The sequence below is a fragment of the Plenodomus lingam genome (assembly GCF_022343315.1).
Source record: "Plenodomus lingam strain CAN1 chromosome Unknown contig_3, whole genome shotgun sequence".
NCBI classification, from domain to species: Eukaryota; Fungi; Ascomycota; class Dothideomycetes; order Pleosporales; family Leptosphaeriaceae; genus Plenodomus; species Plenodomus lingam.
Window position 1 is genome coordinate 679,809 of NW_027093944.1, and position 540,447 is coordinate 1,220,255.

A 540,447-nucleotide genomic window follows, 5' to 3' on the forward strand; every position below is an offset into this window, starting at 1 on the left:
CTGAACCGGTATGCTTCGGGAGGATATTTTGGCGGACTATTTATTGCACTGACAAAGTTTCAAGACTTGAATTTCTAAACCTGTGCGCCCGGAGAGATTTTTAGGAAACGTATGTGATGATATATCATACAAAGTAGTATTGATTTGCGTGTAGTCTACCCTAGGACAGAGCCTCTAATCTCCGCCCACACAGCCTCAACCCACTATTTCAAAGCCCCCTATTCCAAAGGCACACCCCTAACCTGACTGCTATCGTAAAAGGGTGGTACTGATTATCTGCTGGTCTTTTACAAGACAAGAAATTTTGAAGCTAGCAATCCATTTAGGGGGGAGTATTCGTACAAACAAACCCACCAGGAGTACATATCTCCACTACTTTATAGTAACATAGTTTAAAGCTTACGTCCGTCTGTCCTTCCAGCGCCGGAAGAAAGATTAAAATTTAGGTAGCTGACAGTAGGATGCTCGGACAGTAATACGTTAGCTATGCATCGAGATCCAAGTTTGCATCAAAATCGCATTGAAGGCATTCAGTTAATGCCAATGATTTTTTGTGCGATCTTCTGCTTGACTGAAGTATGTAGCTAAAATAGTCAACTTCCAATTATCTGGTTCATCTTCCCACAACCACTTTTTCCCTTTTTCGGCCGGCGATATAGGACGAGATAGTGACAATTTGCAAGCAGTTTTCACCGAACACTGACCAATGAACTGGCCCAGTGCGACAATTTTGTCGGCAGCCATTGGCCCAAGCATTTGTTTTCCCTCTTTCCGGCAAGATACGGGCATGTTCGCAGCTTCCAAGACTATCGGAGCGTTTAAATCCACAATATAGCTTGTCAAGTTGCCATCAAGAACATTGCGCCGGAGTTGCAGTAATCGGTACCTGCGCTAATAGCTTGGGCTTCGCTGGTACCATCACAGAAGCACTGTACAGTCAAACAATTCAAATATTAGTACATATATTTCTACCGTTATAGCAAGGAAATACCTAAAAAGCAGGCAACTAGGGAGGGTAATCCTCGCGGTGACTGGGATACTGCCTCCAAGATGGTAGAAGGCTACAAAGGATGCCTGCAGACAGAGACCTGTGCGAACATACCATCGGTACTGTCAATGACTCGATGGCAATCGGTGAAGACAGGAGTTATTTGACTGAATCCAATCATCCAAGAACGCCTGTCTCGACACGACAACCTATGTAAGCCGGCATTTTCGTGCTATCTTTATCTCTGTAAAATTATTCACTGTGGGTACATACTACAAATACAGGCAATCGTCAAGACCTGGCCTGGAAATACAAGGCGGAATTGATAGGCTGAGCCTCCTTCAGCATGAAGCTCGACCGATACGTCTGACGAAGCGAATCTCACGGAAACTAATGCCCATCCACTTGGCCTGCGCCAAACAAACACTCTGGCTTCCCTTTTCCCAAAAGGCCGTTACAAACACTCCTGCGCGCTTCGCCTCCCACATCAAGACATCTCCCCGCTCCCGTCGTGCATGGTCCGACTCCGACTCCAAGTCCGCTTCTACAATTCTTGCGACCAAGTCAGCGAGCAAACATGTTTGGTGCTGTGTGATTGCCCATTGCCCTGCAGCTTGAGTACGTGCCCAAGGTGGTGGCTGAGGTACATGCGACCGTGTCTCAAAGACCGAGAACGCTCAAGGCGTAAGCGCAAGGCCGTGGTGTGGTATTGAAGATGAATCGAGTGCACTCTGCGGATGTGCGAGACTTCATCATTAACTAGAGGCGTGAGGAAAACACTATTCAAGTCTGCGTCGGAGATGCTGCAGTTGAGCGCTAAGAAGAGGGTATCAGATGGGATCTCCTCGTGACACCAACCTGCATACGGACATCCGCCTCTTTACCGCTGTGAACAGCGCGCTCTTCAAAATGCAACTACTCGGAGTAGTCGGCGCCTTCTAAATCCAGGTGTCTGTGTGAAGTCCGTTCGTTGGTACCTGGTCCTACTCCCACACCGCTGTCTGGCCTGCCTTGATGGGGGCAGTGCAGCATGTGTATATACACCTCCCATCTCCCGCCAACTCGCTGTTTTCTTGCACCTCATCCTGGCTCGTGAGTTCTTCTGCTTAAGTATGAAGACTTTGAGCCATGTTCTCTTTGGCGGCTCAAGAATCAAAGCCAACTGAGTGATGAGCTTGTGTCTCGCTGGTGCTGGACTACAAGTTCACCGCCGACCTTGTGATGATGATTTGGCTTGGGAAGTTCGAGGTTGTTTTTGTGCCATAATTAAGGTGAATATGTTACATGCGTTCGCCAAAAGGGTGACACCCATATTTTGTACCATGTTATGTTTGGGAAATGTTGGGGCAGTAACTTGGACATGAAAGGAGGGTCGTTGATATGGCATCGATGTAGAGTTCCAAACATGTTTACTTCTCATAACTCGGTCGTGAGGTCTTATTCTTCTTCATATTCATGTCTTCTTGCTCTTGTGCTCATGTCTTCTGGATCCACAAACTCTTGACCCGGCTGCATGTCCATGAATTCCTAACTCCTTACCAACAGCCACATCTCATACTCTTCACTCACTACAGAAATTCCGCGCGTTCATATATGGATGCCAAAAAAAATCTTTTCGATCACAAATCTTAGCCCACCATCCCGACAACCCCATGCAGTCTTAACCCGGCCCAATCTTTGGCATGTCATGGTGTTCACTCAGCCCACTAAGATATCTATTCAACTCCTCCACCTTCTCCTTGTGCGTCTTGACCCCCTCCTTCCTCATCCTCTCCTCCAACCGCTTGCGCCGCATCTCATCGTGCCTGCGCTCCGCCTCCGTCTTCCTACGGCCCCCAGCTCCCTCTCTAAATGAGCGCTCTGCAGCCTCAGGCGAGAGCGAGCGACCGGGAGTTCCGGACTGCGATTTTGCAGCATCATCGCCTGATGAGGTGCGGGGTGCGACTTCGCTGGTTGTGGCAGTGGGTTCTTGGGCGGGAATGGAGGCTTCGGTGGTTGCTTTTGAGAGTTTCTTCTTCTTCTTTTTGGTTTTTTCGATGCCGCCGACGCCTTTTAGTTTTAGAGCGCCGCCCGTGGCGGTGGTGTAGTCTGACGAGGGCATTGTAAGTGCGTGGTGGGAATGCGATGGGTGAGGGAGGCCTGGATCATTTAACAGACGTTGCGGGTGTGCACGTGATAGCGTGGATCTGGACCGCCGCTAGCCTACTAGGTTCAGGGCTAGGGTAACCGGTACAGGGCTAGGTACTTCCGACGGTCAGGATATCTACGGGGACCTTCTTTCGTCTGAACACGCGTCTTGTGAGTTTCTAAGTCTTCAACTTGTGCACATTGTGAGAATACTATTTTAGCAATGCTTTTGTTCCTGTCCTGTCTTATCCTCTTCCCTTTTCTCACCTATTACATCTCCACACTACTATTCTACCGCCAGGTGAACAGCAAAGCATCTAGAAAAACGCCTCCAACTATACCATATCTATTTGCAGGTATCTTCCATGCGTTTAGTCTAGCATACGAGGGCCCGCAAAAGTATTTCGCTACTTTGCTGTACGTGTTTGATCATCGCCTCTTGCCGTTACCTTCCGCTAAAGAATGACAAAGAAAGGAGTATGGAACCTCGGCTCCATTCGTCGTGAGGGCAGGCCTCCAGACTTTTGTCGTACTTCGAGATCCCGGGCACATTGAAAAGGTGATGCAAGCTTCAAAGCAAGGGGTTCCAGATGCGATTGACTTGCACAAGTACGGAGAGGTCTTTGGATCCCCTAGATCTGTCCTCGACCTCTATGCAGGTCGAGGGGCCAGCACAAGCACAAAACAAGCACTTCGACATGCCCACGTAGATTTGCCCAGGAAATATTTGACAGGCACTGCACTCGCCAACATGACGGACGTATATGCCACTTCTCTCTCGCGATCCCTAAATGACAAGATGTTCCAATTTAAATTCTGGACGCAGATTGAAGATTTCTGGTCCTTTTTCCAACAGGTGATTACGAGATGTACGATTGAGGCCTTTTTCGGCTCCGCAATCCTCAAGGAGCACAGGAAGCTCTTGAAGGATTATTGGGCCTACGATGAGGCGGTGGCAGGTTTCATGCCGGGCATGTCGCGTCTGCTCATGACCGCCACCTACGAAGCACCGCGTGACAGGATGCTCGAGGGCCTGGAGAAGTGGCTCAAGAACCACCACAGCGGATCTGAGTTTGCCAGAATCAGCGAAGAGGATCCCGCCTGGGATGAAGACAAGGGGTCCAAGTTTCTGCAGGAAAGAGACGACGTGCTTGCAAAGCTGGAGGGGTTCAATGTCCGCGCACGTGCTGCTGAGATGTTGAGCATCATGCACAGGTACGCTCCTCTAAACCCCGTCACTAGATTCATTTACGCCCCAAGCCAGGGAGGGTTTACACGCTTGCAAGGCTGACATGGTAACAGTCTAAACACAAGCGTAGTACCCCCCTCTTTCTGGTCCCTAATCGAGATCCTACGCGACGACTCCCTCACCAAGCGCCTAACCCCTGAAATCGCCAAATTCCACGCCTCCAACTCAGGCGAATACGACGTAACCGGGCTAACAAGGCTCCCATTCCTCCAAGCCATCCAAAAGGAAACCCAGCGCCTCCACGTCGCAAACTGCCTTGTCCGCACCCTCGACAGCGACTGCGAACTCGACGGAAACTGGCAACTCCCAAAGGGCGCCTCCGCAGTAGCCTTCTCGCACGACTTGGCCATGAACACTCCTGTCTGGACCAGTGCAGTCCCGCAGTCTGTACAGCAAGCTCTGACTCAGTTTTGGCCGGGACGCTTCCTCGTACCCGACAGGACGGCGCTGGCGAGGCAGTCTCAACAGCGGAGACATGAGTCTGGCAGATTTACCATGCAAGGTCTCGAGCAAATTTTCGCCTTGTTTGAAAGCGATCAGGACGCTGCACTCCTAGGGGAGGAACTCGCCCACGCCTTTCGGGCGGCAACGTTGGCTGTCTTTCTCACAGAGTTTGAGTTGCAATTGTGTGAGGTCGAGGTTGTGCAGGGGGAAGAGTTGCCTCCTGTACCGCAACTTGCGTTTGGCAGGTTGGGGTTCCATGAGAAGATGGCGGTGCGGATAAGGAAGCGCGCGGTTTAGATTGGGTAGAGGCAGGATTTGTAGCAGTTACTGCGTGTTGCGTGAGGGCTGGTTAGATGTTCATCCATCTTGCTGGTCTAGTTTCGTGACACGCTCCTTTCCTGCGCTCCTGTATAATTTTGACCGTGTAGAGACTTTAGCTTCTTTCTTGCAGCGTAAGTTGCTGTATTGCCTGGCAGAGACGCTGTCAAGTGAGATCACTGACCGCACGTGACAGATCCCAGTTGATCCCGTGAAATGAGGGACGAGTGCCTCCTAAAAATGGGAACATCAAAGCTGGTTTCATGGCCATCAATGCTAGCGCAGCTCATCGTGCGAATCCATGGTTTGGCCAACCAAGTAGGACATGTTAATGATACAATGTTCGTCATTCAACCCGAGAGTAACGCCATGGTATGCAACCCACAGACGCCATCCTATGCAACGCTATATGTACATGTGCCACATTTCCATCATTTCCTCATCCCATCATCATCACCAATCTCCTTCCCAGTTCGCGTTCTTCTTCGATGATGCCATTCGCTCCCGACTCGCGCTCTTCTTGCCCTTGGGCGCCGGACGTAAAAAGCCCTCTGGTACATCGTTCCAGTTCTGCGTTGGCACAGGAACGATCTTCGGCTGCGTAGCCTTCTTTGCATCTGCTGCTTGTTCGTCGCTTGAGACTTCGTAGTCGTCCTCCTCGTCTTCGGAAACATAATTATACTGGTCGAATTTCTTGCGATCAATAGTTTGGAGCTGCACATCGCCGTCGGCGTACATGCCCCGTTCCCTTCCGAGGATTTGATCCGCTTTATTCGGGCTTCTGCGTCCTTCGCCTGGCCTCAGGACGCCATTGGAGGTGCTGAGATACTGGGCCTGTTCGCTGTGTCGGAGGGAGGATGGCTGCCAGTCGGGTCGAGGGAACTGCCGTGGGGCAGGTTGGCTATACTGGCCGGGATGCCAACCACCTGGTCCACGCATCGGACGCCTAAACTCAGGTTCAGTAGGAGAATCGACGCCCCAGCCTGCAGCACGCTCACGCTGCTTTTGGATACGCTCTTCGTGTTCACGCTCACGCTTTATGCGTTCGCGCGCTGCTAGCCATTTCGAGCTTGGCTCCCAGGACCAGCCGTCGCCTGTGGTGTTGATGATGGGGACGAGCCAGCAGAGGGGTGATGGGCCGAAGACGTGCATGAGGTTGCGTTTCCAGCCGAGGTCGAACGCGTTGGGAAGTTGTTCGTTGTCGCGCTCGTCGAGGTAGGAATCGTAGCGGCTTTGGTTTAGTTGGCGTTCACGCCATTCGTAGGATTGCTGATTGGGGTGTGCATAGCCGTTGCTCCTGGGGGCTTCATCAGGCCGTGGCGAGCGAGATGTGCTTCTGGAGGGAACTTCGCCTTCTTCGGGTCTGGTGACGCCTGGTAGAACGTTGGCGTGGATGTCGCGTATTTGGTCGCTGATGCTCAGACGCCCATTCGCCTGGGCATCGAGATAGGTGCGGTCGTTTAGACTCTGCTTCATGCTATTCCTCAGCGGCGACATGTAGCGCGTCTTCTCCAAACTCTCAATCGTGGTCTGTCCCTTGACGGTGAGCCACAGATGCCATGCGGTGAAGCCTGTGATGACAAGGCCAATGATTCCAGAAAGCACTGCGAGCAGGACGTAGTTGACGGGCATAAAAGACTCGGTGTATTGTCCGTCGCTGAGGATCTCGCTCCAGACCCATGTCGAGGAAGCTGCAAAACATGTCCAACAGAAGAAGGTGAGGTAGACGAGAAAGAGGACAAAGGGCTTGTAGTTGCGCAGGCCCACGCACGTGGCCAACCATGGGCAATGGTGGTCCATTTTCAGAACGCAGCGCTTGCAAGAGGAGCAATGATGGGAGCGATCAGGCTTCTTGGACTGGCACTTGTTGCAGAACCTCAGTTCGCCTGTCGAGGCCTTGACGGTGAAGGAAGTGTATTGGATTCCGCCTCCTTCTTGGGTTGGCAAGTGGCTGTAGCCATTGTTGACATGGAGCGGCGACCCGGGATCGGTGAAGACGGCGGTTGTGTAGCTCCAGTTGAGCATGAGGTAGAAGAAGATGCCGAGGGCGGACGAGAACTTGCCTAGTGGACTGCGTTAGTGAGGTGATTTGCGCAAGTGCGACGACCGCTGCAGCACAAGAAAGTGGACAAGTGTTGTGAGACGCTGAAGAGGGGACGAGATATTGGTACTAAGAGCGATGAAAAGCGCAAGGTGGAGGGATGACGCACCAGTCCAGACATTCTTGGAAGGGACGAAGCCGATGCCTGCCTCGACCCAGACGGCCCACGAGGTCAGGCCGTAGACGAAGAGCAGCGGGAAATAGGTGAGGGCGGTGCAGCAGTATCGCTCGACTTTCCTAGCCCAGCCGCGGCGGCGCATGGTTCGCGAAGGAGAGGACGGGGAGGAGGGCGAGCCCAGCGTGGCCATGGTTTATCGGCGCGCTGGTGGTGTGTGCATGTGGTGCGGTGCGGTGCGGTGCGGTAGGGTGCGGTAGGGTGAGTTGGCTAATCAGAGGCGACGCGCGGTCTGGTGGTGGGAAGCCTGAAAAGGCTGAAAAGGACGACGGCCGGTTCGAGGATGAATGGCGGAGACGTGGACGAGGACGAGGATGAGGACGGGCGATGCGATAGGTTGCGCTGCACTACGGGTTTCAGGGTGCAGCGGCGTACAGCATGTCACAGGCGCCTAGCACGGCACAGCCAGCGCAGATAGGAATAGGTGGTATGGTTAGTAGCTCAAAGGCAAAAACGGACGAAGGCGAGGGCGAGGAACAGGAACAGAACAGGAACAGAACAGGAACGAAGAAACTGGGAACGATGCGACAGACAGGGTTGGTTGGTATAGGATAGGATGAACTGTGCGGTGTGTATTGTGTGCTGGCTAGGTACCGGTACCGTACTCTCTTCTAGGTAGGTGGACGACGTCCTTTTCTGCTGGAGTAGTTTGTTTCTAGCCCGTCTGTTACCGCGACATGCCGAGTCGCTGCCAGACGCGAGCTTGGTAACCAGACTGGCAGACTCCAGAGTAGGGTGCACTGTTGCTGTCTTGTCTATCTGTCTGTGTTAGGTAAGAAGTCGTCGTCGTCGTCGTCGTCGTCGTCGTCGTCGTCGTCGTCGTCGTCGTCGTCGTCGTCGTCGTCAACTGGGGGAACGCATGTCAGCCGCAGCCGTAGGTACCGTACCGGTAGCGGGTGGCCTAGTGCCCCAAGCACACCAAGCAGCCAGCCCTACATGTAGAGTATACTTTACCTAGGTAGCTACCGCATGTACATGCATACAATAGTAAGAGTACTCCTAGGTAGCTCTATGTACAGTACCAGGCGGGGGTAGCAGGAACCGACATGGTACCACGGCCAATCTACCTGCCCGCCCCATCTACCGGGGCTGGGTAGCTGACATGTACACAGTACTCTACCTGTGGAAGCGCTAACCAGGCGACACGTGACCCGGCTCTCACGTGACAAAACGCCAACGCTGGGCTGCTTTCAGTCCAACCTTGGAAGGACCCGGGCGGGCGTGAAAGCCATCTTTTCTTGCAAGCTGATCTTGGCAGGGACGAGCCAGGGACGAGCCAGCGACGAGCCAGCGACGAAACCAGGTCCACCCGCTCGGTCACGGCGTCCAAGCAAAGTTGGTCAAAGTAGGCAGAGGTATAGAGTAGGTGGATAGATACTCTAGATGGCTGTTACAGTATGTATAGCTACCGGTATACTCTACGTTAGCTAGGTATGCAGTGACTGAGGCGTGGTACAGGCCACAGTAGTGTGTGGTGTACCTAGAGTACTACTGTGGAGGCACCATAGCTACCGACAGCCAGGTACCCAGGCACTTGTTTTACACACTGTACGGTAGTACCGGTAGGATAGTGGTAGGTACCGTGCTGTATAATAAGTACTACGCTGTAGGTAGTACAGAAGAAAAGGGGTCCTCAACCTCAGCCTACCATATATACCGTACACACCCTACCTACCGCACCCCTCTACCTTCTCTGCCTACCTCACTCTACATCAATACCATACTGTATGTACTTTTGAACATATCACACCCGCCATGGCCCCGATGCACCACCGTAGATACCAGTACTCTACTATGTACATGATACACAGTACATGTCGGCCGGACTCGCACAGTCAGCGCCCGTCACGGCGGGATTGGGTACCGGTATCAGTCGCACGTTCCATATTGCTCCCGCCGCAGATCCTGCACTCTCAACACAAGTCTCCACTCAGCTTAGATGAAGCGCCCCTGATGACCGGCGCGCAATCATCTTACACGCCTACTGTCTACTCTACCTAGCCTGATACACTTTGTTGCAGAACCAATCTCAGTCCTTGCACCACCACCCCGGCCGGACTTATCCAACCCTGCTCGTTCTTCAAACCTGAGTCGCTCGACATGCCTGCCATGGATCGGGCAGACCAAGACCATCGGAATAGGTACACTCGACCTTGCCTTGTACAACTCATGTGCAATAATCCCACTCGCACCTGCTGTCCTATTCATCTCCCCCAGACTCAATTCCCCACTCCCCTTCCCCCTCCCCGTCAAATCCCTCGTTGTTGTTTCCCTCGCCACGCTCCTGCCCTCTCGTCTACCTAGCCATACTTGCCTGCCTACTTATCTACAAAATATCCACTTACCACCTGTTGGCTCGGTAGACATGTGTCTTGACGCTCTCGTTTCTCTTCTGCTTCCTTAAGGTTCTGTCGCCTGGCATGCTTGCTGCCAGGAAGAAGCGGTCGACACCGCTGCTGGTCGCCCTCGCCCTCTTCCTCCTCGTCCTCTGCTACCACAGCAGAGATTCAGACCGCTTATACAACCAGTGGCTGTCCTCGTTCGAATCCCACCCCGTCAAGATAGCTGCCAACCGAACACTGGGCTTCGGCGCAGTCCTCGCCGTCTCCAAGGACGGTTCAGAACGGCGCCATTCCCTTCTACAGGCCGCCAATGTGACCGACTTTGACATTACCATTCCACAGCAACCAGTCTGGACCGAGGGCGACGTTCAGCGCTTCATCAATGGTCAACCCGATGCTCGAAGAGGTTCGCTACTGGCCTGGCTGGGTCACCACAATGCCCTCCGATGGTAGGTAGTTACTTTTCTGCCTTCTGGTGGTACCCGTCTTAGCCGCAGCCGCTGCACTGTCATCGGAGAGAAGAGGAATACGAAGCTGACCCGATCTTGCGCTTAGGTTCCTCGATTCCGGTCTAGAGACCGCCCTCATACTCGAGGATGATGTCGACTGGGACATTCGCCTACGAAGCATACAGATCCCACTCGCCGCCAGTGCTACTCGCCAGCTTCTGCCACCCGTTCGCTCACATCACCCATTCGCCAACGGTCGCAACGGTCGCACACAATACTGGGGCAACCATGAGGACTGGGACCTACTCTACCTCGGCCACTGCGGCGACTACTTTGACGAGGTCACCGAAGACGGGCCTGATACTTCTCGCCAGGACTTCAACCTGAGCGACATGCCGCACATAACGTACACCGATCCCACATTGCCTCCTCCATCCGAACTGCATCCCTTTACCCAGCTGCTCTTCGGGCTGTTGAAGGTGCCAGAAAAGTCGCGAGTGATGCATCGTTCCCGGTTTCCGCTCTGCTCGTTCGGCTATGCTGTGACCCGATCGGCCGCTATGCGACTCTTGGACGATCTCGCACCACCACGTCTTGAGCCAAAGGGTGCCCGTGCTTTCGACGTCGCGCTTCTCCATGCATGTAACAAGGGCGAGAACATACCATCGCCGACACCCAAATCTTTCAAGGGTATGGCACTCCCTCCTCGCGCCGAAAGTGAAAAACAGCGGACCTACGGACTTCGCTGCTGGACCCTAAACTCTGAACTCTTCCATCACATGCCAGGCCAAAGTCAAGTGGACCAAATAGGTGCAAAATCGGGTGAACGGCCGGGTATACCACCAGTTGATCTCGCAGCTTGGAATCAAGTCCTGGCCCGCAACGAGACTACGAATATTGACTGCGGCTTCTGGAGTGGCGCCTTCTCCTTTCAAGACGACAACATGGAACAACTTCACGATTTACAAGAAAAAGTCGGACGTCAAGGCCAATGCCGCAAGCCAGGCCGCTGGCGAATGGGGGAAAACGGTGCGACGCCGATCGAATGAACGACTTGGCCTACAGGCTAAACTTTCTGGATGACTGCATATTTTCACTAGATTCACATATTTATCCGAGGCGTTTATGGGCGTATCTCGGGATGCCAGGCGACTTGGCACAGGCATACATTTTCATCAAGAGGGATATACCATGTACTATAGAGAAAAGCAGCCAGTCTGCGCGCACGAAGGTGAAGATGCGATCCATTTGCCACCTTTTTTTCTCCAAGACGATAGCCATTGATACCACAACCAATACCAATTTTTAAGTCCTAGAATCCTCTCTCCCCATCAAGGACAACTGTGTATTACTCTTTATTCTTGGCCGTTCTTGGCCTGCGTTGCGCACGCCGAAACTTTTTCTTTTCATCTCCATCGCACCGCAATGCACATGCACATACATGGTCGAAACTGCCCGACGAACGTGCAATCACGCGACTCTTGTACACAGTGTACTACCTACACTCGTACACGACAGCAGACGGCCTCACCAGGAAACAACTACCCAACAGCACTTGTCCTACCAACGAAGTCACAAAGAAAATCTCAGACAAGTTAGATACTTATCCTACCGCGAAGTTGAAACCTGCGAAGAAGCAAATTCGAACAATCATCTCCCGCTAGGCCTGGGCGGGTAAGCGCATACCATGGGCTCGGCGTAAGCAATGCACATGTTGCATGTGTATGTTTAGGATTAGCTGGACTTAGCGTGTGTTGGATGCGGTACCTAGAGGGAAATAGGAGATGAGGGCATTTTGCGGATAGACTACGTAAGTGCTGAGGTCCAAAGGGCTGGGAGATGTATTTAAAAAAAAAGCTTTGGCGCTGTGTAAGCAGTAGTCGTGCGTAATTCCCCGCTTACATGATTACCGTAGCCAACGATGCAAGGTATGACCAACAATTGGATCAAAAAGTCTAGAGATTCGAGAACGGGGTGCTGAAGCTAAACGCGATGCCCGGGCTAGAGAAACTGAACGGTACAGGTCCTATCTGGCCAGTGGTCGCCGTACGCTCTACAGACATGTTCAATATGGTCCATATCGCCGTAGTGCCGTACCGCCATGGTGGACGACCTTGTATTGAAGCTGTGCATATAATGTGACTTCGAGTCTGTCTATACTACCGAGTACTTCAAGTACAGTGTGTTATCCTTCTTGTCTTTGAGACGTTTTCTCATGAAGGTGCATATAAATCATGGAGTACTATACATATTCATACTTCCTACCAACTGCTCACTCTCTTACGGTTATAATACACCAACTTGGGTAGATATGAAGGCACTGCGTATATGTGTGGCAGTGTTAGCGTTGGGATTGCAAGCATGTTGAGTCCTTGACTGCCTGGTCTTTATACAGTTACTATTAGGCCTACATGTAAGATAACATAGATGTTATACAGTTGACAAGAGTAATAAAAGTACGGAGAGACTCTTTCCAGAGCATCTTTACTCCAGAAGCATGCAAGTCAGTACAGGAGTTAAATGAAATATGCAAAACTAGGGAATTTAGTCTCAATGCTTTCTATCGGAACAAGATGGACATTTCACATGATGGCAATGTACCTATGGTGTGGCAGTATAAAAGAAGGACACAGAAACTATCTTGATCCAATGTACTAGGTGTCTTGACGCAGCGACTGAAGGGGCATCTAAACCGGCATGATGACATCACTAGAGGCTTGGCCTACATAGCACTATTGCCTCATATTTCGGGCCTAATATCAACTCGCAACGTCTATAGTGCCTACTGCGCACGACTTTCCATAAAATTGGCATTTGCATTTGATGTTTCGATTCTAGAGTATGAAATACCGCAAAACAGCCTTACACAGGATTTGTAACTGACTGAGTCCTAGTGCATAGATTCTGTTGTTTCTTTATCACCCATAGTGCTTACCTTATACCGAGGTGGTGACTGCCCACCACCAATGGTGGAGACTCCCCTGTCCGGGTTGTCTGGGAGACACCTATTTGGGACTAGTGGGGATATCTATATCTAGCCACCTTAGCTTTTTAGCCATAGATTCTTTAATTAATACTTTTTATTATATTAGGTTATAAGCCTAGGCTCTCTGCTAGTATTTAGTAATACTATCTTACTCCTTTACCTTTATAGCCCTTTATTATAGCTTTTCTAATTATTATCTTACTTTTATTATATTATAAGCTAAATATCTATTACTATTATAGCTTCTATTTAGAACCTATTTAGCTTATCCCTACACTACTCTAGCTCTTTAGAGACTAATTTACTAGAGGTTACACCTATCCTATACCCTAACCTTCTATTAACTATAGCTCTCCCTCTATTACTACCTCTATTACTAGTTATAGCATCCTTAAAACTAGTATTTAACTTTAGACTAGACCCTTCCTTACTCCCTAAATTAGGTTCTTAGGGAGAGAACTATCTAGAATAGAGGTTAGCCTAGACTATAGCCTTTAGGTACGCAGGTATTTAGCTAGTTCTATTAGGGAAGAAGCCTAGGCCTTTACTTCCTCTTAAAGCTAAAGACTAGGATAAATAAGATAATAAAGCTCTTATTATACTTCTCTTATTAGTATATAATAACCTTACTATAAGCGTAGCCTCTTATAATACTTCCCTAGAAGCCTAGAAGTATCTTATAAATAGGTTTAATAGGGATATAGGTAATACCTTAATCTTACTATTTTAGTTACTAATAAACCTTTACTACTATAATAGAGATAACCTAAGAATCTACTTTAATAAATTTTATTAAAGATAAATATATATATTTAAATACTATATAATATCTATATAACCTATAGCTATAGTAATATATACTATATTTAACTCTAACTAGGTTAAGGGTTCCTTCTTCCTAGCTATATTACCTAAAACTATAGATAATATTATTAATAATCTATCTACTAGAAATATTACTACCTTCTAAGATATTAAACCTAAGATCTTTAATATCTTAGAAAAGCACTTCTTAGATATTATAAATTCCTCTACTACTTATATAGTAAGATAGATAGCTTCTAGAAAACCTATATTAACTAAACTACTAAATAGTGTTCTAGAATATATATAGTATTATAAGTATAACCTACTATTTATTAGCTACCTCTACCCTACCTGCTATACTTTTAAAAAGTATAAGGAGAGTTAAGTAAAGGGGGACGCACCTATAAATTCTAAGAAGTAGAAGGTAAATAATACTACTACTATTAAACCTCCTAGCAAAGCTAAAGAATCTAATAGCTCTATTATAGTTATTAGTTACTCTACCTATACCTATATAGACCTAATAGCTTTACTACTACTATTATACCTACTACTAAATTTAAATAGTAAATACTTAAGACTAGTAAGTATATACGCTACTATATACTAACTTATAGTAGTTAACCTACTATAATAGCTCTTTAATACTAGTGCCTCTAAATATATATCTAGCTACGCTAATAACTTTATATCCTTAACTAAAAAGTTAGGCACTATTACTATAGCTAGCGGTATTAAGCTCCCTATTTAAGAAAGTAGCACTATTTAACTTTGCTATATTTTACTAGATAGCTTAACTACTATTATAGAACTAATAGACACTATCTATAGCGCTAAACTATATAGTACCTAATTATTCTTATAGTCTTATATCTAATATAAAGGATTTAAGCTCTTTAGTAAATATAATAACCTATTCCTCTTTAGAAATAGCTACTATATATTATAGGTATAACACATTAATAGTATTATATAAATCTAAACTAAACACCTATCCTTACCTTCTATATTCACGCTTATAAGCTTGTACCTACTAATTAACTAAATAACAATAGTAAAGGTAATAGTAGTAGCAATAAAGGCGAAGGATACATATAATAGTTTTAAGACATACTAATAATTTTATAAAGTAATAGGACACTTATCTATACTAAACCTAACACGTATTTATATAGATAGGTATTTAGTACTAGTAAAACTAGATAATTTTAAATGCACTATATATTAATAATTAAAATCTATGCACTATATCCTAATATTAGGATTACTAAGGCATACCTAACCTCTTAAACTTATTTACTTAGACCTCTCTAGAAAGATACCTATAAGAAGTATTAGTAGTGCCTAGTACTATATCTTATTTATTAATAATACTATATAGTATTTATAGATTTAGTTTCTTAAACTTAAGGCTAATATACTATAAGCTATTAAGGATTTTATTGCCTATACTAATACCTAATTTAAAACTAAGAGAGCTCTTATAGGCCTAAATATCCTTACGTATTCTATTATTAAGATATTTAAATCTAATAATAGTAGAGAATATATTAGTTATAATCTCTAAAAGTTCTTTATAGTAAATAGTATTACTTATAAACTAGTACTACTATGTGAAGGACTTAGGCTTATGCCCAAGCCTGGGTCTAACACAAGACAGACTAAGTCTAACACCACTACTAAGCGAACACACTAGACACCTATAAAAAGGCGTAGAGGGCTTATCTCTCCTTTAAGATACTAAATACTATTATTAACGCTTATTATATTCTCCCTTAAGGCTAGTCTATAATATTTTAGTATCTTCTTCTAAATATACTATAATAGTAATAAGAGATAGACGCGCTAGATATTTAGAATAACTAGGTGTAACCTAATATAGTAGAAAGGCTAATATAATAGGTCTATAGTTTAATAGAATAATAGGCTTAAGACTTTACTATAATAGCTATACTACGTTAATAGAATAAGGAAATACGCAATTAGATTCTATTATAACCCTCCTCTAAGCCCGCTAGGTTTAATAACATGCTACCTCTACCCTCTCCTACCTTATATTATAAACCCTTCCTAGTTAGCTTACTATATAATAGCACTAAGGTAAACTTCTTCTCCTAGTAAATAACTATAGAGTTTAAACTGCGTGTAGATAAGGTCTTTATTAGAGATAAGGAGGCAAGGTTTATATATATTTAGTCCTAGTTATTACCTATAGTCTAGCGCGCTATAGCACTATACTTTAAGGATAGTACACGCAAGCGTTAGGATATAAGTAGGTTTCTTAACTACCTAGTATTCTATTATAGCAACTACTATAGGCAGGAGCGCACCTAAGTTATATTAGAACACTTATATTAGGGCTAAAATTAGCCTTTTATAGAGTTCTTTATAAATTTTATATAGCTTCTTATATAATTAGGAGGTTTATACTAGAATAATAAATAGAAGCTTTTATAACTTTAGTAATCTCTTAATAGCTATATATACTTAGTTTCTCTTAATAGGGGAGTCTCTAGGATAAACTATAATATAGCTATAGAGGAATATAAGATAATTATAGTAGATATTAAAATAGCCTCTCTAGAACTAGGGTTTCTTTAGGCTAGTAAGTCTAAGGAACCCTAGTAGAGGTCTACCTTAGATTAGGATAGTAATATAAATATAGTAGAAGTAGCAGCCTTATTAAGTGCACCTACTAAACTACTAATATTACGTCCTAACTAGATCCTACAGGACCTATTTAATACATAGAAACTAGTAAAGGTCTATACCTAGTGTAGATAGGGTAGTTATTTTATACGTGTATATCCTAATACTCTATTACTACAACTAGTAGGTATTAAGATAGTTATAGTATTAGCAAGTAGCCCTAATTTAGGAAACTAGCCACCCCTAACCCTAGGCTAAGTTAGGGGTATAAGGAGGATACTATAATAGAGGAATTATTAATAGTAGAGGCTATTAAGTGTCCCCTAGATATTAAGGTAGGGTTAAATAATCCTCCCTTTTTTATTCCTCTTCTTCTAGGTAGAGTAGAGAATATGCAAGTAATAGTTAATTTAGGGTGCTAGTATTTTAGTGTAGTTAAGGAAAAGTTAGTAAGATAGATTAGTAGGACCTTTATTAATATTCCCCTGTAACCCTTATAACATACCTAGGGAATTACTAAGGGTATAAGAATTATATAGTTAGTAGTATTAGACTATAATTTAGATAGTTAGTAGTCTTAGCTTTTAGCTTATATAGTACCTTATCTTTCCTATTAACTAATACTAGGTAGACTATAGCTTTATAGAGAGGGCGTTATTATAGACATTCTACAAGGCAAATTAATAATTAGGAAGGCGGGAAATATAGTAGTATAAGAGAGCGGGAGACGCCTATATCCTACCTATATCTCTATTATCTTAGGTTTAGTTATAGTAGGGTTACTAAATTAAGAACCCTAATAGGAAGATATATAGGTATAAATTTTTGTAATAAATATACTAGATATATTATAAGTAATATATAACTTACGCCTAATAAAATATCTAGGAAGTATTAATAAGGGAAGTCCTATTAATATATACACTATCTATATTACTAGTAATATAGTTTCCTATAAACCTAAGTATAAAACTAGAAAGATAAAGTTGCTACTAGAACTTTAAGAGTTTAAGGACCTGTTTAATAAAGAGTTAGCAAGTAGTTTACTACCTTATTAAGGTAGTATAGATTACTATATTTAGTTAATAACTCTCCTAGATAGAACCTAGCCTAACCCCCTATAGGGTCCCCTATACCCTATATTACGTGATTAATTGCTAGAACTAAGAATATAACTTACTAGATTAATAGATAAGGGCTAGATCTAAGTAAGCTCTTCTATAGCTAGAGCTCTAGTATTACTAGTAAAGAAGCTATTAGGTAGTTAGCGTCTGTGTATAGACTACTAGATGCTTAATAGCATAATAACCTTAGACTAATACCTACTACTACTTATTAAGGAAACTTTATATATACTATCTAGTGTAAATTAGTTTATAAAAGTAGATATTTACGCTACTTTTTATAAAGTTAGAATAGTAGAAGGTTATAAATCCTTAACTACTTTCTGCACCTAGTTTAGGTTATATAAATAGTTAGTATATCTATTTAGTCTTAGTAGTGCGCTATCTACTTTCTAATAATATATTAATACTACGCTTGTAGAGTTACTTAGATTATATATAACAGCCTACCTTAATAATATCTTAATTTATTTAGGAGGAAACTAGTTTAACTATATAGAAAAAGTAAAGTGTATACTTATACTATTAAAAGAAGTAGGACTACACCTAGACTTAGAGAAATATGCTTTTAGTATTAAGGAGGTACGCTACCTAGGCTATATTATTAAGGCAGGCAAATTACTTAGACCTAACCCTAAAAAGCTTAGGGCAGTATAGGAATAGGAATCCCCTAGGAATATAAGAGAGGTAAGGAGTTTTCTAGGTTTTACTAACTTCTACTATAATTTTATTATAAAGTTTTCTAAAGTAGTAGCACCTTTAAACTAACTAACTAGGAAGAACACCCTATTCTAATAGGGAGAGGAAGAATAAAGTGCATTTAATGCGCTAAAAAAGGCGTTTATATTAGGACTAGTATTAATATAATAGGACCTAGCTAAAGAAATATTATTAGAAGTAGACTATTTAGGATACACTCTTAGGGGTTACTTATTATAAAAAGTTAGGGGCGTCTAGTGCCTAGTTACTTACTACTCTATAGTACTAACGCTAGAGAGATAAAACTACACTATATATAACAAGGAATTACTTGCTATTATTAAGTGTCTTAAAAGTTAGTTAGTAGAGTTATAGAGCGTTTATAAGCTATTTATAATATTTATAGACTATAAAAACTTAGAGTACTTTACTAGCCTTTAAAGCTTAAGCAAATAATAGTGCTACTAGGTAGAGGAACTTTTAAAATATTAGTATATCCTATAGTATAGACCTAGCTATCTTATAGGATAACCTAATACCTTAAGTAGATAACTATAAGATTTAAACTTCTCTAAAGTAATACTATAGTTAGTAATACGCCCTAAATTAATTTAGGTTATAGTATTAGAAGTAGAGGAGGCGTCTAAGTTACTAAAGGGCGCTAGCCTCTTTACTAACCTATATATACAGATACTATAGGACAAAGTAGTACTAGAAGATAAGATATACTAAGTACGTCTTAATGCGGTTTAGAAAGGCGCTAGGTCTTTCCTAGTTTTAGCTAATATAAAGTAATAGATTAGGGACTATATAATTAGCGCACACAGCACTTTGCTCTAAAGGGGTGTTATTTAGTTACTAATATAGGAACCCCTTATAACTACTATTATATAGCAAGTATATAAATTAGGTTTAGTAGGATACCTAGGAAAGAATATAATATTTTAAATACTACACTATAACTATTATTAGGATAGAATATTAGGAGATATTATGTAGTATATTTAAAACTGCTATTATTATAGTGCTTATATCTCCTAGAAGCACTAATAAGGTCTATTGTAACCTATACTAGTTACGTTATAATACTAGTCCTAAATATCTATAGATTTTATAGTTAACCTACTAGCAAAAGAGGATAGTAAACCCTAGTACCTATTAGTTATTACTAATAGATTATCTAAATATATTTAGCTTAAAGTAATAGTCTCTATAATAGCTAATTATTGTGTAAGAATCTTCTAGGATAACTAGTAGTAGTTCTAGGGCTTCCTATCCTCTATTATTACTAACTAAGGCTTAGACTAGTTAAGATCCTTCTAGATAATATTATACTAGATAATAAAGATAAACTAGTTACTATCTACTATATACCACCCCTAGATAGATAGCAGGATAGAGTAGGCAAACTAAGAAGTATAGGTAGTGCTGCGTATAATAGTATGCTTTAAGTAGACTAACTAGCCTAACTACCTTCTAGCCTACTAACTTATACTTAATAATAGGGACTCTAGTATAACTAGTATTAGCCTAAATCTACTTTTAAATAGGTATACTATAGATACACTATAAAAGATAATATTACTACTAGTAAAGCCTAAGAATCCTTATAAAGAGGCTATAGCGTTCTTATTACACCTATAGAGGGGTGTAGAGCTAGCGCAAGCTACTATTACATTTTAATAGTAATAATAATAGAAAGTAATAAACTAGTCCTAACGCCTAGCTAAAAAGTTCCTAAAAAGTAATATAGTTTAGTTTATAATATATAATATAAAGATAAACTAACTAAGTAAAAAGTTTAACTAGCTATAGGTAAAGTATAAAGTAATATAAGTTCCTACTCTACTTATAGTAGTATTAGACTTACTAGGGAGCTTGTATAAGACTATATATATAGATCTACTAGAGAGAGCTACTAATAACCTGCTACTAAGCTAGAAGCTTTAGGACTTATAACTAGGTCTAATAGTTACTCTAGAAAATAAAGATATAATACTAGATAAATAGGAAGTAGAAGAGATCCTTTATATAAAGAATACAAGAGGAAAAGGAAAGTATTAAGTCCTAGTAAAATAGAGGGGGTATATTAATCTAATATAGCACCTGCTAGAGGTAGTATAGGATACTAAGGCTCTAGATAGGTTTAAGGAATAGTATAGGGATGCTATATATAATAATAGCCTAATATATATAAAAGCTAGGAAGTAAGGGTAAAAGGAGACTAGAATAATAACTTAGACCTTTGTTACAATTAAGAAGTAGAAAGGTATTAGAGATATCTTTTATTTATCCTAATAATACTCTAAGTAAGTGCCCTACTACTAAAGTTTTATAATATAGCTAATAATTAGGTAGTAGTGTCTATACTATTACTATTTATAACTAACCCCCCTCTAGCCCCCCCTAAACTATTATTTATATTATCCTAACACCTCTATATCTCTTAGTAATAGTAGTAACGCTTGCACGTAGCGTAGGTAGGGGATAACTTAGTTAATAAGTATAAATAATAGTAGTAGTAGTAGTAGAAGGAGGGTAGTGCTTTAATAGCTTACTAATACGTAGTATCCTAGGCCTAAAGAAAATAAATATTAGAATAGATATAAAGGAAATAAGGGAAATTTAATACTAATAATAAGAGTCTTAATACCTTAGGTAGTGCGCTTAGTAGCGCTCTTAAGCCTATTAATATAAAGGTTAGTTTAGGCCTAGGTCTTATTTATACGCTAGTTAATACGCTAGAAGGTAATACTAGTAGTAGTAGTAAGCTATATAATATTATTATTACTATAACTACTATATAAGGGCGTAATAGTAAACTAAAGTAGAAACGCTAGAGTACTAGTAGTAGATAGAATAATAGCACTAAGCTAATACTAATTATAGGCGCGTAAGTATATAGTAAAGGTAAGTAGAGTAATAGTGTTATTAGTTTAAGCCCTTAATATAAGATCCTTAAAATAATAGTAGAGCTAGTAGAACTATAGCATAAACTAGTAATAGGTGCCTTTAGTAGGTTTCCCTATAAAAGTACTAAGGGTCCCCTTCTTTATTATATAAAGGCAATCCTCCTAGTAACTATAATAAAACTAAAGCTAGTTATAGAGGGCTTAGCAAATATTAGGGTTATTAGTAAGGATAGCTTCTAACTAAGTGCAAGTCTTATAGCCACGATAATAGGACTTATATAAGCGCCCTAGATATAGTTAGAACTTGCTATAAAGAAAATAAAAATTAAGGGGAACTTACTACTACCCTCCTAATAGTTATACTTACTAAAAAGATAAAGCTAGTTAATATACTAATTATAGGGAAGTAGCTTTATAAAGCTACTATTATACTCCTTATTATCTAAGTTACTAGAAATAATAAAGCTACTAAGTAGCTATATTTAGGGAGATGTGTGCTAAGCAAAAGTTAGTGTAGGAAATATAGGGAGAATATTAGAAGTACGCACCTTATCTTAGTAGGCCTAGTATAAGGTCTAACTACCTTATAGTAGATCCCTACTACTAGCACTAGTAGTAGTAGATAGAGATATAATAGAGGCTATATAGGCTAGATTAATAGAAAAAGAGTAGAGATAAGACTAATTAGTTAGGAAAGTCTACTATATAACTAAGTAAGTTTAGGAAATTTATAGTAGAGTAGGATAGCTATATTAGAACTTTTATAGTAGGGTGCTAAAATAAGCATATAGATGCTACACGCGCGTACTACTTAATATACAGGCCTGTTATAAATTAGGAAGGAATATAAAGATATAATAATAAAACTAAAAAATATAGTAATAAAGCCTAATATAGATTATAGAGGACAAAGATATAACTCTAGACCCCTAGAAAGACAATTTTACAATAGTTTGTGGGGGAAGGTTAGGGGTATATAAAGGACTTAGGCTTATACCTAAGCCTAGGTCTAACACAAGATAGACCAAGTCTAACACTACTACTAAGCAAACACACTAGACACCTATAAAAAGGCGTAGAGGGCTTATCTCTCCTTTAAGATACTAAATACTATTATTAACGCTTATTGCATTCTCCCTTAAGGCTAGTCTATAATATACTATACTATTATAAGATAAATAGTATACTAGAATAGTTTAACTAAACCCTATTTTAAATTATATAATATATAATCTTTTCTAATAATATACTTTTCCTCTAGGTAGAAGCTATAAAGTTAGTAAACTTCCTTAAAAATATAGCGCTATATTCTACTAATCCTCTACGTTGCATACTATATAAATAGCTCTTTAGGAAGAAGCTATCTATTTAATAACTCTAGCCCTTTAGTATCCTAGGATATATTTATATTCCTATAGAAGCTAGAAAGGTAGGTACTAAACTCCTATATTGCTTAGAATAAGGTATATTTATTAGCTATAGCTATAGTACCTAGATAAGTTGTCTTTATATACTATAATAATATGTTATTATTTAATCCTAAGATATTATATTTACTACACCTATTCTATAAATTTTTAGGCCTATTTAGGAATATAGAATAGATCCTATACTAGGATATCCTATAAATAACTAAAATATTAACGTATAGAGACCTAGGGAATTAGTTACTACTCTCCTACCTATTAAAGTTTATAATAATGCTAAGCTAGGGGATATTAGTAACCTTCTCTCTACTCTATAAACTCTTACCCTTAAGAGCAGAGCTATAAGTCTACTATAGAATTTTCTTAGTAGTCCTAACTACCTCTCTAACTATCTACTAACTATAATAGTATAGGATATACTATCTCTAGGATCCCTAAGCTTATAAACTTCTAACCTACTATATAAGAGGTTATAAACTTCTAAATTATCTATATCCTTATAAGGAGCTATTACCTATATTAGGTAATAGATAAGAATACCTAAGTAATACTAAGGTATATATATATTAGCATAACCCTTCTTAACTATATATAAGGAGGATATACTTATATATACTTATCTATTCTTAATAACCTTCTCTACTATAGTAATATTAATAGATACTCTATAGATATATATAGAAGCTACTAGTAATACCTATACTTCCTTATAGCGCCCTGCTATAGAGAAGGAGATTACTAATTATACTAATAATAGAACCTAGAAAGTAGTACCCTAATATAAGATACCTTTAGGGACAAAGCTTATAGGTACCTACTAGGTTTTTAACACTAAGTAAGATAAATCTAGTAATATAGTTAAGAGAAAATCATAGCTTATTATATAGGGATTTTCTTAATACTATAGTTTTAACTATAATAATATATACTCCCTAGTTATTAGATATAATAGTTTATATATACTCTTAGTACTAGCTACTATAAAGGGATAGTATATATAATAGGTAGACTTTAATACTATATACCTAAATAGATATCTTAAGCATAAGATATACTACTAGCTACTACTAGGAATAGCTAATAATAGTTTAGCGTTCCTACTACTTAAGACACTCTATAGACTTAAGTAATTAAGACGCAAATAGTATACTATCCTATTAGATTAGCTAAAGACCTAGTATTTTATCTAAGTAGATTTTAACCCCTATATCTTTATATTAGAGTATCTAGTTCTTAGAATCTATATAGATAATATCCTAATAGTAGGTATATAATATTAGATTGCCTATATACTTAAACTTATAAAGACCTGCTTCTAATTTTAAGATCTAGGATGTCCTAGAATACTCCTTAGTCTAGAAATTAAGTATCTTAACTACTATATTAAACTCTACTAACGCACCTATATTATAGTAGTGCTTTAATAATATAGGATAATAGACTATAATAGGTAATAGATACCTATTAACCCTAGCTTATTCCTACTATAGACCCCTACTAAAGTACCTATTAATCTTAACTAATAAAAGAAATTCTAATTTATTATTAGTTTACTTAACTTTATAGTAGTAGTAAATAAACCTAATCTAGTATATACTATTAGACTTCTTAGTTTATATAACACTAACCTATTAGATAACTACCTTAAGTTAGTATTCTAAGTACTCTAGTATATTTGCGCTATATCTACATATTAGTTAATAATTAGAATACTACCTAGTAGATAACGCCTAGAGGTTATAATATACTTAGACGCTTTATACGTATTAGATCCTAATAATTTAAAGTTATTTTCTAGATATATCCTAAAGATTAATAGCTTAGTTATCTCCTAGTCTTCTAAGAGATAGAGCTATATTATATAAAGTACTTATAAAGCTAAATATATAGCTTCCTTATATACTACCTTATATTTAGTCTAGGCCTATTATACTATTATAGAATTAATACCTATAAAGCTAATATATTAGCTACTTATAGATAATAAACCTACTATCTTACTTATTTAAGACTAAAAGCTTAATTTATAGTTAAAATATATTTATATATATTACTACTTTATCTAGGAGTAATTTTTAGCTAGTAATTATAGTATCTAATATATTATATTAGTAGAGAACCTAGCTAATATATATACTAAAGCATTGCCACGTCTAATATTAGAGAGACTTAATTAACTTATCTTAGAGCTTACTATCTAATATAGACGTTTTTTCTTTGCATATTTATAGTTACTATAGATTTAGGGGACTGTTGTTTCTTTATTACCTATAGTGCTTACCTTATACTAAGGTGGTGACTGCCCACCACTAATAGTGGAGACTCCCCTGTCCGGGTTGTCTGGGAGACACCTATTTGGGACTAGTGGGGATATCTATATCTAGCCACCTTAGCTTTTCGGCCATAGATTCTTCAATCAATACTTTTCATCACATCAGATTCCCTCCTCACCCCATGGAGGAACAGTACATCAATCAATCAACTTTGAAAAACTCTCAAGTTTTTTTATACTCTCACAAGCCTCTGTCTGACCGCATCCTGTCCAAGGCCTTTTATCATATGTACGTACAAATCCCCTCTGTACAAAACCGCACGTAGCCTAACCTTTCGACAGTGCGAGGGTCACTGGACAGCGTATGATCTGCGATTGCGTTGGCTACAAGCCAACAGGAGTCGCGGAAGTAACAAGGTATTGCTGAGGTGAACCACGAGAAATTGAACCGGGTGGATCAAGGTGCCAAGTCAATGCACTGCTTGACCCTCGCTCCATGGGACAATATTGGATCGATTGCTGCACATGATCAGCCTCGCGCTTGATCGGTATCAAGGTAAACGGGAACATTCATACTGCAGGCTGCTAACCCGTATAGTCTTATTGCAGTCTTGATTACGAGCCGTCTGTTCAGGTGGGCAGGTACTACGGTGCCTTCGTGCTGTGAGATCTACGGGCCAAGCTGCGGGTCTGGAAGACTTTCATCTGGTGTACCACGTTTTGTTGCCTTTTCTTTTGTTCGAAGCAACAGTTGACTTCGCATGTACTTGTTTCATCATATAAAATGCATGGCAGATAGCAGAGATTAGGTAGCAGGTTACAAATATAACATGGATGCAGCGATTAACTACCATGTTCTAATCCACGCATATTTGTTACAAATGGAGTACATTGAGCACTTCGATGTGATATATTTATCTATCCTTGATTGATATCTCTGCTGGGACCTACTGCCAACTCATTACAAAGTTCTGCCAATTCTACAAATTGTCCGGTAGAGGGCTGCCTGGTGCTAAGCCAACATGGGTGTACTAATCGTCATCTTCTAGGTGCACAGCTGTGAGCTCTATATGTTTCAGCTCTATCTTGATAGATACAATCCAATCATCCATACCCTAACCTATTCCTGAGCACAGCAATCTTGTCTTCAATAGGAATGTGAACCGACATAATGCGACCTCTCCTAAAGGCTTGGCCCAGTACTACCGCTATTTTGAACTATCATAGTAAGTGCTGCCCCATAACATCTGGGGTAGCTGCAAGCGCATAATTTTGAGGAGAAAATAACGCTTATAGGCCCGTTTACATGGTGCTGAAATCTTCAAAACATGCTTGCACATGGACAATCCTTATATGAACTAAATTAAATACACGAATCCTGGTTCCAATTAGGTCACGAAAATCAATAGCAAATCACCCTGAACAGACTTCCAGGTCGTATAAACAAAAGTCTCGGTCTACCACTGCTAGTATCCTCTTGGCCCTTTAATCTTCTTAGAAGCCGTATCCCAGTTATGACTATGAGATTCACCTTCCCCACCTGCCTCTTCTTCCTCGCCACCTTGGCTTATATACCCATCTTCCCTTGTACCAAGTGGCATATATCTTAACATTCAAGCAGAGACAGCAAGATACCCCTAGGCGTGTGCGTTGCACATGTATCCACGGCTCCCTATCCAAAAAATTCAGAGCTCTGCTGCAAAATCGGCCCTGATCGCCTCACCTGGGCTACTTCTCCTGCGAGCCCGCAACACCTGGGGCGCTATATTGGTATCGGAGTATGCGAATTCGAGCTGCCATCTGAAATAGTTAAAGCGCCTAAATGGCAGCGACGACGAGAGTTTTGCTGCAAAGGAACCAACCGTAGGGATAGTGTCAGGTAGAATTATTTAGAATTTTTATTTGTTGCAGTCTATTGAGACGGCCAGGTAGGTACTGTTCTGCGTGGGGTTGATGAGGGTTGTAGCTTTTGCTTCTTCTTAGAAGCAACGCTCAAGTTTACGTGCACTCATCTCATCACATGGACATAGAGGGCGAGAGGCAAAGAGGCAGAGGTGAATTGCAGATGCCAGATTTACGCATCTATTGACCATTGCAATCCACGTAGATACCCATGATAGCTATACATAGGCCGCGTATCCATTGAACGCCCACAAACCCACACTTGTACATGTTTATTAACCTCACTTCTTACCAACCAACCGTCATCTTGCAACTACATGTAACAAGAGACAATGGACCTGTACAAACTCCAAGGGAACTTCCAAAGCCAAAATAGTATCTCGATTGAAAGGACCAAGTCCCATGACTACAAATTTACCATGCATGCAAATGCGATACAAAGAAGCCAACCACCATCTAAGCAGCCATCGAATTCAAGCCCGATACCTGATATCGCACTCCTAACCCACCATATACCACACATCTTTCAAAGCGGCGGCAAACTTTCCCTACAGTTTGGACATAAAAGCCTATACCTCAACCAGCCCTCCAAACAAGGCGTGTGGAAAACATGTCTACACGGCGTAACCATGTACATTCTACGCTGCAATATCATACTCGTGCCCGCCATACCGGCCACGCCTTCGTCTGCGGTTCCGGAACCCGCGCCTGCGGGAATCACCGGAACCTCGATGTCCTGCGCGCAGATACTGCAGTCAAAGACCTTTTTGTTTGTGCGTTTGTCTTTGGTTTCGGGTGACTTTGTCGATGTTGCAGAAGAAGAGGAGGCATGGTCGTCGGTGGTGGTAGAACCAGTGGGCATGGTAACGTTCAACGGCATCATCCCGCCTTCCGCATCCTCACGGAGAATAGGATGGTAATCCCACGCCTCGGGCGCCCATCCACTTCTCACAAACCACCTTGCTCCTAGTACCTCCTGACTGCATAGAATGACGACCTGAATCCACATCCACCCCAGTAGCACTGCAAAACACTGCCAATCTGTGCGCGCAAAGAGCACATTGTCTTCCTTCAAGTAGAAGTACGAAATTGGGGCGATGCGAACGAGTGATGTACCGATGACGTAGTCCCAGCGTAGGGCTTTACGGCAGTTGCGCATGACGTTACGGTAGATTTGCGGGAGCCAAAAAGAGAGGTAAGTGAAGGAGAGAGCGTTGAAGTAGAAAGTGCGGTAAGTGGCGCGCGCGGTCGCGAATTGTATGGTGACGAAGAAGAGAACGATTAGCAGGAGGCAGAAACGGCTGTAAAGGGCACCGAGTTCGGCGCGAGGATTCGCGTTTGTTTGTGTTGTCGTTGTTACCGTTGTTGTGGTAGTGGCTGTGTTGGTTGTCGGTAAGGGTGTTTCGTCATCCAAGGGGTCGTCTTGATCTGGTGCGATAATAATGGGTGTTGGTGGCCGGGGCTGCAGCCGAGAAGCTGTTGCTGGGAGGGGGAGACCTTGAACAGCAGATGCAGGGACTGCAGATCGAGTCGATGTAGTAATAGCGGGAGTTGCTGGGGCAGGAGAAGGAGCTGGTATTGTCTGTCGTTCTAACCGTGCCCGCTCTGCAGCTTGAACTGACCAAATGTCCATGAGGAAGCGGAGGTGCGTGAGCACAGAGAATAGGGCCATGAATGCAATGCTGTACAAGGCAAGCTGGGAAGAGCCAAGGAAAAGGTACATGAACACCAGGATGAGAAATGTGAAGCCATCGCCTAAAGCCATCGTTGCGATGGTGTAGAAGCTAACTCGGCTGCGCATCGATGGTGTGGCCGTCTCCTTCATTTGCTGGATGAGAAAAGACAATTGGAACGCTAGAGTGACAGAGAAGGCGATGATGCTATGTCTCGTCCGTTCGTTGAAGTCCTCGGTCTTGGATCCACTCAGATGTGCTGCTTCCGAAGGTGGGAAGTCTGGAGGTCCTTTCGACTCGATGACGAAGCCACAGTCAGGTGAGAAGCCCACAAAGGACATGGAGAATGGCGCATGTTGTTTGATTGATGCTCCAGTTGGGTATCGCATCTCGTGCTCGAGCCAGTCCATGTCCACCTTATACTGACTCGGTATCTCTTGCAGGTATAAGACGAACTCGCAGTGATGTCCTTGGAAGATGGCTTCATTGCTCCCCTCGGCCGAGGAGGTCCACGGATTCCACAGCGGAAACACTCTGTTCTCTTGCCGCTTGATCGTCTCGTGGATCGTCCAATTGAGGAAACTCTGCGACAAGGAGTAATGATACTGCGACGATTGTAAATGTGGCAAAGCAAAGATGCCCGCATACCGATCACTTGTCGTCGTCAGTATCGCCGTCCCACTCTTTGTCAAGTGTACACCATGCACAATAAACTCCCACCAATTGCCTCCAAAACTGTCGTCATCTCCGATCACCACCTTCGCGCTGATTTCAGACATGGTTTTATTTTCATTCCTCCGCATCTTGTCTTCCAGCTCTGTAATGTGTAACCGCAGCGGTCCGCCAGTTCCTGTGAGGTTCCGATCGTATTCGACCAAATGTCCAAACGGGTCGCTAGGAATGACCGACGAGTTGCCCATGTCGCTGGGATGTCGTATGCGACTCAGGGGCGAGCGCGTCCATTCACCCTGCACGTAGCCAGAAAGGTTCTTGTAGACCGGTATACTCTCTTCCTGCCCTTCTAATGATCCATCAAGCGCACCCTGCCAGCGCTCACCCAGCCATCGTTCCGACTGTTGTCTCGCCCGCTCCCGCACCGGATCCAACAACTCCCACGCAAAGCCATCCTCCTCTCGCAGCCCAGTCACGTTCAACCATCGATTCTTCTTTACATTGAAGTCACCATACCGCGTCCTGTTTAGTATGTCGAGGTGGCCATATTCGCGCGCGATGAGCTCCTTGAAGCGCGCATGCACGTTGAACGTCGGTTGCTGCGGTTCCGGCGAGTTGATGAGTAGTAGTAGGATGATAAAGAAAAGAAAAGACCGAGGGTCCCGTCGCACTTCCATCTCAGGGTGGCCGATCGGGTGAGTCAGCCATGGAGGCGTGGAGATGGAATGTGCATGAGGTTGCTTTGGGAGCTGCCTACTGGTACATGTGCGGGCCGCATGACGTGGGAGCCCGGAGGTCCGACAACCCATCACCTACCATAACTTGGCGCTATTTTCATAACAAACTATATATTATTATCTCTGCGGACATTCTGCTAGCTTGGTATCGATTAAAAGGGGCAAGAGAGGTATTGATTCATTCGTATGTACACGTAAACATCGCCCAAATACGTCGTTAGTAACCAGCTAAACTCCCTGCAAACGCCTTCATGGTCTCCGACTTTTTGTTCGGTACAATGCAACTTGACTAGATCGCAAACCTTCAAGGGGCACGTCACGGATCGTATTGAAGCCATGGACTACTATGAACATATACGCCTTTTCTTGAGCTGCGCTGAAGATGAAGTTTTTGGCAGACTTGGTGAAGTGGTTTGCCGCTGAAACAACGAAAACGACTACGTCAATCTCCTCCTAACGGGCGAAGACAGCAGTGGTCTTAAGAGAGTCAGCATTAACGCCAGGTGCATTAATTAAGGCAATGTCGACGACTCCATGGTTAAGAATGGATTCATCGACATCTTGGATGTCCTTGATGTAGATCTTGCATTGGGAAAAATGCCCATTGCCGACGACAATCTTTTCTAGGTCTTCCAAGGCGAAGACAATGTACGTGCTCTCGTCGTGGCGATTGTATGTTGATCCAATTGGCACTGCATGGACTTCTCTCTGAAGTCAAGGACCTCGCAGAATATGCTTGTGCAGGGTTGTTGATCCTCCGGTAGGACTTTGTGCCGGAGTAGGGCGTTGCAGAAGGTCGACTTCCCGGCATTGAGGTCTCTAGTAACAAGCACTTTGCTGGAGGTGTCCTGAATACGTTCTTTGATCGAGTAGAGATGCTTTTTGCTTTGCTGGATTTGGCCGTCGAGCAAGGAGGCGATGGAGCTCTTTTCTAGCGAATGCACCAAGTCGGTCTGGTTGCGACCCCCCATGCGTAATTCAAGCTTGAGGACGGAAAAGTCATGGGCCAGTTTTGGCGTGACCAAGCGGGGCTCCACTTTCGTCTCCTTCGCAGCAGCGGCAGAACTTGACTCTGCGACTGGCTCATCCCCCACAGTTGTTCCAGTCCTGCGCGGGGGACGCGGTCGGTCGGGTGAGCGCAGGCTCGGCTCAAAGTCGCCGCCTATGGCGGGTTGCGTGTGCTGTAGGCCAGGCCGAGAATCAGTGCGCAGATGTGACCTTTGGGTCTCGACTTGCACCGAGGGGTAGTGAGCAGGCCACTTGAGGTTCATCTCTTGAGAGGTCTTCAGGGTGTCGATGGTGCCGTGAATGGCCCGACCCAGCGCATTCTTGTTCTGGTTGTAGCGGAGTTGCAGGACATGGCTGCGTTGTCTGTCGTGCTCCGAAAAGCTCGACTCGCCGTTGAGTATAGGCGTGGGGACTGCGATGGCCGGTCCTCACCAATCGTCGAGTGCCAACTACGGTTAGCACCCTCCCCCTCTGCAAGGCTTGCTCCATAGCCAGAGTCTTCGTCCAACATCGAGACAAGGCGTGCAGTGGCTTCCGGAGTGCTGCCAGAGCCTACAGTCATGTAGCCTGGGCCCATGTGGTGGCGTGGTGTGAAGGCATCGGGGGTGTGGCCATGGCGACTACTCGAGGACTCGCCACGGTCGGAAGGATTTTTGACAGGCCGCTTGGGAGACATCGGGGAGGTTACTGGGTGTGCGCCAACGAGTGAAGGCGCATGTTGCAGAGGGAATTGTCGAGGAAAGGGGCGAGATGGAGGGTGGGGCCGCGAAGAATTGTACTGTACGGTGTAGAGGTGTGATGCAACTATTTGGTGGCGAGCACGCTAACAAAGCAGGGGTTGGCTTGGTTCCCGAGAGAGGGAGAGAGAGCATGCGTGCGTGATGCGTACTGGCAGAGTGCCTAAGACGACCCCCGCGGCGATGCTACTAGACTTTAGATGGTGTCATGGTGGACGGTGAAGTGCTGAACGATGATGGAAGATAGAAGGCACTGTAGCGCAACTCGATTCGATTCGAATCACTCTTAAGGCAATTTGCACATCATCGTTTGCTGGTTTTTGTCAGGGCTTGACGTGTACCTATTCCTTGCCTTGGCGACCGAGGCCGTCTCCCGACGCATAGGTAGAGAGACTGGAGCAACGATTACAGCATCCAAACACATGATGTGAAAGGTGCATAACTCAGTCCTCTCCTCCTCCTCCTCCTCCCTCACAAAAGAAGCGAAGTGGATTGTCTACCCGAACAGTCGGCGAATCCAAGTGCTCTCAACTGCTTCGTGTAATACTTGATTGCTGCCTCGAAACCGCGTGTGCCTAGTAGCCTATCCACTACAACCACCCTCAACACCACCTACCAAAGCCCATCACCCGTACAAGCCAGTCTCAGCCATGAATGTACGTGGAAATCATACCCCTGAGAGGCTTCTACTGACAACAACATGCAGATAGTAGAGTGGGCGTTCGGGAAGCGCATGACGCCGGCGGAGCGCCTGCGCAAGCATCAGCGAGCGCTCGAGAAGACACAGCGAGAACTAGACCGCGAGCGCGTGAAGCTCGAGAACCAGGAGAAGAAGCTTGTTGCAGACATCAAGAAGAGCGCAAAGAATGGGCAGATGGGCCCTCTGCGGATACAGGCAAAGGATCTTGTGCGGACACGACGGTATGATTGGGTTGCGCTTCCCACCTCGAGCATCCACATGGGCTGACACAGCTCTAGGTATATCCAGAAGTTCTACCAGATGCGAACACAGTTGCAGGCCATATCTTTGAGGATTCAAGTACGCTATCGGAATCTATCTTGAGCATGGGTGGCTGACATGTAGCAGACAGTACGCAGCAACGAGCAGATGATGCAGTCGATGAAGGGAGCTACGAGTAAGCCAAATCGACCAGCCAAACAGTATCCTATCCTGATCCTTACTAGCATTGCTCGGGAGCATGAACAGGCAAATGAACCTTCCCGCCCTCCAGCGAATCGCCATGGAGTTTGAGAAGGAGAATGACATCATGGACCAGCGACAGGAGATGATGGACGATGCCATTGACGATGCCACTGGTATGGAGGACGAGGAAGAGAGCGAAGATGTGGTCAATCAGGTCTTGGACGAGATAGGCATCGATCTTGGCGCAGCAGTATGTTTACCAGGAAGCATGCAATCGCATCGACTAACCAGTCGCAGCTTGGTGAGACACCCAGTGGTCTACAGAAGAGTGCAGTACCCGAGGCAAGAGTGGCCCAAGCTATTGGGGGAGGCGCAGACCCAGACGATGATGATCTCCAGGCTCGTCTGGATAGTCTGAGGAGATGAGGCAGCGCGCGCTGCACTCGGGGACACTCTGGAGTACTTGCGGCGCAGCGGCCTCGTCAGCATCGCACCCGGCGGAGGTTGAAGTGCGCAATTGGCTTACAAAGAGACCAAGCAGGTGAAGAGTGGATGAGAGAGTGATTGAACGCAGTAGTTGGATTGTCTCATAACAATCAATGCAAGCGGTGCTCTCCCACCTGCCCCATCCCGTTACGAACTCTTTGACTGGTGCAGTGGCATTGGAAGCCCTGGAATGTCCAATGGCCAGGCGGTAAGCGACAAGACATCAATGGCAGAGTACTAGAGTAGAGTACCTATGTAGTTACCGGACGGCCCACATGCAGCTAACATGGATGCATGCAAGTACAATCGTACTTTAGACACGGCTAGATTTGTCGCCAGGATTCCGCCCATTGCTTAACATGACTATGGTAGCACCCGTGGACTGTGTCTACTGTGTACTACCACAGGACGCTGCCCGCCGCAACTGACAGACTGTGAACCGCCACAGCCAGCCCGGCATACCCACTCTACTGCTACTACTGCTACTACTACTCTAGTCCTACCACCATCTGCTCTAGAGTACTCTACTGTGCTGTGTAGATCTTCCCACCCGACTGCGCCATAGCGGGGTAGAGTAACGATTTATGGGTTATACGCCCTCTGCGACGCACTCGTCTGGTATGGGGTGTGTGCACCAGCGCCCAAAGCCCGTCCAATCTGAACACTTTCATCCGCACCATTTCAGCACGTCTGGGGGGCGTTGCTGTTGCCCTGTTCCCTTTTCTTCCTCCTCGTTTGCGCGCTAGGCACGCTCTACTCTCCTCCCTCACAGTTTGTGTCAACGTCAAGCAAGCCCGGCCATCCGACGTCATCACAGCCACCCAAGGACTGACACCGCCCCCGCCGTTGCTCGTTGCGTGCACGCTACTACGACAGTATTCCTACTGTGTACGTAGCTACTTACTACTTACTACCACTACCTACCTACACTACATTCGCCCTCGCACATTTCCACCCCAGCCCTGGCCTACCCAACAAACAGCCCTAGGTACTTTTATTTGCCCTAACCGTTGGTTGACCTCCCTACAACGGTACTTACTTACTCTACCTACACCACTACTCTGCCCTACCCTGTCTTACAGAGACATACAACCCTCCCCCACCTCCCCCTCCCCTCTTACCCCCTCCCCCCCCCTTACCTACTATTACCACCCATACCACCCTCGCATCCATCCACCTCCCCCGCACCCGCACCCGCACCTGCGCCTGCACCTGCACCTGCACGCCCCATCAACCCCGCCAAACACAAAGCAGCGCCGTCGCGAAGTCATCAATCTGGCAGGGGACAAACGAAGGAGCTTCTCCAGCTCGGGTAGGCCATTTCTACATGCCCACCTGTCCCTACCGCCCCTACTGACTCGCCTTTTTCTTTACACAGGAGGCCTCTTGAATAGAATGTTTGGCAGCTCCGACAAGGATAGTAGTGAGTCTGGCATCAGCGACGCATCCAAGCCCGCGGCTGCCCCTCCGTCCGACAGCAACCCCGCTACTTCTGTAGCCAACACGACCGCGACAGCGACGACAGGCAATGGCGCTGCTGCCACGGACCGCAAACTCAGCGACAGCGGTGTTGCGCCCGGCAGCGAGAAGAAGCGGCGGAGTAGCGGCGTGTCGCGTGCGCGAGACATGTTCTCGAGCGCAAAGCAGTCGCTGCACCTGAGCGGCTCGCCCACCTCAACGTCTTCGGGTGGCCTGTTGGACAAGAACACTGTGCAGACGCCTATGCAGAAGCTGGGCAAGTCAGATGCAGCCCTCAGCGTACCTCAGGGTGCGCTCAACAATTCGGCGGGCGAGTCTGCCCCCGGCCCCAGGTCGACGTTTCGCGTGGGAGTCACAGAGGATAAGAACAAAAAGTGCAGACGGACCATGGAGGACACGCATGCCTATCTATACAACTTCCTGAGCACGCCCGCGCCCTCGTACGGTGCGGACAAGACGACCTCGGGCTCAGACGCTGGCTCTACCCGGTCCGATCCCTCGTCGCAAGCGGTCGTCGAGACGGATAACGGCTATTTCGCCATCTTCGACGGGCACGCCGGCACTTTTGCTGCGGACTGGTGTGGCAAGAAACTTCACTTGATCCTCGAAGACACGATCCGCAAGAATCCAAACACGCCGATCCCTGAACTGCTGGACCAGACCTTTACCGTAGTCGACCAGCAGCTCGAGAAGCTTCCTCTCAAGAACAGTGGCTGCACCGCGGTGATTGCCGTCTTGAGGTGGGAGGACCGAGTTCCCAATTCGCAGTCGTCTACGGGCTCGGTTCTCTTTGCGCCTGCTGCCGTCTCGGCTGTCAAGCACGCCGGCGAGGGCGGAGAGGTCAAGGCAGATGCGCCCGATGCCAGCCCAGCAGGCGAGCAGCAAGTCGAGGCGAAGCTGCGGAACGAGGCCAGTCGGCAAAGAGTGCTCTATACAGCCAACGTTGGCGACGCGCGCATTGTACTTTGTCGAAATGGCCGAGCACTCCGTCTGTCATACGATCACAAGGGCAGCGACGAGAACGAGGGCAGACGTGTTGCCAGCGCCGGCGGCCTGATCCTCAACAACCGCGTCAACGGCGTACTTGCTGTAACTCGCGCACTGGGGGATGCCTATATGAAGGATCTGGTCACTGGTCACCCATACACCACCGAGACGGTAATCCAGGCCGATCAGGATGAGTTTCTTATCTTGGCATGCGACGGTGTAAGTTCAACGTGATGATGATATGATGATGATGATGGCGCATGGATGGCATTTACTAACATCTGCCTAGCTTTGGGATGTCTGCTCCGATCAAGAAGCCGTCGACCTCATCCGTGGTGTCCAGGACCCTCAGGAAGCCTCCAAGAAGCTGGTCGACTACGCCCTGGCACGCTTCTCAACGGATAACCTTTCCTGTATGGTCGTCCGCTTTGACAACAAGGCGCTCCGCCAACGCAAGAACGAGGCGGCAATGGGTGTCGATGGCGACCAGGCTACCATCAAGGGTGGCATCACTGAAGCAGATGCCATTGTCGCGCAAGCACAGAAGACGATTGGTGAGCCCGAACAGTCAATAGAGACGGCGACCAAGGAGATTATGATGGAGGAAGCACAGAAAGAGCCGGGACCAGAGCTCAACATTGAGGCTGCCAAAGCGGCTCAAAAGAACAATGGTTAGATCTTGAAGGGCTGTGGGCCGGGGACCGTGGGCGAGAGAGAGAGGAGTTGGGATGGATTGATATACCTGTCTTGGGCAGCTGGCAAGTAAGCTGGGCAGAAGGCTGGAGAAGAAGAGCAAGAGAGGGCGGCGGCGGCGGCGGCCATTGTCAAGTAATGGGCAGACAAGGCGCGATTATGTATGGTTTGAGCGTATCCTCGGATTCCTGAATTTCTTCCTCGCCCAATACAAAGCCATTCGACGTTGATGCAAGAGGCAAAGGGTCTGTAGTGATGTGTTATACAGTACGTGGTTAGGATACCTTGTGGTGCAATGGTGCCATAGGTGACTGACTGACTCGTGGACAAAGTGCACCCGTTGGTGAACATGCTGCCCCGCGTTGATCTCGCAGATGCGCCAAGGCGGATCGCTGATTGCGTCGTCTTGGTGGGGATACTTCTATTAGTAGGTAGGAGAGAGTCACGCACAGGCACAAGTGTCAAAAGTAGTCTGTCTCGATTCTGTCTGGCGAGCGGGCACGGTTCAATTTTTGGCGGGGGAGGGAATCCGAACAGCCAAGTGCCTGGCTTGTCCACCCACTTGGCTGACGACCAACAACAGGCGGCTGCCCAGGTGGGAGGAATACGGTAGTACTCATGCGCTCGGGTAGTTTGAGTATCATGTGATTTGCCACTGCTACATCCTGGCTATTTGGATGGCACAAGATAAGTAACGTGACCCTCAAACTAGCCGAGATAACTAGTACTACACAGTATACCTACTCTAGGTAACCCCTACCCACACCCGTCGACTCTGGCCTTGGTTGGTCCCCCCGCCCCCCTCGACCTTCTGGAAGATCCCTTCTCTCGCTTCCGCTCTCTCTTATTTTTCTCTGTGCAGCAGCCTCAACTTCTTTTCGCGGGGACCCCCGCCCGTCCACGACGCGGACACGGAGCCACGGGACCAACTCTCCATGCGGCTCCGAACAGAGGAGCACCATAGCCATCATGTCTGGCGTCGATACCGCCGACTCAGCGACATCACCCCCCCCGCACACCAACACCAACACCAACAACAACACCAGCAACAGCAACAGCAACAACAGCAACAGCGGCAATGATGCTGCTCCCGCCCCCGCCCCCGCCGCTGCCGCTGCCCGACCCGCGTTTGTATCACCACGCACCTTGTTGCAGCAGTCGCGCCAGACGCTGCCGCCGAAACCGCTGAGTGCGCTGGATCGTGAGCAGTTGGATGGCCTGAGGACCATCCGCGCCTTTCTCAAGGCGAGGACCAGTTACGATGTGCTGCCTATTAGCTATCGTCTGATTGTCTTTGATACTGCCCTGCTGGTGAAGAAGAGTCTGAACATCCTCAACCAGAATGGTACGTCTGCCAGGAAGCGTCCAATTGGCGGCTGCTTCTTCTGTATACTGATGATCGGTCTTGTACAGGCATTGTTTCTGCGCCGCTGTGGGACTCGAAATCTTCCACCTTTGCTGGCCTGCTCACCACTTCCGACTACATCAATGTCATTCAATACTACTGGCAGAACCCTGATGCCCTGGCCCGCGTTGACCAATTCCGCCTAAACAGCCTGAGAGGTGTGTAGCAGTCCCCTCTACCTGGCAATACACGTGCACATACACGACGACTCACGCCCACAGATATTGAAAAGGCGCTCGGCGTCAAGCCCATAGAAACAATCTCCATCCACCCCGACAAGCCCGTCTACGAAGCATGTCGCCGCATGCTCGAGTCGCGCGCCAGGCGCATACCCATTGTCGACAGCGATGACGAAACACATCGTACCATGGTCGTCAGCGTCATCACGCAATATCGCATTCTCAAGTTCATCGCGGTCAATGTCAAGGAGACGCAGAAGCTTAGGAAACCTTTGCGGGAGCTCAATGTAGGCACGTATACGGACCTGGCGACGGCGTCCATGGATACACCGGTCATGGACGTCATTCATATGCTAGTCAAGAAGAGTATTTCCAGCGTGCCTATTCTGGATAAAACGGGTATGTCTACCACTTCGAGGGTGAGCAAAGACTGTAAACTAAACCTAAAAGGTACTGTGCTCAACGTCTTCGAAGCCGTCGACGTCATTGCGCTCATCAAAGGTGGTGTTTACGACGACTTGAACCTCACAGTCGGAGATGCATTGCTCAAGCGATCAGATGTAAGCCGCGCCGAACCCCTACGCGTCCCCATTGACCTATCTTCTAACAAGACCCTAGGACTTCCCAGGCATCTTCACCTGCACATTAAGTGACAACATGTCCACCATCTACGACACCATTCGCCGCTCCCGCGTCCACCGCTTCGTCGTCATCGATGAGCAAAATAAACTGGTAGGTGTTGTCACGCTCAGCGATGTGCTCGAGCATACTTTGCTGGAGGGCATGGAGGACGAATAAGTTAGGACCAAAGTCATGTGCAATTATCCCCCCAAACCCCCCAAAAAAATTACCAAAAAAGGCAGCCCGTGCCACTTGTAACAGCACACGAGATGTATTCCTTGCCAAAAGATAAAAATGTAGTGTATGTATGTATCAGCACATGAGACGTGACGAGGCGAGGCCCAATGTTCTGGTGACTCGTCATTCGCATGATTCGACTGTAGCTCTAGAAGGGTCTGTAGGTCTGTAGGGGCGTTTGACAAGAGTCGGGGAATGAAAAAAAGGAGGGATGGCTTTGGCGGCTTCAAATGTGTAACGTTATGGGACTGAACTGAATCAATGTTTTTTCTCGTTCTATATATATATATGTGTGTGTGTGAGGAAAAGAGAGAGAGAGTATTGGTGTGTGTGTGTGTGTGCGATAGATTGAGAGAAGTCGTTCGGGTTTCGTGATTGTGTTTTGTATACGTGAATACTGCCTGTTGTGAAAGCAATGCCTCCCACCCCCATCACTTTTTTTCTTGTAGACTTTAGCTAGGTCGCTGCTTCCAAGTGGTACTCTAATCTGTCTTTTAGTTTGGTCTAATTTCGTTGTTCTAGTCTGGCCGGATGCACAAGAGTTCTTGTTTCTTTTTGCCTGGTGTGGAAGAGGATCGGGTACCGGTAGTGTGTGGGTTAGACGTTTTGTGCGCGCTATAGAAAGGGCTTTTATTTCTGGCTCACTTCTTAGGCGAGTATATTGGCTTCATTGCAGTTACTAGCACTTCAAGACAAACTGTATTTCTAGGCGTATAGTCATATGAGAATCCAGCCATCCGGCCATATCATCACCCAACCCCCTCCCTATCTCAAACCTCTCAACCACGAACGAATCAAACCACCACGCCGTATACTCACCGTATCAGCCGACGCCCTAGAAACCGTAATCCAAGCATCCGACGCATCTTCCTCCAGGGCCTGGGAACTCTGTCCATCCTGTTTCCTCCCCACACTGCGCACCCTAGGCACGGCAAGCGACGCCGGAGATCCCGACGGCGATGCGGAAATTATATGCTGTTGCATCCAGGAAAAGTCGCCGTCGTATGTGGGCACGATTGTGTGTTCTGGTGCTGAACTGGATTCGAGCACGGGGTAGGCTTGCTCCGAGGGGGCGGATGAGGGAGGGGATGATGCGGATGAAGGGGCCGTGTGGGTGGCGTAGAGGAGCGCCGTATGTAGGTTTCGTGTGAAACTGGATCTACGGCTGGAGCTGGGGGTCTGGTCATCGGGGTCGGAAGCGGAGATGTAAGACTGTGCTGCTTGGGCTTGGGCTGGTGGTGTGGGTAGGGGACGGGGCGTGTGGAATGTAGATTGGGGTAGAAGCTGATTGGTGGTGAATGGACTTTCATCACTAGAGATAGCGGCCAATGCTCTGTTACTGACGCAGTTTTGATACACACCGAAAGGGCGAAGATGTGTTGAGTTGTCATCTGGGTACTTGATGGTAGACGCGCGCTTGGGTGCCTTGCTGCGTCTGCTGAAGTTGAGGAAGCGTTTGAATGTGGTCTTTAGTCTGCAGAAGGCTCCGTGGTTTTTGTACCGGTTCATTAGGCTGGTTATACTCTGTGCATAGGAATAGCCCTCTGCGAAGTCGGAGTTTTCTTCGCTTAGACTTTGGTCAGTTTGGCCATCCGCACTGTGGTCTGTGATGAGGGAGTGGACTGAGGATCCGAGTGTGGACGCCGATGCTACTGCGAATGTCTGCTGTTGTGAATGTAAGGATGTCTGGAGAATCCATTCTGTTATCGACTCGCTCCTCCGCCTGCCGTTGTTAGAATAGTACTGATGATCATGCACTGCACCGACGCTTGCTGCCAGGTCATGAGTGGTAGCCAAGGGGTCTTGAGGCGACTCGCTTGCTAAACCAGTAAGTTCTGGATATAGTTGTGCGATTTGAGTAACCTCATAGACAAGACTCTTGCGAGGCTTGGAAGGAGACGGCTCGGGAGTGCGTTGCATTGTTTTTTGGTGGTTGATAAATGTGCGGTGGGATGTGGAGATTGATTAGAGAAACTCGTGCAGTCAGCCGGTCTTTTGTCTTTTCATACCAGAAGGTTGGTTTTTCGGGTTGTGAAAGAACAGCATTGTCCCGGGTAAGCCTATGGCCATGCTCTTTCTCTTTCACAGGCGTGCTTTGAGCATCTGCTTCGACTTTCGCGCAGTGCTTTCCTCCGGAACTGCCTCGCATTTTCCTGGGCCTTGACCTTGGATTCTAAACAGCCTCTTGGGAAATGTCTAGATCTTTCCTTCTCTCGTGACATTGTTGGGTTGGTTCTGATGAGGGGGCGCAATGGTACAAAAATGGTGAAGACGATACAAATCTATCAGGAATGAATGATGCTTCGCCGCAATAACACTAGCAACGGTGATTCATAATTCCATTGATGAGAAGACAGTAAGCATGACTATGGAATATACGATTAGATGGATTGACAGAAAATACACGGTCTGCACCCTGGGCCAGATTCATGGCCATCTCCTTTGCCATTTTGTACCCTAGGGACATAACGCACGCTTATTAGATCGTAGAAAAGGCAGTTTTGAACCACAGTAACTATTCGGTTCGCTTGACGGTATATTCTCTTTGCAGCCCAAATCTCTTTCAAAGTTGAGGTCCCATTTTATAGCAGTAGAAATGAGCTCGTGAGAGACAAAAGAGACTGGATGTGCACAAAGCAGAGAGTTGATGAGAGATGTTCTATACAAAGCCCTCGAAGTATTGCACCATCATGGTATGGTAGTAGCAAGGCCACCATGCTTGTGATCGTCATGCCTGGGATGACTGACGTTTGGTGGGCGACTAGTCTGTTTGGGCCATGACGTCATAGGATCAACAGAGTGATTGTGGTTCCCGGATTCCAGGGTCCAAACGGTGTCCTGCACCTTCACGGCGTACATTTGCCTAGATTTGGTAAGTTTCTGTATAAGCAGGCTTTTTAGATCGTGCAAGCCCAGTTGGCGTGCCGAAGCACGGGCTGGCTACGCCTGCATTAGATGAAGATTGTGCTATCGTGGTCCACGGATACATTGTGGCTGGCCAGTGGAACAAGATCAAGCGCAATAAATGACCCTACGTCATCATTTGCCTCTGTCTCCATAACCCTCTCGACGCGCTCTCCTTACCCCCCACTCATCTACACACTTCACCTTCATATCTGAACTTTAATTGTTTCCCCCAGCCTGTGACGAGTAACTACACAATCATGGAGACAATCACCAACATCGCGACTAACGCCGCGAGCACGGCGTCGAAACTCATCTATGGCGAACAACCCAAGGATGCCGAGGCCAGGACCGATCTTGAGACTAAGACTGCAAATAACGAGACAGGCGGCAAGGAGCCTTTGTCTGGTGAACAGGGCAAGGGCACTGCAGCTGAGCCGTACGATCAGGGCAACGTCGGTAAGCTCAGACACCTGCTGGCTAGCAAGATGAATGAGGCTGATGGAGAAACCCAGCAACACCACTAGCCACTTCTGATGACAAGTCGACCTTTCTGGATTACAAGAACAATGGAGATGCTCCCAAGGAATCTTCCTCGGGTGAACAAAGTAAGGGAACCGTGTCCAATCCCTTTGATCGGGGCGATGGCAAATAAAGATGAGACTGCTGACAGATGACGAAGACAAGCCAAGCCAGACAGCGTCAACCTCGAATGACGACTTCCTCAAGCTGAATCCTGTCCTTGATGGACCTCAGCCTGACTCAAAAACTCAGTCATCAGGCGACCCCAAAATCTACACCAGTCGTGACGATGCTACCTATTCCGGCATGCCGATTGTTCCCCTGAATCCCGATTCTGCGACCTCGGGTACAAATGCGTCCACATCCACTCCATCTGCCATCGGAACTTCGACAAGCACAGATAAGGCTGGTGTCACAGACAAGTTATGGAAGGACACCCCGCTCGACGACATAAGTCGTGCAGGTGCACCTGGTGCTGGTCCTACGGCTCCGGCGCATGTTACTCCTGCAGTTCCAGACTCCACCACTTCCAGTGCCGGCTCTAGCGTCGCGAAACCAGACACTGCCGTCAAGACTGCAGCCCCCGACTCTGTCACGGCTGCTTCTAACACATACAGCACCCACCCAAGCCAGAATACTTCGATTTCTGCGGTTGGCGATGTTAAGGACTCCAAGGACACGACCGAGAACACACCAGCCAAGACAACACCTACGCGTGACGGAACTCCATCATGGACTGATACCGGCGTTCCTGCCAAAGTTGAACCCTCGACGTCTACTGATGCTGGGGCGTGCAAGAGTACGTGGATGCAGAAGACCGGACGGGTCCTGAGTAATGCTGACGGCGTTGCAGGTATTGCGGAGGATAGCCATGGCCGAAAATCTGAGGCTGACAAGTCATCTGGATTGACCAGTTCCCCAAGCAACGAAGAGAAGAGTGGCAAGATGTCGCACTTGAAGGAGAAGTTGAAGGACAAGCTTCATATTGGTTCGAAGGACAAATAGAGGATTGCTAGTCCTGCATTGCACTGATGCTTCTTTCTTGTAGGAGGGGATGAACAATGATACCACGGCATAACGCCATTTGAGCGAGGCAACATTTGCAATCCTGAACCAAGTGATATAATGCAGTTGTTGGTTTACAGTTTCCAAACTTGATTAGTGACCAATGAACGTCCTGACTCAAGATGTGGTGACCCATTCGGTTAGTCTATTCTCGCAGACCGATGCACGATCGCCTCATCTTATCACTTGGACCACGTGCCATAGCCCTGCAATCCTACCGACTATCTATCTATATAACTGTTATCAAAGATATAAGACGAGTCACACGACTACAGCGCCAATACATGAACCCCACATTTTGCGGGATAGCTGTGAAGCATCAAGGTCAGTCTTTTCTCTTGTACTGCACTTTCACTGCTCGACGACTACTTCCCATCGATCTGGTATGGCCATTTTCTAGAGGCATGCTGCGACTCTACTTTCCTCATCAGGAACTCAGACTTTTTTGATATCATGGCTATCCACATCCTATGTCTCGCTTCGCGACTTTGACGTTACGTGGCCTGAGCTAAAGGGAGCATATGTCGCCTCACTTGCTTGGACATGCTCACGGATTATTGGAGCATGAATGGTGCTTGGCTTCACACTTGGTTTAAAATAATCGAGTGGCCTTTCTCAACAAGCTCGTAGGCGGCCACAGTCGAGCCCTCTTCGATGCTCTCAAGCCTCGTTCTTTAGTATCACTCATAGCCACGTCATACCGATTTCGCATTTCAAATTGATCACTCCAGTACTAGCACCTCCTGGTCATCAATACAATGGAAGATACTCTTCGCCCTAACGTGGAGTACAGGACTTTCATCCCGAACAATAGGTCCAGTTTTCTCGCTACTAGCGTAAGCCGGATGCAACGAGACCTATCCTGTTCTCTCCACCAAGTTGGCCCGCTTGAAGTCAAAGAAGACGTAACAGCACCCATGATTCGGCGAGTGGCAGGTAAAGTTCCACACGTGTGCGTAGTTGGCGCTGGTGTAGCCGGCCTTCGGTGTGCAGACGTTCTGCTACAACATGGTTTGAAGGTCACCATACTTGAGGGTCGAGATCGAGTCGGCGGGCGTGTGAGTCTAGAATCCTGCAACCTAAGATAATAGGTCAAGACTAATGGTCTTAAGTTTTGCCAAAGTAATGCTCTAGGTCACTTGGTAGATCTGTAAGTCATTGTCCAGCCCGCAGGTGTGGACGCACAGCTGTATCAAATCAATCACTAATGCAGTGTATCGAAGCGGACCAAATTGGATACATGGTACCGACAATAATCCAATACTGGACCTTGCTCGAGAGACAAATACAAGAGTGATGAATTGGGATGGTCGCCAAGCCGTATTTGATCATCTGGGCAACCTTATGCCTGAACCTGAAGCCGCCGAAAACACGGAGCATGTTTGGACCATTATTGAGCGTGCTATGAAGCTTTCAAACGACGACTCAGCCTCAATACCCGCAGAAAAAAGCTTATACGACTTCTTCAAGGAGCAAGTTGTCGAGATGTTTCCACCAGATGACGAGGGCGAAGGAAAGGCAAAGAGCAAGCAAAATACCATACTTCAAATGGGGGAGATGTGGGGTGCATTCGTGGGGAGTCCAGTCCAGAGCCAAAGCCTTAAATTCTTCTGGATGGAGGAGTGTATTGATGGAGAGAATTTGTTTGTCGCAGAGACTTACCACAAAGTCCTAGAGAAAATTGCTGAGCCCGCATTGAAGGCAACTGTCAAGTTTGGTCATGTGGTGAAGGAAATTGTTTCCAGCATCACGGATCAAGGGAATGGGACCTCTGTAACAGTGAAGATTGAAGGTCAACAAAGTCAAACTTACGACGAGGTGGTCATAACCGCGCCATTGGGATGGCTGAAGAGAAATTTGCATGTGTTCAAGCCAGAACTACCTGCACGGCTTAAGGCAGGTATCGACTCCATCAGTTACGGACATTTGGATAAGGTTAGTGGTCCAAAGCTCGTTCTTGAACTTATCATTTATAATGAACAGGTTTATATCAACTTCCCTACAGCTTTCTGGAACGACAAATCTTTCCAAGAGACTACAGCAACATCTAGAGTCAAAGACCATAGTGTCCCTAACGGAACTGCGACAGCCGCTCCACACCACCAAAACCAAGACGAGGAATCAGTTTCTGCTACGATCAATCCGAAACATTGGCCAGGCTTCACACATTGGGCTGCACCGTCGTACGCAGAGCATACGAACCCATTACGCTGGAATCAAGAAGCCGTGAATCTTGCCGCTTTGCCTGGCTCTACAGCTCATCCGACTCTGCTATTCTACATCTTCGGACCGACTTCACTACACATTGCCAAGATGCTTGCTTCGAACTTAGAGTCGAAACATCAAGAACTACTCACAGAATTCTTTCACCCATATTTCTCTCGTCTTCCAAATTACTCCGCCAACGACCCTGCGCATCAGCCCAAAGCAGTCTTGGCCACTGCTTGGGCAAATGATGAACTTTCAGGCTATGGCTCATACTGCAACTTCCAAGTCGGCTTGGAGAAGGGCGACGAGGACATCGAGACCATGAGACAGGGTATGCCGGAGAGGGGCGTTTGGCTAGCAGGAGAGCATACAGCACCATTTGTCGCTTTGGGGTGAGTGATTACTGATGTCTGTTCACGATCGACATATTGACTGTTTTCTAGGACTGTGACTGGTGCTTATTGGTCGGGCGAAGGTGTTGCAAAGCGGATCGTCAAGGCGTATGGCATCGATGCTGTTAACGAGAGGAAGGCCTGAGTGATTGTCTGTGACAAGTCCGGTAGCTCAGTGGCTATTTAGACGAGATGATTCGGTGACCAAGTCATCATATATCAACAGCGTATACCTCGGCATGCTGATGTGTTTGTAGTGTTCCATGTGCCACAGCCGGTAAGGTTACAAGGTTCATGCCGCCCTTGCCGGTATCCATGCCAACTTCTCTTGTCAACGTCGGCTAAGCTCGCCACAACCATCGTTTAATTCAGCTGTATGGTTCATCATTACCCTGTCCGTGGTTCCTGGTAATCAGCCTTGTGCGTTGCCGACTATATAACCTGCAGCACGTGGAAGACAACAAAATTAATTGTGATATCATTCATGAACACCTCATGACTAACCAGCTTGGGCTTTTCCTGCCATTGGTTTCCATCAAAGTATTCGACCAGCGACGGTGTACAATGCAGATCAGGGGATACATCGGATCGCAACTGGCGAATCAAAAGTGTGCACAGCGTTGGACGCCCTGACTTGTTTGATGGAACGCCTGATCTCTCGTAAGGCCGGAGTGGGGATTATGGAATCCCATTGTCGAGTACATAGGGTTGTTGGGTAAAAAATGGTGAGATGTATCATTCTCCTTGACTCTTCCATCAATCGGGCTCTCCGTTGACAATGTTGTTCCCTACCCTCATGCTGGCATTCGCTAGCCTGTCTCATGCCCAAAGTGCCTCCGAGTCACTCACATCTGTTGTAGCATCACTGGAATCACACACACCAAGCTCATCAACACCAACACCAACCATATCATCATCTACAAAACGCCAGACTACCGGTATCCTACTGCCTTTCTACGCACCATACCCCATCTCCGAAGCCACAGATCCCAGAACAAGCGCCTCAGCCCTAACCAGCTCCTCCTCCTTCGACACCGCGAAATACTGGCAACACACCTATCGCGACTACTATGCCTCCATCATCACCGTAATCTCCACCTCGACGATCGTCTACGCCATCGACTGCGCGCCAAACTCCGCCCATCCCTCCTACACAAAAAACGATTTCCAGTCCTTTTCAGTGTGTGGAGCGGGCGTTGTGGGCAGGGGCCCCATGACTGTCACACAGGGCCCTGAACAGTGGCACTATGCAGTTTCGCAGACAGAGCCTAGTTTGAATCTGACGCAGACTCGGTTTAGCCGGCCGACTACGCGCACACAGTTGGATATCACATGTGAGGCGTTGACGGCGAGTTTGAAGTCGTGCTGGAATGCCGAGCCTTTGACGTCGAGCAGTGCAGTTGTGAGTGGGAGTTTGAGTTGGTCGCAGTCACTCTCCAGTTCGATCTCGATGGATGATGGGTCGGAGGAGCAGAGTAGGGGAGAGATTAGCAGTTTGTTGCAGAACTTTTCGACCATGACGGAAGTTCTTGTTACGATGACTGGGGGTGTGGAGAAGATTCCCGGAGAGAGTAGGTTTTGCTGCCTTTGGTGAAGTTGAGGACTGAAATGCTAATCGTAATGCAGTGTTTTCAAGTCTGTCGAGCGTTGCTGAGACTATAACGACTGCGCCTGTCAGTTCGAGTTCGAGTTCGAGTGTTAGTGCTAGTCCGAGTGCAAGTGTAAGCGCTGGTGTCTCCCAGAGTTCGAGCACAGCAGCAGCACCAAGAATCACTGGAGCTGTTGGCATGGAGGTCATGTTTGGTGCTGCAGGTGTATTGGGAGCAGCTGTGTTTGGGTTTTAGACGGGCGTTCTGATAAGCTGTGTAAGGGTTAGCGATACTCTTGACTCTTGAGCAGGATCGAAACTAGCTATAATCCTTACACATATATTAATGTATTTGATGTTAAAAGCTACTACCACTCGTTAAACTCTTCTTCCAACTCCCCTTGCTCTCTTGTAACTCAGAGTTGTCTGCCCGTCTGACCCTGAGTTCAGTTTTCGGCACAACAAGTGCACCTCCACTCTCACGTACACGCTTCCTCAACTCATCTTCCTCTAGACTTTCCGCTTCTACACCCAGCTCTTCTCGGACAGCTGCTGAGTAGTCCATAATGGAGCGTATAAGACCCGGTCTCCGGCCACTCTTGTACATTCTCGATGCACGTCTCGTGTCGAGCCACATACCCACCATGATACACGTCCATATGAAGTTGAAGATTGAAACCATGAAGAGAAAGATGTACGAGAAGCCCCATTGATACTCTTCGCTGGGTTTACAGGATCCTTTTTCACGTAGATAGGTGGAGTTGTAGAGAGTGTTGCCTGCTCTTTCGAACGCGAATGCGAATCGATCAGCTCGGACTTCTGAGGAAGGCAACTCCACGTCATACGGCTCTTCCCCTGGAGAATGGTTCTGCAAAAAATTTGAATCGTACTCTGTTATATTGAGGCTTGGAGCAGGCAATTTCACAGACTGCCCATCGCCAGAGGCATCGAATTCTGATGTCTCGTTTGCAACAAAGAAGTTACCAATGCCTGGTCCATCATCGGCATGGTATTGGACGCCATCATCTTTGAACTGGGAAATATCTTGAACTTGTCAGCCAGAATATTCAAATTCTTTAATAGTGAACCTACAAGCGTCCACTGCCTTCATCAACACCTCATCGTCCGATGTGACTACAAGTGGCGACCTATCATAATCCACGAGCCTCGTACTATCATGCACCACGTAAACGACCTCCTTAATCTTACTCCACTCGATAAGATTATGCTCGTAGTCCTCGACATACGGCTCATACGTCGTAATGTAACCCGTCATAGCCGCCATCAGCGTTGGAAAACTCAACGCGTACGCTGTCGAAAGAAGCATACTCAGCATGGCCAACCACCTAAAAAACCGCCTCCAAGTCCCCTTTCCAAAGTTCAAGAACTCTTTTCCAAGCACACCAAGTGTACCCAACGTCGTCGTCTCGAACGCCACAGCCGCATACATTTTGTAGCTGGTCAGATGCATCTCCATGTGGTATACCAGCCACTCATTAAAAACGCGGTAATTGACCCAAGCGAGGAGCATTTGTCCGCCTCGTCCAATGATGAGATCCCAGGCCACGTCGACGACTTTGACTTGCGTGAAGGTGAAAGTTCCAAAGCTGAGGTTGGGCGTAAAGAAGTAGGAGGAATCCATGATGCGCCATGTTGCGCCGGCTTGCTCTTTCCACATGCCATTTGGGTAGCAGTTGCGGCCGAGGATGTATTGCTGGGATACCATTTCTGCGGCGGCGGCGAGGGTGACAATGAGACTCAGAGAGAGGGGAAGGGAGAGTACGATGATAGTTGTTCGCCATGGAAAGGGCCTCATTGATCGTCCAAAACTCCATGTAGAAGGTCTGCTCATCCATCGGCGCGGTTTGATGATATTGGATTTTTTATCCCCGCAATCTTGCATTCTGAACATTTCATTGCTCGCTTGCTCATCGTCTTCAGAGTTCGTGCGCACAGCAATCAAGTCCGTGTGTGTTGATTTCATCGTCGCTACGACGTGGCACGCAGGGCATCACCATTGAAGGTTTTCTTTTGAATGTGCGTCGGCGGACAGCTTGCGAAGACTACATGGAATTTGACGCCCATGTCATCTCCGCTTTCAGGCGTCCCGTTCCACGGTGCAGCCCACACATGCCAAGCGGGGCGCAGCAACTCAATGCCATATTTTTGGTGTGATATGTACGACACTTGGTTTATGAATCTTGTTCATTGAAATGTGCTGTCGTAAAGTAAGAAGCTGGAATGGTGTTGAAAAGTACACAATTATGGTACAGCCAATAGGTACCCGTAGCTAGCAGTCGAAGGTTTTAAAAATGTCACTGACATTTACGGTATCTATAGTTGCTACAATATAAAATTTCTAGGTTTGAGAACTATGACATTATCTCCGCATAGCATATGCTCAGTTCTAGCTGTGTCTGCCATACACATACGTTTGATTACCTACCATTGCAGGATATCTCAATCTGCTCGGTGTATAATTCGAACCATCAAACCTCATCAACATACCCACTTTTTTAAAACTGAGATATACAGTGCTTGTACACTGATAATCTCAAGGTTTGATCGTTGGCCTAATATAAACATCGATTTGGCACTGCGAGCTGCTCGCTTTACGGCAACTACACACTTTGCAATTATGATCATTGTGCAGTATCCGACGACGAGGAGGGCCCAATGCAGTGTGTAATGTTATCATATTGTCCTAGTCTAGCAGGATGGGAGCTATCTATGGGCAAACACAGCCAAGAGGCTAAGCCCCACTCAGGAGCCACACGTGACCAAGACATTCATGACACAGCACATTGTAATTCACAGCAGTCACTACCCCTATAAACACGTTTCTGTACTTGAGAGAAAGAAATCGCTTTTCTAACCACAGCAACATTCAGCAATTGAGGTAAATAGCTAAATTTCTCATCAGCATGGGCAAAGTTTATTGCCTGTGTCACGAGCTTACCGTTGGCATAAAGAGCAAAAGAATCGGCGTTGTTAAGGGCCTGACTTGTAGACAAAGCAGTGGCAGCAGCGTATCCGTAGCCCAAGTCGTCAGTACCCGGGCTATAGACACCAGGGGCGTGAGTCTCCTCGTGGAGGACAGTGGTCGCTTGATCCTGACCGTGACAGGTGCTAGTGAGAGCGGGCAACTCGTTGAAGAAGAGGGGGCAGTATGTGATGAAATTCTGCGAAGGGACGGTGTACGCAAGTACGTTAGAGGAACAGCCTCCATATGGATCGTTGCAATTTGTCGTGGTCTTTGATCCTGTCCCACCACAGTCGGATGAGACTGCGGTAAGCCGATTCGAGACGGTGTTCCTGGTGGAAGACGTGGTAGACTTGAAGTATGTGTTTAGCTTAGTACCGGCAGAAGCAGCAGAAGCAGCGGACGAAGCAAGTCTGGCGCAATTAGACAGAGCAGTGCGGATAGTGGTGAGCTTAGAGCCAGTACAACTCGAGCCGATGACTGTGCGTTTGTCAAGCGCCTTCCGAACGGTAGCTGCTAAAGCTCCATCCACAGACATCGTGAGCTTGTTAGACTCGTAGTTTAGGGAGCCTGAAAGCTTAGTGGAGCCCTCCGCGGCAAAGGGCAAAAGACCCTTGGCAAATACTTCGAAGTCACCGCCATTGTTCAGGGAGTGGAGTGCTGCTGTCTCGATCGTGGTCTCCTTGGTTTCTCCCGCGGCAAGAGTGACAAAGTCATCCTTACTTAGGCCTGTGGTTAAGAGGCGGACCTTGATGCCCTCAAATGGGACCTGTTCGCCTATAGTCCTGTTAGTATTGAGTCATCACTTCATTATCATGTTGGTGAACTTACTGCCTCCCTTCGAGTAGATAGAAACCTTCTCAACAGGCAGTTCTTCATCAAGGAAGGTACCCTTGCTGAGAAGGTTGACGGCCTTAGCACCAGTGTTGGTGACCTTGACCTTGACCTCCGAGTTGCCAGCGGCAGAGAGCTCCACAGTCAGGGAAGTCTCACGTTTGTTGACATCGACTGAAGCACCGGCGGAATAGGAAGCCAAAGCGGCGATGAGAAGTTGAGAAGTAATCTTCATTTTGAAAATATACTTTGTGAGAGACAGCAAACGCCTGGATCGTAGGTAACTCAAGGCCAGCCAAAGAACGCACGATCGTAGGATGAAGGTTCAGTTATGGTATGTCTTCCATGTCTACCTTTATACTTGCCTCAGGCGAGTTTCTTGTCATCACGTTCATGCTGTACAACCTGCGCTGGAGAGGCAGGATGTCTGCTTTGCTAGCTAAGCCTGCTCTCAAGGCTTGACTGGTCTAGGCAGCTCATAGTAGCACATTGGCACAGCCTTGGCGTTTGAGGGTGATTGCAGTTAGATGGAGCGGGACAGATCTACATCAAATGTCCCGAATACTGGATAAGAAGGGTCAGATTGGGGCCATGATTGGCAGGTGATGCAAAGAAATATGCAATAACTTCATCGTTGTCGAGCTGGGGACGGACACTGCAATGGAAAGGGAAGGTCCTCGGATATGTTTGTAGCATGACAGTTGATAAGCCTCGGCCATTCAGATGACCTTTCATCTGTAATTGCTCGCAATTTATGCAAGCAGTACGATGGCGTAAATTAAGGCGTGATAAGCCATTGCTTCCCGGACATTGGCGTGAAAAGGCTTGGCAGGTGAAGGACGACAGGACTCCCGCACTAACGACCACAAAGAAAAGAGATACAGGCCAAGTCCACGGATCCCCGAATGATACAAGTATACTTTGGAACAGGAAAGAGCATAGAATTGTTTGAACCATGCTTGTTGTGCACACAGTGTATGTCTATTCGATGTGATTTGTTCGAATCGCCACTTCTAATTCTTGCTCATATTTTCAGCGTCCTTGGGAACCTCTGATTGCCTGACAGATAGACTTATCTGCGATGCTTGAATCTTATGTGCTGGCATCCAGTGGGATGAAAGCAGACAGCAGATGCTTACATTCTATATCCTGCATCCCGCTCTGGACCCCCTGGGGAGTGCAAATGCCCGAGAGATACGAGCCACTGAACCAGTCACTCTGGCCGTCGTAAACAGAATAAAAATGGCTTGGCAATTGGCGTTGAAAGAAGCCTGTCGGAGAATTGCATCGGCTGCGATCCTTACCCGTCCAGGCCGATTGCGCCAGAGGACGGCGGGGGAGCGAAATTACCGGTACCGGTAGGTAGAGTTGCGAAAGCTAAGTTAGAGATACCCTTCCTCACAACTCAATACATAATATTCTTGGCAGATGTGTCTGTCTAGGCGTTCTGCCATTACTCCGGGAAACAGACGAATGGACAAGCAACCTGGGGTTGTCCAATCTATTTTAGCGCCACAATGGTTTCAGTTCCAAGGTGTCTCTAGCCGACCAAGGCAGGTGGCATCAAAACAGCCGGAGACAATAAACCTGTTATAGACCTACCTCACCCGCGTACAACTTGATCTAATCCTACACCGCACTGAGCAGTATGTACCGGTAGCCGATAGGAGCGCGAAACGGTGTTGTTTCCACTGCTCAACATTCCAGACAAAGTCTTAGGCGGCCTGCAACGTCATTAGCATACCGGTACTGTGTTGAACCTGCTATAGTACTTCGACCTTTGATTTGGAGTTGAATGAATCCTGCCAATTCAACTACTGGTTCACGTCATTCTGCATAGCAGGGCAAACTCATCTCCCAAGCCCTCTTCCTACGACAGAACATAATCGCCTTCCCTTAGCGGTTTGGCGTTCGTTGCTGCCTAGAACTGCTCATCACAAGATACACTTGTCTACAGCCTGAGTGTGAACCTTCGCAAAACCCAACTAAGCATCCATGGGAAGTTTCTGGAACAAGCGCAACGCAGTTATCAGCGGCATCGCCATCACTATCCTCGGCACGTACTTTGTTTATCAATCTCCCACTCCCTTGAACTTCAGCATGTCGAAGACCAGTAGCGACGTTCCAGATCTGGAGTTCAGGCTCTCTCAGACCTCAAGTAGTCCACCTACAATTCTCGTTACGCTCAAGAACACCAGCCCAGATACGCCGTACACACTGCTGAAATGGGGCACACCGCTGGACTCGGCGGCATTGAATACTGGAGTATTCTCAATCGTTGGCGAGGAGGATGACGAGGAGGTGAAGCAGTTTGTGCTACAGATCAACAGAAAGATGCCACCGGCGCAAGAAGAAGTTGTGACTCTCGTGCCTGGGACGGAGAAAGAGGTCGAGGTGGTGTTTGATAAGCCCTGGATGCTAGAAAGGAAGCCTGCAAAGTACAAGGTGAAGGCCGTGGGCGACTTCAAGGGTCTCTGGGACAAGGACGCGAGCGATGTGACAGAGCAGAATTTGTACGCATATATCGAGAGTCCGCTGAGTGGGAAAAAGTTCGCCACCAACGAGATCGTTATGGAGGTTGAATAGTTATGTTTGGTGCATGTCTTATGAGCTCAACCAACAAAACACATTTCAAATGCCCACTCGTACTCTTATACTTGTCATGTCTCATAGATTTCATCTTCATACAATCGATTCCCTCTCCGCTTCTTAAGGATCTTTGAGATCTACTTGACTTCCCAACCACTTGCGCTCCCCAAACGGCAAAACGACCGCCAACACCTTCGCCTTGACCAGCCCTAATGGCAGCGGCCCAAATAGTCTGCTATCCCTACTCCATTCCAAATTATCACCTGCAACCCAGCAATGTCCCTCTGGCACCCGAATGACCTCTTCCTTCACGCTAGCCCACTTGCTATCTACATCTAAAGCCTCTGCATCGGCCGCATTTCGCCCAGCCGTAACCACGGACACGAAGTCGCCGGGCATGCCAATGACGCGCTTGCATCCGCTTTGTGTGGGGAACATGGGGTTCGTGTATGTTATCACATCGCCAACTTTTATATTGCGACCACGGCGGTACAGGCTCGAGTAGAGAATCCAAGGAGAGCCACGATAGGAGTGGGGTATGGTAGGCATCATGGAGATGCCGTCTGTCGGGCCGACGCCGCCAATGTAGGAGAAGAAGATATGCAGGACGAGGACAGTTTCCCCAACGTAGAGCACATTACCTGCCAGTCTGTTAGCTGTAGTTACTGAGACGTATATTGAGGGGGCACGTACGCGCCCACGCTTTGGGGTTGAGGAGGGCTGGAGCGGACTGTTTGGGGAGGCGCCGGAAAAAGGTCCATGGCGGCGGTGGCATTGCGTGGAAAAAAAGACGTGTGATGTTCTATCGCTCTAACATCTTCCACAATACAGCAACCGAGTATCATATACAGGCACTGCGGGGCGGGTAGAGTGTTGCGTTTACGTCGGTTCCGTCGACTACTTTCGCAATAGCAAGCTTCACGTTCTGACCTCTTGAATTAACTCCGTGCGCTAATGTGGCTTAACGCCGTGCGAGAGAAACAACCACCTCATGTGAACTTTGCGCAGCTTCACGTCTTGCCATTCAAAACAAAATGTTGGTCGATGATGGAGTGTTTGGATTGAAAAGTCCTGAACAAGCGGCCTTGAGGTCAAGTTTATCGACCAATTTCCATCACATCAAAACTAACATCTTCACAAGGCCAGCACCGACAGGACCAGTTGGTGACATGACATTACAAGATGCTGTAAGAGGTGCTTCTACTTCTTTTCCTTGACTATCAAATCCTCCTAAACCCTCATGTCTCTTACTTTCTGTCACAAGCATTAGTTTTCTCTCTCATCTTCGAGTTGCACACAATGCACCCTCCAGCCCATCCCTAACGCCCTCACCCTCCAGATCTGATAATTACCTACCACGATCTCAACCCCTCCACAATCACCATCCTCGACTCCGAGCCCTCTCCTCTTGAGTTCATGCGCCATGTCGCCCGCAACACCCCCTTCGTCATCCGCGGCGGCGCCTCTTCCTTCCCCGCCTGCAAAAAATGGAACACCACCTACCTCACCACCGTCCTGGCCAACCAATACGTCAACGTCGCCATCACGCCCCACGGAAACGCCGATTCCATCATCACCCTTCCCTCCACCCACAACGAATCCCCCCAAAAATCCCTCTTCGTCAAACCCCACGAAACCAGCGAACCCTTCCCCTCTGTCCTCGCCGCCATCCGCACCCAGGAACAAGACCCTACCGTCCACGCCAACAAGCCCACCCGCTACGCCCAAACACAAAACGACAATCTGCGCAACGAATACGCAACCCTATTCGCAGATGTCCCGCAATCCATCCCCTTTGCCCGTATCGCCCTCGCCCAAGACCCCGACGCCATCAACTTCTGGCTCGGAAACTCCCACAGCACCACAGCCCTGCACAAGGACAACTACGAAAATCTGTACGTCCAGATTCTCGGCCGCAAACACTTTGTCCTGCTGCCGCCCGTCGAGGCACCCTGCGTGGCCGAGAAGAGCGTGTTGGCGGCGACATATGCGCCGAGACCGGGAGCATCAGCGATGGAGAAGAAGGAGCACTCGCAGGATTTGGAGAGCGCCGACTTGTGTGTCTGCGTTGATGAGCCGGAGGAGTATGTGCCGTTTGCGACGTGGGATCCAGACGATCCATCTCGGAATTGTACGCCGTATTCGCGGTATTCGCAGCCACTGCGCGTGACGCTCGAGGAGGGCGATATATTATATTTGCCTGCGCTGTGGTATCATAAAGTGAGCCAGAGCTGTAACGAAGAGGGTGTGTGTTGTGCGGTGAATTACTGGTATGACCTCGACTTTGCTGGAGGGTTTTGGAGCATGGCAGGATTTGTGAGGAGCATTGGGCTGATTAGTATGGAGAATCAGGAACAAGAGGACCATGAGGCTTCGGATGCTGCAGCTGAAGATGCCATGAATGAGAATTAATGATTAGGGGTATCTCTAGATGGTCCTTGCGTACTAGACAAGGAATGGTTCTTAAACGCCAGGCAATGCAATGCAATACTAAAAACAGCGTCTCGACTCTTCGCGATTCTTTCTACCTTGGATTCTTCACTTTGAGCCCAATTCCCCTGGCGCTCTGCCACACACTGTCGCTAATCTTGACAGGCAACTTCCTCCCCTTGAGCCTTTGATCAATAAGCCACAACCCTACCACAAACTCAAGCCTCGTCAGTCTTCCTATGCCTCTTCCATCCACAAGATTCCAGACCTCCTCTAAAACATCTGTAGGTAGGCGACTTCTTGCCCAGATCTCCCGCACTATCAGGTTGAGTACATCAAGCGAGGGGTCATCTTCTGGTGGCGGATGCTCCTGGGCAGCAGGAAGATATAATCCTTTGTTCGCTGCCCAAACGCCCTCGTACCGCTTTCTCTCTCGCTCGGTGATTTGATCACGCCAGCGCTTTCGAGTGGCTTCATGATGTTTGTTGGGGTGTTTCCGGGCTTTGATACCCATGATGCGTGTCCCCTTTTTCTTATACTTTTCAGCCTCGTCTGTATCCTCCGAAGAGGAAGGCTCCTTCCGCATTGTTGTGCGTAACTTGCCCGCAGACTTTGGGGGTGATTGTTTTTGGGGTGATGGGGACCGATGGAAAGGGTGATGATGGTGCTTTTTTGGGGGTGGAAAGAGAGGTTCGATAGACATGGATCGGGGCGCAGGCGAGACGTTGCGAGATGTTGCAGCTAGTGCTGCGCCCATGATTGCGTTCGAGAGGGACTCGCCTGTCATGTGCTTCGTGATCTCCTTGACAGATTCGCGCTGGTAGTTGTTGTGGTATACCGAAGGAGACGATGAGCCTCCCATGGCAGATACTGGGCGGCGCGTGGGAGAGAATCGATCGGGTGGACGCATGGAGGATGGGTTCTGACTCTGGTTGCGGGGCTTGATAGGGATAGGTTCCGTCAGCTGAGACTTGGCGTGCGCAGGTACAGATGTTGCGGCGCGGGTTGTGGATCGTCGTGGAGGCGGTAACGCTGGCTTTGGTTTCTCTTCCGTTTCTTGCTCCTCCTTTGCTGACTTGAATGATGAAGGGGATGATGGTACATTTTGTGATTCGAGCGACGTCGACAATCGTCTGTGCATGGACATCTGGCGAGGCATATCATGCGATTGTGGCCGTGTTTGTCGAGGACCCCGCTGTGGAGGCGGCTTTGGTGGGGGAGTCGAGGTTCGAATTGCTGCCAATTGTACCGGCTTTTGTTTGACTGGTGGTGATTTCACTGGCCCCTGTTGCTGAGTGGTGAAGAAGTTCAAGTCGTTTGCGCCTTCCATGTTCATCGTCGAAGGCAGCTCAATGCGATGTTGTGGCTTTGGCTTGACGGGTGGTGGGGTTCTCGTCCGCATTCGTTGTAACGGGACGTCGTCTTTTGGTTCAGGGGGCAGTTTAAAAGCACGCTGTGGCTTGGGTGATCTGACGGGAGGTGGGGAGTTCTGGGCGGTTTTCATGGGCCCGGTGGCGCTGGTGGTGGGTGTTGTAGGCCGATTCTGCTCAAACAGCTTTACTAACGAAGTCGTAGGTGGTATGGGCGTGTCATCGGTATGCTTATGGTTGTGCTCCAAAACTTGAAGAGTGCCACTAGTTGGCCGCGCCCCAAGACTATTCCTTCTCCTCTTCTGCTGCGGCTGGACAGGCTTCTTAGGCTCCAGTCGTGACAGCACATTTCCTACACTGCCTGCAGGAGGAAGAACATCCTGTTCGTTGGGCTGCTTTTCGCTCATCCTGGGCATGTTGGAAGGCTGAGGTCTGGGCCGCAGGGGACTATGGCGGGCAGCAGCGAGTTTGGCAGCAATGTTGGACGGCGACGGTGTCCGGTCGAATTGATCAAGAGGCACAGAGAGCGAGTTGGAGCTGTTGTTCTTGCTTGGTGTCTGCATAGGCGATGCATTCGGCCTCCTGACACTCCGCGAACTGCCGCCTGTCAAGTCTCTTTGGACAGGCGTGCCAGCCTTGGTTGCAGCAAGGAGCGCTCCGTTGCTCCCTCCCACGTACGTGTTTACTTCTGGCTTTGTTTGGGTGGTTGGCTTCGAGAAGGCTAGCGAGGCGCCGCGGAGGGCAGCATCGTGGACATTATATTGGGTATCGCCGGTCGACTGCGGAGCCAGGCTGGTACCGCGGCTACTGCGTACAGAGCTCATGGAGAGCCCATTGGACTAGTTGGAAACGTGAATTCAAAAGGGAAAGGGTAGAAAAAGAAGAAGGTCAGAGCATTGGGTGGCCTCGAGCCGATTCAGAACCCTTAGGAAACGAATGAAACGCAGATTTGAGTGAGCGATGGGGTCGAAAGAGTGAAGTGGAGTCCGCCATTTCAAAGTCCCGTGTTCAGCCTTGGGACCCTTGGGAGCACGCGGCCGGATTGAGTGTGTTTGTTTTGGGAAATCCGCTAGCCGCATGCAGACGGACCACTTCGCTGCCTGCCGTCACGTGTCAACGCGGCATAGCGTTACACGCGACTACCCAAGTCTACCAGGCTACAGGCAACCACAAATCTCCAAGATAAAGCTTCCTTTGATGTTTTCCTAGACTAATCTGCTCTCATACATACCCAAGATGGCGGAAGACACAGCAATGCCAGATGCAGCGGCTGTGCGGGAAAACACACTCATGGTGAGTTACAGACGACGCGACTGTCACGAAGTTACATACTAGGAGTGGCTAACTGTCGACTAGTAGGTCTATACCATGACCTGGTAGCATGAGCTTGGACGGGTCTAACATCATCCAGGTATGGGCAAGACGATGAGTTGGACGAAAAGTACCCCACGCGGCCAATCAACGTGCACAAGACGCTACCATTCCACACACTATTCACAGATCTCTTTGATCCACTCATGGACACTCAAAAGAGGAGACAACCAGTGGGCCCTAGGCGACGGGTAGGACCGCATGGCCACTCCAACATGACACCTCATGAGGCCAAGCGAAACATCATTGACCGATTTATTGCAAACTGGCGCAAGAAAGTAGGCAACGACTTCTATCCGGCCATGCGTCTGATTATCCCCGAGAAAGACCGGGACCGGGCCATGTATGGGCTGAAGGAGAAAGCCATTGCCAAAGTCTTGATCAAGCTCACTAGGATTGGCAAAGATTCGGACGATGCTAAGCAAATGCTAAACTGGAAACTTCCGGGTCAATTGCACAAAGCCTCGACTTCAACTGCCGGTGACTTTGCGGGTCGCTGTTACGAAGTGCTGTCCTCGCGCCAATTGAGGACCGAATATAGTGATATGAGCATTGCCGAAGTTAACAATGCCTTGGACAAGTTGTCACAAGTTGGCGCAGAAGAGGAGCAAGTCAAGATATTCCAGAGATTCTATAGGAGGATGAATGCAGAAGAAATGACTTGGCTGATTCGCATGATTCTTCGCCAGATGAAGATTGGTGCGACCGAAAAGACCTTCCTTGATATCTGGCATCCGGATGCGGAGACACTGTTCAACATCTCCTCAAATCTTCGACGTGTTTGTTGGGAGTTGTACGATCCTGAGATACGTCTAGATGGTGAAGACACAGGCCTCAGTCTGATGCAGTGCTTTCAACCACAGCTGGCTGCCTTCCAAGATAAAGTAGGTTCATTCGAGAAACTGGTCACAAGATTCCAGACCGATCCGGACGACAACACATTCTGGATTGAGGAGAAGCTGGACGGAGAACGAATGCAGCTACACATGATTGAGGATCCTGATGCACCAGGTGGCAAACTTTTTGGCTTTTGGTCACGCAAGGCGAAAGACTATGCATACCTTTATGGGAGACACTTTCAGGGCGAAGAGGCTGGCGCACTGACGCGCTTCATCAAGGATGCTTTTGGAAAGAATGTTCGAAACATCATTCTTGATGGCGAAATGATCACCTGGGATATGGACGTCGATCACATTGTCGGCTTCGGTACTCTGAAGACTGCGGCTATCTCAGAGAAGGAGAACAAGATGAACAAGGACACTGGCCAGCGACCGCTGTTCCGGGTCTTCGATTGTGTCTACTTGAATGACAAGCTTCTCACCCAGTATACACTTCGCGATCGTCGTCGTGCTCTCGAAAGCGCAGTCAAAGGCATCCATCGTCGCTTAGAGATTCATCCATATATAGAAGCATCCTCTCATACTGAGATTGAGCCTGCGTTGCGAAAAGTGGTTGCAGAGTCGTCAGAAGGTCTGGTGCTGAAGAACCCACGTTCCATGTATCGCCTCAACGAACGCAACAACGACTGGATGAAAGTTAAACCAGAATACATGTCTGAGTTTGGAGAGTCACTAGATTGTGTCATTGTCGGTGGGTACTTTGGATCTGGCCACCGCGGGGGCGCTCACTCGTCCTTTCTATGCGCACTACTTATCGACAAAGATGCGAAGCACGGAGACCAAGATTACGAGAAGTGCTGGTCTTTCTTCAAAGTCGGCGGCGGCTTTAGTCGTGATGACTACGCCGCCATCCGCGGTCGAACAGAAGGGAAATGGAAAGACTGGGACATCCGTCGACCCCCTCCCTTCATAGAGCTAGGCGGCCACCTCGAGAATCGCCACCACGAGCGACCGGATCAATGGATCAATCCCAGTGATTCGGTAGTCGTCGAATGCAAAGCCTCAAGTGTGGAAGCCAGTGACAAATTTCGCACCGGTCTCACACTGCGCTTCCCCCGCTTCCGCCAACTACGCAGCGACAAGCGCTGGGACCAAGCACTCTCTCTGCAAGAATTCCAAGACCTAAAACACGACGTGGAGCGAACCCTGGCCGAAAAGGAAAAAGAATTCAAAATAGAAGCGTCGCGGCGGAAAAAAGCAAGGACTTCAAAAAAGCCACTGACAGTGGCTGGCAATGAAACGCTCAAAACACCCTACGCAGGTCCCGAGTCGAAACTCTTCGATGGGCTAAGTTTCTACATCATGACGGAGCAGCTTTACCCAACCAAGATGGCAAAGGCCGAACTTGAAAGCCGCGTCAAAGCGAATGGAGGAACGATTGTCCAGCGCGACGCCATGGACAACAACCTCATCATCGTTGCAGACAAACGGCTCATTAAAGTCGCCGCACTGATCAAGCGCGATACGAATAACATTGTTAAACCCGTCTGGATCCAAGACTGCATTGCCCAGAATGAGGCTGATGCGGGCGCGCTACCATATCTCCTTCCCTACGAGCAGGAACGGCATTTGTTCTACGTGCAGGACAATAACCAGTTGGATTTTTTTACCAATGTGGATGAGTACGGGGATAGCTATGCAAGGGACATTGCGGATGTAGAGGAGATGAGAATGCTGCTGGATGCTGTGGGGCAGAAGAAACCCCTCGGGACCACGACGTTCAACAGAGAAGAGTTTTTGACGCAATTGGAGGATCATGGGGAGAGTTTTGCGGGGCTTAAGACGCACATGTTTTCGCATATGAAAGTTTTGTTTCATGTGGATGAGCAGGACGTTGATGGGGCACTGAGAGCGCAATTGGCGAGGAATTATGTGCGCTTTGGTGGGGGAGTAGTCGTCGAGCATGGGGATGAAAATGGCATCACGCATATTGTCGTTGAAGGCGAGCAGCAGGCTGTGCAATTCAACAAGCGCAAACACAAGATCTCAAACATGGCGCGTACCGTGGGCATCGCCTGGATCGAAAAGTGCTGGCATGAAGGCACAAGGCTAGACGAAGAACGATTCCAATGGGCCTGAGTGCGTGGTTTTGTCTCGATGAGTTAGCACTTTCTTCCATGCATTACGAATCACGAGATACACGTTTCACGTGGCGTACGTTGGCATGGTACCGGTACGAGATTCACACAGCAACCTACTCATCACGTATCCAATCCAAGAAAGAAATCTCAGGCTGACGATCTAGTCAGCCCGCACAACACCACCACCACTACCCGAGCTCCCCAAGCCACACTCGCACAAGTTACAAGCCCACCCAAACGTAATCAACCACGCACATGCATGATGCAATCCACGCCTACTGCAGGCCATTTCCACACACAGCCCTCCGGTGAAACGATTACTAGCCCCCTCAAAAACAACATCCCGGAGTGTCGTACAGCGGGGCGATAGCCTATGTAATCCTTTGTCTTTCACCGTTCACAGGCCATGCACAAGCTGGCATGTTGCATTATCACGCGTCACGCACCGGACGGGACGGGACGGGATAGGATATGGTGGGATGGGATAGGATAGCATGATGTGGCTCAGCGTTGCGCAAGGCAAAATCCAAGACAAAAAAACGTGGTGCGCGCACTCACTGCGGCTGCCTTGATTTTTTTTTCGTAAGGCGGGCGGGGTGTGAGGCTCTGAGGTGCTTTGTATGTGTGGACCACGTGGTTTTTGGTGCTTGTGCGAGTGTGCATGGGGGTTTGGATGATGGGAGGAATTGGGGGAATGGATGACTTGTGTGTTGGGTTTCTACTGTACGGTACAGTACGGTACGGTACTCTAGTGACATGTTCCTGCTCGACAGCGGCGTTCGAGACCGGGTGTCCACTGCCATGTGTCGAGAGTTGCGTTGACGCTGGCGTTGACAGCAGCAGCGTCGGTAGCAGCAGCGTCAACACATGTATCAGCAGCACTCGTCGAAGAAGATGCCGACACTCCAAGTTCCCCGCAAGACTGCTCCGACGCAACAGGTCTGCAAAACTCGACTACAACAACGGCCCCAACCCCTTCAGCATCACGCGCTCCATATGCCCGCCCAGGCTTGATCATATACGCCAGACTCCTATCATCCAGCACGCCCACCACAGTCCTCGCGTTTCCCTGCCCAACACTACCAGACGGTAATCTAGGGCTAAGTATGTCGTGCAATCTCCTTGCACACGGACAGCGGCGAGAAGGCGGGGGCCACATACGTGTTGGGCCGTGTTTGTATCTCGTCCTATTTACAAGGTCTTGATGGGGCAAGAGTGGTGAGGACGAGGCGCATTGTTTTCCCTTGTTCTCCACTGTAGATTCCAGACCGTATCGGTATTCCCGCCTGGATCCGATCCGTAGGCGTAGACAGGGTGGTTTAGCACCGTTATCAGGGCAGCAGCGCTCGTCTTCGACGAGATCGAGGAAGGAAGTGCAGCTGTAGTTGTACGTTCGGAATTTGGTGCGCGCGAGGATGAAGGAGCGTGGTGAAGGGTCTGTAGGGGAGAACTCGGAGTGCGGGGATTCGCTGTGTTGGGCAGGCGTGGGCATGTAGTGGGGTTTATCTTCCGGTCCGAGCAGGGCTGTCAGTATATCATCTGGCAGTGGTGGTGCGCTTTCACTGTTCATATCCATTGTATTTCGGTGGACTTTGTTCGCTGGCTCGACATCCAATCTTGTAACGTAAAAAGTACGTGATTGTCGGGATGAAGCTTGTGCCCACTCCCGCCGGGATTCAACGATGACGGTTTCGTTTGTGCGCTCGTCGAGTTGCAAGGTGAGATCTGTCCAGGAGTCGTGGATAGGGCCTTGGTTGTGATGGCGGCGGTAGAGCTGGTCATTTGTTTCCATGGCGTCGGGAGTAGGGTTGGATATCGGAAAGCGGATCAGGTGGTAGAAGGATGCGTCGTCAATTTCCTCGACGTCAAAAATGCCTTGATTGGAAACGGCGTAGAACCAGTCATTATGGATTTCGAAGGCGACTGTTGATCCTACATCTGTGCCATGAAAGCCTTCTAGTAGGAGAGGACGTGTGCGGTGCGGTAAGGCAAAATTCTTATCCAAGGCGAAGCCATCGATTTCCCACTTATGGTGACCATCGTCACCAAGGCCAGTGTGCGTACCGTAGTAAAGATAACGAGCGGTATGACGAACAAAGATCTTAAAACTCGAAGGTATCTGAACAGCATTCACCACTCTTCGCCCATTGATTGATTGAGGAGTGGTGTCTATTGCAAAGATGTAACTACTACTCTGCCTTCTTTCTTTAGTAACGTGGACAGCTAGGATACTGTCACTGTAATAAAGCAGAGAGACGTTGAAATTGCCAGCCGATGCAAAAGCCGTTTCAAGAACTGGCTGAATTATGTTGGAGAGATTTAGTCGCACAGGATCAGATCGGGGATGTATGCCCAGGACTTGAACGATACTACCGTTGAGGATACTTAGAGTACCCTGCTGATATACAAAGCTGTTCCCAAAATCTACAACTCGAGCCGAGAAAGGGTATGCTGAAGAGAAAGCATTTCGTCTATCATAAAGAGCCTGAAAAGCTTGTCCGTAGGTAGATATTCCAGCTCGTGCTTTTTGCACTTCTTCGCTATACGGATGTTGATTCTGAGATGTTATTACCGTCGTATTTTCCATCAAACTGTCGCAATCGTACCTTCAAAGTTTGTCGAACCAGCGTTCTTTCGTCGAGCAGTACTCTCAACTGGTGACATGTCTGACTAAGATGTACAATATCCTCAAGTGAGATGGCCAAGGCGATCTGGAAGAGTACGTCGTAGGGTAGTCGATCAAGCGAGGCGGTCATGGGTTAAAGGAAATGATACCGAAATTGAAATTAGGAGCGATAGATAGTACTGGAGTAGGATTGACACGTGAAGGAAGTGAGATGCAAGTATACGTGGAGAAGATGATGGAAAAGAACTTTGACTAATCGTGTATGGCAGGATGCAACTCTGATGAATGTAAGCAACCAAGGAAACCCAGTAAAGTGACCACCTTGGAGATGTAAAGCCGAGGCCTATAATTGTTTGGACCATCATGAGGCTCTGTTCTGGCCTGTACCACCACTGTATTTTTCATCAACAAAAGGTCCGGTATCATTCGGTACCATGGCCATGCATATGCAACCAAGGTGTAAATAGGTAGGCCGTCGCTTTCAACAAAGCCTTTAGGTGCGGGATTTACAGTTAGATCTGAGGCGGAAACATGCGGCGGAGGGAATATCAGCTTGGCTAATGACTAGGCACAAGGCAGGAAGTCCAGTTGAAGTTGAAATCAATAGATGTGATGCTTTGGTGGCTGTGTCACAACGGGTCCCATGACACCGGTGAAATTCCAAGCGGCTCTTTCTCTTGCCTTGGCAACAAGGAGCCTAGCGCTAGCGAATAAGCTGGCTCAAGATACAGGACGTCACTAACCAATGATGGGCAATGATGCCGGCGCTGCTCTTAACATACCATCTTATTTAGACGTCTCAGTCTTGTGGTCTGCTTCCCCCTAATATGATAGATAGCGAGTACAAAAACCTGCGCAGCAAGCCACATTCCTTTCTAGTTTACAAATCATTCTGTCACTATCGGCAGAACACAGCCTGACCGCCGTCGGGGTTCCACGGGTGGCTGTATGATGCGGATATGCGTGCACATAGCCTCATTCTGTGAGCCTCATGAACCTCTGCATCAGCTGTAGAATAGCTAGCCTGATCGTTATTGGTCACGGGACGCATATGGCACGCCCTATGTATGCATTTTATACGCAGTCGAGAGGTCCTTCATGCACTTCCGCAGTGCGGGCACAACGTAGAGTTTTGGCTCAATTCTGTTCCAAGCCAACGTTGAAAGCTTGCAATGCCTCGAAACCAATAGTTCACATTGAGCAGTGAATCCAAAGCAGCCGGGGACAGGGACAGGGAAGCGGGACAGTCTTGCAAACGCGAGGAGGGGGCATTTATGGAGCAGCCTACTCGGGTGATGCATGGTTCCGACTATACTTGCCATATGCATAAGTTGCCTAATATCGTCGAAGGAGAATGCACTTCTCCATAGAATCTCATCTGGTCATATTGTAACCCCCGTCGTGGCGGAAAGTACATGACTATTCTGCACATCAAATCGTCGCGTGCAGTTTTAACTCAGGATTGGACACCAAAAATGGTTGCTGAGGGGCAAAATAAGCAGGATGCGCATGCTCCCAGTTTACAGTGATGTGATTCCGATAGGATGGTAGTGCCAGGTCGTTGCAAGCCTGGCGGTTATCGAAGCATATGGCGACGGGTTCAGATTGGATCGCCGGTGGCGCAGCAAACAATATGATGATTGTTGGTGCAGTATGCCGAATTGGTTGGAACCTCTGGGTTGTGCGATCAACCTGTGGGGTACACGCAGCGAAGCAACGATTCCTGAGAGAACACAAAACGCGCAAGGCCCGTCTCTTTCTACAGCCGTCGTGATGAGGCTGTGTGTGCTCACTCGGCGGGCGAGTGAATCAGATCTGTAGTGGCATTTGTGAGACCGCGTTTGAGCTTGTGGATAAGTATGGACTTAATGTCTCATTCTTCAGGCCCAGCTCTTTGGCGCTCCTCCTGGTTCCATCCGACGTATGGCCAGCCTTTTGGTAAAGTCGAGAACGGTGGCAAAATGTACCTTCCCTCACAACTCCCTTCGTCGCATTTCAAATTGCACAGTCCAAATGTCTTGCAATAGCAATCCTCCGCACGTGGGCAATGGACCGGTGGCTTACCGAACATCACTACAAAACGTTAGCACATAATCAAGGCTGTTCCCCAAAAAGAAACGCGCAAAGGTTTGCAATCACCAGCCCATTGTCCGCGTGGGCGGTCTCAAAGATCGCGACATTGAGGAGAACAAAACCTCGAAAAAAGTAGGCCCTCAAAGGGGAAACAACGTACTGTGCCAAGAATACTCCAAAACCCTTCCACTTAAACTATCTTCCAAGTCGGTCTCCAACACCCATCTCCTCCACCTCTTATAATCTTCCACGGGCCTCTCGCGAATCTTCTCCTTGGTAGCCGCAAACTGCGCACAGCAACTCACGCCAACATATCTCGGAACTTTGACTCCGGGAAACAGCTGCTCAAATGCCATTTTGTAGGAACCGCCCGCATGAACTGCGGCTCGGTGCTCGCCCTCTTCTTCGTACGGTTTGATCTCGCGTGGACAGCCTAGCGTCCAGGCACAGCGGATGTTGACGTAACCCTCTGATTCGAGGTAGGGCAGCTGGAAGCGGCGCAGCATGGGGAGGCCGTCGTAGTCTGGGTCGTCGTTGTGCCACTGGTAGCGAGTGGGATGGATGAAGAGAATGTTGTCGGGGAGATTATCGTAGTGGTCGATTATGTAGCTATTCACGTAACTTTTGTCAGCCGATCGCGTTCAATTCTACCGTGCGAAGGCCGATTGATATCGGTATCTGAAGCTGAATACGCATAAAAAGAATGGACGTACGTGAGGTAAACCATGCTTTCCCGCCCCTTATTCTTCGGCACAGTGAGTGCAGCCTGCGGATCATCGACACGGTAAATATTCTTTTCCCAATCTGGAAAGTAGTCGTCAAGCCACGTTGTGTTCTCCGAGGCCTGGCTTGCGACAACGACGGCGGTACGGCGAGCTTTCACCCCACCGTTCGCCTTCAACTCTTTGCTCTTCCCCTGTGCTGTTGCATGCCCAGCACCCGCATGTGTCTGCGTCTCGTCCAAGACTTCGTCGTGTAGGTGTGATTCGCCAACTCGTCTCCCTGCGACCGAGTCTGGGGTATCCCCCCGGATCTCCGACTTGAAGTGGAGGAAGAGCGCGATGAGGAGAAAGAAATTGATGACGATGGCGGCGTTGCGGATGCTAAATCGAGGCATAGCGTACAGCACGCGGAAACCACTTCCGACCTGGCGCGAAAGGAGGACTCGTTGGGAAATTCGAGGGAACCTTCACACGCGCATGCGTGAAGGATAGGGGGCTAGGATCATGGCTTGGGCCAAGTAGGCCCGGTTCGTATAGCCGCTAGCACGCAAGATGGAATAGGAACAGGTGTCGTATACCATGTGAGCAAACTGTACACTACATATGTTCTTGGCCCCACGTGTTTGACGGATTAGGGTTCAGGAATTTACTGTGGTATGATACATCACATTCCTTTTGCACTCATGTACCAGCCATACATCGTATCATTTCGGCCATTCAGCACGTGGCATCGTCTATGTATATAGCTCCTCGGTCAACGCGTTGAGGCCCACGCCTTCCTGCGCGATATCCTCTTCCTTCAAGAAGAGAAGAGGCATCTCCACAAGCGTGCCCTTTATAGTGCTCAGCAATTCCTTGACCTCACGCACACCCTGTTCGCCTTGGCTGAAGTTCTCCGCTACCACATGGCCCCACTTGTACAAGCTAGGCTTCTTTTCCTCCTTGCTCTTCTGGTCCTGCCCGAAGAACCGAGAGTAGTACTCATCGTACTGCTTCCAATTCCTGACTTCATCAGTCGGCACTGGGTGGAAAATCTTACCAAAGGCTTGCGTGTTGGTGTGTGCTCTCCAATTCCACAAGTTTTGGAACTCGTCGGCAAGCGGATCCGCCACCTGTCTGTCCTCGTTCGAGCCCCAATCGTATACATTCGGTGTACCGACCGGCTCATAGTTCGGATCAGGTCGCTCCATATCTTGGGGCTTGAGCAGACCAAGATGCTTCCGGAAGATCTCACGACGTAGAGAAGCTGCGAATTTAGATGCACGCCATGGTTGGCCATCCATCGTGGATTCGATTGTATCCGGATCCTCGATGATGACGGCGATCTCAGAATCGTGATCTCCAAGCTGCGAACGATCATTGAGATTGGCAGAGCCGCAAATGACAATCCGGTCGTCGGCAATCAAGAGCTTGCTGTGGATGTAGAGCTCTTCAGAGACAAAAGCATCCATTTCTTGTGCTGCTTCACCTTCCCACGGAACGTTTCGAATATCTTCACCACCGAGCATGTAGCATTCGCTGACTGTATCCCAGTGGCCATCACCGAGACCCTGTCGGCCACCAATCTTGGTCGCCTCCTGTTGGTAACGGTTGTAATCATTTGGATCGCCTTCGCTCTGAGGTCTTCCGTCATGCTGCTGTTGGTACTGCGCAGGCGGAGGATTGGATGAGGCGTCCATCTCGTACACACCATACTCACTGGTGGGTGGTGGACGGTAAGCCTGGTATTCTCGAGCGTTATCATGCGCTGCATCGTAGCCTTCTTGAGCTTGTGAATACGACACACCGCTGCGCTGCTCGGCTTCACGCATGACTGCGCTGGAGTTGATACGATCATAACTGCGGAGGTTGTAGAATCGAATATAATCCATGGGATTGAAGCCGGCTCTGGCAATCTCTTCGTAAATCGAATGGCCACCCCGATTGATCGAATTGTACTGAAACTCCATGATAGCACGAGTTCCCAGAGCTTCGTCGAGTTTAAGGTCGCCAGCGAAAGCCGGGACAGCTGGAATCATTACAATCATCTTGTACTTTTCGCCGTTGCGGGCAGCACGAACTATACGCTCGACGATTGCCTCACCAATCTTGTTCCTGATAGGCTTCTGTTGATCTCCTGTCGCCGTAATGAAGAATTGATTCTCGATGTAAATAAAGTGCTTGCTGTTCCGGATGATTTCACAGTAAGCGTTCTGAATCGAATGCTGTGCCCATATTAGCTCTGTTCTGTGCCTACAACAAGCGCACTGACCTCTGTGGAAATGTTGTGACTCCACTTGGTAGAGCTGCGGGTGATTTGACAATCGGTTCCGCCCCTCTGCGAGCTATGCTCAACATGAGGCTGGTTGCCACCCTCAGAAGATTCTCCCTGATGCTGAAACTCATCAAATTTGCTATAAATCTTCTGGCGAAAATGATGATCACCACCTTGACGGCCAAAGAGTCCCCTTTCACCGCCTTCACCACCGAAACCCCGCTGACCGTCTTGTTCATCCTCGAACTCGCGCTGCTGACCTGGAGGCGGAGGATAGCCACCTACTTGCTGAGCACCGCTGCTTGTATCGGGTAGTCGAGAGTACCGGGTAGCCTTCTTGCTGTACTTCTCATCGTAGATGAAATTCCAGCGTTGCGTGAAATGTGTTCGGAGATCTTGAACGACTGGTCCCGCCAGGCACAGCGCGACATCAGACCATCCCATGCGAGAGCTTTCGGACCTGTCAAGCTTGTTGTTCTCCCAGTTGGTTACATCAACAAAGTCTGTGATAGTGTCAGCGTTGATACTGCATCTGTCTGCGCGTTGCTTTTGAGTAAAATTTGACTGCACACTACACAGTGGCTTCGATGCTAGATGCAGCTGTCCTTCCTCTGCTTGAATCGCAAGCTGTCTGAGAGGCAGATTGCGATATGCCCGCCATTCACTTGCAGAGTACTATAAGGAGGGACTGCTTACCCAGCATACGGGCATTGTTGAAGTCTTGGCCTGGAAATACTATGCGATCCATGTTCCCAGGGTGGGCATCGGCAATGGCATGTTGATTGGTGTCCCATCGGCCATAACATAGATCGAGGCCACCCATGAAGGCTATTTGGCCATCGATTAGACATAGCTTCTCGTGATGCGCCCAGTACATGACTGTTCCGTTATGAGCCCCGTAGATCGCCTTGAGACCGTCTCCAGGCATTTGAGCTAGCTTTGCTGGAGAAAGCGACATATTTTGTAGTGACGAGATGAACGAGGACTGTAGTACTGCGGCATCTGGCAAGTGATCGGGATGTCGGAATACACCAATGTTCGGATGGAGCTCTTCCAGATGATGCTTGGTATGGGCGGATGAGACTGTAATGGGTGGTGCTATCAGCGGATCTGTTTTCTCCCACTCTTCCAGAGACCTGAATATGACATCCAGCCCGATTCGAGTAAGACATCTCGTGAACTTGTCCGTCGAACGAGGCAAAAGAGAGTGTAGATAATCGGGTAATACTGGATTCAACAACTTACGAGTCAAAGCTTGGGTGACCTCCTTGTATACAATGATGTTGACCTTGACGCCACGCTCAGCCGCAGCAAGCAGCATTCGGTCAACACGGTACTGTTGGTTCTTGGCCGGAGGGCGTCGAAGGTACAGTTCAGGGGACAGCCACCAGTCCAAAATCCAGATGGACTCTCGTGCTCGCTCCAACGCAACGGATACGGCGAACATGTAACTACAGCCGTCCACGTACCACTTGGTCTCGTTGCCATGTCGTTCCGGCGCGAAGCTCAGATAGCGGTGCTGCTGATGGTAGTCTGGTCCGGGCTGTGCCGCAGCTTGCCCGTCTTGTTGCGATTGTGCCTGCTGCAAGTTGCTGCCCTGAGCGGGCTTGTCGTCGTCTTTGCCCGAGATTGCGTCTTTGAGATCGGAGACGAAGTCGTGCAGAGGATCGTGGACCTTTTTGAAGAAAGACATACCGCCACCGCTTGAGGAGGACTGTTGTTGCTGGCTATCCTGTGATTTCTCAGTCAGATGCTATGCACACTCCAAGATGGTAAAGCCCAGCTCCTCGAAGGCGTTGGGTGTGATTTTGAGGGAATTGCCAAGTTTGTAGCTTGATCGAGAAGAGAAGAGGGGCTGGAGTTGATTCGAAGCTAGAGATGGACTCTGCAGGAGCCCTTTTCCAAGCTTCCCGCATCCACAAACTGGGGATACCATGACCGCATACCCTTTGGGCTACGATCAGGTACTCACTCACTCACTCACCTCTTTTCTGCCGCCGCCAAAGAAGCGCCGGCCCATGTCACCTATCAGCCCGCGATCGCCCTGCCGGCCTTCCTGCTCATTATAGTCCCCATATGCCAGATCGTCGTCTCTTCGAGACATGGTGCCAGATGGATATTCACTGGCTCGCCCTCGACTCTCAAGTCCAGCAGTGAGAGTGTGTTGCTGGTTGTGATGATGGGGAAGCTGAGAAGTGGTGGGGCTGTGAGCTCTACTGGGACCGTAGGTACCTCTACCCCGCGCAATGCCGGTCGTGTGCGGTGCTGCGTAGTCATTGGGGGCCCCTCACATACAAACGAGATTCTCTGGATACCTACATACACGCATGTGAAATGCAACTCGTACTCTAATCGTAGGCCAGTAGAATCCAGCAGAGTCCAGCAAACAGGCACTGCCATTCATTGTGCGCCTTGAGTCCATTGTAGGTATGGACTTTGTCTAGTCTCTTTTCGTGGAGCGCCACCCACTCTGTCATGTGTACGGTACTACCGGTACCGGTACCGTATCGGCATGGCATTCGCCTTGTAACGTTACTCTTGCTCTACCTAATCAACAACCAATGTCGCAGAGCACTGTGCCGTACGAGGGATTGCCGCGCAGATCAGCTTTCTAAGCTCGTCAACTCAAAACTGTCATGGGCCGATAGTACTGAGATGCGTATTCAGCTACCGCTATCAGCTGTCTTGCCATGCCGAGCCAATGGATTACCGTACCACCCATGGGCAGCGGCAGCGGAGTACATGACGTACGATTGAGCATTCGGCATGGCCACACCCCAGGCCTCCTCAGCTTATCGCGACCACTGCATTACACCAACAATCTATCTTGCCAGGTTTCTGTATATATAACTGTAGACCTCTCACAATCATGGCTTTGCCAGCCCGTTTGGCAAGGTCTACTAGATTAGCAACTCGCACGGCTGTGCCCATTACAGCAACCTTTGCACGATCTGGGAGAGCATTCACTGCATCTCGTTGCTTTCACTTCACACCATCCACAATGTCACAACATCCAATTGCTACCCTCAATGTAAGGCTCCAACTAGACTCTAGTCGTGACACGGGAGTTGACGTGACGTGCCTCTAGGAGGAACTTAAACCTCGCCTACCACCATCGTCCATCAGCCTCTTCGAGGCAAAGAAGAAGAAAAATCTGTCATTCGAAGCCATTGCGAAGCACGTTGGGCGCGATGAAGTTGCGGTTGCAGCTCTTTTCTACGGCCAAGCTATGGCATCAGCAGAAGACATCACCAAACTAGCCGAGGTGTTGGAGATTTCTGCTGAGCAGTTGGAGTCGGATCTCTCTGGGTTCCCTAACCGTGGAAGCACACTCGACATGCCACCAAAAGATCCTACCATCTATCGGCTATACGAAATTGTCCAAAACTACGGACAGGCGTACAAGGCGGTTTTGCACGAGAAGTTTGGTGATGGCATCATGAGTGCCATTAGCTTCAGCACAAAGATTGAGAAAGAGACGGATGAGAAGGGTGAATGGGCAAAGATCACAATGAGGGGCAAATGGTACGTTGAAAGTAGATGCTTTACCTGGTGAACAGTGATTGACCAAGTTATAGGTTGCCATATACGCGCTTCTAAACGATTTATACACACACCACAATGTGTGCTCAACTGGATAGTCACCACATTAGCTTTTTGCAGAATGAAACAACGCGCTTGATATGGACGATGATGTGTAACCTTTCTCTTGTGTCACCCTCGAAATTCTTCTCTAGTGGGAGTACTAAACAGATGGCTGGAGTCGACAGAGAACAGCCAGTCTGTCTATGATAAGAAGCAAGGAAAGATGGCAAGGAGAAGAGAATGCGTTGCATACTCTAGTTGTCATTCCATGCCATCTGGATAAAATTCTTTGATGGGATTTCTCCAAGGCAGTCGTGCCTTCCTCAGTTTCAGTCTAGCGCTATGACACCTTCCTCATCCGCCTTCACCTCGTGCGCGTTGACCAGCAAATGTCCAATTTTGCGCTCACTTGCATTTGCCTGTTTGTCGCAACAAATAAATTTCGTCAAAGCCTCACCTTCTCTCTTCCACTGCCGGCGATACTCGTCTTTGTACCTCACCTGGTCCAGCACTCGCTTCAACGGTCAGAAAGTGGCGATATTGCTAACGGTACGTTCTGGATTGCCTCCGTTGCGCTCAGATGGATGGTCTATCTATGGTCTATCTTGTCACTGATCCGTCACCGCAGCGCGCACTCGTACAGCCTTACTTCAACTCTTTACTGACTGCACAACCGTCCTAGGTACATCAACAGAACCCACATCCCACGATATCGGACATAAGACGACAAGCAAGCAACATCAACCATGACCGCCGGAACAGATTCAACCCCCAGGATCAAATGCACTTATCAAAGCTGCGGCCTGTATTTCGTCAACGAAAAGGCCATGAAGCGCCACAAGAGATATTCAGAGGAGCACGAATACTGCCATTTGTGCAATGAAGACTTTGACACCATTGAAGACTACATTCAACATAAGATCATAAAGCCCGTCGAACACAAGAAGGCTTGTCGGGTTTGCGGTGATGAATTCAAGTCAGACTCTGGCCTAAAGCGCCACATTGAGCTAGTGAGTATCGCTGTACTACAGTATTTGACATCTACTAAAGAAAGCATAGAACCACAAGCTTGACCAGAGCCTTACCTGCATCGGATGTCAGCAGACATACTATCGTGCATGCCTCTTCATTGAACATCTCGAATATGGTCACTGTGCGGTGATCACCGCCAACCAATTCCAAGGCCACATCGTTCACAAGCACTTGATCTCCGAGTTTCTCAAAGACGGTACAGCCTATGCACGTTTCAAACAGAAGACTTCCAAATATGATGCAGCCGTGGACTATGAAGAAGAAGGTGGCGTCGAACTTGAAGGAAATCCGTTGGAAGTCGACGATGCTATTGGAGAGGTCAAGTTCGCGGCGCTCAAACCCGACACTCCACCTGAGACGCCACTGTCCCAAGCATTTGCTGTCCCGTACCCGCCTCTGCCATCGCAGGTCAACAAGGGTTGGTATGAAATAGCATCGAGCATTGGTGACATGTCCATCACCGATGATTCTGAAGTTTCCATCATCAGACCCTCAGCCGCGGCCACTTTTCCTTCTTTGAACGGCGCGTCTTCCCGTGCTGGGTCTTCAGTCCAAGGTTCTAGTGTAGCATTCACATCTCGCCGACCTAAGGCGTGGGGAAGCCGTGCTGGTAAGACGGCCACCAACATTCTCTTCCCCCATGCAAAGCCGACTCCTGCCCCTAGCGACTTCTCAATCTTAGCTCACGACGAGGCTATGGAGGACCAAAAAGGCATCAATATCATGCGAACGCGCTTCTGGGACCCGATGAGTAGCGACTGGAATCCAGAAAAGTTCTACGACTCGGTCCTCAACAAGTTCGCCTGTCCCTTTGTGTGCGAGTAAGTCCGATTATACCACCCCCTCCACTCGATTTCCAGATCTTTCTAACATCTCCCTCCCTCTAACAGACAGACCTTTGAAAGTGTGTCCGACCTCAACCAGCACATTCTCGGCGACCACCGCATCACGCGCATCAAGTGTCCCACATGCCTCAAATACTTCAAATCCGCCACGGCGCTCATTGCACACTGCGAATCTCGCGGCGCAAAGTGCCCAATCAACAAGGCAGACGACTACAACATCTTTCTCGACCGCATCTCTGGCGGCTTCTTGGCCGTTGACGAACAGGTTCGCCCCGACCATCTCAATAATCAGACCGTCTTCATTACAGACCCGGTTTCTGGCCACATGGAAAAGTATAGGGCCCCGGTTGCTAGCTATCTCCGGTACATGGTGACCACGCCTCCAGACTGGAAGGAGCCGGTCAAGGCGGCGGCGCAGATTGGCGGTATGTTTAGGGGGACTTCGCGCTGGTAGATGTAGATGTAGATGAGGATGGGATTGGAAAGTTTCTTGAGCATCCTGCTCAAGGGCCTCTCTCTGAAAGTAGTTTACCCGAAAGTGATTGACCAACGGATTGCCCTGTCTGAAAGGTGGACGCAGCAGGCAGGTCTCTTATTGCAAACGAGGCTGGCTTGGCCAGTGTTTCAACACTTGACACAAGGAATATTTGAACTCCTCAATTCTATGACAGCACTAGTCTCTTCGTATAACTGCCGTCTCTCCAGAATACTCTTCTCTTGAAGAGAAAAAAAATGACTCACACGTGTTTCATATCATCGTGTGTAGGTTATCTGCCTGCTAATAATGCAATGTATCCCCGCCAGTTCCCCCGGCCTCCAATGCCATGCAAAAATACCCCATGACCCGAACCCAATGCGCCAGGCATGCATGCTTTCCCACTCCACAAACACGTGCTGCGACTCCGACTCTGATACTAGACTCTCACTATTGGAACACACGCACTCACAACAGCAACGACGCCGCCCCAGTTACAAAGTCGGCCATATTCCCCGACTCGAGCGCGCGCCTCGTATTATTCTGCGCCGGACCATCCGTCAGGCTGAGGCCACCAATGTCGCACCAGCTGACACCGTTTGTAGTAATGGGCTGTAGTGGGTTTGTTAGTTGCGCATGTACAGTGTAACGGAGGAAGGAAGCAGAGAGTAAGGGGGATGAGGGGACATGGGTATAGTGTTGAGGAAAACGACGATAAAGAACTTACCAAACAAGTCAAATGCTTACACCAACTACATGTATTCCGCCACTCGTAAAAGTTCCTCAACAGCAGAATGAATCCTATAAACACAGCCACGAGGCCACCGGCGCGCACCAGCCACCAGGCCCACCAGAGGGGTTTGCGGCCCTTGAAGAAGCCGAGCGGACTCTTGGTCAAGACTGCGAATTTGCTCTTGGTTTCCGTGGCCGTGGGGGCAAGGGGCTGCGTGTCCACGGTTGCATACGGCGGCTCATCGGTGCCCGTCCTCGCGCGCAGGGATTCCGGCGAGTGTAGGAGGCAGATGCCGAGCACGAGGCCCATGAGGAAGCCGCCAATGTGCGAGAAGTTGTCTAGACCGGGGAGTAGGCCGAGGACAAAGGCGATGGCGACGTCAAGGAGGAGAAAGAGGAGGTCTTTCACGGGGGAACGGCGTGTGGACCAGTTGTATAGGAGATCGAGGAGGGTGAGGGCTAGGATGCCGAAGAGAGAACCGGATGCGCCGACGGATGCGAGACCGTCTGCTGCGTAGTTTCCGCCCAGGACGAAGCCAAAGATGCCTGCGGCGAAGTAGACTAATGTGAAGCGTAGGGGGCCGATTTCCTTTTCCATGTCTCGACCCAGAGTCAGTTGCAAGAGCATGTTGAAACCAATGTGGATGAGCCCCGCGTGAAGGAATATGGGCACGATGAAGCGCCACCACTGATTCGGCTCGCGGCTTCGGTCGCGGAAATCCGTCACGTCGGTTTGATCGGAGACGCCGCTGAAGCCACAGAGGTCGCCCAGGGAGCAGGAGAGGGATGCGGGGTCGAGGGAGGTGGTATTGGGGCACGGCCAGTTGGTGACGCGGTTGTCAATGACTTTGCGGATGTTGTGCATGCACGGTGTAAAGCGGGCGCCCATGTTGATGGTTACGTAGGGGGAGGGGCCGATCATGATGTTGAAATTTGGTTTGGTTTGAATCGGGGAGCCTGTGAGAATGCCTGAAGTTGGATTAGCTACGGCTCGCGGCTCTACATGCTGGACTCGTGGGTTAATTTCTTAGCAGGGTAGAGATAAGGCATACCATTCTTAATCAGCTCTCCAACAAAGACGCCAATCTGCACCGTGGTCAGGAGATAGACCACCCATGTGATCCTCCCACTAAACCAGCCCTCCTTCTGCTTCTTCTTCCGGTGTTTCCGCGCCGGTTCCACACCTAGGCCATATCTTTCTGGGTCCTGGCTGTACTGTGTCGAGCTTTGGTCATCCATAGCCGGCTGGGGGCGCAGCGCTATCGCGTTCTGGTCCGCAAAGGGATCTGGATGTCGCCCAGGGCCTGGCGAATCGTATCGATTCTGGCCGTCGTTCACCTGTGGAGCCGAACTGTATTGTGCATGTGGATTGTATTCCAGAGTCGAGTAGTGGTCGGGATAGCCACCGAGCGCGCCAGAAGAGGTATTCGGGGGGTACGGCCGGTCGTCAAAGGGGGAGGCTGAGATGGGGGAGACGGAGTACTGCGTCTGGTTGCTCGGTACTGGAGGGAGCGCAGCGTCATTTTTCGAGTGCGGCTGGCCTGTCGGAGTGTACGATGTGTTGTAGTAGTCGTTGGACGCCATGATGTGCGTGTGTGTGTGTGTGTGGTGTGTGTGTGTGTGTGTGGTGTGTGTATGTGTGTGTGTGTGTGTGTGTGTGTGTGTGTGTGTGTGTGTGTAGGTCTGGCAGGTGCAGGTCACCGACGAGGCGTTGTCAACCCGTTGTCCGCGAACGAGTTGTTTGCGTTTCACAAGATGCAAGAACAAGAAGAGCGACAAAACGCAACCCAAGCAATTAGCCAAGAGGGAGAAGAAAGAGAATGGAAAAAAACAAAAAGAATGCCAGCTAGAGTACTCTCTACTCTCCGACTATAGTACGACAGCACACATTTTAGTTTGTGGGGCCGATTTCCGGGTCACGGCTACTAGAAGGAGAGGAAGGAAAGGGCAGAGAGAAGGAAGGAGCGTCCTTGAACCAAACAACCAACCTTGGAAGCTTCAAGCGAACGACGACGACGACGACGACGACGACGAAGACGACGCGTCATTGGCCTAGTCTCAGCCACAGCCACAGCCACAGCCACATCCTACCCAAGAGTAGAGTACCGTGCTAGTACTAAGTAGTTCCACTCAACTGTGGCGTCAGCCATTGCTATTCTAAGCATTAAACATCTCACCCAGCCCTACTCTACTTGCAGTAGTCCATCGCCCAACAAAACGGCAATCAAAGGCGAGCCGAGCAAAGAGAAGGCGTCTTGTCTAGAGTGGAGTACCTATTCTGCTTGTGCTCTACTCTAGCATCGTCGTCGTCTTACATGCATGTCTTTGGGCCTGCAGTGGCGTGGCTAGCCTAGAGCACACACCGTCTCTGTCAGTTCCATGTCCTGCGTGCCCATGAAGAAATGCTGAATGCATCCCGATTTGCCGTGTAGAGTCACAGGGTAACATTGCGCACTCACGACGCACGCCCTATGTTGATGCTATACTGCATACATGCTCTTCAAGGCTCCACACGGTTGCCAAAGCCGTGTTCTCGCGAGTGCTGAGCTTTCCAAACAGGCCTGCGCAGTGTCACAAGTGGGGGGGGGGAGGGAGGGGGCAGGTACAGCGAGCATGCGTCACGTGACCCTCACACACATCCTGTGGGCCCTCCCTTTACACAACTCGTCAAATTAAATAACGCTTTCATACTGTCAATGCTGTATGTTCCTCTTCTCCTTCTCGTCCTTGGAAAATCCACAACACAACCTCAAAATTCATGGACCATGTCGCAACATTCCAATGCCAGCAGCCATTCCCGCTCCTTCGCCAAACGCTTCCTAGCCTCCAAATACGAACACCATGCTCCTGTTGCCCCTCGTGGCTGAACATCCCACGCTAATAAAGTTGCTTGGACATATTCCTTGTACCCACTAGCCCTTCGGCCAAAATGGAGGCGCCAGTCTAGTCTTTTCTCAACTCGCAAAATCATACCCCACCGGTCCCGTATGACTTGCTCCACGACATACAGGCTATGCAGTTTGTTGGATGCTCGTGGACCCCAGGAAAAGGACGGGAAAGTCCAGGTCTGGGTCTTGCTGCTTCGCATCAGGTACACCCAATGTCGATCAGTGGACAGCGGAATGGCGCAGGTCGAAACGGCAGCGATGGACTCATGTGATGAGGACGCCATTTCCTGCATTGCGCATCAGTTACATCCAGGATCAGGTCGGTGAATCAAGGGCGATGATAGGGCGTCGCACAGGGCGTCGCACCGAGAGAAGGCCAATGACCCAAGGATAGACTTACAGAACCACAGCCTACGCTTTTTGCACCTACAATTAGATTCAGATCGACTTGAGGTCTGCTGTCATACGACGGTCCTCCATCAATATAGGTCCCGACTCGAGATGCACTGAGCATTCTCGAGATATCTAAGAAGACAGTATGAGCAGGGATCATGTGCAAGTAAGGGCTGTGGTCATAAGCAGCATACACAATGCCACAAAGTTCCGTGTTTCGAATCACCCAGGCGCCAGAGATGCCTTGGCCTAGTAGATATGTTAATCGTCCCCGTGAGTAAGCCTGGCCGAGCTTCATCGGGTGAAGGTAACTTACTGTGAAGTGGAGCTGTTCGTATCTTCTTCGTACGCATAATGATACCTTTGAGGATGATGCAAGATTCTCCATCCATCATCTCTCCCTCCACAGCCTCACTGTTCCAACCTGTAATGATATGCACCTTCCCAGCTGACAGCTTGCTCAGAGGCAGATGTCCTGTAAGGCGCACCGTAGCATTGCCTATACACACTTGATTTCGCACGGGAATGGACGACCCGACATCGAAAAGGGCAAAGTCCGCGTTTATGGGCGCACTTTGAGGGAGCTTCCAATCCCTTGTGATTGTGCCCGAGCCAAGGTATGCCATAGTCCTGGGAAACGGAATCTCTTTCCATATAACGTGATCTAACCCAGGATCTTGTTGTTTCTTCTCTCGGAATGCCTCAGGAGGAGCCATTGCCTCGGAATTTCCGGCTTCATCGCTGTCCGAATCTGTACTAGAAGATTCGGATTCGCGCGTACCATCGCTGGCAGTATCGATCCTCGAAATGGCATTGCGGTAGGCGATCTCGCTGGCAACGCCATGAGCTGTGGTCAATGCGAACGTCTTACCTTCCACGTTGATCACGCCGCCGATAGTGGAGTAATGTTCATGATTGCCCTGCGATGTATGTACCGTGAACCTAGCCTTAGCGCCACAGGTCATCTTGCCATTGGGCAATGACTCAATATGAAAAGACACAGCTTTGACTGACTCCGTGTTCTGATCAGGTTCTATAAGACTCATCGTCGTTGCTGGACGCGGTGCTCCCAGTGAGACATGAGCTGCGCTCATATGGTGTGTTGAGAGGAAGTGATTCAAGTACGGCAATCGGACAATCTCCTCGCGAACTTTCTGCTTGCATTTGCGGCCTCCACATGCGATCCAAACTGTAGGTGTGAGAGGTATAAAATCTTCTTTATCAGTACGCCAGAAAGTTTTCGTTCCTCTTCCTGCCATGCAAAGTTCAGCCTCGGTCGCTGTCTCTTCAATTCGAAGGGTAGGAGTTGTGTTTGAAAGCCTCTCTGTTATTAGGACAAGGTGTAGCACTAGACGTTCGAAGACCTGCGTTTCCCAGTGTTGTTGAATATGTTTTGGGGGTGGAACGTCTTCAGTAAAACCTTTGTAAAATTTGCCAGCCTTACTACAATGATATCTGAAGTCAGCGCGGGCTGCATCAATAGACACTTGGTTGTACTTGTTTCCTCGTCGATAGATACTGAGATGTCGCCGCCCGACTCGTTGCTCTGGGTATACGTACTACAGCTTGGGACTGTTTTTTGAACACCATTGCACATTCTCATGCGATTGTGACAACCGAATGACTCCTGTTGGTAACAAGTCACGGTTCGTTGGATCACAAGCGGCCACGTGTGGATCCATGGTCCCGAGATTCTTATCCAACCCGTTGGGCTTCGCACTGGCACCGATATGGACACTTTCAGTAGTCAATACATGGCCCTCCTCTGCAATCTTGTAAGACTTGCGGGTCTTCCATAATGTATGACATGCGACGGTCTGGGTGGGATTTAGCATACGAGCTTAGATCTGATCCATGCGGATTGAACTGGGTGTGGTCACATTGTAATAATGTAGAGTGAGGGCTGGACGAACATTTTCCAACTTAGTTCAGCAACCTGTTCAGGGTGCGGGGTGTCGTGTAGGCGACTTGTCAGCTGATGTGCAAGATGAACACATGCGTCGAATCATCCCTGAAGTGGCGCAAGGCTGAGAGTGGGGGCTGCATAGAGTACTCTCATACTTATCGCTGAAGCATCGTAGTAAATCATTGTCACACTCAAATCTGGCATGGAACACCTTCCCATATTCTCAAAATCCCAAAATCTCGCTCTTCTGTCACATAATCGCAAATGTGACCTGATTAATGGCTTTTGGCCGTACCTGGGACTGAAAGTTGAGGACTACATTGAAGAGGATTATGTCGACTTCCTGGGTTATATCGATGCGGTGGGTACAGGTTTGTGGCCATATAGACAGAGTTTTGCTATCCAGGATGTGAAGGGTTTGCTTGTCATAGTCGCCAATCTAAGACGTTACCAGAATTCGGTTAGAGAAACGCTCGTAGGAGAGGTGATGAAGAATCTCTCGACATCAACAACCCCAGAGCATGTTGCCCGGTCTCTAGAAATCGCCGCACGATTGTGGCTGGGCATAAACGTCGCTTCGAAAAGCCTATCGGTTGGCCCCAATTATCCCAGAGGAAGCCGCATCGAATGGCCCGCAGATAGAACTCTTGCAGAAGTCATTTCCAAGCAACTTTCGAACAAAGCATCCTGGGCTCCAATCGACGAATTCTCTCTCGATGAATCCTTCACAGCGGTGAACTTGAAGAACATTTGTCGACTGCGCATTCAATGGACGCACAATTTAGCCGATCATCTCCGTATGAAGGGCCTGCGCGGCCGCAGAAGCCTTTTCATATACCGGCACAAGATCCTCCTCGTAAATCATCTCAGGGATCCCAATCCCACCATAATCGATCCATCAATTCTCGAAGAAGCAATTCGAACACTCGACCTCCTCTTCCCCTTTGGCGACTCCAAATCAGCAGACTTCCTCGAAACTGAAGGCGTGCACTTCTACAGCATATCGTCTGGAGGTCCACGGCCGTACGATCTCGACGAATTCATACACTGGCGGAATCATTTGGCGCAGTTGTTGCGGATCCTGCATGGGCCTCCAGAAACAGCCACACAAACATTGACAGACACCCGGAATCTATCACAATTTGCAACTCTGTGGGTTGCCATCTTTGGAGTCTTCGCATTGACGATCCTTTTTGGTATCCTGGCGACGGTTTACTCGATCAAGTCGTATCGTGTGGCGCTCGGGTCGTATAATTTGGCTTTGACTGCGGCTTGTCATGAGTTTCCCGTGCTGCCGCATTGCCAGCGGCTATGATGGATATGACAGGTACGTGTGGTGGTTGAGTGACTTGCTTCAGATAGGAACCACATATGCCCATGAGGACAGTGCGATGTAGGGCCTTTCGGGCCGAGGAGATTATGCATGAGACCTCTCTGGTGGACCCTGACGACCGCAACGGTGGGTACAGGTGACGAGCATTGGTGGAAACGATCTACCTGCCTACCATACACAATATGAACTCGCCACCATCCTTCAAACACATGAAATGATCATCATACAAGTCACACGATTGAAGAATAATTCGAGTGGTTGATCAGTTAAGACTAGGCGCTCATTAACTCATACAAGTCATGGCCAAATCCGCAGCAGGCTGTCGAATAGAAGCAGGACAAAAAACTGCCGGACCCAAATCGATAGTGGTAGTAAGGAGACATGAAAAAAGAGAAGACATTAGCAACCCGTACGCCGCCCATTTACTCCAGGTCGTGAACTCCCGACCCATATTAGCACATCATAATCCAGAACGCCCGCCTTTAGGTCGAGATATGTACCGCTGAATTCCCATCGGGAACAACAAGATATGGCTCATGATGAGGAAGAAATTGAATTCCGCTGCGCCTGTGATGCATGCAATCAGACTATGCAGATGATGACGAAAACTCAAGATCAAAATCAGAAAACAGATTTCATGACTTCGTGCGTCCGATCGTGTTGCCGACGCTTCCTACTCGCCCGCTCGTCTTTCTGATGCCGCTCTTGCCATCAGTGCTTCTTCGTGCAGGGCTGGATCGGATTTTGCCCATGCTTAAGCCGCTGCCGCTCTTGTCCTTCGGAGTCTTGGGACGAGCGCTGGCGGGGGCAGTGTTCTCAAGGTCGCTTTCATCACCAAAGCCAAACGATGTATGCGTGACTGAGGAAGTCTGGATCACGGAAGTCGTGCTGAAAGCGCGGCGCTGCTTGTCTTTCAATACTGGAGAGCGTGCTGGGGACCGTGAAGAGGTTCTCCGTGCGACCTGTCTCAGGTGAAATTCCTCGTCCGATTCGCCATCAAAGCGCGTAATATCAGCTCGAACCTCAGTATGTGATCGTGCAAGAGGCTCATTCTCATCGATGCGCTGTGGTGATTGTCGTGTGGTATTGCCGTACAGCTTGCTAGTCTTGCGCGGCTGACCAGGTGTGGGAGCGGGGAGGTTATCCTCCTGTACACCTATATGTGAATGAGCGCCGTTGCTCCTCTCGTTTGACTCGATCTCTCCCAGCGCAGCACGCTTCTGCGAACCGTTTGGTGGTGTGAAAGTTTGGCCGTTGCTTGCAAGACGCTGCTTATGCGGGGATTTGGTCGGCGTGGATGGCATCATCTGAGCGTACTTCGCCTTCATAGTATCCTCGTGCCACCACTCACGGAAGGTAGACTGGTTCAAGTGGAGCCAGTGCTGCTGGGGCCCAACCACCATACCCGGGCGCATGAAGCGCATATATGCGATGATCTCGTTTGCGGTGAAGCCATGCTTGTAGATCAAGTAGGCTCCAATGAGGCAGCCTGTGCGACCAAGTCCTGCCTTGCAATGGACAGCGATGCCTTTCTTGTGTACCGTGATCATCTCGTGCGCAAGGTTGATGAACTTGCGTACCAGCGACATGGGGGGACATGTGCCATCGTCGAAGATCATGTTCAGATGTTGAATGCCGAGCTTGGTGAAGTATGACGAAGAGTAAAGCTCTGAGTTCAGGCGCACCACCAGGCCGATATTCCGTGTCGTAAAATGAGACAAGACATTCTTAAAAGGCCCGGGTAGTGCAGATCGCTGAATCTCTGCTACGTTTGAGGGAAGCGTGGCGTACAACGGCGAAGATGGAGGGATCTCGTGGGTAGGCTGCTGTTGTGGCGAAGCGAAAGCCAGAAACTGAGGGGTAACCCAGTTGAAGTCGCCCATGTCTACTCGTTCAAACTTCTCGTACCTGAGAAAGTATTAGATGATTAGGTAGGCCAAGCAGAAGCAGGCAAACATACTCTTCCAAGCTGAAATCCTTCAAACCGCAGAGGCCCTCTTCCTTGGCTTTCCAGACGCCATAGATAACATCTTGGATGTTGAGGACGTAATCGGCTTGGCTGTAGCCGGCGTCGCGGAAGGGCATGCATGGCGGGTCCATTTGAGCGATGGGTGCCAGAGCGAGATGGGGTGGCCATGACTGAATGAGGACCATGTAGCAGGCCAGAATGCAAGCGGCGTTGGCACGACCTATGTACATCAGTGTCTACAGCGGAAGAAGGTGGTAGTGGAGTTCGTACTCCTTGAATCGGCATTGCTCCAAAAGACGACCGCCCTGTCCTCATTGGCAGGGTCGCCGAGAACCTCATGCAATTGCACAGCGAAGCGGTAAAGATGGCCAATGTGAAGTGGGCCAAAATCGCCATGGAAGGCATTGTAGAGGAGCGTCTTATCGATACTAAAGTAGACGGGTGGAATTGCCTTAGCCCCGGCAGCGGTAGGACCCACTTGAGCCCGCGATGATCGCTTCGAGGGCGATTGGCACTGCTTGGGGTATGGGAAGGGCGTGGTCGCATCTGGCGTGTGCGTGTAGGATGCTAGGTAGAGTCGGTCTTGGATGTACTGCAAGCACGACGTGTCAGAAGTGGGCCCTGTGTCTATCGCTTTGTTATGATGTTTGTTTTGGCCATACCTCGATGACCTGTCCATAGCTGGTTGTGGTCGCGCGGGGCATTTTGGCTACGCGCTCTCGGTGCTGAGAAGACATTGAAGCTGGCGCAGTGCTATGAAGAGAGTGCTTCCTGCTGTGGCAGATTCTACTGGCGACGGTGCGGTTTGGCGGCGGGCGCACGACTTCAGACGAAAGCGGAGGGACTCGTGGCAGCGCAAAGTAATGGCGCGCGTGGTATGCCTTCCCGAAGTGTAGGCGCAGGAGCCGTGAGGTCTTGCTGTTGCTGCGGTGTGGGTGAAGAATAACAGTAATGATGATGCGAAGTCCTGCGGTGGGTGACTTTAAGATGGCCGGCATACCAAGTTGTTGTTGTTGTTTACTAGCATTGTGTACTAAGCCTAGCGTACGCTAACCCGATTCGGGGCTGCATAACGACAGACGACGCGACGCCACCGTGCCACGCATCACCAAGTTCAAGCTCAGCCAACCCAGAACCTTGTCTCCCTACTCTCTCTATACTCTCTGCAGCTAGGCCCATCTCATCACAGTGCGGCTTGAGCCTTGAGGGGAAGAGGCCCTTGCCCTGGCGCCCGGCTTGTTGTTTGGCCTTGTGGCCTTGTTTACCTACGCTGTATGCCATAACAGCAGGCCCGCTCGAAACGTGTCTCGTGCTTAAGAAACTCTCTGCTCACCGACTAGCAGGTCTGGCGTGGCCGTCTCCCAAGAGACCATTGTGCAGGGACTCGTCTGCTGCAGCTGTACCTACATGAGTAGCTATTTACCATACCACGCATGAATTCACAGGGTCCAGCATACCTACCGGCATGTACCGTACCACATAACTAGTACCTTCGTTGTTCGATAACACGGCAACTTGGCCGCATCACACAACCTGCGCTACGCGTTGGTTAGCTTACGTTCCGATTGCTCCATTATCCCCAGTAATCACGAGCTACGTCAAGACTGCTGTCCGTCGCTTTTGTTATTGTGCTGCTATCCTGACAGTCACGATCACTGCCATCGGACATCATGATAAGAAGGGGGAGGGCTGAAGGCTGGCTTCGACAGCCAATCGAGGCCCTGCCGACGTGGGCCAAGTTCCATGGCGTTGCATTCAATCGTGTCAAGATTGGACCGCTACCCGGATTCGAGGAACGAGGCTCGACTGTCATTGCAGACGGTGAACTCGAAGGAGGCAACGCTACACCTCTCCTAGTCGTTCCGAAAGACCTCATCATCTCCCGACTGAATATCGAGTCTTTTGCCAAGTCAGATCATCATCTTCGTGAACTTCTAGAAGCCCTTGGTGATTTTGGAAGGGTGCGATGACCCCCCACCACAATCAATTGACATTATGACTGACTCGTTCAGCAGACCACTCGGGGCTCAGTGCTTACCTTTCTGCTCTTCCAAGCGACGATTTGCTGTCCAGACACAAAAAACGTTGGTGTTTCGAATCCACTCACAGAGTACATCAAGTTTTTACCTGATGAACTTCTGCCAACCTTCTGGACAGAAGAGGAGCAGGAACTCCTCACTGGCACCACTCTCCAGCCTGCGGTACGTGCCAAGCTCAACAGCCTGCTACGTGAGTTCGAACTATTGCGGACCGCGACTGAGCCTATTGAATGGTGTGCAAAGTACTGGTGGCATGAAGATGCAGGTATCCTGACGTTTGATGATTGGATGCGTGTCGATGCCATGTACCGGTCAAGAGCGCTGGAGTTTCCAGGGGCCGGTGACTGCATGATGCCCTGCGTTGACATGGCGAATCATGCTTCTGGAGACGCTACAGCTGCATTGTACGAAACAGACAGTATTGGAAATGGACTACTACTTTTACGCCAAGGTAAACATATTATGCCTGGTGGTGAGATTACAATCACGTATGTAAATCAGAGTTCTTGGTTATCTTGACGCTAAGAAAAACAGGTATGGAGATGAAAAGGGTGCTTGTGAGAACGTATTTTCTTATGGGTTCCTAGAGGATGCCCTCACATCAGCAAGGGTTATGTTCTTGCATCTTGACATTCCGGACGATGACCCACTACGGCCAGCAAAAATGTACGTTTCCACTGCAGCACCAGGGTTTCGCATATTCGACAAGGAAAACGCAATTGGCTGGGAAAGCGACTTCATCTGGCTTGTGGTGGCCAACGAAGAGGATGGGTTGGACTTCAAAGTCAGGCAAACGGTTGATGGCGACAGAGAGATTCAGGCCTTCTGGAAAGAAAAGGAACTAGACCCGCTGAAACTTCGCGAGTATATGGAGGAAGATCCAGCATGGGATGTTTTTCAACTTCGTGCCACAGTTCTCTTACAGAATCGAGTCGAGATGCAGATGGAAACTCTGAAGCAAACGCAGGACGTGGACCGAGAGCCTGCCGTCCGAGATGTGCCGTGGAACCTTGCAAGACGACTTCGAAGTCTAGAGCTAGAGATGCTCGAACGTGCTGTGGCTGCCTTTGAAGCCCAAAAGACACACCTCATTCAATCCGACACGGTCCAACAGTACCTGGCAATCGCAAACGGCGAGGGCGTCAATGAAGAAGTCGACTTTTCGTGAGGGTGAAAGACCCCACATAGATGTATTTCTTCAGAGGGGCCCAAGACAGAGAGATGTGGCGGCTATAGACGAGATCATATATGCTGGTGGTGCCAGGCAATCTACTTTGCATCCACACGCTCCCTGCATCCATGTGCCAACGAACCATTTAGGTCACCCGGCAGGGCAGGCAGCGCGTCTATGATGGAAGGTTATGGAAGCATCAGGCCTGCACTATTCGTTTTCTAATTGTGGAACCTTGTCCATCCTGCGTCCTCAATCAGTAAGTGCATGTGGTTGAATGCTGGATGTTCTGAAGTGTCATTCGTCACGCCATTGGTCTCTGGTCGTTCATGATGTCCAAGACTCCAACTGCCTAGTCAGAAGACGTTGCATGTTAGAGTTAGGCCAGTATACCTTCATCGCTGGATCGACTAACAGTACCTTCATGAGCACCCACACAGAACTTCACCGGTCTTGAAAGTTGTTTTGCAGTCGTCATATCAAGTTTGCACGGCTAATGAGGCGCGGCTATGTCGACTAGTCTTCGAGAGGAATGGGCCTGATTCTGCTGAATGGTTGGCAGGCATCTTTCAGGGAAAAGTTCCTGGCCTATACGTCCATGCTACTATTACGATATTTCTTTAAGCGTCACTCTGTGTGTTCCGCAGCAACAAACAAGTCTACACAGCCATAGATAGATGTACAGTGAGGCTGGGTCGGTGGAAGGTCGGAAGCCTGGAAAGCCAGCAACAGCCTGTGCTCCAGTAGTTTCTACGAAGCATCACCTATGCATCCACTGACAGCAGCAGGCTACGCCCGTGATATGTCGAGGTACAATAGATCTACATCGTACATGATGGTGTTACATGGACGTTGATGATGGATGTTTGGGAACGAGCGGTTGGGTGGTGGCACAGCACGAGCAATCACGATATTCGGGCCGTCTCCCACCACGAAGATGAGGAGGACGCAGCTATCGACGCCTGTGTATCGTGTCGCTGTGAAGTCACGACACCCCACCAGTCTCGCTTCCATCGAGCCTGAGCCATGGAGGAGAAGAGATGAGGAGATTGCGGAATGGTGGCTGTTTTTGCCAGGATGGCAAACTGCTTTGGTTCGTACTAGGTACCTACTCTACTGACGGAGCAGGCGAACTTTTTCTCCCCTGCATGTTGATCACGCTCATCCTGATCTGCCTACTACTGTGCCCTCTGGTGTTGTTGTTGGGGTTTTGGTGGCGACTTGAATGGACGAAAAAGCAACGGCAGCGTGGTGGATGACAGGATAGATGGGTAGAGAGTAGCGCCTGTCCATATGACTCCATTGGTTTGCCCCGCAGGACCGCCCACAGATTGACTCGATCCCGGCTGTGGGCTTACCCCGGAATATCCCAAGCTTGCTGGGGTTATACTCTACCGTACCGTATAACAAGGCCTAACGTTAGGGCTAAGGCGCCGCTTCACGCCGCCTACATCTGCCAGCCCGTTCCCAATCTTCCGCCCACCCTTTTTCACTTGGTAGACACTCCTCCCCCACCACCCCCGGACTTCTCGTGTACCCGCCCCGCCCGATTCTACTTCACTGTTTCGTCGCCCATACCACTGCACTGTTGCACCGGGTACATCTTATCATTCTGTACAAGGACACGACGCTTCGCCGGAAAGACTGTTTGTCGACAGCGCGGGCAAAGCGGAGAGTATCGCTTCCTTGGATGACAGCCCGTGACACGACGCCATAAGTCACCCGCCCGCCGGGCCCGGCCAACCACCAGCACGCCCATCGCAATCGCATATCGCATATCAGCACACCCGACGCACACCACCTACTCCAACCGCCGCCATGCCTGGGATTCTGCCCATGAAAGTGATCAAAGTCGGCACAAGCTGTCAGTCTCGCATCGCCCAAGCGTGCGACCGATGTCGCTCCAAAAAGATACGTTGCGATGGCATACGCCCCAGCTGCACGCAATGCACCAATGTCGGCTTTGAGTGCAAGACCAGCGACAAACTCAGCCGTCGCGCTTTCCCCAGAGGATATACCGAGTCGCTTGAAGAGCGCGTGCGGGTCCTGGAAGCAGAAGTGCGCGAGTTGAAGGAATTACTAGACGAGAAAGATGAGAAGATCGACATGCTTTCGCGCATGCACTCGCATTCTTCAACAGCACACGCAAACATCAGGCGACCGTCTTTGCATTCACCCGTCCTCTCAGAAAATCGCGAGGAATCGCAAGAGAGGGATGACACGTTCAAGGTCCAACAGGCACCACTCCTGCTCGACGACGCCAACAACGATTCGTATTTTGTTGGTAGTTCGAGTGGACGGACACTTGTTGGTACGATCGATCCATCGCTCTAAGAGCCTCATCAGGCGCTAACATGGCACAGAGGCTTTCAAGCAAAAGGCACAAGAAACAGGAAGACTCTTCACTGACATTGACTCGGACGCATTCTTCGGCGCAGGTGCCAAAAGAACTGCACCGGATACTTCCACGCACACTGTCTCGTTCAAGGCTCCTCCTCGTCTCGTCTCGGACCAAATGGTCAACATCTTCTTCCAAGAATGGGCGCCTTTGTTCCCAATCCTTCATCGCCCGACCTTTCTCTCCCTGTACGAGCAGTATGTGGGCAGCCCTGAAACTACGACCGACAAAAAATCCATTGCTATGCTCAACCTGGTTTTTGGGATTTCGGCGCTCTCAAGTGACGTATGTACAGCGCAGCCGCATATGAATAGGCCATGCTAACAACATGCCAGCCTCGTGATGGTCAAGACGTTGACTCTTTTGAGGCCCAGTGGCAGAGCGCTGTGGAGAGCTTCATGATGCAGAATGACGTCGCAACCTTGCAATGCCTTGTCCTTGCCCAGATTTTCTGTCTGCTCAAGGCCGACTATTCTCGGCTGCTCAAGTTTAAAGGCCTCTCTATTGGTCTGTCGCAACGTCTTGGCTTGCACCAATCCCAGAAGCGTTTCGCCCTGGATGCATTGACAAGCGAGACTAGAAAGAAGGTGTTCTGGTCTCTGTACACTGTTGACTGGTTAGTTTTCAGTAACTTGCCTGTGATCATTATATCGCTGACCATGACAGTCTCTCTGCTGCCCATCTCGGACTGCCCAAGCTCATCAGAGAAGAGGATGTGCATTGCGAGTACCCGGTTGATGCTGACGACGAGTACATCACCGAGAAAGGATTCTTGCCGACCCTTCCGGGCGAGTACACTAAGCTGTCAAGTGCCCTGGCACTCTTTCGCATAACGCGCGTTCTGTCCAAGGCCCTCACCAAGCTTTATCCAGCGTCGGCCTCACACGAGATCTCTTTCCGTACTGTCGCATCGCTTATCGATGAGCTTGAAGACTGGCAGACCAACCTTGCGCCCCACCTCAAGCTGACTTTCGCGCAAGACAAGCCAAGTACCAATGTGACTAGCAGCAGATCCCCTGTTCTGGTATGCCAGAGTTCCATACCACACAGTACATGTACTGACATCTCATAGTCACTGGCATATCACCATATCCGTTCGCTCATCTACCGCCCAGTAGTCGCTGCCAACCTTGGCGACAAGGGTTCGTCGGCCGTAGTAGCCGTCGGTGATTCCTGCAAACACATTGTGCAGCTTGTTGAGCTCTTGGACGAACGCAAGCTTAGCTTCTCGTTCTGTCTCAACCGTAATGAAGTTCTTGTGCAGGCTGGATTCGGCCTTCTATTCCAGACCCTCGACCTCGACCGCGATGGCAAACTCATCAAGGATAGCAATCGTCTCATCTGCACGGTTATGGATATGCTTGAACGCGGCAACGCTACTGGTTTTGATGAGTTTCGTCGCCTGGGTTGCAGTATCGTAGCTGTTCCCCGAATGGAGGAGATGCCTGCACCTCCCCTTTCGCGTCACAATTCCGAGGGCCACATGCACGCGCCGTTGGACACATTTCGTGCCACGCAAAAGTCTCTCAAGGCCATCGCTGCGCGCTTCTCTCCAGCTGCTATGAAAGCACGTCAAGAATCACAGGAACCACGTCGCGCGACCCTCCCTGCCATCTCACCTAACATGGGTCTGCACACCAATCCATCATCGACGAGTCTTTCGTCGATACGATCGGAACCACCTGTTGCTCGCTCAGAACCAACATTGAGTCCGCTGTCGCACCGTGCATCATTCTCCATACCAAATCCGCACCGATTAAGCCAGCCACCAAGCCAGCCTCAGCATCGCAACATTGACTTTCTCTCCTTTGCCAACGATCCTCTTGGTAGTTACGCTCTGCAAGCCACACCGGGTGTCAAGTCAGAGGTTTCGATATCGGATTGGGAGAGATTACTGTCCTCGCTTGACAATGGCCAGACAAACATTTACGACACAATCTACGGTGGTCCACCTGCTGATGCGTTGCTTGATGTCGCTGGTCACTCTACCACTACTGAGTCGAATGCCACCTGGTCGCCAAATGCATGGAACTGGGGAAACTACAGCGAGCAAGCGCCCCCACCACAAAGCGTATTTAGCTTTACAGATGAAAGCCTGGCTAGCGGTGAAGAATTCAGCAGTGGAAATTGCGATTATGGCTCGACTCCTGGAAGTGATCGGTTATACCCAGGCATTATGATCCCAGGCGACTACGATGCTGCAACTGCCGGGTTGAATAGGCTAGATGGTAATTTTGGATTGTAATGTCTGAGAAAAGAAGAGGTGACGGTGCGCAGCCGATACGAAGACATGACAGAGATGAGATGGGTCCACGCAATGGATCGATTAGGATTCGAGGAGTTGGGTGCTTTAGCTTTTGCGCTTTCGCGTTCGCTTTACTTGAGATACCACGCCGTTCGCAGCTGCGAGATGAGCAATGTTTAGAGTTGTATATGTGTTTGTTACGAAGGGTCAACGCGCAAATGAGTTCTTACTGTTGTTACACACGGTTTAAAGTGCAAATGGAATTCGTTTCTTGGTATAATGGGATTTTCTATTCTGCCCTAAGTTATCGCAATACACGTCTTCCTCAACATGTCCATCTCCCCAGTCCCCTTGCTTTCTCATCTCACAGCCTTCACACCACCAACCAACCAACACCCACGAATCAAACCAACATAGACTTACCCCTTTGCACAACCGTCCCTTTCCTCATTGCTGTCCCTTTCATTCTCTTCCTCCGACCCGCCTGCCAACCGCTAAATAAAAAACACAGGCCGGCACCCAGCCAATCCCAGCACAAACAAGGGTAACAAAGCAAATGCGGGGCATATCACCTCACATCACCTCACACAAGCCTCCGCCCTCACGAAGGCTAAAACTCACCACCTAATCCGAAAATTCAGGCTCGCGTCAAAGCTCCGCGCACAACGCACACACGGCAAATATGCGGCTGCGGCCATGGATGCAGTGCGCAGTATCATACATACACTGGACAGGTACCCTGGATATCATCGTGGCGTGGGTAGGAGAGGTTTGGGTACGCGAAATGGCGGGCGGAGCTGGCTCCGTGGATGGGTGAGGTGTGTTGTCGAACCACCTGGTTTTCTTTTTCTGGGTCGAGTGTGTATGGGGAGGGGGCGGGGGCGGGAGTGGACGGATAGCTGGGGTTGGTGGTTATGCGTGTGTGCTGTAATGTAATTTGGGGGGTTAAAATTTTGAATGGAGATGGATGGATGGGGGAACGTACAGACGAAGGGGTTTGGATCTTTTCTTGGAGAAACACTCAGGATAGAAAAACTTACTATGTATGTCTGTACCGGCATACCATGGCTCCTCTATTCTCTCTCTCTCTCTCTCTGTCTCTCTTTCTCTCTCTCTCTCTCTCTCCCGCATACCACCACCTCGTAATCCACAGTGATCTACCCCTACACCAACGCAACACCACCCCATCTCGGAGCAAAGGAACTCTGCCCTCCTCGCGCCACACCCACACCTACCGTACACACCATGCCCATCCCTTACCCAACCTACAGCATAGTGTTGTACACATGCATCACGATCCCGCACGCCCATCTCCACGCCACCTCCCCCCAACCCGCGTTAGCGCAATCCGGGGTTAACGCATAGCGTCTAGCGCGTTGTTCCCATAGCGTAACAATTAACGAGTGGAAGGACGGACAGGGGTGTTAGTGGATGGCGGGGTTGAATGCGGGGAAAGACGGAGAGTTGGATGATGGGGGGTGGTCTGTGTGTTGGTTGGGCGGTGGGCGAGTGGTGGGTGGAAGGTTTGAGGGGAGTAGGAAGACTGTTGTACGGTATCTTTAAGAGTAGGTAGATTGTTTTTTACGGTGTAGGGACACTTTCGTAAGTTTACGGTTAGGTAGAATGTCTGACAGAGTAGGAATACTGTTGTAAATTTTAGATCAAGGGATTGTTTTATGCGATTTGGTACACGCAGAGTTGCATACCAGTAAGTGGTGGGTTTTATACTGAAAAGCTCGTGGCTATTGTATGGTAGATACTGATTGTGGTAGGATGTTGAGCATGGTACATGGGGGTTGTTTTGGCTGCGGCTGCGGCTGCGGTGAGGATATGACATGATATGGTATGGTGTGGTAAGATGAAGCAGTAAACGTTTTTATTATTTGTGATCAAGAAAAGAATTGCGATTGAACAAAAGGATGGTGAGAAACATCCATGTCCCGAGGAACTGTGGGCTGCATTAATTGGCATGTTAAATTGGTATGGGATCAAGGAAATCATGTATACGAGGATACCGTTAGATTGTATTGTGCTGTTCAACAGTCGTAACACGTTCCGGTATGCATCTATAGTATCTTCCACTTCTGTCACTTTTGCTATCCCGCCATGACCCTGAGCATTGTTCAGTTGCTCGGCCCTCCCTGCTCGTTCTACCACGCGGATGATGGTTGGCCTTCTTCATACTAGAAGATATGTCTGTCCTTTGCTAGACAATTTACGGCTTGCACTGTTTAAGGATTTAGTAATAAACGCAATGGAGAGGAGAGGACTAGTCTTACGCATCTTATGTGCTAAATTAAATTAAAATAGCACATGTAAAATAATCATATTGCTATAAAGGACAGGCAGATAGGAACTTACACGTTGGTTCTTATCATCCTTTCCATCACATTCCATCAGCATTTCAGGAGGTACTTGGACCCCTGATGTCGCATTACTGGGGTGGTAACATTCCCCTCGCCAAATATACCTCAGGTTTTTATCTTCAAGCTAACTGGTCTATGCTAGAGTTAAGAATACTTATTCTGGAGGAGTTACGTTGTAATGGTGAGATGAACATACATAGTATGCTGGGGCTTGTATCAAGTAGAAGAAGAGAATTTTAAAAGCCGACTTATGTATGTTCTTGATCAAAACTTATTAAGACCGAAAGAGGCACCGTGGAGGATGGTTAGCAGTGAGTACGCTGCACGTACATGATGCAATTGATATTTTCATCCCTCGATATCCTTATCCTAGAGGTGGTGGTATCGGATGAAGCGGAGGAGAAGGCAAAGGAGAAGGAAGAGAAGGAGGCAGAGGATGTCACAAAACATACGTTCGATACTAGTATGATACCTAGTCCGACTGGATTGAGTTAGTGTTGTGTAGTCATCACTTCAATTCTCACAACACCAATGGGGTAACTTTGATACAGACGCTAGTAAGAATGCGGACCAACGTATAAAGATTCTGAACTCCAGGACTCTACACAGTAGGCAGCCGTCACACTTCGATCAACGCCATGCGCATCTCGAAGCTGACCATCGCGATCTTAGCAGTAAGAAGCTTGTGTGAGGGATGATAAATTCCTGGGGCAGGTTTCATCGAGTTGCCTGCATATTAAAGCCGCAGCCCTAGTGATTTTGGCCGAAAAAGTATCTATCATTGGCTTTTCTACTCTAGGCACTCTGTGCGGCAGCTCGGAGAGTTTGCACAAAGCGAAAGATTTGGTAAGTACATCAATGTGCGGTACCCACACATCGGTCCATCCGCAGTCACAGCGAGATGGGACGTGGGGTGGTCGTAGGTATTGTATAGCCGATGCGTCGGGCCATGCGAGGTTGACTGCAGAGGTGCTGGAGCAAAGGGATGGCCAGGCGTGAGCTGACTAAGACCTCGGACTCGGAACGTTCCGGGTTGTGACTTGAGGTCGGCTGTTTGTGGACAAGGGGACATGGGCATCTTCGTCAAAGCCTCGGGACCCGTTACTATCCGTTGGCGGGCACAAGGCAATCGGTCGGTAAAGTGGATGGGCGGGGTGATGCTCGTGTGCAGGGTGCGGTACAGCAGTATATCTTCACCTAGCATGTGGTGGCGATAATCGTGAGGATGTGCTAGCGTAAGAACTCTGCATTGAGGTAGTCGACAAATACTTCCTTGATCCTTGCCTTTGAAAAGCTGTGTTGACGGTTTAGGGCGATGAATTGGCGGCGTGTGCGCTGGAGTTGGGGTAGGGTCATTGGTGTTGCGGGCAGCTCGATGGGCTTCTCAACGCCCTCGACTGTAATCTGTCCACCTCCTTCTCCTGCATGATCTTTTTGGTATGTCATGATTTGTGCAAGGATGTCGGACGTCGTCTTGTCCAATTCGTAGAGGTAATTTTGCTCCGTCGCAGGCTTCTACAGAATACTGTAAGTGAGTGAAGTAGGTTCAGTTGGACTAGCGTCTGGGTACGTACCAAGACTGTTGCCAGATTTGCTTTGACAACCTTGCCTTTACCGTCGCTTCCTATCAAAGCGTCCCATATCTGATCGCACGGTGGGGCAGGATCTTCCTCGACCACGATGAAGAGAGGACTGTCCCATCTTGTCATGCCATTGGGCTCTTCATAGCGGAAGATGAGATTCTCAAAATCCTCATCCTCGTACGCTTCACCCTTTTCCCTGTCCTTGTTGTTGTATTCGCGACATCGATCGGGCTGTGTGCCTACGTGCAACTCTAGGACTATCAGCTCGCTGGCCGACGGACAATGGGGCTAGATAGGTACTCACCACGCAGCTTGGCGTCTGCAGTGCCTTGGCCTCGCAGTATAGTTGGTATCGAAAGCCCTTGATGTAGTTGAGGCCATCTGCGATAACAATGTCGTCGCGCGACAAGACCCTCTTGACGGCAGAATATTCTTCCGCGCGAGCATCCTTTTCGGCTTTCGCAGTGTGGTATACCGTACGCGCAACGCCGAGTGTTTGATCGTTGATCAGATGAACTTTGAGGCGATTGACGCGTGCATCGGCCGTCGAACTGGCGATCTTGGACTCAAAATGTTCCTTTAGCTGGACGGCGCGTGTTGACTTGCCCGCCTTGGGGTATCCTTTGTTGCACGTTAGCGCGCCTGTGTGTGAAGGCGGGGGAAGGGGGGGGGCGTTTTCCATACCTGATATCAGGATGAGCTGCAGACGTCAGTTCCTCTGTGTGTGTCTGTGTGTGTCTGGAGGAGATGCGACGACAACTTACAGGCATACTTGGAATGCCGCGACAATACGACAAGAGAAATACCTCGCAAGGAGGGCCCGAGTAAGCCGTTGGTGCAGATCGCGATCCAGGACACTTTTCAGGCGGTGGTCTCCGTGGTTATCTGGCAGAGGGTCAATTCTCGGCAGATTTTCCGTGCTGTGACGCAAGGCTCGAAAACTGCAAGCCTCGGCTCATATATTGCCGATATCGACTGCCAATTGCCCACCTTCTCGTCCATCGTGCAACCCAAGCTGCAACTCACTCTCCCAACTACGCCCTCCCGTCTACCTCTACTGCCTCTTCTGCCTGTACATCGAAAGCCTGCTGCTGTCCGCCTCCTTCACCGCATCTTCTGGCCTCTGTCCCCCCCCCCCCCCCCCAATTTGCTGTTTGCCCCAACTCGGCAACATCCTCCTCCCGCGTGCACAGCACATCACTGGTACCGGGCAATTAGAGACGTTTTGTTATTCGCTACCAACCTTCTCCCCACCCGGCCAACACCACTTTAACCTGCTACAACACCCGCTCGCCTCGCGCCGCTGTTAATCCACCGTGACCTTCAGCCCGTGACCACCTCTTCCTGCCCTTCCTGAAGCAGACAAGAGACCACCTTGCACACACACACACACACACACAGAGAGAGAGACGGAGAGAGAGAACGAGAATGTCCAACATATCATACAAGGCCTCTGCACGACCCGCCTTTGCTCCCCTTCAGTCCTCCACGGCCTCTTCACCCTCCTCCTCCTCTTCCTCCTCAGGTTACAGCACCACCTCCACCACGTCGACTAGATCGTCAACTGCAGCCTCGGCGCCCCCTACCTCGCCCTCATCAAGCCCACAGCAGCAGAACATGTTTGCTTCCTTGAACCAGCAAACTCAGCAGCCCAGCCACCAACAGCAGCGTATGCAGGCGCAGCGACACCCAAGCTTCGAATACCAGCCTAACCGGGCAGGCGCAGGTCAGACTGCCGCTGAGACAACAAATTTCCTCGCACAGACGTCACTGCTTGCTGAGGCAGCGAAACGAGCCCAGATGGCTTGCGTCATGCGGGATCTCGACGGCATGGAATTGTGATTTGGCCATCCTCGACGACGCAGCATGAGTGCGCTGTCAAAGGCCATCTGCCTTGATGGCCTTGCCTTTCTCAGAAATTTCTACAAGAGTGGAAGAGCATGCCAGTCCGACAGTATCTTCCAATCTCAAATCAGAGTGGCTCCGTAGACAGCACAGTCCACAATTTGTCACACCACTCCGCACTTTTTTCACGGCCTAATTTCCGGGGTCCAACAACGAACTACACTTCTGGTCATCCTGTTGAGCATCGCCACTTGCCTTTACTTCCAACTCCATTCTGGCTTGTACATATTGCTCGACCTTTTGGTTCGACCCACAACACTGCATCAAAGCCCGTTTCATTGCTCGGAGTTTCACGGCGTACAGACTTGAAGAAGATTTGATTTCAATTTCACATGTCAATTGTTATCTTCCCGGCGATAGATGCCGTGGTTGGCCTGACCGGAGGTGTCTCCTTAGGTCAACGCACTGGGCAGCCGTAGATGGATTATGCATGCACTTGCACATTGTAGATAATCGAGAACTTAGTTTTACATTGGCGCCTTTGTTTAACCTTGGCTACTGTATACGGTACAGTCTAGTCTGCACGTGCAATTGAACTGAGTGCTTACATTGGGTTTGCTGTTGAAGCTGCCGTAACGACAGTCACCCATCAGTCAGGCATCGAGAATAGTACCAGGTGGCTGGAAGACTAGTATGAGTAAAAGCGAACACTCTTTGCGTAAGAAAGGCTGAGACCAATAAGCGGAGGTCTCTGGTCAATCTCCTATCCTGTATATGCGCAATACTAGTTCACATGTAAAGCAAAATATCTGACCTCATACACGACAGAACTGCGCTTTCGAGGGTATCATTCAAGCTACCAATCCAGTCACCCAATTCCATCTCTCCACTCCATCCCCACCCACTCTCAGAAATCACACGCCTGCGCCAACAATTCCGCCAATTCCTCCAACGCCGCCTGATCCACCTCGTTAAACCCATTCAACTCTGCACAATCCACATCAATAATAGCCATAACCTGCACATACACAAATTAGCCCTCTCCCCATAACCTCTGCCACGAGGAAATATTTACAACAACAACAACAACAACCAATGAATCATTTGAAAAAAAAAACTCACCTTTCCATCCTGAACAACAGGCACAACAATCTCACTCCGACTCGCCCCGTCACACGCAATATGTCCCGGAAACCTATCCACATCCCGCACCACCAGCGTTCTCGCCTCCTTCGCCGCGGTCCCGCATACGCCGCGCCCAAAGGCTATGCGCTGGCACGCCACGTTGCCTTGAAAGGGGCCGAGTAGGAGTTCAGAGGGTAAGGCTGGATTGGTGAAGTAGAAACCGGCCCAGTTCACAGAACGCGAGGGGGTAGGGAGACTGTGGTATGCGTGCCAGAGGAGGGATGCGGTGTTGGAGAAATTGCTGTGGAAGGAGGGGGTGGGGTGTTAGTATAGCTAGAAATGCGGAAGTGCGGGTTTTGCTAGAATAGTCTTAGGTTTCGGGGGATGGTATGCATGGTATGGTAGGATGTATGTATGGATGGGATAAAACTTACCAGACCTACAACACATTAGCAATCGTCACACAACCCCAAACCAACCAAACACACAAGAAAAGAACCTTACATACCCAGTTTCTCTGCCCATCACACAATAACCGCGCCTGCTCCAGAACCTGCGCAAACACCTCCTTTTTACTCAAGCCCGCCGCAAACGCCGAAGAATCAGCATGGACCTAGAAGATGTCACATCCTACTCATCAGCCCCTATCTCTTTTTTTTTCTGCTTCCCATAGACAGAAATACAGACGTGTGGACAAGTTCATCCATTCTCGTACCATTGTTGCCGTCGCACTTTTGTGAAGTGGTCGAGTGAGATGGAACCAAATGGGGGGTGTCGGGGTGCACTAGCGTGTCTGTTTGGGGCTAATGTGGGATTTTTCACACAGAGAGAGTCGGTTTGGCTGTGCGTGGTGGTGGGATGTCGTGGGATGCAGAATGCGTGTGAAAGGAAGAATTTGATGGTTTTCTTGATGTCTTTGTTTTTTTGTTTACTAGGACGATCGGGTAGGGGAGACGAGAGAGAGTCATTTGGCGTGAAGAAGAAAAAAGTTTAGAATGGCGTCATTCGGTTGGTTGGTTGGTTCGTGCGACTGGGCCGCGATGACATGGACCCCTTTATAGAGAGGGCTGCAAGGGCGTGGGGAGGAGACTGTCTGGTTTGAATTGGGCTTAAATTGCATTCTGGACATGTTTTGCTCTTGTCAAGTTTTCCTGGAGCTCGCGAAACGATGGTGAGAGGAGAGGCGTGGTCAGTAGTCTTGGGCGATTAGTATGGTAGCTTTGACCCGAGTATTGAGGTAAATCAGGTGGTTTTATAGAAGCTGATTGTACTGCTTATTTGTGGGTGGAGATTGTAGGGTCTATGTGGAAGGGAAAAAGATTCTGCAAAGCGTGACAACTGAGTCCAGCGCCCCAACTCATCGCATTAAAAGGAAAGAAGAAGAAAAAGTATCAATAACCGGAATACCTAGGTTACCGGTAATCGGCGACCTCCGAGTGGAATCGTATCTAAAAACATGAAACTATTCTACCAGCCACCCACACCGTCCACCACTTTCTCCAACAAGCACGTCGGGCTTGCACCTCACATCCAATTCATGGAGTCATCAAGCTCGGCAGTCCAAGGACCGGGCCCATCATAACGATCGCGAAAACAGCCAATCTCTTGCCTGGCGAACAGCCGCAGACTCAACCTGTTGGCGCACCAGCTTCTCATCTACTCGCCCGGCCTGCACTTGAGCCGCTTGTTTCCTTAGGCCCTCTGCGTCCCAGGAGCCGTTGGACAGATACAAACCTCAGACCGGCAATGTCTACAGCAAGCGCGTAGTCCAAAGTCTGCCTGATTTTCTCCTTCTGCATGGTGTATGCAGAGTATTGTTCATCCCTAAAATCAGGATTGAAGCAGTAGCGTAGATACGATTGTCTACAGAGCATTAGCCATTGTTATGGGTTTTGTTTGGGACATACAAGTTCTCTCTTATATGTTTCCTAGAGCTTCAATGAGACTTGGAATGTGCTATCATGGACATCGATAGAGACAATCATATCTGCTTGATGGGCAACCAATGAGTGAATTCGTGGATGAATGTGTCAGGCCTGCACCTCAAAACCAAGGTCTTTGCAAGACTGCTAGTCATGCGCGTGTTTGACTCACTCTGATGCTGAGACGTAGGGTTACTTCCACCAAGCTTATGGTTTACTTTCACCATTACATTAGACATGTATGGCTCCATGCCTGTTTCATATCTGACAATCTGATCGCTCTTTGGTTAAGACACCGGGTGCATCGAGTGGATGTACATTTTGGTGGTTGCTTCTTCGTTGTTCAAACCATCTTCCACTACGGTAATAAGAGGTAGTACAAGTGAACACTGCCACCTGGAGAGTTCGTAGATCCCGCCGTTCTTGCCAGCTTCTATTGGGAATTTTGAGTCGGCGGTCTACCTTGGGCTTGCCCTCCGATGAAAACATTTTCGAGGTCCAGCATTGTGGCAAACGGAATCATGAGCATAGTGGAGGCCATTGAAAGCTAAGAGTAGCCAGGCTAGTAAGCCAACTACATCAGCGGATCATCAGTGAACTTGTGTGCAGTGCGACTGACAAGGTCTAAATTAGATTTTCCCGACTGAGTTTCTACGCTCCGAATATCTTCAGCTTCAATGAGCTCTCTGCTCTTCCCTAGAGCGTGTACCACATGGTCCAACATCTCATCAACTAACTTGTCGGGCAGAATTCCACTACATATCTTATACGACACGATTCGAAGATATTCTCGAGCATAGTAAGCTAGATCTTTGTTGGTGCCAACATCGATAGCCTCCCATTCATCGTCGAACAGCGCGGTAAATTCCGATTCCAAGTAGCCAGCTGCGTACAAATTGGATGGTGTTGAGTCGAGCTGACCTTGTCCATCTTTGAGAGATCTGAGAAAAAAACAAAGACTGCTTTTGAGAGTTGAGCTTGGGGTCAAGGCCGAACACCGTCTTCTCACGGTGCTGTGGCTTCTTAAGTCTTCCAAAAACAGAAAATTGATATCCCAAAAGTATCTGTAACGATTTGACGTAACCTTTGTTCGCTGATCTGGTCGCAATTGAGTGACAGCCTGATGAAAGAAGTCAAATAGTGACTGATGATATCAGTTCTGGAATTCGAATGCAGTACGCTTTTGTAAGGCATCAGGTGATTTTCTGCAGCTTGTCCGTCCATCAAGAACTCAGCTATGCCCGGAAGAAAACTTCTTGTCTTGAGATTAGAATACACCGAGTTATTATGTGTTATGATCGCGACCACAGCACAACACCCTAGGAAGAGTCATGAATCCTATCAATGCTGTTTACAGTCTGCAATAGAACGTGTAAATCGTGTGACGCTCCATCTGCGGCATCTAATCGCACCGTTCGTAGTAGTCGGCAACTTGGTGAGGCTTGCTGGCGTTGCTTTGTTTGTTCAACATTTTACCGCACACTATGGTAGACTTGCTGAATATGTAACAGCATGTTCTGACCATCGCTGGTATTAGCCCTTTGATGGTGAGGAATGGCGGCAATTTCGCGGTCTACTGCTATGCCTAGGTACAAGTCGGGATGAAAGTGTAATGTCTATCATGAAAGGCGCGAAGCAGCGGTTTGGCATTGGTGCAGAACGATAGGTATACAGGCCATTCCAAGACCGCTGTTCTAAAGAGGTTGTTTTCATGTTACAGTCATTCCTACGTACACGAATCTTTCACACTGCAGTCGTTGGTCATGTGTGATGGGCTAGCATTGTTACGTATGGTACAGTGCATAGAGGTTGCATTTGCGCTCATCTTGAAGTCATCAGTCATAAAGTGCAATTTGTTGCAAGCATCAAGTACGGTACGGTACCTCATGATGTCAAGCTCGGATTATGGAGTTGCTTCTGCTGGTAGACGCGACGCACCAATATTGTGCCAACTTGGTCTTTTTGTCGGCTGATGATGGAGTGATCTCTTCGCCTCTATACTGGCGAGGAGTCTTGTAGTCATAATAAGGATCTTATGGTCGTGTTCGCTTTATTGATCATCTGTTCCGCGGTCCATGCCGCGCATGAGGTTCCAGGTGCGGTGCACTTGCCAAGTTAGTCTTAGTCTGGTGGGTGACGGTTCCATACTGAACTGGCTAGCCATTCCACTCCATTCCACTCCACTCCATTCTAGTTTTGTACAGTATACCTGTGTCTCCAATCACTATTAATACCGAGGTACTTGGAGTCTTAGACCACAGCTGGAAGGAGAATCTTGTATCTAGGCAGCAGTTTGACGTATACAACTGAAGGATCGTTTAGCATGACAACATCACCCATCGCAATCTAGGACTCCTCGAATCCTCCAAATCACTTGCAAAATCCGATGTTGTAATATCTTCATCTTCACGCTGAATCAAGTGCCCCGAGCGATCGGAAATGTTCGGTTTGACCGCGGCGCTACTCTCGGGTATAATTGGTACGGTATTCTATCCTTATTGCTCCAGGTACGGCATGTGCACAGAGTATGGCTCGTGTTGGAGGGAACTTCGTATACCTACCATTCACCACCAAGTAATTATACTTTATCATTCTTACCAATGCGGAAGAATGCAAAGGTACTTCTCTGCTGCCGTCACGTGCAAAGTGCATGCTTGTACCTTGACGTTTCGATATTCTGTTAGGTACCTAGGTAGAGCAAGTCCATCTTTTTTTTACAGACCGACTGACTGAGTGCCATGATGGGTAAATCAACGGGCTCAGAGAGCACCTATGCCCACAGCCCGCTTCACCATGGCAGTCAACATATATATCCAGTAGCAGGAGTACCATTACGACGCTGCCCGTGTTTTGTTTCGCCACTGTGGTTCCCATGTAAACTTAATTGCCCGACTACATCATCTACCCGTCGTTTCGTCCCGTCCCGGCCCCCAAACGGTCGATCCGCTGCACGCGCAAGCAAATAAACCTTCCGATAAAAAGGCCCTCTTCTCGAGACACAGTCACATGTTTGTGATGCCGTTCAAACCCATAGTTTATTGCCTACATAGTCCTACTATACATATGTGCTTTGCAGTTTTGCAACAGATGTCTACCTGCCATTGGCGCGCGGCTTGCTGGAACAGCGCGGCGGGTGGTCTGAGACTTGTACCGCTTTTCTCTGGACCGCTGCATGCTTGGGTCCTTCAACAGGTCATTTGATCTTCCCGGACGACAATTGAGCTCACTTTGGGCATCATAGACCGGACGATTCAGAAGACTGCATATCCACGTTAGATTAGTAGACTACCTGATTGATGTCCACACTCTACTGCGTAATGCCGCCCAATGTCTGCAATTCCCCGGTCAAAGGCCATTCTCACTGTGTTCCAGACTGTCGTCGAATGTCACTCAGCTTAAGGACCCGCTTATTCATAAAGCGATGGATGTCTTTAACCATTTCATAGCTGGATAAAATGATAAACTACAGTAGCCCGTACAGGGGGCCAATCGCGAGAATGAGTAAAATGCATGACTTCCAATCGTTTACCTACTCAACCAAGATGACTGGCTCGTATAGGGCTGTGACATCTTGGCGTTACACTTTCACTACAGTATTCTTTGATCCATCTTGACGAGTCAGGCCGTGTAAGATAATTGGAACCAAGGGAAACTTACCTCCTAAAAGATCCGCAAAGACCTTGCCATCTGATATTTTCAAGCCTGCGTCTGGGTTTGTTAATAATAAAATTTACAATCAGTCTCGCAGTCTTTACGTACTTCCAAATTTAATCTGGTAATCCTCGCCTTCCTGGTTTGCAGTAACGGGCTGGGCCTGCTCCTCGCTCTCGGTGCCAACCTTGAACCACACGACCTGCTTTGGAGCAAAACTCCGATCCTCGACCCGTTTGCGTGAAAGAATCCATTCTCCGCATCTCAGTCGGCCCTCCTTCAACGTAAAAATTGCAGGAGCACCGGGGCCAACTGTAGCCTGGCTAAGGCTTTGCCCGCTGTTACCTATCTCAGCGATAGCTTGACCATTGATCTCGATCTTGAAGGAAAAGTCAAGACTGTCCATTCTGTTGGCCGAGGACATTTGGTAGAAGAGTGAGATGAAGAACACGGTAGCGACGATCCAAAAGAAAGGGCGGTAATTAGAGGGGGCAGGCATATGCGGAGATGTTTCGTGGACTGGTTGGAAGCTGAAATGTATCGATAGCTGTTGTGTTGATCAGTGAGTTGTGTGAAATACGACGTTGGATCCCTGTGCCCGTTGAGCTCCGACTACCGAGCACTCTCGAGTCTCCATATTCTCCCTTACCGTTACATGGATGCTCCCTTACATGGTCATTGGTAGTACCGTAGTAGTACTATAGTAGTAGGTACTCGTACTAGTACGGTAGTCTCGCGACTCTCGCCTCTGCCCAAGTCTGACGCCATCGAAAAGTCTTGACACCTACCTTAATGAGCAACGGTAAAAACGATCCCTACTAGCAGTTGCAGATGCTCAGTACGAGGTTGTGGCTATAACTGGTCGGGATATCTTGACGATCGCAACTCTTCGTGGCCAAAGCTCCTGGCATTTAGATTTGATACCTTGCCAAGCTTTCGTCAAGTCTTGGCTCTTGCCTATCTGAGCAGGTGCTGTCCGACGACAGGCCCTCAGTTCTCCCCAAAACTTGCCAATACATCCACAGACTGTCCTTGAATGTGGATTCGAGTTGATTCACGCGGGCCCCTAACAATCATGCGCAGGGCTCCGGGCGCATATTTTCTTCTTTCGCAATCAGCCATATCAGATTGCAAACAGGCAACTTCGTACCATGCCAGGGGCAGATTACCGCATCCGATTGGCAGCACGCTGGCTTTTGCCATGAACTTACCAGCCACCATAAAACAACACTGGGCTTTGCATTGGATGCATGGCTTATGTTGGTAGAATGCAGGTACGCCTAGGAGAGGCAGCCCGACCTGCAGTCGGAGAATATCTCTCGCAAATGCTATTCGCGTACGAATGAGCTTTGGGGCTCTCAACTGCCGACTGCATAAACGAAATCCTGGAAGCTTGTGAGCTCAAACTAGGTACCCGAAGATACCAGGACGCGGCTATCAATAGACCAGTCAATGGACTCCACACCGAGTTCACAGCTACATCACTGACTCAAGCCGACTGATATGCCAAGCGCAGAAACACCGGGGACTATCTTTTGAAGCTTGTGGCCTACCATAACTGTTCTAGATTTGTTGGATACACGAGATAATTAGATTGTGAAATACGAAGTCTACAATACCGGGAGCTACTGTTCAAAGTATAAGAACAAAAGCAGATACCCTCTCCAACACATCACTCATACCAGCCGCTTCTTTCCTCTCTCCAGCATTCGCTCAGCAACTCCCAACGGATCATCAAGATGCAGCTCAAGAAAGTGCTCATCACCCTTGCGGTCCCCGCCATCTGCATCGCTGCAGCTATCCCCACTCCTCAGGATCCCGTCGAGCCCGACTTCCCTGAAGAGCAGGCCGAGGACATCGTAGGCGGAGTGGCAGCCAGAGCTGGTGATGTGCCATACATTGTGTCTGTTGCTCTCAATGGTCAACATTGGTGTGGTGGCTCGCTCCTGAATGCCAACACGGTTGTCACAGCTGCCCACTGCATCGAGGAGGGGGCCACTGCTGCTGATTACTCCATCCGCGCTGGATCTCTTGTACGCCATCACCATTCTAGTCTTGACCACAATATCAAGCTAGGATAGAATGAAGCTAACGTGTTATAGGACCGTCGCTCTGGGGGCGTAGTATCCCAAGTCACAAGATTAATCCCCCACCCTGAATACAACACCGGACTTACCGACAACGATGCTGCCATCTTCAAGCTTGCCACTCCCGTTCAAACAAGTTCTTCCATTACCTACGCCACCCTAGCCCCCGCAGGCAATGACCCTGCCCCTGGTTCCACTCTCACAGTCGCGGGATGGGGAGATGATGGCAACGGTAATGCACCCGTCCGCCTCCAGAAGGTTGACGTGCCGATTGTCGACCGCGATACTTGCCGCAGCAACTACCCCCGCAACCCAGTCAGCGAGAACATGTTCTGTGCTGGCTTCACCCAGGGTGGCCGCGACTCGTGCCAGGGTGACAGCGGCGGCCCCATCTTCGACACTGCTAAGACCCTCATCGGCCTTGTCTCGTGGGGTGGGGGTTGTGCTCTTCCCAACAAGCCTGGTGTGTACGCACGTGTTGGCACCGTTGGCGCCTTCATCCGTGCCAACATGTAAAGAGCCATGTGGAGAACACGGCTACGCTCCGCTCCAGATGGGGAGTTGCATGGGAAATGCTAGGAATGAGACTGTGACGAATGTACATAGGAAACAGGGATGGATGTAATATGTAAATAGCGAAATGATGTGATTGGTTTGGTTAATCTACTAGTTAGCACTCAAACTAAGAGACTTGTCTTCCATAATCTCGTGCCCAACCAGACCTTGCTGCCTTTTGCGATCATCTCCCGCAATATCCTAGAACAGATCCTGACTTGGAGTCAAAGCTAGGTCTCACAAAGGGCTAATCCAGATAGGTACTCAACAATCACGTGCCTTCGCATCGCGCCAAGAACCTCTCTACGCGCCGCAGACGCGTGAAATCAAGTGGACTCCACATCCCACTCTCCCACCACACCACCAAGACCGAGACCACACACCACAATTCCAGCAAACCCACAATCTCATTGACAAACTATCCAACAACAGCAACAAGAAAAATTCCCCCACAACAAACAATGGACCACCCGCAAACCCCGCGCATCCTCGCCCCCCACCTCTCCCAATTCCAACACCGCATCGTCCGCATCCTCGGCAAAGTCGTGCAATTGCGCGGCGAACAGGCCGTCATCGATGCAGGCGGCAACATCGACGTTGTGCTGAATCGCGTGTGTAGTTTTCCCTTCTGCCGCTTTTTCGTTTTTTTTTTTTGGTGTGGAGTTTGTTGTGCGCATGTCTGTGTTTGGGCTGGGGTTGTGTCGTGTTGCGTTGACATACTTGTCGTTGAAGGATACTATTTCAATCAGACTGTGGATTGAATACGCAAGAATACTAAACTCCTCCAGGACTCACACCTAGCCGTCGGCCATGCCGTAGAAATCATCGGTAAAGTAGATGGTAATCTCCATGTCAAGGTGCAAGCTGCCACAGATTTTGGTACTGGTGTTGGTACGTTTCTATTCCTTGATTCCCTTCTGTCCTCTTCCCTCTTCTTTTTCCGCCTCTTTTGGACGTTTTCGTGCGGCGTGTTTTGCTGCAGTTTTCATGTGAAATGTAGTAGTGCTTGCTAATCACGTGTTTTCCTCTGTCCTGACAGATTTCAACGCGGCGAATGCGGTCGTCGACGCTACTCATCGGTATAAAGAGATTTTCTATGATGGGGAGTAAGGGGATGGGAGGGGTTGAGGGAAGATCGATAGGAATGGGATGACTATGACTTGCGAGGTGTGATTGAGGAGATGCATAGAGCACAGTGGGCGAGCACATTGGGTTTTTCTTCTAAACCGTCATAGTCGCGCTCTCGATACGATGATAGCGTTGATTACTTCTAGCTCGATTCGGACATGTATATATGCTGGCCCGATGAAAAGGCTGGTATCTGAATAACGCCATCAGCCGATGCATCCGTTAACGCCCCAACCCAGACCCAGTGTCCCAAACCCCAAGCTCGCCGATAAACGAGTAACGCAGAGGACACAGATACATGAATGAGACGACTACCCGCAAATCCTTTCTCAGAGTTTACTCCTTACTCCTTCCAATCGAAACTTGACATCCTTCAACCCCTTGCTCACGGGTTTCCACTTCTCAAACATGGCCAACAATGCCTCCACCTCACCACCCAGCTCCTTCTTTACAAACTCTTCCTCCAGCAAGCCCCGCATAGCCCAGGGCAGGAAAAAAGGATTCGCATTCGCACTACTCGCACTAGGTTCATACTCTCTGACCCGCAACTTATACAGGTCGCCTACGTCCTGCTTACCACCTATCACCGGTATCTGAATGCCCTGGAAGCTCCCGGACGTGCTAGGTCGTTGCTGGGGAGGAATGGGAAGGGACGTAGTTTCAAGTGCATGTTGGACGGCCAGCGTGTAGACTGCCGGATCTTCGTAGACGCGGGAGTGCCCTTCGCCGCCGTAGAGCGAACCGGCGAGGGCGGGGGACAGTTCGCGGATGAGGCCGTGATCTGGGAGGCCTAAGTTGCGCAGTTTGAGGGTGAAGCCGATGAGGTGGGTTAGGAAGTCTGGGGCGTGGATGCGCCCGTCCACGAAGACGGCGCGGTAGATGTAGGGGTGAGAGAGGGTGGAGAACGTTGATGACTGTGGATTCTGTGAGTATATATATCTTGTTGGAGGGATTGAAGAGGGGTGTGGGAGTCGACTTACTTCGAGAGAAACGAGCTGGTCGTCAATGCTGCCGACGTAGAGAATTCGAACGCCGAAACGGAGGACTTCGTCTAAGGCAGCGAGGTACATTTGACTGACCAGACTCTTGGGGTTAGAAAACTCAAAGAGCTCAGCGGCTGTGGGACCGAAGTATTTAGTCTTGTACTCGATAAAAGGTCCCATATTTACACCTGCCATGGCGCAGATGCCTATCCTCGTGGCATTGACGCAGCCAAACTGAATCAGTTTTGCAACAAGCATCATCGCCACTGGTACACCTTGTGAGTGACAAGCAACCAGGATGAAGTCAGCAGCTTTGATGTGATCTATCCAATTAAGGAGCAACTTCCAAAGGGAGTTGACGCGCTCAGCGACAAAGCCTTCGCCTTCGAGAGCGATTTGCTCAATCTCAGGGCTGTAGCCACGTACCTCGGCCCAATCCTTGATGGCGGCTGCGGCTGCATTTGCAAAGCGTATTGATGTCCCCGTAGGTTGTCCAAGCACTTTCTGGATGATGGGAGCAGGGAAGAACCCGTGTACACCAATAGCCACAGCTTTCTTGATTCTAGGCGGCGCAGGATGGATATGTAGATGTGGTGTGGCAGGCTCGCCACCAAGAAAGTATTGACGGACTTGCTTCCAGAAGCTGGGTTGTTGCACCATCTTATACGTCGAACTGAACTCGGGCAAAACAAGATCTGTTGGCTTCGATTTACTTTTCGCGACTTGCTTGGATGCAGGTTCTTTTGTTAGTGGTGGGTCAGGACGAGTTGGCTCCATCACAGGCGAAGTCTTGGTAGGCGTGTTAGACTCGCTCGACTTTGATGTGTCCTTTGACTCCACTGCAACTTGTGACTTGGGTCGCCCTCGCAAAGAGGCAAAAGACCTCTTTGATGTGGTCTCTGCCTTTGGTGGCGGTGGGTCTTTTGGTGTATCATCTTTTGGCTGTTCTTGCTCATTGAACTGAGCAGCTTCTGGGTGCGATTGAGACGGTGTATCCATTACGGCTACTTCGCCCACATGTTTCTGAGCACCACCTGCAGCTGGCTTCTTCTTGTCTGCAGGGCTGTCTCTATACCAAAATGCCCAGGCCGAAGACTTTGGCGGCCCCTGGTTTGTAGCCGTGGTTTGTGTAGCCTCGGCAGGTGCAGTCGCTTCTGCACCAGTTTCTGCCTCATGCACAGGCTGTGTGTCAGAGGGTAACTCTGCTGCTGCTTCAGAGATCCGATCCAACTTGGATACAGAGCCGTTGGATGTCGAAGGGTCGACAGCCGGACTGGCTTGAGAATTCTGTGCACTGCTCCAGAGCCTGAACCACGAACCGCTGCGGCGATTTGCTGTGTTGGTCGCACTGGGTGCATCTGTCATCTCAGTATCCTGCACGGGGCGTGGGTCTGTTGGTGCATCCTTTGTTTCGGCCTCCTGCGCCTGCTGACCTGTTGCTGTGCTTCCAAGCCCCTTTGTAGCCATGTCTGGTTCTTCTGAAGGTGTTGGTCCCGGCAGTGGCGTATTCTGCGCATTCTCGACATTGTCTTGTGCCTCGCTCTTAGCCTTGGTCGCTTCTGAGTATCCATCCGGCCGTGACCACCAACTCCGCCATGCCCATGTGTTTGCTGCAGTATTCGCTTGCTTTGTGGCTGGTTCGGGGGGTAATGGGGGTTCGTCGACGCGAGGCTCGTCTGAGGGTGGCGCCTCCTCTGCGGGTGGCGTTTCTTCTGGCTTTGGCTTGGGCGCCTCGTCCACCATGCCGTCTGTTGAGACGCTGATTTGCGTTATAGAGGCCGGTATCACGTCGCCTTTGCTCGATTTACGCTTGGTCAGAAAGTGTTTGGGCGAGTCGTCTCGCGACCTGTTTGCTCCTTTGCGCGGCAGCTCGCCAGTAGAGCCTGAAGTGACACCGATGCTCTCGGTTGCTGTCTTGACTATGGCAGGGGCTTTTGATCGCCAACTACCTGTGCCCGACAGCCACTTCTTGCCTTTGGGTGTCTGCGTGCCTGGCGTGGTAGGTGGCGTTGCACTGCTTGCGGACGCGGTCGAAGCAGCTAGTGACTTGACCGACGAGGGCGCATTTGGCAAGATTCCGCTGGCGTTTGGGGTGCTTGAGGGTGTTTTGGCTACATCGACGTCACTAGGGACGTCTGACTTGACGCTGCTGCTATCGGCGGCAGGTGCCTTGGTGTTTAGCTTTGCCTTCTTGCGTGGAATCATTCCTATGAGGTTGGAGAGGGGGAAGGGTTCAAGGTGAAGGACTCAAAAGGAGTGAAAGAGGCGGATGGGCCTCTCTAACAGGCAGTGTACCGGTGTGGCTCTAGTAGCACATGGCAGACATGTGAAGATGCGTGGAGATGGGTGAAGATGCGTGAAGATGCACACCCGAAGCAATCTGGGTTGCCTTTTTCACTCCCTCCCGAGGTGGAATCAGAACCAGAACCAGAACCAGAACCAGAACCAGGCGCGCGCTGATGTTGCTGATGTTGGCCGTCGTCCCCCCCCCCAAAGTGGCTGGTCAGTGGTGAGCGAGAATGGCCCATGGGCAAGCAAAGTGGACACTGGATGACGTGCCAGCTTGCCCCGTGCTTCTTCCCACACCCACACGCGCCCGTTATTCTGCCACCGCCTACCGACAATCTTCCGTCGCCGGCCTTCCCCAAATATTCACCTGGCGAACTTTTTTTTTTTTTTGCTGCACGCCTCACCAGAGTCAACCACATCGCCGGCCGGCCCGCCCAACCATACAACATGGCGATTCAAAAAAAAGTGCGCCGCATTCCCATAGCTCTATTCCCCTTGACGCGACTAACTTGCCAAATCAGCATGGAAAAGGTCGTCTCGACAAATGGTACAAGCTTGCAAAGGAAAAGGGCTACCGCGCCCGTGCGGCCTTTAAGTTGATCCAGCTGAACAAAAAATACAACTTCCTCGAGAAGAGCAAAGTGTTGATTGATCTTTGCGCCGCGCCAGGGTCATGGTGTCAGGTCGCATCCGAGGTGCGCAATTTGCCCATAAATCTTCCTTCCCACCTCCAGTGCTGACTCCAGCAGGTTATGCCTGCGGGCTCCCTCATCGTCGGTGTCGATCTCGCCCCGATCAAGGCCATTCCCCGCTGCATTACCTTCCAGAGCGACATTACCACGGACAAGTGCAGGGCGACGCTGCGACAACACCTCAAGCATCTCAAGGCCGACGCCGTTCTCCACGATGGTGCGCCCAACGTCGGTACTGCCTGGGTGCAGGACGCCTTCTCACAGGCTGAGCTGGTGCTGCAGTCCATGAAGCTGGCTACCGAGTTCTTGGCCGAGGGCGGAACTTTTGTCACCAAGATTTTCCGCTCCAAGGACTACAACTCGCTGCTCTGGGTCTTCAATCAGCTATTCACAAAGGTGGAAGCCACCAAGCCACCTTCGAGTCGAAATGTCTCCGCCGAAATCTTCGTCGTCTGTCGCGGTTACAAGGCCCCGAAAAACCTGGATCCCAAGTTCTTGGACGCTCGCAGCGTCTTCGCCGAACTTGCAGATCCCACACCAAACAACGAGGCAAAGGTCTTCAACCCCGAGAAGAAGAAGCGCAAGCGTGACGGTTACGAGGAGGGCGACTGGACGCAGTTCAAAGAAGTCCCCGTGTCAGAGTTCATCCAGACCACCGATCCGATTGCCATGCTTGGTAGCTTGAACAAGCTCAGCTTTGAGCAGAAGCCGAATGGTGACATCGCTGTCGCGACCATTGACAAGCTACCAGAAACAACAAAGGAGATCAGAGACTGCTGTGCGGATCTCAAGGTCTTGGGTCGTGCCGACTTTAAGCGTCTTCTTCGCTGGCGATTAAAAGTGCGCGACATTTTTGGATTCTCAGCCAAGAAGAAGGAAGAGGAGGAGAAGGAGAAGGTTAAAGATGGCGAAGCCAAAGAAGGTGATGAGGTTGCGGAGATTGAGGACATGGATGAAGAGATGAAAATCCAGGAAGAGCTAGAACGGCTGAAGGAGAAGGACTCAAAGGCCAGAAAGAAGCAGCGACGAATCGAAAACGAACGAAAACAAAAGGAAATTATCCGCATGCAGATGAACATGGCGACACCCTTCGAAATTGGCCTAGAACAATCTGGTCCGGCTGGCGACGATGGCATGTTTGCTCTGAAGGCTGTCGACAAGGCTGGGGCACTGTCAAAAATCGCCAAGGGCAAGATGGGCCAAATCATCGAGCGCGAGAAGCCTGAGGAGTCCGGCGAAGAAGAAGAATTCACAGACGACGAGGAAGACGCGCTGGAACGAGACCTGGATGCCATGTACGGTGACTACGTTGAACAGCGATCGGCCCGTGACGCGAAATACCGTGCAAAGCGAGCAAGAGGAGAAGATGAAGACGGCGAGTGGAACGGCTTCTCAGATAACGACAAGGACATGAGTGATGATGAGGAGCTCGTTCAAGATGCAGACAGTGACTGGAGTAGTGAGGATGAGGAAGGACCAAAAACCTTGATCACCAGCCTCGACAACGAGGACCAGACGAAGAGAGGTCTGACAAAGCGTGCAGCCCGATTCTTCGATCAGGACATCTTCAAGGGAATCGATGGCTTGGAAGGGCTGGACGACATGGAGGAGGACGATGACAGCGGTATCGATGTCGAAGATGATACCGAGATGAAGGACGAAGCTACCCCTGCCCCAGGGAAAGATCTACCTGTTCGAATAACGAAAAAGACAGTCACCATTCAAGCTCCGCAAGATGACGAAGACTCCTCAGACGACGAAGACAAAATCGAAGAGGTCAAACGCGACGAATCCCAATGGGAGCAAGACTCTATGCCCATGAAGAACGGCAAACCCGACATCGACATCATCACTGCCGAAGCCATGACTCTGGCGCACCAAATGGCCACGGGCCAAAAAACCAAACACGACCTTCTCGACGACTCCTTTAACCGCTACTCCCTCCGCGACGTCGATGGTCTCCCAGACTGGTTCCTCGACGACGAAAATCGGCATTCCAAAATGCAGCGCCCCACCACCGCGGCGGCCGCGGCCGCCATCAAAGAAAAGCTCCGCGCCCTCAACGCACGACCCATCAAGAAGGTGCGGGAAGCACAAGCACGCAAGAAGTTCAAGGCTGCCCAGCGCATGGAGAAGCTCAAGAAGAAGTCTGCGTTGCTGGCGGACGAGGAGGGTATGACGGAGAAGGAGAAGGCGCAGAGCATTGCGAGACTGATGAGTCGGGCAGCCAAGAAGAAGCCGAAGCAGAAGGTTAGTGTCATTGTGGCGAGGGGTGGTAACAAGGGAATCAAGAATAGGCCAAAGGGTACCAAGGGTAAATATAAGATGGTAGATGCGAGATTGAAGAAGGATGTTAGGGGCGAGAAGAGGGCGGCGAAGAGGAATAAGAAGAGGTAGATTTGCATATGTATGGCTGGGTTACAGAGCCAAAGCAGCATGTTTATGTGTAGCCATCTACATAAAGTTGGCTAAGACCGCGCAGCAACAGTGCACTCTTATGATTTCCATATAAAAAACATACAAGCTGCCCACGACCCGCTCCGCTCTACTGTTGCCAACTCAAACACAACAGCACACTTGCACACGATGCTCAATAGAAAAACCTACACCCTACCTCACTCAATCCTACTCCCAACCCCCTACACAAACACACACACCTCCCCATCCCCGAGCCAAAAAGAAAAACACCACTCCCCCGGGAAGGCTCGAACTTCCAACCTCTCGATATGCGCCCACAAAGCAACCCTGCCTGGTATAACAGTCGAACGCGCTAGCCAATTGCGCCACGGAGGATATGAGCCAAGGATGAGAAATAACCTGAGGAGCTCGTGGAACGTTTGGACACGTGATGTGGGTGGTTGCGGAAAAAGTGGGATATATATACACATGAATATGTATATGTGTGTGAGTACGTAATGGGACTTTTTACTACAGAACTTTGAAGTTTTCGGGTAGAAAGGCTGCTTGGTGGAGTGCGAGTAAGACGTGTATGGGCTGGGCTGGGCTTGATATTGGATTTGTGGGGCTTCGGTTAAAAAATATTGGTTTGAGGGTTGTGTGGTTATTGGGGAGGGGTGGGGGGTTTAAGAAGATTGCAGGGCTGGGAATTTTGTGAAGATTGTATGTTGTTGTTATTTCAGGCTTGTATTGCCATGTTTGTGCCATTTACACTGACTTCGGGGTCGTGCAGTATTGGGAATTGGGATATGTACGGCTTTGCCATGTATGCATATTCGGCGGCTGGCGAATTTGTACAAAGGTCTCTTCAGTCGAGCTAGACAACTTCTTTGGCTGAGCTGATTGGTCCTCAAAGGCATCTATCTGTAGCTTTTCCGAACTGCTACTTGCTTTTTTGGCGTTTGGTCTTCTTGTTATCATTTGGCATGGCAGCATGCCCTTGAATTTTGAACTCTGCACTGTCGAGATTCAGGACGCCGCGAAGGATGCTCTGGGTGATGAGATCTTTGTGGTAGCAAGTGATGCCATCTTGTGTCAGCTTCTCCATCTCTGCATCGCCTTCGTCTTTTGCGAGCACAATGCTTTTTCCGTTCTTGTCGACTCTCGATGTCGTTGTTGCTATCTTCTTCGCGCCGGCAGCTTTACACACGTGTTCAATCTCTGCAAAGGCTGCGTAGGTAGCCTTCAGGCTTTTGGTGAAGTGGATCGTGTATCCGCTAAATGGCGTCTGTGGCTGACCGATGACCTGGTCGAATCGAACATTCCATTCTTTCTCCTGCTTTGGAGCCGACGGTGTGTATGCTGGCGTGGCAAGAAATTGGCCGGCCTTGGCGGAGTTCAACAGCCACTTGTCTGTCACTATTGGGGTACCGCGGGCGATCGAGAGGAGCAGTTTTGGAGTCTTCAAAAGTTCGCCATCCCTCACACTGCCGAATTTCAGTTCGTACAAGTGAGCCAAAAGCGGACGAGTAAACTTACCAGAGAATGTTAAACGGCTCATCGGCTGACTCTATCAGGATACCACCGTGCTTTTTGAGGAATTTTACAGCTTGGCTGGTCTTCGTAATGCTCGAATTGCTCACGGCTACGCGAGGTGCAGGTCCATCATATCGCGTGCTGTCAGCCACTGCAGTGTTTGACCGCTGAGAACTTCTTTGTGATTTTGATGGAGTGTCGGTTGATGCTTCAGAAGCCTCTGACTTACGCTTCCTACCAGCCATGTATTTCTTGGCTTCGTCAACATCAATGTTGCTCATTCGGTTGTTATGTGTAATAGTTTCATCTTCGGTCTCTCTCTTTGTGCGTTTGTTCGATCGATTGATGTTTTCTTTCCCTCCCTCTGTTTCCATGTCATTTGTAGGAGGACTAGCACGTTTTCGAGACGCTCTGTGCAGTATCTCAACTCGTGGCGAGCTGTTCAGCGGACGTGGTGCCCCATCGTCAGCTGGTTTGGCTGAAGCTGAATCTGATTTGCTAATCGGTACATCTACTCTTACGCTGGCATCGGTTTTTGGGGATTGACCAGTCGTGCTGGAGGAAAATATGTTGCCGAGCTGCGAGGTCTTGGTATGCGCTGTGGAAAACGTCTCTGCTTCGCCTTCGTCTTTCGCTGAATCCACGACTTCCGGCGATACTGCGCCGCCTGTTGAGGCAAGGTTGTCTTCACTAGTCCCATTTGCACTAACAAACTCCGTCTCCCCTACAATTCTGTCTGTGGTGGGCGTCTCTTGAACCACAATTGATATTTGGTTTGATAGACGGGGCACCGGTGTGGCTCTAGGTCGATGGATAGCCATGGAAACCTCAGTCGCCTCGTCTAGATCTTCATCTTCTGTATCCTCTTCAGACGCTTCAGCATTGATATCAGATATCGGCAACCGTGTTGCTCTTGTTTCTGCAGCGGAGGAGTTGACTTGTATCTCCGAGGCAATCCACTTGCAAATGAGGCTAGGCACAGACCTCGCAAAATGAATCGTATCTCCGTGACGGAGGATCAAGATTTCTGATTGCTCCGCAGAACGAGGTTTCAACTCATACTTCACAGCGTCTGAGCCATCAGCCGTCGACGCAGTGGGATCAGTCTGTGTATGGCCCGGGACGATGGTCAAGGGTTCAAGAATAGCCTCGAGTCTGACGCCCCAAGTGCCAACGGCTATCACTGTTAGCTGCTACGAGTGATCGAGGTAGACTATGAACCTACTGATGCGGCCAAGTTCTACCGGTACCTGCGCGGCGACGCCTGCGACTGGGGGCAGCGTGCGAACAACTTCAACAACGAAGCCGGTCACGACAATGTGAGCAGAGTCATGATTTGGCAGGTTGAAGTTTTGCTGCCCTACTTGCCCTACAGCATCGGGTAGAGCCAAGGTCCACATGCTCGCGTTCTGTACACACACGCGTTGTGGCGGAGGTGGTGAGGAACGCGCTGTCACGAGCGTCGCGAGGACGCTAACGAATGACGTGCCTGTCTCCAACATATGGACCGCTAGTCTAAAACGGGACTAGCAGAACTAGGGGACATCACCTTGCCATGGGTTGATCAACTTCCTCTCTGTTGTCTGCCAGCGTGCATCCACTCTGCCAAAATACGGCTTGATTCTCATCAAGTTTCAAAGCCTGCTTCACCACATCGCTATGAGACCATGGCCATCCTCCTTCGATTTTCTAGTGCCGGACGTATGGGATGGTCGAGCAAAGGGTCTCAGAGTCTGGACTTCAGGAGCCAAAGAACAATAGTAAGGATTCTACGCTAAACCATCCCATCTGCCCATCAACACGAAAACGGCAGATTGGACGAGTCTTGACGATGGATTCAAGTCAATTTGTGACTGGCAACAATTGCACAGACAACGAACAGCAACGAGCCAATCCTTTGGTGTCAAGCCTGGTGCGTACACCAACCAGAGTTGCTCAGTAACGGAGGTCAGGGAGCAGGAGACAATAGCAAGGGAATCCACTGTCTCGGCAGATCGAATTCGTTTACTTTTCTTCTTCAGCTGGAAAATCATTTAGATTATCGATGTCTGAGGAGGAGGATGCGTTGGGTTAGAAGCTATTGTTAAAGTGGGCATTGTCAGGCCTCTGGGACGGGGTGTATTGATCTTCACGCTGGATGGAATATTTGTAGTACTAATTCTTGTCTCCTTTACTTTTGTAATCTCTTAAACCGTTCAATTCCTCATCATTCCTCAGAGTTGCTGGCTTCCAACTCTTCAAAGCTCCTTCCTCGACGACTGTCACGCACGACTCGCTCTTTCTACATTCGCCAAAGGTACTCATCCCTTTCATCTCGGCTTTCTCAAGTTCAACGGAATCCACATAACTTCAACAGAGAGCACCCCTCAAAGCGATCAACTCAACGCCATGTCATCGATGACTGATCCCTGGACCCAGACCATCACCATGATCGACGGCGAGGGAGGTAGCCAGGACGTCGGCTTGGACCAAGTCACCCAGTTGCAAGTCTACATCATTCAATCTGGAATCAACTATGGTGCACAAGTTGGAGCATCCATAATGCTCCTGCTGATGCTCCTGCTCCTGACGAAGGCTTCGAAGCGGAGGTCATACATCTTCCTCATCAACGGCTTATGCTTACTCGTCAACGCCATTCGCTGTATACTACTTGCCTGCGCGTTGACCAGTAACTGGTACCATCCTTATACCCAGATCATGGGCGACTACAGTCGAATTACATCCTCTGACCTCGCCACCACGATTGCTTCAGTACTGCTGACTCTCTTGATCACCTTCATGGTCTTCATGTCGCTCAGTCTCCAAGTCTGGGTAGTCTGCGTCACAACTGACCCTATCCGACGAGCAGTCACCATGGGTTTGACAACACTTGTAGGCGCCCTTGCATTTGGATATAGGGCTACTCTAGCCGTCTTCAACGTCAAGGCGTTGCTCGCACAAACGGGAATGGGCTCGCATACACGCCTTGTCTCCGATTGCTACGTTGTCCAGGCTGTCGCCATTTGGTTTTACAGCTGCGCCTTCACGTACAAGCTGGGATATGCAATCTTTCAACGACGCCGTCTCAATATGCCGCAGTTTGGGCCAATGCAAATTGTCTTTATAATGGGCTGCCAGACCATGGTGATTCCGGGTACGTCGCATAATCTTGAAGTGTCTAATACCTTGCTAACATCTCTTCAGCGATCGTCACTAGTCTGCAATTCGTTCCAAGTCTTCCCGAACTTGGCAACGCTGTCTTGACCATCGTCTGTATCTTCCTTCCGCTGTCCGCAATCTGGGCTGGCATCGACCAAGACTCCCCCCGCATTGCGAGCAGTGGCCCCGACTCCCACCATCGAATCTTCCACGCCGAATTCTACGATTCTACTACTAACAGCATTGGCACTAGCAGTAGCACTGCTTGCGACAAGAGTAGACAACTCAGCGTCTGTACCGTTCCAAAGGGCAAGGACAAGGACACTGAGAGCATGATCATGACTCCCACTTCCTATAAGAAGAAGAATATTCAAGTCGATTGCGAGTATGGTTTCTCAAGTGGAAATGCTGCGCATCACCTTTGAAGTCGTTTCGCAAGCCCCGACGTGCTCGAGAGAGCTCACAGCATCATCCATCAAGGATGTTGGTAATGACACGGCACGCGGAACCCCGAAGACTATGTTCGCCACAACGGTAACGTACACGTTGGGTCGAACAGGAAAGGAAGTGGTCAGTTGGGAATGCTGGCCTTCCTGTGTATGCTTGGATATATCTTCATTTATAGCCATCTCGGTGGCTTCATCTGTCACATATATAGCTTTTTAATAGCCGTTCACAATATATCCAAATGTTCTTACTTCAACGCTTCATATTTACATTACAGTGTACGCACTGATGTATGCATGAAGACAATTCGCTCGGTCCTGTATGATCCTCCCCTACATATCGTAGCAACCGTTCGCACGTGATGATGTGAGATGAATGCGGCAACGCTTCATGCATCATCCCGTAGAGCAAATGATTGTCCCTGCATAGCCGAATGCCCCACCTTCTCCAATCGGGCACACCCACTCATCCCAACGACACTGTCGGTTATGCGGCTCATTGACACCAGGACCCTCGAGCTTCAATGGTTCAACGACGATGCCATGCCAGAGTATGCGATCCTATCGCACACCTGGGGTCCAGAAGAAATCACCTATCAAGAGATGATATGGATCAATAGAGCCAGGGCACTGACTACTCGAACCCGCGACTCGACAGCGTCTTTCAACAGTCAAGATGATCAGACTGCACTCATATTTGCTGCCATCGAGCTGATGATACGTGGTAGCTCTGCCTCCAGTCTTGGGAGCTCAGCTGAGGAAGATCTTATGCATCGAGCGGGGTACAATAAGATAGTACACGCAGCTAGAGAGGCTCGCATGTTGGGTTTCGGGTACATCTGGTGTGATGTATGCTGTATTGACAAGTCGTCTTCAGCTGAGCTTCAAGAGGCCATTAATAGCATGTATCGATGGTATAGAGACGCAGCAGTATGCATAGTCTATCTTGAGGATGTCAAGAGACCGGATCGAGGCAATAATGATTCCGCTTCTGCCATAGCTAGAGCAGCGTTTCAAACATGTCGATGGGTAAAGCGTGGATGGACCCTTCAAGAGCTGATTGCCCCTGCAATATGTCGATTCTACTTTCAGGACTGGACTTTGATGGGCGAGAAGGTCGAATACTTGAACGAACTCTACGAGGCGACTGGTATTCCTGTCTATGTACTGGAGGAGAGACGGTCGGTAAGCGAAGTTTCCGTTGCAGAGAGGATGTCTTGGGCGGCGGGTCGCGAGAGTACACGGCTAGAAGACACAGCATACAGTCTACTCGGCATCTTCGATATTCACATGCCACTCTTATACGGTGAGGGAGAAAAAGCCTTCCTCCGCCTACAAGAAGAGATTCTCAAGACAACAGACGACTACTCACTCTTCGCATGGTGTGCCTCATCGACTCTGAAATCAACCTATCGAGGACTGCTCGCACGAAGCCCCTCGGAATTCCAAAACTGTCGCGCCATTGAACGAGAAGACGTCGTCTCCACATTCCCCATAGGCTCTACGCCCATCGGACTCCGCGTGCAACTTGAATTCCTGCCCAATGCCGAAGACAAGAGCCGTGTGCTTGCCATGATCCGAGCCAGCAATTCCATGAATCAGCGCCTGGCCATCTACCTGAAATGTCTTGACGGCAATATGCAATATGCACGCGTCGACGCCGGCACCCTGGTCCCCATTGACGACTAGCCTACTAGCCAACTGAAAACCATTTATGTACGGCAAAAGCTGTCCATACCTGCCGACTTTACAACTTCCAAGTTTAGGAGCTTCCATATTGTCCGACGTATTGCGTCAACACAACTACTCCCGCCCGTTCGCATCATCAATGCGCATCCTCGCCGTCTATAGGACGAAGCTACACATAAGCTTCGCATCCCAGAGACAGCCCCTAAAATGTTTGGCGCACTGTTACTGCGCGTGCAGTCGCCGCGATACGCGCATTCACTAATTCCGGTTGCGTTTGGATATGACTGGTCTACGTGCCATTATTGGTGCAAGGCGATGGCTGGGTTCTCATCTTTGGTCAATACCGGGGCCCCAGAGTCATAGCTCAGCGCTCTAAGGAAACGGATACCGGTAGAGATGTTTGATGCGGTGTGGGGCAGTGATGTTAGACATAACGTCTTTGTTAATAGGGATTTAGGAATCAATGTTAGTATAAGAGCAGGATTGTGTGGCGATGGTATTGTGTTGCAGGTGCTAGTTAATAGGCTTGTGAAGTGGCAGTGACAGAAATCAAGTCAACGTTTTCTTGTGCTGCCACTTTTATGCAAGTCTTGATTAGCTTCTTAAGGATATCGGCGACCATGTTGCGCGGACCCATGTTCAAGCCGTGCATTGTCAACCCATGGCTGCTTCATTGCTCTCATCCGAAATTATAGATGCCACCTAATCGCATGTGAGCACTACAGCTTTATCTGTCTAGCCTTGTCAGCCCCCAATATCCTTATGGTAGACCATCCGTTTCGTGTATTTCTTGACCGTGCCGGCATGTGTGCTACTTCATGCGATAAAGATCATCATCGAGCAAAGTACACTTAGTAGAAAAATGTAATGATCTCATTAGTATTGTAGGCATTAATATAGCGATCAACGAGATTCAAGTTAGGTAGCGCAATAACATATACCTACATGACACTACATCGGGCACCGTCATGAACAGTAACAGTGTCGACGTCGTCACACCAAAGTCAAGTCGTACCGGTACCCAGCTATCCATCGTGTAGCGTCTTACCCGGTTCGTCCGACCCGATGGGCAACGCCAAGTGCGGCTTAGTAATCGGTAGCTTTGGACTTACTCGCTAGGTAAGCCACGCATTTTCCAGAGATGCCTCGGCCTAGAGATCCACCCCCGCAACTGCTGGCTTCACCGCGGGTGCCCAGCTCATGGTACTAACGCAATGGAGTATACAACTTCAGGTCAATCAGGCTAGGTCGCTGTCTGTGCGATGTTGGGGAAGCTGTGGAGACTTGCTTTGCTTCGGGCTTTCTGAGGCCCGGTGCCGATGGAGACTGTACATTTATTCGTGGTGGTTGGGACTTTGTGCCATGCACCATGTACTGTGTACCGGTATAGGCTGGGACACACGCCGAGTATAGAACCTTTTGAGTACGACCCGAGGTTGTGGAAGTGAGTGTTTCCCCCAATGTAACGTCTTCGTCTGCACGAGAAACATGGCTCATGCATGTCAGATACATATACACCCAGGCCTCGACGCGGTTTCCAGGTTGAGCAACGCCAGATAGACTCAGTCTCCGTATATCAATTGCTGGAAGCTGTGAGGGTCACCCCCTTTCTCGCATACAGTTCCCAATTCATGCAAACCCGAATTGACAACACTGGTTTCAGGCCCCCCAACGTTCTGTTACTTCGCCACATTGCCCTCCAGAGATAGACGTCCGCCGCTCCGACTACTGCTACTTCCTGAGATTGAGGCCCCCCTCACAAATTAGCAACCATGGTCATCAAATCGCGCTGGTCCTTGCCTATACCACAAGTCTCCCTTCCAACCTACGTCTTCGAATCACCCACCGCCGAACTCCCAACCTCACCAGCCTACATTTCTGCTGCCGAGCCAGACAAATACAGCCTCTCACTCGCCGACTTCCGCCTCTATGCGCAACGCTTTGCGTCTGGCCTGCGCCGCTCCGGCCTCCAACCGGGCGACCGCGTGCTTCTTTTCAGTGGAAACACGCTCTTCTTCCCGTCCGTCATCATGGGCGTCATCATGGCAGAAGGCATCTTCACTGGCGCCAATCCGTCGTACATAGCGCGCGAGCTGGCCTACCAGTTGCAAGATAGCGGAGCGCGGTACTTGATCTGTGCAGAAGGCAGTTTGGAGACGGGTATCAAGGCAGCACAGGAGATTGGCATGAGTGCTGACCGGATCTTTGTCTTTGACGACGGCATTGCAACTTTCAAAGGCACAACTGGGGAAAAGAGCACGGAAATTGGTACGGTTCGGCCGTGGACTGCATTGCTTGATACACCAGAACAAGGCGCAGCCTATGCCTGGCCCAGTCTCAGTACCAAAGAAGAGTTGGACCGGGTCATCGCACTCAACTACTCGTCGGGCACGACGGGAGTCGCAAAGGGCGTTATGATCACACACCGAAACTACGTCGCAAATTGCAGTCAGCAAATCCATATCGCCCGCCTCGCACCAGACTACCACGAGAAGCTCCCACGGAAGACGTACCTCTGCTTCCTGCCCATGTACCACGCTATGGCACAAGCCATCTTCTGCGTCGGTGCCTGCAAGCAACGCATCCCCGTGTACATGATGCCAAAGTTCGACTTTTTAGAGATGCTGCAATATACGGAAAAGTACAAGATTACCGATCTCGTACTCGTCCCACCAGTTGTGGTAGCCATGGCGAAGCATCCTGCGTCGAGGAATTTTGATCTTTCGTCTGTGGAGCACGTGGGGTCTGGTGCTGCGCCGCTGGGCCGTGAAATTAGCGAGGAGTTTGAGAGGATCTGGAGTACGGGGCAGGTCAACGTAAAGCAAGGGTGGGGGATGACGGAAGTCACGTGTGCAGCGACGGGGTTTCACCCGGAGAAGCGCTCAGAGAGCTTCTCGGTGGGCGAGCTGCTGGCGAATGTTGAGGCGCGGATTGTGCTGGACGATGAGGGCAAGGAAGAGGCACCTCAGGGCGAGCGGGGTGAGGTTTGGGTACGTGGACCAAATATTATGAAGGGGTATTGGAACAAGCCTGCAGCGACGAAAGAGACAATCACACCCGATGGTTGGTTGAAGACTGGTGATGTGGCCTATGTTGACAAGGAAAATTACTTCTTCATTGTCGATCGAAAGAAGGTGAATTGAGATCCGAAGCACTGTTACAAGCAGGTACTAACATGGGCTAGGAATTGATCAAGGTCAAAGGTCTCCAGGTCGCGCCTGCAGAATTAGAAGCACTTTTGCTCGACCATCCGGATGTGCAGGACGTAGCTGTCATCGGTGTGAAGAAGTGAGTTGATGACTGGATTCTCTAAAAGAGGTAAACACTAATCATGGGTAGTAATGGCGATGAGCTGCCACGCGCCTACATTGTGCCTCAGTCGCCTGAAAAGGCTACAGCCGAAGTGGCCGAGAAAATCAGGAGTTGGCTAGCTGAGCGGGTGTCAAGACATAAGCGTCTTGAGGGCGGTGTTCACTTCATTGATGCAGTGCCCAAGAATCCTTCAGGCAAGATTTTAAGAAAGCAATTGAGGGACAAGGCAGCGCTGGAAGACACCAAGGCCAAGCTGTAGGGGGTTTTTGTTTCTAATACGCTGAAGGGCTGTTATTGCATCATGTCAGGCCAGGCCGCATCTTTGTTTCGACTGCGTTGTGACGTCCATGCTTCTGTAGGGCGCTTTGTCCAAATCAATGTCAGTTGGAGTGTGACTGAATTCTGGAATTCGTAACATGTGAAGTTCAAGTTCTGCTGCGCCCATATATACACATAGCCCGTTTAGAGCTTTTGTAGAAGATGCTTCGTCACGTCACTGTGGGGATCTGGGATGCTCTTCAGTTGCTCCGTTGGCCGCCCTTTGCTGCCCTCAGTTCATCCATCTTCTTCACGCGCTCCTTGAACTCGATATACTGGCACTTTTCGTATGAGTGCCTCTCGTCCTGTGCATCCGTCAGCTTCCATATTGATCCTGTGTGGACGAGGGTGAAGGGCTCACCTCGCACTTCCATGGCAGATAGTACTCCTCGTACCGACAGCGGTTCAATGGGATCAGCAGATTTGCGCATGAGTCTCGGTAGGGAATGGGCAGTCTGGCGGCGCTCATCTCCTCGCGGGTGGCCTCTATGGCATAGCAGTCAGTGTCTTTGCATCTCGCAGCCGGTGATTGGCCCAAGTGTGGCAGGACTGACTTCTCGGCTCGCTGCTGAGGCCGACGGCATTCTTGATCGTCTCGGTGACAGTCATGCTGGCGGCAAACGGGGGGAGGTTGAGTGCTCAATTGGCGCGGGGGAATGTCCTGGCGGTGATGCTTGGGCGGGTGTGTGGGTGAATGGGTGGATGTGAGTGAGTGATGAGTGATGCGGTCGTCGGCACAGGCCCGCCCCGGTCACCGCCCGGCGCCCGCTCACCCGCCAAGCGAACGCGAACGTTCGCGACTTCGCGTCTCACCAGGCCAGCAACTTCACGAGGTCACGCTGTGCCGACCAGCTCAGCTGCCCACCCTCCAGCCTCTCCACCCCACCCCCGCCAAATTAATTTTTTATTTCTTTGCCGGCAGCCATGGTCAAGATACCGCCTGCTCCGGACGGCAAGATCTACTCGGCCACCTATAGCAATGTAGGTTTGTGTGCTTGCCTTCTTTCTCTTTGCGCATGCTGCTTGTGTCCGCTTGCGAGATAGCCGAGGAGTGACGGAATGCGTGAAGCGCTGCGCTGAATGAAACCTGGCATGGCCTCTGGCGACCCTATTCACTGACTTTACTTGCCACCAGGTCCCCGTCTACGAGTGCAATGTCAACGGCAACCATGTCATGCGCCGCCGCGCCGACGACTGGATCAATGCCACACACATTCTCAAGGTCGCCGAGTATGATAAGCCCGCGCGAACCCGCATCCTCGAGCGCGAGGTCCAAAAGGGGGTGCACGAGAAGGTGCAGGGTGGCTATGGAAAGTACCAGGGCACCTGGATACCGCTCGAGGAGGGGCGACATCTGGCAGAGCGCAACGGCGTGCTGGACAAGATGCGCGCCATATTCGACTACATACCCGGCGACAGGAGTCCCCCGCCTGCGCCCAAGCATGCGACTGCGGCCTCGAATAGGATGAAACCGCCCAGACAGAGCGCAGCAGCTGCGGCGAGAAAGGCCGCGACTGCATACTCGCTGGACACTATGCAGTCTTTCGTTACCAACCCGACGCAGTCACAGGTTAGCGAGGAACAGTATGAGCCCTCTCAAATACGATCGCAAATCTACCGCGACGAGACGCCCGACAATGAGACGGTCGTGTCAGAGTCCATGCTCGGCGACCATGACCTGATGGACTCGCAGTACTCGGTCGGCAGCCGCAAGCGCAAGAGGGGGATTGACCAAATGTCGCTACTGGATCAGCAACATCAGATATGGGCGGATCAACTGCTTGATTACTTTATGCTCCTGGACCACGAAGCTGCCGTCTCCTGGCCAGAACCCCCCGCCAGCATCAACCTGGACCGGCCCATTGACGAAAAAGGCCATGCAGCTATGCACTGGGCAGCAGCCATGGGTGACGTGGGCGTAGTCAGAGAGCTGATCAATCGAGGGGCGCGCATAGACTGCCTGTCGAATAACCTGGAGACTCCCTTGATGCGCGCCGTCATGTTCACCAACAACTTCGACAAGGAGACGATGCCAAGCATGGTCAAGATCTTCCAGCAAACCGTGCACAGAACGGACTGGTTTGGTAGCACCGTCTTCCATCACATTGCAGCCACGACGAGTAGTTCGAATAAGTACGTATGCGCACGGTGGTACCTTGACTGCATCATCAACAAGCTCTCCGAGACGTGGATCCCAGAGGAAGTCACACGGCTACTCAATGCGCAAGATCAGAACGGAGACACGGCCATTATGATTGCTGCGAGAAATGGAGCGAGGAAGTGCGTACGGAGTCTGCTTGGGCGCAACGTTGTGGTTGACATACCGAACAAGAAAGGAGAGACGGCCGACGACCTGATCCGGGAGCTCAATCAACGACGAAGAATGCATGGCCGAACACGGCAAGCTTCCTCATCGCCCTTTGCACCACCTCCCGAGCATCGTCTGAATGGTCATGGTGTACAGTTGGATGGCGGACCATTGATGCCAGTTCCCTTTGCGAGCATGAATGCCCGCGAACCAGCGCAATATCGATCGCAGACGGCATCCCATCTCATGACCAAGGTGGCGCCGACTTTGCTTGAGAAGTGTGAGGAGCTGGCCGCAGCGTACGAATCGGAGTTGCAAGAAAAGGAGATGGAGGCTTGCGACGCTGAGCGGGTAGTCAAGAGGCGACAAGCAGAATTGGAGGCAGTGCGCAAGCAAGTGGCAGAGCTCCAAGGGATGAGCAACGGATTGCATATTGACCTGAACGACGATGAGGCAGATCGACAGCAGGAGGAAGAATTGCGGCTACTGGTTGAAGACGCCGAGTCGCTGCTCGAGATTGAGCAGAAGGCGGAGCTGAGGCGACTTTGCAGTAGTCTACCGCAGCCCAACAAGACGAACTCGCCCGTGGACATTAATGAGAAGATGCGGTTAGCACTCCTCGTCCATCGAGCACAGCTGGAGAGGCGAGAGCTGGTGCGCGAGGTCGTGGGCAATCTGTCGGTGGCTGGCATGAGCGAGAAGCAGGGAACGTACAAGAAGCTGATTGCAAAGGCGCTTGGTGAGCGCGAAGAAAATGTCGAGTCGATGCTGCCTGAAATTTTACAGGAGTTGGAAGAGGCAGAAACTCAGGAGCGAGCAGAGGTTCTAGACGGCAGTCCCCTCTGAGCTTCCAGAGTCGTGCATTTCTTCCTTGAGGTCCTTCTTTTTTTCGTTTTCTTTTACCACTTTCTTCCCAAGCGATTCCCTTGTCTCCCGGGCATTGTACAGTCTGGATCTTGCTCCATCTCTGTCGCTCTCTCTCTCTCTCTCTCTCTCGCTCTCCCTATCGTAGGAGCTTGTCTCCCACCTGCTTTATGATAGCAGCAGGTGCGGATAGGAGTCACTTATTTACGGCCAGATATCAATCATCTATTCATGTATGCTCCTCGAATGTCTCGTGCTCATGCACACAATATATCCAAGCATAGCAATGAAACAGGTCTGCTTCGCATACTTGGTATAGACAGTACCTTACGAGTCATTTGTACAGGGCCGCATGGGTCGTCGTCGGTCATCTGAAGTAGTTGTGCATATCTTGCCTACCGGTACCCCACGCCCAGGTCGCCAGGTCGCAGGGCTAGAGAAGTGACTTGATCACACACACACACACACCTCAGACACCCGTGCATCCTGCACCGCCAACGCCAAGCGCCAACATATCTAACACATGCAAGTCCATTCATTTCATTGCCTCTGTCCGTGTTGGCGGTTTGAGAGTGGAAAAGGATGACGGTTTTCACGCTTCAGTCGGCAACAGGACGCGCAAGACGGAGGTTTGCTGGACGCCCATTGGACCTGCGGAGGTTCCACAGTGGGCCGTTCAAGGGCAGCACAGGGGGGTCGAGGGACGGCGATGAGCGACAAGCTTGACAAAGTTGAGGAACTTTGTTGTGAAGGAAAGTTCAGAGTCTATTTGCTGCATCACAGCGTCGTCCGTCACTATCAACGTTCCGGCCCCGAAGACAGTTTGCCAGAAAAGGACCGTCAGGCGTCATCAGGCCCAATCTCCCCCCCGCCGAGCTCGTCTCCACTCTGTCCTGTGCACTGCCTAGTACCGGTAGGTATCAGTACGGTACGCGCCATCTGTCATCTGCTGCGCCCGTCTGCAACCGCCTTATATGCCTGAGTCTATTCCCCTGCGCAACAAGGGAACCTCTGGTCCACGTCCTCGCACCCTTGCCCACACCCTTTCCGACGACTTCACCCTCCAGGCCAGGAACAGCACGCCGCCCATTGTTGTACCGGTATCGGGCCCGAGTTCGACACAGCTTTCGTCCAAGCAGCCAGACAGCTCGGCCTATTCCCATTCACGTTCCCATTCCGATTTCGACAACAGCGACCAAGACGACGAGTTCGACGACTGGGATGACCACGACGCCGCTGCTGCCATGCCGTCTGACCTGAGACCCTCGCAGGAGCGGGAGCGGGAGCGCGATGGGCGTGCCAATGCGCCGCTGCTCGGCCGCCACAAAGACGAGGACGAGGGCGCAGAGGTGGCAGACTTGGGCTTGGGCATGAGCAGGACCAGCCATCACTTCCACGAGCGAGATCCCAAGGCTCAGGCGAAATTTGAGACGCGGCGACGCTACACGTATGCCGCCTTCCTCCTCGCCCTGAGCCTCGTCAGCTTCACGGTGCAGACGGAAACGGCCGTCTACATCCAACACCAGCTGAAGTGGGAGAAGCCGTACTGCATGCTGTACATGACACACGGCTCCTGGGTCCTCCTTTGGCCTGCCATGCTGTGTCTCCTGCGCCTGCAACACTGGTCCACTCCCTGGCCCACCTTCTGGCGCCGTCACGTACAGCTCTTGCGCCAGACAGCCCTCATGGTCCAGCACCAGACGCTCCACCCCACGCCTCGCCAGTCGATCGCCTCTCCCGTGCCCTACATGCTCAAAATGACGGCCTTCATCACCTGCGCCCTCACTCTTGCCGGCGGCAGCTGGTACGTCGCAGTCAACCAAACGACCGCCTCGGATCTCACTGCAATCTACAACTGCAGCGCCTTCTTCGCCTACGCCTTCAGCATCCCGATTCTGCACGAAAAGGTCCGCGCGGGCAAGGTCATTGCAGTCGCCATTGCCATTACAGGCGTCTTCGTGGTCGCATACGGCGACACCTCTCCCGCAAAACACGGCTCCAAATCGGGCGGCGGTGCTGGCGGCGACAAGGCCCCTCCCTCGCACGAAGCCGAGAACCGGGCATTTGGCAACATGGTCATTGGTGTTGGTTCCGTCCTGTATGGCCTGTACGAGGTTCTCTACAAGAAACTGGCGTGTCCGCCCGAGGGCGCCTCGCCAGACAAGGGTGTTGTGTTTGCAAATACGTTTGGGAGTTTGATTGGTGCCTTTACCCTCTGTGTGCTATGGATTCCTTTGCCCGTTCTTCACTACCTCGGATGGGAGATTTTCCAACTGCCTAGGGGGGAGCAGGCGTGGATGATGGCCATTAGTGTTTTGGCGAATGCGAGTATGTTGTGCCTTGTTCTCGAAACATGATCCCTCTCTCCTCTCCTCAACTACGTACTAAAAGAAAAGAATGTGGAAAACTGACAAGTACAAAAATAGCCTTCTCAGGAGCCTTCCTCGCCCTCATTTCCCTCACCTCTCCCGTCTTATCCTCGGTCGCAGCACTTCTTACCATCTTCATCGTCGCCATTGTCGATCAGCTGCTCCCGCCTCCCCTCAACTCCCCTCTCACGCCCGCGGCGATTGTAGGTGGCCTCTTGATCATCGGCGCCTTCATGCTGCTCAGTTATGCAACGTACAAGGAGATGGATGAAGAGAGGCGGCACAAGCTGGAAGAGAGCCCCAGTGAATTAGATGACTAGACGTCTTCTTTGTTTGGATCTAGGGTTAGACTTGGAACGGGAGGCAGCGTCCTTGACTACGTTTTGTAATGTTTTTGTGTGTGGTTTTTATAGGATTGGCTCTTGTCTCTTCGGCAAAGGCTGGGCTTATTGGGGGCGTTGTTGTGTTGTGCTGGCTGTCCTTTCTTTTAGTCATGGATCTGCGCTCTCATGGATCTTGGTTTTCATTCCTATTTCGGGTCGGGCTGGCCAGATTCCTTTCCACTTTTTTTCCTCCTTCTCAGATCTACACTTACCTGGGCGGATGGGAGGGGATGACAACCCCATCCTTTGTGATGTGCCCTGCTCACATTCAGCAGGTATATATAAGCGTACAGCAGGCGTATTGGCGTTTTATCATACACCGAGGAACGAAGAAAGAACAGAGCGTCAGAGGGCGTTGAGAAAGCCCTGTTTTGGGCAGTTATAGAAATGCCGAATTCAATAGAATCATTAGTATACCATTTACGTTGTCTCATTCTTCATGGGATTTGGTATTTGGGGTTCGGCAATGTACTGCATGGGCGCAGTGAAGTGTGGTGACGCTGGCCGTTGAATGATGTCGCAACCACCGGCATAGCGGGCCGCTCCACTTTCCTCCGAGAGACCCTGCACATTACCTTACCGGTACCGTACTTCTACACCTCCCATCATCAGTCCGCCACCGTGACACACAACGCCTACTTACTCTACACTGACAGACACACCACTCTACAATGACGCAAGCTCAATCACCACCAATACCAGCCCCGCCTCCAGATCTAAGCACCAAGCTTCCCAAACTCGTCCCCCGGAAACGTGCCCCCACAAACCGCGAACCGCCATCTGCCCCTCCCCCACCCACACCCGCGCTGGTCCCGCCGCGCAATCTCGATGGCCATGTGTACGCGCGCCCAAGTCGCAGAATCCTGAGTCCCGAGGACCACGCGCTGTTTCTGGAGAGTGAGACGTGCACGCTTGTGAAGGCCTTCATCTTCAACATGGCAGACAGCGTGCGCGACAGGCCGATATCCAGTATCCGCGACGCCGAAATCACAGACACAATCGGCAAGATCGTACGCATACTGCAGGAAGCGGAGAAAGCGCTCGACAGGTGCCCACCAGAGGACACGGGCTCACGGTTTGGAAACCCCGTCTTCCGCACCTTTGTCGACGAAATCGAGACGCAGTTGCCGTCCTGGCACGCCCAACTCGGGCTCACGCAAGCTGAGCAAGTCGAGGAGGTGTCCACCTACCTGCTCCACTCGCTGGGCAACAAACGCCGGATCGACTATGGCTCTGGCCATGAACTCAACTTCTTCCTCTGGCTCCTCTGTCTCAACCGGCTCTCCCTCCTCCCACCCCCGACCTTCCCCGCCCTCGCCCTCGTCGTCCTCCCAGCCTACCTCCACCTCATGCGCCGCGTCCAGGCAGCCTACTACCTCGAACCCGCCGGCAGCCACGGCGTCTGGGGCCTGGACGACTACCAATTCCTCCCCTTTTTATTCGGCGCCGCCCAGCTCCTACACCACCCCTACATCACGCCCAAGAGCATCCACAACGCCCTCGTGCTCGAGGAGGAGGCCGGCAACTTCCTCTACCTCGACCAAATCGCATTTGTCAACAGCGTCAAGAATGTCGATGGCCTGCGCTGGCACTCGCCCATGCTCGACGACATCTCCTCGGCCAAGAATTGGGCCAAGATTGAGGCCGGCATGCGCAAAATGTTTTGCAAGGAAATCCTCGAGAAATTGCCCGTCATGCAACATTTCCTCTTTGGCAGTCTTGTCCCCGCGGCGCCCGGTATGCGCACCCTGGAGCAGGCGCAGGCCGAGGGTGAGGCCGAGGATGGCGACGAGCAGCCCGAGGACGCAGTGGTCGAGGTGTTTGATGATGACGCGGGTAAACGCCATGTGCATGCTGCTGTTGGCTGGGGCGATTGCTGTGGCATTCGTGTGCCGGCTGCGGTTGGGGCCGAGGGGGAGGCGAGAAAAGGGGGGGCGAGGGGGTTGAGGAGGGTGCCGTTTGATTGATTGATTGATTGACTTGTTCAATTATTCATTCATTCGCTCATTGGAAGTGGGAATGTGCTGTAGACGATTACGCTTTTTTTCTTCTTTTTTCTTTTTGGCATTTTCAAGGCGTTTCGGATGGGATCGAATGGGATGGAGGGAACAGGGTACAGATGGCGTAGGTTTACAGATTTGACTAGAGTAGCCAACGATGTTGGAGATTGACAACGAATCAGTCTCCTATTTATTCTTCTGTAGATTTCAATCATTCGCTCATGCAGCACGCAATCCATGGTATCATTCTACCACTCATTCGCGCAGCACGCAAGCCATGATATCATTCATTCATTCACACAGTACGCAAGCCATGGTATCTATCAACCGCTATCCCTCACCAACTACACCACCCCTCCTTCACGCCTTGAGCGCCTCCTCAATCTCCTTCTTCAGATCCTCGGGCTTCTTCGTACTCGCCCACCTGCCGCGCACCTTGCCATCCTTGCCGACGAGAAACTTTTCAAAGTTCCACTTGACGCGCTTCAGGCCCATCAGGCCCGGCTTCTCGTTCTTGAGCCATTCAAAGACGGGGTCGGCTTTGTCGCCGTTGACCTGGGAGGATTTTGCGTTAGACACGGAGAGGTGAAAGGGGATAAAAGGAGTGAGGAATAGAAAAAAAAGGAGAGGAAAAGACTTACATCCACTTTGCCCAGCACGGGAAAACTAACGCCGTAGTTTACCTGGCAAAACTCTTGAATCTCGTCATTTGACCCGGGATCCTGGCCGCCAAACTGGTTGCAGGGGAAGCCGAGGATTTCAAAGTTTTCGCCCTGGGGCGTGGCCTTGATGTCCTTGTAGAGCTTCTCGAGGCCGGCGAATTGCGGGGTGAAGCCGCATTTCGAGGCTGTGTTGACGACGAGGACGACTTTGCCGTGCAGTTGAGAGAGGTCGTAGGGTTGGGCGCGCTCTATTTTGGGGGAAGTTGGTTAGTTGGTTTGGTTGGTGGAGGGCTGGTTGGGGTTGGGATGAAGGGGAGGAGGTGAGAGGGAAGGAGGGGGGCGTGAGACAACTCAGTACAGACTGTTCCGTACTGCGCAGGGCGGGTGGTAAATGCTAGATAGGATATGAAAATAGGATAGAGAAGTGTAGAAAAAAGCATACTATCCAAAGGCTTGAAGTCGAAAAAACTAGTCGCAGAAGCCATGGTCGCAAACTCTCGTGCAGTCGTCGTTGTGGGGAAAGGCGATGGAGGGGTTCGAAGTCGTATACTGAATAGCGACGCAGGCACAACCGTCGTTGTGACAGTAGTGGATGGTGTGGAATAGAACCTTTGCTGTGGAAGCGTTGGTGCAGTAGTAACAGTAGTGGTAGCAGTGGTCGTGGCTGTAGCTGTCGCAGTAGCTGTCACAGTCGTCGTAGCAGTCGTCGTAGCGCCACCAAAGCTCCCTGCCCTCCACAGCGGGGCCCTCGCCCTCCCTACCCTCGCCACAGCCGCGCGCACCATGACACGTGACAGGGCAAAGAAAAACAAAGAAGGAAAAGAAGCAGGGAGAAGAAAACAGCACACCTCGGCAGGACTCTCGTGCGCGTGCTTACAAGCTGCTGGGAGATCGGGTTTCTTGTTTCTTTGGTTCCACTCACACACACCCAGCACCCTCTCTCTCTCTCTCTCTCTCTCTCTCTCTCTCTCTCTTGCTTTCTCTCCTTCTCTTTTCGTAGGCCGTCGAAAACACAAATCCTGGCACGCAAACGCGACGATACACACTGCAGACGCAATGGGTAGTGTATTGCGTGTACAGTGCTGTGCAACAGACGTCTACCCATCCCATCCCGTCCCCATCTAGTAAAGCTTCGGTCGGTCGGGGCTCCGGTGCTGCCTTCCCTGCTTGGCGACGGTGCGGGGGAACAGGCGGCAGGAGATGATGTAGCTGGCTGTTTTGGGACTAGATTGGGCAGCGATGGCTGCGTATTCAATACTGTCCCGCCATGTATCTCCCTGTTGTATGCATGAACATGTGACGAGCTATCTTGATTACGTACTGTAGACAGGGCGCCAGGCATGCATGGATCATGGGAGGACCGGGTGGCTATACAATCACCAGGGAGGGAGGGGAATGGGCATGAGGGATGGGTCTTTTCTTTTGAAAATTGAAAAGTGGGATCGTGAGTGTGTTGGTTGGTACTACTACTATAATGGTAGGGTGGGGGACAGTCTGGGAGCAAACATCTCTAGGAGCCTGGCATCATCAGTCAACCAACACCACCTATGACCACGAAGATTGTCAAGAAACAGCCAAAACAAACAACAGCCTTGCCAAAAAAAACTATATACAATCAAAACCACGCCTACATGCTCTGCCGCATCTTCGCGCACAGCTTCTCCTTCTCCCCTTCGTACTGACTTTTTCACTACATTACACCCCTTTCTTTCTTCCTTCCTCTACAAATGAAATCCAGCAACAAAGTTAACAATCTAATCAATTGCATACATCAACACTCCCACACTCATGCCAAATACTATTGCAATGAGTGGGACAGCAGTCCACCTTGCCCCACAACGGGGGGGTTTTGGCTGTCGCACCGGGCGAACAAGCAATCCATCCTCCGGAAGTCCTGGCCTACGGCTGAGGCATGTCCTGTGGAAATGTCCTGGCTTTATTCCATGGGGTAACAACATCCATCCGGCATCTGGGCATTTCACGGTCCTTCCTCCGCTGGGCGCGGGAGTCCATCTGGGCAAGGCTGGCCATGCAAAAAGCAAACGCTGGGATCCATAGTGGAACTTGTCGTGTAGACACGGTCGTGTCACAAACCTTTAATAGTCAAGAATATCATCACAGACGGAGTCTGTTATGCACTCTTCATTCATCCGCCGTAGCTCTCGCGGTACTGAGTACCAATGTCGTGCAGACCAACAACCTCCTTGGTCAGCTGGATGTCGTCACCAAGGTCGCTAGGGTTGCTGAGGCCACTAAGAATGTCGATAATGTGCTGCTTCTTGCTCAAGAACTCCTTCAGAAGCTTATCGCGCTGTTGTTGCCGGAGCTGTTCTGCAGAGATCTTGACGACCTTCTGGCGCCTCTCCGTCACATCTTCAGCAGACACCTTGCGCTTGCGGCTAACAGGCTTGCGCTGCGATGGCCCCTGTACTGGTGGTGACGGCTCAGTAGTGGGTCCGTCGTATTGGTGAACACGCTTCATGTGGTCAAAAAGATTGTAGCGGCGAGGAAACCCATGGCCAGGTACCGCTCGCTCGCAATCCCTGAAGTGACAGAGATGGGGCCTAGCGCCATGACCGTGCATGCCGTGAGCCTCACGTTCATGACGCAGGAGGCATGCAGTCGACGAAAACTGCACTCCAACGCAAGTCTTCTTGTTGCAACGAAAGGGCTTCAAATGCGAATCGACGTACTTGCTAAAGGATATTAGATAATTGGAGAACACGGCAAAATAATCCAAGCTTACTCATAGTTGCACTTGAGAGGTGTGGGCTTGTGGCTGCAGCCAGCGTTGCCTTCCTCAGGGCAGTGGTATTTGCCATCCTTGTCAGGCAACTGCTGGTAGAGGGGGTGGCTACGAGCGACCTTGGTGCGCTCCTCCTCTAACTTAGTCTCGGCAGTCTCAGATTGGGAGAGGACTTCTTCCTCGTCATCCATAGCTTGTGTGCGCACAGGAGCACTGTTCATGTCATCGGTGTCGTTCCTAAGCAATATCAGTATTCAATCTCGAAAATTAGCGGTCATGAACTACCTTGGGCCAATGAAGCGTGGCTGGTCATAGTCTACGCTTTGGGGGAAGTGGACACTGGATGTGCTGGTAGGAGTTGCGACAAATGCACCGAAGTTGTCGTGTGCAGATGCTTTTCGCGACTCATCCTTGACAGTGTACGACGAACTGCGTGCAGCGGAGGGGCACTCTGTAGCATCGTAGGACGTGCTGCCCCATTGTTGAGAGGCTGAGAACATCATGTCATTGGAGTTTTGGTTTTCGGGGAAGTTTGTGAAAGAGAAAGGGTGGCTATGAAACTGGCCATCGGACGCGGTCCACTGGGGCGGGAGATTTACAGCCGTCGATGAGGTGAATCGCGGCATGCTCGCAGTGGAGTATTGTGTGTAGTCCTGCCCAGTAGAATAGTTAGCATAGGCGAGAGAGCCCTCTGTAGCCTCCCAGGTTCCAGTTGTGGCAGAGTGTGGCAGTTGGCTCAAGTCCAGGGCTTGCTCCGGAAATGCAGGGTAGTTGTCGGAGCTCATTGAGGGTGAGTATATGTCACTCCCACCGAATTGTGTGCTGATGTGCCTACGGTTCTCCTGGAGCTGTCCGTCTGGCTTGCTGGTGGTATGCCGGCTGGCGCTGCTCTGGCTTTGGTATGCGCTGTCCATGCTGCACTCAGAGACAGTGTCCTTTGGATCGAACAAGTCCACTGTGTGCATGTCCTGGAAATCAGAGAAAGGAAAGTCCTGTACGGATACCACAGGGGTGGGGATATCTTTTCTCCACTCTGTGATGTTTGAAATGAAGAACGCAGGCTCCGGAGGAGAGTCGAAGAAAGAGTCGCTAAACACCAAAGGTTAGTGCCAAAACAAACCAAACCTCGCACAACAGATGAAGAAACATGAAAAAGAAACGCCATGTTAGTAATGCCACTGCCAACGGTTCCTGTCAACATGTGTTAGCAATTTTGTTGCTGATGCTCAGACTCGTGAGATTCGGGAACGCACCTGGAGCCAGATGTGAAGTAGAACTGATCGAGACTTTTGCACCGATGTTATCTACTGAAGGGATCCCAGACTGAGTCATGGCGATGGGAGGAAGCATTGGGAAGGCCATGTGTTTAGTAGATCCGTGGAGCATCCAGTGAGTCTGTCTGGTGGAACATGACCAGAAAAACAAGAGAAAACACAGTGCAAGACTGGGATTTTCAAACTCCTTCAATTACCACACATCAAGTTAGTATCTCGATCAATGTGATCAGGATAGGCGGTTCGCCTATTGTACGTACTTCGTAACCAAAACTCCAAATGCAGCTAGCGCTGCTTGCCATGGTCGGTATCCTGGATGTCCAGTGAAGGAATTCAGAAAATCCTAGTGGGTCGCAAATGGCATCTAATGGTGTGGAAGTTACGAGAACGGTTCCAGGGGAACAAGGTGTAAAGCCAACGCATGGATTGCGAACATTGATACTACCAGTGGTGTCGCATTTGGCGAAGTTGAACAAAAACATTATTGAACAACCTTGCCAGATATTGTCTACGTTGTCCTTGTGGTCATGCAGGTGAGCATACCATGGGTCCTTGGTAATCCTGAGCGGAGGATGCTCACACGACTAGTAGGGATCGAATCGCGCATTCAACACACTTGATCGAGAGCTCAATGTTAGAAGCTCCGACATTGAAGCAACGAGACGCCGGTTTGTCGATTCTACAGACACCGCAAGGGCAGTGAGGCCAGCAGTCGAGCCCCAGAGGTGGGGGTTCCAAAAGTTCCACAGTAGGTTTCCAGAGAACAGAGGGACAGAGGAGTGTGGCCTGTGGGGAGTGTCCTGGTTCTTTGGGCAAATGTTTTGGTCTCATTTTGGTTCTCTCCATTGGGCATCCATTTTGGCTTTGGTCTGCTGTGATGGCGGCAAATGTAGAAAGAAACACAAAAACACAAAGGAAAGAGATACAACAGATCTACAGACAAACTCAAGAAACGCAAAAAAGTAAACGAGCAAAACACTTTGGGGGTAAACCGTTGGGCAGTAAGTACCTAGATAGGGCTCCGTCTGGGCTCCGAATTGTCATCCTGAGCAAGGGCTCTTTGATAGTGTGGTTGAGTAGTGTGTTGATGAAATTCTAGCCGTTTGTGCAAGAATTGGTCGTGAGAAGAGCGATGTTTGCGATGGTGTGAATCGTCTTGTGTTTGTGTGGTGTTGTGTATTTAGGTGTAGGGGAGAGAGAGGGAGGAGAAGAAGAAGAAGAAGAAGAAGAAGAGAGCAAGAGATGAGGTTTGGGGGGGGCGGGGGGAAAGAAGGAGGAGGAAGTGTGTGGTGGGCGGGCAAGAAGGTGTGGTGGCCAGTTGGTGGTCGGTGGCTTAGTAGGGCAGGTGTGAGTGACAACGCATAGCCAAAGGTGGGGCCATAATCCACGAGTAAGATTTGGTTGCAGTCCTTCCTTCGGCGGTACTTGTTGTACCCAAAAAAACCAGTTGGCTCAAGAAAACCTCTTCGCACATGGGCACCGCTGCGCTCTTATCCACCCTTCGCCAGCCCACTAACGACTGGGTTGCAGGGCCTGATTTGCGATTCATCCTGGCCACCGGCCGCACGGCTTGTGAAGGACTGCGTTTCGCTCGGCGGATTTGATCGTCGCTCACAGGATGCCGTGCAAATCTAAAATGAATTGCCCACCAGGGTTTCGCCGGATGAACAAGTCGAGCAGTGATCCTCGCTGTCATCCACCAACCGGACAGCGGCTCGACGGTGCCGCCAAACTTGCCGCACGTCGCACTCCTGGCAGCCAAGCTCCACCATCCTGACAATTGCTTTTCGTCGGCGCTTCTGATCTGCACGCAAAGAGCACATCACGGCCTTGCTTGCAGCTGCTCGACTCGTCGTGGGCGACAATGAGCGTGACTGTGACTTCAGGACCGAACCGCGCCCGCACCGTCAGCACGTAATCGCGGTTGATTACCTACTACAATCGAATCGACGTCAATCGGCATCAATCGACACCGTAATCTACAATGCAGTGTGCCCATAGGATCGAGCATCCAGCATCGGCTCCTTCAGCCCGCGTTCCCTAGCCTACCGTCCACGTTGTCGTTGACAAACTTTATGATACTACAGTGGCCAGTCCAATATTCTCGCAGAATCTCTACTACCTGTAGCAAAGTGCATGCAACAACGACAACAGCCATCACGTGCCCGTGAGCGCTGCCGGTAGGGCTACAGATTGACAGCGCCAGCATTGCACACGACATGCACCTGCCTACATCACAGTGTTACAGGTTTACATTGCCACCACATTGGACGTCTTTCGTGGCACAAGATCGTGTTGAGCTACTGAGTACAGTAGTCTGCTCAGGGTGGACGTCCATTGAACAATTGCATTGTTCTCCCGTACCAACCACACAACCCTCGGAACAAAACCACCGTTCAAACCCTAATTTACTCGGTTAGAGACTGCTCACACGGCAACAAACGGATACGAGCGAAAGTGTGGGAATAAGAGTCAGATAGGAGCGAAAGACAATGCTGATTCGTTCCTCAATGCCCGAAGGCTAGGATGAACTATGCTTTGAAATTTGTGGTATCATCATGCAAGAGGTGGGAGGCAGTACGAGCTGCGAGTGCAAAGGGGGGAATGCAACGTACCTGCTTTAGGCATAGGCCTGTGCCTGTGGATGGCTTTTGACAGCCATACGTAGCCACGACATAAATGTCGCAGTTGCGGTAAATGTCGAGGCAGTGCCAAAGAGGCGCAAAGCGGTCCGTAGCTTGCACCACCGGGCCAGCGCTAAGCCTTGTGCCGTCGACCAAGCAGGAGGGCTTGCGACAGCTGTTGCTCAGGTCCTGCTGGATATTCGAATCTTGAAACTCTAGAGATCTGCATCAGCTGCCTCCCAATCTCTCTGCGACGCGAGCACATGCTGCTGCAGAGCAGGAGGGAGCCTAAAACTCAAAAGCGACGGTCATGTCGCAGCTGCTTTCTGATTGTTAGAGTACCTATCTCTCGACCACTGTCCAGATCGGAACCGTCAAAAGATCATCACGGTCAAGTTTTGGCGACCTGTAGAGGACAGGAGGTGGAAGACCAAGAAGAAAACTGAGCTTCAGGTTTCGCGTAACAACTTCGGAAGTCGGCTGGGCGGCTTAGTCATCGCTGCCACTGACGTCACACCGTCCCTTCCTGATCCCGGCGGCTATCATCCAGAAATCTGGTACGATACGACTTGACACGAATAAGCAATCCGGAGGCTCTCCGATATGACGCCGACTGGATCTCAGGATGCTCTTTCTCTCTTCGTGGTTTTCGTATTGTATCTCTTGCAACTCTGCGTTCCGATATGCAATATAAGAAGCAAATACGTGAACTCGACATCTTCGGGATGAGATCAGCCCCCGATGGCAAAGTCCAAGCAGACTGAAACGACGAACGCAAGCCTCTTAACCCAGAGGCCCCACAGCCAAACTCAGGGTCCATCTGTGGCGCTTTTCTCCAGGTTGCGACGGACATGAACTCTCCGGATCACAGAAGTACACATTACACGACTCCATGAATTGCTAGCGCGATCGAGTGAGTTTTCATAGGCACGTACGGTAGGCCGTGCGGATTTCGTTGTACTATGCTATCTACTACTGCGTCCCTGCCATAGTTTGGCGAATCATATGGTCATTTTCGGATTCATTTCCAAGTTTGACTGGTCGAATCCAGTCCAGGATGCCAACCGAACTGCAATGGTGCTGTATTTACTGTCTCATGTCTATCAGATCTAGAGTCAAAGTCAGAGAACCCTGCCAAAACCCTATTTGAAGGTAACTGGTACTGTCCTCAGGTCCTCGATTGTCGACAGGAATCGTGACTGCTTGCGGACCACTTATCGGCGGTGCACTGGTAGCTGAGGCGTTCAGACCATGTATTATACCGGTTATAGCTATTGGCTGGATGTCGTGTTCTACCAATCAGTCACCAGTTCATAGCTGCCGTAAGCAGCACGATGTTACGGCTTTCCCATTTCCGTCTTTTTTACAGTTTCTCAGGGTCCAAGAAGTACAACCGAAATGCGGGGGAGCCTCTCTGATTGGCTTGATCACATATGGTTTGCGTAACTGATATGGTAGGCGCGATCGTACTTTGGGATGACGGCTGTGACCTGATGAGGGGTTTATGAAGGCTTCAAGTCCTGCCTGAGGAGCGTTGTAGTCAAGTTCTCGAGCATTCACACCATCGAATTCAACTCAATCTCTCATCCACACAACCAAAACTTTTTCCTCCGAAAACAAATGCCTTCTCCGTTTCACCAGAAGTACTCCACGCAGAGCCACAAGGTCTTCGGCGACAACACTGTGCCTGCCATGCCTGAGGGACCTAAGCAATATACTGATCGACGTGCGTCTGACTCGTCGATCTCGTCGCAGGGCTATGATTACACACGGAGGAGGGTATGTTGGAATCCTGTAGCCTGTGACGGGGTGCCCACTGTCATCATGTGTTCTGACCATTGATAGTCCTCCACCGCACAACGCTTTGCCAATCTTGAGGCACTGAAGCGTCCACAAGATGAGCGGAGCGCAGCCAGGAGACAATCGCTTCATGATTCGTACGGCAAAGTCGGATTTATTGGTAGTTTGTGGAACAAGTATGTGTGCACTGTGATGGCGTTGCAATGCATTTGGCTGACTGAGCCTAGCTTCACTCGTGGCCCTCCCCTGCCTGCCAGCCAGACGAAAAAGCCTGAGGAGGCCCGGGACATTAGCACTTTGAGAAATTAACTAGATGCTGCTCTTCAACTGCATTTCCTTTCATGTCGCTTCAAAGGAGATGTACGTCAGCCTATGCTCTCGGATGCAATCAGATTGAGTGAGAAGTCACCGAGACATCTGGCATTCAAGATTGTTTTATATATTAAGCGGAGGCTGGATCCTGAAAGGCTGGTCATTGGTTCTTTAGTTATAAATTGAGCAATGTAATCATCACGATGGATACATTGATCGTGCCACGTCCTACTCTTTCTGAAGTCGTGTGATGTTCGCCCTTCTGTGTAGGGGAGACATGTGATTGGCTGGCCCGAACGGTGACGTTGCTTGTCTGGACCTGCTCCAAAGAGCCTCGACATTCGACTCACCCAAGATTGAATGTACAAGTAACAACGTCTCACAGAGTCGCAATCCGTGAATGAATTGCATTACACGCGCGCGTATCTTTACAAAACGCTAAAACTTCTCTATCAAGATCTGCGCATACGTGTTTCTCCCTCACCGCCGACACTACCTACTTCACAATGGCGACACGCGCACGTTCGCCGAGAGGATTTCCTGATTCTACTTCGATAAACCTAAATAGGCTGCTTTCGAGGTTAGAGAATATAGTGCTAGCGGAGCCATCGCCTCAACTGCGAAAGTCGAGCTACGAACGGGCGCGAGTGAGTGCTGTAAGTCTGTCCTCTAGATCGATTACTTCCCTGAAGATGAACGTCTGCCTTATGAACGTCTGCCTTAAGCATGTCGCGTTGACTAACCCATGTATTAGAACATCGAACACGCGCGCACACTGCTCCTCAACCTCGAACACTCTGCCTCCTCGATACCCTCCAAATCCAAAAAGACCGCAATCCAGACGGACTTACAGCAAAAGCGTGAGCTCATCAAGCAGCTTAATCAGCGGATATATGAGCTCAATCAGCTTGATGATACAGAGTCTGAAGCATCTGTGCAATCAGACGAAGACGAAGACCAATTTCCGTCCTATGCACCTCGGGTGAAGGTAGATGCCGGAAGAGATGTCACCTCGTCAGAAGGACAACGCAATGAGGCACTTCACAACGCAGCGCAAAATCTTGCATCAGAACTGAGGCGGCGGGGTAAAGCGGACGATAGCGAAGGAGCACAGGCGGCATCGGGAAACTCGTTATTTCCTTCGAAGCCTACCACAACGACCGGCGATGTTGATCGAGCAAATACTGACGCTTTACTGTCGCATGACCGCGGCGAACAAGAGACACTCACAGCAAGCCTTTTGGATATGGCAAGGCAACTCAAGCAACAGTCGATACAATTTGGTAGCACATTGGAGGGGGACAAAGGCATACTTGATCGAGCACTATCTGGGCTGGACAAGAACACTATCAATATGGATGCTGCAAGTAAGCGTATGGGCACTCTGCGACGGATGACAGAGGGCAAGGGCTGGTGGGATCGCGTAAAGCTCTATGGTATGATTGCAGGGCTCTGGCTGATCGCCTTTCTGATCGTCTTCGTGGGTCCCAAAATTCGCTTCTAGCATGTCGTCTTTGCCTTGCGCGAGCAATAGCTGGATTTGTGTAGACAAATGTTTGGTTGCAAGACACACCGCCAAAGTCAATGCACAGCTAGATACCCACATCAATCAGAAGATTACACCGCCACATCAATCAGTATGGCGCAGCACATTGCATTCCGGCCCACGTGGTACTACTTTTCACGTGTCCGGCTGAACTTGCGCGCAGGCATTCGAGCTCGATTCAGATGTCCATAGCCCGAAATCTGGAGATTAGCGCGATCTTGTAGTGTCACCGAGGCCGTTGTCATTATATTTAGCTACCCGCATAGCGACAACAAAGCGACAACACTTACGTCTCTCATTTTTATCTATATAACCCCTGTTGGTGTCGCGACAAGATGGCCGCCATGGAAATGTTCTCATTGGGTTCTCGCTGTACGTCATTATTGCCTTGTGCCGCATCAATCGCTCGGCGCGTTCCCTTATACCTACATGAGAGCTCTGCGCAAGCTTCTCAAGACTGGACGTTGACCATGCACAGCACTTAACCACTCCTCCACTGATACAGAAGCCGAATACGACCGTCTGCGCGGCCTCGCACGCGCCGAAGCCAGTAAACGGTCATCATGCTTTGATCGCGCGCATGAGGCCTATTCTTCGGGCGACGGCGCACGCGCCCACGAGCTTTCTGAAGAAGGCAAGCAACACGCCGCAAAGATGGAGCAATACAACCGCCAAGCGCGCGACTATATTTTCCGTGCGAACAACGCAGAGGGCCGGGTTGCCGGTGACACGATCGATCTGCACGGTCTCTACGTCGAGGAAGCAGAAGATGTGCTTGAAGAGCGTATCCGCGCTGCGCGACAACGTGGAGAAACGCATTTACACGTCATTGTCGGCAAAGGGAACCACTCAACCGGGCACGTGCAGAAGATCAAACCGCGCGTAGAGCAGGTATGCCAGGAGCTGGGCTTGCAATACAAGACCGAGGCCAATGAGGGCAGAATCTACGTCGACCTGCAGGGTGGAAATGTGGACCATATGCCACCTCCGCCACAGGCACCGAGTTATGGTGGGTATCCTGGGCAGCATGGCGGTGGACAACAGCATGGAGGTCAGCAACAGCATGGTGGGCACCAACAGAACAATAACCAGAATGATGAGTTGGAGCAGTTGGCTAAGAAGGGGCTGTCGAGACTGTTTAAGAAGTTGGGCTGCTGCAATGTCATGTAAAGACTTGGTAGAGCAGGATTGGTAGAACATAGGTTGCTTGGGAGATGTTGATGATACCCATGGCTTGCAGGATGGGATGGAGCCAGTATATAGAAGGACATGTAATGCTGATCTGATGATGATCCTAATCGGAGACATTGATGGATACGCGATGCTATGACTACAAGTATCGCGTACTTTACACAATCTCGAGATGACCAGGTTTTGACCACAGAACCAAGGTCATCTCATCACCTAAGAGCGCTGCGGTTCTAAAAGAAAACAGCATAACTCTCTTCGTTCCTTACCGCCTCTGCATTCTAGTGCAGTCAATTCTTACTAAGCCCCTCACTACTCATGGATACTGCATAGCGAGCATACGAATATATAGATGCGACTCCTGGCATCATGTTGGTTATAAGACAGGAATGCGGCACGATCCTCGCTGTCCCTTGGGAACCATTCGCAGGAAACGCAGCTATGAAGGAACAATGCAGCATAACATCGCATGGCTTTTACGTTCTTGCACGACCTTCAGATGCGTAGATGACTGGGCGAGTACAATTATGGGGATTGCTGTTACTTCGTTTACGGACCGTCATCACGATCCGTGGTTGGCCTGCTGGGTGGCTCTCCCTTTTGTAGGACTTGAAAGCTGCTATACACGAATGATAGCTAGAGATCAGACGTCTGGTTCATTGGTGGTGGAGACCCGTAAGTAGAGAGCCAGGTGCGTGGATCATCGATGGAGTTCTACACAACGATTATGGAATATCGGTGCTTTGTGTGCTCGTGCATCGGTTGCCATGATTGTATGGGGGCGAAGGGCTTGTGTCGGTGAATTCGTGACTCCAGGGGCAGAGGATAAACTCTTATCATCTTGCATAGAATATGCGACCAATTGGTTATAAATCCATTCAACAGAGAAGAAAACGCTTGGTCAAGAGCTTACAAATGAAAATGAAAGATCCAGTATGCAGTAAAAGGATTGTATTGTTCAAGGTTAGAGAGAACCGTCTGTCATCGCCCAGGCTGTCATGCCTAGGTACATTGAAACCCTATGGTCGTGGTCGCGTCGTGCTAAGATCAACAGCTACCGTAAGTTACCGTACCGTACCGGTACCGTACCCCGCATATCAATTGGAACCCCATGATTACCTCATGGGGCGCGCTGCATGCCCCATAAGGACGGGAGGTCGCAGCACAGTGCTTCCTGATCCAATCCTGATCCAACCCATCCATCGACATCTTCACCAACTTCCTGATTACCGGTAGTCAACGTCAACAGACTTGTCCATTTCTCGACGTTCTCTGCCGCCGCTCCGCACTTGATCATGGATGCCCTCGTGACGACCTGTAAGATCTTCGCTCCAGTGCGTCTGTCCGAATACCCCCTTTACACCGTGGAACATGAAAATCCACCGAGCAAGCAGACCATCGCCATGTTCGTCAATAGACGCAGGGAAAGGCTAAGGATCCTGTTTAGTTGACTACATAGGTCGGGTGGTGTTCTTCGGCAATAATGGCACCTTGCCCAGAGTACCCATCACTCACATTATGCCGGCAGCCATTACATTCCTGCAAGCCGGCGTCCTCTTACTCGCAAACTTTGGGCGATGGGCGTGGCCAGAACCGCTGAAACGGGCTGACAGTTGCCCAGGGTACCGGGTCAGCAATGTCCAGCGTGGGGATAGTAGCTTGAGGGCGGACTTGACTCTGGCTGGGAAGGAATGTAATTTGTATGGTCAAGACCTGCAACACTTGAAGTTTTTGGCAGAATGGCAGACAGGTGAGCTTAGTTCAACGTTGTGGTCTCGTGTGCTGTTGGTGTAGGTGTGCTGTGCTACGCATCCGGAAATCGTTGAAAGCATTGCACCGTGTACCATACACATATGTTGCGTAACCTGAGTCCAACGTGTCACTCACCTTCGTCAGACTCTCGCCTGCATGTCATCATCTACGACCAAGATGAGCAGGTGTATCAGGTTCCCGACTTCGTGGTTCCGCGCCCATTGGGATCTAGTAGTGGAACTGATGCCTTGCTGGATGTCTCAATTGTAGAAGAGCCGTTTTCATTTGCTGTCATACGCAAGAGCAATGAAGAGACTTTGTTTAATACCAGTGGCTCTACTCTCATCTTTGAGTCACAATACTGGAGACTAAGGACTTCGCTACCCAAGAACCCAAACTTGTACGGCTTGGGCGAACACACTGACTCGTTGCGATTGCCAACGACAGACTATGTCAGAACGATGTGGGCGCGCGATGCTGGTGCCGTACCCGAAAGGACAAACTTGTACGGAAGCCACCCGGTGTACTATGAGCTGAGGGATAAGGGGCTTTCACACGGTGTACTCCTATTAAACAGCAATGGTATGGATATCAAGATCAATGACGACGATGGCCAGTATTTGGAGTACAATGTTATCGGCGGCGTTATCGATCTCTATTTCATGGCTGGTCCAGGCCCTTTTGATGTTGCTCGCCAGTACAGCGAGATCTCACAGAAGGCTGCCATGATGCCATATTGGGGCTTTGGCTTCCACCAATGTCGCTTTGGATACGACAGCGTGGAAGCCCTTGCCGACGTGGTGGCTAATTACAGCAAAGCCAACATTCCCTTGGAAACTATGTGGACTGGTATGTTGCGATTTCCTGAGGTTAAGTCGTGCGATTGTTGACAAGTGCAGATATTGACTATATGGATAACTTCAAAGTCTTCACTCTGGGCGAGAACTTTCCCCTCAAGAAGATGCGAGCTTTAGTAAATAATTTGCACAGCAAAAGTCAACACTACATCGTAATGGTGGACCCAGGTGAGATTAGTCTACAGAGTCTGATGTTCCAGTGTCTGATCAGTCATAGCTGTCGCGAAACAAGACTATGCAGCTTACAATAACGGAGTCAAAGGCGACATTTTCCTCAAGAATCCGGATGGTAGCATCTTCGAAGGCAGGGTTTGGCCAGGTGTAACTGCGTTCCCAGACTGGTTCCATTCAAACGTGCAAGACTATTGGGACTATGAATTTGCCACTTTCTTCGACGCCGACACTGGCGTAGACATTGACGCACTCTGGATCGACATGAACGAACCATCAAACTTTAATGAATACGGAAATGACCCCAATTTATCAGGCAACGGCATCGCAGATGGTATCGTAAACATCACTGAGGAAGAGGATGGATTCAAAGCTGCTCCAGGGCGCATGGCCGAACATCAAGCTCCGCTCATTACTACGGCTACGAAGGTTGATGTGCGCAAGCTGGCAGCGCGTCAGGCACGCGGAAAGAAGATTGGGCTTCCCGGACGTGATTTAATCAACCCTGCATATAAGATTAAAAACGACTTTGGGTCTCTGAGTAACAAAACTGCGAATACAGATTTGATCCATCAAGGCGGATATGCCGAGTATGATACACACAACCTGTGAGTTGACCTTGGCTGATATAGCTAGTCCATACTAATGAGGTCAGATACGGCACAATGATGAGTGAAGCAAGCCGGCGTAGTATGCTTGCGCGACGACCTAATAAGCGCCCTATGGTGATTACGCGTAGCACTTTTGTTGGTGCAGGAAGCTATGTTGGTCACTGGTTGGGTGACAATGTATCCGCGTGGGATCAATATCTGACATCAATTCGCCATCTTCTTCAGTTTGTGTCATTTTTCCAAGTACCCATGGTAAGCACTTCAGAATTTGCCCGACTGATATCATGGCTAAGTCTTCGTAGGTCGGTGCAGATGTTTGTGGCTTCTTGGACAACACCAACGAACACCTTTGCGCACGCTGGACCGTCCTGGGCGCTTTCTACCCTTTCTACCGAAATCATAATGTTAACGGTGCAATCTCACAGGAAGCATACCGCTGGGAGTCTGTCGCTGCAGCAGCTCGGAAGGCCATCGATATCCGCTACCGCCTCCTTGACTACATCTACACAGCCATGCACAAACAAACTGTCGACGGGACCCCCATGCTCGCACCCATGTGGCAAGTACTCCCCGTTCAAGCCCTCTTCAAACAAGGCACTCCATCTGACTCAAACACCAGGATGCACTTCCCCACCGACCCCAAAGCCGCCGCAATCCAACTTCAATTCTTCTACGGCCCTTCCCTCCTCATCAATCCCGTCACAGAAGAGCGTTCCACATCCGTCGAGTTCTACGTGCCAAATGCCACCTGGTATGACTTTGAATTGCAAAAGCCGCTCCCCGCAGGCGCAGCTGGTAGCATGGTGCTCAGGAACGACGTCGCAGACACCGATATTCCGATTCTCATCCGCGGCGGCTCCATCATTCCCCTCCGCGTCAAGAGCGCAATGACGACGCACGCACTACGCGACCAGGACTTCGAGTTGCTCGTTGCGCCAGACAAGGATGGGAAGGCGTGGGGAACATTGTATTTGGATGATGGGGAGAGTCTTGTGCAGGATGGGGTTAGTGAGATTTCGTTTAGTTGGGATGGGTCGACGATTAGGATGGAGGGGAGCTTTGGGTTCAAGACCAGTGTTGGGGTGAAGAGTGTTGTTGTTATGGGGAACGAAGGGATCTTGAAGCATGTTTTGAATGCGGGGCTGGATGGGCTGTGGGAATATGATATTGACGGTGGGAAGAGACGTTGATGCGTGTAGAATATGTACATGGCTAAAGCTCGAGATGGTAGATATTTTGGACATGTGTTACACTGTGTGCATATAAGCATTGATAAGTTGCAAACCAGGAGTTCGATTGATCAAGGAAAACTAGTTCTAATACGACAAGGGGTTTGCCATAGCAGCTATGATTTCAGAGCCTAAGACGTCGCCAAAGACTTTCTCGTGCAGGTGTGAGAGAAACGCCACAAGCGTCAGTGGAGGTGGCGTTAACGCATCTTTGGCTGTGAAGGGACGTGTGTGCAACCCTGCGGCCGAGAAACCAAGTTTTTTTCGAAGTTGGATAGGGTGTGGTTGTGGGGAGGACTGTGCCTTGAAGATCATGTTTGTTTCTTGGATCCTCTTCCCACCATACCAGTATTAGCGCCTCAGCACATTGCAACTTGTGGGGATTTCACATCAAAGGAAAGCTTTGGATGTACGTATGGTAAAAAAAATCTTTACTTCGCATGCTCATCACCATGTGTAATTTCTCGGTCGGCAATTGCATCACTTTTCCTTCAGAATTTACTGCTTTGCGCAACTAGACAACTCAAGCAATATTCGCTTCTTTTGCCATGTCCGTTATATGTGCTGCCGAGTACAGAACCTAGCGTCGGTTTTGCTCTCAGATGAAAAGAAAAACCACTCACCGCATGCGCGATTAACGCAGTACACCCAGCCTAGCCATGTGTAATGGCAGTTAGTACCCTCGGATGAAGGGCCTTCAAGATGGACAAGATGACCCAAGGCGATTCATGCTATAGCAGACTTTTTTTAGTTGCTCGCCGTAGTGACCACAGTTTTCCAATGCGCAATATCGCACAGACCCAGGTCCCACACTAGATAGGGCAAATGGCAGCACTCCGGTCCTGGAGAGAGACCGATATGAACTAGGATAACGGCGGCGGGGTTGGAAGTTGGGCGAGTGTTACAGTAAGCCGTGTGCTCACTGGTAGATGAGCGGACGGCTCACGCGACACCTAGGCCAGAGTCCCAGAGGGGTTTGCGATGCAGAGACTCTGTATCTGTTGGGGATCATCTGAGTTGAGTCCTCCATCTCCAATCGTAGAGAAGGATACCATACGCTCACCAGGGCATGTACAGATGTGAGCGGCACAGCGTACCATCAGTTCTGGGTATAGAATCACGGCAAGATGTGTTCCAAAGGCGATCCTTATCAGTCGGAGCGACCGATGCAGCTGTTTGTTCGTTCGAGAAGCGCTATAGTGATAGTCGTGATAACTGGTAAGTGGTCTGCAGCGTACTAGGCCTGTTCAGGCATAACTCGCGTGAACAAGAACTCTCTATGGGAGCCAAGTGAGGCTTGTCTCCATGCCAAATCACACCATCGACTCTTGTGCCCTGAGAGATTTCGTTTGTACAGGCCCAGAGGTACCACTGTCGCGTGTTTGATGCCGTACCGGCATGGCAGTCACGGCAAGTCGCGTTGGGATGTACTGGTGCCATGCTGTCGATGAGATGGAAACAGGAGACCTCGGGATGTGTTGCGAATATGAACACAAGCATCTGTGTCCTGTGGCATCTCACTGTTACCCCATGTCGGCTACACAATCGGAAAGCTTGGTTGTCATCCCATGGATCGTGAGTAGTGGCAACACTTCCCCAGCTTACTGGTACCACCCTTGTCATGCGCTCAGCGCTCCCGCTGCGTTTCATGAGGCAATTGTTCGTCTTACAGTGGTAACGTAGTGGCGGCTCTAGCTTATCATCTGCTACTGCGGCCAATATCGAACATCCTATAGCTCTGACTACAGACGATACGGACACTGCTAGTAGCCCTTAGGGACCAACGGCTTGGGTATCCTGGCTAGGCGTTGTGTTGGATCTGGGGTTGGGAGATACCGAATGGACCTCTTCATGCGATCACCGCCGTTGGTAAAGGATCCCAATATAAAGGTAGCCCTAGTCCTTTCAAGCGGCCTTCTCTCATCTAGAGAAATCGCCTTGTTCGATAGTGCCTATGCGTGTTTCCTTTTGACTACACTGCGGATTCTAGCCCATTTACTACCAAGCGACGATAAGGTTACGCCACAGTCGTATGCCCTTCAGGAACCCTTTCACTCTGTCAACTTCGGGCTGAACAGCAATATGTCGCTCGACTATGAGAAGCAGCCGGTTGCTGCTAACGTTACGTCGCCCACCGAACATGGCCTCTCTGATGCTGTCAAGAATCATTTAAGTGAGGCTGCTGATTTGTACGGAGACATAGAGACTGCGGAATCGATGGGTTATGTCCGTCGTGGTCTGAAGTCCCGTCACATTCAGTTCATTGCTCTTGGAGGAACAATCGGAACGGGCTTGTTCCTTGGTATTGGAAACGCTTTTGCCAACGCTGGTCCTGTCTCTGTCCTTCTCGGTTACACCATCACTGGCTGTGCTGTCTTCGCCATGATGCAGTGTCTTGGAGAGATGGCCACGTGGCTACCCCTTCCTGGTGGTGAGTTTTGCGCGACTTGCGCGGCCAAAAATCTAGACTGACAAACTTCAGCTATACCACAGTACTGCGCTCGTTATGTCGATCCTGCCCTTGGTTTTGCTGTGGGCTGGAACAACTGGTATCAATGTGCCATCACACTCTGTGCTGAAGTCTCCGCTGCCGCCGTTCTCGTGTCTTTCTGGGACCAGGAAGAGAAATATAATCCGTAAGGTCATCGTCGCATGTACTGTGCTGAGATATATTTACTAAGGCCGGAAGCAGTGCCATCTGGATCAGTCTCATTCTTATTACCATCGTCGTTTTGAACATCTTCGCAGTCTCTATATATGGAGAGGCTGAGTTCATCTTTGCCTCTATCAAAATCATCACCATCCTTGGATTGCTTCTTGCTGGTTTTGTCATCATGCTTGGCGGTGCTCCCGATCGTGATCGCAGGGGTTTCCGATACTGGAAAGAGGGTGCCATGAAGGAGTACGTCGGAACGGGTGCCACTGGACGTTTCACTGGTCTTTGGTCCACCCTCGTCAACGCTGCTTTTTCATACGGTGGTGTTGAGATGGTGGCCGTCGCAGCCGGCGAGGCAGCCAACCCCCGCAAGAACATCCCCAAGGCCGTACGTCGTGTCTTTTGGCGTATACTGTTCTTCTATGTCCTGGGATCTTTCATCATTGGTGTTACTATAAGTTCATCTGACCCGCAGCTTACCGACGAGAGTGCCAAGGGTGCTCAGTCATCGCCATGGGTCATCGCCATGAAGAATGCTGGTATCCCTGTCCTGCCTCATATTGTCAATGCTGTTATATTGACATCGGCTACCTCCTCCGGCAATGCCTTCTTGTATACTGGCTCGCGTTACCTCTTCGGTGTTGCCCAGAACGGCCAGGCCCCTAAGTTCCTCCTCAAGTGCACCAGGGGCGGTGTTCCGATTTACTGCGTTGTCATCACGGCATCTATTGGTCTGATAACCTACATGTCAGTCAGTACTGGAGCGAATAAGGTCTTCCTGTGGTTCCAGAATCTCACCACCATCGCCCAGCTTTTCACCTGGTGCTCGATTTGCTACACCTATATTGGCTTCCGCAAGGCTCTTCTTGCACAAGGCGTTGATCGCAACACTCTAGTGTTTAAAAGCGTGTGGCAGCCGTACACGGCATGGATCGCGTTCAGCTACTTTGCCTTGATCATCTTCTTCAATGGCTTCAAGGTCTTCACTCAGACGCCCTGGGGCCCTGACCAGCTTACCAGCTTCTTCACTGCCTATGTTGGTGTGCCGATTTTCTTCCTTCTCTTCGGCTTCTGGAAGCTCTTCAAGCGTACCAAGGCGGTCGATCCTGCTACGGCGGACCTTCAGTCCGGTAAAACGGCTCTCGATGCTGAGTTATGGCCTGAACAGATTCCTCGCAACTTGTTCGAGAAGTTTTGGCTTTGGCTATGTTAAGCGCTTCGAAAGAGAGTGCGCCATGTATAGATATCTGCGGTTTCAGCCAGAGGAGAGGTCCTGTCCCTTTTCATGTAGCAGTGGTGATATCCTAGTGTAACGAATCATGTTCCCTATGATGTAAATTCAACATGGACGGTTGGGCGTTGTGTATTTATAATTCGGCCCCCCACCTCTTGTGATTAAAATCCATGTTAAACCGAGATTGTGAGTGTACTCATATCTGCTGGTTCAACGAAGCCTCTAAGAGAATCCGCATAGGAAGTTGATGGCAATAATTGCTTTTAGGCATGCATTACCCCAAGTTCGACAATGGTCTCGCAATACATAGTAGATAAAATGGCTAGAGTGTCATGGATGAAGTAGCGTATATTTTTCCAACTCTGTCCAGGAGTCGCCTCTTATCACCCGATATAAATAGAAGACGAGGATTCACACGCCTTTCCTAATCGGCTCTAACGCATAATATGGACCCTGCATGGCCGCATCCTCAAGGCACCCAGCATTCGTCATCAATATCTTCTCATCTCAAGGATGACCTATATGGTAGAAAAACACCACTGCTAATGCGCAACGGATGCGTATACGTCCCGAACAACGCCTATCTGACTGTTGCAATTGAATCGGCTTGACTACATATCACGCCTGTAGCACCCATGGGTGGCCAACGATGAGGTTACGTGAGTCGCAAGCGCAAGGCGGCCTTGGACACAATCAGCCGAGGTGCACTCTACCCGACGACTCTGTCCAACCTACATCCTGGTGCCGTCATGCCAGACCAAGCATATCAAAGCAGCGATCGCAACGGGTCGGGCATCTGGGAAACCTCAAACTGTCCCGCCGGAGTACCGGTACCGGAACTGGTGACACCGACGAAAGCCCAGGATCAACCTTTGAACCGGGCCTGTGAAGCATGTCGAGTTTCCAAGGTTCGCTGCCTGGTTAATCCAGACGCAGGATCAACGAAATGCCAAAGATGCGCCAAAGCCGGCCGAGCTTGCATCTTTGTGCCACCAGCCAAGCGACGGCAACGCAAAAGAACAGATGTGCGAGTTACAGAGCTGGAAAAGGAGATACAACAGATGCGTAGTCTCCTGAAAACAGGCACCAAGTCGCCAAATGTTACCAACGATCATGGCTCAGATGATGAGTCAGATGAGCATGAGGCAATTACTGAGCCAAATACGCCATTAAATACTCAATCGCATTCAGGCGCAGCTACCACAACATTCACGAAGCCTAATGCGTGGCCAACGGCGCCCGTTGAGAAAGCGCCAACGGCTCGACCGGCTGAAAATACCGAGATCAAGGATTTGCTCGGACCTGTCGAGCAGGATATTATCGACAGAAAAGTCATCTCCGAAGAGATGGCAGAAGAATTAATGAGCATATGGCGGAACGAGCTCACGGATGCTTGTCCTGGTATAACAATTCCTAAACATTGGACCGTTTTCGATTTGCGAGAAAACAAGCCTGCGCTATTTCACGCTGTGATGGCAGCAGCAGCACATTCCAAAGGCTCTGCATTATCCGATACGTTACACGAGGAGACGGTCTATCTATATGCGCGGTCTGCCTTTATCAGAGGTGAAAAGTCTGTACAGGCAATCCAGGCTCTCTTGGTGACTGTCGCATACTGCTCGCCTTCGAAGACTCCCGGGCAATTACAGATCTACCAATGGGTGAACATGGCAGCCTCGATGGCGCTCGAACTAGGGCTTGTCTCCAAACCAAGGACTCATGAGCAATTACCTAAACGTGCCATCAGATCACTGCAGAAGATCTCGTCACCCGAGGAGTTGTTGGAACACGTTCGTACTGTACTACTTCTATACATAATTGGTGCAGGTTTCTCCATGCGACTCAAGCGGCCGAACATCTTGCTATTTAACAGCTGGATGGAGGAGTGCTATGTTATGCTACAGAAGTCGAAGTCTCTGGAAGACAAGCGTATCGTCGCCCAACTGAAACTGCAGAGGATCGCAGATGAAGCAAATACGGCATTCGGCTTCGACGACGCAAGTACAAGCTTCAGCCTCTCAGAACTACGAATGCAAATGATCCTGCGCATCTTCGATCGGAGAATGCAAGATTGGAGAAAGTCTATACCAGATGAGGTGATGACTCGTGAGTTCCCTTCCCCATGTTGATGTCTCTGCATGCTAATGCCCTCCCAGCGATGTTGAACATTGAATTCCACCAGAACATGTTGTCGATGTGGGAATTTGGTATGGATGGAGGTAGATACGACGTTATTGAATTCAGAAACCGACACATTTCACTCCCCGCTTTGGATGATGATTGTGTTCAGCCAGAGTCTTTGTTATCACGCACGGCTTTGCAGATCAACGCAACCACCAAGTGCATTAGCCAAGCACAGACTATTCTGGACTGTTTTGCAGCATACCCCGTGGAGGAGATGCGAAAGGCACCAAATGTGCTCTACGTTCGAGCCGTATATTCGCTGGTCGTGCTCATGAAGGCCGACTACGCCGTTGGCACCGACGAAGACATGAGCGAACTACTTGAGAGCCAGAGTCTGAAGGTTGGCCCCTACCTTGATATGGTGCTGAGGAAGACAGCCGAAGCCATAGGCCCGCAAAAATGTAGAAATCCAAGCCATTGGAACCTCCTTTTGGAAGCGAAGCTCAAAGGCTGGTGGGACGAGTATCAGGAATGGCGAAGAGAAGGACGACAACTGAAACGTCGAAAGACCGAGATAGCAGACAAGAGTGCTGAAGCGGTTGGGAATCAGACACCACTCTTTGCAGAGCCCAAAAACTACAATATGGTCTCTTCCGAACAACCGCCCATGGCTCGACAGGATGCGGCCCTCCCAAGCTTTCCCATGAGCGCGACGTATCCGACGTGGAACGCAAACGATCTTCCGTTGCACACCTCCACACCGGCGCAGCCTATTACTGATTCTCCCACCTTCACTCCAGACATGGGCGACTTCTCTGCAGCATTTCAGAATGGTGACTTGTATCTCTGGAACGATGTCTCAGTGGACAACTTTGGCGGCTGGACAACTCGAGCGGGACCATATAGCGGCATGGGCTACGGCACTATGCACGGTCAGGGATTTTAGAAAAAGAACGTTGGACCATTGTCTGCACTTAAATTATGTTTCACATCCAAGCAGCAGTTACTATACCCGAATAGATATGGCGCGACAGCGGAAACGTCCGTCATTGGGAAGCTACATCCCCACCATCTGATAAGATCTTTCTGATTAGACCTCCATCTTTCAAACAACACAGCTGTGCAGCAGTCTCTCCCGTATATAGGAGTCATCACACCCCTCATCACTCTTAGGATTCTATCTGGAGCGTACCACCTAGGCTGAAAGAGCCCGCCCCCACCACGTCATTGCGATCATGGCCCACCCTGGTGTCATGCACAAGTACTCCACTCGTCATGTCGCGTTCGAGCATGCGTCTCCACCCGCCACATCCACCACGGACGCTTCGAATACGCTGCTCTGGGTAGGCGGCCTCTCCGATGGCCTGCTGACGGTACCCTATCCCACGTCAATCGCTGCAGCTTTACCAAGCGGTTGGGTCGTAGCAGAAGTGCTCATCAGCTCCTCTTACAAAGGTTGGGGAACCAGCAGTCTTGCTCGAGATGCTCGTGAAATTGGCGCCTGCGTCAAATACTTCAAAGACCTGCGCCCCGGCAAGAAAGTGGTGCTCATGGGTCATTCGACTGGCTGTCAAGACGCAATGGAGTATGTTGTTGGCAAAGATGCAGACAAGCGTCCTGGATTGGATGGTGTGATTCTGCAAGGCGGCGTGTCTGATCGTCAGGCTTGGGAAGATATGCTGACAAAGGGCGAATATGACGAGGTTGTGGCAAAGGCGAAGGAAATGATTGACCAAGGCAAAGGCAAGGAAGCCATGGCGAGCGAAGGCAACCCTGTCGTCAAGGAGTTTGGCGGACCCATTTCAGCATACCGCTTGCATTCGCTCCTAGCAAAAGGCGGCGATGACGACTACTTTTCCACCGATCTGTCCGACGAAGACTTTGCAAAGACGTTTGGCAAGTTCCCCAGAGCAACGCCCGTCTGTTTCCTCTTGGGCTCCGATGACCCGTATGTCCCTGCCACGGTCGACAAAGTCGCGCTCCTACAGCGCTGGACCAAAATCATTCGCGAGGGCGGTGGTCTAGTGGACGACGATGATGGGGGCGTGATACCAGGTGCACACCACAACCTTGACGGCGACCCAGAAGAGGTCGTGCAAGACCTGGTTAGGAGGGTGTGCGGTTTCCTCAAGGCTGTCGAGAACAATAGTGAGTGGAGCAGTACAGATTCACACCTGTGATTATGCAACAGCAACTACCACCACGCACGTTCCTAGCTACCCCAATATCCATTTATTCCTATCGCAATGTGATCACTCTCAACCAACCCCTTTCTCCCCAAGAACGAGGGCCCACGCCAGACATTTCAAACATCGAAAATTGAGCCTCGAACACTCCCTTCCAGAAACGCGAACTGTTCCTTCAAGAACACGGCCCATAAAACAGTCTGCACTAGACATGCCACCGCAAGCACAATTCGCCCTTTGGAAACATATATTCACAAAAAGGGACTCGCGTCAGACGCGCCCTGCTGGAAGCGGGAGCCGTACGCGTAGGATTGGGTGCAGGGAGGCGCAGAGAAGGCAGAGTTACAACGATGAAAGCAGCTCGAGTGGACGGATGGACTTGAATGTCTCCGCCAACCAAACACAAGGCCAGGTTCCGGCTAGGATGTTAGATTGACGTGGCAACAGGGACGTGTGCGGTTGAGAAATCCGTACGACGAAGAGATGGTCCTGGAACCGAAAAAAAAGGGGGGGGGGGGGCTTCCGCATGAGCTCCCATACTGTTTGTTGCATGTACAAGCGACATATTTGGGAACACACAGGGTTAAAAAGAGATTAGGCAGTCATGTGTAGTTCCATGGTGGTATACTATATAATCCTACTAAAGAACATGCTGCCATAGGATACAACCCCAAAGGCTCTTCTTCCCTTGTGTACCTGATTCATGCTCGTGTGCTCCCCCCCGAAAATCCAATTACCAGTGTTGTATCCCAAAAGGAATAATAGAGAAGAAAACAGATGACTAAAAACGCCCACGCAATGCTGCATCATCATCGTCGTCGTCGTCTTTGGCCGAGAAACAAACCAAAAAAAAAACTAAACACCCCCCACCTCTTCCTCGTCTTGACACTCAATCACTCCTCCGAATACCGAACCTGGACCGCCCAATTCTCACCGAACCGAACGCCCTTACCCCCACCAATACCCGCATTTCTCCATGCCTTATTGACACCCACATCCACGACCCAGACGAGCCACTCGGGATCCCTGCCCGTCCCATTCTGCAGCGCCTTCAACAAGCCTGTGCGCGGCGCGCCCAGACAGACGATATACTTTGCGCGCACCTCCAACGGCTCGCCCTCGAGGATGGCGACTTCGCCCGTCGAGCCGCCGACGCCACTGGGTGTCTCGACGGCGAGGCAGGCGGCACGGGATTTATTCGCCCAGCCGACGATGGTGAGGACGGTGCGGCGGTCCTCGTCGCCGAGGGAGTCGAATTCCTTGTGTCGGCCGAGGAGGGCGTCGATGATGAGTTCGGGGGGGGCTTGAAGGCGCTTGAGGGCGTCTTCTGTCTCGCGCCATGCGCGAACGGAGCCGCCTAGTTTGCGGAAGAGGTCGACTTGGCGTCGGACGTCCTTGTCCCAGTCTGCGCCTCGTTCGAAACCGAGGAGGGCGACCATGACTTTGGGTCCGCGTTGGGAGAGGTGTCGTGCTGCTGCCACCGCGCGCGCGCCGCCACGGTGGTTACCGGCGAGGACCACAATGACGGGTTGGGCATTGGGGTTTTCTTTGGCAAGACGGCGGCCGCCGGGATTGATGGCTGTGAGTGCTACTTCTGCGATGCCGCGGCCGGAGTTTTCGGCGATCAGGTCTTCGGTGAGACCAAAGTCTACTTCGGCGGCTTCTTCGACGGCGAGCATGCCACCAGGAGTAATGGTGTAGCATTTGCGATTCGAGGGCATGAGGCGGAGACATCCTTTGGACGCGGCATCAAGGGGAGAGTCGGGCGGTGTTGCGATGCGACCTGGTCGTGGGCTACCAGTGGCGTGCGAGGAGGTATAGGGACGGTTGATGAAGGGGCGATTGCCACGGGCCAGAAGACCAGAACCTGTCATCTCGAGATCGGCTTGGACACCGCTGCCTTGTCGGGTTGGAGCTCGTTTCACAGACGTTCGCGACATCGCGCGCCTCGAGTTGCGGCCACTGCCAAAGTCTGAATCGTCCTCGGAACTGGTGTTGGTTGTGCTTTTCAGCTTCCGGTCCAACACATTCTCCGTCGGATGCAGGTTCTTGCCACCATGCGTCCCAGGCCTAGCTAACCTGTTGAAGCTAACCAGGCGATCTTCGTCTGCGGTCGTGTCCTCATTCTTAATCTGATTGAACACAGTGCGCTTGTCGAACTTGGAGAGGTTACTCTGAAAGTCGAACTCTGGAAGCTCTTGAATATCAGTTGCATCTTCGGTAGCCCATCCATTAGTCGCCTCGAGGGCCTGCTGGCGGCGTGTCTTGCGGTTCGAGGCGTTTGCGGCGGCAAGACCGACTCTGCCACCAATCACACCTGGTGTCCGTGTCTGGTTGGCGTCTTGTAGCATAGGAGTGTTCCTCCAGCCGTTGCCCTTGCTGCAGGTTGTTAGTTCTCCTGAGTCCAAGACGTCACCTGTTTGCATAATCAATCGCACGTACCCTTTCTTCACCGTCTCGGGACCGGCTGACCCTTCACCATTCTTCCTCTCTTGGGCAGCGAGCTCCTTCTTACGAGACTTGCCTCCCCTACGAGTCTTCTTGGCTCCATCCTCGTTCTTCTGTGGGCTTGGGTCGTCCATTGGCTTCCCTGTCCGCGTCTTGTTGATGCTTGCTCTGCGGACCGAAGCCTGGGGACCCCTCGTTTCACTGTCAGCTTCCTCGGCATCCTGTATATCAAGCGACGAGAAGGGGCCCTCCAGGGTCGCAGCACTTGGCTTTCGAATAGGACGTTCCTTGGGACGAGTAGCGAAAGAAGTGTTCTTTGGCTGAGGCGCCGAGGGTCCTCCGCCAACAGGCTTCATAGGTGTCGCAGGAGCTTCCTGAGGTGGCGCTGCTATAGCTTGGCCAGCGGAAGGAGCAACAGATCGCTTCCCCACACTCAAGATGGCAGGATCCACGAAGCTCGGCGTCTGCGCTGGCGGCTGAGGCTGCTGGTGCGTGACATGACCTGCTGGCAGCGCAGACGGCTGATTGACAACCTGAGGCGCCTGGTGGCCAACATTCGCTGGCGCTCGCTGCGCATGAACCGGCGGATTCTGCGAGTACGGCGGAGGATCAGAGCGCGGCGGGTGCGGTTGCGGCGGCGGCGCAGCGTCGTTGATTCTGATGTCAGCGATCGCGTGCCCTTCGAGGTTGTAGGAGCTCAGGCGGTGGCCAGTGGCGGGGAAGAACACTACGCAATTTATTTAGCTGCAAGACATGATAGGAAGCTGTACAAAAGAATTCTTACCATTATGCAACGTCAGGGTGGCTGTCTGAGGGTTGATCGCCGCAACCATGCCATACACAACCGTGTTAGGCGGGTTCTGCAGCATGACCATGACCGACAGGCCTACGAAGTCTGAAGCCATGTTGACAAAGCACAGAGGCAAGCAGGCGTGCCAGATTGCAGAAAGAAGTCGATCTGAAAGGCGACCCCCAAGTTCGAGGTGGGTGGTGAGGGTTCGTTTGTCGTTCTTTACACATTTCGACGAGCGCTCAGTATGCCAAGACGCTAGTCCCGCCACCAACGGCAAGGCTGCAGATTGCCCTTCGAGGCCTAGACCAGGACAGATGCAGGGACCGGAAGACAGCAGATCATCCTGTAAGTTATCGGCGATCCACCGCGACCACGCTGCAGAACCTGGGGAATTGCTTGTTCAATGCTAAGCATGCATCATCATCATCATCATCATCATCACTATCATCTTTGCTATCATTGCCATCTATTATGCATATCACCTGCAGGGCGAAACAAGACGAATTAGGGTATTCGTACCACAAACCGCATAATTATCCTCCCTCCCACTCTTGAAGCCCTCCATCTGACCGAGGCAGACCTGTCAGTCTCGACTCACACCAGTTCCCACGAAGCCACCCAACCAAACTTGCACGAGTAGCCCTTCTTGTTGTTCCATGTCTCATAACTCAGACCTCTGGCGTCCTCATTGTTGAACTCTGTGACGGCGTTGACTGTGATCTTCTGTCCAGGTGCACCAAGCTCACGACGATTCACATCAAGCCACCACGTACGCCCATCGGTGTTGAAGGGTAGATATCCCGGTTGCCGTCCGTCTAGGCCGGCAACGCTGAGCAGCATGACATAGGGAGGGCCTTTGCCGTGACGAGCATTGTCCCAGTGTGGGCATATGCTGGAGAACTGGAAGCGGACGACTGACGAAGCTTGAGGGTCGTTGATCTTGATCTTGGCATCTGCCGGGAAAACCGTGCGCTCGCCGATGCCGTGATTGTTCAATTCATACGTTTGAACGCGTCCACCAACGTCTTCTGTCATGAACTCTTCGTACGGTATGATTCGTCCATCATTACGGAATTGGTGCGACGCCTCGCTTGGATAATGCTTCAGGCCGAACTCGTCATTATCCATGGTGAACATGGATGGGTTGAAAGACCGGATGTATCTGCACAAAGCTTGTCAGTAGCGAGATTTATTATCAAAACTAAAGGCATACCCTTCATTCTTCATTTGACATCCGACATGTCCGGCACCCCAGCAGGCATCTATTAGTTTCCACTCGCCATTGTCAATCTTGACGGCATTCCATGCATGCGTCGTCTTGAAAGGAGGGATTGGTTGGCCTGGCTGAAGCGGCTCGTGCCCATAACCTTTGGAGGCACCGGAGATGACCATTGCCTGGAGCCCAGCCTTGAGTGCCAAAGCAGCAAAAAGACCAGCATAGCCCTCACACACCGCCAAGCCGCTGGTAATGGTCTTCTCAGGGGTGCTCGGTTGAATGGTATTGTTGAAGAAAGAGTAGACATCGTAGTCTATGTTGTGATGCAGCCAGGTGAAGATTGATCTTGCTTTGTCCGTAGGTGACGAGAACTGCGAGCATAATTGTTGTGCAAGCCAGCCAACATCTGAAGAAGGAAGTTGCGTCCGAGGAAATTGGGCAGCGTGGTTGTCGGGTCCCGAAAAGTCTCGACACTTGAGGCAGGATGCATGCGCTCCTGGTTTTGGCTTCGATGCCTTTATGGCCTTCAGGTCTGGCCGCGAAGCAAGTGGTATAGGTGGTGGCGCGCTGGATGCTGGGGCAGAGTCTGAGATTACTGGCGGCGGGCGGGTTGAGGGGACGGGTGGTGGTGTGGGCGCTTTGTTGTTGAAGCCCATTTCGAGGGCTGAGCGCCGTGGCGGTGGCGCGATCGTTTTGTTCGCCTTGGGCATGCTTGAATGATTTGTGGCAGGTCTGCTGGGTAGAGGTGGCTGTTGTGGAGATCGCTCTTGAGTGGTAGACTGTCGTGGTGGTAGAGAAGGTCTGGCAGGCAGGTCTGTCCTGACTGTTAGCTGTATCCAAGGTATGGGGTGAAGTTTTGGTGGTAGAACGCGTCACAGTTGTGCGAATCCACACAGATGGTCACAGAATCAAACTTACCGGGTGTCTTGAGCTGCGGTGGCAATGCCTGACTGGGCACATAGTTTCTCGTACTCTTCATCGCATTCAAGGTAGCCTTGCTCTGCCTTGTGTCTTCGGGCGCTTTCTTCGGTGGAAGGAGAGGCAGCATGGATGGGTCGTAGGCCGGAGCGCGGACTTGGTAGACGGACCCATTGCCGTGGCTGGTCTCGTTGGTCTTCACAGAGCCCAGGGAGAGGGTTGATACACTTGAGGCGACTGTGTAAATGGAGTCGTTGGACTCGCGTCGATGGACGCTGCGCTCGGAGGGATTGCGAGGAGGCAGGGCGGGCGTCTGTCGAGGTGTGGTGGAGGGTCGTGGCGGTGGTCGCGGTGGTAGTGCAGGTGAGATTTTCGGTGTCTCGGGCTTGGGCTCTATGGGCTGGTTGGCCAGGAGTCTCGTCGTAGTGGGTGCATTGCTAAGAATGGGCGGATTGTTGACCGTCTGCTGGCGCTGGTAGGCGGGCGGGCGCGAGGTGGGTGGAGGCGGAGGAGGCTTCTTCTTGGTCGCGGTAATAGATTCGTAGGTGTAGGTAGGCTTGGTGTCGGGCGCAGGGGCGTGAACCTCCTCCAAGTTCAGCGCAGCGATGCGCGACTTGATGCTCTGCGGCCCCTCCGCCATGGTGCTGCTCATGTCTTGGTGGGGAGGGGGATCTGCGGCGACCTCAGGTGTGGCTGTCGCAGGCCTGAGGAACAAGAAAGCAGAGCCGGCAGCGACAAGAACAACAGCAACAGCCGTGACAACAACAACAACAACAAGAAGAAGAAGAAGAGAGCAGAGGGGGGCTCCAGCCTCTCACCATCTGCTTTGTCTGGTCTGGTGAGATAGGAGACAAGACTCCCCTCTCTCCCTCGCCAGCGCCAGTGTCTCCTGGCGCTGACACGATCTACGGTACGGCACAATCAACAGCCACGCCCGCGGTCCGCCTTATTTCCAGGCACTTCTTGCCTCTTACGGGGCCACGCCGCACAAGCCGCACATGCCACAGCCAAGGCCCGATTCGCCAATCCGCCGAGACTGCGCCACAGCCCCACTCTTACCCGTCCCTACAATAGGTATCTTATCTATCGTAGAGTCCAATCCAATCTCGTCCCCTCGTCAATGCTTCCCCCCGATATATCTACTCTACTCTACTTACTCAAACAGGGCCCCTCGACAACTCGACAAAGCCTGCGCGCCTGACATGGTCGCAGTACTGTCTCCGTGTCGCCATGTCTGTATCCATGGCATGAACGCACGCAAGACTTGTTACAAAAGAACTGTGGTTGCCATCGAGAGTAGTATCCTCTGCCGCTGTCGTGCCACCCTCACTAACCATAATTGTCCGAACCACTGCTCACGGGTGTCAGGGGTCTTCCCGCAGCTAGACGACAGGTCAGATGTGCAACAAACTTGCCTGGACGACAGTCTGGCGGACTCTCATCCGAAGCTGCCCTCTGCAACTCTGCCGTCGTCGTGTCCTTGGCCCCTTCACCTACCTTCCTCCGCCATCTTGTTTCCATTACACAATCCATAAGAAAAGGCTGGTTGGATAGAACATTCACTCGATTTGGTGGCCTAATTCTATCTAGCAAACACCGAATCCTTCAAGACAAAACTCAAGACAGAAATTAGGGAAATTGCAGCGCCAACAGAGGCTTATGTAGTTGAGACAGCCAACTCTCCTAGTATACCAACCCATCCATCCGTCCCTCCGTCCGTCTACCCAACCAGCACAACGTCCACTAACTCCGTCTTCACCTCACCCTCTCACCCACATCCTACTAACACCTTGTCGCCCTTACGCCCCTCTCCCGCCTACGTGACGCAAACGCGAAACGTCTGCTGAAAATCTGATTTCTCGGCTACCGCCAACGAGTGTAATGACGCTAATGAATGTGAGGATAGACAACAGAGGCCCAATTGCAATGCGATAGAAATTCCAGTATTCAAAAGTCCAAGCAGTCCGTCTTTGTATTACGGAACAAATGAGCGGAAGTCTGTGCGACATGTTTTTGTGGTAAGGCGCCAAGGAAATACGGGAGACACGCCATCCCAATCGCGCAACCTCGTGTGGACTCGTAGCTCTTGCTACCTCTTCCGCTTCTTGTTCTTGTCCGTGGAAGCACTCATCAGAGCAGAGTGCGTCCCATCAGCCGGCATGCCATAGTCCTGTGTTGGAGGCGGTGCCATGGACGTCGTCGAGGAGGCCATCGAATTCTTCTTGACAGAGACACCCATGTGACGTCCATAGCGACCTTTCCGGCCGTTGCCCTCGTCTTCGCTGACACAGCCATCGGCGGGAATGCCTGCGTCTTTGCAGCGCTGGCAAGGTCGCTGACGATCACATCCCTTCTTGCTCTTCCGACAGCGCTGGCAACGTGGCTTGCTCGACAGATCTTCTTCATCCACACCGGGTTGGTGCTGGAAGTTCAGCGAAGCGCTGGAAGCTTTGCGAGACTGGGAAGGGAGTGAGGTTGGAGACATGGGTGGCTTGCTCGTCCCATTGGCCTTGCTCTTGCTCTTGGAGTGAGCGCGAGCTTTGTTGGGTTTGCCTGACTTGCTTGACACGGACCTGGCTTTGGCAACACCATGTTGCAGCCGCTCATGACTGTGCTCGCCTGATGCCATGTCGTCGCTGATGCCTTTGAAAGATCCATCCCTGTCATCCTCGTAGTCCTCGCCACTGGACTCGGCGTCTTCATAAGCACGCGGGAGGTTGTTCATGCGCGACATGTTATACGGAAGGGGAGGTAGTTCATGTTCATCTCCAGTACCATCCGAGCTGTCGTCGCTTGAGGAAGCTGCGTCGGCCTTACCACTCAATGCGTCGTCAAGCGTTGATGTGGATGTCCGGCCGTGAGTGGAGAAGTTTGATGCATCGCCGAGACGCATGAGTTGGCGTGCCACGTCTTCGTCAGAAATGACACTAATGCTCGCAAGCGTCGTGTCTGGTGTGGGCAAGATGCCACCACCAGAATGGCGGTAGTGTGCATGCTGTGCCGAGCCTCGAGTACGAGATCTGTAGCCTTGTGCTGGTCCGCTGGAGGTCGAGTATGGGGTGACCAGTCCTTGCATATATGCACCGTCGTTGTTCCCATAGCTTTGTGGGGAAGGCAACGGATGCGAGTATGAAAATGTCTGCTGGTTGACAGAGTAGGGTGATCCGGCAGTGTTTCCACTAACTCGTCTTTGAGGAGATACGGATGACATGGAAGCCGTCATGGGCACTTGAGGTGGGACAAACAGAGGAAGCTCCTGGAGAAGGTAGCGGTGTTAGCGTCATGCGAAGCACGATATCTGAGGCCATCGCTTACTGAGCTGTCAAATTTTGCACGCTTTCGGCGCCCGCCTTCGACAATGTTGTCGACACTGATATCAGCACTTGCAAGGGGTTCTTTTCGTGAACGACGCGAACTAGAGACAGAGTGTTCTCCATCGCTGTCGCTGAAGCCGTCGCCATGAGCGTCTGCGAAGCTACCATGGGAGCTATTGTTTCTACTCTTTGCAGAAGACCGCATGCGCTTGCTGGCTGACGCACTCCTTCTCCCACGGCCGGGCTGTGGAGAGTGACTTTGGCGGGCAGCGCGGGATCCCGCTCTGTGACCCACTTGGGGGTGAGACATGGGTGGCAGCATTTGGAAGGCCTCGTCTAGATGAGGACGAGGACGACGCGGCGACACCGTTTGCTGACATGGATCGGGAGAGTAATCCTCTGCATCCGGGTCTTCAGGAGAGACTCGCACGTAGACAACCATGCCATGTTCGAAATTCTCGTACCTTGCAATCAGGAGATTGCCATGACGGTCCTCGAATATCACGCCTCGGCGCTCATAGAGGCCATAAAAGTTCTTAACCGTTGTTATGATTGAGTCGGTAGTATCATGAGGATATATGTTGACCCGCATAGGCAGACGTGCCTTGTGGGCTGGCGACTGAGGTAGCAACAGCTCAAAGCTAATATGCTTCGGCTGGACCTGCTTTGTGGGCGACAAGGAATCATGCGCCGAACCAGTTTCCGTGCTAGGATATACATCCATCATGCTCGAGTCATCTCGCTGCGACATCATATCGTAGTCCACAACGGAACGTCTATCGTTGTGCGGTCGGCCCGCAATGAGCTCCTCGACGCTCTCCGGGTAGTGTTGTGCGCCAGCAACCCGAGGTTCGGCGAGCAGGTTAGAGACCTGCATATTTTGTTTCATCGGGCTCTAGGTATGCTTCCGAAGCCTTTGCGAACAGGCTTGGATTGTATAGGAGTGGTTGGGCGGTGCACCGATCCCGCCGGAGTCGCAAGGCTTGGTGCGAAAGGCGGTCGGAGGAAGAATGTCGAATGTCGACTCTGGTATGTACCCTATCAGCAACTGGCTTGTGATGCAGGATCATGGGGATATCAATGGTCCTGGTAGTGGTTCGAAAGGGGCGCATCGTGTAGGGCGCTGTTGGAGCGTCGTCACCGCTGCCGCTTGGATGGCCTGCAGGGAGGCCACCACGAGCGCACTGGCGGACAGCAAGGCGGCCATCGCAGGCGTACAAGAGGGCTGAAGCGGTCGCCTGGAGATGCTGGAAGATATACATACCGGCTGTAGTGCTCAGATGGCTGTGAGGCCCTGTGGTCTGGGTCCGTATATCGCCGCTGTCTGCCAGCAGCGGGTCAGCGACTGGATGCGCGATGGCAGATTGCGTACGTAGAAGCGCTCTATGGCAGTTCCAGAGGCACTTGAGGGCATGTGGGAAGACTGAGGACTTACAAGGAGGTTTGTCGTGCTGGTTGGTCTGCAGATGGCGTGTGTGGGAGGGTGGAAGGTGCGATGGTGGAGGATGCACTCAAGGTCCGATTCTTAGCGAACAACGACGACACCAATGACTTGGAACCACTCAACAACACCACCATGGCCAGGGCTGGAAACACAGGGATGGAGTGTAGCTTGCGCCCCCAATCGTTTCCAGCGGTGTACATGTCTATCTGTGCCCTCAAGCTGGGAAACGGCTTCTTCTCGTGCAGCGCATGCGAATGCGCCCCAAGTACTATGGTATCTACTACGGTACTACCTGCACAACTGTAAGAAACACTGAGCCCTTGACACACACACACACCCTCATGGCCTGCCAGACAAGACAATCTTGGCGAATCGCAGGCTAGCCGTTGCGGCCTCCTTTGCTGCATGCCAATCGACGTCGAAACATGGGAACCTTCCGGGCGGCAGCTATGCGCCCAATCATCCAACCTGCTCAGAATGCATGCCACGGGGACAGGTAAATCGCTTGTAGAACATCACATCCATACTAAACTGATATGCCCACCCCAAGAGCACCCGATGCCCGCTTTCAGGGCGTTCTCGATGACGGTGGCTTTGGCCAATGAGCTGATGTGCGCCTCTTGGCCAACCGTTTCCCTGCCTACTACCTAGTACCTACCATCCTTACCCAAGGTATCTTTTGATCTGAGGCGAATAAGAATGAAACGAGCTCGAGCACCCTGATGCGCATGCGCAGATGTTTCTTGCGTACACACCAGCGATGGCAGAGAATGAGTCGCCGTTGAGTATAATCGATAGCACGACTGTCCGAGAAAGTGCCTTTCCCCAGTTTGGGAGAATTGTGGAGTCTTCGTTGGCAGTTGCTGTTGCCAGCGCCTATTGGAGGGCTCATCGTGCAACGCACAATGCCACGAACTTGCTCGGTGGGCCTTTTATTTTTGCCAGAGATAGGATCGCCTGTGGGCTCAGAATTGATTCACACCCTCTGTGAAAAACGCGACGGTGGTGCGGGTTGTGCGCATGGGTTGAAAGATCGTCTGAAGCGGTACGACCCACCTTTCCATGACGGTACCTAAAGTTTAGTAGTATGTATATCGCCACAGTCATCAATATAGGACATTTGTCAGGTGTGCGCCCGTCTGCTACAAATGACCCTCCCCCTCCCCCCCCCTCCGCCCCCTTCCCCTCCCCCCCCCTCCGCCCCCTTACCCTCTGCCCTTTTACGATGACTTGTAAACTGTGGACCTAGAACACCCGACCCTGCATGAGCACGAGCACGAGCGAGCGTCGCAGACGCGGACACACGTAGCGCATTGTATGCGACTTGCTTAGCTCGTGGCATGGCTAGCCGGGCGAAGGTGATGAGGGGTCGATCGGCCGTTGTAGCTTTCCCGCACTTTGCGCAAACAATGTAGATATGCAGAGACGGTCGCGGAAGTATGCGCTAGGAGTTGGCTACAAAGTGGGTTCAGTGCGGTGTCTCTACGGATGTCGACGGTCCACATCAGATGTCGGTGAAGCCTTCGGCTGTCTGGGCCACGCGAACAAAGCAGCCAAAATGATGCGACGGCCTCGAGAGCGCAAGACTGGCAGGCCGATGCTTGTTCTTCCTTTTGTAACAGCGAATTCCAATCCCCTTCTCTGGACACAATGTGCAGTCACACAAGGCCTAGTCAGCCGTTGTCTGGGCTCCAGGCGCAATGCGCCGATCAACACAGGCTGTGAGCTGAAGATGGCGCGCAAAATTCCGCAGCGTTTGTGGGCGGCGCTGCTGTTGCGACCACTTTCAAGGCGTTGAGCAGCGATGGTAGAGTCATACACAAAGGTTGTTATGGCAATGCTGACTGCAAACAGTATGTTTCAAGAGACGGTCCTGGATGAGGGGCCATGCACGTGACTTCGCGTCCAGATCTTACGTGACCCCGTCTTGGCGCGACGGGCCGGACGCGACCGAGTCAATATCGATCTGGGGATTCTCAAGGCGGGTAGAAGGCATTTGAAAGCTACAACGGCATCTTTCAAGCAAGAGATTTTGTCTGGCAAAGTGTACAATACTGCTGCAGGCTGATGTGGTGCAGCGCAGGCAGAACAAGCGTGTGGATGTTCTGTGGTGAACGCGATCTGAGGCGATGACGCTTGATCCGCCCGCCTCGGCACGAACGCTCGGTCGTGGTTGCTGTGCAAGATGCGGCCTAGTGCGTCGACAGCGGCCCGAACTGTTTAGCTTTCCAAGATAAACAATCACAACGCGCATTCAAGCTCCGTATATAACTTTACGCAGCAAGGCTGTTGTTGTCAACACCACTCTTCGTGCCCTCCGACGATATCTGCCCGCCTATCTCATTGTCACCAACTTAGATGGAGAGTTTCCTTATACCGGCCACTGACTTGTAGCGCTGCGCCCACCATCGTCGCCCCTATAAGCCGTCCCCCGAATCTTTCGCAACAGTCGCTGTCTACCCAACATCCCTTTCCACTGCTTATTGTCACCAATTGACATACTGAGAGCAAAATGGACGCAAAGGTGAGACCTCCTTCATGTGCTGAGCTGCACCCTGATCTTGCGCGTTCTCTTGTACTGTGCGCGTCTGCAAGCTTGTCCCGTCTCGAGTCATCGCCTTCACCCAGTCAATACATCAAAGGCAGCGACTAACAAATACCCTTCTTTAGCCACAGCGCCCTATGAGAGCGCTTCGTGTACGCGACGAAAACGCGGTACCACAGCTACCCGCGGGAAAGAGTCTGCACGCGCGCACCAAGTCGACACCAGCACTCTCCACCCTTATCCAGGTCGGCGGTATCAAGGCGGCCGCAATGAAGCGCACCGTATTCGGAGATGTCAGCAACACAACTCGCCAGCCAAATGCCAAGGATGACTTGCAGGTCCCTGGTAAGAAGAAGGACCTCAAGATCCTGAAAGACGCTGCCGTAGATTCCTCGAAACCAGTCGACGCTGCGGGTGCGCTGCTTCGCCCTGCTCAGCGCGCTCTGGCGCCTCTTGCTACAAAGTCGAGCACAGGTATCACCGTAGAAGCTGTCGCACCCGCTGTACAAAAGCACGTCTCGCTTGACCTTGCGCCCCAGACAAGCAACATCCGCAAACTACTCTCCAAGAAGTCAACAACCGTCTTCAAAGAGCAGTATGTAGATGTACCTGAAGCTGCACCCGCGGCCCTCTCGACGCGTCAACCTCTAGCTTCCCAGCCTTCTTCTTTTCCCCAAGTGGACCGTGCTCCAGCACAGTCCCGCGAGATCACCGCTATTCCTGAAGAGAGCGTGTCTGTAGCGACTGAACAGAAACCAGATGTCAAGCCTGTCGTTGCTCATGTGGAGACTGAAGACCGTTATGAATACTTGGATGCTCTTGAGGAGCAAGCGCGCGTCCTTGAGAAAGAACGTAACGACGAATTGGCAAAGGCCGGCACCTTGAAGGGCCTTGACGTTGAAGAGTACTGGGATGAAGAGGAAGAGGAGGAATACTACGACGTCGACGGATACACTACTGCTCGGTCTCTGCGATCACGCGGCGATAACACCACTGGCGGTGTCACACTGGTCCTTGCCCCAAGGACGACTCTGAAGACTCAACGGGAGCTAGAGGCTGCGAGAATATTCGTCGAGGCCAATCGGTCGGCAGAAGACATTGAAGATGAGCAGTGGGACACATCCATGGTAGCCGAGTATGGCGAAGAAATCTTCGAGTACATGCATGCTTTGGAGGAGCGCATGAAGCCCAACGCCTCGTACATGGACCACCAAGCTGAGATCCAGTGGTCGATGCGATCCGTGCTTATGGACTGGATGGTACAAGTACACAACCGATTCACGCTGCTTCCTGAGACTCTCTTCCTCGCCGTCAACTACGTGGATCGCTTCCTCTCATGCAAGGTCGTCTCATTGGGCAAGCTTCAACTCGTCGGTGCCACTGCTCTTTTCGTCGCTGCAAAGTACGAAGAGATCAATTGCCCATCTGTTCAGGAGATTGTCTACATGGTAGATGGCGCATATACAGCGGATGAGGTGCTGAAGGCTGAGCGCTTCATGCTGAGCATGCTCCAATTTGAGCTCGGCTGGCCAGGTCCAATGAGCTTCCTCCGTCGCATCAGCAAGGCCGATGATTATGATCTTGAGACACGAACGCTGTCCAAGTACTTCCTCGAGATTACTGTCATGGATGAGCGGTTCGTTGGCTGCGCTCCCAGCTTCCTCTCTGCCGGTGCTCATTGCTTGGCGCGCTACATGTTGAAGAAGGGTGACTGGGTATGTCATTGCTTACACTTTGTTTGATCACAATGCTAACCTTTCTAGACGCAAGCCCATGTTCACTACTCTGGCTACACCCTCACACAGCTTCGACAGTTGATCTCCGTCATGGTGGAATGTTGCGACAATCCTCAGAAGCATCACGGTGCCGTCTACGAAAAGTACACGGACAAACGTTACAAGCGCGCATCCATCTTTGTCGAATCCGAAATTGCGAAAGGCTTCTCTCTCCCTTTTGTGTCCAGGGACAGCCTCGCGAGCCAGACCTGGAGGCGAAAGTGAATAAGCCACTTACCTCCATGTCACTCCTGAGTTGCCGTTTCTGACGAGCTTGTTAGGGGTCGAGTCGCAAAACACTTTACTCATCCCACAACTCATCAATTCATGTTGTCGAGAAGTCCGGCAGCACAGATGAGCCCGTACATTACGAGCCAGCACCTTCCACAACCACATGGTCATCACAGAAATCTTCTCCATTCTTGCTTATTGTTCTCTGACAACACACGGCGCTTTGGCGACTTTTTGAAACAGGCTCAACATGAACAGCAACCTCAGCCCTCAATCCCTCACCCTTCGTTTGGACAGGCGCACGGCGTCTATGGATTTCAGGCCTAATCATCTCGTTACCGGATCTTCCCATGGAAGCCTTTTCCTACCCAGTCATCCCACGCCCCACCCGGATTTACTGGGCTCGCGAAGGAGCGTACAGGACCAGTTTTTCTCGGCTAGTATTTTCTTGCATTGGCGGCGTGGCTTTTGGCACTTTCTCACGACGAAACGACGTCATGAACCTTCGCACACATTAACTTAATCAGTCGTCGCATGACGCGTCCGGTGTCCGGATTTTTCACCTTTCTCTTTAGGTTTCTCTTGGGTGGTCTTGGTTGCTCTTCGATGCAAGGCGTTTAGACTGGGCTTCTCTGCTATGCGAGGGTTCATGGTTGGGTTTCTTTATTCTCGGCACATGTCGCAGAGTCCATATTTCGTCCTGTCTCATAGCAAAGAAAAGCTTTTGATGCTTGTTCCTTCCAATACACTATTCGTGCTGTGCTCGTGATGAAAGCCCTGCCCTTTGTCCTAATGGGTGGAGGAGCGCAAACATGTTCGACATACTCGCGACATCATCAGACAGCATTGGTCAGCAAGTAGCATACATACGCAGAGGAATCTTGTAAGTCCATTGCTATGTCTGAAGTATGCTTTTGGCCTTGATTCCACGGGACTGGCTCGCCTACGATGAAGAGCAACGATGTCGTCTTCTTACAAGTCGGCGTTTGCCTGATGCAGACGTCATCCACCACCCTTCCTCACTTGTGTACATTGTGACCTTTCTCCTGGGTATCTCGATCGTCCATCATTCCTCATGATCTTGATGATCTTCATGTGTCTGCCATCTGAGGGCATTCTTCAATTCCAATTGTTGCTTCGTTACATGTACAACACATATGTATCGAATCACTGTGAAGCTCCCTCGGCCGGTGCAATAAGCACTACCGAATCACCTGTCTGTTGTCAAATTTATAGTCCTTGGGACCCGAGCCGTAGGACATACCTCGCACAAAGAGCATCTCGCTCTGCTTCTTGACCGTCCGGACGCGGGGCTCCAGGTCCTCCTCTTCCTCGTCGGCTACGAAAATTGTCTCCTCCACATCGCCCAGTACGAGATTGCAATGCGAATCGTAAGCCTGTATTTCGTCATGCGTCAGCCTCCACCTCTACACAAGAGCTTTACACAGCTTGAGAGCTCTAGGGCGAACTTACGTGTAGCCTTCCTTTCAACTCGCGGTCGCCACGTAATTTGACAATGACAATTTCATCAATGCAGAGGCGCACAAGATCAAGGGGCTCGTTGGTCTCTTCCTTTTCATCCATCGTGGGCAACGTCGTGTAGATATCGGATTTGTATATGGCGGTTGTAGTCGCGACACCTCCAGATTGAACTTTGGCGGCAGCGATCGGTCTTGGCGCGAAGGCGGGGACTGCTCATTCGCTTAGTTACGCTTACGATCTAGCGCCGGCGGTGTTGCGTCAGCCCAGTGATTTCAGGTTAGGGTTGGGTCATTCATTCATACCACAGCCTTGACCCGCACCTTGTGTATGAGGGCACGCAAATTCACATACACCATCGCTAAATCCACTCCAATTGCCGTCAGTACTACATTTGGATCGTTGAGTGTTCCGATATGGCCGAAATCAAGGAGCCGTCGCAGCAGAATGAACATCCGCTTTTAGACTCACGCCCGCCGGTCACGGACCCCATCACATACCTCACCATCGTCGAATACAACCTTTCCGAAGAAACCCTACCTATTCTGCACAAGGTTCTCCAAGATACTGAACTGAACCAAACGATTGGCTGGGATTTGATTCATCTGCTACTTCCGCTTTTACCCGCATCCGAAGAGTGTTTGCAGGACATTGCGACCAAGGGCAACCCCAGAGAATGCGTGCTCAAAGTCACCGAAGCGTTGCGCTTACTTGAGTTCGAAGGACGGCAGGATGAGACGGACGAGGAAGATGGGGATGCTGGACCGGGCAACCGCAAATCAACCATGGCAGAAGTCGGGATGGGTGAATCTAGCTCAAGTCCCGCGTTTCAGAAGACTGAAGTGCCTCCGCTACCTGTTCTAAAATTCGAAGTACTATTGGACATACTTGCTACACTGCATCGCCGGGTCAAGACAAAGTATCCCAGTCGATTTCTCTCTACTAGCTTACAAGCGGTACTTGTTGCATACAATAGAGCCAATACTCATGTCGAAGAGCTCACCTTGTCGGCCATCAAATTTGTCAAGACGCTTTCTGGCACTAAGAGGCCACATTTACCGTCAAGAAGGAGCAGTGGCAACCTGCTGCGCACCAACACAAACCAGTCTGAGCAAGATCCGGAAGCGCAGAGCGAAGCTCCAAGCACTGATGAGACAGAGCTGGTCAATCGTCTGCTTCAATCTTTCCTCACACACATTCTAGAGGACTATGTCCTGTCTCTGAACTCAGATGATGATGTACCTGGGCTTTCGTGGGCGAGCCGGTTGATGGAGAAGTATGAGCCACATCGCATACCGAAGAAGCCCAACTACGAAACATATGCGGATCGTTTTGCAAAAGATGAGGACTTGATGTCAAGAAGTGCGATTTTGGGGCAGGTGGTCGCTTTGACACGAGATCTGGGTTTGGACTACCAAGAGGTGCTACAAACGGTGCTTGATCCTGAAATCGAGAAGCGCGGTGTTCCCGGGACCGAAGACGAACCTCCTGCCTCTGCAAAAGATATTCCGCTGTCAAGAGCCGGCTCTTTGCTGCTACTTGCGGCGAAGATTGTGAAACAAGATCTTTATGCCTCTGCTAACGCAGACTATTCGACAGCCATCTCCATCTTTCCTGAGCATGCGACCATACTTGCTAATTTTGTTGGCACACTGGGACCTCAGACGGTTGGCCTAGAGCCTGAGGCATTGCTCGACACCATTCTCGCACTTGGCCTCATTGCACTCGAGAAGAACAACGTTGGCGAGCCCAAGGACGATGAGAGCTTTGCGCAATACTTGCAGACCATCTCCCTCATCTCATCGAATACACCATCGCCCAGTCTCCGTGGCCACGCACACTATCTCACCACCACAGTCTTGCGCTCACACCCCCACGACCTCGTCCGCCTGACTTTCATTCGCGACACACTAGAGCACTGTCCTTACGAGAACCTCAAAGCAAGCGCAGTTTCTTGGCTCAAAGGCGAGACTCTCGAAGCCAACGCTCCACATGCTCCCAACGAAGCAGACGGCACGACGAACATCTTTGCCACCCCTGTCGCCATATCAACAGTCGCACCGTACCTCTGGCCAGATCTGACAAAGCAATACTCCTTTACCGATATCAGTCTGGAAGACTCGTGGATGCAGTTCCGCCAAGAACTCGGCTTCTATGTTGCAGCTCTCAACTTTTACTACTTGCTGCTACAGGCGGAGCACTTGCGTGAAACACTGCGGATCAAGGAGTTGGCGCAACAGCATATTCAAGAGCACTACATGGATGTGTTGAAGGCAGCGGCCGTGAGGTTCCAGCAGGAGTTGGAGAAGGGAGGTGGTGCGTTGGCGGAAGAAGGTGAGGGCTTGGACCAGGCAAAGGCGGACGTGGGGTTGTTGCAGAAGGTGGTTGAGTGGGTTGAGACGGAGTTGAAAAAGACGTGAAATAGAGCGGCACACTGGGCTGGCTGGGATGAGTAAAGAAGAACAGATGATTTCTACAGGATGCATGTTGTACACCGAAACAAGGAGGAAGACATCACCATGGACTTTTTAGGGTTCGGCAGTAGATACACATGCAACACATGAATACCATAATCACCTGTATAGACCAATGACGTGTATATAAGACTTTCTTCTCCTTCCTCACACACCATCTTTCCACAAATTCTCCACACCACCTTCCCACCCGGGATTCTCTCAAACCCCAATCAAAATGATCGACTTATACGAAATGTCTCTCTGAACCACAAATGTTGTTTTGAAACAAAACGAAGATGAGCAACACACGCACATGCTGTATCAGCGTCTCCACCAGCGACACGAGCTCCGTATCCATTACTCCAAAAAAAGCATTAGACACTAATTAGCAGGTGTTGAGAATCTGCGTGGTAATACAAACAATAAATGTGTATAAAAAGTCTATTATGCCGAGATGCATCCTTCTTTTTCACAAATTAGAATAAATGTGTCAGTTTCCGAAATCACCGACTCCCGTTTGGATGGGTGGTGAATACGCAAACATCGCATCTGACGGGAATTCCCGCGCTTTGCATAACCATTCAGAAGCAGACCATGGAATCATACACACGGTCGCTCGTAACATGAGCATTGGAGTCTGGTCATCTGGAAGGTATGGTAACTTGTACACACGTTGAAGTCTGTATATGGACTTTTACCCGCACACATTCTCCATTCACTGACGATTTGGGTTTAACGGCCCGGAGGCAGTTTCATAAGCGTTGACAGTGTTGGTTGCTAAATAACGTCCTAGGACAGGGGGGCATAGTGTCATGTGAGAAGCAAATCAGTCTTTTGTAGTCTTGTAGAAGATGGTGTCATACAAGGACCCTGTTAGGTGTCTTGAAATAGGAATCGCCGTTTTTGGGAGAGATGAGGTCGAGACTAGCGTGCCTGAAATACGGGTATGTGAATGTGTTTGCGGGTTCGGGCGGGTGAGACATGGATGTTGGGTTTGGGGTGGAGAAGGTTGCGTATATTAAAGGCTGAGAATCTGCTGTTCTTGGTCTTGAACTTTGCTTTACACTGGTGGTGAAATCCTTCCGTTAAGAAATCTCAAGCTTTAGCATCGATGAACTGTGGAAGACTCTGGGGTGGAGATCGGAAAACAAAGTCGGGAGTTGTTGCTTAATGGGATTGTGCACCGTTGACGATCAACTGAGAAATCAGAGTTACTATTACATACTTTTCAGGCATTTTGAGCACTCAGTGGCTCTAGCACCGATGAAGGAGTGCGTTTATGACCTCTGTTCTGCGTTGAATTTTCTTCCAGTGCGGCTCGCATGTCTCAGTGAAACAACATCGACGCTGCTTGAGTAGAGATGTTCCATGCCTTATGACTAGGACATGCGCTCTGATCATTGAAATTCTGAAGCTTGGAAGGATTCCACTAATATCACATGGTCTTCAGCTCCTAACACGACTAACCAAACCGTACAAAAGCTCATCTTGATGCCCACAACATACATATCCCCATATTCCCGCACCGTTTACCAAAGAGTTCGTGGTCTTGTAGGATGTCACTGTGCCTCTATCCCAAAATCAAAGAAGGGACTACTTGATGAGAAAGAGAGAAGGGCAGTTCATGTTATTCCATGATCCCGAATACGATCAAAATCCGCTGTGCATTGCATGAAGTCGGCCTGTAACATATGCTAAAATAGCTACTGATAATTCACCCACACGCAGCGAAGTGTTTTGCATATATAAGGAGCCTTAGGACCTTTACTTTCCATCTTCATCCAAACTTGAAACACACAAAAATAGCCTTGTGAGTGCACGATGGAAGAAAACTTGTCTGCGCGGCGTTGGTCGTGGCTGTGGCTGGTATCCTACCATCTGCTTGTAGCAAGGGGAGGACGGCGTGAAAAAGCAAGACAATCCTGGGCACGAGAAGTCCGTCGGAAGTGTGGAAGTCAGGACGATTATCTATAATATCCTGTTAGTACGCCTGGGCAACCATGTATAAATGAAGTTTTCCTGGAATGCAGAAGACTTTCCTCTGCACCTGCGCACGATACAAGTGATATTCCCAAAAAGAAAAAACAATCCTTAATTCCACGAATGTCGTCGGACGCCGAAATACGCTTTTGGGGCAAGAAATGTATGACAGCCGTTCGCGGCTTCACTTGAAGACTTGAAAGCAGCTTATAAACACATCATGTGTTTTTTGTACAAGACGTTTACATGCCATATAGTTGTGGAAAGGAACTAAAGATGACAATACGAGCGCTCCATGTCCTCCTGACCCTTCAAAAATCTATCATGCTGTAACAAGAAATGGCTAGAGTATGCGATGTACCCAAAAAAAAAAACAATCGACGTCAACTTCATGATGAGTAGCCGAAAAGACGGCAAGGTACTGCATGTCTTGTCTTGCTCTGCTCGCTTGTGGGGAGTATAAAAGGCATCTCAGTGTTGCTCATTCTCTAATAGCCTGCTGTGAAGATGGGCATGGAAGCGAAGTAGCAAAAAACCCTTGATATCACTGTATGAGGAAGCCTTGCGGCTTTTTGTTTCAGGAAATGCCTTTGCCATGCTTTGAAATGCAAAACCACTAGAATATGTCTGCGTTGTTGGTATGTCTTTGTTAAAATTCCAGGAACTGCCATGTCCACGCGCTCTAGATGGGCAGCAAAGTAGTTGGAGCATGCTCGCAGAGAAAGCTATGTGTTGAGGCACTTTGTAAATGCTGGTGTGATATTTGCCATGCAGACCCTGTGGCGATATTGAACGTATTTGATGAATGGTGGAGTCGAGGCATGGAGAGGATACATGGCTTAGTCTTGTTATGTGGGCATCGAGAAGTCGAGAGGGTTTTTCGATGATGGATTTTGCAAATTAAAAAACAATGCATATTTTCGTGAAACGGTCATGCCACTTGGTGTTGGTGTGACTTGTGATACCCTTCTGCGATATGGATCAAATCAAGATTGTACTCGGCAGCAACAGACCGACAGAGGTGAGGGCATTTACTCTGATATGAAAATTTCCAGGACTGACTATAGACACTGCTAGAGATCAGCAACGTGTATTCAGGAAGGTGAAGACAGGCTGCAAGCGAGTTTGGCCACGCGACAAGCCGCGCACTCACCGCCAGAGTTTGTAGCAAACGCTCAGGTTGACAATAAAACTCCGATCGAATGAACACTCAAGATTCCAACACCAACATTACAACAGCATAATGACCACGCCTGATGATGTGCCCATTGCGCCCAGTAAGTAGTTTCCATGTTCGGTCGCGGGCTTCTCACCTTTCTTCTTGTCAACTACGCTCCAAGCGCTGTTAGCATGGAGAATGCTGAGATGAACTGACGAGATTTAATAGAAAACCACTTCTACGAGATTCGCGCGATACCTGGAAAAGGCTATGGTTGCTTCGCCCTCAAGGACCTCAAGCGTGGAAGGCGTATCCTCGCCGACCACCCCCTTCTCATCGTCCCCATGGCCGACTACCTCCAAGAAGACATCCAAACCGCCTTTGACAAATTGACTGCCACAGAGAAAGAGCTGTACTTCTCCTTGCACTCTGGCCACGGCCAAGATCCCAGGAGTTGGCCCTCTCAGATCCACCCCTCGGTCAATGGCAAGGAGCGTACGCGCATCGAACAGCAGCACGCTGCAAGGACGGGCAAGGAAGCCTCACTCATTAGCATTTTCCAGATCAACTGCATGGAAATGGATAGAGGCGCCGCCGTCTTCCCGCACGCGGCACGCTTCAACCACTCCTGCAACCCCAATGCGTGTTTTACATGGAATGCAGGCATTGGCAAAGAGACCATCCACATTATGAACGACGTCAAGGCTGGCGAGGAGATTACGTTGTCCTACTGTGACATGCTACACGATAAGAAGCTCAGGTCATGGGAGCTCAAACACTATGGCTTCAGGTGTGACTGTCGCGCGTGCGCAGAGGACGAGGACGTTGAGGACACCTTTGCTTACGAGAGTGCGGACAGGCGCTTCAGGTTGCAGGAGCTTGATCGAGAGACGAGGCTGTTGCGTGGATCACGTCTCACCGAAGGTGCAAAGGTGCCCGACTTCGTTACCAAGCTCATCCAATTGGCGGCGCTGCATCGGCAGGAGGGAGATTTCTCAGCCAGACTGGCCTGTGTGTAAGTGCAGTGTGAAAGTACGTCTCGACATTAGTTGATCATATTAGGTTTTTGGACATTGCGCTTGTCTGTGAGCTCAAGAATGAGTTCAAGTTTGCGAAGATGGCGGCCGTCTCGGCTGTTCAGACCAAGAGGGACTGTCAGGGCGAGGACTTTCCAGAGTTTGCAAAGTATGCAGATGTGTTGCACCGCATCCAGACGAAGTTGGCTATGCAGCAGGCTTAGGGTGATGGACTCGAGATGATGGAGTGGTGGGGGAGCTCATAGTGGATCAAAAGAAGGTTAATCCAGCGCTGGACTCTAGGGTGTTCAGCGAATGACAGCCTTACAGACAGCCTATTCTTGATATCTTAAAGAAGGAGTGGAATTTTGAGACAAATGTCTGGAGTCAATATTTCAGGAAGAAGGAAGAAGTGATGATGAAGTGGGGAAGTAGGGAAGTGGGGGAGTGAAGAAGTGAAGAAGTGAAAGAGGAAGTGAGGAAGAGGGATGAGGTGAAGTCGCGTCCCAAAGCAGACGGCCTGTAACCTGATTGGCTGGCGGCAGAGCCCTGCATCAGCACCCTGATGGCGCTGAAACATAGAAAGCATCACGACTCGCCCGCCAGTCCAGTCCTGAAGCTTCCACACGTCCCTTGACTGAGCCCTCCGTACAAAGCTTCTGGCAAATCCCATCATGAAGAGCAGCCAAGACCCCGTAACGGCCAGCCATGTCCGCCATGCTGAACACACACACACACACACACACACACACACACACACACACAACCCCTGAACTAGCAGATGCGCGCGGCCACTAACTCGAGGGAGAGGGAGCCGCTGACGTCGTGTGCGTGGCGGGTACTCTAAGAGGCACGGTAGGTACGGTACCTGCGTTCCAGTGTCTGGTCATGTGTTGCATGTTTGACCTCGTCTCGCCTTCTCAATCACAACCACAAAGGTTCTTCTTCTTTCATAATGATTCTAGATCACTAAAACGCCAATCTTGCAGATTCTGCACCTCCTTAGCCTTCACTACACTACCAATTAGGCATTTTCATAGGCCTATCAAGGATTGCCCTTCGGCCCCTTCCACAAACGCTTTTTGGCTTCGGCACAACTGGCTTCCGTAAAGCTGAGCGATCATCCATCATAACAGCACATTCTGCACCCACGACCACTTGTAGTCGCGCAACTAGCTCCCCTCGCCATGGAGACTGCAAATACTAAACGTACTGCCATGACACCTCAGCCCATCGACACCACTGCGGCGCAAGCATCCATGGCGCAACCACCTTCTCCACCACATTCGCAAGCAGACTTCAACGCAGGAGCCAAATATTCTCTGGATGCAGTAGATGCCTCCACACCGCCATTTTCACCATCGAGCCAAACGCCAGTCCTACAGAAGGAGCAAGAGGAGTTTGAAGGGACCGTCAATGTCAACAATGACTTGCCATCGTCTGAGGATCTGTCGCGGGTGGATGATCTCCTAGTACTAGATGCTCAAGGACAGAGTCGACCGTTCAAGGAATTGTATAAAGCGCCACACATCGCGCCGCGACAACTCATCATCTTCATTCGACATTTCTTCTGTGGAGTCAGTTTTGCCATGCCAGTCAACCCGCTACCCGCATTTACTAACCGTGAACAGAACTGTCAAGAATATCTGCGCACCCTCTCGTCCTCGATCAAGCCTGAAGACCTCCTGGCACTACCAGTACCAACCTCAATCATCGTCATTGGCTGCGGCCGACCAGAGCTAATACCCATGTACACCGAAGCCACGTCCTGCCCATTTCCAATCTACGCTGAACCAACGCGCAAGCTCTACGACCACCTTGGTATGACACGGACGTTTGACCTTGGCTCTAAGCCGGCATACATGCAGACCAACATGCTCATCAACTCGGTACAATCGATATTCCAGGGCTTGAGCACGGGCAAGAATGCGCTAAAAGGCGGTGATATGAAACAAGTGGGCGGCGAGTTTCTCTTTGAGAATGGAGAATGCATGTGGGCGCACAGGATGAAGACGACAAGAGGGCATGCCGAGGTCTCAGAGCTCAGAACCTTGATAGGTCTCGATGGGTCGCGGCCGCCCTTGAGAAAGCGGTGGAGTCATGGCATAAAAGAGAACAACACAGAGAAGCGACGGAGCATCAGCTGGGGCAGACTGAGGAGCCTGAGCAAAGGAGTCAGAGATCGGGACGCAAGTCGCAAGACCACACCTGAGAGGGTGGAAGAAGAACAAGATCCGAGGAAGCTTGCTGGAAAATCGACGGCATGAACATGGGCATGCAGACCGGGGGTACTTGTATGACAGCATTTCTGGCGTACTCGGCATTCCAAAAAAAACCAGATGCTGGTGTAAGAGTCTGAGGGAATATGATTGGCTGCGTTCGCCTAGTATGATACCATTCTTTACTTGCCGCTCTAGCATGTTGTTCTCAAACCTACTGTTGAAATCCCTGATGGAAGCATCTGCCGAATGCTCAACAACCCGAATCTGCCCGAAGACGGTGAACGCCAACAGGTATATTGTTTGGCCGGCAGAAGGAGTCAAGCGATGTAGCGTCAGGTACAAGAATATGGATTCCAAAAGATCGAGGTACTCTTCTTGGGACTGCAACATTTGCGGTCATGGCTGATACCATACGTAGTTTATACTCTGATCGTTTACCTAGCATTTACGTCACCCAAATCTGGCAAGTCTGTCCGCAACCCTACTGGCAGCATACGCTCCCACTCTCCGCGCCAAGCCCCTTGTCCATTGCCACCAAATATCTCTGCAAGCAGTTGAACAGACCCAAGTAAATTGATTAATGCTGCGCCATGGCCTTCAAATCTTTGCCTTGTCGGTGTATTCCGAGCGCGGCACGAGCTTGAGCCTCAAAGCGCGAGTGTTGCGCGAGACCGGCCGAGCTTAAGCCGGGAATGAGGGGCAGCTCGAAGGGCGGAGGAGGGGGGTGCGGATGACGATGACACCGAACCCCACTACGAGACCGACCCAGATAAAAACACCCGGAGCCGCTCGATTAGCTTGGGATAGGTCTGACTTCCCCTCATTGAATTGTTTATATATCTCCTTGTTCTTCTCCCCCGACTTTTCTTGCTTGGAAAAAGACACCAAGATACCCAAATCGACGTTTTCCGCACACCATGTCTGACACGACTGGAAAGGTAAGTTTTCCACGATTCCACAAGATAGAACGGGAGAGAGAGAGAGGGGGGTGGGGGGGGGGAGAAAGGAGAGAACAGAAGAGGACGGGAGAGAGCAATGACCTGTCGCATTGAATTCCAGCTGACGATGCACCATACAGACAATCACCTGCAAGGTATGTGAGCAGCCTCCGCATGGACAATTCTCATACCTCAAGCCCCATTAATCATTCTTCTGCACCACTTTCCTCTACATCCCCCATATCCAGTTACCAGATGCCTGCGGCTTGGCATGCAGAACCGCAGTTGTAGAAGCCTGAATGCGCTGATAGCTGAACACATTTCATCATGCATCGCCGAGTCGGTGCTTTGAAGCCGACAATATGACGAGAGATCCGCACACATACATACATGGATGATGAGGGGTACTAGCTGCTAACTAGAGCATAGGCAGCAGTTGCCTGGGAAGCTGGCAAGGACCTCACCGTTGAGGATGTCGAGGTTGCACCACCCAAGGCACACGAGGTTCGCATCCAGATCTACTACACTGGTGTTTGCCATACCGGTATGTCTTTTCCGCTGGTTCCATACAATGCTATCTGCAGCAGTTACTGGCAATGTGCCACAGCACGACCACAGTGTTGATTTCACCTGCCACTTCACACGCTAATCATGCCCAGATGCCTATACACTGTCAGGAAAGGACCCCGAAGGTGCTTTCCCCATTGTCCTTGGTCATGAGGGTGCCGGTATCGTCGAGTCCATCGGCGAAGGCGTCACAAACGTAAAGGTCGGCGACCACGTCGTTGCACTATAGTATGTCTCCAAGGTTTTGCCTTCGCCAACTATCGACTAACAACCCACAGCACACCAGAATGCAAGGAATGCAAATTCTGCAAGTCTGGCAAGACGAACCTCTGCGGCAAGATCCGCGCTACACAGGGCAAGGGTCTCATGCCCGACGGTACCTCGCGCTTCAAGTGCAAGGGCAAGGACCTCCTCCATTTCATGGGCACATCCACATTCTCCCAGTACACCGTCGTAGCCGATATCTCCGTCGTCGCCATCACCGAGAAGGCCCCCATGGACCGTACTTGCTTGCTGGGCTGTGGTATCACTACCGGTTACGGCGCCGCCGTCATCACCGCTGGCAAGGGCGGTGTAGAGGAGGGCTCTAATGTCGCCGTCTTTGGTGCTGGCTGCGTCGGTCTCTCTGTCATCCAAGGTGCTGCTAAGAACAAGGCTGGCATGATTATTGTCGTCGACGTCAACGACGCAAAGGAAGAGTGGGCCAAAAAATTCGGCGCAACACACTTTGTCAACCCCACCAAGCTCGGCAAGCAGAGCATCCAGGAGAAGCTCATTGAGATGACCGACGGCGGCTGCGACTACACCTTTGACTGCACGGGTAACGTCAATGTCATGCGCGCCGCGCTCGAGGCCTGCCACAAGGGCTGGGGAGAATCCATCATCATCGGTGTCGCGGCCGCTGGCCAAGAAATCGCAACCCGTCCCTTCCAGCTCGTTACCGGCCGTGTATGGAAAGGCTGCGCGTTTGGCGGTGTCAAGGGCCGCTCGCAGCTACCCGGTCTCGTCGACGACTACCTCAATGGTGACCTCAAGGTTGACGAATTCATCACCCATCGCCAGCCGCTCGACAAGATCAACCAGGCCTTTGCCGACATGAAGGCAGGCGACTGCATCCGTTGTGTCGTCAACATGCGCGAATAACTACGCTCGGGCCCCCAAGATCAAAGTATGAAAGCCAAGCTATGAATAATTTTTTCGTTGCATTCTACTCAAACCAATTCACGAGCCAAGGATTTTATAACCTGTCCTAGTGTATACGTGAGTAGAGGAGATTGAGTGGAGAAGCATGATGATGGTGTTATTGTTGTTGTGCAATACTGCTACTGATGATGATGAAGCATGTATGACGGCGTTGAGCTGGACTGGGGCGCGCCTGGTTGCCCTTTTTTTCTATACACATACTTTGGTCTGGGGCGTAGGCTGTTTCTATCCAAAAGATTAAAAGGAAAAAACAAAATAGAACGAAAATGAATGAAAAAAGAATAGAGTTAAGCGCTTGCTCATTAACTATATTGTGACATGATGTATAAGGATACATGAAGTTGTCTAGATAGTGGTATCGCGTGGTGTTCACGTGGTGTGCACCTGACTCTCCACGTGCATGTCCCAGGCTGCACGTGATCAAAACGGTCTTCACGTGATTCCCTCTTACCCCATGACTGCATCAAACGTCAAATAAACGACGAACTGCCACAAACTGCAGTATATAAACACCCCTCTTCCACTCCGCCTCCATCCCCCAACCTTCTCTCTTACACACATCAACCACCTGTCTAAAAGGCCAGATTTAACTTAATGTGGGATTATTCCCAAAGAAGAAAACTACGACTTCAGAAGTGCATATGTGAGAATCTTTGCTTTTGCGTTTTCCACGAATTCTCGTGGGAGTGCGGAATGCGCTGTGGAGGTCAAAATGGTAATCATTTAGGCCCTATGTGGATGGGTGTGTCTTTGTTTCGGGGGGAGGGGGGAGCAAAGATGAGTGCTGTTATTGCTGTGGATACTGGACATTGGAGTGCGGTATCAAAGAAAGTGGCAGATGATGTATGGATTTGGTATGGCAAGTAAAAACAATACAGCAGAGAATACATGTTGTGGTCTGCTTTTTCGAAACGTATTTGTACAGCCCACATGTGGTCGTGTGTGGATTAGAGAAAAACCGGGACATGAGGAACATGTCGTTGGGGGTTTTTTTTTCTCGATACGATGAGAACGGGACATACGATATATGGACTTTAGAGGAGTTGGCTGGCTTAACCATGGATGCAACCCTCAACCACAAATTCCATGCTCTTGAGCACTGAGGTAAAGATACCGGAATGGCTTGAGAAGCCTTCTATACAAAAACCCACGTTTCGAAGAAGTAGACCTTCTATTATAACCAGATAGCCTGCGATCTTTCAAAGCAATAAGATTTCCCAGCCATGTAAAGCTGGGCTTGTCGAAACCGAACGCAAAGGCAATCTTGGGATATTCGCTTTGTGTAAAGCGGGAACAGTAGGGATGACAGTATATATTCGGTGAAGAAGTATTTGAATTTTCGCAAGCTTCAGTGTACAACTTCTATCATATCGTCCCCCCACCTCAGGAGCCTGAAAACAATCCTTAAAACTTACTAATGACTTCTTCTTCCTCTTTGACTGTCCTCAAAATACTTCCTCGACCGCTTCAGAAATCTGGTTGCGACTGGGGAGGTACCGAAAACTTGAACAGAAAATTTTGGAGACATCGTTGTGCAAAGCAAGGATGTGAAAGGAGGATGTTTATCGGGTCAAGCAACACATTAGCAAGGGTGCCCCCAAGTATGCGCCACACGAACAAGAAACAAAACGTCTCATGTCTGAAGCAGCGTTGACAGCAAATCATCCCAAAAACGTATTTTTACAAAGAACAATGAGAAAGCAGCAAAACACCATCAAAATACTGGGATAAATACCATTAATAAGCACTATAAGATCCAAACGTTCCCAAGCTCCAAGCATTCTGACAATTCATACTACCATCTCTCTTGCATCCAGCCATTATTGTGAATTTGACAGATCCCCTGTTTCTATACCAGTACGAGCACAGCTCGACTCCATCCCAGCTTTTCCTAGCCAAAAAAAAGGCTATATGTACCTCGCCATCTCATCTACAAACAACACTAGTGTACCCCTCGAGCCGTACTACTCCTCATATCTCCATCCTCGTAGTTGCTCAACTCTGCCAATATGAGCAGTGTATCTAAAACTCAAATTCGCCATCAAGCAACTCAACCTCCTCCTCCTGATCGTCATTTGTAAGCGCGGGTTCGCTGTTCCCAGACTGACGCTGAGTCCTATCCTGCTCACGCTGATTCCTCTCCGCCTGACGCTTGCGCGCAGCAGCGCCGGCGACAGGGGCCGTGGCGGGTAGATTGCCTGTGTTGGAGCCGGCGGTAGATGCACCGTTGGTAGCACCGTTGATTGCGGCAGGGCTGTTGGCAGAGGGAGACTGAGCGAGGTTTCCGGTGTTGGTGTTGGTGTTGGTATTGCCAGCGTTGTTGATTGTTCCTGCTGTTCCAGCCGTACCAGTAGTACCGGTGTTGGCAGTGCCAGCAGTACCAGCGTTGGCATTGTTTCCAGCAGTGCCAGCAGTGCCAGCAGTACCAGCAGTGCCAGCAGTGCCAGCAGTACCAGCAGTGCTAGCAGTACCAGCAGTACCAGTGTTGGCAGTACCAGTGTTGGCAGTACCAGTGTTGGCAGTACCAGTGTTGGCAGTACCAGTGTTGGCAGTACCAGTGTTGGCAGTACCAGTGTTGGCAGTACCAGCATTTCCAACATTCGCGGCAGTGCCAGCGTTTGCGGTACCAGCATTAGCAGTGCCAGCATTAGCAGCAGTGCCAGCGTTGGCAGCAGTTCCAGCGTTGGCAGCAGTTCCAGCCATTTGTACAGGAACACAGCCACCGAAAGGTCCAGCACGTGCAGGGTTCTCGCAACGAACCATGCAAACGTTGGTCTGGCCAGCAACGGTACCTGTGCAAGTCTGGCCAGCAGGGATCTCAGCAGTCAAAGGAAGATCCTGCATCTGGGTATCCCGGTTGCGACCACGCTCATTGCCCTCGAGGTTCTGAGTGACGGTCATTGGCTGCCAGTTGGTACCGGTACCGGTGGCGTCGATCATGCAGGTGTACTGACTAGATTAGCTTTTTGTCATGGTTTGGAACGGATGAAGGAAGTAATACCGGTCCAGCCCCATCACTGTTTACTTGATGGACAGTCATCATGATTTGTCCACCAGCAGAGACTTGAGGAAGAGTGGCCCCGTTTTGGGCCATGACCGCAGCAGTTCCGGCGTCGATATCATTGTCACCTCCACCAAGAGTCTCACCGCAAGTATCTGCGGCATCACCGCGGAAGCGCGTGGCGTCTTGTTGGAAGGGATTGCGGCCTGTGCCATCACGAGGAGTAGCTGGGTCAACACCGATTGCAGAACCTTGGCCACCCGCATCACCAGTAGCACCGACAATTGCGCTGTGGCCAGCCACAAGCGTAGAGGAAGCCAGAAGGCTAACGGAAACAGCGGAGAGCTTGGAGAAGTACATGCTGAACCGGTCAGATGATTTATGATTAAAATAAGTGAGAGGGCGAGAGTATTAGATACAAGAGAAAGAGGAGAGAAGTAGCGATTACTATCGAAGCTGAGCTGGGAACCTGAGTGCTGAATGCCATTCTTCGACTGTGGTGCTACTCTACTTTATACCTGATATCAGATATTGCCACCAGCCATGATGTTCTGTGAAGTTGCCAGCCTACACCATCCTCACGTGTGTCGCTTAGACTGGTGAAGCGCTTCAGTTTCGTCCACAGCATGACACTATGGTGGAAACCAGTTCTGAGGAGGATCTTGATGCACAAACTCTATCCCTCGGTTCGAAATTCGACTGGTTGTAGGTGTTCGAAACGTGAGTGAAGTAAAGATAGAGCGCAGAAACGAGTTTGGTCCATCTTGGCACTCGTTTGACAGATTCCAAGGTTTGGAGGCACGAATAAGCGCCCGTTAAGAGCGTTTGGCTGCGCTCATGAGACAGTGATTTGCAAGTCGTTCACGAGATCGACGCTTTAGGAAACGCGAGTCAAACCAATCATTGAGTGAAAATCCTGAAGAAACCATGAAGCTATGCTAGAACCAGTATATATCTTGTGTAACATCTGATTCAGGAACTCACGATACCTAAGCATCAAACGATTTGTGGCTATAAAGCTTAGGGGGCAATTGAAATCTATCCTTGCGATGAAACCGGAGTGGTTGAGGTTCACAACTCCATGCACCTTGTCTTGAACCTTTCGCAAAGTTCACATGAGTAGCTCTGTTTGACACACATAACCACAATTGTGCTTTTGTGGTCGTTGCTGTGGTAGTAGGCAGCGTAAATGCAAGTCACAGTGCAGTGCTCTGCAACCTCGCATCTTTTCCAGCGTGGTCCCAAAGATGCGCGCACCTTGATCCAGAAACGTTTTTCAAGCTCAGCCGGAAGAGAGTATGCCGGATGGCCTGGGTGAAGCCACTCACGATGGTGTTTCACAGCACGGGTTTCCCCAGTCCCGAGTTAGGGTTAGAGCTCGTCTGGTGAGGCATCGCTAGTTTCATACACGAGAGAACGAGATCTGGGAAAGTTTCTGTTCGTTCGGTGTGTGCAGAATCCGGCCAATGGACTGCCATTTGTGGCTTGCTGTGCGGAAAGGGTGCTAGACCATTGTTGGTAAGAGGAGCGGAGTGAAGTGGTGGTGTGAAGGTAACGCTGCGCTCACCATATTAGTTACCGGTATATTTTAGCCTCGTTACGGCAGGCGGCTACACCCCTATCCGTTACTGGCCCCCAATCCTGTGGTAGACTATGCAATACTATCCCCAAGCAGCCGCAAGACTAACATTGCTCCTCTTTGAGATGAAGAGTCTTTTTATTTCACGCTCGCCTTGGCTTTGGATTGAACCTCTTCAAGCTTTGGGAAAATGTCTATTACCGACAGTTGTAGCAGCGCCCAAAGCGACCGGGAATTTTGTAGCTGCACAGGAAACCCAACGCATAGGATTGAATCAAGCCCTTGGATCGTTATCATCGCCAGGCCGTCTGATACATTGTGTATCGGCCTGCATCAGCACATATAGCCTTTTAGCCACCTCTGAGACATCCCGTAACGATAAAGCTAGTTGGTAGTTACGGAAACGTTGTTGTGAGAATCTCAGTAGGGACTGGGATTGGAATGCATTCTGGCCAATACTAGAAAGATGGGTATAGAATGCTTCAACTGACTACGAATGGTTACAAGCCTGGGTGCATCAATCAGTGCGCTTGAGGTGAAGAGCCAGGTAGAGAGTAAGCTCGGCATACGTCATCCCGACTATCGGCCTCTTTACTTCTACCATAGCTGGCGATACCGGTAAGATCTGCAAAAAAATCATCAAAGATTACACAATACATTCATTGTCAAAAATAACAAAACTCTTGATAATGCTCTATGCCTCAGTCATTATCTAGACAAGTACCCGTGATGGATCAAGATCAGCCTGTCGATGTTCTGATCTGATCATATCTGAATTGCACTGTGGTAATGGAGGCTGTGCAGCACCAAGTTCAGTCGCCCGCTAATCCCTCTGCCAGTATGATATCTCTCGTGCAAGTAACTATCCTGGCTCTATGTGGTCACTTGGCCACAGCGCAGACCATGCCATTCGACGCACGAGAAGCGACCATCGACTCAGTTCACCATGCCCTGTACTCTGGTCTCACTACATGTCGCGAGGTAGTATCCTCATTTCTGGCCCGAATCGAGGCCCATAACCATAGGACAAATGCTATTATTTCTCTCAATCCAAATGCTTTGGCTATTGCAGACTCCCTGGACGACCAATTATCCGCTGGCAGTGCGACTGGGCCGCTATTCTGCATTCCTATACTGTTGAAAGACAATTTCGATACCGAGGACATGCCAACTACGGGTGGAGCTCTTGCTCTGGCCAAGTCGCAGCCTATGGAAGATGCCCCTACTGTAGCGGCTCTGAAGGAGGCAGGAGCAGTTATTCTGGGCAAGGCAAATCTGCACGAGCTTGCATTGGAAGGGATCAGTGTTTCGTCTTTAGGTGGGCAGACCATCAACCCGTACGACTCTACACGAACTCCCGGGGGTAGTTCTGGAGGCACTGGAGCAAGTGTCTCGTCTTCCTTTTGTGTCTTCGGGACCGGGACCGATACAGTCAACTCTCTTAGAAGTCCCGCCTCGGCAAATTCCCTTTGCAGTATTCGGCCCACGCGAGGTCTCATCACTAGGACAGGAGTTATCCCGATCTCGAAAACACATGATGTCATTGGACCTATTGCGAGGACAATCAAGGATGTCGCTGTTGCGCTTACGGTCATGGCATCTACAGGGTACGATGCAGCTGATAGCGCAACCGGACTTGTCCCAACATCATGTCGAAACGTCGATTTTGCAGCCTCTCTCCCCAAAGCCTCCTTAGAAGGTCTAAGGATAGGTCTTTTAAACGGATTCTTCAATCGAACCGACTCACCCGAAATAACACCGGTGAATAATGTTATGGATGTTGTCATGTCGAGATTGGAAGCCGAAGGCGTAAAATTGATTACGATCAACGAGCCCATTTATAATGCTACAACCATCCAAGCCGCACTTGATGTCCAGCGGTTTGAATACCGCGAATTAATGGACGTGTACTTGCAACGTCCATCGCTATCCGGAGACCGTCCTCGGACGCTAAAGGAGCTGTACTCGCGCAAATCCCACAACGGCACAGGTGGAGAGTTCGTAGTTTTGCCATCTCAATACGAGTATGTCAATACAGCGCTCATTTCCTCGACTAGCAATGCCACATATATCCAGCGCCAGGACGGTATCCGCCATCTCACCATCGCTTTCCTCAACACTTTCGCATCCAACAATCTCGACGCAATCATCTACCCCGAGCAAAAGAACCTTGTCGTGAAGACTGGTTCAGCTTCCCAATCCGGACGCAACGGCATTCTTGCGGCTCTGACTGGTTCACCTGTAGTCACAGTGCCAGCGGGTTTCAGCGAGCCAAACGATGATGCGCCGGTTGGAGTACCCATCGGCATGGAGATTTTGGGTCGGCCATGGGATGACGAGAAGCTGCTAGGCATTGGATATGCAATTGAACAGCTATTGAAGGTGAGGAGGCCCCCAAAGTGGGCGACGGAGGTGGTGGAAGTTCCACAGTATACAGAAGTACCCAAGGTTGCACCGAATAGAGGGAATATACCGAGTGTGTACCCTTTAGGAACACTCTAGGCCTAGGTGAGATTACAATAAATTTGTCGAGGTCGATTCCACGACGAGTCTAATATGATCCATGTGGATATAAACACCCATCACCCGATTACCCAAGCACGATCCTCAATCCCCACTCCCTCCTGATCATACACAACAAATCTCATCCCTCCTAATTATACACAACAAACCCCTCCCCCTCCCCACCCTCCTTAAACTCCAACCCACACTCCCCCTCCAACTCCCCTACCCTCCTCAAAAACACCCTCTGCGCCCTCGCCGCAGTCCTCCAGCGCGCCCCCAAATCCACCATATCCGCACCCACCTCCCCATCCTCAATCCACCTCCCTTCCCCCGAATCCTTCACCGTCTTCTCAATCTGCTGCATCTGCACGCGGTGCGCAGTGCAAAGCGCCATGGCGCGCATGATGGTCCCGAGTTGTGCGGTCCAGTGGGCTAGCTCCGTGGATGGGAGGATGGTGTTGAAGCGGGCGGCAAAGGCGATGGAGGACTGGGTTTGCGTGATTGAGGTGGTGAGGGTGCGGTGGTGGCGGTGGAGGGATGCGAGGATGGTGTCGATTTGGGTGGTGAGGGTTTGGAGGGTGTTGAGGAGGGAGGTGCGGGTAAGTGGTTGGCGGGTGGAGGGAGAGGCGCGGGGGGTGGTAGTTCTGGTGATGTTGTTGGTGGACATGATTGAGGCTTTTGTTGGTTTGGGAAGAGTAAGGTTTTGGCTGATTTTGATGTGGGTTTTATGGGTACCGGTGCTGTGTGTTTACTCTGGGTCGTTTGTTTGTGCAAACGACTTCGCCATTTTCGGTACTCGGCGGTGGAAAGGTGTACTTGGACTCGGTGCCTCGCGTCTTGTGTATACTGCTGCTTACTTGTAGATTTCACCCCATTTATAGTACGTGCAACATATGGGGGCTTGTTGTTATGAATTTATAATCGTGCCGTGTGTTTCAGCATGAGATAACATGCGTACAAAACACAATGCTGAAGCTAACAATGTAGGCTCTTTTCTACAATAACCCATCCTTCAAAATCATACTACCTATATGAATCATGAAAGGACGGCGTCCATGAAGACCATCACGTCGACCCATCGCTTGGTATCGCAAACAACTCTCTTCTCCGCCCCAACCCATCACAACTCGCAAACTTCCACCATCCCCAGTGCACCGCGCCCGCCACATTCACCAGACCCCAGCGCACTGGCGCCGGCATAGGCGGCCAATTCGCCCACAAACCCCCCTCGTAGTCTGCATCCAAGTTCATCAAAAAGAAGGGCACGACGTCATACGTTCCTGCCTTGGTGACTGTCTTCTTACCCCAAGCTTTGAAGACGGCAGCAGCTTGTGCGGCTTCCGGGGAGTTTGGCGCTGGAGCGGATGGTAGGTCGCCAAATGAGGCGATGGTAGTGATTTCGTGCTGAAAGTGGTGGCAAAATGGGTCTTGGAAGGATTTCATGATGTTGATGAGGTGGTTTCCATCGAATGCATGGGGTGTTTCTAGATTGCTCAAGTAGTTCTCAAACTCGACTAGGCCACCTAGGAATGATTCTGCGGTTCTGGTCAGACCTATATAGCTTCAAGCAACCTGCATGAAGTTACCGTGCTCTTGATATGTCTCTTGCCAGATATCTTTGCTACCCAGTACCTCTTCCACTTTGGGAAACAGCTCGGCTTCTTCATCATCGTGATGGCTTTTCACGAATCGATACCATGTCAACGCGTACCCTACAAACGCCGAATTGTCTGCTTCTTGAACGTGTGGAGCTTGAAGATAAATTGAGTTATACCCTCTAAGTATGGCGTTATGAATATGTGCCATATGTGTTGCCCCCAGCGTGAAGATGTCGTCCTTTTACTGTCAGCCTTCAATCCCAGCAAGCACGACGCCCACCACAAGCACCTTCTTCGTCGCATACTGCGGCGTCGTTATCAATGCACACGGACTATCAGCCCATGGCTTACCAGTAGTCTCGGTCATGATCGTTGGACGAAGCCACTCGATGGATATAGCAAGGATGAGCAATAACACGAAAGAAACAGTTGTTGCGCTGGGCATTGTAAAGACCTTAGTTGTCCATTTTGGAGTGCGGAGGTGATCCGAGATATAAGAATACAGATTCGTGGAGGAACGATCGCGTGTCGCGAAAGTGGTGCGTGGTGGTGTGATCCATCGTAAGACAATCCGTCGAGGCGCTGATTGGCCCAATTTACGGCGAGTGTGGTGTTACGGATGTATAGTGAGATGAAAGATTATAATGGAGTACAGAATTCTTGGAAGGGAGAACATGGACGTATAAGGTACGAGAAATAATCTCAAAGAGCCTATACAAATACTACAAGGAGGAAATACTAAGTGGCTCTTTTTTTTTCTTACATTTCTCCTTCACAAATGAAATATATTTCACACGGATCCATTACTAGGAGTGCATTGTGTTGAGTGCCTATAGAACACCAACACAGTCAGTAACATGAAGATGAAGCGGGGAGTCACCAACGCGATCAAAAGACCTCCGTATATCCTAACTGCCATCCGTCTTATTCCAAAGGGACAAATCCTAAACGGCTGCAGCTGGTCTGGCAGCTGAAGGCGCCCAGAAAGGGCCGTCACCTATAACTCCTACGCCCAGGCCATACCGAAAGTGATTGTTTCGATTCTGTTCCAGCGGCCGATCATCGCATTTCCAATTGAAGGAACCCAAGGTGCGAGGCGAAGTAGATGATGAATAGGGAAGCTTTTCAAATAATGAGATGCTCATCTGCGGCGGTCATGTCCTCGCGAATGGGATTGGGTATTCAGACAAGATGGCAAAGTTATGGAGGACGCTGGGAGGCTTCTGTGCTAATTGAAGAAGGGTTGGACAAAGGGACTTATTGCAGCACTGTGATGATTAGCATCACTTCTGACCAGCCTTGTCATCTCGAGCCATGTGCCCTCCCGTTGTGTGAAGCCCAAGATGTACGGGGACTGGGGCCAGAATAGGATCTCTAGCTTGTGCTCTTGCTATCATGTCTCAGCTCAGTGAATGCTCATCCTAGTGATCGAGAGTGATAAAGCAGCACCCACCAGGCAGCAGGACCCTTGCCGCACTTAGCTGGGAAATTGCTACTCCTGGATCGAAGTGTGTCAATCACTGAATTATGGTCGTGTTGGATCGCTGAAATGTGGGAAATGGCACGGTGCTGTGAGCTTGTGTTGGGGGGCGTGTTCAAGACTGTGAAAGATGGCTGATAGTCCAGGTCGACAGGCAAGAAGTACGCGAGTCAGTGGCTGAAGAAGGTAGAGTACGGCAGGGTTTCAAGAGGTAGGCAATATATCCAAGCTCTTGCTTTCATGACTCGCTCTGATGGTTGTCGCACGTGAATGCTGGAGTGACACAGTATCCCGAGTCGCGTCCAATCGTGCATCTCACTGTCCAGTTGGGCGTAACGTGCACCAGACGAATAGAAGATAACACTGGCAGGCCTGTGAAGGGTCGGGGTTGTGTCCAGCGGGCGGTTGTTGGCTGCCATGAGGCATGGGTGATGGTACTACGGATCGAACTGCGTGTCCAACTTCCTCGTAGGTACTGCACAAATAACAACAACGTGCGTCCGATGTGAATTCGCCCTGGACACGGACTATAGCAATCCTCTTTGGCAACATGTGGTTCTTGTACCGGTGTCGGTCTGGTGTGTCAAGATGAAGGTGCCCGGTTGCAAGCTACGTAGTATGCAGTAGCGGAGGAATAATTGTGGGGTGGCGACCGATCGTGATTTCTCGGGACCTGAAGAGAAGATCTTCGCGCGTTGATGAGACCGAGTTTTGTGCTGATTGTCTCGTTACCCCCACGACCTCAGGTCAGCAATGATGATTCTGCAAGGCAACTAAATGGATGCACGGCCAGCTCGACGGTGACTGCTCGTGTGACTTGTAGGCAAGTACACCAATCATGTGCTGTCGATGACGCGTTTACACGCCTCAGACGAAGTACAACTCACCAACTAAAAAGCCGTGCATGGCGCAGTACCGCCGGTTGCCTTCACGCGTCGCAAACTTGAAGCTTTCCATCTCACCGTCGAAATTCGAAAGTCCGCTAACTGTATTTCACTAACCTACAGCAACGCGACCTGGCCTTTCCCATCAGAATGATTATTAATTTTGGGGACACCATCAACGTTTGCATTCACCAACCTATATCTCAATACCACCTTCCACATGGCCATGTTGCTCAGTCCCACAACGATGCCTTTCGACACTCGGTCGCTGGGCTTTCAAACCTACTACGGCCACCCGAAGATTTTCGCAACCAAATGCTGGCACGAAGTCCATCCCGCCAGTTCCAGACGTACTCCATGGTGTCCGACATGCGCTGCGGCGCGAGCAAGAGCAAGGCTCGACGCTGCACAGAGAAATCTCGTGGCTGAAGGAGGTCTGGCACCCGCTGAATTCATGCGCGATCGTCGGTGGAACACGGCGAGAATAAAACACAACATCGCCAAACAACGACGAGAAAGAGAGAGAAAACGGGATCAGCTACGCTGGGAGCGGGAGCAGGCGTGGGACGAGGCGCACCGACAGTATTACTCCCACCATCCCCAGGCAACAGCCGACTTCACAGAATGTGCGGAATGCCCCTTGTGCACATCGACCATGGTAGAGCAGACGACCGTTGAACCAGACATACAGACCACTTGCGAACTAGCATGGTGGGAGCACCCAGGCGCACTACTTGTTGAGCACGGTGTGATGCCAGACACGCCGCCGCCTTCACGCAACCGCCGGCGGAAACCTGAACCTCAACGCGAGGGATCAAAGATTCTGCAACACATAATACAGAACCGTCGCGCATCCATGCACGCTGCAGAAGTGCAAAGACAAGCCTGGGAAGCTCGACATAGGAAGGAGTGTGCAGTACGGCGAAAACACGGGTTAGGCGAGGATTATCCGATCTACCCCGAGTTTTGGGATGCGCCCATTTCGGGATACATCAGCCTTCGAAACCATCAAAAGATACTCGAAAATCAGCGCATGGCCGAGCGAAAGAAACGTGGAAACAGGCCGCGATCACGGCCGCCGCGCAGCTCCTTGTCCTATTCAGAGACTTTGGAGAGCTGGGAAATCGATCAAGACTTGCTCGAGGCATTGTGTCAGGAAGAAGAACGCGCCAGAATAGCAAAAGTGGCCCGAAAAGTGGCAGAGGAGGTCGGCTATCTCTACTTTGTTGGCGCTATCGATGGAATGGAAGAGTGGAGGGACGACTTTATGCGCAGCAATAGGAGTCTGGTTGTAAGAAGCCACATTGCAAACTCGGAGACGTCGGGCAGCGAGGACAGTGCTGATGGGGATAGTAAAAACGATGAGGACGATGAGGACTATGTCGACAAGATGGATATTGATGAATGAGAGAAAATGGCATGGGGAATGCAAACGGGGTGTGGAGAGAAGTAATGGTTTGTGGAAACGATGATCATCCATGTAACACACTTGTACACGTCCGGCGTCGATGGCAGTACACATCTCTCCCATAGCATTAGCAAAATGCATAGCGCCAAATCATATTTCCAGCCTGCAGCAAGGCAGCAATCGAGGCACGAATGAGGTGAAGTGTACGATTATAGTATTGTATGAGTGAAAGGCCATGGGAACATTGATATTGACGCCACTAAATCAGGATGTTACTCGGATGATGCTAACCCCCACCCATCCGTGTGCTTGGCTGAGGAATGACGTGCAGTAATCTTGGACTCGATGCAGGCATCCTCAAGTAAAGTACCTTGTTAGATGATGTATGTGTACAGTATCTCAGGTGTCGCTTCCATTTATTTCAATCTGATGGGTAAACAATTTGAACGGTAAATCAACGTCAGCAGTGTAGGCATCTCTCCAGTCTCCTGCGACCACACGCATTCACACCACGAAACCAGCACTCTTCTTCCCAATCACCTCTCCAGGAGGTAAAATATTCGCAGGCAAATTTCTTCTCGTGATATCGGCTGATCTTGTTCAACAGCCAACTCGATCGAGGAACAATACCTCTTCCGTCCTGCTCCGCAACGAGCAGATGCCTGATCGGGCACCTGTGGCGGCCCAAGACGCTTGAGAAACTCGGCCCACCAATGGCATAAAAGTGCTAGTGGACGATGGAAGAAGAGAGTAGAGTACTCAATCAGTAAAAGGGATATGAATGACGTGGACAAGAGGGTGGCAGGCAATTACCGGTACTAACACGGTATGAGTTGTAGTTATGGTGATGGAAAAGTTATTTATTGAGGTGGAGGATTCTCTAGAAGGGAGAATCTGACTATATTACGCCATCACGCTTTCCACGCTAGTCCTAAAACGGGATATAAACAAACCCACCCGTGATTACCACTAGTTAGGTATAGACACTTCCTCTAACACTCCCCTAAAGGGGCTATGCGTCTATATTTAGTAGTCTAAGCATAGAAGTAAATATAGGTAAAGCTAGTAGCTTTATATAGATATTAGTAGTATTTCTTATAGAAGTAATATACTTAATAGTAAACTTATTATCTAGATATTACTTATAGATATAATAGAAGTAAATAGTAATATACTTTAAATAAGTATTAATTTAGTAATCCTAAATTAAGGCTAAAGCTAGTATAGAGTTAGTTATTAGAATAAATTTATAAGAATTCCCTAGTTTATATTTAAGCTCTAGTAATATACTCTTTACCTATAGTAGATATAAAGTAGTATAGGAGTAAGCTATATATTTAGCCTTATATATAGATTTAGTAATATAGGATTAAAGTTTAGAGCTCTATAAGATTATAGATTCTCTAATCTAAAGAATATAACTATTTATTAATTAAGAATTATCTAGGTCTAAGCTATAGGAAGTATTATAGAATATTCTTACTAAGATTCTAGATAAAGTTTCTAAATCTACCTTCTTTATATTAGAGTAAGGGTACTAAAGTTTAAAGTATAGGCTCCCCTAAATATAGTAGAGTACCTAGTAGGTAAGCTTTAGATAAAGATTAGATAGGTTTAAATTAAACTTTAAGAGAGTTAAGATAGTATAGGCAAGATCTAGGTAAGTTCTAATAACTAAGTAATTTAGGTAACTAATTAATTATTAGTACTCCTTCTAGAGGTTAAGATCTATAGGGGCATCTTTTACTTATCTTAAGATTATAGAGTTTATATCTAGAGGTGTTTATTAAGAGTTATATTCTACTATTCTAAAGTGCCTAAGGACCCTTTAGGTATAGGTAGCTTATAAGATTATTAGTGTATCCTTATTCCTTATAATCTCTAGTCTAAGGAGATAGTGCACTATTCCTAGATCTTTGTATTTAAATTCTACTAAAATAGTCTCTTTAAAGTGTTAGATATTTATAGTATTTCTAATAAGTAGTAAATTATCTATATAGATAGTAATAGTAATTAGACTAGTAAACATGCATAGGTTATATATAGCTTGCTTATACCTAGCTAATAAGAGGTAAGTTTTTAAGAGTCTAAACTATTCTCTCCTAGATTATTTTAGACTATATAAGGATTTCTTAAGTATTAAAGATTTTCCTAGTTATATATATCCTAGTAGGCACCTTATATAGAGTTAGAGATCTATAGAAAGGGTAGTATTAAGGTAGGTAGTCTTAAAATTAATTTAGTAAATATCTAGGTCCTATTACACTACTTAGTAAAGTAGTAATCTAAGGGTGTTATACCTAATAACTAGTAAATAGGTTTTATAGTAGTCTATACTATAAACTTAAGAATAACCTTATATAACTAATCTAGCTTTATAGTATAAAATAGATCTATCTAGTACTATCTTAATATTAAAAACCTAGAGACTATTAATAAGATTTATAGCTTTAGATAATTTAATAGTTAGCTAAGTTCTATTATTAAGATAGGATTAAAGCTCCTGTTTAATAGCATTTTTCTAGTCTTCCTAATTTAGGTAGGTTTTAGCTTCTTTAATATTCTAAGGAATAAAATAGTTAGTTATTTAGTAAGTAATAAATATAGAGATTAGTTTATTATTAAGTAGCCTATCTAATTTATTAGGTTAGGCTTAAAGGCCTAGAGCTTCTCTTGCTTTTAAGGATAATATAGTCTTCCTTCTAGCTCTTATTATAGTAGGGTTAGATTAAGGTATATATCCTTTAGATAATTTCTTCCTTATAGCTACTAAAGGTCTTAAAGATTAGGGTTTTATATCTCTAATAGGAGCTACTTATAGAGATATTATAGACAATTATCTTTAGTATACGTTTTTTAGTAGGGGTGTTATAGGTCTATTCTCTTCCCTAAGGATCTTTACTAATAGATTATCTCTATCTTCCTAAATTATTAAATTATGCTCCCCTTAGCTTCTTAGAACGTTAAGTTATAAGAAGGCAGTAGGTTTAGTTAGGATATAGCTTAGGAAGATAATATCTTAGGAAATAAGAACTACTTATCTTAATAGGATAAAGATCTAGTATACCTTAGATATAACTCTATATCTAATAAAAATACTAAACTCTATCTAATAATAGAGTTTTATTCCTAGTTTATATACCTCTACTAGAATATATACTTATATATTTATTCCCTAAGGATATAAGTTCTAGATCTAAGGTTTGTAATTATAGAGAGCTTTAAATATAGTCCCTAGAAGTTTTAAATATAGTATAATATTTTTTAGGTATATAGTAGTATAAATTAGTTTAGCCTAAAGGAATATTAGGCTATTATTATCTAATATTATATAGGTAGCTATAATTATAGTTTAGTTAAAATGCTTAGCTAAACTATTTAACTTATAGCTATAGGTGTAACAAGGTAGGCGCCCTGCCTGTGAAATGAATACTACGTCATCTCCCCTGCCTGTACTACTTGGCTATGGTCCAAAAGGTACGCACGAGAATACTTAAGCTAAGTAATCCTCGCATAGTATAATATATATATCTTAGCTAAGCTTAGCCTAAGATAATAGTGCTAGACCCTAGCGCTAACCTATAAACCTTGTTTAAGTCTAGCCTAGGTATCTAGTAAGCGCTAGCTATTTTAGCCTAGCCTTGTTACACTACCTCCCTCCTTAAATGTCTTAGTCCCTAAGACAAGTAAGCTACAAGCTCTTTAGCTAAGGGCAATATATATCCGCTCTACCCCAATTAGGCTTAGCAAGCCCTAGCACTAACCCTAGAAATCTAGTCTAGCCTAGTCCTAAATAGGCCCTAGCACTAACCCTAGCAAATCTAGTCTAGCCTAGTCCCCTAAGCATAATTTAAGCTAGAGACAATCTGCGGATTTAAACTCTAGACCTTTAGGTTTGCTTAAGTATTATATAATAAGGTAGGCGCCCTACCTATAAAATAAATACTACGTCATCTCCCCTGCCTGTACCACTTGGCCATAGTCCAAAAGGTACGCACAAGAATACTTAAGCTAAGTAATCCTCGCATAGTATAATATATATATCTTAGCTAAGCTTAGCCTAAGATAATAGTGCTAGACCCTAGCGCTAACCCATAAACCTTGTTCAAGTCTAGCCTAGGCATCTAGTAAGCGCTAGCTATTTTAGCCTAGCCTTGTTACAATAGGGTAGTAATATATAGTAGATAATACCCTTTTAGATAAGGAATATCTATAATCTAGAATCTATATACTCTCCTCTATTATTAGTCTAGAAGACTTAGATATTAGCTTAGAATTATTATTTAAGGTAAGCAAAGAAATCCTGTTGCAGGAGGGATATCAACTGGATCACGGAGCATCTTGATCCGATCAACCCTGATCAATACCCCTGTATGACCCACTATCTGATCGACTGCCAGCTCACTGCCAAGTGCCCAACAAAAAGCAGGAGCTCTGGTAAGGAAGGTTTACCGATCATTCACCTTCTGGTAAGGGTAGCTGAAGCTCTATATATATGAGTACGATCGTAGTAGATACAATCCAATGATCCATCTCCCAAATCATTCCTAACCTCAGTGATCCAAATTTCCACAAATCCTTAATAGTTTAGGTTATATTACTCTTTTTCTTAAGGAAATAAACCTATATAAATTAGGTAGCTTTGTTAATAAAAGAAATATAGTACTAGGTACCTACTAGTAATACTTAAGAGAATTTTCTAGATAGGTTAGAATAAATAATTTGTAGGTGCTAAGCTATAGATAAAATAGTTTGCTCTTTTAGTTTCCTATATATAGACTTTAAAGATATATATTAAGGACACTTAAACTCTTAAGGCTTCTCTAGAATATATTAGTAATTATAATAGAGTAGTTTTAGGTTTTAAATCTAGAAGTAACTAAGAGTATAATAGAATTCTTTAAATAATATAAAATAAGCTCTATTATCTAGTACCTGTGTTTAGAGAGTAGCTAGTATAGCTAGGATTTATTATTAAGAGCTAGCATTATAATTAGGAGAGGTAGTCTAGATTTCTATTACTCTATTAGTAAATTTAGCCTATAGACTATATCTTCTATTTAGGCAAATAAGATAGAAGTAGTTACCTTTAGCTTAAAGTTCTAGACTATAATTCCACACGTATAGCTAGCTAAAGAGTTAGGTTTAGTAGAGTTATTTACTATAAAGGATATTAGTTAGGATAGTATTATAGGTAGATCTATTAGGTAACACGTATTTTAAATGCACTATTCCTTAGCTATTAATAGGGATCTTTGCTTAACTAGTAATTATAATATTCCCCTTTATAGGTATAAAGGTAGAGAAATCCTTAATACTTCTAGATATATAGCAAGAAGCTCCTAAATTAAATAGCTATATAAAAGTGTGGTTTAAAGTTTATACTAATATTAAAATAGTTATATTATTACTTATAGGTACCCTTATACGCTTTTTATATATATTTAGAACTAGGGTATTCACTATAAAAGCTAAGATTTCCTCTTCTTTACTTTTATTATTAGTGTTCCCTTTATTATTACTAAGTACTATAGTAGTATTTATAGTTAAGCTAGTATTGCCTTTAAGACACTTTCTATTAGGGATAGAAGGGCTAGTATCTAGCCTATTATCCTTAAATAATTTAAGCCTTTAGTATTTAAGGTATAGATATCCTAAGAATAAAAACCTATACTTGTGGCACTATATATATTCCTTGTTATTATTTTTAGTATCTTAAGGTTTAGAAGGGATAGGCTTTGTAAAGCGCGATTATATAATAAAGGAGGAGGAGGTAATATTAAGGCTATATTTAGAACCTAAGTTAAGTATTTTAAGTTTAATATTAGTAAATTTTATAATATTCCTAGTACTTAGATTATCTATAATATAGTCTATTATATTAGGAAGAGAGATAAGAAAGAAGGAACTCTTAATATTATCTAAATTAAATACTATCCTTATTACTTTAGTAATAGAGTATAAGGAATTTATATATTACTTTTATATTTAGTTCTATAGTTAGTAGAATTTATTAAGGTAGGCTTAGAGATTATTACTATCCTAGTATTAAAGGCCTACTACCTTTTAGAAGAGGTAGATAGTAGTGTTACTAGTATCTTAATTATACCTTTTATTTAGATACTTCTAAGTAGCTATAGAAGTCTTATAAGAAGTTATATCTAGGGTGTAGTCTATATATACTATTAAAAGGATTATAACTAAAGCTTTAGTATTATTAGAGTCCTATATATCTTATAGGTTACCTTTAATTAGTAGTCTCTTTAACTTACTAGTAATATAGTTAAAGAGGCCTATATATTTAAAGCCTATAGCCTAGGCAGACTTCTATTCTTAGAAGTTATTACCTTAAGAGTCTAGCTTAGGAAGGCTACTCTAGTTAAGCTTAAACCTAAAGTTAGAAGTTATAGTAGACTAAGGTAATAGTATAGGAGATAGAGGTATACTAGATAAAGTAGATAATAGTTAGCGTGATATAGCCCTATCTAATAGAGCTAGTAGGGACTCTAGGAAAGCTCTATAGATAGAGGCTAGGATATTAGTTATTAGTAGTAATATATAGAGCTTAATGTAATAATAGGGTAGAATTGCCTGCCTATTATTCCATGCTAAGTTAGGCCTAATAAAGGCCCGACTTACTAATGTATATAGAGAACAGCTCGCCTATAGTTAGGATAGGCATGTTCTTCTTATCCTTTTGTACAAGACCTATAGGTGTAGGAATCTTATCCTTTTTTATATAGACGCGCACTCCTATATGCCTTTAAGTTGTATAGGATACCTTTTAGATGCCCTACCTACCTAAGTTGTTATATTATAAGAAGAATATTATCCTAGCTAGTAATAGTATTTAAGAATATCGCACTTATTATTATTTTAAGCTACTAATTTAGTTCTAGTATCTATCTAACCCTGTAACTCTATAGTTAGAATAGCTATTAGAACTTCTAATAACTAAAGCCTATAGGCTTAGACTTCTAGACCTATAGGTAGTGCTAGATTACCTTTAGAAAAATCGCGTTAGATTGCGTTAAGGTAGAGACCTAGAGACTACTAAAAGCCTAGAGGAATTAGAGGCAAAGCTAATATCCTCCTATAACTAAACCCCCCCTAAAGAAAAGATTTATTATTCTTATTAACTATAAAATATTAGATAAAGGTAAAGGAAGGGTATCTAGTTTAGCTACTTTTAAAAGCCTATTTACTAATAGAAAGAAATTAGATAAGGAAGACTTAATTAATAACGCCCTCCTAGAAGGACCTGCTTCCTATCTATCTTTTAAGGTACCTTATGCTCCTAGGAAATCTTAAAGTAATACATCCCTTAAAGATAAATATATATTAACCCTATCTAAAAAGGAGAGGTTAAAGGAATAAGTTAAGTAACTTACTAATTAGTTATATAACACCTCCCTCTATAAGGAGATATAGGGTACTACCTAACCTAGCTAGTCTTTAGCTTCTATATTAAACCCTATAGTATATGCTATAAAAGCTAAGAGATAATCTAAAAAGATACTAAATATCTCTACACTTAGTAATAGTGCTAATCCTACTTTTAGATAATAGCAAGCATCTATTTAGGATAGGCTAGAGATTAACGCTAATTACTACCCCTCTTCTAGAGCTTAGATAGCGTTAGTCTAGGGACACTACTTAGGACTAGCAAGAGAATACTTAGAGCCACGTTACCTATCTAATTCCCTAAGTCTTTAATTCTAAAAAGCTAAGGAAATAATTACCCTCCTTTAAACTTACTTTATTACTAGAAATAAGATAGCTAAGAGTTAGACTATATTTAACTGCCTATATATAACTAATATAGAGATATTCCCTACTTTTAAGTTATAATTCTAGAGTCTTACTATTAGAGGAGAAGTACCCTAATTAGAGTAGTATTACTACCTCTAGATAAAGATTACACCTTCCCTAAGGATACTAAACCTTACTTTCTAACAGAATTAGCATAATAATTTTAAGACTATAGTAGATTATCTTACTACTTTTAATATAGAACGCCGCCTATACCCTACCTTATCTACTCCTACCTAGACTACTCTATTATCTAGAAAAGGACTAACCCCCTTCTAATACTCTAGAAACTAGTCCTATTTAGACGCTAATTAGAAACCCTATAATAGACCTTTAATAGCTAAACCTTATATACCCTACTTGTAATAATAAGGCACTACCCCTTAAAATAATTAACCCCTATCTACTACGCTAGCCACTCCTAGCGCTACTATAATAGGAACCCTAGTAACTTACTATAATTATAGAAAGCCTAGGCACTTCTCTAGTAACTACCCTAAACCCCCTAGGATTTAGGCTATAGATATAGAATAGGTTATTAAGAATTCTAAGGAAGAAGAAACTGCTAAATTAACTAATTTAGATAGCTATTAGACAGGAAACAACAACACCTAGGAGGATCCTCCTTCCTAGGCCTAACTTAATATAACCTATTAAACCTTTCCTTAACTAAATTATTTATTAGTTCCTATTTACTTACACGTATAACCCTATACCTTAATAGATCTAGTGTTTACCTAAACGCTTTAGTAGATACTAGGGCCTAAGGTTACTTATTTCTTAATTTAAAAATTACTTATAATATCTCTTCTACACTTAGGGTACCTATCTAAAAGTTACTATATAAGCTTACTATTAAAGGGTTCTAGGATTAGATTACCTCCCTAGTTGCCTACTATATTTAGCTTTATATAATAGTTAGTAGCTAAAAGGTTTATAACTGCCCCTTTATAATAGTAGACTTAGGTTCTTAGGATTATATTATTAGATAATACTAGCTAAAATAGTTCTAAATCCTAATTAATATAGATAAATCTTAACTAATCTAGCTAGAGAAATATCCTCTAACCTACAACCCTGCACCTCCTATTCTAGTACAACTCTACTAGCAAGTGCTATCTACTCTAGTTACCTACAATATCTTGCAAAGAGACGCCCTTTAGGATTAAGAAGAGAACTAGAACTAAAATAGTCCTAGTTTAATTAATAGGATACGTGGTATACTTAAAATTCTAGCCGCTTATAGGGCTGCTACTAAACATATTACGCTACCTACCCTAGTCTAATTGCTAACCGTTACCCTACCTATTAGCTACCAAAACCTATTAGATTCTAGCCTAATATTACTACTAGAAAGGTATAGAGACTACCTATAAACGCTACGTTTAGAACTGTATCCTATGTAGGAGAGGGCACCTAAGACAGCACTAACTCCCTAGCATGCTCTACCCCCTTCCTATCCCTAGTCTACTAATGTAACACTTGTGCATTAATTTTAAGGATTTTCCCTAGGATTAACGTGGTTATAATTAGATTATAGTTATTATTAATTACCTATTAAAGTAAGCTATTACTATCCCTTACTACAAAACTATAGACGCCTAAGGTATAGCTACCTTATTTATATAGTAGGTGTACTAATTTAGACACACTCTAGATACTATTATTTCTAATTAAGGCTCTTAGTTTATATCTAGTTTCTAGTCTAAGTTCTATTAGATTATAGGCACTAAGGTTAAGCTCTCTACTACCTACTATAAATAGACTAATAGACAAACTAAGATTATAAATAAGTATATTAATTAGAGACTAAGGCCTTTTATATTCTATTGCTAAGATAACTAGAGTAACCTACTACCTATAATAGACTATGCCTAAAGTACTCTTCTATATTTATCTATTAGTATAGCTCTATATTAGCTCCTCTTTAGTTCCTTACTAAAGTAAAGTTAGTATTAGAAACTAGAAAAGACCCTATCTACTATACTAGAGAAACTAAACTATAAGGACGCCTTATCCCTTGCTACTTAGATATATAATATATAGAAGATTACTAAAGAGAATATAGAAAGAGCTTAAGACTAAATATACTCTGCTACTAATTACTATTAATATCTAGTAGACTAGAAGGTTAGTAACTATATTTATCTATCTACTACTAATCTTGCTATTTTATAACCTAGCTAAAAACTATCTAAATAATAGGAAGGTCCCTTTAAGGTATTAGAATAAGTAGGAAACGCGTATTACTTCTAATTGCTACCTAGTTCTAAGATCTATAATATTTTCTCTCCTAATATACTATATAAAGATCCCTAAGACCTATTACCTAGATAAGAGGCTTTAAAACCCCCTAGTACCCCTATATAAGGTGTAGAGGAATAGGAGGTAGAAGAAATCCTAGCTAGCAAATTATATTAATCTAAGCTAAAATATAAGGTTAAGTAGGTTAGATATAATCCTAATCCTATTTAGTATCCTACCTCTAACTTTATAGGTACTCCTTATAAATTATAGGTATTCTACTAATAGTATCTAAATTAGCTAGGTCCCCTATATAGCTTACTAAAATAGATTTAAGCCTAGGAAAAAGGTAAAGAGGATCTAATATTACTTTATAATAATTATATCTAATATTAGAACTAATTTATATCTTATTTAGCTATATATTAGGCTATTAACTACTATCTATTACTATTATTCTTATTACTATTTATTATTATATCTTATTTAGAACTAACCTAGAACCTTTAAGGTTCCTAGGATACTACCCCTAGGAAACCTCTTTATTTTATATCTATCTCTCTATTAGAACCTAGTTTAGACTCTGTATTAGCTAAGATAGTACCTAGACTACCCTTCTTAGCTAGCTTCTAGATAACTAGTGCAGTAGGGTTTAGAGTAGGTGCAGGAGTAGGGGTAAGAGCTAGAACTAATTTAGACTCCTTCTTATAGAACGCCTTTATCTTAGCCTATACTAGAAAGGTTACCTCCTAATTTAGTGCTAATTCCTCCTTAAGTTTATTAATAGCCTTTATTAAGCCCCTAACTACTAAGACTATCTTATAGATACTATTCTAAAGCTAATATAAATTAGATATAGTAGTATAATAAGTAGCTATAAGGATTTTAGTAGCTTTTATACCCTTAGTCTAAGTATTAGTAATAGTAATATACTTAGCTAGGTTTTAGGTAGTTTCTTAAATAGTAGCCTTAAACTACTTAATATCCTTCTAATAAGTAACTATAGCTTCCTTATCCTTATCCCCTTTAGTAGGGTTTGCTACTAAGCTATAGTACTCTTCTAGGGCACCCCTAAGGGTAGAGTACTCTTAGCTAATAAAAGAAGGAATCTACTAGGATTAGTAAAGGAACCCTATTAGACTTAGATACTTACTAGATTGTAATACTTATTCTAGGAGATATAGTACTAGCACTTCTTAAAATTCTTTAACTTAAAATTAAAATTATTAAACCTGCCCCTAGCTAGAGCCCTAACTGCCCTTATATAGAGAGCGCGATAAGTAATAGGGAGGACTCCTAGTAGTACTAGTACTAGTATAGCTAAAGGTTCTAATTTAGATTAGTAACTATTTAATTATATAGATTAAATACTTACTAGATTTTAGATAGATTAGGTTAAATAATTAAAAAATAGGGGATATAAGAATAAGAAAGTTAGTAGGTAGAGGGCTAGTTATATATAGGCTAGGGATAGGGGTCTATACCCTAGGAAGAAGAAGTAAAGGTAAAGGTAGAGGTAAAGGTGGATTTATTTTGTAAAAAGCTCTTCTTTTATAAGGGATCTAAACCTAATTCTAAGAATAGGGACTATCCTTTCTCTATAGGAGGGGGTAGTGTAATAATAGGGTAGAATTACCTACCTATTATTCTATACTAAGTTAGGCCTAATAAAGGCCTAACTTACTAATATATATAGAGAACAGCTCGCCTATAGTTAGGATAGGTATATTCTTCTTATCCTTTTGTACAAGACCTATAGGTGTAGGAATCTTATCCTTTTTGTGGAAATTTGGATTACTAAGGTTAGGAATAATTTAGGAGATAGATTATTAGATTGTATCTACTACAATCGTACTTATATATATAGAGCTTTAGCTACCTATAGAAATTTGGATTACTAAGGTTAGGAATGATTTAGGAGATGGATTATTAGATTGTATCTACTACCATCGTACTTATATATATAGAGCTTTAGCTACCCTTACTAGAAGGTGAATAATTAGTAAACCTTCCTTACTAGAGCTCCTGCTTTTTATTAGGCACTTAGTAGTAAGCTAGTAGTTAATTAGATAGTAGGTTATATAGGGGTATTAATTAGGGTTAATTAGATTAAGATGCTCCATAATCTAGTTAATATCCCTCCTGCAACACTAATAAACTAATAGCCCTAAGCTTGCCTAATATTGTACGCTATCCTTCCTAGCAAGAAAGTAGGTAGGTAAGAGCTAAGACCTTCTTAAGGATAAGAAGCAGAGGGTCTTAGTGCTCCTTAAGGAGAGTAAGGCTAAGCAGCAGGAGCTAGTAAAAGCTGCTGCTGCTGCTACTAAGCTTGCGCGTAAGGCTGCTACTATAGCTAAGGGCGCCTAGAGCTCCTTATTAGAAGATAAGGACTCTAGCTCCTCTAAGGTTCCCCCTATAGATCCTAGGTTAGGGTAACCTAGGTAGCTCCTTATAGACTCTAAGGCACGCTTTACGCGTGTAATAAAGCTCCTTAGAGAAGCTACCTAGTTAATAATAGAGAGGTAGGCTATAGTTAGTTATTCTTATATTATATATTAATAGATCTTATATACTACCTTACTTTAATTAATACTATATAATATATACTCTACTATTATATAACTTTAGGTGCTTCCTAAACCTTATAAATTATTATATAGTTAGGTTTTTAGTAAGCCTATTAGCTAGTATATTACTAGTAGGTAGGTAGGTAATATAGAAAGATCCCTTTTTATACTCTTATCTAAGCTATATGTTTTAAATATCTATATAGCGTAGCTTAGTAGTGATCCTTTTATTATTACCTACTACTAACCTAATAGTTTATTAATTATTATAATTAATTATCTAGGTAGTATCTAAAGTAAGGTGTATTTTAGTTAAAAAGTATTTTAACGCTATTGCTTCTTTACTTACTTGCTTAAGCGCAAGGAGCTCTACCTTAGTAGTTAAAGTAGTAATAGTTGCTTATTAAGCTGCCTTCTAAATAATAGGTCCTCTAAAGAGCGTAATTAGGTATCTATATAATAATTGCTAAGTATTAATATTATTAGCAAATAACGCATTACTATATATTATAAGCTTATTAGGATCCCTATTCCTATATTAGATTAATTAGTATTAAGTTTAGTATAGATAGACAATTACTTAATTAACTATATTAAAGTGTTGTTTAGATAGGTTAGTAAGGTATTAGGAGAGCTAGGAGGCTATATAGGCAATATTAGGGCGCACTATAATTAAGGTGTAAAGGATTAATCTAACGCGCTCCTAATAGTCCTTAATCTCTTTTTTAGTGGCTTCTCCTATACTCTTTTTAATATCTTTACTTAATAGTAGTATAGTAGGGAATTTTCCTATCTCTACTAGATTAAATTTCTTTGCAATCTTGTTAATGTATTTATTATAAATAAGTATTATTATCTGTCTCTTTCTATCCTAGATTACTCTTACCCCTAGAAACTAGCTTACAGGTCCCTTTTCTTCTATAGTATATCTTTGCTTTAGAGCTTAGATAACTTTATAAGCTTAGCTTGCGTAGTTTTAGTAATAGAGTAATAGGATATTATCTATATAGAATATTAACAAGATACTACAATCTCTATTAAAGAATAGGCATAGCTCCTCTTTAGAAGTAATAAGCTTATTTTCTTAGAGTGTAGTTAAGAGCTTATTATACTATAATAATAGTAAGTCTTTTAGTCTATATAGAGCTTGTTTAAGCTTAACGCACTTCCTAGGTATTTAATATCCTTTAGGTAGCTTGTAGATAACTATAGGGTGTTAATCCCTTAAGGCGTTAAGGAAAGCTCTAACAACGTTATATTAATATATCTTAAGGTTAAACTTAGCTCTAATAGCTATTATAGTCCTAAAGGTTTAAGCTACTAGGGTAGCTACGTAGGTTAAATAAATTAAGTTAGTAAGCTATAGATCTCCTTTTACTACTATCCTTGCTTTACACTTAATTAGGTAACTATCCTAATTAAGCTTGTATATAAACACCTATTTAAGTAGGAGTAGACGCTCTCCTTTAGTTAGCCTATTAATCTCCTCCTAGGTACTAGCTTTTAGTAGAGTATTAATTTCTTGATATACTGCGTCTCTAAATTACTATCCTATTTAGTAGTTATAGAGATCCTTCTATTATTTTAGCTCCTTTTGTAGAGCGTCCTAGTGCGTATTTCTTTTAGGGTTTTTAGGGGATTTACTCCCTATTACTGCTGTAATTATAGCATAGATTATAGCGTTTAGTTTAGGATATACTAAAAGATTATGCAAGGGATTTCTAATTAGATCTATATCTAATAGATCTATTACTATATATATCCCTATACTTATAGAGCCTCCTAGTAGTTTATTAGGGCCCTATCCCTAAGCTTACTTACTAACACGCGTTAGTAGTAGTCCTTTAACTTATAGTTTTCTACTTCTTCTAGGAGCTCTAGGTGCTGCTTATAAGGGATCTACAGGAGATACAGAATCTAGTCCTAAAGTAGGTAGGTAGGAGCTCTACTTACTACCCCTATAAGAGCTAGATAGGGTGCTCTTACCTATCTCTGTGCTCTTATAGAGTGACCTACTAATAGCACTCTCCCCTCTAGGTCTTTCCTAGGAGCTACCTATTGTAGCGTTAAAGTAAGTTAGATTACTACTATCTTAGGTAGTAAGACCCTAATCTATAACCTATATAGATCCTTTATCTCCTATACTAAAGTTTAGTTCTAGTATTAGTTTAGGAGTTTAGAGCCCTATTAGCTTAGGGGACTTTATATAGATCCTTTATACTAAGCTAGCTATACTTAGTACTTACGCTAGAGGTGTCTGCTTAGGGGGTTATAAATCACTAGGCTAGCTAGCCTAATTATCTACCTTCTCTAGCTCTACCCTACCCCCTAGCTCCTGCGCTAGGTTTAGTCCTCCTTACTTACTAGACTCCTTATATTACTCTACTATAATATAAAGCTAATTAAAGATATTAAGCTCTTTATATACTTCTCTTATATTATAGATCTTATCTTTGCTAATAACGTTAACTATCTTTTAAGCCTCTAACTATTAAAGCTACTCTAGATCTTTTTCTTTATAAAAAAGATCCTTATTAAAGGTAATATTTAGCGTTATAATAATCTAATTAAGCAAGGGGATCTATATCCTATATATATTAGATGCTCTATATCCTACTAGATATCTAATATAACCCTAAGGGTTTACCTTAAAAACCCTCTTATAACGCCTAGCTACTTAATCTCTATTAAGGGGGTAAGCTTAATAGCTATAGGCGTATATTCTGCTCTAATTAGGGCAGAGATTAGTAGTTACCTCCCTTATCTGCTCTAGTTACTACTACCTAAAGTATCTAGTAAACTAACAATCTAGCACTTTGTTAGGTAATATTATATTATAAGTATAGGACAGGCTTATATTATAGAGCTAAGTTGCTACTTTAATAATTTTAGGCTAGAGCTTTGTTAGTAGGTTAGCACTAATCCTTATTTTAATTAATTTTATTATAATCTCCTGCCCTACTCTTTCTACTCCTCTATTAGGTTTATAGGTATATATAGGTAAGCTCTTAATTTTAATACTATTATTAGCTACCTAGATCTAAAAATAAGATTTGCTACACTAAGGGAGCGTTATAATATTGTTGTCTTATATAATCTTAACTATACTAAGCTTATATTAGTTAAGTATTAAGCTCTTAAAATTTTTAAACACCTATATAATCTTATTAAGGTTTTTAGCTTGCAGTAGATAGGTATAAAGCTTTCCTAAGTAGTCGCACTTTAATACTAAGATCTATTACTTGTAAGCTATACCTGTTAGCATATTAAATAGATCCTATAATACCTAGTAGTATAGACGTGGCAATCTTTCCCTTAGTTATCTTAATATAACCTATTAGGCATGTGTAATAGCGTAGTGCTCACATTTGCTCCTAGGAGTTCCTTTAATCCTAATATTTATTACTAACTTAACTAGAGCTTTAAGCGCCTTAGGTCCTAAATAGCCTAATTATTAGTGCTAAAGCTCCTTACTATTATATCTTAGATAGGTTATCTAGGATTATTAGGGTTATTTAGGCACTATACTTTAGATTATTTAATAAGGGGTAGAGGGCTTATATTCTAGGAAAGTTAAGTTAAACTTTTGCAGTAACTTAGCTAATATAACGCTCTTTCCTAATAATCTAAACTATAAGGTAGTATCTAGCCTAAAGAACTAAACTCCTGCTTTAAGCAATTAAGCTTCTAATATAATATTTATATAAAAACCTTCTACTAACACCACATTAGTAAGCACTAAATCTTCTGTTTTTAGACCTCTTAGTCTATTAAGAGTATTAGGGATTACTCTAGTCCCTCTACCTAAGATTAGAAAAGCTTAAGTTCCTGCTTTAACTATCTTATATTTAACTAATCTAAACAAGCTTTCTTCTAGGTAGCTTATATTATTAACTAGGTGCACTACACCCCTATTATTAAAGATAGTGCTCTTTAATAGAGCGTAAGCTTTAAAGTCTATAGTTAAATAGATCCTGTTTGTTTTCTCTGCTATTAATATAGGGTTAATTAGTGCCGCCTAGATACTGCCTAGATAGGTAATTATGCTTGCCTTACTACTATAATCTTGATTAATAGGATAGGACTTAATTAGAGCTTTTCTTAACTCTTTAAATTTTTAATTCCTATTAATCTTTTTCTTAATCTCTAATTATTAAGTAGTAGTAAGCTTATTACCTATATTAGTCTAAGCTTTAATAATATTTTTATATTTAGGAGGTTTCTATAGGTAAGATCTACTATATAGGTATAAAGACTCCTTCTTTAGTTAATTAGAAGGTGGAGCTCCTATTATTATAAACACTCTAGGACCTTTAGAGCTTAATCTTATATTGTTCTCTTAGAGAAGTAATAAATAGATCTTAGTAACCTGCGGGAGGTTATAAGTTAGCTCTCCTATTACTAACTTTTTAATAATCCTTTAAAACATAGTTTAACCCTAATCTAGTAAGATCCTAGTAGATAGAGCTTTAAGATAATCCTATACTATAAGCTATCCTTTAATATTAGGAACGTTATATACCTTAGCTTGCGTATATAGGATTGTCTACTCCTTCTACTAGTAATTAGTATCTTATCTACTTATCTTTGCCTTAGCAAGATAAGATTTATACTATAATCTTGCTAGTATTATAGCATTTAAATTAGTTAGCGCTAGGTTATTATAGAGTACTTAGATAAGTGCTTAGAGGGTTACTCTTCCTTAATTAACAAGCTCTATATAGGCTAGGGTAAGGATCCCTTAATCTACTATATTATTAACCTATATAAAAAGGTTCTAGATTACTAATAACTTTAATACCTAATCTAATAAGTAGGCTTAGTACTAAGCTATTTTAAGTTTATACTGCTTGCTTGTTATATTAGATAGCGTAATATCTATTAGTATATTAGGCTTAATAGGTCTATTCTTAAAGTAGTTTTTAGTATCCTAAGCCTTAGGGTCTACCTCTACCTAGATCCCTTTAGTTAGGGTATAGTATCTAAATTAAATATACTAGGTAGGCTAGTTAGTTAATCTAGTAAGTAGGATATCCCCCTTTAGAATTTAGTTACTTATAGTAGAAAAGTAATAAGTAAGCTTCTACTTAAGAAATAGTATAAAGAAAGAGTAAAGCTTACTAGCTTAGTATCTAAGTTAAATAATACGCTTAAATAGATAGGATAATCTTTAATAAGGTAAAGCGTAAACTAGGCTTATAACTATAGAAATTTAGATTACTAAGGTTAGGAATAATTTAGGAGATAGATTATTAGATTATATCTACTATAATTGTACTTATATATATAGAGCTTTAGCTACCCTTACTAGAAGGTGAATAATTAGTAAACCTTCCTTACTAGAGCTCCTGCTTTTTATTAGGCACTTAGCAGTAAGCTAGTAGTTAATTAGATAGTAGGTTATATAGGGGTATTAATTAGGGTTAATTAGATTAAGATGCTCCGTGATCCAATTGATATCCCTCCTGCAACACTTTTCTATATAGACGCGCACTCCTATATACCTTTAAGTTATATAGGATACCTTTTAGATGCCCTACCTACCTAAGTTATTACACTTAATAGGTAGTAATATTATATTATGTTAGCCTAAAGGAAGTAAGGTATAACGCATTATGTAGTAGGGCTATAATAAGGTATAGAATATTTTTTTTAAAGTAGAATTTAGTAATATAATAGATAATAGTGTAAGCTAGGCTTATAACCTATAGTTATAGTAATAGAAAAGTTATTTATTAAGGTAGAGGATTCTCTAGAAAGGAGAATCTAACTATATTACGCCATCACGCTTTCTACGCTAGTCCTAAAACGGGACATAAACAAACCCACCCGTGATTACCACCGGTCGGGCATAGACACTTCCTCCAACATGAGTTTCAAGTCTCTATACAAGGTGCTTCTGCATACCCTCGTATACAGTGTTTGAATAATATATGCAGCCCTGATTTAGTTTGAAACAGTTTTCCTTATACCAACAGAACATTGTCAAAACCAAGTGATCTTGATGTGTCACATTGCAAAAGAGGCATTCGAGGTTGTGGGTGTGATGTTCACAGAAGTGCCAAGCCACTAGGGCCAAACAGGACGCAACCTTGGAACGCTCCGCGGCTCGTCAACTACCTGCGGTAATGTGCAGTTTACTGTGTAAAACGCGGCCACAAATTGAATATTTCAAACGTGAAAAACGGAAGCCTTAGGCCCCTCCACATGCAGAGGTTGCAGAGACAAAGTCGCCTTTCGCTCTCTCTCTCACACACACACAGCGCTCTGGCCCACCTCCCAACTTCCCCTCCATCCAATCACCGCCCCACATCCTCCACTTGGTCCAACGCGCCTCCAAACCGCGCCGCACGCCAACTCCACATCTCGGGACCACAGCCATACACAGCCATCCCCACCCTGACACCAACAAGATGAACAACTACTCCTTCCTTGAGGCCAACGGGCAGACCCAGCCGCGACCACCTCCTTCACCTTCACAAGGCTCCGTCGCTGGCTCCCAGGTCAACGGCGCACAGCAAAACGGCATCCCAATGGTCAATGGATTGCACTCCGGCGGCCAGCAAACGGACATCAACCACCTGTGGGCCGTCGTCCAACAGTTGAGCCAGCTCCTGGAAGAGAACAAGGCCCAGACACAAGGCATCGTCAATGGCGTGGCTGCGATACAAGGGCGAGCAGCAGAAGAAGGCGGCCCAGTTGGTGTGGGCATGCGCGAGGTAAATGGCGAAATAAATGGTACATCCGCCCATCACACTCCTGGAATCCAAGAGAGGGATATCCCCTACAGAAGAAAAAGAAAAGAAACCCAAGCTAACAAGACACCCACCCAACAGCAGCAACCCGCACCGCCGAAATCTCCCACCTGCAATCCCAACTCACAACCGCAAACGCCACCATCGCCACCCTCTCCTCCGCAAACACATCGCTCTCCTCCCTCCTCACAGACTACGAATCCGCCCTCACCCTACTCCTCGACAAACTGCGACCCTACGCATACAACCAGACCTCTGCCGTCCTCGCAATCCACAAACACTACCAGACCCTGCTCGATCAGGAGCGCTCCACCAGTCTCGCCCTGCGTCTCGAACATGCAGAGTGGCAGGCGGGATTGGCACGCGTGGCGGAAACGGCGCGCGCGGCGCTTAGGGGGCAGAGCGAGGTGGAGGAAGGGTTGAGGAGGGAGGGGAAGGAGTTGGCGGAGGAAAATCGCGTGTTGAGGCGGATGGTGGGGTGGGAGGAGAGGGAGGGGAGTGATGATGAAGAGGAGGGGTTGCATTGATGCAATGGCTTCTCGGGGTCTATCTGGTCGTGGGTCTGGGTATGCATAGCGTTGGCGTTTTTTCTTCTTCTGTTTTTCTTCCATGGGGGATGATATTATGACAACATTTACGGATTGGGCAGCGCTATATTGAACGGGCAGGCGCTTGCGTACATAGTAAGAGGATCTGCAGTATAGCAGTAGCAATGAGATGAAAGCAAGAAAAGACACTCGCTGCACGAAGAAGAACCCCACAAAATGAACAAGTCGTTGTGTTACGTAGCGAGTGAAAAACAATTACCTCCACCTCCATACCCAACGTAGCCGTTGACCAAAGCTCCCCAGTCCAGACGCCCGAATGCTCGCATCCACCACACATCAGCCTGCCTATCCAACCCAGCCCAACTCTCCCTCTGCCGTGGTTTATGCACCCCGACTCACCGGTCAGGAAGCACATACCTCCTCTCCACACTCATTTCGCGATCCGCCTCATCCTCACCCTCAAACCTCAAACGCACCAGATTTTCCACCACCTCATCCTTGCCCGCCTCCTCCCTCTTGACCTTCCAATCCGCGACCCTCCAGCCAGCCACAACCTCAGCCTTGTAAAACGTCGTGGTGCCTGGATAAAGCGCGAGCACGTTTTTCCCCTTGTGCAGATCGGGCAGGGTTGTATTAGTGCTGGGCGGGGGGATGGGGATGAGGTGGTTTACAGAGGCGCGGTAGGGGACCGAGGGGGTGGGGGGGTCGGGATCAGCGTCGATTATTTCGTAGCGGCGTTGTTTGCCTTCGCCGATGACAGAGGTGACGCGGCAGAGGATGCCTTCGCCTTCGAAGGAGGCGGAGCTGCTGGAGGAGCGGTGTTTGGCGTTGTTGCGGTAGAGGACTTCGGTTTGGGGGGAGAGGCGGGGACGGGACTCTGTGGGTGTGTGCGAGAGCTGGTTAGTACATGTGTTTGAGTGTCTTTTGGATGAATTGTGGTGTGATATGGCAAAGGGGAAATTGGTGGAACCTCCAATACAGGGTTTCTGTACAAACGGGAACAGGTGTACAAGACAGTGCAGATAATGGGTAGAGAAGACGATATGAGATTGGAAGCTCGTCTATCCGACCTAACAAAGCCTAGAACAAGCCATCGAGATGGAAGAGGAAATTGAAACACTGAAGAAAAGAAGCCATGAGCCGGGTATCATCTGCCGTCTATAGAGTACGCCTTGGAGAACCGAAATAGGAGAAAAAGACACGGCACATGAGACCTTGTCAGAGGACAGCTCTCCTCTGCCGCAAGGATTTGGACTTGGAAGAACGAGTCTTCTTACCCTTACCAAGATCATCTTTGTCGTCGTCCATTTTGACACTACCCTCGCGTGCAGCGGGCACTGAGCCCGCGCGGCTGCTGTTCGATTTGGCCACTAGTCTGTCCTTTTGACTGCTGATAATCACCTTAGGGCTCGGGCCGCCGGGACTATCTGCAGCGACGCTCTCGCGGTCGTCAATGCTATCAGTCAGCTTTCGCTTTCCCTGGCGCTCGCGGCCGGCTTTTCCGCCGCCGACGCTGGTGGCCCGGGATGCGGATGAGAGTTCTGGTGATGCGCGTAGGGCGGAGAGAATGCCGATTTGTGTGGAGATGTCATTACCACCGTCAACAGCTTGGAGGAGAGTCTGTGCTTCGTTGAGATTGCGAATGTTGTCACGAAGAGCTTGCTCTAGTTCGTTGTCGATGCGGGAAGAGGGCTCATCACCTCGATCTGTACATGTTAGCTCTGGTATTTAAGGAGGTCTGTTGGTATGGAATGGCCCACCAATGCGGGCCTTCTGCTGTGCAGTGAGGTCCAGAATTTTATCTTGCAGCGCATCGGATTCTTTCTATGCGATATTAGAAATCATAGCACAGTTACAGTCACAAAGAAAAAGCAGGTTAAATCTCGAAGCAACGCGGTACTTGCAGCAACGTAGTGAAGAAAATGCATGGGGGTGATGGCCTATAGATGCCTGCTTCAGGGCTTCAAGACCGTTGCTCACCATCAGAGCGTCGATTCTCCTTCCTGATGTATTGATATCTTCCCAGATTCTGCTCTTCTCTTGTGCTGGTATGTCGTGCTCTTGTGCTTGGAATCCTTCTGCATTCTTGAGCTCCCTTATCAAAGTACTTTGGGATATTCTTTGAGGACCACATGATGTCTTGGGTGGAATTGCCATTTAGTAGACAAGCAAGAAATTGAACAGGCAATTGGTGTCGAAGAACGATGCTTTGTCGTGATATAGTTGACAATGTGGTTGATGAAAGATCTGTCCTCACCATGAGTTGATCAACACGACGACCGTCCGCCTTGATGGAATTCCAGATAGACCTTTCCTCGTCAAATTCTTCTTTGAGCTGGCCTCCCCTGGGCCTATTGCGGGCAGCCATGTCGATGGTCAGGTGCGCTGCTGATGGTCACCTGTAGGCCTTCCGTGGGGAACGAATAACCAGTTGCAGTGCATGCGCAACGTATTTTGGCGAGGCAAGACCAGGAAAAGGGAGAGGAGAAGGAAAATGGAGGAAGGGAGCCGACCCCATGCACCTAGCAATAGCGACCTTTGTGAATTTAGGATTGTAGTTGAGCGCTGACGGTTGAATGCATGTGCAAGGTACCTAGATACTAGAGCGTATGGAGCCGCACTAAGTGCGGAAGAGGGGCAGCCAAATCAAGCCTAACCCAACGCCAGTGTGACGATATCCGATAGATGACCGATTGTAGGCGCGGGCCCTTAGCAAATATCGTGGAGAGTGCAACAACGCCTCCCTTGTCCGTCAGTCAACCGCCTTGACATTCACCTACACACACACACACACACACATACACACATATATACAGATATTCAAGATGCGCAATCCACTCATCAGACTCGAATGCGGTATGTACAATCACGTGAATGACTGTTGCTATCATCAATTGATCAAGAATGCAGGTGTCAACAGCTACGACTGGGGTGCGCTGCCCCCCACGCTTCTCATTTTATACCGACTCGGCGGGATGCTGAAGAGACCCAGGCAAAATCGGCAAGACCTCTGCGGCTGCCAAGTTCCATGCTGCCACGGCTTCAGACTTCTCCATTCAGGAAGAGAAGCCTTATGCTGAGGTAGAACGCACCAACAACTGCAATTGGCGGTGTGCCGTCTGGCTGACTTGTATACCTAGCTATGGATGGGAACACACCCCTCGCTCCCTTCCAAGGACCTCGAAACCAAGCGCACGCTTCTCGACCTCGTGCAGGAAAACCAGGCACTGCTTTCGACCGACATTGCTGAGCGCTATGAGAACAAACTACCCTTCTTGTTCAAGGTCCTATCCATCAACAAGGCCTTGAGCATCCAGGCGCACCCAAACAAGAAGCTTGCTGAGCAGCTCCACGCAAAGGACCCCAAGAACTACCCAGGTCAGATAATCCAACACAAGGCTAGAAAGAGACCAGGCTAATGCATCGGGTAGATGACAATCACAAGCCCGAAATGACCATTGCGGTCACCCCCTTTGATGGTCTCTGCGGTTTCCGCCCCCTCGCTGAGATAACCCACTTCCTCCAAACCGTTCCGTCCTTCCGCAAGCTTGTCGGCGAAGAAGAAGCAAAAAAGTTTGAAGAAACTGTCAAGGGCAAGGAGACTTCAGATCAGGAGGAGGACCAGCAAGCCAACAAAAAGGCCCTGCAATCCGCCTTCACCAAAGTCATGAACACCTCCCAAGACGACCTGGCCTCTGCCAGCGAAGAGCTCATCAAAGCCGCCAAATCAGAAGGCGCATCCTTCGCTGGCAACGGCGGCCCCTCCAACGACGGCCAAGAACTCGCCGACCTCGTCGTCCGCCTCAACTCGCAGTTCCCCGGCGACATTGGCCTCTTTGTCCAATTCTTTCTCAACTACGTCAAGCTCGAGGTTGGCGAGGCCATGTTCCTCAAGGCCGACGACATCCACGCCTACCTTTCCGGCGACATCATCGAGTGCATGGCCTCGTCGGACAATGTGGTACGCGCCGGCTTCACGCCCAAGTTCAAGGACGTGGACACTCTCACGAACATGTTGACGTATAGCTACGCGCCCATTAGCGAGCAGAAGATGGAGCCCAAGGACTATCCCCACGTCAGACTCAACGCCCCAGCCTACAGCTCCAACTCGTCTGTCCAACTGTACGACCCGCCCATTCCAGAGTTTGCGGTTGTGCGCACCGCGCTCCATCGTTTGGATGCAAAGGCCACCTTTGATCCCATCAATGGGCCGAGCATTATCCTTTGCACAAAGGGCAAGGGCACGATTAGTGTGGGACCCAAGGAGGAGAGCATCCAGGAGGGCTATGTGTTCTTCGTCGGGGCTACGGCCGAGGTGGTGATTAAGAGTGAGACGGATGCTGAGGATGGGGATGGCCTGGTTACGTTCAAGGCTTTTTGCGAACTCGAGGATCAATAGGCAGGCGTTGTGATGGGGTTGTTGGGGATTATGACTTATGACGTGTACGCACAGGATACATTGAAAGAGCAATGAACATGAACAGTTTTATCGTGAGCGGAGTAAAATCTGATCATAACATGTCTAGTCTACTTTTTTCATAAATCTTGGGTATCATACTCACCACTTCACACAGTCCATGCACGCCTTGTAGCTTTCTCTCTCTTTCTCTCTCTCTCTCTCTCTCTCTCTCTCTCTTTCTCTCTCTCTCTCTCTTTCTCTCTCTCTCTCTCTCTTGCACAAAAGTCTTCACTCCGGCAAACTCCTCATGACCCCCTCAAACGCCACAAGCGCCATTGCATTCGCAGGAAACGCTCTCAAAAAGCATGGCGCAAACCCCCTCCAAAACGCCCTATACCCACCCTCCCTCCAGACAGCCTCCGCCGCACTCCTCCACGTTGGAAAGCGCTTGTTTGCGCCCAAGCCATCCGTCATGATGCGCTGCTTGACCACATCAACAGGGTAGCTAGTAATCCAAAAGACCTGGGCGCTCAAACCGCCGGCCCAAAAGTTGACTGCGGGGGCGGAAAGGGTAGTGTGGGATTGCAGGGCCGTGGTGAAGAGGTCGTAGCTGCCCCACCAGAAGCAGAAGAAGGTGCGGAAGAGCAGGGTAGCGGATAGACCGGTGTAGACGCCGCGGAGGCCGTGGGCGCGGTGGATGCTGGTGAGGCAGTGGATGGGGCCGGTGTAGAGGCGGGAGGATTTGGAGGCTGAGTATTGGATTTGGAGGCGTGCTTTGATGTGCTCGATTGGGGCGGCGAGGAGGGATACCGTCCAGCCGGCTAGGGTGCCGGCGAGGGCGTGGCCGTAGATGGGGAGTTTTTTGTTTTGCTGGTGGGAGGCGGAGGGGTTGAAGATGTGGTCGTTGAGGAGGCGGCGGTATACGTTTAGGGAGCCTAGCATGCTGTGGGTGTTTCTGTTAGATTTCTGATTCCTGTTCGGTTTGCGATTGGAGGGAGGGAGGGTTTGGGGTTGGTGTTGAAGTAGAGGTGTATTGCGTACATTGAGTCCATGAACATCCATCCTACAAGGGGCGGTGTAGCGCCTTTGTAGAGACCTGCAAAGCCTTCTTTGCGTAGAGTCTGGAGAAGACAATCTACTGGGCCGCGGAATTGGGATTTGCTGGTTGTTTGAAGTCGGACTTTGACTGTGTCGAAGGGGTGACCGACTGTTGTTCTCGCGATTAGGTCAAGTTGAGGAGGCTTTCAAGGCTATCCTACCTGAAAGCTTCGCGATACCGGAGAAGACACCAGCTACGAAGCCTCGATAGTGTTTGGGCGACTTTTGCGAGTCCTTCTCGGGCTGCATGAAGCGCGTTGCAGCAGGCTTATCGCCCGTCTTCATGATTGTCGTAGCCATTGTCGGGCGGTGGTTCTACTGGTCGACGATATCGGAATCATGCCTACCTAGCCTTTCCCTCACCGAAAACAAGATGGATCTGGCTGGGTAAGACTTTAGACAAAAACAACACAAGGAGAAGAGAGAAGATGGGTGATCAACGTTGCATCGATTAGGTACAGTCCAACCATGCCTCAGCTGCGAGCGGTAAAGAAAGCCTTACCACGCTGGGTCGGAGAAGGGCAAGCGTCCGCGGGTGAGAAGCTGAATGATGACGATCTTGACAGGGACGCGAGATCGGAATTCGATCGGGACTCGGAACCATTTTCTCCGCGCATTCGATGGGTGGCAAGCCTTGCCTTTACAGCGGGGTCTAGATTGGTCGCGACATCAAAAAAAATGGCCTGAATGCGAATGGTCAAGTACAGTAGAGTAGCTTAGTGTTCCACTTTGCGCCCCCCCTCCCATGACAAACAGCCGGAAGGATGTCTTGTGCGATGAATAACGATGGCGTCTTCTCTGCTCCTGCTTCCTGCGTTGGTCGCTTCGTTACTCTCGGGAAATTTCACACTTTGGGTTTGACTGAAGAAGACGAGCGTTGACCCAAGATATGGCGATATCAGCTTCTACAGATGCGCCCGCGGTGCAGTCAAAGAAAGGTACGTATCTGTAGAGAATTCCGCACACGCAGGGCCATGCTGCGTTCAAGTACCTCTCTACCAGTATACATCCTAACGAAGACGACGTGCGCAAACAGTCTGGACAACCCTCATCACAAACACAGCCTACCTAACCGGCCTCCTCACCCTCGACTACTCGCTCAAGAAACATGGGTCCAAATACCCGCTCGTAGCCCTCTATACCGACACCTTCCCCGCCGACGGCCACGCTGCCCTCGACGAGCGCGGCATCCCCAAACAACATGTCAAATACCTGCTGCCCAAGGTGCAAAAGGACTTTACCGACGACCCGCGATTCTACGACTGCTGGAGCAAATTGACGCCTTTTTCACTGGAAGAGTACGATCGCGTGGTGCAGCTGGACAGCGACATGCTGGTCCTGAAGAACATGGACGAGCTCATGGAGATGGAACTCGATGCGCTGAGCGAGGCTGGGAAAGGCAGCCGAGTATTTGCAGCGAGTCATGCGTGTGTGTGTAATCCGCTGAAGAAGCCGCATTATCCCGCGGATTGGTACGTGGTCTTGTATTTTGTGGGCTAGTCTGTTGGAAAGAAGGCTCGGATCGGTACTGACGAGGACATGCTGTTAGGATCCCGGAGAATTGCGCATTCACATCTCAGCATGACCATTGCGCGCTCGCACAAAAGCAAGGCGCACCCTCGTCCGCTGGCCTGGGCATGCCCAACGGTGGCTTGCAAGTCGTCATTCCTTCCCTGGCCGTCTACAATCTTATCCTGGAGCAATTGTCCAACGAGACCGCTGGCTCTTACGACTTTGCAGACCAGTCGTTGCTGGGAGATTTATTCAGTGGGCGATGGGTTGCGCTACCGTATATTTACAATGCGCTGAAGACGATGCGGGTAGAGGGTGTGCATGATAAGATTTGGGTGGATGACAAGGTCAAGAATGTACATTACATTCTGAGTCCGAAGCCGTGGGAGGAGGCGCCGGGAAAATGCAGTCAAGAGGTGCATGAGTGGTGGTGGGTTGTCAATCTGGAGAGGCTGGAGAAGGAGAGGGGAGAGGGGATCAAGGATGGGTTCTGATGTACATGGACTGTCTCATAGCCTTTCCAAGGTTGTACTATACTGGGCACTGGTAATTCAGACTATACATGGTAGATTAGTAAGACGTGCGTTCTCTCTGTAGTTGTCAGGGTACGTGGCAAATCTTGGAACTGGGATTTCCGTCGCGTTGATTCTTGGGCACGTCTAGAGATGGATATACTACCACGCAGATCAACCAGGGATTGCCCATTTGTTCTTCTCTTCGAAATGTAGTAGTATTCCAAACGATCTATTACGTCACGAGGTCTTTCCACGAATCAAAAAAAGAGAATGCTGTTAGCCGTCCTGTGTACCCAGTCATCAGCAGTACTTGGACGCAGTACCCACTCGGACTGCCGGCCCCAGAGAAGGATGATTGAGTGCATGAGATGCTGAAACATTCCATGGAAACATCTGGAGAAGCGCCGTCTCAGGGCGAGCATCGGTCCACACTGCAAGACTTGAAAGGCAAGAAAAAAAACAAGAAGAACGAAATGGAAACCGCCGATGGCCAGTTTGTCGGAGAGGCGCGAAGCATAGGAAGGGGTGTAGGGGCGGTGGTATCTACACAGTACATGCGGTACCTGTGTGCACAGTACGTGTAGGTACCTGCATACTTGGCCTTTTTCTGCTCCATTGCGGGACTCGTTGCACACTGCAGCGCGTTCACCGTGCCGGTGGGAAAAAAAGGACAAGGGGTCAAGGGTAGGTACATGAACTCCTGCAGCCAGTGTGTGTGTGCATGTACAGAGTAGAGTACCTAGTGAGTACTCTATGCAACGGCCATGAAGTGGCTGCATGTGCCCTGGAACCTCATCTTATAGGCATAGCCACTTTGCAGAGTGGAGTACGGTAAGGGGAGAGAAGAGGAGGACCGCCCTCTGCGCACCCCCACGCACCACCCTTTTCCAGCGCGACATGTGTTGTCGGCGTGTCTGCTGCATGTCTTGTGTGTAGCTGCCGGTATCAGTGGGCTCCCATGCATGGAGGGGGGCCGCTTAGGCTGTCGGTTGTGTTGTCGGTTGCTTGTTGTCTGTCTGTCTGACTGTCTGTCTGTCTGCAATGTGGACACGGGATCTTCCTCAGTTGGCCTAGGTGCCCTGCCGATCTGCAGCGTGCCTGCCGAGTTTCACCCTGAGCCTTGGGCCGAAGACCAAGTCCCCGTACTCCTCATCTCACAGGCAGCGGAAGAAAAAAGTGTCCCTCTACCACTTTGGGCCCTCCACTCTCTCTCTCTCTCTCTCTCTGTCTCTGTCTGTCTCTCTCTCTCTCTCTCTCTCTCTCTCTGTCTCTCTCTCTCTCTCTCTCTCTCTCTCCACATCCAACATCCACAACCCAGTTCCTACGCCTCTCCTGCGCCTCTCCGCATTCCACTCCCTTGTCCACCCACCGCGCCGCTGATTTTACACGTACGCGCCTCCTGTTTCAAACCCTCAAGGCCCTCCACGGCTGCCGCTCCCGTCGGCCCAACCATCATATCGCGTCTATCAACAAACGACGTCGCCTATCAGCATCCACCACTCAGCACCCACCAACAGCACCACCACCACCACCACCCACTCACCCTCGTCCAACACTCGGTCAACGACGAGTAGTCGCCTTGAACGACCTCGGTCCATATTCGCAGCCAAACAGACATCATGGGCGCCAGCATCTCCAAGATGATGGCCAAGATCTTCGGAGCCAAGGAGATGCGATTGTTGATGCTGGGCTTGGACGCGGCAGGGAAGACGAGTATGCAATATCCCGCTCTCCTATGAACTCTTGTCTCCTCTCTCCCTCTCCCTCTCTCTCTCTTTTCATTTCCCATGCTGGTTCCATGACCACGGACCTGCAGCTAACGCATTGCGCACAGCTATCCTCTACAAGCTCAAACTCGACCAGGACGTCACCACAATCCCCACCGTAGGCTTCAACGTCGAATCTGTCACGTACAAGAACACCAAATTCAACGTCTGGGATGTCGGCGGCCAGGACAAGATCCGTCCGCTATGGAGACATTACTTCTCTGGTATGTTGGGGCGCGATCGCACGGTTCCTGGTATGCAAGTGAGCAAGCGTGCTTTCTGCACAAGGCTCCCAATGCTACCGGATGCCTTTCCATTGCGTACACCCTTTGGCCATGGACGTACTGACTCAGTGCTACAGGAACCCAAGGCCTCATCTTCGTCATCGACTCCAACGACCGCGACCGTATCGACGAGGCACGTACAGAGCTCACAAGGATCATCCAGGACAGGGAAATGAAGGATGCGCTATTGCTGGTATTTGCGAACAAGCAGGATCTCCAAGGAGGTATGTGAACCCTTCGAAGCGCCACTTTGGCATGCCACTGCATGGACGAGGCTGACACAGCCACTAGCCATGCGGCCGAAAGAAGTATCCGACCGCCTGCAACTCGATAAGATTGCAAAGGACCACGTGTGGAAAGTTGAACCTAGTTGTGCAACCACAGGAGAGGGTATCTTTGAGGGATTGGTACGCCGCCGCTCCCTTCTCTGCACGCTTCCATGGCACTAACACCCCATCCAGGCATGGCTCTCCAACAATGTCAAGCTTCCCGCCGGCGCCAAGTAAATCACACGCAGCCTTCACACGCAGCTCCCTCCTCACTACTCCTCCGATTTTCCTCTACGACTTGCATGCACTACTCACTCTGGCTTCCTGCATATACCCGGTTTTCTCCTCGCTGTCTAATGCCCTTATACCTTACTATAATCTTCTTAATATCGGCTCTCCAAGCTTACATTTGTCGGTTTCTTGTCTGCTTTGCATGCACGTCCTGTTGTCTCCCGTGGACTGAGATATCTCCACCCCCCTCTTCTCATCAGATTGACGGTCGTGCTGTTGTTGTTCATGTTGTTGTACCATTGACCTGTATCTTTTGTACGGAACGGGACGGGATCGGAGATTGTTTCATACGTGATTGTTCATAGCGGGTGGTGGTGGCGTGGGGGTTTGGGATGGGTCTTTTCATTTTCTTTTGGTGGTGGTGGGAGATAGATGACGAATATGCGTATATCTGATGTTCTTGACTCGTTTTATGCTCGTTATTGTGGGATGTCGTTTGTTGTCTAGGTTGGGCGCGAAGGTTGCACAGCCGATTGTGTGCTGTACTAACTGGAATGGATATTGACACCCAGCAGGGATCGTACTTCCCGCAGGTCCTTCTACACAGGAAAGCGGTATGTTGCCAGATTGGGTAATTCCTTCTCACTACCTCAGCGCGCTACTTGTACCAGTTTCCGAGACCTGATATCGACAAGTCTTTGTTTACCGTGCAACGTCCCACCAACATACTCTCGTTAGGATATCGTTCAACTCGTTTCGAACAACTGCCTCCAACATTCACGTCTGATATTTATGCGCCGCTGCTCCAAGTGGATATAGTATTGATAGCTGTCTGCTTCGCCAACATTACATATTCCCTTGATAAGGGATTTCGGTCACTGTAAGTGCATTTGACTAGACGGTATGGAAGGCTGATGCTGATGCTAATACTACTACTTAAGACTGTCTAGCACAAAGTATCACTCATCGCAATAACTAATCAAAGCAAAACACCATTCTTCAGGTGAAAACATGTCTGGAAAGCCACGCCGCCGTGGTGGTGCATTCGGAAATGGAAATGGTACAGCACGTGGCAGCCAGAGTGCAGGTGCTTCTACTGGATCTGGGTCTAGTAGGTTTGACACTGCTGTGTCCCTCGGAATGTACTGATTCTTATGTTCAGGCGAAGCTCCCCCGGATCTATCCCGACTCTCACTAGGCCCATCCAACATTCCCACTGCCGTCGATGGCAGTTGGCTTCAAATGGCTCCGCCCGTTACTCCACCTGCTCGCAGGCCGGTCCCCGGAGACCTCGTCGATCCCAAAATGTTCAGCAAGTTGCTCGAGGACATTCGTAAATACGCAAAGACCGCAGAATTTCCGCTCCGGAAGATGTTCCACACCACAAGGGCCTCTGTTTACACCAATCACTTTGCCCTGAAGCTTGACCCCAAATTGCCATTATATCAATACGAGATCAAAGGAATGCCGACTAATATGGGAAAGCGGAAAAAGAAGGCTCTTGTTGATGCATTGATTAACAAGACCGGTTTCTTGAGGAGCCATCAAGCTGAGTTTGTGACGGACTTTCGTTCACTCATCATCTCCTGGGTGCAGTTCCCCGAAGAGACACTGGACCCCACTCCTGTCCATTACAGAGATGACAGAGAGGATGAAGAAGCCATCGTTCTTGAGCTCGCCTACAATGGGGTTGTGGATACGCAACTGCCCAGAGAGTATAGTGAGGGCAAGGCTGAACCCACAGAAGTGAGTCACATTTAGTCCTGCTGTTGGGGTTCATACCTGTAGCAGGGATCCTAGACTACAAAGTCGGCACGAGGCCTTGCTTGGGAAGCAGTTACAAACCTAGCTGGGCTAACACGAATCAGCGTACACGCAAGGCACTCACGGTTATTGAGTGTGCCCTCAATTTAGTCATTTCGAAGGCTATGAATCACAGAGACTCCTTCTCTTTGAGAGCAAACAAGATCTTTGTGACTAGTGGTCACTCACCTCTCGGATCGTCTTTGTGCGCAATGCGCGGCTACTTCTATTCCATCAGGCCCGGCATGGGCCAGATCCTTCTCAATCTCAATGCTTGCACGAGCGCCTTCTACAATCCCATCCTCGTTAGCCAATTCGTGTCGGACAGAAAAACTTTCAAAAATGAGGCTGCCGGCTTTGCGGCTTTGCGGGGTGTGAGGGTCCAATTGATATATGATCCAAAGCACAGTGGAAAACAGCCAAGATCCAATGCCTCCACTATTGCAGCTCGGATCAAGACGATCATAGCAGAAGGCGGTCCCTGTGATGAGCAAGGCTTCACCCTGAAAGAGGGTGGTAAAATGACGATAAAGGATCATTTCGAGAAGAGTAAGTCATCTTGTGTCTTCTAGTGTGCATATCAGGCCGGTTACCTTCTCTAGCGAAATAGAGCCTATGTGCTGACATTATTAGCCTACAAAATGCGCCTACAGTTTCCAAAGTCGAGTGCGGTCAACTGTGGTACAAGAGAAAATGCAATGTGGTACCCTCCCGAGGTGCTGCAGATCTTACCATACCAGCTGTTGAAAGGCAGGCTCCCGGAGGCGCTTTTGAGCGACATGATTGAGGTTGCCTGCCATCACCCAGCAGATGGCCGCGCACTGATCGAGCATGAGGGTCTCGTTTTGATGGGTTGCCACAATGGAAAAGGCTTCGCACCATTTGTGAGTCTGCATCTCTCACTGATACAATTCTGATAACCGCGTGATGATTAGCTGGTACTGACTGGGAATAGCGTGCATGTCCGCCCATCTTGATTGATCCTCGTATGCTCAAAGTTCCTGCCGCTGAGCTCCCAATCCCAACGGTCACGTATGGTGGAGCGGCATCGAAAAATCGAGCGGCAGTCAAGGACGGCAAGTGGAACCTCGCCGGCCGCACTTTTCTACAACAAGGCTCTATCAAACTCAAGTTGTTCATCATCTTTTCCCCCGAAGGTGGTCCGCTTCCAGGTGATTCCTTGAAGTTGTTTACCGAAGGGTTTGTTGAGAATGCCCGCATCTACGGCATGACATCGCACACAGTGGTTGGTGGTAAAACAAGTCGAGTCTTTACAAGTTTGGAGATTGCGGAGGAAGTGTTCAATGAAGCCAAGAGCAAAGGCGCCAACTTCGTTCTGCTGGTCCTGAGCAAGAAGAATACCGTCGCATATTCGATACTCAAGGATCTCGCCGATCGAAAATATGCTCTGCAGTCGCAGTGTGCAGTCTACAAATTGGACAAATTCGGGCTTCCGTTTGGAGACCAACAATGGGGCAACTTGATGATGAAGGTTAATTTGAAGGCCGGCGGGACCAACCATACTAATGCGGATGTCTCGAAAGTCCTGGCGAACACGTTGATTCTCGGAGCGTAAGTTTTGAAAGGGTACTGAACGAGTGTATGCTGAAGCAATGTCACAGAGACGTCACGCATCCCGGACCGGGAGCGCTGCTAGGGACGCCCTCTATCGCAGCCATTGTCGGTTCAGTAGACCAGCACGGCGGGAAATTTCTTGGCTCCATGCGACTTCAGCCCCGGGATTCTGCGTGTGAAGACATCAAAGATGTGAAGGGCATGGTGTCGGAGCGCATTCGGGCATGGTTCATCCACTTCAAGAAACTTCCTGCAAACATATTGTACTATCGGGACGGTGTCTCTGACTCGGTATGTGACGCCGTTCTGTCGAAATACATCGCACTGATCATATGTAGCAATACGCCCAGGTCAGAGATGGCGAGTTGCCACAGATTCGCGCAGCTTTCAAGGAAGCCGCCAAAACATGCAATGTGATGAACAACAAGTTCAAATTGACAGCCGTGGTGGTCGCGAAGAGACACCATGTGCGCTTTATGCCGGGCACCGACGATCCAAACTATGCAAAGCTGGACCCCCGGAAGGAGGCGAACGGAAATTGCAAACCGGGTACGCTCGTCGACACGGTGGTCACCTCACCCTACTTTAGCGATTTCTACCTTCAGTCCCACGATGGTATCAAGGGTACCGCGATACCGGCACACTACTTCCAGTTGGTGAACGAGATGGGCCTCAAGGACACTGATTTGCAAGAGCTGGCAAGTGATTGCGCTACACTTGCAGGCTTCCCCGGGCCTATCATTACTTTCAAAGACAACACAGTTAACGTAGAATCCAGACCTACAAGCTCTGCTACACCTATGTCCGCGCCACGAGAGCAGTGTCTTACGCTCCACCCGCATACTACGCTGACCGACTCTGCGAGCGTGGCCGGTACATCTCCCACCCACCCCACCTAATCACAATCCACCGTATACTAACATCCACACAGTATATACCTCCGCGACTTCCTCACACCCGACCCCCAATCCACACTCAAGCAGGCACACTCGCAAAAACAAGACGAGGTCAAGAAGGCGCTACAGGCTGCCCGCGAGGCCAGGTACAAGCACCTGCGTACAGAAGTCACCGAAGGCAAGAAAACATGGCTGCGCAAGTCTGCGGCGGAAAAGGAGCAGGAGCAAAGGGATGAGAGACGTGTGGAGGATGTGGTTAGGGCGTGGACGTTTGAGCAGGCGACTCCGGTGTTTTATAGCGCGGAGGTGGCGAAGAATCCGTGGGTGGAGTGGGTGGGGCAGACTATGTTTTGGATGTGAGGGAGTGTGAGGTGGGGTTGGGTGGTATGGGAATGGGGGTAGGTGGTATAGCGGACCGGAGGGGGGGGGGGGATAAGGTGGGAAGTTTGGGGGGGTTTGGGGAATGTTGTGGGATGAGAGGTACACTCATGTTCTTACTCTCAAGTTGAAGTAGACATATGTACTCAAGATGCACATGGGTCTTTGCTGTTAATTCAGTTCCATACAAACAACATTTGCAATCTCGCACTGCACGATTTCCACCCCAAACCCTACGCAATCAGAAAACCCAAGACTCTTGTATGAAACAATGCAAGACATCTACCATGCCCAGGCATCCACCGTCAGAGGAACCAGCGCCTTCTCGCTCTCCAGTTCCACCGCGTATTTCTCACCGCCTAATCCCCACACCCACTCATTCCACCAAAATTCTCTCGGGCCAAATCGCAACGGGGTTGTGAATTCCCAATACTCGGGAGACCAGCCCGCAGACTCCCAGTCCAGGAACCCGGTACTGTGGCCGTTGAGAACCATGATGTTGTGATGTTTGACATCGCCGTGAGTGAAGACAATGGAGTGCTGCACCTTTTGCAATCGCCCGGCGACCTCCACCGTCTCTTTGAACTTTTGCTCGGTGACGAGGCGGTGGCCGGAGAGGGAATCAAAAAGGTGATTGTTGAATTCAGCCTCGGTTTCACATGGTCCGACTGCGTGATTGGGGATGCGCACGCTCCTGACTGCCGTACCCGACACTGAGCAGATCCGGTCTTTGCCTACTATGTGATGCCATTTCCGCATCACCTGTAGCATGCACTGGGGTTCTGCAAAGATGCGCTCGCGCTCGTCGTCGGTCATTCGCTCATGCGATTTAGGCTCGCGCAAATCCTCTCCCGGTTTGCGGGTCATGAGGATTGACACCGGTGCATGCGGTGTGTCGGCATGCTCGGCGTAGAAGACAATCTTTGGCACCGGAAAGCCCGTAGCCCGCGCTATCAAGGTGGCTGTTACTTCTTCGAGCCGTGTGCCGTCTGACCATTTCAACACCAGTCCAAAGGGAAGCGCGGCGATCTGATTGTTAAAGGGGATGCTGCACCAGCGGCAGTAGTGTCTCGAGAAGGAACGGAGGTACTTGTGAAGGAATCCAAGAGCCTGGCGAATACTTGGAGGGAGAAGGCGCGGCGTTGGTGGAATGGATGATGCTAGATTGACAGAGCCAAGGACTTGATGTGGCCAGGTAATTAAAGGTTGGGAGGAGGATTTTGGGTAGGAGGGAGTGGAGCCAGGACATTGTGTTTTGTACAAAGGGTAAGAACTGCTTTTAGTAAGTCTGGTGGTTTGTTTGTTCGTTAGAGGATTGCGTGTGTATCTCTATGGTGGAGATTAGATGCGTAAACTGTGTGAAATCGAGTACCGGTACGTCCTTGGTACCGGTAAAAGAGCCGCAGGTCCGCGTTTGTAACTAGAATGTGTGTAAAACCATTGGAAGAAAGGCTAGATCAGGATTATACGGATTACAAGGCTTTGTTCTCATGAGTGGTAGTGTGGCAGTATCAAGTCGTTTGCGTGGCGGTGAGAAGCTGCCGTACCGTTACAAGAGTATGGTCCATTAGAGAAGCATACCGGGGTAAGGTGACGCTACTTTGCCCCTTGGCTACAGTAGGTAGGTATGACTCTAGCGCATACCGGTAAGCTGCTATGGCTGGCCAAGAAACATAGGCCACGTCGCTACCGGTAATACTAAACAGACGAGTACCACTCCAGACGCTCAGAAGCCAGAAGTGTCTTATGGTTTACCGATATAAGCAGTGTATAATCAATTAAGTGATCTCACAATTCCGTGTGGTTCGCTTTCCATTGTGGGTTTGTTAGCTATCGTCTTTGAAGCATGTGCCTGTAGCATAGCAGTTGTGCCTGTAGAATAGCAGTTGTAGACCTTTAGACGTTACTTGTGACGAATTGACCGCACGGAAGTCGTTGACGATAGTATGTTATCATTTGGATTGTTGGACAAACTAACTCCTATCCTTGCAAGAATGTAGGCACAGTGGTCCGCATCTAGCGATCAGGCTTGCAAGGTAAGAATATTGATGAATGTTCGAAGAGCATAACGGGTGTGACACGTTGCCATGCCAGCATGGTACCTAGTGTAGATTCCAGTACCTAGTACTCAATGCATAGTTACCACACAATGTACGAGATGCACAGCATCAGCCGAGTCTATGTTCACCCGACTCATGGATACGACCCATGACCAGCCACTCTTCGGCCTCTTACATACACATGTGCCATATTCCTATCATCTCCCGTAAGTACAAATTTTTCAAAAGCCGTTCGCAACGAGTCATCCTCCTCCCTCGGCGTCATAGCCGACTTCAGCCCTGAAGTCGTCGACACCCAAACCGCGTCAAAGTCTTTGCCGGTTTCAAAGTTCCCAATCTGGTCGTCAAGACACATTACTCTAGCGCCGCCCATTGTAGCCAGGTAAAAAGTCTCTTCGAGAGAGAGAGCCTTTTCTTTTCCTTGCGATAGCACTTCTTGTGCATTAGAGGCAATCATGGCTTGTCGGATGACGGCGAGCATTTGGGAGGCCCAGCCGCCGCCACTGTCCGTTCCAAGACCGACCTTGAGCCCACGACTCAGAAAGTCTCGTATTGGTGCTACCATGAATCCACCTCCAACTGTCATGTTGGCGATTGGGCAATGTGCTACACCGCAACCAAGCGTTTTGATCCTCTCTTTCTCGTAATCCGACATGATGGTGCAATGTGCGAGAACGCTGCGTTGGTTTAAAAGGCCAAAGCTCTCGTATAGGTCAGCCTCGCTTCCTTTGAATTCGGGAAACAAGGCCCTCGTAGCATCAATTTCCTGCTGCGCTTCGTTGAAATGCGTTTGCATTGCCAGTGTCTCGTCCTGCTTCAAGAGGTCGCCCAATCCCCGCAGCAACTCTTCGGAACAAGAGATGGCAAACCGTGGCGTCACAATGGGATGAACGAGTGCTCCAGCATCATTTGTAGATTGCTTTGGCAGACTACGAACATGTTTTATACACTCCTCTGTCTCGCGGAGTGATGTTTCAGCGTCAGTCTCACGAATGTAATCAGGCGCGTTGCGGTCCATATTGCATTTCCCAATAAAAGCACGCTGGCCTTTGCGATGACATATATCAGCCAAGATACGAGTGGCGTCAGCATGCCGCGAACTGAAGTAAGAAGCCGTCGTGATACCATGGCGTAAGAAGTCCTCAACCGTGTCTTCGTAAATCCGAGCAGCATACGCATTGTCGGCGTAGCGCGCCTCTACTGGAAAAGTGACTTGGTCCAGCCAGTCCAGAATGTGCAAGCCCTGTCCACGACCACGCATTGGCCATTGGGGCGCATGATTGTGCGTGTCGACGAACCCTGGAATGAGGAAGTCTCCGACTGGGAGACGGTGGATTCTGGCATCGGGGGGGATGGCATCCTGGGAAACATGGTTGCTAGACTCATAAAATGCAGATATGCGGCCGTTGGAAATGATGAGAGTTGCGTCGTTGAGTATCTCCAGGTTCGATGGATCTTTGCAGTGAATGGCGGCGCCCTGAAATACGAGCGTTGATGTCATGATGGTACTGCTGTAGGATAAGGGGTTTCTTATGTCCCAGATAAGAGACGGTTTTTGAACAGGCTCAGAGTCAGGTTGTGTGAGCCGGCTAACCCCTTGAACGACTTTGTGAAGTATACCTAATGATCTCTCGCATCTCCCTCGATTATAAGATATAAGGTTACATGCGCTATGCCACGGCTAGTTAGTCTGAGACTCGGGCGACTTCGGGTGAGCTTTATCGCTGCTGCCTGCGTGGTGGCATGTCATATGACCATGGGTTTAGCGTCGGGCGACTTGGGCTTTACTCTAAGTGGTTAGAATATCCCTATAGGTTTAAGTCTACGTTATAGCGGCAAATTTTTATAGTTATATAAACTAGCCTATAGTTAAGTATAAATTAGAGTAATTTAAGTAAGTAAACGTAGTTTTTATTACTATCTTTTTTAAATATATTCTAAACCTATTCTTAATAATATACAGGCGTTCCTAAATACTATACTAGAGTTTAGTATAGTAGTACTAGATAACGTATCTAAACTAGATAGTAATATTAGAGATAAATTTAGGTAACTATATAAAGTGCTAAAGAAGGATAGTAGTAGTAGCGTTAAGGAAGTAAGTAAAAGTAAATAGAATAAGTTTAGAATAGGTTAGTAACACGTTATAGGGGTATAATATATACCTTACTTATAGTAATAGTTAAGGACTACTACTTATACTAGCAATTATTAAGTATATAGCTATTCTCCTAGTATACCCTTAATTATATAGCTAAGGGTATAGGTATATAATACTAGTTTAGCAATATAAAGATAGCTCTTACCTAATAAGAGAAGAGGTGCTTATGTAGGCTATATAGGTAACACGTTAAGAACACGTTCTTAAATTATTCTAATTCTAGTAGGTATAATACTCCTACTAGTCTGTCTATCTTAACAGGCCTATAACTTTACTATTCTTTAATAGCTAGCTAGCAAGCTAGTATAAATACTAATACTCTAGGGTAAAAGCGTGTAAGTATCTTAAGAATATATTATAAATATATTCTTATTATATTATTAATAATATATTATATAATTAGATCTAAACCTTAAAAAGTATAGTACCTAAGAAAATTCTAGAAAGAGAACTATAAATAAGAAGCTATTATTATAGCCTTATTAAGCGCTTCTCTTTAAGGATTTATAAGGACTACTAGGTATCTTATTATCCTATAATAAGGACTATAGTAAATTAGGTAGGGAGCAAAACTTAAATATATTTAAAATATATTAATAATAAGTTAGTAAATTATAGAACAGGCTTAACTATATATTAGCTATTAGAACTATAGCCTAATATCTACTACTAGGAAAAAATATTATTTTAGTTAGGTACTACTAGAGGTAGACTCTACATATCTATAAGGTCTTCTAACTAGGGAGATATTAAATCTTTCTAGTAGTCCTGCTTTATATTCTGTAGTTAAGCTATAGTTAAGCTAGATAAAGAAGTATAGTAGGTATATTATAACCTATTCCTAATATATTCCTAATATATTCTAGGCGTTAATTATCTATAAGGGTAAGGATCTCTATTTAAAATCCTATATAAAGTTACCTTCTAAGTAATTATACTAATAGATATAGTAGTAATACCTTTTTTTACTATTATTTCTTTTAGTATATATATATATATACCTCCTCCTCCCTTAACACTATCTAATAGTAATATTAAGGAAGTAGTAAAGGTATTGTAGCCTATGCTTACTCTATAGCTTATATAATATAAGTTGTTTACAACCTATTATAAATATATTCCTAACTTATTATAGCCTAGTTCCTAAACTTAACCTAGCTCTAAACCTATCTCTAACTTAAAGGTTTCTATTCTATTAAAGAAATATATATTAGCTTTATAAATAAAGATAAAATCTTACGTATTATAAAGCGTAAAAAGCTTCTATAGTTCCTATTTAAGAGTAGCCTTAGAGGAGTATACTATAAGTAGAGGATAAAGTATTAGGATCCTAAAACTATATATAGTATAAGAGAATAGGTTTAGAATATATTACTAATACGTTACTACAGGCGTATATATAGCAAATCTTTATATTAAGCTTAGGTAACTTAATTATTTGCCTTTTTAAAGAGTAGGTATTAATTCTATTAGATTAAGATATATTCTAGATAGATATGTTATATAAGAGGTTATATAGGGTATAGGTAGAGATTCTAATAGTAATCTTCTACCTATAGGAAAAGAAGTGTACGTATTAAGAATAGGTTTATAATATATTTCTAATATATTATAGTTATTACACTTAGCTAAATTATTATAGATAAGGATATAACTAAGATATATTAAGTTGCTATTACTAACTTCTTTTAGAAGTATAAAGCACTTATAAAAAGACAAGTGTTATAGAGGTATATTTACTTATAGGGATTCTATAGGACTACTATTAATATATATAACAAGTAGATAATAGGTAAGTTTTATGGCGCACTATAATATATTTGTAACGTGTTTCTAACTTGTTTCTAGGACTTAGGCGCTATCTCTAGTTAATTAATCCCTATAAGCGTAACTAGCGCTAGTAACTTTAATCTTATATAAGATTTTGTTAAGTATATTTATAAAGAAGTATTTATAAAGTATATAAAAGAGAGCTAGATAATACTACCTCTTTATATCTAAGTGAATTACTATAGGTATTAATAGTAGAGGAATACTTTTAGCTTACTAACCTCCTCTTACGTAAGTAAATATATTCTAAACCTATTCTAAACATGTTCCTAACTTGTTCTTATATAATTAGAACACAAACCCTCTAAAGATACCTAAAACTAGGCAATCTATAAGAAAAACCTAGTAATTGCTACTAGGATTGTGCAATGCTATAGTAAAATATTAAAAGAGGTATAGGAAAAACTAGAATCTTATTTAAATATAGCTAAGCAAGTAGGCTAGAAAGGATATAAAACTAGTAAGTATATAAGTATTCTTAAGGCTACTTAGAAGTAAGTTTATAACCTATTCTTAACCTATTAGAATTATATAAGTAATATTATATAGTACACACTAGATAGATCTATAGGATATAAAAGAGTTTAAAGCCTAGAGTAAGTTTAGAATACACTATAACTATAGAACTCCTAATAGGCTTAAGTAAAGGTACCTTAAAAAGCTTTAAAGGGGAGAAAGTAAGTCTTACGCTAGTGTTATATATATTTGCTAATTAAAATATATTTAGAATATATTTAGAACACGTCTTATAATAATAATAACACTCTAGATAATAATAAAGTAAGTCTTGCTATATCTAACTTAACTAGATATATCTTAGTCTTAATAAGAAATAAAAGAGCACGCTTAAAAGCCTAAAGCTAGAGGGCAAGTAGTAGAGCGGTATTAGAAAGAAGTTTACTAGCCCCTTTTCTATCTTCTCTACTACTAGGCTCTTCTCCTCTACTAATAGTAACCTAAAGGTATGCTTTACAAAATATATTTATAATATGTTCCTAACTTATTATTAGTCTATAACTATAAACTTTATAATAAAAGGCTCTTCTTAGTAATTAGGCTCTAAAGGAGAGAAAAGAAAAGCTAGAGGTAGATAAGGAAGAACTTGTATAGAAAAAGGCACTATTTAAATTATAAAAGGCATAGTTTAAACTTAAGAAAGAGATAGCTACTTTTTATATAAGGTAGGGTTAGTCTATAAATATAGTAACTAGTTCCTAACTAGTTCTTAATATATTCTAGTCTATTATATAAGTATATATAAGTAGATAAATATATATTCTTTCTTCTTCTCTTTCTTCTTCTTTCTTCTTATACTCTATAAGAACTTTTTATATTTAAGAGTTTAATACTATTTTACTATCTATCTTTCCTAATATTATTAGATATAACTAGTTAATATAGTCTATAAAGATCTTTTAAAGTTAGTATATAATAGAATATATTAAGAACACGTTATAAACTTATTCTAACACTAAGTAGGATTTATACTAGTAATATATTAAGCTTAAGTTACTTCTATCTAATACTAGGGTATTCTCTCCTATAATATCCTACCTAAATAATAGGTGTATAGTATTTCCTAGCGAGCTTTTCTACTAGGCTATTTAGGCTAGATTAGGGGTATAGAAACTTTATAGAGTATATATATATATAAGTTAGAACACGTTTATAATATATTAATAACTATTTTAGTGTTGCTTCTCTAATAGAGGCAATCTTATTTACTACCTTAAGAGGTATTATCCTAAGGTTTAAATAGCCCTAGTAAACTATAGTAGAACTATAATATAAGGTATTATAGAAGCAAGGATCTTTTATAGGAGCTTAATAGTAAATACTTAAGAATATATTCTAAACACGTTAATAATACGTTCTCTGCTAGTAGAGTAGACTATACTAAGTGCCTCCTTTAAGGTTTAAGAACCCTCTAAGATAGCTAGTCTATAATAAGAAGTAGTAGCTAGAGTAGAGGCTAAAAAGGAAGTAGAGAGTAAAGAAGAGAAGTAAATAGTTGCTCCCCTTTATACTATAAATAATATTTAGCAAAAGTAGTAAAAAGAAGATATAAGTCTAGTCTCTTAAAATATATTTAGAATATATTAATAATATATTATAGCTAGACACCTATAAATACTAGATTCTTCTTTAATCTAAGGGACTACTAGAGCTTTATAATACCTATAAAAGTTAAAAGAAAAAGTTATATACTATTAAAGGACCCTATAAAAGTAAATAGTACTTTACTTTTAGTAGATAGAAAAAAAAAGAAAAGAGTAGAGAGTTTATTTTAGTAATTACTACTACTCCTTTAGATTATATACTATTATATATTATTTATTAGAACTTATTCTTAATATATTCTTAATATATTCCTACTTGTTACTATTATTATCTCCCTCCCCCTCTCTAGTATCTTCTCTATCCTCCCTATCCTCCCTAGGCTCTATAAAAGTATACTATAAGTAGAACTAGGTAGTATTCTAGCAGGAATTAGTAAGGTCTATACTAGTATTAAAGTAATAGTCTTAAAATATATTAGGAATAGGTTAATAATATATTATAAATAACTTACTATAGCTAGGATAATTATAAGTATAGATAGTATAAGGAATCTAATAACCTTAAATCCTTAGTAGGGTAGATATAGTAATAAAGTTAAGCTATAATAAGTTAGTAACGTGTTTTTAATAGGTTCTTATAGGCTATACCTTATTACTATTATAGCTACTATAAGTCTTCTTCTAAATTATATTTAGGAGGGTATTAGTATTTATAGGGGGGCCTATAATAGCTACTAGCTAGGCTTAGAGAACTTCTATAAAATATATTAGTAATAAGTTTTAAATATATTCTAAATAACTTATAGTAAGAAGTATTCTAGTAATTATATATAACCTTTATATAGAAGTCTATATATATTAGTATAATAAGTTAAGAATAGGTTAATAATATATTTACTCTTTACCTTATAGACCTTTATTATAGAGGGCTAGCTAGTCTTCTTAACTTTACTAACCTTATAGTAGGCTATATTAAGCCTATAATCTTTTTTAGTATAGGTATATAGAGTGCCCCTAGTACCTAGAATAGCCTAAGAATATTAGAACCTATTTAGAACACGTTTAGAACCTATTCTTACTCTATATAAGGTACCCTTATTATTAATCTTAGTATAGTAGTAGTGCTCTCTACTCTCTATCTTAACTACCCTATTAGGGCTAACTATAGGCTATACCCTAATATTATCTAGGATATAGCTAAGGGCAAGGTACTATTAATAGTGCTTCTATAACCTATTAAGAACACGTTCTAAATATGTTTTAATCTACTTATATAGGATAAGAGGGATATATTAGTAATAGGTATAGTAGTAGTAGCTTATAGTATTACTAGTATAGAATATATTTAGAATAGGTTTAGAATATATTATAAAATCTTATAGCATAATATTTAGTTAACCTTGCTTAGCTAGCTAGTAGAGCTTGGCACGGCCTAACCCCATGCTAAATACGAGTTCACGCAGCGCTAATTCCATGGTCATATGAACTGCGCCCTCGCTGCTTAGCATCTCCACATTCTCCACCACCACCTTGGGCAGCTTGAAATCCAGCCTTAATCTTAGCCATACAGATTAAATCACACGTCTGGGAAGTATAGCCACGGCCGGCTGCGAATCTCTGGCATTGCCATGTCCCAGGATCGATTCACTGCAATCAGGACGACACAGCGTGTTCCGCGTAGTTGCACTTCTTGCACCTCGCGCAAAGTAAGATGTGACAAATCCATTCCATGCGGCACATGCGTCCGTCGCGGACATCCTGAGACTTGTGTTCGTGAGATGGTAATCTTCAGGGGGGAAATGACGACGTATCGAGACGCTTCACCAGTGCCAACATACCAGGATTTGAAAAGCGAAAATGAGCAATTACGGCATGAAAAGGCACAGAATTTACAACTTCAGTCAGGGCTACCAAGATCAGAAAATCCTAATGGGGTGGCGCATCGTGTCTTCAGCCAGCCGCCACGAATGCAATGGATCGACCAAGATGTAGATGGGCTTGAGCAAAGGCTGTGGGATAGGCTAGCTTCCGATCTTCCAGCGTCGAGATCAGTCGTGTCAAGCTGGGGCGATATAGTCCTACCAAGCCAGTCATGCAGCGAACGGCTCCTTGATTACGATGAAAGATGGAATTCCTGGGTTCATTACGCGCTCGAATATCCACAGTTCCGGCATGAGTGTAATGACTTTACGTCAACGATGGCAAATGGAGCCACCCTTGATCAGGCTGACCCATTCTGGATGGCTGTCTATTTCAGTGTGCTTAGTGTATTACAATATTCCTCGCCAATTTAAGGTATAAGCTGATGGTTCGGTTCTATAGGCAGCACTCCTAATGATGGACGATGACGAAGCAGAAGAGTTGACTCTCCAAGAGCGTGGGTGAGCCTTTTGCGAGTCTCAACATCTGTAAACGCAAGCTGAACCCCCTAACAGCATTCGGACACCAGATGCTAAGTCAGATATGGTATGACGCTGCCATCTTTTGTCTTCACCGTGCCGACTTCATGAGAGTTCCTCACATACGATCCGTCCAAGCAATTGCTGTCCTTGGTATATGTTTCAACAACTTTGGAAATTCAAATCTAGGGCAGCATATGTGGAGTTGTGCACTGCGAATCGCCCAGAGAATACATCTCGATACGCCATATTCTCACCTGGCGGCAAAAAACTTGAGCAAAGAGGCACAACACCGCCTCTGGTGGACCCTAGTCATCTGTGAATGGTAAGATGAACGTATACCTTCTTTTGTTTTGCCTCTGATTGATCTTTCCTCTCATAAGCCTCAACTCATGATTATTGCAGGTTAAGCCTCCCCTATCACCCGCCTGCGTTTGACGAAGTAGACTTTGACGTACCTTATCCTACGGCTCCATCGCCTTCAACGTCAGACGTCACGATATCTCATCAAGACCATCCGGTGCACTACCACATCTTCATGGCCAGAACAGCAACAGTTTGGCACCGCTTCCTCCGAGCCGTTCGAATAGGCCTCGACACGCTCGAAGAAACAATTCGAGTCATCAGGGCTACCGATGAGGAGCTCGCAGGTATCATCGACACTCTACCCCTCCATCTTCAACCAGATATGGATGTAGGAAACGAAGAAGAGCACGCCCGTCATTCTACGAAGGCGGCATCATGGGTCACTTGGCAGCGTTTTGATCTAACGCTAGTTCTCTTACATCTCCGCGTTCGGGTAAACCGGGCTCTGCAAGATCAATGGCTGTCCAATTCAAACCAACAGCGACCAGATTGGGCGAGAACAATCACTGTGAGATCTTCCGTGAGCATCATCTGGATCAACAACAATTGGAGTCTGCCGTCTTCAATGAGAAAGCAGTGGTAAGCCCTCCCTTCTAGCAGTGTATCGATGCACCCAGGAAACCACTTGAAAGTGCTAAATTTTCATAGGGCACTTTCATACCAAATATTCACAGCAGCCCTTGTTCTTCTTCGCGAAATTCAGGATAGGGAAGCTGGTCATGACGAGGGGTACTGTGAAATCGTTCATACCGCCATCGAATTGCTCGACCAGGTCAAGTCGAGGAATGCACTGGCGCATCACGCTTCAACAATTCTTCAAGAAAGACTTACCAGCTTGGAGAAGTCTTGACATTACTTTTGAAATTTTGAACCTTGTCATCTATTCTGTGTCAGGTCACCCAATGCTCAGACTATCATTATAACAACTCGAATCCAAACGCCCTTCGAGCATCATTGCTCAAGCCATCAAAGCCCACGTAGCCTTTCAACTTCCTCTCGTCCAAGTCAGTTTCCCCATCTATGGCATAATCGGGTGGGGCTCGACCCTCCAGTGTGGCAGCCAGCTGCCTCCTGATATAGTCCTTATTGATCGGCGTGGTGGGGCATGCTCCAATGAAGGCGACAGATGCATTGACCTTACCCAAGTGTTCCGTGTCAACTGCATGGCAGACCTAAGATATCGCAGCCAGTCAGCCTAAAACAGCGGAAAGAAGTCGATACCCCAAAAAAGAACTTACATCACAATGCCACCACACGGTATCACCGGGCCTCACTTTGGGCATGTGAACCAAGCATTCCTCCAATCTGAGATGCGGATGCGAAACTCGACTTAGCCGCTGACTCTGTGTCTTGAACGTCCCGGGGAACCAGCCAGTCTCCTCGTCCAACGTCCAAGTCTCCGGGTCCATCACATCAGCATGCTTATCCTTTGGAGGCTGGAAAAAAGGTCGCAGAAGCATGTATGCAATCACATACTTCAAATTCGGGTAGATCATGATAGTTCCCTCGCGTGGTGCAGTGGGAGTCAACGCCGTCCAGCCTTGAAACGTGCGCAGAACGGTCGAGTGTGCCATGGCCTTGTACAGCTCCTGGTCGGCGTCTTTTCGCAGCCCAATGTCGAATGCATCGTGAGCCTCTGGTCTACCGCGGAAGATGTTGTCGTAGACTTTGCGATATGCGGGATCGGCCCAGCGGCAGAAGCTACCGGCATCGATGTGCGGTCCCAGTCCTAGGAACGGTTGACCTGGTGCCCGATCGCGAAGACCGTCGAGGTAGGCTAGAGGTTCGGGTGAGGTGTGCTCCGCGGCGTTGTAGCCGTGCCAGAGCTCGTTTAGCTTGCGTTGGAGCATGAGGTGGTTGGGGTTTGAACGGATTTTGATTTGGGTGGGTGAATTGTATAGAATCAACATGCTGGGACTTTCCTTGGGCCAGGCCTGGATAGAGGCCTTGTTGTCGGCGACATATTTGGTCATGTCTTGATACAGCGTGTCTGTCTCGGTCTCTGGGATCGTGGCCCGACAGATGAAGGCGCCGATACGCTGTATCTCGGCCTTTTGGCTGCTGGTGAAGCCTTTGGAGATTACTTCGGCTGTGTCGAAGATGGGAATGATCTCGTTTCCCTTTTCCAATATCTCGTTGGTGACCACTTGAAGCTCCCGACACACTTTGATCCAGCTTTGACGCAGTGTTTCGGCTCCGTATTCTGCAATCAGACTCTTCTTTATCGAGAGGAAATCAGGGTCTTTTGTACTCTCAGCGTCCTGAGCAGTGAATTCGGGCCATGCAGGCCACTCTCGTGTAGTCGCAGGCATAGTTTGAGGAGGAATGCTTGCCGGTATGACGTTCAGTAATAGGGGAATGAGAAGGCTAGGTACCGGGAACTATCCACGTTTCTTGTAGCAGTACCGGTAGCGTCTTGGAAAAGGAAGATGCAATCATATGAAGTCTTTCATTCAAGGAAAAAGGGCAAAGTCACAAACCCCCCTGTTCAACGAGTGAACATGTCATCTGAGCCCCCAACACGCACTTACTCCACACCCGCGAAAATCATGGGGAAGTAATCTACACCCAAGTGGGTCCACTCGGTCGAGCTCGGGCGAGTCTCTCTGCCCAAGCTCCCAGTTCGGGAAGTCTTAGCCCGCGCCATCCCCCAACGATCCCATCTCTGACTACTAGTTTGTGAGCCAGGCTTTAGCTTCTCGCGGTAAGCGAGACGGTGGGATAATAACGTCTTTACTGATTGGCCGAGCTGGGACAACATTGACAAACAGGATACAAGAGCGTACGGGCCGATATCTGTACAAGTGCAGGAATTGAGTGGGTGTGGGTTATCTTGCGCCAATCTAATCGGCATTTCTCTGGGGATTTGGGAGTGATAAGAATACGGTAAAGATAGACGTGGAGATGGGTATATGGCGAAGTATATGATCTTTGGGGATTCGTGGTGGATGTCATGTCTGGAAATCACATCTACCTCGTTACTAGGTAGTTTCTAAAGTGTGATACCCCCCCCCCCCCACTTCGCTGGCTGCTCGGCTCGTTCTCAAGATTGATCTTGTATCGTTAACTAGAGCACCGTCTGCTAGCAAGTGTCATGGCGGCAAAGTTTGAGCGCAAGCATGTCTCGAAGCTCGTCCCTGCGGATCACAGGATCCTCATGCCTTTACTTTTGGCAGTGACTATTGTCAACTCAGCGGTAAGACGTTCCAAACGCTTTCCCCAAGCCAGACACCGTTCCAGGCAGAATGGACGAAGATGAAGAATACTGACGGGGAAAAATATAAAGACGTTGGGCTACGACTCGTCAGTGATGAACGGACTCCTCATTCTCCCCTCCTACTCGGAATACTTCCATCTGAACACGGCAACCGAAGGCCTCAACAACGCGGCCATGTGGATGGGAGGCATCATCGGTTCCTACCTCATGCAACCAGTACCCGACTACCTAGGCCGCCGCCGAGCCATCTACGTCGCCTCCCTCGTCTCCATCATCGGCATCATCCTCCAAGCGGCCGCCCAAAACGTCGCCATGTTCGTCATCGCCCGCATCATCGTCGGCATCGGCTCTGCCATCAGCAACGGCGCAGCCCCCACCCTTCTGGGCGAACTGCTCCCGCCCCGAAACCGCGCCCGCGTCCTCGGCCTCTTCTTCTCCTGCTTCTACGTCGGCAGCCTGACGTCTGCGATTGTAAACTACGGGAGCCAGAATATTGCGAGTACGTGGGCGTGGCGGTTGCCGTCTTTGCTGCAGTTTGTGCCAAGTTTGCTGGCTGCGGCGATTGTGCCGTTTGTGCCTGAGTCGCCGCGGTGGTTGATTGCGCGGGAGCGGGATGAGGAGGCGTTGGAGGTGTTGGTGATTATGCAGGGTGAACGGAATACGAATGTGCAAGATGGAAGTCGACAGTTGATGGAGATTCGGGCGACGATTCGCGCAGAGGCGAAGCAGTTTCCACGCAATCCGTGGCGGGAAATTGTTTCGACAAAGGCGAACAGAAGGCGTTTGGCCATTCTGTGTACGTTTGGGCCCATGATTAATATGTTTGGAAACTTCATCATCTCGTAGGTTGGCCTTTTGTGTTGTATGGGGGGGGGGACAACTGGATGTGCCATCCGGAAGTGTTCGAGGCTGACAGAAGTCGGAAATAGGTTCTACCTGGGCAAAATCCTGACGCAGGCTGGCATCACCAAAACACAAACTCAGACACAAGTCCAAGTCATCATAAACTGCTGGTCCTTTGCCGTCGCCGTCCTCGGCAGCTTCATGCTCGACATTCTCGGCCGCAGGATGCAGACCTTTATCGGGGTAGGCGGCATGGTCGTCACACTCCTGATGATTGGCGGTCTCATCAAAAGTACGTCTCCTGTCCTATTTCCCAAGCTCGAGTCCACAGCGCAGGGGAAGATGCTGACCATGGGACAAAGCGTACGGCGAAAGCACAAACACATCGGGAATTTACGGTACTATTGCCGTCATCTTTTTGTTCCAGGGGTTCTATGCCTTCTCCATCACGCCCATGACTAGTCTGTATCCGACAGAGGTCTCGCAGTTCAAGTTACGCGCAACGGGCATCGCCATCTTTCGCATGCTTGACTCTGGCTTTGGGTAAGTTTTCACCCGCCACGTTACCCTCGTTTCCCCTATTCCACTCCACTCGACCCCTTTCCCTCCCCCCGAACCTTGCCCCGCTAACCTCCAACCAGCCTCCTCGCCTCCTTCGCCATGGCCTACGCCATGCAGAACCTCGGCTGGAAATTCTACTTCATCAATGCGGCCTGGAACTTTGTCTTCCTCATCATTGCCTACTTTACGTTTGTGGAGACCAAGGGGCTTACGCTCGAGGAGATTAATGGCAAGTTTGAGGGAGAGGGGAGTGGGGTTATTACGGGGGTGGAGGAGGAGCGGGAGGAGCGGGATAGTGGGTCTGTGGGGGGGAAGCGGGATGGGGTTGTTGAGCAGACGGTGGAGGTTAGGTAGGGTGGGATCGGTAGATCTGTGGGAGGTTTCATTCCACATATTGGGTACAGCAAGGTCATAAACGATGATAATCGCCAACCCATGCCAATCCAATCCTGCCCAAGTCACGAGACACACACACACACACACACAATCATACCCAAGATAAACCCAATGTGACGTGACTTTTTTATTCATGCTTGGGGTGACCCATGTTGATGATAATGGTGAAGATTCGTAGCAGACCTCTGATGGCCAGATTGGCAAGATTGACAAAGGAAAACTATGAAAAAAAAAAACCAGATGAGATGTCTAGACCACTGGTGAATCGCTGCCACCCAAGCGCTGGAAATGCGATGACTAGGAACCGGAGGAGCTGGCACAACACTTGCGCAAGCTGCAACCCAGCACCCAACGCCCAACGCCCAACGCCAAGCACATGGTTTGTAGAGGAAAAAAGAGTTTGGTAAAGCAGCCGTGCTGCCCTCGGATAGCATCATCTCCACTGGCCTTGACTGAGCTTCAACAAGCCCTCCACACACCCCGCCTCCTCCGCTGAACTGAGACTCGTACGCCCGCTTCCTTCACCAGCCATGAACAGCCTCAGCTCCTCGTCCTCTTCAGGATCCAAAACGACTTTCCCGCCTTTTCTCTTCTCTCGTGCTAGCATAGCACCTAAACTCGATGCTTGCGATAGGACTTCGTTGTTCTCGCCTAGTATCTTACGTGCTGCGCGGGACGCAGGGGGTGTGGCGGCGACCTGACGATCTCGGCGTACCGACTTTGGCACGTCTGGCTCCCAGTTCTCCTTGTCGGATGTTGTCTCAGGCAACTCTTCTGACTCGGTCGTGTCGCCACTCTGCTTGTATTCTTTGGTTGAGAAGCGACCGTTGATGGTAGAGGCACGTTGCATGGGGCCTCGCGATTTCTTCACACCTGGACTACCAAGGCTGCCGAGTACTTGATTCGATCGTGACCGTAGAGGTGTGTTTTGGCGAGCGTGATTTTGGGCTAGTATTTTGCGATTTGCCCTGAGTATGCCAATTGCGTCCGCTGCACTTCCGCTTCCCTCCTGCTCCGCTCGGGTTGTGAGGCTTGTGGTGGATCGACTGTCTGGGTCGCACCAAAACTCCCATGCGCGAGAGTCGCGACTTCTTCCTATGCTTGAGGAGGTTCGTGGAATTTTCGGGCTCGGCTCCCCACGCGCAGCAGCTGCTAGTCGCTCGTTGAGGCCTGCTGCGCTGTAGCTTCGTCGTACGCCAGCGGTAGCACGGGCGAAGGAAGTAGGGGTGGTCTTGATGTGAGGTGGTGAAGGCGTCTTGTCGAGGTCTGTGACGATGCGTGCGGTTCCATCTTCATTCGTAGATAAGCGCACGAATGAATGTTTACGCTTGAGCGAGCGTGTAGCAGCACTAGCTCTTGGTGGCGATGACTCGGTTGGCTTAGCGGGCGCGTTAGGGAATGTTATGACTTCAGCAGTATAGTCCTCGCTGTACCGAACGAACGAGGCACTGCGACGATTGGAGATCCATGATGTAGGGGCTTGTGATGCGCCTTGCGATGATGGTGCAGGCTGTTGAGGATTACTGGGGTGCGTGGCGTCAGTCTCGACAGTCTGTGGCTCCGTTTCGGAATGAAGGGCTGGCTTGGGCGTGGTTTTCGATTCCGTCCTCACGGGTTCAGTGGCCTCGTCGGTATGCAAGTCAGGAATGGTTTCATCCGAGGTGAGCTCGGGAGTCAGGGCTCGCTCTGGTGGGTCGGACTTCGGGCACACTTCTGGCTCGTGCTGGTGCGGGATGTTATCGATATCACGCGCTATCGTCTCGTCCTCGGTCGGCGGGTCGGACATGGTGGATGACGAAGACATCAACGAAGCTGTTGAGGAGGATGGCTCTAGTGGTCGCGAACGGCGGCGGTCGTTTTGGCGTTTGTCTACAAAAAACTCGAGTCAGGATTTTGTGCTCCAAGGTAGGTAGGCAGACCCAAGCGCTCCTCTTGGAACTTGATCGTGTTTCCGCTACTGCTGCCTGTAGCATTGCTTCCACACAGCCTGCTAGGAGATGTGGCAGAGGACACTTACTTTGAAACCAGATCTAGATAGAGGACGGGAGTTAGCAATGTGGGCTGCGCATACTGGTGACGTGGAAAACACGACGTGGACGTAGCATACGTACCTGCACTTCTTTCTCGCCAAGCGCAACCTTGGGGACGATTTGCAGGCGGGCCGTCTTGTCTGGCTTTGGGTTCTTGAGATATTCTGCCTTGAGGATATCTTCGTCTTCCTTGCTGCAGGGTGCCGTGGTCAGCGCTGATGGGATGTTGAGGTGCGGCTTGTCGCGGGGTAGGCCGAAATGGATCCCGGCGCGCGCGAGCACGTTCCAGCGCGCGTCGAGCCACAGCCAACATGGAACGCGGGCACTTGAGATGGACAGAAGTCGACGACGAAGACCTACCTGGTGCGTCTTCTTTTCTGGCGAGCAAGCGCTTTATTGTCGACATCTGGGGGCATGTGGTTGGCGACGCTCTGTTGCGAATGCACGAGAAAAGCCAATTGCCCGCTGAAAGTCGAGCGTCTGCGATGCGTGGCGCGTGATGACGCAGGCGAACATGTCGAATAGGGCAATGGCGACGAGGCAGACATGGCGGCCATCTGGGTCACGGCAGGAGGGAAGAGGCGAGAAAGAGTGAATGGGGCCGAATCAATTGGCAAGCAAGGGGGCATGTCATGGGAGTAGAAGAGACGAGGTGAAGTTACCTTGGGTACGAGGGACAATGGGGTGGCAGGAAAAGTGTTGTGAGGCGCGTCTAGGTAGGGTACGGGCAGGGCAAGTGAGTAACTAAGGTGGGAGGGAATCGGTGCCTTGGTAGGTACTTTCGCGTGTCACCCACCCACACATGGTCCGAGCTGGCCAGGAACTTGGGGATACTACAGTACGTGCCTACTGTCCCTATGGTCTCGCATCCACCCGTCTTGAACCGCGTACTTTCTTGTAGCTGGTATGTACCGGTAGGTACCGTACCGTTACCGGTATAGGGAGGTACAAACTCGGGGCCAGCCTTCGCTAGAAACCAAGGCAGACTCCAGCACAGCTCTTGCCTCCCTTTCCTCCCCAGCACAAGGCATACCAGTAGACTTGACTCACGGCCATCTCTGGCTATCCGTACCCAACAGCATCATCGGCGCGCAAGCCATGTCTCCCATGCAACAACGCGTTTCTACGCGTGCAACATGGATGCTCGCTCAGTACAAGACTTGCAACGCGTGTAAGCTGTTGCTGCATAGACCATCAGACACGCCATCACCCACAGCTGTATAGTCGCGAAACCTTGGGCCTCGTCTTGGCTACAGATGCCTAACTCGAACCAAACTTCAAAACGCCCCAAGCCGCATCTCATGGTCGTGCCTGAGACAACGCGTGTGCACGTGATGCACTAACTCTTTCCATCATCGCTCTTTCCTCGACAGCATCAACAGCCGACAAGCCTTGCCCATCTCTCTCTGTCTCTCTGTCTTCTCTCTGTCTCTCTCTCTCTCACCCCCACACACCCACACACTACAGCTTCTCCCGAAAAAAAAAATTTCATCTTTCCCCCACATCATGCAGCTTTCTGACCCTGTGGGCTCTGATCGAGCCCTGGAGTCACCTTTGCACTTTGTAATCATCTAGGCAGCCAACCACTGGGTGCTGTACCAGGTTCCTTCTCCAAATCTGGCCTGCATTTACACCCACCCTTGGCAACCCTCGCGCTCACCGTACGCCATGCTGGTCCCTCCCTATCTGAATCCAGATGTGACTTTCGCACCAGTCTGAGGTCACTTGCTTGTCCTCCTTAGCATCTGACCTTCTGCATACACCTGCGCCAATGGACAATCGCGTTAGTCAACGGCCCTTTCGGTCAACCCCGCACCGACCGGTGAAGATACTCTGTTCAAGGCAGAAGTGGTAGGGAGAGCAAGAGCTGGCATGTTGATTTCTACTTTGTACGAGCCTTGTAACCAACAGCCGTACTCTTCCTGTCTGTCAAGTCCCCACAGTCACGTAAGCGTCACCAGACAATTTGGTACTCGCTAGAAGTGAAAAAGACATGGGGATAAAGAGCTGGACGAATGGCTTGCCAATTCTCAACATCTGCGGCACATGGACGATATCTTCTTCATTTTGGGGTTTCGCGCAGCGTCCAAATACCCTGGACTTGGTTTCTGGGCCATCGGGGCCGGCGTCGTGCAACCTTCCAAGCGCCCTAACCGTCACCGGTCTTGGCTCCCCATTTTCCTATCTTGTCGTTTCCCACCGAAACATAGTCCCTTTTCCTCCTGAAGTGATTGGCAACCCTTTCAAGAGGTAATTTCCAAGCCAGTGCACTGGGTGATCCTTCCCAGCCCAGTCGTTGAGGCTCATCGATAGGGCCAGCCATGACGCTCCGAGTCGACCATCTACCATTTCAGAGGAGGCTCTGTCATGCGAACATCTCAAAACTTCAGCCGCGACTTGTCGTAGGGCTAGCCTTGACGTTCACTTCGTTCTTGCTCATCCAGTCACGGACAGTGACGTTGACCAAGACTAGAAGCCTCGTGCATGACCTTGTGTGAACGCTCGCACACTAGGACTGCAAATCTTTACAACGTTTTCCTCATTGGACAAGAATACAATCGACGCAACGAGCTCAGATGATGCACGGCCCCTCAGTCGGGACATCCGCCGCTAATGCGCAGACACAGCGGACTATTTGTGGAGGTCATTTGGGCGATCCAGCATACATCCCCCTCATGGTACATGTTGTCCATCCCACGCTTCCAAGGATGTGTATCTTCTCACGGTACGCTCATGGAACGGCCAGGTGGGACATGGCGCGCTCATCTCCACTTCCCCAACGAATCAGATCAGAAAGACCGGTCATACCACTACAGCCTACAACATAGGCAAAGACGCTGAAAGAAGGCAACCGTCACCAGCCAGGTAGGAACCCACCATCAGCTTCCGTCAGAATCTTGCAGGTCTCAGTTCCGACGGAGAATCCCTGATTGCTGCAGGCGATGGTTGCAGTTGAGTCCTCCCGAGGTCGAAGCAAAAGCGATCCTGAGCGCATTTGCTATGACTTCCTGCCACTTGCGGTATGTGATTGAGATGACTGGTTTGATTTGGCGGGATAGAGGGCACTGTTCATATCATAATATCGGATATTGTAGTCCCGCTTCTTCGGGATTGCGTTTTCGTGGAGTTCTAACGGGTAGCTTCGATCGGTCGCATAGGCCCATGCGTTGCTTCACCGTCTGCGAATAAAGTCCCACCTCCGTGAGTCACGATTATCAATGTCCATGCTACGGTGAAACGCTCAAAGGCAGACCTTCGATGCCTGATCCACCGAAACCCTTGAACTTCCTCGAGCACACTCAAAAGTCTTATACTTTGAGTTTATTCATTCTCAAATTATGTCAAACCCAAATATGCGTGTTGCAATAGCTGGTGAGCTTTTAATGCCTTAGAGCTTACTCTAGAGATTATGCTAACATGGTCCACCAACACAAGGTACATGTGGCCTGGCACTACTAATCGCGAGAGAGATCCACGATACGACAAGTCATCAGCTTGTCATTCTGTCACGAACTGTGCGCAATTGTTCTAATTCTCGCGTTTTCTGATCTTTCTGACATGGCTAGCACCAAATGAGCTTGATATCTCAGGGGTATGAATGTGCGACAGTCGACTACAACGACCCGTTATCGCTTCAGCATGCATTGATGGGTGTTGATACGGTCATCTCCACCGTCATGGGTATGCCTCAGCTTCGTCTGATCGAAGCTGCGATCCAAGCCCGCGTTCGTCGTTTCGCACCAGCTGAATTCGAAGGCCAGCCCGGAGCCCGCGGACAGAGGAACATTCTCGATCGTGGACGCGACTCTGCCATTGCTACTTTGCAACGCTATCAAGGCTACATGCAGTACACTGTATTTGTATGCGGTGTACTATATGAGCGCTTCGCCGTCAATGGGATGATGTCTCACCGTATCGGCACCAACACTGGGTACGGGGGGGAGGGCGATTACATTGCAAACCCCAGATATATGACCTCGGTAGCGCCCGTATACGACGCTGCTCAGAATCTCTCTTACCTTTGTCTGACTTCAGCCTACGACGTGGCACGATTCGTGGTAAGGTCACTCAATATAGCATGGGCTCCCGAGATGTCCATGTGCGGTGAAAGAATGAGTGTCAATGCGCTCGTCGAGACGATCAGAGCTTGCAGGAGTGAGTGGCCATTTCTTATGGCTTTCAATGTTCCCGCTCACGAGAGAACAGATCAATCATGGGCCAGTATTGAGTACCAGGATTCTGCAAGTAAGTAGACTTGGGTCTCGTTGTCTACCTATACTTATCAGACCTTCCAGATCTTCAGTACCAGATGGGAATTGCACAAATTGAAGGTCAAACAACGAGACAGAGGCAGATAGCAGCACTACTGGCAACGGCGGAAGGCCGGTACGACTTCGCAGTCCCTGCTTACCTCAACTCTCTCTTCCCAGACGTGCAGCCAATGCGCTTTCGAGACTGGTTCATTCTCAATTGGGCCTCGATACCTTGAGTGGCATAGACAACGCTGGAAAGTCTTCGATACTACGGTGAATTGGAAGTCTCAATGTTGGCTGGTACCGACATTGCGGGGAGACATTATGCTAGCGCTCTTCTTCACTCTTCGCCTTTCTTTAAAGCCATGTTCAAAACTGCTACAGACTGGATAATTTGATAGTAAGTTCATATAAACAGTATACTTGCCGTGTCTTTGTACAATATGATCAAACTGGTAGTTTTGGCTGCTGCCACAATATTCAAGTAAACTTTAGAATTCCTTGATATGTAGCTGACGATTCCAGAGTAGTTGACAGATAGAGACGCAATTGGTAGAGCATACAGTTTGCCTAGCAGGACTATCCCGGTCGAGTGACGTTTCTCTGACTTCAGACCTGCTTTACGAAACTTTTCATCTTCGATGTGTTTTGACGTCACGGTGGGGCGGGCTCTCCTCACAACAAACCTATAAATTTACAGCACCAACACCACGAGCCCATCCATCTATCAATATTACGTCTCCACAACAAAGGAGCGTTTGACACACTTCGAAAAAGCTCGCGAATAAGTTCAAAAAGCAGGTAAGATTTCCAAATTGTTTGCGCATGATATTTTGCATCTTGGATGTAGAACTTCTGCACTAGAAAATGATGGTTATGCTGACACCTCTAGAGCTCACCATACAAACTTCCAAAATGGTATCCTCGCAACAAGGCCTAAGCAAGACCCAAGTCGACAAGAAAGCCGACCCCCAGCTCGTCGACGAGCGCAAATCCGGCCTCCCTCTTCCCGACCAGCCACCCGTCGCCTCAGACTTCAACTCCTCCGATGCTCGTACCGTAAACGTTGGTTCTGGTGGGATTGAGAGCGGTATCTCCTCGGGCGGAGGTTCACTGCGCGAGCCTGCGACGGGCCACGCTGGTGCTTCGGCTCGTGAGGCCAAGGACGGTCTCAGCGGTATTCCCAACGATGCTGTTACGCGTAATCAGAAGGACCACAAGGGTCTTGCGCAGACCACTGGCGAGGATTATAAGCGATAGGATTGAGGTTTGATTGAGAGTTGGGATTTCAGAGGCGTTGTGAATCGCTGGCGAAGTTGGAAATTCAAACTGCAACGTGGGAGTTGCATGTGTATTATAATGATCGGTGGTTGATACTGTCACTGCGGGCATGGTAGCCCTGACTAAAAAGAACAGGCCTGACGGCAGCCAATGGAACGAATTATGACCAATATTCTGTGTTTCTCTTTGAATATGCCAAATTTCTCTCATGTGGACTCTAGATAATGCAGTTGTGGATCTTTTGTCGATGTTTGTTGGTGTCTCCACTAGTTCTATATCATCCATCTTCGATGCTCTATCCTGCTCTCAGCCCCAACTTTCACGCCAGCCCCAACTTTCACGCCAGCGCCAGCGCCAGCGCCAGCGCCAAAGCCCTGCACCCCGTCGCGCATAGTCTAGCCCTAGTCCATCAAGAAGGGTGCCACGTCTGATTCGACTTTAGTCTACACTGATTAATCATTTGATGAAGCGTTGCGGGGTTGGTATACTTGACGTCATCACAGATGAGTTCATGATAGCCTCCATATGACGCAAGCGTAGTTGTGTATAACCTGTTTAGATTTGGGCTGGGGACTTGTAGTACTTGAATAATCCCGCTGAACTTGCTATAATATCGATAGTTTGACTGCAATCGCAACACCAGATATATCACGTTCACCAATTCAAATTACAAACTATACACAGCAAAGATGTCTCACCACGGACAGAAGGTATGTTGCTTTCTGCAACTGGCACGAATACAATTTTGCAACAACACACTTCGAATTTCCGTCTGAACCATGGTCTCTAAACCCTCATCATATCACTAACTCACCTCGCAGGTCACCACGGACCCCGAATCCTACAAGAACCCGATCCATGAAGGCGTCGGTACTGTAACCTCTGATTCCCTCGCCGCCGAGTCTCTCAAAAAGGACGGTTCCTTTGGCTCCGAAAACCCCAAAGCCGCGGCCTCACAGCAACCCTCCGCCTCAACCACGACCAACAACACCGACACCAGCAACGCCACCCGCCTCGACCCCGCCGTCGACGCTCACGCCCGCGAAGCCCATGAATCCTGGAAGGAAGAAGCAACCCTTTCGACCAAGGGCCTCGGCCGCGAATCCGGAGTAGGTCCAACCTACAACACCCCCGGCTCCTCCGTCAACTCACACGGCACCACCCGCGGCATCACCACCACCACATCAGGCGGCGCCGACGCTGTCCAAGGCAACATTGCCCCGCTGGAGGCATATGCGGGCCAGGAGCTCGACAACGGCGTGTACAAGCCCAAGGGCCGCAATGTAACCGAGGATCCCAATCTACATGGCGACCAGAAGTTTGGCGCGGTTGGGACGGAGAATGATCCCGGGCGCGTGGCGGAGCTGGAGTTTGCGAAGAGGGCGAGTGCGGTTGCGGGAGGGGGGAAAGGGGGGTTGGAAAAGGGCGGGGATGGGAGGTTCAGTGGGCTGGCGAGGGATGAGGCTGCGTAGGGGGGGTTATGTAGATGGGGATGGGGTTGAGGTTGAGGTTGCGCTGGGATGGGATGGGATGAGACAATACTGACCAGTGCGAGGATACCTACCTACTGAGGTAGTTGGTTGATGAGAAAGTGTCCGTTTTCCACTGCGATGGCCAGCTAGTAAACAATACTATTCCAGTATCAGAGATGCTAGTCTACAGGACGATGTCTGCATGCTCATCTATATCTCATCATGCAACAGCTGTTCTACGGTGTGATAGTAGAAGTAGAGTTCTGAGTAATTGAGGTAAAGCTTGCACGTGGCGGAGCAATCCCAATCGGGCCTCTTCCGCGGGCACGGACATTGCCCGCCCAGGGTCCGCAACTCCAAGTGGCCTTTCGCGATGGTGAGCGACGCCAATTACAATCCAATCAGCCACGTCGCTCTTTTCGCGACTCACATTCCTTACACGTCCAGCTCACAGAACTTGGTGTTGCGAATAGCCTTGCAGCATTTGGATCTTACCATTCAGCTTTCAAGACAGCGTTCAGGATGAACGGCTTTAGGGAGCATGGCGACGATGCGTTTGGACCTGCGAATGGGGGCATCGTGTCCAGTTTTGATGCTTTCCGTAAGTGATCTTTCTTTGGCGGTCAGAGAATTCATGGCAGGCGAAGAACGAGCAGTCTCAGAGTTCGCGACTTTATTCAAAGACAGACGAAGCCTTGGCGATTCAGCAAGCAGATCTCATGTAGCACCACAGGCACCTGGAACCTCACACTGACTGTTCCTACCAGCAAAAACAAAGAAAACATACCTCGTCCAAGGTCGCAACTCCTCTGGCTGGACAGCCACGCTCATTCTGACATGTCTCTACCTCTCTTGGTCCGAGATCTCCCGCTGGATGGCTGGCACCACAACGCAGACCTTCTCCGTTGAGAAGGGTGTGTCCCATGACATGCAGCTCAACCTCGACATCATTGTACATATGCGCTGCGCTGATCTTCACGTCAATATGCAAGATGCTGCCGGCGACCGCACACTTGCCGGTGACCTCTTGCGCAAGGACCCGACCAGCTGGAGCCAGTGGACGGGCAAGAATCTTGAGTGGGGCACACATGAGCTAGGCAAGGGGAAAGAGGATCGCGCGCCGGGCTGGGAGGAAGAATTTGATGTACACGAGCAGTTGGGCAAGGCTAAGAAGAGAAAGTTCAGCAAGACACCGCGGGTGAGGGGAGAAACGGATAGTTGCAGAATCTTTGGGAGCATCGAGGGCAACAAGGTGCAAGGAGACTTCCACATCACAGCCAGGGGACACGGATACATTGAGTATGGCGTGCATTTGGATCACAAGAGTAAGTTGTACCCAAACTCAGCCAACACCGTCAAACAAGCACACGCGTAGCAACAAGAACCGAGGGATGCAGACTGTACTGACACTAACCCACAACAGCCTTCAACTTCTCCCACATCATCCGTGAACTCTCCTTTGGCCCCTACTACCCCTCCCTCACCAACCCCCTCGACAATACCATTGCCATCACCCCGACCCCTGACGACCACTTCTACAAATTCCAATACTTCCTCTCCATCGTGCCCACCATCTACACCGACGACCCCTCCCTCATCCCCTACCTCGACATCCTCAACCGCTACGGCAAAAACCCAGACTTGTTCAACTCGGCCCACGCCGTCAAGACGAACCAATACGCAGTCACGTCGCAGTCGCACCCCGTCTCGGAGTACTACGTCCCCGGCGTCTTTGTCAAGTTTGACATTGAGCCGATTATGCTGAATGTGGTCGAGGAGTGGGGCGGGTTTTGGCGGCTGCTCGTCCGCCTCGTGAATGTGATTAGTGGGGTCATGGTGGCGGGCAGTTGGGCGTGGCAGTTGATGGATTGGGCGATTGAGGTGATGGGGAGGAAGGGGCGGAAGGGAAGGGGTGCGGATTTGGGGGTTTTGGGGACGCCGGCGAAGGAGAAGGAGGGGTGGGAGTGAGGATTGGGGGGTTGTGGATTGAGGTGTTGGGGAGGGGGGTTGCATTGGGATTTGGCGTTGAGGAATTTCGTGGGTCATTTTCAATTTCATTTCCGTTGTGTGTTCTCTTTCTTTCTTTCTTCCTTCCTTTCTTTCCTTTCTTTTTCCCTCTCTCCCCCTCAATCTAGATGTTCTACGAGCAGTTGACAGGGCCATGTCTGTACAAAATCGCAGAGAAATAGAAAAGTTGCATATTCCTAGGTCGGTGTGTCCCCCCTGTGCTACGCCCAAAAAAAGAACCCGCTTCCATGCCTCGCCATCAGTCTAGCTCGTCATCCCCAACGCTGCAAACGACAATGACCGTTTGGAAAACGGCTATGCTGTCTGGAGAAATATGGTAGAGTGTGTTGCGTTGAGGGAGGTTGGTGTGTGGATGGGGAAAGGGGTGGGTTGGGATGTTGTGTATGATTTACTGGCCCCATCTTCCCCCAGGGTTACAGTTTGTGCAGGCTTGTCATACCGGTCTGCTGGTATGGCGTTTGCCCACACATCTCGCCACAAATGCAGCCATCCTCCCAGGCACAGAGTTTGTTACGGGCTTATGCAGGCTTGTATGTCCTGAAGCAACGTTTGATCAATGTGCTTGCGCGCGCTGCAGAATAGCGCTGAGGGATATGGGGTGAATAGGTATGCCATATATAAGAGGTGGATGTTTGGCTGGCGCAAACAATGACGCTTGTTTCACGCTGGATAGGTCGCTCGCGCTCTGGGGAACGGGGTAAGTTGGGTACTTGGGCAATTTTGGAGATATGGAGTATGCGGATATGAATGAGACTGTGTGGGGTGGCGGGGTTGGGTTCGAGTTACCGATGGTGTGGAGTGCTGAATGGGAAGAGGAGCTGGAGGAGGGAGAGGAGGGGGAGAGGGAGGAGGAAGAAGAGGAGGAAGAAGTGGAAGAAGAAGAGAATGAAGAACTCCCCTGGTCCCTGGATCCACTCACAGTCACAATGTCCCGAGTCAATCTTTCCACGAACACATCTTCCGCAACGCAGACCTCAGACCACAACTCTACACCCTCCATCACCACCGCACCCCTCCGCACGCAACCAGAATTCTACATGACTGGAGTAACGCGCGTCTCATCCCGGATCCTCATAGCACAAGTACAAGTCAACTGCACCATCTGCCTCGAGCGCCTGCTCAGAGACGTCGTCAGACTCCATGCCTGCAACCACATGTTCCACACCGAGTGCATCATCCCCTGGTTCGATCGCAGCGCGCCACGCAACGGCGACCGGCGGGGAACGTGCCCAAATTGCCGTTGCGAGCTCTATGTGCCCGATCCGCAACCCAGTCTCCTACCTGCGCTCCGCGATCCGCAAGCGCCGGAAATTCCTTGGTGGGAGGATATCGACGGCGAGGGTGATTGGGCAGACGAAGATGAAGAGGACGACGACGACGACGACGACGAGGCCGAATACGAAACCCACGAGCACGAAGCCGATGAATCAGACAGCCCATCAACAGACTCCGAAACCCGCCGCTTCGACGCCCGAATCCGTGCCCTAAACGCTTCCGATCCTGCCCGTCCCTCCTATTTCTCAAACGAAGAAAACCCATTCTTTGCAGACTTTGATTATTCCCGCATCTCACATCTCTTCACTTCGGCTTCGGAAGCGGGACCGCCGTCTACACCGCTGACTCCGTTGCGTACCGGTGCGCGGCCTGGAGCTGGTCGAGGAAGGGAAACTCCTTCAACAGTGCAAAGAGGTACGCGGATACCGCGTCGTATTCCTCCTTCTACGCCACCTTCTTGACATAGGACGGCTTTGTTCTTGGTGTATTATTCTTTTTAAGGGTTTTCATGGGTTGAAGCGGTGGCCCTGTGGATCTGCCATGTCGGAATGTAATGAAACAACAAGATTGTGGGGGAATCGGGGGAGCAAATGGTGGCTCTAATGCGGGTTGGCCGTGTACATGATGAGCAGAGGCGGGAGATGTTGCAGTTTCCTGTGCTACTTTGTGGGCCTTGGAATGGGGATAGGCGGGATTCTGATGGGGGATGAGTTATTGGTTTGATGTGTTTTTGGTCTCGGACGAATTGATGTGTGGGATAATTTCAGCTTGGGGGGAATGCATTGGTGGATGTGTTTGACATCTCGGCGCCCTTTGCATAATCATTATTTTCAGCGCGTTGTATTTTGGCCTGGCCTGGACTTGGGATGAGGCCGATTTGTTTTGTACCTTTTTGATTCGAGAGTCGCCAGAGTATTGACCAATGAAGACGAAAAATATCCGTGCTTCTAGATATGCAGAAAAGTGAGATGAATCTCAAACGAGACAAACAAGCAGCGAGCCAGGCCTGCTTTTGATTGAAGACTACCGGTACATGACTCTTGGCTTTCCTTGTTGGTCTGATAAAATCTATTGGACAAAGGGGGATTGGGAAAAGGGGCAGTACCGGTATAGTGAGAACATCATTCTTGGACCAACTGGGGCAAAGCAGCCGAGTGGGTAGCTAACAGTCTAATTTATTTAAAAATTTACTAATTCTGTTTATTTAGCTAGAATACCCATACCGGTACCGAGTCCACCACCTTGCATGCTGCGAGATCTAGAAAAGTGGATTCGGCCTCATCTCGACAGTCTGATACAAGCTCAGTTCGAAGTGCTCACAGCTCGTGAACGCACATGCATGTCACACCAGCTATACCAGGAGGCTATATTGCGGCAGCAGCGATTTGAAAATCCGGGATCGACTTCTTTGATGCCTCGCGACGTGGGGGTGTGTTTGACGCCACGAATGCCTCTTCCACCTGCAACGACGCTGTGTTGCCGAGGGTTTCGTAGCTGACTCGAATAATAAACTCGTCGCAAGATGGTGAGGCTGAGCATCGAGTAGGAAGTACATCAAGGAGCGCAGAAGGAACACAAGAAGAGACCATGGACGCTCGTCTGCGTGGTGCTGAAATCGAAGATGGGCAGCAGGTTTAGTCGTTTTGAACATGATCTCGTACTGGTGGTAGGCTTTGCGGTATACTTGGAACCTAACTCCATGTCCATCTCAAAGCTCAGAAAACGCTCTCGAGAACCCTTCTCTATCGCCATCTAGGCACGGTTAGGGTGGCGGTCTTTAGGGACACTATTAGACGAATTGACTGTCCATGTACATGCTTCGTATTCACCCGTCACTGCATGATATTTTCGGAAGCGCGCCATGCTGTTGAATATATGAAACACAACAGAGCCGCTGAATCCCTTGCTCCCTCAATATTCCACAATGCAAGAACAACCCCAAAGCAAGATCTAAACGCGTTTCTAAGAAAAGACTTGAACGTATTCGAGAAGAGCGAGATGGAGGCTGTGTGCACTTTACGTTTGGCTCTCTAGCTTGGTAGGGGACGAATTCAGTGAACACGGCATGTGGTGTTGGGGGCTGACGGAGGGCATGTTGGGGTTGGGTGCAAGATGTATCATTACCACAGGTCGTAAAGTAAAGGGTGGCTCTTATTCTGAGAAACTTTGTCTTTGGGTGCTCGGAAAAAGGAAAGAGCCACAGCAGTCACCACGCCAAACAACATGGCATAGACATTTACAATCCAGCGATATCACGAGCGTACAACTTGGTTCCCGCAATTCCCAGCCGCTGACACGTATCAAGAAGGAAAGGGGCAAAAAAGCAAGAGTTGGCGATTTAATTGAGTTCATGTTGGAAGTGAGCCATAGCGACAGCGCAACGGTATGCAGCGCAAGAGCGCAAACTGGCTACATAGGGAAAAAACGATGCGCCAATCCAATCCATCAGTAGCTGTAGTAGCCAGAGGGAAGGGGAAAAAAAGGGGGTTACGAGGCCAGCCTACGCCAACTGCCAACATGGAAAGAGTGGAATACTCTTGAATGAGTTTGAAAGCACTGGGGAACCCGCCCAAGCAGCGATGTCCCTTGGAAAGCTGGGCACTAGGACCAGCACCACAAGAAGCAACAAGAACACCCCTCTTGTCACCTATTCCAAGTCTTCAAGACTACGACAGGGGAAGGCTATAGGAACGGTAATACCTTGCCCTTGCGCTGTGGACTGCCCCTACCATCTACCGTCGAACCCTCCGCACTATACCCCGAATCATCCACATCCTCATTATCAAAATCGATATCAAAATCCGGTTCCTTTTCCTCCTCGCCCTCGCCATTCTCATCACCCACCCAAGCCTGCTGTGTTGCGCCCCTCGAGTTCCAGCGCAGGGTACGACTGATGCTGTCGAACCACTCCGTGGGCTGTGACAACACCGTGGGGAAGGGATATTGCGAGGCTGCAATTGTCACGTGATCGCCCTGTCGCAGTTCGACGCGGCCCTTGCCATCAAAGGCGCAGTAGGCGGTGGCCCGGGAGCGGATGGGTACGGCGATGCGGAGGAGCATGCTGTCGTTGAGGAGCATGGGGCGGAAGGAGAGGGTGTGTGGGCAGATTGGGGTGAGGAGGATGGCGGGAATGTCGGGGTGGACGAGGGAGCCACCGGCGGATAGCGAGTAGGCTGTTGAACCTGTGGGAGTGGAGAAGATGACGCCGTCGGCTTGGACGACGGTGAGGAGGTTGTTGTCGCCGTAGAGCTCGAGGTTGGAGACATAGGGCGATGGGCCACGGTCTATGACGAGCTCGTTCAGCACCTCGAACTGCTCGGCTTCAATGTGAGTGGGTGAGCCCGGTGCGGCGTTTTTTTGGTATCGGTATACGGTGCAGGTAAAGCGCATTCGCAGGTTTACGCGCATGCCTGTCTCACACATGATTTTGTTGAGGGCGGATTGATGTTGAGCAAATTCAAAGTTGGTGAGGAAGCCCAGGCTGCCAAGAGAGAAGGAGAGGATTGGGGGAACGATGCGCTGGAAGAGCCAGGATGTGAAGAGGACGGTGCCGTCACCGCCGAGTGTGAGGACGAGGTCGAAGATCTCAGGGGTTTCCCAGCAAAGATCCGGTGTCCACCATCTGAGCATGTCTTCGAAACGCTTGTCTCTGGCAATCAGGGAAGGAGCATCGAAGCGCTTCGACTTGCGTAATTTGTGGTCCACATACACATTAACGCCGACGTCTGAGCCATATCGCGAGGTGGTGAGCAGCCACTCTGCAAGATCGCGCGTGAGATAGACAAGGTCGTTGTCGCGTGCCTTGGTGACAATCATGACATTGCGCACCGTCATCTTAATGGGCCGGCGCTGGAGCTGCTTCGAGACCTCGCGCACGCTAAAGGCAGTCTGCATGAGGCGTGAGTGCGATATCGTGTCATCGTCGTTCATCTCCTCGAGCACCTTGCCAAGGTTGACGGCCTTGTCGAATTTCTTGTGGAAGAAGCATGGAGACGCAAGCGCAGCCATCTTGTTAATGGAGATATAGTCGGAGGACAGGTTGAGGTCGGAGAGGGCCTCGGCAAGGCGCTGGTGGTTGATGCTCTTGGACCGCTCCGTCTTGCGCCCTGCTGCCGTACCCTCCATCATGACAGTATCCATGCTCATCGCCGAAGTAGGCGGCCGTGACTGCAAGGCCTTGAGCAGTGTCTGGCGGGGGATGGCCGAATCGATGGAGCAGGCGTTCTTTCGATGTTTGCGAATACGATGCTCGCCAAACGAGGCCACCTGCGGCAGGCTGGTGAGATTCTCAATCGACGACGACTTGCTTATGTCTACAGCCTTTTCCAGCGGGACCGACTCGTCCGACGTCAGATAGGCGTGCAGGGCTTCGGCTTCAACTGCGATTGTGGAAGGCGGCGCATCGCCAGGTGCAGGCGCTGCTATCGCTGAAACATTATACGGCGTCTCTATCAGGCAGTGGACGCTCGTCTGTGAAGGCTGCGGAGATCCAGGGCAGATTGTGGGACCAGTAGTTATGGGGTCGGCATCGACGGGTTTAACGTCGGAGAAACTCTTGGTGGCTGGTGGGGACAGAAGCGGGTGTATCTTCGCCGGACTAAACGGCTCCCCATCCTCGGAGGCGATCCAGCTACACATCGTGATTTTGCTTTTAGATTATCCTTTCCTGCAGGTACGCCTGGCTGGGATCGGTAGATGGCGGCTGAATCTTGTGCAATTACTGCTTGCGGACCTTGGCGTATGTAGGTACGGTATGCAACCAAAGATATGACGGGTTCCAAGGGCTACCCGCGAAAAACTATGTACAGCGAAAGAACGTGGCCTGACGGTTCAATCGTATTAACAATATTGCCCCAGGCAAGTAAAGTATTGCCACAAGAAAAAATGTGTGAACGTGGCTATTGCATGGGCGTGAGTCGAGAGATTTCGGTGATGGATGATGGCTGTCGGTACCTGTGAGGCACAGTTTTGACGTGGCGGGCGGGACCTGCGAAGCGTGCTTTGTGAAGATTGGCGAGATCGTGATTGAAGAGTCCGGCTCAGCGTATTACAACAACGAAAAAGGAAAACACCAAATGTGACAGAGACGACCACAGGTCGCGTGCCAAAGGAAAAGCAGAAAGGTGCGAAACAGGAAAGCGAGAGTTGCGATGCTTCAAACCAACACTCGGCATTTCACGACGGGCCTATACATATTCACTTTCGTGCACGAGCAACTCTGCCACCGCCATTTCGTGCAGAGCCACCTCACGATCCTACGCGCCAGCTTCAAACGAAGCCATTGCCAGTTCTTGGTGCGCTGGCCCCGCGGACCAACGTGACACCCGTGGCGTTACAAACTCGTGGGTCTTTGCCGGAGCGACGACCAAACATAGAACGAGCCTCGTCTCTCCATGGTCTCGGTACAATCGCGAACGCCACCAGTGGCCCACAGGGTCCTGTCAACTTGACGTGCATTTCCCAAGGTAAGGGCCTCCCCTGATTTTCTGTCTTTGGCAATCTTCGATGATTGCTCGAAGAAAGTGCTTCTAACAACCGACCCCTCGCCTTGCAGTCCCACAAAGTAGGCAGATGGCAAAGCTTGGGACGGGCATAGTCGCCGCCCAGGCTACCTGAATGCTATCTTGATCTGAAAATGGAGACGTAGCTACGGATTGAGCGCCAACATGTCAACGATGAAGCAGCGTGGGCCGCTTCAATCGATCCGAATGCTGCATAAAACATCGATCATTGGGGGTCGAAAGAGAACTGGTATGGTTAGTTCTTCTTCTGAAATATGGACTGGTCAACTAGATCCTTCCAGAGAACTCTGGTCCGCACCATGAGGTTGACTTTGGGCTCAACAGCGTTCTCCTTGCGATATACCTGAACTCGCAACTTCGCCATTAGAAGGGGTCCTGCGGCATTGACCGCTGTGCCGCACCAACCGAAACCCCACAGATATCATACACAGATACCATACCTCCCACTATGGAGAATTGTAACATCAAGATAGGCTAGGGAAACCGGCACGGCACGGCGCGTGGCTAATCAAAGAGTGGCCAGAGGTGGGCTCACTTTGTGTCCGCCCAGTCGAGAGCAAGGCTGTTCCCGCCTGAGGCTAAATGATGAAACTCACGCATGTCACTGGGTTGTTGTGGAATTCCTGAGACATGTCAGTTTTCCGCTGAACTCGTCAAAAGTTGCTTGGCATTCTGAAACTGCCGAAACTTGCTCGCGTAGATCCAGGAAAGACAGTATCCTTTGCGATTTGTCGACCACCTAGGTATCTGCACTCCCAGTCGTCCATCATGGCCGGCATCACCGTCATCGTCGATTTGAACAGGTCTTGCAATGGGTTAGCTGTTTAGTGTCATGTGAGGCTGCCAATGTCAGTGCTGGTCACAATCCGTCAATCATTACTAGTTCAGTAAAGACCACATTTGTTCGGCGCGTGAGTGAGTTGTGATCCAATTCCATTCATTGATCATAACTGGCCGTAAATCGGTAAAAAATATTTTGTCTATGGCGAAAATGTTCGGTCCCCAGTCTCTGCCAGCAGTGTCTGCTTGGCTCTGCTCAATGCAGCTGTGGCGCTGGTTTCGACAGTCGTTCACACAATATGGTATCTTTTGGTCGTAACAGAAGGAGAGTCTCGGCCGGACGCCTATTGAAGAGCCTTGCGCGCGAAGGTAGGAAGCACAAAGGCTGCCTCATGGATCTCCTTGCTGTAGTACCTGCAGAGCTGCTCCTCCTCTTCGCGAGACCAGCTACGGAGGGGCTTCTTGAGGTCGCGGTTGGCATCCTTGCTGCAGACCATGAAACCAATCTGACCCGAGGGATAGGTGGGGATGGTGGTGTATCCGTACTCGACGGTGGGGAAGACCTCCTTGCATGCCTTCTTCAGGTTGACGATGAGTGGCATGTGAAGCCATTGGTTCTCAGCTACATGGAGTGATATTAGCAAAGACTCTTACAAGCACCTGTCCGGTGCATGAGTGGCCCCTGCAGGTCAATCGCAGGGCTGAGGGTTAGGATGGGGCTTACAACCTTGCGTGGTAATGACACCACCTTCGCGGAGCGCGCCATTGAGGAGCTCAAAGTACTCCTTCTTGAACAGGGCCTCGGCGGGACCCTCTGGGTCACTAGAGTCGGTAATGATGACGTCGAATTGGCCCTTCTTGTCCTCGAGGAACTTGAAGCCGTCGCCGACGATGGTCTGGACCTTGGGATGGTTGAAGCCAACAGACATGCCGGGCAGATACTGCTTTGAGAGACGGATGACGGCCTCGTCAATGTCGCAGAGGACGGCCTCCTTGACGCAGTCGTGCTTGACGATCTCACGAAGGACACCACCGTCACCACCGCCAATGACCAAGACCCTCTCGGGGTTGGGGTGTGCGTTCATACCCAGGTGGGTGATCATCTCCTGGTAGCTGCCCCCTCATCATCAGCCCTATTTTTGGGGGGGGTGTTTGCGCATGGCGGAACCTACGAGAACTCATCCCGCTCGGTGCACTGGATCACATTGTCGAGCACAAGGACCATGCCGTAGTCGGTTGACTCGAAAATGAGGATATCCTGGTACAAGCTCTTCTCGTGGTGAAGCACCTCCTTGACCTGCAGCGTCATGGCCTGGCCGGGCCACATGTTGGAGATTTCGCGAAACCAGCCATCTGCACGATGCCTTGTCAATTACTGTGCCGTGACCATTGTGTTCTTCTTTTGTCGAGGGGGCGGAGCAGCGTAATACTATGTATTTACTTGGGGTTGTTCTTACCCTTGATGGTGGGGTGCTCAATCGAAGGCATCTTGCAGTATTGGCGTGTGTGGAGAGAAGAAGGTGGTGGGTACAGAGGGGTGAGATGGGCTGTCTTGCAGAGGGGAGAGATTGGACGAAGGAGCCTCAATCGGATATACAGTGAATTGTTGGAGTTTGTTGCAAAGCCAATGAAGTTTTTCATGCAACTGATTGTCAGTGGTCTGGTCAGGCTACCGCGATTTTCGCTGTTTTTTTTTCCCTTCCCTTCGCGGCCCAAAGCCAGCAGCCGTGCGTCATTTGCTGCCCCGCGGCCACCTAGCCACCGTCCCCACTACTCGATGGGGAAGGCTTCGCCGGCCGCAAACAACAACCACCTCGGGACTGACTGGATTGGTTTGCCTCTCTGTTCGCTACTTGGCTACGCTGACATGGGCGGGCTGATTTCCCGAGTATTCCAATGCTACATGTACTCTTAGAGGACAATCTAGTCTTGAGGCAGAAGATGTCGGTATAAGGTAGATGGCCTTGGTTCAACGTTTCGCTCTTGTTGTCGTTGTGTTGTGCCGTGCCAGTGTGCTGTCTTATATATATATTTGATTACAGTACGAATACATGTATTCGTTCACTATGAGTCTGAAGCCTGGAACTTGCCTAATTTTGGACCAACTACGCAGCATTCTCCAGCATGACTGATGGCTATCATGATAGAAAACGACGACGCACGAGGTGGAGTAAAGTGATTTCTGGTGATTTTTGAAGCAATCCCAACCCCAAGCGAAGATTTGGGCACAGCTGTGCCATGATACTCAACAAAATGGGCAATCCAGGCATTTCCCAGTAACAAATATTGATGGAAGCGGATCAAGACTCTTCTTGCTCGACAGATGTTTCTGCTGGAACAAGATCCACAAACGTTCTTTAGAGGGGAGGAGGAGGGCAAGCTCCCCATGGGCATCCATTCAGCCAATGAGCGACAATCAGGGTCCAGTCCTGCCAAACATGCCAAACACATTCGTGTCTTCATCAATTGACCATCTTCACCACACTCTTGCACAGAGCATTGCAACCTCCATTAAGCCTCTCATATCCCCTCAAATCCTCTCAAGTCTTTGAAAATATGGATCCCTATTCCCCAGAAGGAGGTGCGCTTGTCTTGTTCCACGCATCACAAGACAGACAGACAGCTTGCTGACGCCAACCCAGAGCTGATAAACATCCATTCGGCCTTCCACGCGGGCGCCTACCAAACTGTCATAGACTTTGATACCTCTTCCTTCTCCGCCTCCAACAGTCTGCCTGTGCGCGTACTCCAATTGCGCTCGCAAATCGCCTTGGGTCACGCAAAAGCCGTCTCGGACGAACTGGCCAGCGAGAAGACACCGGACCTGGTTGCGATCAAATTACTGGCAGACTACGAGCAGGGCAAAGATGTGCTAGAGCAGGCAAAGAACCTGGCTGAGACGCAAGGGCAGGAGAACCTGACGGTACAATTGTGCACCGCGATGATATTGGAGAGAGCCGGGGAGACAGAGGCAGCGCTAGAGGTGTTGAGTAAACACCAGGGCAGTTTGGATGCGTAAGTTGCCCTTGAACTTGGAGACTGGGCGATTAAGAGTATGGCCAAATCATTGGGGTATCAGCTAATTTCCCCTCCAGCGTAGCACTCATCGTGCAAATTCACCTCCGCCAGAACCGCACAGATCTCGCCCTCAAGGAAGCGCAGCGCGCACGGAAATGGGCACAGGATAGTCTACTCGTCAATATCGCCGAGAGCTGGGTTGGCATGCGCGAGGTACGTTCTCCCTTTCCTGCGAAGTCCGCACATCACCCACGACAGACAAGATGCATGCATAATCTAACCATCTCTCCCAGGGCGGCGAAAAATACCAATCCGCATTCTACGTCTTCGAAGAACTAGCCACATCCGCCCAATCGCAGTCCCCCCACTCGCTTGTCGCCCAGGCCGTCTCGGAACTGCACCTTGGCCGCCTACCCGAAGCCGAAGCTGCGCTGCAACAAGCCCTCGCCATCGACGCAAACTCGGCAGACACGCTCGCCAACCTCATCGTCCTCGATACGCTGCTCGGCAAGCGCGAGGAGACGCAGCAGTTGAAGACGCAGCTGCAGAGCGTGGCGCCGGATCATGCGGCGCTGGCGGACTGGAAGGAGAAGAAGGAGGAGTTTGCCAAAGCGGCGAGCAAGTACACTCCTAAGTTTGAGGTGGCATCGTGAAGAGGGTTATCAAGGTTGGGGAATTCAGAGTATGCCAAGCTTACATGTATGCATGTGTGTTTGGGCGCTCACATGCTCAACTTACAATGGCAAACCGAAATGCCCGGGCAGAGGATAGAAAAAAAGCCTAAGCCTCGATACGAACTTGTAACACAATCAAGACATTTCCAGTATACAAAAAAAAATCCACAACTGCAACTTCAAGAACACGTGAATGAATGGATAACCCAACGCACCACTCCCAAAGCCTGTCCAATAGATGACCCAAAACGCGGCTCTTAAGCTTCACCTCACCTCACCTCCCTCTGACACCATGGCATCCCAACACTGCAAACAATGTCACGTGCATTGTTTATATTTCAAACATGTGCTCTGATTCCTTGTTTTACATAGTACGGTACATACACACCACCCTCCCGCCATCGTCATACTTGACTGCTAAAACGCAGGACAGAGGAGAATGTGCATGATGATAGGGTACATGTATGGTGTCGGTGTTGCATCATGTAGGTGGACGATGCAGGGGGGAGAGGGGCATGTGTTGAGCGGGGCGGGATGTAGCGTATTGTACTCTATTGTAACTTACAGTACATGTGTAGGTTGGGGTGGAGTGGGGGTGTGTACAATGTACAATGTATGTACAAGCTGGCGATGCATGTATTGGTATACTAATATAACATAACATGACATCACATACCGGTACATCCCACAGACAATCCCACACGCCAACTCCAACACCACACCACACCACACCACACTCTCAGTACGGGTACACTCTCCCACTCCCACACCGCAACCGCTAGATAACCCAGCCCAACATTCCCAATGTCAGCCACCTATACATGCAATCCCAAAGCTAACCCCCAGCGCACGGTAGACGCAGATCGCCGCGCCAGGCTACGGACCGGGGTTTTTTTGCCTTGGCGGTCGATCGGTGCCGAGACCAGAGGGGCGGGATGGGTGGTGGGGGTGTGTATGTATGTGTGAAGTAGTAGTATGTAGATAACTGTACAAACTATGTATGTACCGTATATACAAGTATGTATATATCATACGTATATACGCATGTACGGCAGTGTCCACCCAAGCAGCCGCTGGCTAGGAAAAATCAGCATGGCCATCCATCTATGGAGGGTGGGTGGGATGGTGTTTGATCGGCGTGTTGATTTCAATCCTTCAATCCAGTTTTCAGCAACAGTAAGTCAGTAGTAGGTTGGATTCGCAGGCACACATCCACCACACCCACCCGACAAGTTCCAAAAAGGCAATCAAACGCGCGCTGGCTCTCATCTATGTAGGTAGCTATGCCCACGGGGGTTCCTGCTGTCCTGACACGTCAAGTGTGTTGAAGGCAGACGGGCTGGAAACTCCAACTGTGTTAGCGTCGGGAGGTGCGACATCCGAGCCTCGTCGAAGCAATCTTAGAACAAGCTTAACTGGGCCCGGCAACCAATCTGAGCACGCGTGGTCTAAGCGCCGTAGCCGTCCATTCCAGATGCGGAAATGGAGAGTGTCGATTTGGGGAGAGGATTTCGGTACAGGAGCTGTGGTGGGTGGGTTGGAGGACTGCATGGCTGGCCGCTTGTCACTGCAGGGAATTGTCGATTTCTCGTTTTATGGTTGCTTTGCGCCGCTGCTGCAGTCCGTCACCAATCCATTCGCTGTCTTATTCCCCGCTGAACATGCGCGCAACTGGCTCAGGCGAGTCATTTTGCCGCTGCAGAGTCGATCACGAGTTCCCGAGCTCGCCGCTGCCTCGCCCAGATTTCGGGGCAACTGAGAGCACCAGCCATCGTCGTCATTAGACCCTGGTGGTGTTGGTCAAGATGGAATCGGCCGGCAGGTTCGATGTACAAACACCCATGATTGAGAACATGGTTGTGGGAGTGCCGCCAGTATTCGAAGGCTTGACAAAGGAGCTGGACAAGATTGTCGAACAGCCACTGCTCGGCCCAAGGACGAATTTCCCCGCAGGTAGGAGAGGCCCAGTACATGCATGGCTAACATGAACGTGTCTAACACCAAGACAGCTTCCTTTACCTTCACCCGGAAAGATGTTTCTGGAAACCACAGACCACAGGCAATCGCCCATCGAGGGTACAAGGCAAAGTTTCCAGAGAACACCATGGGCGCTTTCAAAGGTGCTGTAGAAGTTGGTGCAGAAGGGCTGGAAACTGATATACATCTGACCAAAGACGGGGTGGTTGTCCTGTCGCACGTGGGTTTGCCGCAAGGCAGGAGGATACTTGCAGGCTGACTGTGACCAGGACAAGGACCTGAAGCGTTGCTTTGGCCGCGAGGAAAGGATTATAGATTGTGACTACGACTTCTTGAGTGGACTGCGAACACTGAAGGCGCCGCATGAGCCGTTACCCCGCCTGGTCGACTTGCTCGAGTATCTGGCACAGCCTGGATTGGAAGACATCTGGGTGATGCTCGATATCAAGGTATGACCTTATGTGAGTTTTGTTGGGGAGTGGCGTGCTGATCAAAATGCAGCTCGATAATGAGGCCGACGATGTGATGCGCTTGATTGCAGAAACAATACAGAGTATACGTCCTTTGCCGTCGCGGCCATGGCGCAGCCGTATCGTACTTGGGTGCTGGGCGGCCAAGTACCTGCCACTGTGCTCCCGCTATTTGCCTGGGTTCCCAGTTACACATATTGGCTTCTCCACGCTCGTGGCCTCCTACTTCTTCACAGTACCCAACATCTCCTTCAACATGAACCAGGCTGTGTTGATGACACCGTGGGGACGCCTGTTTCTCCGCAAGGCTCAGCGGGAACAGCGGCCCGTGTATGCATGGACGGTAAACGATGCGTCGAGAATGCGGTGGGATATACGGCGAGGGTTGGATGGCGTCATCACGGATGATCCCAAGCTGTTCCTCGAGGTGCGGCGGGCGTGGCATGAGGGCACGAAGGATGGTGTGAGCCTGATGACATGGCTGGATGTGGCCAGACTCAACTTCTTTGCTCTCATCTACGCCATCTTGTTCTACTTCATGTTTGGCTTTTCACAGAAGAGGTCGCCAGTCAAAGTGAAGGCGACGGCGGAAGGTTGAGCTGTGCAATTAGCGCCAGCGTAGGGTAGATGGATGAAATGATGACAGCCAACATGCATGTGCACACAAGACACTATGGCTGCGCTGACGGTGCCATGCCAAAGAAGAGGGATGCCCTCTTGTCGTCGTGATGAGCTGAGGTATCATGGCTTGGGAAGTCTGACATGACACAGATGACAGTGCAGGTGGACGGGCCATGGACAGGCCGGGGTCTTTTGGGGGGGGGAACGCGACTTGGTCCAACCCCACTACGCGTCGACATTGGTTATATTGTATGTAGCCCCAACCAACAACAACTTAAAACAACAACCATGCCCAGGTACGGTGGTCTTGCATGAACCTTCCACCCTTGCTCAACTTCACTGACCCTTCACTGACCTTCACTGCCACAGAGAAATAATAACGCTGCAAGCCGGCCAGTGCGGCAACAGCGTCGGGCAGCAGTTCTGGCAGCAGCTGTGTCAGGAGCACGGCATCAATGCGGACGGTAATCTCCAAGACTTTGCGACTGAAGGCGGCGACCGGAAAGATGTCTTCTTCTACCAATCCGACGACACGCGCTATATTCCTCGCGCCATCCTCTTGGATCTCGAGCCAAGGGTGCTCAACTCCATCCAGGCGAGCGCATACAGGAACATCTACAACCCCGAGAACTTTTACATACACAAGGATGGAACGGGTGCGGGCAACAACTGGGGCATGGGCTACAGCATGGGCGAACAAGTGCACGAAGACATCCTCGACATGATTGATCGGGAAGCAGACGGCTCGGACTCGCTTGAAGGCTTCATGATGCTGCACTCGATCGCTGGCGGTACTGGTTCTGGTCTGGGCTCCTACATGCTCGAGCGACTCAATGACCGCTTTCCTAAGAAGCTTATCCAAACCTATAGTGTTTTTCCCAACACACACGACGGTGATATCGTCGTCCAGCCATACAACAGTCTGCTCAGTATGCGCCGGTTAACACAAAATGCGGACTCTGTCGTAAGTGGACCCCATTGGCACCCTTATGGAGAGAGATACAGAATAGCTGATTGATTAGGTTGTTCTCGATAACGGAGCCTTGTCGAAAATTGCTGCAGACCGATTGCACGTTATGAACCCGTCGTTTGAGCAAACTAATCAGCTCGTCTCGACCGTCATGTCCGCCAGCACCACGACCCTCCGATACCCCGGCTACATGCACAATGACCTTGTAGGCATCGTTGCATCGCTCATCCCCACGCCCCGTTGCCACTTCCTCATGACTTCATACACCCCATTCTCGGGCGAGAACGTCGAGCAAGCCAAGACGGTCCGCAAGACCACCGTTTTGGACGTCATGAGACGATTACTCCAACCAAAGAACCGCATGGTCTCCACCAATCCAACCAAGAAGAGCTGCTACATGTCCATTCTGAACATCATCCAAGGAGAGGCAGACCCTTCCGACGTAAGACACCCCTCTCCTCCTCCTTCGGCCCAATGCCGACTAACCATACCAGGTCCACAAATCGCTCATGCGCATCCGCGAACGCCGTCTTGCAACCTTCATCCCCTGGGGCCCCGCCTCCATCCAAGTCGCGCTTACCAAAAAATCACCCTACGTCACATCCTCCCACCGCGTCTCGGGCCTCATGCTCGCCAACCACACGGGCATCGCTACCCTCTTCAAACGCATCGTAGCCCAATACTCGACATTGCGCAAACGCAATGCCTTCCTCGAAAGCTATAAGCGAGAAGCGCCCTTTCGCGACGGCCTCGGCGAATTCGACGAGGCCAAGGAGGTCGTCCAGGGCCTGATTGAGGAGTACGAGGATGCCGAGGAGGCGGATTATTTGACCAAGGGCATTGTGGCACCTGCGGAGGAGGCTGAGGATAAAAGAGTGGGCTAGGTGCTGTGTGACGGACAAGTTGAGGGAGATTTTGAGGGAGAGGGTATTTTATGCGACGGGCTTGATGGGCTGAAGGGATGCAGGATGTACGGATGGTAGAGGTTGAATTGACACGGCACACACAAACCTCTACTCACGAGTCTATTATTTCAAGCGAAGAGCGGAAAAGAAGAAGAGAAAATTTCAAGATGGCGTTTGCGTTTACGTTTTGCATCAGAGCCATGTTGGCTCAGGCTAGGGATTGTTCGGACAAGTGGCGCTTTGGGCGTTTTGAAAGATGATGGCCAATATTTTCACTTTTTAGCAGATGGGTGATGTGTACATGTGTCATATGACGTGATGATTATTATGAAGTGAAAGTGTGCACTTGTCCGAGTAAATTGCGGATCTCAACTTCAAGGGTGTGAGGGTTTTTGGGGGAAGAATTTATAATGGATTCGGTGTGGGATAGTTTGTGGGCGTATTGGGCAGTTGGGGAGCATGATAGCACATGTCCCAGGGACTTCGCGAGGAAGAAATTCATCTTTTACCATTTTCAACTTTGAAATGACGGCAAGGGGAAAGAAAGAAAAGCACCCCCCCCCCCCCCCATGACAAAAAAAAATAATCGTTCTTGGCATGGCCTACCGGTAGCCACCATCACAATCTCGAGGTTACTCGCCTAGTAGCCTGTAATTATCAATTTCAAAGTATTTGAATCATCTGTCATCCTAGCTATTATCTATCATCTTACACTTGTACCTAGTCATTCCATCTAACTATATATCTACGGTAACTACACACATCGTGAGTACGACGACATCTGAGCGGCATGCCAAGAACGAGTATTTTTTTGTCATGGGGGGTGCATTCTTGACTTATGGCCCTGTATACACACTTGTCATTCCTTCAATCATGTCACAGTGTTTTTTTTTCTGCCCCCCAGCCGTTAAATCGCGTGTGCCGGGGGGGTTTTTTCTTGGTTGTGCCAGGGATGTAGTGGCGGGATACTAGTATTGGAATAGTATCGCAAAGCAGGATCTACGGGCGAGGATTAGGCGGAAGGGGGAATGCAGTGTAGGTTGAACAGCGCATGCTGTTTCCTAGTTACCTGCCTACTGTGTAGGTAGGTTTTTTGTGCAACAGCGCTTGGCACCGCTTGAAATGATGTAGCGGATTTTGGGATCTGCGCGCTGTTGTGTTGCGTTAGGAGCGTGAGATTTGGGGGTTTTACGTTTATTTTCCGAATGGGTGAGTTGTAGGATGTACGTGATGGTCTGAAATGTCGAGATGAGGGACAAGTGATGATCCTGCTCAGGCAGAGGTAGCTTAGAATCCTGACTGGAGTTGGAGAAATCCGGGCATGTTGGGGACAGTTGAGAAACATTGTGCGCATGCTGACATCCGATGTATGCAGATAGGTACAGACTGGGAGACTGGGTACATGTCTTGTTTTGTTGCAAGAGCTTGATCTGCAGGTCCGCGCCTTGGGCCGTTGGTCACATGGTAGGCTAGGTATGTATGTATCTACGACGGAAGCGAGAAAGGCTGGAGATGGGACGGCTGACTTTCCTCCACGGTAAAGAGATCTAGTGCCGATTAGCGAGCAACCACGAGATGTAGAAGATATGTACCTACACGGCGGGGAAGGTATGGCTCGGTGGGTGGTGTGGTCTCAGATGCGCCCTACTATCGGAGATGCACACACATGTAGATAGTAGTGTATCTGATTGGAGTTGTTTGGGGAGAAGAAAAGTCGAAAGAATGGACCCTACTATGAGCGCACCTACATGTCATCTCGATGTTTCCCGTCGATCGTCACATGCTCACATGCTGTCGCAAATGCCAGTACTACTTTCCTATGGCACAGTTCAGGTTTTCTGATGGTCGTTCGCCCCAAACTCGGTACTTGGAACTTTGCCCATCAACTTTAGCACGCGACTGAGCCACCTAGTAGCAATAGGTTCTCGCCAGACTGTGGCGATCGGAGATAATTTCCGCACAAGACCTGTACTTGTGTGGCTTCTTTTCCTTGCAAAAGTCCATGCTTGACCAGAATTAGAGTTTCCGCACTCTCCACCACGTGGTGCCCGCGGTCGAGAGTTGAAGCTATCAGGGGTTTCCCGCCAACTAAGCCCAGTCAAGGCACGGAAACGATAGTTAGCTGCCAGTCAGACAGCCGTGCATTGAACAGAACTCCACCCCAGGGCAATTGGCGTGACAAGGAAGATGGTAGCAGGAGGGGGGGGGGGGTCGGAGAAAGAAGATTTTTGACAATCGTGGTAGCTTGGCTTGGATGTCTACCGGTACTGTGCAGTAGATAGCCTGGTGTCTGCAAGTTGCAGATGCTATAGAGCAAAGGCTGGACCAGTAGGAAGCACTGCCTGAAGACGATGAGCAAGTGGACGGATGCGAGTCAAGAGGTGGTTCTGCGACTGGGAAATCCTCCAATGTGATGGTTGATCGAGGTTGAGGAGTGAAGTCATCTCATCAGAAGCGGGCTAGCGAGGTGGGCCCCGAAATGGCTTGGCCGAACCTCCTACAAGCATCAACTCGACCAGAGACACAGTCAGCAACGTTTTGTTTAGCCCGATTGCGCAACTCGAGCCTACCCAGACTAGAACCCTCGGATTTATAAGAGGAACTTGGACACTGTGGCCGTGACCAACACAGCCTGGCCAAAAAACTCTCTCTCTCTCTCTCTCTCTCTCTCTATCTCTCTCTCTCCGAAACCAGCGTTGGGGAACAAAGGGCCAGAATAGTCATCTCAACCGGCCTTCCCTCGGTGCTACTCCCCGCCCTCCGATTCGCACACAGCGCAGACGAGCCTGATGACGACGTAAAAAGCGAATTGCGACTGTGGTTCACCTCCACGTCCCTCAGGGCGAAGGTTCTATCTTAAATCCTCCCCATGTGCCTATCTTCGCCGATTGAGCTGCATTACGTTACAGCGCGCCCGCCTGGTTGACCGATTGTGGATACCATCATACCAGCTAGATGAATCACACAAGCATGACCACCCCTCGAAGGAAGGCCTGTGTGGAGTGCCGACAGCAAAAGGTACATTTCCTCTACACCACCAACCACACTCGACAATGCCTATGGCGATGGGCTGGGAAAGCTGACTCTACAGATCCGCTGCGATGTCGAACAGCACAAGACCCCACATGATCCCTGTGGGCGTTGCAAGAAGATGGGCCTTGAATGCAGGATCCTTCCGACATCAACAAGGAACCTACGCCAAACCAAGGCAGAGATGCGACGAGAGCTTGAAGAATTGAGATGGAATCTCCGCCAGAATTCAGGAGATCCAAACCATACTCAGTCGACTACAGCGTCACCAAATGTTGACATGCACCACTACACTCCACACGAACATGCCTCCGGAACCTACTCCGACCCATCTGCCAGGACCGAAGGATCCCAGTCTCTCTCCCCAGCTTTCGAATCAAGGCCACCAACAAGAAAAGGTTCGGATAACCGCGCAACGCTGCCTCGCTATGTCGATGGCTATCTCCTCGATGCCAGGAAAATCGACGATTGCTTCACCCTGTACGTACATCAGCCATGAATCCTGAATTCTCCCAAGCTCATTTCCCATGTAGATTCTTCAACCAATATCATCCGCGTTTTCCCATTTTAGATCCCTCATTAGGGCCTAACGAGTACTATGATCTATCTCCTTTTTTGTTCTGGGCCATTGTCGTCACGGGATCAAGGCGATACACCGAGGACACCTTGGTTTTGGAAAAGACCAGCCAGCATATCGCCCCACTCGCCTTCTCATCCATGGCCTTGCGTTCCTCGCCAATACCAGTCATCCAAGGCCTTCTTATTCTGTGTACTTGGCGGTTACCAACAAATTCCATGTACAAAGACATGACCCATCTGATGTGTGGTTCCGCAGTTCATTTGGCGACTCAGATTGGTCTCCACATCTCCGGTGAGGGGCAGGATTTTGCAAGGATGCCGCTCAAGAAAGATCAAGACTTGAAAATCACGCGAGCTAAGTTATGGTTATGTTGCGTGATCGTGTCCATCCGGTAAGTGGTGACGATGTATCCATACGACAGCAGCTAATTTCGACAAAGGACGAGCTGCGCTGAGGGAATACCACCCCTTGCCGAATCATTCTTCGATGGTGATGAACGTGAGAGGGAAGATATGGTCCCGCATCTTCCAGTCGACTTGCAGTACTTGCACAAGGTCTTTATTGTTCTGCTTCGTGCAATGGTAGCAATGGGCAAGACCAATCTACAATCGATCAAGTGCGATGTCCGCGTGCTGCGATCCCTCATCAGTATATTTGATTCACAACTGGTTAGCTTATCCACATCCTCCCCAAGCCCCCTTGGTAAGTGCCAGCTCCGCTTCCTCTTGAAGCGACGCGTCGGCTGACTAGGCAGACTCGTTACAACTTGAATGCGCCCGCGTCCACATCATGGCTTTCCACTTCTTTGCTCACCCAACAAATCCCGGACCGGATATGGATGGCTTCTCTCGCCTTTACTCACTATGTGTCGGAGTCATTGAAACAGCCTTTAACATGATTATGACAGATCCCACATCTCTTCCTTCGGTATCGCAGTCTTTCATTGACAGGACCATCGCGCTCGCCGGTTTTGCCATTCTCAGACTTGTGCGGAGTTCGCTCGCACAACATTTGGATATTACTGCGGGAGAGCGAGCATTCTCACATGCCGTGCAATTTCTGAAGAATTCATCCTTACAGCCAGGTGATATCGGCATTCGCACAGCTCTCATCATGAATGATCTCTGGCAAAGCAATAGGGTTTTCCGCAGGAAAGATGGACGACTGGAGCCGCTTGCGCTAAGGCTGAGGACTAGACTAAGTATGAGCATCAGCTACGACATGTTCTGGTATTGGCGAGAAGAATTTGGAAACATGCAAAATCCTTATAATAGCGAAGATGCCACAGTCTCGTCGAATGAAAATACAAAGCCAAATACACCTCGTAAGTTGTTGCATCCCTCTGAGCGGTATAGTTACTGATGAACAGGCCAAGCGTATACTTCGCAACCACTCCAGGAGGCACCGAACCCGACCCTGGGGATGCCGAATCCCTTGAATAAGTTTGATCCCACCTTGATGAACCCCCAACTACAGGATCCTGCTCTCGTGAACTTTAACGGTGGTTGGGATAGCTCCGAGTACGGTGTTCCCCCTATGTTGGATCAATTCCCAGATTACGATTGGGCAGCGGGCTTCGAGTTTTCCAATAGTAACATGCCCACTATTCCCATTGGTGCCATGAACCCAGCCATGCAACAAGGAAACGCCGCAAACATGGGGTATACCTTTGGCTGAATGCTAGGCATACGAAAGACTGGACCAGCCACAGAATTAAGAGACGGGAATATTGCGGCTATCGACCAGGGCATTTCGATCATGCCGGGTCTGCCAGGCTGTTCAAAGTTTGAATAAGCTGGGAGTTCTAACTTCATAGCGCCACCGCTCAAAAACGCGAAAAGTGTGGATCAGTCAACGGGGTACAAATGCCCACCAGTACGGAGTATTGGGATAAACTCTACCTTCCTCAGCAATCGGAACGGGCCTGGTCCAGGACTGTGGCATACTGGTAGTATGCCAAGTACATATCAAAATGGCCAACCAAATATCCAGGCCACCAAAGAAGGGATATGCTGTGCAGAGGAAACAGGAAGACTCTCGAAATGTAGTGCACTACATATCGTGCGGATCATGCAACGAATAAAAACCATGATCGGTAAATCTCGGATGGCAGCCGATGGTCCTTGGATCTGGAAGGGGAACATAACCCACAGGATCAGGGATTAATGAGGGGCCGAATAAAGACCTGGGTGAGAATGCCGTAGTTGACCGGCCGGTGGAGCAACATTTAGCTCTTACCACTTCAGCACCCGCTCGTGCACCCAGAAGTCTTCGAGGTTGGATCACAGCAAGGGACGACATGTGTCCTGCTCGCATACAGACCCTACTCCTGCAGTCGAAGACTTACTTCGGTTCAGAAACGACCACATGATTCCCCACGACCTGCACTGGAGTAAAACGGTCAATCAATGTATGCGACGTGAGTCCATATCGTTGTTGTGTAGAGTACACATCTGTACAGGGTGTTTTCCTTGACATTCATTGTATTTCTGCAACAAAGACTGGAATGAAAACACATCTGGTTTACATGCACCAGTCTTTAGTACAACCTGCTCACGCAACAAGCTAACTATTCCCATATCTCAAGTGCTTGGTAACAGGTTTAATAGCGCCGCCATAAACCGCCGACTAACAAACTCTCCAGTGCATAGTAAAGATCTCATGTGCGCCACAGACAACATTCAACTGCATCAGCCTAGCAGCCAACTATCCTGATTGCACCGGCTATATCCTTCCTGCTAGAGCATTTTCCAGCATTCCATTCTCTCTTCTGGTGAGAACAAAATGCGAACAAAGAGGCGCATCTGTCGGTCGAAGGGCCGGCGAACATCGGCAGCACCCGGGACTACGTCACAAGCATTGCGGGGTGTCACCGTCTGCCGACCCTACTTCCATAGGTTCAATCGAACCCTAAAGATTGGACCGGTACGGCCCCAGTTCCACATTTGCCATATTGGCGGGTTTCAATGCTCCACGAGGCTGCAATCGAGTGAGCAAGTGGGCTGAGCATTGCCTCGATCACTCGATTCTAAAGAGGCACATTCAGCACTGCCTAGTTGCAGGTTGAAGATTGAATATTTCTCCGGTTGGCTTGTTCCTGGCGCTCTAGTATCTCTACCGGACCGATCGATCTACATTTGCTTTTTTGAAGTCAGACTCGTTACTTTGACGTCTAACGCATCGCACTGGTCTGTCTGCGAGTGCACTTCTGCCAGTTTCTGACTTGGTTATTGTGACACCACTTTCGACGAACGAAACGACGGGTTAAAGTACGGATTCTGTTCTGGTCCTGATACTTTTGTAAACTGCAACCTCAGTCTTAAAAGAGTTGGAGAACTGGAGTAGCCAAAATGGGATATTCGGTCAATCTTGGTCAGGGAGACGCGCGAATGACGGCCGTTGAGAAGTTGAGGGGCATGTTGGCCGATGCGGAGAAGTTTATTGCATGTCCAGGAGTGTATGATGGGTTCACGGCAAGAATTGCACTGAATGAAGGAGTGGATTGCTTGTATATGGTACGTTGATAAGTCAACTGTTACTTCTACCAGTCTCGTCCATGAAGCTCTATACATGTTCAATCTTTCCATAACTCAAGTACACCGCTAACAGCCAACACAGACAGGCGCAGGCACCACAATGTCTCGGCTGGGTATGGCAGACATGGGCATTGCAACCCTGAACGACATGCTCACCAACGCCTCCATGATCGCCAACCTCTATCCCTCCGTACCCGTAATCGCCGACGCCGACACAGGCTTTGGCAGCGCCATCATGGTCGGCCGAACAGTGACACAATATATTCGCCACGGCATTGCTGGCCTCCACATTGAAGACCAAGTGCAAAACAAGCGATGCGGCCACCTCAAAGGCAAACAAGTCGTCGACATCCAAGAGTTCGCTTCACGGATACGAGCAGCCTGCATGGCGCGCAAGCAAAGCGGATCCGACATCGTCATCATCGCACGCACAGACTCCCTGCAAGGCCACGGCTACGACGAAGCGATAAAACGGCTGAAGCGCGCCATCAACGAAGGCGCCGACGTTGCCTTTCTCGAGGGCATCGAGTCCGAGGCCGACGCCCGGCGGGCGTGTGCAGAACTCGCGCCTACCCCTTGTCTCTTCAACAACGTGCCTGGCGGTGTGTCGCCGGACTTTGGCGTCAAAGAGTGCAGGGATATCGGGTTCAAGCTTGCCATCTTTCCTTGTCTCGCCCTCGAGATTGTTTATCCCGCTGTGAGGCGGGCGGTCCGCGAGTTGAAGGAGACGGGCAATGTGCAGAGTCCCGAGAAGGATGGCAGGAGGATTAGTCCGAGGGAGTTGTTTAGGGTGTGTGGTATGGATGAGTTGATTGAGTTTGATGTGCAGGCTGGTGGCACGGCGTTTCAGGGTGGAGCTTAAGTAGGTTGGATTAGAGGCATGGAGGCCAGCTTATTAGCATTTTATAAAAAATCTCAACGAGTAACGATTTATAGAGTCTTTGTTGTTGAAAATACACTTGGGTATTTTTTTGCAATTTCTTTTTAGGGGCGGGGAAGAAGCAATGTACATATCATACAGAAACATACATATATAGCCAGATCACGTTCTTCACACACATTGGAACATGTATCTTCTGAACAACTCATATATATACTCCTAGTCAAACCCAGCAAACCCAATCTAGCACCACACATCGAACCCAATGTACCACCATACCTATCTATATAATGTGTACCTCGACGAAAATACATCAAAAACACATGAAATTCAACAAGGACATAGCAGCACATTTGAACTGTTGGATAGTGCATGTCCGGAACTCGGAAGCGCTCTGATTAGTCGTACAGAGTAATCTTCATCTACCGCGAAGATGGTCGACGTGGGGCAGATGCGGGGTATCTTCGAAGCTGGAAGCGTATCCACACAACTTCTTGTGCTTGTCTTCCGGAAACAGTTCGGGGATATCAGGTCATGAAAATTGGATCGCGGGTATATATCTATGTTACGCATACGACGCCAGTTCTGTTGGTAGGAACTTGAGCTTTGCACTTGCATTTTCCCATCCTATACCGGTACAGTTGCTTGCGCAGTACCTATCCCAACCTAACCTCCCTCGTGGCGAATTCATCTCCCCCTTCCCCCCAACACGTCAAGCCGCCAAAAATGCCAGACCAAATACCCACCTCGCAAACCGTGGCCTGGATCGAAAACCCGAGCCCAAGCTGCACCCTCCAGATCCGCAAAAATGCAATCGTGCAATCCCCGGGCCCCCACGAACTCCTCGTCAAGCTCGAATGCTCGGGCATCTGCCACTCCGACGTCATGAACGTGCTCGGACGCGGGAAATACACGGAGATACCCGGCCACGAGGGCGTGGGCACAGTGGTGCAGCTCGGCGCCGGAGCAGCGCAGAGTTTGCTGGGCAAGCGCGTGGGCGTCAAGTGGCTGTGGAGCGCGTGTGGCCAGTGTAGTGTGTGTAAAAAGGGATTCATCAATTATTGTCCTCGGCAGCGGAATACGGGGCGGACGGACTTGGGCACGTTGCAGCAGTATTGCCTCGCGCATGCGGATTATGTGACGGAGATTCCAGAGGGGGTGAGGAGCGAGGTGGCGGCGCCGCTGCTCTGTGCGGGTTTGAGTCTGGCGGGCGCTGTGTCGAGACTTGCGCCTGAAGTGCAGCCGGGTGATTCGGTGGTGATTTTGGGTGCAGGAGGGGGTCTGGGTCATATTGGTGTGCAGTATGCGAGTATCAAGGGGCTCAAGGTGATTGCGATTGATAGTGGTGCGGAGAAGGAGAAGCTTTGCGAGGAAATGGGTGCGGTTGCTTTCATCGACTACGCAAAGCAGGATGTTGCACAAGCGGTGAGAGATTTGACAGAGGGCGAGGGCGCGCACGCTGTCATTTGCGTCGCTGGCAGTGAACGAGCGTATTCGCAAGCCCCGGATCTTGTGCGAAATAGTGGCGTCATTGTCTGTGTGGGACTACCTCCGGATAACTTCATGTTTCCCATGTGTCCAAAGGTTATTGCTAACAGAGGTATGTACTGCTCTTTTCTTCATCTCGAGCTCCGAATCCTAATAATATCTACAGGCCTTGTTGTTCGTGGCTCCTCCACGGGAACGAATGAGCAGATGGATGAACTGCTTCAGCTAGCTCTGGAGGGAAAAATTACTCCAAAAGTCGAAGTCTATGACTTCGCCGATGCACCAAAGATCATTCAGGAGTTGGAGCGGTTCGAGGTGACGGGACGGAAAGTCGTGAGAGCGCCATGAAGACGGACGCAATAGGTTGAGTGTGTTGCTGTCGAGCATGTTGTAAAAGTGTCAAGCATAGCGGCGGTGTTGTGAGTTGGAGTTGTATATGAAAGGTGCAAGGTGATTTGAGCGTAGACAGCCTACAATAGATGTACATAACGGCCTGTGACCAAGCCTGCACTATTGCACCTCGTCAGGCTTGTCGTTCATAACGATTTGTGGAGAACACCATGTGATCTAGTGAGATCTGATTGTAATTGCTGAACAAGGCTTAAGGGCAGCGGTTCAGCGAGCAGACCATACGGATAGCATCTCTCTAGTACCAGTCGCCCCCATCCTCCTTCGCGACCACCTTCTCCGGGTTCATGCTGATGACTCGCTGTCCGGGTATAGTATCAGAAAAGGCACTCTCAAAAACGCCACTAATAGCCCGCCGTCCAATTTCCGCAAAACTATCGTACTGCGTGTTCTCCCCCACTATTGCAGACCATTCCGGGTCTGCTGGACTCCGCGCCGGACCTAGGTCGCTCCAACGCGTCGCAATGAGGGCCTGCTTGAAGCGCTCTGGGCCGTGACCCTTTACGCTCTTGTCCTCCACGAGCTTCAGTTCGAAGAGGTACTCGGTTGGACAGGCAGGACAGCGGCGCATGGGTCTGCAGCGACTACAGAGACTGACGAGGCCCACGCCTTTCTTTGCACGCAATTGCCTGATGCCGTACGTTTCGGACTCTGCGGTGAATGGGATGTGATCCAAAGCACATTTGGGGACAGATGTGAGGACCCCGTTTTTCCAATGCGAGCAGACACTGAAGTAGGGTGTATAATCGCCTCGGCTGAAGAGGAGCAGACGTTTTGCCGCATCCGTCATACCACCCTCGACGTAGTGTTGTGACCGTACCCTCATAAGAACATGTCCTTTATCAGTAATGTGATACATACTCTCATGGGTCCAGTCTGAGTATGCATCTTTCCACCGTCTAGCCAAGGATTGGTGCGACATGCCATAATTACTTCCGTATGCCCAAGTGCGTCGAGCCAATTGGGCAAACGCAAAGGGCAGCGTCCTTCCGTCGGTGATCCGTATTCGCGGTGGCGGCATGTGAACATTGGTGCTGTTTGGACACTCGAACAGCGGATTCAAAACGTTGTGGGGTTTAAGCGTTTCGAGCCCTGGCTGTGTGCGAAGGTGCCACTGAGCGCAAGGAAAGCAAAAGAGATGGCGCGGAAGTTTGCGATCCATGGTCAGGAGGAAGTCGAGGCGATCCGGCCGATTGACTGAGTCCAAGAGGAGTTTGTATGAATGCCTTCCAAGACGAGCGTACATTGTCCGGCAGGTAGACGCAAGGTTAGCCACATCTAAAGGTGTCAAATAGTCGGCCACTTGTAACCAGAGTTCGGGTGAGACACTCGCCAAAACCACTGTTCCGTCGGGCAAGGAAGGGTCGTAGGCTTGTGATGTTTGGTTCTCTTCTTCGTCTAAGGTATCCAGTTCTTCGGTGTATGTGAAAGCGTGCATCATATCCGTCAAGTCTTTTCGTTCACCAGTGTCTTTGTCAAGGATGTCGTCAGGCCTTGCTTGCTTTACTGGAGCTCGATGTGCCTTGCTGAGTTTCGCGGCTGGAGCTTTTGTGGGCGGACCTCGCAAAGCTTTCTCACTGAAGTGAGCATCTCGTAACGTTGGTACTGAAGCAGTTCGTGAAGTATCTAGATCATACAAGGGCGCAGCATATTGTTGTTTTCCTTCAGAGTTTCGACGATACTCGGATAGTTGCATGTCAAAAGGTGGCTGCAGGTGATTGTCCCCAGCCACAGGCCCCATTGCCGCGTAAGGGTTGTCGCGCAATGCATGTGGTTGAAGTCGCGTCAACTCATCATACGTTGGAAGGGTTGAATCGCCCATGTTCAGGTTGATGAAACTACCTGAGTCTTGACGTTGGGGATTGGCCACGATGCCCGGATCAAGCCTCCCAGATCCACCTGCGTTGATTGTTGAACCTTTCTTGGACAGCTTCTTTCTTGGCCCAGGCTCTTTGCTTGAGCGCAGGGAGAGTATCCCCCAAAAGCCGCTCTTCTTGGGTTCCACGTTTGCCACGTTTGCCATGTTAGCGGCGGACAATTGGCGCGTGTCGATTGTCCAGACAGATGGGCAGTATTGCGCTTGAGAATCGATGCAGTGACTTTGGTAAAATAACCCGTGATTGTTTTACTTTTGTTATGGAGATGATTCTTTCTATCCAGGTATGTAAGCAGGTGGGAAGGCTGTGAAAAGTGTCACAAGGGTGGATAGTGATCGTCATAGCGCACTTGCAGCGGTTCGCTCCGGTAGGGTTCCGTCCTTATCCGCTGCGCCATTTAGCTGGCGATGCGATCAAGAATACAGTTTGCCATTTCATAAATATAGAGCGCTTCAGATTCGACCTGATCAATCGTGTGGACAATGCAGAGGTTCATGACGCGACCGATGCGCGAAGTGCACAGACCATCAATGGAATGCGGTTGGACCCATGTCGGAAAGCTCGTAGTTGTCGCGTCAGACCTGTCAAGGCACGTGATGTCACAGCTGAATGACAGCTACGCTGTGTACACTGTATATCTGCCAGTATATATTGGTAGACTTCTTACTTTTGGTCAATATTAGTAGGCTTATTTTCTCTGCTATAATACATCAATTTCCACCAGGTAATGATTACGCGTCACTGATATCACTGACAGGTAGTTGGAGCATACGAAGTGAATGTAGGCTGAGTTTCTTATATACATGGAGCACCAGGCACTTTGGTCATTGAAATGACCGCAGGCGGGCTGCTGATACCAAGGGTCAATTCCTCCACCTCCACGTGGAATTCTGGTGTATCTTGTAGTCACGACTTTGAATTGACCGCCATATTCCCCATAGTCCTCCCAATGGCCAGATACCTCTCAGTTTCAGCCCCCAGTCCTTAGAAACCAGCTTCGTGTACTTTTCGATATCGACATGCACCTTGTCGTACACACCAGGGAACGTCTCAGCCCCGTACTTCTTCCGTAGCTTCTCGTGCCACTCGCGGTCAAATTGCGACCAAAATTCTTCTTTGCTGTAATATGTGTGCGCGTATAACCACTTCATTCCGCCCATCTCTCCAAGCGTCTTCTCAAGTGCACGATTCTTGTGAAGGTATTCTTCAGGGTCTTTGGGTCCAAATCCCCACAGGCCAATGTTGAGCATCTGGTCATCTTTGAGTTTACCCTTCGTATGTGGATGCATGGTTGGCTGCTTGCTTTGTTTCAATGGGCAAAGCCATATAGGCCAGATATTGAAGTTTTTGTCGGTATAGTTGATGAATTTTTCTGCGTTTGGGTATGGAACTGCCATGTCTTGAACGATGTAGCGAGTAGCAATGCCAGAAGCGTGCAGTGCGCGGTACAGCATACGTGTATGAAGAAAGTCGTCGAGGAACCAGCGCGTGTACTTGTTAAAAGGAAATCTCATGTAGCTGAAAGCGGACCGGCCAACCCAGAAGCCACCGCGATCATAGCGAAACATGTATTCGGCTAGCGGGATATAATTAACTACTGGTTCATTTGTTGAACGTGTGGCTGCTTGGACATGGAGATAGAACCAGGGATCCCAGGGGTTGCTGAATGTCTGCGGTTTGGTGTTTGGTGGAAGCTCGTCCGTCATCTCACCTGTAATAACAGCACCATGGTCATTCCCAAACAGGACACCATCAACGTAATCATTTTGTTCTCCCTTTTGGCCGTCGGTCTGGTCTCTAACTTCCTTCACAGCCTGTGCCACACTGCGAGTTGGGTAGTAAGTCGTCTTCACGTATTTCTTTGCCTCGATGAGCTTCAGATTAACGAGCGTCGTAACCCCCAGTGTGCCCACCGCACCAGCGGCACCTTGAAATAGATCTTTATTCTCTTTCTCGCTCGCTTTGATCACCTCACCATCTGCCATGACCATTTCTACTTCGTTGATCGTTCGATCGAAGAAGCCATACTTGAAACTACTGCTTTCGCCCGCTGTCCCGGCATATCCACCTCCTACTGTGATTCCAGGAAATTCCATGACCACAGGCGGTACGAGTCCATGCGGTAGTGTCGCTTCCACAAGGCGATCCATTGGGACGTTGGGCTCCACGAGCGCTGTCTTGCCTGATGTATCAACATTGATGACATTGCGGAGAGAGCTGATGTCGACAACGCGTTTTTTAAGATTTGGACGTGTGCTATTGGTGGAGCCATGTGAAATTCGGAATGGCTCTTTGCGTATGAAATACTCCTTGACTTTGGCGGCGACTTCCGCCACCACGCGCTGATGACGGTCCATGGCGGCAGTCTAGACCATATAAAAAATGCTGAAATCTCAGAAAATGTTATGGATACATTGTATCAAGTGATGTATGGAAAGCGAATGAGGTTGAAATAATCGTCGTGGTCGAGAAAGTTGAGGATTTGAAATTCCGCCAAGCTAGACTTCAATGAGTCTAGTGAAGTCAATATCGTGGTCATCAAGACGCGACGTCACGAGACCGCGTTGCATGACTTCCACTGTTGGATCACATGTCTACATAACGATCCATATTTTCCATAGCCTGTCTCTGGATGGATTTGTTGGAGATTGAACTGCTAGACTCATCATGTCACCTCAGATTTCTTATCAGGAAGGTCACATTGCAATCTGCGGGGATCATGTGGCAATTGCAGGAAGGGTAACACCATCGCCTTGACATTACGGCAGCATTGTACAGTTCTACCTTCTAATTGCAACTTTATCAGTTAATTGTAATTGTGTTATTAGGTTTTTCTTCTCCATATTCTGCGGGCAACCGCGGTGCAACCCTTGCTCCAGTGCAATAGACAGTAGTCAATCATTCCACATCAGGATTCTCGATGTGCACAGTACTAAAATCATTAATGTTGACAGAGATACTACACAAGTCCAGGAACCAAATGACTTACATGCATACTGCTTAATGCCTACGAGTCTTTAGAAATGTTTCACTGCGACAAATCTGCTATATTTAGGGGCCACAGCACGTCAGAACATATCTAGACCACCTAGTATTTTAGGATCTATTCTTATTTATTTAACACAAACATTAGAATACATACTAAGCTACCCAACAGCTTGAACATAACGTTACTTTCCTGGCATAGACACTGTGCTTCCACTACAAGGAGCGCTCAAACACGACTCACAGACAGCAAAAGCACTTACCAAAATCTTGATCGTCAGAGTTTAAAGGTACGAGACACACACTTTGGTACAATCACCTCTCTAATCTACTACAGCTGTGACGACTCTATGGAACACCACAACGGAGCATAAAAAGACAAAAAAATTCAAGGCACGGCCCGAAGGTCGTGATACAGGCCCCCCCACGCCCCGTACGATGGTTACCACTCGCGTTCCGATTGCAACCTCTCCCTTATGGAATTTGGTAGATTTACCCTTCCCAGGGATCGAACTTGGGGCCTTTGAACGAAGTTCAGAAGGATGCCAGTCCACTGACCATCAGGGTAAGTGATGGGCAGTGTTTCGATGGATGATAGCTCAGGTATTGGGATTATATGAGTGAGGCAATAGCTATTAACTAAAAGAAAGCAGAAGATGGCAATGGTTTGGGTGGCTGTTGTGGTGGTTAGTGGTGAGTGCGTTTGTCACGGTGAGTGCGTTTGTCACGGTGAGTGCGTTTGTCAGGGTTGGAAAAGGATCATCCAAAACTTAGGCCTATCGACCCTGTACCTATTACTATGCAAACACTTATTAACTTACAAAGTAAGATGTTATCGCTAACATGTGTGAAAGAGTTGCTAGATGTATTAAATAATAACGCGCCAATCTGTATGCTGTCCGTCAACATATCTTCACCCTTTACGCTCTCCGGACCAGATACCTCGCGCGCTCCGACTAGGTATTCAAAGCAACAGCTCCACCAATTTTACCACATATAACAACACCTAGATAGCCACAGACCAACTTCCCTTACTCTTTACGCTCCGTTCGCATCACTGATGGATGGCTATGACCCTGGGCATCCAGCCCGCATCTGGACCAATGAATTACATCCACACACGAGCCAGTCAAAACAAGCTTGCCAGAGAAGATGAGGATCCAAACAGAGGTTGTCAATGGAAGTCGCGTTTGGTTCGACGAGCAATGTGCAGGCCGCTTCGAAAGGTTTCGTCGTCTTTGGAGAGTGAAACACAAGGTCCAGTGGGATTCAGATGGGACTTATTGCGCCACTTGATATTATCGACGGTTCATCTGATGGGCTTTAACTTGATAGCAGATACGAGGAATTCGATATCAAGAGACTTGGGGTAGATAACCTTGAGCACATGGTACCAGGGGATGTGACAGGAACAGCATTTGTAGAACCCGAGTCCAGATATCTCTTACGGTCAACATATATTCATCTACCAGAGAATAGACACTACAGTAGAATACTACTGCAAGCCCCTAGCTGCACTACCGGTAATCGTAGCGTTCACAATCGACATGGCCTGGATGCTACCTTGCCAACCCCACCAACCCCACCACTAACTAGTCTTATCGCGTATCGTGTGCACCTTCCATGTCCGGTATATATGCCCCTCCACGGTATCTGGAGACCGCTTGTTAAGTCAAGCAAATGGCGGAACTGGTCGTAGAGGGCGATCCAACGGCCTCACCCGACGGTGCACATTTCCTCATGACAGAACGCATCTCCCTCAAAGTAATCACACCCCGAGCACAATGGCCAACATCACCGTAGACTCAGCAGTCTCTCAAGACGACCTAGTCATACCCGTCTGTATACGCCTCTCCGCCATAAAGTCCCACCTCTTGCTAACCAACACCAAGCTCATCGACTTCTCCGCCTTCCTCTCCGGCGACCCCAGCGCAAAGAAACAAACCGCCGACGCTGTCCTCAACGGCTTTCAAAACGCAGGCTTCATCTACCTCAAAAACCACGGCATCCCCCCTTCCACCGTCTCCACCGTCTTCTCCCACTCGGCCAAATTCTTCGCGCGCTCCCAGGCGCAAAAAGATGCGCTAGCATGGTACTCGGCCGCCGCGAATCGCGGCTACGTCACCCAAGGGCGCGAAAAACTCGTGGTCCTCGAGCAAACAGGGACAGAGGCCGAGATGCGCAAGATTGTACCCGATTTGAAGGAGAGCATGGAAATTGGGCGCGACGATGAGCCGGAGATGCCAAATAAGTGGCCGAGTGGGGATGAGGAGGCGGTCGAGTTTAAGAAGCAAATGATGGGGTTTTTCGAGACGTGCAAGGGGCTGCATGTGCAGGTTATGCGCGCCATTGCGCTGGGCATGGGTATTGAGGAGAATTGGTTCGATGGGTATACGGACGCCGGGGATAACACGTTGAGATTGCTGCATTACCCAGGAGTATCAAAGTCGATCTTCAAACGGGACGACGGACAATTGCAAGTCAGGGCAGGGGAACACAGCGACTATGGTAAGCAGAGAAAGAATGCCAAAACCAAATCTCCCCCAATTCCATGCCAGGACTACTCCTAATAACCCGGCCCCCAGGTTCCATAACCCTCCTCTTCCAAGACACCCGCGGCGGCCTCCAAGTCCGCTCCCCAAAAGGCACCTTCGTAAACGCGACCCCCATCGCCAACACCATCGTCGTCAACGCCGGCGACCTGCTTGCCCGCTGGTCAAACGACACCATCAAATCCACACTCCACCGCGTTGTCGAGCCGCCCGTGCAGCCAGAGGATGCAGAACGCGACGCCTACCCAGCCCGCTACTCAATTGCCTACTTTTGCAACCCGAATTTCGACCGTGTGATTCGCACGCTGCCGGGTACGTATGGGGCCGAGGGCAGCAAGTATGAGGATGTGGGGAGTCGCGAGTATGTTATGGGCAGGTTGACGGCTACGTATTAGATTGTGGGGCTGTGAATTGGGGCGTTAGGGGTTTGGGGGGGAAGGGCTGGGGGAGTTATCAACTCTGGACTATGAACGACTAACTAGGGGACTCTGCATGTCAAGCTAGCAAAAGGGACGGGTGGTCTTTGAGTGCGTTGCCCATGGTAGGACTATGAGTGTCAATGGTGGTGGGGGAACACACCTTGACGTCATCTAGGAAAGGTCAAGCAAGGACTAAAGAAACCTTGAATATGAACTTTCAGACAGTGCTTGTTGCTACATGGCTTGCATCAAGCACGAGTGTTGAAATCTGCATCATCCTGCCCTGTAAACTTTATCCAGCATGATGGCAATTACATACCAAACTACGGGGTAATAGCAGAGCAACAGGTATCCCACGCTTCTCCAGCGCATTCTCGCCATCAAAATATCTATCCATGCTAAACCACAATGACCTCGGGGATATCCATGACCGCAGCGCCCTGAACTCCAACCGGCCACCCAGAGCTCGTGACCTCCCCCTACCAAAGCGCAGCATCCTTGTCGAACCGCACCAATTCCTTTCCCCCATCCTCAACGTCCTTGCGCGCCTTCATCCTCATGTAGAAAATCGGGCAATCCCTACTGGCGCAAATGACTTCACAATGCACACTGCCCTGGCATCTTTGGCACTGGGTCCAGAGTCGGGCAAATCGGACTTCCAACTCACTGACCTTGGACAGCGTCTTCTGGTACAGTTCGCCAATGCGGGGCCGGCAATTTTCACACACGGCGCCTTCCTTTTCATGTGCAGCGGTGAGGGGCTTCTTGCAGCCCATGCATGTCTGCGTCTTCTTTGCAAATTTCATGAGACCGCCCATGGTGGGCGCAGCGACGGATATGGAGCGCGTGTGTTCGCCTGTCAGTAGCGAATTCGCCTTCTTCTCGCCGAGGATGGGCTCGAAGATACGGCCCAAGGGCTTTGCAAGCTGGTTGTCCAGATAGTAGCGTGTATCAATCGGCAGGTTGTTCTCGAGCACGTAGATGGGGTCTTCAGATTTCTCGAAATTGCGCGCACCGGTGGCAGCTCGCACCATCACGTATGCTACACGATCACCAAGGCCAGGAGCAGACCCTGCATCGCGCTTCTTCATGCGTTCTGCGAGTTCGACGTGGGCTTGCTTGTTAGCATAACCACCTTTTCCTTCTTTATCTTCTTGCTTGGTAAGAGCTTTGGTGATGACGAGATTAGACATGTCGATTTTATTTTGGAGGAGGTCGGAAATGGTCTCCTTGACAAATCTGAGGGGAAATTAGTCATTGTCTTGCTACGTGGGCTCTGTGACTTACTCCTGCGCACCCTCCGGATCCTGGTCGATCAGCAACATGCGCAACGATGTCTCAATGACTGTCTGGACAAGTCGGCAATTGTCGCGACGGACAGTCTCGATACCCTTGGTGTCCATCTTGTCCCATTTGTTTGGGTTGGTCCAGTACAAGCCGGCATAACGCTTCTTGTTGATGAGAAGGTAGGGGAAGTAGACCTTTTCAAACTCGAGCTTGATGGGCTTGATGAATTTCGAAGAGACGTAGTCGGCAGCTTCCTGGCCTAATCTCATGGCTTCCGCAAGCTCTGAAGTTCCAAACTTGACCATCACTGAATCGGTATCGCCGTAAATGACCTCTGCGTCATGACTGTAGCCATTGGCGATGTTGTATTTTGCCTCGACCTCCGCCTTCGTTTTCTCAATCATTTGACGACCAAAACTCGTGGTACTGCTGGCGATGGCGAGACAGGGTAGCTTTCCGTTGGTAGCCCCTGTCAGACCGTAGACCGAGTTGGCGCTGACCTTCAACGCCAATTGACGACCGTTTAGCACAGCCTTCTTGAACGGATCTGTCTCAACGGCTAACTCTCTCTTCGCCTTCTTACGTGCACCCAGCAACTCCTCCAGAATCTGCGTTAGCAACCCCTTTCTGGTCTTTGCAGTACAGAACATATCACCATTCGGGGTGACAATATAGTCCTCGTCCTTTTTCATCTTCAGTTTCTCTACCGTCTGCTTATCGAGCCAGGTTGTATAGCAGAGATTGTGCGCTTGCATGATACTGGGATATAGTGAGGCAAAATCAAGTGTCGCAACAGGCTGCTTGTAGTAACCACGCTTAGGTTCGATGACAGTCGCACCTTCGTACTGATCTGTGCTGTCACCTTGGTTGGGAAGATCAGGTACAATGAGCTGGTGGTCAAGAGCTTTCCGGAAAAGCTGACTGATGAATCGTACTTGTTGACCTCGGGCAAGCAGGTAGTTGAAGGGTACACCAGTGACCCTAGCCATCTCAGTGTAGTTGACCAGACACATGAGCTTGTCGAGAAGTCGTTGCGGCAAATAGGCATCCTTCAAACAGTACACAGCCAATCGTCTTCGCGAATTTGCATCACCATTGAACAGTTCAGTGATCATGCTGTGATGTACATCTTCCTTCTGCTCTTTCAAAAAGTGGGCGCACACAGAGTTGAGAGTATAACTTCGAAGTTGATGATCTCGTTGAATGAGCTGGAGCAAATCGAGTTGTAAACGACCATTTGTGTTCGTCGTCTTTGTGTCCCGATTTCCGAGCTGTTTGCTCGAGAATTTGGAGCTGTCTACCTTGGACTGCACTGTCTTCAAGCGTGACCAGTAGGGGAATCGCGCGAGTTTGAGATGCTTGGCTCGATCGAGAAGGTATGGGAAATCGAAATTGGATGTGTTGTAGCCAATGATGACATCCGGGTCAACTTCTTCAAGAAAGTCGCGCCACTTCATCAGCATCTCACCCTCGTCTTCGTACGAGAGAACCTGAGTTGCCACAATGGGACTCACGGTGTCCAAGCAGAAGACGTTCCTAACAAAAGGCTTATCCTCACCATATCTGGTGACCACGTTCGCGATCTGGATGACAGGGTCGATATCGGCGTCGGGGAAGACACCTTTGCGTCCAGCGCACTCGATATCGAAGGAAAGGATGCGGAGGGGAGCGAGCTTGGCCCATTCGCCTTCTGAAGAATGAGCGATCAGATCGCTGTAGTGCATCTGTGCCTCGATCTGGCAGTTCGAATGGCGATCACGTTGTTCGATCATCCTGTACTTGCCAGCAGGGACTTCCACCCAAGACATACCAGCAACCTGGACAGTCAGCCATGCTCTTTGACATAATTAGAGTCATGCTTACCTTTGTGTCGATCATGAACCTCAGAACGTATGCAATGTTATCAAAGGTCAGGATACCACCGTCGCTAGCTGGCCATAATCGCTTGTAATTGGCGAAGCCCTTCTGGACCAGTGTGCGGACACGGCCTATGTGCTTTGGGTCATTGACGGTGATCTTCAGATATGGGCTTTTCTGGTTGCCCTGAAAGCGCAGGATATTCTCCCTCATGGTCATCTGAACCGAGGCTATGATGGCCGAGTGCTGATTCATTTGTTTCTGACATTCGGCTTCGAGGAAAGTCTTGTATGGCTGGCAGTCGTCCTTATGAAAGTTCATTGGCGCGGCAACATAGAAGTAGTGAAGGAAGCCTGTAACATGGAGAAGAACAGAGTGGCCATCCTGTGAATGTTAGCTAGTCCTTGAATTTGTGTGAAGATCTCCATCCGTACCTCTGTGACACCAAACAACTTGACCGTTGGCCGGCCTCCATTGAGCACACCTTCTTCGGCTTCAATCTGCTGAAACACGAGCTTCTCAGTCAGCTCATTGTAGTCTGCCGGTAGCGGTGGTCGATGCCACTGTTGGTCTCTTTCTGCGTTCTGGCCCTTTAGCGTCTCCATGTCCTGCGTCATCTTCTCCAGCGTCTCTTCAAACTGGCTTGGCGCCGCCTGGCTCGATTTGAAGGAATCATTGGCATTCTTGATTGCGGGTCCATTTCTTGGATTGCCATTGTCCATCTTCAACTTCTTTGCAGAGCGGGGCGATGCCTGGACATTGACACGAGTATTCGACGCCTCAGCGAGAGCGCGCTTCGCCGGTGTCCTTGCAACGGTGACTGACATGTTGAGGGTGTGATTTAAGCCAGACGTTGCGGTGCAAGGTGCGTATATAGAGGGGAGGGGGAGCGATGATGTGTGTTGTAATGTTGCCGAATGGATGCGGAAAGTTCATTCACACGGGAGACGCGAAGGCGCGACCGCGTCATGGACCGTGTCACCCCTGCACGGTGGTACCGCGACGACGTGCTTAATTGATCTCGCGCCACACGAGCATTGATGAAGTAGCAACGAAGAAAGGAGCAACGAAGAACGAAGTCTGCGTTCTATCAGGAGCCAGACGCGACACTCTCTAGTATAGACAGACACTGCACAAACTGCACCATGATCATCATTATGAAATATCGCCAGATGATGCCGCGAAGCAGGTATTGTCCCATCTTGGCCAACATAGGTACCCATTACTTGCTCAGTATAGTACTTAACCCACCGTAAAGACGTATATGCTATTGGCTTCTCATCTCGGACCTCGAGTCCATCCACCCATGATATCCATCGCTTTACGGGGTGCGTAGATCAGCCGTTCTCAACGGCGCGCCTCGGCTTACGCAATCTATCCACATATCGCTTGGCCAGGCATCAATGTTGACCTACAAAACGACCCGACATCTTCTGCCTCCACGATATTCACTAATCCTACCATCACAATACCATTACTATTAAAGACACCTGCAATGTCAGCCTCAAGCAACGACGTCGTCATCTCCCCCGTTGAAACAGAACAAGATGTCATCGACACAAATCATTGCATCTCTGAAGCCTTTGGGACCCAGACAAAAGATGCCATCTGGATGCTCTTGAATCCCGGCTGGGACACCACCGAAGGCCGTCTCAAGAACGCTCAAAGCTTGATCAAACAATGGAAATCCACCACAACCAACAAAGACGGTCAACCCAATGCCGTCTACCTCAAAGCCACGGTCCCAGATCCCGAGAAGCCCGGTGCACGTAGAGTTGCTGGCATGGCAATTTGGAAGCAGCTATCCTATGTGGAAGGCTACGGTGATGCCTTCACTGGCGATATGACCGAAGCAACGCGAACCCTAGATGAAAAGAATAAGCGGTTCGCCATACAAATGTTCAAATCCTTGTGGAGGCGACGTATTGAATATCTCAAAGAGATTGCCTCGCCCGAGGCAGGCCGCAATCCACCAGCCGTCTTCACTCTGGATCTCTGCGCCGTGGATCCGGCATTTCAGCGGAGAGGAATCGCGGCCAAGTTGGTGGAGTGGGGTCTTGCGGAGGCGAAGAAGAGGGGTGATTTGGAATGCACGACTGAGGGTAGTGCGATGGGGAGAGGAGTGTATAGGAAGCTAGGCTTCAAGGATGAGGGGCATGGTGATGTTGTTTGGGAGGTGGATGATGAGTTCAAGGACTGGGAAAAGCCATCGAATGTGTTCTTGAGGACGCGAGTATGAGTATTGACCACCAACACATCAACAATATGACGGTGTTAAGGATGCCCCATGAGGGGACATGTCAACAAAGAGCGCTCGATTCGAAGCCTGGTGAGCGTCCGAGCTGTTTCTATACGACAGCAGCCAACTCAGAACCCAATAACGTTGAACCACATAGACAGTATGACCAGCTGTATCTCGTGAGACCGTAGTGCGCTCATCTCCGTCACCCGCAATGCATCTTGACCCATGACTCCTTACTGAATGAGGAAGGTGTGATGATGAGCCTGGAGGAGTGGGGCATCCATCTGGAGCTACCCCGCCAAGATAAACAACATATCTCAACAGCATCGCCATCCCCTACCGGTACCATGTCAGTTTATACAGACTGCCCATAGGTATCCAAGGCGCCCTGGAAACTTCCCCTGCACTGCTCTCCATTGTGAAATCCACGGGCACACCCCATCCCAAAACACCCACCATGCCTATCGTCGACATCCACACACATGTCTACCCTCCAAAGTACATGGAACTTCTACGCTCTCGCTCCACAGTCCCCTATGTCCGCACCTTTCCTGACGCTCCAGACTCGGCACGCCTTATCATTCTCCCCGGCGAAGATGACCCTTCCACTCCCTCGACCTCACGCGGTCGCCCCATTGGCCCGGAGTACTACGATATCAAAGAAAAAATCGCCTTTATGGATCTGCACAAAATCGAAAAATCAGTCATCTCCCTTGCCAACCCCTGGCTGGACTTTCTACCCACTGACGAGGCCGGGGCGGCCGCAAAGAGTATCAACGACGATGTCAATGATCAATGCGTGCAGTACCCAGGACGATTGTACTTCTTCGGGACGCTTCCGCTGTCTGCGTCGCCAGAGGTAGTCACGGCGGAGATTGAGAGGCTGAGTAGGTTGAAGTATGCTAGAGGCGTGATCATGGGCACGTCGGGGCTGGGACAGGGCCTGGATGATGCAAAGCTGGACCCTATTTATGCGGCGCTGGAGAAGCACAATCAGCTCATATTCCTGCATCCACACTACGGTCTACCGGCGTCTGTATACGGCCCCCGTGCAAGCGAGTACGGTCACGTCCTTCCGCTCGCTCTGGGTTTCCCCTTGGAAACAACGATTGCAGTTAGCAGAATGCTGCTCAGTGGGGTGTGGGACCGCTTCACTAAACTCAGCGTCTTGCTTGCGCATTCAGGCGGTACCCTGCCCTTCCTGGCCGGCAGACTCGAATCCTGCATCCTGCATGATGGCCATCTCAAAGCGCACGGTAAGACGGAGAGGCGTAGGGACGTGTGGGATGTGCTGAAGACGAACATCTACCTCGACGCAGTCATCTATTCAGAAGTTGGCCTCAAAGCGGCGCTGGGTGCTTCAGGGGCCGATAGACTCATGTTCGGTACGAAATCCCAATCTCCCAATACAATGTCTGAAAAATATATAAAATCACTGCTGACCTCAAGGCTACCATAGGCACTGACCACCCCTTCTTCCCCCCACTAGAAGAAGACGCAAAGGAATGGCACAGCGTCAATGCAAATTACGGCGCCATTGCCAAAGCTTTTGCAAACGACGACAAGAAAGCGCAAGACGTTTTGGGCGCGAATGCAATTCGAATACTGAGATTGGATGCTTGAGTGATGATGTCTAAGCTATACTATACTATACTATCATATACCCGAATGTAGTTCTCTATCGCACCATCATACCATCATTATCATTAGAGAGTCGGTCGAAAGCATATTTCTGATGGAAAAGTAACAGACGTTGAGTTTGATCAGGAGCGATTTGTGTTGTTCAACATTGCCGTTGCGTAGACGCACACTACGGGCGTCAAGGGCGCCTGCAGGTTGATTTGATCATATAGGTGACTACGTTTGGATTCCATGGGTCTGGGCAGTAGTACTTTCAAACAATTGTCTCTTGTGAGAATGGAATCTCATGTCATCGATATATCTCGCTCAAGTGCACACGAAGATCTCGCGTGTGCGCGTCCTCACATATTTACAAAGCTAACAAGGCACAAGCAGCGTCGGACTTTCACAAATCAACCCATCATATCAACAGCAAAAAAGCGGATATAAACACATAAAGCAATATCAGGCCCCCGCACATTGTGCCAATCACGATGCAGCACCCTCTCCCTGGCTCTCTTCTTCCTTGCGTTTATCCTGCTCCCGCGCCAGCTCCGGGTTCAGCGGGTGCTGCGCATCATACCCCACGCGCTTGACAATCCCCAAGCCTTTGGTGCGCCCCTCTCGAAACAAGATGCGATCCCCGACCGTCAGATACTCCGGGCGTTGGACGAAGCGAAACGCAACCTGGGCTCGATCGCCGGTGCGAATGTACTGCCTATCGATATCGATGATTGCGCAAGTCTGCGAAACGGGGCCCACGTGCAGCATCGCCTGATACTTAACCTTGATGGTGGTGGCGTGGGAGAGGATGAGGACTTCAGCAACGAATTCGCGGTAGACTTTGGGGGTGGGGAGGAGGCCAGTTGTGGGATCGGGCTTGTCGGCCTTGTGCAGGACGACCATGCCTTTGCGGACGTCTTTGCGGCGGACATTGCGCAGGGCCAAACTGGCAGATTGGCCGGCGGAGCAGCCAGGGACTTGGATGCGTTTGCGTTCGATGGAGCGTACTTTTGTGGTTTGGAATTGACCGAGACTATCAGGGCCGATGAGGACGGTGTCGCCCGTGTGGATGATGCCGGATTTGACGACGCCAGAGACTACAGTGCCAACAAAGGGGACGGAAAATGTGTCGTTGACGTGAAATTCGAGTGGGGCGGAACTGTCGTAGTTGCCATGGTGTGGGAGCACATTGAGGAACATGCGGACAAGGTCTAGGTTGTCGCCTGTAACATTTGAGACCTGAAAAATGGGGCATATACGACGAGATACGAATTGGGTTGCCGTATTGATGCATTCTTCTCTATTCTTGATGAAGATGGGTATCTTGCGTGCTCCAGGGGATTTCAAAATTTTAGTGAGTTGCGTGACGGTCTGCTCAAGAATCTGCGGTGGACAGATGTCGATTTTAGTTATGACGACCATTACAGGTACGTTGAGTGCGAGTGCGATTCCGAGATGTTCTCTGATCATAGTCAGTGGATAGTTTGCGGTGAGTCGTGACAAGAGTGCTTACTTGCTCATACCGACCAATCCGTTGTTGGCAGCGACCATCAACAGACAGTAGTTGGGCTCACTAGACAGCAGGCCAAATACGGTAGTGCGCAAGTATCTCTCGTGTCCTGCCAGATCTGTAAAACTGATGACTTTGGCCTATTTTTGTTAAATCATGCCCCAATAAGCTCAGTGCGACACAGCTTACAGCACGTCGTCCAATCTCCTCCCAAGTAAGTTTGCGACCTGCAACATTCGAAACAACCACCTCGCTTTTGCTGTCGAAGCCCATGATCTCCATTCCAACAGAGCTAGTTCGTCCACTCTCAATTTCGTGCTTGTGTCGAAAAAGGTTGACACGCGCTTTACCACGACCATCGTCGAGCCCACCCTTGACAAGCACACCCAGCATAGTGCTTTTACCTGCATCGACTGCTATCATCAGTACAGAGTTCAAGTAAACTGACGCCCACACGTACCATTTCCTACGACTGCTATCCTCGTCTCAATCACATCATCAACATTCTCGGGCCGTTTCCGCAAGATCAACTTTCCACTGGCTCCTGTGTCCTTTGCGTCGCGAGGTCCGACGTCAACAGGGCCTCCAACATTTCTTGTCATCAGAAGTTTGTAGTCGGCCTTGAGCAGCTCGCAGATTATGCCTATCCTCTCCATTGCAAAATCCCAGTTCTCTTTTGTGAAAGCCATGGATTCACCGCTATCTTCCAGTCCAACGTCGAACAGCACTTCGCCATGGCCCTCTGCCAGGCGCTCCTTGACATGCTCGGCGAGCGCGGGCACGTTCTCTTCGGCGGGATCGGTCAGAAGCGTCTTCAGGCGGACATGGGACTTGGTGTCGTCGGAGAGACCAAGCTCGTCCAATATGCTCAGCTCATCGTGATCTTCGAGGACGGCGGGGGTTTGGCCTGGTGGGCGTCGCAGTGCCTGTTGCTTCTGCACATAGTCGGCAAAATCACTCAATGCCTGAACATATCAGCAATCCATGCAAGGTACTCAGTGGTTCCCTGGCTGTCCAGCTTACGGATTCTCCCTTGCGCCGCTCTAACGGCGTCTGCTTGGGCGCATGTCGTGAGGTCATGGTGGTGTGAAAGGTGTGTTCAAGCGGTGTCCCTGCCGAATCTTCCGTCAAGTTCGCCGTATTAATATAACGTGTGATATTCGTGGTATTCGTGTGAGGGGTGAATGTTCCATGGAATGCCGTGCAGCGATCATTGATGAGTGGCGGCGGTGATTGCTGTTCAGTGCGTTGGAGCGATACGATGGCAAGAGGTCTCGGTTCCCAGCTGGAATCTGGGGTACTTGAGCTATCGATAGCGGACGGCCGGAGTCACACCGGATGCTTCATGACGTGAACACCGGCCAGCTGCCAGCGCCCTCTGTTGACTCACGACACGAATACGCTACTCACAATCACCGCCGTTGGTACGCCATCGAACGATTAGGCACCCCCTTTGTTCGTATTCGCGGGGCGGGTGCTGTGCATACCGCCCTTCATCACAACACGGCTGCCTGTGCGATCACACGTCGACTCATGACCAGACAATGATCGCCGTGTGCCGCATTTTGGGTTGTTGAGTCACTGAACAGTGTTGGTTTGAAGGAGTTGCTGCTAAATGCAATTGAATGCGCCCAAATAATCTAGACGAGACTATAACAAGCAAAGGCTTTTCAAAAGAACTACTACGACCAACTCACGAGCCATTTACATTACGTTCACTGCAGTACTTCTCAACCTCCTTTCTTAGCTGCTCCCGTTGGGTTATGACATTTTCCATTATTTCGCTTACACCATTCACTCCTTCGCAATGCGGCCCGGTCTCTGTCATTTGCTCAAGGACAGCGGTAAGTTGATTTGGCAACCACTGTAACCACGTTAGCAAGAGCTGAAGCACAAGTTACGCTACAATGTACTTACTGTGACAATCGGGCTTCCTCCAGTCGCAGTAGGGTGCGAAGTGTGCTTGAGGATGTACTCGCGAGTAAAGCACCAGTGCCTCCACCGGAAATCCCTCACTTGATCAAGAGCTTGGAGGTATAGAGCAGCAGACATTCGATCGCCCATTGCGAACTTACGGACACCAGCCTGCTGAGCAGTGTCACGGACTGCCTCGAGAAAATCCCGGTGATTTCCAGGACGGTACTGGCGGAAGTCCTTCAGGATGTCTGTGAGTGGCGTCTCTGGCATAGAAATCTGAAGCAGATTGTCGCACATGGGGACCATGCTATCGTTTGCGCCGGACTCTCCGCGGAATGACAGTGGTTCCTCGCTTACGCCTTCGTAGATGACGCCGTTGGGGAACATGGACTGAGATGTGATGCCGAAGATGAAAGTACGGAAGCTGGTGTAGCCTGATGGTTTGCTGCGCTTCCACATTGCTGGCACCAATGTCAGTGGATGACCATCTGAGCCAGGATCATGTTGAAAGACATGAAAGGGCTGAAGTGTGGTGCGAGAGACCGTAGAGGGTAATAGAAGTCTTAGGATCTTGTCAAAGAGAAGACTTACTGTTCATGACTTCGTTGACCTTGGTCATACCACCGACTAATGTGCGCAGACCGTCATCGAATCGTTCCCGGTCCTCGCCTATGCAACCCTCCAATGTCTCGACAGCACCTTTGATCAACGCGCCAGATTCCTTGACCATGGCAATATGCACAAGTACAAAGCCAGCCTCTGACGAAGTGGGATCAAGTCCACATTCAAAAGCACGGATCAAACGAAGGTTATCATACTCGAGTCCCTTGGAAGCATCTTCAAATCGGTAGTTGAAGAGAGCATACGAGCCAGCATACTCCATAAAAGGCTTGAAGCCAGCACTGTTGTGTGTCACATGATCAGCACGTGCCCATGCAGATGTTTAGCTTTGGAGTGATGATGGGGCCTAAGACTGAAGGGTTCAAAGGACTTACAGCTCAGCAACCTTGACAATAGGCAACGCAATACACCTCGGCAAACTTTGCCTACCCAAGCCATACTCCTCTCCCCTCATGAACCTCTCATGACACGGTTCAAACAAGTACGCCGATGCCAAGAAGGAATAGTCACGATACAGGGCGTTCATCACCACAAGGTCATCCTTGTACTTCTCTACCTCTGCACTGAGGTCAGGGAGCTCCTTCAACAACGTCTCCCCGAAGGTGAAGTTCGAAAGAAGCCCAGGTTCGCCTGACAATGTCTTGATGGGCATGCGTTGGAGGAGGGATTCCGCAGCAGCAAACTCCTTGGGCAGTGTAACGATAGGGTCTTGACGGGGGAGAAAGCCACGTGTAGTCGAGACCATGAAGGCAGGTAGGGAGTGGTCAGTGGGCTTGGTGTCGCTAAGGACAGGGAAGTCAAAGGACTTGGAGATCATGGTTGCGATATCGAATGTCGATATGATATGGCAAAAGAAAGAAGGAGAGAAAGAAAGGGTATAGGAAAGTACAAAGCAACCAAAAAGGCCAAGAGACTTGGTTGTTTATCGAGGAGGTGGGCAGAGTGTCGAATACCTTTTTGGGTGGTGGTTGGGAATCAAAGAACTTTGTCCAGCAGCGACTCAACTCGCGTTTATATCTCGAGGCCGGAACACAACCGGCCAGGCCGGAATTCAAACCGTGAGTACAGATAAGGCGTACGTAATGGCTAAAACAGCTGTCCATTCTGCTGGATGAAGGTCCCATGAAGATTCGAGGGGCTTGCATCGGACCCCCAGGGTCATTCCCGGTAGTCCCATGAAATTTGAGATGGTTGTGCTCGTCGACGCCAAGACTCACGATGGAGAGGGTGAGTCGCAATGACGGTCACTTTTTCCGAAAACCCTATACACCTTAGGTTGTTTTGTGGTTTGTTTGTCTTTCAGCCATTGTTTTCACGATTTACTGGTTTTGAGAATGGAGAATGATCAGGCACACATTCGAAATCTAACACTGACGATTTGAACGCACACCCAGCTACACCAGCTACACCACATCACCACCAGTAACTATTCAGCGAAGTCGCTTTTGCCTTTCAAAACGATTGAAAAAATCGAATTGACAAATACAACCTCATCCTATGGCTACATACTAACACCCTCCACGCCTACCTACCGACATACTCGCACCGACTTTCCTTCCAGCTTACACCCCCATTTCACCGCCATGACCATAAATCCCCCCTGCATTATCTGAAGTGACCACACATACCAACTCTGACTGAAATACCTCTAGGTAGGTAGTGTACCCACTCCCCACCGCACGCCCTACAGACTTACTAACCAAGGCATTCGGTCCGAACGCAGGGCGGAGCCTCGCGCCGACCACCAACCAAATCACCACCAGTACTTTTCGCATCAGCTACATGCGAAGAGCAGAGCTTTAGGGATGCGGAGGGATACAGTATGGGTTGGAGGCACAGTATGTGGTTTTTTCTTGTTTCACGCTTGTTGATCCTGCTGCGGTTCTCTTACCTCCAGTGTGGATTTGCCTTTTTGGGGACGAGCGGAGCGGAGCGGAGAATTTACTGTGGTAGTTAGAGGCTGCGCGGAGTTGGAGGTCAGGACGAATCAGCGTGGAGATGATGAGTGGATGGGCACGTGAAAGGCGTGTTTGGGCGTTTGGCCGCGCTTAGTTAGCCGAGAGAGGGGAGGGGGAGCTACTGTGGTGGGGGTGGAAGAGCCTCATGGGTTGCTATTGGAATTACATGTGGTTGTTCTTGTGCGTTGTAATGGGGTTTACGTTTTTGGCTTTGTTATCATTGAGTGGGTTTGGTGGTAGATGATGTCTTGGTAGGGTTGATGGGGCTGACTGTGTATGTGCGGTGGTTGTGTTGTGTTGGACAGTCGGCGACAGTTGCGTGTGCAGCAAGATGACGGCAGATTTTGTACCTGGTGGTGTACTGAAATCCCATTAATTGCGCGCAGTTGGCTTCGAAACATGTGTCTCAACACATTGGTCACGAAGCTGCTGAGGACATGGTTGGCAATTACCAGTACTGTGCTGACCGAAGATGTTTGCGGTAAGCAATAGCTCTGGAACTTGTCAAGCATAATCCAGCTTAAGAGTCACTAAATACACATCTTCAAGCACAAGTCCAGCCACCTGTATACGAGTTAAGTTAGTTGATTGGTGGTAAGGCTATAATTCGGGAGTGCAAGACAACCTTCGAAGATTGAGTCCACCTACATGTCTCCTTCCCTTGGCCATGACGCACCCCACCTCCAACATCCAGAAGCTTGCAAACAGCCTTAAAAGCAACACTGTAGTGAAAAGACTTCGATCATCCCCCCCTCTTCGAATACTACGATGGCTACAGCGGTCGGGGGCACCACGCTCTACCCAAAAATCTCCAATCACATCAGCGACGTCATCGAAGCATTACAACATCTCAAAGGCGACCTAGAACACGAAGAGACGGATGATCATCGCGAACCGATACCAATCACAGGAACTGTAAAACTTCATGGTACACATGCAGATATCCTAATCTATAGCAATGACGAAATCGTGTTTCAATCGCGAAATGTGACACGCTTGTCAGCTCTGAAAGATAATTATGGTTTTGCCGCAACGATGTCAACAAAGACAAAAGCTCTTTTGCAGCTTCGCGATATGTACAAGACACATTGGCTACAGATCAATCCAGGTGACTTTTTTGACGAAAATTTCCCAGTTATCGTAGCAGGCGAGTGGATTGGAGAAAAGATTGAGAAGGGTGTGGCCATATCGCAGCTCTCCAGACGCTTCGTCGTGATTTCCGTCAATATCAACGGCAAATGGCAACGAGATCAAGATTATGGCAGCATCAGCTTACCGCTTCACGACATCTATAACGTTGCTCGCGCTGGCTTCTATACCGCAACATTATACCCTAACGACACACAACGTACTCTTCTCGAAGTCGAGTCCATGGCCGAGGAAGTGGCTTGTACCTGCCCATTTGCTGAGACATTCGGTATTAAAGGTAAAGGAGAAGGTATCGTTTGGAAGCCTACATCTGCCGAGTACAACCCCAATCCTACGCTGTGGTTCAAGACCAAGGGTGGGGCATTCAAACCTAAGTTAGCACAGCCACCGAAGAAGACTTGGACTTTTGATATCGCAGGGGAAAGGCGCGATGCTACAGCGTATGTTGCTCGTGTTTGGTGCTCTGTGCAACGACTGGAGCAAGGCTGGGATTTCCTACGAGAAACGGATAGGGAACGGAATATGTCAACACTCGATGATTATGTCAAGTGGGTACATGAGGATATCTTGACTGAAGAGAAGGTATATATTCGAAAGCACAAGCTCGAGAGGAACGACTTGAAGGTTGAGATTGCCAAGATCGCAAAGCCGTGGTATCTGGCCAAGGTGAAAGGAAGCAGCGTGTGAATTTCAGGCGCCTGCACTGTTGTCAAACAACCCGTTTTGTGACCGCTTAACCAGCTGACTTCAGGTAGAAGTATAAGGAGCAGTGATTACACAGGTGCACAATGGCTGAGGACACACCCACTGACACTCTCCCTCACCACTACGTCTTATTACATAGACTTTACCACCTCCCCTTTCTCTTCTCAGCACACAACTCAACTGGTAATACTCTTGAAACAACACGATCACCATGCGACCCTCATTTCACAAGCTTTCCACTTTCCTTGGACGAGCCGTTCCGCTTGACACTGAGCTGCCCGAGGAATCAGAATGTCCGGTGTGCTGGCGTTCTTACAACAATCTCGACGACGTCTCCGATCCGGAAGACCCTTGCATTCCCCTTAAACAATCTCAATGCAACCATATAATCGGCAGTTCATGCTACTACAATATTCTCGACCGCGGTCAATCTCACTGCCCATTTTGTTTCCGCGAAGTCAAGACCCCGATTCCACGCTGGCTGGCCTTCCTCTTCCGGGAATTTGACGATGACGACGACCGACATGGTTATCCCTGGCCATTTCACATCATTTTGTTGCCCCCTGGCGAGCTCGGCAATTTCGCAGATCTCGGAATCAATGCCAGCGGGCGACGGTTTCGAAACGGTGTTAGACGGCAGCTCTGTGACCTATTTGAAAGTATATTGGATATCTTGAGTGCCATACGGCTGTGGTGGACCTACATGTATTTTACAGTGTCTCCCACGATCATCATTATGGTGTTTGCTTACAGTTTGATTAGCCACTACGTGGGCGATTTCGTCGAGTACCAGCTGTGGTACATAATCTTCAGCCGATTCGACACCACACTGGCAATGCTTTCACCCACTGCTCGCATTATCCCAGACATCACCTACGCACTTTTGGTCTCGTCGGTATACTTCAAAGCGCTTCCTGATCCATTCACAACCAACCGTTTCCCATGGAAGTTGTTCCTTGAGAGCTTTACGATTTTCGCTTGGAGCCGCATCATCCCATCGTGGGTTCTTGCGATTATCATGTTGGCAGACACGCTTTTGTTTGCAATACTCTTAGGACTGCTGATTGGTATGGGGATGTGGTACGGGGATTTGTCCCGCCGGAGGCTGAGGAAGAGGTGGCCGATTAATTGCAGGACGTTGATGGAGCAGGATCAGACACATGATGGTGGCATCATGAGCATATCCATGAAATCAAGTTGGCGTTGATGAGGAATATCAAGAGAAGGTACGTAGTGAGAGCCGAAGGGGCATGTATGAGCGGACTCAGAGGCGAAGAATCCATTGACAGAGAGACTGTATAGAGTTGAGATGTATATTTATTTTTGCCCAGGGCATAGATCGAGGCCCGCTGAGTTAGAGATGGAGAGCCTGTTCGTGAGTTTGTCCTTGGCAAAGGGTGACTTCGCATAGAGCGTTCACATCATAGAAGGCCTTGTTTAGAATTCAGAATTACCTGTACAGCAAAATTCAGGAGTGGCGTGCATCATGTGATTATTCAACAATTTCTCCATCGCTGAAGGCGAGCATATGAACCAAGAACGTAAATTCAAAGTATCCCTGATGATAATCCTTCCCAACAGCTGAACATACATGCTATCTTCTCGCCGTGGTTTCCAAAAGATCACTAGTATCGCGCTGCAGCTACCCCTCCCACAAGGTAGCAGAGAAATTATGTACCGGAGCCATTACCTACTCGGCCCTTGTGACGCTCTTACAGCATCCGCACAAACCCAAGAATACTCCCAAGCCATTCATACATGATCAACTTCGCCATACAAGGATCCATCACCATACTAATGGCCCCCACCCCTTCTCAACCCACTAACCCCCAACGAGCGAAAATCAGCGAGGAAGACATAAAGAAACAAGTACACCGTGGATTATTTCCCGCATCATCCAGAGTACGATAGCTCTCGGCCATGAACAAGGCTTGCGAGGAAGTCTAGCCATGACGACTAAACTGTACAGAGCGAAAATTTGCGAGATGGGGTTAGAAAATAACACAGGGTTCTGAAGATGGAAGCATTGTGTGCACCGAGGTTGGGGACGGGGTTGTGCGTGTACTTATAGCTGTGGAAGTGACCGTGTTATAAGTGGATGTATCAGCTTTAGATACCATCGTCTCCAATTCACTTTACCTTAGCCTGCCGGCAAATCACAGGGTTTGGGCATCGATGCAGGTACAGACACGGATTAGACCCCGCACATTCCCCGCGGTTCATTCCTCACCTGCGCCACAGCACCCCACGTTCCCACCCCAGACGAGCTTGTTCCAAACAAGCAACGGCGTGTCCCCCTTCCCCGCGGCATTTCATCATACAAGAAAGACGCGCTCCGCCTCGCCTTGTCTGGTTTTCTAGCGATTCTTTCACATTTGAGGAATACCTACCTTACGACGAACGAGCATTCTACGACTTTCGGTTTCAATTCAGTGCCGATGCTGTGCGCGCCTGGCATCTTTGACATCTGAGATATATGAAACCGATTTCCCGGAGCCTGTGTGCACGCAATTTCAAATTGTGAAAAGCAGAAGACTACCGCAGGAGAAGAAAGCATGGCATCGCGCAAACGCTCCCGTTTCCTTTCACTGTTACCCGGTGTTCATTGGACACCCACCGATATCTCTCCTCGGTCCACAAACCAACCTCGCTCGCCCTCTCAATTGACAAAAAATAATCAAAAACAAACATCTCGCGTTTCGTGCTTTGTACGCGCCCATGATGCCACGACCGATGCCTCTTCTTCCTCTACATCCAAACCCACCCATCACACCCCTCGCCCTCGAAAACCAACCCTCCGTCTTCCCTCCAAGCCCACCGCCCGCGCTCCCACCCCCACACATGCCCAAGCTCAGAGCCCGTTGTTTGCAAAATTGCCGCTGGAGCTGAGGCGGATGGTGTACGAGTACGTTGTTGGAGCTCCGACTGTGCATTTGACGTTTGGGCCGCGAAAGAGATTTGGGCATTTCATCTGTGAGGATAGGAGGGGGCAGGGTGTGGGAGGGGAAGAGCAGGGAAGGAGGGAGGGGAGGGAGTGTACGTGTCGGGTCTTGGTCGGGGGAAGGAAATGTGAGAGATTGGATCCCGCGGCGTTTAATTTGTTGTTGGTTTGTCGGAGAATGTACGTCTCTCTCTCTCTCTCTCTCTCTCTTTGCCTCCCCCCCTCCGAAAAAATCAACAACCAACAACCAACTAACCCCACCCAGCACAACCGAACACCCCCCAACCCTCCACTCCACTCCAACCCTCTCCCTCCTCCACCCAACCCACCTCCTCCACCTCCCCACCCTCCCACACACCCTCCCCAACCTCCACACCCTCCACATCCGCTGGTCCCTCCGCGCCCTCCCCTATCTCCGCCGCACCCCAACCGCCCCCCTCGCCTACGCCGAAGACACCGCAAATTGGGAGCGCGGGTGGCGCATCCTAGCCGCTATGCAGCGGCTGCGCAAACTGCTCGTTGTGCTGCGGGATGCGAGTCCCGGGCGGGTGTGGGAGGAGGGGTGGTTGGGGGTTGAGGAGTTGTTGGTGGAGGGGATGAGGGGGTTGGATGGGGGGAGGAGGAAGAGGAGGGGGTGGGCGGTTGTGGTGTTGCCGTATGAGCGGTGTGGGGTTGGGTGGGATATGGGTGGGAGTGGGGTGGTTTTGAGGAGGCCGGGGGATTGGGAGGGATAGGGGGGAGGGGGGAGAGGGATGGGAAAAGGGTACAGAGTGTGTGATGTCGACGAGGAAGAAGTGGGTGATGTGATGCAGTAGGAGGTCTTGGTATTTACATCTGTCCACCCTTTTTCAATTCGATTCGACTCCATAAACTTCTCCCTCTTCACCCACCCCCCCTCCACCATCCCAAAACCACTCAGCCCCTCACAACCCAAAACAATTCGCATAATACGTCACCGTAGCCGGCCAATCAGTAAACATGCCCTTGATACCCACATCCTTGGCCAACACATCAAGCACCTCATACATATCCCCATCCTTAGCCGTCACATTAGCCACATACTGGAAGTAATAACCCCCGCCCTGAATCTGCAACCAGCCACTACGCTCAAAGCTCCAAGCCACCATCTCGAGCCCAGCCTTCTGGCACGCGAGCGCGTATTCCGATGGCACAATGGCGCCGGCGCCGTCGACCTTGGTGAGTGCGAACATGGCCGGGGCCATAATTTTGACGCCGCGGGCGGCGAGGGCGGGGATGCTGGCGGTGGCGTTTGCGTAGCCGGCGGGGGTGTCGACGCGGTCGTCGAGGTAGACGGCCTGGGCGCCAAAGGCAGGTTCGTGGTCGATCCAGTAGAAGATGTCGGCTGGGAGGAAGGACTGGAGCCAGACGCGGGAGGGGTCGATGTTGTAGTGGCGGAATTTGTCGACGAGGTCCTGTGCGTATTGGGCTTGGGTGTAGCCGTTGAAGGGCATGGGGACCTCGGGGGTTTTGAGCTCGGGGGTGAATTTGAGGTTCCAGCTGTCGACGAGGGGGATGTAGGTATCGACGGTCATGAGTTTGGGACAGCCTTGGGCGTAGAGGTCGGTGCGGAAGTAGGGCGTGCCGTCCATGTACTCGGTCACGGTGGTGGCATTGGGGTTGAAGGCATCCATTTTGCCGCATAGGGTTTCGAATTCAGCAAGGGTGATGTCAGAGGTGCAGCACTTTGCCGTGGCAGCAGTGCCATTGCTGTAGGGTGTGAATGGCGTGGTGCATTTCGAGGCCAAGGTGGTGTTGAGGATGTTGGTCGTGGTGTGGAGGTCGCATTGAGCGTGTCGGCACACCAATTGCTTGTCGCTGGTAAAGGCTACGTCGCATTCGATGACACCGGCGCCTTGACGGTGCGCGGCTTTGTAGCTTTGGAGCGTGTGTTCGGGGAATTGGAGAGGCGCGCCGCGGTGGGCAAAGACGAAGTCGGATGTTTTGAACTCTTGCTCGGAACAGCTCTCCAACTTTTCTTTCAATGGACTATCGTCCATGTTGTCGACCAAATAGTACGGTCGCACGCCGACCTGGACATTGAATTTCTTGTGTCCATGGCCGTGACTTTTCAGTCCCTGAGCAGGGCTGGGCACGGCAGCAGAGGATGCGATGCCAACAATGACCGAGGCAGCAAGAAATGAGCGCATCGTGAAGAATTGGCAGGGAGCGCCAACGACTTCTGGTGACGTGGGAAAGGCACCGGGACAGTTCCTGCAGGACGATCAATTCACCGGACCAACGTCTTCTTATCTATCGCCCGGGTAACCTGTAAGCAAATCGCTGGACCATGCTGCAAGCCTCGGTCACACCGTGTGCGTGCATCCATCCGGCGCCATTTTTCTCAAGCTGGCTGATGAGCTCCGTACCTAGCTCCAGCACTTGGAGAAAGCTACCCATGTCCCAACCTCCTCAACCTACATGGAGGCTGATGTCGAACGCGATGATTGCGGGGACCCAGATCGGAGAACGTTAGATTGCCAAGTCGCCAAGGTCCGGGCTCCTGGGTCACGTTGATGAATGGTGGTGGGATAGGATTTGCGAGCTCAAGATGAACGGCACGGATCCATGGGTTGGGCTGGCCGAGAAGAGCTTAAGCATGTGTAGGGACATCCTTCTCCAACGTCATGATGGAATGGCTTGCCCGCTTTCTTCCCTTAATGCATGGCTTATTTTTTTTTTCGATCAATTGATTGCGGTTTGTTTTCTGCTATCTGAATTTCCAACGACTGATTGACCAATCTTCGATGCCGACTACGCGATGGCGTGGGGTAGAGATGAGTTTATCGGACCAGCGTCATGGGAAACGGCCTGCAGACAACCTACCGTATGCGACGAGGAAAGTCCCATGATATGTTTCTCGTCAAGACTGGCTTTTGACGACTCGGACCTCAAAAACCTCAATCTGTCGTCATGGTCTCACATGGCCGTTCTTCGAGACCGAAACACGTCAAATTATCACCCTGTTTTGCGACGATGACTGGGCAATCGTAACTTGCATTGAGGATTCTTCATCCTTGCCCTCCTCTCACACGTATGACTCGGAAGCGTGATGACAAAGAGCTTTGCCTCGATCCTAGGAATGGACTCCAAGAGCGGCCGTCCAAACATCTTCCAATAGTGAGGATTATGAACGAAGAAATTGGGACTGGAAGGGGCGGCCAGTATGACGTGAAATTGTCGCAGACCTTTGAGTTTGGTGATGGCGCGCCAGGATGTGATCCAGGGAGAGGACTCGGAGTCCAGTCGCATATCTCTGGGGATGAGAAAGTAGTAGGGTGGGCTGTCAATGTCCCAGTAGATGTGCATCCTGCGGATCTGTGCGTAGCGATGCGGTAGTATGAAGTAGGAGAGATAGTCAATGGTTGGGTTCTGTCGACCGCAATTTGACAAGGCGATGGTATTGGAAGTGTACAGGTATTCGATGGCCTCGGAGTAGCTGGGCTGGTTAGTCGATCCCTGGACAGACTGTGTATTTACACTGTGCTCCAACAAGCAGCTTACATGAGTCGGCAAGTCCTCAACAAGGGCAGCGCAAAGCCAACACGCTTCTGAACACCTTTATATGCGAAATTCGCACCCCGACACGTCTTGCGAGAGAAACATCCGTGGACCAAGAGTGCGCCATCACGGGTTGCTACATGAATTTTGGTATTTCCAAGGGCGTGGGCGTAGATCATTCGCCGAATCTCCAGTGGAAGCTTATTCATGAAGGCGGATTGGGGCTGTTCCAAGAGGTTCTGCTCATCCTGAAGTGTAGACGAAGGTATCGAGAGAGTGCGTCGACGAGGGGCAGGCAACTGAGGTACTGGTGGCTCATATGGTTCACCATGATTCTGGCGAGTGCTTCGACCACGCGGCAATAACAAAAGTGCACAACATATGCAAGGCGCGCATACAACCCAGAGGACGCACTTGCAGGTTTGCCAAACTACCGACCGTAGGCACTTTTTCGTCTTCTCACCAGCCTTGATAAGAGTGGTGCGGACTGTCGTGGACATGTTGATGCACCTGGTTGATGAGACTCAGTTTGCAGTTGGGCAAAGTACAGTGAGAGGCACGAAAGGCAGTTTGGCGGACGAGGCTGAGGAGCTGACAGAGGTAGGCAACGCGGATGTCTGGTTGAGTAGATGGACCCATCATGGTTAGCGTTGTTGACGTCTCTGGGAATGGCAACGAGTACCGGTACGGTACGGTACGGTACGGTACGGTAGCGCGTGCTTAGCTGTAGACGACAACATTGGATTGTGATGGAACCCCACGGTACCATATAGTGTGATTATGCATGTTATGCGGGCTATCGGGTCCTGAATCACATTGGACAGTGTCGAGGAAGTGTTTCACAGTGACAAGAAGACCTCACGTATCCGTACCCCCACATGAAATCAAAAGCCAAATAACAAAGTTGCACCTACGTAGTAAGTAGCGATCTATCGAACAGATCCCCCGATTCCATCTCGGCCCCATAGCCATCACAAGGCACGGATGCAGTTCGGTAGAGGGTTCGCAGCAAACCAGGCTCCACCCTCCAAAGCACACTATCGGCTTCAGAAATGCCAGCCCCAGGGCCAGAAGCTCTTACGCCTCGATGCAAAGCCCAGCGACTGATAATGATGTCAAGAGATGTGAAGAGATCATAGCATAGAAGCATAGCGTGCGACGTTCAGCTGACCTGTGAGTTAGCACTTCAATCCGATAGCTATGGGATGGGGATAACCTACAGTACTCTACGCTCCTGCGACGAGTGAGGAACGTCCAGCGTCCAGCGTCCAGCGTCCAGCGTCCAGCGTCCAGCGTCCAGCGTCCAGCGTCCAGCGTCCAGCGTCCAGCGTCCAGCGTCCAGCGTCCAGCGTCCAGCGTCCAACTTCCATGTTCAACTCCCACCACTCCCACCCCCCTACATAACAACACACTGCATCCCCCCCATCGGCACAACCACATCAACCACCGTTCCCCCCCCACACGCCGCGCGCATCCCTCCCAGCACACGACCCACAGGCCCCTTGAGACCTATACCTGCACACAAAGTCAAGGCCAAAGTCGAAATCCCCCTCAGCCCAACATACACGGCCCACCACGCCCCGACCACAAAAATCCCACCTTCAAGACAGCAGAGTCCAGTGAATATGTGTGGAAGAAGATTCCGGTGCCGGGAGTTTGCAGGGGAAGTGGGGAGTGCGATGGAGAAGATGCAGAGGAGGGGGAAGAGGGGGTATGTGTACGCATGGAGTGTATGGTGGAAGAGGGCGAGGAGAAGTTGGGAAGTGAAGAATATGAGGAGAATACCGAGGAGGGAGAGATTGAGGCTGAAATTGACGCTGAAATTGACGCTGAAATTGACGCTGAGATTGAGACGTAGAAAGGAAGATATCCCAAATCCAATTTCCGAATCTGTCTTCATTGGTGGTGTTTATGGCTGGCTTTTCTGGCTTGGAGAGTTGTTAAATTTGTTGCGTTAGTAGCTGTTATCGCGAGATCTTCCTTTCTTTTCTGTTTTTTTGGTTAAGAGACGAGGCTGAGGAGATTGTATGGCTACTGAAATTAGAAGGGTAGAGTTTACGCATGAAGGAGAAGGAGGGGGGAATTGTATAAAAAAGCTGTTCATTGCATATAGGGTAAGCATTGTTTCGAGCCTGGTATTGTGGTAGGTAGGTTGGATGGGACTTTGGATTTTGGGGATAGTATCGTCAACATGGTGGGATGGTGTTGGGGTGGTGTTGAGTTTGGGGGGGAGATGTGAATGGGGAGACGTGGATGGGGAGATGTGGGTGTGATGATTTTTCTTTCCTTGATGTTGTGTGGGAGAGGGTGATTATTTTGGATCTATGCGTGTGGTGTTGCTATCTGGAGTTTGAGAGATTTCGCAACAGCTAGTACGATGAGGGAAAAGGATTGGTGTTCCTGGTGCTCATGGTAGTGAGTGGAGTTGGAATTGATCCAGGCTAGCCGCTAGTGAACAATAGCTAGGCGCAACGCGATGTGAGAGTAAAGCGACAATGGCAAAGACCGAGGCCGGTTAGGTACCGGTAACGTAAGCAGACTCTGCGCTGTTTATTCAGTGTACCTGTTACCTTGGCCGACGTGCCTCAGTAGTAGAAAGCCAGTTATTAGCTGCACATTCCCTATGCCCAAGAGAGAGTTGCCCTCCTGTCAGCATCCACGCGTCCAAGTGGCCCGTCCATTGCACACGGTACAGCCATCACCAAGGCAGGAGACTGCAGAGGGAGGTCGTTCGCGAAATCAATTTCCCAATCCAGCGAAGCGACACACATGCCTAGCCACAAGGCTCGTCAACCCATCCCAGTAACCTAGGTACTATAGTACGTAGTCGGCAGCCAAAGATGCTGACGGTGATGAATGGCCAAGCCATGTAATACCATGTAATACCGAAAAGCCAGGTCGCTTAATCTCCTTTGCATGCAAGACCTACCGAGGGCGCAGTTCATATAACCATGGAATTAGCGCTGCGTGAACTTGTATTTAGCATAGGGTTAGGCTGTGCCAAGCTCTACTAGCTAGCTAAGTAAGGTTAACTAAATATTATACTATAAGATTTTATAATATATTCTAAACCTATTCTAAATATATTCTATACTAGTAATACTATAAGCTACTACTACTATACTTATTACTAATATATCCCTTATATCCTATATAAGTAGATTAAAATATATTTAGAATATATTCTTAATAGGTTATAGAAGCACTATTAATAATACCTTGCCCTTAGCTATATCCTAGATAATATTAGGGTATAGCCTATAGTTAGCCCTAATAGGGCAGTTAAGATAAAGAGTAGAGAGCGCTACTACTATACTAAGATTAATAATAAGGGCACCTTATATAGAGTAAGAATAGGTTCTAAACGTATTCTAAATAGGTTCTAATATTCTTAGGCTATTCTAGGTACTAGGGGCACTTTATATACCTATACTAAAAAAGATTATAGGCTTAATATAGCCTACTATAAGGTTAGTAAGGTTAAGAAGACTAGCTAGCCTTCTATAATAAAGGTCTATAAGGTAAAGAGTAAATATATTATTAACCTATTCTTAACTTATTATACTAATATATATAAACTTCTATATAAAGGTTATATATAATTACTAGAATACTCCTTACTATAAGTTATTTAGAATATATTTAAAACTTATTACTAATATATTTTATAGAAGTTCTCTAAGCCTAGCTAGTAGCTACTATAGGCCCCCCTATAAATACTAATACCCTCTTAAATATAATTTAGAAGAAGACTTATACTAGCTATAATAGTAATAAGGTATAGCCTATAAGAACCTATTAAAAATATATTACTAACTTATTATAGCTTAACTTTATTACTATATCTACCCTACTAAGGATTTAAGGTTATTAGGTTCCTTATACTATCTATGCTTATAATTATCCTAGCTATAGTAAGTTATTTATAATATATTATTAACCTATTCCTAATATATTTTAAGACTATTACTTTAATACTAGTATAGACCTTGCTAATTCCTACTAGAATACTACCTAGTTCTACTTGTAGTATGCTTTTATAGAGCCTAGGGAGGATAGGGAGGATAGAGAAGATACTAGAGAGGGGGAGGGAGATAATAATAGTAATAAGTAGGAACACGTTAAGAATATATTAAGAATAGGTTCTAATAAATAATATATAATAGTATATAACCTAAAGGGGTAGTAGTAATTACTAAAATAAACTCTCTACTCTTCTCTTTTTTTTTCTATCTACTAAAAATAAAGTACTATTTACTTTTATAGGGTCCTTTAATAGTATATAACTTTTTTTTTTTACTTTTATAGGTATTATAAAGCTCTAGTAGTCCCTTAGATTAAAGAAGAATCTAGTATTTATAGGTATCTAGCTATAATATATTATTAATATATTCTAAATATATTTTAAGAGACTAGACTTATATCTTCTTTTTACTACTTTTACTAAATATTATTTATAGTGTAAAGGGGAGCAACTATTTACTCCTCTTCTTTACTCTCTGCTTCCTCTTTAGCCTCTACTCTAGCTACTACTTCTTATTATAGACTAGCTATCTTAGAGGGTTCTTAAACCTTAGAGGAGGCACTTAATATAGTCTACTCTACTAGTAGAGAATATATTATTAATATATTTAGAATATATTCTTAAGTATTTACTATTAAGCTCCTATAGAAGATCCTTACTTCTATAATACCTTATATTATAGTTCTACTATAGTTTACTAGGGCTATTTAAACCTTAGGATAATACCTCTTAAGGTAGTAGATAAGATTACCTCTATTAGAGAAGCAACGCTAAAATAGTTATTAATATATTATAAATATATTCTAACTTATATATATATATACTCTATAAAGTTCCTATACCCCTAATCTAGCCTAAATAGCCTAGTAGAAAAGCTTACTAGGAAATACTATACACCTATTATTTAGGTAGGATATTATAGGAGAGAATACCCTAGTATTAGATAGAAGTAACTTAAGCTTAATATATCACTAGTATAAATCCTACTTAGTATTAGAATAAGTTTATAATATATTCCTAATATATTCTATTATATACTAACTTTAAAAGATCTTTATAGACTATATTAACTAGTTATATCTAATAATATTAGGAAAGATAGATAGTAAAATAGTATTAAACTCTTAAATATAAAAAGTTCTTATAGAGTGTAAGAAGAAAGAAGAAGAAAGAGAAGAAGAAAGAATATATATTTATCTACTTATATATACTTATATAATAGACTAGAATATTATATAATAGACTAGAATATATTAAAAACTAGTTAGGAACTAGTTACTATATTTATAGACTAACCCTACCTTATATAAAAAGTAGCTATCTCTTTCTTAAGTTTAAACTATACCTTTTATAATTTAAATAGTGCCTTTTTCTATATAAGTTCTTCCTTATCTACCTCTAGCTTTTCTTTTCTCTCCTTTAGAGCCTAATTACTAAGAAGAGCCTTTTATTATAAAGTTTATAGTTATAGACTAATAATAAGTTAGGAATATGTTATAAACATGTTTTATAAAGCATACCTTTAGGTTACTATTAGTAAAGGAGAAGAGCCTAGTAGTAGAGAAGATAGAAAAGGGGCTAGTAAACTTCTTTCTAATACTACTCTACTACTTGCCCTCTAGCTTTAGGCTTTTAAGCGTGCTCTTTTATTTCTTATTAGGACTAAGATATATCTAGTTAAGTTAGATATAGCAAGACTTGCTTTATTATTATCTAGAGTATTATTATTATTATAGGACACGTTCTAAATATATTCTAAATATATTTTAATTAGTAAATATGCATAACGCTAGTATAAGACTTACTTTCTTCCCTCTAAAGCTTTTTAAGGTACCTTTGCTTAAGCCTATTAGGAGTTCTATAGTTATAGTATATTCTAAACTTACTCTAGGCTTTAAACTCTTTTATATCCTATAGATCTATCTAGTGTACACTATATAATATTACTTATATAATTCTAATAGGTTAAGAATAGGTTATAAACTTACTTCTAAGTAGCCTTAAGAATACTTATATACTTACTAGTTTTATATCCTTTCTAGCCTGCTTGCTTAGCTATATTTAAATAAGATTCTAGTTTTTCCTATACCTCTTTTAATATTTTACTATAGTATTATATAATCCTAGTAGTAATTACTAGGTTTTTCTTATAGATTGCCTAGTTTTAGGTATCTTTAGAGGGTTTGTATTCTAATTATATAAGAATAAGTTAGGAACACATTTAGAATAGGTTTAGAATATATTTACTTACGTAAGAGGAGGTTAGTAAGCTAAAAGTATTCCTCTACTATTAATGCCTATAGTAATTTACTTAGATATAAAGAGGTAGTATTATCTAGCTCTCTTTTATATACTTTATAAATACTTCTTTATAGATATACTTAATAAAATCTTATATAAGATTAAAGTTGCTAGCACTAGTTACACTTATAGGGATTAATTAACTAGAGATAGCGCCTAAGTCCTAGAAATAAGTTAGAAACACGTTACAAACAGGTTATAGTGCACTATAAAACTTACCTATTATCTACTTATTGCATATATTAATAGTAGTCCTATAGAATCCCTATAAGTAAATATACCTCTATAACACTTATCTTTTTATAAGTACTTTACACTTCTAAAAGAAGTTAGTAATAGTAACTTAATATATCTTAGTTATATCCTTATTTATAATAATTTAGCTAAGTATAATAACTATAACATGTTAGAAACGTGTTATAAACCTATTCTTAATACGTACGCTTCTTTTCCTATAGGTAGAAGATTACTATTAGAATCTCTACCTATGCCCTATATAACCTCTTATATAATATATCTATCTAGAACATGTCTTAATCTAATAGAATTAATGCCTACTCTTTAAAAAGGTAAATAATTAAGTTACCTAAGCTTAATATAAAGATTTGCTGTATATACACCTATAGTAATATATTAGTAATATATTCTAAACCTATTCTCTTACACTACGTATAGTTTTAGGATCCTAATACTTTATCCTCTACTTATAGTATACTCCTCTAAGGCTACTCTTAAATAGGAACTATAGAAGCTTTTTACACTTTATAATACGCAAGATTTTATCTTTATTTATAAAGCTAATATATATTTCTTTAATAGAATAGAAACCTTTAAGTTAGAGATAGGTTTAAAGCTAGGTTAAGTTTAGGAACTAGGCTATAATAAGTTAGGAATACATTTATAACAGGTTATAAATAACTTATATTATATAAGCTATAGAGTAAGCATAGGCTACAATACCTTTACTACTTCCTTAATATTACTATTAGATAGTGTTAAGGGAGGAGGAGGTATATATATATATACTAAAAGAAATAATAGTAAAAAAAGGTATTACTACTATATCTATTAGTATAATTACTTAGAAGGTAACTTTATATAGGATTTTAAATAGAGATCCTTGCCCTTATAGATAATTAATACCTAGAATATATTAGGAATATATTAAGAATAGGTTATAATATACCTACTACACTTCTTTATCTAGCTTAACTATAGCTTAACTATAGAATATAAAGCAGGACTACTAGAAAGATTTAATATCTCCCTAGTTAGAAGACCTTATAGATATATAGAGTCTACCTCTAGTAGTACCTAACTAAAATAATATTTTTTCCTAGTAGTAGATATTAGGCTATAGTTCTAATAGCTAATATATAGTTAAGCCTATTCTATAATTTACTAACTTATTATTAACACGTTTTAAATATATTTAAGTTTTGCTCCCTACTTAATTTACTATAGTCCTTATTATAGGATAATAAGATACCTAGTAGTCCTTATAAATCCTTAAAGAGAAGCGCTTAATAAGGCTATAATAATAGCTTCTTATTTATAGTTCTCTTTATAGAATTTTCTTAGGTACTATACTTTTTAAGGTTTAGATCTAATTATATAATATATTATTAATAATATAATAAGAACACGTTTATAACGTGTTCTTAAGATACTTACACGCTTTTACTCTAGAGTATTAGTATTTATACTAGCTTGCTAGCTAGCTATTAAAGAATAGTAAAGTTATAGGCCTATTAAGATAGATAGACTAGTAGGAGTATTATACCTACTAGAATTAGAATAATTTAAGAATATATTCTTAATATATTACCTATATAGCCTATATAAGTACCTCTTCTCTTATTAGGTAAGAGCTATCTTTATATTACTAAACTAGTATTATATACCTATACCCTTAGCTATATAATTAAGGGTATACTAGGAGAATAGCTATATACTTAATAATTACTAGTATAAGTAGTAGTCCTTAACTATTACTATAAGTAAGGTATATATTATGCCCCTATAATATATTACTAACCTATTCTAAACTTATTCTATTTACTTTTACTTACTTCCTTAATACTACTACTACTATCCTCCTCTAGCACTTTATATAGTTGCCTAAATTTATCTCTAATATTACTATCTAGTTTAGATATATTATCTAGTACTACTATACTAAACTCTAGTATAGTATTTAGGAATACTTATATATTATTAAGAATAGGTTTAGAATACGTTTAAAAAAGATAGTAATAAAAACTACGTTTACTTGCTTAAATTACTCTAATTTATACTTAACTATAGGCTAGTTTATATAACTATAAAAATTTGCCACTGTAACGTGGACTTGAACCTACAGGGATATTCTAACCACTCGGAGTAAAGCCCAAGTCGCCCAACGCTAAACCCATGGTCATATGACATGCCACCACAGACCTACCCTAGCGCGGCTCGTGGCTGCAAAAGAAGTCGGGAGAGCGGGGCGTGGGGGGGTCTGGGCAAACGAGAAAGATGAAGTCTGGGATTTAATATGTGAAGTTTGGAAAGTTTGTCCGATCGGGGGGGGAGGGGGCGCGGTGTGAAGACACTTCACTAGGTCGTGCGGGAGGAGGGGCGCTCTGCATCGGTACCGGTTCGTCCAAGGGTTCGTCCCCTCTTCTGAAGGAGCTTCCCATTTAGGATGACCCCAGATCTGGCACGCGTGTTCGAACAGCAAGTTCAACGGTAGTATTGTACATAATTAGGAGCACGTCTCGAAGTCGAGGGGTTTGTGCTTGGCGGGTCACGGTGCACGGGCTGGTGGGTAGGGAAATGAGGACGGGGGCACGGATGAGGCTGGTTTTGGGAGGGTTTCAGCGCCAGGCTGAGACGCGGCAGGGGAGAGTCGTGGGTGTGAAACGGTGGCTAGGTGGACTGCAGAACGGCAGGAGAGGATGAGCAGGATAAGGAGGATGGGGAGGAAGAGGGAGGAGGTAGCCAGGTGATGATAGGTGTGTACAGTAGGTAACAGGTGAATAGAGTCAGCGTAATTGTCCGTCCTGTCCGTCCTTGTGAGTTTAGGAGAACAAGACAGTCAGACAGGCAGGTCTGAGGTGAGGTCCTTCCTCCCTCCGCACAAGGACGTGCATGCCAGATTGCGCGTGGAGGACGGTCGGTTGGATCGAGCTTGATGCGCTGATGTGCTGCTGATGTGCTGATGTGCTGACGGGGTGGTGGGTGCACGGTGTTGGTCTCGTAGACTCGTACAATATACAATACCTACCGGTACAATACACGTACAATACCTACCAGTACGCTCGAGTCCTGCAGGCTGGCAAAGTCTGGCTCTTAATTTCATGCACGGTGTGCGCGCGGGGGGGGGGGGGGAAGGCCACAGTGGCAAAGAGAACAAAAGAGGGCGCATTGGACGGCCGTCTCATGATGATAACCTACTTGATCCACTTGGTTGTTTGCCGTACCAGGCAGGTATTGCCTTTGCCTACCTATGTACATACACACTACAAGATCATACCTTGTGTTAGTGTGCACAGGCTACCCGCTACCTAGCGATGTCGTCCTGGTCTTGGACGCCCATGGTTCAGGAGAGGGGTACCGTACAGTATTATTCATGTACCTATACCTACTGTTGGTACGTACTGTGGGTGCTGTGTGCATGCTGTTGGAGGTCATGGATGGGTGGGTGGGCGCTGTGCTGTATTTAGAAAAGCAAAAGGGTGTGGGCATGGATGGGGCCATGGCTTGCTTGTCGGCGGCCGGGATGTTGTGTGCCCTTTTGATGTCGCTAGCCAGTCAAGTCAGGCGTGTGCATGGCCAACGCTCAGCCAGCGCGTAGCCGCCGTTGGTGGTAGGGTTGGGGTAGGGTTAGTAGGAGTAGGTATGGACAAGTAGGTTTGTCGTTCCAACGAATAAGTGGTTCCCAGGTTCCAGTCCAGTTGTTGTCCACCCACCTTACTACTGTGTGTACTGTACCGTAGGCTATCTAGACGCTGTCGATTGGATGGACCGTCTTTGTTGCGGTGTGCTCTTGTCTGCCTGACACGCTCGAGCTAATCAGAGACGGCCGCGAAGGCTGGTTGTGAGCGTGCGTTTTTTGCTGGCTGGGCTGGTCGGCTCCCTTGCTGTTGATCCCAGGGTGGGCCGAAGAAGCTCCCCCTTCGTCTCCAGAGAGGCACCGAGCGTGCAAAAGGGTAGGTAGGGTATGTACGATAGTAGCCTGTAGGTAATAGTACAGTAGGTAAGTAACACCATAGATAGAACAACCACAGCAACAACAACCTGAGAAGATGTGACTGACTGCAGAGCACGAAACGACCAGTGTTATCCTCATCCATTCATTGTCCATCCAGCCAGCCCGTAGCAGCATATGGTAAGGGTATGTAGGTACCTGCAATACCCAGTAGAATGACGCAGGAACACATCCCTCCGCCCTCCCTCGTCTGTCTGGACTCTTCTGTGTGTGTCTCTCTCTCTCTGGTAGTAGAGTAGAGTAGAGTGGTAGAGGTAGGAGAGAGAGAAAGAGGCCATCCCATGCCAGCGTTTCAAGCCGGGGAGCGGTGCCAGGGGGGGGGGGGAGGGGAGGGGCGGCAGGCAGTCCAGACAGGCCAGGCAGGCTACATGGGGACGCTAACCGCGTAGGGCTGGGCCGGCCTTCGCCCCGTCGCGGCCATATAGCCAGTCGCAGTGTCGGCACACACACACACACACACACACACACACACGCACACACACACTCCCAAGCCCTGCTCCTGCTTGCCCTTGGCCTGCTCTGCTGCCGCTCCTCACCTTTTTCTCCTCCCCTGGCCCCTCCATCTCTTCTTCTTCGCCCCTTCTCCCCTCTCTCTTCCTCTCTACCCTCTATCTTCTCTCCATCTCTCTCTCTCTCGCTCTCGCTCTCGCTCTATCTACTACCCATCTCTCTCTCTCTCTATACTCTCTTCTCTCGCTCGCCTTAAAAAAGCAGCGTGCTGTCCCTGCATCTTCTACCTGCTCCTGTTGTTTGGACCAGCTTCTCCCCCACACTCCTCGCCCAAATTATCCCTCCTAATCCTCGCCTTTTTCTTCGAGAGCGCGCCCAGTCCCGTTGCTCCCTGCCTGCCTTGCCTGCAGCCTGCAAAGCCCAGCGAACAGAGCTCACCCCTTACAACACCCCCTCAACGACCCGCCCGTCGAGCGATCCGATCATCCTCTTCGACCAGCTTGCCTGCATCCGCACCTGGCCTTTGTCTGCGACTGGACAGCTCGTGTATTCTGCTTCTATCTAGTCTCTGCGCACTAGCCAGTCTTCACTGTCGGTCTGCCTGTCTGCCCTTGCAACCCGCCTTCCTCAAGAGTGGCTCCCGACCCTTCCGCCTCGAGCAAACCCACGACGCGTCCAAGCTCACCACCATCAGACAACACGGCGTCTTCTGAAGATTCTTGTTAATAGCTCCAACTGCATTGCCCATCGGCCGGTTTTCGATCCATACCTTACCACTACTTTACATACCAGATCAGTTACGATCCTTAATCCCGTAATCGCCAGCCTCGCGCGTCTGCCTTGCCGCACTCGCCTTGTACATCCGTCCGTTCCGCTCAGAACAGCATCGTGTGGCCATCCTTCTCTCGCGGCTCCTTGGATCGCTCTCATCGCCTCGGACACCCTCTTCACTTCTCTATCCTTTTTCCGGTCTGCACCCCCACGCAGATCCTTTGTTGTCGCACAACTCTTTGTTCGCAACCCTCTTATCAGCCACAATGAGCATGGACGCTGGCGGTCTCGCTCAGATGACATTCAACAACAATTTCCAGCCTCAGAGCGGCTTTGGTGGTCCTACTTCGAGCTTCGGCTCTCGAGGCAAGGGTGCTGCTCTGAAGCGTCTCAGTGTTGCTTCGCCCCCAACCGTCGCTTCCATCGCCGAGGACACGATTGCGACGCCTCGCACCAGCCGCTCTCATCTTCTTGCTGGCTTGCGCACTGCCCCCAAGACGCCCACCTCGGCCCAACCCCCTGCCTCGGCTCCCTACAACCAGCGCCAGCACAACGTCGGAACGAACAATGCCAACAACCGTTTCCCGGGACAAGACTTCAACCGCAGTGCGCAGGGTCCCCAGACCGCCATTGGCTCGGGCTTCACTGGTGTCAACCAGTTTAGCCAACAGCACCAGTCCCAGCAGCAACAACAGCAACAACAGCAGCCTGTGTATGACCAGGTCTTGGCTCCTCCCTCGCTCCAGTTCGACGAAGGCGAGATGGACCCCAATGTGGCTGCCCAGCTGATGGCTACTGAGCTCTATCTCGCACAGAGGCAGCAGCAACTCCAGCAGCAGCTTCTTGCCTTGACTGCTCAACAGTTTGGCGGCATGAACCTCAACGGAAGCATGGGCCAACAACAGCAGTACCACCAGGGTGCACAATATGCTCCGCAGATGAACGTCTACGGTCAACAGTTCCAGAACACGCCCATGATCCAGGAGACTGGTCAGCCAGGTGTTTACCTCCTTTTTAACCAGATGACGGGCCAGTACCAGTATGTCGTCGACCCGGCCTACCAGCAAGAGGTTGCTGCCGGATTGTCCGGCTTGTCGCAATCGCCTCCGCCACCCACTCCTGGTTTTGCTCCCTCGCCTCCCAAGGTCGACACACCGGTGCTCCATGTGTCTCCTCCCAACGAGGTCAATCCTAGCCCGTGGGGATCGCGCAGCACTTCGCCTCCGAAGAAGTCCAACACACCTCCCCAGGATGTCGTTCCGCTCCCTCCACCCTCGGCCAACGCTTTCCGTCGTGGTCACAAGAAGAACCTGTCTTCGCTCGCCGTTGACGCCAAGGCAGAGACCCCAGAAGGTCCCCGGTCTGCGTTTACGCGCCCTGTTGGCTTCCCGGCCACACCCATGACGGGAACTTTTGGCCCAGGCCAAGCACGAGCTGGCGAACATCCTGTCCGTCAGCCCCGCAACCCACCGTCGATTGAGGAGCTCAAGGAACGCCCCACTACCAAGCACGAGGGTAGCAAGAACTTTGCTACCCGTCAACGCCGCCAGGCTATTGGCAACCTTGTGCGAGCGGGTATGGGCCGCCGTGCCAACCGTACGGGCAGCGGCAGCGTTTCCCCTGACAGTGAAAACTTTGTGTCGTCGGACAATGACTCGGATAGTGTTCGCAGTGGAGGGAGCAGCTTGTCTGGCAAGCGCAGTGTGGGAAGCCTCCGCGCTGCAGCCAACGGTGCTATCGGTTCGGAGCGCAAGGCTTCCAAGGAGCGCTCGTGTGATCGCGTTTCCATCAACCGATCTTACACGGCCAACAGCATGAGCAGCGACGATGGCGGATCTGTCGGAGGTGGCTTGGTGGACATTCGCCCAGAGGAGACTTGGGGCGAGCGACGCACCATGCCCAAGCTCGTTCTCACCAACGTGGAGAAGCGTAAGAGCACCATGTTTTAGGGGCTACGATGAGAGTGGCAAAGAAGAAAATATTCAAGGGACGCTTGGTTCCCTTTGTGCATATTACCGCGGCGTTGTTTTTCGAACGCCTTCATCTTACGGCCCATTACGACCATCTCCTTATCGTTTAGTGAATTGTTGATGCATTTTGGTCATAGGGTTGTTTCGACCGTTTTATTTCTCGGATGTTATGAGATTACCCTTCTTATCTTCCTTGGAAGATCCTCTTCTGACTTTGACCTGTGTTTCTTTTTTGCGATTTGCAGTGAGAGTCAGTATTTGATGGCTCTTTTTCTTTTCTTTGGGCTTTCTTCTGTTGTGCAGAATCGTGGTCTTACAGTCCGAGCTTTCCTAGCCTGTGGCTGGAGCTCATTGCACTCTTTGGGAAATCATTGGTCACTGAAGTGTGCGCATGTTTGTTAAGTTGAGAGTTTTTTTCGGTTTGGGATCATTCATTCATTTTCTTTTGCAATGGTGGATGCCCTGGGGCAGGGGATGATGGGCGAAAGGGCCACAGTACCCAGAGCACGGCGATTGAGACGAGAGTGGCCTTAGGCTGGGGTCATGTAGGATGAGTGAAGATAAATGCTAAAGTACGTTCGCTTGTGGCAATTTTTGTGCAGTGTCTTGTTTGAGTGATGGTGTGATGTGAGGTTGATTGAGATGGTAGTGTGCTTTGCAGTCGTAGATTGAACATGAAGCGTTAGACAGGAGAAGCTGGCATGTGTGTTCAATGTTCTATATAGCCCTACGGGAAATTGACATGGATCATGATAATGCCCAGCTATGTTCCACATTGACAGGAATCGTCAAGTGTAAAGGTGTTGAACGATTCGGTAGCAGAGAGACAATTGGATGGGATTGCGTGGCGCAGCGTGGGATCGTTAGTGGTGTTGAGGCTCAAGGCTGGCTAGAAATCGATAAGCAGCCCTGGTCACATCGCGGGCGCCGCGGGGTAACAACTACACACCGTACCTACCTGGCTCTTTTCTCCAACCCGAACATCTCGACGCGTCGCGCGCAAATACGGTGACGCTTTGTGAAGTACTGGTTGCTGGGACGGTCTTTATTTTTGTTGAAGTTGTGGGGTTGAAGTACGGCACTCTAAGATACGGGGGGGACGGAGATCTCTATCCAAGCAACGAAGCCCTCCACCAAAGCCACCTAGGCAAACCAAACGGCCTCTGGCATCGCCCATCGACACGACCTTCTCACCTCTCAAAACCCACGACACAAACCGCCATACAAACACACGAGCGCAACCCCATCATGCCCGAACCCCACCCCGCCCCTCCCCAATCCCCCCCTCCCCCCTCCCTCCCCCTCCACACCCTCCCCCCACCCTTCCTCCCCACCGCCCTCACCCCCATAACCCAAGGCGCCGAAGCCCTCGTCTACAAAACCACCTTCCTAACACCACAAACCCCCGCCGTCGTCAAATACCGGCCCCCGAAACCATACCGCCATCCCACGCTCGACCGCCGCCTGACGAAGCAGCGGCTGCTGGCCGAGGCGAGGAGTCTGGTGCGTGTGAAGCGCGAGGGGGTGCATGTGCCGGGGGTGTTGGGGGCGGATTGGGAGGCCGGGTGGTTGGTGTTGGAGTTTGTGGAGGGCGGGAGTGTGAGGGGGGTTTTGGATGGGTGGGTTGGTAGGGGGATGGGGGTGAATGGCAAGGGAGATGGGGATGAAGAGGGGATTTTGGATCTTATGAGGAGGGTGGGGAGCGAAGTTGGCAAGTTGCATCAACTTGGTGTTTGTCATGGTGATTTGACGACGAGTAATATTATGCTGCGTCCACCACCGTCGGCATCGTCTTCGTCATCAACCTCAGCATCACCCTCTACCTTCCCCGGCCAAATCTACCTCATAGACTTCGGCCTCACTAGCGCCTCCATCCACGCCGAAGACGCCGCCGTCGACCTCTACGTCCTCGAACGCGCCTTCGCGGCCACCCATCCCGCCCTCGAACCCCTGTTTCGCGAGCTGCTGCGCGCGTACGGGGAGAGCTGGAGTGGCGGCGGAAAGGTATTGAGGAGGCTGGAGGGGGTGAGGGGGAGGGGGCGGAAGAGGAGTATGCTTGGGTAGGGGGGGGGGTAATAGCGTTTACAGTTTTCTTCTTTTAATTTTCTTCGTTTTATGGTTTGGGGTGTGGGGATGTGGAGGGGTTTTTGTGGGGCGGTTTGGGGTGGGGTTGGGTTGTTTGTGCGATGTGTGATGCTTTGTGGTGGTGGTGGTGGATTTGTATGGGAGAGGAGCTGGGGGTTCGAGGTATGAGATGGCAGCGATATATCACGGCATGGCACAGCGGTCTAGCATACTATCTACACGATATGTTACATGATAGCACAAGACGGCGCTACAAACCCCCTCCTCCCCGCCAGGCCTCGCAAGGCTTCCTCTCCTACGAGAGTTCCCTCTTCTGTCACTGAGTGGGGGATAGGAGGTGTGTGAGAGGGTGTTTGAATATGGATATGAATATGGATATGGATATCGATCTATCATGGACATGTACTCAGAATACATTCAATCACATTGAATCTTGTCAAAATCAACGTTGAGATCATGCGGCGTTCCATCTTAGCTCCCTCTTCTCCATGCATAATCCACCAACCAGGCACCAGTAGGCACAGCTCACCACCATCACCATCCACAAAGACTCCATCCACATCAACGCCTCCGCCCCAACATCTCCGCGCCCAACCCATCCCTCCCCTCCTGCCTCGTAATCCGCTCCGCCGCCTTGACAAGATCAAACGCAATTTCCTCGTCCACCACACTATCCTTCTGATACCGCGGATGCGTGTGCACAAAGTGGCGGATCCACTTGGCCGCCGTCCAATACGTGCCATTGGCGCGCTTGCGAATCAAATCGAGATAGGTGGCGAGATCACAGCGGGTTTCGACGTCGACATTCATGCTGTTCAGGTAGGATTCAACGAGGGGGATGAGGCCGGGGAAGCCGCCGTCAGTCGTGGACGATTGGCCATTGATGACCTCGTTGATGGTCATTTGCTCGTACTCGTCTTCCACCGGGCCCAGCGGTCCTGGGGTCGCGGGGCGACTGGCGGCGGGTGTCGACGGGCCCGTTGCACCGTTGGATCTACTCCCGCTGTGCGAGCCAAATGGGTTCTTGCGGAACCAGAATTTCTGCGTCGAGACGGCGTCGCGCGCGTGTGCGGTTTCCATATTTTCCGACACGAGCGTAATGGGGATGTAGAAATTGAGGTTGAACGAGAGAATGGTGCGGGTCAGTAGCACCATGAAGATGGAAAACGCCGCGTTTTCAAAGTCTGTGATTTGAATCTCCATGGGCCGGAATTCGACGCGCCAGCCCATGTCGGAGCCCGCGGGCGGCGGCTTGAAGCGCATGTGTTGCCAGTTTGTCGATTGCAGGTTCTCAAAGTGGTCGGCCTTTGTCAGATCGAGTTCTTCGAGGTCCTCGGCGAAGACGACAATGGGGTCGCGGATGAAGAGATGAGCAAAGTGTGTGGCTAGAAGATCGTCCATGCCACCTTCTACCAGGCGCTTCTTGATGGCCTCATCAACGATCAGATCAGGATCGAGGTACTCTGGGCGTAGGCGTGGATCCTGCGAGATATATGTCGAGTTGGACGCATAGCGCGATTTTGGTAGTCGCCAGCGATCATTCTGAAGCGGCTAACATACATTAGTCGCTGGCCATCACACACGTGACTACAAAACCTACCTTTTCTCCCAACTCCTCTGGTGTACGGTCATCTACTGACCTACTGATCTGATTCCAGCGGACATCAGTGTCGGCCAAGAAGCCCTTGTAGATTGGTGTCGCCGCAGTCAGAGCCAGAAGAATGGGCCCAAGTGGGCTCAACTGGTCGTACATAGTCCTCCCCTCTTCAACGTTTTTCGCTTGAAAGGTAATCTGAAGGCAGCAGCTACCCATGCCGAATGCCATGGCATCCATGTGGATGAAGTTGTCTGGAGCAGCACCATTACGCACATCGTCATCTTCCGGCCATTGATGGAGATCATAGTTGACAGTAGGATCTTTCCATGGCCAGGGCGTATTCTCGTCCTTGAAAACGGGCACATTGACCTGCACCTTCCTCCCTCGTCGCCAGCGAATGTTAGCGGCCAGCGTTGGGAAGCGAATGTGCGGGTTAGCAATCTCGTCAGGGACAAACTGGGAACGTAGCTTGGGCCCTGAGACTGGATATGATGGCACTATACAATCGGCTGACCCAAGTCGAGGAAAAGTAGTCAATGTAATGGGAAATTCGGTGCTGTCCATGTGATCCTTAGCAATCCTCCGTCTGCGGAAATGTCAGAGGTTGATCGAGCACGGTGGATAGACAGCCCTGTACCTCGACTTCATGTTGGGTTCAACATCAAGAAGATCCTTGAAGCCAATGCCCCAAGGCTTTCCAGGCGTGGCTTCGAGCATGAACCGCCCAAACTCTGGGTGGAATACCGGTGGGGGATTCTCCTTGGCCCTACGACGATCAGCTCAGCGCAGCAGACAGTCTCCATCTCATCTCACGCGGCATCTCCTGTTTGCAGGTCAGGTACTCCGCTGCCTTGCTGCAAGAGCTTCTCATCATTCGCCAACGCAGCCAAGATATCTGCTTGCCGGAGCGACAGTCGAACCTTGCGGTTCTCCTCATCGTAACAGACGACCAGATATTCAACCTAACCCTCACATCAGCACCGAATCTCGTCGTCGGCATGCTGCCATGCCTGAACCCACCTCGTCTCCCCAACGCAGGGCATCCCTTTCCTTGCCCTTGGCATTCCGCCAAATGGCCAGTAATTGCTAACACCAACAAATTACTACCAACTTCTCACACCAGCCCAATGGACACAAAATCACATACTTCGATTCCCCATGACCTGACTTGGCCGGCGACCTTCTTGGCCTCTGGCCAGTCAAGCGGCGTCCCAAGCGCACTACAACCTCCGTTAGCGAGGGCGACACAGACAACACAGCAGGCCAACATCTCACAGCAGACCCATTTTCCAAACGACCGTTCACACAAATCTCGTGTGACTTGTCCAACAGCCCGAGGGTCACACGGGGCGGCCCGAGCGAACGTCTGAATGGGTGGGAAAAAAAACGGTCTTTAATTTTTCTTGAGACGGCGATTGCGGGGAGGCTTTCTTCGGGGCACACTGCAGATATCCCAATGGTTTAGTGGGGGGTTGGGGTGGGGGGGGGAGAGAAGGTAAGCGGCAACACGCAGGGCTGGTAGTTTTCGTCGAGCTGCAGGACGCCTTCTTTTTTTCTTCGCCTCGGTTACCACAAGGCAAGGGGGCGATGGAGGGGTTAGGGAAGGGAGCGAGGAAGAAAATAGAAGCAACAGTCGCCAAGAAGAAAAGCAATGCGTATCCAACGTATTGTATGTATACTGTAGATGGTGGATGAAGGGCCGAGAAAAAACGAAATTATATTCGCCGACGTTCAGAAGAAGCGAATATCTAGACGACGCGCGCCGAAGAGATCGGAATCCAAAGTACGGATTTGATTACTAATGCAGGCTGACGCCGTGGTGCTGGGGGAACGGGCCGGAAGCTATCCTCTTTCCGAATGTATACACATGGCCCTCTATTCTCGTGTGTCGCAGACTCATTCTGGAGAGAGCGAGCGAGAGCGAGAGAGAGAGAGAGAGAAAGAGAGAAAGAAAGAGGAAAAGAGAGAGAGAGGGATTCAGAAAGAGACATGGACAAGAAATTACCTGAACACGACATAGACCCAGTGAGACATCCTTCTGCGGCTGACAGCCTCTTCTTCACGCGCACCACATCGGCATCGGCATCGATCGATTCCAGCACTGCACCACCTTCGCTTCCAAAGACAGATTTGACAAGCGAAAGACAAGCAGAAGACCCGAATGCACGGGCCGCAAATCGTCCCTAGGTTGGGGGCACACAGTACAGTATCGATCAAAGCCGCACAGGAACTCTTTTGGTAACCACACACAACACACACACACACATACACACATACACTCGCTCGCCTACCGTTGTCACCGGCCACGTGCACAAAGTGGACTCCTGTACCATCTCCGTACTACCCCAGCCCTTTGCTGCCAAGGCACCAGTGGACCTACCCTCGGGGCACGCAAAGCCCTTTGAATAGGATCTGCAAGTCTTGGGCTGCGGCATGTATTCCTGTCTTTTATGTACAAGTACAAAAGTCGAGCGGCAGATTGGGGCACGCCGCTTGCACAACCTGCCGTTCCCCCATTTCATACTATATAACGGACGTGCTTTTGCCGAGCGGCAGTGGCAGAGGCAGAGGGCAAAGTGGCAACGGCAACTTTTTCTTTTTGGATCGGGTTGTTGCTTTGCGGCGTTGGGAAGGGGAGGGGGGCGTCGTTGGTGGTGGGAGAACGGGATGTGTTTTGCGATTTGACGATTTGTGTAGAAGAGTTTCGTCTTTTTTTTTTGGTGGTAGATGCTACACACCGTCTGCTGATATGTCTTGTCCTACACACAAATCTATGCGCTGTCAATGCCAATATCCAACATCCAGTCTCCAACACCAACATCCAACCACACACCCATCCATACCCCCCAATCCAAACCCCATCCAAACCCCATCCAAACCCCATCCAAACCCGCCCCCCCCCTACCCTCCCTCCACAATACTCCCCCACCTCAAACATTCCAGCCCCGCAACGTCACTCCCCATTACTATTTCCCCATACCTATTCCCACACCCCATTTCCCCCTCAAAAAGCCACCAAACAAAGGCCAAGGCTAGTCTGTTATATTCTACCTGCTCGAGGAGTAGGGTGCAGATTTGCACTGGATTGGGATGGAGATATTGCTGCTGTTGCTGTCTGTCTGTCTGGCTGTCTGGCTGTCTATTGCTAAATACTCAAAGAGTCCAAGTCAAGTGGGAGGTTGGATGGAGGATAATAGGAGGAGATAAATAGACACACACACATACATACACACACAGAGAAAAACCATGTGAACATACATCGAGAGAGTCAAATACACACACCCACACCAGAGCCCCATTCCTCCAACTAAAACCCACACACGCATATATGATCCACCCCCAACCCTCACCACCTCTAAAAAAGACACCCACACATCCAGCCAACTTGCACAATCAGCTCAGATACATCTTTAGATTCTGAAGCGGGGGAGCCTGAAAGCCCCATGGTATCTCTCGCAAACGCCCATCAGAAGTGTAGAAAAAAATAACCCCCCAAAAAACCCACAGACACAGACACACATACACACAACACACACATACATACAAAAATGGGCCAAGACGTCCCTCTGGCGCACTTGCACACTTTGCACACCATCTCGCCTAGACCCGCGATACATGGGTCGGTCCAGGCAAAGCGAAAAGGAAAGAAAGGCGAAAAGCAATATACGACTGCTATGGTATACACAGCACAACAATCCCATTGGAAGCGTGCCCTCGAAGCCAATCCATCGAACAACCAAGACTGAGTCCAAAGCAGGCGCCGCCCTCAAAGACGGCCAAGACGGACAGTCCACATGCGCACAACAAATGATAAACGCCCTCCACCCTCGGGAATCTGTGAAATGTGAAAAAAAAAACTCCCAATCTATGTGCCCAAATGCGACTTGGTGATAAGCTAAGACATGCGAGAAGATAAAAAAGCGTGGTATATATGGTTTCGTTTGCTAGCAGCAACATGGGGTGGCGCAGATTTTGCTCTCGTTGTTTCGTAATCGTAGGAAATGAGCAGGGCGAGGGTGCAAGTCTCGGGATAAGACGTGTCCAGGTTGACAGGATGGATCCTGTAAATGCAAGTTCGTGCGCCGACGCTCCGGTGAAAAAGAATGTGCGAGGAGCTTGGGATTGTCGGTAACCCAGAGAGATGCTCGGTGTGTATATAGGATCGAACGGTAGGGGGAGAACAAAATGGCCCTTGGATGCGCGCATAAAAACAAAACTTTTGTTTCCAAACCATGTACAACAAGAAGCTCGGATAGGCAAAAGACATATTACATTGCGGGTGATCCTTGGTCCAGTGACTTGGGTCGCAGATTCGAACTGGTCATGGCTTGCTTGCCACCCATCTTGCGGGTTAGCTTTGCGTAGTCTGTCATGTCTGTTAGTGGCTACTGAGAGTACTGGACATGTATGATACTTACGTAGACCACACGCATTGCACAGTGTCCTCGCACCATCTGGACCTCTTCTCCATTCTGGCGTTTCCGCACGGTTGCAGCTATGACATCGTCCTGGCGGAGCCGCTCGCTATGAACGATGTTAGAAATGAGAATATATCAACATGCACGTTCAGACTTACACCACGCTTCCTCGTCTTGCTGTCACCGTTGGCGAAGCCGCCGTTACCCTTCCCATCGTCACCGTAATTACTTGCACTGTCATGATCGTAACCATTCATTGGACGATAACGGGGATCCTGTGGTGGTTCGACAATGGTTGCTTGGTGGTGGTGGTTGTAGACCACGTCTCGCATACGCTGAAGAGACATTTGGATCCTCTCGCTCTGTTTGAGCATCTCGTCCACCTCTTCCAGCCTCGGCATCGACTGTGGTGTCATGCCAATTCGCTGATTCTCATGTGCACGTTGCCGGTATGCCTTGGAGAACTCGGCAATATGTCCCGAACCATCAGCCATCTGGGAAAGTTAGCCGAAGTCTTATTCTGCCCCATGATCGACATGCTTACCTCGTTTAGGGAGGCTTCCAGATCGAAGCTCTCTAGATGACGCTTAACAGACTCTCCATATGGGGCCAAGCTCGAGCGGTTGATCTTCTTCTCCTCCATGTGAGTCATGTCTGCATGATTGTCTCTCCATGCCGGTGGTGGGTATCGAGGTGGAGCAGAGTATGTCGAAGCCGACGGCGGATAAGCAGAATTAGGCGCGCTTGCAGAGGTTGCCGAGTGCGCGTAATTGGGAGGATACTGAGAGTAGGGGTGGTGGTGGTTCATAGAGCTGGGTGGTGGAGGAGCCGCGCTCTCGTAATGGGCAGCTGGTGGGGGATAGGATGGGTACGAGATATTGGGTCGAGTCGTGCTGGGTGTGGGAGATTGTGCGGTCTTCAAGGGATGGAGCGTGGGTAATTTTGGATTCTGTTGAGGGGTAGGGTATGGCGGTCGTGAATCTGAAAAAGGTGGACGTGGCAGAGCGTCGTTCTGAGGCTGAGCAGCAGGAGGTGGCGGCGGTGCCTGCGAAGCACCCGATCCAAGGAATGGGCTCCGTGGATGTGAAAAAGGATTCGACGGTCCCTGGCTAGCATGCAGATCTGAAGCAAAGTGTCGTGGTCGTTGATCTGCAGGGGAAGCGGTCGTGGTGGGTGGAGGATAGTGCTGGGGTGCAGACACCAGGGCAGAGGGCGGAGGAACGGTGGAGGGATATGGCAGCGGCTGCTCCGATCCTAGGGCCTCATGAATGGACGGTAAAGACTGGCGGGCGGTAGGCCGTTGCGACTCTTGCTCATCTCCAGACGTCCGCCGTGAATCGGGGGGGGACAGCAAGCCTCCAAGCGAGCCGGGTGCTGAGGTGGCGGGTGGGGGTTGGTGATTGCTGTGCAGATGCGACGGGCCAGAGTAAGGATGCAACGGGCTGGGCATGGTAGAAGCCGCTGCGTGTTGCTTGCGCTGGTAATCCATCTCTTCCCGCTTGACTCTATCTGATTCGAGATGGCTGATGGAGGGTAGGCCGATGCTGCGACGGACAGTCAGCAATTGAATTCATTGTCACGCGTGGTCAGAAAGGTGCCATGGGGATGCACTCGAGGGCAAAACAACCTACCTATGCCTATTGCTGGCTTCTACTGACTCCATGACTGGAAGAATGGTGCAAGCGGATGCTCACGTCGTAGGGTTCTTGGTGGTGGTGGTGGTAGTGCTAAGACGAGGGCAATGGTTGGCACTGGGGACGCCAGCGAACTACTGCAACGATGCGATGCAGCGGTAAGTGGATCCCACAACACAATATGCCTACCCGTACACTTCCGTCTGACACGGCAATCGAGGTCGTTCCTTCCTCCCCAAGTGCGCGGCCAAAACACGCTGTGAGAGACGGCAAGAACGATCGGGCACGTCGGAATACCCAGCGAAGGAATAAGACCAGGGCTTAAAATGGGGCAAGACGGCGACGACGACGACAAGAAAGACAGCCGGCTGTTCGATGGCTGCGTACTGGGTCTCTGTAGCAATGGGAGCGATTGTACAGGTTAAGAGCCGAGGGCTGTCGTGACCAAGGGTCTTTGCTAGTGGTGGTGGTGTTGGTGGTGTGGCTGACGTAGTGTCGTGGGCACGTTGGCCGTGAGGGGTCGGCAACGTCGCGAACGACGCAACGGTCAATGGGAGGGGGGCAAGCCTGCGATATCCTTCTCTTGCAAAAGTGACACCTTTTTTTGCTTCTCTGGGAGGGGGGGGGCACTGGCGTTTGCGGGCTGGGGTGGAAGAGAAGGGTTCGACAGGTGTAACGCAGACAGAGAGAAAACGTCGGCCGAGAGAAGGGTGGCTAAGGTCCCGTGATGGAGGTCAAGGTAGAGGCTGCCAAAAGCTATGCGGATTTCAGCGCCTCTCTCACAGCGGCAGACATGGCGTGTGAGGAAACGAGGGCTAAGAACAGCAGCAGCGGGCTAAGGCAGATGCGATCGGAGATGAACCGCACCGGCAACGAGTAGTCGCTCGGTGTGACGAGCCTCTGCCGTGAGCAGGCAGGGATGGGGACGAGGATGGGCGAGGATGGACGAGGATGGGACAAGGGTGTGAATGGATCCTGTACAGGACAGCGCTGGCGACGGGCATGTTCCGACAGGGACCAACCAAAGCCCTTGCGCTGCATGCTTACTATTACCATGTCGAGAAAGACTAGTACCCGTACATGCGTCCTAACCACTGACACTACTACCACAGTATAGTCGAGTTCCATACCGTCGTACGCTTGCCTCATCCGATCATGGCAGGACGCGGGTCCCCCCCTTAGCCCTCCCCCCCCCCCCTAGAAAACGAGACAGAGGAAAAAGATGCCGTGGAGGCGCAAGGATCAGCGGCGTCGGGCGGCCAACCTCACGACCACACACGGAGCAGGCTGCATGACGGACAAGTCTCCGCTGGCCAATCCCTCGCTGGACGTCGCACATGGGCTGAAGCCACTCTCGATCCGCAGCCGTTTAGACCAGGGCCATGCATCGCGAAAGGGCCCATGATGGCATCTGTGTATGAATCAAACGCACCACCATGGGACAGTCGTGGACACGACAGAAGACACGAGGGGGGGAAGATGCGCCCACGCCTAAACAGGAACAGCCCTGGGGTGGCGGGAAGGGGGAGGGGTACAAGCAACGAATTATCGCTGTCGTGGCATGCAATCGAGATGCAGCCGAACTTGCATCATGAAGGAATCCATCCATCCTCCAGTACCCACGTACACTGTAGTATAGTATACTACAGACACGATACTATACTCTCCTACTAGAGTATGAACCATCACTCTCCCGCTTGGCAAAAGCACCCTCTCAGCCACTGTCTGTAACCAACCAGAGATACATACAGTATACATACTCTACATACAGTAGACAAACCACCCAGCCACATGCATTTCACATGAATGCAATACCTACCATCTACCCATCTCCTCCCTCCAACCCACAAAGCAAGCACCCTCTTCCTACGCCCCATCACTCCCCATCCCCCCATCCGCCGCACGTCCTCACCACCAGCCACACGCCAACGCCTCAAACACGCTTGGGCACCAACCCTCCCTCCTCCCACGCCTAACCACAGTAGCAATGCGCACATGACAGATACACACACATCCAGCTCGTGTGCAGCCTACCTACGCACTCGCAATCATCCACCGCCATCCCATCCATAGAGTACATTCCCATCCATACCGCTACACCCATACGTACGTACGCACCCTCTCCACCCGCGGCTTTGCACAGCACCATCTCGGCAATCTCCATCTGATCAGGGGCGTTTTATCTGAATCGGCGGCAGCAGCATTAGTGCAGCCGGGGTGGGGTGGGGCTGAGCGCAAAGCAGACTTGGGTCAAGGCTGGCTTGGGGAAGGCGACACGACGCGAGTGTTCCGAGGCAACGCGGGCAACGCGGGCAATGCAATGCAGGCTTGCCAGATCAGCGAGAGGCATGGCTTTGTGGTTGTGGGTGTTGGGGATTTTCTTTTGTGGGTGTTGGATTGGATTGCATTTGAACGCATTGAATGGTACCATGGTAGGTACAGTAGGTACGATAGGTGCTCATCGGACCGGCGACAAACGGGTTACGCGATGTAAGCAAGCCAGTTACCGAGTCGTGAGCTTTCGCCATGAAGCGCGTCTCACGTTTTCCTTTTCCCTTTCTTTCCATCATGGGGAATCAGGCCACCTTTTCTTTGGCGATTTTATTTTCTGGGCCTAGGGTTGTTGGGTACACGGTAACAGTAGTAGGGTACTGCCACCACCATGGGGCTTTGCAGCGAATGCCTAGGTCTTCCATCCATCCATCCACCCATCTCCACCCAGTGGCTTGGAGGGGAAAAGCGCGCTTCGGCCGTGCTAGAGGATGCATGTTCAAGGGCGTGTCTACTCTAAACCTCCTCAATACTATGGACATACATGTACATAAACCACTAGCCCGTGTACAACATGTACCTACTGGAAGTACACCCCATGTACTCCATGTACCTCGCCCGAATCCTGCCTGCACGGCTCACCACCGTTGTTATGCCCACAACACGTGGTTGTGTCACACGTGGAGATGGGCAGCCTGCAACTGCAAGGGAAAACCTGTTTGGACTATGTGCGTACTGGCCTCTGACCCGTCCCTCCCCAACGGTCGCCCCAAACGGTGTCCCCCAAAGAAGGGAAAAATAAAGAAAAAGAAAAAAAAAACTCAATCCCGATTCCGAATGGGATCCAGTCCAATCCAATCCAATCCACGCCTCTGCGTTCGCGCCGCTGTCACCCCAAAGCGGGCGCGTGGCGTGGGGATATGTGTTACCCTAAGAGTATGTACAAAGCCTGCCGGGTACCACAAGCGGGGGCTTCTTCTGGCAAGCCACGCTACACGCTTCTCCCTCCCTCCTACCCCTTCTTCTGCGATTTGACCTAGCTCGCATGCGCGGGACGTTGGGGACCGCTGCATCTGCGTTTAGCTTTGGTGTGCGTGTGTGTAAGCTTCGGAGTTTTCCAGGCTTCTATGGGGAGGGGGGAGGGGCTTCCATTGACCCTGCATTTCCGAGTAGGGGCCGTACCCGTAAATCGTCATGCTGGTGGAGTAGGTACGTGCCGGTACTTTTGCTAAACCACAGCAGCGCAGACACAAGGCCGATCGTCCATGTTTCCGGTCTTGGGTCTTGGGTCCTAGGTACCTGTATACCTATTGAGCACTACCAGTATGTAGTAGATATTGTACTCTATAGAAGAAACAAACTACTACTACTACTACTACTACTACTACTACTACTACTACTACTACTTCTTCTTCTGTTTCTCCATCATCGCCCCATCGGACCGACCGTGACCGCATCCGCACACTGTCTTTAGCTCTCTGCGTCTTTTTCGCTGCAGGCACGCTGAGTCGTAGCAGATCCGGTCCTGAGTTCATCGATCAGGATGAGAGATGCACCGAAAGAAATACCGGAAAGATACTTCCGGCTCATCCAGGGCCCCGGCTCAAACCGTTCTCCACAAAAATATCTCGCAAACTGGTTGCGCGGCGATTTCTCTGCGGTGGAGCCAGAAAAAAAACAAGCCACAGAATCGCATTTATCCTCAAGTCGAGTCAAGACGGCCGCTGTTTTGTGTGTGTGCGAGCGGGGAGGTCGAGTTGAGGTGGGCACGGTACAGGACGCGTTTGAACCGCCACTGAATTACGATGACCTATTTGCGAGGCAAGACTGGCAGCGTTTCAAAACATGCAAAGCTTCGAATCTGGCTGCTGCCTGTAGGTACGGAGGAACTCATCGGCCAGATTCCATATTAAGGCCTTGCTGCATCCCACATCCCTCTCGATATCAATCTGACATATAGACCACTCTGAAACCTTCATGTCGGCGTCTCTCACCGCAAGTAAATCGGAGCCCCTACGGCATCCAACATGCAAGCTGCATAATTCTGCCAAAGTTTATCGACGAGAATAATGCAATTCGGCCATTTTGTTCTGCACGATGAATCATGGTGAATCGGACCAGGTGTCGATGATGATGGGAAGCATATCGATATGCACGGTGGATCTCCGGGGTGCACATCTACCTACCCTCCTCATGAATCGGACCCGAGACGTGTGGGCGAGCAGGCGTTGGCCAACCACTGCCAGGTGTCCATCAGCAGGAACCACTGCCAGGTGTCCATCAGCAGGAATCCAATTGTCGTCTGTGGGTGGAGTGGATGGAGTAGATAGGGTACATGGACTGAATGATGCGCAACACGTCTCCGCGGCCTGGAGCCGGAACCTGAACCAACGCACACTAGACGAAATCTGGAGCGTATGCATATCGGGCCAAGCGTCGGACGATTCCAACTGTCAAAGATGGGAACCCATTTTGTCAGATAGATTGCAGATGCAGACTGATCATCCTAGCCGATCCCACACGCCGTTGATCCATCCTACCTAGCCAAGTATGTACATGCAGTACAGTATTATAGTAGCCTCGAGATCGGCTATTTGCGTCTCGCAAGGTCAGAGAGGAAACTGGAGCGTCAGCACATGGTTTCGACGTTGGATGTCCTAGCGCAGGTGTCAGGCACATTACCCGTGGTGTGATGGCCATGTAGTAATGCACCCAACCATGAATTAGCTGGCCCAACTCAGGTACTGACGAGGTCAAGACGCGGCAAGCCCCACCCCATCACGAGCAGCGGGCTGGGGGAAAGCTCCCCGTCGAAGTTTGTCCTTTGTCTCAACAGGGTCAAACAGGCGCAAGAGCAGAGCAGTGTCATGAGACGTCGTGTTGGACTGTGGACTTGTCGGCGAGATGGCGGCTAAAGTTGGCGAGGCGAGGCTAGAGTTGCCATGAGTGAGCGGATTGACAGGAAGATCACAGGCAAGCTCTCTCCACTGAGATTTCCCGTCAGCTGCACGTTGGCCCGATAAGGAAGATGGCGGACAGGACAGGACGCGGAGGCCAGCCCATCGGTACCGTCGAAAGCGCCTATTAGTCTGGCGCCGTTGCCCGCGGATGTGTGCGTGTCTGTGTGTGGGTACAATGTGTGTGTGTGTGGGTACAGTGCAAAATGTGTGTGTGTGTGTGTGTAGGCCAATCTCGTCGGCCGTCTTGCGTCGTCGATCTTGCACCAGAAGGCTTCCATCAGGCTCCGCAATGTTCCGCTTGGGGAAAGTGTAGACGCTCAGGCACCATCGAATGCAATAGCAAGAGGGAACCCTGTCATAGTATCCCTGACTGGTTTGGGATCTGGCAGACTGGGGCTCATCGCTTGCTGTGATCTCCATCTTGTCCATCGAGCAGTTGTCTGACAGTGCTTGCATGGCCGATATCATGATATGTAGTGTACATGCCTGGATGGATCTATACATGCATAGCGGTAGAGTGCAGGATGAGAGTAGCAAGGGCCATGACTTGAGACAGACTACATCCACAGCCGTAGCTACCGACCGTTGTACCTACCTACCATTCAGACCTATTGTACACAGTACGAGTGCGGTACCTAATCGGAGCGGGTCTCCTGGAAGCCGCCAGCCAATGCATCACCTCTGCGTAAGCGATGCGTCACCCTTTGCCCGCTTCATCGGACAAAAAAGATGGCAATATCACGTTCTCCAACACGGGACGACGCGCAAAGCACACTGAGTGGCGGTTCGACAAGTAGGTTTCAGGAAATGCGAAAATGGGATTCACGCAGGCCCTAGCGGGAGTCGATGGCGATGGGGGTGGAGAGAGTGAGAGTGAGAGTAGTGTAAGAGTGAGAGGTGTGCGGCTGGGGGGGGGGGGGCAATCATTGCCGGGTCAGGAAACATCATCGTCCATCATCGTCCCATCTGCAACGAGATGCTGCGGGTAAGCGTGGCGGGCGATAAACGTCTGGTACCAGATTGCCAGTATGGGTTTGGCATGGATGGGTGGATGGATGGATGGATGGATGGATGGATGGATATGGGTGGATGTTGGATGGGCGGTGCACAGACATGGACACAGACACAAGACACAAGACGGTCGCAAGAAGAAGAAGATCGCAAAAGAAGCCGTTACCGGATGGCTGGCGCGGGTTTTACAAGTGGCACGCGCTAAAAGGTGGCGTGTTGCTCTGTCCCGTTCGAGCCAGGCACATGACGGGTTTGTCGATCGATATCTGGCACGACTCCTTTTCTCATCTCCTCGCAACCTTGATTCGGTCAATGGGCCTTTCCTTTTTTAATTTTTTGCAGATTCGAGAATGCGCAATGGCCGCCCTCATCCCCCACTCCCCCTGCCTAGTCACCGTACTCACAATACCTATGTGGCCGCGCTGTGTGTGCATGTGTTTGTGGTGTGTATATGTGGACGGCTTTATCGCACCGGTAGTCCCCACAGCGCGGTACGCAGGATGCCGCTTCATGCGAATCCTCAAGGCTCACCAACAGGAGTGCACTCGGCGATGGGCGAGAGTAAGCACATGGGGGGAGGGGGGGGCAGGGGGCCTGGGCGCCGTTACCGCAATGGAGGTCATGATGCAACTCCACTGATGAGATCGTATCCACGCCATGGTCTCAGCAAAAAAAAAAAAAAAAAAAAAAACGGAGAGGGAATCATTATTTTTATCTAAAATGATCCGAGTTTCATTCGCCCGCATCCGATAAAGCACAACGCTAGCTCGATGCTGTACCTGTACAAGTAGCTTAGCCTGTCAGCATCGCCCCATCCGATCATGCGTCAACATGGATATCATTTTTACGACTCCAGGACTAGGCTGGATTCGGAAATTTGTCACGTGTCTGTCTTGCAACATCCGGAAGTCGGATGGGCAATTCTCTCCGTCGTCCACGCCATGGAACAGAACAGACACTGGCTCGATCCTGCGATGCCTGGGGTCTGGACTCTGCATCATCGTGCCCACTGCCAACAACATATTGGGTAATTCGGAATTCAGAAGCCAGCTCTTCTCCCTTTTTCTCATCATCCCACCACCCTGAGCTAGCTAGGTAGGTAGGCACGGTGGATAATGGACTAGCTGTCCCATCCTCACATTTGTACCCTACACCGCACCTTCCCTCGCACCACATCGCTCCTCCCCAACATGGTAGTACTGGACCTCCCCTCCTACCCGAATCTCCCAACAACCTTTTCCCCTACACCCTGCCCATCCTGCCCATCCTAACTATCCCATCCCATCCGCCGCCCTCACAATCCCTCCCGTTTAGAATACATTATACCCTCGTCACTGACTCACCTCGCTGTCATGCGTGGAAGCACGGCTGACCAGCCTCTCGTTATACCTGCTCTGATGAGGCTGCAGATGGGGGGTGACGACGTGACGTGGATGCAGTGTAGGTAGGCTGGGCAAGGGTTAGGATCTCGGGTTCAGGGAGGGAGGGGGATGGCTGGTCTTGTTTTTTGTGTGTGTTTATGTTTGTGTTTGTGTATGTGTAGATATACATGTGTATGTGTAGATCTATGTGTGTTTCTACATGTGTCTATGTGTACATTTCGTGAACAAGGTTGATATTTACCACTTGATATGTACTACAATTACTCCTTGCTACTTGTTTTCTACACACATACACACATATGTATATACTATCGATCGTTCCGGACTATACTAGCGAACATTTGACCAGGCCACACCACACCTGCTCTACCCAGTCCTCCTCTCCCTTCCCTTGGTTCATGTAATTGGCAATTGGAAACAATATGTAGATAGAGGAGATGTAGATGTGTATATTGGTATGTGATGGATCTGGATCTGTACATATACTTCATCAATTCAATATATTTACCCTCCAATTGTGCCTTGCTAGGCCACGCGGACTCCTGCCTATGGAAAACCCCTATTTTAAGGAAAACCCTTCGTGTGCCCCAATTGGTAGGATACTTGTCCCTCCAGTCCTCCCTTACTCTTTCTGCACTCTCTACTCTGGCTCTTTATCCAGTTTTCCCCTGGGTGGTCGAGACACTTATGGGTATATGTATATATAGAGAGAGAGAGCATAGACATGGTGTAGATATATATATATATATCAGTGTTCCTGTGTTAGTGGCCTTGAAAGCATGACTTCCTGCGGAGAGTAGGAGATGTAGTAAGAGAGAGGGAGAGAGGGTAGAATAATCAGACAAGTAAATGTACAAAAGGTAAGGATAGGTAAGTTGAGTAATAGTATAGGCTAGAGACAGTACCAAGAGCTAGGAATTAGATGACAATCAATGTTATATTGGAAATAATCTTAGCATTGCTAATTAAACCATAACGTCTTCAAACAAAACTCATCCCCAGGATTATTCTCTCTAGCCATCCTCTCCTCTACTCCTCCCCCATCCCTCATCCATCCATCTAAACCTACGCACAATCAACCCATCCGCATAGCTAGTCTATAAAGATTCCAACCTCTATAACCCGCAATTCCTCCTATCATTACCACAAACCCTCTACTATACAACACACTCCCCTAGCCTAACAAAGGATCTCCAACTCTTACAACATACACATACATCTCACCCGACACGCCGTATATACAGCGAAGAAAAGGGAGAAAAGGTAAGAATGAAGGATGAAAGGGAGGGGAGTTGTGGTGTATAGCTATACTACATTCTACATCAAAACGTCAAGATTAGCAAAGTTTTATAATGCAATGTAACGGGAAATCATACACTGTACGATTGGCCAACTCTCCTATCATGTCAACTTTGTTAGCTTGCACTATGGTCTGTAAAACATAAGCGTGTGTGCGTGCGTGTGTATTGCACTGTTAGTAGTAGATGATATCAAGTGTGTGCGTGCGTGTGTATTGCACTGTTAGTAGTAGATGATATCAAGTGTTTGGTGCGTGTGTACATGTTTCTTTATGGTTCTGCGGGGGAAATATAAGTAGATGGGATGTCTTGATTGATTTTTGATGGGGTTTATAGGAGGGATTGCGTGCTGCGAGCTTTGGGGTGTGCTGGGCGTGGTATATCATGATAGGTTTTGATGGAGATGTATAGGTATCAAGTCGTAGAGGAGTTTTTATGGTGTTGTATATCACAAAGCTTAATTCTCTATAGCGTGTGAATATAAAAGCGAGAAAAGGAGAATAGAGAGAAAAAGAATAGGAACTGATTCATGTAGTAATACTACTCAAGCAGACATGTATCCACACCAAGGCCTCCTCTACATGGTACCATATTATCCCTCTGAAGCTGGAACTTTACCGTAATTCCCCCTACTTTTTTTGAACTGTACGGTAGTAGTACGCTCTCAAGCCCAGTCTTGACTATCCAATGGGATGGAACTTGCCCTTTCACGTCAGGCACGAAAAGCCCAAAACCTCATGGTTGGACGGAATTCATCGTGGTTGGACGAGATCATCGAAAAAAAAAGAAAAGAAAGGAGAGGTGGTACGGTAGCACCCGGCGATCGATCATGCAGCCATCTCAGGCTCGGGCAAAGGCCATGCTTATCGTTTCACAGCATCGGTATCGGCATCAGAGCCCAACGAGGGTCACACTGTGAGACGTAGAGTAGGTAGTGTAAGTAGAAGCCACGACCATGTCTCAGCACACGATTCCATGACGTCGTCGTTGCTAGATTACACAGCACGACACAAGGTCCGTCGATGTTGTCGGTAGCCGATGCTGTTGGCAAGAGATAGGCGAGCTGAGGGGGCTGCAGGCTGTCTCAGGCCTTTGGTGCTGCACCAGCTCCCTACCGGTACCTACTCTAGAGGAGCGCCGTTCTGACCCGAACGAGGCGAGTGGAGGTGGGCAGGCTGCTGGCTGCTGGCTGCTGGCTCGTCCAAGCTCTGGTAGCGAGGCTGATCGGTGAAGAATAGGATACAGCAGCAGTCAGCCGTAGAATAGGTAGTCGAGCGTCTGGATCTGGATCTACGGTACAACCAACCGTGGGGTAGGTAGGGTAGGGTGGATAGCGCTCCCGTCCAGCGAGAGCCGGCCCAAGCCAGGAAGGCACAAGACTGGGACGGGAGATCGCCGAGGCGCGCGAACCACGTTCCTCTCGTCTGACAAGCGACAACCTACGGTTTCTTCTGGACTCTGGGAGAGAGGGAGAGCGATTTGGTGGTGGGTGGAGAGGGGTTTTTTTCTTTGTTCGTGGCTCCTTCCAGGCCGGCGAGGCAGTTTGGCAGCTGCGAGGCGGGGCGGGGGGGAACACGGCGGCAGGAGAGAGATGACGCTTATCCCTGTTTGGCATGGGACAGGGGGTGTGGGGGAAGGGACGGCCAACCACGAATGGATCCCATCCCATCTCGCCGTCCACTGCTTTTGCACCCACCCACACACACACACACACACACACACATACTGTGTACATTCACTTCAGCTGTTAGCTGCTGTTACTTGTCGGCCTTTCTTCTCTCTCTCCCCTCTCCCCTCCTCCCCCTCCTCCCTTCCCCATCAACAAGCTCATCATATTCCCTCGCGCAGACGCGCTACTGGTCGACTGATTCCCACCTTTACCCGTCGTACACGCAATTGAAGAGGCGCATATTCTCTGCGGCAAGCTGTGCGGCGTGCGGCTGGCATCCTGGTCGGTCTGAGAGGTAGGTGGAGAGAAATCAGTCCACCATCGTACGATACTGTACAAGCACCAACGCTCCCACACGCAATAGCCTTTCTCGCTCGCGCAACAAACTGTAACCCCCCCCTGGCAGCGTACGACGGCCATTTGCAGGCAGAGGCAGATTGCTGCACGCCCTTTCCCCCTTCCCCCCCAATTCTGCCAGTTCGCCAGTTCGCCAGCGCTGCCCGCCTGCCGCCGCTGACCTGACTGTTGCCCATCCTGTCCTCGGATCCGGATCCGCCGCCAGCAGGTCCGCCCTGTCGAACCAGTAGTTGGTGAATGGCATGATCTGATCGCAGAAGAGCAGCAAACCGGTAAGATTATTCTGCCTTGCCTTTCCGCTCCCTCTTCTTTTTTTGTTTTCCTATTTTCTTCTCGCTGTGTTCGGTGGACTGCGCCCTGCCCCTCCCGTCACTTCTTGCTGTTGCAGTTGCAATTGCAGTCGCAGTTGCGCTTTGCAGTTGCGCCCAGCAATCGCCGCGCTCTCTCTCACACACATCTGCACACCCGCACACACACACACGCACACACACACACACACACACATGGCTTCTGACGCTTATGGCAGCCCTGATGACGGGCTGGAGCTCGAGAGAATTGCCGTGCGTGCCTGCCCAGCAGCACATGGGTCCTCCCGCTCATCTGGCTAACATTGCACCCCTCAGGTTGGCCCATACTGCATCTTTGACGACTACAAACTGCCTCCAAGCTCGCCTAGGCACCCATCGTCGATCCCAGACGCGAGCACCACCCCATCCTCTGCCAACTCCATGGACAACTCCATGTTGTCGGCAGAGTATCCTTTTGCTAACATGCGCGGCCCGTGGTTTACTACCGCTGCCGACGACATGACGCTGACTGCCCCTGCTGACGACATGTCAAACTGGAACGAGTGGATGCAGTACGACCCTGCTGCGGCGTCTCAAAATTCTCCAGGTGTCGATTCCAAGCCTGCCAATGCCCAGGGGTCTGCTTCCTTCCCCCCCTCCGGCCAGCAACAGTCACCTCAACACCCCCCCAACCAGCAACAGTCGCAGTCGAGGCAACCGCAGACCATTCCCACCACCACTTCAGCCGCCCCAATGTACACCAACTCCAACGATGGGCCATTCACCTTTGGGCAAAACGCCGACATGTCACCGGCCTTTGACTTCACTGGCACCACCTTAGGCTCACCCCTCTCTGCGGAACTTCAACAACAGCAGCAACAGCAACAGCAACAGCAACAACAACAGCAACAACAACAACAAGAACAAAATGGCTTCTATACAACACCGCCCATGTGGCAACAGCAACAACAGCTCTCCGAAAATTCCCTCTTTTCGCCAATGCAGTTTGCACAACCAGGCTTCGTCGCTGCACCTCCGTCAGCCTCAACACCAAGTCTTCACCACAGCCCCGATTCACTCAACAATGGACGCGCTAGCTCATCCTCCTCACATTCGTCACCTGAACCTGCTCCGCAAAACAAGAAGAGAAAATCACCATCCGATGACGATGAAGATGCCGACTCGGCTCCGTCCGGGAAGCGGGCCGGCCAACCACCGAAGAAGACAGCGCACAACATGATTGAGAAGCGGTATCGAAACAACTTAAACGACAAGATTGCCGCTCTTCGTGATAGTAAGTTGCCTCCCATCAAGCTTGATTCTAGGTGCTTACCACCGCGATGCAGGTGTACCGAGTCTGCGCATCATGTCTCGCCAGAACGGAACAGAGGAAGACGACGACCCAGAGGATCTCGAAGGACTTACTCCTGCACACAAGTTGAACAAAGCTACGGTTTTGTCAAAAGCGACAGAGTACATTCGACACCTGGAGAAGCGCAACAAGCGCATGCAAGATGAAATCGCAGCCCTCAGAGGACGTGTCGAGAGCTATGAGAAGATGGGCATCTCGGGGCCAATGGCGATTCACGGTCTCAGCCCTCCGGATGGCTCCAGGTACCCTGAAGATGCCTTCACCTCAGCACATGGAATGCCCATGCCGGGACCCCCCCAAGGCATGATTCCAGTTCCAGACAACATTGCGGCTCTGCAACGCGGACTCGGTCCTCAGCAACACTATGCGCATGCCTATCCACAGTATCCTGCTGGTCGTCAAGCCAATGGTGCACCCATGGTCAACGCTAGAAACCGTGGAGCCATGATGGGCAAACTCATGGTCGGATCCCTCGCTGCTCTGATGATTATCGAAGGCTTTGCTCAGAAGGAGCAATCGCAAGAGGAACCAGCTGGACGCGGACTGTTCGCCTTACCGATTCACCTCGCCAAGGTCCTGACTCCTAGTGCTTCTTTTGGCGCCAACACTGTCCAGATTCCTTTGGTGAAGCTTGTTCTCGTCTTTTTCGCCTTCTTCTACCTCATCGTCCCTCTGGCCGACCCTAAAGCCAAGACCAAACGCAAGTCTCCACCGGTACTTTTGACGCGTGCACCATCGTTGGCATCACCGGTCGAGGTTCGACAGAGAGCATGGCTTACCGCCATACAGACCGTTTGGGTGCCTCAACACAACTTTCTGGTGGAGCTTGCCGCCCTGAGTCTGAAGACACTGAAACTCAGCCTACGGAGGATGATTGGATGGCCGGGTTACGCCTACCTTACTGGCATTACGAAAGAGCAGGAAGCCGCCAGGGTCAAGGCCTGGGAAATTGCGCTCGATGCACAGCTCACCGGAGGCGACGCCGAGATTAGCAAGAGCCGACTGGTCTTGACGTTGATGGCATCAGGCACATTGCCGGATACACCGGCTCGCCTGATGCTCAAAGCATTGCATATCAGAGTCTTGCTTTGGGAGATGTCCAATTCTGAACACGGCTCTTGGTGGATGATGAACGAAATCAGCGCCAAGATGGCACGCAGTTACTGGAACATGGCACGCAGTGAGCACCGAATCGCTGCAAACATGGCATCCAGGTCGGACTGCGAAACAGCGCCTCTACCAGATCACCTCGCCGCCCTGATTGAGCGTGAGTGCGACGAAGTGCTCGTACCTGCTGTCGTGGAGCGTGTGTATAACCTCGCCTGGAACCGACCAAGCTTTGACAAGAAGATTGTCGATACTGCCATGGATGGTGTTGTCGAGGATTTCGCCATTGCATCGCCCTTGGATGCTCTCGCCGCTTGGTATTCGAGCACGGTGCTCAAGAAGGGACTGATGGGTTCTCTTGCAAACACTAGCCGCTCACCAAAGGAATCGGTGGTGTCTAGTCTGGCCCTTGCACTACAATCCGCTCCGCCGAACTCACAGGCTCAGCTACGAGCACTAGTTGCACAGGCCGTGGTATTGGAAGATGACCGTGGCCTCCGCATCGCGAGAGCGCTCGAAGCACTTCCAACCTCTCCCAAGCCTGCTGATGCTGGTTTTATCAATCTAGTTGGCAACGGCTTTGTCGCCCCAGATGTGCGACAAGCACTGACATTTGCCAAATGTCTCTTCCTCATGCAGTCATCCAATGCGCAAGGTCACCAACGAGCCATCGATGTCATCAACAAGACCTATCTGCCCGGGCGCTACACCACTCTGCTCAATTTTGTTGCTGGCTACAAGGTCTTGATTTACTTCATGCAAGATGACTCACTTCGCAGTCAAACAAGTGCAGGTCTTGAGCGTATGGCCAAGTCTCTGCGTATCTGGATTGGTCACGAGGCATGCAAGCTGTCGTCCAAGAGGACGCTTACTCGAGTAGTCCAGGCGTGTCTCGAGGCAAGCAAGACACTGGTTGGCCTAAGCGATAAGAAGGAGGAGGGAGAGATTGACGATGGCTATGTGAGCGCCAGTGTGAAAGACGATTGATTGATGACTTTGCCAAGATTCGCTTTTTCTCCTTTTTATTTCCTGACTGTTCTGTTATGACACGGTTTGTTTAGGGCATTGATATCCAGGAGATGCCCGTTTGGAGTTTTGGAGTGGGAGATGCCCCATGTTAATGGAGGCCATGTCTAGAGGGTTCTCTGTTTATATTGACACGGGATGGGAGCAAGGTGTGGAGGCTATGTGTACAGGCTTTGTTCATACTGACGCTTGTTGAAAGCAAGCAGCAACTCGAAGATGAAGGCGTGTAGATAGCTGCTGCCACTTGTTCAGTCGTGGCGTGCTGTGTGCATACTTTTACGATACCAATGCCACCAGGTGCCTCTATCATCACGAAAATGCTTGCGTAATGGCGCCACCCCTGAAAAGATCTGCTCGCTCGACGCGAAGCGCATGTGGAGATTGTCAATGTAGATTACGCCGAAGCTGACTCGTTGCACCGGAGACTTTTGAGGAGGCGATGACTATGTACACGGTACGACTACTAGGTAGGTAGTCGTCGTCGTCGTCGTCGTCGTCGGAAAAAGTGTAATGACATCATGAGCTGATGGGCCATCTCAAGGCACTGTTAATGTTCCGAGTAACAAGTGACACGTGTGCATACAACAGGGTGAGTGTGGTAATGGATGGAGACTTGCTTCAGTGTCTTCATAGTCCCTCCTTGTTCTTGGGTTATTTGAAATATGCGGTCTGAGACTCTGAGAGGGGGTTTTGGTATACGGTGGGAAGGGACCGCATGTTGGCTGGAGGAGGTGACAAGCTCCTTCCAGAAGCCATTTCGGCAGCCTTGGCTACCAGGATTCGGGGTTCATGTCGGGGCCCGTCGGTTGCGGCCGCGCTGCCGAGCTTGGGCATGGATGTTTGGAAACTGACGTGCATCAACTTTTGAAGAACAGCAAAGGGCGTCGAGGAAACCCCCGCCGAGAAGAATAGTCCAAAGAGCACACAATCGCTCCGTTAATCCTCACAGCTTTCTACAGACGCCGCCATTGCTAGCTGCCTCACTTACGCATCTGCACGCTTGACGTGGGCGCCCGAACCTCCGCGCTGTTCGTCGCTTTCCCGCGGGCACTGCTTCGTCAGACCTCGCACACATCTGCGCACACCCACCTCACACCCCCCCCCCCTTCCTCCCTCTCGGACTATCATGTCGCCCCCATTGTAGGCAGACCCCCGAGTATGTCCAGCACGCCTCCTTCCATCTACCACGGGCACGTCGCGTGCACACACCATCACACCACGCAGTAGCCCCCGCCGACACGGTCAATGGCATACGGCTGAGCGACCATGGCCTTGCCCACATTCCAGTTCCTCGCGGGACTCCTGCTACTGCTGTACCTCCTCTCCTTTGTCCTTTTCGCCTTCATACGTGTTGTCACCGGCGTGTCCATTCAGCGACTTGGCTATGCTGGACTGCGGCGCATCGCCTTCACCCCCAAGGATGGCCTGCGCATCGAAATTCGCGGACTCGGCTTCTCCCTGCATCGACCCACCTTCGCCCAGCCGACCTGGCTGAGCATCGTCTTGACCGAACTCAAGGTCACCGTTGACCTCAAAACACTAGGAGAGAAGCCACGTAAGAAGTCTGGCTGGACACATTGGGCGAATGGCACGTCGCAAAGGGGGCCGAGCGGGACAGCTACACCTGAAGTGGGGATGCGAGATGACGACGAGACGAGCGACGAGGAACAACAGCGCACTCGGACATGGAAGCGGCTGACGGATGCAAAGGAGAAGATAAAGCGCCTCCATGGAAGGATCAAGTGGCTGCAGCAGGTCGATGTGGTCGCACATGGGACGACACTGGCCATAGTCGATGTCGGCTCTCTGCAAATCGGCGGCTTGAATGTCGCTGTGGACACGAGACGCAAGACCGTGGACCGCAGCCGTCTCTTCAACCACCACAAGCCCAAGCCGGACCAGGAGCAGCGGCCTGCCGAGTGGCTTTTCTCCGCCCGCAGCATCTTCTTCACCCCCGAGGGTCGGGAATCAACCGAGCTACTGGATCACTGCACCCTCAACATACACGGCTTCCTCAAAAAGGAGCTCGAGGGCTTGCGTGATGCCTCCATTGCCCTCAAGTTAGGGCGTCTGAGCATACCTTACGACGATGTCAAGCTCTGCATGGAGCGTGCTCAGAATCGTGCAGCCATAGCACGCAAGCCATCACACTCCCGAAGCCGATCGGACGTATCACTTCAGGCTTTGATAGAAGAACTCGACCATCCAGGAAGTCGGGAGGATAATATTGTTCGCACCGTGTCTGACTCTCGCGAGTTCGCCAGCTCCATTCTGCGTGGTATCCACGAGTTCCAATTTGCCATTGGCTTCCTTGGGCTCACCAAACGGATTCAGTCGGGTCAGGATGCAGAGCCACCGGTCTACCTCAATGTATCGATGAAAGAAGTGGGCATGGATCTGCTTCGTCTCGACCCTCGCAGCCCTGCGCACTTGATGTACTTTTCCCCCAATGATATTGCGCACCAAGCCTTATTAGCAGCTATTTCTATATCAGTCGGCATTGACGATGGTCAAGGTCATCCAGAGCGCCTCCTTTATGTGCCCATGGCTACCACTACACTCAATACAACCCTGCCTTCGAAGACCATTCACTTTTCCAACGATAGAAACAGCGCTGACCGAAACACAAACATTCTTTTTGCTAATTTGGTCATTACATCTCCGTCGATGGACCTTGATCCCAAGCATGTGCCACTCCTACTCGCCATGCTCCAAAACCGTCAGACAGATAGCAAGCCGAGCAAAGCCCGACACCATAAGCGATACCTCATCCGTCGACTGTTGCCAAAAGCGAATATCAAGATTTCCATCCACGAGCCTGTTATCCGCATTACATTACCTCCCATGGACGCCGAGAGAAAGGAAACGGATGAATTCGATTTGCTGATCGCTGCGTCGTCGTCTTTGTCTCTTGACATGGAGTCTTCACATGCAGCAGATGGGGAACTCCACTATGCGCTCAGCTCAACCTTTCGAGCGAATGCCCAGCAACTATACTATCAAACAGCGTCCATTGAAAGGCATAATTTGCTGCTCACTGATTATCTCGAGTTCAAAGTCCAATTAAGCGCAGCTCCGGAACCCGTGGTGGAAGTACGAGGAACGGCGCAGACCTTCTCACTGAACCTTGTCCGTCCAGAGATTAGTGAAGGAGTTCGCCAGATTGTCACACAAATGCAAAAGAGTAGGAGCAAAAAGCGTGGTGTGCCAAAGAAGAAGGAGGGTAATTTCCTGCGTAGGCTCCCGACATGGCTTACCTACATTCATCTCCAAGGTTCAGACTTTGATCTCGAGGTGGCGGGCGTGGATCCTGCTGTTTCACAGCACAGTCGCGGGCTAGCGCTACACCTTGAGTCCATGACGGCTGAATACAAACAGAGTCGAGAGGATGAGAGTGAGCAGAAGCCAATGCGACGACGTGTGCCAAGCAGAACAATCAACAGAGAAGAGCACCTCTTGCGATCTTCCACTCCATCGTCCCCCAAATCACCCAGAAACGGGCCAGTGAACGAAGGCGATGGTCGACGTCTTGCCATGCACTTTCATGGACTCGAAGCTGTCGTGATTGAGGGTCATGACCAATCGGAGCAAGAACCCACGCTATCCTTGCCGCGCATGGAGATTGCTCTCTCGACACTGTCAGACAAACAAGGTCCAATATTCCATATCCACTCTTTCAGCCAGAGCTTATTCCTTCGATACTCACTGTACCGCCATTTCGCCCTGGGAATGGCGATACAAGTCCTGGCACGATCGTTTGATTTTCAATTGGGACCGTCTGCACCCGTACCACCTCAATCTCCAACCTCACCACACCACCTGTCTGTCCCGTCTCTCGATGACGCACATATTGACACGCTAACTGGATTGAAACCTGAGGTCGTCACAATCGACGTCAAAGCACATTTTGTGCAGATCAAGGCCGACATGCCTGCCGACCCGCCTCTGATGATTCAAATATACGCACTGGAGGCCGGGCGGCATCGATGGGCAAGTCCGTTCCTTCGTTCGAGGTTGGTGCGCTTGTATGCCGAAAGCCCAAGCATCAAGCGTGTCTGGTGCCGTATTGTAAGTGTCAAGTCTCTGCGTTTGGACTATAGGCAGTCCAAGCGGAGATATGGACATACTATCACGAATGAGAAGTCTTTTGATATCGCGACAGACGCCATCCGCATTGCCGTGCCCCATCAACTGGTCACGCACAAGATCTTTGACAACATTGCAAATGTCACAAAGACAATCAAGCAGGTTCGACATCGATACGAAACCGGGACTGACGAATACATCCTGGACAAGGCGCCAGAGGGTCCCAAGCAGGTTCCAAAGATTTCACTACGAAGTCGAGCTGTGCTCTTTGAGCTGGAAGATAATTCTTTTGAGTGGAAGTTGGGTACAATTTACCGGATCGGCCTCATGGAGCAGAAGCAGAGACTTGCGCGCGAGCACGCATTCGATTTGAAAGTCAAGAAGATGCAACAGCAACAAGATGATCGTGGCAACTCACGCCGTGCGAGATCTGCGCATGGCTCTGCTTATGAGTCTCGACTTCGCGGAAAAGCAAAGAAGAGGGAGAAGGAGCTACGGTTCCACCGCCGCAGTAAAAGCACTGATTCCAGTGGCCTGGGTTCGCCGACCCGAGGTCGATCAGAGCATCCCATGAGGTACGACAAGGACGGCTTCAGTGGTCTCAGCGGGGCCTATCAGACGTCCATTGAAGAAGCTCGCGAGAAGCTAAATCGTTTGAATGCTCAAACGTGGAAAAAGCGTATTGATCATGCCATGCATACGCAGAACACTTCGATCAATGATATTCGCTCCATGTTCTGGGGTCTCGACGAATTGCCAGATGACGTTGAGCAAAAGGAGACGATACTGGCTATCCCACAGCGTCCGGCGTTGATGGCGCTTGCGGTCAGCGACTTGGACATTGTCATCGATAAACCTTCGTTCCCAATATCGGAGTATCCGCGATTTCTGCAGCGGGTGGGGAAGGGCATGCCGCTTGACACGCAGTATGCTCTTTTGATTCCCATGCATGTTCAAATACAGATGGGAGAGGCCAAGGTCCAGCTGCGAGACTATCCACTACCACTCTTGCATTTCCCAGCTATTGGTAGTATACAATCATCGCGACTACCGAGTGTGTCGATGAGGACCGATTTTGTCATTGCAGAAGAGTATAGGGACATTGAGTCTTCGAGAATAAGTCGGGTGGTGGTTGTACCACCCGAGCAGACCTCATCAGGCGAGCTTACTGGCGGCTACGTGGTTGACGTCCGCCGAACGGTGGCACCTGTGAAGACGTACTCTGACATGGCTATTGACATTAATTCAGCACACCCGACCAGGATCACATGGGGCACATCTTATCAGCCCGCGATACAAGATATGATGCAGATCATTGAGAACTTTACAAAACCTGCGATTGATCCTTCGGAGCGAGTGGGTTTCTGGGACAAGATTCGGTTGACGTTCCACTCGAGAATCAACGTGTCGTGGAAAGGAGATGGCGATGTCCATCTCATTCTCAAAGGTAGAGAGGTGCTCCATACTTCAGCCTAAACACTAGCTGACTTTATAGGTTCCCGCGATCCGTACATGGTCACAGGCCATGGTGCTGGATTCGTCATGTGCTGGCAAAACGACGTCCAGCTTAGCATTGCAGAGGACGATGATCCAAAGAATTTCATGATTGTGAAGAGTGGAAGCTACGTGCTGGCCATTCCAGATCTGAACAGCTACGCACGACAGGAAATCGATGCAGACGTCACCGCTCGCCCAGAAACGTCGTCTAGTGACTCTAGCCGTAGGCAGCTTGCGGCGTTTAAGAAGACGGTCATGAAGCTGAACGGCAATGTGCGTTGGGGTGTTGGACTCGTCTTTGAGCGCAATCTTGATACTGGAGAGCGCTCATTTGACTTTATACCGCATTACCAAGTTTCGCTCAAGAACCCAAAGTATGCAAAGCCATTGGATGGCAAGGTATGTATTGTCTGAATCATGTTGTTTTGGGCTTTGCTGATGAGTATTTGCAGGAGTACGACGCTTTCCGAGGTTTCCGCAGTCATCACATTCACATGTCCATTGCTATCGCTGCTCCCTACGACCGAGAATGGTCTGTGGCCAACCTGGAACCATCGAAGACTTATAATAGTGTACATCTAACACCCCGATTCTTCACTCACTTTTACAGCTGGTGGGCCATGTTCTCCGGTGCCATGTCCCTTCCGGTCAGACAAGGCAAGCTGTGGCCTGGCGTCGAAAAGTCCAGTAAGAAGTTTGGCAGGCATCTGGCGACCATCAAGTACAACCTCTTACTCTCGCCCTTATACATGAGTCACATCTACAAGCATAAGGATGCTGAAGAGTATGGAGCTGGTACAGTCACTGCTACTGGGTTGAAGGCCCGTCTTGACAGTTTCATGCTGGATCTGCATCAACGACGAGAGGTCTTCCGAACTATTGTGCAGGCGCCCAAGGATCAGAAAGACAGCCAGCAGAATCAGACGACTGGCATGAAAATCAACCAAGTACAGCTCGACTTGATCAGGACAGATGTCCGGGCTGTGTCTGCAAGCATTTCAGGGACTGATTCCGACGATGTTGACCATGCCACTGTGGATGACCTTGCTAGCTTCAACCAGGATTTCCTCACGGCGGATCTCTCCAAATTCACGATTCCCGACAATGATTGGGGATGGGTGGATATGGATGATTTCATCGAGCTTGGCTGGATCCTGCCTTCGAATCGCCATCCAGAGACGCAGATTCTGCCGCTTGCCTTTGCACCACGCTTTACGTACTTTCGTCAAACCGATCATGCCAACAACATCTCTGGAGACGAGCATCGGACTAGCGCTTTTGGAAATGAGGCAACGCATCACTGCGTCATGTCAGCGCGTAATGATCCGCGACGAGTGCAGTGTCATCTCGTTGAGCAGCGGATCGAGCGTGTGAAGGAGCAAGTGGAATACAACGAGCGTGCTGTGGGTGAGCAGGAGCTGCTTGTCGTTCGCGAACCCGAAAACACGGAGGAGCTGCAACGTCGGCTCGAGACTTTGAGAAACCATACCCAGTTTCTACAACGAAAACTGGGGTTCCTAACATCAATGCACGAAAGTTTACTGGAGCGCTTGGACATGAATGCAAGCGCCCCTGCCACTGCAGATGTCGAGACCGAAGGGGAAGATGAATACTTTGAGGCGAATGAAGAACACATCACGAGCGATTCGAGTAAGAAGGGTGCCGACTCTTCACCGCTTACTGATACGACGAGCGATTTCAACAACCGGTTCATCATTCATAATATTCATCTAAAGTGGAGCAACTCACTGCGGAACATTATACTTCGGTACATTCACCAAGTCAGTCAGCGTCGTGGCTTTATCTACTACATGTCGCGAAGGGCCGTCAAGTTCATACTCGATGTTGTGGAGGAGCAGAACAAGTCTCGTGGGCCATCTACCTCAAACGTCGACGAAACACTGAACCCCGACGACAAGGAAGCTGATTTGCAGATTGACCAGACCATTGAACAACTCTTGAATGATGGAAGAAAGTTCGTCGAGGCAGAGGATGAAGACAAGCAGAATGACGGCTCAGATCGGAAGAAGTCCGAGGAAGAAGTCGCAGCTGATTACCTCGCCCAGAACGCATACCTCGTGCGCCTCATCGCTCCGCAAATACAGCTCCAAAGTGAGCGTAACACCAAGACTGCCGTATTGGTCACAGCAAAGGGGGTGCAACTCAAGGTTCTTCAAATCATGGACAAGGACCGTGTCATGGATGAGGTATCCGGTCTGGTACAACGCCGATTTACCGCTGCCATGGACAGTCTGCAAATCTTTGTCACAAATTCGGAATCGTTTGTTAGTATGGACGACATTCACATGTACTCTGGCAGCACCTATGGAGCGCCCGCTGGCTCGGCCTGGCCACCTTGGGTACCCTTTGAAGTCATGTTCGAATTCTACAGCAATCCCTTTGGCTTCCAGCGTGTTGTGCAAAGGACGTCGGCCAGTATGCGGTACGACAAGTACAACACCCTTCGTCTCAAGTACAATGATGACGTATCGGGTGCAGACTCGGATTCTCAAGTGCATCATCCAGAGTGCAGGATTGATCAGCTTTGGGTGGACTTTCCGCGTGTGCGGGCCCTGTGTGATTCGAGACAGTATTATGCAATGTACGTCATCGTGCTGGATCTTTTGCTCTACCACGAGCCTTTGGAAAAGACTCGCAACGAGCGATTGGAGAAGATTATGCTGGCTTCCGACTTTACGGATCTTGTTGGCGCGCCGGACTTGGTCATGGGCCTTCAAGAACGCATCCGGCAATTGGAGGAGATCAAGACCATCTTCCAAATCAATGAGAAGTACCTGGACAGACAGGGCTGGGAAGATCGCGTCGAGGTTGAGAAGGACATTTCAGTGTATGAGGACGAGCTGTTCTTCGTGATGAAGGCCATTACTACGGCACAGCGGAAACAAGACGATCGCGCGCAGGCGAAGCAGTCTACCGGGCTATTGAGGTGGTATGTTTCCGCTTCGGAGATTGTGTGGCATCTGCTCCGCGAGGGTCAGGAGTCACTGGCAGAGTTTCAGCTCAAGGGCGTGTCATTTGATCGCACGGACAACAACGATGGGTCCAACTTCAACGCGTTGGAAGTCGAGCAGGTTCGTGGGCTGAATTTGCTGCCGAATGCACTGTACCCAGAAATGTTCTCGCCCTATCTCGAAAACAACCAGCCGCTGCCGAAAGACGCAAAGTCTCTTAAGGTTCAGTTCGTCATGCTTGAGCCCATTGCTGGAATTCCGGTAATGGAACACTTTGAGGTCAACCTGTTCCCGCTCAAGGTACAGCTGGAGTGGAAGGTGGGCAAGAAGCTTTTTGAATACATCTTCCCAGCACTCCAGGGTAAGACAGATCAGAATGGTAACCCCTCGCCTTTTACCATCAGTCATACCCTACCACCCCAGGATGAGGATGACGACAATGGTATGGTCTCTGTTACACCGTCCAGCATTAGTGCGTCCCTCGCAACCGACGATAGTGCTCTCGATGCCCTCAAGCAACGCCTCACACCCACGCTGCAACTCCCTGGTCCCGCCCAAAAAGCAGAGAGTAAGAAGAAAAGCTCCGAAAAGAAAGGAAGCTCGCACTATTTCCGCTTCTTTCGTGACGCGCCCTCGCGCAGCGCGACTGAATACCGCAGGACTCTACACCCAAGCTCTGCAGCTACTCCAACCTTGTCATCGCACAGTACCCCCAAGCGCCCCAGTTCCGTCCGCTCTGGCTCGAACATGAGCTCCATGGTCTCCAACGACTCGGAACGTACTGGCAAACGATTCAACCTGTACCGCACAGGCACCAGTCTTAGCGAGAAACGGCCGAGCAAGAAGGAAGCGCGCAGCGATGACCTAACTGAGATGATGAGTCGGGCAAGTAACTACATGACACTTGCCTATGTGAAAATCCCCTCCATGGTGCTCTGTCTCTCCTACAAGGGCAAAGGAAACCGCAATTTCGAAGACGTACATGATTTGGTTTTTAGAATGCCGACCCTCGAGTACAGAAACAAGACGTGGTCGAATCTTGAACTTGCCCTTGCGCTCAAGAAGGATGTTATCCGCGCGCTCGTGAGCCACGCAGGCGCCATTGTAAGCAACAAATTCTCGCACCACCGACCGACAGCCAAGGCACAAACTCGACTACGCCAAATTGCAAATAGCAGCACCGTACTCAACACGAGCCCTGAGCTCAGTGGCACAGACTCGAGTTCCATGCGTGACCACAGCCCAGGCGGCAGCGACGTCAGCGGCGAAGTTGTCCCACGCCGCAGTTTCACGAGCGGCCGGGCGGCCAGCACCTTTAGCACGGTTTCAGAGGAGAGTTCGCTGCACAGTATCGCGCATTCCGGCCACTCGATGCACAACGCCAGTCCATCTGGCAACAATGCTAATGGCAGTACCAATGGCGCCGGTAGTCTAAAGGGAAGTTCTACAGGACAAGCGCGCTCCACGCATGGCTCCATTCTCGGCGGCTTGAGTGGCCACCACCATCATCACCATGGCGCCAATGCCGATAGCCTCAACCTCGAGGAATTGGAGGACGGGCGCGCGTTTGCAGATGAGCTGAGTCGGGTGGATAATACAGAGCCCGTGCATGCAAATCTCATTTATAGTCTGAGTAAACATCTCACGGGCGTGGGCCCGTTTGGGGCGCATATGCGGGGCAGGGAGAGGGCGGGGAGTAGTGTTAGTGGTGGTGGGGGGGAGGCGCGAGGAGGGCCGGCGCCGAGTTTGTATGGGAATGGGAGTGTACATGGGAGTGTTGGGGGGGAGAAGGGGGATGAGGATGTTGATGGGTGAGTCTTTTTTAATTTTTCCTTTCCTTTCCTCCTTTTCCTAGTACAAGTAGGCGAAAGCAAACTAACATGACCGTCACCTCCCACAGACCCAGGAAAAAGGCAAAAGCCCTTGGTAAGAAGTTGTTGGGTCGCGGCAGTTGAAAAAGAAACCCCCGGCGGAATCACAGTCTTGAGCTGTGCGTTAGTTGCCCAGTCCTCGCCTCCATGGATTCCCTCTGGTCAGATGCACGCTTTACCGTCTTTCACTATCTCATCACGCCGTTACCGTCATCAACTATCGATACCATCCGATACCCTCCTAAATCCGACCCCACGCATCGAATATCCCGCACACACGCATACACGCATCTTTTCCCAAACGCGTCCTTGGGGTTTTTGCTCGAGCGGTGCAGGAGATGGCAATTCTTTCTTTCGCTCACTTTTGTTGTTTTGCATGGCGCTGGCGTTTCCCATCTTTTCCTTTGCTTTGTTGGTGTCTTTGGTGGGGTTGGGGTTGAGGGTCCTCGGTGTATATATCCGGCTGGCTTGGCTTTTGCGTGTATGCATGGCTGGATTATCTTGCTATACACGCATGGCCTGTCGTTTCCATCGTTACTGGCTCTTAGACGTGGGTTTTTTCTTTCTTTTGCTGTTTTGTTTTGTTTTTTGGGGTTGGGGGTGGGTTGTGCTTGTGCTTGTGTTTGTGTTTGTGTTTGTGTTTGTGTTTGTGTGTATATTTTGCTGTTGTTTTTGTAGATGGAGAGTGCAGGCTGGGTTGGGTGTCGTTGGCTCGGGGAGATTAGAGGTCAACGGTCAACGGTCAATGGGAAACAATTGGACATTTGATATCAAATAAAAAGTAGAAGGCCATGGACCCTCTCTCTCACGGCCACAACAAAACCCATCAACTTCTTGCACAAACACGGGTAATTTGCATATCTTTTTCTTCCTCATTTTTATTCCCTAGCCTCTCTGATATCTTTTGCTACTCTTTACCCGCTGCTTCCTCGCTACTTCCTGTGTCCTGAGTTCTACTCGTTCCGTCCTCTTTACTTATCACCTCGCCTCTTGCAAACGCCACTGTGCATGGTTAGCCAGGAGCTGGTGTTGGGCTGAGGCGGGGGTGCATACCTGTAATGTTTGCCACGGTGACCCTTTGGCTTTGGGCGCAGGGCTAGATTGATGTGGTAGGGGTCTGGTTCGCCATTGGTGGCAGTGGCGGCAGTAGTAGTAGTAATAGTAGTAGCTGTAGTAGTAGCTGTAGCTGTAGCAGTAGCTTTGTACACGGCGGCTAACTCTGCCTCCAGCTTCTCAATCTTCTCATCTTTGGCGTCAAGCTGCTTTATGAGCCCGCTGATTTCCTTGAATGCCATGGTCATCTCGTCTCCTTCTTCGTCGTCGTCGTCGCTGTCATAATCGGCCGTTTCAAGCGGGCTGTCGTAATCGCCCTCGCCTTTGTGATAATCGAGCTGTTCCTTCAGCTCTGCGTTCTCAGACTCTAGCTCTTTGAGCTGGAGCTTGAGATCCTCCTTCTCCCTCTCGAGCGCGGCTATCTTTAGGGAAGATAGAGAGAGGAGGCTGGTGGACGACGTGTTTGAATGGATGGACGAATGGGAGAACGTGAAAAGAGCTTGTGAGGTGAATGGAGTGGGCGGGTCTGCGCAGAGTATGCAGAGCAACGGTGAGATTTTGGCGATGGGGAGTTGGTGGCAAAGTGGGCAATTTGAGAGCCTTTGCTCGCGTCAGGCGCAGGTGCTATGTTCTAGCGGAGTAGCAGTGGGCTTGCGTTTGTAGGCAGTCAAGTCAAGGTGAGTAAGGACTGGCGGGTAGCTGTCTGTTCAAGGACTGTTCCATGTCCGATATAATAACGCATACAAGCAACATTGTAGTCACGGGCGGAGCAGAGCAGTGAGGAAAAGCTAGACAGTGGAAGGAACATGAACATAACAAAGAATGGTCCCGCAATGGCCATTCCCTGACATCTTCAAACTGATGTGAAAAACTTTCTTCCTCGACACCCTGCCTGATGGCGAAGGCGATCAATGAAAAAAAAAGAGGGGGCAGTGAGCGTGCCCAGAATTGGTACGACACTGGCAGTTTTCTTCTTGATACCAGGCCAACGCACAGTGACCGTACGAAATTGAAACTGCAAAGAATTGCAAGTTTCCGTAGCTTTGAGCACTAGGCTGCGCGCAGTATGACCGAGTCATCGCTGGATAAGGTAGATAGAGTACTCCAGTGTCAAACCACCCACACTAGAGGAAGAGATATGAAAGACCTCGACCAGTAGCCACCCGATCCGAAAATCGGTAGGAGACCCCGTCCAGAAGAAACACGTAAACGTTCCGTGCGCTGACAGTAGAACCCCACAACTGACCAGGTGGCCGTATTATTGCGTCGGTTCCTGTAGGGTCCTCTCGCATCCTCGTCCAGCCACGGCGGCCAACGGGTCGAAGTCAATCCGGATTGAGTCTTGAATAGGCCCATGGCACTGCTTGGCGGGTCCCTAGGTGCGAAGTCAAGCGGTTAATTGCCCAGTTAGACCTGTCTACCTGAGAGACCTTGTCCCCAAGGGAAAAGAAAAGAAGAAGATCAGGAGGGGGAGGTACTTCTTTTATGGGATTCTGATCCCACGCTAGTCAGACTGCACGTGATCAATTACTGGTCCGCACGCTACTGGCTGAGGCGGAGCTGGGGCCAAAGGTGAGGTGAATGTGAATGGGGTGGATACCTGGCGTCGTGGTGGTGACCAGGCTTGTGCATGCTCCGTTTACGCGCGCACTGCCATGTTTGTAGACACCTCTACCAGAATCCAGATCTTCGCCAGGCGAAGCCGACTATCCCACCAAAGACGTCTAAGACTGTGCCGAGAACCGATCTACAAGCTGTTGACAAGATCATGACGCGCAGTGAAGACCGAGAGCGCCAATTGGAGTGCAAGCTGGCAGACATGACAGCGGCGTACAATCAGGAAAAGGCAAGCCATGAAGCAGAGAAGTAATCTCATACGCAGACCATAAAGGACTTATCCGAGCTCAGGAGCATAGTATACAAATCGAGACTGCAACACCGAAAAGCTGAGCGAAGTCTTCATTTCATGATGCTGGCCGCAAAGATGAATCACGCCGACGCTGAAGTTGCTGCACTCGAAGAAGGGGACAAATTCCACACAGATCACAACATACTCCGTACTCAACTTCCGAGCGCACCAGTAGATCCACCGAAGCGTCACAATGTCTCCTCAGTCCCGACCAGCCGATCTAACAAGGAGACCAAGGACAACAAGAAGCGTTCTTTGGATGTCTCAGAGTAAGCTCTTCCCGGCAGTCAGCTCGAGAAGATGTGTGCTAAAGATTGCAAGTGAACCAGCTGAGCCCTCGGCCAATGACGTCTTCAGCCGCATTGTGGTCTGTCTCAATTGCTACAAACACCGCCTCATATGCGACCATGGAGAGCCTTACCTGAATTGCAAGGCCGCGGGACTCGCCTGTGCTCGAGCAAAGTGCAAGGACTTCGAACCTGGAGCCTGTCAGCGCCAGGCCTGTCTGAGGGCTCACAGTGAAGACCTCAAATCGTATGACAATATTGTCAACGCTGGCCATGTCTCCAAGGTTACTGCGGGAGAGCCACTGATGAAGAAGTTGAAGAAGATGCTGAAGAAGGACAACAAGAGGGATAACGATGATAACGGCGACCGTGATGACAAGAAGGGATGAGGTGGAGGGGATCATCACATTGCACGTTTGCAACACCCTCATGGGACAGTAACGCAATGACAAGTGCTTCGTGATTTTGGCTATGATATAGCACGTACATTACCGGGGGAGGGGAGGGGGCTTTGTAAGCATGGCGTTGTAACCGCTGATTCGATGAATACGAGATGCTTATTCGATTCGTATCAAAATGTGTGATTGTTGACCATCGTATCCCACGTTTAGGTCACCTTCGCCAATGATGTCTCCGAGCTGTCATTGGTTAATATATTCGCAATGTTATCACATGAATACTATAAAGACTCATCGGTTTCGAAGAGCATAAGCCCGTGTGACCGCTCTTGGTCTTCGTATCCTGCGCAACAGATTGTGAGTAAATCTTATTGTAGTCCTTATATACCAAAGGCCACTCTTTGTGATGAGAGCGACCATGGCGTCGACGATTCGCATGTAGCCCACCTCCGAAACTTTTGAAAAGCGCGTTGAGATTAGTTTATTGCCATGGGATGTTGACACAAGGTACAGAAGTCATATAATTTATTGTCATGCTGTGGTAGAACTTGAAAGATAGTTAAGGCCATTTGCCTTTGTATGCGTTCTAGCGAATCATAACACAGTGTGATACAGCGGTGTGAGAGGACTCCAGTGTCGTAGATCATACAAGTCCACAATCTGAGGCTTTTAAGATCAGTCTGCATCATGACATATGACAATGAACTGGTAAATACTCATCCTGTGCTCCCGAATCTGCATCTGTATCCGACACTGATTGCTGTGCTGCCAATATGAGCCTATAGGTCTGGGAAAGTAAGAACTAGAGTAACTACTAGGACGAGAAAGCTTTAAATCAGCCCGGAGCAGACGGTGTATAGCGACCGGAGTGGAGATGACAGAACGTTATACTACACATCGAGCGTTAATGTACTGGAAAAGTGAAACAGGGAAACAGATTTGGGAATAAAGTCCCGTACTTTACCCAAAATTATTAAGTCTATTAGGTCTGATGTTGACAACATCGCTTCACTGGCTTGGACAACTGCATTATGTAGTCCGGTGGTCTAGTTCTCCCCTGTCGACGATCTGCTTACACAGGAGCTTTGTAGTGAATTGTCGTCATTTAAATCTCTGTCATCGCAAATCTGATCATCTTACCGAGATGTGCAGTCATTACCACCATCCGAGTGTACTGATTTGACAACACTAGTCGACCCTTCATTCATTAGACCTATAAATGCGACCCAAAATTGAGATGTACCGGTACATGTGCTGGATCCAGCCCTTGGCTTGAAGAGTCTCGCCCTGGTGGTATGGTGCCTGTCTGTTTGCGGCTGAGCGTGCGTGAATTGAGGCGCGTTTAGGGGTCATGATAACAGTCCCAGACGTAGCTTAGCAAGGCATGACAGGATGTTGTATACATACTATGTCGTGGTGTACCGGTAGGTAGGTGAACCAGTGGAGCGTTAGGAGGAGCGGACCAGAGATCGGCGAATGTGTGCCGTCTCCCGTGCCGCGTGTGGCCGTGAGATGTAACTTACCGGTGCCGGTACAAGGAGCTAGTCCGCCTCCTCCCCCCACCCCCCTTCATCAGTTCGCAATAGTAGATATCCACATTATTATCCGCCGGACCTTGATCGTCACACGGTCTGGGGATCTAGAATCCGGTGTTGTTACTTATCGTTGACAACAGCGCGTATGAGGGATCGTCAGTCTCGGTGAATCGGTGCGGTAAAGGTTCCAAAGGTTCCATCTCGTATGGCGGTTCTTGGCTTCAAGCAGGGGTTCATTCACGTCCAAGCCGCTTGTAGGTAGGAATCCGCACGGAACAGGAGCAGGTCATTCACCCATTCTTCTATCAGAATATAGGACATGGAGCCTCGTCTCCTACAAACATCTTCACAAGCAGAGGTTGAACGTGCCAACAGATTCGCAATGGGAACCAGATCTCGAAGATTCAGACTATGCAATCCTCAATGGGCTCGGCCTTATCAAAGAAGAGCTTACCGTAACGTTACAAGATAGTCGCCGCCGATACTGCCACAATGCACTACCAGGCACGGTCGTACATAATGGTAGTCGACGCATGTAACAGGACTAGATCTCGCGCTGATCCCAGCACGTATGTTACATGACTGCGCAACAGGCCCTAGTTCGAGGGAAAATCGTATTTGCGTATTGCAAAGACTTTTTTCTTCTTTGCCAATGCAATTGATCCCTACCGTCATGGGGGTGCTCATTTCACAAGGTCTGGGCCCTGACCATCTGTTCTTAACTACTACAGTACCATGCTTCCATAGGCATGAAATTTAAATGTTGGCTTAAAAAGTCTAATTTCCGTCCCATATCCTGGCCAACGTCTTTGCTTGCTACACGTCGCTCGTTTCCTTGGTTTCACAGCATCGCTTATCAGCACGGCAAGCATGAAGACCAGTATTGCCCTTACCACACTCGCTGCGGGTGTGGTAGCTCAAACAGCATTCGAGCCAGCGGACTTTGACATCACCGAAGCCTTGCTCGATAACGGAGTCAACGTCTCGGCCATTCCTGATCTGGCACCATTCGTTGATGGCTCACGACCTGGCGGTTGTTCGGCTGCTGTGAGTTTCATCCTTTTCGATATAACGACCATGTGTCGACTGACCAACAAATAGTGCATGTCTCTAAGTGCCATCTTTGGCGACGGCCAAGTAGAAACTCGGGCAGAAAGCGCGTACACTGCCTTCATCACTACTCTATGGTCGGGCCAACAAAGAGAGCTATCTCCACAATGTGTATTCAAGCCCGAGAAAGCGCTGGATGTCTCAACTGCTGTTTTGCTCGCGCGTTTGACGCAATGCCCATTTGCAGCCAAGAGTGGAGGTCATTCTGCTGTGTCAGGAGGCTCAAACATCGACAATGGAATGACGATCAGTTTCGAAAAGATGAACCAGATTGCCTTATCGAGCGATACGAAGATTGCATCGTTTCAGCCTGGACACACATGGCTTGACATTTACTCCGCTTTAGAAAAGGACAATCTTACTGTCATTGGAGGCCGGGTTAGTAAATCATGGAGATGACTAAGTTGTGGGCTCTAATGTTTTATTAGGTGTCTACTGTTGGCGTGGGCGGCTTGACTCTCGGAGGAGGTAAGAAATGTCAAATTGCCATAAGCTCTTGAAGCAATTGCTAATCAAATCACCTGTAGGACTTTCTTACTTTTCGAGTGAATATGGATTGGCATGCGACAACGTAGAATCTTACGAGCTTGTTACAGCATCCGGGATGATTGTTACGGCCACTCCTACCTCATTCCCGGACCTTTACTGGGCATTGCGTGGCGGTGGGAACAACTTTGGCCTTGTTACACAATTCAATGCCCGAACTGTCCCTCGATCTCCCACCATGTGGGGTGGTATGCGAGTATACAGGGAGACGCAATTCGCCGCTGTGATCGAAGCGTACTTCAACCTCGGCATGAATGCGAACAAGGACGGCAAAGCTCACCAGATCCTCTCATTCAGTTGGGGCGGAGTCCCAGTCGCAAACGTCGAGCTAGAATATGCCGATCCAAACCCCAACGCAACAATTCTTGCGGAATACAACGCTATCCCTGGTGCCCTCCAGGATATCACGGGCATCAGAAGTCTCGCGGAACTCACGAATTTGCTGGCAGAGTCGGCTGTCGGTGCTGGACTCAGACAGAGCTTCTGGACCTGGACTGTCAAGCTTGACAAGGAGCTGGCTACCCTTACCAAGGATATATTCTTCGAAGAGATTTCATCCATACTGGATGCAGCAGATGTTTTGCCTGCCCTCTCACTTCAGGTGCTTACTGAGCCCATACTTCAGAAGACAAAGACAAGAGGAGGCAATTCACTCGGTTTGGACCCAAAGGACGGGCCGCTCATGCTTGCCTTGATCTCCATAAAGTGGTCTGACAGTGCCGATGACTCTCGTCTCAACGAGTTCGCAACCAAGGTCATGAATCGCGCTATCGCTGCTGCGGAGGCGAAGGGCAAAGCAAGCTCGTACATTTACATGAATTACGCCAGTCCCTACCAAGATCCGGTTGCAGGCTATGGCTCTGTAAATCAAGCACGACTCAAAGCTATCTCGAAAAAGTACGACCCTACCGGCGTGTTTGAGAAATTACAGCCTGGCTACTTCAAGCTGGATGGTGCTCCTTTGGAAACCGCACCGTAGCCGGCCTAGACATGCCGGTAACACCTACTCAATCTAACAGATTTAAGAAGAAATGATGTTCAATGAGATTAGAGTTATTCCTATGTTGATGCATTTTTGCAGCATGTGGCGTCTGAACATCTAGCATTATCATTGTAATAACCAAGTAACATTGTGTAGAGCTATATTAACAATGAGGATGCAACATTGCTGTTACAGCATACGCACAATGCTTAGCAGAAAGCACATATTTCATTTTCCCAACATGATCAAAATCTCCTGCACAACCTTGTAGTTCAATTACGATATCACAACACCCTCTCATTCCCTCCAAGCAAAAACACAGCAGCATCAATCCCAGCACTGCACTACCTCCGCCATCCCAATGGACCGACTCATCCTACTTCGAGACACTCCGCTTTGTCTAACTAGATGGAACGACACAAAAAAACAAAGCTTATTCTCCGAACTGTGCTCCTCCCAATACAGCCACATCACCGAAGCCGGCTTTGGCCTTAGAAGTAGTGCTCACTACTGCCTCCCCAAGGCAAGCCTCCCATCCCATCACCAACACCACATAAGTCCCAGCACCCCAAGTGCACCACCCTCCACCACCCTAACACCCCACCTCATCGTAGCTAAAATCCCGCATAGGCCCTCACCAGAAAATATATCCCTGAAGAATGAAATCACAATCCTCCGTGCCATCCGCGCGCACGCTGCCACTCACCACGCTCAAGACCGCTTCTTCCACCTGTTGGACTGGGATGAGAGCCGTACTATACCCCAATGGTTCACCACCACGACATTTGCACTCGGGTTCGGATGTCCCCTCGAGGCACTGCAGTGTGTGTACCCCCGTTTGCCAGAGGAGTTTGCATGGCTGGTATTCGTGCAGTTGCTCGAGGCACTGGAATTTTTGCACAGAGTCTGTCAGCCGGCGGTTGTACATGGGGATCTGGTTGCTGGAAATATCATGATCGGGTATGAGGGTGAGTTTGACGATTATGGGGGCTTGCATAGTTTACCCAAGATTAAACTCATTGACTTCGAGGGTGCGGCGTATTGTAGTAGGCGGGAGGGGGAGGCTGCGGAGAGGTACGATGCGAGCCTGGCACATACCGCTTCCCAGCCTTTCACAGCGGATGTGTTGGGGTGCATTGATATCTTGTACGGCATTCTCGCGCGTCACCCAAGTATCGCGGATCCTGTGGCCCCTAAGCTCCAAGATGCCCGTGCTTTCCCTGATGTCCAGGCTGACGACGCCAAGTTGCATTTACTATTTCAAACCTTGGAGGCAAGCTGGACACGGGGGTGTGGCAATAAACCGTGGGTTTTGCAGAGTTTGTATGGGTATTTTGCGCCGTATGCGTATACGAAGCTTGCGGAAATTGAGGAGGCTGCCGAGAGGGCGATGTGGGATGGAATTTGTGATGGGGCGGGGGAGAAGTTTAGGGAGGTGAAGAGGTGGTTTGCCGCGTGAATAGGGTGCAACTCTATTGGTGTGTGTGTGAGAGAGAGAGAGTGAGTGAGAGAGAGAGAGTGAGTGAGAGAGGTTGGCAACGACGGTGTTGGGAAATGTATGGATCATATACAGTATAATATCCCGTCTTTCTTCTGCTTCAGTCCCACGATTGCACTATTATTAAAACTATTATTTTCAGCATCCAGTCCATACCAAAATCCGGCATCAGATATCCAAGAAAAAAGTAGAGTCTGTTCCCATATGCAAATTGTCACAAACTTCAAAATACTTGACAAGTCGCTACATCCCAGGTTCGAAAGTTGAGGTCCCCCATCTCCCAAGAGCAGTATTCCTCATCTTCGTATTACTCAGCGGCCACCCTATCACTTAACATGAACAGTAATACACTTCCTATGATCTCGCACACGGCATACTTACGGTTCCTCATCCTCAGTCAGATCAATGATATACGGCTTCTGGCCACCGGATATAGGCGGTAAAGTTGAACGCGGCGTTGCCGAAATCGGCATCGACGCGGATGTAGGCTGCAACGGCTTCAAGATAGTATACAGAGGAGGGAGGGATGGATGCGCCGTTGTTGAATTCACCGCCGAAGCGGATAAAGGCTGTAACGGTTGATGGGAAGCTGGTGGTGGTGGTTGTCCTGTTCCTTCAGCCCCAGCTTCTGCCGCAGTTCCAGTTGCAGCCCCCATTAAACCTGACTTGCCAACACGTGCAATCGTCACCACATTGCCTCCCAGTATGGTTTCCAAGAATTCGCTCCTCATGCTCTGCAGCTGAGTGTGAAGAGCATCAATTTCCTTGTTCGACTCCTGCAGTGCGCGCATGTATTGATTATTAGTCTTGTGAATGACAAGTGTATGCGGCAATCTTCCCATTTGTGTCTCGAATTTAAAGTCGTTGGGGTCGTTGAAGCTGTACTGGATGTGCTTCCGAGTTGGCTCGTTGTACGTGAAGTAGCCTGAAGGTAGCGTGGGATTCAACAGGAAGGATTTGACGGCCCGGCAGGGTTCGCAATCACATCTTGAACGGGAAACGTGCGGTCGAGCCCAGTCACGGGGCTGTGTCGGTTGAATGTAAAGAGCCGCTCAATGAAGGTCGGGATCGCGACTGGCGGTAGAATCTGTTGTGCTTTTTCGAAAACGCGACAGCGTTGTATGTCAGTACGGGCGGCGGGGGCGACGAGAACCTGTTTGCTATAAGTAATGAGGCATATACAATGCTGTACAAACATACAATTTTTCCCAAGCTGCAGCCCCGCCGTCCGCTGTTTCTCGTGCTATGTGGCTTTGAGACCAGTTTCACTAGCTGATCTGAGTTGACCCATGAACTATCTGACATAGTTTGCTGGAGCATTTCACTAACAACGGAGCCATCACCCGTTGCAATATATAATTTCTCCGTAACAGCTTGGAAGAGCTCTGCGTATGCGACGTGGGCTCTTTCTGTGGATAACCCGGAGCCCATAAACATGAATGATTGATAGTACCGGTCACTGATTGTGGAAACACCGCCTTTCGCGACGACTAATAACGCCTTCTCTAGGATGGAAGCCATGGCTTTGCGGCGCAAGTCTTTGGGGCAGTGAACGTCATCGCACACCAGCTCGAACATATTCGACAAAGAATCGAATAAAGGATACTCGACTGATGCGAAGCTTTTGATGAAGTAGTCCCTACGCAACAAGAGGATAATACTGGTGTGATGACGACACTCAGCCGGCATGTTTCATTGCCAGTGAACTCGGCTTCGTCCTCACTATCCGGGTTACGACCATTGTACATCGCCTCAACATCGGCGAGGACGCACGTCTCATCGATTTCTGATATATCGAGTGGAATTTTCTTGCCCAGCGTAGTGACAATATGAAACATGCGCATGATACGGCGATGTGGGCTTTCAATTCCACACCGTGGCTGTTGGGCTACTGAGCCAAGGCTGAGTGAATAAGAAGTCTGGCAATCAAGTGGGTGAAAAGATTCGTCGAAGTGGCTATCTATTTGAACTGGATACAATCTCCGTCCTCGCTATCGTGTCCCGGGTCTTCCATTTAACAAAAGAGCACAACCGACGAACACACCAGCGCGTCCCTAGAAGGAAAATCCACAAAACGATAAAGTAAAGAAAGGAAAAGAGCAACAAAACGTCAGGATATATCTATACTTAGCTACTTAATCACGCATATTAGAAAAGTGCCATCCCTACTTTCAAGCTTTTCAAGCTTTCAGCCCCAAAAAGTTAAGCTAGTATCACATGGCTGGGAGGGTGTATTTGGAGTCTGGTTATTCCGAGTCTTGCAGATATTTTTGAGTGCTTTTGCAGGGTTTGGGAATGTATTGACGGTATGTTCGTAGTTGTTCAGGGGACTGGCGTCCAAAGCACAATTATACAACGGTATACTCTGATGTAAGAATTCCACCCATCTGATTGTTGATCGTCTTACTTCTATCTGATAAACCACACACAGCCCTATATCTCCCTCCACAACTCAGCCTGAGCCCAACTCCCCCTCTACCCTACACGCCGCCCCTCCGCAGCCTCCACAAGCGCTTCAAACACAGCCTTCATATACCTCTCCTCACTCTTCAACGTCGCACTAACCACCCTAATGACATACAAGCCGCCCACAACCGTGCTCGTCAAGAAGAACTCCCTGCCCTCGTTAATCCGCTCATACACCTCCTTGGTCTTCGCATTCACATTTTCCAAATACTGCGCCTCTGCATTGGGCAAAAAGTCATTCGCATACGCCTCGTGTCGTGGGTCCGGCTCGTTGGCCTTGGCCGTCGATGCGGCAGTGGGGGTCCTGGGTTTGATTTGGAAAGTAGTGAGGCCAAAGGCGGGAGCGGTGGTGATGCTGAAGATGTCTGGGCGGGAATGCAGCAAGGAGGCAAAGTAGGTGCCGAGTTGGATATGTGAGCGGATGAAAGTGCGGAGTCCGTGGGCGCCGTAGGAGCGGAGTACGAACCAGACTTTGAGGCTGCGGAAGCGGCGGCCGAGGGGGATTTGCCAGTCGCGGTAGTCGGTGACCATGCCTTTGTCGGAGTGGGGGTTGCGGAGGTAGGTGGGTGTGATGCTGTAGGTGTCGATGAGGTCTTTTCTGCGCTTGATGTAGAAGGCGGAGCAGTCGAAGTTGACGAGGAGCCATTTGTGGAGGTTGAAGTTGAAGGAGTCGAATGCGGCGAGGGGCGGGCAGAGGTGTTGGTACTCTGGACAGATGAGCGCAGAGCCAGCATATGCTGCGTCGACGTGGATCCATAGGTCTGGGTATTCTTTGGAGAGTTCGGCGATGCCCTCGAGGTCGTCTACTGCGCAGGTCCCTGTGCTGCCTAGTGTAGCAGTGAAGTAAAATGGCTCGAGGCCTTTGGCACGACACTCCTCAACGGTTTTGCGGAGGGCGGCCGCGGTGACAGAGAAACCAGTTTCTTTTGGCGCAGGAACGGTGCGGAAACGTGTTCCTGCGACCATGGCAGCCTTCTGGGTACTCGAATGGGCATGCTCTGATCCCAGAGCGACGAGTTTCCCGCGGATATCTGCTGCGCGGTCCATCTGCTCCTCGCTCTCCGGTGCACCCCCGAGTTTCCTTCTCACCATTCTCTCTCGCGCCGCGACGACCGCTGTGACCACAACCTCGCTCGCCGTACCCTGGATGATTCCGCCTCCTTCCCCGTCGCTCAGAAATTCCTTCGGAAGGGCAAGCAACTTGGCCACCCAGTCCATCATGACAGTTTCCAATTCGGTAATGGCAGGTGAGCAGACCCAATTGAAAGCAGCAGCATTGAAAGCGCCACTGTACATGTCACCCAACATGGCTGGGTAGGACGAATTACATGGGAAGAAAGCCATGAATTTCGGTGATTGCCAGTGCGTTAGTCCGGGCATGATGACACGATCGATATCGGCCTGGATCGTCTCCCATGATTCACCCTCTTCAGGGACAGAAGATGGGATGAGTGGACGTAAATAGCCTGGTGCGACTGATGGAAGCACCGGGCGTTCCTCTAATGTGTCGTAGTAGTTTGCAACTATAAAATCGTCAATAAAAAGTACCATTTAGGGCTTCTATAAAACTCACTCTCTTCAATAGCACTCTTGGCTGCGTCGCGAAACTGTGAAGAATCCATGGCGGGGTAATGGAAAGACTGAAAAGTGTAGGATAATGTTTTGACGAAAAGAAGACGGTCTATTCACAAGATATGTAACTTTCCTGCTGTCTATCCGTCTACCCACGGTTCCGATTCTAGGAAAAGAAGTGAGAAAGTGTAGGGCGCGGGATCAACGACGTCCAGGATACATGGAGCTAGTACCGGTAACTACGCATTAAGCAAATGTTTAACTTAACTCCGCGCCAACAGGTCTCAAGTGCAACTCATCAATAGACCAACGGAATTGCCGTATAAAGCTGTGGAGTAGTAATTTGATGACAAGGATTCCGTTTCGTCAGATCAATTCTTATTCTAACGAATGTTGTGAGACGTCACTGTGTTCTAACGTACGTGGCGTGGTTATCCCCGACAAGTTGGTCAAGTTACAAGTACAGTCCGAAATCGGCCGTCGTACACATCATGAACTACGCGTCCTACCGTACAACTGAGCGTAGGGCGAGGGACACTGCAAACTCGTCTGTACTAAGAAGTACTTCAGGGAATCAGCGCAGGGAGAAAAAAAAATTGTGCATCATGTACGGAAAAAAACAATGATGTACAAAAGCTCTCGCACAAACCCAAGCCACGCTCGAACAAGACGCAGCATCTTGGCAAATCGGCCATAGTCATCTCGATAACCAGTAATCCACCATTTCATTTCTCCCTATATCTCGCTTCGAAGCATACATACGGTTTAAAACTCAGAAGTCTATCGAACGACGCAAACCGCTTATCAAAGGCCGCCAAACGCCAAGCTCGACCAGCCCAGAGAGCACTCGTGTCTCAGATCAAGTTCCTGCTAACAAGTGCATTACAGTTATACAAGAGGGTGTGCGGGGAATTCGCACAGAAGCGAAGGAAAGAGTGTCACAAACAGGTCATTCAAAAGACGACGGGAAGGTGCGTTTCCATGGGACTTTGCTTTGACGAGTCGAACTTTTGGGAATATCTTGACAAAGGAGTGAAAAGACAGGGGGGTGGCGTCTAAACACGGGACACATCGCGACCGAAAGCCTTGGCCTTCATCCAGTCGAGAAGGACCAAGATCCTGTTGCGGGTGCTGAAGCACATGCTGAGATAGGCGCTTCGCCAGAAAATGTAGGTAATCGTGCCTCCGCTGGCAATGTTTCCAGCGAACCATGAGATATCGGCAACGGCCTTGTCAGATCCAATGTAGGCGAGCGAACCCTGGTGGGAGTACTCGAAAGGTCCAAGCTGTTTGACTCTTCGCAGCCTTTGCTGCAACGACTTGATCTCGGCAAAGACCTTGTCACGAGCCTCCTTATCGGGTGCCTTCTCCTGAGCAACTGACAGCTCCTTGAGCTCAGTCTCAATGGCCTCGGTTTTGGCCATCTGATTGAACATGCGAGCGAGGAAGGCACCTTCCTGGGCGGCGACCTGGGCGGTGGGGGCGTAGTTGGCAACAGCGCAGTCACCAACAGCCCAGACATTTTCGGTACCCTTGACAACGAGGTACTCGTTGACAGCAAGACCGCGGCGGGAGTCCTTTTGTGCGGGGATCTGGTTGATGAGGTCCTTGACGATTGGTCGGAGTGCGTTACCTGTGGCCCAGACGAGAAGACCGTAGGGGATCCTCTCGACCTGCTTTTTGCCATCGGGGCCCGCTGATTCGGCCTCGATGTACTTTTCTGTCACGTTCTTGACCATGGTCTTTGTGCGAATGGTGATGGTTTCCTCCTTGAAGGTCTTTTCGGTGTAGTCAATCAACTGCTTGGAGAACATGGGCAGAACGTTGGGCAGAGCCTCGACCAGGGTGACCTTGAAGTCGTTCTGGATCTCGGGGAGCCACTTCTTCAAGTCGGAGTGGAAAAAATCTTGGAGCTCACCGGCGAACTCAACACCAGTGGGGCCTCCGCCCACAACGACCATGTGTAGCAAACGCTTCTTCTCCTCCTCCGATTGGTCTTTGAAGGTAGCCGTCTCGCAGCAGTCCATGATGCGGTTTCGGATGCGCTGGGCGTCGCCAACCTCTTTTAAGAAAAGGCCGTGCTCCTTGACACCGGGAATGCCTAGGTTTTGTTAGTCGACTTCAGTCTATCCATGTTCTTTGGTCTCCAACTCACCAAAGGTCGCATTCTCGGCACCCACGCCCACGACCAGCATGTCAAAGGGAACCTCGTTCTTGGAAAGGTCACCCTTGATATCCGAGTCGTCGCTGATGTAGACGACCTTTTTCTCGTAGTCGATCTTGGTGGCCTCGGCTTCGTAGTATGTGACACTGGCCTTCTTGTGGCGCAGGAAGTTGCGAATGGGTTCCATGACGGAGCGGTGCTCGATGGTGCCAACCGTACATGATGGCAAAAGGGGAGTGAATAAAAAGTAGTTGCGTGGCGAGACGACAATGACGTTGTAGTTTTCCGTGTCGAGTTTCTTCAGCAGGGAGACGGATCCCCAGCCGGTACCTTTGTAGCCTGTCAGCTTGATGGCCCCGATGCTGCACGCACGCACTGTCCCTGTCCCACGGGCTTACTCACCAAGAACCACGAGCGTCTTCTTGCTTGGGTCGGGTGGCGGCTGGTCTGCTGGGTTGCGCGACTCGTAGATGCCATATCCAACGTAGCCCAGGCCGGCGATGGCTGAGAGGTAAGTGAAGCGCCATGTCCAGCGCAGGAGGCGGAAACGTTTGGGCTTTGGCGAAGGCCCCGTCGACTGCTGGCGGATGGTTTGGCGCAGGACAATGTTCGACTGTGCTGGCCGCGGGGTCCATTGTGCGCGCTTGGCCATGAGGGAAGGCCGCTGCGAGGTGTAGGCCCTGCGTCCAGCCAGCTGGACCTGTGACAGCATGTTGGCAGCAGCAAGAGGCCGCATGGTAGGAGCCATTGGGTGTGTGGGAAGCTGTGGCAGCTGGCTTCACAGGCGCAATGGCAGATTTAATCAACGATTGAAGGGAGGGGAAGGGGGGGGGGGGGGTGAAAGAGAGAGGCAGTGCTGAGTGCGGACAGAAGGTGTTGAGGAGTCGTCGCGTCGGCGTCCCGGAGCTGATGAACTTTTTCCTTGCGATGACGAACAGTGCTCGCCCAGCACTCCCGCACCCACTCCATCAATGCGCACAACAGGGATGCCAATTTGCGCCACAGATAAGCCTTTTTCCAATCAAAGCACGTCTGCCATTTTTTTTGCAACAAGAGAGCCTATGCTTGTGCGGTTCAGCTTCAAACGTTGATGGGTGAGCCGCACTCCCCACACGTCATTTCCAAGGCAGGTTGAAAAGAGAGAGGGGGGGGGGGGAAGGCATTGTCTTGGAAATGGACATGTTCCTCCCTCCCACGCCCATCACAGACTTTCATGCCGCATACCAGTAGTCGACAGTCACAACGACTACGTACTCTACACTTCCCCCCTATACCCATGGTCATTTCTTTTACACAAACAAGTGTGACTGTCTAGCCCTCTGTGCCATGCCTTGCCTCTGACTCCGTCGGCTCGGCGCCGGTAGCGAGTCCCAGCAGAGCCTCAGAAACCCGGACACCAGGCGACGGAAGGGTAAAAGGGAGTCGTTCTGGCTTTGGCACATCCCTTGAGCCGTGCGTGTCGAGCTGTCCTGTCCTTGAACGCACGACCACACAGGGCTCACGAATGGGTACTATAGACGACACTTGACAGCCCGCATGGTGCCCTGTCCAATGCACCAGAACGTTTTGTGCCCAATGCTACAACTATCCAGCAAAGTGCACATGCGTTCTAGACTCCATTTCATGACACAGATCGTTCAAGTAGCGTTGGGCTTTTCTTACTCTTTAGCACATGCATTTAATTGTCAGACTCATTCCCACTAGCTCCCTCGGCCTACCTATCTTGGGTTACGAGGAAGGGCATGGCATTCACAGCCTTGGCAAAAGACATGATACACCTGAACACTCACACTCATCAACCCAACCCACCACTCACAACCAACAGCCCGCCACTCTCTAAAAGCAAAATCCCAGCCCTTTCCCAAAACCAAAGTGATGCACAACACCCAATGCCAAACTCTCTCTCAGCCAGACAGCCCTAATTCCAAGTCGACTCGGATCCGCAGCGGCATGTTCTCGCTCTAAACTCGCTGTATACCGATCAATCGGCGACGCATCTCCGATTCATCTCCGATATTCGAAATCCTTTTTCCTCTGTCTATAGATTGATGGGATGACGTTGGGAACACTTTGTAGCTGTACTAAACATACTGTGCGGTGTGCTGATGGGGCACGGAGAAATGATTCTAGCATGGAATTGGCAAGCATGGTGCGTGAAATAGAGTGATGATGGGTAGCAAAGACTGCAACCAAGATCACGGCATACAAAGTACATGAATTCGTAGCCTTCCTCATCGTTTTCCCAGGCACTCAACACCTGAAAACAAGACAAAACAAAAGTACTTCTTTCTATCCATCCACGGCCATGATCATGGTATCATCACCATCCATCCCCACAGCAGACGGCTCAATCATAACGCCCCTCCCCCTTCCCTCTAGCAACTCTCTCCTCACCTCGGGGCTGATGCTCTTATGTCCTCTTGTCAAGAGAAGGTCGAGAAGGGCCTCCCTCTGATCCTCCGTGATGTCATTCCTATACCTCTGCGCAAACGCCAAAAGACACTGATGCCAAATCACCGGTAACTTCCCCGCATGTGCTAGATCCCCCGCACCCGCACCATCCATATCCATGGCATCCTGTCCTGTGCCTACGGCCCTGAAGCGCAAAAAGTGGAAGACTAGTGCATCAATGACTTTGTACGGGAGTGCGTACTTCTTCTCGAGCAGTGTCTTGATGAAGATATTGCAGGGCCCTGCGGCGTCGGGGTCAGAAGACATTTGCTCGGCTGCGATTTCACAGAGACGGTGCAGGGCGGCGGCGGAGTGCAGGACTGGGACCGAGACTTTGGCTACGACAGACGCGACGATCACGGCATCGCGTTGCGTACATGATCCTTCTGTTAGCATGGGGAACACAACACCCTTGAAGAAGGCGCTGGGCTTATAGAGGGCCTTTTTCAGTGCGTTGTACAAGTGTACGTTTAACTTGTGGGTATCTTGGATATTTTCTTGCACGCAGGGTAGTAAAATGGTGTTGAGGAAGATTTGCGCCGTCTGTGGTTTCCCAGAGATGAAGATGCGTGTTGCGGCGAACATGGCATTTGGAGTCCAGTTCTCTGGGTGTGTGATCGCGATGAGAGTCTCCCAGGCTGGGAGGGTGGGGAGGATCTTGAAGGGCTTGGGGAGTTTGCCGGATTTGTAGCGGCTCATGATGAGACCAACTTTTGAGTAGACTGTGGACTGTTAGTTTCGAGGTATTGCCGCCGAATGAGTAGTGCATTGTACCTTCAACCACCTTTGCAGGCAGCTCTATCGCATCCTCTGGAGCACCACCGCCTTGAATCTCTGGATGTTGTACTTGGCCACCTCCGGCCTCGTGTGCAGCAATCTTCTTGAGGATGAGGGCAGCTAGATCTGTGCCAGGACCTTGTGGTTGTGCTTCCTCGCCCGGCCAGACTATGGGGTTGTCGTCTGTGGGGATGAATTTGTTCCATGCTTCGAGGTCATTCGCATCGATCTCAACTTCCTCAACTTCCTCGTCGTCTTCACCCCACCCCTCCTCGTCATCTTCCAATCGCTCCATCTCTTCTCCGGCCACATCATCCTCGCCCATGCGTGACTCGAAATCAAAGGCAGCATTGGGCTCCTTTGGTCGCCTGCTCTGATTCTCCCTCTCATCCTCTTCTTCCAGTTCTCGGCCAATGTCTAGGATCTTGCGCGAGCTCTTTGAATCGACAAAATTTTGTTCCTCAGATCTGTCTTCCTTGTTGCGCTTCTGTCGCTTCGCAGGTTTGCTTTTGAAAGGATCCGAGGGCGCATATTCCTCTGCCAGAGGGTTATGACGCTGATCGCGCGCGCCAGGCGATTTTGGGGCCTTGGGCATCGTTGTGGTCGTGTGGTACTGTGAAATGCGAGGAGATGTCGAGTGTGAAAAAGGAGGCGCAGATTCGCTACAATTTCCTCGCGAGTCTTGCCGTATATTTTGGCGTACAGTGTGCTGTAGTCGTGTCGTCTCGAATATACAAAAAGTTCAAAGTCAGTAGTACCGGTACGAGTCCACTGGACGGGAACAAAAAAAGTAGTGGGGTGTCTCCCGCGCACAAACGGCCCGCCGTACGGTAACTTAGCAGCTGCAGATGATCGCTGTATGCAAGGCGCGACTTCGCGACTTCCCAGGAAATCCCATCCATGAGGCTTCCTGCTTCCAGAATCAACTATTCAAACACAGGAGATTTTGAACAGCAAACGAAGAAAGAGACCATGGCTGAACCACAGCCCCATTCCCGCCCCAACACGCCGACACTGGGGCCCCCAGCCATGCGCCGTCCACTCGAGGAAGATCATGCGCCCGCCATCTCCTCCCCACTGAACCCTGATGGAGCGACGCGTGCAAGACCGCCGCGAGCACCACCGCGTGAGCAGCGGGAAAAGCGCGAGACGCTCAAGAAGCGTGAAGCATCAGCAAGCACTCGTCAAAGCACACCGGCGCCTAAAGTAAACAAGGAGCGGCCTTTGGCGGACTCGCCCATGCGATACTCGATTCCTGAGCCCAGAGCTTCCGACTACGAGCCACCCAAGGACAGTATATTGCTACCACACGAGCCCCTTCCACTCTACACGGCCGATGGCAAGACGGAACTCAAGAAGCCTCATGACATTGCGTGGAACAAAAAGGGCTACAAGTACACCCACTGCGTCGCCGACCCTCTTTTCCGACACAAACAATACTACCGCCAATCCGACGCCCGTCCCTACGGCCCCAAGATGAGCCACGAAGACTCGGACCGCTGGTTCTACTTTGACGACAGCGCAACCATTGTCACACAGGAGAAAGGCTGGCGCATGGGCCGCGGCAACGTTGTCGCGCGGGAGGGCCGACTGTACTACGAAGTCAAGATCCTCAAAGGCATCCCCGCTGACGGACCCAAAGACCCCATTGATCCACGCACCGGCGAGACAAGGCCCGGCCCACACGTACGCATGGGCTGGGCACGTCGCGAAGCACCTCTGGATGGCCCTGTAGGCTTCGACGGCTACAGCTACGGTATCACCGACGCCCGTTTCGAAGCACAGCACCGCTCGCGGGCCTCCAAGATCTTCAAACCACTGCCCAAAGGCGCCAAGAGCAAACACATGAAGGCACGGCCACCCCACGGCAAGCCCATGCCCGTCGAATACATTACCGACCAACATGTCCAAGAAGGCGACGTGATTGGGTTGGAAATCCAGCTCCCCTCCCTCTCCATGCACCGCAAAGTCGTCGAGGGCATCTACAACCCAGCCGTAGACCTCGGCGACGGCTTCGACACAGCCAGCAACCAGGACCCCTTTGACCGCCCCATCGACATCATCCGTGACCGCATCCCCGTCCCCTACAAAGGAAACTTTTACTTTGAACAACTCGACTACCAAGTCACCAAAACAGTAGAAGCCTACCACGACCGCGGTCCCGTACCCAAGATCCACCCGAGCCCCAACCACGAAGACGTCAGCGTACGAAGCCTGCCGCACTCGTGCATCAAGGTCTACAAGAACGGACAGGAAGTCGGCATCGCGTTTGAAAACCTCCTTGCCTTTCTCCCACCCGCGAGCGTACCCTCTGTCGAAGCTGTCAAGGCAGGCGCGCGACCAGGCTTCGACGATGGCATGGTCGGTTACTTCCCGGCCATTTCGCTCTTCAACGGCGGCCAGGCCCAGGTCAATTTCGGTCCGGACTTTTGGTGTCCGCCCGAGGAACTGCGTGCCCATCATGATGGTGATGATGTTGCAAATATCCAACCTTCCACCCCGCAAGGCCGCATGCTCCGCCCCATTTCTCAGCGCTACAAGGAACAAATTGCGGAAGATATTCTCTGGGATATTATTGATGAGGTTGACTTCTTTGTCCAGGATGGTGGCTGGGAGTACAAGGGTGAGGCGCCTCAGGATGTCGCAGGCAAATCTACGCCTAGGGCGCGTGGCTTTGCTAATCCTGATGAGAATCTGGGGCTGGAGGTTGGGAGGCGGTATTGAGGGGTTTGGGGGAGGGAGAGGGATGTGTGCAACGTGATACCCGGGATTGTTATTGTAAATGTTGGTAGTCGTGTATAGTGATTTGGAACTCGACAACTTGAGAGATGAAAAGCGTGCTCGTTGATATTGATATGATGGTAGTATGCACCTTTAATTTCCTAGACTCAGTTCCAAGCCTGTCTTGAAGTAGTAGTCGTTATATCCCATCTACATGCTAGATGCTAAATGCTAAATGCTGACATCATGATACATGACACTCAATCTCTAGATAGGAGCCATATGACATTGCAACATACAACCCAAAAGTCCCCAATCTTAAAAAATCCGCCAGATGGAACTTGGCAAATGGCAAAACAGTAGGTAAATCGTAAATGGTAAATGAAAAATGCCAAACATACAATGCGAACAACAACAACAACAACCAAAAAAAACGCCCAGCATGCATTACCAAACCCAATCAGCCAATCAAAACTCCCAATTTCATCCTGCCAAAAAAAAAGCAGGAAGAGAAAAAAGACCCTTAGCACTTCATCACAACTTCATCACAACTTCCTCGACAATAAAAAAAAGGTCCCATGCATACAGCTCACCTCGGACTCCCCACAGCCCCATAACTCCTCGGACTAGCATGCCTGCCTGTTCCCAACAGCGCCCTGGCCTCCTCGAGCGCCGACCCCGCGTTCCCATTGGATTTAATGGGAATGCCCATGGCAGCGCTGGCGCTCGAACCGGGTCTTGAGCGCGAATGCGAGCGGCTCGTCGAGCTGTCGGCACTGGCACTGCGCGGCGAGGGCGTGGGCGCACGACTGCTACTGGGTGTAGCTGCGACACTGACAGCAGGTGCCCAGCCCCTCATCCAGCCGCTGACGCGGCGCCAATGAAGGCGCTTGCGTACCATTTTGCCGTGTTGGTCGAGGGTGATGATGATTTCGTCGGAGCGGGAGCGGCCTCTGCTTTCCTGGCTGTCGGGGAGGTTGCGGAAATGGAGGAACTGTAGGCCGACGGCGGCGTCCATGATGAGGACGCCGGCGGCGCCGAGGAAGAAGGGCATGGCGCGTAGGACCCAGTCTTTGCGGACGCTGCCGTGGGTATCGACCCAGCCGCGGCCGTGGCCGGGTTGGAAGTCGTACCAGGCGCAGGGATTGGTGAGGAGCGAGGTGGAGTAAAAGAGGTTTCCGAAGAAGGCGGCGGCGAAGAGGGCGGGGGAGAGGCCGGCGGTGGAACGGCGGATTTGGTTCTTGTAGAGTTGGGGGAGCCGGGAACCGAGGTAGAGAAAGGTGCTCATCCAGGAGAAGAGTTTGCCTAGGATCTCGCGCGTTGAGAGATGCGAATCTGGGAGTGGGGCGGCGATGGTGGCGACGTGGTAGGTCAAGGGTGCTGGGGCAAAGGGGGAGACTGGAGCTGCGAGGGAGGGGTTGGTGAGGACGGCAAGCATGAGGGTGATGTAGAGGATGGTCTTGGGGGAAGGCATGGGAGAGCTGGAGGTGGCAACCCGGCGAACGTGGGGGTTTGGTGATGTTCCCGAGGGCGTATCTTGCCATGATTCTTTGACGGGATTGGGCGAGCGTGCAAAGTTTGGAATGCGGAACGTGCCTAGAGGACTCGAGCGAGGTACGCTCCGTGCTGCACTCTCCGACGATGCGTCGCTCTTGTCTTTGGTGTTATCCGGCGTCTTTGGCGGACTCACAGTCTTGCCTTTGTTGCCCACGGCCATGCTGTCTTGCACCTGATACATCCCAGAGCCCGGGAAACCCGTACCACCATTTCCAGATGCACTCCATCGACCCCAGATCGGACGTAAAGGCCGGCCATGGTGCAACATCTCATACCAGATCCACTGCGCGCAAAGGCAACAGTCGACGAAGACATAGTAGGTAGCAATGATGATTTGCCATGATGCTTGCCCTGTAAAGAGGCAGCCCAAGAGATTCGTCACGTCACCGAGGAGCCATTCGGTGAGGAAGAATGGGCTGAGGCCAGATGTGGATTTGAGCTTGTGATTCTTGTATATTTGCGGGAGCTGGGCGAAGAGCCAGGAAATAATGCTGCATGTACCCAGTAGGGTAGAGAGGAGGGCGAGATTGGTAGGTACGCAGGTATGGAAGGTAGCCGAAAGGTGGTAGAGAAATTGGTTTGCGGGTTCGCAGTTGGCCGGTATCGTAGTCTTGGCTATGTGCAGAGGTGAAAGGTAGGGTGGCATGTTGCCATGGATTCCCGTGCGAGGTGTGGATTGGAAGATCTCCACCGTGGCAAGAGGAACCAAAGGTTTTGGTGTAACCTGGGAGGAAAGTGGTAGTTGTTGCAAAGTGCAAGTGTGCGGTTTGTCGGCTTCCGGGACTCGTTCTCTTATCTGATACAGCTACGGTCTGCTTTGTGATCAGGTGGTACGCTCAGACGGAGGGACTCGGTACAGCCACGCGGACACAGTCTCAGCCCTGACCTGGGAACAACCTGGTGTCCTTGAGCAGTATTGAGAGTTGCAGAAGTAACGAGACTCGAATGCAAATCTCAAAGGCGACGCTGGGTGTCTGTGAGCCCAGGACGCGCGCTGACGTTGGTGAGCCGAGGCGGGTGGAAAGAAGTCGAGATGTGCTGCACGCGCTATCAAGAGCAAGCGTACGATCAGCCCAAAAAGAAGCCACAAGCGCACAACGCGTGGCCGTGAAGAAGATGAAAGAGGATAGGAAGTAGGGTCAGACGTAGGGTGAGGAGTGATGCAAGCAACAGCGACGACTCAGGACACAAAAGACAGCGTCTCTTCCCGTCCACGATCATCCAGGCCATCACGCAGACCCTCTCCCAGAAGCTCTCTCTCCGCCGGCCGAGCAATGCGCGACGAATGGGTCGTCCAAGCCCGATACGAAGCAAGCGCGACAAGCTGGGCTAAGATGAGGCATGACGGGGTTGTCACTGGGTGCAGAAGTGGGCGGGCAAAGTGGCTGGGCCATTCATCAACGATCCATGGAGAGAATAGATAAGAAGCTTACGGTACCGTATCTGCCCATGGCCACTGCTAACGACCCGACTAGCTGATATCCGCCGCCGCTCGCGCTTGGGTGTGGGGGTTTCTTTTCAGCGAAGAAGTCTTTGTCCAGCGACTCGGGGAAGACCAGACGAAGAGTGAGGATAGATAGGTATGCACAGGCACAGGATGCAGAGCACTCACTGCTGGTGCGGTACTCTAGGGTGTCGGTGGCATGTATGCAGACTCGTCGAGTACCACCAACATGTGATCTGCGATATTCATGCTACTCTAGTAGAGTAGCCATCCATTTGTTCCATGTTGGCATTGAAGCATCGATCGCCCATCTCCACACTGCCGGTACCGGTAGCCGCTCTCTCTGCAGATTGTACGACCCCGCCATTTCCTTCGGCTGCCCCTCCTTTCCTCCGCCATCAGCTCTCCGCCATCGGGAGACCCTTCTTTTTGCCTTCTTTTCTTTTTTGGGGGGTTGGCTTGGCCATGTCTCTCTCAGCAGACAACATGAAAGGAACCACCAACAGAAACCCCAGTTGACCTCCTCGAGTCACTGGCGGCATCGTCGAATACCCAGATTGGCGGGGCTGCTGTGATGGCATCATACAGGTCAGGAAGAGAAGAAGAGTAGCACGACAGACTGGCAAACAACGACACAACGTACTGTAGCAGAAATGGGCTTGCTACTGAAAAAAGGTACATTCATGCCTACAACTTCCAGACGGCCAGAACCTCCATCTCTATCCGTCTGCGTGTCAATCCCCACCCTCTCCAACCCTGGCATACCCATCCTCCATCTTCCCCTTCCACCTTGGACTACACAAGATTGGTTAGTACGCATCTCCACACACAGCCCATCATGCAATCAACCGTGCAGACACATACTAGAAGAAATTCCTCCACGCCACAATGCCCGCCGTCATGGCCGCATATCCCCCCAACAACCGCGACCAACTGCCCGTCTGCCCCACACTCAGCGCAACCAAATCATACACCAAACACCCGCCAAAGATCCAATCGCTCATGCTCGCCGCAGCCGCGAACCCGACCCCCGTAGCCACCTGCACGAACGAACTGGGCGGCACCCCGACGTAGTACGCCGCAGCCGTGTTGTGCAGCAAGTCCAGGACGCCAATGCCCGCAAACGTCTTTGCGACAATGTGCGTGAGCAGATTGGCCGTCGAGCCCGTGTCCAGCGGTTCGAGCTGGGTGGCGATGTAGCCGAGCTGGGCCACGGTGTTGATGATGACAAAGATGTTGGCGACGGGCAGGTTGTTGGCGTTCCAGAAGAACATCCATGCTATCATTGTCCTCGTCAGCTCGCTGTCCCTTTTTCATTCTCTGAAGCTCAACGTAGGTAGGACCATGGAACAGAACAGAAGAAAATAAATCACATACTCCCAATACAAACATTCCCCAAACTATACACCCACCCAAACCGATTCATCATTGCACACTCCCCCTCATCCCCCTCCTGCCGCCACACCCGCCACAGCCACACGAGCTGGCAGATCTGCTGGGGGAAGAAGAACGCGCCGATGAAGGCGTAATAGGGCGAAAAGGCCGCGAGGTTCTGATTGTGGATGTCCACCATATTGGGCTTGCTGAAGATGCCATATTGCTGCAGTGCGAAGTCGTAGAGGAAGGAGGCGGGCGCGAGGTAGCGCATGGTGGAGGGTGTGTTTCCCATTTCTGGGGTTTGGTTTGGTGGATAGGTATGAAGGACGAGGTTTGGGATCCTCAGAATCCAAGACCAAGGTTTGTTGGTATCGATATATACAAATCCCAGATACACGTACAAGCAGCACGTAGCAGTCAAGTACAACGATTCCCACCTTCCCAAAAGACCCTAATGATTTCTCAACCTGGTGTTGTCAATACGTACAAATACACTGGAATCCTTTGAGAAAGAAAAGAGAGAAGGATACAAAGAAGAAGGGAAAAACTTCCCCCAAATGACCATCTAAATCTCCGTGTCACGCGGCGGTAATACACATACCCCCATACTCTTCCACCAGAATCAAAGACGTCACAGCGAAATCCCGCTCGTCTGGGGTTTACCTAACTACATTGGGTGCACATGAAGTGAGCTAGACTAACGAATGCAGGCCAACTAGTCCACTCCAATCTAGTCTAGTCTCGTCTGCAGTCGTTGGGTTGGCGCGCAAAGAACTACATGCATCACCATTGTTTGGATTTCTAGATTATATGAATATCAACACGTTGGTCAAATTTCGATTTTCCATGTTGCAAAGGTCTATTGTGATAACATCGACACATTCTGTAGCCAAGTGTCGCAGTACCCACTATCCCCACCCTCCCAAAAGAAAAAGGAAAAGGGAAACAAAACCATATTCATTCCTCATGTCTATCCCTCGTTTCCGCAAAATGTAACCTACGGCATGTATGCATGCGTGGATCCCGCGCGTCTATAACATACTCCTCACCTGTAGTCGTTTTTCTGACAAAAAAAGAAAGAAATCCTTTCTTCACCCCCACATCCACGTCAACGAATTCCAACTCGATCAATCAGAAGGATTGACAAAGTTCTTCTTGAGCTGAAGAGGCTGCTGTGATGTTTGTTGTGGGGTGGCGGCTCCAGAGTCTGCAGAGGGCAGCGGGCTTGCCGCACCGCTTGGAGGAACGGGGATTTGAATATCTTCAGGACTACCGGGGACCATGGATTCGGGGAGATTAGGAATCTTGATGCGTTTAGCAACGTTGTTGTAGCTCGACGGGATGATCTGCTCTCGTTGTCAGCTTTGTTTCGCGTGCTCAAGCAAGTAGGGCATAGTGTAAAGGGGCGGCGGCTTACCTCTATGATTTCGTCACGGGGGAACTGGAGCTTGGGAATGTCGGCTGCATTACACGCCATTAGATATCCGTACAGCACACGGAGGACAGACTCGTGCGCGATGATGAGAAGGTCGTTTTCTTCACGCTCGAGCTCGAGAATGATTGGCTCCATACGCACCGCCAAGTCGTGGTACGACTTGACAGAATTAGCACATGCCAACTGCAAATCCTGAGCACACTTACCTCTGCGCGCGGGTACCGATGATGATACGGATCCGCCTCATGCTTCCTGACTTCTTCCGGGAATTCTTCCCGAATCTTCGCCTCGGACATTTTTTCACATACACCTGGATTCATCTGACTCATCTGCGATCTCTGTCTCACACGATAGCCCATCGAGGCCAAGTGTTCGGATGTCTGTACAGTACGCCGACGTGTAGATGTCCAGATTGTCAAAGGCTTGAGCGAGGCATCAGGCGCGCCTGATTCAATCATCTTCTGCCTTTCCTCCTCACGGTACTTCAGCAGCACTTCGCTCATCTTCTTCGCATAGTCGTATCCTTGAGGTGACAGATCCGCGTCGGCTTTGTACGAGTCCTCTTCTCGAGTGGTACCAGCACGCGCAAAGTATGTCTGCCGCGACTTGATGTGTAGATTGAGCAAGTAAAAGACGATCCGCTGTGACAGGTAGCCGAACGCACAGTTATTGACCACGACACGCTCGCCAGCGTTGATCATTTTGATCCAGTGCAAATCGGGCTCTTCCATGGTTTCGTAGTGCGGTATCCTCGAATTGATTCGCGCCAGATAGTCTTGGACCGCATCCTCGTCTTTCCATCCTTGGTAGTCTGGGGAAGAGATTTTGACCCGACGAACATTTTCCTGGATGATGCGCTCATCAGTGCAATGTGATTCGATGAAGACTGTCTGGATACCGTTCTTGGCAAATTCTTTTGCGAGCGATCTCCGTCCTGCTGTCATTGCATTGACCGCATCGTAAATAGCGACCTGTCCCTTTTCATTCTCCAGAAAATGATAAATGTCTTCGCGACATTTCTTCAGAATCTTGTTTCGCAGTAGCACAGACTGCGGTGAGGCGTTCAAAAAGAAGTAGTCGTCCGGAACATCCTTGCCTGGCCCAAGAGTTGCACGACGATAATCTCCCAGATGGAATACATGAGTCTTGACGCCGAGCCAACGTAAATAGCGAGCCACAGCAACAGAGGTGTGCGTTTTACCTCTGGCTGGAAGACCAACGGTAGCGATTACAATCCGTCCTGAATGGAACAGTCGGCCAGATTCGGTACTGTACAGTTGAGCAGGGGCCATTTCCTCCTTGTCGGGTAGATCGTGAATTGCATCTACAAAGGTACTCGACCGCCGCCTGAAGCGGGGAGAGTTTGCGTATATCTCTGCGGTTCTGTTTGCCCAGTCAGCTGCCTGTTGGTGTGGTCATGCCCTTGCTCTCACGCAGCGTGAGGGGGCCCGGTCGCTTACAGTAGGGTGTCCATGTTTGCAGATTATCTTTACAACGCTCTACAATAATAAGTGAATCAAAGCAAAGAAGCGAGGAAAAGAAAAGGCAAAGGACACGTAAGTTGGATGTGAAGGAAAAGCGCAGTCGCTTGCTTTGGGGCGGTTCAAGATGCGTCACGTTTCCGGCAGGTGGAGGTACCAGGGATCCTGTTCCTGTGTAGGTACCGGTAGATTATACGGTATGCTTGACGGCCGGAGAACTGTCAGACCACAAGGTGCAGCTCCGTAGCTAGCGGATGCCGAGACCTGACCAATACAGACGGTCAGTGTCGCAAGAAGGTTTGAGGAGCCAGGGGAGGGGTATGTATGGAGGGGTGGGTCGTAGGTAGTCAGTCAAGGTCCCAAAAAGCAGACTACCAACAGGCCGCCATGTCATGTTGGACGACGCATGGGTTGATAGATAGCGGAAAATCATCGGTGGCCGGGGATTAGCGTAGGGGACAGGTCACGTGACCATGTTTTTGAAAAAAGGTTCAACGATATCGTCACCAAGGCAGGACGAGGCCTTGCGACGCCATCACAACATCTCCCGCCCCACGCCGCCAGCTTCTTCCCCATCCCGTGCGGTTCCAGCCAGTCTCCAGGGCCAAGTAAATTTATCGTCCCCGCCATGGCCTCTCCCATAGAAATCAATCCGACCAAAGAGCAAGCGGTGGCCGATGTCTTCGCCCATCCACGCATAACCCACACCGGACCTTTGGGCCGGTTACAAGACGTATATGCGGCCTTCCAGGATCGGAGAGGGGCATTGGGGCTGGCCAACCCAGGCACCGTGGAGAGCATCGCTCGGGAGGTGCAGCGCGATGTCTTCCTGAACAATTCGAGCTTCTCTGGCCTGCGCGCCGAGCTCACCAAGGCCTTCAGCGCTGCCCCTCTATTCCAAGTCGCACATTCGCTGTCCATGGGATCGCAACTGCAGCCACCCTACTCGTACATGGCTCTCTATGGCTCCTCGAGGGTTCGTCCTTCAGCTCATGTTGCTCCCCTCTCAAGCTGACCCCGCTAGGTATTCATGCAAGGCAACCTCGACAATGATCTGCAATTTTCTGGGCGCTTCAACTGGCGTTGGACCTCTGCCTTCGTTACCAAGACGGCGGTGCAGCTCACATCACAGGGCAACATGGTCTCGTTCGAGAACGACTACACTGGTGCCGACTTCTCTGCTTCGCTCAAGGCTGTGAATCCTTCGATCCTCGATGGCGGCATCACTGGCATGCTCATGGCCAGCTACCTTCAATCCGTGACCTCCAAGCTGTCGCTCGGCATTGACGCCTTCTGGAGTCGGGCAGCCATGGCCTACCCACCTGAGTTGAACGTCTCATATGCGGCTCGATACAAGACTGCCGACTGGATGGCATGCGGACAGATCATCCCCGACCGCGGTGTTCTAGAGGCTTCCTACTGGCGCAGACTCACCGAAAAGGTCGAGACTGGCATCAACTGTAATCTCGCATTCGCCGGAATTGGACCTGGAGGCCCAATGGCTGGCCCCCAAAAAGAGGGCAATGTCACCATTGGCGCCAAGTACGACTTCCGTCAGTCTTCGTTCAGGGCACAGATCGACAACCAGGGCAAGGTGGCATGTTTGTTGGAGAAAATGATTGCGCCTCCAATCCGTGTAACCTTCTCCGGAGAGATCGACCACAAGCAGGTATGTTTGAATGTTTCACTCCCAAAACACGATTGCGACTAATATGTATTATAGAGTGCCGCAAAGCTGGGTCTTGCCGTAGCGATAGAAGCCGCCGACGAGGCTGTCATGGAACAGCAAGAACAAGCCGCTGCCTCGTCAGCCTCCATTCCCTTTTAAAAACTCTCCGCTCATGTACCGACTATAATCCCATAAATCTTCTCTTTACGCTGTATTACCACCTTTGATTGGAGCGAGTCAGCGATACACCTATTCCCATGGTACACGATATCCGGATGGTTGGTTAGGGGATATCACACGCGCGCTGCAAAAGATCCTCTCTTGCAACAGTATCCATCTCACGTTTTCGAAAAGGCGCATAGTTGATGTGTAATGGGCTACGAAATTTTGGTAGACCGGCTCTCACGGAGTACAGTTGGCTCGCCGGAGTGATGTGTAGCTTGATGGTGGATGAAATGCATTTTTGTAAATATAGAGTAGCATAGCATGTGGACGTTCCACAAAAAAAGTTATGATGCCTTAGTAATATTCGATATCATTTGTGCATTTAGGAAACCGTCGGAGAGTATTCGAGAAATATAGTACACATCGTTACACAGCATTTTCGTTGCCCCGCCCAACTTCGCCTTTTCATGCAGAAAGGGTATAAAGTTCCAGGGCGCATTGATCTCAAATCTCCTCAGAATGATCGTGAGACATAGCAGTTCACAAGGCTGGCTTCGCGCCCACCGGCTGGCCAGGTACTGGTGTTCCAGGAGCCATAAACTACTGATGCATTAGTACGTGGAATTTTGAACCCCCACTTCTCTCTACACATTCTCTCTCCAATGACCCAAAATCTCGGAATCAAAAACGTACCTCATTCTGCGCCCTCTGCGCCTGCAGCTCGGCCCTCTCCTGCTCCACAATCATCTGCTCCTCGCTGTACGCCAGCGCCCACGGCACGCCCAAAAGCAACGCACTCGTGCTGACAACCCACAGCGTCTTGCCGCCCATGAACAGACCCGACTTCAACCAAGATGTCAGCGTGTTGGTTTTTGAGCTGATGGAGCGGCGTGTGCTGGCGGGGATCATGTCTTGGAGTGCGAGGATGCGCTCGTAGAGGGTTTCATCGGGTTGGAGGGAGTGGATGGAGGATGTGTCTGATTCTGTATATTCGTATAGGTTAGCTCTGCACCTCTGCACAGAAGAAACATCATGCGATCAGGCTGGGTGGGAAGAATAGAGTGTGGTGGTTTATGGCGTACCGGAATCGGTATCCCAATCGTCGTCGTCGTGGGGGCCCTCTTGTTCACGGATGAACTCCTCATCCAAAACCTCTTCTAGCTTGACCATCTTGGCGGTTTTTGGGAGTGTTCCTAGGTAATGGGAAATGTGTTGTTGGGGCGCGTAGGAGGAACTGACCTGGGCTTGGTGAAGTAGTTGTGGTTGCAATGATGACTTTTTGGGCGCCGGCCAATCGGAGCGGCCGCGGTTTTGCCGACGAGTCTTCATGCGAAAGTGACCTCATACGTAACTGTCATCCAGATGGAGAATGCTTTGGACAATTCTTCTAGGCTTGTACTGTATATAATTATCACTTTACTAGCAACATCAAGCCTCAAATAGCCTCGCGTTCAATTTTGCCTTTTAAGTTTCTGTTATCTCTATTCATCATCTATTTTTCTACAGGCTCATCTTCTCCCTTGCTCCCTTTCAGCATCTTCATTACCCATGACTTTCTTCCCGCTTTCAACTTCGGGTTTGCTTCAGATGATGTTTTAGCTATTGCTTTCTTTCGGTTATTGTGGTCTGTTAGCAGCTGTCTGAGACGTCTATCAGCTTGCTTCGCAGTCGCAAATCGCTCACCATACATCCACGCTCGCCGTGCTTTCGACCGTAAACCACCATTCTCAACTAGCTCAGCGTATCGGTACGGCTCAATAGTACAGGCGCGAGTTCCTATATGGTACTTAAGCAGTGATTCAGAGCTCTTTCGGAGCTTGACAGCCTCTGCACGCAAAACCACTGCGTTCCTGAAACTGGGCCGTCCAGCTAGCCTACCTTTTGAAGCAATCGACCGCCAGGTTGACTCTTGAAACCAGCTATGGATATACCCGAACGGTATAACAAAGTTGTGTTGCACAAGATCAAGCGAAGCGTTGCTTTGGCCAGCTTCTAAAGTTGAGTATGAGTAATTCCATTGATGTCGCTGGAATATATTCGGAATCGCTTCATTCGTGAGCTTCTGATCCCTGCCTGCGTCAGGCGTTCGCATTCCAAACGCCCAGTATTCCCACGAGACACCTATTTCGGGATCATTTTGATGCCGTGGCTCCGTTTCTGAGAGCCGCGGGTCGGGGTTGAAGCAGCTCCAGCAGCGCTTTTGAGCAAAGTACCAGAATGGATGAGCAAGCTCGTGTACTAGTGTTGCTGCCAGACCGGACTGGAACCGCAGTTTTTCGCATCTAGTCCATGTGTCGCGCTTTGGGTCTCGTATGTGTTTGACCATGTCTTCATGCAAACCTACTCTGATATCGTGAAATCTTGTGCGAGGCACTTTGATGTCCACGGCATTACTAGATGGTGCTGGATTCGGAGCCAGGGCAGCATTATCATCATCTGCCTCAAGAGCGTCAATGAGTTCTCGTTTTGACATTCTGCCATATCCAGTCAGCCCACGAGCTTTATGTACGTTTCGCAGTTCATCTTTTCCATATTCCCGGTACTGACGGAATCCGCAGATGCAGCACAAGCCACGGTTTCGGGAATGACAATAGCTGCAACTTCCGCACGAATCTCCATCGTGAAAAAGCTTGTATCGTTGACATTTCTGATAATCGGCGTCCATGAATACCTCAGCAACTCGACGTGGGTCGCGCTTCGACCACTGACTGTCTATGTTGAACCATGTGATGTGCTGAGCAATCTCTTTTAGTGCTTCCGTCGTCTTCATGGCCGTTAAACCATCCACTTCACCAATGTAGACTTCTTCGCCCTTCTTGTTGGGATCTACTCGAGTTCTTGGGCTGCCTGCACAAAGCCGCAGCCAGAATCCCAAGTAGTTTCGTTCTAGGATGAATCTAGAGGCCAGGGTCGTAGCTGGTCGGATATAGTCATATTCATCATCTCTAAGATGGGGGAATCTCTCGCGGGCGAAAACAGTGTGTATATCGTTCCGGAGGTCTGGGTCTAGAAATTTGTCAACTTCGATGCAGCCACGACTCCACAGTGTATGGAATGCGTCGAGTGACATCCGTCCCTTGAAGTTCTCATCTTGGACAAACTTGATGGCATCAGTATACTTGTCTGTTGGGAATCTGCTTGGAAAAACTTCTGGGGATTCGAGCATCGCCTCTTCCTGGTCGAAGTCTGATGTCTCTTCTTGATCACTCTCCATTGTCTCTCCACTGACTTTTGCAGCCAAACGATTTCCTTACTCCAAGTTATGCTGATCAAGGGGGTCATTCTTGCAAAAGTATTTAACAGACTTGCCGTTTGATTAGAATCGAATTCTGTTACTTTAAAGTGCATGCACAATGTTCATATGGCTCAGAGGTTTCACTGTCGCGGCGCGGAACAAAAACTTCACTCGCAGTCGAGCGTCACAATGCGTGATGAAGAGCAGCATGACCATTGTTAGACGTCGCCTCCTATAAATTCTAAGGAATCTGATCTCGCAATTTGTATTTTTATTTTTGTTCCTTAGAAGACAGCATACACTGCAAAAACTGACCTTCAGGACACTTAATAATGTCAAGGAAGCTAATCGCTTTCAAACATGAGATATGCATAAAATGGCAGCCTTATACACTGGAGGTATTTCAATAACCGATCAAGCTCTCTAGTGCATGCCTATGGATAGTTGATCTTGGTTGTAGGAGTCGCAAATGCTCAATTTACAGAGGCAGATCTGGAAGTCGCATTAATCAAAATTGGTAGCTTCTAGTTCATGATGTCTCACGTAGGATAAATGCGAAACATGCATCATTGATCTCGCTCACAATTTTTTTAGAGACTGCACATTAAAAGTGGCGCCGAGATCAATTTCATCAACCGACTCTAATCTGCACCGTGCGCGCAATGTTTACGGTACGTACCAGCACCCTCAGGTAAGATATGGAGGATGAGCTTTGCTGTTCATGATGACAGAAATTCTTTACGCGATGTTGCACTGGGGAATCAAATCAACACGGCTTCGGGTTAGCAGGTTCCGGTAGGGTGACGCAGAGCGTACATAGCAGTATTACAGCCAGGATCCGGGAGTCCTCACAGTTGATGGCCACTCAGAGAAGATGATTCTTCGCAGTTTACAGGTGCTAGAGGCATGTAGGTATGTCATACACCGAGGTTGATCCTGATCTAGCTCCTACGCTACGTTAGCTTGATGCTGATCTGCGACCCTGCACGGTAACTGCCCTGATGTGGAGTTACATTCTCTCCATGGCTGTACGTGCACATCGACCTGGACCATGCATGTGTCTCCCTCGTCACTACGAACACTCAGATCTAGATGATGTAAGGATCTTGCTTTGAAGCCACTCCACGACTTACCTATGTGTCGCACATCGGTGAACGCGACCGAGATAGCCCCAGGAACATCACCAACATGGAAGAAGAGCATTGTGCGGGGTACCTGGCTAAATAACGGGGATCAAATGTACCGCCAAGAAGACATGTTCCGACCGGATTCCCAGAAAGGCCGTGGCCTGTCGGTTTTCATACCACGATTCTACGATTTCTAGTGGGTCTATTGGAGAAGCTCTACTCAAGGGCCCATCAAATCCGCCTAGCTCAGAAAATCCGGCCATACCGGTACCGGTACTGCTTGGTTAGAGATGGCCGAGCAAGATCGACTTCAACAATGGCATGAGTCGACGTATATAAGCATTGTCTTCCACTGGTCCGTACGGGCTTGTCTTGTCTTGTTAGCTATCAAGACAAAGACGACATAGGTACACGTCAATATGCGACCACGCTCGTTGGCATCGGTGCTCATAGCGACATCTCTCGCCGCCGCAAATGGCAATGCCTCACGAGACTATTCACAGCACGTCAATCTCTTCATCGGAACTGAAGGCCCAATACCAGGCTCAGCTTGGCGTGGAGGGAATGTTTTCCCAGGAGCTGCGCTGCCGTTCGGCGCAGTCAAAGTCGGTATCGACACTACCAGGTGAGCTCAAACATCATTTACAACCCGAAATTAGGACTGCATACTCATCCCACCTTCGACAAGATGGAATACCTCCTTTCAAGCCAATGCAGGTTATACGCCTCACGGCAACGTCACCGCCATCACCATGTTGCACGAAAGTGGAACTGGCGGAGCGCCTACTTACGGACTCATCCCGCAAATGCCGTTGACAACTCTCGAGAATGTTAATCTACTGGATAACATCACGTACATGCAGCCGCGTGTTGGTGATGATGTAGCGGATGTAGGCTATTACAAGACGGATCTTGAGAATGGAGTAAGAGCTGAGATGAGTGCGAGTATGCATGCGGGCATTATGAAGTATTCCTATCCTGAGGACACCGAGAGATATGTATTGGTTGATGTTAGTCACTACATCCCCACCATTGGCAAGAAGTCGCAATGGTATAGCAATGGGGTGATTGAGAGGAGCGAAGATGGGTCGATGTATTCGGGATACGGCGTCTATCGGGAGGGATGGGCTATGGGTATGTACTCTGGGATCGTCGAGATGTGAACGTGGGTTACTGACAATGGTTTAGGTGGCGACTACCGCGTCTACTTTTGTGGCAAATTCGACACCGTACCAAGCAAAGTCCAACTTTTCTCTGGTGAAGCTACCGATCCATATTGGCCAAACACGACAAACGTCAAACCCACTTTCACAGACGACACCTCGCTCCAGGGTGGAACAATCATGTACCAATATGCCGACCGCATCGGTGCATTATTCCAATTCCCGTCCAACTCCTCCGCTGTGATGTCCAAGGTCGGTGTATCATGGATTTCAGCAGACAAAGCTTGTCAGTTCATTGATGAGATTCCACACTGGGACCTCAACGCCACCGTTCAGGCGGCCAAGGACCGCTGGAACCAGGAAGTGCTTTCGAAAATGGATGTACAGACCTCAAACGAAACTCAACTTGAGATGTTTTACACGGGCCTTTACCACTCATACCTCATGCCTTCGGATCGTGATGGCGAGAATCCAAACTGGGTATCGAGTGAGCCATATTATGATGATTTCTATACTATCTGGGACACATTTAGATGTCTGACACCAATGACTACGCTAATCCTGCCCCGTCGTGCAACGGACATGGTTCGTGCTTTGATCGATATCTGGCGTCATGAAAGATTCATGCCAGATGGTCGTAGCCGCAATCACAACGGTAGAGTCCAGGGTGGTTCGAACGCGGATAACGTCCTGGCCGATGCATATGTCAAAGGTCTCCGTGACGGGATTAACTGGACGGATGGCTATGCTGCCATGAAGACGAACGCTGAGGTGCTACCGTACAACAACTTTGACTGGGAAGATACCTCAGGCAGCACAAAGGAGGGCCGTGGTGCTCTGGAAGATTGGAAGCGGTACGGCTTCGTCACACCAGCCAAGGGTCGCAGTGTCAGTAAAACCGTCGAATACTCGCTGAATGACTTTTCTCTTTCGCAAGTCGCTAGAGGAGAAGCGCCGGAGGATGTTGTCAAGTATCTTAACCGCTCGACGTAAGATAGATTCCTTACCAAACAAACACCAATCACAGCTACTAACATGACATATAGTGGCTGGCAAAAGATGTGGTCCGTAAATACCACCTCCTTGAACTTCACCGGCTTCCTAGCCCCCACCTACGGCAACGGCAGCATCCAAACCTACGATCCCCTTAGCTGCGGCGCCTGCAATTGGGCTGCCATATCCTACGAAGGCGTACCATGGGAATACTCCTTCACAATCCCCCACGACACCGCCTCAGTCATCCGCCTCATGGGCGGCCCCGCGCTCTTCGAATCCCGCCTCGACACCATGTTCATCCCGGGCCTCGCCGAGCCCACACAAAGCGGCAACAACGCCGGGACAACCATCTACAACCCCGGCAACGAACCCGACTTCATGACGCCCTTCCTGTACAACTACCTGGGCGAGAAGCAGTGGAAGAGCGTGATGAGGTCGCGTGAAGTGGTAGATCAGTACTATAGCACGCGACGCTCGGGGATCCCGGGGAATGACGATGCGGGCGCCATGAGTAGTTGGTTGGTGTGGAATATGGTGGGCTTGTATCCCGTCGTCACGCAGCCGGTTTATCTTATCCTTTCGCCGAGGTTCGAGGATATTACGATTACTTTGGGAGACGGGGGTGGCAGGGTGAGAATCACGGCGACGGGGTTGGAGCAGGGCCCGTATGTGCAGAGTCTCAAGGTCAACGGTGTGGCTTGGAATAGGAATTGGCTTGCGCATGAGGACCTGGTGAGGGAGGGTGGGGAGGAGAGTACGCTGGAGTTTGCACTTGGGGCTGAGCCTGTGGCGTGGGATACGGGCGATGTGCCGCCCAGTCCTGGGTCTGTGGATATGTGAATGGGTTGTGGTTTTGGGGAGGTTTCCATTAAGAATGAATCTATTGTAAAGGGTTTCTCTCATCGTAAAACGCTTTGTATGATGAAAGTATGTGGTCTTTTCTTCACCCCCTACTCTGTACATCATCGCTACCCGAACCGTAAAAGCAGTCAACACCAGCCAGCTATAAGAAACCTCGTAACACCCCACTCTGGGACCAGAATTATCATGTACGATACCACAGACTCTTACTACCCAGCAAGAGCAACGAGATCATTTCACAACGACCCAAGTCATACGAGTAAATGGATAATATCATCTCACAGCACACCACCACAAAACACACCACAAAACACTCACCAAACCTCACATCCCAGCTTCTACAAATCCAAACCCCAATCGCATCCCACATTGCAAGTACCAAGCCCCACGATCACAGAGACGGTGGTCCACCATTCTTCACGATCCATCGCCTGTCTCCTAGTCCCGCCACACCCCAAACAACAAAGCTAACTTGGCCACTTCTTGCAAGTGCTTGAGGAAGGAATGTGAGATTGTATGCGGTGGATAGAGGATAGAGGGGTGAAAGGATGGGGTGAAAGAGTAGAGTTAGGTTGGTTGGGGCGGGGAGAAAGAGGGGTGATAGGTATGGAGAAAGAGAGAGAGCCATGTATGTATACAACAGCTCAGTGCGTATCCCGCCAGTATTTACTCACCCATCCATCAGTCTACTGCACTCGAGTAACATCTAAGCGGACGGCTCAAGCAATTTTGAATGGCTGTGATGGTATGTGACGGTATATTCACGTCTATATCTGACCATGTCAGTGTCAGGCATTCTAGCCCCATGATTCTCTGCAGCTCAATTTTGATTTCAAGTTCATTTTCAAGTTCTTGATTTCAACTTTGATCTCAATCTCAAGCCCCAGTCCAAGCCCGCAGTAATACATACACATATTCCCGACCACTCCTCCACTCCCCCTCCCTCCGCCAAGCCACCAAAAACCAATTATACATACAGTCCTGCATAACCACGGCATCACATCATGACGTGTACGAGTTGAGCCGAGAAAATCCCATTTATTCGTTACGCAGGCCATCACGATCTGGACAAGGCATTTCAATCGCAGTTGCCTATCCAACCTGGCTCGTTCTTCGCGACATGCAGCATGTACCGGTACACAGCACAGCATGTGGGCTCCACCACCGCAGTACGCCATGGCATGCGCGCAAATGCTGGTCTGATGGCTCAATGTTATTTGTTTCCAGGGAAAAAAGAGGACGAGATCAGGAGTGGGTTTGACTCGCCCCACATCTGACGTGTATGTGTCGCCAGCACAACATATGTACGCATGGTGTGTATACTACTACACACCATGGACAAATCAGCACAGCAATACGTTCAAGTCAAGTCAAGCCAGTGAAATTGGGCTACACGGGACATGTGCTTATAGGCATGTGTGTTTCTTGGGTGTGGGATAGTGTTTCTCGTACAGTCGAGGGTAAATCTCAATCTTCGTTGGGAACACACTGTTATTTCTGTATCACCCATAGTGCTTACCTTATACCAAGGTGGTGACTGCCCACCACCATTGGCGACTCCCCTATCCTGGGTTGACTGGGAGACACCTATTTGGGACTAGTGGGGATGTCTATATCTAGCTACCTTGGCTTCTTCCTCTATAGATTTCTCTAATTAATACTTTCTTATTATATTAGGTTATAAGCCTAGCTTATCTACTAGCATACTTAGCTTTATTTACTAGTACCTGCTTGCATTAATCTCTTTATTAGCCTCTACTACTTTAGCTATATCTATTACTAACATTTACTATTATTATAGCTTCCTATTCTAACCTATTTAACGCGTCCCTATTACTATTACTAGCTCTACCTATAGCTTTATTAGAGGTACTACTATCTCTATATCTACTATTACTAGAGATAGATCCTCTCCTAGGACTATTAGCACTACCCCTAATACCTATTATATCTACTAAACCTGCATTTAACTTCTACCTAGACCCTTCCTTATTACCTAAACTAGGTTCCTAAGGTAAGAACTATCTAGAATAGTAGTTAGCCTAGACTATAGTATTTAGATATATAGGTATTTAGCCTATCCTTACTAGAAAGAAGCTAAGACTAATACTTCCTTCTAATACTAAAGACTAGGATAAGCAGGATAATAAGGCTTTAGTTATGCTACTATTATTAGTCTACAATAACCTAATAATAAGCGTAGCAAGCTATAACACCTCTCTAGAAGCCTAGAAGCATCTTACTAACTACTTTAATAGGGACACAGGTAATATATTAATCTTACTCTTTTAGTTACTTATAAACCTCTACTATTATAATAGAGATAACCTTAGACTACACCTTAATAAATTCTATTAACACTAGACATGTATAGCTAAATATTATATAATATCTATATAGCCTATTATAGTAGTAATATATAATATATTTAACTTAGATTAGGTTAAGGGCTTATTCTTTCTTACTACTCTACCTAAGATAATAGATAATATTATTAATAACTTGTCTACTAGGAATATAACCACGTTTAAAGATATTAAACCTAAGATCCTAGATATTTCTAAGAAGCACTTATTAGATATTACTAACTCCTTAGCTACTTATATAGCTAGATAAATAGCGTCTAGATAGCTAAACACTAATAGACTACTATTATCTAGTACCTCTACACTAGAATATACCTAGTGTTAGAAGTATAACCTATTATTTATTAGTTATATCTATCCTAATTATAAGTATCTTAAGAAGTATAAAGAGAACTAAGCAAAGGGAAAAGCTAGCACTATACTATAGTTATAGTTATTCTTATTATTAGGCTCTTAGAAGAAGTAGAAAGCAAACAACGCTGCTGCAATTAACCTAGATAAAGACTCTAATAGCTTAACTACTATTATTAGTTACTCTACTTACTATTATATTAACTTAACTATACTACTACTATTATTATTATTATACCTAGTGCTTAACTTAAATAGCAAACGTACTAGATTAGTAAGTGTATTTATAGTAATCTATTAACCTACTACTATTAACCTACCTATATAGCTTTTTAATACTAGTGCCTCTAGGTATATATCTAGATACGCTAATAACTTCCTATCCTTAATACTAAAGACAGGCACTATTACTATAGCTAGTGGCATTAAGCTCCCTATATAAGGAATTAGCATAGTTTAACTTTGCCTATAGCTCCTTAATAGCTTAACTAATATTATAGTACTAACTAATACACTCTATAGTACTAAACTCTATAGCACCTACTTATTCTTATAGATATTTATTAGATATAAGGGGTTTAAGCTATTTACTAAAAAGGATAACCTATACCTTATTAGATATAGTTAATATATACTATAGGCAAGATATATATAAGGCCTTATATAGCTCTAGACTAAATAACTACTATTATTATTACTATCTACCTATATACTTACAAGCTTGTCCTCTCCTAATTAAATATTAATAGCCTTAGCCCTAATAATAATAATAATAGAGGTAATAGTAATAGTAACAAAGGTAAAGGAGATATATACATATAGAGGCAAAGGCTTTAGGATATACTAGAATTTCTACAAAGCTATAGGACATCTATTAGTGCTAAACCTATCGCGTATCTATACTAATAGATATCTAGTACTAAATAAACCTAAGGATTTTATATATACTATATATTAATAATTAAAGTTAGTGCACTATATACTAACACAGGGGACACTACGCTATACCTAGCTACTTAAGCTTATTTATTCTAACCTCTTAGGAAAAATACCTACTTAAAGTATTAGTAGCTTATAGTATTATATCTCCTTTATTAACAACTATACTTAATATTCCTAGATTTAGTTTCTTAAGCTTAAGGCTAACGCACTATAAGCTATTAAGGACTTTATTACCTATACAAATACTTAATTCTATAACACTAGAGCTATGCCTAATAATAGCGTCCTATAATATTCTGTTATTAAGACCTTCTATTCTAATAATAGCAGCAAATATATTAGCTATAATCTTTAGAAATTTTTTATAGCTAAAGGAATTATCTATAAATTAATACTACTATACTACTATAAATTAAATAGCGTCCTAGAGTAATTTAACTACACCCTATTCTAGATTACTTAATATATAATACTATCTAATAATCTACTTTTCTTATAGGCTAAAGTAATAATATTAGCAAATTTTCTTAAGAATATTGCGCTATATTCTATAGACCTATTATAACGTACCCTACACAAACAGCTCTTTAGGAAGAAGCTATCTATTTAGTACCTCTAACTATTTAGTATCTAAGGCTATATCTATATTCCTATAAAGGCCTAGAAGCTAGGCACTAAACTCCTACACCGCTCTAAAGAAGGTATCTTTATTAGTTATAGTTATAGTACTAGGATAAGCTATCTCTATATACTATAATAAGCTATTATTATTAAATCCTAGGATATTACCTTTATTCTATAGGTTCCCTAAATATTTTAAACTATTTAAGACTAGGGAATTAAGTATAGTCTATAATATTTAGATATAGAGCTTTAATATTTATAATAGTAGCCTAGGGAATTAGTTATAATACTCCCTCCTATTAAAGTTCTTAATAACACTAAGCTAGGGGATATAAGTAACCTTCTATCTATACCTTAAATACCTACACTTAAGTCTAGAGTAACAAACCTACTATATAACCTCTTAAGTAGCCCTAACTATCTCTCTATATAGGCACCGCCTAGGATAGGACTAGACTCCTCCTCTCTAGATACTTAAAATTTACAAATATCCACTCTAGCCTAGAAGAAACCATGTATTAAAGGGACACCTATATTAACGCCTATAGCTATAACTTGTATTAGAAGATAGATAAGAAAGCTAGAGTAATACTAGGGATCCTATACTATAATATAACTATTTACCTTTACTATAACTTATAAAGAGGATATACTAGTATATATCTCTTTATTTTTAATAACTTTCTCTACTACTATAATATTATTAGACACTCCTAGGATATTTATAGAAGTAATAGATAATAATTATACTACCTTATAGTAGCTAGCTATTAATAAAGAAATTACTAATTATATAGAAAATAGTATATAGGAAGTTATACCCTATTATAAGATACCTCTAGGTGTAAAGCTTATAAGCACTTATTAGGTCTTTAATACTAAGTAAGATAAATCTAGTAATATTATTAAGAGAAAAGTAAGACTTGTAGTATAGGGATTTTTATAGTAACTAGGTTTTAACTATAATAATATATACTTACTAGTAGTTAGATATAATAGCCTATAAATCCTCCTAGTCCTTGCTACTCTATATAGATAGCAGACATAATAAGTAGACTTTAACGCCGCATACCTAAATAGATATCTTAAGCACAGGATCTACTATTAACTACTACTAGGACTACTATCTAATAGCGCACTATTCCTACTTAAGACTCTTTATAGTCTTAAGTAGTCTAGATATAAATAGTATACTATCCTATCTAAATAGTTAAAGTCCTAGTATTTCTCCTAGGCTAACTTTAATCCTTATATCTTTATCTTAAGTAATCTTATCCTTAGGATCTATATAGATAATGTTCTTATAGTTAGTACTTAAGAATAGATTAATATAATACTCTATCTTATAAAGGCTTATTTCTACTTTTAAGACCTAGAATAACTATATATAATACTAGGGCTTAAAATTAACTATTTTAATAATTATATAGAACTTTACTAATATACTTATATTATAGCTATCCTTTAATACTATAGTATAACTAACTATAATAGTTAACACACGCCTATTAACCCTAGCTTATTCCTACCTTGTACACCTATAGATATACTAGTTAATATAGACTAATAGAAGAAGTTCTAATCTATTATTAGCTCCCTTAACTTTATAGTAGTTATAAGCAGACTAGATATAGTATATATAATTAGCCTGCTTAGTTCCTACAACACTAATCTATTAGAAGGATATCTTAAGCTAGTATTCTAAGTACTCTAGTATATCCGCGTAATATTAGATTACTAACTAATAATTAGGATATAGCCTGCTAGATAACCTACTTAGATTATAATATACTTAGATATATTATATATATTAGACCTAGATAACTTAAAATTATTCTCTAGTTATATCCTTAAGGTTAATAGGTTAGTTATCTTATAGTTATCTAAGCAATAGAGCTATATTACTTAAAGCATATATAAAGCAGAGTATATAGCTACCTTATATATAGTATTATATCTTATCTAGGCTTAACGCGCTATTATAGAATTCCTACTAGTTATACTACTATACTACCTACTTATTAATAATAAACTAGCTATTGCACTTATTTAAGACTAGAAGTTAAACCTATAGTTAAAGTATATCCACGTTTATTACTACTTTGTAAGAGAATAATTCCTAGCAGGCAACTTTAATATTAAATATATTTAATCTAGTAACAATCTTATAGACTTATATATAAAAGCGCTCCTATAGCCTATATTAGAGAAGCTTAATACTAGGATATTAAATATTATAGATAAGATATAATGTTTTTATTACTTAGGAGACTAGGGGATATAGTTTTTTCTCTTATTTTCTTTGTATATTTATAGTTACTATAGATTTAGGGGACTATTATTTCTGTATTACCTATAGTGCTTACCTTATACTAAGGTGGTGACTGCCCACCACCATTGGCGACTCCCCTATCCCGGGTTGACTAGGAGACACCTATTTGGGACTAGTGGGGATGTCTATATCTAGCCACCTTGGCTTCTTCCTCCATAGATTTCTCCAATCAATACTTTCTCATCACATCACACACGGTTCGGGCTTACGTTGGTTGACACACCCTCTCTTCGCAAATCCGCTGTGCAGGGAAAGAGGTACGATGTATGATTTATTGAGCCGAAGCAGCGTTGGTAGCGAAAGAGCAACTTCGTTTGTTCCTCCACCATGAGGGCATTGCAAGTGAGGCCGTGCATTCAGGGTCGGGTGAGGAGCATGTTCCCATAGGGCGTGGCGGCGCGTTGGCAATATCTCCGAATAGAGAGGGGTGGAGAGTTGGTCGGCGCGGCGCAAGTACATGTGATCGCAGTGCTTGCCAAAGACCGATGGTGGCTACCTATACATAAGCAGTGCTTACCAAGACTTGGGCAGCGATACGGTAGGAACAAGTCGGCAAGCAAGGCGGCAAGATAGCACCGAGTGGTAACTTCAACGGGTCAATATCGCCAGTAAGCGCAAAGGAGGGCGATATATGGTGAGAGTTTCAATATGTCTGAGTGTGTTATGCCATGTGTGGTAGGATAACTCGTCCGAAAACCGAGACGCAGGCATGGCTCAGGGTGTGTGAGTTTCGGTGTTGTTGTCTGGCATTGTTGAGCTGACAACAAGTCACACACTGGCTGACCTGTCGCTGTTTAGTGTCTACACAGTAGGAGGGAGGATCTGGAAAGGGAACTGGAACTGGAACTGGAAGTGCAAGCCATGGATAGGATTTGAATCCTGTTCCTATCTTGGCAAAAGGAAGGCAGCGTTGCTAGGTAAGACGTCGAGGTACTGGTAGCTGCAGGTTACAACCACAGCCACTTCTCTGTGATTGGCCAGCGCCACACGGAGATTATGCATAGCGGAGATTGCCAATATCCTCAAGGATTGAGATTGCGAATTTGAATGCTGCGACAGGAGCATTCCTCATCCATGTGGGGACACGGTATGTATGTACTCTGTTTTCTTCATTGAGAGACTTGGACTGGTAATGTGAAGATTCGCAGGTGGGCGCACGATTTTCATTTGGTTGTGACAGCGGACGCTACGGTACACGGTACAGTAGTAGCCAGCCTTCGTTGGCGTGTCGGTAGGTATTAGTGACGTGCGAGTGGGAGATTGCGATGTGCTGGGGACAGTGTGAACATGGTCTTGCTTGCTCGGGTACCCAGTCGGCCGATGATTATCGCTCGTTCCGCCAGCAATTCGCAATGTCTGATTTGGCTGTTGTCCAGCAACCCGTCGCGCAGGTGGACCTAGCCAAATGGACAGCAGACATTTACCCACACGGTTACTCGTCTTGTTTTTGCTGGTCTTTGTTCTCACCGCCAATTCGGTTGCAAGGCAAGGTAATTTGGTTCAAAGATGAATGGCGCAAGCTACGGCTCGCCGAGCGCGTCGTCTTGGTGACAAGTGCAGCCGTTGCAGTCCACCACTGGGACCGCTAAGCCAAAGCCGTCGGTACCGTGGGACATTTGGACATGAGATGGATTTTTTTCTGTACTATAGTATCGCTGTCGTATTGTCTACCTGTCAATAATGCCGTGGCTGCCGAAACGACCGACGCATGCGAAGATTAAGTGGAACGAGAAAAATGAAGATGTACGTATGATGTGCAGGATTTGCTATATCGGGCATTCGTACCGAGCAGACTCTCGAGGATCTGCGTGCTGTGCGGGAGATGGGGATGAGATGACGTCGCGGCCTCTCCCCCAGGATACGGCGTTTGCACGGTGTTGATTGAAAGTGGGAGCTTTGGTGTTAAAATTGGGACACGGCTAAGGGGGTACACGAGGATAAGGCCCGATCATGTGCCTATGTGCAACACAGCCTCACCACGGTCTGTCGCCAGTAGGACCGGAAAGGAGAAACGAGGTGAGACGAGGTAAAATAGAAGTCTTTCTTTGTGACCATAGCGGAAGGTGTACATGGTAAGCCAAGCCGAGTCCAAGTCAAGAGTATGTCAACGACATCGCATCTACACCAAGGGAGCAGAGTAGGAAGGACAGTTTGAGACATGCATGGTTTTGCGCTTCTCAGACCCTCCTTCTGTGATGCGAACAAACTTGAGGCAGACGTGGGAAGGACGAGTGTTGTTATAGAAAATGGTTTCTATAGGTTGGGTTGAGTCAGCACTTGGATGGCAGTAGAGGGTTACGAGACGCTCGTGTCAACAGCCCGTCCGTCAGGCTCGGAGGATTCAGGAACATGTTGCACCGCCAGAAATAGGTCGGTAAGTAGTCTAGGGAAGGCTGGCAGAAAGATTGTGAGACTTGCGGGAAAGTCCATCGAGTTTGCAGGCCAAGGTCGGTGGTGGTCAAAGTATTGCACTGTGTACCGTACACAGGTATCAGGTCGACGTCCATTGCGCTGCGATCTGCTGTCTATGTTGTGCATTAGCATCCTCTTGAAGCTCAGACTTTTTGCTCAGACTGATCGTTGCTGGTACTACAACATAGTGCAGACATGCCGCTTCTCCGCATTTCGTCTATCCTGACCTATTTGTGGGTGGCAAGGTTGTGTGGCGACTAAAACGGGACTAGCGTTGGACTGGCTCGAGCACCTAACCAACTTCACAGTGCCCCTGCATGAAGAGACCGGTCTTCAGACTCTCGAGTACTCCTCCTATTTGTGTGCTGTAGTGGTACGCACCGGAAGCCCTCTTCTACTAGCATGCACTGTATTATGTACACAGTATGGAACTGCGTCCTGCCACAATTGGTGAGCCAAAGATGGGTCTTGGCGGAATTGAAGCAGCCCCACCTGGAATGGGTGTAGTGAAACGAGGATCCAATCCTCGCTGTCAGAGCCTGGGGACTCGGGCAGGACGCTCTGCATACGGCGTTCCCGTGGGCGCACGCCGCCGTGCTCGGAGGCGTACGCTTAGTGGGCTGAACCAGAGCCATGCAGACGAGGCTACCCTATGCGCAGGGGCCTGGGAAAAGACAAAGAAAGACGCAAACGGCGGCTGTTGATGCCGCTCATTCGACACTCGACACTCGAACCCCTGGTTGTCTGGACCTTGGCCGTATGTACTTGGTGTCTACTTACAGGGCCTCGGGTTGGAGCGAGAGCCGCATGCGATGGACGGGATGGGCGAGCCTGGAATCTTGGATGTGTCGAGTAAAGAAGTGACTGGCTGGCGTGCTGGAGCAATCATACGACTAGTTCTGTGTAGAGAGTAGCAGAGAGCAGAGCAGGCTGCCACTTTGCAGTGTCTTGTGTACTTCTGGACGACTATTGGCCAAGCCATGGTGGACACTGGACTGTGAGGTGTCTTGCTTGGGCCTTGCAGCCGACATGCATGCAGTTCATCCTACTTTAGTGAGGGTGGTGGTCGTAGAGTAGACGAGCCTTGGTTCGTTGGCCTGATGGTCTGAACTGTGTATGTATGCATGTATGTATGTATGTTGTACTGTGTACCGTTCTTGATCCGGTACAGAGAAAAGAGCCGCACCAGTTACCACGAACCAGAATTGGCTTCCCTGGTTCTCAAGGCAGGTCAATCGCGACGATGACGCTTCTCTTTCTCTTTTTGTTCCTGTTTCTCTCTCCTCTCTTTCCCTCTTGTATGCGTGTCTGATCGTAGCAAGCAACATGACAGCGAGTTGTGCGTGCATCTAGGTGGGGGTCAAGGCCCTGACGCACAACTGGGCAACCAACCCACCCTCGGACTGGCAGTGAGAGCAAACCAACTCGGCTGCTAGTTTGCTAGTGCTGGATGATATTGATGATAGTCTGGCACTTCTTTGGCCGGGTGCCCATGTCAAGGCCAGCTCGATGCCTTGATGGCGTGGGCAAATGCCTGCTTAGCGCCAGGGTAGCACGGCTGCCGGGGGACGTGCCAGTGCACAAACACCGCCCAGCTCCCTCTCCGCTCCCCGTTCGCTCCCATTATCATCATCATCATCACCACCACCACCCTCCCTCCACGCCTTCACGCCTTCACGCCCTCACCCTTCCCCCACCCCCCACCGCCGTCGCTCTCCTGGAACCCCTCGTCGCTCGAGTCGACGATTGGAACCGTCCATTCTTTTCCGTCATTCCTTACTCTTCACCTCATCTTCACGCCTCCCTCCCCTTCGTTTTCTCGCCCATTCTTCTGCCTCGCCTCGCAACCGCCACCCAAAGGCCCCGCAAGAAGCAGCATCGTACACCACCACCACCAGCTCTACCTGTACGCACTGCGCACTTTGCCCTGCGCAACGTCTCTGGCGACCCTGCAATCTGCGTGCTGACCAATGTCGCGGCTGTAGTCATCGCGTCGGCGCCCTGTACCTCGAGAGCGCTTGTTTCTTGTCTTACTTGCGCTGCGCACACCCGTGCCACCTCGACTTCCGCCCATCCAACCAGGCCTCGTCCAACCCACATCTGGCGAACTGTCCCTGGCACGCACGCCGCCTGTTTCACCTTGTAGTCAGGCATCCCGCTCCACGCTCCACGCAGTCTGTCCCTTCGGCTGCCAGCCCTAACTCTGTCAAGCCCCATCGCTGCCATTCGCCATCTGCAGACCATCCACCATGGCTCAAATCGCCCTGCCACGACACCAGAGCACTCAGTCGCAGTCTGTGGGCATAGGCGCGCCGCTCTACCAGCGCCGCCAGCACTCTACTGCTGGGCCTGTCGAACTGATTCCAAACCCAGACTTCTCGTTTCCCATGCGTGCCTCAGATGATACTAGTCATTCAGCGCCACAGACAAGTACACGTCCAATGTCGCTACAAGCCTATCCAGCAGGTCGCCGTCAATCAATGCCACACCAGCGGCAGAAATCTGTCAGCGCCCTACCCGCCTTCTCCTTCAACCCAGCAGGTGCACCGCAACCAGACAAAACACCGTCTCCTCCGCGATCACCAAATCTCCTGCCTCCATCGCCCACGAAACCAATTCATGGCCATCGACGTGGTGGCAGCGAATTGATTGGCGGTGACGTGCGGCCTGGTGGCTCGACACTGGTGAGCACCAGTCCCACCAAGGGCGATGGCTTTCCGGCTACACCGAACAATGCCCTACGACCCGGTCCTCCAGCAGGTCGTCGAGGACACGCCCACCGCCGTTCGGGTGCCATATCATCACATGATCTGACTACCATCATGACGCCTCCAGCTCCGTCGCGAACTGGTAGCGCTCCCAACACGCCGGCTGAGGGCAACCAATTCGCCTTGGGCCATTCGGTCAATAGATCCATCTCGCAACCGTCTCTACGAGGTCCTAGTACAGAGAACGAGTCCAATGCGCGGCCGCCTTCGAGGGCACGTGTAGGATTTGCTGATAGAGTAGAGTACATTCGGCCACTTTCGACCATATCCTCTGAAACGGAGACATCGCTTTCGACATTTCGCGGCCACTCAGCAACCAATAGCCTCTCGTCTATCGTGGGCGGTAACACTCCACAGCCTCCAAGGGCGGGTCGGCCATCACTGAGCACAGTCGAAGATGAGAGTCGGCCTAGCACCGCTGGAGCCGTCCTGGATAGCTTCATGAGCAGCCCTGCAAATGGAGGGCCTTCAGACCGAAAACGGCCCATGTCTGCCGTCTCGCCCACCTCTCCCACTACTCCTGTAACTCGCGTTCCTGTGAAGCGCCGAGGCTTCTTCCGCTTGGAGTCTCGCCGCAGTGATCATGCTGTACACACCCTTCCCACTAGCGTGTCTGATCCAGCTCTGTCAAAATTCTCCGAGACACCGCTTGTCTCGCCAACTGCCGATGAAGACTCAACCGAATTGAAAGAAAAGATCAAATCTCCTCGAAAAGCTACTCGGAGGCCGCGAAAAGTCAAGTCCTGGGCGAACTCGATTCTACCACGAAAGTCGAAGCACAGCAAGAAGTCAAAGGCGAGAGTACCAACTCCACCCGTAGGACCAATTTCGGATGATGAGGATACAGATACATCTGACGACATCGACTTTGTGCCCAATTTTGACGAGGACACGACTGTCACAATCGTCTCTCCGACCCAGGCTGCGGCCCCAGAGCTCAAGGTGGATACCAGCTATGCTTCGTGGCAGCCACGACAACTTAAGCGTGTCGACTCCGACGTCATGAGTCCAATAATTGACCTGGATGCTGCACTTGGCCCCTTCAACACACCGGATGGGTCAAGCCCCCGACTCCAACAGCGTGGATTTTCAGCGAACAGGCGGGTTCTCCACAGTGCCAGTGGACTTGCGCCCTCACACCGGAGAACTGAAAGCGCTCCTGAGCTAGTACCTTTTGAATACCGTCCCTCAACAGCTACCAAGGCTGCCCCCATGGCTGATGTGTTTGAGGAGGAGGAGCCAGAGGACGAACCAGTCACGCCTGAGAAGGATCTAAAGCGGACTTCACTTGCCGAAGAGACGCAAGAACCGAAGATTTCCGTAGTCGAAGTAGATGGAAAGCAGCCAGAAGCCGGCATGAACTGGAACTTCAACGATGGCCTTGGGATTCAGCGCGATGAGGCGCCCACGATGGATTACTCTGAGCCCTTGGCACCACGCGCCATACCAGAGCATACAGCAAGTGGTGTGGAGCTGCAGCGATCACCTGAGCTTGAACCTGTCGAAGTCGTGGAAGATTTTGAAGAGCCCCGAACATCGTCTTTGACGCATTCTTCCGATTCGACCATAACGCCCCAACCAACAAGCGAGGACTCGAAAGCACACTCTCCTGCGATCAACCTGTCACTCCAGCTCACACAGCAAAACGTGATGACTCCGGACACTGTCACATCCTCATTCCCATCGCCAGGCTATTCGTTCGAGACTCCTCGGGCAGGGACATCAGCTTCTTCAATGACTGATTATCCTAATATGCCATCACCACGCTTTGGAGAACCTGGACCAGAGCTTCGCATTTCAGTAGACGATGTTCCGTCTCTGACTTCATCACGGTCGACCATGACTAGCGCTCTGCAGAATGCTTTTCCACTTGCCAGTCCTCGCAGAATTGGTGATCGTACGGCATCTCTTTGCTCCGATCCTAGCGAACTTGAGATTCGTCGCCGTAAACGATCTAGCATCGCCAGTCTATCTCGACTAATACATGGCTCATCACATAGTGAGAGGAGCAAGCTTTCTATCGAACAGCGCCCACAGTCAGAACATCTGGAGCCAGCGAGAGAAAAGAAGAAGAATAACCGGCTGAGCAAGTTGAAGTTTTGGAAGTCTTCCAGGGACTCTTCTACGACAAGAACTTGAACTGATTTCAGCCGAACATCGATGCCAAATCATCTTGACGATATTTGCACGCCTCGAGCCTTTCCACGATCGTCAATCTTGCAGGACTGCATCTTGACATCATGATACGACGGTCTCACAAACAACAAGTCCCTCTTATTTTCTTTCGCATGACCCGGAGTTCTCAGCGACGAATGTTTAATGGACTACAAGAGCTACCCTGCGTACGTGAATTGGACAGCCTTTTCCTTATCGAAGCATTCCATGCTTTTCATGTCTCGCTCGCACACGCACTGGACGACCACGTATGAAGGGCTCCTTTGACACCATGCATTCTGTACATTGCAGATACACCGAAGCCATGCCTGGACCCATTTATCTTTTTTTTGGGCGGCAGCACGCACCATCACGTCTCTCGTTTAATACACATCGATGATAGCAATTTTGCTAGACATGTACTTTCCTTTTTTCGCGCCTTTGCTAGTCAGGCAAGCGCTGCACGACACACAATTTCTCTTTCTTTACAATCTTTCCAACGGATGCATGGGCGCACACTAGTGCGCAATGGATGGAGTCGGATGAAGGCGCATATTTTTGCTTATTTCCTGCTATTTGTATGTATGAAGGAACAGGAGGATGGCATGGGACAAATCTCGAATGGTCATTTACGCAACCAAGAGGCTGCGACCAGGTGGTGGATTGAGCCATGAAGAAGGGGGCTGCAATCGTGAACAAAATCAACTTGATGACTTTTATGCAAATTCGCTTGCGCTCTGCTGGTCAATGTGAAACGTGACGTGGATGCCAGTCGTCCTGGTGCCCTCCGTGTTCATCTCGCTTTTCTGGGGCCTCCACGAAGGATGCAAAGTCGGCTCCTGTCCCATGGGGCCTGCAATTAAAACGGTCTGCACAGCCCCATGGTTCGGTCTAATGACTCCAGATCGTCTTGATAACCGATGAATCTATAGACTTGGGGAGTTGCACAAGTCATACACTAACCCACATAGCCACATATTTTATTGAACCCAATATTGATCCTGACTCGCTACCAGTGTGATCTGCTTGCCGCCTCGACACGTAACACCGTGCATCCACGAACCGGCCAGGGGTCTTCTGGCAAGAGACGGGAACGCTTGGGATGTGAGGAACATGAGGGAATGAGGAATGCGCTAGTGCCCCGGACTTTAGCGCCATGCTGACGGGGCAAGTTGGCATCAGCGAGCCATCTTGATCACGCTCCCAAACAGGTACCCCGCCAATAAACATAGTACCCCTCCCCTCAATACATCACCCGGCATGGCAGACGAAGACAAGGAAAAGGCAGAGAAGGTCGCTGCAGCCAAGAAACGCGTAGGTGCACCTCAACACGGCATGACTGCTTGGTGTACACGGTGAATAAGCGGTCTGGCTCGAAAATGTACTGACCAAGTGTGAACAGTATGAGCAATTGAAGAAGCAGAAAGCGAAGAAAGGCGGGGGCGGGAAAAAGAAGGAAGAAAAGGCAGATGTGCCGCCAGAGGCTGAGGCATCGGGCACAACAGCGGACACTGAGGCACCAACTCCAGCTGCTGATGGTGAGACGAAGCCAGAAGAAGGCGCACCAGAGGCTAGAGAAGTCACGACTGAGCCAGCCGAGCCTACAGAAGATGGCGATGCACCTTCAGAGCTACCTGTGCCCAAGATAACGCATGGTCGCAAGCCTTCGGTCGCAATCGAGTCGCGTCAACGATCAGAGTCGTTCTATCGCTCTGGCGCGCCTGTGTCGCCTCTGTCACCCGGCGGTGGGGGCGTCACGAGTGAGGTGTATAGGGAGCAAGCGCAAAAGATCGAAGAGCTAGAAAAAGAAAACAAGCGTTTGGCTAGCGAGGTTGAGGAGAATAAGAACAGGTGGAAGAAGGGCGAGGAGGAACTGGAGGAGCTGAGAGAAAGCAAGGGCGATATCGCTGTTGCTGTGGAAAAGGCAAAGGAAGCGGACAAGCTGGTTTGTGAATACCTTGATGCACGTTGTATACTCGGTACATCACCGCTCACACCTATTACAGAAGACGGAGGTCGAATCACTCAAGCGACAACTTTCGCAGCTCCAGACGCAAAATTCAAAGTCCATTCGCCGAACGTCGACGGCGTCCCCGAGCCAGACAGCATCCATCGATGATCTCAATGCACAGGTCGCATCCAAGTCTGCAACAATCGAATCTCTAGAGCTGGAAATCTCAAATGTGAATCGACAACTCTCGGACCAGGTCAAGGAAAACAACGAGCTCCAAACAAAAGTCTCGAATCTCGAATCTGCCTTGCAAAAGGCCGAACAAGACGCCAGCTCTACCAAAACAGAGCTGGCCGATCTCAAGGCCAACCTCGAAAAGGCGGGTGAACAAGCACAAAAGGAGGGATCAGACCGAGACTCTGCGCAGACACGCGTGGCACAACTGGAAGCCGAGCTCGGTGCTGCCAACCGCAAAGCCTCAGACTCAATCTCCCGTGCCGAACTGTTAGAGAAGAAGATCGAGACCCTGACCCAACTCCATCGTGACAATGATGCAAGGAACCAAACTCGTGCACAAGAGCACAAGAAGATTGAACGCGAAGCCACTGAATTGCGAACGCGCATCGCAGGTCTCAGCAACGAAAATGCTCGTCTCCGTGAAGCAGAACAGCGGCGTCGCAAAGCCGATCTTGGCTCTATAGAAGATACAAGCGTACAAGAACTTCTCGACGAAGAGCGTGACCGGCTGCTCGCCCAAGTCCGTTCTCTCGAGGAAGAGAATTTCGAACTCAAGCGCGGAGTGTGGCGCGACCGGAGACGCGATATGCAGCCCAACATTGAAGACCAAGAGGGTTCCCTGGACCCCTACACCACAGGCCGACACAACAGTTCAGGATTCGACGACGTGGATCTCAGCGGCCATGCCCCCTCTCGCGGCCAAGGGTCCAACCGCACTCATTCCTCCTTCCAAGACGTCATTCAATCCGGCATCTCTGCCTTTACCGGAAACCAAAACCCAGCGCATAGACGCAGCGATGCGGCAAGCAAGAGCCGGCCACGAACAGAGAGTCTGGCGAGCTTGGACGAGTTTGAAATCGACGAGGAGGCGTTTCGGTTGGCGCAGGAGGAGGAGGCGAAGAGGCGGTTGGAGCGGGTCAAGGAGGTCAAGAGGGGTTTGAACAATTATAAGGGGTGGAGGGTGGATATTGTGGATGTTAGGGTGGGTATGGGCGGTGTCTTTGAGGTTTGAAAGGGTGGGGAATAGCTTGGGGATGGACATGTGTTTGCTGTGGGCTGGACGGTGTCACGCAGTTGCGGCGATGGGAGGGTAACCAATAGAACAGCAAACATGGTACAGGACAGTATACAAATATCTCAAAAACTATAGATACGTTTCAAATAAAGAAACCCAGTGTCCACTTTCTTCAGAAACAACGTCCTTTGCCTACCGCATCCACGATTTGATACAAAGAACTCGCCAACTCACCAATTCCCAGACCAATCCATTCCTCCACCCAGCCGTCTCCGTGTGACTCTAATCCGTGAGATCCGCATGATTTGTTAAGAGGTATGGATGGAGGTTTCCACATGTCCCACCGCACAACCTCCTTCAGCGAACCCATGCCCCCTGCCGGGCCAAAAGTTGAGCGGAAACTGTCAAGGTCTCTCCCGTCGTATCCGGGGGATGGGAGAGAGGGGGATGTGTGTGAGAAGTGTACGTTGTAATTCGGTTCTGGGAAGATGGGGCTTAAGTGGGGGTATAAAGGAGGAGGCAGGCAGACCGGATGAATCTATCATTTCGTCTCATACATGTATATAATATTTCATATTGATGGGAAGAACCAAAATATCATGTTTGTATATGTTGAAAAGTACCATGGAATGTTGAAGGAAGAATAAAACAGTGATACAATTAATTCAATACGGTTATGAATCCGTCAACTCGGCAGCCGCAAAATACCCTTTACTCTCCACCACACCCCGGTCTTTGACTACAGCTGTGTATTTGATTACCCATTGCGGTTCCACATTGCCTCTCAAGCCGTCTGGATTTCCCTCTCCGGCAAGAACACCGCATCCCTCCGGCCCAGTGCCTAGGAGTTGCCGTAGGGTGCCGCGAGGGAGGATGTTGGTGCAGTCATTGTGTGTCAAGAGCTCCACCTGCTGTTGTTTTGCGAACAAAATCAATGGCTTTGGGACTACACAGCAATCTCTCACGTTGATTTGGTTGACGCTGGGCTTGACGTTAACTTGCTCGAGGAACTTGGCTAGCCTCGTGACGCCGAATTCAGCGATACCGAGGCGCGAGACGAGACCGTCTTTTTGGAGCTTCTCGAGGGACCGCCAGGTGGTGATGATGGTTTCCATGTCCTCGGGTGGTACGTCGGCGTCGGGGCAGTCGCCATCGTTGAGGGTGGGCGAGGATGTGGAGGGCGGTGCGGAGGTCGTTTCGTCGTCGAGATCAGAGTCCTCGTCATCTGCGTCAAAGGAGACTCCTGGGAAACTGACGATGAGGAGATCTATGCAGGAGGTGCCTAATTCCTTGAGTACGAGCTCGATGGCGTCGCGTGTTTGCGCGCATCGTCTATCTGTGGGTATGTTCGGTAGATAGAACAATTTGACCGTGATGTCGTATGATTCCCGTGGTTCGCTGAGAGGGGAGGGTGAATGTGTGGGTATGAAGAGGGTGCCGTTGCTGGACTCTTGTGTGGTCCATGACTTGTAGTTTGGTTTCGCAGCTGTGCCATGCGCTGTGGAGGGTGGTGAGGACTGATGGGCGGAGAAGTTTGCACGCAGGGAGGATGTGAGTTCGGTGTTTGACTTTTCGAAGAATGGGCGCCGGATCACCGAGGGACTACCGGACATGGTGTTCCTAGGGGCCTGTTAGAAAGACATGGTGAGGATGGTGGGGGCAGAAGAGGCGGGTACGCACGAGGTGGAGAGTATGAGCTTCATGGTGGCAGCCGTTGGTGGGATCCAAGCCTGAGTCTTTGCGCTGTGAGACTTTCGAGACTCTGTTCGAGGTTGGATTATGGCTGGAAAGAGAAGGAAGTTTCGGTCGAGGTCTTGCGCTCAGAGGAATTGCGAGTTTGTCAGCGGGTGGGGGATGAACTACGAACAGCCCGGGCGGGTCATGCGAGTTCGGTCTGATATGGAATGGGTGCGGTCGAGGGGTTCTCGAGAAGATTACATTATATTCAGTGCTGGATTGGGCTTGTGTGACGTTGTTGTAGTATTGGATGTATCATATGTGGTGATTGGGTCCGGTGATAATCCAGTTCAGCAACAGAAAGCCGTAACCGGTAGACGGCGGCCGGGACGGCGCATGGACTCGCGGGGCTAACACGACAATGTCCGGCGGCCGAATCCTCCCAGGCACACAAGGCTTCCCTTCTCTTTTCGACACCTCAACTTCACGCCCACACACAGAGACACAGAGACACACAGACACACAGACACACACCGCAACTTCCTCTCCACCTCCCCTTTGCGAGCATGACGATCAAGTATGTTCCCATCCTCGCTTCCTGCTTTTGCGTTGCATGCTCCTGTTCGATGATTTCCCCCATGATCAACAGCTGACAATGTGGCCATAGGTACCTCATTCTGCTGTCAAGGCAGGGCAAAGTGGTTGGTACCTCACCCTGCTGTTGCCACGACCCTCGTGCTGAAGCCTGCTAGCGTCTGGCCAAATGGTTCACCACCCTCGCCCCCAAAGACAAGGCCAAAATCGTCAAAGATGTCTCCCAGCTCGTTCTCGCGCGCCGCACGCGCATGTGCAATTTCCTCGAATATAAAGGTGAGTGCCTCTCCTTCAGCCGCGCCCCCGTGCTTCACGGTCCCTTACACTATGCCCGCAGATACCAAGATCGTCTACCGCCGGTACGCCTCGCTCTTCTTCATTGCCGGCTGCGACTCGACCGACAATGAGCTCATCACGCTCGAGATAGTCCATCGCTATGTCGAGCAGATGGACAAGTACTACGGCAACGTGTGCGAGCTCGACATCATCTTCAACTTCCAAAAGGCCTACTTCATCCTCGACGAGCTCCTTCTGGCCGGCGAAATGCAGGAGAGCAGCAAGAAGAACGTGCTGCGATGTATAGGACAGCAGGACAGCCTCGAGGATATGGAGGTGAGTGAAGTTTGAGCGACTTCACGAAAGCTTCGAGCAACCACAGGCGCCTAGTGGCTGACGCGCCCTCTTCTGGCCAGGCCGAGGACGACATCATCACTAAGATCATGTGACCATCTTGTTCGAAGCATTCGGTTGCATCCTGCGCACGTCCTGGCCAGCCACGTCCATCGTCCACAAGAGTCCTCGCTGATCGTCACGCGCCGCTCCAGGATGCGGAAGACCTACAAGGCCGCCTTCGAGAAAGTGGCTTTTTATGAAGTGCCGGTACAGTGCACGCCACAAAGGAACACGAATGCATTGCAACGGCGTCATATGGGTATGGGGCGCAGGGAGTCAGGCTGGCTATGGTACACAGAGCGCTGCATCACGCAGCACATGTCACTAAACATTTTCCGCCAACTAGATGGCGCGTTGCAGAACGGGATTTTACAGTCATGGTCGACAGGACCACCAGAGAAATGCACTATCTGCCTTGTCGCCACGAAGAGCGGCTGGCGATAGCTGTACTCTAGCATCTACCAATCTACCACTTGAGGCTTCGCGCCCGTCAGCTAGGTTTGGCACAAGCAATTCTTGGGCTCGAACGTGATCACACATCATGCTATCGGGACTTCAATCTTGCTTTGCTTTTGCTTTTCTCTCCTCAACACCAGTACTAACCGTACTACTTCCACAGTGACAGGCCCTTCCAGTATCCTTATTAGTCGACACTCTGTGACAGCAAATCAGGTTCGGATCATTCTTTGGTCCTTCTTTCCAGAACCTCAACATGCATACATCAATAGATAGTTGCCGAACTCCTTACGGGTTCATTGTCTGGCAACCAGTGCTGTGTCGTCCCATGTGCTCGGAGCTTAACGGATGGTTACCATCTTCACATCAACGCGAACTTCACATAGCCGCATCCAACTAGCACTAGTACAACACCCACCAGTCAGCTCTCGACGACCTCCCATTCACGCTTATCGGCAGCTGTCGTTGGTTGAAGGGGAAGGCTCGACGTCGGTATCGGGTTGGACCAATCAGAAACAGCATCCCGGCACGTATGCTCCAGGTTAGCTCGGCGACACCGCCAAGCGCATCATGACTGTCTCCGCAATTGCCAACACGTCGTCGCAGTAGAGACACCTCACACCACCACTCACCGCATCCACGCCCGCTACATGTCCCTCGCTTGCTAGACAGTCGTCTGGCCGAACAACGATATCCTCTTCTCTCTGCAGCCAGCCTGGAGCAGTGTCTATCCGTTGTATCGGCTCTCGCAGGCCACCCTCACGAACAAAGGAACACCTAAGCCCCAGCCAGCAGTGTGCCGACATTGCCATCATCTGTCTGAGGCAGCGCGACAGTTGAGACAGCTGCGACACCGAATCTGTGGATTAGTAGACCAATTAGGACCCCGACCGGGCGCAATGAAGGTGCGTGCTCAATGCGATAAGGCCTGTGATGACGATGTAGCTAATATGGCGATTTGCAGTACCTCGACTTGTGTGCCCTCCACGAGGTCAACCTCGCTCTCAATTTCGACACCCAAGATACAGCCATTATTGGCGGATGCGATCTATGGACTATAAAGGCAGCCGGAAGCGATAAGAAACTATACAAGCGTATCGAGAAGACGCTCGAGGAGCGATACCAGGACCTGCTGTCAGCTGTAGCAGGTCTCTCAGAGTCATCAGCCGCGCAATTTAAAGATCAGCTCAACATTGCCAGAGAGACGCCATTCGGCACCTTCAACGAGGCAGCGAACCGACACACCTTTGCTTACCTCATTGCGACACTGAATGCGACACACATAGACTACGACTTTGCGAATACGCTCAATCCGGATGAGTTTCGCCGCGAGACTCAACAATCCTTCACGCACAAGATTGACACAACCATGTACTATCTACGTCCACAAGTCTACTCGGCTGGGCTGCCGGCAGGTGCCATTACACCTCTCGGCTCGCCGATCTGGAGTCCTCGGTCATGGTATTTGATCGACAGTGAAATGGACATGGCGAACTGCGAGTACTACGCCTGGGAGCCATCAGATGACCCATTCGCAGATGACGGAGCCATCTGGAGCCATCACTTCTTCCTATACAACAAGGACCGCAAGCGCGTCGCCTACTTCTACCTCCGTGGTATCTCTGCGCTATCGCATTCGCCCAGCGTCGCCATGTCGCTCATGTCCAAGTTCAAAGCCTCCAAGTTCGAGTCATCGGCGAATGCCGGGTCCAGAAAGCGCGCCGAATACTGGCTTGGCGATCGGGCTCGCAAGGGACTCGAAGCCTATGGCGAGTCGGATGAACTGGATAATATGGTGATTGATCATCCGGGCGATATTGTCGATGCAGAGCAGACTATGCTTCCCGCGAGGGAGATGAGCATGGATGCCGATTACTACGAGAGTGAGGGCGATAGCGATGTCGAGAGTCTTGTGGAGCGGGAAAAGCGGCCAAGCAAGCCACGCACCATGAGTGAGGGGGTCATGGATCGCATGGAGCTTTGATGCCCTTGCTCTGCCCTCTGAACAGGAAAGAGTGGTGTTGCAACGAATCATGGGGTGAGTACGGCTCGTTTGTCAATCAAATTGACGTCTCTACGATCCATCCTCCTTGACGCACACACCTTTGTTCTCTCACGAATTTCCTATGCTCTGGGCGTTCACGGCGTTTTACGGTCTGTCAACACTCGGCTATTTGTCAATTCCCTTTTCTCTTTCCATTGGTCTGTACTCCTGGCTCTTGAGCATGACGAAATGACGACGACAAGGCGTTACGGTCGGTGGGAGCGACGCGTTTCAACGTCCTTTGTTTTTGCGTCCGGGCTCGAGATACCCCTATTTTGTTTTTCTGTGCGCTGTTGTTTTCTCTTTGGGGGTTCGCTGGCTGGCTTTGTGGGGAACGGTGAGTAGGGGTTTGTGTGATGCATGTTGTAGGATGATGGTGGTGGTGGTGAAGTAGTGTGGATGCGTGTGCACGTAGTGTCCGTGTATCCGTATATGTCAGTCTATTCTGCAGCTTTTGAATCGACTTTTACATTGTAATGTCCATTTATGAAACCAGTGGTGAAACCTGGGCACGCGCACGTTGATTTTTGCAATATCACCTCTATGAGCTGGTGCGGATGGGTCGGGTTGAAAGCGCTCTGCACATTTGTCCATGTTTCTTTCGACAAGTGGAGTACAAGTATGAACAACAACACCGTTCTTACCACGCCTTTCCTTTCTTTCTCCCAGTGTCCTTGACGCTAAGCAAAGACAAGACAGGACAAGATAAGACAAGAGAAAAAAAAAACTCATTTCCCCATAGAAAGCCGCGGGTAACGCAATTCACACATCTCATCTCACTCCACCAGCGCATCATTTGAGATTTTCTATGGGATGTTTGAGGGGAGGGCATTGCATAGTAGTGCGGTGTCAGTGAGAAAGCAAGGGGATACAGGGTTACAGTGTCCTACATCTTCCAAAGTGTCGGTATGGAGATGCAAATGGTGGTGGTGATGGGCAGTATGTCGATGTCGATCTGCTCGGTGCGATTAGTCCGGACACCTCTGGACCCCAGAGCCGAGGGGAAGTGGCCACGCCCTATTTGGCTGCAAACTCAAGAGTGTACAGTAGTAGTAACGCCAGTCCCCGTCTAGAGTATGTAGTAGTGGCTTCATTCCCGCTTTGAACAAGGCATTCGCTACTTGTTATATCCGAAGAGGCAGGGATACGGGATGCGCCTCAAGTGGGTTTTTGGGGCAGGTGTAAGCGAAATTTGCACGTTTCCGGGGCTTGGGCGTCATGAAGAGGCGGGAGAGCACGAGGCCGAGGGGTGTGGGTTTTTCGTTGGGACGGATCACGGCTTGCTTGGCGAGTTGTGGTTTACGGGTTTCTAGGTGAGGATGTGAAGATGGGTACGGTATGATTTGGATTACTAACCACGCTCGCTTGCCGCGGTAGATCTTGCTTGGAGTGCGGATGGGCTACCATACATGGTATGTACTGCACATGTGCTAGGTATCGGTTTCAATGACTCGGTCCAGCATCAGATAAGACGATGAAGTTGATATCCTGACGCAGGCATCGTGAACTGGGATAGGATGGACTGCAGATGTCGAGTGGCTAAAGGGTAGTGTGCGGCGAAGCACTTGCACATGTGCTCCATGTCACACGTGATATGATGATGTTGAGAGCTGAGGTCGACGTCAGTTGTAGACTAGGACTGCTCTGACCTGGCTGACTGGGGCATAGGATGCGCTTGGTACTGCAACCAGCATGGATTCATCATTCAACATTGCGTCCCTCAGGTAACACCTACTTGGCTTCTGTTGTTTCAGAGTCCAACATGGGTACCGTATGATTACGGAGGTTGACCGTGCCATACTACCCTAGAGCGAAGCTGGGGATATATCATTGCAAATTGTAAATTGTGTAAGTGGCCAGTGATGTAGGTAGTAATAGATGTCCGAGATTCTTCGCGACAGCTGCGAATCGACGTGTAGCAATCGCAGGGGGGGGGCTGCGTGCGTCATAGCAGCAGGCATGCGAGATGGTGTCGTAGGTTACGGTATGCTGCAGAGCATCCAGACGTGACGCGGGCCGTGCTCTTTGTGAATGTAACCGCTGTGCCTCGAGAACGTACCGGTAGATACTAGCTACTGCTTCTGCTTCTGGTGCTGCTAGCACTGCTGCACTTCCTTTGCCCATGGTGGACGATTGGTGGAGCTGCGGGGCGAGCCAGCAGTGAGTTTGCAGGGCGCAGGTGCAGGCGTTCGAGCTCTCAATTTACGGGAACTCCATGTTGGGTTAGCGGGATTCCTACTTCGAAACAGGCTTATTACTTTCCCGGATGTTGCACGGTCGAGGGGCTTCCCTGTGCTGCATGAGGTAGAGTAGAGACTGTCTACTGGGCTGGCTATCGGCACAGGACGGTGTACTACAATTCATCTGTCGGTGCCTTAGCATGGTGACGCATGTGTCGCATTGTGGCGCCGAGGGTTTGTTCGACATTGTTGCGAGGGCATGCATCGTCTGGGGCTGGTTGAGAAGCAAGTCACGTCCCGGTTGTCAACTTGGGTCGTTCTACTGCATTGCTGTGCCTACTACTAGGAGTAGGTATGTAATGAATCTCAATATAGAAACCCAAATCTGGAACCTGGACCGTCGTCTAGCTTTGACGGAGAATTTTTTGATCAGCAGCCTCCAGCCGTTTGCCAGGTAGATTCATTAGCATTGGATGGACGCTGGGGAAGGTTAAGGGTCTTTGAGGTACGGTTGTCGATCGGATGGTTTGCACGCTCTGGGCCAGGCCGGCAGATGGAAGACTAGCGTGTCAGCATGTTGTGAGCCGCCTCGATCAAAGAGTTCGATGGTCCTCAACAAGGCTGCATGATTGTATGTGGGCAAGTCTGCAAGATTGGTCTGACGGCCTTCCACGGTGCTTCGTTTGACGTCGATGGCTTCATGGGCCTGGGACGGCGCGTGGTGCTATGTATGGTGACTGCTCCATGTCGATCTTGAAGCTCATGCACCATCATACATGGAGAAGTGGATCCCTTTTTGCCACAGAGCGGAACGTCGCTGGGGATGGAATGCCACGGCGTCTCAACACGAGAGAGAGAGAGAGAGAGAGAGAGAGAGAGAGCCCTAGTACTCTAGACTCTAGACTCAAGAAGAGAAGTGGGTAAGGGTTGTACTACGTAGCCCAGCCTTCGTTGCTCACTGCCCATTGCTACAATACTCTACCTAGACAGTACCAGTATGATTGCTGTACAATACGTGTAAGATGGGTGCTGGGCTCGGGCCCACTTGGGACACGGCCGTATAGGTAGCTCTCATCCTTACTCCAGGTGCAGTAAAGACATGCGGCGATACGTAATGGCCAGACTGGCCGGCCCAATCCGCTGGCGCTGGGCGAATGGGCTGGACGGTGTATGGGTCCGATGGGATAGGTACAAAGAAACCATGAAGGCCTTCAGGGTCTACCTCGCATGGAAGACGGTCAGGTGCTGCGAGATGGGATGCCCACCCTGCCCTTGTTCCGAATCGCGTGTGGACACCAGTTCGTACGGAAACCAGGACCAGTAGGTACAGTAGGTACCCCATCCGCTGACACTCCGGCGATACTGCGTTGGTCGCCTGCCATGTCCCTGGGCACGATTGATGTGGACAATAGTATGGCTAGGTGACTACTCTAGGTATCTCCAGCTCGCCGAAGACATGTGTTTTTGCTCAGAACAGCGCGTGCGATGATGATTTACATGAGTTTCCAAGGGGCAGTTGGCCGCGGGTGGTGGTGGTGGGGCTCGTTGCGGGCCCCAGGCCATGATGCATGTCGTCCAGTGTGTAGGTAGCGTGCGCTATGTATGGCATATACCTATACTACATAATGTATCTAAAGGAGACGGGATCAGCAGCCGCAGCAGCCTGATGTGCTCTATAGTACCACATACATATATACATATATACATACATACACACATACATACACACATACATACACACATACATACATACACACATACATACATACACACATACATACAAGTACATACATACACACATACATACAAGTACATACCATACTATTTGTATGTACATGATCGATGAAGCTGCAGAGCCAAGGCAAAGGCAGGGCAGGGCCAGAGCAAGACCTGGAATGTCCCTGCACAGATTGGCGAGCGGTGATTGGTGACGGCCAGCCAAGCCATCAGGTCATGCGGCGGTTGGTGCGTGGGTCTTCATGCGGTCCATGCGTCGCCGTTTACCGAGCCTAGCGTCCATCTACCCCATGTTTCTTTTTTTCAATACGGTAAATTCCAAAAATCCGGGGAAGCGCTGGCTGCGCTGCACACGGCGGGCGTCGGTGAGCATGGCATTGGTGAATGCAGTCATTGACCATGTATGCTAGGAGTATGCACCGCTCGACATCAGGGATCCTAGATACTATAGTGCGCGCAGCCCAGGCTTTGGCCGGCCCATGGCAATGAGCGGCGTTGCTGACAAGGGTAGCGTGCTGTCAATCGCAGCCAGTACCATCGTCCCATCGTAACGGGCGACGATGACAGCTGTAGGTACCATGGCCATGTCATGATGGGGATATGCTCTGGTGCGCGACTTCCCACAAGTACCTACCACAGCCTGTCTCGACTCTCTACTCTTGACACCGATCGAGAAGTAGATTCCCTGTACCCAGTGGGCATGCCCAGCTAGGTAGGTAACTATCGAGTCGTGCTGGCCGTCCCCTGAGGACCTCCATACATGTACAGTACAAGGCAGGGTCGTGTGTGCAAAGAACCGAGGGTCGATGAGTGAATTGACATGAATAAGGGAATCAATTCTGGCTTCCATCCATGGATGGAGAACATCGGTTGAAGAGGAAGAGGACGAGGACGAGGAAACGGAAGAGCCCAAGTGCCGTGTTGTGTTGATGTGCAATGCTGTCAGTGTCGACACTCGAGTGGGCCTGAGGTCTCTCCAAGGCAAGGCAGGTAAGCTGCTGATAGCAACACGATCATGGCCATGATCCACTGCATCTGAAGGAGCGTGTGCCTCGTCCCCCCCCAAGGCCCCCATTGTGTACATACACAGCCGGTAGACAAGTCTGGCATGCGAAGCGGCGAACACGGCTGACCCTGTCTGCCAAAAGGTAGCGGATGCACTCCGCCGCCTACGGTACCCTTTGACCGTAACGAGGCCGTTTTGTCGAGCGAGGATCCACTCCTAAAAGAGCGCTGGTGCGCAGGAGCCCGGCGAACGAGGTCGCTGGCTACCTGGTAGTTGCATGACACACAGACACACACACAAACAGACACACACGCATTACAACCTCAAGCTAGCTAGGCCCCCAGAGGCTTACGAGCCCTGGCCTTCTTACCGTACGGATCGGCTTACAACAATCCAGAGCTTACCACTTGCGCCTATTCCTCTTGTTCGCTCGCCCCATTGCGTCGTCTCCCTTTTTGCCCACCGTGATTGCTGCTCTGAAGCTACCGCCTGGCCTGCTGCTGCCGGCTGCCATTCAGGACTGGGTGTCTTAGTTCCACTCCCACTCCCACACCATACCTACCTACCTACCTACCTACCTACCTACCTACCTATCTACCTACCTACCTACCTACACATCACCTCTGCTGCCTGCAATCCACGCCCTCGCAAAAAAGAAACACCACCATTGGCCCGAGCTCTTCCCCGGATTTCGGTGGTCCGCTCACTGCTGCCCCCTCCCCTCCCCCGCCGCCGGGCGAATCAAACGCCCACCCGCCGCCTGTGGTTCTCTGCCGGGACCGAAATCAACGCTGTGTCTGCAAAGCAATCTAGTCTCTGCGCCGGCCAGCTAACTCGCCGGCGTTCCCATAGCTGCCAGCTAGCATAGCCCATCGCAGCCCTCTTCACCGCGGCTGGGAATCTCCTGCTACATGCCTGACCGTTTCAACTGCTTTGCCATATCCATCATTACAGTCTACTGCTGCCCTGCCCTCGTCCACTCTGGCCATACCTCCCCATACCCCCCATTACCGGGCCTATCCGCCAACAAACACATACGCACGCCAACATATGGGCGGACTTCGTTAGTCCAACTTTGAGACTCTTGGTGCTCTCTAGTCCTCCAGCCTAGGCCCTCTTCTTGTTCCCCAGAGGCCTTCTGCCATCCAAAAGAGCCTCACCCAATTCTTCGCCTTGCGCGACGACACAGTGCAGCGACAGACAGTGGGCCAGCCTCTTTGCCCCTCACCTTGGAACCGACTATTCTTACTTGCTCTTCTCGGCCGCCACCTTTTTCGTGCAGACAGGACGACGTCGGCGCTCTCTTGCTGGTATTCCAAGTTGAGCTGCTTGTGCTCTCTCCAGTCACCAGCACCCATACTTTTCTTGTTTCTGTCTTGCAGGCTTGTCCAAGGTACCATCTTTCTTGTCGGCTCATGCTTGCCTGTTCCACTGACGCACGCGCGTGATCACAGCGTCCTTGTCGTCGCTTGTCCTTTGTTGACCCGTCGAGCCATCTCCACAATCGACCCGCCTCAACAACAAGTGTGACTAGACAGTATCCTTAGTCTACAAAGTGGGAATTCCCTCTCCCCCCTCACGACTGCTTTCGCCGAGCCGGCAACCTGCCAATCCGTGGGTTGTCTTGGGGCAATTGCACTGTGCTGAACTGGATTGACGTGGTACCAGCTTCCTCATGGCTCAACCAGAGAGCACGAGCCTCGCAGGCGCGGTAGGCACGCCCAGCGACGAATCGAGCGTCTCAGGTGCCAGCAGCAACAGTAAGTAACTGCAACCCCTTGCGACCCACTCGCACTGGACTGACCACGGATGCCAATGGTAGCATCAATCCAGACGGCCACAAAGGTCGAGACATCACCACCCGCCCCAGCCGCCCCAGCCTTTCCCCCACCAAAGACCGACAAGCCGCGGCCGCATGTCTGCGCAACCTGTACACGATCCTTCGCCCGATTAGAACACCTGAAGCGTCATGAACGCTCGCATACCAAGGAGAAGCCATTCGAGTGTCCGCAATGCACCAGATGTTTTGCACGGCGCGATCTCTTACTGCGCCATCAACAGAAACTACACCAGCAAGGCGCAACAACAACCCGTCCCCGCAATGCCCGTAGAGAAAGCACGACCGGCCTACCACCAAATCCCTCGGGACGCGTCCGTAAGAATTCCGTTTCGAGCAATGTGGGCAACCCAAACATGCGACCGCGAGCAAACACCATCAGCCACATCGATCCGAGTGCGCTGAACAGCTTCCTGGCTACGCACAGCGTATCATTAGGTCGGGGCCCCATAGGACATCAAGGCCACTCGCATCATGCCAGTCTTTCGGGTATAGGTGGTTCAAATCAATTCGACTACAGGGGCATGTCAACTGCTATGGGTAATCATGGCCAGCACGGCCTCCCCCGGTTGGACACGCATCTCGGTTTGGGTCTCGGTGGTGGTGGCCTACGTACAGCACCCATCCACGGGGTCGGCTCGGATGATTTGGAACTGGAGAAATTCTTCGGAGCCTCGTCGGGTTCAACAATCAACCCTAACCAGCTGCATCATTTTACGGGCGCCATTGTCAATCCGCAATCGCCTTTTAGACAGTTTGCCAATCCTTTTGCGGGGAACAATCCGATCGAGGAAGATGACTTTGCTTGGAGTGCTGGTCTGGATAGCTCAATGATGTTCCCTGGGGCAAATGAGTCAGCTGTAGATGGGTCGTCACCTTCGGCCATTAGTACTGCCAGCCAGGGCGGATTCAACGAAGTGATGCTAGATGGATCAGGGCAGCCCACGTCTTCAGCCATGTGGCATAATCCTTTGGCTACTCATACCAACATGAACACAACAGCATATACGCTTGATACCATGGCTCCAGTATTTCCTGAACTGATGATGACTTCTCTTACACCACAGGACCTTGGCGATCATGGTGTCCAAAACGACTTTTTCATCAATTCGCCTCCTCCACTATCGGGCATGAGCCCTTCAGCAGGCATTCCTGGCATGCCAAATCAGTACTTTCAGGCCGCCCCCATGACCTTCAATTCAGACACTGGAAGCATCTCCTCCTCTTCGATCAACGGAAGCGCCAGGCACAGCTCTGTGACATCGGTGTCGACAGAGTCAATAACAGAGTCCACAAGACAGGCCCTCATCTATAACTTATCGCAGGCTATGGGATTGGGCCATTCCCAACGGAAATTCTCACAGCCACAGGTTAGCTCACCGCTCTCCATGTCAGGAGCAGTGAAGAACCTTGGCTCAGCGGCCACACTTCCGAGTACCATGGACATACAACGCTATGTGAATGCCTACATTCAGTACTTCCATCCTCACCTTCCCTTTTTGCATATTCCTACATTGTCTTTCGACACTCCAGCCTACACATACCATCTTCGTACTGCCGGCAACCTCAACCATGATGGCATGGTGGGTGGCGGCGGCTGTCTGATACTTGCCATGGCAGCCATCGGTGCTCTTTATGAGTTTGAGCACAATGTGGCCAAGGAGTTGTTCGAAGCGGCAAAGAAGTTGATCCTCTTCTATCTGGACGAACGACGCAGGGCTGGACTTTCTGCTGCAGTCAACGGCCCCAACACCACAAACGACTCGGCCAATAAACCTCCTCTCTGGCTGGTCCAAGCCATGTTACTCAATCTGATTTTCGGGCACAATTGCGGTGATCGGCAAGCGGCTGAGGTTGCCAGCACACATTGCGCAGCACTCGTGAGTCTTGCCCGAGCAGCCGCGCTGGACAAGCCGGCTACTCCAGAGTCCATGGCCCATAGCCCACTCAGCCATGCGACTAGTGACGATGTACCTATGGTCGACGAGCCAGGCACCTGCCAAGATCCGCAAAGCGACAGCGTGGACGAGCATAGCCAATGGATTCAATGGAAAAAGATTGAGGAGCGCAAGCGAACCTACTTCGCCGTGTTCTCCATGTCGAGCTTACTTGTGTCTGCATATGCACATGCTCCTCGCATTCTGAATTCGGAAATTCGCCTTGATCTTCCCTGCGAAGAAGATCTCTGGTCTGCTGATAACCCACAAGCGTGGATGGCTATGGGTGGCCCAATGATTGCGCAGACCAGAGGGTTGTCCTTCAATGCCGCCATGACCTATCTTCTCGAGGCGAGCACAAGACAGTCTGGCGCACGCATGCACGGCTCCTACGTACAGGCATTTGGGGGCAATCAGCCCCTTAATGAGAGTGCCGGAAGCGATATACGCCCCAGCACGTTTGGATGCTATGTTCTGATCAACGCGTTACACGTCTATATCTGGGAGACCAGACAGAGACATACTGGGCGCTTGTGGAAGGCACAAGAAACTGAAGCTATGCACGCCCAAGTCGAGCCTGCTCTCAAAGCCTGGCAGGCTGCTTGGCGGGCTAATCCAAACCATAGTCTGGAACGACCCAGTCCATTTGGTCCCTTGTCTGCCGACTGCATACCACTGCTCGACCTAGCTTACGTTAGACTTTTTGTAAATCTTGGCCGAGCGAAGGAGCTTCTATGGCAACGGGATTTCGATGGCATGGCCAACGAATTGGCTAGAGGCGTCGATATTGTGGGTCAAGCTGACGGAACGCCTGAGAGGTCTTCATCTGCAGAGACCAAGTCAGTGTCACCGGGACAGCTCGGACAGCTTGACATTGACCCCACGAACCATCTCAGCCCTGGCCAGACCAGTGCCAATTTCCAATCCAGTCATGCCACAAAACGCGAAAAGCACTTGCGCAAAGCTGCGTTTTATGCTGCCGACTCGTTATCCATGGCAGACAAGTTGGGGGCTACCTATGCCGACTTTACTGCAAGGGAATTACCCAACTCATCAGCTTTGTGTACGTTTGATTGCGCGCAAGTGCTGGCGGAATGGGTTGCAACCGTTCAAGATCGAGTGGGTCGTTTCCTGGGTATACTCGGCAAGGATGAGATTGACTATCATGCTGTTCCTGCGATAATGCTCCTGGAAGAGGAGGACGTAAAACTCCTACAAAAGGTTTCGGATATTCTCCTCCATGCTGACATGAAGTTGGCATACGACATCTCTTCGAGCTCGCTACCTATGCTCGGTGGTCTCTCTAATCTTGGCCATTGTGGTTATGGCACAAAGCTGCTTATTGTGACAGCCTACATGCTGTCCAAGGCTGCTGTCTGGCCAGGTAAGCTTGATCTTTTTGCTTTTGAATTAAGCATCGTGCTAACATCCGAATAGTCACGCATGTTCAAGCACGTGCCCTTGAATCACACGCCAATTTTCTCAACCAGCGTGCCGAGAACTCTGTCCTCTCTTCGTAAATACATTCTCTTCGATCTTGTACAATTTTCGACACATAGGCAGGCAGGGCACATGCAACGACCAGCCTTCTCTTGGTTTTACGACGCATATCGGGCAGTATGCAACGCCGTCCAACGCCGAGATGATTCTGTTACGAATGCAATGTCTTCTCAGGATCTGGATTTCAGGATCCAGGTCAAGGTCTTTGATCTTCAGAGGATTCTTTACGACTACGTTGCCTTTGTCTGATAGCTGCTGTGCTGGCGAAATTCTGGAAATACACCTGTTGTGTAGCAGTAAAACCGTCCAATAACACATGTGAGCATGGGACTTTCAGCACACGCCACTCTCGATGTTGCCTCTACTATTTTGCTATTCAAGCCCTCGGTCCACAGGCTCTCATCGATTTCGGCGTTCCCGGGGGGGGGGTTTCAAAGGCTTCTTTTTTCTCGGTACTCTTCTTTTCACCTGCCGCTCAGCGGTTTCGTATCAACGGTGTTTTTTCCCTTTTGAAATGTGGTCATCTGCAAAGCCGCGTCCTCAGCGCAAGGTACTCTGGCTTTGATCCCCTTTTTTCACGTACGGCAGGCAACCACATCCAGAACTTGACACCCGGGGTGGAGGAAGCATTGGGCAACAAAAGTCTACCTTTTTGTTCTCACGATATATATATATATATTTTCTCGCTCCGATGACGACTGAATGGAATCGTTTGTTGCAGCTTTGCAAGTGTTGTATTTGCTTCTTGTGTCGTCTCCCGCTCTCCCAAGGCTCATGAGAGTTGGACTCTTTGCTACGGCCATAGGTCTCTGCAAAACTTCCCGGCCGTGCCTGCTTTGTCGCGGATGAATGATCTTGCCCAACGTGAATCAAACTTGGTATGGATGGCATGGATTGACGTCACACATATATCTCTACATAATAATTCCGCCTCGCTCCCACTGGTATGCCCACACACCCAACCAGCTCCCACCAAGCAATCCAAGAAAAACCCGGGATTCCGCAGCAGGGGAGCTTGGTGGGATGCAAGCGTATAGAGCTATACACTGGGATTCTGCTCTCCGCCTTGGGAGTCTGTGTTTTCGGGTCCGGGGTGGGAAGGGAGAGGCAGGCGTTTTGGTTCTTTTTGATCCTTTCTTTTTTTTTCTGGTTTGGAGGGTTGGGGTTGGGGTATGATGGGTGCTTTTTTGGGGGGAGGGGGTTGTGTGTGGATGTATGGATATTGGAGGGAAAAACGTGGTTGTTTGGGCGTGGCGGGTTTCTCTTCAGGGAGAGGGGGAGGTATGTACGTAGCTTATATGATCCCAATACACAATGTTTCCAAGAGTCTTGCTTTGACTATGTTTCAGCCCGTAGGGACAGTGGCTACAGTATTTGTATCACGCACCTCTCTATATCTAACTACAGTCTAATCTGACATGTCCACCAAGTACACCGGATTAATTACGCACATCTTTGGCCCTCCTGGACATGCCTGAATCCGACTCCTTCTCGATAGTGAAGTCCCACGGAACCACCCTACCATGATACCATCTCCAGCGCCTATTAGCGGAAACTGACAATACAACCCATTCACCCACACGCTCGCACAGCCATTTTCCCTAGATCCGCGCAACAAGAGCCCAGCGCCAACACATGTTGCAATATCTCGGCTACACTACGCATGGGCAGCAAACCACGCCATTATACTCGTGGACCTCACGCACAACTTTTTCCCGAAGTCTTTCGGAGTAGCGATGTTTTTGTCGGGCGTAGAAGTACGCCCGGTGTGCTTGGGCTATGGTATTGGTAGGGCGGACGGCGGTATAGCGTGGGTTGGGGTTAGGGCGGGCTGGGATGTCGCTCACTCAGTAGCATGTGCATAGCGAGTGCAAGGCTGGCAAGGGGGGCGTGAGATTGATGCAGCGATGGGAGAGGGTTTGTGTGGAGAAAGTGCGTTAGCGTGGTGTGGGGTAGTGTGAACGGATGGTGTGTGGGCTTGTGATGGGGGAATTTGGGATAGGATGTGTATTATTGGTGCGATTTCTTTGATGGTGGTGATGGTGGAGATGCACGAACAGGACATGATGGTTTGTGGAAGATGGGAAGATGCGGATGGTTGGTTTTGATCTTTTGGCTTTCTTTGAGAGGGTTTCTTTGAATTGAGATGGTACACTCTGTTGGGAAGAATCAGACAGCTACTGGCAAAGGTTACCGTATGAGCTGCTACAATACTAGGTGGACGATCCTTACTCTGATAAATCACAGGGCAATGCCGATGGGGGAACGCAAGTGAGTTTTCGAGAAGAATGATGCTGCAGATGTAGAGATCCTCTATCAGATCAACCGTATAGAGTCGGTCATAAGGTCAAGAAGTATGGTGATGAGGTGAGCACTGAACAGAAAGACGAACAGCAGGGTCCATGCCCAATTCAGTTAGAGCCGTGTGTGTGGACCCTGTCCAATAACGTGCCTTCACGTCCTTCGGTCGCTACATGGTACATACACTCAATACGGAACACCAACTATCTGTTTTCGGTACGCAAAGGAGAACTCCATCACTGCTGTACATATCCAAAGACCCTTTTCTACATGGTGAAACAACATGTCACGGCCAGCAGCGCGCAAAGTCGCGCCTAAAGGGGAGTACATTGAGACGGTGAGTTTGTGCCATTACTCTGATCTCGAAGACCATTCCCATTCCACACCTATACCGACCGTGCATGTTCTCTTCCGAATCTAACCCACAAGCGATTCATAACTACTTCATGTGCTTCCCTTTCTCTCCTCTGATAGGTTTACAGGATTCTGGTAACAAAGTGTCCCGGCGGTCAGCCATCACCGGCACAGCGAATATCACGCTGGGCGGACGTACCGTCATAATGGCCGATGTGCAGTTACGAGGCGACTTACATCCGACGCGAAGTGCGCCATCGCAAAGCGGCAAAGAGGTCACACCCACCAGTATCAGCATTGGACGATGTACGGTAATTTCGACGGGAAGTGTGATCAAGCCGCCAAGTCGAATAAGTAGAGGTCAAGTACATTACTATCCAATGAAGATTGGGGATAATGTCTTTGTTGGTAAGTCTGACCATGTCTGGCGTCGTCTACATTATGCTAAGCGTATTCAATAACAGGACCAAATTGCACGATACAAGCCATCAACATCTCATCACATGTCCACATCGGTGAAAAGGTCATCATCAGCCCGTTTGCCATTATCAAGGAGAACGTCAAGATCCTGCCCAACACGGTGGTACCGGCAAACATGGTGATTGCGTCGGGATCCGTGGTCGCCGGCCAGCCTGCAAGAGTTGTAGGCGAAGTTGGAGAAGGCTGGGGCGTTAGTGCAGGGGGATCTGGTGGAGGGGGATTGAGCATGGCAGGCGGGGGGGAAGAGAAATGGGTGGAGGGTGGGGATTTGCGCGAGCTGGTACGAAGTGTCAAGTGAATCTTCGGCAAAGAAAGGGAAGAAGGATGATGTTGTGCACCGATACTGCTAGTCTTCGATGCAGAAGACGAAAAGAATCCTGCTTACACAAGCATACGGATCACACCACATGATAACCATCAACAGCACAAAAAGAAAAAGAAGATCCACACATACAAACCCCCCCCCCCCCCTATATCCCGTCCCTCACAAACACGCAACGCAGACAGTCACACGTATTCCTCACAACAATGGGTACCTCTACGGTATCGGTACCCCTCCCCCACATCCCCACAAAACACGCCTAAAAGCACACGCACAACCCCCCTTCCCGGCCGCACAAACGCATAAACGCTCGCACCACGGAAGGAAAACGCACGCGCCCGTTGAAGCAGTATGTGGCGTTGTAAGGCCGGGTCCTATCGCTGCCTGATCTGCGAAACCGATCTGAGGAACATTATGCATCGAACCGGGATGCCACGTGGTTTCATAAAATCCTGCAACGGGCTCGGGGGCGTTGGCTGTGGGTTTTTTATTTATTGATGCGGACGGGTATGGCAGAGGGATACATGTATGTGTGCTACTGCTGTTGCTGCTGTTGTTGTTGTTACTTTCTGTGCTTTTTGTGTTTCGTGGAGTCGGGGTTTGCTGGTGGGATTGTTTTTCTGGGGGTGGGGTTGGATGGAGCGGATCGTTTCCAGCTGTGGTTAGGGACTAGGCACTGTTTAGGTACCGTCTTCACAAGACTTGTACGTTCGGAAGATTTCAGGCCGTCTATATGGTAGAGTGTTCACGAGGCGCCGGAAAGGTGGCGCACATTACACACACTGCAATTTAGCGCATGGAAGAATGTGAATATTCGGAAAAGTGATTATTTTTTTCATTGTTACAGTGACAAAGAGAGATTCATGACAGCTAGGGAAGAAAATCGTCTCTCGTATGTCTATCTTGAGGGGACGTGATTTCAATACTCGTCATCTCAAAGTCCCTTCTGTGATAGATGCCCTGGTTATCCCAGGAATCGGATGACGGGTCGCTCTTGGTGTCTGAGAACTCTTCTGCTGCATCTGAGTAAATGTGCGCGCGATGTGACGGCTTGCTGCCGATCGTTGGGCCGAAGGCGGGCATCCTGTTACGCGGTTAGCCAATGGTTCCGACACTTCAGCCGGGATAGATGTGAACGCACTTGCTTTGGCGAGCGGTGTGGTTCACCGTTGAACCCAATCGGCGCGAGGTCAAGGATGTGTGAATGTCGCGGAGTAAAGGTCGTAATACGGGGATACATTGGACGATGATGGTGCCCACGACTTCGGATGAGTACCAGATGTTGGAGTGGGCGTTGCGCCAAAAGTACCATTCGTCTTTTGGGTTCCCCTCATCTTTCCAGCCTATCCGGACGGCTGCGACAATGGCGACGACCATGCCCTTGGTGGACAGTTAGTGGTATGGTCACGGGGCACTCAAATTGAATGAGACGTACAAGACTCATGGCTACGCATAGGCCGATCTTCTCCACTCTGCGCATGTCTAGCTTCCAGGTGATGATCCACGGGAAGGTGGCGAGGATGAAATCCATGATAACATTGTATACTAGAGGAGAGGTCAGTCAAAGAAACTAGAATCCTCGACATATGATCATCCGTACCGTTGCCACCCTCTTTGAAGTCTTCTCTGAATTTGGAATCGAGGCAAAAATCAAGACGATAATGGACGTCATATGACGAGTTCCCACAGACCTTCGCCCACTGAAGAATCACCTTGGCGATCATGTAAGCGTTCATGGAAATGATGATGTACCATAGGATCCATTTGAGCCAATTCTTTGTAAGTTTGAGGAGGGTAACGGCAAAGGCTGTCTTGGTGAGAGCCTGTCCGATGAGTGTTCCACACGAAGAGATGGAGATGAGGATATGCATGCGGTCGTTCCACTTGTGTTGGACGTAACCTGTCGCATACTCTATTGAAATGATGATGTCGTTGGCAAAGAGAATGACCTTTGATGGCTTCTCAGCTGATGCTCGATTCACAGAGACTTGGATAAAGGCCTGACTCACCCATGATATGAGCAGAATACGATCATCCCACCAGAGGCCATGGCGACGAGTGATCTTGATCCAGATGCGCAGCGCGAGAAAGACGGTGGCACCAGCGAAGAGTGTCCAGATGCCAATGTTGAGTCGAACGGTGGGGTCGACGTAGTTGGGTATCGGTTTGTCGTCGTCCTCGCGTGGGAAGATCATCTTAGCATGCTTTGGGCCAGGTGTCGAGGTTTGCAGAGTAAAAGAAATGGGGAAGGGAATGGAAGTGAGGCACATGCCACCGTGTATATTTTGATTCAAACGACCTACGTGATCAACACGCTTCGCGGCCCTACAGCTGCATGCGCATCAAGGGAAGAAGGTGAAGAGTGAGAACGAAAAAGGATGGACAGTGACATACGTAAACCCAGCACGTGGGAGGGAAGAAACAATAACCAGGCATTCAATTCTTCCGCACAGTCCCCCGCATGGATCGGAGGGGATTTCTCAATCCCCGTACCCAGCGCATGCTTTCGAATCAGGAAGGCAACGCAGTCCGATCCAGACCCAGGGGTGACCATGGGATGAAATGAGATGTCCCTCAGAAGGAATTGGTGGAACAAACCGGCCCCACTGCTCGCTACGCCTCCCGGCGTTGTCACACAACAACAGGACTGTCGTCCGGCATCTGAACAAAGATTCTGGGGTATCGCGTGGTCCACTAGCCAGTTCTGTAACCGTCTTGACTCGAATGAGAATTAAGTTGTGAGTAGTCCTCGCTACAGGTACAGTTCCCAGGAGTCTGGCTTACGCGGATGAGCACCCGCTCATCGTCTCCCGTTGAGCGAAGAAGCAATGGGCGGGGGGACTGCGTTGCGTTTTGATGGAGTCAACGTCGAATAAGCATGACAAGTTGGACAGCTGCCATGTCGATCATAGGGATGGCGTGTACATACATAGTATGTACAGATCCCAAAGAATGGTGCCCCCCCCCTCCCCCAGCTGAAGTACCGGTGTTCGGCTGACCTTACAGATGCGATGGTGGCTCCCAATGGAGAAACCAACTTGTACGAAAGAGCTTTGAAGCGGACCGTCTACCTATACGGTTGACGGCAAGCGAATGTCGACTGGCGGAGAATCTGCGGCCTCCAGCTTCCCATCTCCCAAGCGGACAGGACAGCGACGGCGCCGAGATTAGATTGCCGTGACCTGGTGGGCAAAGTTCAGCTGCGCGGCTTGCGTGCGCCGAGTCCATGGTGTGAGCAAGAAGCAGGGCAGACAAGAAAGCAGGGAAAATAGCTGTACCTACCTTTGGCATGCTGGCAGTAGAGTAGTACCGGTACTGTCTATCCTGATCCTGAGCAATGACGGCGAACATGCCCGATTGTGGAAGTAGTTGTCTGTGCAACTGTGGTGGGCATCCGATGGGGCACGAGAATGGCGTACGGTAACTTACCGGTAAGTTAAAGCTGTTTCAAGTCCCGCCCCCCGACCGCCGACCGAAGTCACCAGAGCCCAAAAGCCCGCAAGCCCGCCCCCCCCCCATCCAAGGCGCTACCCTACCTCGAAACGACGCGCAGAGCACACGCGAACCAATATTTTCCATGTTGGGATGGCGACAAAGGCACCAAACGCGATTTTCGAAACATTCTCTTCCCAGCTTGGTGAAGCAGGTGTGAAAAAAGTAAGATCTACGAAGGCTAAGACCTGGGGGTAAGAGATTGCCCCATATGCTTCATGCAATGGCTAAGCGACCTTGGCTACGCAGCGAATGTGGATGCTACCATGGATGATCGGGGTCATCTTCAACACCAGAGTACAAAGTAGTACTTGTATATTGTCTCTTACTAGACAAGCTCTACTGTACCCACCGTACCTTAAGCTTATCACTGCTCAGTGCTCGCCATCACGTCCCCCTCCTCCAAGGGAGCAGAAGCAGCCCAACTGGGGGCGATTGACACGACGACCCTTGAGAACAGATCGATCTCTGGCCATGCCGCCCTACCAACCGAATGATGCAACCCGTGGCGACGGCAACTTACCACTCCGTGGGTTTTCGACCCTTCTTCGGTGGTTCTCTGGGGAGGCATGGGCCTGGATCTATTTTAGTTGTTTGACATTGAGTCTCGCCTGTCCAACACTGCCTTCCCCGTAAAACCACCGCCCGGTATTGCCTAGCAAAGGCTTTTTCAATTTCGCTCAAAGCCGAATTCATGGCCGCCATTCTTTCGTTTTTGTCTTTGTTTTCCTCTGGCTTGCATTTGGCACCCTACCGTATCGAATGCTGAGTTACCAGTGGGCCGATGCATCTCGTATCGATCGGGCGAAGATGATCGTCTCTGCCTGGCTGACTGGGAATCATCACATGGGACAAGGGTGCCGCTCAGTGCGAGAGAACAGCTATGGGAACTGTTGGTTCCGAGCAACAGGTGAAACTTTGTCAACTTCAAAGGTTGTGATGTACTGCTTGACTCTCAACTCCACGAGTGCCCCCCCCCCCCAAGACTTCGCTTCGAGTGCAGTCACAGTAACTGAGTCACTGTCCAAGACGCCATGTCGAAAGCTGCAAAGGCATGGTGCGACAGTGTCCGTGCGATACACACTCCTGGGCTATATACCTACCCTACGAGACAGCAATCGACAACCGATCAGCGCTTTTCTCAATGACAACCGTCTTCGCTCTGTGTCAGTCCCATTCTCATGACCCCTTGCCGGCCAGTCACGACACGAAACGGTTCAGAAGCAGAGTGAGATTGAGTTTTTTGAGTAGTTTTCTTGTGCGGACCATTCGGACCAAGGGGCGGACCAGGGGACCAGCCCTCACGAGAAAAGGATTTTTGTTGAGGCATTGGCAGAGTCAAGGGAGTCTTGACAAGCAGGAACATGTTAAGCAACATGGTCAGGTCACCGGCTATGAGTGCTTCGTGTCTGGTGAGATGATGCTGACAAACTAGTATCGTACAGACAACAGCTCCGTTCCCGAGAACTGCTCCGGATTCAGATAATCCTTGGATAGCCTGGGTACGATTCGTTGTTGTCGCAATTGACAGACTGGAAAGCTTGCGTGACAGATGGTCACGAATGCGCTCGGGTTACAGTTCGTAGATTGAAAACCCCTATCATCCGTCCCTTTTCCCGCAGACATACTCGCAATCCCATGCGCGCATGTACTATTCGCACCTGCGATGAAGGCTTTGGATCACGTACCATACATAAAGCCCCCAACGAGATCTTCTACCACAAGTCCTTCCCGCAAGACTTGTAAAGTTTCGAACGTGAGAACAACAGGAACATTCATCAATTGTCATGGATTGGTTTAATGAGTTGATGGAAAAAGGAAAGGTGAAATATCCGATATGCGAGACGGTAGGTAATGTCTTTCTCGCCGCTCGTCTTTCCCCCCCCGTCTCCCCTACGCCAGGTCTTTAAGTTTAGTGCCTACCTGGCAGGCTGGGGTGTTAAAGAAATGCATGACCCTGGTTACACCAGAATCCGTTGATGCTAGAAACTTTACTCCTTAAACGAACTGAAAAGATTTGGGCATTAATCATCATGAACAAGGTTGAAACATGTTGAACCTTTTCCAGCGCAGTAATTTGCTGTAGCCATCTTCATTGATTATGCTGCGGCACTTCTTCATGACGAAGTCTGCTGGCACTGATACATTCTACGTGTGATTGTAACTTCTAGACATTCTCTACGGTCAGATTGTGACTTCATGGTCCCAATGAGACATTGGAAAATGCTGTATTCGAAAGATAGCAGAATTCACAATGCCGTTCAACCCCCAATCGTGGCTAGGAGTGACTCGTACTTGCCCTTCCAGTAGCCAGTGTCTCCCCCATTGTACTGCGAAGCCTTTGCCGCCGACAACTGATCCTTGAGATCCTTTATAGTGCCGTCCTTGCTGAGCGACTCCTTCTGACACTGGTCCGCTAGCTTGTACAACGGTAACATTTCCTTGTACTCCTTGTATGAGCGCTGTGAATGCGTTAAGATCATGTAATAGGCCAAAATATTCCACATACCTTAGCAAGATGAGTCCATTCCTCCAGGGCCGTCTCAAGTGCAGCACTCTTCGCTTCTAGTCCCCTGACCTTTTCCAAGAGCTGCGTATTTTCTTGAACGCACATCTGAGGATCGCCGGTAATACTGCCGTTCTGGAGCTCCCTTATGACTTCCTTGAGTCTCAGATTCTCCAATTTCTGGATCTGCAGTGCCTGTGCGGCTTTTTCGGCATCGATCTGCTGAGCAAGACGATCATTCTTCTCCGTCTCGAGCCTTCCTGTCGTCTTCTCAAACTCGATGACCTTCTTCATAAGCTGATCAATATCTGTCTTTGCACGAAGTCCATCGTCTCTCGCCTTCTCGAGCTCGGCGGACAGCTTTTTCATCTCTTCGGGAAACGCAGGCTTAGCTTGAGAGAAGTTGGCATGTTGCTTTTCGAGCTCCGACAACTTGGAGAATTGCTGCTTGAGGTCTACATTCTCTTTTTGTCGCTGCTCAAGGTCCATGACTAGACTATCGATCCTCTTCGTCTGTCCGTTGAGCTTCTACATTTGATTAGCGTAATCAACGTCGATGAAAGAATAATCCCATACCGAAAATGCATGTGCATGTTCAGCAGCTAGGAGACGATATTTTTCATTGAGTGCGCCGTTTTCTTTCATCAACTTGTCGGCACGCGCCTGGGCGATCTCTGCGTTTGCCTTTTGGAGGTCGATAAGAGACTTCAAATCCATGTTCTTCTCGGCCTCCTTAGCAACCTCGCCAGCTTTCAACATGAGCTCGGCCTTGAACTTGTCCGTGACTTGCTGCTCCACCTGTTGCAGCTTTGTCTGGCGATCTTGAACAGCGTTGCGAAGACCATCGGCCTCTGCGAGAAGGGCTGCCTTTGATGTCACAAGTGTGTTCAGCTCCTTCTCTAGGGCATCAACCTTGCTCAAGACTTCATCCTTATCAGTCTGCTTCTGGTCGAGCAATGTCTTGTAACGTTCGATCTCAGTGCGGAAATTGCCTATTGTTAAAGGATGAGTTAGGACTTTGGGCGACTGTGAAGCCCTACTGTAGCACTACGCACCTTTTTCAAGCGTAAGACGCGAGACCCGTTCCCGACACTCGTCAAGCTCCTTCAACTTTGCCGCATTCTGCTCTCTGTACTCATGGAAAGCCTCTTGGTGTTCGAGGATAAGAGCATGCTGGAGGTTGACCTTCTTGTGCTGAATATTGAGCTCTTCCTGTGTATCGCGCATGCTCTCATTAATCGCCGACGCATGGTACAAGCTCATGTTGTTGCGTTGCTTCTTCAGGAACAATGGAATGGTAGTGTTTGCGTCCCCAGCAGCGGTGATCAACTGCTCTAGCTCAGTCCAAAGTTTGTTGACTGTGCCTGTGTCGGTGACACCCTCTTTTTGCAGTGAGTCGTTGATGAGCGCAAGCAACTGGTGTGTGTTGGCAACAGCGGTAGAAACTTTGGAAGAGAGCTTTGCGGCGTGTTTATCAACTTCGGTCTTCAAAGCATGGCCTTGGGCGATGGCAAGTTGGGCGTCAGCATTGCGCAAGGCGATGCCATTGGCATTGCTATCACTCGCATCAGCGATCTGCTGTTCTGTTGCTATGGTGCTGTCGTAGGATGAGACGGCCGGGGGCATGGTAGCTAAAGCTGCCTGCGAGGACCGTGGACTGGCATACATGGACATGCCGAGTGCACCAGGGCCGATATAAGTGGCAGGACCCATGATGACTGACTGGTGTACGTTTAGCTAGCAGTCACGAACGGACAATACAACTGACATGCAATGAGAAGATGGTGAGGACACAGAGTATAGGATGAGGCTGTGTGGTAATCGTGTACGAGGGTGTGAGATCTTAATGTTGGTGGACAGAACAGTCGATGACCTAGAAAGGCAAGTGCGGTGGTAGACAACAGCAAGAACAACAACAAACAAACAAGTGGACTACACGCACAACTGGCCTGGGACCCTGAAAATCAAAATTGGCGTCGAGGTGAGGCATGGACGCCCGCGGTCACTGGTAAAGCGGGCTTGGTTGCTCACTGCTCAGGAAAGGAGAGTCGATGGTCCTAGGCCAATAGAATGGTACTACCTTCACCTTGCGCATAGAAGAATGTAATAGACGAAGGGTTTGGATAGTGACATGGGAAGAGAATCTATTGAAGTTGAACTTGACAGAAGGGCATTCTTTGCCCAGAGAAGCTTATTCTATGCGATGAGCCCACAACACGCTTGGTGATTGTCTCCACCTGGCAAAGGCTGCTGCAACAGTCGATCCTGTGTGCAATTTCTGTTAAAGCAAAGCGAAGAGACGATGAGGTGAATGAAAAGGTGAAGTTGTGAGAGTTGTTGTCTTGAAATTGGTTTTTGCGAGCGTCACATGCAAACGGTGGACAGAATTTACTGAGTAGTGAAAACTACAAAGCAGCTTAAGAGTGGTAGATGATAACAGCGTCTTGTGAGTGGCAATTGGTATGCGATTGGTATGCATCGCGTGGCATGTTTGAAGCTTCATGATGATGCCACCATGGACAAGTGGGAATTTGTGAATTGGCCAAGGCCTGGTTTGTAGTGCGCTGTAGGATAGTAATATGAGTGCTGTGGAATGTTAATAGTTGTGCTGTAGGAAGCCAAGAGTAGTGCGCTGTGGGACATCAATATAGTGGTGCGTCATGCAATTGCAACGAGGCTGCACCGTATAAAATGAGGCTTTGGCAATGTGGGGGATCGTCTGGTCCAAGGAAACCCAAGGCGAAATGGATTACAGAGAAGAAGAAAGTCTTTGGTGAAGAAGCAAATCAATACCCACCTCTTGTTAACGTATCCTGCCTCACAAGCAGGAAAGATGGGTTGAGATGCGATTCGACACTTCCTGTTTTGGTCGATTAGACCTTGGCAGGATCGGTATGATTACGCATTCTACTGGGTTAGTCTATCTTGTGCGTGGTAGGTAGAAGATAATTTTGTGCGTGTGGTGGGGGAGATTCGCAATCTTCATGAGATCAGGAGGATGTAGTGGGATATTGATTTTTTTAGGAAGCAGACTGCCGAAGAGGGATGATTGGAAAGCCAGAGTCGATGATAAGTGGCGATGAGATTTGAGTAACTGTACCGTAGTAGGGCCGAGGGTAGTTGGCTACCTAGCTGTAGTGGAAATGGGGGCTGGTGCTAGTCTAAGATTTGAATAAGATTTGAATTGTAGATCATGGACGGCAAACAGTCGAATAGGTACAATGTCTAGACATTGTACCATATTCTACCTACTCTGTTGCTCTACATGTAAACTCTCGCCGTCTTTTTGCGAGATGGCAGTGTATTTCATGGACCTAGCTCATGGAAGGAAGGGTGGTTGGAGAGATGCAAAGGGAGGAAGAAGAAGGGGGGCGGGGGGATGTGCCGACCAAGGTAGCCACCAAGGGACCAAGCAATACCTAGTTAGTATACTTGACAGGCTGAAGAAAAGGAGCTGAAACATGGGCGTTGATGCATCCATCGATCGCGCGTGCTGTGCATGGCGTGTAGCGACGACTGATTTGGGAATTGGGTTGGTGGTAACTGAACGACGGTAGTGACCATGAGATGGAGTAAATCGAATAGGATGAGATGAGAGATGAGATGAAGGGGCCATGATGTGGATGAAGAGGATGAAGAGGATGAGGGATGACGATGATCAGGCAAGGAGGCACGGGGGCGACAACAAGCTGGGAAGCGGACGCTAGAGTGGGCGGCCAAGGCTTTGGTTCGGAACGGTTGTCTTGCCGCCACAGTCCGTTGGCGAGTTTAGCGTAGTGTGCATCATTCGGGTATGGTAGGTATTAGAGGAGGGTGACAAGGAAGTCCAGGCGGTACCAGTGCATACTGTAGAGGTATTGTAGATATTTACTGTACCATAGTATGAAGATACAAGTATCCAAGTATGTAGATAGATGTGTATTGTACATGGAGGGAAACCGTCAGCGCAATCAGATTGTCGCCCCCGCCTTGCCGTATGTGTGTGTGTGTGTGTGTCTCTCTCTCTCTCTGGTCTAGCCTTTTCCGCTTGCAGATTTGATGGGCGGCACCGGCCAGAACTGTCCATATTGTACATAGACCGACCGGCCGACCACCGCCGCACCGTCCTTGAGCCTGTGTGCTTTTTTTGGCTCGTCATCTTGTTGCGCACATGGTATGTAATAAGAGAGGGGTAGAGAGAGAGAGACACACACACACACACACACAGAGAGAGAGAGAGAGAGAGAGAGAGAGAGAGCTGGAGCTGGAGCTGGAACTAGAGCTAGAGCTGCGAAAAGCCCATGTAAAAAAAGAAAAAGAAACAAGAAGAAAAAAAGAAGCCACACTCTCTCCCTCTCTCCCTGTCTTCTGCTTCCGTGACCAAACCCACCCACGCCCAGACAATTCGACTCCCCACCTCTCTCTACTTACCCTACCTACCAGGTCCTTACCTACAGAGAGTTAGCTACCTACTGTGCCTACAACCTGAACCCTCGCTACCCCCCAAGCCACCCTTGCACCCTTGCCCGTTCGCTTCCTATCCGTCTTCAGCCTGCTTTGCATCGTCCCAGAATCCTCGTCGTTATATCCTTACCGTTACCTACCTGTTGTTGTTGTTGCTGCTGCTACTGTTGCTGTTGCTGTGGTTGGCGTCCTCGCCGCCGTCGTCCTCTTCACCTTTTACGCCATCCGCTTTCTCTCTCTCTCTCTCTCTCTGCTACATCGGGGATTGCCTGACTGCCCTCGTCATCCCAGCCAGCCCACCACCACCACCACCACCACCACCACCAGTAGTAGTACACACAGCATCGTCGGCCACACTTCCGCGCCGCTGCACCACCCCTCGCGCTCTCGACATCGCCCACCCACACGCCCCCTCCGCACCCCCCCCCCCCCAAACTTCCCACTTCCCACTTCCCACTTCCCACTTCCCCCAGACCCCGTCCCTCCCGTGGCTGGTAGCGACGCCTACCTGAATCATTCATTTGTTTCCCGTGTGAGGTCTCGTCTGCCCAGCCCGATCGCTGACATCTCGAGGCCCAATTTGATACTGCAAGCGTGGTACATGCCTGCATAGTTGCACCCGCAGTAGCGCATCGCGACTTTCTCTAGACGCTACCATCCCCTCCCCCACACCCCCAGCAGCTCACCTGTTCCCAACTGCCTCCAAACTTCAGTCGCGTTCCTCTATTATATGGCCCCGGCCATCATGTGTTTCGGACGAAAACCCACCGCCGCCGACCCAGAGTCCAAGAAGAATGCCGAGATCGAGAAGAATCTCAGGTCGGACCGGAAGAAGGCAGAGCGCGAGGTAAAGCTGCTGCTGCTCGGTACGTGCAGCAACCCACACCGTGCCCGCGTCGCGTGTCCATGTACCCTTGCTGACAGGTCTCCGCAGGTGCTGGTGAGAGTGGCAAGTCGACGGTGCTCAAGCAGATGCGAATCATCAACGCCGGCGGCTTCCAGAGTCTGGAGCGCAAAACATGGCGGGCCACCATCTTTAACAACCTCGTCTCCGCCTTCCAGACCATTTATGCGGCCATGCTAGAGGACGACACCGACTTTGAGGATGAAGACAACATTGTACGGCCGCCTGCTCTCTACTGGCTTTGTCCACCCAGCCATGACATGCTAACACGCTCGCCAGCGCTACTCGGAAATGGTCAACTCAGCCCCAGACATTGGCACCGAAGAACCCATGCCGGAAGAGTTCCTCACAGCCTTCAACTGCCTCTGGGCCGACAAGGGAGTACAGCTCACAATACTAAAGGGCAATCAATATGCGCTGCACGACAACTTGAACTAGTAGGTCCCACTGGCCCTAGACTTGGGTCCCCTTCCACATTCACTAACCATCACAGCTTCTTCCAAGACATCGACCGATTGTTTCAAAAAGACTTCCTCCCCACAGACCAGGACATTCTACGCACCCGGTTACGCACAACAGGCATCTCGGAGACCATCTTCGAGCTGGGAAACCTTACCTACAAGATGGTCGATGTCGGCGGACAACGGTCGGAGCGAAAGAAGTGGATACATGTCTTTGACAACGTTCAGGTCGTACTCTTCTTGGTAGCCATCAGTGGCTACGATCATGTGCTCGTAGAAGACCGCAACGGGGTAAGGCCGCCTTGTAGCAGGATAGCCCCGTATTGGTTATTGCGCGCTAACACATGGACTAGAACCAAATGCACGAGGCCCTCATGCTCTTCGAGTCCATCTCCAACTCCAAGTACTTCGAAAAGTCTGCGCTCATCCTATTCCTCAACAAGATTGATCTGTTCCGCGAGAAGATAGCCGGAGGGATGAGCCCCATCTGCAAGGTTTTCCCAGACTACACCGGCGCGCCGACGGACATCGAGGCCGGCATGGAATTCTTCGCTCACAAGTTCCGGAACCTGGTGCGGCAACCAAAAAAGGAGGTGTACGTTCACTACACCAATGCAACCGACACGAACTTGCTCAAAATCACCATGGCGTCCGTACAAGACATGATTGTGCAACGGAATCTCAATGCCCTCATCTTATAATAATCAATCGGCCTGCGTGCTCCCAGACCAAGACAGATATTCCGCCCAGGGATTCCCAGGGTCCGCCGGCCACCCACCATACAAAAGGAGTTGTGCACAAGTACGCGCTCTACTACTCTACTTTATTTGGGAGAGCAAAATATAGCGTGCGGGTGGAACATCAAGAAGCAGCAAGTTTCATTCTATACCCTCTGTATTCAGGATTTTTTTCCTTTTCTTTTCCCATCTCTCTTCTTCCTTTTACTCGTCTGCCTTGTTTCCATGACGATATCACGACATAGTTTTTGATTGGTGTACGAGCAAGCGCATATCCTGCACTTGTAGATTGATACTAGAAGCGGTGGCAAGATTGCGCTCTCATGCCGGTTCCATTTTTCCGTGGTGGCATACGCGTTACGGCTGGCGATGAGAGGTTGGTTTGGTTGTACCTGGTGCCGATTCGTCGATCAAGTTTCTCGAGACAATAGAGAACGCATGCGACGGAGAGTGAGAGAAGAAGAGATGAGGCAACCGTAGGTGTGTGTCCAAGTCTCTCCTCTTGAACAGGAGCAGATTCATGGCGCTTGGGAAAACAAAAGATGCGGGTGCACATCAACCAACCCGCCCCATAGTGTATGTAAGAGCATGCCCACCTGTGGCCCTTTGTGGCCCAGTGCTGATGAAGGGTGATGCCCCCAAAAAACAATCAATATCATAATGAATATAGGCGGAATGAGGAGACCAAGGCAAATGGCATCATGCTACTGAGTATATGACGGCGCATGTCAGCGTACATACACAGAAAGGATTAGAGTAGTGGTGTGACTAAGTTGCTGATAGGCCAAAAGAGACTCTTGGCGCGACGAGGTGTGCACTTGAGCCGCCTCCAACCTTGGACGCACCTAGACACACCTGACCTGGCCCTCACCAACCACCTACTAGGCAACTGGGCAACACTGGCCTAACCGTCCGTACACCACCGGCCTACAACACCACCACCACCACCGCAAGCCCCCCTTCCGAATGCGCGCCATGTTCTCCCCGGCCATCGGGAGAGCTGCCCGCACCGCCAACACCTTTTCCTGCGCCCCAGCCAGCTGCCTGCTCCGCGCAACGCTGGATCCTGCGCCGCAACAAGCCTTCCGCCCGCGTTACCAACGCCGTCTGTCGTCCTCGAAGCCGTCATCCCCACCAAGCAGCCGGAAGAAGGCTGGGGTATTGGAAGAGAATGCCTCGGCAAAACAGGTGGGCTCAGAGCCGCCTTCGATGGGCGCAAAAACGAAACAAAAAGAAGCCTCCACTGCCCCGCCCAAGCACAACATTCCCTATGTTCCCTCGACCGATCACACAGACTCAGCTGGTACGTATAGGGAGCAAGCGACGGTCTAATACGCCCTCTTTCTTCATGTGTGTGTGTGTGTGTGTGTGTGTGCTCACAAGTCGTAGAGGTGAAAATGGCCTCCTTCTTTGGCCTCCACCGTCCCTTGTCCTCCCTCAAGCCTGTGATACCACGACCAACGTCCACCGCAGAATTCGATGCCCTCTTCGATCCCGCGCACTTCCAAGACGCCCAGAAAAGACAAGTCGCAAGCAAAGTGCTTCAACACACTGTCGATACACTGGTAGAGGCCATGGAGGACCTGCGCGCGGCGAATCCAGACGACTATGAAATGTATGTCTCTGCGCCCCAAGCACGAGAGGAGCCTGTATACCATCTTGACCGGCTGCACGAGCACACGGAACAGAGCATCCTCAACTTGGCCTCCCGCATGATTCCTTTTGCGCCGCCTCCGGCACCCACACCCCACGATAAACTAGCTGTCCAATTCAAGGCCATTACGCGCACCCTAGCCGGGGACGTCGATCGCACCAACACACAATCCTCATTCCCAGCGCTTCGTGCCGCGCGATCAACACCGTTTCGGGCCCACGTCGCGCGCCGGCGATTGGTAGACAGTATGCTGCTCATTAGCGTGAAGAGGCAGAGGAAGCTGAAAATGAAGAAGCACAAGTATAAGAAGCTTATGAAGAAGACGAGGCTGCTGCGAAGGAAGCTAGATAGGCTATAGTAGCATGTAGCGACTGCGGCTGGAATAATACACTCTATCACCTCTTTCAAAACATGATTGGCTTGCTGAATACATCAGACAGTAACAGTTGTCGGGCTACCCAGCGCCCCGGTCCGCCCAACTACAGCCAAGCTCAATCGATTGTTCTGAAGTCAATCTTACGACAACGACGAAACTGTCTCAAGAACATTCCAGTCGCCTGCCAATCGCCTGACAGCGGGGACCGCTTTGTCTTTGCCACTGTCGCCATACTTTTAGGCATGAAAATTGCGCAAGAGTTGCGCCTTCCATTTGGGCTCCCGTGTTTACTCCGGCAAACCCGTCGTTTTCCCGCATCACTGCATACAAGATACGCTCACACCATTCGAGCGCGAGCTCAAACGCATGAATCAGTCCTCGTTGCCAAGCACAACCCTCCTACCTGTTCCTGTCCTCGCCTACGTCTTGAAACGCCACCGCGACCTACCCCGTCGCAACGCACGTCCGGCTCCCGTCGACAAAGCGTCACAGCGTCACAACACCAACATTGGAAACAACGAGAACATATTTTGCCCCGCCAGCCAGCGCCTCAGTAGACGGCTGTTATGGATGAAGGCGGTTGCAGCCCGGCAATCAAACGTTCCAGTATGCGCCTACGGGCCTGACGGCTTGGCAGTTGGTACTCCCACATCATTATCCTCTCTCATGAAGGATTCTGGGCGTATGCTAGGCCTCGCGAGGGTCGGTTAAGCAGGGTGGTTGTGCAGTTGTGAGACTTATGCCATGGTCATTGATGGTGGTTTGGCTAGTCAGGCGCGTACGTCGAGGTATCGAGTATCCCGCATCATGGTAAAAGGGAAGGAAAAAAAAGTATAAAACTCTCCACATCTCCGCCGTTGGTTCACGGTTCAGCAACTTCACGACGCACACACTCGACCAGTAGCAACACCAGCTTTTTGGTTCTTCTTCTTTCGCTTTTCATTACCTTACATTCTTTCCGCCCAGGTCGGCTCTTTATTCACTCAATTAACAGGAGCTAGTTCTCTCATTTCAAACGTCTACACTTTATACTCTTTTCTCCGTTACCCCCAGACGTCTTCTTTGAATCTTACGCCCCTGTAGCCGCAATCATGGTCTCCAAATCCTTCCTCCTCGCCATCGCCATCGCCTACGTCGAGGCCCGCTTCGGCCAAGAACAAGTCCCCATCGCCGCCATCTCCGCCGTCCAAGGCGGCGAGCCCGGTGCCGCAGCTACCATTGCTGGCGCCGCCGTCTCCGACCTGCTCGGCGGTGCAGATGCCTGTGCCAAACTCACACGCGCCGACCAAGTCTTCACCGAACTCGGTGGAGGCGCAGACGCCCTCGCTGCCGCCATTGGCCTCGTGACGGCGGAGAAGAATACGAACCCGTTTGCCAATGGCAACGTGCAAAACGTCTGTGGTGACCCCAGTCTCCCGGCCACGGCTGAGCTCAGGGGTATCACGCCCTTGATCGATCCTGATGTCGATATTGACGGTGAGGCAGCGGCGCTTTCGGCAAGTAGTGCTGAGAATCCGCTTCCGGCTGATGGATTGAGTGTGTTTGATCTCATGGATCAGGCGGGGCTGGGTGATCTTGTGGCTTCGAGCACCGGTGGTGCGGGAGCTGGTGCGGGTGCGGGAGCTGATGCTGGTGCTGATGCCGGAGCTGGTGGTGACGCTGGCGCAGGCAACGGTGCAGATGCTGGTAACAATGCAGATGCCGGTAATAATGCGGATGCTGGCAACAATGCCGGCAACGACAATGCTGGTAGCAATGCCGGCAACGACAATGCTGGTAACAATGCCGGCAACGACAATGCTGGTAACAATGATGCTGGCAACGACAACGCTGGTAACGATAATGCTGGTGACAATAACAATGCTGGTAACGGCAACGACAACACCCAAAACGGACAAGATGATTCCGCAAACCAGGATGCTTGCAATGATGCTGGAGCCGGCAACGGCAACAACGGCAACAACAACAACAATAATAATAACAATGCTGGAAACAACGCTGGTAACGGCAACGGTGATGCTAATAACGGCAATGCTGGTAACAACGGCAATGACAACGCTGGAAACGATGCTGGAAACGACAATGGCATGAACGATGCTGGAAACAACGCTGGAAACGACAATGGCATGAATGATGCTGGTAACGATGCTGGCAACGACAATGCCAACAATGATGCTGGCAACGACAATGCCAACAACGATGCTGGCAACGACAATGCCAACAATGATGCTGGCAACGACAATGCAGGTAACGATGCTGGAAACGACAACAACGCAGACGCCGGCAACGGCGGAGCAACCGGCGACGCCGACTTTGGCGACTGCACCCCAACCATCACCTTCCAAGGCGGCGAAGGCAACCGGCCCGCCGACGAATTCACCTTCCAAATCGCCGACCCCCTCGCCCGCGGCGGCCAAGGCGAAGCCCTCAACCCAAACATCATCACAAACGCCCTCTGCAATCAACTCACCAATGTATGCGGCGCAAACGACGCCGCCATTGCCCTGTGCGAGGAGGGCAAAGCTCAGGTCGAGGCCGCGGGTACGAGGGACAAGAGTACCGCTGATTTGTTCAACACCGCGTTGGGCTTTGCTGGGGCGGTTACGAACCCCGATGGTGGGCCCGAGGATGTTCCTGCTGCCAAGGGGAAGAGGAGTATGAGGCGTGGAGTCAGGGCTTAGATTGAGGTGCTCTTGTACAGAGAGGATGGAGGATAGGCTGAGACGGCGGTTGTTGGGGGATATCGTTTTCTTCTTCAATGTCAATGGTGATTCCATGGTTGAAAGCGACCGGTGGCGGGGGTTTATTTTTGAGTCTGGGTTGTAGGATTATTTTGGCATGTTAGCTACGGCAATGATATTTAGAGTGTGTGCTGTCATCAGTTGAGCCCATGCGGAGTGTGTCGTGCATCTTGTTGTGAGTTGTGAAAGCAGCAGGGAGAGATTGGGTAGGGGTTGTTCTATGTTCTGGTGATAGGTATGGCAAGTGCTTGTGCTGATTGAGAAACCTGGCCTTCGCCAAATATGTAGAGGCTGGGGGAATTTTGTACAATGGTGAAAAGTTGCCATGGCAGCAGTCAGTGCCTTAGAGGGAGGTTCTTGGGGAGGACGGGCCGGGTCAATAGGGGAGGCAGTGTTACTACATCACACCGTAAAGCTGGGTAAGCGAGGACCTCTGTATCAAAGGCAAACAAGTCGCATATATACGTAGTATACTCTGACTGCCATGAACTCTACTCTACCACAAAGCACCCGGACGGCGAAAAGCAAGAAGACTCCTGCGACACAACGCGCAATCATAACGTCTGACCATCTTGCTTTTCATTTGCGCCATCAGGCAGTCTGCGCAGAACATGTGGCCACAGACTTCAAGACGACGCATGCTCCGTTGCGGCTCGAGACAGATGCTGCATTGCGTGTCTACCTCGGTCGAGACACTGTCGAGTATAGCGATGAGTCTGGGTCGCATGGGCGGGGCATGCTGTGTAGGACGTGGGTGGACGATGGGGTTGGGAGTCTGGGGTGGCGTGTGATCTGATGGGGGTAATAGTACGGTTGAGAAGGAGGAGATGGCGTTTGTGATTCTAGAGACGAGTCCACTGGATGCGGGTGGGGTGGGATGCGGAAACGGTGAGGAATCCGGGTGTGGGACGACGAAGGGCTCGCTGATGTCTTCTGTGGAGAGGGAAGCAGCACTTGGGATTCGATGACGTCTAGATTCTGCTCTGGGGCGAACCTCTGAACTCAAGTAACTATTGCGTTGTCGTCTTCGTGATAGAGCCGACACTGTACTGGGCATAAACACTGGGGTTGTAGGCGGAGAGGCACTCCTATCCGAGGGAGGTGAAGCGGGTCTGGCATTGAAAACAGGAGACTGAGACGGGGAAGGTTGACCGATGGCCAAACGCGACAATGTCAATTCATCAGAAGATTGACTTTGTGGAGAAGAATCCAGTCGAACTCTGTCTGGAGCAACAACTGTATGATCCGAGCAACGCCAACGACCCTCGACATCTCGGTCGAAGGCGCGTTGAATACATGTATGCGCATTTCCAGTCCGTCGACCAGGTGGCCGCTTGAGTACCACATCGCATTGGTCTGCATGGTGGCCACAATACCACGACTGGCTTTCAATGTCAACACAGACAGCTCGTCTGAATCCATCGTGTACACAGAGAGGTACGCCGAAGCGCGCGTAGCCGATGCAGTAGGAGCAGAGCCATTTGTCGGAAAAGGCATAGTAGATGCGCGCTGGGTTCGGGCATCCGCGATACTACTCGCAGGTAGGTGGACACAATCGCATGGTGTCGTCAATAGAAATATTGAGTGGAGGGGTTTCGATTCAAAGGTTCAATCGAAACAGAAGACATGAATTAGTTGCCCTTTGGTGATAACAATGCTCGATTCCTGGTTTGTATGTTTTGGTGTGCGTGAGAGACGAAACGTCTACTTGTATCCACCGCTCCAAAAAGGGCCATGAGGAGGCTCTCATTCCCATTCTACCTGGTGGAAGCTCATTCAAATAGGAAGCAGGCGGCAAGTGTTTCCTGTGAGCGAAGGAGCAATGTAGGATAGTGGGTAGGAGTGGACGTTGATCAAGTGCGCTCAAAGGGGCAAGGCGCCGTGGGGGGTAGTGGGGGAGCCTGTCCTGTCCTGCTTACATAACTGACGGCATGGGAATTATTTCACTACTCACGTTGGCCCCAGCATCACAACTAGACCAGCAGCATCGACAGCCATGCCACCACGGCTCTCTCACCTTCGCCTGGCCTCATCGCTCCTATCGAGGCCGCAGAAGCCCACACGATCACCAGTGCCATTGGCAGTCGCCTGCCTCGCCCTCGCCCAGCAGCGATGCGCCTCGATTCTGTCGTCGCTCGCCGACAACAAGGGCGCCTACAACAAAAAGATTAGACGAGGTCGCGGTCCTGCGTCTGGCAAAGGCAAGACGAGTGGAAGAGGTCAGAAGGGCCAGCATGCACACGGAAAAGTGCCTGCGGGCTTTGAGGGTGGACAGACGCCGCAATGGATCACCAACCCAGACCGTGGCCGGGGCAAATACAACCCCTTCACCGTCGAGATGTCGCCGATAAACCTGGACCGGATCCAGTCGTGGATAGATCAAGGGCGATTGGACCCTTCCAAGCCCATCACAATGAAGGAGCTGGCCAAGTCACGCTGTCTGCACGGCGTGAAGCGAAACGGCGTCAAGCTGCTGGCTAGGAACGCCGAGCAGTTCACCACGCCCATCCATATAATCGTATCCCGCGCCTCGGCCGAAGCCATCGCTCGCGTCGAACAACTTGGTGGCAGTGTCACCACCCGCTTCTATTCCGCTACCTCGATCAAGCGTGTCCTCCGTGGCCACTCCCACCCCGCAATATCTTTACAAGCCTCATCAGATCTCGTCACCTTGACCGCCCAAAACTCCGCCATTGTCGACTCACCCATCCTCTCCTCTCTGCAGACCGCTGCGGCAGACGCAAGGCGCGAGGCCATGGCCATGGTGATGCAACAGGTTGGGCAAAAATACAAGTACAGGCTGCCAGATGCCACGTCGCGAAAGGACATTGAATACTACCGAGACCCCGAACACCGCGGCTATCTCAGCTACACGCTCAAGGATGGCGAGAGCCCGAGTTTGTTCTTCAAGCCGCCGGTTGAGGCCAAGGACAGGAAGCAGAAGAGCGCGAGGAAAGATGCTGCCAAGGCTAGTGCGGATAACAGGCTGTTTTAGAGCGGGCACGGGGTGTACACATGTATCATATTGTCAGGATATCACCCATTTTCACACGGTTCCATCACCGATACTCAAATGCAAAATATGCAGACGCCGTGGTTTGTGCAAGCTCGCAGGAATACCCAATGACAAAATTCCAAGCAGAGCGAGCCCTCACGGCAAATTTTACTTTCGTGCATTCCATTCGTGATTTGCCGCGGAACTGTGACATATGCTCTTGTCCATTCCACAAGACTATTGCCAGATAGCAGCAGTCCTTGGACACAAGGGGGGTACCCGCTAGCAAGACTGACCATGAAAAAATGCTCTTCCTGTGAGACTATACGGGTTGGAGGTCTTGTCCACGATGGCAGGACTTGTCCGGCATACCGGTAGGCTGATTTCGTCTTTGTCCAGCGTGCTATCAAAGGACTACTCACCACCAATACACTTCTCTCCAAGCGAGACAAGACACAGCTTCAACCACCACCACGCCACCCATCCCTATCCATACCAACGCACCAGCCCACCAGTCTATTCCGCTGCCCCAAACATTTCCGCTACGTGATACACCAACCCCCTCACCAACGCATCGCGCGTTCAAATCCGCAGCAGCGGATTGTCGACCAACACCTAGGCTGAATTTTTTATTGAGTTTGAACAGCGGAGAGAGACGGGTGGTTTTCTTCATCCTGGGTTGTTCGTCGGCTTGCTTGTGCATTTACCCCCCATGCAAAGAGCGAGTGCTGCAGGCCCGGGGGGGGGACCGATAAGTAAGCTACCTACGTCTGGGTACGACATGCGCATTGCACCTGGCACTTTTTCGACAACCAAGCCGTGTATGGGCGAGAAGAGGTCTGCAAACGTTTCTTGTTATGTGTGTTGATAAGAAGGGGGACGGAAAAGCGTCTGTGATGGACTTGTGGTGGTTGAGAAGTGGGTGGGGTCGTAGGGTAGGGTTGTACCCTTGCTGTATCATACATAGGTACTGGTATGGTAGGTATGTGTGCCTATGTGTGTCTGTGTGCATGGCAAAGTTCGCCATACCGAAATGAACTCGAAACTAAGTTTTGAGAGATGCACTTTGGTGTAAACCTTGCGTTGCATAAACACTCAAAGAGTTGACGGTGCGTGGCGCTGGTGGCGGAGGGGACACCTTGAGTATTGTACGCATGACCACCCAGCGCTACCTACCTAGTCAGAGTGCGTTACGTGGTGTGCAAGAAGACGTCCAGCGTAGTAGGTCTTTGTGGCGAAGAGCGGGCGGCCTCAACTCAGGCATGGATGCATGGGGGGCATTTTCCCTTGTGCGCATGTCAGAATTTCAAATGGCAAGTGCAGCTACTACATACTACGCAAGGCTGGGGTTGAGGGTGGGGCATGCATGGAGGACCAGTGAGCGTGTGAAGCTCGTGTGTGACTGTGCTACCCAGATCATGCTGAAAGGACACGGGGAGCGTTGGTCGTGAGATGCTTACTGTAGGCTTGATACAAAGGGCATGCTGCTAATCTACACCAAGCGCTCCGAATATACTGCCAATGCGCGAGCGACTGCACGTTAGGGAATCAAAAGGGGGAGGGCGGCGTTGATGCGACGCGTGTGTGTATGTGGCAGGGCAGAGGATGGGTTGTCGTTCATCATGTTACAAGGCAATGCACTCTGGACTCGCCTCTTGGGCCTGCGGTGGATGCCGAGAGCTCGAATGGGAACAGCTAGATGTTACTTTAGCCAAACAGGATTGTAACACTGTATGAGGCTGTATTGATGCTCGGACCGTGATACTGTCTCAAGCAAGAAACGTCAGCCCAAGGCCATTACACTGCGTCAGGCAGAGTAAAAAAGAAATTGCCGGTGAGAATATGCACAGTAGGGGAGGAAATCTGCAGTGCATCTCTAGGATGGAACAGGGAACTGCATCAGATGAGCTGGGAGTATGTCAACCCATGCTATCCGTTATCGAGATACAACATGACGGATCGGTTGAAGTTTGAACAGTGCTACTAAGTGTGTATGTAATAGATGCCCGCGGCGTCGAAAAGCGGCTTATTCGTTGAAATGGCGATTCGTCTTACCTGCTTGATTCAGCAGAGCCGGAGTCTTAGAGGGCTGTCGTGAAGGAGCTAGGATTGTGTAGGTAGGTAGCCGCCATGTGACACATACCTACTGAATGTACATACCGGTACATACACAGTACAGTATGTAGACATGAGACGTAATATACCTAGTCGAATTCCACCAAGACTTTTCGGCTGATTGCTAAGCGACATGGTGGACGGATGCCTGGGGGCCATGTTGATTGATGTTGCGACACGTGACCGTCAAGGTTAAGATTTGTCGTCACCTTGCACCTGGGCTGTCTGGGACAACGCGCCATCTCATAGCTTGTCTGAGCATGAGGAAAAAGTGTTGGGCGAACGGAATGAGCCACTTGGCTGAGCCACCGAGGCCCTTCAGACCGACATTCCTTCATCCTCATATAGTACAATACTGAATCGGGAGCCTGGCTGAAAGGGCGAAGATGGGCGCGCATGGATGGGAGGGAAGATGCACTAACCAAACCGTTCATGGTGCTGCTACATGGACGGGTGACGATCGGTTATTGAAAGTACGAGTGCTCCGTTTGTTGACTGATACCGGTATATCCACAGTACGGCGGACGTACGTATGCCGTGGAAGCGCGGTACGTCTCAGCTAGCGAGGTAATAATGCTACCATTTACATGCTGGTCTTACCCACGTACTCTCGGGCTGGGCACGACAACGGCCAACGACTCGCGTTCGTAATCGTGTAATCGTGTAATAGTCAGGCCAGGGAAGCGTTGCCGAGTATCCTCCGTCTCCCGTATCACACCTCAGCCTACGGTGGGAGCTACCATTGACCTCTGCCAACCCAAATAAAGCAAGGTCATTTCCACATTGTCAGATCGAGACCATTACTGCATGCAGCAAGCAGGTAAGTAAGAGTTTAGAGTATGTCTGATACGCTTCTGTTCAGCTCCTCGCCATTCTAACCATCGTCATGACCTGTTCCGATCCGTGGATGCAAAGTCAGATCTTAACTATCGATCGATGGTTTGCTTATAGACGCCAACAAAGCTCGTAAAACGGAGTATGATGTGCAAAGTGTCTCGATCTTCCATCCGTACCCACGTTTTTAGCACGATGCCGTGCTGTATAAGCGCAGTACCACGGAAAAAGATGCATCCAAGGTTCAAGTCGTGACCCTTCGTAAGATGAACCCAACTAAGATGCCGCAAGGATGGTAGTGAGGCAATGCGCGTTCGATGTACATAGTATGGTGTTGATCAGGCTTACGTGTGCACCGACTCGTACTTTGATTCCAGCGTAACCCCTCCCTCCCCAGTATTGACGGTACGTATGACCATGGCCCATTTAGCTCCACCTTATGGATATCAAAGAATGGCCGCACGACCAGAATTGCAAGATCACCGGCGGCACAGATATTGATTTACAATCTTTTCACTGCGACTGGGATGTCGCGTCTCCCTTGCTTTCGCGCCTTGCGAATTGCAATACTCTCCTCCCCGTCACCGTTCCACAATTAGCGTTGCTGGTTCGTTAGAGGCGTCGTCTATAATGTCAGGCTATTTGCAAGGAGCCAAGCAGGAAACGACGGTGCCGCTAACTACCAGAAGGCTTTACGAACCACAGGCATGGCTGCAGTGTGCATTTCAACGACCAACAACCTTTCCGAGGACGAGCGGTATTTTGCGACGACTGCGACACGGCGCCTGTCATGACTGGAAGCAGTCAGCCGTGAGCTCTCGCCCATTTCCAGCGCTCTTTGAACCAGGGGACAAAGCACGAGGAGAGAGAGCGAGAGCGAGAGGGAGGCGCGCGCAATGGCTCGGCACGTGGTTCGCAAGTCCCCAACGACGATCAGAGGGCGGTTTTGCGGTGCGGATTGCGGATTAGCCTCGACGCGGAATTCAACAGACAACGTTGGCGAAGAAACGGATGAATAAAGTCTCAAGCGTCAGTGCATGTGGTATGTGATGTGATTCGCCGGAAGCGCCGGGGCCGGCTGATGGTTGCAGGCAAATGCTTGGGTCCACTTGATTGAAAGCTGGCACGACACAAAGATCATTTGCAAGAGCGCAAAGAAAAAGGATTGCAAGATCAGCAGCTTTGCTCAAACCTCAGCCTGCAAAGCTTTCGTGTTGGACAGGGTTCGGGCTCGGATATAGGGCATGCTTAGGGTAAGGTAAGACCGCGTTATTGCTAGGCCGGGCTGGGGCCTGACGGCTGGTTCGTATCGCTTCTCTCACTGGCGGCAAGCACCACAGGCTTGCGGCTTGCCGTGGCCGTATGCGTGCATCAGCATTGCAGCCTGCCTTGGGGGCGTTGCCTGTGAGCGGACAACCGCCAAAGTTGAAAGCGAAGCAGCCAACAAAGCGCGATGGCAAAAGGAACCAGTCAGAGGGGCGTCAGAGTCAAACACGGCTTGAGAGGAATCATGCACACGTAAAACTACCATTCCAGACCGCTTGCTGGCGTCTGATGATGGTCCATGAGCCGACGACCGATGTTAAAAAACTTGCACCGTTGTCTGGGACGACGGTGGGTTTGTCCACCCACTGCACGACGCTATCGGGGTCCCAAAGCATGGCGCAAGCCTGGCATGGTTAACAGTAACCTCTTCGACCGCTTCAGGCAGTCGCTGGTGCTGGTGCTGGTGCTGGTGCTGGTACTGGTGTTGGTGCTGGTTTGGTGCGAGGCGCAGAGGTCAGCGTTGGAGGGGCCAGTGTTGTTGCGGGGAGCGGTGGGATTGTGCCGTCACAGAAGGAGCCAGGTTTGTGAGGGTTGAGGGACTCTCACTTAGGGAGGTGTGGTCATCATTCGTTGTGTGTGTGTGTCTGTGTGTGTGTGTGTGTGTGTGTGTGTGTGTGTGTGTGTGTGTGTGTGTGTGTGTGTGTGCGCGTGTGTGCGTGTGTGCTCCGCCTTGGCTGGTGCAGCTCGGCCTGGGCCTGAAGCGTAAGGGATCTGGCGAGGGCGCAGTTCATATAACCATGGAATTAGCGCTGCGTGAACTTGTATTTAGTATAGGGTTAGGCCGTGCTAAGCTCTACTAGCTAGCTAAGCAAGGTTAACTAAATATTATACTATAAGATTTTATAATATATTCTAAACCTATTCTAAATATATTCTATACTAGTAATACTATAAGCTACTACTACTATACCTATTACTAATATATCCCTCTTATCTTATATAAGTAGATTAAAATATATTTAGAATATATTCTTAATAGGTTATAGAAGCACTATTAATAGTACCTTACCCTTAGCTACGTTCTAGATAATATTAGGGTATAGCCTGTGGTTAGCCCTAATAGGGTAGTTAAGATAGAGAGTAGAGAGCACTACTACTATACTAAGATTAATAATAAGGGCACCTTATATAGAGTAAGAATAGGTTCTAAATATATTCTAAATAGGTTCTAATATTCTTAGGCTATTCTAGGTACTAGGGGCACTCTATATACCTATGCTAAAAAAGATTATAGGCTTAATATAGCCTACTATAAGATTAGTAGGGTTAAGAAGACTAGCTAGCCCTTTATAATAGAGGTCTATAAGGTAAAGAGTAAATATATTATTAACCTATTCTTAACTTATTATACTAATATATATAGACTTCTATATAAAGGTTATATATAATTACTAGAATACTCTTTACTATAAGTTATTTAGAATATATTTAAAACTTATTACTAATATATTTTATAGAAGTTCTCTAAGCCTAGCTAGTAGCTACTATAGGCCCCCTTATAAATACTAATACCCTCCTAAATATAATTTAGAAGAAGACTTATAGTAGCTATAATAATAATAAGGTATAGCCTATAAGAACCTATTAAAAACACGTTACTAACTTATTATAGCTTAACTTTATTACTATATCTACCCTACTAAGGATTTAAGGTTATTAGGTTCCTTATACTATCTACGCTTATAATTATCCTAGCTATAGTAAGTTATTTATAATATATTATTAACCTATTCCTAATATGTTTTAAGACTATTACTTTAATACTAGTGTAGACCTTACTAATTCCTGCTAGAATACTACCTAGTTCTACTTGTAGTATACTTTTATAGAGCCTAGGGAGGATAGGGAGGATAGAGAAGATACTAGAGAGGGGGAGGGAGATAATAATAGTAATAAGTAGGAACACGTTAAGAATATATTAAGAATAGGTTCTAATAAATAATATATAATAGTATATAACCTAAAGGGGTAGTAGTAATTACTAAAATAAACTCTCTACTCTTCTCTTTTTTTTTCTATCTACTAAAAGTAAAGTACTATTTACTTTTATAGGGTCCTTTAATAGTATATAACTTTTTCTTTTAACTTTTATAGGTATTATAAAGCTCTAGTAGTCCCTTAGATTAAAGAAGAATCTAGTATTTATAGGTGTCTAGCTATAATATATTATTAATATATTCTAAATATATTTTAAGAGACTAGACTTATATCTCTTTTTTACTACTTTTACTAAATATTATTTATAGTGTAAAGAGGAGCAACTATTTACTCCTCTTCTTTACTCTCTACTTCCTCTTTAGCCTCTACTCTAGCTACTACTTCTTATTATAGACTAGCTATCTTAGAGGGTTCTTAAACCTTAGAGGAGGCACTTAGTATAGTCTACTCTACTAGCAGAGAATATATTATTAATATATTTAGAACACGTTCTTAAGTATTTACTATTAAGCTCCTATAAAAGATCCTTACTTCTATAATACCTTATATTATAGTTCTACTATAGTTTACTAGGGCTATTTAAACCTTAGGATAATACCTCTTAAGGTAGTAGATAAGATTGCCTTTATTAAAGAAGTAATACTAAAATAGTTATTAATATATTATAAACATGTTCTAACTTATATATATATATACTCTATAAAGTTCCTATACCCCTAATCTAGCCTAAATAGCCTAGTAGAAAAGCTTGCTAGGAAATACTATACACCTATTATTTAGGTAGGATATTATAGGAGAGAATACCCTAGTATTAGATAGAAGTGACTTAAGCTTAATATATTACTAGTATAAATCCTACTTAGTATTAGAATAAGTTTATAACATGTTCCTAACACGTTCTATTATATACTAACTTTAAAAGATCTTTATAGACTATATTAACTAGTTATATCTAATAATATTAGGAAAGATAGATAGTAAAATAGTATTAAACTCTTAAATATAAAAAGTTCTTATAGAGTGTAAGAAGAAAGAAGAAAAAAGAGAAGAAGAAAGAATATATATTTATCTACTTATATATACTTATATAATAGACTAGAATATATTAAGAACTAGTTAGAAACTAGTTACTATATTTATAGACTAACCCTACCTTATATAAAAAGTAGCTATCTCTTTCTTAAGTTTAAACTGTGCCTTTTATAATTTAAATAGTGCCTTTTTCTATATAAGTTCTTCCTTATCTACCTCTAGCTTTTCTTTTCTTTCCTTTAGAGCCTAATTACTAAGAAGAGCCTTTTATTATAAAGTTTATAGTTATAGACTAATAATAAGTTAGGAACGTGTTATAAACGTGTTTCGCAAAGCATACCTTTAGGTTACTATTAGTAGAGGAGAAGAGCCTAGTAGTAGAGAAGATAGAAAAGGGGCTAGTAAACTTCTTTCTAATACCACTCTACTACTTGCCCTCTAGCTTTAGGCTTTTAAGCGTGCTCTTTTATTTCTTATTAGGACTAAGATATATCTAGTTAAGTTAGATATAGCAAGACTTACTTTATTATTATCTAAAGTATTATTATTATTATAGGACGTGTTCTAAATATATTCTAAACACGTTTTAATTAGCAAATATGTATAATACTAGCGTAAGACTTACTTTCTCCCCTCTAAAGCTTTTTAAGGTACCTTTGCTTAAGCCTATTAGGAGTTCTATAGTTATAGCATATTCTAAACTTACTCTAGGCTTTAAACTCTTTTATATCCTATAGATCTATCTAGTATACACTATATAATATTACTTATATAATTCTAATAGGTTAAGAATAGGTTATAAACTTACTTCTAAGTAGCCTTAAGAATACTTATATACTTACTAGTTTTATATCCTTTCTAGCCTGCTTGCTTAGCTATATTTAAATAAGATTCTAGTTTTTCCTATACCTCTTTTAATATTTTACTATAGTATTATATAATCCTAGTAGTAATTACTAGGTTTTTCTTATAGATTACCTAGTTTTAGGTATCTTTAGAGGGTTTGTGTTCTAATTATGTAAGAATAAGTTAGGAACACGTTTAGAATAGGTTTAGAATATATTTACTTACGTAAGAGGAGGTTAGCAAGCTAAAAGTATTCCTCTACTATTAATGCCTATAGTAATTTACTTAGATATAAAGAGGTAGTATTATCTAGCTCTCTTTTATATACTTTATAAATACTTCTTTATAGATATACTTAATAAAATCTTATATAAGATTAAAGTTGCTAGCGCTAGTTACGCTTGTAGGGATTAATTAACTAGAGATAGCGCCTAAGTCCTAGAAACAAGTTAGAAATATATTACAAACATGTTGCAGTGCGCTATAAAACTTACCTATTATCTACTTATTATATATATTAATAGTAGTCCTATAGAATCCCTATAAGTAAATATACCTCTATAACACTTATCTTTTTATAAGTGCTTCACACTTCTAAAAGAAGTTAGTAATAGTAACTTAATATATCTTAGTTATATCCTTATCTATAATAATTTAGCTAAGTGTAATAACTACAACGTGTTAGAAACATGTTATAAACCTATTCTTAATGCGTACGCTTCTTTTCCTACAGGTAGAAGATTACTATTAGAATCTCTACCTATGCCCTATATAACCTCTTATATAATATATCTATCTAGAACGTGTCTTAATCTAATAGAATTAATGCCTACTCTTTAAAAAGGTAAATAATTAAGTTACCTAAGCTTAATATAAAGATTTACTATATATATACCTATAGTAACGTGTTAGCAACATGTTCTAAACCTATTCTCTTATACTATATATAGTTTTAGGATCCTAATACTTTATCCTCTACTTATAGTATACTCCTCTAAGGCTACTCTTAAATAGGAACTATAGAAGCTTTTCACGCTTTATAATACGCAAGATTTTATCTTTATTTGCGAAGCTAATATATATTTCTTTAATAGAATAGAAACCTTTAAGTTAAAGATAGGTTTAGAGCTAGGTTAAGTTTAGGAACTAGGCTATAATAAGTTAGGAATATATTTATAATAGGTTATAAATAACTTATATTATATAAGCTGTAGAGTAAGTATAGGCTACAATACCTTTACTACTTCCTTAATATTACTATTAGATAGTATTAAGGGAGGAGGAGGTATATATATATATATACTAAAAGAAATAATAGTAAAAAAAGGTATTACTACTATATCTATTAGTATAATTACTTAGAAGGTAACTTTATATAGGATTTTAAATAGAGATCCTTGCCCTTATAGATAATTAACGCCTAGAATATGTTAGGAACATGTTAGGAATAGGTTACAATATACCTACTACACTTCTTTATCTAGCTTAACTATAGCTTAACTATAGAATATAAAGCAGGACTACTAGAAAGATTTAATATCTCCCTAGTTAGAAGACCTTGTAGATATATAGAGTCTACCTCTAGTAGTACCTAACTAAAATAATATTTTTTCCTAGTAGTAGATATTAGGCTATAGTTCTAATAGCTAATATATAGTTAAGCCTGTTCTATAATTTACTAACTTGTTATTAATATATTTTAAATATATTTAAGTTTTGCTCCCTACCTAATTTACTATAGTCCTTATTATAGGATAATAAGACACCTAGTAGTCCTTATAAATCCTTAAAGAGAAGCGCTTAATAAGGCTATAATAATAGCTTCTTATTTATAGTTCTCTTTATAGAATTTTCTTAGGTACTATACTTTTTAAGGTTTAGATCTAATTATATAATATGTTATTAACAACGTAATAAGAATATATTTATAATATATTCTTAAGATACTTACACACTTTTACCCTAGAGTATTAGTATTTATACTAGCTTGCTAGCTAGCTATTAAAGAATAGTAAAGTTATAGGCCTATTAAGATAGATAGACTAGCAGGAGTATTATACCTGCTAGAATTAGAATAATTTAAGAACGTGTTCTTAACGTGTTACCTGTGTAGCCTGTATAAGCACCTCTTCTCTTATTAGGTAAGAGCTATCTTTATATTACTAAACTAGTATTATATACCTATACCCTTAGCTATATAATTAAGGGTATACTAGGAGAATAGCTATATACTTAATAATTACTAGTATAAGTAGTAGTCCTTAACTATTACTATAAGTAAGGTATATATTATGCCCCTATAATATATTACTAACCTATTCTAAACTTATTCTATTTACTTTTACTTACTTCCTTAACGCTACTACTACTATCCTCCTCTAGCACTTTATATAGTTGCCTAAATTTATCTCTAATATTACTATCTAGTTTAGATATATTATCTAGTACTACTATACTAAACTTTAGTATAGTATTTAGGAACGCCTATATATTATTAAGAATAGGTTAAGAATATATTTAAAAAAGATAGTAATAAAAACTGCGTTTACTTGCTTAAATTACCCTAATTTATACTTAACTATAGGCTAGTTTATATAACTATAAAAATTTGCCGCTGTGACGTGGACTTGAACCTACAGGGATATTCTAACCACTCAGAGTAAAGCCCAAGTCGCCCAACGCTAAACCCATGGTCATATGACATGCCACCACGGATCTGGCGACGGGAAAGGTGTAATCTGTAAGCGGTAGGCAATGAAATGCACTTCTCTATCCTGTCCTGGCGCCGCTGATGTGATGAACTGTGTGCTGTGCTGCGCTGTACTGTGCCGTGCTGTACTGTACCCAACTAGGCTGTGCTGTACTGTGCGGTACATCAGTTCGATATCCTTGCTGAGAAAGCGCAGACCGAGGGGCCGCCTCCGGGGAGCAGGCCGGCCATGGCATGAAAGGATGCAGGATGGATGAGGCCCACCAGCGCTATCGGTGCTGCGAGGATGGTGTCCCACCGTCCACCGTGAGGAAGGCCGGACGTGGACATGGAGGATGGTGGTATGGTGGGGGTGAAATCATGGCTGAATGTGCTTCCCCCCCCCCTCCCCGCTTCTTCTCTCCTGGGTACATCCATGGCTTAGGCACAGTAACAAGCCAATGAAACGACGCGGGATTCGCTGAGGCGGCATTATTGTGTATACCTACCTACATAGTACCTGTCTGTACTATCTATGTACCTTGATGCTGTGTTTAGTATGTCCCTAGGTAGGCGAAGACGAAGACGGTCGCCGCGGCTTAGCTAGCCAGCTTTCCTGGCTTCCTGGCTGGTTTGAATTCCTTCGGCGAGGGAGAGAGGGGGTGTGCGTGTGTGTGTTTGATTACCAGCGCCATCTGACCCGCCGCCATGCCTCGCCGCGTTCGTCCTAGACTCTTGGGGTGGGAAGACATGACGGGCGTGTGTATGGTGTGTGCGTGATTGCCTCTTGCCAGGCCACTCTTACTCTAGAGTAGGTACTAGATACCGTACACATACTACATGCTGTCTGTAATCCATGCACGCGGCAGAGCGAACACGCTCTTGTACCATGTGGGTACATACTCCTACATGAGTGTGCACTATCATCCCTCTATCATGTGTGGTAAGAGCAGGTATCTAGCCTCCTGGTGATTGTGGTACCTGGCTCATCCATGTACTAGAGTATACTGAGGGTGAGGTTGAGTGAGTGAGTGTGGTGAGTATGTAGGCATGTACCAGTGTGTGAGTATGCATGCCTGTGTCCTTATTGGCCCTCCTGCCGTCCCCTTTCAACCGGCCTCCGCCTCTTTGTCTTCATCATCATCAATATTCTAGCTATTCTAGCTAGGTACATAACCCAATCAACACTGGCCAGATGCGGCCGCAGCATTGTCTTTGCTGCTAGGCGGGTGGCGGGCTCATCTCTGCACATGGTTCTGGGCAACACTCATGGGCACCCGTGCTAATCCGTTGCCTCCTCTCTCAAGTGCTCTCGTAACGGTTAAACCCCCCCCCCCCAGGCCCTCGTTCGGCTGGCACGTCCAGGGCTGGGTGTCGTGACCGCGACCAGCAGCGGAGCGGGCGTCCTGGCAAGCAAAGCCCCCACTAAGCCCAATACGGCCTGGCTCCGTGACCCGCTCCTACCTGCCTGCCTGCCTGCTTGCCACACACACGCACACACACACACACACTCTCTCTCTCTCACACACACTCACACTCACACTCACTCACACACAACCCTCCTGCCCTCCACCTCCCCTCCCCTCCCCTCCCCTCCCCTCCTTCCTTCTACCCCCCTGGTTGCGCTTGCTTTGTACGGGCGTCTGTGCTTGCCTGGCTCGACTAGTGGCAGCAGGCGCGGTTGATGTCAGAGCGCGGTCGCGGCTGCTCTTTTCTGGATCAGCCCTTCTTCGGGAAGGGGGGCGCGGGCGTTGTTGCTCCCTGTCTGGCTGGCTGGCTATCCTGCCTGGAAGCTTCCGAAAAGGCCATTCACGACTCCGTTGTGTGAATCTGCCTACTACTAATGGTGCTTGCTATGTTTGATTCCCAAACCAATCCCAACGGGCGCCCCCCCCCTCCCCCCAAGCCCAAGCCATCTTCGGCGCAACCTCCCAAGTCTTGTCTGCGAGATCCCGGTCGCCCGCCGCCGCCTTCACCACCACCTCCCGCTGCTACGGCTGGTATTGCTGCTGCTGCTGCTGCTGCTCCTCCTCCGCCAGGGCTCTGTCCACTATCCACACTATCCACTGTCCACACCACATCCCGCACAGGGCATGGCTAGCAGGCCCAGAGTCCCCAGACATGCTTCCTGCCTGACCTGCTCTTGATTCTGTCCGTCTCTGCACGCTGCGTTGCCTCAGCTGCCTACCTACCTAGTTCTTCCTGGGCAGTCTATGTATTGCAAACCCTCGCTGCCCTTTCCCGGAAACAGGGTTGCATTCATTGCCTTGCACATATTTCCGCTTCCTCGTCCCCATCAACAACACCTCTCCTTGCTTGCCTCCACCTCCTAGCCTTGCCCCTTCACCACCTCGCCGTCCTCGTCGACAATCCAGTCAAGGAAGAGCCTCGTGCAAACAGAACATCGACGTCTCCCTCCAACCCCCACCAACACGGCCTCGCCCATGTACGCCCGCTCACGTTGACGTCGCCGCTTCACTTCCTCCCCTCCCTCCCTCTTGCCTCCTTTCCTTCATCCTCACCCTCACCCTCACCCTCACCGTCTCCATGCTCGAGCTACAGCTCCCTCACCCAATGCCTCACGCTCTTCCTCGGGCGCCTCTCGACCTCTACACTCCACTGGCCCGCAACTCCATGAAGCTGGACGGCGCCATGCAGCTCCCCTACCCGAAAATGGCCAGTGGTCGTGATCTGGACCCCATGCGGACAGCTTCGAGAGCGGCGCCTTTGACCCCTCCCGATCTCCCAGGTTCTGCCGTCAGAGTGGTGTCGTTGCCGCCGACACAGGGTGCTGGACACCAGTACGGATACCAACTACCGGCGATTGGCAACTCGAGATCAGCTACCGCACCTCGAAGTCCAAGCCCGCACAGGCAGTCACAGCAGCCAGCTCAAGACGTTGTGCAGACACCCAGGAAAAAATGGTCCATTTCGCCAAATCTTCGGGTACCCAGCACAATCAATACACCGCAGGAGGGTCTTCCCCAATTAGCTGCCGAGGTACGTGCCCGTGAACCATGGCCCTGTTCTTTCACTCACCTCACTAGATCACCTGCCTCTTCTGGTTCGAAAGCTCGACTGTGCTGAAACAGGTCTTGGAGGTCTCCTCGCCACACCAAGCGATTCGCCCCCTCGTTCCCGACGCACACCCTACAATTGGCTTCAAGAAATGGGTAACCACCATCTTGACGACTACCCAGGTCGCTCAGAATGTGATTCTCTTGGCATTGCTGTTCATCTACAGACTCAAACTCACAAACCCAACGGTCAAGGGCAAGCCAGGCAGTGAGTACCGCCTGCTGACGGTAGCACTCATGTTGGGCAACAAGTTCTTGGATGACAACACCTATACGAACAAGACTTGGGCAGAGGTTTCTGGCATTTCAGTGCAGGAAGTACACATCATGGAAGTGGAATTTCTGAGCAATATGCGCTATAGCCTGTTCACCTCGAAGAAGAAGTGGGAAGAGTGGCACGTTATCCTCGGCAAGTTTGGCACTTTCTTTGACCGCGCTTCCCAGGTGCCAGCGTCTGGTACAGCTGTGAGTCCTTCAGCATCGTCAACGCCCGTGCTCTCGATGCCGCCAAACTTCGTCCCGTCACCACCGACCAAGCAGCGAACCTCTCCACCTACGTCGATGATGTATTCCCCTAGTCATCTGGCACCCTCGCAAACTCCGCTTTTGCAACCACAACCAACTTGTGCCACTCTGTCGCCCATTGGTGCTCTGCCTGAATTGGGTCCCATTCAACGGAAGCGTAGCATCGATCACGAATCTGAACCACCTTTCAAGCGACATGCTCACGGCTTTACTCCTGGACCCTACAGCAACGCTCCCCCAATACCTACATTACAGACGCCTGTGAATAGGTCCTTTGAGCCTCCTCCTTCCATGAATCGGCTGCCGCCTCTCCCAAGCCTTCAGATACCTACGCCGCATCAGGTGCCACCGCAGCAAGTCCGTAACTGGTCAGACTTGCCTCTCCCGGCTCCGGGTGGCCGAAACAACACGGGCACGGTGTACCCCCCTCCAGTACAGTGGCAGCAACCATCCACCACTCCCAGCTCGTCAGCTCCGCCTCCCTTTAATAATAGTTACACGACCACGACCGAGCGTCCCCACCAGATGAGCCCATATGCCCACTCCAACGGATCATCGCCAGTCTCTGCTTCTTTCCCAGCATCGGCATCACGACAATTGTCACCATCCTACTTCTTGAACCAGCGCCAGTCACCCTATCGCCCCGTTCGAGGAGTCCAGACCCTCTTGGTGCCCCCGCCACAGACATCGGTCCAGAATCCAGCGAGGAATATTGCATTTGAGCAAATGCAATACCAACCTCTGGGTAGACCTATGACGGAGCGTCGTGCTGGACTTTTGCCGTATATGGACCGCGGTGCATGGCCTGGATCGAACCAGTTCAATCAATTACCTGCGCCGCAGCAGCCGATATTCCGCTAGTGTATACTTTTTTTTTCATCCACGCCATGGTGCGATACCCGACTTCTCACGGGCCGCTTTTACTGGGTCCATGGGATTACGATTTTGTTGCATTTCAGCGTGCATTGCATTGGGTGGGTTTTTCATCACGCATCCATGGGTTGTCAGTTGACATGACCCGTTTCTTTGGTCTTTCTAAGACACAGCATGAATAGGCGTTTACCGGGTAACATATTATGCCCATATGTGGCGGGCGATCACGGTATAAGATTATGGGTACCTACGCCACAAAAACCGGCGAATGACCATGACCTAGAAGTAATGAAAGCACATATATTGTACATACTCCCAAAGCTGCATCCCTTGTGAACGAAGCAAGAGTGGCTGTGCTTTAGCTCGGCGTACCGCGCGTCAGCCCCGATGGTCTCTGTTTGATTATAAGCACAAAGCAGTGCATGCACCCGGCTTTTATTAACGGCCCCAGCGGAGCTCTGCAAGAGAGAATGCGGGGCTAATTTACCATGGATATGTATTTTGAGCATGAAACCAACATACCGGTCACTACGTACGGAGTAGCTTTTCTGGATTCTGTCGCCGTAGCCTATCAGAATGTCTCACTAACGCGATTATCATGGGTAGACGAGCATAATCGAGCCGTCTCTCTATTGATGAAACGGACCTATTCGCGGTGATTTCTAATCCCAGAGCCACGTGAAATTGGGGTGAATCCAACAATTTCGGGACCGAAGCTTTCTTCATCAACCGTCCCCCCCCCCCCCCTCCCTCCCCAACTTGCCCCTACGCAACTAAAGTGAAAGATCATCTGCAGTGACCTCATGTCCTATTCTGGAAATGCATTCCTGATGAGGCCTAGGGCTTTTCGGCATCCTTCGTTGCCTGCCACTCATACGGCCGGAGAATGGCTGGATGAGTATCGGTGTATATATTGAAAGCGCGTCGCATTAAAAATTGGACGCGAAGAAAGAGACTGTCACATGAATCAAGTGTACTTTGCGATATGCACCGGCGTTTGATGTGTTTGGCGATGGAATGTTTGTCAACACTCAGTCAGAAATAAGCATCAGCACAGTCAATCAGTCCATCATGAATAGTAATACTATCTTCGCAATGTGATGTGTAGGTAATGTATACACTTTTCAATATGTGATTAGTGGCAGAACGGGTGGATGCATCTGCTGGTGGCAATGGTGGTAGCATCACCGTCTTTGAGGTGAAGGTGACGTCTTCAGCCCTACACCATGCCAAGACGCTTAGCTCAACCGCGGTACGGGCTGTCGCGACGACAACTTTCGCGACTGAGGGCGAAACCTTTCCACCAATTCTCGTTGACGTCAAAATATTCGCCCGCAATGCCGCCTCCAAAGTCTAGGAAGCTGACTGCGCAGCCCGTACGCACGCGTCAATTTGCCGGAAAGCCGACGGCAGTCGAGGAAGAAGAAGAGGAGGTAAGCTCCGAAGAATCAGAGTCGGAAGAGGAGGCGCCCAAACAGAAGCCCTTTGCAAAGCCAAGACCGGCGCCCATTGCATCCTCCTTCCCAAAGTCGGCGATCAAGCCCAGCCTTGCGTCGCGGCAGAAGGCAGAGGCCGACCGTAAGGCCATAGAAGATGACTTTGAGACGGAGAGCGAGGACGAGGATGGCGAGGGGGAAAGTGGGAGCGGCAGCAGCAGCGGTAGTGACGAGGATTCTTCCGAAGAGGAGGATTCGAGCAGTGAAGAGGAGGCGCCCAAGAAACTTCTGCGACCTGTCTTCCTCAAGAAGAACGAGCGAAATAAGGTGGTTGCCCCCACCAAGTCAGCTGAGGAGCTAGCAGCCGAGGAGGAGGCACGACGGCAGGAAGAATCTCGCCAAGTGGTGCAGCAGCAGGTCGAGCAGCGTATAGCGGAGAAGGTAGCGGGCAAGAAAGACTGGGACGACGATGTGGAAGAGGGCGATATCAACGCCATCGACGACACCGACGGGCTTGATCCTGAAGCCGAATATGCGGCATGGAAGCTGCGCGAGCTCCGACGCATCAAGCGCGAGCGTCTGGCCATTGAAGAAGCCGAAGCCGAGCGTGCAGAAATCGAGCGTCGTCGCAACCTGTCCGCTGCGGAGCGCGAAGCCGAAGACCGCGCCTTCATCGAACAACAGCAGGAAGAGCGTGGCGATCGTGGGCAGATGCAGTACATGCAAAAGTACTTCCACAAGGGCGCCTTCTTCACCGATGAGCTCAAGGAGCTGGGTGTAGACAAGCGGAACCTGATGAACGCGCGGTTCGAGGACCAGACCAACAGAGAGGTGCTGCCCGAGTTCATGCAGATTCGCGACATGACCAAGTTGGGCAAAAAGGGACGGACGCGATACAAGGATATGCGCAGTGAAGATACGGGCAAGTGGGGCGACTTTGGCGACGACCGTCCCCGGAGAGACAAGAGCGAGTATGGCGTAGATGAGCGCTTCCGATCCGATAACTATCGTGGGCGCGAACGCGAAGGAGAGGGTGCAACGGGTGCCAATGCAAAACCACTTGGAGAGCGGAAGAGATTTGGAGACGATGGTGGCAGAGACAGCAAGCGACCGAAGACAGAGCATTCAGCTTGAGGCTCACAGTCAGAGAATATTTTGAAGCAGATTGTTGCATATTCCGGAGCGCTCTCACGTTCACCAATACGATTGATACCCAGAGGAGCCTTTTATCTATTGCGTCTTTCGTCTATTGAGCTTTACAAGAGGTATGTCGTTGGCCTGCCTACGGCTCACTTGCATCGGCATAATTTATTATCAGTCATCCGCATTCACTCTCCCATACTCTCCACGCCCTCTACCATCGCCGTCAGCCATGACCGCCGCATCCTGCCTCCCCTTGTCAATATCGAGATACCAAAGCAACGGTGCCGGCGTAACAACCAATCCCGCCAAAAAGATGAAAGCCGGCCTGATTGTACCAGCCCGATCCACAATCGAACCTACCAGGGCTGGTCCAAACGCACTGCTACCCTTGTCCGTTACCGCAAAAAGCGCAAAGAAGGCTGCTTCACTCCCTTGAGGGATCAACGGGGCATATACGGACCGCGCGTACGACGATATCCCACCCATGACAACTCCATGTAACACAGCAATTGGATAAATCTCCCAGGCCTGCTGTAATCCGATGAAGCCCAGTCTCTGTATCAACGGTATGTATCCTAATAACCCATACAAGGGAATGATCTCCATGCCTGCGATGCAGCACAGTAGTATGGTCTTGGGCTGCAGTGAGAAATGCTGTTGTACGCGTGGCCAGGCGAATGCGCCGATGATACCAGAGCCAATCGAGGTGATGGAGAGCAGTGCAATGGCTACACTACCCATATTCAGCTCCGTACGGGCAAAGAGTACCGCAGTCCCGCTGATTGTGGCGACAGCGTCAGAGAGCAAGAACCATGATATGAGAAATCGTAGTGTTTGTCGAAGACTGATGGCTCGTTTGAGCGTCCGCCAGAACGAGCGGAGGGAAAAGTGGGTGTAGAATAAAAATGTACGCAGGCGAGACTGAGATCCGAACTTGTGCTGAGTCGGTAGTGGGGGACCGGGTCGGGGGCGCAGCCAGAGGAAAGTCGGGATCGTGAAGACAGCCCACCAGATTCCTACAATGAACAGGATGACCCGGATGGGGAGGCTGGGGTTGCGTTTCTGGATTGCCGTCTTGTTGAAGAGATAGAGAATTAGTATACTAAAGACCTCTACAAGAACGGCGGCGATGTAGCCATATCCCACGCCCTTGCTGGATATATCTGCTGAGCGGGCCAGATCGCTCGCATGGGCTTCAGGATGTGTGCGACGGCGCGGAGAAGTATGTTCTGGATTCAGGGCCTCGAGTTCGTAATCAGAGTACTCGTCTGATGAGCGGGATTTCTTAGCCGAAGAAGCATCTGGGTGTTTGGCAACGAGTAAGGGAAGAAAAGCATTCAAGAGGACGAATGAGCAGCCGAGACTTGTCACGCCGACTATGACGAGTATGGGCGCGAGATAGAATACTGAAGGTGTGATGAATATGAAGGAGCAACTGGCAATAGAGCCAATACATGCAAATGTTAGCAACATTTTCTTGCGATATGGACCTGTTCCACCCGTTAGCCCTCCCTCCCCTTCTAATCAAATCACCTCGAAGATTAACATACCATGGTCTGCAAAAGAACTAAAACACACCAACACGAGTGCCTGCATCAACACAGCAACCGAAGACCTACACACGATACACTGTTAGCCGCCCAAAACAAAACAAAAAGACCCAACCTTTGTCGCCTATCTAGCAAGTGCACTATACTCACGTATACAAAGCAAAACTACTCGTGCTCATATCCATACCCAGAAGCCGAATCATGCACTGCTCTGCTCCTCCATTGCCTCCTGCTTCACGCATCCGCACACGTCCGGCGGCATCGTGCTGAACGCAAGGTTTCGAGCGATCAGAATAAAAAACGCCATTCTCGCGCGCCAATTGCTCTAGAATCACGGGCAGAAATGCTCCTGGGATTTTCCATGTATTAGCACAAGCAGATTGATTAAAGGAACGAAATATTTGCAAACGCTGGTTTGTTTGCTAAAGGACAAGTTTTCATGTACCTACCCACAGCGACCACGGCGTAGACTTCGGCTGCAATGGGAACGGCATACCAGGCCTGTAATTCACGCGTCGTGGTCGGACTTGTATCTTCGTCTTCGTACAGTTTGTGCGTTGGTGGCGGACGGGTTGCGTCTTCGTCGTCTGAAAAAGACATGGTATGTTTTTGTTTGGTAGAGGGGGGTGGGAGATTGCCTATCTAGACGATGTGGCGCATGTGGAGGCGGTGAGCTTAGTTCTCGGTGGAGTTGGGACGCAGGGATAATGGCTTAGTCAGTGCTTTTCCCGTATCAGAACCTTATACAGTACACACTACAGTACAAAACTAGTTTACAGTAGCTATATTTATCTAAAGTAGACTACAAAGTAGTTTAAGTATAAGAAGTAAACCTAAATAGGGTTTACTATACTATATATTCTATAAAGGTAAACTACTTTTTAGTTTATATATTATTAGTATTGTAAAGGGCTTAGGCTTATGCCTAAGCCTAGGTCTAACACAAGACGGACCAAGTCTAACACTACTACTAAGTGAACACACTAGACACCTATAAAAAGGCGTAGAGGGCTTACCTCTCCTTTAAGATACTAAATACTATTATTAACGCTTATTATATTCTTCCCTTAAGGCTAGTCTATAATATTTTAGTATCTTCTTCTAAATATACTATAATAGTAATAAGAGATAGACGCGCTAGATATTTAGAATAACTAGGTGCAACCTAATATAGTAGAAAGGCTAATACAATAGGTCTATAGTTTAATAGAATAATAGGCTTAAGACTCTACTATAATAGCTATACTATGTTAATAGAATAAGGAAATACGTAATTAGATTCTATCCTAACCCTCCTCTAAGCCTACTAGGTTTAATAATATACTACCTCTACCCTCTCCTACCTTATATTGCAAACCCTTTCTAGTTAGCTTACTATATAATAGCACTAAGGTAAACTTCTCCTCCTAGTAAATAACTATAGAGTTTAAACTACGTGTAGACAAGGTCTTTATTAGGGATAAGGAGGCAAGGTTTATATATATTTAGTCCTAGTTATTACCTATAGTCTAGCGCGCTATAGTACTATACTTTAAGGATAGTGCACGCAAGCGTTAGGATATAAGTAGGTTTCTTAACTACCTAGTATTCTATTATAGTAACTATTATAGGTAGGAGCGCGCCTAAGTTATATTAAAATACTTATATTAGGGCTAAAATTAGCCTTTTATAGAGTTCTTTATAAATTTTATATAGCTTCTTATATAGTTAAGAGGTTTACACTAGGATAATAAATAGAAGCTTTTATAACTTTAGTAATCTCTTAATAGCTATATACGCTTAGTTTCTCTTAATAGGGGAGTCTCTAGGACAAACTATAATATAGCTATAGAGGAATATAAGATAATTGTAGTAGATATTAAAATAGCCTCTCTAGAACTAGGTTTTCTTTAGGCTAGTAAGTCTAAGGAACCCTATTAGAAGTCTACCTTAGATTAGGATAGTAACACAAATATAGTAGAAGTAGTAGCCTTATTAAGCGCACCTACTAAACTACTAATATTACGTCCTAACTAGATTCTATAGGACCTGTTTAATATATAGAAACTAGCAAAGGTCTATACCTAGTATAGATAGGGTAGTTATTTTATACGTGCATATCCTAATACCCTATTACTATAACTAGTAGGTATTAAGACAGTTGTAGTATTAGCAAGCGGCCCTAATTTAGGAAACTAGCTACCCCTAACCCTAGGCTAAGTTAGGGGTATAAGGAGGACACTATAATAGAGGAATTATTAATAGTAGAGGCTATTAAGTATCCCCTAGATATTAAGGCGGGGTTAAATAATCCCCCCTTCTTTATTCCCCTCCTCCTAGGTAGAGTAGAGAACGTGTAAGTAATAGTTAATTTAGGGTGCTAGTGTTTTAGTGTAGTTAAGGAAAAGTTAGTAAGATAGATTAGTAGGAACTTTATTAATATTCCCCCGCAACCCTTGTAATATACCTAGGGAATTGCTAGGGGTACAAGAATTTTATAGTTAGTAGTATTAGACTATAATTTAGATAGATAGTAGTCTTAGCTTTTAGCTTATATAGTACCTAGTCTCTCCTATTAACTAATACTAGGCAGACTATAGCTATGCAGAGAGGGCGTTGTTATAGATATTCTATAAGGCAAGTTAATAATTAGGAAGGTAGGAAATATAGTAGTACAAGAGAGCGGGAGACGCCTATATCCTACCTATATCTTTACTATCTTAGGTTTAGTTATAGTAGGGTTACTAAATTAAGGATCCTAATAGGAAGATATATAGGTACAAATTTTTATAATAAATATACTAGATATTTTATAGGTAATATATAACTTACGCCTAATAAAATATCTAGAAAGTATTAATAAGGGAGGTCCTATTAATATACACACTATCTATATTACTAGTAACACAGTTCCTTATAAACCTAAGTATAAAACTAGAAAGATAAAGTTACTACTAGAACTGCAAGAATTTAAGGACCTGTTTAACAAAGAGTTAGTAAATAGTTTACTACCTTATTAAGGTAGTATAGATTACTATGTTTAGTTAATAACTCTCCTAGATAGAACCTAGCCTAACCCCCTATAGGGTCCCCTATACCCTATATCGCGTGACTAATTGCTAGAACTAAGAATATAACTTACTAGATTAATAGATAAGGGCTAGATCTAAGCAAGCTCTTCTGCTACTAGAGCTCTAGTGTTGCTAGTAAAGAAGCTATTAGGCAGTTAGCGCCTTTATATAGATTACTAGATGCTTAATAGCATAATAATATTAGACTAATACCTACTACTACTTATTAAGGAAACTTTACGCACACTATCTAGTGTAAATTAGTTTATAAAAGTAGATATTTGCGCTACCTTTTATAAAGTTAGAATAGTAGAAGGTTATAAGTCCTTAATAGCTTTCTACACCTAGTTTAGGTTATATAAATAGTTAGTATATCTATTTAGTCTTAGTAGGGCGCTATCTACTTTCTAATAATATATTAATACTGCGCTTGCAGAGTTACTTAGATTATATATAATAGCCTACCTTAATAATATCCTAATTTATTTAGGAGGAGACTAGTTTAACTATATAGAAAAAGTAAAGCGTGTACTTATACTATTAAAAGAAGTAGGACTATACCTAGACTTAGAGAAATGTGCTTTTAGTATTAAGGAGGTACGCTACCTAGGCTATATTGTTAAGGCGGGCAAATTACTTAGACCTAACCCTAAAAAGCTTAGGGCAGTATAGGAATAGGAATCCCCTAGGAATATAAGAGAGGTAAGGAGTTTTCTAGGTTTTACTAACTTCTACTATAATTTTATCACAAAGTTTTCTAAAGTAGTAGCGCCTTTAAACTAACTAACTAGGAAGGACACCCTATTCTAATAGGGAGAGGAAGAATAAAGTATATTTAATGCACTAAAAAAGGCATTTATATCTAGACTAGTACTAACGTAATAGGACCTAGCTAAAGAAATATTATTAGAAGTAGACTATTTAGGATATACTCTTAGGGGTTACTTGTTATAAAAAGTTAGGGGCGTCTAGCGCCTAGTTACTTACTACTCTATAGCACTAATACTAGAGAGACAAAACTACACTATATATAACAAGGAACTGCTAGCTATTATTAAGTATCTTAAAAGTTAGTTAGTAGAGCTATAGAGCGTTTATAAGCTGTTTATAATATTTACAGACTATAAAAACCTAGAGTACTTTACTAGCCTTTAAAGCTTAAGCAAGTAATAGTACTGCTAGGCAGAGGAACTTTTAAAATATTAGTACATCCTATAGTATAGACCTAGCTACCTTATAGGATAACCTAATGCCTTAAGCAGGTAACCACAAGATTTAAACTCCTCTAAAGCAATACTATAGTTAGTAATGCGCCCTAAATTAATTTAGGTTGTAGTATTAGAAGTAGAGAAGGCGTCTAAGTTACTAAAGGGCGCTAGCCTCTTTGCTAACCTGCACATGTAGACACTATAGGACAAAGTAGTACTAGAAGATAAGATATACTAAGTGCGTCTTAATACAGTTTAGAAAGGTGCTAGGTCTTTCCTAGTTTTAGCTAATATAAAGTAATAGATTAGGGACTATATAATTAGCGTACACGGCACTTTACTTTAGAGGGGCGTTATTTAGTTACTAATATAGGAACCCCTTATAACTACTATTATATAGTAAGTATATAAATTAGGTTTAGTAGGATATCTAGGGAAGAATATAATATTTTAAATACTGCGCTGCAACTATTATTAGAATAGAATATTAGGAGACGTTATATAGTATGTTTAGAACTGCTATTATTATAGTGCTTATATCTCCTAGAAGCGCTAATAGGGTCTATTATAACCTATACTAGTTACGTTATAATACTAGTCCTAAATATCTATAGATTTAATAGTTAACCTACCTATAAAAGATAATAGTAAACCTTAGTTCCTATTAGTTATTACTAATAGATTATCTAAATATATTTAGCTTAAAGTAATAGTCTCTATAGTAGCTAATTATTGTGCAAGGATCTTCTAGGACAACTAGTAGTAGTTCTAGGGCTTCCTATCCTCTATTATTACTAACTAAGGCTCTAACTAGTTAGGATCTTTCTAGATAATATTATACTAGATAATAAAGATAAACTAGTTACTGTCTACTACATACTACCCCTAGACAGACAGGGGGACAGAGCGGGTAAACTAAGAGGTGCAGGTAGTGCTGCGCATAATAGTATGCTTTAAGCAGACTAACTAGCCTAACTACCTACTAGCCTACTAACTTGCACTTAATAATAGGGACTCTAGTATAACTAGTGTTAGCCTAAATCTACTTTTAAATAGGTATACTATAGACACGCTATAAAAGACAATATTACTACTAGTAAAGCCTAAGAATCCTTATAGAGAGGCGGTAGCGTTCTTGTTGCACCTATAGAGGGGTGTAGAACTAGTGTAAGCTACTATTACGTTCTAATAGCAATAATAATAAGAAGCAACTAACTAGTCCTAACGCCTAGCTAAAAAGTTCCTTAAAGGTAATATAGTTTAGTTTGCAATATATAATATAAAGATAAACTAACTAAGTAAAAAGTTTAACTAGCTATAGGTAAAGTATAAAGTAATACAAGTTCCTACTCTACTTATAGTAGTATTAGACTTACTAGGGAGCTTATATAAGACTATGCATGTAGATCTGCTAGAGAGAGTAGCTAATAACCTGCTACTAAGCTAGAAGCTTAAGGACTTATAACTAGGTCTAACAGTTACTCTAGAAAATAAAGATACAACGCTAGATAAATAGGAAGTAGAAGAGATCCTTTATATAAAGAATATAAGGGGAAAAGGGAAGTGTTAAGTCCTAGTAAAATAGAGGGGGTATATTAATCTAATATAGCACCTATTAGAGGTAGTGTAGGATACTAAGGCTCTAGACAGGTTTAAGGAATAGTATAGGGATGCTACGTATAATAATAGCCTAATATATATAAAAGCTAGGAAGCAAGGGCAAAAGGAAACTAGAATAATAACTTAGACCTTTGTTACAATTAAGAAGTAGGAAGGTATTAGAAATATCTTTTATTTCTCCTTATAACACTCTAAGCAAGTGCCTTACTACTAAAGTTTTATAGTATAGCTAATAATTAAGTAGTAGTGTCTATAATATTACTATCTATAACTAACCCCCCTCTAGCCCCCCCTAAACTATTATTTATGTTATTTTAACGCCTCTATATCTCTTAGTAATAGTAGTGGCGCTTGCGCGCAGCATAGGTAGGGGACAACTTAGTTAACAAGTATAAATAGCAGTAGTAGTAGCAGCAGGAGGAGGGTAGTGCTTTAATAGCTTGCTAATGCGCAGCACCCTAGGCCTAAAGAAAACAAATATTAGAATAGATACAAAGGAAACAAGGGAAAATTAATACTAATAATAAGAGTCTTAATGCCTTAGGTAGTGCGCTTAGTAGCGCTCTTAAGCTAATTAATATAAAGGTTAGTTTAGGCCTAGGTCTTGTTTATACGCTAGTTAATACGCTAGAAGGTAACACTAGTAGCGGTAGTAAGCTATATAATATTATTATTGCTATAACTACTACGCAAAGGTATAATAGCAGACTAAAGTAGAAATGCTAAAGTACTAGTAGTAGATAGAATAATAGTACTAAGCTAATACTAATTATAGGCGCGCGAGTGGGTAGTAGGGGCAAGTAGAGTAACAGCGTTATTAGTTTAAGCCCTTAATATAAGATCCTTAAAATAATAGTAGAGCTAGTAGAACTATAGCATAAACTAGTAATAGGTGCCTTTAGTAGGTTTCCCTATAAAAGTGCTAAGGGTCCCTTGCTTCGCAATATAGAGGCGATCCTCCTAGTAACTATAATAAAACTAAAGCTAGTTACAGAGGGCTTAGCGAACGTTAGGATTATTAGTAAGGATAGCTTCTAATTAAGTACAGGTCTTATAGCTATAATAGTAGGACTTGTATAAGCGCCCTAGACATAGTTAGAACTTGCTATAAAGAAAATAAAAATTAAGGGGAACTTACTACTACCTTCCTAATAGTTACACTTGCTAAAGAGATAAAGCTAGTTAATATACTAATTATAGGGAAGTGGCTTTATAAAGCTACTATTATATTCCTTATTATCTAAGTTACTAGAAATAATAAAGCTACTAAGTAACTGTGTTTAGGGAGATGTGTGCTAAGTAGAAGTTAGTGCAGGAAACATAGGGAGAACATTAAAAGTACGCACGTTGTCTTAGTAGGCCTAGCGCAGGGTCTAACTGCCTTGCGGTAGCTCCCTACTACTAGTACTAGTAGTAGTAGATAGAGATATAATAGAGGCTATATAGGCTAGATTAATAGAAAAAGAGTAGAGATAAGACTAATTAGCTAGGAAAATCTGCTATATAACAAAGTAAGTTTAGGAAATTTATAGTAGGGTAGGATAGCTATGTTAGAACTTTTATAGTAGGGTACTAAAACAAGCGTATAGACGCTACGCACGCGTACTGCTTAATATATAGGCCTATTATAAATTAGGAAGGAATATAAAGATATAATAATAAAACTAAAAAATATAGCTATAAAGCCTAATATAGATTATGGAGGACAAAGACATAACCCTAGACCCCTAGAAAGACGATTTCACGATGGCTTATAGGGGAAGGTTAGGGGTATATAAAGGGCTTAGGCTTATGCCTAAGCCTAGGTCTAACACAAGATAGACTAAGTCTAATACTACTACTAAGTGAACACACTAGACACCTATAAAAAGGCGTGGAGGGCTTACCTCTCCTTTAAGATACTAAATACTATTATTAACGCTTATTGCATTCTTCCCTTAAGGCTAGTCCATAACAAGTTTATATATATTAACTTTAGTGTCTATTTAAATATAGTTTATATAATATACCTAATTATAGGTTATATAGTAGATAGATATATAGCACCTAGGGGGAAAATTTAGTGTAGATAGAGGGCACGTAGTAGGTATAATTTAGTAGGGTTACTATATAGGAACTAGTACTAGTAGATACCTAGGTAGTATAGGCGTGTAGTATACTACTACCTAGGTACACTATAATAATAACTAAGAGACTAGGTAGTATACCTAGTATATAAAATTACAATCTAAAATATCCTATAATAATAGGTTAGTAAGTTCTATAAAGGCGCCTATTATAACAACACTCCTATATTATAGTGTAGTAGTATTACTAAAGATTATACTCTATATTATAAATATTCTAGGGTAAGTTAGTTACTTACACTATATATATTATAGGTTTCTTTAGTAGTATATTAGTATATATACTATATTATATATAGTAGTAAAGGGGTAGTAAAATATAGTAAGCTTGTGTAGTATAGGATATATAGTAATATTATATTATATTATTTATATATACTAATACTATATATATATATTATTTAACTTATATAGTTAGGACCCTCTTATATTATAATTATCTATAAACCTAGACGCTATTATTACTATTACTATTATTTAGCTCTCCTATACTACTACTATCTATATAAGGGGCATCTATAATAGATACTCTAGTTTATATTAGAGACTACTATAATTTTAGGCCTTATACTCTAGAAGTATTTCTCTTATTACTATTACCTTTAGCTTTAGCTTTAGTTATATAGTTACGCCTAGCCTTTATATTCCTAATATATATATTCTTACAAGTCTATATTAGTAGAGTAGAATCTAAAGTCTTTATTAGAGAGTCTATAATAGTATAAGGTTAGTGTTATTACGTATCTAGTAGTATATTATAGTTATCTTCTATAGGCGTGTTTTTATAAGTATCTAGAGTAGAATTATTTAGTTAGGCTAGTATACTATATAAATAGGTTTGCTTTTATAGTCTTATATCTAGCTATACTAGTACTTGTTATAATCTAACACTACTAGCTAGGGGTATACTAACTATTAGGTTAGAATACTAACCCCTAAAACACTACTATTGCTATCCTAGGCACCCTAGTCTTTAAAGCTAGTAATACTACTAGTATATTTAGATTAGGGTAGATATTGTCTTTATATATATTTAATAGGATAGGGTAATACTAGCTTACTTATAGCCTATAATAAGTCTTAGTTTAAATATTAGGGAGTATTACTATAGAATCCTAACTAGGCTACTATATAGTTATAGTATATACCTAAACTACTATAAATAAAGTTAGATATTAGCTACTAGTATCTATATAGACCTCTGCATATAATAGACCTCCCTAGGCTAGGGCCTTATAGGATAGCAAACGTTTAAGTAATTAGGGTAGTAATACTATTACCTAGTATAGTATAATTATGCATAATAGCTCCTTTATAATAGTAAGATTAGTATATTTAAAGAGGTAGATAATATACTTATATTTTAGTTTAGAGTATTAGTTCTTATTCCTATATATCTAGGTCTACTATATAAGCTATTTTAATACCTATACTCTATTAAAATATCTAAAAAATAGATACTTAGTAAGGATAGTATCCTATATATTAGTCTACTTAGAGTTAGAAATATAGCTAAATAGTTAGTCTTAGATTATATTAAAGTATATATCTATAGCCTTGTAGATATATTTATTAAGGTTATTAATACCCTTCTTACTAACTATAAACGTGTAGATCTATAGGGCAAACACTTTAGGCGTATATATTGCTACCTACACTATAATTAGATTATTGCTTGCTAATTTTAGCTATAGGCAGACACTATATAGTTCTAGTATTTTATATAAATAGGATCTTAAATCCTATATTAACTATAGGATAGTGTTAGGAATAAAGGTAGTATTTATAGTAGATAAGGTTATAAGTAAAGCTAATATATTATAAATATATTATTATAGATAGAAAGGGTATATTATTATATATAACTTGTGCACTTATTATATTATAACGCGCACTAGTATTATTACTATTGCTTATAATATATTATCTTTAGCTGCATCTTTATACTAATATACTTCTATAATATAGTTATTAAATAATAAGTTATTGTACTATAGTTATGCTATATTAGTATAATAGAAGTGTAGAGAGGGTGTGCTAACGTGTTGTATTATATACGTGTGTAAGGGGTTAATAATTAATTTAGAGTACACTAGATTATTATTATATAGATTTATATATATTACTATAATTATATTATTATTACTTATTATAACTAACGCTAATAAGTTATATTAGCTTACGTAGATTTATACTATATCCTTTTATTTACCTACTCCTCTATATACTAGAGTATAATAGTTATATTAATAGAGTAAGATATAAATATCTAGGAATACACTCTTACTAACCTATATTAGCTACACGTAGTTTATGTTTACTAAAACGCAGTTATTACATAACCTAGATTAGTATATAAGTTATACTAGACTAGGAATTAACGTAGATTAATATAGTAACTATAACACTATTTAAGAGGATAATATTATAAGTTACTAAATTTAGGGGTAATAACCTGTCTACTATACTATAGTATTCTAAAAGTAGGGTAATCTATCCTTTAAATACCCTATTAACTATATATTACACGTTAATATATTTTCCTAGGCTAGGTATAGAACTAATATATATTAGCTTAGGATAGAAAATAGGGCTATTATATATATTAGTTAACTACTATAAGATATAGTAGTCCCTACTATAGAAAGCCTAGTTATAGAAGAAGAGGCTCTTTATCTTTAACAGTACACTATTAAAGTTAAGATTATCTTTATAGAAGCTTTTATTTAATTTAGTATTAATAAACTTATAATAGATACGTTATATATAAGCGTAATATAATAGGATATATTAAATAAGTATATTATATAATTAAAGAATTACTCCTTCCTATATAGATAAATCTAGTAGCAACTAGATAACCTATATAAGGAGAAATAGATTACCCTCCTATATAGTATCCTGTAGAGAACTGCGTATCTATTATAATATAGCAAGTTTGTATCTTAGATAGTATATCTTATAGTATAAAGCCCTTTAATAGTAGATAGTAATAAGCTAACTATACTATTAATAGGCTGTCTTACCTAAACTACACTAGTTAGACTAGCTTTCTTTTATATAGAATAGTAGCAATACAGTCTTATAGTAGCCTAGAAACCTTTCTTAGAATATCCTTAGTCTATAAGGCTAACTAAGGTATAAGGAGGAGAAACTAATACTAAGTAAGGATTTAAGTAGAGTAGATTATATAGAAGTAGCCTAAGCTAGTCCTACTTCTATTAGAAAGAGGTTAAAAGAGTCTCTATAACGCTTAAAAAGGCTACTATAAATAGTATCTAACGCCCCTAATTTACTAGCTTATACTTATTTATACTAAGAAACCCCTTTAATTATATCTCTATTATAAAGTCTTAAGAGATAGCTAGGTAAAAAGAATCTCTACTACTAGCAAGTAAATATTACTAAATACTCTAAAGGAAAGAAAGACTGTAAGTAATTAAGAATATAAGGTTGTCCCCTAATACTATAGAGAGATTAAGTTTAGGTAGTCTAGGCCCTACTACGCCTATAATAGTCTAATCTACACTAAGTAATACTAAAGATAGGTAGATAACCTATAGTTAGTAGACCTAAATAATTAGTCCTATAGTCTAGGACTACTACTAAAGAGAGGCTACTCTACTTTAACTCTAACTAACTCTACCTAACTAGTTATAAGTATAACTAGTATACTGTGCCGTGGTGAGGGGTGTATGGGAGAAAAACAAGGCTTAGCCTAAAAGGTTAGGCGGATTGAATGGTATAAAGGCATGAAGGATCAGAAGATAGGAGAACAGCAACTTAGGGTGACTTTACTTTAACCTTACAATATTATCTTTTTACTTATATTCCCGCATTAAACTATATCCTCTACTATAGCACCACTACTATTAAACCTTGCCCCTCCTACTTCTCCTTGTTTAAATAGGTTACTCTCCCTAACAGTTTAAATAGCGAAGCCTAAGGGGATCTTATCTTATCTTAGTAAAGGGGAGGGCCTAGTAGTATGCAACCAAGAGGACGTTTCTCTAAGAATAAGGAGGGCAGAGAAAAATTAAAAAATAGGTGGTGTTAATAATTAATAATGTTAAGGCAAAAATAGTAGGCCTATACTAGGACGTAGCAAACGCGCGTTAGTAGGAATAGAGTAATAACACTAAGAGGCTAACTAGAAAACATTAGAAACACTAGAACAACTAGAATAACTAGAACTAGAATAACTAGAACTAGAATGACTAGAATAACTAGAACCAGAACAACTAGAATAACTAGAACTAGAACAACTAGAATAACTAGAACTAGAACAACTAGAATAACTAGAACTAGAATAACTAGAACTAGAACGACTAGAACTAGAATAACTAGAACTAGAATAACTAGAACTATTAGAATAATTAGAACTACAAGAAGTATTAGTAATGCTAGAAGTGCTAGAACACCTAGAATATTACTACTAATAGAAAAGCTATAGCAAAGGCCACAGGATAGTGTGCGCTATTAGTAGGAAAATAGGGCTAGGCTAAAGTTACTAATATAACAAGAATCTACTAAAAACAAATATAAGTGCTAGCACTAGTTAGGAAGGGTGTTAGGGATATAGCTACTAAGGAAGAGGAGACAGTCTATAAAAGTAAGAGACAGGAAAGGGGGGAAGTGATATAAGCAAGTAGATGCTAACTTATCTAATAATTCTAATTAATATTACTAGTTTATACACCTCCTTTAATATTTATAGAAGCCTACTACCTTAACTAAGCCTATCCTTTTTGCTAGGAATAATACCTAGAGAAAGCAATATTACCTTAGGGTTAACTAAAATAGAAACCTCTAGGCCCCTAAGAAGAGTCCTTATCCCTATAAGGCCTAGGAAAACTAACTTTTAGTTCTAGGGGAGGGAGGTTATAGAGTTCCTAGATAACTACAACTACTAGGTAGAAAATAGGGGGCTAGATAAAGTAGATTAGCTAAAAATTCTACTAGACTTTTATAATACTATATGCAGAACATTTGTAAAGAAGGTTAGACCTTACTAGAAGCAAGACTAGGAGGAGCTGCAGGAAGCTATAAAGGAGCACTAGAAGGACTAGGATATAGCCTAAAGGATAGGTACCTAAACCTTCCTAGATGCGTATATATAAGAAGCCTCTAGGAACTTCCTAGGTCTCTTAGACTACTATACTAATTTTGTAGTGTATAGCAATACCTACCTAGTATCTAAATAGCTATATAAAAGCAAGGTTAGATTCTTCTTCTTTAGAGGGTTACCCTAGGTAGATAAAGAGCTAGTCTTGCTTAGTATGCTAGGAGGGCCTAATAGTAATAAGGTAGCAAGCTATAAGCTAGAGAAGATCTATACCTACGTTAAAAGAATCTATTAGTAAAGAGAAGGAATAAAATATATATTAGCTAGCTAAATAGAGGAAGATGCTTAGCAGGCATATTAGATATTAGAATTAGCAAAAGCTACGCCTATAAAGGAGGATATTATAGAGGTAGTAAAAGTTATTAGAAAGGAGCAAGCTACTACCTAACTACTACTAAACGTTAACCTAGAAATAGACTAGTTAATTAGGGCACTAGGAAAAATAAAGATAAGTTTAGCTAAGGCTAATAGGCTATAGGAATACTATATAATAGGCCTGCTACTAAAAAGCCTAGTAAACTAGCTCTACTTTATTTTATATATAACTAATACTAGGATAAAGCAAGGAATGCGTTAGAATACTACAGTAATTAGGGGGTTACTAATAAACTAGCTAAGAACCTAGGGCCCTACGTAAATAACAACCACTTAGCTAGGGCTATAGAGTTACAGGGGGTATAACAAGAAACCACCTACCTATAATATATGTAGATTAGAAACCTACCTAGTAAGGGACTACCCCCCCTAGTTAGAACTTATAGCGCTAGGGTAGGTAAGCACTTCCTAGAATCTAGAAATAAGGACTAGGATATTTTACTATAGACTATTATATAAAAGACTAGGGCAGGTTACTAAGCTAGCACTATAGAACCTTGCTCTTTACTAGATAAAGAAAAAGTTGCGTAAATACTATAAAGTTACTAAGGATATTATTAGCTAGCTAGCGTTATAGGTTAAGCTAGAACTATTTAATAGAATAGATTTAAGAGGCTAGTAGTAGAGGCAGACTTAAGGACTAGACTACCTAGTAGCAAAAAGAGCAGGAGCTAACGCGATATCTTCCTAGAATTAAGAATTAGAACTAGGAGATACTTAAAAAGAATATAAGTAGTTCTTAAACTATTAAATACTATAAACTAGTAAGAAAGACCTAGTAGTAATAACGCTAGATTATATAGACTTAAGATATATTATCCTAGGATTAGTAGATAAGAATACACCTAGGATCTACGCCTCTATAAGGGAGAAAGAAAAGCAAAGGGACTAAGTCTTAGAGGAAGTAAGGACAGGATTAATCTAGAAGCGCAGGTAAGGAAGACTAACACAAAACCTAGTAAACTAAGAAGAGGGGGCAAGTAAGGAGATAGAACTTAAAGAGACCCTAGAGATTCTATACCTAGCTTAGGCCTATATAGACCCCTTTGCAATAATCTAGCTACTAGATAATATAGGTAAAGGCTATGCAAATTTAGGGCCTAACTAGGACCTGCTAGTAATAAGAAGAAAAGTATAGTTTAAAGAAGTAAAGAATAAGGAGCTTAAGGGGATAATGCGCCTAAGCCTAAACTAAATAATAGCTACTTTTCTTAGATAGGAAGTCTAGGGAATTGTAGTAGCTAACCTACTAGGGCAAGATTATCTACAGGAATAAATTAAGACGTTATTATAGGAACCCTAGACTTAAGTCCTGCTAGATAATAACTTTAGTAGGGTAAATATAGTAAAGCTAGGGGGCCTAGAAAGTGCACTAGTCCTAAATAGGTATCTAAAGGGTGCGCTAATTTCACCCTTTAGATATATTAACTAATTAGAGGAGCTAGAGGTAAAGGACCCTGCGCTAGGTTAGCGTAATATGCGCGCAATGCTAGAAGTACTTAATACCTAAGTAAGGCTCTAATTTAAATAAAACTTAGATAGGTATAGAAAAGATTTAGTTATACAAGAAGAGAAAGATAAGTCTTGCGCTAACTAGGAATTAAATTAGATAACTCTCTACGTAGAACTACTAACCTGCTAGACTAGTATAAGGGGGAACGTAGTAAACTACCTAATTAATATAGGGGTATAAATAAATCTCTTAAGATTAAGTGCTATATAGGCGTTATAGGTACCTATTAAGATACTAACCTAGACCCTAGGGTATACGTAGGGGGTAGTTATAGCTAATAGCAGGATAGACCTATTTATTAGAACTGCGTGGAATATACTAGTACGTATAGGGGAGGTAGAGACCCTAACTTATTTTAGGGTAATTACAAACCTAACCTACTTAGCTATATTAGGAGGGCTATAGTGTACCTCTACTAGGCTAGCTATTTAGTATAATATCTATAGGAGGGTTACCTACTAGGTGCTATCCTTAGATAGGGAAAGGAATACAGTCTTTATAGCCTTAGATCTAAAGTAGGAAGATAGAGATAAAATAAAAGAGGAAGATAAGTTAGAAAACTAATAGTAGGACCCTTACTTAGGAAAGAGATCCTATAAAATTAATACCTAGGAGATAAATGCTATATAGCTAAATATATAGTATATTTAAATTTTTTATAAGAGGTAGACTATATAGAGCTATAAGCGGGATTTAGTAAATATAGATAACTATTTACCTTAGAAGATAAAAAGATGCTAGAAAAATAGGTAGCACAAACTATAGGATATAGTGTAGGGGCAAGCAAAGACCTATAGGCTATCTAAGAGCTAAACCTAATATTAGTAATATATAAGCTAAATTAAGGTGTATAATAAAAAGTAGCGTAAATAGTTACTAAGGTAAGCACTAAGTATAAAAAAGTTAGCAAGAAAATCTAACTAGTAGATAACCTAAAAGAGAAGGATAAGGATATAGAGTTTAGAAGGGAGGACTAGAAAATAGTAGCTAAGGAAAACTAACTACTAAAGCTTAGTATTTGTAAAAGAGTTAACCTTAGCCCTTTTAACTATCTTTTTAAGAAAAGATATATATTATTTCTAAGAGGGTCTAGGCTAACTACTAAGAGGATACAAGAATAGAAATTTAGTCTAGAATTATTAGCAGTAGAAAGGACTCTATTTTAAGAAATAATTCTTAACTAAGAAGTAGCTATTACCTTTAACTTTAGAGAAAGTAGATATATTACTTAAGACGTTAGCCTGCCTTACTAAATAAAGATAATCCTGTATAAGGTATAGCAAATACGCAGTTTCCTAGTAGCTAAGGTGGTAGAAGAAGAATTTGTTTAGATATTAGAAGAGCGCCTAGATTAAGGAACACTTAAGAGGTGTAATAGCCTGTACTAGAACCTATATTTCTTAGTAGCAAAGAAAGATAGGAAGCACTATCTAGTCTAGAATGCTGTCTATATAAACAAGGTTAGCTAGAGGGACGCTAACCTACCTCTAACTACAGATAAATTCTCTAAGAAATTTGCTAGGTGCAAGATATTATCCCTAATAGACATGTTTTTAGGATACAACTAGATTACCCTATACCCTAATAGTAGAGATATAACTACTATACACACCCCTATTAGCCTGCTATAATCCTGCACTATAGTACAAGGAGCAACAAACTTAGTAGTAGCCTTTTAGAGAATTATAATAAAAATACTACGTAATTATTCCCCTTATATAATACTATTTATAGATAATATAACTATAGGGGGGCCTAAGACTAACTATAGGGGCGAAGAGGCGCTTCCTAGGGTCTAGAGATTTGTACTTAAGCATATGTAGTAGCTTAACTAAGTCCTAGTGGATATTAAGCGAGTAGGGGGTACAGTTTTAGGAAAGAAATATTATTAGGGTATAGCTTGTCTTAGCGTTATAGGCTATAAGGTTAGCTTTAAAGGAAGATACCCTAACCGCATAAAGGTAGAAAAGATTGTAAAATAGCTAGAATGCAGAAATATAAGGGAAGTCTAGATATTTATTAGGATCTGTGTCTACTACTAGATATAGGTTCCTAGCTTTGCTATCTAAGCAAAGCTATTATTTATACTCCTATAAGGCGACACTAGGTAGATATAGGAAGAACCACAGAGGGTAGTAATAAAAGAGCTTAAGCATTTTATTACTATAGCACTAGCCCTAATAACTATTAATTACAAGACTAGAGGGACTATCTACCTTGTAGTAGACGCTAGTAGGGAAGGCGTAGGAGCTTCCCTAGAATAAATAGGGCTAGATAGAAGGCAATATCTATGCTAGTTTAAAAGTACTATATAGTTAAAGTCTAAAGCAAAGTAGCACTCTACTAAGCTAGAGTATAGAGCTATGCTATAGGCCCTAAAAAAGTTTAGAGTTTAGCTCTATAGAACACTATTTGTTATTAAGATAGACGCTTAAACCTTAATTGCTTAGCTTAATTAGTCCTTAAGCAAAATACTAGGGGGAGTAATAAATAGGTGGCTTGCTGCTATTTTAGCGTAGGACTTTAAAATTTAATATATTCTAGGCAAGAGGAATATAGTTGCAGATGCTCTATTATAATATCTAAAAGAGGATAGATAGGAACCCCTAGATAAAACTAAAGATAATATTAAAGACTTTATTAAGTATATAATTGCTAATATTAAGTTATATAATCTAATAAGGGACAAAGTACTATATCCTAAATATAGCGCTAAATTAGAAGGAATTGCCTAGTTTCTAGTTAGGTTTAAAATCCTAGACGTTCTGCAGAAGGAGTTAAGAGTATAGAAGAAATAAGCATTAAACTTCTTTATAAGAGATAGGTTCCTCTTCTACAAGATATCTTAAAATATAGTAGTAAGACAAGTAGTTAATAATAAAGACGTTAGGATTGCTGCTATATAGGAAATACATCGCCTTATTAGTTATTATAGGGTAAATACTATCTACTTAATAATAGCTTAGCAATATTAGTAGGAAAGGATGTATAAGATAGTAAGGCTTACTCTACGCACGTGTTATAAGTGTTAGAAAAGAAGTAGCAAGAAGAAGGTTAATATACTTACTAACACCTACTCCTATGCGCTATAGGAGATAATAGCTATTAACGTAGTCTACATGCCTTATAATTCTAGGAAATAATTCCTAGTAATAGCCTAGGACTATTTAAGCAGGTGGCCTAAAGCACAAGTATTACTAAATAATAGATTAAAAACTATTGCTAAATTTATATATAAAGATATCCTATACAGATAGAGTATAGCGCGAAGAATTATAGTTAATAGGGGGCCTAACCTCTAAAAAGTTATTTATAATTTAGCTACTATCTATAGCATATGTAGGGTTTAGATCTCTGCTTATAACCCTTAGGCTAATAGAAAAATTAAAGGAGGGTATAAACTAATTATTAACGCACTTATAAAGCTCTAGGGGAGCTAGGTCTCTAATCTACTAATAGTACTCCTAGCTAACTAAATATCTATTTAAGAAAATACTAGATACTCTATATACTAGCTAGTTACTAGTTAGAACCTAGTACTCCTAATAGAACTAGCTCTTCTAATATAGTAGACGCTTCCCTTTAGGCAGATAATAGATAGGGCTTAGCTACTAGTAGTAAGGGCCACCTAGGTTAACCTAAGAGATTAGTTTCTTAAAGATACAGTATTAAGAATTAAGAGGCTACGCTTATAGAAGAAAGAATATTAGGATAACTATAAGGAAATTTAAAAAGAGGAAATTAGCCCTAGCTTATTAGTACTACTGTAGGATTTAGCCCGCTAGATAGATATATCTAGAGATAGGAAACCTAGTAATAAATAGCTAGGTCTATACCTAGTAGCGCAGAGCTTTCTAGAGTTAGGGATATATTAGCTAAAAGATTTAGATAGAGCTAAGTTTGCATATATAACGCTAGGCTAGAGGGTAAAGATCTTCTACTAGAGAAGCTAGGATAAGGTAAACTAGGAAGACTAAGGACTTATAAAGTTATAGGATAGGGCACTATAGGAAAATAGGCATATCTTCTAAGCGCTGCCTACGCAGTTTAATAAGTTAGGTATAGAGGGAAGAGAAGAAAATAAGGAAGCTAAATTAGAGAATTAGGACTAGGAAATCCTGCGACTAGATATAGGTAGTCCTACTCTTAAGATTAGGCCTAGGACACTCTTAGACAAAGAACAAGCAGAATACTAATATTTTAACATCTTAGATTCTAGTAAAAGTAATTAAGAGGAGGATAATTAATAATTAAAGAGTTAATAGTATTAATACTTTAGTATTAAAACTTAGGAAAAAGATGCGCTATAGGACAGGCGCAAGATTAGTAGGGGGAAGGCAGGAAGCGCGCTAGTCCTAAATAGGTATCCAAAGGGTGCGCTAATTTAACCCTTTAGATATACAACACTCTAATTAGCTACACTAACTACCTACCTGCGCGTAGATAAGCAATTATAATAAGGATAATAAGAAAGTAAAGGTAGAAGGATAATAAATAAGTAAAGGTAGAAGGATAATAAACAAGTAAAGGTAGAATAAAGTAAAGGTAGGAGAACAATAGGAAGGCACAAGTATAATAGAAAGGCACGCGTGTTCCTGTATATATTCTGCCTACACCGCTACTACTATAATAAGCTACACTAAAAACTTTAGATATCTAACAAAGCTATAAGTATCTAACAAAGCTACTACTAGAAGATCCTAAATAAAATAACAAGCCCTAAATAGTTATTAGAAGTCTAGAAAGGAAAATAGCTAGTAGTTAAGCTAAGTTTACTAGGATCCCTAATGTTAACAGGTTCCCCGCAGCCCCTAAGGTTAAGCCTACAACCTAGAGGGTTATAGCTATAGCCTATAATACCTAGAAGTTTTGCACTAGACTATTAGTATACGTTACAATAGAGGAGTCTTTTAGCTATTAAAAGGTTAGACTTAGTTTAGCCTAAAGAGTTTAACGCGCAGACCTAGGCACTTTATAAAGGTATCCCTCTTCTATAGAAAGGAGGTATAACTATAGGTAGCTAGATTAATAAGATGCGTGTAAGTACTATTACGTAATAGAGGAATATTATAGATAACTTTATAGAAGCACTAGGGGAGCACTTTAATAAAACTTTAGGATTAATAATAGTAGTAGGGAGCTTTATAGAGTCTAGCCTAGCACTTATATAGTTATATAGTGGTGTAGCTAATTTTAGGCTATAGTACCTATTTATAAAGGAAGCGCGTAACACACATAAGAAGTGGCTTAATAAAATGCGCTTAGTAATATAGTATATCTACGCTAATTACGCTAAATTTAGTTAGAAATACCTAAGCTAGTTTACCCTGCAAGTAGGTTAGACACACTAAGGATGTATAGACGTAAGGTACCTCCTACATTATATAGGTCTAGACTAGCTTGCTAGCTTCCTAAACTTAGAGGTATACTATAGAATATAGGGTTAAAACTAGTTAAAAGACAATTTTGTTAACATTACTAACTAGCATAGGGTCTAGGTTATAATTGCTAAGCTAATAGGAAAGGTAGATACTATCTTAAAGGCTAAGAAAGAACTAGAGGACTATTTCTTATAACGTGTTAGGGCAATTATTTATTACTACGTAATAGGCCTATATACCCTACCTAGACTAATGCTTAAAGGTATAAGTAACCTACGTAACTTTAATATACGCTATAGAGAGGAGGATAGTACTTACGCTAGGATTTGGCGCCTAGTGCTGTAATAGTACAGGAAGTTAGAGAACTAGGTAGGGGTGCTACTTAGTATAATCCCCCCTAGTAAATAGATATAGAAAGAGGGTATAAGGCTATTAATAAACTATAGGATACTAGTGCTAAAAGAAATTAAAGATATTCTAGCTAGCTCTCTATAAGGAAGTAGAGAAGTAGCTAAAAAGAAAGTAGAGGAGGAGAGGGTAACACAAGAGATTAAGAATCTAGGTTATAACTAGCTACCTAGGACTATATCCTACGCTAGACGCGCCTAGACTATACTACTAGATAGGAGTGTAGTCTAGAATAGAGGACTATTAAGGTTAGGAAGTATAGCAAGGGAGTTATAGAGTTACAAGAAGAGGATAGAGGACATGCTAGATACTACCCTAGGAGAAATTAAATTAGCCACCTATATCTTAGAGGAAGAATCTCTAGCAGAATTGCCTATATAAAGAATAACAAGAGTATAAGGAAGACACGCTGCCTAGCTCTTAAAAAGGATAGGAGAGAATATTTACTAGGAGTTTAGAAATATTAGCTAATATATAGTAGTAGGCCTATAACTATAGGATACTAATATAGAGGTAATAAATAAATTACGCAACTCTTTACCTAGACTACTTAAGGAACTTAATAAGACTCTAGATACTAAGATAATAATACTAGAAGAAGAGGGTGTTACTAAAGATAAGTATACTGTAGTTAAGAATAAAGCGCCCTATTAGTGCAAAAACTAACGCTCTACACTATAATTAATTGCTGCTAGGATTAAGAGTAGCGTACTTAATAACACTAAGTAAAGGAAGCTAGTTAAAGCATAGTACTACAAAGTTACTAATTGCAGCACTATCTAGGACGCTAAGAGGAGGATAGTGCAGGATTTAAATTAGGTATGCTTTAGCTACTTAAAGTTTATTACTAGTAAGATAGGGCTCTACACTTAGACTCTAAATATAGAGGCAAGCAATAGATAGCTAAACATACTATACTATAAGCCTAGAGAATAGGGAAATTTGCAAGCTAACCTAGTTACTATAGTAGCTTTTACTAAGCTGTTTAACTAAGATTACACCTCTAAGGATTTATAAGCTTATTGCTACTAGCTAAAGAAGATAGCACTAATAATTAACTAGGCCTAACTACAACAGGTAATAAAATTTAAGTAGAGTTACTAAGGCTTCTTATAGAAAGGAAGCATAACCCTAGACACCTTTACCTAGATCTATAAAGACCTAGAACTAGTAAGGATAGTAGACAAGTGCTTTAAGATGTATAAATAGCACTTAAGGGAGATAAAGTAGGTGTAAAGGACTTAGGCTTATGCCTAAGCCTGGGTCTAACACAAGACGGACCAAGTCTAACACTACTACTAAGCGAACACACTAGACACCTATAAAAAGGCGTGGAGGGCTTATCTCTCCTTTAAGATACTAAATACTATTATCAACGCTTATTGTATTCTCCCTTAAGGCCAGTCTATAACAGTAGGTAGCTAATTTAGGGTAGTGCAGGACTATATACTACTCTATTATTTAATAGCTAGTGCAAGGGGATATAGGATACTAGCTCTAATACGCTATAATCTAGGAAACTATAAACCTAATCTTATACCTATACTACACTAAGTACGCCTAGGTAGGAGACTAGACCTTCTTTTGTCACGTGGACGTGAACCTTTCTAAGGTAGCGTAGTTAGGACGAGGGCTTAAGATAATCTAAGGCTTAGTTTCTTTTAATAACAAGGACTAAGATAACTACACTAAGCTTCTAATTAGGTTTAAAGAAGTATAGAAGAATTAGGTAAATTAGATAGATAGAGGATTAAGGAGGAATAAGAGGGCCTATATCTAAGCATAGGAAGATAGGGTACACTAGCCTAAAGAGCTAAGGAAGAAGTGCCCTATAGTAAAATAGGAGAAGGAGATCTACTAAAAAGGATAGGTAAGGATTATAAGCCTAGTAATACTATATAGATCTACTAGACCTACTACTTAAACGTAGCATACAGTTCTACTATAGTATATAAAAGTATAGGATAATATAATAATAATAGAGGTGCTAGAGATAGGGATATATATAGAGATTGCACTAGCCTACCTATAGATAAGTATAGCCCTAAAGACTCTATTAGGGCACCTAGTTAAATATAGTAGAGTCTAATAGTAGTTTCCTAGGGACGTCTAGGCTACCTACCTAACCTAGATCTTAAAGGTAATTATATATTAGGTTTAATAGGATAACCCTTTAGTAAAGGTAGAGATCTAGAAGTACCTAATAGGAGATTTAAATAGAGAAAAGATAGGAGTATAGATTAGGAAGAGTTAGGTTAAGATAGTAAAAGAGTTAAAGAAGAATTAGGCTATCTGCATTAAGAATAAGAAGCTTATATTTAGCAAGGATAAGGACGCTAGGGTACTAGACTAATCCTACTTTAGTATAAAGGGAGTACAGCCTACTAAGGCAGGAGAGTAATAGAGGTATAATAGATAGATTAAGCGATTAGAGACTCTAGATGCTATTAAAAAGCATCTAGGAGCTATTAAGGAGGAATAGAAGGTAGAGGGATCTAGGCGCCTAGGGCTAGGCTATCTAGGAAGTCTAGCTAGGGCGTAGAGGAGAACTGTCTTGTTAAGTTTAGGTTCAAGATTAGAGACCCTAGATACTCCTACTCCCTCACCTAAAGCTTAACAAGCTAGGAACTAGGGTTGTAGACTAGGAGGAGGAGAGTAAGGTCTAAGCTTAATAGGGCTAAGCTTAAAGGAGGGGGAGGTTTGTGCTGTAGTAAGGGGTGTATAGGAGAAAAATAAGGCTTAGCCTAAAAGGTTAGGCGGATTAAATAGTATAAAGGCATAAAGGATTAGAAGATAGGAGAATAGTAACTTAGGGTGACTTTACTTTAACCTTATAATATTATCTTTTCACTTATATTCCTGTATTAAACCATATCCTCCACCATAGCACCACTACTATTGAACCTTGCCCCTCCCACTTCTCCTCGTTTGAATAGGTTACTCTCCCTAACGGTTTAATACTAGTATAATTAACTATTCTTTAATATACCTACCTATATACTTATAATTATAAACTACTACGCCCTTAATAAACTAAAAGACTATATACTACTGCTACTGTTATAGACTAGCCTTAAGGGAGAATGCAATAAGCGTTAATAATAGTATTTAGTATCTTAAAGGAGAGGTAAGCCCTCCACGCCTTTTTATAGGTGTCTAGTGTGTTCGCTTAGTAGTAGTGTTAGACTTAGTCTATCTTATGTTAGACCTAGGCTTAGGCATAAGCCTAAGCCCTTTATATACCCCTAACCTTCCCCTATAAACTATCGTGAAATTGTCTTTCTAGGGGTCTAGGGTTATGTCTTTATCCTCTATAATCTGTATTAGGCTTTATTACTATATTTTTTAGTTTTATTATTATATCTTTATATTCCTTCCTAATTTATAATAGGCCTGTATATTAAGTAGTACGCGCGTATAGTATCTATACGCTTATTTTAGCACCCTACTATAACAGTTCTAATATAGCTATCCTACCCTACTATAAATTTCCTAAACTTACTTTGTTATATAACAGATTTTCCCTACTAATTAGCCCTATCTCTACTCTCTCTCTATTAAATCCTGCCTATCTAGCCCTTATTATATCCTTGTCTACTACTACTAGTGCTAGTAGTAGGGATCTACTATAAGGTAGTTAGACCCCACGCTAGGCCTACTAAGATAAGGTGTATACTTTTAATATTCTCCCTATATTTCCTATACTAACTTTTTACTTAGTATATATCTCCCTAAATATAGTTACTTAGTAGCTTTATTATTTCTAGTAACTTAGATAATAAGGAATATAATAGTAGTTTTATAAAGCTACTTCCTTATAATTAGTATATTAACTAGCTTTATCTCTTTAGCAAGTGTAACTATTAGGAAGGTAGTAGTAAGTTCCCCTTAATTTTTATTTTCTTTATAGCAAGTTCTAACTATATCTAGGGCGCTTATATAAGTCCTACTATTATAGCTATAAGACCTATACTTAATTAGAAGCTATTCTTACTAATAATCCTAATATTTACTAAGCCCTTTGCAACTAGCTTTAGTTTTATTATAGTTACTAGGAGGATTACCTCTATATTATAAAGAAGGGGACCCTTAGCACCTTTATAGGGAAACCTACTAAAGGCACCTATTACTAGTTTATGCTATAGTTCTACTAGCTCTACTATTATTTTAAGGATCTTATATTAAGGGCTTAAATTAATAACACTATTACTCTACTTGCCCCTACTACTTACTTGCGCGCCTATAATTAGTATTAGCTTAGTGCTATTATTCTATCTACTACTAGTGCTCTAGCGTTTCTACTTTAGTCTGCTATTACGCCTTTATATAGTAGTTATAGCAATAATAATATTATATAGCTTGCTACTACTACTAGTGTTACCTTTTAGCGTATTAACTAGTATATAAATAAGACCTAGGCCTAAACTAAGCTTTATATTAATAAGCTTAAGAGCGCTGCTAAGCGCACTACTTATAGTATTAAGACTCTTATTATTAGTATTAATTTCCCTTTGTTCCCTTTATATATTCTAATATTTGCTTTCTTTAGGCCTAGGGTGCTACGCGTTAGTAAACTATTAAAGTACTACCCTTCTCCTACTACTACTACTACTATTACTTATACTTATTAACTAAGTCCTCCCCTACCTGCGCTATACGTAAGCGTTACTACTATTACTAAGAGATATAGAGGCGTTAGGATAATATAAACAATAGTTTAGGGGGGGCTAGAAGGGGGTTAGTTATAGATAGTAATAGTATAGACACTACTACCTAATTATTAGCTACCTTATAAAACTTTAGTAGTAGGGCACTTACTTAGAGTGTTATAAGGATTAATAAAAGATATCTCTAATACCTTTCTACTTCTTAATTATAATAAAGGTCTAAGTTATTAATCTAGTTTTCTTCTACCCTTACTTCCTAGCTTTTATACGTATTAGGCTATTATTATGCGTAATATCCCTATACGTTTCCTTAAACCTATCTAGAGCCTTAGTATCCTATACTACCTCTAGCAGGTGCTATATTAGATTAATATACCCCTTCTATTTTACTAGGACTTAATGCTTCCCTTTCCCTCTTATATTCTTTGCACAAAGGATCTCTTCTACTTCCTATTTATCTAGTATTGCGTCTTTATTTTCTAGAGTAACTATTAGGCCTAGTTATAAGTCCTAAAGCTTCTAGCTTAGTAGCAGGTTATTAGTAGCTCTCTCTAGTAGATCTATATATATAGTCTTATACAAGTTCCCTAGTAAGTCTAATACTACTATAAGTAGAGTAGGGACTTCTATTACTTTATACTTAACCTATAGCTAATTAAACTTTTTACTTAGTTAGTTTATCTTTATATTATATATTATAAACTAAACTATATTACCTTTTAGGAACTTTTTAGCTAGGCGTTAGGACTAGTTTATTACTTCCTATTATTATTACTATTAGAATATAATAGTAGCTTGCGCTAGCTCTATACCCCTCTATAGGTGCGACAAGAACGCTATAGCCTCCCTATAAGGATTCTTAGGCTTTACTAGCAGTAATATTAACTTTTATAGCGTGTCTATAGTATACCTATTTAAAAGTAGATTTAGGCTAATACTAGTTATACTAGAGTCCCTATTATTAAGTATAAGTTAGTAGGCTAGTAGGCAGTTAGGCTAGTTAGTCTACTTAAAGCATACTATTATACGCAGCACTACCTATACTTCTTAGTTTACCTACTCTATCCTGCTATCTGTCTAGGGGTAGTATATAGTAGATAGTAACTAGTTTATCTTTATTATCTAGTATAACGTTGTCTAGAAGGATCCTAACTAGTCTAAGCCTTAGTTAGTAATAATAGAGGATAGGAAGCCCTAGAACTACTACTAGTTATCCTAGAAGATCCTTGTATAATAATTAGCTGCTATAGAGACTATTACTTTAAGCTAAATATATTTAGACAATCTATTAGTAATAACTAATAGGGACTAAGGTTTTCTATTATCCTTTGCAGGTAGGTTAACTATAAAATCTATAGATATTTAGGACTAGTATTATAACGTAACTAGTATAGGTTATAATAGACCCTATTAGCGCTTCTAGGAGATATAAGCACTATAATAATAGTAGTTTTAAATATACTACGTAACGTCTCTTAATATTCTATCCTAATAATAGTTGTGGCGTAGTATTTAAAATATTATATTCTTTCCTAGATATCCTACTAAACCTAATTTATATACTTGCTATATAATAGTAGTTATAAGGGGTTCCTATATTAGTAACTAAATAACACCCCTCTAGAGTAAAGTGCTGTGTGCGCTAATTATATAGTCCCTAATCTGTTGCTTTATATTAGCTAAAACTAGGAAAGACCTAGCGCCTTTCTAAACTATATTAAGACGTACTTAGTATATCTTATCTTTTAGTACTGCTTTGTCCTATAGTATCTATATATATAGGTTAGTGAAGAGGCTAGCGCCCTTTAGTAACTTAGACGCCTCCTCTGCTTCTAATACTATAACCTAAATTAATTTAGGGCGCATTACTAACTATAGTGTTGCTTTAGAGGAGTTTAAATCTTGTGGTTATCTACTTAAGGTATTAGGTTATCCTATAAGATAGCTAAGCCTATACTATAGGATATACTAATATTTTAAAAGTTTCTCTGCCTAGTAGCACTATTACTTGCTTAAGCTTTAAAGGCTAGTAAAGTACTCTAAGTTTTTATAGTCTATAAATATTATAAATAGCTTATAAATACTCTATAACTCTACTAACTAACTTTTAAGACACTTAATAATAGTAAGTAATTCCTTATTATATATAGTGTAGTTTTATCTCTCTAGTATTAGTGCTATAGAGTAGTAAGTAACTAGGCGCTAGACGCCCCTAACTTTTTGTAATAAGTAACCCCTAAGAGTATATCCTAAATAGTCTACTTCTAATAACGTTTCTTTAGCTAGGTCCTATTATATTAATACTAGTCCTAATATAAACGCCTTTTTTAGCGCATTAAATGCACTTTATTCTTCCTCTCCCTATTAGAATAGGGTGTTCTTCCTAGTTAGTTAGTTTAAAGGTGCTACTACTTTAGAAAACTTTATAATAAAATTATAGTAGAAGTTAGTAAAACCTAGAAAACTCCTTACCTCTCTTATATTCCTAGGGGATTCCTATTCCTGTACCGCCCTAAGCTTTTTAGGGTTAGGTCTAAGTAATTTGCCCGCCTTAATAATATAGCCTAGGTAGCGTACCTCCTTAATACTAAAAGCACATTTCCCTAAGTCTAGGTATAGTCCTACTTCTTTTAATAGTGTAAGTACACGCTTTACTTTTTCTATATAGTTAAACTAGTCTCCTCCTAAATAAATTAGGATATTATTAAGGTAGGCTATTATATATAATCTAAGTAACTCTACAAGCGTAGTATTAATATATTATTAGAAAGTAGATAGCGCACTACTAAGACTAAATAGATATACTAACTATTTATACAACCTAAACTAGGTGTAGAAAGTAGTTAAGGACTTATAACCTTCTACTATTCTAACTTTATAAAAGGCGGCGTGAATATCTACTTTTATAAACTAATTTATACTAGATAGTGTGTGTAAAGTTTCCTTAATAAGTAGTAGTAGGTATTAGTCTAAGGTTATTATACTATTAAGTATCTAGTAGTCTATACACAGACGCTAACCGCCTAATAGCTTCTTTACTAGTAATACTAGAGCTCTAGCTATAGAAGAGCTTGCTTAGATCTAGCCCTTATCTATTAATCTAGTAAGTTATATTCTTAGTTCTAGCAATTAATTATGTAATATAGGGTATAGGGGACCCTATAGGGGGTTAGGCTAGGTTCTATCTAGGAGAGTTATTAGCTAAATATAGTAATCTATACTACCTTAATAAGGTAGTAAACTACTTACTAACTCTTTGTTAAATAGGTCCTTAAACTCTTATAGTTCTAGTAGTAACTTTATCTTTCTAGTTTTATACTTAGGTTTATAGGGAACTATATTACTAGTAATATAGAAGGTGTGTATATTAATAGGACTTCCCTTATTAACACTTCCTAGATATTTTATTAGGCGCAAGTTATATATTACCTATAATATATCTAGTATATTTATTGCAAAAATTTGTACCTATATATCTTCTTATTAGGGTTCTTAATTTAGCAACCCTACTATAACTAAACCTAAGATAATAGAGATATAGGTAGGATATAGATGTCTCCTGCTCTCTTATACTACTATATTTCCTACCTTCCTAATTATTAATTTGCCTTATAGAATATCTATAATAACGCCCTCTCTATAAAGCTATAGTCTGCCTAGTATTAGTTAATAGGAAAGACTAGGTACTATATAAGCTAAAAGCTAAGACTACTAACTATCTAAATTATAGTCTAATACTACTAACTATGCAATTCTTGTACCCTTAGTAATTCCCTAGGTATATTACAAGGGTTGCGGGGGAATATTAATAAAGGTCCTACTAATCTATCTTGCTAACTTTTCCTTAACTATACTAAAACACTAGCACCCTAAATTAACTATTACTTATATATTCTCTACTCTACCTAGGAGGAGGGGAATAAAGAAGGGGGGATTATTTAACCCTACCTTAATATCTAGGGGATACTTAATAGCCTCTACTATTAATAATTCCTCTGTTATAGTGTCCTCCTTATACCCCTAACTTAGCCTAGGGTTAGGGGTAGCTAGTTTCCTAAATTAATACCGCTTGCTAATACTATAACTATCTTAACACCTACTAGTTGTAGTAATAGGGTATTAGGACATGCACGCACAAAATAACTACCCTATCTACACTAGGTGTAGACCTTTGCTAGTTTCTATATATTAAATAGGTCCTATAGGATCTAGTTAGGACGTAATATTAGTAGTTTAGTAGGTGCACTTAATAAGGCTACTACTTCTACTATATTTATATTGCTATCCTAATCTAAGGTAGACTTCTACTAGGGTTCCTTAGACTTACTAGCCTAAAGAAAACCTAGTTCTAGAGAGGCTATTTTAATATCTACTATAATTATCTTATATTCCTCTATAGCTATATTATAGTTTGTCCTAGAGACTCCCCTATTAAGGGAAACTAAGCGTATATAGCTATTAAGAGATTACTAAAGTTATAAAAGCTTCTATTTATTATCCTAGTGTAAACCTCCTAACTATATAAGGAGCTATATAAAATTTATAAAGAACTCTATAAAAGGTTAATTTTAGCCCTAATATAAGTGTTCTAATATAACTTAGGCGCGCTCCTGCCTATAATAGTTGCTATAATAGAACGCTAGGTAGTTAAGAAACCTACTTATATCCTAACGCTTGCGTGCACTATCCTTAAAGTATAGTACTATAGCGCGCTAGACTGTAGGCGATAGCTAGGACTAAATATATATAAACCTTGCCTCCTTATCCCTAATAAAGACCTTGTCTATACTATAAGGTTCTAGTTATAGGCAATAGTATTTGCTTTACACTAGATAGAATAGTGTAGAGATGGCTATTAGTATAGTATTAACACAAGAATAATACTTGTCTTCCTAAGCCCTACGCGAAGCGCAGGTTTTACGCAGCTTAGGCGCCAAGACACTAAACCTAGCTAGGGATGCACCTAATTAACTAGAACACTACAAGGTGTCTTTATAATAGGGTTGTTATAGAATCTCCCCCTCTAGCTATAGTCCCTAGTAGTAACCTATAGCCTTAATAAAAACCTTACCCTATAGGGAAGGAAAAGAGTATCTATAGTTTAACCTGTAGATACGCTATATAAGCGTTCCTTCTACGTGCTACATATGTTATAGGCGTATAGTACGCGCGTGTTATTATACTATAGTATAGAAAGTTAACTATTTACTTATTACTTAGTTAAGGCCTAAGCTTTATATATTATAAATAACTAAATACTTTACTACTATGTGCCTTAATCTTTAAGCACCTATAACGCACCTTAACTATATATCCTACGCCTATTAATATAGTTTACTATCTAAACCCTAAATATATTAAGAAGTTATACCTTTATAGTGCCTAGCCCTACGCGTTTAATATGCTAGCTAAGCGCGCAGATTAGGTAGCCCTAGCTATAACCTACCTACGCTGCGCTTAAAATATTACTAAGTAGAAAAAGGATTATAACATGCCTAAGTATTATTACTATAAGCACTATACTGCTAGCAACTATAGTAGGTGTACTAAGGTTAGTACTAAGAGTTCGCTTTAGGTGCGCTATAGCTAATTTCTATAGGTGCCCTAGGTAATAAATAATTAATTAAATTATTTATACGCCCTCTACGCTAACTATAACACCGCGGTTACAAATGCCGCTACTCTAAGGACTACTTCGCCCTAATTCCTTAGCTTAATTCTTGTAGAGCAGCGTTGTATTACAGCTGCGCTTAAGTAGATTGCAGGCTACGCGGCTAGACTTATAAGTGCGCTTATTAAGCGTATATAGGGCGCATGCTAACTAGTTTTAGGCTCCTAATAGTAGTAATAATACTAATAGCTCCTCTAGTAATAATAATAATAAGGAGGGTGCTAGTGTTAAAGCTAGTAATAGTAGTAGAGATAAGGAGGATGCTAAAGGCAAGGAGGGTGCGGTTAAGGGCAAGGGCGCTTAGGAGGAGTAGGTGTGTCGCGCGTAGGGCGCAATTCTTATAAATTATATTAGGCGTTTTTATATTTATAGATACCTATAGGCCTAAGGCTATATTTAGGCTAGAGGCTATATAAGAAGATATACTTCTTTACTATATTTTCTATACGTTACTTATAATCCTTTCTTACTTTCCTTATATAAGGAGCTTTACTAAGTTTATATTATTAAATTATATTATCTATATTCTTAAAGTCTAAGGGTAGAGTCTAGGTATCCTAGGATTTATTGTAGCCTTTCTAGCGGAGTAGGTATTATAGTTAACCTTTCCTTTTCTACTTCCCTAGGATCTTCTCTACCTTCTAAACTTCTTCTCCTTTAGGTATTACATCTAGTAGGAGGGTGTTATCCTCTTCCCCTATCCTAGGATTCTAATATTCTAGTAGGGAAATGTGGAATACGTTATAAATATAATAGGAGGGTAGAAAGAGTAGGTAGTATACCTACGTTCTAACTACGCCTTATATCTAAAATAGGCTAATAAACTTACTAGATAGCTTCCTACTAGGTTATTTAGCTAAGTTAATATGCTTAGTACTAAGTAGTACTAGATCTCCTAGGTAGAAGGTTTCTTCCTTATATTTCTTATTATAGTATTAGCTCTAATATTCGCGTGCTTTCTCTAGCTATTCTTTTATTATTACTCTTATACTGTGTATACGCTTTACTCTTTTAATTACGTCTAGTATCTCCCCCTCTAGCCTACTAACCTTAGGTAGCTTAGTAAGTAAGGGATGCTTGCTATACACTACCTAGAATAGGGTAACTTTTGTTAACTTATATACTAAATTGTTATAGGTAAACTGCGCTATAGCAAGGAGCGTTACCTAGTCTTCTTAAGAACTTAATATAAATATTCTTAAGTATTATTCTAGGGTCTAGTTCTAGCGTTCTATTTACCTATCTATCTATAGATAGCAGGTGGTGCTTAGCCTGCGCTTTACCTATAGTTAGTAGTAGATTTCTATCTAGAATAAAGAGGTAAAAATCGCTCCTCTATCTAATATAATACCTTTCTAGATCCTAAACTTTAAAATAATATATATAAAGTAAGCCTCTATAAACTATTTTATATCCTATATTTTTAAAGCAGGTATATAGAGTGCTATCTTTAAGAAGTAATATACTATTATAAGGATTATATTAAACACGTAACCTATAAAGTCCTTTACTAGTAGTAGGCTAGTAATAAAGTCTAGTATAACCTCCTTAAAGATTTCTCTAGGGACTAGTAGTAGTAATAGCTTTCTATATTAGCTATACCTTAGAGCCTTACTCCTCTAGCAAATAGTATATATTCTTATATAATCCTAAATATCTTAATATAAAGTAGGCTAGTAGTATATTATCTTAATTAGCTTAAGCGTCCTATATATACTAAAGTAGCCTGCTATACGCAAGTTATAGTTCTAGAATAAAATCTCTTACTTAATAGCTAGTTCCTCTAGAATATATATTCTACTATTATATCTTAGGACTCCCTTCTTATTTAAGCGCTAAACGTGCGCTTTTCTATAGTTTTAAGTGCTATCCTTAGGTGTTAAGCTTATAACCTATTACTATATAAAGGCGTCCCCCTACTATAACTAGCGTAAGGTCTTAATAAGTAATTAGTACTCTACTATTATAGGTTTACTACTAGCTAACACCCTAGCTAGTAAGCGTAGCACGCATAGCGTGCACACTATAGCGCTAGTAGTAGGGACCTTTCTAGTTCTATAAACTATAGCAATATGCGTCTTACACGCGCCTAATAAGCTCTACTTATCTATAGATCTACTTACTCTACTAAGTCTATCCCTTATAAGTAGTTTACTCTATAGGGTAGGTAATAATTAGGTTAGTAATAGGTTCTCCTATATATAATCTACCCTTCTTAAGGGGCTATCTATAGGGTTAGTTTTCCCTAATCTATACTCTACCTTAAAGTTAAAAGCTCCTAGATATATCACCTAATAAGCTTATTATAGGTTTAGCTTCTGTGCAGCGTATATCCTATATAGGTTATTATAGTTACTTAGCACTTATATAGTGTACTAGGTGCCTTTTAGGTAGTATTACTACTACTTAAAGCTATAAATAATAGCTAGTAGCTCTAAGTTATAGACTTTATAATTTAGCTTAGCAGCTTATAATTTCCTTAAGATAAAGGTAACTAGGTGCTATTTATTATCTTTAAAAAGTTATAAAAGGATACCTATAATAGTAAAGGTAGAAGTATCTATTTCTACTTAAATAGGGCGCTTAGTATTAAAGTAGCGTAAGATAGGCGCGCTTAAAAAGTATTTTTTAAGTATCTTAAAAGACTTGTCTATAGTAGGTGTCTAAGTAAAGCTATTATCCTTTTTAAGTAAATTAGTAAAGGGGGTAGTCTATATAGCATAGCCTATAATAAAGCGTTAGTAGAAGTTAGCAAAACCTAGAAAAGATTATAGTTCCTTAATATTAGTTAGCTATAGCTATTAAGTAATAGTCTCTACCTAAGTAGGATTAGCGTATATACCTTGCGTGCTAATAATAAAGCCTAGAAAGTAGACCTTATTAGATATAAAGGTGCACTTTAGTAGGTTAATAAATAACTCTACCTTACGTAGTAATTAAAGCACGGCGCGCATAGCACGCTAGTAGAGCATAACTTTATTACTACTAGTGTAGATAAGGATATTATCTAGGTATATAATATATATATAATCTAAGTGTTTAATTAAGGCTCTATTAATATAGGCCTAGAAGCTAGTAGGGGTGTTAGTTAGCCTAAATAGTATTACTAGATATTTAAAATAACTATAGCGTGTATAGAAAGCTATTTTCTATTTATCTCCTACCTTAATCTATATTCTATAGTAGGCGTTCTAGAGGTCTAGGGTTATATAGTAGCGTGCGCCTAATAGATAGTCTAGCGTCTCTCTAATTAGTAGGAGTAGGTAATAATCTTTAATAGTAATTATGTTTAAACTATAGTAATCTACGTAAAGGCAAAGTATTCTATCTTTCTTAGGAATAAATAGGATAGGGGCCCCTATAGGGCTAGTGCTATAGCAAATCTAGCTATTACGTAGCGCTTATTCTAAGTACTCTCTAAGTAGCTTTAGCTTATATAAAGAGAGGTTGTAGAGCAGACTATATAGAGGCTCCTTGCCTTCTAGAAGAGGAATAGTATAGTCTAAGGACTTAAAATTTAGAGGGGTAGTAGCTACCTCCTTACTAAAGATATTAGAGTAGTCCTTTAAAGCATCTAGTATACGTGGCTCTTACGCTATATATACTTAGTAGATATAGGTATTATATTCTAAGTCTATGCTAGTAGTCTATATAACACTAAGAAGTAGTAGGTTAAGACCTAATTATTATATATCTTCTTCTAACTCTTTAGTAGTAATAAGCTAAATACTAGCTACTTTATATCCCTATCTCTAGGCTTAAGAGCTATAGTTAAGGTAAATATATCCTTACTAAAGGAATAGATTACTAAGTAGTAGTAGAGAGCCCTTCTTATTAATACTATATATAGTTATCTATATATAGCGCTTAATACCTATATTATTAGCTAAGCGTACCTAGAGCGTATATACTATGTAAGTGCTCTATTACTATCTTCTAATCTAGCCTAACTAAGGAAGCTCTACTCCTTTAATAGGTAGTAGGCTTATTTTAATAGTAGTCTTTTAACTAATTAGGCTAATATCTACCTAAGGGTCTAAAATAACCTATAGTTATCTCTCTAGGGTTGTCTCCCTAGCTACACTATATATGCGCTTTATGCCTAGTAAGATATATATTAGAATATGCCTTACTATCCCTAGGTTATTAGTAAGGCTTAAGCTTTTCCTATCTTATTAATACGCACAGGGATCTAATTTAGGTTACTACTTTTATACTTATTAGCGTAGTATCCTTTCTTTTAATATTTAAAATAGGTAACACTATTCTTATCTTAAGGTAGCTTATTTATAGGAGGAGGTAGCTTCTCCCCTAGCTTCTAGTCTCTATATCTAGTGTTTCCCTTAGGACGTGTGTTATAATCACGCGTTAGAGAGGGTTAGCGCAGGTTTTACTTAAGTGTAGAGCCTAACACTATTAAATCCTCTCTTGTTACTAGTACTTAGTAGTAGTTAGTAATTACTTGCTATATCTCTAGCCTTAGCTTTAAGAAAAGATGCTAGACTCTCTATTATTTAGTATAGGGAGTAAGTTAATCCTCTAGGACTTTAAGGTATATTATAAAGGAGTAAACTATTTAGTCCCTACGCTATATTACCTAAGCGTATATTATAGCTACTTTAAGTATATAATTAATAGAGTTAGAGAGTAAGTTAAGTATATACGCCTTAAAATATAACTAGGTTAGTATTATAGTAGTTACTCTAAATATACGCTTAAAGTGCGTGTACTATAGTTCTTAGGGGTCTCCCGCTAAGTACTATATAGCCTAAAGAACCTTATCCTTATTATAGTAGAAAGTCTATAGTAATAGTAGAAAGGCTCCCTTATAAGAGCAAAAGAATTTATAATATTCCTTAAGGTTTTTTCCCTTATATTCTAATAGATCCTTTAGTTTTAGCATACGCTTTAAAGGTAGGGGCGTTAGCGCCCTAGATACGCCCTGCTTATGCGTATTTTTAAGTGTCTTAGGGATATCCTCTATTATACTCCTTATTAAGTCTAGGGTAGTGTCCCTTTCTAGGCTTTTAAGGTGTAAGATCTTAGCTTCTAGTTTGTATAGGTATTATAGTTTCTAGAGTTTATTACGTCTCCTTTAGGCAGCTTAGATACGCTTATTAAGCGTTAAGTCTGCGTCTAGTGTAGGGGTTTACTACTTATTACTTAGGGGGGAACTACTTGCTAGTTCTTCCCTTAGTTATAGCTTAATAGGGGGTGGTTATATTTTTGCTAGTAGTACCCCTTAGCTATTTACACGCGTAGATAGAGCTATCTCTAGACTATTAAACAAGAAGTATTATTATACAAGGTTCTAGTTATAGGTAATAGTATTTGCTTTACACTAGATAGAATAGTGTAGAGATAGCTATTAGTATAGTATTAACACAAGAATAATACTTATCTTCCTAAGCCCCGCGCGAAGCGCAGGTTTTACGCAGCTTAGGCGCCAAGACACTAAACCTAGCTAGGGATACACCTAATTAACTAGAACACTATAAGGTGTCTTTACAATAGGGTTGTTACATATACGTAGTTTAAATTCTATAGTTATTTACTAGGAGGAAAAGTTTGCCTTAGTGCTATTATATAGCAAGCTAACTAGGAAGGGTTTACGTTATAAGGTAGAAGGGGGCAGAGGTAGCAGATTATTAAACCTAGCAGGCTTAGAGGAGGGTTAGGATAGAATCTAATTGCGTATTTCCTTATTCTATTAACGTAGTATAGCTATTATAGCAGAGTCTTAAGCCTATTATTCTATTAATCTATAGACCTGCTATATTAGCCTTTCTACTATATTAGGTTGCACCTAATTATTCTAAATATCTAGCGCGTCTATCTCTTATTACTATTATAGTATGTTTAGAAGAAGATACTAAAATATTATAGACTAGCCTTAAGGGAGAATACAATAAGCGTTAATAATAGTATTTAGTATCTTAAAGGAGAGGTAAGCCCTCTACGCCTTTTTATAGGTGTCTAGTGTGTTCGCTTAGTAGTAGTGTTAGACTTAGTCTGTCTTGTGTTAGACCTAGGCTTAGGCATAAGCCCAAGCCCTTCACAGCTACTAACACTACCTATTAGCCTTATTAAGGATAGGTATAACTTCTTAGCTCCTATAGGGGCATAATACTAGCGCTAGTTATACTATTATTTAAAAGCCTAAAGGTTGCGATCCTTAGCCTTACTATAGTAGTAACTACTAACTACTAGTCCTAATTCTAGCTAAGATTACTAATTTAAAATCTATTAAATAACTAGTTAAGTAAAGTATTAAGTTTAGCTTAGGTCTAACTATCCTCTATAGAGACTATAGATCCTTAGGAAGTATAGGTGTATACTAACCTACTACTTATCTATTATATAAACTATAGGCTTTAGGAGCTTATTAGATAGTGCTAAGTATAACTGCTACTAACTACAATAACTCTTATTATAGCGTTTATTAACTTAGAGGTGCTACCTATCTTAATAATATTAATAGAATAATATGGAAATTTGGATCACTGAGGTCAGGAATGATTTGGGAGATGGATCATTGGATTGTATCTACTACGATCGTACTCATATATATAGAGCTTCAGCTACCCTTACCAGAAGGTGAATGATCGGTAAACCTTCCTTACCAGAGCTCCTGCTTTTTGTTGGGCACTTGGCAGTGAGCTGGCAGTCGATCAGATAGTGGGTCATACAGGGGTATTGATCAGGGTTGATCGGATCAAGATGCTCCGTGATCCGGTTGATATCCCTCCTGCAACAAATAATAATATAGAGAAGGTACTACCTTATTACCTTAAGTGTAAGCACTTAATAGGGACGTCTCCCTAAGTAACGTAAAGATAGAGAGACGCGTGTATTGCTATAACTACTTATTAGGTAGACCTAAGCTAGTTTTAACAACTAGTACTACGCCTAGTATAGTGTCCTTACGCTACTGTAACCTAGCTAGTGTCTAGTATATCTTAATCCCTTTAATACTAACTAACTTAATAAAATAATATTAAGGGAATACTATAGGGATAAGAATAGCTAGTATAAAACTATAGGTACGTTATTAGATAGGTAACTATCTATCTACTAAAGATAAAGTTAATAGTATTAGGAGCGCTAGGTAGACTTATAAGTTATTAATATATTAAAGTCTTATAGTAGGATTAATTACTTATCTAAAGATATAACTACTATAGCCTTTAATAGAGTTATACTAATTAATAACGTAATTAGACTATAAGTTTATCTAAACTAGGTATTTTAGCACTCTATTAAGTAGCTTTTATAGCACTCTAGTAAGTAGCTCTAGATTTGCGCCTACGCGGGTAACGTACCTAAGATAAGAATTAGTAATCTATCTACTTACGTTTAAATAAGGTAAGACTTAGTTCTACTAAGATAAGTAAAAACTATAGGACTATGTAGATAACAAGTAGCTTAATTTAGCGTAGTTAAGGAGTAGCTTTAGATTTGCGCCTATATAGGCAATATACCTAACTATAACTTAGTAAATTATCTATTTACTTTTAAATAAGGGAGACTTAGTTTTAGTAGTATAAATAGCGTGTGTAGTTCTACGTAGTTAATAAGTAACTTAATTTAGTATAATTAAGGAGTAGCTTTATATATACGCCTGCGCAGGCAGCATACCTATCTATAAGTTAGTAAACTATCTATTTATATTTAAATAAGGAAGACTTAGTTCTATTAAGGTTTTAAAGACTTTAAGACTATATAGCTAATAAGTAACTTTAATTAGCGTAGTTAATAAGTAGCTTTATATATACGCCTACGCAGGTAGCATACCTAACTATAACTTAGTAAACTATCTATTTGCTTTTAAAAGAGGGAGACTTAGTTTTATTAGAGTTTTAGTAACTTTAGGACTGCGTAGCTAATAAGTAACTTTAATTAGCGTAGTTAATAAGTAGCTTTAATATAAAAGGGGAAGAAGAAGCTATATAAAGAAGGTAATAGGAGGGATTAATAAAGTAGATAAGGGGATAGAGGTGTTAAGGTTATAGAGGGATACGCTAAGTTGCTACTTAATAGTAGAGTTCTATAAGGTAGATTATATAGTAAAGGTAAAGTAAGCTCCCTAACTACTATAATATTACTATAGTATATAGGATTAGACTTAGAGGTTTTTAAATTAGATATATATTAGTATTAATATTATAGTACTATTTATATAGATAATATACTATCTAAGTTACTCTAGCCTATCCTTATAAATATAATCTTAGTAAATATAACTCTAGGATCTAATTAGGTTAAGGAAAGAGCTATTCTAAACTAATTAATTTAATATTATAGGTTCTATAATATAGCTATAACACTCTTTGCAATCTAATAGGATACGCAATAGACGTAGACTAGTATGCTTCTCTATACTATTTTTAAGGTAATAGTCCTAAGTATTTAAGTTAATAATCTATTAAAGTTAATTATCTATCCTAGAACTAATATATTTTAACGCAAAATCTCCTAAGTAGAATAGAATATAGGCGCAGAGTATAGTGTTACGCTATACTCTTAAATAGTTATTAGTCTTCTAAGCAATTATATATCTACACACTTAAATATCCTATTATAGAAGTCTAATAGTAATAACAAGGTTAGAGGTTTAGTTATTGCGAGATAGTTACAGAAAGTTACTGTAGCATAGTTTATCTTGTTAGAAGAGTTAGCTTATAAGCTTAGCAAGTTTCCTTAATTAGGTGCAGTTTAAATAGTTATTCTAGTAGTCTTAACTGTCGCGATCGCAGTCGTATACTACATCTTTAATACTATTATTTTAAGTAGTAGGTAAGATTAGGTCTAACTTATAGTAAGATAAACTATATCTAGTATATCTACTTATAGTAAAATAGAATATATAGATATATAAAGTAGAATACCTATATAGTATAAAAGAAGATAATACAAAGTCTACTTTCTATACTAATATATTTATTATAGTAACTATAATAAATATAAAACTTTATAACTCTACTAATATATATATAGCTTACTAATATTTATATTATCTAGTATAGCAAAATAGTAAGTTTACGCTACTAAGCTATTATACTAGAAGACTAGTATAATTATATTATAGCTTATTAAAGGAACACGCTATAGTTTAGATTAGACACTACTATCTATATTTATATATCTACTATCTATATCCCTAAGTGCTATATTAATGTAGAAACTATTATAGATAGTATATAGTAAGTAATTGCTACCCCTTGCCTATAAATATCTAGTTAATAGAACAAGTTCTAGTATTATTATTATCTTACTCTACACTAAGGTGCACGCTATAAGGTGAATTAAAAGTAGTATATATAATACTAGCAAAGGTGCTATAAATAAAATATTCCCTTTACTACTACTAAAGATGCCGCTATACTATAGACTACTAGCTACCCTACTAGTTAACTATTACACCTTAATAATATATAAGGAGTACTAGATATTAATTCTTCCTATAATTCTACTAGTAATTCTACTAGTAATAGTGCAGACCTAATAGATAACTATAATAATAACATGTAACTTACAGACAAGGATAAAGAGGTTCTATACCTAAAGGACTTTTTAGGGGATATATAATAGCAAATAGGATATATACTATATTATAAGTAAATAGAGTGTGTTTAATAACTTTACACCACCTCTCTTAATATATACGCTATATTTATAGGTACTCTATATAAGAAGGTCTAAAAGATATAATAAAGTTTAAAGAAATACTATAATATTAATATTAGTAATATTATCTACTAGGGGTAGCATATACTATATACCTTATTCTAGGATACTATAACTCCTCTATCTATTAATTATTATACTAATAGATGCGTAGCCTTTACTAGCAACCTTAATACTGCTTATACGTGCCTATCCTATAGTAGAGCTTAGTATAATAAGAAAGGCAAATTAAAATATTAATAGTAATATATCCCTATACTTCTATAACTACGTATCTAGTATAATAATAGTTATTAGTTATAATAATTAAAAGCGTATTAGGTAACTTTTAACCCTACTAGCAAATATACTTTATACTAAGACGTGTATAATAGGGACTAGTTTTAAGAATATAGTAGGAAAGGATACTTCTAAGACCCTAGGGATCTAGCTTTATAACTTATATTAGACGTAGTAGGTACAGTAAAGAACCCTAAGAAATAATAAAGTATTATACTAGTAGTGCTATATATCTTAAACCTTTACCTATCTATTTAGGATTAAGACTATAATACACTTATTACTACTATTATACCTAGTACTTTTAATAAAGATTTACAGATACTTAGCTATACCTGATAGTAGAGGAATTATACTAACTTGTAGTTAGAGTTTATATATACAATGTAGACACTTAGGAAGAATTTATCCTTTATACCTACCTTATACTAATAACTAGAGATAGGCTAGCTATAGTAGAGATTATAGGAATAAAACAGCCTAGTATATTAAAAAGGAGTTACCGCCTATACCTGTATAAAGGAACTAAGGGGAGAACTAGTAAATACTCTTTCCTAAATAGAGATACCCTTTACCTAGTTATATATAATAATTTAGCTACTACTATTAAAGATATATATAAATAATAGACTAATATACTAGCCTCTAGATATACACTAAACTAACAGGGAGAGTAACCTATTTAAACGAGGAGAAGTAGGAGGGGCAAGGTTTAATAGTAGTGATCCTGTAGCAGAGGATATAGGTTTAATGCAGAAATATAAGTAAAAAGATAATATTATAGAGTTAAAGTGAAGTCTGTAGGAGTTATACTTGTCCTATCCTCTAATCCTTCATGCCTTTATACTATTTAATCCGCCTAACTTATTAGGCTAATCCTTGTTTTTTTTTCTCCTATACATCCTATATTATAGCACAAACCTCCCCCTCCTTTAAGCTTGGCCCTATTAAGCTTAGCCCTTACTCTCCTTCTCTAGGTTAGCGACCCTGGTTCCTAGCTCGTCAAGCTTTAGGTGAGGGAGTAGGAGTATCTAGGGTCTCTAATCTTAAACCTAAACTTAATAAGACAGTTCTCCTCTACGCCCTTGCTAGGCTTCCTAGATAGCCTAGCCCTAGGCGCCTAGATCCCTCTACCTTTTGTTCCTCTTCAATAGCTCCTAGATGCTTTTTAACTATATCTAGAGTCTCTAATTACTTAATCTATCTATTATACCTCTACTACTCTCCTACCTTAGTAGGCTATACCCCCTTTATACTAAAATAGAATTAGTCTAGTACCTGTAACAAGGCTAGGCTAAAAATAGCTAGCGCTTACTAGATGCCTAGGCTAGACTTGAACAAGGTTCATGGGTTGGCGCTAGGGTCTAGCACTATTATCTGTTGAGATATATATATTATACTATGCGAGGATTACTTAGCTTAAGTATTCTTGTGCGTACCTTTTGGACCATGGCCGAATTGGTACAGACAGGGGAGATGACGTAGTATTCATTTTATAGGCAGGGCGCCTACCTTGTTATAGTACCCTAGCTTCCTTATCCTTACTAAATATAAGCTTCTTATTCTTAACGCAGATAGCCTAATTCTTCTTTAACTCCTTTACTATCTTAACCTAACTCTTCCTAATCTATGCTCCTATCCTTTCTCTATTTAAATCTCCTATTAGGTACTTCTAGATCTCTGCCTTTACTAACAGGTTATCCTATTAAACCTAATATATAATTACCTTTAAGACCTAGGTTAGATAGGTAGCCTAGATATCCCTAGGAAATTACTATTAGACTCTACTATATTTAACTAGGTGCCCTAATAGAGTCTTTAGGGCTATAATTATCTATAGGTAGGCTAGTGCAATCTCTATATACATCCCTATCTCTAGCACCTCTATTATTATTATATTATCCTATACTTTTATATACTATAGTAGAACTATACACCATATTTAAGTAGTAGGTCTAGTAGATCTATATAGTATTACTAGGCTTATAATCCTTACCTATCCTTTTTAATAGATTTCCTTCTCCTATCTTACTATAGGGCACTTCTCCCTTAGCTCTTTAGGCTAGTGCACCCTATCTTCCTATGCCTAGATATAGGCCCTCTTGTTCCTCCTTAACCCCCTATCTATCTAATTTACCTAATTCTTCTATACTTCTTTAAATCTAATTAGGAGCTTAGTATAGTTATCTTAGTCCTTATTATTAAAAGAAACTAAGCCTTAGATTATCTTAAGCCCTTATCCTAACTACGCTACCTTAGAAAGGTTTACGTCTATGTAATAAAAGAATATCTAGTCTCCTACCTAGGCGTACTTAGTGTAGTATAGGTATAAGATTAGGTTTATAGTTTCCTAGATTATAGTATATTAGAGCTAGTATCCTATATCCCCTTATACTAGCTATTAAATAATAGAGTAGTATATAGTCCTGCACTACCCTAAATTAGCTACTTACTTTATCTCCCTTAAGTGCTATTTATATATCTTAAAGCACTTATCTACTATCCTTACTAGTTCTAGGTCTTTATAGATCTAGGTAAAGGTGTCTAGGGTTATACTTCCTTTCTATAAGAAGCCTTAGTAACTCTACTTAAATTTTATTACCTATTATAGTTAGGCCTAGTTAATTATTAGTGCTATCTTCTTTAGCTAGTAGTAATAAGCTTATAAATCCTTAGAGGTGTAATCTTAGTTAAATAGCTTAGTAAAAGCTACTATAGTAACTAGGTTAGCTTGCAAATTTCCCTATTCTCTAGGCTTATAGTATAGCACATTTAGCTATCTATTACTTGCCTCTACGTTTAGAATCTAAGTGTAGAGCCCTATCTTACTAGTAATAAACTTTAAGTAGCTAAAGCATACCTAATTTAAATCCTGCACTATCCTCCCCTTAGCGTCCTAGATAGTGCTATAATTAGTAACTTTATAGTACTATACTTTAACTAGCTTCCTTTGCTTAGTGTTGTTAAGTGCGCCACTCCTAATCCTAGTAGTAATTAATTATAGGGCAGAGCGTTAGTTTTTGCACTAATAGGGCGCTTTATTCTTAACTATAGCATACTTATCTTTAGTAATACTCTCTTCTTCTAGTATTATTATCTTAGTATCTAGAGTCTTATTAAGTTCCTTAAGTAGTCTAGGTAAAGAGTTATATAATTTATTTATTACCTCTATATTAGTATCCTATAGTTATAGGCCTGCTACTATATATTAGCTAATATTTCTAAACTCCTAGTAAATATTCTCTCCTATCCTTTTTAAAAGCTAGGTGGCGTGTCTTTCTTAAGCTCTTGTTATCCTTTATATAGGCAATTCTGCTAGAGATTCTTCCTCTAAGATATAGCTAGCTAATTTAATTTCTCCTAGGGCGGTATCTAGTATATCCTCTATCTACTTCTTATAACTCTATAACTCCCTTGCTATACTTCCTAACCTTAATAGTCCTCTATTCTAGACCACACTCCTATCTAGTAGTATAGTCTAGGCGCGTCTAGCGTAGGATATAGTCCTAGGTAGCTAGTTATAACCTAGATTCTTAATCTCTTATATTACCCTCTCCTCCTCTACTTTCTTTTTAGCTACCTCTCTGCTTCCTTATAGAGAGCTAGCTAGAATATCTTTAATTTCTTTTAGCACTAGTATCCTATAGTTTATTAATAACCTTATACCCTCTTTTTATATCTATTTACTAGGGGGGATTATACTAAGTAGCACCCCTACCTAGTTCTCTAACTTCCTGTACTATTACAGCACTAGGCGCTAAATCCTAGCGTAAGTACTATCCTCTACCCTATAGCGCATGTTAAAGTTATAAGGGTTGCTTATACCTTTAAGCGTTAGTCTAGGTAGGGTATATAGGCCTATTATATAGTAATAAATAATTGCCCTAATATATTATAAGAAATAGTCCTTTAGTTCCTCCTTAGCCTTTAAGATAATATCTACCTTTCCTATTAGCTTAGCAATTATAACCTAGACCCTATACTAGTTAGTAATATTAATAAAATTATCTTTTAACTAGTTTTAACCCTATATTCTATAGTATACCTTTAAGTTTAGGAAGCTAGCAAGCTAGTCTAGACCTACGTAATGTAGGAGGTACCTTACGTCTATGTATCCTTAGTGTGTCTAACTAACTTATAGGGTAAATTAGCTTAGGTATTTCTAACTAAATTTAGTATAATTAGTATAGATATACTATATTACTAAGTGTATTTTATTAAGTTACTTCTTATATATATTACGCGCTTCCTTTATAAATAGGTACTATAACCTAAAATTAGCTATACTACTATATAACTATATAAGTGCTAGGCTAGACTCTATAAAGCTCCCTACTACTAGTATTAATCCTAAAGTTTTATTAAAGTGCTCCCCTAGTGCTCCTATAAAGTTATCTATAATATTCCTCTATTATATAATAGTGCTTACACGTATCTTATTAATCTAGCTACCTATAGTTATACCTCCTTTCTATAGAAGAGGGATACCTTTATAAAGTGCCTAGGTCTACATGTTAAACTCTTTAGGCTAAACTAAGTCTAACTTTTAAATAGCTAAAAGACTCCTCTATTATAATATATACTAATAGTCTAGTGTAAAACTTCTAGGTATTATAGGCTATAGCTATAACCCTCTAGGTTATAGGCTTAACCTTAGGGACTATAGGGAACCTGTTAATATTAGGGATCCTAGTAAGCCTAGCTTAACTACTAGCTACTTTCCTTTCTAGACTTCTAATAACTATTTAGGGCTTATTATTTTATTTAGGATCTTCTAGTAGTAGCTTTATTAGATACTTATAGTTTTATTAGATATCTAAAGTTTTTAGTATAGTTTATTATAGTAGTAGTAGCGTAGGTAGAATATATACAGGAATACGCGTGCCTTCCTATTATACTTGCGCCTTCCTATTATTCTTCTACCTTTACTTTGTTCTACCTTTACTTATTTATTATCCTTCTACCTTTACTTATTTATTACCCTTCTACCTTTACTTTCTTATTATCCTTATTATAATTACTTATCTACGCGCAGGTAGGTAGTTAGTGTAGCTAATTAGAGTATTGTATATCTAAAGGGTTAAATTAGCGCACCCTTTAGATACCTATTTAGGACTAGCGCGCTTCCTGCCTTCCCCCTACTAATCTTACGCCTGTCCCCTAGCGCATCTTTTCCTAAGTTTTAACACTAAAGTATTAATACTATTAACTCTTAATTATTAATTATCCTCCTCTTAATTACTTTTGCTAGAATCTAAGATATTAAAATATTAGTATTCTGCTTATTCTTTGTCTAAGAGTGTCCTAGGTCTAATCTTAAGAGTAGGGCTACCTATATCTAGTTACAGGATTTCCTAGTCCTAATTCTCTAATTTAACTTCCTTATTTTCTTTTCTTCCCTCTATATCTAACTTATTAAACTACGTAGGTAGCGCTTAGAAGATATACCTATTTTCCTATAGTGCCCTATTCTATAACTTTATAAGTCCTTAGTCTTCCTAGCTTACCTTATCCTAGCTTCTCTAGTAGAAGATCTTTATCCTTTAGCCTAGTATTATATATGCAAACTTAGTTCTATCTAAATCTTTTAGCTAATATATCCCTAACTCTAGAAAGCTCTATACTACTAGGTATAGATCTAGCTATTTATTACTAAGTTTCCTATCTCTAGATATATCTATCTAGCAGACTAAATCCTATAGTAGTACTAATAAGCTAGGGCTAATTTCCTCTCTTTAAATTTTCTTATAGTTATCCTAATATTCTTTCTTCTATAAGCGCAGCCTCTTAATTCTTAACACTATATCTTTAAGAAACTAATCTCTTAGGTTAACCTAGGTAGCCCTTACTACTAGTAGCTAAGCCCTATCTATTATCTACCTAAAGGGAAGCGTCTGCTATATTAGAAGAGCTAGTTTAATTAGGAGCACTAGGTTCTAACTAGTAACTAGCTAGTATATAGAGTATCTAGTATTTTCTTAAATAGATATTTAGTTAGCTAGGAGTACTATTAGTAGATTAGAGACCTAGCTCCCCTAGAGCTTTACAAGTGCGTTAATAATTAGTTTATGCCCTCCTTTAATTTTTCTATTAGCCTAAGGGTTATAGGTAGAGATCTAAACCCTATATATGCTATAGATAGTAGCTAAATTATAAATAACTTTTTAGAAGTTAGGCCCCCTATTAACTATAATCCTTCGCGCTATACTCTATCTGTATAGGATATCTTTGTATATAAATTTAGCAATAGTTTTTAATCTATTATTTAGTAATACTTATGCTTTAGGCCACCTGCTTAAATAGTCCTAGGCTATTACTAGGAATTATTTCCTAGAATTATAAGGCATGTAGACTACGTTAATAGCTACTATCTCCTATAGCGTATAGGAGTAGGTGTTAGTAAGTATATTAACCTTCTTCTTGCTACTTCTTTTCTAACACTTATAATATATATATAGAGTAAGCCTTACTATCTTATATATCCTTTCCTACTAATATTGCTAAGCTATTATTAAGTAGATAGTATTTACCCTATAATAACTAATAAGGCGATATATTTCCTATATAGTAGTAATCCTAATATCTTTATTATTAACTACTTATCTTACTACTATATTTTAAGATATCTTATAGAAGAGGAACTTATCTCTTATAAAGAAGTTTAATACTTATTTCTTCTATACCCTTAACTCCTTCTATAGAATATCTAGGATTTTAAACCTAACTAGAAACTAGGTAATTCCTTCTAACTTAGCGCTATATTTAGGATATAGTACTTTATCCTTTATTAGATTATATAACTTAATATTAGCAATTATATGCTTAATAAAGTCTTTAATATTATCTTTAGTTTTATCTAGAGGTTCCTATCTATCCTCTTTTAGATATTAGGATAGAGTATCTATAACTATATTCCTCTTGCCTAGAATATATTAAATTTTAAAGTCCTATACTAAAATAGTAGTAAGCTACCTATTTATTACCCCTCCTAGTATTTTGCTTAAGGACTAATTAAGCTAAGTAATTAAGGTTTAAGCGTCTGTCTTAATAACAAATAGTATTCTATAGAGCTAAACTCTAAACTTTTTTAGGGCCTATAGCACTACTCTACACTCTAGCTTAGTAGAGTGCTACTTTACTTTAGACTTTAACTATATAGTACTTTTAAACTAGCATAGATATTGCCTTCTATCTAGCCCTATTTATTCTAGGGAAGCTCCTACGCCTTCCCTACTAGCGTCTACTATAAGGTAGATAGTCCCTCTAGTCTTATAATTAATAGTTATTAGGGCTAGTGCTATAGTAACAAAATACTTAAGCTCTTTTATTGCTACCCTCTATAGTTCTTCCTATATCTACCTAGTGTCTCCTTGCAGGAGTATAAATAATAGCTTTGCTTAGATAGTAAAGCTAGGAACCTATATCTAGTAGTAGACATAGATCCTAATAAATATCTAGACTTCCTTTATATTTCTGTATTCTAGCTATTTTACAATCTTTTCTACCTTTATGTAGTTAGGGTATCTTCCTTTAAAGCTAACCTTATAGCCTATAATACTAAGATAAGCTATACCCTAATAATATTTCTTTCCTAAAACTATACCCCCTGCTTGCTTAATATCTACTAGGACTTGGTTAAGCTGCTGCATATACTTAAGCACAAATCTCTAGACCCTAGAAAGCGCCTCTTCGCCCCTATAGTTAGTCTTAGGCCCCCCTACTATTATATTATTTATAAATAGTATTATATAAAGGAAATAATTGCGTAGTATTTTTGTTATAATTCTCTAAAAGGCTACTACTAAGTTTATTACTCCTTATACTATAGTGCAGGATTATAGCAGGCTAATAGGGGTGTGTATAGTAGTTATATCTCTACTATCTAGGTAGAGGGTAATCTAGTTATATCCTAAAAATATATCTATTAGGGATAATATCTTGCACCTAGTAAATTTCTTAGAGAATTTATCTGTAGTTAGAGGTAGGTTTATATCCCTTTAGCTAACCTTGTTTATATAGATAGTATTTTAGACTAGTTAGTGCTTCCTATCTTTCTTTGCTACTAAGAAATATAGGTTCTAGTATAGACTATTATACCTCTTAAGTATTCCTTAATCTAGACGCTCTTCTAACATCTAAATAAATTCTTCTTCTACTACCTTAGCTACTAGGAAACTGCGTATTTACTATACTTTATGCAGGATTATCTTTATTTAGTAAGGTAGGCTAATATCTTAAGTAATATATCTACTTTGTCTAAAGTTAAAGGTAATAGCTACTTCTCTATTAAGAATTATTTCTTAAAATAGAGTCCTTTCTACTACTAATAATTCTAGACTAAATTTCTATTCTTGCATCCTCTTAGTAGTTAGCCTAGACCCTCTTAGAAATAATATATATCTTTTCTTAAAAAGATAGTTAAAAGGGCTAAGGTTAACTCTTTTACAAATACTAAGCTTTAGTAGTTAGTTTTCCTTAGCTACTATTTTCTAGTCCTCCCTTCTAAACTCTATATCCTTATCCTTCTCTTTTAGGTTATCTACTAGTTAGATTTTCTTGCTAACTTTTTTATACTTAGTGCTTACCTTAGTAACTATTTACGCTACTTTTTATTATACACCTTAATTTAGCTTATATATTACTAATATTAGGTTTAGCTCTTAGATAGCCTATAGGTCTTTGCTTGCCCCTATACTATATCCTATAGTTTGTGCTACCTATTTTTCTAGCATCTTTTTATCTTCTAAGGTAAATAGTTATCTATATTTACTAAATCCCGCTTATAGCTCTATATAGTCTACCTCTTATAAAAAATTTAAATATACTATATATTTAGCTATATAGCATTTATCTCCTAGGTATTAATTTTATAGGATCTCTTTCCTAAGTAAGGGTCCTACTATTAGTTTTCTAACTTATCTTCCTCTTTTATTTTATCTCTATCTTCCTACTTTAGATCTAAGGCTATAAAGACTGTATTCCTTTCCCTATCTAAGGATAGCACCTAGTAGGTAACCCTCCTATAGATATTATACTAAATAGCTAGCCTAGTAGAGGTACACTATAGCCCTCCTAATATAGCTAAGTAGGTTAGGTTTATAATTACCCTAAAATAAGTTAGGGTCTCTACCTCCCCTATACATACTAGCATATTCTATACAGTTCTAATAAATAGGTCTATCCTACTATTAGCTATAACTACCCCCTACGTATGCCCTAGGGTCTAGGTTAGTGTCTTAATAGGTACCTATAACGCCTACGCAGCACTTAATCTTAAGAGATTTATTTATACTCTTATATTAATTAGGTAGTTTACTATATTCCCCCTTATACTAGTCTAGCAGGTTAGTAGTTCTATATAGAGAGTTATCTAATTTAATTCCTAGTTAGTGCAAGACTTATCTTTTTCTTCTTATATAACTAAATCTTTTCTATATCTATCTAAGTTTTATCTAAATTAGAGCCTTACTTAGGTATTAAGTACTTCTAGCATTACGCGTATATTACTCTAACCTAGCGCAGGGTTCTTTACCTCTAGCTCCTCTAATTAGTTAATATATCTAAAGGGTGAAATTAGCGCACCCTTTAGATACCTATTTAGGACTAGCGCACCTTCTAGGCCCCCTAGCTCTGCTATATTTACCCCTCTAAAGTAGTTATTATCCTACAGGACTTAAGTCTAGGGTTCCTGTAATAATATCTTAATTTATTCCTATAGATAATCTTACCCTAGTAGGTTAGCTACTATAATTCCCTAAACTTCCTGCCTAAGAAAAGTAGCTACTATTTAGTTTAGGCTTAGGCGTATTATTCCCTTAAGCTCTTTATTTTTTACTTCTTTAAACTATACTTTTCTTCTTATTATTAGTAGGTCCTAATTAGGCCCTAAATTTGTATAGCCTTTACCTATATTATCTAGTAGCTAGATTATTATAAAGGGGTCTGTATAGGCCTAAGCTAGGTATAGAATCTCTAGGGTCTCTTTAAGTTCTATCTCCTTACTTGCTCCCTCTTCTTAGTTTACTAGGTTTTGTGCTAGTCTTCCTCACCTACGCTTCTAGATTAATCCTATCCTTACTTCTTCTAAGACTTAGTCCCTTTACTTTTCTTTCTCCCTTATAGAGGCGTAGATCCTAGGTGTATTCTTATCTACTAATCCTAGGATAATATATCTTAAGTCTATATAATCTAGCATTATTACTACTAGGTCTTCCTTATTAGTTTATAGTATTTAATAGTTTAAGAACTGCTTATATTCTTTTTAAGTATCTACTAGTTCTAATCCTTAATTCTAGGAAGATATTATATTAGCTCCTACTCTTTTTACTACTAGGTAGTCTAGTCCTTAAGTCTGCCTCTACTACTAGCCTCTTAAATCTATTCTATTAAATAGTTCTAGCTTAACCTATAATACTAGCTAGCTAAGGATATTCTTAGTAACTTTATAGTATTTACACAACTTTTTCTTTATCTAGTAAAGAGTATAGTTCTATAGTACTAGCTTAGTAACCTACCCTAGTCTTTTATATAATAGTCTATAGTAAAATATCCTAGTCCTTATTTCTAGATTCTAGGAAGTGCTTACCTACCTTAGCGCTATAAGTTCTAGCTAAGGGGGGTAGTCCCTTACTAGGTAGGTTTCTAATCTATATATATTATAGGTAGGTAGTTTCTTATTATACCCCTTATAACTCTATAGCCCTAGCTAAGTAGTTAATATTTATATAGGGCCCTAGGTTCTTAGCTAGTTTATTAGTAACCCTCTAATTACTATAGTATTCTAATATATTCCTTGCTCTATCCTAGCATTAGTTATATATAAAATAAAGTAGAGCTAGTTTACTAGGCTTTTTAGTAGTAGGCCTATTATATAGTATTCCTATAGCCTATTAGCCTTAGCTAAACTTATCTTTATTTTTCCTAGTGCCCTAATTAACTAGTCTATTTCTAGGTTAATATTTAGTAGTAGTTAGGTAGTAGCTTGCTCCTTTCTAACGCCCTTTGCTACCTTTATAATTTCCTCCTTTATAGGCGTAGCTTTTGCTAATTCTAATATCTAATATACCTGCTAAGTATCTTCCTCTATTTAGCTAGCTAATATATATTTTATTCCTTCTCTTTACTAATAGATTCTTTTAATATAGGTATAGATCTTCTCTAGCTTATAGCTTACTACCTTATTACTATTAGGCCCTCCTAGTATACTAAGCAAGACTAGCTCTTTATCTACCTAGGGTAACCCTTTAAAGAAGAAAAATCTAACTTTACTTTTATATAGCTATTTAGATACTAGGTAGGTATTGCTATATACTATAAAATTAGTATAGTAGTCTAAAAGACCTAGAAAGTTTCTAGAGGCCTCTTATATATACGTATCTAGGAAGGTTTAGGTACCTATCCTTTAGGCTATATCCTAGTCCCTCTAGTGCTCCTTTATAGCTTCCTATAGCTCCTCCTAGTCTTGCTTCTAGTAGGGTCTAAGCTTCTTTACAAAAGTTCTATATATAGTATTATAGAAGTCTAGTAGAATTTTTAGCTAATTTACTTTATCTAGCCCCCTATTTTCTACCTAGTAGTTATAGTTATCTAGGAACTCTATAACCTCCCTTCCCTAGAACTAAAAGTTAGTTTTCCTAGGCTTTATAGGGACAAGGACTCTTCTTAGGGGTCTAGAGGTTTCTATTTTAGTTAACCCTAGGGTAATATTACTTTCTCTAGGTATTATTCCTAGTAAAAAGGATAGGCTTAGTTAAGGTAGTAGGCTTCTATAAATATTAAAGGAGGTATATAAACTAGTAATATTAATTAAAATTATTAGATAAGTTAGTATCTACTTACTTATATTACTTCCCCCCTTTCCTATCTCTTACTTTTATAGACTATATTTTATTTTTAGTAGATTCTTATTATATTAGTAACTTTAGCCTAGCCCTATTTTCCTACTAACAGCGCACACTATCCTATAGCCTTTGCTATAGCTTTTCTATTAGTAGCAATATTCTAGGTATTCTAGCACTTCTAGTATTGCTAATGCTTCTTATAGTTCTAATTATTCTAATAGTTCTAGTTATTCTAGTTCTAGTTGTTCTAGTTCTAGTTGTTCTAGTTCTAGTTGTTCTAGTTCTAGTTGTTCTAGTTCTAGTTATTCTAGTTCTAGTTATTCTAGTTGTTCTAGTTCTAGTTATTCTAGTCGTTCTAGTTCTAGTTATTCTAGTTCTAGTTATTCTAGTTCTAGTTATTCTAGTTCTAGTTGTTCTAGTTCTAGTTATTCTAGTTGTGGTTGTTCTAGTTCTGGTTGTTCTAGTTATTCTAGTGTTTCTAATGTTTTCTAGTTAGCCTCTTAGTGTTGTTACTCTATTCCTACTAACACGCGTTAGCCACGTCCTAATATAGGCCTACTATTTTTGCCTTAATAATATTAATTATTAACACTACCTATTTTTTAACTTTTCTCTGCCCTCCTTATACTTAGAGAAACGTCCTCTTAGTTACATGCTACTAGGCCCTCCCCTTTACTAAGATAAGATAAGTTCCCCTTAGGCTTTGCTATTTAAACTAATAGGGAGAGTAACCTATTTAAACAAGGAGAAGTAGGAGGGGTAAGGTTTAATAGTAGTGATCCTATAGCAGAGGATATAGGTTTAATATAGAAACATAAGTAAAAAGATAATATTATAGAGTTAAAGTAAAGTCCACAGGAGTTATACTTATCCTATCCTCTAATCCTTCATGCCTTTATACTATTCAATCCGCCTAACTTATTAGGCTAATCCTTGTTTTCTTTTCTCTTATACATCCTATACCACAGCACACTACCTTATACTAAGATACTAGTATTAACTACTACTCTATCCTATTAGACCTCCCTACTATATACTTTCCTTATAGCTTTCCTATTAACGTTATACACGTAATATCCTATAATATACCTAAAGCCTTATTCTAACTCTAGAAAGGGGACAAATTTAATAATAAGACTATACTATAGCTTGTTACTAACACTAATTAGGCTTTAATTAATAAAGGTCTTTATAAGTCCTATTCCTTAGTACTAACCTAAGTTAGCACTACCCTATAAAGTACTATAATATATAAGATATAGACTTTGTTTAAATAGTAGACTTTTATACTTACTTATAGAGCGCTAGCTATGCAGGTCTATCTTTAGAAGGAATATGCTAATAACTTCCTACGCTACTATAAACTACTCTTCTATATAAGCTAAAGGGAGTTTACTATTAACTAGATTAATAAGTTAGAACTATTAGTAGAGAATTTTATTTACTAGTATAAGTTACTCTACTACTATAGTAAAGTAGACTAGTTACTATCTTGCTCTATTTAGATCTATTACCTACTCTACCTTATATCTAATACTAGGGATTTTAGACTACCTATATACTATACCTAATAATCTTTAGAGAGGCTTATTAGTTATATTAAGAAGATAGTAACTTCTCCTTCCTAGAAGTATATTATTTTAGAGTAGAATATGCTAGCTTATAAGTATATTATCTATATATAATAGCTTAGGCTTAGTATAGAGTATAATATTAATAAAAATATAATTATAACTTAGCTATAAGAGTACTATCTAAAATCTAAGTCTTATAGTAGCATAGATACGCACTAGGGACATATCCTAGATAACACTTATACTATAATTATAACTATAGTGTATACTATATAGACACACGCCTAGGATATAGTTATATATAACTATTATATACTTCTAAATAGGTATACTATTAGGGTTTTAGGGAATTATAAAGATAGTAACTACCCCTAGAGCACTGTGTTTATTATATATTACGCCGCTAGAAATAATTATAATAACTATATTTAGCTCTCCTTTAGGACAGTAATACACCTATTTTAAGATCTAGCTAATAACTCTAAATAGGCAGGAGTACTTTAATAGTAATAGATATAACCCGCTACTACTATAGGCTAACTAGCCTAACCTTAGAGGATAATAGAAGATAATAATAGTATTAAATAGATTTAAATAATAATAATTGTTAACCTTATAGGAGTAGCTATAGTTTACTATAGATATAGCGCTTAACTTTAACCTAGTAATAAGCTATATATTATTAATAAACGTAGATAGTCTAAGACTAACTACCTATAGTTAAGTAAGATAATAGGTCTATATCTAGCTTTATAGTACTAGGCTCTTTATACTAACACTATTACTATATAATATACTAGTATTTATTAGGTAAGTATATTATTTATATATTACGCTAGACTATTATTAGATATACTAACTTATACTAATTACTACGCAGTTATACTACTTATATACCTATTTAATTTATATTATACTATAGTTTTCTAAAAATAAGTAAGGTATGTAGTAGAAAGCCTTATAATTACGTAGGTATAGGCTAATTATTACGCAGGTATAGGCTAATAATTAGGCGGTTTTAGGCCTATTAATTAGGTAGGTATAGGCTATTAATTAGGCGGGTTAGGCCTAGGGATAGGATAGGTAACAACGTACTAGTAGTTTATATAAGGATACTAAAAAAAATCTAATACTATTATTACTATACCTAACACTTATATTTTGTCTTTTGTAAACTACTTTATATACTCTACTAATAGGTCTATTATAAACTACTTTATTTACTCTACTAATAGGTCTATAGTAAACTATACTATGTTTATACTATAAAAAAGTAAACCACCACTTTAAACCTATTTATAGGTATACACAAGGTTAGTTTACACCTATATAGTAAACCCCTAGCGTACCATTCTACAGTAAACAATTTTTTACCGTAGTGACATGTGAACCTAGTATACCTCTTTGGCGTGTGAATATGTATTTGATGGTTTGGGTTGTTAGATGGTCACTAAAGAGCTTTGCTCTAAGGTACTGTTGCAAGACTTGTGGATTATCGATGATGCAAGTTATACCGGTAAGTTAACCATACCGGTACCTTGTGGCCGTTACTAGTACTTATACACCTGCTCACCCCCTTCACACTATCACTCTCCTGTATGTGCCCTATTTTCTGGATAGACTGTTTACTTCATATATCTTGATTATCTTCGTATAATATCATTTAACCCAATCTTATATCCTACCCTAATCTCTACACACTATGGTAAAAAATTGTTTACTATAGAATGGTACGCTAGGGGTTTACTATATAGGTGTAAACTAACCTTGTGTATACCTGTAAATAGGTTTAAAGTGGTAGTTTACTTTTTTATAGTATAAACATAGTGTGGTTTATTATAGACCTATTAGTAAAGTAAATAAAGTAGTTTATAATAGACCTATTAGTAGAGTATATAAAGTAGTTTACAAAAGATAAAATATAAGTGTTAGGTATAGTAATAATAGTATTAGATTTTTTTTAGTATCCTTATATAAACTACTAGTACGTTGTTACCTATCCTATCCCTAGGCCTAACCCGCCTAATTAATAGCCTATACCTACCTAATTAATAGGCCTAAAACCGCCTAATTATTAGCCTATACCTGCGTAATAATTAGCCTATACCTACGTAATTATAAGGCTATCTACTACATACCTTACTTATTTTTAGAAAACTATAGTATAATATAAATTAAATAGGTATATAAGTAGTATAACTGCGTAGTAATTAGTATAAGTTAGTATATCTAATAATGTGCTGTGGTGAGGGATGTATAGGAGGAAAACAAGGCTTAGCCTAAAAGGTTAGGCGGATTGAATGGTATAAAGGCATGAAGGATCAGAGGATAGGACAACAACAACTCTAGCAGACTTGACTTCAACTCTACAATATTATTATTTCACTCATGTTGCTATATTAAACCCCTATCCTCTACTATAGGATCACTACTATTAAACCTTGCCCCTCCTACTTCTCTAGGTTTAAATGGGTTACTCTCCCTAACGGTACAAATGGCAAAGCCCAAGGGGAACTTATCTTATCTTAGTAAAGGGGAGGGCCTAGCAGCATGCAACCAAGAGGACGTTTCTCTAAGTATAAGGAAGGCAGAGAAAAATCGAAAAAAAAAAATAGGTGGTGTTAATAATCAATATTGTTAAGACAAAAATAGTGGGCCTATATTAGGATGTAGCTAACGCGCGTTAGTAGGAATAGAGTAATAACACTAAGAGGCTAACTAGAAAACACTAGAACACTAGAACAACCAGAACAACCAGAACTAGAACAACTAGAACTAGAATAACTAGAACTAGAACAACTAGAATAACTAGAACCAGAACAACTAGAACAACTAGAACTAGAACAACTAGAACAACTAGAACTAGAATAACTAAAACTAGAACAACTAAAACTAGAACAACTAAAACTAGAACTATTAGAATAATTAGAACTACAAGAAGCATTAGCAATACTAGAAGTGCTAGAACACCTAGAATATTGCTACTAATAGAAAAGCTACTACAAAGGCTGTAGGGCAGTGTGCGCTGTTAGTAGGAAAAATAGGGCTAGGCTAAAGTTACTAACGTAATAAGAATCTACTAAAAACAAATATAAGTGCTAGCACTATTTAGGAAGGGTGTTAGGGACATAGCTACTAAGGAGGAGGAGACAGTCTATAAAAGTAAGAGATAGGAAAGGGGGGAAGTAATATAAGCAAGTAGATACTAACTTATCTAATAATTTTAATTAATATTACTAGTTTATACACCTCCTTTAACATTTATAGAAGCCTACTATCTTAACTAAGCCTATCCTTTTTGCTAGAAATAATACCTAGAGAAAGCAATATTACCCTAGGGTTAACTAAAATAGAAACCTCTAGATCCCTAAGAAGAGTCCTTGTCCCTATAAGGCCTAGGAAAACTAACTTTTAGTTCTAGGGGAGGGAGGTTATAGAGTTCCTAGATAACTATAACTATTAGGCAGAAAATAGGGGGCTAGATAAAGTAGATTAGCTAAAAATTCTACTAGACTTTTATAATACTATATACAGAATATTTATAAAGAAGCTTAGACCCTACTAGAAGCAAGACTAGGAGGAGCTGCAGGAAGCTATAAAGGAGCACTAGAGGGACTAGGATATAGCCTAAAGGATAGATACCTAAACCTTCCTAGATACGTATATACAAGAAGCCTTTAGGAACTTCCTAGGTTTCTTAGACTACTATACTAATTTTATAGTATATAGCGATGCCTACCTAGTATCTAAATAGCTACACAAAAGCAAGGTTAGATTCTTCTTCTTTAGAGGGTTACCCTAGGTAGATAAAGAGCTAGTCTTGCTTAGTATGCTAGGAGGGCCTAATAGTAATAAGGTAGTAAGCTATAAGCTAGAGAAGATCTATACCTACGTTAAAAGAATCTATTAGCAAAGAGAAGGAATAAAATATATATTAGCTAGCTAAATAGAGGAAGATACTTAGTAGGCATATTAGATATTAGAATTAGCAAAAGCTACGCCTATAAAGGAGGATATTATAGAGGCAGCAAAAGGCGTTAAAAAGGAGCAAGCCACTACCTAACTACTACTAAACGTTAACCTAGAAATAGACTAGTTAATTAGGGTACTAGGAAAAATAAAGATAAGTTTAACTAAGGCTAATAGGCTACAGGAATACTATATAATAGGCCTGCTACTAAAAAGCCTAGCAAACTAGCTCTACTTTATTTTACATGTAACTAACGCTAGGATAGAGTAAGGAATATATTAGAATACTATAGTAATTAGGGGCTTATTAATAAACTAGCTAAGAACCTAGGGCCCTACGCAAACGTTAACTACTTAGCTAGGGACATAGAGTTATAGGGGGTATAACAAGAAACTACCTACCTGTAATATATATAGATTAGAAACCTACCTAGTAAGGGACTACCCCTCCTAGCTAGAACTTATAGCGCTAGGGTAGGTAAGCACTTCCTAGAATCTAGAAATAAGGACTAGGACATTTTACTATAGACTATTATATAAAAGACTAGGGTAGGTTACTAAGCTAGCACTATAGAACCTTACTTTTTACTAGATAAAGAAAAAGTTACGTAAATACTATAAGGTTACTAAGAATATCCTTAGCTAGCTAGCGTTATAGGTTAAGCTAGAACTATTTAACAGAATAGAATAAAGAGGCTAGTAGTAGAGGCAAACTTAAGGACTAGACTACCTAGTAGCAAAAAGAGCAGGAGCTAACGCGATATCTTCCTAGAATTAAGGATTAGAACTAGGGGATACTTAAAAAGAATACAAGCAGTTCTTGAACTATTAAATACTATAAACTAGCAAGGAAGACCTAGTAGTAATAATACTAGATTATATAGACTTAAGATATATTATCCTAGGATTAGCAGACAAGAATACACCTAGGATCTACGCCTCTACAAGGGAGAAAGAAAAGCAAAGGGACTAAGTCTTAGAAGAAGTAAGGACAGGATTAATCTAGAAGCGCAGGCAAGGAAGACTAGCATAAAACCTAGTAAACTAAGAAGAGGGAGTAAGTAAGGAGATAGAGCTTAAAGAGACCCTAGAGATTCTATACCTAGCTTAGGCCTATACAGACCCCTTTATAATAATCTAGCTACTAGATAATATAGGTAAAGGCTATACAAATTTAGGGCCTAATTAGGACCTACTAATAATAAGAAGAAAAGTATAGTTTAAAGAAGTAAAGAATAAAGAGCTTAAGGGAATAATGCGCCTAAGCCTAAACTAAATAGCAGCTACTTTTCTTAGGCAGGAAGTCTAGGGAATTATAGTAGCTAACCTACTAGGGTAAGATTATCTATAGGAATAAATTAAGATATTATTACAGGAACCCTAGACTTAAGTCCTGTAGGATAATAACTACTTTAGAGGGGTAAATATAGCAGAGCTAGGGGGCCTAGAAGGTGCGCTAGTCCTAAATAGGTATCTAAAGGGTGCGCTAATTTCACCCTTTAGATATATTAACTAATTAGAGGAGCTAGAGGTAAAGAACCCCGCGCTAGGTTAGCGTAATATGCTTGCAATACTAGAAGTACTTAATACCTAAGTAAGGCTTTAATTTAGACAAAACTTAGATAGGTATAGAAAAGATTTAGTTATATAAGAAGAAAAAGATAAGTCTTGCGCTAACTAGGAATTAAATTAGATAACTCTCTACGCAGAACTACTAACCTGCTAGACTAGTATAAGGGGGAATGCAGTAAACTACCTAATTAATATAGGGGTATAAATAAATCTCTTAAGGTTAAGTGCTGTGTAGGCGTTATAGGTACCTATTAAGATACTAACCTAGACCCTAGGGTATACGCAGGGGGTAGTTATAGCTAATAGCAGGATAGACCTATTTATTAGAACTGCGTAAAATATGCTAGTACGTATAGGGGAGGTAAAGACCCTAACTTATTTTAGGGTAATTACAAACCTAACCTACTTAGCTATATTAGGGGGGCTATAGTGTACCTCTGCTAGGCTAGCTATTTAGTACAATATCTACAGGAGGGTTACCTACTAGGTGCTATCCTTAGATAGGGAAAGGAATGCAGTCTTTATAGCCTTAGATCTAAAGCTAGAAGATAAAGATAAAAAAGAAGAGGAAGACGAGTTAGAAAACTAACAGTAGGACCCTTGCTTAGGAAAGAGATCCTACAAAATTAATACCTAGGAGATAAATGCTATATAGTAGAATATATAGCATATTTAAAATTTCTGCAAGAGGTAGACTATATAGAGCTATAAGCAGGATTTAGTAAATATAGATAACTATTTACCTTAGAAGATAAGAAGACGCTAGAAAAATAGGCAGCATAAACTATAGGATATAGTGTAGGGGCAAGCAAAGACCTATAGGCTATCTAAGAGCTAAACCTAATATTAGTAATATATAAGCTAAATTAAGGTATATAATAAAAAGTAGCGCAAATAGTTGCTAAGGTAAGCACTAAGTATAAAAAAGTTAGCAAGAAAATCTAACTAGTAGACAAACTAAAAGAGAAGGATAAGGATATAGAGTTTAGAAGGGAGGACTAGAAAATAGTAGCTAAGGAAAACTAACTGCTAAAGCTTAGTATTTGCGAAAGAGTTAACCTTAGCCCTTTTAACTATCTTTTTAAGAAAAGATATATATTATTTCTAAGAGGGTCTAGGCTAACTGCTAAGAGGATGTAAGAATAGAAATTTAGTCTAGACTTATTAGCAGCAGAAAGGGCTCTGTTTTAAGAAATAATTCTTAATAGAGAAGTAGCTATCGCCTTTAACTTTAGAGAAAGTGGACGCATTACTTAAGATATTAGCCTGCCTTACTAAATAAAGATAATCCTGTATAAGGCATAGCAAATACGTAGTTTCCTAGTAGCTAAAGTAGTAGAAGAAGAATTTATTTAGATATTAGAAGAGCGTCTAGATTAAGGAACACTTAAGAGGTATAACAGCCCGTACTAGAACCTATATTTCTTAGTAGCAAAGAAAGATAGGAAGTACTATCTAGTCTAGAATACTGTCTATATAAACAAGGTTAGCTAGAGGGACGTAAACCTACCTCTAACTATAGATAAATTCTCTAAGAAATTTGCTAGGTGCAAGATATTATTCCTAATAGATATGTTTTTAGGATACAACTAGATTACCCTACACCTAGATAGTAGAGATATAACTACTATACACACCCCTATTAGCCTACTATAATCCTATACTATAGTACAAGGAGCAATAAACTTAGTAGTAGCCTTTTAGAGAATTATAATAAAAATACTATATAATTATTCCCCTTATATAATGCTATTTATAGACAATGTAACTATAGGGGGGCCTAAGACTAACTATAGGGGCGAAGAGGCGCTTTCTAGGGTCTA

General features: G+C 47.6%; 182 protein-coding genes across 182 annotated transcripts; 104 read left to right on the top strand and 78 right to left on the bottom strand.

Annotated features, from left to right (window-relative positions):
- Positions 1–1,057: 1,057 nt before the first annotated feature.
- IAQ61_007605 (uncharacterized protein) lies at positions 1,058–1,606 on the top strand (the record flags this gene model as incomplete). The annotated part of the gene is made up of 2 exons (XM_003842208.2): positions 1,058–1,201; positions 1,273–1,606. The coding sequence occupies exons 1-2, from the start codon at positions 1,071–1,073 to the stop codon at positions 1,604–1,606; spliced, it is 465 nt and encodes a 154-aa protein (XP_003842256.1). The 5' UTR covers positions 1,058–1,070.
- A 1,042-nt stretch (positions 1,607–2,648) lies between these two features.
- IAQ61_007606 (uncharacterized protein) lies at positions 2,649–3,089 on the bottom strand (the record flags this gene model as incomplete). Its single annotated transcript, XM_003842207.2, has 1 exon — positions 2,649–3,089. One exon carries the CDS (start codon positions 3,087–3,089, stop codon positions 2,649–2,651), a length of 441 nt encoding a protein of 146 aa, XP_003842255.2.
- Positions 3,090–3,338: 249 nt separating this feature from the next.
- IAQ61_007607 (uncharacterized protein) lies at positions 3,339–5,105 on the top strand (the record flags this gene model as incomplete). The annotated part of the gene is made up of 3 exons (XM_003842206.2): positions 3,339–3,532; positions 3,587–4,330; positions 4,418–5,105. 3 exons carry the CDS (start codon positions 3,339–3,341, stop codon positions 5,103–5,105), a joined length of 1,626 nt encoding a protein of 541 aa, XP_003842254.2.
- Positions 5,106–5,579: 474 nt separating this feature from the next.
- IAQ61_007608 (uncharacterized protein) lies at positions 5,580–7,535 on the bottom strand (the record flags this gene model as incomplete). The annotated part of the gene is made up of 2 exons (XM_003842205.1): positions 5,580–7,189; positions 7,337–7,535. The coding sequence occupies 2 exons, from the start codon at positions 7,533–7,535 to the stop codon at positions 5,580–5,582; spliced, it is 1,809 nt and encodes a 602-aa protein (XP_003842253.1).
- Positions 7,536–9,370: 1,835 nt separating this feature from the next.
- Positions 9,371–9,710, bottom strand: IAQ61_007609 (uncharacterized protein; the record flags this gene model as incomplete). The annotated part of the gene is made up of 2 exons (XM_066097651.1): positions 9,371–9,602; positions 9,703–9,710. 2 exons carry the CDS (start codon positions 9,708–9,710, stop codon positions 9,371–9,373), a joined length of 240 nt encoding a protein of 79 aa, XP_065952148.1.
- A 112-nt stretch (positions 9,711–9,822) lies between these two features.
- IAQ61_007610 (uncharacterized protein) lies at positions 9,823–11,242 on the top strand (the record flags this gene model as incomplete). Its single annotated transcript, XM_003842204.1, has 2 exons — positions 9,823–10,193; positions 10,300–11,242. The coding sequence occupies 2 exons, from the start codon at positions 9,823–9,825 to the stop codon at positions 11,240–11,242; spliced, it is 1,314 nt and encodes a 437-aa protein (XP_003842252.1).
- Positions 11,243–27,497: 16,255 nt separating this feature from the next.
- IAQ61_007611 (uncharacterized protein) lies at positions 27,498–29,993 on the bottom strand (the record flags this gene model as incomplete). The annotated part of the gene is made up of 1 exon (XM_003842201.1): positions 27,498–29,993. The coding sequence occupies one exon, from the start codon at positions 29,991–29,993 to the stop codon at positions 27,498–27,500; it is 2,496 nt and encodes an 831-aa protein (XP_003842249.1).
- A 309-nt stretch (positions 29,994–30,302) lies between these two features.
- Positions 30,303–31,839, bottom strand: IAQ61_007612 (uncharacterized protein; the record flags this gene model as incomplete). Its single annotated transcript, XM_066097652.1, is given in 4 exon segments — positions 30,303–30,506; positions 30,522–30,761; positions 30,776–31,473; positions 31,494–31,839. Coding segments are annotated over 4 exon segments (1,488 nt in total), but the record flags the coding sequence as incomplete, so codon positions are not given.
- A 159-nt stretch (positions 31,840–31,998) lies between these two features.
- Positions 31,999–33,760, top strand: DID4 (ESCRT-III subunit protein did4). The gene is made up of 6 exons (XM_003842199.2): positions 31,999–32,454; positions 32,505–32,719; positions 32,777–32,837; positions 32,886–32,934; positions 32,984–33,192; positions 33,240–33,760. Exons 1-6 carry the CDS (start codon positions 32,449–32,451, stop codon positions 33,366–33,368), a joined length of 669 nt encoding a protein of 222 aa, XP_003842247.1. The 5' UTR covers positions 31,999–32,448; the 3' UTR covers positions 33,369–33,760.
- An 874-nt stretch (positions 33,761–34,634) lies between these two features.
- Positions 34,635–36,570, top strand: IAQ61_007614 (uncharacterized protein; the record flags this gene model as incomplete). The annotated part of the gene is made up of 3 exons (XM_066097653.1): positions 34,635–34,740; positions 34,807–36,113; positions 36,184–36,570. Coding segments are annotated over 3 exons (1,800 nt in total), but the record flags the coding sequence as incomplete, so codon positions are not given.
- Positions 36,571–37,556: 986 nt separating this feature from the next.
- Positions 37,557–39,310, top strand: IAQ61_007615 (uncharacterized protein; the record flags this gene model as incomplete). The annotated part of the gene is made up of 5 exons (XM_066097654.1): positions 37,557–37,932; positions 38,001–38,150; positions 38,214–38,570; positions 38,622–38,731; positions 38,790–39,310. 5 exons carry the CDS (start codon positions 37,557–37,559, stop codon positions 38,967–38,969), a joined length of 1,173 nt encoding a protein of 390 aa, XP_065952151.1. The 3' UTR covers positions 38,970–39,310.
- A 484-nt stretch (positions 39,311–39,794) lies between these two features.
- On the bottom strand, positions 39,795–40,949 carry IAQ61_007616 (uncharacterized protein; the record flags this gene model as incomplete). The annotated part of the gene is made up of 1 exon (XM_003842196.2): positions 39,795–40,949. The coding sequence occupies one exon, from the start codon at positions 40,947–40,949 to the stop codon at positions 39,795–39,797; it is 1,155 nt and encodes a 384-aa protein (XP_003842244.2).
- Positions 40,950–42,193: 1,244 nt separating this feature from the next.
- Positions 42,194–43,460, top strand: IAQ61_007617 (uncharacterized protein; the record flags this gene model as incomplete). The annotated part of the gene is made up of 4 exons (XM_003842194.1): positions 42,194–42,392; positions 42,449–42,541; positions 42,616–43,254; positions 43,309–43,460. The coding sequence occupies 4 exons, from the start codon at positions 42,194–42,196 to the stop codon at positions 43,458–43,460; spliced, it is 1,083 nt and encodes a 360-aa protein (XP_003842242.1).
- A 977-nt stretch (positions 43,461–44,437) lies between these two features.
- On the top strand, positions 44,438–46,265 carry IAQ61_007618 (uncharacterized protein; the record flags this gene model as incomplete). Its single annotated transcript, XM_066097655.1, has 5 exons — positions 44,438–44,578; positions 44,633–44,670; positions 44,744–45,455; positions 45,504–46,120; positions 46,172–46,265. The coding sequence occupies 5 exons, from the start codon at positions 44,438–44,440 to the stop codon at positions 46,263–46,265; spliced, it is 1,602 nt and encodes a 533-aa protein (XP_065952152.1).
- Positions 46,266–46,898: 633 nt separating this feature from the next.
- On the top strand, positions 46,899–47,964 carry IAQ61_007619 (uncharacterized protein; the record flags this gene model as incomplete). The annotated part of the gene is made up of 2 exons (XM_003842192.2): positions 46,899–47,691; positions 47,747–47,964. 2 exons carry the CDS (start codon positions 46,899–46,901, stop codon positions 47,962–47,964), a joined length of 1,011 nt encoding a protein of 336 aa, XP_003842240.2.
- A 102-nt stretch (positions 47,965–48,066) lies between these two features.
- Positions 48,067–51,760, bottom strand: IAQ61_007620 (uncharacterized protein; the record flags this gene model as incomplete). The annotated part of the gene is made up of 4 exons (XM_066097656.1): positions 48,067–48,752; positions 48,801–49,697; positions 50,668–51,468; positions 51,523–51,760. The coding sequence occupies 4 exons, from the start codon at positions 51,758–51,760 to the stop codon at positions 48,067–48,069; spliced, it is 2,622 nt and encodes an 873-aa protein (XP_065952153.1).
- Positions 51,761–53,520: 1,760 nt separating this feature from the next.
- IAQ61_007621 (uncharacterized protein) lies at positions 53,521–54,111 on the top strand (the record flags this gene model as incomplete). Its single annotated transcript, XM_003842189.1, has 1 exon — positions 53,521–54,111. One exon carries the CDS (start codon positions 53,521–53,523, stop codon positions 54,109–54,111), a length of 591 nt encoding a protein of 196 aa, XP_003842237.1.
- Positions 54,112–54,167: 56 nt separating this feature from the next.
- On the bottom strand, positions 54,168–55,062 carry IAQ61_007622 (uncharacterized protein). The gene is made up of 2 exons (XM_003842188.2): positions 54,808–55,062; positions 54,168–54,755 (listed from the first exon to the last, which is right to left on the bottom strand). Exons 1-2 carry the CDS (start codon positions 54,887–54,889, stop codon positions 54,235–54,237), a joined length of 603 nt encoding a protein of 200 aa, XP_003842236.1. The 5' UTR covers positions 54,890–55,062; the 3' UTR covers positions 54,168–54,234.
- Positions 55,063–55,148: 86 nt separating this feature from the next.
- On the top strand, positions 55,149–56,526 carry IAQ61_007623 (uncharacterized protein; the record flags this gene model as incomplete). The annotated part of the gene is made up of 3 exons (XM_003842187.2): positions 55,149–55,204; positions 55,256–55,308; positions 55,454–56,526. The coding sequence occupies 3 exons, from the start codon at positions 55,149–55,151 to the stop codon at positions 56,524–56,526; spliced, it is 1,182 nt and encodes a 393-aa protein (XP_003842235.2).
- Positions 56,527–56,638: 112 nt separating this feature from the next.
- On the bottom strand, positions 56,639–58,738 carry IAQ61_007624 (uncharacterized protein; the record flags this gene model as incomplete). The annotated part of the gene is made up of 1 exon (XM_003842186.2): positions 56,639–58,738. One exon carries the CDS (start codon positions 58,736–58,738, stop codon positions 56,639–56,641), a length of 2,100 nt encoding a protein of 699 aa, XP_003842234.2.
- Positions 58,739–59,150: 412 nt separating this feature from the next.
- Positions 59,151–62,263, top strand: LIG4 (DNA ligase (ATP); the record flags this gene model as incomplete). The annotated part of the gene is made up of 3 exons (XM_066097657.1): positions 59,151–59,207; positions 59,274–59,290; positions 59,326–62,263. The coding sequence occupies 3 exons, from the start codon at positions 59,151–59,153 to the stop codon at positions 62,261–62,263; spliced, it is 3,012 nt and encodes a 1,003-aa protein (XP_065952154.1).
- A 750-nt stretch (positions 62,264–63,013) lies between these two features.
- IAQ61_007626 (uncharacterized protein) lies at positions 63,014–64,852 on the bottom strand (the record flags this gene model as incomplete). The annotated part of the gene is made up of 1 exon (XM_003842183.2): positions 63,014–64,852. One exon carries the CDS (start codon positions 64,850–64,852, stop codon positions 63,014–63,016), a length of 1,839 nt encoding a protein of 612 aa, XP_003842231.2.
- A 2,252-nt stretch (positions 64,853–67,104) lies between these two features.
- Positions 67,105–68,081, bottom strand: IAQ61_007627 (uncharacterized protein; the record flags this gene model as incomplete). The annotated part of the gene is made up of 2 exons (XM_066097658.1): positions 67,105–67,573; positions 67,678–68,081. The coding sequence occupies 2 exons, from the start codon at positions 68,079–68,081 to the stop codon at positions 67,105–67,107; spliced, it is 873 nt and encodes a 290-aa protein (XP_065952155.1).
- Positions 68,082–68,420: 339 nt separating this feature from the next.
- Positions 68,421–72,044, bottom strand: IAQ61_007628 (uncharacterized protein; the record flags this gene model as incomplete). The annotated part of the gene is made up of 5 exons (XM_066097659.1): positions 68,421–69,890; positions 69,938–70,443; positions 70,637–71,023; positions 71,186–71,672; positions 71,925–72,044. 5 exons carry the CDS (start codon positions 72,042–72,044, stop codon positions 68,421–68,423), a joined length of 2,970 nt encoding a protein of 989 aa, XP_065952156.1.
- Positions 72,045–72,651: 607 nt separating this feature from the next.
- Positions 72,652–73,540, top strand: CYN1 (Cyanate hydratase; the record flags this gene model as incomplete). The annotated part of the gene is made up of 3 exons (XM_003842179.2): positions 72,652–72,971; positions 73,029–73,465; positions 73,519–73,540. Exons 1-3 carry the CDS (start codon positions 72,810–72,812, stop codon positions 73,538–73,540), a joined length of 621 nt encoding a protein of 206 aa, XP_003842227.1. The 5' UTR covers positions 72,652–72,809.
- Positions 73,541–73,867: 327 nt separating this feature from the next.
- IAQ61_007630 (uncharacterized protein) lies at positions 73,868–74,207 on the top strand (the record flags this gene model as incomplete). Its single annotated transcript, XM_066097660.1, has 2 exons — positions 73,868–74,074; positions 74,154–74,207. The coding sequence occupies 2 exons, from the start codon at positions 73,868–73,870 to the stop codon at positions 74,205–74,207; spliced, it is 261 nt and encodes an 86-aa protein (XP_065952157.1).
- Positions 74,208–74,271: 64 nt separating this feature from the next.
- On the top strand, positions 74,272–75,953 carry IAQ61_007631 (uncharacterized protein; the record flags this gene model as incomplete). The annotated part of the gene is made up of 3 exons (XM_003842178.2): positions 74,272–74,535; positions 74,585–75,378; positions 75,448–75,953. 3 exons carry the CDS (start codon positions 74,272–74,274, stop codon positions 75,854–75,856), a joined length of 1,467 nt encoding a protein of 488 aa, XP_003842226.2. The 3' UTR covers positions 75,857–75,953.
- IAQ61_007632 (uncharacterized protein) lies at positions 75,954–78,288 on the bottom strand. Its single transcript, XM_003842177.2, has 3 exons — positions 77,662–78,288; positions 76,605–77,578; positions 75,954–76,489 (listed from the first exon to the last, which is right to left on the bottom strand). Exons 1-3 carry the CDS (start codon positions 78,191–78,193, stop codon positions 76,346–76,348), a joined length of 1,650 nt encoding a protein of 549 aa, XP_003842225.2. The 5' UTR covers positions 78,194–78,288; the 3' UTR covers positions 75,954–76,345.
- A 1,017-nt stretch (positions 78,289–79,305) lies between these two features.
- Positions 79,306–79,824, top strand: IAQ61_007633 (uncharacterized protein; the record flags this gene model as incomplete). Its single annotated transcript, XM_066097661.1, has 2 exons — positions 79,306–79,310; positions 79,620–79,824. 2 exons carry the CDS (start codon positions 79,306–79,308, stop codon positions 79,822–79,824), a joined length of 210 nt encoding a protein of 69 aa, XP_065952158.1.
- Positions 79,825–79,976: 152 nt separating this feature from the next.
- On the bottom strand, positions 79,977–81,687 carry IAQ61_007634 (uncharacterized protein; the record flags this gene model as incomplete). Its single annotated transcript, XM_066097662.1, has 5 exons — positions 79,977–80,022; positions 80,085–80,139; positions 80,207–81,333; positions 81,451–81,627; positions 81,677–81,687. The coding sequence occupies 5 exons, from the start codon at positions 81,685–81,687 to the stop codon at positions 79,977–79,979; spliced, it is 1,416 nt and encodes a 471-aa protein (XP_065952159.1).
- A 311-nt stretch (positions 81,688–81,998) lies between these two features.
- Positions 81,999–83,111, top strand: IAQ61_007635 (uncharacterized protein; the record flags this gene model as incomplete). The annotated part of the gene is made up of 1 exon (XM_003842175.1): positions 81,999–83,111. The coding sequence occupies one exon, from the start codon at positions 81,999–82,001 to the stop codon at positions 83,109–83,111; it is 1,113 nt and encodes a 370-aa protein (XP_003842223.1).
- Positions 83,112–83,764: 653 nt separating this feature from the next.
- IAQ61_007636 (uncharacterized protein) lies at positions 83,765–85,802 on the bottom strand (the record flags this gene model as incomplete). The annotated part of the gene is made up of 4 exons (XM_003842174.2): positions 83,765–85,037; positions 85,090–85,318; positions 85,369–85,690; positions 85,761–85,802. The coding sequence occupies 4 exons, from the start codon at positions 85,800–85,802 to the stop codon at positions 83,765–83,767; spliced, it is 1,866 nt and encodes a 621-aa protein (XP_003842222.2).
- A 966-nt stretch (positions 85,803–86,768) lies between these two features.
- IAQ61_007637 (uncharacterized protein) lies at positions 86,769–88,305 on the top strand (the record flags this gene model as incomplete). The annotated part of the gene is made up of 3 exons (XM_066097663.1): positions 86,769–87,059; positions 87,114–87,625; positions 87,672–88,305. The coding sequence occupies 3 exons, from the start codon at positions 86,769–86,771 to the stop codon at positions 88,303–88,305; spliced, it is 1,437 nt and encodes a 478-aa protein (XP_065952160.1).
- Positions 88,306–89,551: 1,246 nt separating this feature from the next.
- IAQ61_007638 (uncharacterized protein) lies at positions 89,552–93,265 on the top strand. The gene is made up of 5 exons (XM_003842172.2): positions 89,552–90,619; positions 90,672–90,991; positions 91,042–91,322; positions 91,373–91,730; positions 91,779–93,265. The coding sequence occupies exons 1-5, from the start codon at positions 90,127–90,129 to the stop codon at positions 92,949–92,951; spliced, it is 2,625 nt and encodes an 874-aa protein (XP_003842220.2). The 5' UTR covers positions 89,552–90,126; the 3' UTR covers positions 92,952–93,265.
- Positions 93,266–94,525: 1,260 nt separating this feature from the next.
- IAQ61_007639 (uncharacterized protein) lies at positions 94,526–97,871 on the bottom strand. The gene is made up of 9 exons (XM_003842171.2): positions 97,665–97,871; positions 97,585–97,600; positions 97,205–97,521; positions 96,892–97,149; positions 95,514–96,832; positions 95,231–95,450; positions 94,724–95,178; positions 94,591–94,659; positions 94,526–94,539 (listed from the first exon to the last, which is right to left on the bottom strand). Exons 1-5 carry the CDS (start codon positions 97,668–97,670, stop codon positions 96,548–96,550), a joined length of 882 nt encoding a protein of 293 aa, XP_003842219.1. The 5' UTR covers positions 97,671–97,871; the 3' UTR covers positions 94,526–94,539; positions 94,591–94,659; positions 94,724–95,178; positions 95,231–95,450; positions 95,514–96,547.
- A 457-nt stretch (positions 97,872–98,328) lies between these two features.
- Positions 98,329–98,742, top strand: IAQ61_007640 (uncharacterized protein; the record flags this gene model as incomplete). Its single annotated transcript, XM_066097664.1, has 1 exon — positions 98,329–98,742. The coding sequence occupies one exon, from the start codon at positions 98,329–98,331 to the stop codon at positions 98,740–98,742; it is 414 nt and encodes a 137-aa protein (XP_065952161.1).
- A 3,624-nt stretch (positions 98,743–102,366) lies between these two features.
- On the bottom strand, positions 102,367–102,986 carry IAQ61_007641 (uncharacterized protein; the record flags this gene model as incomplete). The annotated part of the gene is made up of 2 exons (XM_003842168.2): positions 102,367–102,733; positions 102,877–102,986. The coding sequence occupies 2 exons, from the start codon at positions 102,984–102,986 to the stop codon at positions 102,367–102,369; spliced, it is 477 nt and encodes a 158-aa protein (XP_003842216.2).
- Positions 102,987–105,369: 2,383 nt separating this feature from the next.
- IAQ61_007642 (uncharacterized protein) lies at positions 105,370–106,596 on the bottom strand (the record flags this gene model as incomplete). Its single annotated transcript, XM_066097665.1, has 5 exons — positions 105,370–105,401; positions 105,450–105,500; positions 105,552–105,990; positions 106,232–106,258; positions 106,594–106,596. 5 exons carry the CDS (start codon positions 106,594–106,596, stop codon positions 105,370–105,372), a joined length of 552 nt encoding a protein of 183 aa, XP_065952162.1.
- Positions 106,597–107,182: 586 nt separating this feature from the next.
- IAQ61_007643 (uncharacterized protein) lies at positions 107,183–108,046 on the top strand (the record flags this gene model as incomplete). Its single annotated transcript, XM_003842164.1, has 2 exons — positions 107,183–107,476; positions 107,546–108,046. The coding sequence occupies 2 exons, from the start codon at positions 107,183–107,185 to the stop codon at positions 108,044–108,046; spliced, it is 795 nt and encodes a 264-aa protein (XP_003842212.1).
- Positions 108,047–108,546: 500 nt separating this feature from the next.
- Positions 108,547–109,195, top strand: IAQ61_007644 (uncharacterized protein; the record flags this gene model as incomplete). Its single annotated transcript, XM_003842163.1, has 3 exons — positions 108,547–108,696; positions 108,874–108,976; positions 109,125–109,195. The coding sequence occupies 3 exons, from the start codon at positions 108,547–108,549 to the stop codon at positions 109,193–109,195; spliced, it is 324 nt and encodes a 107-aa protein (XP_003842211.1).
- A 347-nt stretch (positions 109,196–109,542) lies between these two features.
- IAQ61_007645 (uncharacterized protein) lies at positions 109,543–112,401 on the bottom strand (the record flags this gene model as incomplete). Its single annotated transcript, XM_066097666.1, has 2 exons — positions 109,543–110,127; positions 110,194–112,401. 2 exons carry the CDS (start codon positions 112,399–112,401, stop codon positions 109,543–109,545), a joined length of 2,793 nt encoding a protein of 930 aa, XP_065952163.1.
- Positions 112,402–112,854: 453 nt separating this feature from the next.
- Positions 112,855–116,242, top strand: SPB1 (AdoMet-dependent rRNA methyltransferase spb1). Its single transcript, XM_066097667.1, has 3 exons — positions 112,855–112,950; positions 113,007–113,180; positions 113,235–116,242. Exons 1-3 carry the CDS (start codon positions 112,933–112,935, stop codon positions 115,572–115,574), a joined length of 2,532 nt encoding a protein of 843 aa, XP_065952164.1. The 5' UTR covers positions 112,855–112,932; the 3' UTR covers positions 115,575–116,242.
- Positions 116,243–116,517: 275 nt separating this feature from the next.
- IAQ61_007648 (uncharacterized protein) lies at positions 116,518–118,510 on the bottom strand (the record flags this gene model as incomplete). The annotated part of the gene is made up of 3 exons (XM_003842160.1): positions 116,518–117,061; positions 117,114–118,287; positions 118,336–118,510. The coding sequence occupies 3 exons, from the start codon at positions 118,508–118,510 to the stop codon at positions 116,518–116,520; spliced, it is 1,893 nt and encodes a 630-aa protein (XP_003842208.1).
- Positions 118,511–118,879: 369 nt separating this feature from the next.
- Positions 118,880–119,143, bottom strand: IAQ61_007649 (uncharacterized protein; the record flags this gene model as incomplete). The annotated part of the gene is made up of 1 exon (XM_066097668.1): positions 118,880–119,143. The coding sequence occupies one exon, from the start codon at positions 119,141–119,143 to the stop codon at positions 118,880–118,882; it is 264 nt and encodes an 87-aa protein (XP_065952165.1).
- A 355-nt stretch (positions 119,144–119,498) lies between these two features.
- Positions 119,499–120,673, top strand: IAQ61_007650 (uncharacterized protein; the record flags this gene model as incomplete). The annotated part of the gene is made up of 2 exons (XM_066097669.1): positions 119,499–120,171; positions 120,294–120,673. The coding sequence occupies 2 exons, from the start codon at positions 119,499–119,501 to the stop codon at positions 120,671–120,673; spliced, it is 1,053 nt and encodes a 350-aa protein (XP_065952166.1).
- A 1,425-nt stretch (positions 120,674–122,098) lies between these two features.
- On the bottom strand, positions 122,099–122,470 carry IAQ61_007651 (uncharacterized protein; the record flags this gene model as incomplete). The annotated part of the gene is made up of 1 exon (XM_066097670.1): positions 122,099–122,470. One exon carries the CDS (start codon positions 122,468–122,470, stop codon positions 122,099–122,101), a length of 372 nt encoding a protein of 123 aa, XP_065952167.1.
- A 1,685-nt stretch (positions 122,471–124,155) lies between these two features.
- On the top strand, positions 124,156–125,954 carry IAQ61_007652 (uncharacterized protein; the record flags this gene model as incomplete). The annotated part of the gene is made up of 3 exons (XM_003842155.1): positions 124,156–125,517; positions 125,568–125,671; positions 125,723–125,954. 3 exons carry the CDS (start codon positions 124,156–124,158, stop codon positions 125,952–125,954), a joined length of 1,698 nt encoding a protein of 565 aa, XP_003842203.1.
- A 259-nt stretch (positions 125,955–126,213) lies between these two features.
- IAQ61_007653 (uncharacterized protein) lies at positions 126,214–126,622 on the bottom strand (the record flags this gene model as incomplete). The annotated part of the gene is made up of 3 exons (XM_003842154.1): positions 126,214–126,318; positions 126,375–126,499; positions 126,568–126,622. The coding sequence occupies 3 exons, from the start codon at positions 126,620–126,622 to the stop codon at positions 126,214–126,216; spliced, it is 285 nt and encodes a 94-aa protein (XP_003842202.1).
- A 232-nt stretch (positions 126,623–126,854) lies between these two features.
- On the top strand, positions 126,855–129,317 carry IAQ61_007654 (uncharacterized protein). Its single transcript, XM_066097671.1, has 2 exons — positions 126,855–126,994; positions 127,149–129,317. The coding sequence occupies exons 1-2, from the start codon at positions 126,938–126,940 to the stop codon at positions 129,165–129,167; spliced, it is 2,076 nt and encodes a 691-aa protein (XP_065952168.1). The 5' UTR covers positions 126,855–126,937; the 3' UTR covers positions 129,168–129,317.
- Positions 129,318–129,885: 568 nt separating this feature from the next.
- Positions 129,886–132,356, top strand: IAQ61_007655 (uncharacterized protein). The gene is made up of 2 exons (XM_003842151.2): positions 129,886–131,513; positions 131,612–132,356. The coding sequence occupies exons 1-2, from the start codon at positions 130,160–130,162 to the stop codon at positions 131,872–131,874; spliced, it is 1,617 nt and encodes a 538-aa protein (XP_003842199.1). The 5' UTR covers positions 129,886–130,159; the 3' UTR covers positions 131,875–132,356.
- Positions 132,357–132,608: 252 nt separating this feature from the next.
- IAQ61_007656 (uncharacterized protein) lies at positions 132,609–133,904 on the top strand (the record flags this gene model as incomplete). The annotated part of the gene is made up of 1 exon (XM_003842150.2): positions 132,609–133,904. The coding sequence occupies one exon, from the start codon at positions 132,609–132,611 to the stop codon at positions 133,902–133,904; it is 1,296 nt and encodes a 431-aa protein (XP_003842198.1).
- A 393-nt stretch (positions 133,905–134,297) lies between these two features.
- On the bottom strand, positions 134,298–135,084 carry IAQ61_007657 (uncharacterized protein; the record flags this gene model as incomplete). The annotated part of the gene is made up of 3 exons (XM_003842149.1): positions 134,298–134,492; positions 134,579–134,847; positions 135,042–135,084. 3 exons carry the CDS (start codon positions 135,082–135,084, stop codon positions 134,298–134,300), a joined length of 507 nt encoding a protein of 168 aa, XP_003842197.1.
- A 1,661-nt stretch (positions 135,085–136,745) lies between these two features.
- IAQ61_007658 (uncharacterized protein) lies at positions 136,746–138,921 on the bottom strand (the record flags this gene model as incomplete). The annotated part of the gene is made up of 6 exons (XM_066097672.1): positions 136,746–137,295; positions 137,346–137,582; positions 137,631–138,434; positions 138,506–138,536; positions 138,599–138,806; positions 138,880–138,921. 6 exons carry the CDS (start codon positions 138,919–138,921, stop codon positions 136,746–136,748), a joined length of 1,872 nt encoding a protein of 623 aa, XP_065952169.1.
- Positions 138,922–138,976: 55 nt separating this feature from the next.
- On the top strand, positions 138,977–139,585 carry IAQ61_007659 (uncharacterized protein; the record flags this gene model as incomplete). The annotated part of the gene is made up of 2 exons (XM_066097673.1): positions 138,977–139,152; positions 139,258–139,585. The coding sequence occupies 2 exons, from the start codon at positions 138,977–138,979 to the stop codon at positions 139,583–139,585; spliced, it is 504 nt and encodes a 167-aa protein (XP_065952170.1).
- A 1,284-nt stretch (positions 139,586–140,869) lies between these two features.
- On the bottom strand, positions 140,870–141,961 carry IAQ61_007660 (uncharacterized protein; the record flags this gene model as incomplete). The annotated part of the gene is made up of 3 exons (XM_066097674.1): positions 140,870–141,022; positions 141,235–141,458; positions 141,949–141,961. 3 exons carry the CDS (start codon positions 141,959–141,961, stop codon positions 140,870–140,872), a joined length of 390 nt encoding a protein of 129 aa, XP_065952171.1.
- An 815-nt stretch (positions 141,962–142,776) lies between these two features.
- IAQ61_007661 (uncharacterized protein) lies at positions 142,777–143,578 on the top strand. The gene is made up of 3 exons (XM_003842145.2): positions 142,777–143,022; positions 143,089–143,219; positions 143,271–143,578. The coding sequence occupies exons 1-3, from the start codon at positions 142,864–142,866 to the stop codon at positions 143,350–143,352; spliced, it is 372 nt and encodes a 123-aa protein (XP_003842193.2). The 5' UTR covers positions 142,777–142,863; the 3' UTR covers positions 143,353–143,578.
- Positions 143,579–143,861: 283 nt separating this feature from the next.
- IAQ61_007662 (uncharacterized protein) lies at positions 143,862–144,859 on the top strand (the record flags this gene model as incomplete). The annotated part of the gene is made up of 2 exons (XM_003842144.1): positions 143,862–144,011; positions 144,110–144,859. The coding sequence occupies 2 exons, from the start codon at positions 143,862–143,864 to the stop codon at positions 144,857–144,859; spliced, it is 900 nt and encodes a 299-aa protein (XP_003842192.1).
- A 377-nt stretch (positions 144,860–145,236) lies between these two features.
- On the top strand, positions 145,237–146,071 carry IAQ61_007663 (uncharacterized protein; the record flags this gene model as incomplete). Its single annotated transcript, XM_066097675.1, has 2 exons — positions 145,237–145,273; positions 145,380–146,071. 2 exons carry the CDS (start codon positions 145,237–145,239, stop codon positions 146,069–146,071), a joined length of 729 nt encoding a protein of 242 aa, XP_065952172.1.
- Positions 146,072–147,942: 1,871 nt separating this feature from the next.
- IAQ61_007664 (uncharacterized protein) lies at positions 147,943–149,481 on the top strand (the record flags this gene model as incomplete). Its single annotated transcript, XM_066097676.1, has 2 exons — positions 147,943–148,690; positions 149,018–149,481. 2 exons carry the CDS (start codon positions 147,943–147,945, stop codon positions 149,479–149,481), a joined length of 1,212 nt encoding a protein of 403 aa, XP_065952173.1.
- Positions 149,482–149,591: 110 nt separating this feature from the next.
- IAQ61_007665 (uncharacterized protein) lies at positions 149,592–150,670 on the top strand (the record flags this gene model as incomplete). The annotated part of the gene is made up of 2 exons (XM_066097677.1): positions 149,592–149,657; positions 149,783–150,670. The coding sequence occupies 2 exons, from the start codon at positions 149,592–149,594 to the stop codon at positions 150,668–150,670; spliced, it is 954 nt and encodes a 317-aa protein (XP_065952174.1).
- A 1,878-nt stretch (positions 150,671–152,548) lies between these two features.
- IAQ61_007666 (uncharacterized protein) lies at positions 152,549–153,181 on the top strand (the record flags this gene model as incomplete). Its single annotated transcript, XM_066097678.1, has 1 exon — positions 152,549–153,181. The coding sequence occupies one exon, from the start codon at positions 152,549–152,551 to the stop codon at positions 153,179–153,181; it is 633 nt and encodes a 210-aa protein (XP_065952175.1).
- Positions 153,182–153,543: 362 nt separating this feature from the next.
- Positions 153,544–154,578, top strand: IAQ61_007667 (uncharacterized protein; the record flags this gene model as incomplete). Its single annotated transcript, XM_003842141.2, has 1 exon — positions 153,544–154,578. One exon carries the CDS (start codon positions 153,544–153,546, stop codon positions 154,576–154,578), a length of 1,035 nt encoding a protein of 344 aa, XP_003842189.2.
- Positions 154,579–155,348: 770 nt separating this feature from the next.
- Positions 155,349–157,669, top strand: IAQ61_007668 (uncharacterized protein; the record flags this gene model as incomplete). Its single annotated transcript, XM_003842140.1, has 2 exons — positions 155,349–156,705; positions 156,756–157,669. The coding sequence occupies 2 exons, from the start codon at positions 155,349–155,351 to the stop codon at positions 157,667–157,669; spliced, it is 2,271 nt and encodes a 756-aa protein (XP_003842188.1).
- A 289-nt stretch (positions 157,670–157,958) lies between these two features.
- On the top strand, positions 157,959–158,903 carry IAQ61_007669 (uncharacterized protein; the record flags this gene model as incomplete). Its single annotated transcript, XM_003842139.2, has 1 exon — positions 157,959–158,903. The coding sequence occupies one exon, from the start codon at positions 157,959–157,961 to the stop codon at positions 158,901–158,903; it is 945 nt and encodes a 314-aa protein (XP_003842187.2).
- An 899-nt stretch (positions 158,904–159,802) lies between these two features.
- IAQ61_007670 (uncharacterized protein) lies at positions 159,803–162,262 on the bottom strand (the record flags this gene model as incomplete). Its single annotated transcript, XM_066097679.1, has 3 exons — positions 159,803–161,288; positions 161,352–162,084; positions 162,142–162,262. The coding sequence occupies 3 exons, from the start codon at positions 162,260–162,262 to the stop codon at positions 159,803–159,805; spliced, it is 2,340 nt and encodes a 779-aa protein (XP_065952176.1).
- Positions 162,263–162,744: 482 nt separating this feature from the next.
- On the bottom strand, positions 162,745–164,924 carry IAQ61_007671 (uncharacterized protein; the record flags this gene model as incomplete). The annotated part of the gene is made up of 3 exons (XM_066097680.1): positions 162,745–163,312; positions 163,364–164,180; positions 164,285–164,924. The coding sequence occupies 3 exons, from the start codon at positions 164,922–164,924 to the stop codon at positions 162,745–162,747; spliced, it is 2,025 nt and encodes a 674-aa protein (XP_065952177.1).
- Positions 164,925–166,373: 1,449 nt separating this feature from the next.
- Positions 166,374–168,487, bottom strand: IAQ61_007672 (uncharacterized protein; the record flags this gene model as incomplete). The annotated part of the gene is made up of 2 exons (XM_066097681.1): positions 166,374–167,537; positions 167,600–168,487. The coding sequence occupies 2 exons, from the start codon at positions 168,485–168,487 to the stop codon at positions 166,374–166,376; spliced, it is 2,052 nt and encodes a 683-aa protein (XP_065952178.1).
- Positions 168,488–168,608: 121 nt separating this feature from the next.
- On the top strand, positions 168,609–168,827 carry IAQ61_007673 (uncharacterized protein; the record flags this gene model as incomplete). The annotated part of the gene is made up of 1 exon (XM_066097682.1): positions 168,609–168,827. One exon carries the CDS (start codon positions 168,609–168,611, stop codon positions 168,825–168,827), a length of 219 nt encoding a protein of 72 aa, XP_065952179.1.
- Positions 168,828–169,029: 202 nt separating this feature from the next.
- On the bottom strand, positions 169,030–169,703 carry IAQ61_007674 (uncharacterized protein; the record flags this gene model as incomplete). Its single annotated transcript, XM_066097683.1, has 2 exons — positions 169,030–169,546; positions 169,690–169,703. The coding sequence occupies 2 exons, from the start codon at positions 169,701–169,703 to the stop codon at positions 169,030–169,032; spliced, it is 531 nt and encodes a 176-aa protein (XP_065952180.1).
- Positions 169,704–171,554: 1,851 nt separating this feature from the next.
- Positions 171,555–173,587, top strand: IAQ61_007675 (uncharacterized protein; the record flags this gene model as incomplete). The annotated part of the gene is made up of 3 exons (XM_003842135.1): positions 171,555–171,566; positions 171,713–173,302; positions 173,351–173,587. The coding sequence occupies 3 exons, from the start codon at positions 171,555–171,557 to the stop codon at positions 173,585–173,587; spliced, it is 1,839 nt and encodes a 612-aa protein (XP_003842183.1).
- Positions 173,588–174,760: 1,173 nt separating this feature from the next.
- LSM3 (U4/U6-U5 snRNP complex subunit lsm3) lies at positions 174,761–175,282 on the bottom strand (the record flags this gene model as incomplete). The annotated part of the gene is made up of 3 exons (XM_003842134.2): positions 174,761–174,807; positions 174,858–174,990; positions 175,067–175,282. Coding segments are annotated over 3 exons (396 nt in total), but the record flags the coding sequence as incomplete, so codon positions are not given.
- A 206-nt stretch (positions 175,283–175,488) lies between these two features.
- Positions 175,489–177,492, top strand: IAQ61_007677 (uncharacterized protein; the record flags this gene model as incomplete). The annotated part of the gene is made up of 1 exon (XM_003842133.1): positions 175,489–177,492. The coding sequence occupies one exon, from the start codon at positions 175,489–175,491 to the stop codon at positions 177,490–177,492; it is 2,004 nt and encodes a 667-aa protein (XP_003842181.1).
- A 3,259-nt stretch (positions 177,493–180,751) lies between these two features.
- Positions 180,752–181,686, top strand: IAQ61_007678 (uncharacterized protein; the record flags this gene model as incomplete). The annotated part of the gene is made up of 2 exons (XM_066097684.1): positions 180,752–180,785; positions 180,887–181,686. The coding sequence occupies 2 exons, from the start codon at positions 180,752–180,754 to the stop codon at positions 181,684–181,686; spliced, it is 834 nt and encodes a 277-aa protein (XP_065952181.1).
- Positions 181,687–182,306: 620 nt separating this feature from the next.
- On the top strand, positions 182,307–183,950 carry IAQ61_007679 (uncharacterized protein; the record flags this gene model as incomplete). Its single annotated transcript, XM_066097685.1, has 3 exons — positions 182,307–182,538; positions 182,673–183,260; positions 183,315–183,950. Exons 2-3 carry the CDS (start codon positions 182,871–182,873, stop codon positions 183,948–183,950), a joined length of 1,026 nt encoding a protein of 341 aa, XP_065952182.1. The 5' UTR covers positions 182,307–182,538; positions 182,673–182,870.
- Positions 183,951–184,822: 872 nt separating this feature from the next.
- On the top strand, positions 184,823–186,904 carry FDH1 (formate dehydrogenase (NAD+); the record flags this gene model as incomplete). Its single annotated transcript, XM_003842130.2, has 5 exons — positions 184,823–184,843; positions 184,984–184,998; positions 185,273–185,387; positions 185,503–185,638; positions 185,689–186,904. The coding sequence occupies 5 exons, from the start codon at positions 184,823–184,825 to the stop codon at positions 186,551–186,553; spliced, it is 1,152 nt and encodes a 383-aa protein (XP_003842178.2). The 3' UTR covers positions 186,554–186,904.
- Positions 186,905–188,635: 1,731 nt separating this feature from the next.
- On the bottom strand, positions 188,636–189,975 carry IAQ61_007681 (uncharacterized protein; the record flags this gene model as incomplete). The annotated part of the gene is made up of 2 exons (XM_003842129.2): positions 189,615–189,975; positions 188,636–189,562 (listed from the first exon to the last, which is right to left on the bottom strand). Exons 1-2 carry the CDS (start codon positions 189,972–189,974, stop codon positions 188,636–188,638), a joined length of 1,287 nt encoding a protein of 428 aa, XP_003842177.2. The 5' UTR covers position 189,975.
- Positions 189,976–191,982: 2,007 nt separating this feature from the next.
- On the top strand, positions 191,983–193,695 carry IAQ61_007682 (uncharacterized protein; the record flags this gene model as incomplete). Its single annotated transcript, XM_003842128.2, has 1 exon — positions 191,983–193,695. The coding sequence occupies one exon, from the start codon at positions 191,983–191,985 to the stop codon at positions 193,693–193,695; it is 1,713 nt and encodes a 570-aa protein (XP_003842176.1).
- Positions 193,696–193,846: 151 nt separating this feature from the next.
- Positions 193,847–194,365, bottom strand: IAQ61_007683 (uncharacterized protein; the record flags this gene model as incomplete). Its single annotated transcript, XM_003842127.1, has 1 exon — positions 193,847–194,365. The coding sequence occupies one exon, from the start codon at positions 194,363–194,365 to the stop codon at positions 193,847–193,849; it is 519 nt and encodes a 172-aa protein (XP_003842175.1).
- Positions 194,366–194,374: 9 nt separating this feature from the next.
- IAQ61_007684 (uncharacterized protein) lies at positions 194,375–195,876 on the bottom strand (the record flags this gene model as incomplete). Its single annotated transcript, XM_003842126.2, has 3 exons — positions 194,375–195,233; positions 195,285–195,534; positions 195,586–195,876. Coding segments are annotated over 3 exons (1,011 nt in total), but the record flags the coding sequence as incomplete, so codon positions are not given.
- Positions 195,877–197,880: 2,004 nt separating this feature from the next.
- Positions 197,881–199,068, top strand: IAQ61_007685 (uncharacterized protein; the record flags this gene model as incomplete). Its single annotated transcript, XM_003842124.2, has 1 exon — positions 197,881–199,068. The coding sequence occupies one exon, from the start codon at positions 197,881–197,883 to the stop codon at positions 199,066–199,068; it is 1,188 nt and encodes a 395-aa protein (XP_003842172.2).
- An 18,755-nt stretch (positions 199,069–217,823) lies between these two features.
- IAQ61_007686 (uncharacterized protein) lies at positions 217,824–218,973 on the top strand (the record flags this gene model as incomplete). The annotated part of the gene is made up of 2 exons (XM_003842123.2): positions 217,824–218,429; positions 218,528–218,973. Exons 1-2 carry the CDS (start codon positions 218,105–218,107, stop codon positions 218,971–218,973), a joined length of 771 nt encoding a protein of 256 aa, XP_003842171.2. The 5' UTR covers positions 217,824–218,104.
- Positions 218,974–219,217: 244 nt separating this feature from the next.
- On the bottom strand, positions 219,218–221,584 carry IAQ61_007687 (uncharacterized protein). The gene is made up of 4 exons (XM_066097686.1): positions 221,252–221,584; positions 220,755–220,818; positions 220,272–220,700; positions 219,218–219,871 (listed from the first exon to the last, which is right to left on the bottom strand). The coding sequence occupies exons 1-4, from the start codon at positions 221,360–221,362 to the stop codon at positions 219,390–219,392; spliced, it is 1,086 nt and encodes a 361-aa protein (XP_065952183.1). The 5' UTR covers positions 221,363–221,584; the 3' UTR covers positions 219,218–219,389.
- A 141-nt stretch (positions 221,585–221,725) lies between these two features.
- Positions 221,726–223,635, top strand: PMI1 (Mannose-6-phosphate isomerase). Its single transcript, XM_003842121.2, has 5 exons — positions 221,726–221,850; positions 221,905–221,925; positions 221,987–222,075; positions 222,135–222,372; positions 222,426–223,635. The coding sequence occupies exons 1-5, from the start codon at positions 221,820–221,822 to the stop codon at positions 223,391–223,393; spliced, it is 1,347 nt and encodes a 448-aa protein (XP_003842169.1). The 5' UTR covers positions 221,726–221,819; the 3' UTR covers positions 223,394–223,635.
- A 46-nt stretch (positions 223,636–223,681) lies between these two features.
- Positions 223,682–225,027, bottom strand: IAQ61_007689 (uncharacterized protein; the record flags this gene model as incomplete). Its single annotated transcript, XM_003842120.2, has 3 exons — positions 224,653–225,027; positions 224,435–224,600; positions 223,682–224,336 (listed from the first exon to the last, which is right to left on the bottom strand). Exons 1-3 carry the CDS (start codon positions 224,789–224,791, stop codon positions 223,682–223,684), a joined length of 960 nt encoding a protein of 319 aa, XP_003842168.2. The 5' UTR covers positions 224,792–225,027.
- A 74-nt stretch (positions 225,028–225,101) lies between these two features.
- Positions 225,102–226,497, top strand: IAQ61_007690 (uncharacterized protein; the record flags this gene model as incomplete). The annotated part of the gene is made up of 3 exons (XM_003842118.2): positions 225,102–225,429; positions 225,528–225,963; positions 226,041–226,497. Exons 1-3 carry the CDS (start codon positions 225,381–225,383, stop codon positions 226,495–226,497), a joined length of 942 nt encoding a protein of 313 aa, XP_003842166.1. The 5' UTR covers positions 225,102–225,380.
- A 404-nt stretch (positions 226,498–226,901) lies between these two features.
- On the top strand, positions 226,902–227,102 carry IAQ61_007691 (uncharacterized protein; the record flags this gene model as incomplete). Its single annotated transcript, XM_066097687.1, has 1 exon — positions 226,902–227,102. One exon carries the CDS (start codon positions 226,902–226,904, stop codon positions 227,100–227,102), a length of 201 nt encoding a protein of 66 aa, XP_065952184.1.
- Positions 227,103–227,778: 676 nt separating this feature from the next.
- Positions 227,779–229,074, top strand: ARF6 (ADP-ribosylation factor, Arf Arf6; the record flags this gene model as incomplete). The annotated part of the gene is made up of 5 exons (XM_066097688.1): positions 227,779–228,231; positions 228,353–228,508; positions 228,646–228,792; positions 228,860–228,975; positions 229,030–229,074. Exons 1-5 carry the CDS (start codon positions 228,138–228,140, stop codon positions 229,072–229,074), a joined length of 558 nt encoding a protein of 185 aa, XP_065952185.1. The 5' UTR covers positions 227,779–228,137.
- Positions 229,075–230,079: 1,005 nt separating this feature from the next.
- IAQ61_007693 (uncharacterized protein) lies at positions 230,080–230,829 on the top strand (the record flags this gene model as incomplete). The annotated part of the gene is made up of 2 exons (XM_066097689.1): positions 230,080–230,179; positions 230,267–230,829. The coding sequence occupies 2 exons, from the start codon at positions 230,080–230,082 to the stop codon at positions 230,827–230,829; spliced, it is 663 nt and encodes a 220-aa protein (XP_065952186.1).
- Positions 230,830–230,996: 167 nt separating this feature from the next.
- IAQ61_007694 (uncharacterized protein) lies at positions 230,997–231,443 on the top strand (the record flags this gene model as incomplete). Its single annotated transcript, XM_066097690.1, has 1 exon — positions 230,997–231,443. The coding sequence occupies one exon, from the start codon at positions 230,997–230,999 to the stop codon at positions 231,441–231,443; it is 447 nt and encodes a 148-aa protein (XP_065952187.1).
- A 416-nt stretch (positions 231,444–231,859) lies between these two features.
- On the top strand, positions 231,860–232,447 carry IAQ61_007695 (uncharacterized protein; the record flags this gene model as incomplete). The annotated part of the gene is made up of 1 exon (XM_066097691.1): positions 231,860–232,447. The coding sequence occupies one exon, from the start codon at positions 231,860–231,862 to the stop codon at positions 232,445–232,447; it is 588 nt and encodes a 195-aa protein (XP_065952188.1).
- A 26-nt stretch (positions 232,448–232,473) lies between these two features.
- Positions 232,474–233,345, top strand: IAQ61_007696 (uncharacterized protein; the record flags this gene model as incomplete). Its single annotated transcript, XM_066097692.1, has 2 exons — positions 232,474–232,737; positions 232,812–233,345. The coding sequence occupies 2 exons, from the start codon at positions 232,474–232,476 to the stop codon at positions 233,343–233,345; spliced, it is 798 nt and encodes a 265-aa protein (XP_065952189.1).
- A 521-nt stretch (positions 233,346–233,866) lies between these two features.
- IAQ61_007697 (uncharacterized protein) lies at positions 233,867–235,212 on the bottom strand (the record flags this gene model as incomplete). Its single annotated transcript, XM_066097693.1, has 3 exons — positions 233,867–233,888; positions 234,007–235,047; positions 235,190–235,212. The coding sequence occupies 3 exons, from the start codon at positions 235,210–235,212 to the stop codon at positions 233,867–233,869; spliced, it is 1,086 nt and encodes a 361-aa protein (XP_065952190.1).
- Positions 235,213–235,913: 701 nt separating this feature from the next.
- Positions 235,914–237,281, bottom strand: IAQ61_007698 (uncharacterized protein; the record flags this gene model as incomplete). Its single annotated transcript, XM_003842114.1, has 1 exon — positions 235,914–237,281. The coding sequence occupies one exon, from the start codon at positions 237,279–237,281 to the stop codon at positions 235,914–235,916; it is 1,368 nt and encodes a 455-aa protein (XP_003842162.1).
- Positions 237,282–244,029: 6,748 nt separating this feature from the next.
- Positions 244,030–245,446, top strand: IAQ61_007699 (uncharacterized protein; the record flags this gene model as incomplete). Its single annotated transcript, XM_003842113.2, has 5 exons — positions 244,030–244,098; positions 244,154–244,208; positions 244,267–244,555; positions 244,636–245,175; positions 245,245–245,446. The coding sequence occupies 5 exons, from the start codon at positions 244,030–244,032 to the stop codon at positions 245,444–245,446; spliced, it is 1,155 nt and encodes a 384-aa protein (XP_003842161.2).
- Positions 245,447–245,513: 67 nt separating this feature from the next.
- On the bottom strand, positions 245,514–246,908 carry IAQ61_007700 (uncharacterized protein; the record flags this gene model as incomplete). Its single annotated transcript, XM_003842112.1, has 2 exons — positions 245,514–245,768; positions 245,835–246,908. 2 exons carry the CDS (start codon positions 246,906–246,908, stop codon positions 245,514–245,516), a joined length of 1,329 nt encoding a protein of 442 aa, XP_003842160.1.
- A 782-nt stretch (positions 246,909–247,690) lies between these two features.
- Positions 247,691–249,736, top strand: IAQ61_007701 (uncharacterized protein; the record flags this gene model as incomplete). The annotated part of the gene is made up of 5 exons (XM_066097694.1): positions 247,691–247,792; positions 247,883–248,655; positions 248,722–248,948; positions 249,019–249,199; positions 249,298–249,736. 5 exons carry the CDS (start codon positions 247,691–247,693, stop codon positions 249,569–249,571), a joined length of 1,557 nt encoding a protein of 518 aa, XP_065952191.1. The 3' UTR covers positions 249,572–249,736.
- A 310-nt stretch (positions 249,737–250,046) lies between these two features.
- IAQ61_007702 (uncharacterized protein) lies at positions 250,047–252,191 on the bottom strand (the record flags this gene model as incomplete). Its single annotated transcript, XM_003842110.2, has 4 exons — positions 250,047–251,482; positions 251,631–251,643; positions 251,725–251,836; positions 252,004–252,191. 4 exons carry the CDS (start codon positions 252,189–252,191, stop codon positions 250,047–250,049), a joined length of 1,749 nt encoding a protein of 582 aa, XP_003842158.1.
- Positions 252,192–253,045: 854 nt separating this feature from the next.
- Positions 253,046–256,375, top strand: IAQ61_007703 (uncharacterized protein). The gene is made up of 4 exons (XM_066097695.1): positions 253,046–255,015; positions 255,079–255,158; positions 255,210–255,888; positions 255,939–256,375. Exons 1-4 carry the CDS (start codon positions 254,982–254,984, stop codon positions 256,130–256,132), a joined length of 987 nt encoding a protein of 328 aa, XP_065952192.1. The 5' UTR covers positions 253,046–254,981; the 3' UTR covers positions 256,133–256,375.
- A 388-nt stretch (positions 256,376–256,763) lies between these two features.
- IAQ61_007704 (uncharacterized protein) lies at positions 256,764–257,156 on the top strand (the record flags this gene model as incomplete). The annotated part of the gene is made up of 1 exon (XM_003842107.2): positions 256,764–257,156. One exon carries the CDS (start codon positions 256,764–256,766, stop codon positions 257,154–257,156), a length of 393 nt encoding a protein of 130 aa, XP_003842155.2.
- A 710-nt stretch (positions 257,157–257,866) lies between these two features.
- IAQ61_007705 (uncharacterized protein) lies at positions 257,867–258,649 on the top strand (the record flags this gene model as incomplete). Its single annotated transcript, XM_003842106.1, has 2 exons — positions 257,867–257,887; positions 257,999–258,649. The coding sequence occupies 2 exons, from the start codon at positions 257,867–257,869 to the stop codon at positions 258,647–258,649; spliced, it is 672 nt and encodes a 223-aa protein (XP_003842154.1).
- Positions 258,650–259,171: 522 nt separating this feature from the next.
- IAQ61_007706 (uncharacterized protein) lies at positions 259,172–260,617 on the top strand (the record flags this gene model as incomplete). The annotated part of the gene is made up of 3 exons (XM_003842105.2): positions 259,172–259,250; positions 259,417–259,974; positions 260,073–260,617. The coding sequence occupies 3 exons, from the start codon at positions 259,172–259,174 to the stop codon at positions 260,615–260,617; spliced, it is 1,182 nt and encodes a 393-aa protein (XP_003842153.2).
- Positions 260,618–261,405: 788 nt separating this feature from the next.
- On the top strand, positions 261,406–262,413 carry IAQ61_007707 (uncharacterized protein; the record flags this gene model as incomplete). The annotated part of the gene is made up of 1 exon (XM_003842104.2): positions 261,406–262,413. One exon carries the CDS (start codon positions 261,406–261,408, stop codon positions 262,411–262,413), a length of 1,008 nt encoding a protein of 335 aa, XP_003842152.2.
- Positions 262,414–263,316: 903 nt separating this feature from the next.
- IAQ61_007708 (uncharacterized protein) lies at positions 263,317–263,816 on the bottom strand (the record flags this gene model as incomplete). Its single annotated transcript, XM_066097696.1, is given in 3 exon segments — positions 263,317–263,483; positions 263,614–263,694; positions 263,713–263,816. The coding sequence occupies 3 exon segments, from the start codon at positions 263,813–263,815 to the stop codon at positions 263,317–263,319; spliced, it is 351 nt and encodes a 116-aa protein (XP_065952193.1). The 5' UTR covers position 263,816.
- An 818-nt stretch (positions 263,817–264,634) lies between these two features.
- On the bottom strand, positions 264,635–266,590 carry IAQ61_007709 (uncharacterized protein; the record flags this gene model as incomplete). Its single annotated transcript, XM_003842102.2, has 1 exon — positions 264,635–266,590. One exon carries the CDS (start codon positions 266,588–266,590, stop codon positions 264,635–264,637), a length of 1,956 nt encoding a protein of 651 aa, XP_003842150.2.
- A 630-nt stretch (positions 266,591–267,220) lies between these two features.
- Positions 267,221–267,409, bottom strand: IAQ61_007710 (uncharacterized protein; the record flags this gene model as incomplete). Its single annotated transcript, XM_066097697.1, has 1 exon — positions 267,221–267,409. The coding sequence occupies one exon, from the start codon at positions 267,407–267,409 to the stop codon at positions 267,221–267,223; it is 189 nt and encodes a 62-aa protein (XP_065952194.1).
- Positions 267,410–268,323: 914 nt separating this feature from the next.
- Positions 268,324–269,950, bottom strand: SPE3 (putrescine aminopropyltransferase). Its single transcript, XM_003842100.2, has 4 exons — positions 269,712–269,950; positions 269,427–269,607; positions 268,979–269,367; positions 268,324–268,876 (listed from the first exon to the last, which is right to left on the bottom strand). Exons 1-4 carry the CDS (start codon positions 269,893–269,895, stop codon positions 268,599–268,601), a joined length of 1,032 nt encoding a protein of 343 aa, XP_003842148.2. The 5' UTR covers positions 269,896–269,950; the 3' UTR covers positions 268,324–268,598.
- Positions 269,951–270,318: 368 nt separating this feature from the next.
- On the bottom strand, positions 270,319–270,705 carry IAQ61_007712 (uncharacterized protein; the record flags this gene model as incomplete). Its single annotated transcript, XM_066097698.1, has 1 exon — positions 270,319–270,705. One exon carries the CDS (start codon positions 270,703–270,705, stop codon positions 270,319–270,321), a length of 387 nt encoding a protein of 128 aa, XP_065952195.1.
- A 105-nt stretch (positions 270,706–270,810) lies between these two features.
- On the top strand, positions 270,811–271,925 carry IAQ61_007713 (uncharacterized protein; the record flags this gene model as incomplete). Its single annotated transcript, XM_003842099.1, has 4 exons — positions 270,811–270,835; positions 270,897–271,269; positions 271,350–271,485; positions 271,566–271,925. 4 exons carry the CDS (start codon positions 270,811–270,813, stop codon positions 271,923–271,925), a joined length of 894 nt encoding a protein of 297 aa, XP_003842147.1.
- Positions 271,926–273,495: 1,570 nt separating this feature from the next.
- On the top strand, positions 273,496–273,705 carry IAQ61_007714 (uncharacterized protein; the record flags this gene model as incomplete). Its single annotated transcript, XM_066097699.1, has 1 exon — positions 273,496–273,705. One exon carries the CDS (start codon positions 273,496–273,498, stop codon positions 273,703–273,705), a length of 210 nt encoding a protein of 69 aa, XP_065952196.1.
- A 46-nt stretch (positions 273,706–273,751) lies between these two features.
- On the top strand, positions 273,752–274,991 carry IAQ61_007715 (uncharacterized protein; the record flags this gene model as incomplete). The annotated part of the gene is made up of 4 exons (XM_003842098.1): positions 273,752–273,899; positions 273,956–274,143; positions 274,193–274,372; positions 274,425–274,991. The coding sequence occupies 4 exons, from the start codon at positions 273,752–273,754 to the stop codon at positions 274,989–274,991; spliced, it is 1,083 nt and encodes a 360-aa protein (XP_003842146.1).
- A 311-nt stretch (positions 274,992–275,302) lies between these two features.
- On the top strand, positions 275,303–276,868 carry TUB4 (gamma-tubulin; the record flags this gene model as incomplete). The annotated part of the gene is made up of 4 exons (XM_066097700.1): positions 275,303–275,310; positions 275,384–275,978; positions 276,037–276,426; positions 276,479–276,868. 4 exons carry the CDS (start codon positions 275,303–275,305, stop codon positions 276,866–276,868), a joined length of 1,383 nt encoding a protein of 460 aa, XP_065952197.1.
- Positions 276,869–279,346: 2,478 nt separating this feature from the next.
- IAQ61_007717 (uncharacterized protein) lies at positions 279,347–282,176 on the top strand (the record flags this gene model as incomplete). Its single annotated transcript, XM_003842096.2, has 6 exons — positions 279,347–279,907; positions 279,981–280,399; positions 280,453–280,890; positions 280,939–281,201; positions 281,254–281,823; positions 281,869–282,176. Exons 1-6 carry the CDS (start codon positions 279,845–279,847, stop codon positions 282,174–282,176), a joined length of 2,061 nt encoding a protein of 686 aa, XP_003842144.2. The 5' UTR covers positions 279,347–279,844.
- Positions 282,177–283,849: 1,673 nt separating this feature from the next.
- IAQ61_007718 (uncharacterized protein) lies at positions 283,850–285,144 on the top strand (the record flags this gene model as incomplete). The annotated part of the gene is made up of 2 exons (XM_003842094.2): positions 283,850–284,014; positions 284,118–285,144. The coding sequence occupies 2 exons, from the start codon at positions 283,850–283,852 to the stop codon at positions 284,895–284,897; spliced, it is 945 nt and encodes a 314-aa protein (XP_003842142.2). The 3' UTR covers positions 284,898–285,144.
- A 497-nt stretch (positions 285,145–285,641) lies between these two features.
- On the top strand, positions 285,642–286,751 carry IAQ61_007719 (uncharacterized protein; the record flags this gene model as incomplete). Its single annotated transcript, XM_003842093.1, has 2 exons — positions 285,642–286,515; positions 286,570–286,751. The coding sequence occupies 2 exons, from the start codon at positions 285,642–285,644 to the stop codon at positions 286,749–286,751; spliced, it is 1,056 nt and encodes a 351-aa protein (XP_003842141.1).
- A 298-nt stretch (positions 286,752–287,049) lies between these two features.
- IAQ61_007720 (uncharacterized protein) lies at positions 287,050–288,834 on the bottom strand (the record flags this gene model as incomplete). The annotated part of the gene is made up of 1 exon (XM_003842092.2): positions 287,050–288,834. The coding sequence occupies one exon, from the start codon at positions 288,832–288,834 to the stop codon at positions 287,050–287,052; it is 1,785 nt and encodes a 594-aa protein (XP_003842140.2).
- A 717-nt stretch (positions 288,835–289,551) lies between these two features.
- Positions 289,552–291,045, bottom strand: IAQ61_007721 (uncharacterized protein; the record flags this gene model as incomplete). The annotated part of the gene is made up of 1 exon (XM_003842090.2): positions 289,552–291,045. One exon carries the CDS (start codon positions 291,043–291,045, stop codon positions 289,552–289,554), a length of 1,494 nt encoding a protein of 497 aa, XP_003842138.2.
- A 2,230-nt stretch (positions 291,046–293,275) lies between these two features.
- Positions 293,276–294,630, top strand: IAQ61_007722 (uncharacterized protein). Its single transcript, XM_066097701.1, has 3 exons — positions 293,276–293,511; positions 293,566–294,181; positions 294,259–294,630. Exons 1-3 carry the CDS (start codon positions 293,458–293,460, stop codon positions 294,618–294,620), a joined length of 1,032 nt encoding a protein of 343 aa, XP_065952198.1. The 5' UTR covers positions 293,276–293,457; the 3' UTR covers positions 294,621–294,630.
- Positions 294,631–294,910: 280 nt separating this feature from the next.
- Positions 294,911–298,701, bottom strand: POL3 (DNA-directed DNA polymerase delta). Its single transcript, XM_003842087.2, has 4 exons — positions 298,223–298,701; positions 297,795–298,172; positions 295,932–297,748; positions 294,911–295,883 (listed from the first exon to the last, which is right to left on the bottom strand). The coding sequence occupies exons 1-4, from the start codon at positions 298,613–298,615 to the stop codon at positions 295,124–295,126; spliced, it is 3,348 nt and encodes a 1,115-aa protein (XP_003842135.1). The 5' UTR covers positions 298,616–298,701; the 3' UTR covers positions 294,911–295,123.
- Positions 298,702–299,283: 582 nt separating this feature from the next.
- IAQ61_007724 (uncharacterized protein) lies at positions 299,284–300,027 on the top strand (the record flags this gene model as incomplete). Its single annotated transcript, XM_066097702.1, has 1 exon — positions 299,284–300,027. The coding sequence occupies one exon, from the start codon at positions 299,284–299,286 to the stop codon at positions 300,025–300,027; it is 744 nt and encodes a 247-aa protein (XP_065952199.1).
- A 460-nt stretch (positions 300,028–300,487) lies between these two features.
- On the top strand, positions 300,488–301,653 carry IAQ61_007725 (uncharacterized protein; the record flags this gene model as incomplete). The annotated part of the gene is made up of 2 exons (XM_003842086.2): positions 300,488–301,415; positions 301,490–301,653. 2 exons carry the CDS (start codon positions 300,488–300,490, stop codon positions 301,651–301,653), a joined length of 1,092 nt encoding a protein of 363 aa, XP_003842134.2.
- Positions 301,654–301,947: 294 nt separating this feature from the next.
- IAQ61_007726 (uncharacterized protein) lies at positions 301,948–306,670 on the bottom strand. Its single transcript, XM_066097703.1, has 9 exons — positions 306,076–306,670; positions 305,672–305,982; positions 305,081–305,541; positions 304,861–305,027; positions 304,187–304,469; positions 303,624–304,128; positions 303,353–303,579; positions 303,167–303,303; positions 301,948–303,115 (listed from the first exon to the last, which is right to left on the bottom strand). The coding sequence occupies exons 1-9, from the start codon at positions 306,516–306,518 to the stop codon at positions 302,140–302,142; spliced, it is 3,510 nt and encodes a 1,169-aa protein (XP_065952200.1). The 5' UTR covers positions 306,519–306,670; the 3' UTR covers positions 301,948–302,139.
- Positions 306,671–308,427: 1,757 nt separating this feature from the next.
- Positions 308,428–309,495, top strand: IAQ61_007727 (uncharacterized protein; the record flags this gene model as incomplete). Its single annotated transcript, XM_003842083.2, has 1 exon — positions 308,428–309,495. The coding sequence occupies one exon, from the start codon at positions 308,428–308,430 to the stop codon at positions 309,493–309,495; it is 1,068 nt and encodes a 355-aa protein (XP_003842131.2).
- Positions 309,496–309,724: 229 nt separating this feature from the next.
- On the top strand, positions 309,725–310,641 carry IAQ61_007728 (uncharacterized protein; the record flags this gene model as incomplete). Its single annotated transcript, XM_066097704.1, has 3 exons — positions 309,725–310,218; positions 310,276–310,512; positions 310,569–310,641. 3 exons carry the CDS (start codon positions 309,725–309,727, stop codon positions 310,639–310,641), a joined length of 804 nt encoding a protein of 267 aa, XP_065952201.1.
- A 1,723-nt stretch (positions 310,642–312,364) lies between these two features.
- On the bottom strand, positions 312,365–314,622 carry IAQ61_007729 (uncharacterized protein; the record flags this gene model as incomplete). The annotated part of the gene is made up of 2 exons (XM_066097705.1): positions 312,365–312,392; positions 313,481–314,622. The coding sequence occupies 2 exons, from the start codon at positions 314,620–314,622 to the stop codon at positions 312,365–312,367; spliced, it is 1,170 nt and encodes a 389-aa protein (XP_065952202.1).
- A 750-nt stretch (positions 314,623–315,372) lies between these two features.
- Positions 315,373–316,182, bottom strand: IAQ61_007730 (uncharacterized protein; the record flags this gene model as incomplete). Its single annotated transcript, XM_066097706.1, has 3 exons — positions 315,373–315,452; positions 315,505–315,911; positions 315,977–316,182. 3 exons carry the CDS (start codon positions 316,180–316,182, stop codon positions 315,373–315,375), a joined length of 693 nt encoding a protein of 230 aa, XP_065952203.1.
- A 775-nt stretch (positions 316,183–316,957) lies between these two features.
- Positions 316,958–317,831, top strand: IAQ61_007731 (uncharacterized protein; the record flags this gene model as incomplete). Its single annotated transcript, XM_066097707.1, has 2 exons — positions 316,958–316,967; positions 317,506–317,831. The coding sequence occupies 2 exons, from the start codon at positions 316,958–316,960 to the stop codon at positions 317,829–317,831; spliced, it is 336 nt and encodes a 111-aa protein (XP_065952204.1).
- Positions 317,832–328,034: 10,203 nt separating this feature from the next.
- IAQ61_007732 (uncharacterized protein) lies at positions 328,035–329,717 on the top strand (the record flags this gene model as incomplete). Its single annotated transcript, XM_066097708.1, has 1 exon — positions 328,035–329,717. One exon carries the CDS (start codon positions 328,035–328,037, stop codon positions 329,715–329,717), a length of 1,683 nt encoding a protein of 560 aa, XP_065952205.1.
- Positions 329,718–331,502: 1,785 nt separating this feature from the next.
- Positions 331,503–331,802, top strand: IAQ61_007733 (uncharacterized protein; the record flags this gene model as incomplete). Its single annotated transcript, XM_066097709.1, has 1 exon — positions 331,503–331,802. The coding sequence occupies one exon, from the start codon at positions 331,503–331,505 to the stop codon at positions 331,800–331,802; it is 300 nt and encodes a 99-aa protein (XP_065952206.1).
- Positions 331,803–332,384: 582 nt separating this feature from the next.
- GCS1 (Zn finger-containing GTPase- Activating Protein for ARF) lies at positions 332,385–336,183 on the bottom strand (the record flags this gene model as incomplete). Its single annotated transcript, XM_066097710.1, has 7 exons — positions 334,696–336,183; positions 334,568–334,640; positions 334,441–334,506; positions 334,234–334,382; positions 334,058–334,186; positions 333,424–334,006; positions 332,385–333,374 (listed from the first exon to the last, which is right to left on the bottom strand). The coding sequence occupies exons 1-7, from the start codon at positions 334,704–334,706 to the stop codon at positions 332,385–332,387; spliced, it is 2,001 nt and encodes a 666-aa protein (XP_065952207.1). The 5' UTR covers positions 334,707–336,183.
- A 1,505-nt stretch (positions 336,184–337,688) lies between these two features.
- Positions 337,689–339,501, bottom strand: IAQ61_007735 (uncharacterized protein; the record flags this gene model as incomplete). The annotated part of the gene is made up of 5 exons (XM_003842073.1): positions 337,689–337,786; positions 337,839–337,944; positions 337,997–338,332; positions 338,383–339,382; positions 339,470–339,501. The coding sequence occupies 5 exons, from the start codon at positions 339,499–339,501 to the stop codon at positions 337,689–337,691; spliced, it is 1,572 nt and encodes a 523-aa protein (XP_003842121.1).
- Positions 339,502–340,694: 1,193 nt separating this feature from the next.
- On the top strand, positions 340,695–340,877 carry IAQ61_007736 (uncharacterized protein; the record flags this gene model as incomplete). Its single annotated transcript, XM_066097711.1, has 1 exon — positions 340,695–340,877. One exon carries the CDS (start codon positions 340,695–340,697, stop codon positions 340,875–340,877), a length of 183 nt encoding a protein of 60 aa, XP_065952208.1.
- Positions 340,878–341,675: 798 nt separating this feature from the next.
- Positions 341,676–341,903, bottom strand: IAQ61_007737 (uncharacterized protein; the record flags this gene model as incomplete). The annotated part of the gene is made up of 1 exon (XM_066097712.1): positions 341,676–341,903. The coding sequence occupies one exon, from the start codon at positions 341,901–341,903 to the stop codon at positions 341,676–341,678; it is 228 nt and encodes a 75-aa protein (XP_065952209.1).
- Positions 341,904–343,936: 2,033 nt separating this feature from the next.
- On the top strand, positions 343,937–344,287 carry IAQ61_007738 (uncharacterized protein; the record flags this gene model as incomplete). The annotated part of the gene is made up of 1 exon (XM_066097713.1): positions 343,937–344,287. One exon carries the CDS (start codon positions 343,937–343,939, stop codon positions 344,285–344,287), a length of 351 nt encoding a protein of 116 aa, XP_065952210.1.
- Positions 344,288–346,572: 2,285 nt separating this feature from the next.
- On the bottom strand, positions 346,573–346,890 carry IAQ61_007739 (uncharacterized protein; the record flags this gene model as incomplete). The annotated part of the gene is made up of 1 exon (XM_066097714.1): positions 346,573–346,890. The coding sequence occupies one exon, from the start codon at positions 346,888–346,890 to the stop codon at positions 346,573–346,575; it is 318 nt and encodes a 105-aa protein (XP_065952211.1).
- A 3,805-nt stretch (positions 346,891–350,695) lies between these two features.
- On the top strand, positions 350,696–354,815 carry IAQ61_007740 (uncharacterized protein). The gene is made up of 3 exons (XM_003842067.2): positions 350,696–350,980; positions 351,044–352,001; positions 352,054–354,815. Exons 1-3 carry the CDS (start codon positions 350,924–350,926, stop codon positions 354,171–354,173), a joined length of 3,135 nt encoding a protein of 1,044 aa, XP_003842115.1. The 5' UTR covers positions 350,696–350,923; the 3' UTR covers positions 354,174–354,815.
- A 48-nt stretch (positions 354,816–354,863) lies between these two features.
- Positions 354,864–355,046, bottom strand: IAQ61_007741 (uncharacterized protein; the record flags this gene model as incomplete). The annotated part of the gene is made up of 1 exon (XM_003842066.1): positions 354,864–355,046. One exon carries the CDS (start codon positions 355,044–355,046, stop codon positions 354,864–354,866), a length of 183 nt encoding a protein of 60 aa, XP_003842114.1.
- Positions 355,047–355,478: 432 nt separating this feature from the next.
- Positions 355,479–364,697, top strand: IAQ61_007742 (uncharacterized protein; the record flags this gene model as incomplete). Its single annotated transcript, XM_066097715.1, has 4 exons — positions 355,479–359,745; positions 359,794–360,194; positions 360,248–364,468; positions 364,668–364,697. The coding sequence occupies 4 exons, from the start codon at positions 355,479–355,481 to the stop codon at positions 364,695–364,697; spliced, it is 8,919 nt and encodes a 2,972-aa protein (XP_065952212.1).
- Positions 364,698–365,609: 912 nt separating this feature from the next.
- IAQ61_007743 (uncharacterized protein) lies at positions 365,610–366,983 on the bottom strand (the record flags this gene model as incomplete). Its single annotated transcript, XM_066097716.1, has 3 exons — positions 365,610–365,640; positions 365,692–366,109; positions 366,938–366,983. 3 exons carry the CDS (start codon positions 366,981–366,983, stop codon positions 365,610–365,612), a joined length of 495 nt encoding a protein of 164 aa, XP_065952213.1.
- Positions 366,984–367,200: 217 nt separating this feature from the next.
- Positions 367,201–368,276, top strand: IAQ61_007744 (uncharacterized protein; the record flags this gene model as incomplete). The annotated part of the gene is made up of 4 exons (XM_066097717.1): positions 367,201–367,268; positions 367,357–367,557; positions 367,600–367,869; positions 367,922–368,276. Coding segments are annotated over 4 exons (894 nt in total), but the record flags the coding sequence as incomplete, so codon positions are not given.
- Positions 368,277–370,690: 2,414 nt separating this feature from the next.
- On the top strand, positions 370,691–372,455 carry IAQ61_007745 (uncharacterized protein; the record flags this gene model as incomplete). The annotated part of the gene is made up of 4 exons (XM_003842062.2): positions 370,691–370,867; positions 370,922–371,308; positions 371,359–371,398; positions 371,458–372,455. The coding sequence occupies 4 exons, from the start codon at positions 370,691–370,693 to the stop codon at positions 372,453–372,455; spliced, it is 1,602 nt and encodes a 533-aa protein (XP_003842110.2).
- Positions 372,456–372,819: 364 nt separating this feature from the next.
- Positions 372,820–373,917, top strand: IAQ61_007746 (uncharacterized protein; the record flags this gene model as incomplete). The annotated part of the gene is made up of 1 exon (XM_066097718.1): positions 372,820–373,917. One exon carries the CDS (start codon positions 372,820–372,822, stop codon positions 373,915–373,917), a length of 1,098 nt encoding a protein of 365 aa, XP_065952215.1.
- A 416-nt stretch (positions 373,918–374,333) lies between these two features.
- IAQ61_007747 (uncharacterized protein) lies at positions 374,334–375,858 on the bottom strand (the record flags this gene model as incomplete). The annotated part of the gene is made up of 4 exons (XM_066097719.1): positions 375,664–375,858; positions 375,157–375,595; positions 374,905–375,109; positions 374,334–374,881 (listed from the first exon to the last, which is right to left on the bottom strand). Exons 1-4 carry the CDS (start codon positions 375,798–375,800, stop codon positions 374,334–374,336), a joined length of 1,329 nt encoding a protein of 442 aa, XP_065952216.1. The 5' UTR covers positions 375,801–375,858.
- Positions 375,859–376,431: 573 nt separating this feature from the next.
- IAQ61_007748 (uncharacterized protein) lies at positions 376,432–378,338 on the bottom strand (the record flags this gene model as incomplete). Its single annotated transcript, XM_003842059.2, has 2 exons — positions 377,996–378,338; positions 376,432–377,945 (listed from the first exon to the last, which is right to left on the bottom strand). Exons 1-2 carry the CDS (start codon positions 378,042–378,044, stop codon positions 376,432–376,434), a joined length of 1,563 nt encoding a protein of 520 aa, XP_003842107.1. The 5' UTR covers positions 378,045–378,338.
- On the bottom strand, positions 378,339–381,052 carry NDH2 (External alternative NADH-ubiquinone oxidoreductase mitochondrial). Its single transcript, XM_003842058.2, has 3 exons — positions 380,561–381,052; positions 380,150–380,488; positions 378,339–380,095 (listed from the first exon to the last, which is right to left on the bottom strand). Exons 1-3 carry the CDS (start codon positions 380,904–380,906, stop codon positions 379,050–379,052), a joined length of 1,731 nt encoding a protein of 576 aa, XP_003842106.1. The 5' UTR covers positions 380,907–381,052; the 3' UTR covers positions 378,339–379,049.
- Positions 381,053–381,360: 308 nt separating this feature from the next.
- Positions 381,361–384,222, bottom strand: IAQ61_007750 (uncharacterized protein). The gene is made up of 2 exons (XM_003842056.2): positions 383,384–384,222; positions 381,361–383,331 (listed from the first exon to the last, which is right to left on the bottom strand). The coding sequence occupies exons 1-2, from the start codon at positions 383,979–383,981 to the stop codon at positions 382,448–382,450; spliced, it is 1,482 nt and encodes a 493-aa protein (XP_003842104.2). The 5' UTR covers positions 383,982–384,222; the 3' UTR covers positions 381,361–382,447.
- Positions 384,223–384,286: 64 nt separating this feature from the next.
- Positions 384,287–386,110, top strand: IAQ61_007751 (uncharacterized protein; the record flags this gene model as incomplete). Its single annotated transcript, XM_003842055.2, has 1 exon — positions 384,287–386,110. One exon carries the CDS (start codon positions 384,287–384,289, stop codon positions 386,108–386,110), a length of 1,824 nt encoding a protein of 607 aa, XP_003842103.2.
- A 586-nt stretch (positions 386,111–386,696) lies between these two features.
- On the bottom strand, positions 386,697–389,115 carry IAQ61_007752 (uncharacterized protein; the record flags this gene model as incomplete). The annotated part of the gene is made up of 3 exons (XM_066097720.1): positions 386,697–388,455; positions 388,522–388,711; positions 389,103–389,115. 3 exons carry the CDS (start codon positions 389,113–389,115, stop codon positions 386,697–386,699), a joined length of 1,962 nt encoding a protein of 653 aa, XP_065952217.1.
- An 856-nt stretch (positions 389,116–389,971) lies between these two features.
- On the bottom strand, positions 389,972–390,988 carry IAQ61_007753 (uncharacterized protein; the record flags this gene model as incomplete). The annotated part of the gene is made up of 2 exons (XM_066097721.1): positions 390,486–390,988; positions 389,972–390,387 (listed from the first exon to the last, which is right to left on the bottom strand). The coding sequence occupies exons 1-2, from the start codon at positions 390,775–390,777 to the stop codon at positions 389,972–389,974; spliced, it is 708 nt and encodes a 235-aa protein (XP_065952218.1). The 5' UTR covers positions 390,778–390,988.
- A 425-nt stretch (positions 390,989–391,413) lies between these two features.
- Positions 391,414–393,802, bottom strand: IAQ61_007754 (uncharacterized protein). Its single transcript, XM_003842052.2, has 4 exons — positions 393,381–393,802; positions 392,127–393,303; positions 391,903–392,079; positions 391,414–391,831 (listed from the first exon to the last, which is right to left on the bottom strand). Exons 1-4 carry the CDS (start codon positions 393,392–393,394, stop codon positions 391,613–391,615), a joined length of 1,587 nt encoding a protein of 528 aa, XP_003842100.1. The 5' UTR covers positions 393,395–393,802; the 3' UTR covers positions 391,414–391,612.
- A 122-nt stretch (positions 393,803–393,924) lies between these two features.
- IAQ61_007755 (uncharacterized protein) lies at positions 393,925–395,580 on the top strand. Its single transcript, XM_003842051.2, has 3 exons — positions 393,925–394,377; positions 394,426–395,070; positions 395,125–395,580. Exons 1-3 carry the CDS (start codon positions 394,030–394,032, stop codon positions 395,227–395,229), a joined length of 1,098 nt encoding a protein of 365 aa, XP_003842099.1. The 5' UTR covers positions 393,925–394,029; the 3' UTR covers positions 395,230–395,580.
- Positions 395,581–395,916: 336 nt separating this feature from the next.
- Positions 395,917–396,405, bottom strand: IAQ61_007756 (uncharacterized protein; the record flags this gene model as incomplete). Its single annotated transcript, XM_003842050.2, has 2 exons — positions 395,917–396,218; positions 396,318–396,405. The coding sequence occupies 2 exons, from the start codon at positions 396,403–396,405 to the stop codon at positions 395,917–395,919; spliced, it is 390 nt and encodes a 129-aa protein (XP_003842098.2).
- Positions 396,406–396,727: 322 nt separating this feature from the next.
- IAQ61_007757 (uncharacterized protein) lies at positions 396,728–398,449 on the bottom strand (the record flags this gene model as incomplete). The annotated part of the gene is made up of 1 exon (XM_066097722.1): positions 396,728–398,449. One exon carries the CDS (start codon positions 398,447–398,449, stop codon positions 396,728–396,730), a length of 1,722 nt encoding a protein of 573 aa, XP_065952219.1.
- A 969-nt stretch (positions 398,450–399,418) lies between these two features.
- Positions 399,419–399,860, bottom strand: IAQ61_007758 (uncharacterized protein; the record flags this gene model as incomplete). The annotated part of the gene is made up of 2 exons (XM_066097723.1): positions 399,419–399,689; positions 399,775–399,860. 2 exons carry the CDS (start codon positions 399,858–399,860, stop codon positions 399,419–399,421), a joined length of 357 nt encoding a protein of 118 aa, XP_065952220.1.
- A 156-nt stretch (positions 399,861–400,016) lies between these two features.
- Positions 400,017–402,596, top strand: IAQ61_007759 (uncharacterized protein; the record flags this gene model as incomplete). The annotated part of the gene is made up of 4 exons (XM_003842047.1): positions 400,017–400,222; positions 400,286–400,731; positions 400,786–401,749; positions 401,807–402,596. The coding sequence occupies 4 exons, from the start codon at positions 400,017–400,019 to the stop codon at positions 402,594–402,596; spliced, it is 2,406 nt and encodes an 801-aa protein (XP_003842095.1).
- A 207-nt stretch (positions 402,597–402,803) lies between these two features.
- Positions 402,804–403,088, top strand: IAQ61_007760 (uncharacterized protein; the record flags this gene model as incomplete). The annotated part of the gene is made up of 1 exon (XM_066097724.1): positions 402,804–403,088. One exon carries the CDS (start codon positions 402,804–402,806, stop codon positions 403,086–403,088), a length of 285 nt encoding a protein of 94 aa, XP_065952221.1.
- Positions 403,089–410,584: 7,496 nt separating this feature from the next.
- Positions 410,585–410,821, top strand: IAQ61_007761 (uncharacterized protein; the record flags this gene model as incomplete). Its single annotated transcript, XM_066097725.1, has 1 exon — positions 410,585–410,821. One exon carries the CDS (start codon positions 410,585–410,587, stop codon positions 410,819–410,821), a length of 237 nt encoding a protein of 78 aa, XP_065952222.1.
- Positions 410,822–412,069: 1,248 nt separating this feature from the next.
- On the top strand, positions 412,070–412,348 carry IAQ61_007762 (uncharacterized protein; the record flags this gene model as incomplete). The annotated part of the gene is made up of 1 exon (XM_066097726.1): positions 412,070–412,348. One exon carries the CDS (start codon positions 412,070–412,072, stop codon positions 412,346–412,348), a length of 279 nt encoding a protein of 92 aa, XP_065952223.1.
- Positions 412,349–412,970: 622 nt separating this feature from the next.
- Positions 412,971–413,845, top strand: IAQ61_007763 (uncharacterized protein; the record flags this gene model as incomplete). Its single annotated transcript, XM_066097727.1, has 3 exons — positions 412,971–412,983; positions 413,384–413,550; positions 413,630–413,845. 3 exons carry the CDS (start codon positions 412,971–412,973, stop codon positions 413,843–413,845), a joined length of 396 nt encoding a protein of 131 aa, XP_065952224.1.
- A 48-nt stretch (positions 413,846–413,893) lies between these two features.
- IAQ61_007764 (uncharacterized protein) lies at positions 413,894–416,551 on the top strand (the record flags this gene model as incomplete). Its single annotated transcript, XM_003842044.1, has 1 exon — positions 413,894–416,551. One exon carries the CDS (start codon positions 413,894–413,896, stop codon positions 416,549–416,551), a length of 2,658 nt encoding a protein of 885 aa, XP_003842092.1.
- Positions 416,552–417,543: 992 nt separating this feature from the next.
- IAQ61_007765 (uncharacterized protein) lies at positions 417,544–419,766 on the top strand (the record flags this gene model as incomplete). The annotated part of the gene is made up of 3 exons (XM_003842043.2): positions 417,544–417,880; positions 417,969–418,511; positions 418,573–419,766. The coding sequence occupies exons 1-3, from the start codon at positions 417,827–417,829 to the stop codon at positions 419,764–419,766; spliced, it is 1,791 nt and encodes a 596-aa protein (XP_003842091.1). The 5' UTR covers positions 417,544–417,826.
- Positions 419,767–419,992: 226 nt separating this feature from the next.
- IAQ61_007766 (uncharacterized protein) lies at positions 419,993–421,792 on the bottom strand. The gene is made up of 2 exons (XM_003842042.2): positions 421,450–421,792; positions 419,993–421,389 (listed from the first exon to the last, which is right to left on the bottom strand). Exons 1-2 carry the CDS (start codon positions 421,470–421,472, stop codon positions 420,444–420,446), a joined length of 969 nt encoding a protein of 322 aa, XP_003842090.2. The 5' UTR covers positions 421,473–421,792; the 3' UTR covers positions 419,993–420,443.
- Positions 421,793–422,012: 220 nt separating this feature from the next.
- On the top strand, positions 422,013–422,765 carry VAS2 (AP-1 adaptor complex sigma subunit Aps1; the record flags this gene model as incomplete). Its single annotated transcript, XM_066097728.1, has 5 exons — positions 422,013–422,023; positions 422,114–422,147; positions 422,199–422,316; positions 422,378–422,652; positions 422,733–422,765. The coding sequence occupies 5 exons, from the start codon at positions 422,013–422,015 to the stop codon at positions 422,763–422,765; spliced, it is 471 nt and encodes a 156-aa protein (XP_065952225.1).
- A 1,302-nt stretch (positions 422,766–424,067) lies between these two features.
- Positions 424,068–425,152, top strand: IAQ61_007768 (uncharacterized protein; the record flags this gene model as incomplete). The annotated part of the gene is made up of 2 exons (XM_003842040.2): positions 424,068–424,073; positions 424,133–425,152. The coding sequence occupies 2 exons, from the start codon at positions 424,068–424,070 to the stop codon at positions 425,150–425,152; spliced, it is 1,026 nt and encodes a 341-aa protein (XP_003842088.2).
- A 1,184-nt stretch (positions 425,153–426,336) lies between these two features.
- On the bottom strand, positions 426,337–427,011 carry IAQ61_007769 (uncharacterized protein; the record flags this gene model as incomplete). Its single annotated transcript, XM_003842039.2, has 2 exons — positions 426,337–426,612; positions 426,862–427,011. 2 exons carry the CDS (start codon positions 427,009–427,011, stop codon positions 426,337–426,339), a joined length of 426 nt encoding a protein of 141 aa, XP_003842087.2.
- Positions 427,012–429,574: 2,563 nt separating this feature from the next.
- IAQ61_007770 (uncharacterized protein) lies at positions 429,575–430,204 on the bottom strand (the record flags this gene model as incomplete). Its single annotated transcript, XM_066097729.1, has 1 exon — positions 429,575–430,204. The coding sequence occupies one exon, from the start codon at positions 430,202–430,204 to the stop codon at positions 429,575–429,577; it is 630 nt and encodes a 209-aa protein (XP_065952226.1).
- A 344-nt stretch (positions 430,205–430,548) lies between these two features.
- On the top strand, positions 430,549–436,107 carry IAQ61_007771 (uncharacterized protein). Its single transcript, XM_066097730.1, has 5 exons — positions 430,549–431,528; positions 431,590–431,690; positions 431,804–431,895; positions 431,958–435,293; positions 435,347–436,107. The coding sequence occupies exons 3-5, from the start codon at positions 431,811–431,813 to the stop codon at positions 435,427–435,429; spliced, it is 3,504 nt and encodes a 1,167-aa protein (XP_065952227.1). The 5' UTR covers positions 430,549–431,528; positions 431,590–431,690; positions 431,804–431,810; the 3' UTR covers positions 435,430–436,107.
- A 1,886-nt stretch (positions 436,108–437,993) lies between these two features.
- Positions 437,994–438,842, top strand: IAQ61_007772 (uncharacterized protein; the record flags this gene model as incomplete). Its single annotated transcript, XM_003842037.1, has 3 exons — positions 437,994–438,047; positions 438,193–438,472; positions 438,529–438,842. The coding sequence occupies 3 exons, from the start codon at positions 437,994–437,996 to the stop codon at positions 438,840–438,842; spliced, it is 648 nt and encodes a 215-aa protein (XP_003842085.1).
- Positions 438,843–439,736: 894 nt separating this feature from the next.
- On the bottom strand, positions 439,737–441,061 carry IAQ61_007773 (uncharacterized protein; the record flags this gene model as incomplete). The annotated part of the gene is made up of 5 exons (XM_066097731.1): positions 439,737–439,950; positions 440,008–440,246; positions 440,302–440,411; positions 440,467–440,815; positions 440,876–441,061. 5 exons carry the CDS (start codon positions 441,059–441,061, stop codon positions 439,737–439,739), a joined length of 1,098 nt encoding a protein of 365 aa, XP_065952228.1.
- Positions 441,062–443,499: 2,438 nt separating this feature from the next.
- IAQ61_007774 (uncharacterized protein) lies at positions 443,500–444,137 on the bottom strand (the record flags this gene model as incomplete). Its single annotated transcript, XM_066097732.1, has 2 exons — positions 443,500–443,925; positions 444,078–444,137. 2 exons carry the CDS (start codon positions 444,135–444,137, stop codon positions 443,500–443,502), a joined length of 486 nt encoding a protein of 161 aa, XP_065952229.1.
- Positions 444,138–444,619: 482 nt separating this feature from the next.
- Positions 444,620–445,353, bottom strand: IAQ61_007775 (uncharacterized protein; the record flags this gene model as incomplete). The annotated part of the gene is made up of 2 exons (XM_066097733.1): positions 444,620–444,799; positions 444,868–445,353. 2 exons carry the CDS (start codon positions 445,351–445,353, stop codon positions 444,620–444,622), a joined length of 666 nt encoding a protein of 221 aa, XP_065952230.1.
- A 39-nt stretch (positions 445,354–445,392) lies between these two features.
- Positions 445,393–446,577, bottom strand: IAQ61_007776 (uncharacterized protein; the record flags this gene model as incomplete). The annotated part of the gene is made up of 2 exons (XM_066097734.1): positions 445,393–445,839; positions 445,945–446,577. The coding sequence occupies 2 exons, from the start codon at positions 446,575–446,577 to the stop codon at positions 445,393–445,395; spliced, it is 1,080 nt and encodes a 359-aa protein (XP_065952231.1).
- Positions 446,578–450,037: 3,460 nt separating this feature from the next.
- Positions 450,038–451,373, top strand: IAQ61_007777 (uncharacterized protein; the record flags this gene model as incomplete). Its single annotated transcript, XM_066097735.1, has 3 exons — positions 450,038–450,173; positions 450,242–450,963; positions 451,026–451,373. The coding sequence occupies 3 exons, from the start codon at positions 450,038–450,040 to the stop codon at positions 451,371–451,373; spliced, it is 1,206 nt and encodes a 401-aa protein (XP_065952232.1).
- Positions 451,374–452,158: 785 nt separating this feature from the next.
- IAQ61_007778 (mitochondrial 37S ribosomal protein mS38) lies at positions 452,159–454,150 on the top strand (the record flags this gene model as incomplete). The annotated part of the gene is made up of 3 exons (XM_003842031.2): positions 452,159–452,712; positions 452,799–453,301; positions 453,791–454,150. The coding sequence occupies exons 1-3, from the start codon at positions 452,376–452,378 to the stop codon at positions 454,148–454,150; spliced, it is 1,200 nt and encodes a 399-aa protein (XP_003842079.2). The 5' UTR covers positions 452,159–452,375.
- A 380-nt stretch (positions 454,151–454,530) lies between these two features.
- On the top strand, positions 454,531–456,503 carry IAQ61_007779 (uncharacterized protein; the record flags this gene model as incomplete). The annotated part of the gene is made up of 1 exon (XM_003842029.2): positions 454,531–456,503. The coding sequence occupies one exon, from the start codon at positions 454,531–454,533 to the stop codon at positions 456,118–456,120; it is 1,590 nt and encodes a 529-aa protein (XP_003842077.2). The 3' UTR covers positions 456,121–456,503.
- Positions 456,504–456,676: 173 nt separating this feature from the next.
- On the bottom strand, positions 456,677–457,602 carry IAQ61_007780 (uncharacterized protein; the record flags this gene model as incomplete). Its single annotated transcript, XM_003842028.2, has 2 exons — positions 456,677–457,416; positions 457,557–457,602. 2 exons carry the CDS (start codon positions 457,600–457,602, stop codon positions 456,677–456,679), a joined length of 786 nt encoding a protein of 261 aa, XP_003842076.2.
- Positions 457,603–458,176: 574 nt separating this feature from the next.
- On the top strand, positions 458,177–459,175 carry IAQ61_007781 (mitochondrial 54S ribosomal protein uL15m; the record flags this gene model as incomplete). Its single annotated transcript, XM_003842026.1, has 1 exon — positions 458,177–459,175. The coding sequence occupies one exon, from the start codon at positions 458,177–458,179 to the stop codon at positions 459,173–459,175; it is 999 nt and encodes a 332-aa protein (XP_003842074.1).
- Positions 459,176–460,715: 1,540 nt separating this feature from the next.
- IAQ61_007782 (uncharacterized protein) lies at positions 460,716–461,438 on the bottom strand (the record flags this gene model as incomplete). Its single annotated transcript, XM_003842025.2, has 3 exons — positions 461,380–461,438; positions 461,231–461,278; positions 460,716–460,870 (listed from the first exon to the last, which is right to left on the bottom strand). The coding sequence occupies exons 1-3, from the start codon at positions 461,423–461,425 to the stop codon at positions 460,716–460,718; spliced, it is 249 nt and encodes an 82-aa protein (XP_003842073.2). The 5' UTR covers positions 461,426–461,438.
- A 415-nt stretch (positions 461,439–461,853) lies between these two features.
- IAQ61_007783 (uncharacterized protein) lies at positions 461,854–462,740 on the top strand (the record flags this gene model as incomplete). Its single annotated transcript, XM_066097736.1, has 3 exons — positions 461,854–461,937; positions 461,961–462,110; positions 462,555–462,740. Coding segments are annotated over 3 exons (420 nt in total), but the record flags the coding sequence as incomplete, so codon positions are not given.
- Positions 462,741–462,803: 63 nt separating this feature from the next.
- On the bottom strand, positions 462,804–463,794 carry IAQ61_007784 (uncharacterized protein; the record flags this gene model as incomplete). Its single annotated transcript, XM_003842023.2, has 2 exons — positions 462,804–462,909; positions 463,643–463,794. Coding segments are annotated over 2 exons (258 nt in total), but the record flags the coding sequence as incomplete, so codon positions are not given.
- Positions 463,795–471,841: 8,047 nt separating this feature from the next.
- IAQ61_007785 (uncharacterized protein) lies at positions 471,842–475,162 on the top strand. Its single transcript, XM_003842021.2, has 2 exons — positions 471,842–472,955; positions 473,003–475,162. The coding sequence occupies exons 1-2, from the start codon at positions 472,503–472,505 to the stop codon at positions 474,416–474,418; spliced, it is 1,869 nt and encodes a 622-aa protein (XP_003842069.1). The 5' UTR covers positions 471,842–472,502; the 3' UTR covers positions 474,419–475,162.
- A 605-nt stretch (positions 475,163–475,767) lies between these two features.
- On the top strand, positions 475,768–477,000 carry IAQ61_007786 (uncharacterized protein; the record flags this gene model as incomplete). The annotated part of the gene is made up of 1 exon (XM_003842019.2): positions 475,768–477,000. The coding sequence occupies one exon, from the start codon at positions 475,768–475,770 to the stop codon at positions 476,998–477,000; it is 1,233 nt and encodes a 410-aa protein (XP_003842067.2).
- Positions 477,001–477,180: 180 nt separating this feature from the next.
- On the bottom strand, positions 477,181–479,159 carry IAQ61_007787 (uncharacterized protein; the record flags this gene model as incomplete). Its single annotated transcript, XM_003842018.1, has 4 exons — positions 477,181–478,499; positions 478,560–478,624; positions 478,710–478,908; positions 479,009–479,159. The coding sequence occupies 4 exons, from the start codon at positions 479,157–479,159 to the stop codon at positions 477,181–477,183; spliced, it is 1,734 nt and encodes a 577-aa protein (XP_003842066.1).
- Between the last annotated feature and the right edge of the window lie 61,288 nt (positions 479,160–540,447).

Coding starts and splice junctions, on each gene's coding strand:
- IAQ61_007638 (XM_003842172.2), top strand. CDS start 90,127: ATGCCTGGGATTCTGCCCATGAAAGTGATCAAAGTCGGCACAAGCTGT. Junction 90,620..90,671: donor GAGTGGACGGACACTTGTTG/GTACGATCGATC, acceptor AACATGGCACAG/AGGCTTTCAAGCAAAAGGCA. Junction 91,731..91,778: donor GCAGCAGATCCCCTGTTCTG/GTATGCCAGAGT, acceptor GACATCTCATAG/TCACTGGCATATCACCATAT.
- SPB1 (XM_066097667.1), top strand. Junction 113,181..113,234: donor GGTGTCAGGTCGCATCCGAG/GTGCGCAATTTG, acceptor TGACTCCAGCAG/GTTATGCCTGCGGGCTCCCT.
- SPE3 (XM_003842100.2), bottom strand. CDS start 269,895: ATGAAAAACTTCATTGGCTTTGCAACAAACTCCAACAATTCACTGTAT. Junction 269,608..269,711: donor TGAGCACCCCACCATCAAGG/GTAAGAACAACC, acceptor GGCATCGTGCAG/ATGGCTGGTTTCGCGAAATC. Junction 269,368..269,426: donor ACCGAGCGGGATGAGTTCTC/GTAGGTTCCGCC, acceptor ATGAGGGGGCAG/CTACCAGGAGATGATCACCC.
- IAQ61_007661 (XM_003842145.2), top strand. CDS start 142,864: ATGCCTTCTCCGTTTCACCAGAAGTACTCCACGCAGAGCCACAAGGTC. Junction 143,023..143,088: donor ATGATTACACACGGAGGAGG/GTATGTTGGAAT, acceptor GACCATTGATAG/TCCTCCACCGCACAACGCTT. Junction 143,220..143,270: donor ATTGGTAGTTTGTGGAACAA/GTATGTGTGCAC, acceptor GACTGAGCCTAG/CTTCACTCGTGGCCCTCCCC.
- IAQ61_007766 (XM_003842042.2), bottom strand. CDS start 421,472: ATGAAGCTCATACTCTCCACCTC. Junction 421,390..421,449: donor AAGCTCATACTCTCCACCTC/GTGCGTACCCGC, acceptor ACAGGCCCCTAG/GAACACCATGTCCGGTAGTC.
- DID4 (XM_003842199.2), top strand. Junction 32,720..32,776: donor GATCTTGTGCGGACACGACG/GTATGATTGGGT, acceptor ACACAGCTCTAG/GTATATCCAGAAGTTCTACC. Junction 32,935..32,983: donor GTCGATGAAGGGAGCTACGA/GTAAGCCAAATC, acceptor GATCCTTACTAG/CATTGCTCGGGAGCATGAAC.
- IAQ61_007655 (XM_003842151.2), top strand. CDS start 130,160: ATGCCTGAGTCTATTCCCCTGCGCAACAAGGGAACCTCTGGTCCACGT. Junction 131,514..131,611: donor TAGTGTTTTGGCGAATGCGA/GTATGTTGTGCC, acceptor GTACAAAAATAG/CCTTCTCAGGAGCCTTCCTC.
- IAQ61_007654 (XM_066097671.1), top strand. CDS start 126,938: ATGGTCAAGATACCGCCTGCTCCGGACGGCAAGATCTACTCGGCCACC. Junction 126,995..127,148: donor ACTCGGCCACCTATAGCAAT/GTAGGTTTGTGT, acceptor ACTTGCCACCAG/GTCCCCGTCTACGAGTGCAA.
- IAQ61_007632 (XM_003842177.2), bottom strand. CDS start 78,193: ATGGCGTCCAACGACTACTACAACACATCGTACACTCCGACAGGCCAG. Junction 77,579..77,661: donor TGGAGAGCTGATTAAGAATG/GTATGCCTTATC, acceptor ATCCAACTTCAG/GCATTCTCACAGGCTCCCCG. Junction 76,490..76,604: donor GTAAGCATTTGACTTGTTTG/GTAAGTTCTTTA, acceptor AACCCACTACAG/CCCATTACTACAAACGGTGT.
- PMI1 (XM_003842121.2), top strand. CDS start 221,820: ATGCGCAATCCACTCATCAGACTCGAATGCG. Junction 222,076..222,134: donor AAGAGAAGCCTTATGCTGAG/GTAGAACGCACC, acceptor TTGTATACCTAG/CTATGGATGGGAACACACCC. Junction 222,373..222,425: donor GGACCCCAAGAACTACCCAG/GTCAGATAATCC, acceptor TGCATCGGGTAG/ATGACAATCACAAGCCCGAA.
- IAQ61_007639 (XM_003842171.2), bottom strand. Junction 97,150..97,204: donor TGCAGACGCCAAGCTGCGTG/GTGAGTACCTAT, acceptor ATAGTCCTAGAG/TTGCACGTAGGCACACAGCC. Junction 96,833..96,891: donor CAAATCTGGCAACAGTCTTG/GTACGTACCCAG, acceptor AGTATTCTGTAG/AAGCCTGCGACGGAGCAAAA.
- IAQ61_007722 (XM_066097701.1), top strand. CDS start 293,458: ATGGCCAACATCACCGTAGACTCAGCAGTCTCTCAAGACGACCTAGTC. Junction 293,512..293,565: donor AAGACGACCTAGTCATACCC/GTCTGTATACGC, acceptor ACCAACACCAAG/CTCATCGACTTCTCCGCCTT. Junction 294,182..294,258: donor AGGGGAACACAGCGACTATG/GTAAGCAGAGAA, acceptor CCCGGCCCCCAG/GTTCCATAACCCTCCTCTTC.
- IAQ61_007750 (XM_003842056.2), bottom strand. CDS start 383,981: ATGCCCAAGGCCCCAAAATCGCCTGGCGCGCGCGATCAGCGTCATAAC. Junction 383,332..383,383: donor GCCTGCAAAGGTGGTTGAAG/GTACAATGCACT, acceptor AACAGTCCACAG/TCTACTCAAAAGTTGGTCTC.
- IAQ61_007785 (XM_003842021.2), top strand. CDS start 472,503: ATGCTCGAGCTACAGCTCCCTCACCCAATGCCTCACGCTCTTCCTCGG. Junction 472,956..473,002: donor TTCCCCAATTAGCTGCCGAG/GTACGTGCCCGT, acceptor TCACCTCACTAG/ATCACCTGCCTCTTCTGGTT.
- IAQ61_007740 (XM_003842067.2), top strand. CDS start 350,924: ATGGCTTCTGACGCTTATGGCAGCCCTGATGACGGGCTGGAGCTCGAG. Junction 350,981..351,043: donor TGGAGCTCGAGAGAATTGCC/GTGCGTGCCTGC, acceptor TGCACCCCTCAG/GTTGGCCCATACTGCATCTT. Junction 352,002..352,053: donor GATTGCCGCTCTTCGTGATA/GTAAGTTGCCTC, acceptor ACCGCGATGCAG/GTGTACCGAGTCTGCGCATC.
- IAQ61_007622 (XM_003842188.2), bottom strand. CDS start 54,889: ATGCCACCGCCGCCATGGACCTTTTTCCGGCGCCTCCCCAAACAGTCC. Junction 54,756..54,807: donor CAACCCCAAAGCGTGGGCGC/GTACGTGCCCCC, acceptor ACAGACTGGCAG/GTAATGTGCTCTACGTTGGG.
- NDH2 (XM_003842058.2), bottom strand. CDS start 380,906: ATGGCTCCTACCATGCGGCCTCTTGCTGCTGCCAACATGCTGTCACAG. Junction 380,489..380,560: donor GAAGACGCTCGTGGTTCTTG/GTGAGTAAGCCC, acceptor CAGGCTACAAAG/GTACCGGCTGGGGATCCGTC. Junction 380,096..380,149: donor TGCCGAGAATGCGACCTTTG/GTGAGTTGGAGA, acceptor AACAAAACCTAG/GCATTCCCGGTGTCAAGGAG.
- IAQ61_007771 (XM_066097730.1), top strand. CDS start 431,811: ATGGCTCAACCAGAGAGCACGAGCCTCGCAGGCGCGGTAGGCACGCCC. Junction 431,896..431,957: donor CTCAGGTGCCAGCAGCAACA/GTAAGTAACTGC, acceptor TGCCAATGGTAG/CATCAATCCAGACGGCCACA. Junction 435,294..435,346: donor CAAGGCTGCTGTCTGGCCAG/GTAAGCTTGATC, acceptor ACATCCGAATAG/TCACGCATGTTCAAGCACGT.
- IAQ61_007755 (XM_003842051.2), top strand. CDS start 394,030: ATGGCCTCTCCCATAGAAATCAATCCGACCAAAGAGCAAGCGGTGGCC. Junction 394,378..394,425: donor CTCTCTATGGCTCCTCGAGG/GTTCGTCCTTCA, acceptor TGACCCCGCTAG/GTATTCATGCAAGGCAACCT. Junction 395,071..395,124: donor GAGAGATCGACCACAAGCAG/GTATGTTTGAAT, acceptor TATGTATTATAG/AGTGCCGCAAAGCTGGGTCT.
- IAQ61_007703 (XM_066097695.1), top strand. CDS start 254,982: ATGTCAAACCCAAATATGCGTGTTGCAATAGCTG. Junction 255,159..255,209: donor TTGTCATTCTGTCACGAACT/GTGCGCAATTGT, acceptor TGACATGGCTAG/CACCAAATGAGCTTGATATC. Junction 255,889..255,938: donor TGAGTACCAGGATTCTGCAA/GTAAGTAGACTT, acceptor CAGACCTTCCAG/ATCTTCAGTACCAGATGGGA.
- POL3 (XM_003842087.2), bottom strand. CDS start 298,615: ATGTCAGTCACCGTTGCAAGGACACCGGCGAAGCGCGCTCTCGCTGAG. Junction 298,173..298,222: donor AGTTGTTTGGTGTCACAGAG/GTACGGATGGAG, acceptor TAACATTCACAG/GATGGCCACTCTGTTCTTCT. Junction 297,749..297,794: donor GGTTCATGATCGACACAAAG/GTAAGCATGACT, acceptor CTGACTGTCCAG/GTTGCTGGTATGTCTTGGGT.
- IAQ61_007754 (XM_003842052.2), bottom strand. Junction 392,080..392,126: donor ATCGGTACCCGCGCGCAGAG/GTAAGTGTGCTC, acceptor AATTCTGTCAAG/TCGTACCACGACTTGGCGGT. Junction 391,832..391,902: donor CCCGTGACGAAATCATAGAG/GTAAGCCGCCGC, acceptor CAACGAGAGCAG/ATCATCCCGTCGAGCTACAA.
- IAQ61_007687 (XM_066097686.1), bottom strand. CDS start 221,362: ATGGCTGCCCGCAATAGGCCCAGGGGAGGCCAGCTCAAAGAAGAATTT. Junction 220,819..221,251: donor GTCGTGTTGATCAACTCATG/GTGAGGACAGAT, acceptor AATATCGCATAG/AAAGAATCCGATGCGCTGCA. Junction 220,701..220,754: donor ACAGCAGAAGGCCCGCATTG/GTGGGCCATTCC, acceptor TAACATGTACAG/ATCGAGGTGATGAGCCCTCT.
- IAQ61_007726 (XM_066097703.1), bottom strand. CDS start 306,518: ATGATCTCCAAGTCCTTTGACTTCCCTGTCCTTAGCGACACCAAGCCC. Junction 305,542..305,671: donor GGTCAACGAAGTCATGAACA/GTAAGTCTTCTC, acceptor CATTGGTGCCAG/CAATGTGGAAGCGCAGCAAA. Junction 303,580..303,623: donor GATAGCAGTCGTAGGAAATG/GTACGTGTGGGC, acceptor TACTGATGATAG/CAGTCGATGCAGGTAAAAGC.